The sequence below is a fragment of the Tiliqua scincoides genome, chromosome 1 (genome assembly GCF_035046505.1).
Source record: "Tiliqua scincoides isolate rTilSci1 chromosome 1, rTilSci1.hap2, whole genome shotgun sequence".
Classification (NCBI taxonomy): domain Eukaryota; kingdom Metazoa; phylum Chordata; class Lepidosauria; order Squamata; family Scincidae; genus Tiliqua; species Tiliqua scincoides.
In genome coordinates, this window is record NC_089821.1 from 24,830,761 (window position 1) to 25,393,956 (window position 563,196).

At 44.2% G+C, this 563,196-nt stretch overlaps 6 protein-coding genes across 17 annotated transcripts; 2 read left to right on the top strand and 4 right to left on the bottom strand.

Moving 5' to 3' along the window:
- Positions 1-33,642: 33,642 nt before the first annotated feature.
- On the top strand, positions 33,643-195,925 carry PHF21A (PHD finger protein 21A). Of its 5 annotated transcripts, none has more exons than XM_066630440.1 (18): positions 33,643-33,866; positions 67,006-67,047; positions 67,782-67,938; positions 80,511-80,543; positions 87,602-87,667; positions 162,316-162,489; positions 167,203-167,457; positions 169,908-169,994; positions 172,414-172,713; positions 175,503-175,601; positions 176,382-176,433; positions 177,543-177,622; positions 177,955-178,015; positions 182,186-182,208; positions 189,192-189,347; positions 191,958-192,033; positions 192,328-192,431; positions 194,401-195,925. In XM_066630440.1, exons 3-18 carry the CDS (start codon positions 67,885-67,887, stop codon positions 194,653-194,655), a joined length of 1,875 nt encoding a protein of 624 aa, XP_066486537.1. In that variant the 5' UTR covers positions 33,643-33,866; positions 67,006-67,047; positions 67,782-67,884; the 3' UTR covers positions 194,656-195,925. The 5 variants fall into 5 exon arrangements, with proteins under 5 accessions (XP_066486537.1, XP_066486516.1, XP_066486530.1 ...); XM_066630419.1 differs by lacking the exon at positions 182,186-182,208 and adding an exon at positions 182,258-182,421 and having other exon boundaries at positions 33,644-33,866; XM_066630433.1 differs by having other exon boundaries at positions 33,645-33,866; positions 169,905-169,994.
- A 7,894-nt stretch (positions 195,926-203,819) lies between these two features.
- LARGE2 (LARGE xylosyl- and glucuronyltransferase 2) lies at positions 203,820-256,622 on the bottom strand. Of its 5 annotated transcripts, none has more exons than XM_066634708.1 (16): positions 256,550-256,622; positions 245,248-245,418; positions 218,051-218,196; positions 215,900-216,144; positions 214,725-214,807; positions 214,211-214,334; positions 212,739-212,910; positions 212,334-212,438; positions 210,265-210,377; positions 209,935-210,060; positions 209,589-209,744; positions 208,980-209,143; positions 207,946-208,224; positions 207,344-207,490; positions 206,703-206,898; positions 203,820-206,587 (listed from the first exon to the last, which is right to left on the bottom strand). In XM_066634708.1, the coding sequence occupies exons 3-16, from the start codon at positions 218,136-218,138 to the stop codon at positions 206,390-206,392; spliced, it is 2,196 nt and encodes a 731-aa protein (XP_066490805.1). In that variant the 5' UTR covers positions 218,139-218,196; positions 245,248-245,418; positions 256,550-256,622; the 3' UTR covers positions 203,820-206,389. The 5 variants fall into 5 exon arrangements, with proteins under 5 accessions (XP_066490805.1, XP_066490800.1, XP_066490803.1 ...); XM_066634703.1 differs by having other exon boundaries at positions 218,039-218,196; XM_066634706.1 differs by lacking the exon at positions 256,550-256,622 and adding an exon at positions 252,044-252,128 and having other exon boundaries at positions 218,039-218,196.
- A 115-nt stretch (positions 256,623-256,737) lies between these two features.
- PEX16 (peroxisomal biogenesis factor 16) lies at positions 256,738-269,419 on the top strand. Of its 2 annotated transcripts, XM_066631981.1 has the most exons (11): positions 256,741-256,968; positions 258,516-258,551; positions 259,283-259,359; positions 261,895-262,028; positions 263,553-263,653; positions 264,685-264,765; positions 264,978-265,130; positions 265,431-265,503; positions 266,000-266,119; positions 266,323-266,387; positions 267,317-269,419. In XM_066631981.1, exons 1-11 carry the CDS (start codon positions 256,824-256,826, stop codon positions 267,373-267,375), a joined length of 1,044 nt encoding a protein of 347 aa, XP_066488078.1. In that variant the 5' UTR covers positions 256,741-256,823; the 3' UTR covers positions 267,376-269,419. The 2 variants fall into 2 exon arrangements, with proteins under 2 accessions (XP_066488085.1, XP_066488078.1); XM_066631988.1 differs by lacking the exon at positions 264,685-264,765 and having other exon boundaries at positions 256,738-256,968.
- Positions 269,420-279,401: 9,982 nt separating this feature from the next.
- Positions 279,402-353,713, bottom strand: MAPK8IP1 (mitogen-activated protein kinase 8 interacting protein 1). Its single transcript, XM_066635125.1, has 14 exons — positions 353,628-353,713; positions 326,721-326,826; positions 314,015-314,030; positions 312,404-312,412; positions 306,250-306,449; positions 295,586-295,667; positions 293,870-294,742; positions 292,228-292,303; positions 290,918-291,090; positions 290,471-290,580; positions 288,207-288,326; positions 286,822-286,892; positions 284,596-284,694; positions 279,402-279,474 (listed from the first exon to the last, which is right to left on the bottom strand). The coding sequence occupies exons 1-14, from the start codon at positions 353,711-353,713 to the stop codon at positions 279,402-279,404; spliced, it is 2,094 nt and encodes a 697-aa protein (XP_066491222.1).
- Positions 353,714-363,933: 10,220 nt separating this feature from the next.
- Positions 363,934-399,647, bottom strand: CRY2 (cryptochrome circadian regulator 2). 2 transcript variants are annotated; one of them, XM_066634714.1, is made up of 12 exons: positions 399,352-399,647; positions 391,137-391,245; positions 388,954-389,096; positions 377,256-377,440; positions 375,079-375,167; positions 373,794-373,934; positions 371,625-371,936; positions 370,873-371,024; positions 370,537-370,739; positions 368,699-368,788; positions 368,073-368,209; positions 363,934-366,244 (listed from the first exon to the last, which is right to left on the bottom strand). In XM_066634714.1, exons 1-12 carry the CDS (start codon positions 399,549-399,551, stop codon positions 366,170-366,172), a joined length of 1,836 nt encoding a protein of 611 aa, XP_066490811.1. In that variant the 5' UTR covers positions 399,552-399,647; the 3' UTR covers positions 363,934-366,169. The 2 variants fall into 2 exon arrangements, with proteins under 2 accessions (XP_066490811.1, XP_066490809.1); XM_066634712.1 differs by having other exon boundaries at positions 368,067-368,209.
- Positions 399,648-414,117: 14,470 nt separating this feature from the next.
- Positions 414,118-420,535, bottom strand: SLC35C1 (solute carrier family 35 member C1). Of its 2 annotated transcripts, XM_066635660.1 has the most exons (3): positions 420,469-420,535; positions 417,637-418,178; positions 414,118-414,846 (listed from the first exon to the last, which is right to left on the bottom strand). In XM_066635660.1, exons 2-3 carry the CDS (start codon positions 418,145-418,147, stop codon positions 414,287-414,289), a joined length of 1,071 nt encoding a protein of 356 aa, XP_066491757.1. In that variant the 5' UTR covers positions 418,148-418,178; positions 420,469-420,535; the 3' UTR covers positions 414,118-414,286. The 2 variants fall into 2 exon arrangements, with proteins under 2 accessions (XP_066491757.1, XP_066491749.1); XM_066635652.1 differs by lacking the exon at positions 420,469-420,535 and having other exon boundaries at positions 417,637-418,543.
- Between the last annotated feature and the right edge of the window lie 142,661 nt (positions 420,536-563,196).

Here is a 563,196-nt window from a genome sequence, read left to right on the forward strand (position 1 = left end):
CGATGTGGAGAGGGGGGATTTGCTGCATGGGTAACAGTCTATCCTCCATATCTACCTTACCCAGGCTTCGCGCACTGGAGAGGACACTCTGTTCCAGAACCACCATTCAGAGCGCAATACCATAGTCTTCCGAGACTGAAGGATGCCAACAACCTAGACAAGTGGGTTTGGTTGCTCTGTTGGTGAGCACAACCAATCTCAGCAGGAGGAGTGACTAGGAAATGTCATCTTTGGCTCATCCCAGACATGAAAACAGAGCAATCCATATTCTGTACACATGTGGTTTTTCAGGAACAGCACTCCTGCATTTCAGATGCCAGACAGTCTCTTTGGGAGGCCACAACACCCAAAGCCATTTGTGGGGCTAAAACAAGGAAAAGAAGGCAAAGGGGGTAATGTAATCCCCACATGTACACTCGTATTTTTACACCAAGGATCACTGCCAGAGCTTCCTCAATCAGCATACCCCAGGTTACACCTGATGGCATTTCCCAAAGTTTTTCAAAGCTTAAAATAATCCGGGGGGCGGGGGGCAGACAGTGACTCAAGGCTATGATGCTAGGCAGGGAAGAAGAGTTTTCTATTTCCATCAAAATTTCTCTATTCCCCAATCACAAACACCCACCTGTATTGTACAGGACATTTTTGTCAGGAATGGTGCCAGCAGATACAATCCTGATCGGCCCTCTCTGTGAAGTCAATGGCACAGAAATAAACACATTAAAGAGACCCATGCATTGCACATGCCACACAAGTACTAGACATAGCAAAAACCTAAAATATGTGTGAAATCTGGGGCAATGTAGTGCTTAAAAGACAGTGTTTGTAACACTGTGGCGTAACTAAAGGGGTGGAGAGGTACACTGCCCCAGGTACCACACCTTGAGTGGGTGCCAACCTGCACCCCTGATGATGGACCCGAGGTGAAAAAGTGACCTTCTGTGAGTTGAGGAGACTGCACACACTCATCAAGCCTCAGAAGGCCTCCTGGAGGTCATAGAAAAGTAGTTCCATTTTTCACAAAAACCAGAAGTGCCTTTCTAAAGCTTCTGAGAGGCCTTCTGAGGGCCACAAAGATGAATCTGGAAAGGAGGCTCTGTGTTGGTACTTTTGATCTTTCTCACCAGGGAAGGAAGGAGATTCTCTTCTGAGGAACATTGGGCATCAAGATACTTGTTGCTCTATCTTGAGAAACACTATATGAGCAGCATCCCTTTCTTCATGCTGAAATGCTAAATAAGAGACTGCTTTTTCCTTGACTCTGGAGCCTCAGACCACTTCCTGGACCTCAGGGGGTGTTAACACAGGAGAACATCAAGGTAATTTATAGGAAGTGTTTTAAACTCAGAAAGCACTGTACAAATGCTTAGTAATATTAGAGCCCAATCCTAACTTTCTCTGTCCCTCCCTGCTGGTGAAGCTTCACAGAAAACGAGTGTGCTATATCCAGCGGGGGGGGGGGGGAATTGGGAGGCTTCAGATGGGAAAGCCTCCCACTCCACAATAGGTCTTCTCAGACCTGCGCCAATCTTTAGCTGGCACAATCCAAGGAGAGAAAGGGGCAGGGAGGCTGCTGATGCTGGGGGTAGGTTCCAGTGTGCACCATTGTCACCAAATTCACCCCCTCCTGCAACCTCCCCACCCCATTCCTCCCCTCTCCCAGCCCAGTTTCAACCCCTTCCTGTCCCCGCTGTTGCCTTAACACAGGGGTGCCCAAACCCCAGCCCTGGGGCCACTTGCAGCCCTCGAGGACTCCCAAACTGGCCCGCTGGAATCACCCAGTCTCTAATGAGCTCTGGCCCTCCAGAAACTTACTGGAGCCTGCGCTGGCCCAATGCAACTGCTCTCAGCGTGAGGGCCAACTGTTCGACAAGGGCTCCCTCCCCTGCTTGCTATTTCATGCCTATGATGCAGCAGTGGCTTTCCACTACTTTCCAGCTGATGCAGCCATGCCAACAGGGCATGCCCTGCATTCTGCAGTGGCAGAAGAGTCATGGAGCTCTCCTCATGGTAAGGAAATTTTTTTCCTTTGCCTTGGGGTTGCATTGCAACTGCAGCAGCCCTGGAAAGTTGGCTAGGATTGGGCCCAAAATCAGTGGCGACGTTCTCTCAAGCAGTGAAGAGGAGGAGCAAATGGAACAAAATTAAAATGTGATGACATTATTGCAAAGGAAGGGGATTATCAGGGTCCCCCTGACTTACCTGGGGGAAACCTGGAGGGAACAGGCTTGCAGGGCAAGAGAAAAGCTCAAGGCAAGGAGGAGACAGGCCCCAAGGCCAGCAGCAGGTGGAGTACCAGCCAGGAGAGAGAGGAGAGGAACACCAGGCTCCAGCCTTTGGCTCTCACAAGCAGTGAGGGAAGGGGCTAGGAGAGTCCAGTCAGCCTTTTAACCCTCCCATGGAGGAAGGGGTGGGGCTTGGAGGGGCTGGTCATGAGCATAAAGCCCAGCTGGGCCAAGGATGAAGTCAGTCTGGGGCAGGCAGCTGAAGAGAGCAGAACCCAACCTGCCTATGAACCAAAGACTGGCTGGGAGCCAAAAAGCGCTAGGTGCTGGGAGAGAAGGGCATGGATGACGCAACCCCCTTCCCCCCACACTCTCTGTTGAGGCCCCAGTGGCTGGGCTGTTGCTCTGGAAGACAGAACCTCCAGGGCCCCTGCCGCTACCTCTTGCATATACGAGGGTCCCTCCTCAAGCCAGGACCCCACAGGGATATTACTGTACATTTGTTGCTTTAAAGTGCTTGATTTAGATCAGGGGTGCCCAAACCCTGACCGGGGGCCATTTGCGACCCTTGGGGACCCCCAATTTGGCCCATGGGTAGCCCCCAGTCTCCAATGAGCCTCTGGTTCTTTGGAAGACTTGCTGGAGCCCATGTTGGCCAGATGCGATTGCTCTCAATGCAAAGGCTAACAATTTGACCTCTTGTGCGAGTTGTCGGCCAAGGGCTCCCTCCACTGCTTGCTGTTTCACATATGTGAAGCAGTGGCGACAGCAAACAAAAGACCAACCTTGCTTTGCACAAGGTCTTTTATAGACCTTGAGCTATTGCAATATCTTCATTCATTCATATAAGTTCCATTTATGTAAACTTATTCAAATTTGGAAAGTAAATTAATTCTTTTTTTCCTGACCCCCAATACTATGACAGAGAGCTGATGTGGCCCTCCTGCCAAAAAGTTTGGACACCCCTGATTTAGATAAACTGAACTGTTACTGGATTCATTCTCAGCCTCTAAACATTATTTTAAGCCTTGCAAAACAGAACCTTTAGGAACATAAATAGGGCCAAAGTGGGAGGGGCTTGCACTGTATCATGAATTACTAGTGATGTCACAAGTAACGAAAAACAGATGACTATGGCACACAAATAATGGTTGTCCCTGTTCTGACCCAATGGAGAAAAGGTGGGGGTTTTTTGCCAAGAAGTCAATAAGTCAGTTCTGAGTTTTGGGGAAGTGCAATCTCCTACCTACAGGGCCACTACAGTGCAGCACAAATGAATTAATATTGCACATTTACTGTGTGGAAAAGAAAAGGCTGCACATACAACTTGCTAGCTAGCTTTCACAGATAGGGTAGAAGAAACCACTCCTCCTTTAAATCTAATCATCACATAGTGAACACAGAAAACGAAAACCACAGAGAAGTCAGAAATAGAGACAAACCATTCTGGAAGAAAAGCATCACTGAGTCATACATTACATTCTGTAACAGTGATTCATGTATCTCAGTCTACCATCTTCAAAAGTTTCACATATGTGGGATAAGAAAATATCACCACTATGTAGCCTCACAACTTTTCTGGTGAAGTCCCTGGAGACCAAGAGAGCTGTAGAGATGTGGCCAGCATCTTACAGTGAGAAGATCATGAGTGGAGAGAGATGAGAGAACAGAGAAATTTTTTTTAATTCTTGTTCCTAAGGCCTGTTTCCTAGAGAAGTAAAATCAGTTAATGCTAATGGGCACAGTTTTACAAATATTGACCAATCATGTTAATTTGTGCAAATTTAACATAGCTAACTATCAGACCAGGCTACAAAGGGAAAAAAGGCTTGCCTGCATCAGGGATGACCCATTTCTGTGTTCCCACTGGCTGTTTTATTCTTCAGATAGGGATTTGAGGGTCATGTGTCTATTTTGCAATATGACCCATATCACTCAAACCCTTCACGAGTGTCAGGCTTTAAAGTTGGCACCCACTGACATAAGGTTATGCAGTTACTTCACAGTTACGGAGTAGCTACATAAGAACATAAAAACAGCCCCACTGGATCAGGCCATAGGCCCATCTAGTCCAGCTTCCTGTATCTCACAGCGGCCCACCAAATGCCCCAGGGAGCACACCAGATAACAAGAGACCTCATCCTGGTGCCCTCCCTTGCATCTGGCCTTCTGACATAGCCCATTTTTAAAATCAGGAGGTTGCGCATACACATCATGGCTTGTACCCCGTAATGGATTTTTCCTCCAGAAACTTGTCCAATCCCTTTTTAAAGGCGTCCAGGACAGATGCCGTCACCACATCCTGTGGCAAGGAGTTCTACAGACCAACCACACGCTGTGTAAAGAAATATTTTCTCTTGTCTGTTCTAACTCTCCGAACACTCAATTTTAGCGGATGTCCCCTGGTTCTGGTGTTATGTGAGAGTGTAAAGAGGATCTCCCTATCCACTCTGTCCATCCCCTGCATAATTTTGTATGTCTCAATCATGTCCCCCCTCAGGCGTCTCTTTTCTAGGCTGAAGAGGCCCAAACGCCATAGCCGTTCCTTATAAGGAAGGTGCCCCAGCCCAGTAATCATCTTAGTCGCTCTCTTTTGCACCTTTTCCATTTCCACTATGTCTTTTTTGAGATGCGGCAACCAGAACTGGACACAATACTCCAGGTGTGGCCTTACCATAGATTTGTACAATGTCATTATAATATTAGCCGTTTTGTTCTCAATACCTTTTCTAATGATCCCAAGCATAGAATTGGCCTTCTTCACTGCTGCCGCACACTGGGTCGACACTTTCATCGACCTGTCCACCACCACCCCAAGACCTCTCTCCTGATCTGTCACAGACAGCTCAGAACCCATCAGCTTATATCTAAAGTTTTGATTTTTTGCCCCAATGTGCATGACCTTACACTTACTGACATTGAAGTGCATCTGCCATTTTGTTGCCCATTCTGCCAGTCTGGAGAGATCCTTCTGGAGCTCCTCACAATCACTTCTGGTCTTTCAGTGTCTCACTCGGGGTAGAAGTCTGCAGACAAAAAACTGGCTGAAATGTAGTCCTTCCTTACACTTCTTGAACTTTGTTGTCCCCTTATAGTTACTCAATTACAATGTTCAGTGATGGGAAAAGCTACAGCTGGCATAAGTCCTTTCCTATGCAACTTTTTAATGAACAGTATCCTTTTTTAAGTTCTAAACTCTTGCCCTAAAAACTTTATTTCTCTGAGATCCAATTGCTTCTCTAACTCTTGCAACCCTTCCATCCCCAACCTGCTCTCTAAGCTGATCCTACCTCCTTGGAAGTGTATATGGTTTTAACCCCAGTCAGACTGATAGCATCCACATCCCCCACAGAATCTGAACTGGAAACATTATTTCTTCACAAAGAGTGCTTGTGAATATGAGCATACAAAGTTGCTTTTTGCCGAGTCAGACCATTGCCCATCTAGGTCAGCATCATCTACCCTGACTGGCAGTGGCTCTCCAAGTTTCAAGCTTGGGTCTTTTGATCCCAGTTGAGCCCATCAGTATCAGAGGCTTTACCACCACAAGCACAATACGATACAGATGGGAATTTAAGTGTAATACTAATATCCCTCTCTCAAATTTTTGAAAGCAGTTTTTACCAAGGTGTTTTATGGTAGCCCACAGTATTGCCATATCCTGGGCCCAATCCACTCCATCTTCACCCTTCCTTCACACCCCCTCCCTGTTGTCCCCCTTCCCCATCCCTGCACTATCAGTCAGTTAGTCCTCTTTCCTTCCTCCAACCTTTTCTCCTACTACCCACAAACTCTCCCTCCTCCAGGTTCTGCCTTTATCTCTGATGGCCTTGTTGCCTCTACAAGGCTGCAGCTGTACAGCACACTCACTATTATCCAAGGCCCTGGTGTTAACCCCATGCTTCCCAGACCTGTCAGAGCAGCAGGGGCCATTGCTGACACCACACGCTAGCTCCTTGAAAGATTTTGCATGTTTCAGCTACACGTAGTTCCCTCCCATTGCTTTCTTCTTAATTGAGGAGTGGCAGCATGCACAGATATGCAGGGACAACCAACTCAATGTACATATGGGACCTTTGGTTCTTACTATCCACACCCAGCATTGCTGGCTCCACCTCCAAGTGTAAGGGATACAAAGCTGGCTGCTCTTCACAGCAACATGATTTTTTTTGAACATGCTTCTATAAGGCCCACAGCAAGAGAAAGAGGAAAGGAGGATGGAGGATTTTGCTGAAATGCTGTCAAGCATCTTGCACTCAGATGCACTCTTTCAAGATGTGGACAATTTCAAGCAACCCTGAGTCATGACTGTTGAATGTTCTGAACTGGTAGCACTGAAATAAACATTCATGCACTTCTGAACAACACCTCAGCATGATGTGGGAAGGCTCAAATTAACTAGACTAATTAGACTGTTGACCAAGCATGCATTATTCACACAAGTGCTGAAGTCACTAACTTTCAAATTGCATGTTTTAAATGTCTTTTTACTATCCTGCTCTTTGTGAAGCTATCGTTGCTTTGTGTCACTCTACCAATGTAATCAATTGTTGGGTTATCATGCTGTACCCAGCACTCATTGCTACTTTTGCAAATATACTGAGCTTGAGGGGATGGATGACTTGTGCTAATGCACCTGTTCCCTATCCCACAGACTTAAAGAGTTTGAAGTTCCACTGCCACCTATGAGCATTGTCAAGCTATGAGCCCAATCCTATGCATGTCTACTCAGAAGTACATCTCATTATACTTAATGAGGTTTACTCTCAAGTAAGCGTGGACAGGATTGGGTCCTATGTATATCTTAAATTGTAAGCGATGCTTACCATGGTTTTAGGTTTGTAGAATGCTATACTTTTTAGGCTCTTGATTTCTCAAATAAAAGAAAAGTATAGCACAGGGCAGGCAAACTTTCAACTGTTGGTATTCTGGACCCAAAAAAAGAGGGAATTTTAGCAGGTGCAGCTTGTCATCTCACAGATTCTCTCTCCTACACAATTGTTAAAGGTTCTGGATCCCTAAAGTTGAAAGTTTGCCTACCCTGGTATTGCATGATCATCTTATTTGTCCCTACTCCCTAGTTCCAAGCCTACACTGCAATTAATTGTTTTGTGTTATCCAGGGGCAACTGCAAATACTCACTGAAGACCAATACTGTAAAAAATTGCAATCAGCAATTTTCAAAAATCATAATTAAAGATATAGCTGAGAACATAAGACCATGGTCCCCTACTATGTGAGAAAGCAAAAGCCATGATGCTGTGTTTCCAAAGTTTGACTGCTGCACTGTCCTTTTGATTGTCACTGTACTGGAGGAGAAGAGGAACTTTCAGTTCTTTTCAGGTGTGCTTCATCCTTCCCAGATAGTTCTATGGCTGTTGCATGACCATATGTTTGGTTCAGGGTAGGGATAACACAGGCCTACAAAATTGAGAGTCAGAAAAGTTTTCCCCAAACTTTGTGGTGGTTTGATATGAATTTGGGGTGCCGATTCCAAAAATGGCATCTGTTTTGCCCTATCACGTCTAGTTTTGGAGATATACTATAGCCTAATTAGTGAATGGTTCGAGCAGCTTCCTCATGAGGAAGCCATGATGTAGGTTTCAAAACTAGATGTGATAGGGCAAAACGGATGCCATTTTTGGAATCGGCTCCCCAAATATACCCAGGAATTGGTGTAATGTTCAAGGAAGCAAAATGTGTGTTGGCCTGTGCAATTGATCATATATACCAGCAATTTTCACTCGTGTGCCCTGAATGGTCTGCAGGTGTGCCGCAGGAATTTTGGGGAATGTCATTTATTATTAAGGCCATTTAGGGGATGTTCACCCCCTACCAGCAGCATGGTGTGCCTTGTCAATTATCAAAAAGCTCATGGTGTGCCTTGACAATTTTAGCACCTTGTTAGCATGCCCTGAGATGAAAAAAGTTGTAAATCGCTGATATATACAGATTGTTCTGCACTCATGCTCATACAATTAAACATGCTCATACAATTAAAATTTTGCCAGGGTATGAAAAATGGAGAGGAACCATGAGACATTCTATTTCTATGGAATGCCCTAAACAATGTTTGGTGCACGATCAGACACACTATTTCCAAATAAAAAGAAATCTCTGGGTGGAAGTTACTTAATACAAAGATATGTGCAAAGAAAGAACATTATATTGAAAAGATGAAAGACATTTTGAGACACTGCTTCAAACCAAAACAATGGGTATTGTTGCAAAGTTAATCCTTTTCTTTTTAAAAAGGAAAAAAGTTGAATTTTCCTGAATGCATTAATCATCCTCAGAATGTTTGCTGATTGCCACTATATTCTAAATTAGTAAGTTTCCAACAAAACAGAGATATGTATAAATTCTTTCTTCCTAAAATAACAGTGTCCACATTGGGGCAATTCCATTGCCCAGCAAATAGGAAGGCAGCAGCCTGTACCAGTAGCCACAAGCTCTAGGTCTCCCATCAGCCAGTGTTTTGAAGCCCCTTCCAGCCTGAACAACAGCAGCCTGTAATGTAAACACACACAAGGGGTTATAGTTCAATGGCATAGCACAGGCATCTCCAACAGGTAGATTGAGATCTACCTGTAGATCATGGAGGGGGTCAGAGGTAGATCGCCAGCCCCACTTGGTTCCATCTCTCCAGCAGCTCGCCCCATCGCTAGGAGAGAGCTTGTGCCGGCAGGTCGTCTGCCGAGGGCTTGCCGCCGCTGCTGATCCTTTGCCTGTCTTTTTTCCCTGCCTGCGGGAATCTTGCCTGCGGGTGTATTGGGGGTGCTTGTTATTTTCGTGCCAATAGTTTGAGGGTACCCCAGGGGGGCGCCGCCTGCGCCCCGCGACGAGATGCCACAGGCCCAGCATCATACCTGGTCTCCTGCCTCTCAGAATCACCCATTCCTGCCCCTGCCCCAACACCCCTTAGAAGTGTGTTATATACCGGGCGATATTCATTCGCCTGGGCTTTAACTGAATACACTTACCGTATTAGTTGTGTCGTGTGCTGGTTGTTGGTCACTTTATAGTTTGCTTTCATTAAACTTTTTCGGGCAGACACAACAAAGTGTCAAGAATTTGGTGATTTTGGCTTTTCCAATTTTGTTCTAACTTGCCTATGCCTTGCCTTCGAATTGGTTCAAACCACTGTGACTTTTGCTTGCCTCTGAAATTTTATTTTGCCTAGCCTTTGCGTTGATTCTACACTGCAATTTTATTTCGCCTTGCCTTTGTGTTGATTCTACACTGTGTGCAGAATTTATTAAATCGCGTGTAGTGGTATTTGAACTTGTTTGGCGGTATTTGATTTATCTGGTTTGCTGGACAGGTGGTTGAGATTTTTTGATGATTGTTTGGTAGTATTTGATTATTGGTGCCAGTATGATGAATTCTTATTTTTACTTTTCGAACTGCATGTGTGGTTTTGGCATCTCCAGTCCTTGTATTGCACATCATCCAGAGGTCTTTAGTTCCTGTTGATCTTTAATACTTTGGGACAGTGACAGTTTTGGACCAGATTCAGCCAGTGTTTATACTAACTTTTGACCTTCTTACATCCAGCAACCCCATCTGTTATACTAACAGATTTGACCTTCTTACATCCAGCAACCCCAGTATAACGAAGATGAGTGTTCCAAAGAAGAGCAAAACCTACCACTTTCATGATGAATGGGAAATGGACTACTTCATCATCATAGTGAAAGACAAGCATTGTTGTCTAATTTGTAATGACCCAGTATCATTGCCCAAAAAGGGTAATCTGGAACGTTATTATAAGGCTCTGCATAGCAATAAGTTTGATACTGATTTTCCACCCAAAAGTGAAATTCGTAAACTGAAGCTCAAAGAACTTAAATCGAAATTGGCTACTCAACAACAGTTGATGGCGAAGCCAAGGTCACATTCTAGGTCACATTCAAGGTCACAAGGTCAATGCAACCATAGCATCCTTCAAGGTCAGCAACCTGATCGCAAAGAAATGCAAACCTTTCACTGATATTTGTAAAATATCAGTATTTGTAAAAGATTGTTTTCTTGAAGCAGCTGACAATCTTTTTGAAGGATTTAAAAATAAGAAAGAGATCATAGCTGCTATTCAAGATGTACAATTGTCAAGAAACACCGTCATTGGGCGAGTGGAGTGAAGTGGAGACAAGATGTGTGGAGACACAACTGAACAATTGTTGCAGGATGTTTCAAATTGTGTTGCTTTCTCACTACAATTGGATGAATCTACAGACATAAGAGACATAGCCCAGTTACTAATATTTATCCAGATGGTTTTTGAAGACTTCAGTGTTGGAATGATTTCTTTAAAAGGGAGAACTACCGGTCAGGAGATATTCAGTTCTTTCCATTCTTTTGTGACAAAGCGTAATCTTCCATTGCATAGACTTGTTTCCATCACTAGTGATGGATCAAGAGCAATGACAGGTGAGGTTAACGGTTTCATAGCCCTCTGTAGACAGCATGACGACTTCCCAGATTTCCTTTCTTACCACTGCATCATTCACCAGCAAGTTTTGGCAAGCAAGAGACTCAATACAAAGACTTTCATGGACATCACTTTCAAAATTGTAAATTCAGTTTGTGGAAGATCACTTCAAAGGCGGCTTTTCAATCTTACTCTTGATGAAGTGGCAGCGGAAATAATTTTGCACACAGATGTAAGGTGGCTAAGTAGGCACAAATTTCTGCAAAGATTTTGTGATTTGCTGAATGAAATAAGAAGTTTTTTGAAGGAGAGGGGAGATGACCAAGCAGAGTTGGAAGATGAGGAGTGGTTATGTGATCTGGCATTTCTCACTGACTTTACAGGCAAACTAAATGATATGAACCTTGAACTACAAGGTAAAAACAAATGCATTGGCGAGATGATGAGTACAGTTTGATCCTACAAGAGCAAATTTGAGCTAATGATGACTGACCTTACAAACAACACTTTTGATCATTTTCCTAATATGCAGGACCATCTGGGACAATATCCAAATTTTGTTTTTCAGAAAGAGGAGTATGTGACAGAAATCTGTTCTGTTATCCAGGAATTCGAAAATAGATTCTGTGACTTCCAAAAAATTGGAACAGTTGTGGAGTACTTGTCATACCCATTCAAAGTTGATGTGGACATTAAAGAAACTGCAGCTGCTATCAGTAAAAATTACTCATTGAACAAACCATCTCTTGAAAACGAAATATTAACCCTTAAAAATGACATTTTTCTCAAGACCTGTGCTGAGCAAGAATTGTTTTGGAAGCTAGTGCCTAGAGACAAATTTCCCAACTTTAGAAGATGCAGTGAAGCTGTACACTCCTGTTTCGGTTCAACTTATTTGTGTGAATCTGCATTTTACCATCTGAAAATGACAAAAAGTACACAACGTTCCAACATGACAGATGAACATCTCCAGGATTCCTTGAGACTGGCCCTCACGCAGTATTCACGCAACTTCAAAAAGCTGGTGGGTGAAATGCAGGCTCAGACGTCTCACTAATGAGCAAGAGCGAAATATTAAAGATTGTGCAAGATCAGCCTGAATCAATACTCGACCTAAATTTAACACAAATTACTCAATAAAAGTTAAAGAAAGTTATTAAGACAGTTAAAGAAAGTTATTACTCAATAAAACTTTAAGAAAAAATGTACTTTCCATTTCCCCTCGCAGTTCTTACTGGATCTTCGTCTCTCTGTTTTTGCTTAATTTGTTTAACAGCTGATCACATCCAAGTAAATGTCAGAAGGTTCATTAAAAATGGGGGGGGGGAATCCTCCAACTTTATTGGGTTAAAATTTAATTTGAAACTAATTTGAAACTGAATTTTCATGGTGGTAGATCACCGGCACTTTTGGCCAGAAAAAGTAGATCACGACCTGTTTGAAGTTGGACATGCCTGGCATAGCACATACTTATTAGGAGAAGGTCTCAGGTTCAATCTCCAGTGTAAAGGATCTCAGGTGTCAGGGACTGGGAAAGATCATTGCCTGAATTCTTGAAGGCTGACTGCCTGTTACAGGAGACAATACTAGACTAGATGGATCAATCGTGTGGCTCAGTGTGCTTTGACATACATACATACAATACATCTATATTCTAGTATTTATGCCCCATCTTTTGTTAAATGTCTTCAATGTGGCTTACAACATTTTCATAAAACAATAGTACCCAATCTCAAAATAGTAACCAAATAAAACTAACAGATAAAGAAACTAAAATCAGATGAAAACAAGTGCAAACATAGCTTTAAAAACGCATCTGCAGTGGTAAAATCAGTCAATTGTGCCATAAACAACTATATGCCCCCAAAAGCTTAGTAAAGCTACATTGTTTTCACTTGGCACATGAAAGCCACTGGCATAAGTGTCAATCAAGTAACTATAGGGAGACAGTTTCACAAGCAAGTAACCACTCCAGAGAGGGTTCCATCTCTAGAAGCCACCCACCTAACATCAAAAAGTGGGGGCACTCAGAGACCTCCAGTGATTATCTGATCAACTCTGGGTGTGTGCACATATGTGTGTATCTTATCAGTCTATTATGTCTAGGAAGAGGTGTATCCTTATTAGAGGCATAGTCATGGTTCTGTTCTTGCTTCTAAAAATGTCTAGCTCCAGGGTGTACTGTGCCAGCTGGATTGATAGCTGGTGAGATTAGAGTTGGGAGTCATCTGGCCACAGTCAGCAGGCATCAGGCAACAAAGTTGCAAGACAAGGTCAAATTCTCCAGCACCTGGGAGAGCTCCTAGGGACAGCTCCCAAGCAGGATGGCATTTCTACAGTGGCCTTTGAGCTCAAATGAGCATTTTAAAAGCAAAACAGACCTACTGAGTGCCCTTACCTGTGAGTTAGCAGAAACTTAAGGGAGAACCTTGGCTTGGAGTTGTACATTATGGCATTATTAACAGTCACAGGATGTGCCCCATCTTCTCTGCTAGGCCTTAAGGCTTCCAGCTCTCAAACCACTACACCATCCTGGTTCTTTAGACTTCAGATGAAGGCCAACATGGCTGAATGCTCCATCCACACACAAAAATTCCTTTGACATAGGATGCCAAGGAAAGCTAACCAAGTCTTCTCCCTAACTTGCTTATTTTCTAACAGCACAATCCTATGTGTGTCTAGTCATAAATTCAATGGGTCTTTCAGGTACATTTGTACAGAATGACAGCCTAACAGTACAAACCTATGCATGTCTACTCAGAAGTAAAGCTTACTCCCAGGAAATTATGCATAGCATTGCAGCCTATATGTAGGATCTTTTTTTTCCCACAAGGGAGAATTCCATCATGTGACCTCCACCTGTTATCTGAAGTGATTTCAAGTAGCTACATGTTTACAGTCAACTCCAGTTGCTGTTTGTGAGTACAATGTTAGGATCTCTGTCCAAAGCATCTAGAGATGGAAGCATGATACAGAACAGAAGAGGGGGAGTGTACTATATATATATATATATATATATATATATATATATATATATATATATATATATATGCATGAGGGAACAACTGCATTTTCCCAGGTACTAAAAAGCCTTCTGGTTGAAGTGCTTGGAAGATAAGATGTTGTCACAGAAGAACTGCAACCTTGAGGGAAAGTACATGAAATAAATGGGAAACAAATGTCAATTTCACAATAAACTAATTATGTGGCAAATCTCTTGGGAAGGTTGCGTGTGTGGTCTGATTGCTATATCTGAGGGTACAGCAATTTTCAACCAGTGCCATGGCATACTGGTGTGTTCTGAATGCTCTGCAAGTGTGCTGCAGGAATTTGGGGAAGGGTCATTTATTATTAGGGCCATTGGGGGATGTTAGCCCCCAACCAGCACCACAGTGTGCCTTGTCAATTATTGAAAAGTTGATGGTGTCTTGACAATTTTAGCACCATGTCATTGTGCCCTAAGATGAAAAAAGATTGAAAATCACTGTCCTCAGATGACATTAGCCTTAAATTAGCCATCGGATGACAGTAGAGTAAATATGATTCTGAATTTCTACTTTTATTCTGAAGTAAAGTATTTTCTGTACCATTTTACATTTTCCCAGAATGCCCTTTTTTCTGCTTTGGGTTTAGATTCTAACCCCACAACATCTTTACATTATTTTTTTCTATAGGTCATTGTTTCTGTTCCTCAAAGTGCAAAAATTGCCTGGGTTTTTCTCTCTGCATTTTGGAAAGCATGGATAAAATATTGGGGAAAGGGTGTCAAAAAGAATTAAGTTTCTCTTTCTGAAACTGCTAGTGTGGCCTAACAGCCCAATCCTATCCACACTTTCCTGGGAGTAAGCCCCATTGACTCTAATGGGACTTACTTCTGAGTAGACATAAGAACATAAGAACAGTCCCACTGGATCAGGCCATAGCATAGGCCCATCTAGTCCAGCTTCCTGTATCTCACAGCGGCCCACCAAATGCCCCAGGGAGCACACCAGATAACAAGAGACCTCATCCTGGTGCCCTCCCTTGCATCTGGCATTCTGACATAACCCATTTCTAAAATCAGGAGGTTGCGCATACACATCACGGCTTGTACCCCATAATGGATTTTTCCTCCAGAAACTTGTCCAATCCCCTTTTAAAGGCGTCCAGGCTACACGCCATCACCACATCCTGTGGCAAGGAGTTCCACAGACCGACCACACGCTGAGTAAAGAAATATTTTCTTTTGTTCTAACTCTCCCAACACTCAATTTTAGTGGATGTCCCCTGGTTCTGGTGTTATGTGAGATGCATAGGATTGGGCTGCCAGTCAACAGTTTTATTGGACAGCAGCTGCAGAACTGAAGACAACTTATTTGTTTATTCTTCTAAAGTGAAATATGCTGAAAGTGACTTCTCTATTGTAAATATATTTGCCACAGAATCATTTGACCACTTGAATATCTCTCATTTTCTAGAATCAAGTGTCAACAATGATCTAAAACGATATTTTTGTTTCAGTCTATGTTTTCCAGAGACCTTGCTGAATATATCAAGTTTTTGATCCTGGCATCACATATAACAGGTATTTCTTTATAGTATTTGACAGAACCATACATAAAGAAGTGCTTTTATTATTGGAACTTCTTGTTTCACTTCATTTTGCAAACCCTGTTGGGTTACACAACCAGGGGCTGGTTTACTTCAGTGCATTGATTGGGGACTGGAGAAAGGGATCATGAAATGTTACCATAGAATAAGATTCCTGAGGTTATCAATAGTAATCAGATGACTTTCTGAAGAGTACTGTGGTTGGAGTTAATAATGTTTCAAGTGGACTCTGTAGCTTGAATATCAGTTTGACAGATGGATATGAACAGATGTTGACCTCCATGCTCAGAACAGTATCACTTGCTGATTTCTACACATCAGGCTGCTGTTAAAGGTACAAGGACAAGCTAACTTTTTCTAGTAATTTCTCAACACTACTTGGACAGCCCAATCTTAAACAGGGCTGGTGCAGCAGAGCCGCATGGCCTCCACTGTATCCAGCACAGCTTTGGAGCAGGCTAGAGGTCTCCTTGGGGTAAGGAGGTATTTTTCCCCTTATGCTGAATAACCCCAGCCTGCCCTTTGGGACTACTTGGATCTGGACCTGCTGGATAGCAGGCACAAGTCTGAGCAGTCCCATGCAAAGCTGACAGGTCCAAGACAGGGGTTAGGATATGGCAGAGGCCTTCTCCACCAATCCTCCCCCCCCCCCCCGAGCCTGATCTGCCCCCATTCCAACCTCTGCCACCCCGCCTCTCCTCCACCCTGCCGCCACCCAGTGCATTTTTTACCTCCACCAATGGATGATCTGCAGGATGCAGTATCAACTGAGTGGTTCAGGTCTCCCTGCCAGCACTGCTTGTTCTCCAGGTGCTGCAAATGTGTGATACCCTCTGCCGGTGCTGTGCCAGCAGAGAGCTGGGTTTGGATTGAGCTCTGAGTTATATTTTATTTATTTTATTTATTTACAGATTTATACCTCACTTTGTCTCCCAAATGGGCATTCCAAGTGGCAGCTTATGGAAGTTTATGTATTTAATGCAGCATATTATATACTGGGCAGTCATTTAATCAACGGTATTTTATTTCAGTATTAATGTTTTCCTGTTTTCAAAGAGTATAGCAAGGGACTCTGGGCCCAATCCTATCCCATTTTCCATTGCCTTTGCAGCTGTGTCAATGGGGCATGCACTGCACCCTGTGGTGGGGAGGTAATCATAAAGTCCTCTTTAAGATATGGGAACATTTGTTCCCTTACCTTGGGGCTGCATTGTGGCTGCACCAGTGCTAGAAAATTGGATAGGATTGGACCCACTGTAATTAAGGGAATCAACACGTCCAGTTGTACTTAAATTATCTTATTGTTTTAGAGTGATTTGAAGCCTTAACATGGGGGAGGCCCTTTGTTTTTAAACTATTTGCTTTTTCTTTGTAACTTTTTGCAATTTAAATTGCAATACTTTTTTCCCCCAGCAAAGTAAGTCATTTATATTTATCCACTCATGAATTAAGGATTAGTACAAATTATCCTAGAATACTCACTCATGTTGATTGACTAAACATTCTGATGCCACCTGCAAAATAATAAATGGCATCTCCTGCAGTGGTACTGCTAACATCTAAGGCAGGAGACTGCCAGTTTCACACAGCGATAATTGTGATGAGAGGTCAAGCAGAATTTCATTCCATAACATTTTGCCCCCCAAATCATTCCAGTGTTTGATCGTCCTGGAGCATGGACCTGGGCCGATCTCTTTATGGATTCTCCTTTTAAAACAGTTAGGAGTGCCACATTTTTTTTCCTCCTGAATAGCCCTCAACATCATATGAGAAGAGGATGCAATAAGTATCACATTCCCCATGACTTTATTGACATGCTGGGGGAAAATTTCACCTGCTGTACCTTCTGCCTAGAAACACAAATCTGCTTTCAGAAAAAGAAGAAAACATAAAACACCATTTCATCCCATCAGTAAAATTCTTTGCTGGGCTCTTCTAAACTACTGCTTAGCAGCCCAATCCTGAGCTGCCCAGAGGAGCAATGGTGCCAAAATGGCAGCCACTACATCCAATGCATGCTGGACAGCCGCTGCTAGTTCCTTGGGGAAAGGGGACATTCGTCCTCTTCCCTGGGTAAGGAAGGAGACCCCGCAATGCTATTTAGCTGGCGCAAAGCAGCCCCATGTTAGGCTGAGAGGCCTGATGCAGGAGTCTGGATGCCACCTGTCCCCTCTCTCCCCAATCCCTTCCCCTGCTGCCCTCCCCCCACCCCAGAGTGCTCCTTCCGCCTTCTCCATAGCTCTGGGCAGCATGCTAAGGGCCTTTGGCCAGTGCTGACTCAGGGTGGGTTGGAACTGAGCCAACATTGGCCGGGTGGTGAGCATCATAGTTGTGCCTTATGGCACCTTTGCAACACTCAATGCTGGTGGAGGGCTGGTGCTGGGTCGATTGGATCAGGCCCTAAGGGAGGTGAAAAACATCGAGGTTCCTTTATTCTGGGCTCCTGTCCTCACATTCCAGCAAGGACTAGACTGGACTCATAAGTATGTACAAGACAGCACAGAAACTCATGAGAAGGTTCCAGCTAATGTTTTGATGGACCCTGCAGTCCCTCCCTGCAGTGAGGGCAGCCACTGGAAGCCCTTCTCTCTGAGCCATTACCTTTCCTATTTGATATATTGAGGAGCATATTGAAGGCTCCCCTACAGACTGGAATAACTTTGATGGAGCATGAGAGGAATGGCTTTAAAGGATCTTAGGGCCAAAGTGATAGGTCTTGATAAGACAACTTGTGGTTTCTTTCTGAACATGATTTTATAGGCACATACTCATATTTATTAACTGAAGATGTCAAGAGACACATGGAGAAAATAGTTTATTTTTTGTACTAGAGGCTTGCAGACTGAAAATGCTGCTCATTCAAATCTAAATGACTTAGGGCGCAATCCTAACCCCTTATATCAGTGCTTTCCAGCACTGGCACAGCAGTGCCAAAGGGGTATGTGCTGCATCCTGCATTTGGGTGTCACTCACCGAGGCCTCCTCAAAGTAAGGAATTGTCTGTTCCCTTACCTCAGAGCTGCATTGCCCTTAAGTTAATGCTAGAAAGCACTAGCATAAGGGGTTAGGATTGCGCCCTTACTCTCTCTCCCCTCCCTCCCTTTTCCCTTCTCAATTTTAGGCCAATGTTCCCCAGGTTCTCAGGATTTTTTTGCCTGTATACGTCCTTTCTTCAAAGAATGTACAGTTGCTCTTATCCATCAGCCTAATGTGAGATTCTAACCTGTCTGTTCCTCAAATATTAGCTGATCCACACATTGTGTTTTAAGGGCACACACCTGTGATTTCTAAGGATACACAGTGGTGGATCCAGCTTGTGGGGGGGGGGAACCTGGACAACAGCCTTATAGGGGGCTCCCAATGGCATGCCCCCCCCCCAACTTTGGAAAGTGTACACATATGCTGTTACTCACCCCATGATGCCTGCAGCAGATGGACAGGAGTCTTCATGCTGCCACCTGTAGTGGTGGTGAAGGAGGACTTTCACACATATTTGGTGTCTGGTTCCCAAGAAGCTTTCAATGTCCAGGTGATTGGGCAACTGACATGCAAGACTCTTTCACCGCTGTTGCAGCTGTGATGGGTGGCAGCACAAAGGAAGCCTCGCATCCAAAGGAAGGAGTGCTGCTGCCTGACCCCACTCCTTCCTGATAAGCCCCCATTGCAGCCTGGAACCCTGGCTTGCTTACCTGGGACAGTGGGGAGCAAATGTCAGATGCAGACCATCTTCTTTCCTGGCTCAATTCCATTTTACCAGTACAATTCCCCTGTCCTGATGCAGCATTGGGGGAGGGGACATTCAGGAATTGTAAAACAACATACATAGGGCCCAATCCTATCCAACTTTCCAGGGCCCAAATGTTCCCTTGCCTCCAGGTTGCATTGCAGCTGCACCGTGTTGGATAGGATTGGGCCCATAGTCACTGCTTCTGCTGCTACTCTCTCACCATTGATCAGTAAGCACTCTCAGGGGTTCCTGGCTTGAAGGGTAGTGGTAGAGAGCAGCAATGGATCCTTATGGTCTCAGGGGTTGGCTGGACATGGGTATGGCCCCTTAAATTGGGGTCAGCCCTTAGCATGTGCCTCATCTTTGAAGCTACCTTTGAGTATGTAAAATGTAATGGGCAAATAATGCCCAAACCTATCCTCCACAACCAGAGCCAATGCATGAGTGCTACAAAGGTGTTCGCTGCAAGTGGGGGCCACTTCGACAGCCTGCAGGAGATAATTATAAATATTTTCTATGGCAATGAGTCTCCTCACATATGAGTTGGCATCCTTCAGTCTCGGAAGACTATGGTGTCACGCTCTGAATGGTGGTTCTGGAGCAGTGTCCTCTCCAGTGTGCGAAGCCTGGGTAAAGTAGGTATGGAGGATAGGCTGTTACCCATGCAGCAAATCCCCCCTCTCCACGTTGCTGAAATGGTCAAATGGAAAGGCAGAGGCCAATACGGTTGGTTCCAGCGGCGTCGCAGGAGTTGCCAGAACATGACTGTGTTCAGCCATGAACTGCCTCAGGGACTCCGGCTCTGGATTTTGCCTCGAGGTTGTCTCCTGAAGCCTTTTCCATAACTGGATGTAGCCACAAGGCAGTGGAGGTTTGGGATCAGAGTTTTCCTTCTCTCAGATGAGCTGCCTTCCCAGGCTGACGAGCCCCATCTACCCGGTGGCTGTTTAGTCGCCTCTTACGACAAGTACAGCCAAACTGAGGGCCTATTCTTATCCCCAGCCCCCAGGGGAACCCCAGATACCACCTATTTTGGCATAAGTCCAAGGAGAGAAAAAGTGCAGGGAGGTTTGAAATGGAGGGAATAAGATCCAGCATGCACCATTGCTGCTGGATCCACCCTCTCTGGCTTCCTCCTTGCTACCAATTCCCCCTCCCTGTCCAGAAACACTCCTGATCCCCATACTCCCTCTCCCATCCCTCCCACTGCATGAGCCCACAGATATCACCTCATGCCAGCAGATGAAGACCTCACCGCTGGCCTCCACATGCAGCTACCAGTGACTGCATGGCCTTGTTGAGCTCATTTCACACTGTAGCATGAAACACTGTCATATGACTTCTGCCTGGATACTGTTGGTTCTACTGGTAGAATGCGCACTCTGCGGTAGGAGCCAAAGGGACAGGACTGGGTGGTAAGACAATACATATTTGGCCACATGTATACCAGATAGGAACACTAAGAGAGTCAGCTCTCTGTCATGTGTGTGAGTGCAAAATGCAAATCCAGTTTTGCTGCCTCATAACATGTGGAAACCACTATATAAGCATGCGGGTATGAGAGCTAGGGTGGTGTAGTGGTTTGGGAGGTGGACTTAGACCTGGATGAACCAGGTTCAAATCCCCTCTCAGCCATGAAGATTCCTGGGTGACCTTGGGCCAGTCAATTTCTCTCAGCCTCACCTACCTCACAGGGTTGTTGTGAGGACAAGAAAGAGGGGAGGGGCAGCTGTGTATACCACCCTGAGCTCTTTGGAGGAAGGGCGGTATAAAAATGTGAAAAATAAATAAAATAACCACTATATAAACAGTTTAAAATGTATTTTCTTCGATGACTTATTATATTGATGAACAATATAATATATTGATGAACAATATATAATATATAGGTGTTGTAAATATTGATGAACAATATTTGTTTATAAATATCTGATGTCATTTAACAAATATGACAGTCAAATACTTTGAGCAATATGGAAAGCAGAACATGACCATCCTTTCTTGTATAACCAACGGAAAATGGTTTTAAATAATATATTTGTAATATTTATGGATCTTAGACTGAGTTTAATTCAGTGAAAAACTATTATTTAGGATTTATTGGACACAGCAGCATCTTTATAGCAAAGAGTTAATTATAATTCTCTAATTATTAGAATTTTTTCATTATTAATACCAAATGCTGGTATTGTTATACACTGGATGCACCTCTTACACATATGATGTGGTCTTGTTACAAATACTTTTTGTGGGGGAGTTATTGACAGTATTTAATGTTAGATTGCAATAATCACTGATATTTGTTGATACCTATGTACTTTTGAACTATTTACCTGTATCATGGAAGTTTAACAGAGGAACAGCAGAAATGGACTCTTAGGGTCCAATCCTATCCAACTTTCCAGCACTGGGGCAGCTGCAATGCAGCCCCAAGATAAGGGAACAAGTGTTCCCATACTTTAAGGAGGCCTCCAAGACTGCCTCCCCAACACAGGCAGCTGTGCATACCCCATAGGTACAGCAGCACCGGCACTGGAAAATTGGATAGATTGGGCTCACAGTGCCCTCAGGGTAGCTAAAAGAGATAGTATTGGAAAGATAAATGTCCTCATACTATCAGTCAATTGATTGAAGACCATTCAACTTCATTACAGAGGTTCCAGAACTTTCTCTTCTCAAGGCTCCCCAGGCCAATTGTAATTTTTTCACATTGCTCCTGTATTGGAATCGAGGAAGATCTGGGGAGGAGGTAAGATGCTGTGTCAGCAGTGGCCCCTTTAAGGGTAAGGCCTGGGCATTCTGCAGGGAGTGTGCTATACAGCTTTAGCCACTTGAAGGCAATAAGGCCCTCAGGCATAAAAACACCTGATGAAGGGAGTGTTTGGTGGGTAGCAGGAGGAAAGCTTAGGAAGGACAGACTAATGGACTGCTGGGTGAATGGACTTTGGAAACTGCTGGAGATACTGAGATTGGTGTTTGGCTGCTATGCCCAAGACCTGCTGAGGACCAAGGGGCTGCTGTAGTGGTGGGAGGCTGCTGTTAGGAGAGAGGACCTCTGCAGATTGATCAGGCGAGCTACCTGGTGGTGGGGTCTAGCAGGAGTGCAAGGCAGAACTAGAGTCATTGTTGGGTGAAAAAGGGGAGCTAATTAGCTAATAGTGGGCCTAGGTTCTCCAGGTGGAGTTTGAACTGGGAATCTGGCAGAACAGCTCCTCAGTACACTTCCCTTTAAATTATCATGTGGTGCCTTTAAACTATCTTGAGGCACCACAGCCCCCCTATAAGTTTTTTTGTGGTGCTCCAGGGTGCACAGTTTAGGAGCTGTAGCTTTATCAACTTTTGAATGAATGGCTTACAGATAATTGCTATGAATGGATGTATATGTGCACATTTTGAGGCCTTTCCTAGATTTATATGTATAGTGTGTGAAATATGCCCTCATATAGATTGCTCATTCATCTCTGTATTCCCCTTTTGGAAATCAGATATATCTTATTCTTTCTCTGTAATTTTTTATATATGTTTTATAGTGTATCTCAATGCATTATTTTTCTCACTCAAAGAAAAGTTTAAAAAAAAGTTGGGAGACAAGCACAGTAATTACAACAAAGTTCAATCGGACTGACCTTCAAAGACCCTTACAGAATAATCCTAGGCATGCCTCCTCAGAGGTATGCTCCATTGTATTCAATGGGTCTTACTCCCAGGAAAGTGTTCATAGCAGCATTCCTCAAACTGTGGGTCAGGACCCACTCATGAACCAATTTGAGGTGAGTCATAGCACCTAGCTCCACCACCATTGAAAATACAGGGTGCAGAGCTACTGGGCAGGCTGGACTCCTGGTGGGAGAGAGGCATGGCACTTTGTCTTGAATAGGTGGGGAGATAGGATGCTGGAAAGGGGAGAGCGCTGTGGAGAAGGATCCAAGTCTGCATTCTGCTTTGACTTCCAGGTTGGAATCTTTGAATTCTGAGCTATGTAAAATAACAGCATGAGCATGCAGTATGATGGGATTGGGATGTTTGGCTGATCATGGCTTAGGTTTGAAGCTAAATTGATGTCACTTCTGGCCATGACATCTCTTCCAGATGATGACCAGATGCAATGGAGAACAGAGTGCCTATACCTTTAACCATTGTATAGAAGAGGGAATTTTGGCATGTCCTGCTTTTTTAAATCCCTCCAATCTGCTAAAATTCCCTGTTCTATATAGTGGTTAAAGGTATAGGCATTCTGTCCGTCATTGTATCTGGTCACCCTGATCTCTTCCAGGTTAATGACATCATTTCTGGTGGATCCCAACAGATTGTCATTCTACAAAGTGGATCCTGGTTCTAAAATGTTTGAGAACCATTGGTTTATAGGATTTCAGTCCATGCAGTATGCACCGAAAGAAATGGTTGGCAATCTTCAGTCTTGAAAGACTATGAGATAAGCCTACAGCACCCGGTATTCCCAGATGGTCTCCCATCCAAGTACTAACCAGGCCTGACCCTGCTTAGCTTCCAAGATCAGACATGAAATGAATATTAAAGATCCCAAATAGCTCTTACACTTAGAGAAGATTTTTGCACAAATGGGATGTTTTGCAAAGGTAAGGCATGTGCAGCCCAGTCCTAGCTATGTTTTCATAGATATAAGCACTGTATAACTGAAATCAATTAGACTTTTAAATTGTACTTTACTGGCTTTTAGTGGGAATTGCCAACTAACTTTCTTGCATGCAGTTATCAGCACATTTTCTTGAAGTTTGTCTGCTGAAATCAATAGAACTTACTCCTGAGACAGCATGTATCCTGATCCAACAATTGTGTACTTAGAAGTATGTTCACAGAGCTCAATGAGACTTGCTGCTTACAACAACTTACTTTTTACAGCTGTGTCCAATGCAGGTTAGGGAGTAGCTGGAGGTCTCCTTGGGACAGGGGATATATTTCTTCCTTACCCTGGGTAAAGCCCCAGCCACCCACATGAGGCTTCTCAGATCCGTGCCAGCTATATAGTTGGCACAAATCAGGAAACTTGGTGTAATGCCAGGCAGGCCAGGTGGGTGTTTGGATATGCTGGAAGCCTATTCCACCAATCCCGACCCCTCCCAGGCCCAATCTACCTCCTGTTCCACCCCCCCATGCCCCAAATCACCCCCCACCTCCAAAATGCCCTCCTGTCACCCTCTCCCAAGCTGCCTGTGCTAGGTAGGGCTGCTCCTGGATGCATAGCCAGCAAGCAGTTGAGCCAGTGCTACCACTCACTAGTAGTCACAAATGTAGTAGTTACCTTAGGTACAACTCTGAGGTAAGGGAATCTTGAGGAGGCCTTCAAGACTGCCCCCCAACTGCAGGATGCAGCATATGCCCAACTGGCACAGCTATGCCAGTTCTGGAAAGTTGGTTAGGATTGCACCCTAACTTGTACACAGAATTATCAGAGTGTACTTATTGCAGTCAATGGCTATTTGATCCCATCAATGTTTTTTTTTCTCTATATCCATGTATTTTTGTATGTGTGCCTGTATTCAGATAAGATATGCATATGTACCTGACCACTGAGAATAACACTTCATGCATCTGATACAACAAGCTTAAGACCATGAAAGCTTATGCCACCATACATTTGTTAGAATTTAAAATGCCACAAGCATTGTTAAGTCTTCATTTAGGCAGCCCAATCTTAACCTGTACTGAAACAGACAGGCAACAGTGGCCTCCAGGTTAGGAGGCAGCTGGAGGTCACCTTGGGGTAAGGGGATATTTTCCCTGTTACCCCATGTTGATCTCCAGTCACCCCATAGGGCTTCTCAGAACTGCGCAGGCAATTTCACTGGCACAGATCCAAGCAGCCCATGTAAGGCTGCCAGGCCCTGTTGAGTAGGGGTTAGGATTTGGCGTGTGCTGCTGCCATTAATCCCACACCCTCCCATTTAAGGGGTCAAATGGATCTAAGCCAGTGGCTCCCAAACTGGTGGGTTGGGACCCACCAGGGGAACCAGAAGCAGGGCATTCCCCCTTAAGGGGTGTATTGGCAACCTTCAGTCTCGAAAGACTATGGTATCGCGCTCTGAATGGTGGTTCTGGAACAGCGTCTAGTGTGGCTGAAAAGGCCGATTCGGGAGTGACAATCCCTTCCACACCAGGAGCAAGTGCAGTCTGTCCCTGGTCTGTCTCCCTGGCTATGGGCCTTCCTTCTTTGCCTCTTAGCCTCAGACTGTTGGCAAAGTGTCTCTTCAAACTGGGAAAGGCCATGATGCACAGCCTGCCTCCAAGCGGGCCGCTCAGAGGCCAGGGTTTCCCACTTGTTGAGGTCCATCCCTAAGGCCTTCAGATCCCTCTTGCAGATGTCCTTGTATCGCAGCTGTGGTCTACCTGTAGGGCGCTTTCCTTGCACGAGTTCTCCATAGAGGAGATCCTTTGGGATCCGGCCATCATCCATTCTCACAACATGACCAAGCCAATGCAGGCGTCTCTGTTTCAGCAGTGAATACATGCTAGGGATTCCAGCACGTTCCAGGACTGTGTTGTTTGGAACTTTGTCCTGCCAGGTGATGCCGAGGATGCGTCGGAGGCAGCGCATGTGGAAAGCGCTCAGTTTCCTCTCCTGTTGTGAGCGAAGAGTCCATGACTCGCTGCAGTACAGAAGTATACTCAGGACGCAAGCTCTGTAGACCTGGATCTTGGTATGTTCCATCAGCTTCTTGTTGGACCAGACTCTCTTTGTGAGTCTGGAAAACGTGGTAGCTGCTTTACCGATGCGCTTGTTTAGCTCGGTATCGAGAGAAAGAGTGTCGGAGATCGTTGAGCCAAGGTACACAAAGTCATGGACAACCTCCAGTTCATGCTCAGAGATTGTAATGCAGGGAGGTGAGTCCACATCCTGAACCATGACCTGTGTTTTCTTCAGGCTGATTGTCAGTCCAAAATCTTGGCAGGCCTTGCTAAAACGATCCATGAGCTGCTGGAGATCTTTGGCAGAGTGGGTAGTGACAGCTGCATCGTCGGCAAAGAGGAAGTCACGCAGACATTTCAGCTGGACTTTGGATTTTGCTCTCAGTCTGGAGAGGTTGAAGAGCTTTCCTTCTGATCTGGTCCGGAGATAGATGCCTTCAGTTGCAGTTCCAAAGGCCTGCTTCAGCAGGACATCGAAGAAAATCCCAAACAAGGTTGGTGCAAGATCACAGCCCTGCTTCACTCCGCTTCAGATGTCAAAAGGGTCTGATGTGGAGCCATCGAAGACAACAGTGCCCTTCATGTCCTTGTGGAAAGATCTGATGATGTTGAGGAGCCTGGGTGGACATCCGATCTTGGGGAGAATCTTGAAGAGGCCGTCTCTGCTGACCAGGTCGAAAGCCTTTGTGAGATCTATGAAGGCTATAAAGAGTGGCTGTCGTTGATCCCTGCATTTCTCCTGCAGTTGTCTAAGGGAGAATACCATATCAGTGGTGGACCTGTTGGCTCGGAATCCACACTGTGATTCCTGGAGCCTCTTTAGTGCAACTCAGGCAAACAGCTTTCCTACAACGCTAAGGAGAGAGATGCCGCGGTAGTTGTTGCAGTCACCCCTGTCACCTTTGTTCTTGTACAGTGTGATGATGTTTGCATCCCTCATGTCTTGAGGTACTCCACCTTCTCTCCAGCAGAGACAGAGGATTTCATGCAGCTCAGTGACAATGATCTCTTTGCAGCATTTTAGGACTTCAGCAGGGATGCTGTCTTTTAAGGGGTGTACCCTGCAGGGATGGCAGCAACGTGATCCCAAGGATTGCACTGCTGCCAGGGCCAAAGGGATACTTTTTCCTCCTTAGCTGGCAGCAGTGCTGGCCTCTGGGGGTTGTGAGGAGCCCCATGACCCCCTTCATAGGGCTCCCCAAGCCTCCAATTAATTGAAATAAACAATCGGAAACCACTTCCAGTTTTCTGATTGAAAACCAGAAGTTGTTTCAAATCATTTATTTCAGTTAATCTGAGGCTTGGGGAGCCCTGGGAAGGTGTCCATGGGGCTCCCTGCACCCCCTGGAGGCTGGCGCTGCTGCCATGTAAGGAGGAACCTCCTTTGTCCCTGGCAGTGGTGCAATCCTCAGGATCACTTTGTTGCCAAAGCCCCACCACTGCAAGCACTTAGGTAGTTCCCAGCTTCCCCAGGAAGAGTTCAGGAACCACTGATCTAAGCACATTTTAGTATAAGATTGCATATATTTAACCCTACAAGTAAACAAACAAAATGTGTAGATTACCTTTGAAAAGTAAATAGTTACAAACCACTTGTTTAAGTGATTGTGAAATTATTTAGTAAAAATAATTTTTTATGCAGGTATTAAATGCAGGTCTCTTGTTATCTGGTGCGTTCCCTGGGGCATTTGGTGGGCCACTGTGAGATACAGAAAGCTAGACTAGATGGGCCTATGGCCTGATCCAGCGGGGCTCTTATGTTCTTAAATTTTATTTTTACCAAAGCACAGAGCCCCCTTAGGTGTAGGGCCCAATTGGGAACAATTGGTCCAATTGGTTTAAAGCTGGCCCTGCTGCTATCAAGTTATTATCATCCCTTACTCATGATGACTGCATGATAGCTCTGGTTTCCCAATTTAGTAATGAGTTCATCTTGGCTTCTTGCAACATCTATGATGATTACACAAAAGCTATCAACTTGCAAAAACTTATGGTCAAGCATTACTACTGAAGTCCTAGATTACTGTGTTGTTCTTTACTGTAACAGAAACACAATCCAAACATCAGAGCTCAGTACTCATGGTTGCTTCCCAAAATGTGAGACTGGTTTTGCCACTGCTATATCCTAGAGCCCTAAATACAAGGTAGGCTATAGATCAAAGTACTGTATATATGCAAAAGTACATACATCCCTTCTTTTGAGCTGTGTTCTGATTAATAAACAGCTGTGGTCAGACTCAAGGGACTCCAGTTCAACCCTTGGCATTGCCAGGGAGGCTGGGAAAGACTTCTGTTTGAAACTCTGAAGAGCCACTGCCAGATAGCATAGATTTACAGTGTTCATTTGGGGAAATGTTACAGATCTGTTTTTTTTTAACGGGTTACTATGTATATGCTTTTAACAATGATATTTGCTGTGTCTTCCGCCTGGGTAAGTGTATAGGATTGTAGCCTTAGGAATGTTTGGGAAATTTTTTTTAAAACTGATCAGCAACTGCTTGGGAGGGTTTGGAGGTTCTTTATTTTAAATAAATTGTAAACTTTTAAATTACTTATTTGAACTGATTTGATTTTGTCATACGGGGGTATTAAAAATTTTCCTTCTTGATTGTGTCACTTCTGGCCATGACATCATTTCCAGGTTAATAACATCACTTCTGGTGGATCCCAGACAGATTATCATTCTAAAAAGTGGATCCCGGTGCTAAAAAGTTTTGAGAACCACTGGTGCAGAAAGTACTGAACTAGGTGGACCAAAGGTCTGACTCCACAGGAGGCAGCCATGATCACATGGCTGCTCATATCCATAAGCCTGCAAATTATTTGAATGATTTGTGACACTGCATAGGTGAAAGTACTTTCCCTGTTAAGGGTGTGATACTAAGCACATTTACTTGGGAGTAAGCCCTATTGAACATAGTGACACCTCTGAGTAAATATGCACAGAGTTGCATCATATGTATGTTTATGTGTCTCAAAAAGACAAGAATGGGTCTTATGGTACCTTAAAACCTAACTATTGGAGAATGAGATGCCCCTGTGAAGTAGGTTAATATACAAGACATTTATACATCTGTTGCAACAGACTAATAGGTAGACTAATAGGTAGACTGTGGCTACCCTTCTAGATAATTTTTCTCACACAATAAATGTGTAGTTCCAAAGAACTGAAAAATATTTTCTTAACATGATATGCTGCTGGGATGTTGCATTTTCTTTGCACTGCAATATCTTTTACCTTTGAAAATATGACTCTCCCCTGTTTGTGGCTTAAATTGCTTTGTAGAATGCAGTTGCACACTTGGCTCAGAAACCTTGTGGGTGTGTTTTGTGCTATTGTCTACAACTCTGCCGTCCTCTCAACTATTTTATTTTTTACTTTTACACATTTGGCCCACAAAAGCTGCATCATTTTACTTCAAAGGGTTCACAACATGGGGACAGTTTTGAAACATGCAAATACAATCCAGGAAAGAAATGCGCTCTGGGAATGCTAAAAGCATCAGCTAAGGCTCTTTTCTAAAGGGCTGTGTGAAGAGACTGCACTCATCCAGTGTGGTTTTTAAAATCTGTTTTCTTTACACAGTTCCCATATCATATCACAAACTGCTCCTACAATTCCCTGCACTTTCAGAAACCTTTTGAAATGTAGCAGTGGAGCTGCTGTTCAGGAGACAGGTGTGGTCTGGAGGTTCAGCCATTGCTTTAGCTGAAAAAGTCAAGCAGGATCAGCTTGGGTCACCTTGAATGGGTGACCAAAAACTACTGGCTAGAGATGAAGGAATGTGTACAGGCAAGAAATGGATAACATCCTGAAAACCAGCCTGAGGTGTGTTTTGCAGGTGCCTGTGGAAGCTTAGAAAGCACAAGAGCTGTGCAGCCAGGACACCGATTGCACCATGAAAGGAAACATCTGGAGAAATGGAGGTTTCTACTTGTTTCTCTCAGGTAACCACTTTTTTTTAAAAAGGGGGGTTATGGTCAGCTTGCCTACCTTGAGTCTATGAGACTCAAGTCTATGAGAAAGGCAGTAAATAAATATTGTAATGTAATAGTAATAAACTCAGAGAATAGTCCAAAGAACTATTAGTTATTCTGAACTAATGGGGATCTTTAGATTCAAGCCAGTGCCTGGGAAGATCTTTAGGATCCAGGCCCTGTGTGTTACATGGTATAGGTATACATACCATAAATATATAGTGAATGTCCCTGTAAATCTTTTAACTGTCCAATTACTAAGGCTGCAATCCTATATACAGTTACCTGCGAATAAGTCTAATTGAACACATTTGGGATTTACATCTCAGTAAACATGCATAGGACTGTGCTGAAATTTTCAATGATCCAATTGACATGATCAGGACAGAATGTATCTGAAAATGAAAAACAAAACAATACACAACTGCATCTTTCATTGTGATATTAACTACACCTGCCTGAAGGTGCATTCTGCTTGCAAGTTATTGGGCACCATCCATCAAAAACACATCCTGAGTAGCTCCCATTGAAAGCAATGGAATGAGAGCTCAGTCACGATTAATTTACACCCCATTAATTTCCTTCTGTTAGATTGCACCCAGTGTGTTCAGGAGAGAAGTTTGAACAAATAACAAGTTCTACCACATTGTTAAAAAGCATATATTCAAAATATACCAGTACTATAGAACCCATTTAAAATTCAATTTCTTGAATTGGGAGTTACAGAAACATTCTCCATTATTTCTTCATAATTCTCAGTGCTTCTCAAATTGTGGGTCAGGACCCACTAGGTGGGTTGAGTCAATTTCATTCAATATTTTATTTTTAATATATTAGACTTTATGCTGCCATAGTATGTGACTATAGTTGGGGAAATGTTGCAGATCTGTACTTTTAACAGGGTACTATGTATATGCTTTTAACGATGTTAGTCAATGGGACTTACTCCTGGGTAAGTGTGGATAGGTTTGAAGCCTAGGATTATTAAAAATTTTCCTGCCTGATGATGTCACTTCTGGTCATGACATCACTTCTGATGGGTCCTGACAGATTCTTATTCTAAAAAAAGGTGCTAAAAGTTTGAGAACCACTGGATATAATATAAAAAGTTTATTTAGCATATCACTTTGCATATGGAATGTACCTTCAAGTTTTAGCTTTCTGTTAATTTATGAAGCATTTTTTCATTCATCTGAAGGGCAGATTTAGTATTGTGGAATCAATGAATAGAAATGGTGCTACTAACTGCAAGAACAGCTTAACAACCCAATCCTATGCATGTCTACTCAGAAGTAAGTCCCATTATAATTAATGGGGCTTACTTCCAGGAAAGTGTGGATAGGATTGGGCTGTAAAATGTTTAAGGCTGCAATCCTATCCACACTTTCCTGGGAGTAAGCTCCATTGACTATAATGGGACTTCTGAGTAACCAGGCACAGGATTGGGCTCTGAAGCAGTATAAGGAAGAGAAAAAAAACATGCAAATGAAGGAAAAGAAAATGTCATGCACTTCATGTATCGGTAAGTATGTATCGTATTGTAAAATGTGTGTATGAATTCTGGGTAGGACACACTCCACAGGCACAGTTGTAGCTGGGATACAGTTATTATTAGTATCTTTGCTTAGGAACTCTAGCAAAGTGGCTTGTATTGATTGAAAAGACGATGATGTGCCTCTCCTCTGAGTCAATTCACACACCACTATCCTAAGTCACGTTGACTCAGTAGTAAATCCCATCCGTTTCAGTGGGATGTGCTTCCAAGGAAGAGGGGCTACAATGGAAGGCTTGCAGTGTAAATAAGGCTCTTTGCATTGTGAGGATCTGGCATGTACAGTTATTTTATTTGTGTATCCCCCGCGCCTGCAGCCCTTGCTGCCCTGTTGCATCAACTTCCTGCGCAAAGCTCCTCTCTTCGGGATGATGATGATTCTCTCTCTCTCTCTCTCTCTCTCACACACACACACACCACACACACACCCCTTTCCCGTCCTTCGGTATGTCCGCTTCCTGTGCAAAAATCCCGTACGTTCGGTTTAAGGATGCTTGTGTGTGCCGCTGCTTTGGTGCATCAACTTCCTGTGCACAAAAAACCCATGCATTGGGGGCGACCATTCCTGTTTTTTACTCTTACTCTTGGTGCATCAACTTCCTGTACAAACCCCCCTTTGCATTGGGGGAGGATGATCATTCATGTTTGTTTGTTTTTTTTACTCCTGCCCTTGGTGCATCAACTTCTTTGCAAAACCCCCTTTGAATTGGGAGAGGCGATTAATTTTTTTACTCCTGCCTTTGGTGCATCAACTTCCTGTACAAAACCCTCTTTGCATGGGGGGGGGAATCATTCCTGTTTTTCACTCCTGCCCTTGGTGCATCAACTTCCTGCGCAAAAAAAGCCCCTTTGTATGGGGGGGATCAATCATGTTTTTTTCCACTCCTGCCATTGGTGCATCAACTTCCTGTACAAAAATGCCTTATGCATTGGCCCTTGCATGGGGGGGGCGGGGGCGCGCGATCATTTACTTTTTTTACCCCTGCCCTTGGTGCATCAACTTCCTGTGCAGAATCTTTTTTTTTTTTTTTTTTGGCAAATCGGAGAAGTGGGGGTTGTTTGTGAGACTATGTACTGTATTTTTAAAAAGTATTTTTTGCAAATATAACTATTACTACAAAAAAATACTATTTTATGCAAAAAAACCCAATTACTACAAAATTTCTATTTTTGTAGTATATATTTGTAGTATTTTGTATTTTTGTAGTATATGTAAGTATACTTTTTATAACATATTCTTATATATATAGTGTACTTATACATATATAGTATATGTATGCGTGCTATATAAACAGTGTATATATAAGTATACTATATATAAATACTTTATTAAAGTATACATACTACAAAAAGTACAAAATACTACATATATATATGTAAGTATACTATATATATATAGAATACTTAAGAACAGCCCCACTGGTTCAGACCATAGGCCCATCTAGTCCAGTTTGCTGTATCTCACAGTACTTATATATACACTATGTATACAGCATACATAGATATACTACGTATATGCGTATACTACATATGTAAGAATACTTGACAAAAAAAAGTATATTTATATATACTACAAAAATACAAAATACCACATATACATAGTATACATATAGATACACTATATATGTATACCGTCTATGGAAGAATACTTTATTTAAAAGGGTAATTTTTTGCAAATTCTTTACAGAAAGTCCTCTTTGCAACTGCCCTGGAGCAGGAGGTCCTCTGCATGGAGCGGGCTGCTCCTCGCAAGGGCCTGGCAGCGCTTCCAGGGAGGGCTGCAGCCTGCGCAGGGGCCCTGGGGCACGGCTTCCTCGGCACTGGGCGCGTGGGGAGGATGCTGGCCGGGGGCGCGGGGCACGCGCCTTGCGCTGGGGCAGAGGCCGGCGCCTCCTCCGCCCTCCCCGCTGCCCGGCGCCGAGCCCCTCCCCCCTGCTCTGCTGCTGCTGCTGCTGCTCCACCAGAGTTTGCTGCCCTACTTCACTCTACTTTAGTTTCACTCACTTTACATCCGGGCTTTTTCCCTAGGCAATGGGGCCGCAGCACAGCCCGTTCCTTAGGCAAAGGGAAATAAATTCGCCGCACCGACACATCAAGTAGTCCCTCAGGAGGAGCCGTGAGGCGGCCCTCCGCCCGCTTCCCGAGCAGGCCGCCGCCCCCTCCGCCCTAGGGTGCGGGCGGGGAGGCCGGGGGCGCGCGGGCGAGGGGGCGCCCCGGCTCCACCCCTCCCCCGCCCCCCGCCGCCGTGTGTGAGGGGAGAGCGGCGTCGGGGGCGCGCGGCGCGGGGGCGCGCGCCGAGGCAGGCCGAGGCGAGGAGGGAGCCGGTGGCGGAGGGATCCCAGCGAGCGGTGCTGCGGCCGGGCCGGGTGAATGGGATTGAAGAAGAGTTCAGCTTCTCGCTTGTTTTTGTGTCACAGTTTGCCGTCCTCCCGCGTCCGCGCCCGCGCCCCGCCGCCCCCCCCGCCGCACCAGCAGCCCCCCCGGGACGGCGGCGGCGCCCCCCGCCAGGCGCGAGCCCGCAGCAGCGGCGCAGCAGCAGCCTCCGCCGCCAGCAGCCTCCGCTCCCCGCGCAGCCTGAAGAAAGTGAGAGGAGCGGGAGGGGGCGCCGCGCCGCCGCTCCCCATGAAGAGGAGCCCCCCGCCGGGAGAGGGCCTGCCAGGGGGACCCCCGCCGGCCGGCAGCACCGCCTCCACCAGCAGGGTGCAGTATCCCGCCTCTGATCCCCCCTCCTCCTGGTCCTCACTTCTGCCCCTCTGAGCAGTTCCTCCTCCCTCCTCTGAGTAGTCCACTACTCTGAGTAGTCTCTCTTCACCTCCCCCTGAATAGTCCATTCCTCTTAGTTGTCCCTCCTTACCTCCCCCTGAGTAGTCCACTCCTCTGAGCAGTCCCTCTTCACCTCCCCCTGAGTAGTCCACTCCTCTGAGCAGTCCCTCTTCACCTCCCCCTGAGTAGCCCACCCCCCTGAGTAAGTCCCTCTTCACCTCCCCCTGAGTAGCCCACCCCCCTGAGTAAGTCCCTCTTCACCCCATGAGTAGCCCACCCCTCTTCTGCCCCCTTCTCCCCCTATCTGAGTAAGTCCCTCTTCTCCACCCCCCTCCCACCACCATCAGGATGTAGTAGTATCCCACTTTTTGGATTCTCCTCCTCTCTCTCGTCACCTCCCTATCTTCTCTTTCTCTTCCCCTCTCTTGACCTTTACTTCTCCCCCGCTTCTGAGCTGTCCCTCTTCTCCACCACCGCCACCACCAGAGTGTAGTAGTATCCCACCTTTTGGATTCTCTCTCCCACCACCTTCTTGTCTTCTTTCTCTTCCCCTCTCTTGATTTTTACTTCTCCCTCTCCTTCTGAGTAAGGCCCTCTTCTCTTTCTTGATCTTTACTTATCCCCTTTCTACTTCTGAGTAGTCCCTCTTCTCCAAGTCCCCCCAATACCACCAGCAGGATAGTAGTATCCCACCTTTTGGATTCTCTTCTCCTCTCCCACCACCTCCCTGTCTTCTTTCTCTTCTTCTTTCTTAATGTTTACTTCTCCCCCCCCCTTCTGAGTAGTCCCTCTTCTCCAGCCAATACCACCACCAGCAGGGTGTAGTAGTATCTCACCTTTTTAATTCTCCCCTCCTCTCTCACCTCCCTGATCTCTCTTTTTCTCTTCCCCTCTCTTGATCTTTATTTCTTCCCCCCTTCTGAGTAGTCCCTCTTCTCCACCATCAGGGTGTAGTATCTTAGATTCTTCCCTCCTCTCCCACCACCTCCTTGTCTTCTCTTTCTCTTCACCCTCTCTCCTCCCTCCCTTCTGAGTAGTCCCTCTTCTCCACCCCCCCCCCCGCAGCAGCAGGGTGTAGTATCCCATCTTTTGGATTCTCTCCTCCTCTCCCTGTTTTCTCTTCATTCTTTGCTTCTCTGTTGATCTTTTCTTCTGCCCCCCTTTCTGAGTAGTCTCTCTTCTCCACCCCCATCACCCTCCCCTGCTCTGCCTGACTTATTGGAGGAAGCTAGAGAAGGATGGATTGTTGGGGGGTGGTGGTGGGGGGAGGCAGGCACCATCCACCATGTAAGACTCCTGAGCCAACTAGGGAGAGGAGGAAGCAGCAACAACTTCAGTTTCATTCTCCTCTTCCCTTTCTCCCATCTGTATGTTTATAGCCTAGAGATGCTGGAAAGGGAGGCATGTCCTTTCTCTTTCACCTGTAAGGATTGAAGTAAGTTTCTGAGAGAGGAGGGGGGGTGGAGTGGGAGGGAGTATGTGACACATTGGAGGGGGGGCGGCGAGAGGGATGACACATTTGCAAAGAGGGGAGGGGAGAGGAAGAGATTTCTCTCCTATCTTCTGGCTTTACTCAGGATTATTATTATTATTTCCAGGCCTTTTTTTTTCTCTTGGGTTGATTTTTTTCTCCTGTGATGCTGCTGGGGAAGTTTTATTATCTTGGAAATGATGCTGCTTTGATGATTGAGGTTTTGTAGTAAAGCTGCCGCGGTGGTGGCATCAGTCCCCCCCTTTTTTTCTTCTTCCCGTTGCCTTTAATTTGTCTTGGTGGCCCGAGTAGTGCTGGGAAAATTCCTGTTTCTTCAGTAACTTGTTATTCTGAAGTCTCTCTTCTTGCTCCCCTCACCCTTTCTGCACAGATACAGAAAGCTTGGTGCAAGGACACCTTTGGGATTTCACACTCCTACTCTGACACATGTTTGCAGTGACTGGAGATGTGTACCTTCTCTCTGCTCCCCCCTTTTTATTTCTATGTGTGTTATGTAGGAGGAGTGGGGTTTTATGTGGGACTGCCATTTGGTCTAGTCCTGTTGTGCATGCGGATCTCGTTACTTTTCCTCTGTTTGCTTCTTTGTTATTCTGAGCCTTAACTAGAGATGGAATTTTTTCCCCCTTGACCACGCTTGCAGTATTGTTGATGCCTCCAGGATTTTGCACTGTTGGACTTTGTTGTTGCTCTTGTTGATCCAATTCATATTCATCTGCAACATCATTCACACCAAGTGGATTTGCAGTGTTTAAGATGAAAATATGCATTTTTATGAATTACTTTTTGGTTATTGGAGTGGGGTGAGGGACCTTGCAGGTGGCAAGGTGGTTCTATATGTGTGATAAAGCCATTGCATTTAAATTATGTACTGAAATAGTCTTTGTGTTTAGCTGTCAAATTACGCTGTGCAGACTTACTTGAAAAAAAGATCTGGTAAAATCAGTGGGACTTACTCCAAGTATATGCAGTAGGACCAGGATGTTACATTTCTTCATGTTGGTTGTTGTATGTAATGAACTTTTTTGAATGATTTGTAAAGTCATAGATCAAATTTTTTAAATCTGTATTTGTTCAAGCTAGTACTTGACCATTAATTCTGCCTCAGTGACAGGGTTCTTTGCATATCTTCAATAGGAATATAACTTTTATGAAAGTTGTGTGTAAGGTTTCTGTGTTCAGAATGTTGTCCTAAGGTAGGTCAGTTCTAACACAGCAATATTAGCAGAGCAATATATTTCTTCACTGGTTAATATTAGGCTTGAAATTAGTACACTTGATCATGTTAATCGCAGCAAGACACTTATGATGCTTGTGGAGAAGGAGCTGTTCATCATGCAGAAATAATACAACTGCACTGTAAAATCTTGAAAAAAAAGTAATAGAGAGATCTTGAAAGTGTTCTGATGACAATGCCCTTTTCTAAATTCCTATCTGTTACTAATGGAATATCATAGACTATGATTTTAACACATGTGATGTGCAGTCATAACCTCATTTACTAAGAAGAAAATTCCAGTGCATTTAGTGGGACTTGCTTCTTCTCAAGGCTGCAATGGTAGGCACACTAACTTGGGAAATAAGTTAATTTGAGATCAGAAGAGTTTACAGCACTGTAATAAGAATCTTAGGTACTACTTTCATACATTTGCTTGTTTACATCTTATTTACCAGTTGTTTTGGAAGTACTGTACTTGGATACCTAGTTTCGCTTTGTGTACATTTTTAAAATTTTTGTTTTAATTGAAGCAACAACTGAGAACTTAAGTTAATTTTTGTGTACAAGTAGTGAATGCCACAATAATACTTCATCTTGTTTTCTCATGAGGAAAAATGGTTCATAAGTTTTGATTCAATATCACTACGTTCAGAGAAAAAACAAACTTTATTAAGAATCTTGAATAAAGAGAATATTCATCTACAATTAAACCACAATATAGAACTTAATACCATTACAGTGTTTGGGTTCAATAAATACTATTATAGGCCTGGGACTCTTTGGTACTATTGTTTGAAATCCTTAAATAACTGCATATAATTTGGGATTAGATTTTACTAACTTTTCCTTGTTTTGTTTTAAATGGAAAACTTATGTTTACTTTTTTAAAAATTCTATCCACATGAGTAGCTTCTAATAGTGAATATGAGCCTGCAAAAAACCTATAGTGTTATAATATTTCAAGAGATTGATCATTCCTTGCTTCCCCCCGCCCATGTGTTTGTAAGGTTTTTTGAGCTTGCAGCTTTATTCAGTATGGTTGGTATAGTAACTTCTGTGCATTTTTAAGTCACTGGCTGATGACTTAAAATATAAGGCTTCATGAAAATATAAGGGACTGGCTTCATGAAAATATAAGGGACATAGTTAATCCTTATACTGGTTATGGAGATCCTTCAAGTGTTGGATGAAGTTTAGTACAAGAGCATCCTCAGCTAGAAGGTTACTCTGTTTCATCACCTATATGCTGTGGTCTGCAAATCTGGGCATAAGCAAATTGAAAGCATCCTAAACCAAAGGCTCTAAAAGCAGAATCTCCCCTCCCCTTTCAAAATATTTTATATCCATAACAGTTGAATTTGAAATGTTTACATTCCTATATTGCTGTGCGTACATGAGGGTTTTTGCAGATAAACTCATATATTAAACTCGGATTTAGTAGTATTTGTTAGAAGTGTTGGAACAAATTTTTTAGGTCGTATTAGAAAGAATGATCAAGCAAGCAACAGCTGGCACCAACTTGTTTTTATTTTCAAATATGCTTTCTTCCTTCTTTATAAGTCATTCTTACTAGTGAATTTATTGTTTCTTGTGTTATAGTGAAGGTGTTAAGATTTCTAATGTACTTCTAACTGAATAAGTGTTCAGCTATCTCTGTTAGGCCTTGATAGATACTTCCTGTAGATTTCAAAGTTGTGACATTACAAGAAACTACTTGGGGCACAATCCAGTTGAAGATAGGTGCTTTTAAGTCCCATTGGTTTCAATGGGAGAGATGTGATGATGTGTTGATTTTGCCCATTGAAATGAATGGAACTTGAAAATGGCTGGATTGAGCTTTTGTAAAGTTTTAGTGGTGATAAAGGGAAGTTCCTTTTTTTCTTGTAACATACATAACCTTTACAAATATATAGATCTTTCTCATGTATAAATCTTGTAGCATAGCAAAATTACACTGTTGCATTGTTTCAGTTTTAGTGTACCAGTGAAATAACTGTTCTGATAATTACTGAGTTCCCTAGAAACTGTCGTTCTCTGTGCTATGGAATATTTTAATTGAGATGAGTTGCTTCAGTATCACAGGAATAGCTTCACTACTGGATTTCTTTGCAGAATCTAAGTTTGAAAAACAGCTTAGACATATTTAAGGAAAAAGTCTGCATTCATCGTCACTGTTTTTAGTAAATAGCATATCAAATGGACAAGTTGCTTAGTGCTATGATTAAAACTTCAGGAAAAATATTTTGCTAATAGTGTTTGAGGTATGCAAGCCGTCTTTCCTAATCACTTCAAAATGAAATAATAGGGAAAAAATAAGTAGAACTGTAAAGGTATATTAAATTTTCACATGTTCTTACTGTTTAGACTAAGCACTTAATATCTCTTAACACTGTGAGGTCTTGAAACTGTGAAAATAATGTATAGTAGTGATTGTTTTGTGCAGTTCTGTGGAAACTTGGAGTCAAAACCAGGTCCCTTTTCACCTATTGCAGAAGTCTCCTTGGCCTTGCAAATTTGTTTCCATAGTCAGGAGAGTACTAGATGATGATGCTATATTTGCTATACTTTATTTACAATAAAGGGAAAAGAGCTAGAGCTCCACTTTGTTTGAGAGTGTATATGTATAAAGTGAGACTGTTCTTAGTCATGTAGTAATAGCATTTATTAGGTCACAGCTGTAGTTTAGAACTTGGGCTGCTATGTTTCTGATTCATTGCTTGATCTCTCTTTTAAATTGTGTATTAGAACATAACTGGATATTGGTTAAAAGAAGGGATGTTTGTGTCTCTTTTCCTTGTAATGTGCACATGTTTGTGGGTAGCATATTGTCATACAAATAGCTACTATAATGGCAGGAGTATATATTGGTACATGGTTGGGTGGCTTGCTGACATTGAAGAACATACTGTAAACATGAGTAAGAAAAAGAAAGTAAAAGAAGCCAGGGCAAAGTTGAAAGATATTTCTTAAACTGTGTTCTGTAGAAGTTTTGGTGATCAATACAGCATAGTGGTGGTTCTTTTGGTGATATAAAGATAACTCATGTGTAGTCAAACAGTAATGAATATTTGTGCTCTCCTGTTGGCTCATTGAGCAGAAAGAGTAGTTGAAGTGCATCACATAGCTCTTTTTTACTTTTTATTGAGGTAAAAACAAATGAAAAACATTTTTTCATACAAAAAATGAAACTAGAGAATATCAAAGGAAAAAAGCACAGTTTATTACAGAGCCTTCTGCATTATTTTAATATGACTCTTGACTCTAATCTGTTCAAAGGTCTATGGACATCCACCAGAATTTAAAAGGCAGCTCCAGAGGTGAGCTGAGTAGTTCATTTAATTGCCAATTCCAAAACTGTGTGTGCCAACTTTCCAAAATAATGGAATATGAAAGTGACTTGACTTCTGTGTTCTAAGTCAGAGTATTTTTAAAATATCCTTGAAACTGGGAGGGCAAGAGTTACTTAATTGTAAACTGGGATTTTTTAGAATTTAGGGAAGCTTTCTATACAAAGGCACACTGCATTTTGCCGCCTCATGACTGTGTTTATAAAGCACGTCTTGGTTTGTTACTCTTAACAATTAAGAAGTGAACCACATAATTATTGCCTTACAGTGCAATACTCTGCAAGTTTACTCAGCAGTAGGATCCATTACATTCAATATAACCTACTCCAGGTAAGCTAGTAAAGGATTGCAGCCCTAGTCTGATACATTTTCCAAACATTATATTCTTTAAAGGAAGGAGCAAGCAAATTATTCGATACATCAGCAGTATGATTCTGCATAGGTTGGCCATAATTTAAAGATAATTCAGTATAGAGAAGTGAATGAGGGATAGCCTTTAATTCATCACTGATACTCATCTACATATGCATTCTGGTCCTGGCTGCTGTTTCATGTGATCCCCAAATTCATGTTTACAGTTATACCTCAGGTGCTCAGCTTTAATACATAGCTTAACTTCAGTTTGTCTAGAGTGGCCATTAACAGTATGCTTGCATATATGTGGGAGGATGTTTAATCTAGTGGACATAGTAATTAAAAAATGTATATTTTCACTTGCTCAACACTGAACTAAGTTTTCAACACCATATCACATGTAGCTATGCAACTTTTAGTTCAGCATTTTATTTTTCAGCAATTCTGCAATACAGGAATTTAGGATATCATTCTTACCTTATAACCTTATCTTATACCCACATTGCTGCCAGAATCTAACAAATGCTGACTTCCTCTCCCACCTCCAAATGTTATATTTCCTCACTGTTGCCCTTCAGTGATGAAAAGTGACATTATGAAATGTGTTTGCCATGAGAAGTTTAATGTGTGCCTTTTAAAGCAAGAAAATGGTTCTCTTCTCCATGAAATTAAGGATAGGCTTTTAAAGCTTCTTGCTGCATTTAATAGGAAAACAATGAGAAAATATTAAATGTGTAAGTGTTAAAATGGAGAGTGGAAGAGTATGTGGCCTAACATGTTGAAGCCTAACACTCTGATAGTACTTTGTGGACTCTGCCAGTAGGCCTATGTAAAAACTCTCTCGCACAAGCCAAAAGATGGTGTGTGTTTTTTTTGTTTTGTTTTGGCTGCATATAGAACACAAACTGTCAGTACTTGAAGAGAAGGAGCACTAGCAGAAAAGCATTGATTTCTTTTTTCCTCTTCCCCTCCTGCTGTGTATCCAAGTATTGTTAACCATGTGCTTCTCTAAGGCAGTGTACTTGCATGCAAAACAATAGTTGATCTCCTCAGTCAATTAGCAATCCAAGCCTTATCATCTTTTAAACCCAAACTTCTGAGAAATCACAATAATTTTTTCTGATAAACTGACTTATAGTAGCCATGGCAACAGCTGTCTTGGCTTTTTACGGACAGTACTGTTGCTGCATCTGCAGGCTTCATCAATACTTCTGCTGCCTACGGAGGGAAGTGCAGTAGAATGTCTTTCTGATGGTTTTAGCATCATTGCATATTGTGCTGTTGCAGTATGCCACTGCGTGCTTTTCATGTTCCAAAACTTCATGGAGTGACTTTTTTCTCTGTTTGTCAAAGAGTGGTAAAGGGTTATTATAAAGAAACAGTTGTGAATGTGGAACAACGTGACTTGTTGTTTTCTAGTGGAAGCTTCCATTTGTTACTTGCTGAACTAGTGTGTGAATGCTTCCAAGAGACTTATACTAAAATAGAAGTGTTTTGTTTATGCTTTTTTGTTACATAAAGAACAGATATCCTGTATAGTGCAGTGGGAGGGGAAAGGAACATTGTTCTTAGGCAAATTATTATTGGGCCAGTAGTGCTCAATGTTTCATCTCTCAAAATACGCATTTTTAATGTCGTAGTAGTAATGTAGTAGAGACAAATACATTGAGATGGCTTCTGGAAGCTAAGAATGTTTAGCTTGATAGGATTATCTGTTGTTGTTGATCAAAGCAACTTGTTCAGCATTGAGAACCATATTGAATCTGTTCATGAACCTGGGGACTGAATTCATAGTTCAGTAAATGTAGTTGCTAAAACTTGTATATCATCTGTTGGAATATATTTGACAGGCCCTAGCTTGTGTACCTGTGATAGTTATTCTGTAGTCCTGAAACCCAGAATGAATACTCAAATATAGACATAGAAATGTTGAAATTTGAGAAGCAGCGCTTTGGGGCTTTTGTTAACTGCCTTCTGATTTTTGCTTCTTGAATACAGATGGCTATAGATATTAACTTGAAGATGTGATTGCAAAGAAGGTTGCTAACTTTGAAATAAAACCCAAGTTTGGATTCAATCAGTTTGCAAGGCATATAAGTGGTTAGAGCACTATAAGTCAAGCAACCATAGTTTTTTGAGTTGTGAACATGGCCTGCACATTCCCTCTTCCCCTTTACTCTCAGCTCTGATACCGAGTAGATATATTTAAATCATAATTTAATAAAGCAAGAACTTTGTTTAAACCGCATTTAAAGACATATCTTTGGTTATGCATAGAGCTGTTTTATCTAAGCAGGTGGGAGAGGTGATGGGGAGTGTGCATGCTGAGGTGGGTTCAGGCAGAGTTCCCAGCTCGGTGGTTTTGGTTTGTTGTGTGAACCAGTTCAATTTGCAAGGTGAATGAGAAGCATTTAAAGTTGCAAAAAAATTGTTTGAAGGTGTGTACACAGGCTACCTTTTATTCTTTAAAGTTGATGGTCCTATTTGTTGAACTTGGAAAGCTTTGACAAAACTCAAGTTAACTCTATAAAGCATTAAACTGCTCGATCGATTGATTGATAGCAACTGAGATTTTAAAAAAAAACACACACACACCAACACCCAGGTAACTCGATGCATGGGAATTTTGAAATACTTTACTAGCAGTCTATAAGATGATGGGGCAATAAAATTGGTATGGTACTAGACACTAACGCATGCCTGTTTTCATGGTTTTGGAGCTATGCTTATATGAACTGCTGTTTTTGTGTTAAACATGCAGCTCTAATAGACTAAAATGTAAAAGTTACTTGATTTTTCCCCCTGTAAACTGCTTTGTCAACTTTTTTGTTGAAAGGTTGTATATAAACATTCTGAATAAAACTCGATGGCAGTTTCAGAATACAGTAACTTGGCTGTATTTAAAATACACGTGACCATGACATACTGAACCAACTATTTTTGTGGATATCAGCTGGACAGTTTGGGAATTTGTGCTTTATGTATTGCATGGTGGAAGGCTGGTGGAATTTCCAGGTTCTGGGGAATTGCCAGTTGAAACCAATTACTTGCAGAATCTATATGAGTTTTTATAATTGCACTAATCTCTTATTTTCATAGGGTTTTGTAATTGATATTTGTGAATGTTTTTTGTATTTCAAAGCAATCTGTATTATGGACGTACTGTACATATTACACGTACACTTTTCATGCAGCTGCTTATTAACTTAAACTTATAGCCCTAAATTTTATAGTCAAAAATGAATTGAAAGGCTTTTCACTTGCCAAGTTCTTACTTCATTGTTCTATATGTATTCTTTTAGGCCAGCTAGATGACATCACTTGTCTTCAAAAGAAGATATCTGTACTCTGATTTAGAAGGTAGCTATGTTATCACATGCAGCTAACAAAAGTCTGGTATTTAGCTTTGAACCCATGTACTTTTCTTGAATTCTTCAGTAGAGTTTTTCTGTGGGTTACTAGAACTCTACAAGTATGTGAAATGATTCTTAAAACGTGTTTGAAACCCTACAAATTGAGAGCTGTCAATGAGATACAGTTAAATGAGTTAAATGAAGTAACTTGTTAAATTTTGTTAGAATTTCAGTGGTTGTGTCAGTCCTCTAAATAGAACTGATCTAGTTATTTAACTGCATGTGTAATATATTCTTTGTTATCTCTGTGCAGTAACATCTCGTGGAGTTTTTCCACACATGCAAAGCCTTAGAACCTTCCAGAGCTTTGTCGAGCATTTTGCTCCTGCTCTCTACTAGGGAAAACCTCATGTATATTATGTGTCTTGATGGCAGGAAGAACACTTAGTCCCTCAATTTCTTTTCAGAAGCCTCTGAAGCAGCATTATGAGGAATGTTCCTCTTTCATTCCTTTGAGGAAAAATTTATAAACTTTCACATCAGTTTTCATTGGTATGCTCTATCTAGTTGTTCCGTTAAAAGAACTTTTTTCATTGTTAGCCTTGCCTCATTGTATAGCAAGTACTGCTGTGGGGCTAAACTCCCCTTCGGTGATGGGAGAAACATTTGTCTTCTCTGTTTGGGAAAGAGTCACATTGTGGACTTTTGCATTCACTGTAAAAATGTTTCAGGCAGGCACAGAACAGAATGCTTTATTTCAAGTCAGTGCTCTGGAACTTGGCCCACTTGCTATAGCAGTCCTAATGTCCTCTTCTCTACCCACTACCAATGGCTTCATCAAATCAGGTGTGTCAGGTGAAACAGAGATCCTCTGCGGGAAGCTTTTGGCACTGAGGTGATGCTAACAAAGGGCACAGCAAATGCCTTAAGTTCACTCTGAGCAGCTGTCTGGTAGCAGGGATCCCCCTTAAAAGAGGGACCTGGACCGGGGGGGGGGCAAAGCCTCCTGGAATCCTGATATTGTCACTTTCTATCTCAGTGGTATATGCATAGATGTGAATGAAGTTTCCAGTCTTTTTGAAGTTGCCTTTGCTTGTGACTAGACCCTGGAACAATTTCATTTCTTACTCAAGATAGGTTCAGAAAATGCAGTTGCTAAGCACCTCCCTGGATCAGACATTATTGTGGTCCACACTGTCTGTGAAGGGGATTGCAACATCTTGTTGGCAACCTTCAGCCTCAAAAGACTATGGTATCGCACTCTGAGTGGTGGTTCTGGAACAGCATCTAGTGTGGCTGAAAAGGCCGATTCGGGAGTGAAAATCCCTTCCACACTGGGAGCAAGCGTAGTGTGTCCCTGGTCTGTCTCCCTGGCTATGGGCCTTCCTTCTTTGCCTCAGTCTGTTGGCCAAGTGTCTCTTCAAACCAGGAAAGGCCATGCTGCACAGCCTGCCTCCAAGCAGAACGCTCAGAGGCCAAGGTTTCGCATCTGTTGAGGTTCATTCCTAAGGCTTTCAGATCCCTCTTGCAGATATCTTTGTAGCACAGCTGTGGTCTACCTGTAGGGTGCTTTCCCTGCACAAGTTCTCCATAGAGGAGATCCTTTGGGATTCGACCATCGCCCATTCTCACGACATGACCAAGCCAACGCAGGTGTCTCTGTTTCAGCAAAAAAGAGACGGAGGGTATCGAGTCTTAATGTAAGAGAGCCAAGCCTCCTTCAGTTTTATATTTCGCAACAGTGGCTGAATAAATTCAGGACATTTGCAGAGCCAGGACCCATTTCAAATATTGATTTTCTCTGTATGTGTGGAGGGGTCACTCTGCACAAGGCTACTTCTATAGAGGACCTGGTAGTAGTGCTGCCTCAAAACATATGGGATAGTCTGTATAGCAGAAAGACATTTGAAAATACAAGGGCAAGGAAGATTGGGAATAAGGGATCAAGTAAAAAGAAACTCCTACAAATTGAATCCAGACATTCTCGTATAACCAGACATTTCCAAGCGCTAATAAGCTGTTTTTCATATTTAAGGGAAGTCTGGAGGAGTAAAGGCAGATTTCTGCAGAATTGCATGGTAGTGCTCTCTTAGAACGGTTCCACTGAGTATTCAACTGGGAGACGGCATTTTTTAACACCTCTTGGTTTTTGAAACCGGGTAGATGAGGCTCATCAGCCTGGGAAGGCAGCTCATCTAAGAGAAGGAAACTCTGACCTCAAACCTCCACTGCCTTGTGGCTATATCTAGTTGTGGAAAAGGCTTCAGGTGTCAACCTCAAGGCAAAATCAGGAGCCAGAGTCCCTGAGGCAGTTCGCGGCTGAACACAGTCACGCTCTGGCAACTCCTGCGACGCCACTGGAACCAACCGTATTGGCTTCTACCTTTCCATTGGACCATTCCAGCGACGCAGAGAGGGAGGATTTGCTGCATGGGTAACAGTCTATCCTCCATACCCACTTTACCCAGGCCTCGCGCATTGGAGAGGACACTCCAACTTTGCCATACGGCGTTGGCACAACACGGGAAGCAGCAGTTTACCAGTTATAAGCCTTTGCTCGATTGGCGTAGAGCGTGACACCAGGGGCTGCTTCCAACGGTGGGAGAGATCATTGCATCTCATAGGGCAGCTACCACCTGCCTTAAGCTGGGCAGTCCCCAGCCAGTAAGGTGCTGCCTCGCCACGGTCCGTTAACCTCACGGGGTGTGTGGGGTTTAGGGTGAAAACTGACAAGCGGATTGACAACTCTGCCCCAGGCAACAGAAAACTCCTGCCCTAAAGCTGGGCATCTGGAACATTAGGACAACGGCACCTGGCTTTTCTGATGACCTGCAAGAAATAGACGACGCACGCAAAATAGCTGTCATTGACATGGAAACATCTTGACAATGTATGTTATCTACTTCGAGATCTCGGGCTGATGTTACTGATACGGAGCCAAGAATTGATCTGTCTGTATGTAGAAGTCCAGTGTACCACCAGGCCAGTGGAGCTCCATACTAATGGTTGTACCTTAACTCAAGAGCCTTGCATTATTGCTCTGACTGATATTCCATTTTGAGATTTTCTGGATATCTGCACTCCCCTTACCTATATTGGATGTTTACTGTTGGCCACATATCTCAATATATATGCACAGATAATAGCTTAACATAGATGCACAGATAATTGCTGCAGGTCCTGTTTTCATGCTTGCATGTCATCACCTGGAGAACTGCTATCTGCTATGGTAGCTGCAGTGGCAGAGCTGGTGGGGGGGGTGTGCTGCCCCAGATGCTACCTTCAGGGGGTCACACCACTAGTGTGACCAAAATTGCAGTTTTTAGGAATAATACCAGCATGTTATATATCATTTGATGTGTAATTTACAGCAGAAATGGTGAAACAAACCAGAGTGAAATTGTCCTATCAAAAGTTATGGCCAAAAGACTAGAAAACAGAAATACAATTGTCTTATGTATCTAGTGGATTTCCTTAACAATTTGATGTGTAATGCAGAATGTAATAAACCACATTGAAATACCTGCGTTCTATCAAAAGCTGTAGCCAAATAACCAGAAAAAGAAAACACAACTGACTTGGGTAACAAAGTGGATTTCCTTAACTCAAAACTGACCAATGAGTCAAGAGTGTTCTGAGAGCTAATGAAGTGTTACTATGACACAGCTTGGAACCAATAAGATGTTATGAATCAGCTCCCTTTTCCTTGTATCAGAGCTAATACACAAACTCCTTTTCTGTTGTGTGATTGTCATCAAGTTGGCCACTGGTTTTTGTTGGTTACTGTCTGGTTGAGTGTGTCACTCTGTTCTATAGTAAAATAAAGTTAATAGGGCTGACACCAACCGTAGTGATGCCAGTGGTGGAAAGGTTAGTTGGTGTTGGGCACTGGCTTGGATAACTTTTAAAGTGAATTCTAAACATATATGGTGGACTGTATTCTATCAGTGGCTATTAACCTTGATGTTTACTTTGAACCTCCAGATGCAGGGGCAGTGTGTCATGGAATACTATGTAGAGGGGAGCAGTAACAGAGGAGGGCACTGCATTTATTTTTTGACCATTATTATTATTCATTTCTTGTCGTGACTATCTCTCAGCCTCGCCTACCTCACAGGGTTGTTGTGAGTATAAAGAAGGGGAGGAACCATGCACACCACCCTGAGCTACTTAGAGGAAGGGTGGCAGAAAAATGTGAAAAAAAATGTCGTATAATGGGGTGTAAAAAATTTATGGGCCCTGGGTGTCAAATGACCTAGCTATGCTACTGGGTAGCTGTGCTACTTATGGAGACTTATGGAGTTCTGATGTCCAAGCCCCACTGATTTTGAAGGAACTACAGCAAGCTCCCATTCCCACATGAATGCATCTGTAGTTACTATGTCAGGATATGCCCTCAAAAAGATTGGTTGAAAGAGCCCACAACTGTAGAAAGTGTAGGATTTGGGAGAAGGCATCCCTGTTTTGGAACAAACTGTCAGAGGATGATAACAAAATTGTTGATCCCTTCTAGTTTGAAGCCAGTGGAATAGATGTGCATCTTGTAGAATGTTCATCTAAAAGCCATGGCTGGCTCAGTACCTCTCAGGAGGCATGTGTGTCTCCTCCCAGACACCAATGTTCATATTTGAAGACTTGCCTTTGATGGAGAGGGTCTCCTTAGTACCACTATCAACATTTCCTTTGAACGTCTGAAGAAGACTGAATTTTCTTCCTCATTTTCTTCCTCATTTTCATCCTCATTTCATCCTCATTTTCAACACTACAAACCATACTCCAACAGGGCATATTTCAGGCAGTTTTCATCAGGTCCAGGACCCCAATCTACTACTTCCTAAAATAACCTTCCAAGAATTCAGGGGCTAGTCTTTGCACGATGTTCACAATACAGTTAAGACATATGTAATGTCACTAAATGCCACCAACCTCTGCATGCATGCTCCTTGATTCAGAGAGCATTGAAATATGCGCCAGATTAGTGGGCGATCACCATAGTCAAACTTGGTTATGCCATAAAATTCAGATGCCTTCCACCATTGGGCATTTTTCTGACCACCCAACCATCTAGACTGAATTTTCGTTCTTCTCTGGAAGGGAACTGTTGAGGTTGACTCGGAGCATATGCAGTTATTCCTCCCTCACAGATCTTGGTGAAACCTGAGTTATGTATACAAAATCACACCCTCCATCTGTATTAAGATTACAAGTTCTGTTGTATACAACATAAATGAGAGGTTAATTTCATATTTTTATAATTTGCATAACATGTGACCCCCCCTAGACTTCTTGTAGTGTCTTCTATTTTGAATGAGTCATACCTATACCAATCTTTGTGTGCCTCATTGCAAGCTTACTGATTAGAATTACACAGAGAGACTCTGGATATTGTGTACGTGATAATGTGGATTGTGGCCATAAAGTGATTGCTTGATATGCAGTGATTTAAAACCTAAATGTTATGGTCTCTCCCTCAGTCTGTGCTCTAAATAGAACACACTATTTGGACATAGCAGTTGTACAGGTTGAGTCTCTTATGCCAAAGGAGGGGGCCCAGAAATTTCCTGGGATCTTACATTTTCCTGTCTACGCAGCCTTGCTGCATGAATGGGATGCTGGGGACACTACCTTTCAGGGAGAAGGGCGGGATACAAATAAAGTTTATTATTATTATTATTATTATTATTATTATTATTATTATTATTACCACCACGAGTGTGTGGCTGCAGCCACTGGCAAGCCATATATATCAGGCTGAGGAATGCAAACATGACACTCCTCAATACAGTGTCAAATCTGGGAGGAAACTGGCCTGCTACAGTAGCTCTTTGGCTTGTGGTTCTGCTTACCATGAAGGAGTGTATCTGAGCTCAGGGACACAACTGTAAGACTACTGCTGTAAGTTTTGGTAGACAGAGGACACTTTCCATTCTAGTGTGAGCCTAAATATGATGCTAATTATCTGCATGATTTTCTATATCTTAAAGATTTTAGAGAGATTTAGGAGTGTTTGGTTTTCTGTTTTACTGTATCTAGCTGCCAGTGCCACATGGGTGGATAGACCTGAGCTCCAAAGACTTATCCAGCAATCTCCACCCTCCCCCACCCTGTTTTGACCCTCCCTGCCCCCATTCTGCTCACCCATCACCACCCTCCCCAGCTCTGTTTCACCCCTCTCCCTTTGCAAAGGGGCCCAAAAGAAACTTTGTACCCCCTGATTAAATTCCTCTCAGAGGCCCTGGTTTCAAGTATGATTCTACTCCTTAAAGCTGTTTTCAGACACTACTTTTGAGCACCAAATATTGTATATATGACAGTACTTGAAAACAGTGCACCTGGACAGTTTTTAAAAGATCACGTGAAGATGTATTAGACTTGGTGTAACAGCCCTAAGGTTTTCCTGGGTGTGAGACAAGGAACTGTAATAACCCTGAAATATTGTGTTAGAGTCATTTAATGCATTGCCCTTGATTTGCTTTGTAGGTAGTTTCTGTATATTGTAAACAGGGCTGGTAGCATCTTGCCTGAAGCCAACCCAAATTCTTTATTGGACAAAACAAACAAGCCATGTTGGGTATGTTAAGACTGAAGAGAACTGGCGTTTTTTTAAAATAATTGCATCAGAATTTAAAGATTTACATTCACTTTAATGATCTTCTCACTTAACATATCGCTGTCTGATTTCAGTAGCCCTGTGATACTTACCAGTACTGATAAATGAAAAATGTAGTTTTCTGATTGGGGAGGGAGGAATACAGAGTAAGCTTTCAGAAGTGGGCAGCATGATTAAAGGTTATTGTTCTGATTTACAAAGTGGTCAGTTCTTGAGGTAAAGCTGGGCATGACAAGCCCTGTATTTTCTTTGTTCTTATTGATAACTTTCTGTTTGGAAAAAGTTATTACTTGATGAATTATTTTGCCATTTCTTAGAGGATGTGCATATTACATCATTGCATGATGCATATTAAGCAGGTGGGTATATGCGGGCAACAGTTTAGATTTTTTCCCACTTATATAGGGGAATGTCCCAAACACAGCTTGGCAAAATCTCATTGTGTTTAAGCATGAGTGTTGTGTATTGATGACAGTGGCTTTTAGAGAGCATCTGTAGAGCTGGAAACGAACACATGGGGGAAGGAAATATAAAACCACTTGTCTCAAAGAATTGAGTCTTCAGTGAATAAATGCTAAACTTGCCAGATCTGGTATTCCAAATTTTAGTTAGAGCTCCAACCTAAGAACTGAGTGTCATTATCTGCATGAAGAGAGATCTGTTCTGACTGGCTCACACTTGGTGTTATCTTCATTAGGAGGCCTCTCGTAACTTATTAGGTTTGTTGTGGCTGAAATATATGCACCATAAATGCAGGATACTGCATTTGGCTTTCCTGACTATTTTGAAGAATTTAAGTAAATGACTCTTGCCTGAATTTTAGGCAGCTTTTTTACATTTCATCACCCTGAATAGCCCAAAGTTTGAAACTACTTGAAAAAATTGAATTGATCCTGAAAATGTAAACGTAATTGATGTAAAATATTTTTCCCCAGTAACTATAATATGAAAAGTGTGGTGGATTTTTGTCAATAGCTTTGCCACCATACTTTGAAATGGAGTTTCAAAGCAGTCTTTTCTAAGATAACTCCAAATGGATTACTGTAGTGTGTTCTAACCTTGATGTTACAAGAGCATGAATTCACCACAGTGATTGATACAAGGCATAGCTGGAGCACCAACCAACTGGTAAAAGGTGCTTAGAGCTACAGATTCCTGAACATTCATAGACAAAGATGAATCTGAAGCTATGCACCTGCTACTTAAGGGTAAGTATAGCCCCATCCAGTACAGGCTGAACTCCATCATCCTCATCGGATGAACTCCTTGCCAACTGCACATCTATTTTATCTGAATTAACTTCAGTTTATTACCCTCATCTAGCTTATTACTGACTCCAAGTACCTGTTACATACATCAACTGCTTCATCTAGACCAAATGACAAGGAGAGCTGTGTCGTCGACATACTGATGATGACACCTTACCTGAAATCTCTGGACGTTCTGTGTCCCAGCAGTTTCTTGTAGGTGTTGAAAAGCACATGGGATAGAAGAGAACCTTGAGGAAACTCCATAGCATAACTGCTAAAGTAGAGGAGAAATATTCCAGCCCTGCTTCTGAAACCCAACTACAGTGGAAGAATAGAACTACACAGTATAGTGCCCCTGTCCCAGGTAGATTTCCCCATATGATGCCACAATTGGTAATATTGGGAGATTCTGAAAGGTCTTATCAAATCAGCAAGGTCTCACTCCCTTTCCTGTCTTTCTGTGGAGGCAGAAAAGCAACCTTTGCTGCCATATAATATGAATTATAGTCAGTGTTCAGTCATTTTCATTCTGAGTTTTCAATTGTCTTCCTTGCTACTTCATTGTCCCAAGCTCCTGGGGAAAAAACTAGGAACTTGCATTAGCTCTAACCATTGGGAAGGGATGTTTTCAATTCCCTGGTCAACTCCACATTCCATTGCTCAACCCAGGGCTTTGTCAGAATTATATGCCATGTCATGTGAAAATCCCTCAAGAGTTGTCCAGGAATACTCTTGATCCATCAGTCTTCCAGGACAGACCATTTGAACTGATCCTCTACACCTGCAGAGGAAATGCATATTTGTTAGTCTAAATCATGCCTGGTAGCAATCAGTTCATGTTTGCAAATTACTATTAGTCTGCTTAACAGAGAACATATAAATTGATCACATGACCTTCAATATGTGTAGAGATCACAAATGCTTCATAATAGCCCCATGATTATCATGGTGGCCATGAAATCTTCAGCTACCCCATATAGCCTTGGCATGGATGTTGAAATCTAGCACCCATGTTGGATGGTCTTGAACACCAAGTCTGAAGCAATCTCCATTGGTTTGGGAGAATTTTAGTAAGTGGAAGTTTTCCCCCCTTTTTAAATCTGCTCTTCTTCCTCGGAGCTTCTTGATTCTGCTTTCCACCAGTTTATTTTCACAACAGGCAGCCCAATCCTAACATGTGCTGGAACAGGATGGCCGGCAGATCACTGGTGCAGATCAGAGCAACCCAATGTAATGCTAGTTTACTCGGGGTGGGGGTTTAGCATCTGGCCTAAGTGCCTGCAAGCCTGCACTGCCCATACTCCCCAGCTCCGAAATACCCCAGTTCCACCCTCCCCAACCCCTACGCTGGCCACCCTTAGCCATCACAACCTTGCTGGGTCTGGGTGGCATAGAGGCTGGATGCATAGAGGGTGACCTCCACAGGCTTGTGTGTGTCCTTGAGCAGGCGCAGCTAGCACCTGGAAATGCCGGCCCAAGAGAAGGTCAGGAATGTGCTGTCAGTGAGATAGGTTGGGCCATTATATCTCAAATCTAATGTTGTAACAGTGAGTTTTCTGGCTAAATGGGGATAAAATCTATAACCTGCTAACTGGGCAAAGAGACACTCTTTCCAAATGGGGCTCCTTGTATTTACCAGGGGGAGAGTAATTGTTCTTTTTCTCTCCATCACCATGTCTTTTCTAGGGGCTGTTTGCTGATATTCTTCTGCATATTTTTAAATTGTGAACCCTTTTGGGTCAAGGAGTCATTAAATTATTTGAGTTTGTAAAGCATTTTGTGAACTTTTCTGTTGGAAAAATATGTATTAATAGAATATTATTCAGATTAGTGGTACAGGCAGGCATCTGCATCCATGAGGCTTCCATTCTGGCCCCGCCTGAGGATTAGGAACTGCAGATATGGGGGAATGCTATATTAATAGCGCCCATTACAAGTACCTTTTGTTTATAGTAGGAGCAGCACCAGTGTTTCTTGCTTAACTTTCTTCCTTAACTGAAGAACCGAATGTGCAGGCAACGAGCCTGCATGCTTCAGAGAGACTAACAGGAAGCAGGAACTCCTGTTTCCTGTTAGTTGTTCTCTAGCATGCGGGCTGATTGCCTGCATGTCCAGTTCTTCAGTTAAGGAAGAAAGTTCAGCAAGAAGCACCTGCACTGTGAGAACTCCTATTGTTAACAAAGATACTTGTAATGGGGGTGTGGGGGTTCCCCTGGATCAGCGGTTTTGTGTATAAATCTATCTACAAATACCAGATCCATGGATTTGTGGGCCTACCTGTATATAAATTTGTCAACATCTTCCTACAGTGTAGGGAATCTGTCCTGTATGTCCAATTTGTCCTGTATGTCCACCCACTCCTTCCAAATCACTTAGTCTTGTTGTTGTCACTGTTTTTATCTCCCTTTGTTCTTATTACTGATTTTTTTATGTGTTTTGATTGTGAACATATGAAAAGTGGAGTATAATTTATTTTAGTTAAATAGTTGGCTGAAAATCTGGGAGAGGTGTAATTAGGACATGCTAATAGCATCTGCCTTATCTATGAAGGTTGTAGTTTTGCATGAAGATATCTAAGGCTGCTGCAAACTGGGGGCAAAAGTTGGTTTCAAGTGAATTATAAGTAGATTTAAAAACCTTGATTTGAATGATTAAGGGGCACATATTGGGCACTTCTTTGTGCAATGCTGAAAAGATGAGTATTGATGACTATTTGTATTTATACTGCAGTACAGAGACAATGTATTTTCTTCCCTATTTACCAGTGCTGTATTAACTTGGTACTATATGATATTATTACCAAACAGCTAATGAACAGTATCTCAATATACAAGATAGAATTAAAACTTGCTTATTTTTTTAAGCAAATTTGCGATGCTCCTTTTAAACCAAATGTATTATATGTTACCTGCAAACATGAATCTTACAAGGATAGTATGCTTGTATGGTTTCTCCAGGCTATTGGTGCCCTGAATTTAACTAATCTGTGTTGTTTGGCTATTAGAAAACTGTTTTTTCTGACAAGAAACCCTGTTGTTGGTAGCAGCCCACCTCTTGGCTAGTTAGTGGACCAATTTTTTATTGAAAAATGACCAAACAGTTGTAATCTTCTAATTTGTGACTGAAATAGTTGAGCTAAGTACAATTTCTAGATGACTGCCAGCTACCCCTTTAGTTAATAGATAAAAGGAAACTTTTTAGCCCTATGCAGTTCCCTCACAGCTGGCGTTGGGAGGGAAACTACCCAGAAACACAACTGTCTCCTCACTAATATGTTTCCTGTAGCCTCCTTCCTTCTCTTAAGCAGGCAAAGCACTTGCAGTAGCCAATGGGCATGGCTGGGTACCTTAAACTGTTTGCTGGTTAGTTTTCCTTGTTGTCAGCTGTATTGTGGCAAGCATCATTGTAAGATTCAGCTGTTTTCCCTCTATTACCTATCTACTGTGTACATGTCTATGTTTCCCCTTTTGGTGAGGGAAATAAAACATAGATGGCTTTCTGTTTAAAAAAGAGAAAAGGGCAGGGATGAAGCCCTTTATCATTACAGTACAGAAGTAAGGTCACTTCTATTAAACAGAAATGTGGAATTCAGGTTAACTCTGTAAAGTATCATGAGGGGGCCTGTTTAGTTGATAACCCATAATTGTACGCAGGAAGAAATTGCAAGTAGGGTTTAGACTTTCTTTCATACTCCTGTCACCATATGGAGAAATGAACAAATGAACCAGGAGATCCTACATTCAGATAAATGTGAGTATACCTTGTTAATTTGTCAACGCCATTGGATACAGAAAAATAAGCCCAGGGAATGATTTTGTATACTTAGGGATTTAATTTTTTTGTTGGTTGGAAGGAGTGTTACTTGGCTCAGTGGTGTAGCTAAGGGGGTGCAGGGGGTAGTAATTGCACTGGGCAACAAGCTGAACTTTACACTAATGGCCAAAATTGTGAAAACTGGTATGCATGAATAATACCATCATGTTGTATGTCATTGGAAAGGTAATTTAATGCAGAATGCAATGAAACTGCATTGAAATATCTATATTCCATCAAAAGGTATGGCCACTTAACCAGAAAATGAAAACACAACTGCCTTATGGAACGAAATGTGGATTTCTTTAACTCAAGACTGACCTGTGAGACTGATTGTTCTGAGAACCAGTGAGATGATGTTATGATATAACATGGAACCAGTAATGTTCTATGAGTCAGCTCTCATTTCTATGTATCATAGTAAGTTAACAAATTACTATGTAGGAATGTACATAGTACATGTTTGTATACTCACAAACAGAATGTGAGTATACCATGTAAAGTGTACGTTTGTAACAAGTGTACAAACATAGTAAGTTAACCCTGCTAACTGGGTGAAGAATAATTTTTGACCTTGAGTAGCAGATAGATGTCTTAAGAGTCCAGTTGGCTCACCACTGGTGCGCACTGTCACTGCCAGCGCGCACTGTCGCAAACGTGTTGTAGGGCACATTAGCGGACCCTGATGCTGGACGAGTGCTGGTGGTACCCCAGCCCTGGCCCGCACTGGGCTACCACAGGGTAGGCACTCTTCCTCCACCGCTCAGCGGTCGTGTGGACCGCTGAGCAGCAGAGAGGTAAGCGGGATTTGGGGGGAGGTGGGGAGGAGGAATTTTGCTTTAAAAGGTTGAACAAAAATGCTCCTAGTCATTTGAATGTTTCCTTTGTCTATAAATGACATTATTAAATGTTTTATAAAAATAGTGACATTATTTGACTAGCATCTAAGAAACTATTCAGTTCTGAATGCACAACTAACCCAGTCCTTGTATGGCATTGAAAATTTATCTTTGTAAGTTTTTCTCAGATCTTACTTTGCCATGCTTTGGATTATTGGCCTCACTCGGGACTGGGTGTCCCCTACAGAGATCTTGCAAGGTCTAGCCCACTGTTGCTAGCTTGTAATATACCAAAAAAGTATTTAGTAATTTAGGACTAGGCTAGTCATGTTATTAATTTAAGAATGTCTCATTATCCTGTCAATTTTATTTGGAGCAGAAAATACTTCTAGATATAAATTCATCCATTTAACAGGTATTCATTTAAGTGTGTTTCATTGTACTTGGTTTCCATGGAAATGGTGTACAGCTAATGTTATTTATAAGGTTGAAGTAAAATAGGGTGTCTAATGGGACCCCCTGCTGCTCTGATGAGGAGACTTTAGGGGGGAAAAATAAAGGCTCCTGGGATTTTGTACAAAGTTTAATGGAAGTCTCTTGTAACTACTTGTAAAAGGGCCAGCATTAGCAGTAAACAAATACTGTAGTTCCTAGGTATTGGGAAAACATGCCTTTGCATTTTCTATCCCCTTTTGAATTTCTCATGTTTTCATTTTCTAAACTTTTATACTCTGTGTGTATAGTTCTAAAAGGTTAATAGGGAATTTAAGAAAAGCTTTCAAATAGTTCAAGCATGTATGAAAGTTAAGATTGCTTAAGTCTCCACTGTAATCATTTTTATTTCATATGTATATACTTCTCTGAAGTATTTATATTTATATATTATTGCTTTCTAGTTAAATCTGTCTTACAAAAACTGGGCCAAAAGTTTTAGTTATCGGTTGTATATATGAAAACTGCTTTTGTTTAAGCTTGTTAGATGATCTTTTGTCAGCCCAGTGCCAGTGATTTTTTCTGCATTTAAATTTTTTCACTTTCTCCTTTCCAAAGTTTCTTGCCAGTATAACAAGGTTGGACCAGTATATAGATTGTATAGATTAGTACAGAAGTAGAATATTTACCTTTTGCCATTGAGTCATAAGGGAAGCATCATGCGCTTCCTCCCTTTTCTGGATTGAGGCATTTTTCTGCTATTGATTGGTTTACCTTTTCACTTGCCCTAAGCTGCACAGTGTGGAAGAAGCAACATGGTTCCGTGTTTATTTATATATTCCTGCACCACTTTTCTCATTGCTTCATAATTTAGGATTTTGCTTACGTGCTTGTTTTTAGAGACTTTCCAGAGACAAGGTGGCTTTGATGGATATTTGTGGCAGGCACTCTTTCTAGATATTCAGTGAAGAGCTCTGAAGAAGTAGTATGGAATCCTTTGTTGAAGTACAGTTGTGGCAGTCCCTCAGATGTTTTCAACCCCCACAGAAGACACAGGCTGTGATGAGACTCCTTTGTGGCTACCTATTCTAAATTGCTCTTCTCATCCAGGGACTGAATAGAGATTCCCAGTGCAGAGATACTTTTGAAAACATCACAGCTTGTTTCTTTCCAACTTTGTTTTAAAGTCGATTTCAGTCTATTTCAGCCCCAAAGCCTCCCCTGATCTGAAGTCAAACAATTACTCAGATGCTTGATCAGTACCATCCTGGTGTATCAATTCACTTGTGTAGGTTTTCAAAACCCTCTTTTATAATAAAGTATATATGTTAAAAAATCCCTTGGGGTTGACATGACCTCATGCTCCCGACATAAGAAATCAGTACTCAAAACCATGAAAACTTGACCTCTTCAGTTAAAAACCCAAATGTTACCATCCATTCACATTTATTGACAGATATCACTTGTTTACAAAAAAACCTGCAAAAGATATATCTCTGGCCCTATCTAGCAATCTCTCTTGAATCTGAGGCTAATTGGCCACATCCAAATTCAAAGCTTAATGACCAAATTAAAAACTCAGTGTTCATGGAGTGTGGTATCTGCAGTTACCATGTTTTTGCTTATGAAATAATTACACTTCCTTCCTTTTGGGTAAAACCTTTGCCCAGTTAATGTTGTATTTACTATCTATTCAAAGCAGCAGTAAGATGGATAGAAGAACATTTCTAGTCTGGGTCTCAATAAACTCTGATGCTGAACTATTAAGCTGTTACTGTGCACTCATGAACAATGACTCCACATCAAGACCTGGACTTGATCCCAGCTCTTTGGACGCCCACAATTATGAGAGAAAGGTGGGAAATAAGTTTATTAAATAAATTTCAAATGTTAGAAACAACTGTGGAAAGAATGTCTGACTGGGGCAGGAAGAGCATGCTCCGTCCCTGTGGTGGAATGTTCCATGGTGGCAGTCCTGAGGAGATGGGGCTTCAGTGACATATTGGGGGAGCATTTCAGTGGGGAAGAACGAGTCTTGAAGGCATACTCTTTCTCCCTTCCCCTTTGTGTCCTTTCTGCTCTTGTCCATAATGTCGGAAAAGGGCATGGGTCTTACAGAAGCAAATGCCTGCTTCCAAACAGCAACCCCCAACTCCTCTTCTTCCTCAGATATAGAGTGACATTGCTGTGCTGAGAATTTCCCCATTCCAAGCTCAGGTCATTGGTTCCCACTTGCAGGCAATGTTGTTCCACAATATTCCAAAAACAGAAAGCTTGGCCTTGAGGAAGGTGTCTGGACTACACCCATCAAATGAGTAGCAACTATGCATTGATAACCCTAAAAACTGATAGTCTGGTAAGATCCCTGAACTCTGAACGTGAGCTCCAGGCTTCACTGCCCTTCTTCTTTTTCAGACCATATAACTTGTGGTTTTTACCGTCATACAATCAAGAGTTTCAACTCATTTTTTTAAAATGTTATGTAGCATCTTGAATTTGCATATGATTGCATACCACTTCAGAAAGAAACAGTGGGTCAAGAACTTTTTAACATGCTTGTATGGTCATAACCTCCTCCCATGGGGCATGGGTTCTTTGTTTTGGGTAATAAAGATAAACTTACTTTAATGATGTTCATGGCCACTTCTTTATACATAGCATTATTCCTGCATAGAAATAATCTTGGCATAGAGAGAAACATATATGTCTTATGTAAAGTGTGTGTTTCTGTATTTTCCTGTGACTCACAAACTGTTGTGCTCATTAGCTTATTTCTGCTGTGGTAAAAATGTTGTGTGAAGTAGCCCTGAGTTTGTTAAAATCATTCGCTATTACTTTTATGTCTAATCCAGAATGCTGGAAGAAGCAAGAGCAGATGTTTTGTAGCTGCTAATCTTTAGTTTTGTCAACCACTGTGCCCTCAGTCATATTCTTGCCATATGGCTTCATCTGCTTGGGAGTTCAGTTTACTCGTGGATTAGAGTCCAGAACTCAAAGATACCTTTCCCCATCACTTCTCTTTCCAAATTCTTCCCATTGAAAGGTTTTTCTTATGCTGTCATTGCCTCCATAAAACTGTTCGATAAAACTAGTGTTCTTCCACCAAGTGGTCCTTCTAATAATTTTACATAAGTACTTGGTAGACAAGTTGAGGCACTAGAATAACCAGTGAGTATAGGACTTCTACTATCTGCTATAGATCTTCTACTGCTAATATTGCATATGTATAGACTTCTACTATATTAAAGCAGTATTGAGGGGAGACAACGTTCAAATAACATACTTGAGTTTTGGAGAACTTGGGAATGGTTAGAATAAAATTACTCTATGACTGACCACGTAATGGAGTAGCCGTTGAGCATTTTGTCACACAGCACAACTACCTGCAACATAATGAATTTGGAGTCCTGTGAATCACTCCTGAATTTTAGGTTTAGGTAGAGAAGAATCAAATTTTTGCTACTGTGGTAAGCAGAGACTAAACTGGTACATGTGTTCCTCCATACAAAACCTCCACATAAAAAGGTTGCATCTCAGGAAAAGAGGTCTAGCCTTCTTTCTGACATGCCAGCTTTCTGGGTGTGGGAATTTGTGTGGTGTTGGGAGGAAAATTGTGTGAGTTCTTTCTGAAGTGGTACAGCCTGATCGCAAACTTACTACTTCCAGTGAGAATCGAGTATTGCTATGTCATAGAAAAGAGCACTTTTGCTTTTAGGGTGCTCCCAAATGCCTTGTCTATTGCCAAAAGTGAATGAGATGAATAAAGTTTGTTATGTTTTTATTTTAAGAGAATATTCTAGGTTGAAGCTTTATCACGGGAGAGTTGAATTAAAATTCAGATTTTAAAAACTTATATTTTTGTCATTGTTGGAAATGCCTTGCTTGTTTGCTAGATAATTAGCTTTTGACTTAGGAGTGTGTTTTTCAAGTTACATTTGAATGGAAATTGAAATTCAATTAAAACACTCAAAAGAGGCATTTTAAAATTTGTTGCTATTAAATAAAATTACATTAAATGTGTTGAATTTTATATAAATGAAAGGAGAAATGTTTGTTAAGCAGGCACTGACAATAGTAATTAAGGCAAAAGCATTTTCTTCACAGGAAAAAAATGAAAGTCTGGTAATCTTGGAAGTGAAAACATTTAATATTGGCCTGTTGTTGCATTGAGTATAAAAGCTTCATATTGCTTTTTGCTCATTTGCCTCAAGCCAGGGTGTCATTGTAATGTACAGGGTGTCTGTACATTTAACAGAGTTGACCATAGTCCACTTCCTGGGCTCTCCATGCCCAGATTACCATACTGTAGAGACAACTAACTTTCTTTATAATGAAAGTAAGAGCCCTTGTGTGTCTGTCTGATTTGTGACAGAGAGCGACTTGTGGCAAAGCTTTATTGAGTGTTCCCATGAATCCACAGGAATACTATAGTCACAGGCACAGAAAAAAGTCTTCATGCCCGCGGATGCATTCATAGCTAACCAAAGAAAATATGTTGCATGTAAACTGACTGAACAGTGTATGTGCCTTATACATGTTTTTTTGGATGCAAGCTTCATTTTCCTTATATAGTAACCCCTTGCATCCTTGTTTACAATCAAGCTGTCCCACACAGATCACACTTGATGTGTACAAAGAGTGCTGCTGGATCAGGCCAATATCTTGCTTTTCACAATGGCCTAACACAGTGGTTCCCAAACTTCTTAGCAACAGAACCCACTTTTCAAAATATCACTCTACCAGGACCCACCTATCTTTACAAGACCTTGAAAAAGTTTCACAATATCGGCTGCTTGAGCCTCTGTTTTATCTTTTACTGTAGTGGGGGGCCGCCTTCTGAAGTGTGTGTTGAGGTCTGCATTCATCTGATCTGGTAGCCTTGCATGCCTCTTTGCCTGACCTTCAAATGGAGTCCAGGCACTTTTGCTTACTCATGAGTAAACATGCACATGTGGCTCAGTTTTGCTTTCCATTGGACTTAGCACACTTTGTCAGCTTGGGAAGGTACTTCTTGAGAGTTTGTTGGGGCCTGTGTTCATACAGCAGTGACCATTGTGGTGGCAACTCTGAACTATTCTGGTGGTATTGCATTCCTCTTGGCCTGTCCTTTGAAGTGGGTGAAGGCATGTTTGCCAACTCACAAGTAAACTTGTGTGTGAGGCTCAGTTGCCCTTTCCATCGGGCTCAGTACATTTTTCTAATCAGATATTGGCTTGTTAAGACTCACCAGCAATTAGGTCATTACCCACTGATGGGTCACAACCCACAGTTTGGGAAACACTGACCTGACAGGTGCTTCTGAGAAATCTACAAGCAGGACAGAAAGACAATAGCTCCCCTCCAAATGGTATTTAATAATAATAATAATAATAATGTAGTAGTTGGCAACCTTCAGTCTCTAGAGACTATGGTATCGCGCTCTGAAAGGTGTTCTGGAACAGCGTCTAGTGTGGCTGAAAAGGCCGATTCGGGAGTGACAATCCCTTCCACACTGGGAGCAAGTGCAGTCTGTCTCCCTGGCTATGGGCCTTCCTTCTTTGCCTCTTAGCCTCAGACTGTTGGCCAAGTGTCTCTTCAAACTGGGAAAGGCCATGTTGCACAGCCTGCCTCCAAGTGGGCCGCTCAGAGGCCAGGGTTTCCCGCTTGTTGAGGTCCACTCCTAAGGCCTTCAGATCCCTCTTGCAGATGTCCTTGTATCGCAGCTGTGGTCTACCTGTAGGGCGCTTTCCTTGCACGAGTAATAATAATACAGGTATTTCTATACCGCCTTTCTTGGTCCTCAGATTTCTCCTTAGACTTTATTCAAGTCTAAGTAGCATTTAGTAGCATTGCTTCTGAATATGTGGATTCCATATAGCCATCATTATTGATAAACCTGTGGCTTTTAACCTTCATGAATGTGACAGTCAACTTTTACCTTGAGGCCTTAGCCTGGGCCTCTCTGTCTCTGCAGTCTGGTACTTCCACATTCTGTGCTACAAAACCACTGATTGTGTTAACCTCTAGAGAGGTCCATAAAACTCTTTTGCTTGGAATGCAAATTTGCCACTTGCTTATACTTGAGCATCTTCTTGGGTACCTTTCTGTGACTTACAGCACAATCCTGTGCATGTCTACTCAGAAGTAAGTTACATTGTGTTCAGTGGAACTTACTCAAAGGAAAATGTGGATTGAATTGCAACCTTAGGTAGCCTCACTACGAGCATATAAGAATCTTCTTTTAGAGGAACTTCATATCTGAGGGTTCATACAGTTAAGATACAGAAAATCTTGGGTTTTTTTTAGGCATCTTTACTCAGCCTTATAAGTATTTCATTGTATTTTTGGAATTTTCTAAAGATACTGTAAATCTGAATTATCCTTAAATTCACTCTAGTAATTTTGTGAGTCTTTAACACTTATCATTTTGAGGGCTGCAGCCTTGAGGTCTTAATTTTGTAGCCGACTTGTGGGGAAAGGATTGCCCCTCGTCTTCCTAGACCAGTGATGGCTAACCTTTTAGAGATCGTGTGCCCAAAATGCAGCCCAAAACCCACTTATTTATCACAAAGTGCCAACACAGCAATTTAACCTGAATATTGAGGTTTTAGTTTAGAAAAAACAACTCATACATTAACATCTTTTACCCACTATTATTCGTAACCCTTAATGATCTTTTCCTCTAGAAATTTGTCCAATCCCTTCTTAAAGGCATCTAGGCAAGTTGTCATCACTGCTTTCTGTGGCAAAGAGTTCCACAGAGTAATTACATGCTAGGCAAAGAACTATTATCAGGGAGGGGGTGGCTGCAAGACCTTGCCACTGCTCATTTTCTCAAACAAGAAAATATATTTTTTTAAAAAGACCCACCCACAGAAGTGGGCTCTAAGGCTGCAATCCCAGCCACTCTTTCCTAGGAGTAAGCCTCATTGACTCTAATGGGGCTTACTTCTGAGTAGACATGCACAGGAGCAGACTCTAAGGCTGCAATCCCAGCCACTCTTTCCTAGGAGTAAGCCTCATTGACTCTAATGGCGCTTACTTCTGAGTAGACATGCACAGGAGCAGACTCCAATCCCAGGCGCCCTTTCCTGGGAGTAAGCCTCATCCACTGTAATGGGGCTTACTTCTGAGTAGACATGCATAGGAGTAGGCTCTCAGGCTGCAATCCCAGTCATGCTTTCCTGGGAGCAAGCCCCAATGACTCTAATGGGACTTCCTTCTGAGTAGACATGCATGGGCTTGGGCTCTTAAACTACCAGCACCCCCCCTTCTTTTGACTAGGGCTGCAATCCTACCCTCACTTTCTTGGGAGTAAGCCCCACTCACTACAGTGAACTTACTTCTGAGTAGATATGCAATCCTACAGTAGGATTGGGCTCTGAGGCTGCAGTCCCAGCCACACTTTCCTTGGAGCAAGCCCCAAGCAGTAGCAGCTTAGCCGAGCCCGCCTGACACGCTGGCTGCATTCGAGCCTTCCAACTTACCCCAGGCAGGGGAGGGAGGAAGCACTCCCATTGGGCTGCTGGGGGTAACTCCTCCCTGGGGGCCTGGCTCTTCTTCCTGCTGTCCGTTCCTTCCCCCCCCTTGGCCTCGCCCCTCATTCCAGGGATGGCGAGCAGAGGCTTGTGCCTGGCAGCTGGGGCGATGGTTTCGAGTGCCCACCAACAACGTGCCCTCCGTGGCACACGTGCCATAGGTTAGCCATCACTGTCCTAGACACTCGCCCCCAGTTTAAAAATGAGTAAACAGAGGTTCAGTTTGAACTTCAGAACCAATGCTGTGGACCAGAGCTGGATTTGTGTTCTTGTAGTGGTACTGTGAGAAAAAATATTGTCAAGGATATTCAGTGTTACAGCTCTTCTATTTCTGGACATTTTAGTGACGAATAGTCTTGATCATGTTTATGTGGTACATGCATAGGGCTATGCCTTTTGCCAGAGTTTCCCTCATTTAGGTAAGTGAGAGAATCTTTCTACAGCATAATAGATAAGCTGAGAATAATGAATACATATCTGGAATTTGAACTTTATTCTTAAGGGAAAGTTTCAAAAATTGGAAATGAGCTTTTTTATTTATGCCTCAAAGTTTGGCTCCTTTTGACTCCGAACCAGAATTCGTATAGCCCAATCCTCTGCTTCCCCAGCGCCATGAGGTACAGCGGTCCCAAAATGGCCACTGCTGTGTCCTGTGGGGCCAGAGCAGCTGCTGGAATCTCCTCAGGTTAAGGAAGGTTCTGTTACCTTGCGTAAAACACTACAGACCCTAGTGGGTCTACTTGGATCTGTGCCTGCTATTTAGTGGGTGCAGAACTAAGGAGGCCCGTGTCATGCAGCTCCGGAGGGGCTTAGGATTCAGCAGCGGCCTCTGTTGGTGACCCCCTCTTGGACCCCATCCACCCCCTGGCCTGCCCTTCCCCTGTCCAGTTTTACCCTGCCCCCAAAAGTCTCCCCATTCAACCAGTGAGGAAACTCGCCACCCGGCATGTCTCATCTGCGTCCTTCTGGTGCCAACTAGTGCTGGCCTCTCTGCTGGCGTTGGGTGTCTCCCACCGGTGTTGGGGTACTTTACAGTGTTTTTACGATGCCCAGTGCCAGCAGTTGGGCTGGATCACTGGCTCTGGGGAGCTCACGATTGGGCTCACAAAATTTCATCTTGTTTTTGGAATGAGGTATATTGTGTATGGAATTAGTTATTTTGCCTTGAATATGTATAAATTCGTAAAGGTTGGTGTTAAGTTTCAATACAGGCTAGCTAAGAGCAGACCTTAGCTCATTCATGAAGTTATATTTTGTAGTGAAGAAGCAGAATTGTAACTAGTTTGTCCTCTGATATAGTGAGACATAAAGTAGTGGTGTTTGGTGTGGCTATTCTGAATCCTTGTTTGAGGGGTTTAAATTATGAACTGAAAAATACTTAGTGTTTGAAGTTAGTCCTCATTGTCTATTTCCAGGCTTTTTATTACTCATGCCACATGTTGCAATCATTTGTTGTAAACTGCCTACTTTGATAGGCTTTGTTTTATTTTTAAGTTTTTATCAGTTTTCCTCTGAGTTGCTGGAAAGTGTTTAAAAAAAAAAAAAAGCTTAGTTGCAGGAAAGTAAAACTCCAGAATGTAGCAAGTACTACTGAAGAGCAAGCATGCAGTTTAAATATTCTTAGAAGAAATGCTTATGCCAACGGTTTTCAAATTCTCAGGGAGTTTGAAAACCGCTGTAAGTTCTTCCAGTGGTGGTGGGGAGACAGTGGGGATGGGGAGAAGGCAGCAATGCAGGGCTGCAGGGGCTTGGGTACACTTACTAGAGCCTCCTGCAGCCTCCCGGGGTGCAAGGAGCCCTGTGCGACCATCTGCAGGGCTCCCCTCGGCTTCGAAAGTGAAAGTGGACCAATTCACTCCACTTTCATTCTGAAGCTGTGGAGAACCCTGCAGAAGCTGTGGAGAACCCCCAGGAGGCTGCAGGAGGCTCTGGTAAGTGCAGCCAAGCCCCTGCAGCCCCCTGAGCAGCGCGATCCTGGGGATCATGCTGCTGCCTCCTCCCTGCCTCCTGGTTGCCCCTGCCCCTTAAGGGGCCAAGTTTTTAATGTGGTCGCTCTCCACCATCTTAGTTTTGTGGGGTTTTTGTGTCAATTATTTTGTCACTTTAAATGTAGGTGTCCTGAAGACCAAGTTGGTTTTGTTAATTGCTTAGATATTGGCTGAAAATATGATATACAGAAGATACCCTATCACAGTTTAAGCTCTGGTCTTAATCTGTGGCAGGGTATATTTTGTCAGATTGCATCTGTGTACAAAGTCCCTTGGAACACCAATACCAGCATCGGCAGTGCTATTTATTTCACGTCTGGATACCTTTGCTAAGACATAGTTCTATAACGTCACTCATGTACTAGTTAAATAAACTGTAGTCATCTTAGTCTTTTGGAGAAATTTTTACATTAGAAAAGCTTAGGTTAGTTGGTGCTGTTTGTGGTTGGTAGAGTGTTGGGTTTGAACTAGAGTGACCTGGGTTCTCTGCTAACTGGGTGACTGTGGCTTTTCACACTCTCCTAACCAGCATGTTAGGATTGTTGGGCAAAATGGAATACATCTTATCAACGTTACTCTAACCGTAATTTTAAATTGAGTGTGGATTTGCTCTGCTTTGGTTTTAACAAACGTAGAAGAATGAGAGAATTTGACCTACTTTCCAAAGGAATTTGAACTTCTGTTTTAGTATGAACTGTAAGAGCTTTTCTCTTTTTGTAGTAAACTTCCTTCTTCTCAGCTGGTCTTTACTGTCATTTACTTTCTTTAAAAATATGTCTGCCAGTCTCTTTCAAATGTTCTGTAATTCAAACTCATATGTCAGGTGTACTGTCTGCTGATTCCTCTTCTCTTCCTTTTTTTGCAGGGGAGCTAGAGAGCTGAAGAGAATACTTGTTTTCCAAAACTGGTAAGCTTTTTTCTTGTCAAAATTTCTAGGCAAGTAAATTATTCAAAGAGTACATTTTGTTTAGCAGGCATCCATAAAATGAAGAGTGAAGACTTCTGTGAAATGTTAAATTTCTGAATGTAGTTTTTGCAGTGGGGTTTAAAATTCCAGCAAACTTACAGCCAAGTTCACGCCAAACTTGGAAAAGTTAATAAACATTGGAAAGGCTCTGTGTTCTTAGCCTTTAATTTTAGTCTCTTATTCATAGCTATCTGATTTATTCCACATTAAAGCTATATATTATTTAGCATAGCTTGCAGTTTATTTTATCTAAAAATTGGGTCTGTGAGCACTTCATTCAGTGTCATCTTATTTTCAAGAGGCACACTGTTATTAAACTACTTTTTGCCTAATCTCTATTTGGGGCATATATTTTTATATAGATTTCCATTGTGTAGTTTCAATGGAGGATTGGAAGGAAAACGTAGTTGCAGTCCTAAGTACATTTATTAGGAAGCAGATTTCATTGGACGATGGAACTTGCTTTCAAGTTCCACGTGTGTCTCGACTGTGAGTTTACAGAACAGTTACACTTCAAGGGATCTGTAGTGGGCACATACCTCCTACAGGAAAGACTTAAGATAAAAGGTGAAGGTCGCCTTGTGCTTGTTAGATTTGATGTTGTGTAATAATGACAGGTTGTCTTGAACTGTGTGCATATTCTTTTTCCTGATAACATTGTGCTATTTCTGTAGGATATATTTTAAAGAAGAGAAAGTACTTTACTCTGAAGCAAGTGTCTGAAGCTGGTGAGGATTTAGTAACCTCGACAGTGGAAAAAAGTGGAGAAGGTAGAGAATGGAGTTGCAGACTCTACAGGAAGCTCTGAAAGTGGAAATTCAGGTTCACCAGGTAAATTACATTGCCTGCCTTACTTTTTAGGAAAAGTGGTTGTAAGACTTTAGGAGTCTCTCAATCACCTGTTGATTCACAAGTTCTGATATGGTGTGAATAGTGCAGTGCAGATTTTATTTGTGGAATTCATGGCCCACTGTATCTCTGGGGTTTGAAGTGAATTTTGCCAGTTTACCCCAGATACATTTACTTCTGTCTCCATGGAGCTTTCAGTTGAAGCCATTTACCTGAAGTTTTGGAGTATGAAAAATGCATAAGAAATTATAAATTTCAGTTTATTTTTATTTTTATTTCAGATAAAAGTGTGTGTGTGTGTGTGTGTGTGTGTGTGTGTGTGTGTGTGTGTGTAATATTTTCCAGCTGCCCATCACGTACTTTTCTTTATTAGATAACCCTTTGTCCCAAATATACTGGGGAAAAAGAATTACCAACCTTTCTCTTTCCTTTTCAGCTCATAAAATGTAACTGTTAATTCTCACCTAGTCATCTTCCACACTTACTGTACAGCTTGCACAACATTGAAAAGAAGGGGAAAATTGTTATGAAAATTAGTGGACCACACAATCTACTAAAATGGTTTGAGTGGGAGGCTTGCACTCTTAACTTAAAAGTATTATGACTGCTTATGGTTCAGAGTGTTTGTAGTGGGACGGTACAACTTTTTCAGAACCTTGAGGCCTTGTTTGTGCTCTGATTTCAAAGTTTTAAAGGCATGATTCTGCCATATTAAGTTATTCTCCTAGAGACCTAAAAACATATGACATTATCCAGGTCCTGTAAGTTTAAGAAATGCTCCTTTCTTTTTGGTGGGAGGAAGAGAGGAAGGAATGCTTCTTGATTCACTGATTGTCATTTTTGTTCTAAATTTCCTGTCTCTGTGTGGGCAGTTGGTTCAGCAGTGATGGGCATGCTAGAAATATATAATGAACCAGCAAGTCTTTTAATTTGTACAAAAAGTGTAATTTAAAATGTTCTGCTTATGACTCTTAACATGACTAACTGCAAACTATAGGTGGCAGGCATGATTTATTTACTTCTACAAAATTCCTTGTTTAACATTTGTAACCACAAGTATAAAAAAAAAACGTCAGTCTGCTCTTAGAATATATACACACAATTTCCAACTACATTACTTGTCAGTCTTATTTCAATGAAACCTTTTCGTATTTCGTGTGACATTTCTGTTCTGGTTACCGACTGCAGTTTGCAGGTGGAAGTTGTAGTCATATGGAAATCTGCCTGTTGCTCAAAAGAGATGCTCTGAGAGCCAAGATAGATCTGATAAAAGACCTTTCACTTCATGGAACATACTTGCAAGTACATTTTTATAGGATTGTGTAGCTATTGTGAAAGACCCATCAAGCTTAAGAGATTCAAGAAATATATCTTCTTACAAAGTCTTTACTGCATGGGCTGAAAGCGTGCTATTTCCAATGGCACTGTTTTCACAGACTGTGTATAGACATGGAGATCCCTTCAAATAACAGTATTAAGTAAGCACAGCCTCTTGGCCCACTTGATCCTTGCAAAGATCAGAAACGAATGTGAGAAGTAACTTCCAAATTAATTGGGTTGATGACTCCAAATCCAAACTCTTGTAGGCAATTATGACAAATTTGCAGGTGCGGTGGGTCCATATTTGAACTTGTTCTTCATGTGAGCATGATCACTAAGTATGATCAGTTCTTGAACTCGGTATACAGTTCTTGAACTCTTACGTGGAATTTTCTTTATATAGCACCATGTTCATGTATATACTGCTTTGCACTGAGAGAAAAGATGGGTTGTTCTGAAGGTTTCACACTCTGGGTATTGACACAGGGAAATAAATTGGGGGGACAGAGGCAGAACAAGGAAAGCCTGTGCATTTGTTTCAGTTACATATACTTGAACTTAGTTCAATTGGTGAAGGGGGCATAAGGTGTTGTGCCTAAACCTTCTCCGAAAAGGTGCATTTTAAAAAGGAATTTGAAGTGCATAAGTAAGAGGGATCACACAAACACGTGAAACTGCTTCTTGAAGAACAAGAACAGCAAAAAGAAAGAGGGTGAAGTTGTTTGAGGGAACAAGAGACCTTTGAACAATTGAAGTTGGTGAAGCTGGAAGAGTGAGGGTGAAAAAGGCGGGAATGTCATGGGATATGAGACATTGCAAGGGGCAGATGCTTTGAAGATCAGAACAAGGGATTTATGCTGGATCCAATAGCAGACAGGAATCCACTGAAGAAACTTAATGATGAGTGTGATTAGATCTCCACAACAAGAGATGAATGATCTTGGCAAGTATGATGGGAAGTGAGTGGGGCTACAATAAGAGTGTGGAAATTGACTGGCAGAAGTGTCAGAACAGACACAAGGAAATATTTCTTTACCATTAATCTGTTGACGTCTTTGCCACTGGATGTGTAATGACACCTGGCTTAGATTCTTTTAAAAGGGGATTGAACAGATTCACAGAGGAAAGTTCATCACAGGTTACAATTCATGATTGTATTCAACCTCTGGGTTTGAGATGTAGCCTAGTTTTGAATGCCAGTTGTAAGGGATTAGTAATGAGATTCATGTATCTTGTTACGGGAAGCTGGACTAGCCGTGCGCATGTCCTCATCCAGCAGGGCCTTTATGATGTTATGACTAGAGGAGAAATTTTCAGGAATTTAAATGAGAGATGGCCAGAGCATAAACTAGAGTTTTTGTTGAGAGTGTGGGAAAAATGAGACAGGAATAAGTGAATTCTTAACAAAAGTGAGAAATGGAGAACAGTTGTTTAACTTTGTGAGGCTTAGTTAAATTCTTTATGAGCTAGTTATCTACGTGCAGGGGAAGTGCATGTTCAGACCCACAGTTGCACCAAACTATGTAAAACTTGTCCTGATCACTTTCAAGACCTTAGATTTGGAGCGATTTACACTGAAAAAATACCTTCTTGGAGCAGTAGCTTTGGGTATTGCATAATAGATGCAATCCTATACAAATTTCCTTGCGTGAGTTCCTCTGTGAGACTTACCTGTTCCATCTAGGTTGTATGAGTGTGCCATGGATTAAGCTTCCGAATCATTTTATGTAAATGTGATAGCACTTATAGCAATTTAACTGGTGAGATCAGCTTGACTGTATCCATTGCCTTCTCTAAGGCAGTTCTCTAAGATTACTGCTACAAAGCTGATAGCCGTAGCTGTGTGACTGCTCTGCATGCACAGTTGCAGCTCAGTGACAGGAACTGTTCATGTAACCCTAGATTTTGGGTAATGGTTAAGCTTTGGGAGTAGCACATGCGTCACTTCTCACATACTGATGCTGGATTGGAGTGACATTGCCTTGGATCCATACATTCAGAGCTTGACTTATGCACAAGGTGGTACAGTAGTTGCCAATTACCCCTCCCCGTCACACCTCATACCACTCCATAGAATCTCTTGATCCTTTGGAGAAATCTTTCAGAGAACACAGAAGGCTACAGGATCAGTGAACCATTTTCCTCACCTTGTATGTGAGTGTTTCACGCACTGTTGCTCAATGAAGTGCGTGGGTGGTGTCAGATCTGATCAAGAATTGCCCTGCTGGATCAGACCAAAGGCCCATCTAGTCCAGCTTCCTGTATCTCCCAGTGGCCCACCAGATGCCTCAGGGAGCACACAAGACAGCAAGAGACCTGCATCTTGGTGTCCTCCTTTGCATCTGGCAATCCTTTCTGTTTTAAGTTTGAAATGGAAGAAATCATGGGTTTGTATGCATTTAATTCCTTAATATCTCTATCACTTTCAAACAAGAACACTAACCACTTTGAAAAAGGAAAGTTGCAAATCTCAGGATCCTAACAAAGGTCAATGGCCTACTGAATTTATTATTATTTTTAACAATAGTATTTATGTACGGCTTTTCAACAAAAAATTCACAAAGCGGTTTACAGAGAAAATTAAATACTTAATGGATCCCAAAAGGGCTCACAATCTAAGAAGATGCTAAAGAACACTAGCAGACAGCCACTAGAAAAGACACTGCTGGGGTGATGAGGGCCAGTTACTCTCCCCCTGCTAAATTAAAGAGGAGTACTCACTTGAAAAAGTACCCATTTAGGATTGGGTACCTTTGCTGTATTGGCCATAAATAATCTTACTATCACCCTAAATATATCTGATTAACCTATAAAACCAAGTGTAATGCATTCTTGGGTACATCAGAATAAAACTTTATTTAACATTTTTTTGCCCAAGACACAAGAACTTCAGTACTAAATATTTGTGTGATCGTAGTAGTTAGATTCCTCTTGCTGTAATGCAGGGGTGTCCAAACTTTTTGGTAGGAGGGCCAAATAATCTCTCTGTGTTGGGGCTGGGGAAAAAATTAATTTACATTTCAATTTTGAATAAATTTACATAAATGAATATATTAGAAATTGAACTTATATGATGAAGGTCTTGCAATAGCTCAAGGCAGTGTTATTCAAACTGTGAGGCGTGGCTCTTTAGGGAGGCGCCAGGAACTGAAAGGGAAGGCGTGGGATGACCTCTCGCAGAGATACAGTCACATTCCTGGGCAGAATACGAGCCTGTCTTCTGCCCGTCTCTGCACTTTTTTTAAAGCAGAAGAAACGGGAGTAGCTCAGCTGTGAGAGTGGCTGCTGCCGCCCCGCCCTCTTCTCCCTCCACTCCCAGGCTGCCGCCTTCTGTGTTCGCTGCATGTTGTTTGCAAAGCTCTTCCACTCCAGCCCCCATCTGGCAAGTACCAAGCATGCTCCTTTTGCTGTCTTTGTCCTTGCTGACAGTCGGAAAGAAACCCTCCTTGATCCTTGTCTGGTTGGTTCCTAGTTCCCAGCCTGGGATCGATTCTCATCAAAGTGAAATCTCTCTTTTCAACCCCCTCCCTCTTCCACTCCCCCCTTTCGATCTCCAAACCTTCCCGCTTTCCTCCCCCTCCCCTTAAAGTTGCTTCCATGCAGTTGGCAAAGGGGGAGGGGAGAGACAAGCACACACTTTACTTGGCCAGGAGCAGAAAAAGGGTACTGTTTTTAAAGTGATTTATTAATCTTGTTTTTTGACTGAAGAGGCAAGGCTGTATTTTTAAAGTGATGAATCTTGCTATTTGAAGGGCTTATCAGCCATTGATGAAGTGATTGCCAGCCCAATCCTATCCACACTTTCCTGGGAGTAATGACTCTAATGGGACTTACTTCTGAGTAGACATGCATAGGCTTGAGTTGTGCATATCCTCGTATAGGAGACAAATCAGCCTCCTAACCAAATCTTTATCAGCTCTGATATATTTTCATGGTCTATTTTTGTTTTCCCCACCAGCTGCTGGAAAAATTTAATTTCATTAAATTAATAAAGGGTTCAATCCTATCCAAGCGGAATGGGAGAAATAACTAGTTGGATTCGGGTTCACAGGGGTGTGTGTGTGTAATGTTGGTCAGACTGGTTGTTCACAAAGTTCATTTGATAAAACAATTCTATTGGTATGCTTACAAAGTTTAAAAAAATGAGTCTTCCTGGACCAGAGAAAATCTACCTACTCCAGCATCCTGTCTCCAACAGTGATCAGCAGCTGATCATTTATAAAGCATGTATATTGCTGTGTATTAATAATATGTTTTTAAGATCTGCATTTAAGTAATGATATGATTAATATAATTAATATTTATAGTTAATATTTCTGGCCACTTCCTGTTTAATGATGTCGCTTCCAGCCCTCAGGAACATGATAGGGGGTCATGGCCAACAGCCACAGGGGTCAAGGGAGCCACTGGCCAGAAATGTTTGAGTACCACAGGCTCAAGGTCTAAAAAGGCCTTGCACAAAGCAAGTCTGGCCTTCCCTCCGCTGTCACTACTGCATCACAGACATGAAACAACAAGCAGAGGAGCAAGCCCTCATCCCACAGCTCATGCGAGAGGTCGAACAGTCACCCTCAAGCTGAGAGCAGTTGTGCCAGGCCAGCGCAGGCTCCAGCAAGTCTCTGGAGGGCTAGAGTCTCATTGGAGACTAAGGGCTACCTGCAGGCCAGATTGGGCACCCTGCAGGCCGCAAGTGGCCCCTGGGCCAGGGTTTGGGTACCCCTGCTGTAATGCATACATCTGTTCTTAACGTGAGAGTGCAGTCTGTAAGGTCAGACATGAGAGAACTATAGGTAGCGTATTTCTGCACTCAAATTCTTGCATGCATGTATCTGGTGTGGCGAAGTAGCCAAGTACAAGCTGATTTACTAATACAAAGTTTCTGTTTGGTCAATAGTGGGCTAATCACATCTTTTTCCCATCAGACACATATAGTACATTGTATTAACCTAGAGGGTTTACAGTTATTAGTTTCTTGTGTCAATGCAGTATCTCTAATCTAGTCAGTATCTCCTGTATTTAACAAGATTGCAGTCTTTAATTTCTGTGTTAGTCTTTTCATATTATTGAACAAATTTCTTTTCAAGATGAGGATCAGGAGGCCAGAAAAGATATTCATAAGGGAGAAATGCTCATCTACAAGTGATCAGCATTCTGTACCACTCAGTTATTTGCAGCTGCATTGAAATTTCTTTTCCTATTAACTTCTCCCCCATACGGAAAAAGTTCCTTAAAAGTAGAGAAAAAATATACCAGGAGCTTGGTTCTTGGCAGAAGACAGGAAGTTTGAGTTTAAGATTACGTCTTAATTCTAATTGTTTTCATCAGTAAATAATGCTAAAGCACTGAACTGCTTGGATCTTTATTAATTAATGCCCAGCCCCCCCCCCCCCCGCCGGCTTACAGTTTAATTTTTTTTAAGTGAGACATAAGTAGTAAAGTTTGCATTTAAGTGAACAAGTACCTTATCTTAATGTTGGTGATGCCAGTAGTACTCATTTAGAGGCCCCAACCAGAATGTTGATCCACTCTCTATCAACCTCTGTGGACCTTAAAATGGCCCTCAGAATCCACTTCTGGGTTTTAGAAGGAAACTGGCTTCCAAAACTGGAACTAGCTTTCGGAGGTTTCTGTGGCAGTGGCGTCACTAGGTTCGCGTCACCCGGTGTGGGATGCCAGTGCGTCACCCCCATGCAGTGGGCGGGGCAACACCCCAGGTGGTGAGTGTGGTGATGTACCATCACTCCGCCCCCACTGGTTTTTTGTCTGTACCTTTTGATAGAACAAAGATAGAACACATTCTGCATGAAATTACGCATTGATTAATATATGATGGTATTATTCCTCCAAACTGTGATTTTAGTGATCTTGGTCACTAGTGGTGTCACAGACACATCCGTGTCAACTTACTAATACCTTATTGCAGCAGTTCTCAAATTTTAGCACTGGGACCCACTTTTTAGAATGACAATCTGTCCAAGACCCACCAGAAGTGATGTCATGGTGGAAATGACATCATCAGGCAAATTAAAATAAGTATAAATAATTAAAGTAAAACAAATAATTAAATAAGCAGAAGCCAGTCCTGGACCATCAAGTGAATTTCTTCTGTAGCCTGCCTGCAATAGCACCTTCTTTTCCAATATCAGTAAGGTTTTTAGTCCCACCCAGTGCCCAGTTCAATAAAATAAGTATAAATAATTAAAGTAAAACAAATAATTAAATAAGCAGAAGCCAGTCCTGGACCATCAAGTGAATTTCTTCTGTAGCCTGCCTGCAATAACACCTTCTTTTCCAATATCAGTAAGGTTTTTAGTCCCACCCAGTGCCCAGTTCAAATTAAGAACTTCTGTTTAAACCAGATCACTGTCAGGATCCACCTGGCTTTGCAAGTCTTAAAAAGTTCACCTTATCAGCTGAAGCCTCTGTTTAGATCCTATTTAGTGGGGGGAGGAGGCTACCTTCTGGAGCACTTGCTTAGGTGCAGGTGCATAGGATCAGGACCATTCTGGTAGCCTTGCACTCTCTGTCACCTGATCTTCCACACCAGCCAAGGCACATTTGTTTACTTGCAAGTAAATGCAACCGTGAGGCTGTTTCGCTTTCCATAGTGCTCAGTACATTCATCTGCTTGGAGGGAGGGACTTCCTTCTCAGCTGTTATTGGGGGCTGCTTTCATTGGATCAGGACAGTTCTGGTGTTGTTGGATTCCTCTCAGCCTGCCCTTTCCAATGGACTAAGGCAAGTTCGCCTACTTGCGAGTAAACACGCAATTCGGCTCACTTTCACTTTCCATAGAGATCCATGCATTTTTTGTTCTCCGGTTTTTTGGCCATAACTTTTGATAGAAAGGAGATATTTCACTCTGGTTTTTGCATTGCATTCTGCTAGAAATTCTGCATCCAGTATATAGGATGATGGGGTTATCCCTAACCACCACGATTTTAGCATGTCACCCCCCAGTGCACGTTGCCTCCCGTGTGCGTCACCCAGTGCGGCCCACACCCCCCACACTCCCCTAGCGACGCCACTGTTCTGTAGGCCATTCTGAGGCCTGTAGAGGCCGAAAGAGTGGGTCTTCAACACAGCAGAGGATTCTGGGGCCTCCTAATGAGGCCACCAAAACAAAAGTACGGAGCTTAGCACTGTTCTGCCAGACCAATAAAGGACCATCATATGTGCAGTCTGTCATTGAATGGAATGTCACTAAGTGACACTTACCTGTATGTTGTTTCCTGCATTCTTTCATTTCCATCATAAAGATACAAACAAATATGGAGCATATCTTGCATGACATCTTTCCACTCATTCAAGGAATCAGCAACATTTTTTCTTGAGCTGAGAAACATTTATTGGCATAAAAAGGAGTCATAACACATAAATTATATCACACAACAAACCCATAATCATGTTGTACACACAGTCTAATAAAAAGTACCCATAGGCTAATGTTGCGGTTCTCAAATTTGCAGACAGTTTGAATCCCACATTAAGTCTTTGCGGGGGGAGGCAATGGCGCGATCCCCAGGATCATGCCGCTCAGGTGGGCTGCAGGGGCTTGGTGCACTTGCCGAAGCCTCCTGCAGCCCCCTGGGGGTGCGGGGAGCCCTGCACGACCTTCGGCAGGGCTCTCCAGGTCAGGGAAGGTGATAGCAGAGCAATCGCGCTCCGCTAAACCAGAAGCGGTGCACGATCGCTCTACGTTCCCTTTTGACCAGGCTGCAGGGACTGCAGTGCACCCTCCAGTCCCTGCAGCAGCCGTCCCTGGCTGTGGGGAGCTGGGCGCGAGCGCCTGCAGGGCTCCCCGGATCAGGGAAAGTGAGAGTGGGGCGAGCGCGAGTGTCAGGCGGTGCATCCCACTCCCTGCAGCCTGGTAAAAGGGAACGTGGAGCGATCGTGCACTGCTTCCGGTTTAGCGGAGCAGAATTGCTCCGCTGTCACCTTCCCTGACCTGGGGAGTCCTGCCGAATGTTGCGCAGGGCTCCCCGCATCCCCGGGGGGCTGCAGGGGGCTTGGGCAAGTGCTGTTACCAAAAAGGCTGTTTTGTTTAGGGGAATTATTTATATTAGCCTTCTGGAAACTTTTGGGACCATAGGCTGGATACAAGACAGCGTAGAGCAAAGAAATCCCTTGTTTAGCTTAATGAGGAGATTGGGAGGAATATAACTTTCAATCAAAGGATTATATTTTTATTGCAAAAAATACACAAAGGTAAAACATAATACACATGGAGAATCGATAAGTATAGATTTCTAGTACTGGTCTGGTGTACCTAACTAGTGGTGGATGCGTGTGCTGTGTATTTTGGGTGCATCCGAAAAAGAATCAGAAATGGACAGGAAGTAGGGAGGTATTATAGGGGTTCCTTAATCTGCTAAACCCAGTTGCTGACTAAAGATGGGGGAGCAGGGAGGAATAGGTAGGGAAGAAGGGGGGGAAGTTTAGACGCAACGATATATTTACCTGTCCGGGGGGGGGGAGGAGAGTTGGAGGAAGAGTCTGGCCACTCCGGCCGGTGGGCAGTCAGAGAGAGACCGCATGTGCTCTGAGTTCCCTCTTATAAGATTTGTCTTGGGCCTGGAAGTTGATCTAAACTGACCGGAAGTATCCCAGAGCTGTGGGCATGCTCAGTAACACACAATGGTACACATGGAGTATGTAAAGAAAAGGTGGAAGAATCCAGAACTCAGTTTGACTCTGGGGGAGGGGGAGAAGCTTACTTCCTGTTGCTACAGGATTTGAGGCTGGAAGTGGCTTAATGGCTGTAATTTAGTTAACAATAGGTGGTAGACTTTGCTGCCAAAGTCCTCCTCCTTTAAGGTGTTTGCATATTCAGTGATTGACTTAAACAATAAAGACATTTCCAGTGTCTCTGGAGAAAATGAGTCTTCCCAGACTGACAATCAACATGAGAGATGAGTGAGCTTAAGATTTGACTCCTTTTGTGGCCTGAAAGAGAAGTTTTAGGCCTGCATTTTAGTCCAAAATACATAACTAGATATAAAAACACAACTTGGAAGGGAAAAAGGGGATTTTCACGTAACAGTGCACCAAGCCCTGAAGCCCCCCTGAGCAATGAGATCCTGAGGATTCTGCCGCTGTCTCCTCCCTGCCTCCTGGCTGACCCCGCCCCTTAAGGGGAAAGAGACCAGGACTCTCGGGCTGGGGCGTCGTGACCAGTTTGAATACCACTGGGCTAATGTATTGCAAGTCTAGCCTTTTGATTCTAATTCCCGGGAATTCATTACTATAAAGACATAAAGAGCAGCATTATCAAGAATTCCTCCTTCCTCTGTTGTCAGAAGGACTGGCAGGACATCTCTGCCCAGCCCTGGTATTTTGCCAGGATAGACACAAGATAGTTCTGGTGATGTGGCACATACAAGGGGCAAAACAAGAAAATATGTTCAAGTGTCTCTATGTGGTTCAGACTACAAGAGTAAAGACTTGCTGACAGGGGTATTCCCTTATATTGGCCCCAAAGCAGGGCTTAGGGGAGGGCATTACATCTCGCCAACATAAAAGCTCTTCTTAACTGTGGGTTATACAGCTGATATAAATAAGATGGCATCTTACCAAATTGAAGAGGAAGATGGAAATATAATGGCTAGCATGAGGTATTGGAAATGGAGTTTAACTCCTGGCATTCAATATCCAACGTTCTCTCCTTAATAACTCTGAATGCTGCAGTTGGACTCATCATACCCAGCCTTTCAATATCAAGACCAATTGATTTCAACTTGGCATACAAGACAGTAATCCCACAAAGCGGGACCACATCTGATATTGGTTGGAAAACCACATTAAAAAGAATGCCAGGCCAAAACTTCACAAATCTTAGCCATGACAGTGTGTTCAGCCTTATAAGGCCAGTTACAAGGCATAAGTTGGTGTAAGGAATACAACACGGCATGCCTAAAATTTTTTGAAAAAAGATGGACTGAATGCACTCCATGGCTTGGTCTAATGCCTTATAGGGCTTACAACCTTGGCTTTGTAGGCCTCTAATTCCACCGGTACGTATCTGTTGCCTTCAGTGTAATAAAATTTTGCAGTTACCGATGGTGAAAGCTTAGCCATGTTGAATACTAAGTTGTGGTGGGGAGCCCATGAATACCTGTAGTGAAATATAACACCCAGATATTTAAACAGGTGGACTTGCTCTATCGCATTGCCTTACCATGAGATACATCTGTGATGTTTCCATCTATTTGTAAAAATCTTATTTTTGGACTTGGTATAGTTAATCTCCAACTTATTGGCTGTTAAATATTTGGCACAACTATTAAGTAGCCTTAGAAGGCCTATTCGAGTGCATGATAGAAGGACTAAAGACTTGCTTGGAGAGAAACACTTTTTTTTCTTAACAGGTTGCTCATATTGTACCAGCCAAGACCACATACAGGGGGCTCCCATATCTGTGGATTCTCTTTTCTGCAGATTGGGTCTGGACCTCCCTCCACACATGCCCCCTCCAGAGGCGAAGGGAGCTAGGCTCCCTTCACTTCTGGAGGGTCTGCTGAGCCCAGTAGAGGTTGCAGATGGCCATCCACTGCCTCTGCTGGGTTCAGACTGACCCCAACAGTAAAAAAAGTCACTTCCATTTTCACAGTGTCCACGGCCTCTGCTGGGTTCAGCAGACCCTCTGGAGGTGAGGGAAACAGAACTCCCTTCAGCTCAATAGGATGGAGGGGAGGTGTTCACCCATATCCATGGTTTCACTTCAGCGGGGGGGGGGGGGGATCCAGAATGGAACCCTAGCAGTTATGGGGGCATGTCTGTACTTTTTAATTATATGATTAAGCTTTGATTATATTATATACTGTATATATATTATATATGCACACACATATATATAATCAGTATATATTTGATTATATAATTTGCATTTGAAGTGATATTCTGTGCTGCTTCTTGCAGTCGGTGAACAAAGGTACTAGTATATGATAACAGCTGTTGGATGTAGTTTCTCAGATGTCTTAAGTTCCTTTTTTAGTGACTTTCTCCCAGAATTTTTTAGCAACTTCTACCTCCTCCCCCTTTAGTAACATATTTAGGGATCTGAATAATGATTGAAAAAAGCATTCCCTTAATGAGAAGCAAGGTTTATATGAATGCATAAAATGTTTGAAGTTTGGTAACCCTTTAAAAAAAACCAACTTCCATTGTATCAAGCTACCTTTTTCAACCATCATTGAATGATGCAAACAACTAAAGTCTCTATCTTCTCTTTTTAGAAACTGGTTGCCCAAATGAAGCAGGATCCACAGGTAAATATTTTATTCATTCACACTCTTCATGCCATTCTTCATATTGGAATACAAGAACACTTGTTCTACTCAATTTCATGGGATCATTTCTGACAGTGACATAAAAATGTGTTGAATTGTATGTTGCATGTATGCTGCGGTAGAAACATATTTGATAGGGTGGATACTGTCTAATATGACTGAGCTGGTGTAGCATAGTGGCTAAGAGATGGGCTGTGTACCAGGACTCCCTCAATTTAGATCTCACCTCTGCCATGAACTCATAAGGTGCTCTTAAACAAGCCACTTCCTCCCATCCTCAGCACCTTCCCCCTGCTACAATATGGTGATTATGATATTTATGTTACTGAGTTTTTGAAAGGACGACAACAAGGATACACGTGAAGCACTTTGCATGCTCAGAAAGTGCAATATAAATGTTAAGTACAGTGGGCTCCCAGTATCCGCAGGTGATGTATTCCAGAACCCCCTGCAAATACCAAATTGCACAGATAATGAAATTTGTGGTGGCCTGTGTGGTGCTGCAAATACTGGGGCGAACGCAAATACTGGGGGCGCACCCGGCCCTGCGAATGTCACATATGGGCTCCTGGACTCTTTGGAAGCCTCCAGACACGTCTAGAAACCGTCTTGGTTTACTCAGGCAAACTGTAAGTGCCTTCCAGTTGCATCTGGGAGGCCTTCTGAGGCTTGGGGAGGCCATGCGTGACCTTCCCACGCCTCAAAAGGTCTCTTGGACGCTTCTGAAAAGTCACTTCCAATTTGCTAGAAAGACCAGAAGTGCCTTTCAGAAGCATATTTAAAGCCTTCTGAAGCTCAAGGAGGACAACGTGGCAGGAAGGTACTTTCGGTTGTCTCCAGGAGGTCCTCTTAAGCTCCTCCAGCCATGGGCTCAGCATCTGTGGATATTCAAATCCATGGATACTGAGCCCACGGATAAGAAGATATTAACTCTTTTCCTATTTTCCATACTTAATTGGTTCCTGAAAAATGGCCCTTATAGTGAAAATTTGGATGAGTACAATTATTACCTTAATTTCAATGGGAAAAATTCTGACTTGTTCCAAAGCCATTCCAGGTTCACTCAAAAATCACCCTAATGCCTAATATCCTAAAGAAAAAACTGTGTCGTAATAGAATAAAAAATAACATTACACAGTAACAATAAAGTATCAAAGTCAATGAAAATGTTTCAGTAGCTCTGGGTTCACATCGTGAGGTTTAGCACCTCAAGCTTTAGTTGCAGACTATAAGCAACTCTCTTAAATTTCACCTGTTTTTCTACTTTTTCCATGAGTGTTTTCATCATCATCTGCTTTTTTGTAGGACCCATATTCACAGTAATTTGTAGAAACACCACATGAAAACGGATACATTGTGACAGGGAATATGTAATGAAGGTGTCATGAAAGCATGGGAAAACATCAGGCAGTGTGTCTCACACCAGTGGTGTAGCTAAGGGGGTGCAGGGGATAGCAGTCGCAATGGACAACAAGCTGAGCTTGTGGTCAAAATTGTGAAAATCTTGGTATGTACAAATAATACCATCATGTTGTATATCATTGTAAAGGTAATTGAATGCAGAATGCAATGAAATAAACCACATTAGAATCTGTATTCTATCAAAAGTTATGGCCAATTAACCAGAAAATGAAAACATGACTGCCTTAAGGAACAAAAAGTGGATTTCTTTAACTCAAAACTGACTTATAAGACTGATTGTTCTGAGAGCCAATGAGATGTTATTAGGATACAGCATGGAACCAATAAGGTGGGATGAGTCAGTTTCCATGTATCATAATACAGTTACTCCTGCTAACTGAATAAAGACACCTTTTATATTTAACAGGGAGAGAATAACTGTCCCTCTTCACCCCAGCACAGTGTCTCTAACCAATAAGGGGCACACTTTTGATTTACTTAAGCAAATTTGATTTTGTTGTGGAGTTGGGGGCTACAAAATCTTCTTTGATGCCAGGTAGCAGATAGATGCCTTAGCTATGCCACTGGCTGGGGGGAGGTGGCAGATCAAGTGGGTAGTGAACTGCGGGGGGAGGAGGAGGCAGGTTTTCCCCCCAGTTTTCACTTTTTAAAAAGCCTTCTTGTGACATCACTTCCGGGGCATCATTTTGAGCTCTGCACCGGGCTACACATTCATTAGCTATGCCACTGTCTCACACGAAGGAGGGTGCCTCTTCCTGAGCTGCACTTCATCCTTTCAGGGTCCTGAAGATTATTTCCCTAAATCCCACAGGAGCACACCTGAGAAAGAAGGCCCTTCTGAACCTCTGTTCCTAACAGTGAAGAAATCTGATCATACTCACTGGGTTTGCAAGACAAATTCATCCCTGTCTCTGTTGCCGAAGCTCAGAGTGGAAGGAAGGTCTACCCACCGGATAAAATGGGAGATTGACCTTGTCTCCATGAGGGACTTTTTTCTCCACCATTCCCAGACCTTATATTGAAAATCTTGGTATGGATAAAGAGGGATGATCTTAATATATACGGTATGGATAAATGAAAATCCTTATCGCCATTACAGTGATAGAGGGAAGGGCATACTATGTAATATTTTCTATTAATGTCAAGACTCTTAAGCCATTTCTGCCCAACTTTGGAAGGCAGATATGCAACAGGGACTAAATGTGTACACTTGTGGGCAGGGAAAAATGGGTTAATCTCATGACCAAGTTGTACTGGAATGGATTTTTAAGAATAATCATATGAGCCGGATGATAAATGAGCATTAGATTAGATACAATCATGGTCTTCTTACCCAGATATTATAAACTGTTGGATTAGTGCATGCCATGAACACCTACTGGCATAGCATTAGATTCTGTTTGTGACCGGGCTCAGACTGAGCCTTGGAGGAAAAAATGCATAACTTCTGGTTTTTCGGAAGAACTGGAAATGATGTTTTAATGCCTTATAATGCATTGAGAGGCCTGGGGAAGCCCCTCAGGGAGCAGAGCTCCCCTTGTTTCTGGAGGGGGCACACGGAGGGGCACAGACCTGATCTGCAGATAAATGAATCCATGGATCTGGGCCCCCCTATGTGTGAATAAAAGAGGCCTAAAACAAACACACACATGAAAAACACAACTATGTAGTGAACGATTTGAATGAAAGTAGTCGACAAGCACCTGTTGGGGATGCTCTAAGAGGATTTCCTGCCTAAGGCAGGGGGTTGGACTAGATGTCCTATTAGGTCCCTTCCAACTCTATGGTTCTATGAAACTTACAGGACCCATTTAAGATTTGCATGCTACTTGTATGAACAATTACAATGAACCTAATGCTGCCAGACACAAATTAAAACATTGAGAAGGTAGCAACTTGAACAAACAAAATTGAACATAGCTTTGAATTGCTATGGGAAAAACTGGTTTTAAAGTGCAGGAGAAAAAATGCTGACATAGACAGGAACCATTAAACATTTGCTTACTCATAAACCCAATGCGTAGCTTGGTTTTGCTTTCTGTAGGGTTCAATACATTTATCAGCTTGGAGGGAGGGACTTCCTTAAGTTTTTTGGTGGGGTTTGCGTTCATCAGATTTGGACAGTTCTTGTGATGTTGCATTCCCCTCGACCTGTCCTTTCCAATGGACCAAGGCATGGTTGGTCCATACTCATGAGGAAATGTATGATGTCTTAGTTGCCCTTTCCTTGCCAGCTTCTGAGCATGCTCAGAAGGCTACAGCTGGTTAAAGCAACAGAGCTCTCAGGGAGTTGGGGGCTTAGGAACACAGTCAGAAGCACTTGGGGAGATCCACAGATGCTCTGCAGCCACCTTAATAGGCACATGTTGGCCTTATTTCGTTAATTGAGCAGGATATTTTATAAGCCCAATTTTGTGTAATGGTGGAATTTCATTTTTACCATTTTAGAATGTCCCTGTCTATAGGTTGGTTCACATATTACTGCAGATCATGGCTCTGTGATCCAGGAGCAAACATAGTCCTGGGATGCCACCTTTTGTTCCTCTTATGCATGCTGTTTAGTTACTTTCTTTGTGTCAAACAATAGTTGACCTCTGGATACGAAGTGGCAAATTGAGGCTTGTGTTAGCTTGTCAAACCAAAACCACAAGCCACACTTTAAAACTCATTTGTAGTTCTGGTTTGCCAGGCAAGCACAAACCATAGTTTACAGATTGGAAGGCAGCAGTGAACTGGGGTCTGCTGCAAACCAGGAAGTAATTTAAACAAAATGGACAATGGAAAAAGGAATAAGTGCTACTCTGAGGCTTGTCATGAAATGGCACTGCGTGTGAACAGACCTAGATTACTTGAGTATGCAGGGAGGAATGACACAGGATTAAGGGCCTGATCTTAACTGGTGCACTTGGCGCTCCAGCCCAACTTCTGGCAGTGTGTATTGTAAAAGTGCTGTAAGGCACTTTCTCACTGGGGAAAGACACGGAGCGATGGAAGGACACATTGGTGGAGTGTTGGGTGGTGAGTATCTTTGCTGGGCAGTGGGAAGGCTTTTCAGTTTCTGGGGGAAGGTGGGGAGGGGCAGGAACTGAGCAGAGGGAGGGAAGATGGGCAGATCAGACTTGGGTAGGGGATGGGGATGGCAGCAGAAACTGCTGCCAGATCCTGTCTCCCCTCTGGAGCTGCATAGCCTGACATTGGATCCTATCTCCCCTCTGGAGCCACAGAACCTGACATGGGTTTTCTCGATTCTGTACTAGCTCAAAGGCTAGTGCAAATCCAAGTAGACCCAGCAGGGCCAGCCATGCTTGACATGGGTTTAAGGGAATTGGTTTTGCCAGAGGAAAGCTGCCCGAGGAGACCTCCAGCAGCTTCCCTGGCCCCACAGGATATAGTGGTGGTCATTTTGATGGCACTGTACCAGTGGGCACCAGGATTGGGCTGCCTGTAAATGTACAAAATCCTATGACTTGCTCAGAGTAGTTTTTAGGACTGTGAAAGTACAGGTTGAGTCTCATTATTCACAAGGGTTCCATTCCAAGAACTGACGTGGATGGCAAAAAGCATACTATAGCAAATCAATTTTTAAAAGTCTCTTGGCTCTGGGGGTTTAAAAACAGCCTTGATGACCTTTGTAATGCACACAGAGGCCATGGTCTCTCTCCAGGAGCTTAGGCTTCACTAGGAGGCAGCAATCCCTCCCTTCACCAGGAGCACCAGCAAGGAGGAAAGAATGGAGAAGGTGATAATCACTGCCATTTAGCCTTCTTTCACATGCTCAGGGGGAAGGGAAGAGTGAAGCCTGCAGAGAGAATGATTGATGGATTGTCAGTTGGCTGTCCTCTCAGGGATTATTAAACAACTGTTTAATTTAAAGGGCCCTTCTCATCAGCTTTGAGAAAGAAAAATCTGTGAATACTTAGGTTATGCCTGTAATCACTTGTATGACTGTCTCTCTGCAACAGTAAAAAGCAGTTTTTTAAACTGTGATTTTTAAAGGAGTGCATTTTTCCCCTTCTCCAGGGATCAGCACACTCCTTCTCATTTGCAGGGGCCATTCATGTTGAGTCAAATCTGTGTATAAAAAATCTGTTTATAACAAGGCTGGACCTGTACTCTTAAAATGAATGGTGCTGTCGTATATGATTTCAGTGTTAAGGCAGCTCTAAAATTTGTATCTTTTTCAAATAAAAGCTAAATAAAAGATTCCATGTAAAACTACAATAAAGAATACGCTTCTGTATTGAAGAAATTTCCAATTTTGTACTTCATATACTTAACGAATTTTATTTTGAAGACTTTTATATCCTGTTTTGTATCCCCAAAACGCTCTCGGAGGCTTTTCTTTGCAGTAAAATCATATTATTTATGAGACTTTACTAATAATATGAACAGAAACAGTGTGGCTTCTATAAAGTGCCAGAATCATTCAAGCAGAATTCCCTGCCTTGTTCTTGGTCTTCTCTCAGTCACCATATGGTGTCGCATTTTAGTCACTGCCTTCCAGGCAGCAGCTCCTGCTGAGGCAAGTCAGTGAGGCTAAGCAGCTGGGATTCAGTGAGCCCTTGATGGATGTAAGTCTTTCCTTGCATGTAGTTTGTGTAGTCGCTTGTCTGAGACCTGCACAAAGAAATCCGATGATGCTGATTTTGAGGGCACTTGGCACTAAAATACTGATGAAGCATTACAGATGTGCTTCCACTAAACCTATAACATTTGTACATGCACATCTTTTTTTCTCCTGCGCATGGCTGACATGTGCCATGCTGGGGAGAAGGGTGTATGTTTCAGTTGTTAGCTTGAGTCGGTACTACATAACAGGATGATAAGGTGTATCAGGTATAAAGCAAGCCCCTTAGAGCAGTGGTTCTCAAACTTTTAGCACCGGGACACACTTTTTAGAATGAGAATCTGTCATGACCCATCAGAAGTGATGTCACAACCAGAAGTGACATCATCAAGCAGGAAAATTTTTAACAATCTTACCCACACTTACCAAGGAGTAAGTCTCATTTATTATTGTTAAAAGCCTGTTACACAATAGCCTATATACACAATAGCCTGTTAAAAGTACAGAACTGTAACATTTCCCCAAATGCAGTCACATACCATGGTAGCATCACGTCTAATATATTAAAAATAAAATATTGAAATGAATGAGGACTCGCCTGAAATTGGCTCGTGACCCACCTAGTGGGTCCCAACCCACAGTTTGAGACACACTGCTTTAGAGTCTGTATGGTGGTTTTATTTTCAATGTATTGATTGAAATTTCACTTTTCTTTCACACAGCACATCTCATGAAAGAAAACATTTTCCTAGCATATATTGCAAAACTCCCCTGGACACCCTTGTTCATTAAACCTTTCAGTGAATTACACTTAATACCCTGACATTTCCACCAACCACTAAAATGTTCGAGAGTTGAGAAGACCCATTAAATTATTGTAGCATCAGGCAACTCAAGTGTGTTTCACTATTGAGCCTTTTAGGCAATCTGATTGGCTACAATCTAGTTGTGCTTTATTACTTGCGTGCGTGTTTAAAAGAAGTCATCCTACTATTGCGTTAACAAATGCAATAGCTTTCTTACTGATTTGTCTTTTTCTTCCCATCAGAATGCTGATTTGAAGAAGCAGCTTCATGAACTCCAAGCCAAAATCACAGCATTGAGTGAGAAACAGGTAGGAAAACTGGTGTATTTTTATCATCATGTTCTAAAGATATGTCTTCTCCCAGCTATCAAGAGAACTGCTGTATTTCTTCATGTGTGAAAATACGTGTGGGCAGCCAAACAGTTTGTATCTTGTTTGTATTTAGCAAAACAAAAATAAGTATTGGATATATTATGCTATGTGGTACTGAAAACATGACACTGAATGTATCATTTGTGAGATAACATATGACACAGTGCAATACTGATGCTGGCAGTGTTGTAAAAGGGCACCATCAAACTTACAAAGCCCACCTAGTATAAAGGGTAAGAGGAGCACCAGAGCCCAGACAATGCCATGCTTGCGCAGCTTCCTTGGTAACACAACCCAGCATCCATGGAGTGGCTGCCTGATGTGCAAGGAGCCTGTTAACGTATTTCCCAAACCCCCATACTGGTGGCCATACTTGTTGTTGTTTAAGAATATTTATATACTGCTTTTCAACAAAATAAAAAAGTTTACAAATAGTTTACTTTGTGACAAATAATTAAATGGTTCCCTACCCCAGAAGGGCTCACAATCGAAAAAGATGCAACAGAGTACAAATGAACAGCCACTAGAAAAGCACCCCACTGTGCTGATGAACAATTCTCTCTCTGCTAAATACAGGAAGAGCACTACATGAAAATGTGCCTCTTTGCCCAGTTAGCAGGTTACAAGTGCTTAGATGAACCAAGCAGGGGAAGGGCTGTCATAGGTCCAGTGAGAAGCCATCGCTGGAATGATCCATCCAGCAGCCCCTAGGAATGAGTACCGCAACACCTTGGGGAAATGCCCCAATCTGTACTTCACTCACCCACATCCCTACAGGAGCCATTGCAGCATGGGCAACAAATGGGCAAAAGCAGAGAATCCTAGCACCCGGGGTTCAAGTCTCTTTTTGCTATTATCACAAACACATGTATTTGAAAAATACATTTTTTACCATGGTAGAGCAATGGGCGGAAGATAGTTCCTTTGGAAGAGAGCAGCCATGTAAATTAAGTGCACAGGTTCCTCTGTAGCAAGGTAGAAAGAATCCTTTTGCCAGCAGAGGGACTAGGACTAAGGGGAGCCGTGATAGGTTATGGCAGGGTGCTAGTAGCCAATGTACAGACTTGGAACCAAGTGAGATAAGTTTTAAGCAAGGCACTCTCCTTTTGCATGATTGGCTAGAAACATCCATGGCAGGGACAAAAGAAGTGGTGAACTCTAGAACTCATTTTGGCCTGTCTCAGCAACAGCATAGGATAGGCAATGGGTACATCATGGAACACTTAGCATCTTGCATCACTGGAAACAGGCACACCTGACACAGAGACTATAGTTCATGGACCTATCCATGGTTGCACTGCATTTGGCAATCATTAGGCTTGCTTGTGACACAGGGAATCGATTAGAGTGCCCCAACCATCTATGAGTACCATAATACCATAAACAATGTTTTTCCTGCCCCCCTGAACTGAATTGCACGTGCAGTTTGGCTGCACATTTGCTCAGTCTAGAGAGATTCTTTTGAAGCTCATCACAATTGCTTTGGTTTGAATCACCTTGAATATTTGGGTGTTGTTTGCAAACTTGGCCACCATGTTGTTTATCTCTAACTATGAAGCATTTATGAGCAAATTAAAAAGTACCGGTTCCAAAATGAATTCTTGGGAGATCCTGCTGTTTAAACTCTACGCTGTGAAAATTGCCCATTTCTTCATACCCTGCTTCCTTGGTCTTTAATTGGTTATGAATCCATAAAAGGATCTGTCCTTTTATCCCATGTCTACTAAGCTTATGCAGAAGGCTTTAATGTGAGGGACTTAGTCTGCTTGGACTTTCAAAAAGTTTGACAGTGTTACTTGATTGCCTCTATTCATATGCCTGTTGGCACCTTTAGGGACCTCTTGAAGTTAGTGAGATAGGATTTGCCTTTGCAAAGACCATGCTGATTCTCTTTCAGCAAGGCTTTCTTCTAGATCAGGGATGTCCAAATTTTTTGGCAGGAGGGCCACATCATCTCTCGATACTGTCAGGGGCTGGGATAAAAATGAATTTACATTTAAAATTTGAATAAATTTACATAAATGAATATATTAGAGATGGAACTTATATGAATGAATGAAGGTCTCGGGATCGCTCAAGGCCTATAAAAGCCCTTGTGCAAAGCAAGGCCTTTCCTTTGCTGCCACTGCTGCTTCTCAGACGTGAAACAGCAAGCAGCAGAGGGAGCCCTCGGCCTGCAGCTTGTGCAAAAGGTCAGCAGTTGACCTTCACATTGAGAGTAGTCATGTCAGGCCAGTGTGAGCTCTAACAAGTCTTTGGAGGGCCAGAAGCTAATTGGAGACTGGGGGTTTCCCGCTGGCTGGGTTTGAGATCCCTGAGGGCCACAAATGGTCCCCAGGCCAGAGTTTGGGCACCCCAGTTCTAGATGCTTAATAAGTTTGATTGTGATTTCCACCAATTTACTTAGAACAGATGATTCTTTGCCCGTGATTTCCCTCTGAGTCTTTTTTTAAAATATTGGTATTAAATTGGCTACCTTCTGGTCCTCTAATATGAAACCCAATTTAAAGAACAGGTTACATATTTTGTGAGATATTGTCACATATTTTTTGAGATTTGAGTTCTTAAGATATCTTGGATACCATGTGAACAGAGTGATTTGTTAATGTTGGTCAGTAGGCATTAGAACCTTGTTTCCTTATCACTGCTGTTTGACAGTTAATGTAGTCGTCTTGGCAACTTGTTTGTCTGATGGTCTTTTCATGTATAGTACCTTTGTTTTTGCTTGTACAAGGATCATCAGTGATGATTATCCAAATCATCAATTATAAATTGTAAGAGAAAGTCAAACGGTTTATAAATACATTTCTGTCCTAGAGTGTCATCAATATAACTTGTGTTTTACAGGGTTAAACCTTGAATACCAAAATAATTTTTAAAACCATGCTTTAAATGGCACAGTGGCTCAGTGCAGATGCAGTGCCACAGTGGTTTGGCAATAGTCTGCAGGCTCATATGCACTTCCTTCTTCTTTTGCAGTCGTGCACATGTTTCCTCCTCCATGCTCTTGTTTTCACTAATTATTGTTAGCTTTGGGTTCTGAGGGAAGCAGAACCACAGCTTACAAGTTGGTTCAGGGAGCAGGTGTAGATTGCTGAGTCAGCAGAATCAGCAGGCACCTGGGACTGACACACCCTGGGTGTGACCAAGCCAGCACTGATTGGCTAAGCTGACTACATAAGGTTAGTCTGCTGGAGCTTCCAGTGCAGCAGTAGGGGAGTTGATGGAGATAACTGAGGAACTGCTGCCAGTGACTAAGGAGGCTGGATACTGTATGTATATGTTACTACTGACTTATGGACTGAACCTTTGACTGTGTATTGTTGGAAACTGATTTGGATTTGTTATACTTGGACTGACTGCTCTTCATGTTGACTCTTGGACTGTTTACTGACTACTCTACTTGTGATATCCCTTGCTCAAATACATCTGCTGAAAGTACTCTGCTGTATTTGCTGTTTTTCTTGCAACCTGCTCACATTGGGACAAAGCAGGGATCCTACACCAACCATCCCATACAAAAATAACCTTAACAATTATAACATCTGTGTCATCTGAATTGGCAATCTGTGGTTATTCCTCTGTCCAAAACATAGTTTGCAAACCATAGTTTGGGCGGATCTGTAAACTGTGAATTGTGTGCAAGATTGTAATTGCAGTTTGTGACTTCTGCTATTATGTCGTACTATGGGTAGCAAAAACTAGGAACTTGATTTGGCGATGTTTGTCAATCTGGCCAACCTGGGTGGAAATGCTGTACAATAATACTTCTATCCTTGAGTTAGCAGAAGACATAAATGAGTGCTTTGTGAGTTATATCTAATTGTGCTACATGGCTAGGTCTTTTTCTCCAAGATGCTTAAGAACTGAAGGGGAGCCCTAGAAGCAGGAATGGAATACATTGTCCTACATGTTGTTCCCCCCTCCCCCCCCAAAAACGAGTTTACATGCTAGCATCTGGTGCTCCTGACTTCATCAGTAATCAGTAAATTGAGAAATTTCCAATTGATCATCATCTGCTATTTTTTTCCTTCTCTGTGCTTCTCAATTGTGCGGTTTCTGCTTTGAACTCTTGAGTCTTTTTGGACCTGATGTTTTCTAGAAACTCAAAACAGTTTTGAGCACCATAGCTAAAACAGTTTTCTTTCTATTCATAGTGGTGAAGCATAGCTTGCTGGCAGTAAAGTTTTTAAATCCATATATTCAATTTTGGATAATTTTTCTAATATGGGGTAGTGTACTGATGGGAACAAAAGTGTTTTCAAAGTTCTAGGAACAGGAAATGGCTTTCTGGCATGTACAATTTCTGCTTTTATCACCAATTTAAAAAGTAACTGAATCAAGGTAGGTCATGGTCACTGTGGTCTGAATCCAGTATTGCTAGAACTTTAAAAAATGGGTTGGAACATGGTTAAAAGCAGAATGTCAAACTGTTCTATTTACTGGATCCTGTACATCATATTTTTATGCTAAGCTGGCCACTTCAGTGCTTCTCCTAACTACAGTAAAGTAGTTATGTTTCTATTAAGTACTTTGAACTGTGTTGAGCCTAAGGGCAGCAGCTTTCTTTTTTTTCTGACTCATTCAGCAATGAAATGTTTCACTGAGTGAATAATCAGTATGATAGCAACCAGTTGTACTTGAAAGGCAATCCCAATCAGTAACATGAAGGCTTTTCGTGTTAACATTGGTGAATTGGTCTCTGCAGTCAGCACGACATGTGCATTAGTATATTTTTCGGCTGGCTCAGAAGGCCCCCTATTCGTTTCAAGGCAATCTTGGTGTGATGCCAATAGATGACTTGTAACTTTCTGGCTCATATGTTGAGGCACCAGAGAAGGTACTGTATTGATGGAGAGGCTGTGAATTTCAAATGAGTTGAACTATTTCCTGTAAGAAATGTTTACCTAACGGAGTAGATAACTATAGGTATGCCCCTGAATCCCTGGAGGTTCCATTCTGGAACTCCCCTCAGTTAAGTGAAACCGCAGATATGGGCGAACACCTCCCCCCACCCTCCAGAGCTGAGGGGAGCTCTGCTCCTGTTGCCTCCGGAGAGTCCTCTGAGCCCAGTAAAGGCTGTAGATGTCTGTCTGTGGCCTCTGCTGGGCTCAAACTGAGCCCTAGAGGTTAAAAAAAATATTACTTCCAGTTTCTTTGTGAAATTTTTCATGCCCTATAAGGCATTGGGAGGCCCAGGGAAGACCTTCTAATGCTTTATAAGGCACTGAAACCAGAAGTGATTTTTTTTTAACCTCTAGGGCTCTGTCTGAACCTGGCAGAGGCTGCGGACGGGCCCTTCGGAGGCAGCATGCACAGATAACAGAATCTGCAGATATGGGATTCATGGATATGGAGTCTCTCTATATTGTGATAGGACTTTAGTCTTTTTATTGAATTGCACTTCTAGTGAGTGCTGGGAAAGTTATTAATAAAGGTGTATAGGGCAGGAAGTGGTCTAAAGGTAGTCCTATCTGACACCCTGCCCCAAGTGGTGACCCTTGATATTTTGGCTCACCTACTCCAACTTGCGTAATTTATCTAGGCATTTATCTATTAATCTTGGCTCCATGTCAGAGGCTAACCAACAAAAAGCTGTATCCTTTTTTTAATCTTCTGATGGATTTATCATATTTAACAGTAAGTTGAATCTTTTATAAAAGTTTTTAATTCAGAACATTCAAAGCAGTGGCATACCCGGAGGGTCAATGGGGGCAAATGCCCTGGGTGCCGTGCCTGTGGGGGTGGCACTGCCAGACTTGCCTCTGCCCATTTCACTTAAAATGCCTCTGCTAACTTCTTTCACTTAAAAAACTCTCCTTCTGTTGGAGGGGTTGGTATGGACTCATGATTGGGGTGGTCATGCTGTTCTGGGCCACCACCCTTCTTTACAGGTGGAGAGGAAAGAGACAACCTAGAAAGGCAGCACACCAGGAGTGGCAGCAATTCTGGTTACAATTCCGTGCCACTCTGGAACCTGGGCTGCGTCTTTCGTCTCCCCCAAGGAAATGACCCAGAGCGGCAGCATGCTGGCATGATTTTGTGTTGCTCTGAGCAGTGTCTTTTCTCTCCTTGGAATGGAAAACGCCACAAGAGGCTTTGTATTGTGAAGAGGAATTGTGCTGTGAGAGCCTTCAACCCCCAATTCAAAATCTTCAAAATTCTGGAAGCGATTGCAGTGACATGATGACATAACCTCAGTTACTTCAGGGGTGGGGGTGGCAAACAGAGGGGTGGCCCCAGGCAGAAAAAAGCCCAGGACCGCCACAGAGTGGAAATGATAAATTTTTGCTCAGGAAATGCTTCAGTCATAGGAGCAGTGGATAAGCAGGGTTAAACTGCTCCCCCCACGTGGTGACTATACTGCATTCTACATTAATTGCCGTTTCTGGACAGTCATCAAGGGCAGCACTATGATAGAGTGTTTTAAATTAAATTTTTGATGTCACCCATGTGTGGACTGCTGTGGCTATGTCTGATTGACTTAGGTAGGATTGAAGTTGGTGCACCAGCTGGAGCTGTGCGAAAGCCCCTCTAGTCACTGTTGGTCTGTGATTATCCAGAAGCAACAAAGAGTTCAAGGGGATACCCAGACTATGAACCTGCTCCAATACCTGCATCACAGTTCTCTCAATGAAAAATATCTCCTTTGTGGTCTAGATTTTGTTTCAGTTTGTTGAATGGTAAGTGCTGCGCGGGAAAGGTATTTCTTGGACTCTGGACCCAGGCCAGGGTTTGGAGCCGATTCACATAGCTGAAATGTGAAACTCGCACAGCTTCCTGGCTGGAACTCTGGAACTTGGTGGTGGTGATTTCATCACCAAGCACTCTGGAGCTGCCCCTGCACCACTCTACACACTTCCCTTGGAGATTAGAGGGAACATCGCTCTCAAGTTAAGTTTTACAGGACTGCAGCCTAAGCAATGTAACTAGGTCAGGTTTGTTTGTTGTCCCTTTGAATTTTTAAATATCTGCTGACATAAACAGATCTAGTTTAGTAAATTATGGGAAAACTGCATATTTATATAGAAGTAGGTGTTGTCTGGTGGAGCTTTTGTCTTGTGTGTTTACTTTTTATACTATAAAGTTGCAATTTTGTGATCATTTGCCTGAAAGTAAGTTCTATTGAGTTCAGTGGAACTCTCTTCTCACTGTAGTTGTAGTAGGAGGAAAAGCAGCCTATAAGAGCTAATTACTAATGAAGTGTGTATAGGATTGGGCTGTGCATCACAAAGAATCTTTTTTTCCACAAGGAAGTGAAGCGCAAAGCTAATTCTTGTGACTGGTCACTGAACCTCATTACTATATTCTACCTTCTCCCTGCTATTTAAGTGAATGCATTTTATGCATCTAAATGCTGATTGCTGTAGTGCCTGTGTTTATCCTTGCACCTCCTTTCTAAAGGAATGGATTTTTCAGGGAACAATACTTAAAGTACTAGCTAGAGGGAGTCATTACTCTCAGTTTACAACTGTAGCAAGAATGAGGAACTGAAGAAAGCCTTTCTCCTGTTTGTGATGCCTATGATATGCAGAACAAAAACATACTTTCATTTTGATAGAGAAGTGGGGGTGGGGAGTTCCATGTTTCCTTGCTGCAAAGCACCCCCACTCAGTAAGGAAATCCAAATGGAATATTCAGTATGTTTGCCCTTCTTGCTTTTCTCAACCCTGTGAGGGTTAAGGAGATGCAATGTTTTGTTGCAGGTCTGACTTGCCGCCTCCCAATGCACAGAATTGTTACTCAGAATAGGTCCTAATGTTCTGGGATTAACCCAATGAATACGCTTCTTCTGGACATTTTTCTTGTATTAAACAGAGTAGCCATAGACTCAAATGAAAAGTTTATCTTCATTCTACAAAATACAATTAAATTGGGACCAAAGGATTCTTTTAAGCAGTTCCCTTACAAAAATAATCTCCCAACTTTGTGATGCATCCACCTTAAACCTTGTAGTTCTTACTGGGTGAAGTAGCTCTTTCCCTTCCTTGGGGATATTATATGCAGACCAGTCATGTTCTGTTGCTCTTCCTTCCCCACAACAGACACCTTCATCAGTCTTCAACTCTAGCATGAGGTTTTTTCTCCTTTTGCTTTAACTTACACATATTTACTCCGTTACTAAGGAATCTCCCAAGTATGTAGAAGTACTGCCTTATTTAACCCCACCTTGCTTCAGATTTGACAGGTACTTGACTAACTTCGTTTGCTATTGGCAACTATAGACATATACAGTAGATAAGAACTCTTGACTTTGTGCTAAACATCCATTGCCAGCAATGGCATACAAATAATACAAGCTAATTCTGTCAGAGCATAGCAACTGGTTTGCTTTCATTTTTGAGTATTTGTTCTTTGGAACAGCATGTTTAACACTTAATCTTTTACTACTGTATAGTGATGTAGTTAGTGGCAAAAAAAATTACAATCCGGTATAAACAACATACACTGTAAGGCAACCCTGGCTTTAGTGATCAGCATGCATGGCTTAATTTGCCGTGTGGGCAAGAGTCATCACAATTCAGTTGAACTTTATATACAGAGCACTTTTAATTTGCAAAGTGTTCTACATTGTTCATTGAGTTTGTCTCCAGAATAATTCTATCAGATAAGATACTACTATTCACATCTTGCAGAGATAGGGAGTTGATACTGAGAGTGATTTGCCTAAAATCACACAGTGAATCTGACAGACGTGGAACTGGAACCAGTGGCGTAGTGCCAAACTCAAAATGATGCTCTGGAAGTGATGTCACAACAGGAAGTGACATAATGCCTGGGCTTTATGAAAGTGAAAATGGGGGAAAACCCAACTCCTCCTCCCCCCTAGCAGCTCGCTACCCTCTTGCCCTGCCACCTCTCCCCAGCCAGTGGCATAGCTAAGGCATCTATCTGCTACGTGGGGTCAAAGAAGATTTTTTCGCCTGCCCATGACAAAATCAAATTTAATTAAGTAATTAAATAAAAAGTGTGCCCCTTATTGGTTGGACACTGTGCTGGAGTATAAAGGGGTTATTCTCCCCTGCTCAGTATAAAAGTAGCACCACTTGAAAAAGTGCCTCTTTACCCAGATAGCAGGAGTCTGGATTGTGATTAATGGAAATGAGAGCTGACTGATATTAGCACCTTACTGGTTCCATGTTGTATCATAAAAACATCTCATTGGCTCTCATAACATTCAGTCTCATAGGATAATTCTGAGTCAAGCAAAACCACTTTTTGTTCCATATGGCATTTGTGTTTTCATTTTCTGGTTAATTGGCCATAACTTCTGATAGAATACAGGTATTCCAATATGGTTTGTTTCATTACATTCTGCATTCAGTTACCTTTCTAATGATATATAACATGATGGTATTATTCATACATACCAAGGTTTTCACAATTTTGGCCACTAGTGTCAAGCTCAGCTTGTTGCCCCCCTAAAGCTTGTTGCCTGGTGCTGTTGCTATCCCCTACACACCCTTAGCTACACCACTGACTGGAACACAACATCTTCCAGGTCTATCTATTGAAAATAGGGCTGAGCTGAAATTGTTTGCAGAATGTTTGAAGTTTGAAGGTGGAGGGGGTTCAGGGGGACAAAAACCCTAGCTCAGCCATTACTCCACACCTGTTTTGTTATCCTGGTGGTGCCAATTATACTCCTATGGGTCTCTAAGTCATGTCTTTTTTCCCCAGCAGCCTCCAAAGTGAGGGCATGAGGCTATGTCCTCTGGTTGGTACTTTATGAAGGTGATACTGTTGGGTGCTTGGGTGTGGTTTGAAGTACTTTTTAAAAATCTTGAACTGTGGAGCTGTAAGATTTGGCTACAGTCACATATGCTTGAATTGCTTCTATACTGGAAAATGTTAATGTGCTATATATGCCTTTGAAGTCATCTGGGATCTTCAACTGGTAGAAATGCTATTGTAGGAATTTTGGCTAGTGCCAGTTTTTTGGGGGGAGGAGGGGGTGTCAGTACAGATATAGAGTATCAGTTGCTGGTATCAATCAGATTGGTAGTTGTAGTGGCTATCAGTGGCAACTAGATTTTCAGGCATAATTCTGAGCTCTGGTTAACTGCTCTAAAACTTAAACACCTTAGAATATAAAGGATCATCTTCCCCTGCCTTGGGAAATCCTTTCATGCAACCCAGCTCCTTCTGAGATGCTGTTGACAAGGAGACGTGAGAAGGCCTTTTGTCTGTGCTCAAAATGTGGAGCTGTCTGCTCCAAGACGTTCTCTGGCAGAGAGTGAGGCAAATGGTAAACTGCTGTCTGAAAATCTGACTTTTTCAAGAAGCATTTGGTTGATTTTATTTCTGCTTAGTAGTAGTTTTGATTTTGGCCCCCTGTATTTTTTTTAATCTATCTGTCTTTTTGTCTGTTGTGTTTGCAGTTTTAGTTATGTTAGCTAATTTTGACTGTTTTCTGTTTGGATTAAAAAGGTGTAATATAAATGTTCTTATAAAAAATAGTTGCAGTACCATGTGCCTTTCAGACTGTATCCCTGGCTGTGCTAGGAGAGAACAGCTGTTCCTAGACTAAGCAAGGTGTCTTTGGTATGGGTGATAGTTGATCAGAAGAATGAGATGTGAATATAAACCATGTAGGTTTCTATGGGGACAGTCAAATGCCCAGCAAGAGCAAGCATGCCTATTTCAATGTGCTTGCAGCTATAATTGTTGCGGTCAGTGCCTCTTTCTTACTGCTGGATCAGCTGCAGAATCCTCATGAGGATTCACAGCTGCAGAATCCTCAAGAAAAACCTGTCACTCTATACATTATATAGGATTGTAGCCCTAGTGGGAGCCATGGCTAAGGGCCCAGTATGTCAAGGGAACTGCCAGTCAGAAAAGGTTGAGAACCACTTCTCTAGAGAGATCAAGAAGTGGGATGGCTGGCACCTGTTGGTGCATGGTCAGCAAGAAAATTGGCTACAGCTGCATGCTCACCCCCTTCCAAATCTGTCTGAAAGTGGAGGAGCAACTTCAAGTGTGCCAGGAAGCAGGGAGTAGTGATGCACACATACTAACACATGCACATACCCCAAAAGAGGGTTCCCCGGACTTTGGGCACACTTGGAGTTTGGGCTGCTTCTAATTGCTAATCAAGAATAATCTTTGTTACAGTGTGATAAAAAATGAAATAGGTGTCTGAATGAGCAGTCTTCTGAGGTTTAAATATTTGGGAAACATGCTTTGGACAATCACTGCTTGCCATGATGTTGTTGTTTAATATCTCTAATGGTATTCTAAAATTCATTAACACAGGCCATTTTCACTACAGAAGAAAGGTGTGGGGACAAATGATGACACAGACTGCTTCCACACAGTGGAAGCATGTGGAAATTTCTGCTGTTAGAAGCAGAATTTGCAAAATCTGTCCTTGAAGAAAAGGAGTAGCAGCAAGTATCAAATGACTAATGAAAGGCTAAGAGATGATGTGGCAGGTGTCATACCTGAGCAGGCTACTTTGCATGCTGTTTTCCTTTGTAATGCAAAGCCAGTAGAGAGAACTTGTATTATAGATTCTTTTATGAGGAATGTAAGAAAGCATAATATTCACATATGTATTAATCTTTCTCCTGATGGAAATGACTTAAAATGTTGCTTGCATTTAATGTTGTTGGAACCCAGATTAACAAGCTTTTGTTCTACCACCTGGATAGGTAGAACTAGGCCTGCAAGTGTGTTTAGCCTTAGGAATGTTACTAAAATCAGTAGTCCTACAGTAGTCAAGGGAAATCCTAACAAAATACAAAACTCCTTTTACTGGCCACCTGCATCTCCAAACAGGAACACAAATAGTCATCGGTGGCCAAGATCACTGTCTAAAACTGGCCATGAATTTGCCTTGCTTGCTTTAGGAATCCGGTATTACCTTTCAGTGTGATCTATTTGCCTGTCAAACTTCTGTGAGGCATGGAACTTAGGTTTAGAAAAACAATGTTGACAAAACCAAAATCACTGTTTGAAGTAACACACATCAGCTAATGCTGCGAGACATGAAGTTATATGGCATGTAAGGGGAAGCCTCAGTTTTGTTTTTGAATTGGTGCTTGTATGAAGTCCATGAATGATTAAAGCATCTCTTTAGTTCTAATAAAGTTAGTGCTTTAAAAATACTGGACCATTATTTGACTGATCAGTTAACAAATTTTAGCACTTCAAATGTATGTATGGCCTTCTATGCACAGTTGTCTTAAATCCCTTTCTCTCCTGTACTTTAAATACAGACCAAAAAGATTTTAGAACTAGAGCTTCAAGATTTTAAAGCTCTTGTTTGTTTCACACAGTTTTCAATGGGTATACACCTGGTTTCCCAAACTGTAGGTCATGACCTGATTGTTAGTGGGTTGTGCAACAGACCAGCTGCTAGTTGACAAGGCAAATACTTTGAGCCCTATGGAAAGTGAAACTGAGCTGCACTGCATGTTTACTCATGTTTACTCATGAGTAGGCAGCCATGCCTCCGTTCATATTGAAAGGCAGGCTGAGAAGAACATACCAGAATGGTTCTCTGGTAGATAGAGAGGCATGGCCTCATGCCAGAGGCATGGTCTGGTGGTTAAGCTGAAGACTGTCCAAAGAAAGCTAAGCGGTAGCAACTCTGGTCAAATCTTGGATGGTAGTCCGAAGCTAACAAGCTCTCATGATAGGACAGAGCCAGGAGGAGTTGCTGTGACTTCACTGTGAGAGAGTGACGGACTCTCAGCAGTAAGCTGTCACAGAAATGTGGTAAGTCAGCTTCCAAGAAGAATGGAACAGCCTGGCTAATTTGCAGCTGGTCCTGCTGGAATCACAAAAGGCATACCCAGCAAAGAGAAATGACCATACTGTGAAGGAATCCATCTGGACATGAAGGGTTCTAGGAAGTTGTTCATAGAACAATTATTGTAAAACTCATTTGTAATAAAATGGGTTTAATATAGCCTGCCTTTGTGAACCACCTTGAGTCCGTAAGATGCTCAGTGAGAAAGGTGGTATATAAATATTGGTGGCGGCGGCAGCGGTAGTAGTAGTAAAAAGGATAAAACCAGACGCTTCAGCTGGTAAGATGGAACTTTTTTTTGTCTCCTAAAGCTAGGTGGGTCCCAACAGTTTCATTTTAAAAATGAAACTGGGATTTAAGATACACATGTATCAGGGGTGGTGCTGTCATGGCTATATCCCAGACAGTATGCGTACAGAAGTCACAGTGCCAGTTTACTCAAACGTACAGGTTGAGTCTCATTATTTGTGAGGGTTCTGTTCCAAGAACTTGCATGGATGGCAAAAAACACATTAAAGCAAATTGATTTAAAAAACAGTCGCTTTGCTCTGGTGATTTAAAAACAGCCTTACTGACCTTTTGAAATGCACACAGGCAATTGGTCTCTCTCCAGGTGCTTAGGCTTCACTAGGAGGCAGCAATCCCTCCCTTCACTATGAGCTTGGGTGGGGGGGGGAAGAATTGAGGAGGTGATAATCACTGCCATTTAGCCTTCTTTCATGTGCTCAGGGGTAAGGGAGGAGTGAAACCTGCAGAGAGAATGATTGATGGATTGTCAGCTGGCTCCTTCTCAGGCATTATTAAATGACTGTGTTCCTTTAAAGGGCCCTTCACATCAACTTTGAGATAGAAAAATCTATGGATACTTAGATTATACCTGTAATCCAGGGGTGCCCAAACCCCGGCCCTGTGGCTGCTTCCGGCCCTCGAGGACTCCCAATGCGGCCCCTCAGGGAGACCCCAGCCTCCAGTGAGCCTCTGGCCCTCCAGAAACTTGCTGGAGCCCACACTGGCCCAATGCAACTGCTCTCAGCATGAGGGTGGCTGACCTCTTGCATTAGCTGTGGGATGAGGGCTCCCTCCACTGCTTGCTGTTTCACGTCTGTGATGCTGCCCCCCTCTTTTATAGAAGGAGATGAAAGGATTTCCCTAGAACGTCCGCACGCTGGGAGTCTCAACTCCCAGGGCACTGCCTCTCTATGCTGCCCTCACCTCTGGAGAAGAGGAGAAGGTGGCCTAGAGAGTTAGCATGCCAGGAGTTACTTGCAATTCCCAGCGCACTGCCTCTTTAGGGCTCCCCTTTCCCCGCCTCCTATAAAGGGGGGGCAGCCTGACACCAGCGTGTCAGGAATGGCACTGCTGTTAGGGCTGCTCCCCTCCCCTCCGTTCATAGAGGAGAGCGATTTTATAGCCCATCAGAAAAAAGTCTTGTCCAATTCAAGCCTTCAACAAACACTACAGAAACACTTCAAAGTATGTAGAAAATGCTGACTGGCAGATATAAAGATGAGACCAAAACAAAGGATTAACAAGGAGGAGGAAACAGATCACTACAATCCACAGGAAAAGCAGATCAGAGCCAAACATATGCACAGCCACTTCAGAAGGATTCACTCAAAATACCTATATGTGGTTCACAATGCAGCTGAAAATGTAGTCTGCTTTTCGTTAAAAATTTCCCACTCTCTAATAGGGGCATATTTTCTCTCCCATTTGTATTCTCTCACCTCTGTAGGATACCTTAGATACTTTGTCAGTGCAGGAATAGGGTGAACAGGCAAAGAAGTTTCCTCCTCACAAACCTTTCACTGTCTGACATACCTATATCTTTCGACAAAGTGCCATAAACCAAGAGCTAGATCTTTAATCCTCTCCAAAAATACCTTTGGCAGTACAAACAAACTTGATGTCAAAACAAACCTATGAGTAGTAATCAACAGGAGCGAGAATCCCAAGTGAATTACTAAACTTTTTAGCTAGGAGAATGAGTGCAGCAACTTCCTGGGATAAGTAGAGGACAAATGATAGATACCCATGGGTTGGCTGCTTTGCACAGATCTGTTATGCAGGTCTGTTATTCCTGTCCTAGAAGGACAGGTAGAGATTTATTGCAGATATTGATTCACCCGTGTTCATTATCATTTGTCCCTGTGCTTTCATTGTAAAATTTTACTATGGTAACCAAAACCAGATTTTGGAAAATGTGTACATAAATGACATTAGCACTGGAAACGGAAGAGGCTTGTTTGATATTCAAGGTGTAAAGTGGCTCTTAAACAAGTTTTACTTGCTGGGGCAAAAGCCCCAGCAGTTTGTGTAATACCATTATATCAGCAGTCTCCAAAATGGAGTCCACTGTGTCCACAAAAAATCCTCCCCATCCCAACTGGCGCTTACTGTTCTGCCGCATCACTGCTTATTTTTCAACTCAGTTTCTGCACAGGGATGCTCTGGGCAGTTGCATCTATTGCCCAGTGTCTCAGCAGGCTGTGCAACAGCATGTCTAGGCAGACACGACTTCCTGGAGCATTTCTGTGCAGCAATGGAGTTGAAAAATAAACAGTGCTGCGGCAGAACAGTAAGCGCCGCTCAGGGGGTAGGGCTTTTTCCAAACCCTGGGTCTGGGTTTGGAGAGCCATGTGCTAAAGGGTTATGAGTTTGGGGCCTTACCATACTTATCTCTGAGTACTAGATTTTGTCTCCCATAATCTGCAGTTGTAATAAGTATTTCAAAATGAGTTATATCAAAACCGTTGGTTTCTTTGATCCTTATTGTGTTATTGAAACCTGCTTCTTGCTTTGAGTCCAAATATCTTAATGGGTAGCTAGTGTTTATTCTTTTACCATGATTTCTTTCAACTTAAATAAATTTTCTGTCAGCTGTACTGTTTTCCCCTCTGCTGTACTTGTGAAGCACATTCATATAGTGTAGTTCACTGGTTTTGATAAAGTGAAACCTACCTGGGTCCTTTCTTTACCTGTCTGGAGATGAATTTTCAATTTCTATGCTCATTTTAATTGCTTTTTAAAAAACAAAAAAAAAACAAACTGCTGTTTCATTTTGAATTAATTTCCCTTGAAGTAGTTGGCCAAAGTTAGATGTAGCATTCCCAATGAAGTCTTCTCAGTATATTCTGTATATTGTCAGTATACAGGAATTGTTGTGACCACAATCTAGTCAGAATGCACACATTTTATATTGGCAGTTCAGGAATGCATTAATTTAATGGGGGATATAGTACTGTCCCAAAACTATTGTATATTTTTACAAGGGCTGACTACAGTATGCTAGATTCGAAGTTAAATTCCAAAGCACTGCATCTTGTATACAATAGAATATTGCTGTTGTGTAGTTTCTTTTCTTGTGCTTAACCCATTTCTGCTCAGCTCACAGGTGTACACATTTGATCCTTGTGTATATGCAACATTGGGCAGAAATGGCTTAAGTGGGGTGCATCATGGTACACATTCCTCTAGTTTGCTTTGTTTGGTTGAAATAGAGGTTTTAATTTATATTATTTGCTTGCTAATCGGAACCAGTTTGGACCTGTGGAATTAAGGGGTAGATAGGAGCCTAGGAAACATATTTCAAGGCATTGTTCCAGCCGTGATATATGGTGACTTGCATACAGTCTCTTTACCTCCGTTTCTCATCTGCAGAACAGTCATACTTGTATGACTAAGTGCAACATACATTATAAATAGCAATAAGTTGGCTCCAAAGGTGCCCTTCTATGTATATGCAGTAAGTGTCTTCTGCTCTTGGATGCACTGTATTGCATCCTGTTCTAGCATCTTGCAGAAGTATCCTGCCCACAGTTCTTTGGATCTAGCCCTGGAATTTTGGTAGAAGTCCTGAGAACTTATTACGTTTGTTAAGTCTTCCAGGAAAATTGTTTGCTGGTCCCACGATTATAAAAGTTGTCCTTTTCTCTACCAACTTCTGTTTAATATTAAAAATTTGTCGCTTCTCTTGTCTCTTTTGATTTATGAATAAATTGCATGCAGCATGTGCCATTTTGAATGGGGACCTGCAGAACAAACAAAGTTTATTCTAAATGCCTTTAGTGTAAGCCAAGTCACTGCAGTTTGCTAGGAAAGAATGTGCCAATGTCCTGGAACTGGCAGTGGGTCAGAAGGGCTGGAGCACTTTGCACCAAACAGTATTTTATAATGGGTCACAGTTCTCTGTGGTAGTGGCCTACTTCACAGCTTATTTAATTAGGTTCATGTGATAGGTGACCCTCCTGCCGATCATTTTGCAAGTACCTGCACTAGTTCCTTATGACTCAGAAGTTCTTACCCCAAGTTGGTTTTACCTTTTACAAAAATGGATTCACAATAACTTGTAGTTTTTAGAGTGGGGGGGGGGACTCTTGCCATTTCTACTCTTCTCCTTTCCTGCCTCTCCTCAATTAATCTAAGCCAGTCATTCGCAAACTATGAGTCGGGACCCACTGATGGGTCTCAGCCTGATTTTTTTTGGTGGGTCCCATAGTAGCTGAGTAGGGCCTTGAATGAAAACACAGGTGATAGAAGGATCAGATAACTAATTGCCTCAAGCCCTGAGGCTTTTCAAAAATCAGATAGCTGCTAACTGCCCTGCAACCAGCTCAGTTCCTGCAGTTTGCAAGCATGTGTAAATAGAGGGAGAAAAATGTTGGAGCATGTTTTTTTCTGATTATTGTGTGTAAATAAATAAAAATGTTTCTAGATTTTTTAAGTCTACAAGATGTGTCATTTTAAAAGACATTTTTCAAGACTGCCATTTTAAAAAGTGGGTCCTGGTGCTAAAAAGTTTAGGAACTACTGATCTAAGCCTAAAGATACTGGTCTACAGTGTGGGTAGGAGGCAAAGAAAAGAAAAGAAAAGGAACGAAAAGTTTACTCTTTCCTCCTAACTTTAATCAAATTATATATAAAATTATAAGCCCATTCCTATGCATGTTCTGTTTCCATACTAATATGCTTATATCTATTAATATACTTAAAGTTACTTTGGAAATTGTGCTGGTAAGAATTCTCAAAATAGTAAATATGCATGCACTCATCATAGAAATGTATTTGCACATAGTGGCACGCAAGCTCACATGTACATACCCATTATTTTTCCCTGTCTGAGTGTGCTTAATGAATGGATATAAACAGACTTCCTATGTGCTGACAGGCACCCATGTCATATGGGTATTGGGAATAAGGGTCTGGTTTTAAGAAGCTGTTTCCTACAGCCACCTTTTTGCAAATAACTGAGGAAAATAAAAATGGAAAGATATTGGTAGGGACATTTTAGCACTAACCAGTTTATTTAGAATATTTGATACCATGTGCTTCAGTTTCAGATTTCTCAGAGCAGCTTACGGTTCATTTTCAAAAACCAAAATAGTTACCAGTACCTGAAGAAGCATCTTGTAATAGCTTCTAATCATTTTTGTGAAGACCCTAGACTTAAGCACTCAATGTGAACAGTAGATCGCACCTAGGCTATATGCAGTTGAACTGAGTCACAATTCAACAAACAAGTCATGTCTCTGCTATCTCTCTAGTCAGTGAGATAGAATATTACTGCTTGTCAAATTCCTGAAGTTACCAGAACTACATGACATTGAACTGGATGGGGGAGGAATGGAACAAAGCATGCAACATATGTTGCTAGGTGAGAAAAGGAAAGCAACAGGTTGCATACACCCCTTCTCACTCTGTACATATGTCCATATGTAGTGCAACTTAAGAACAGTTGCTACTTCAGCAATGGCCCATTTCATTGCATATGAATAGCATGCATCCTAGACCAGGGGTGTCAAACATAAGACCTGCAGGCCAAATGCATTCCCCAAAAGCAGTTTATCCAACCCCTGTTCTCCCAGTGTGGTAAGTGGGTTCTCCCATATTTTGAAAATATGAACAAGGTTTGCACATTTTTTCTTCTGTCACTTACAGATAATGAGTTCCTGTGAGAATAAAGTGCTTATTTTTGGCCATCATCTGCTTAATGATTCACTTCTGACCCTCAGCAGTCACCATTAATGCTAACTTGTATGAAACAAGTTTGACATCCCTGCCCTAGACGACTACATAGCTCTGTAAATGGGGCTGCTGTTGAAGACAGTTAAGAAGCTGAAGTTGTTCTTGAATGCAGCAGCCAGAATATTCGTGGGAGCCAGGCATATGATCCATGTTATACTTTTCTGTGTCAGTTTCTGTTCCTGTTTGCTTCTGGGCCCAAATCAAAGTGCTGACTTTAGCTTTTTAAAGCCCTCCCTCAAGGGTGTCATTCATTTCATACAGCAGGCTGAAGTTAGCATTCATGGTGCCAGCTGGGGACTGGAAGTTATGTCATTAAGCAGGAAGTGACATGAAGCAAGTGGTGGCTGGAAATAAGCACTTTGTCCTCACCTAGGAATTCATTAGCTGCAAATAACAGAGGAGAAACATGCAAATCTTGATCACTCATAGGACTACAAGTCAGCAATTTGATGATGCCTCAAAGAAGGCAAATGCCTGTGATGTATAATGCAACAACTTCCTAACAATGGTTTGGGAAACTTACTTTCTAGTGAATTAACCATAGGAGCAGTGCTTCTTAAAGTATCTGCTATGATGGACTCACTCTCTGTCTCTCTACATATGGGGTTATAGCACATCTTTTCTCACCTTCTCTCCCTGTCATGAATGTGTCTCAATCCACATCCCCACCAGGGGGACAGGGATTGTCATGTGGGCTTGGGAAGGCCCATTTTGCTCTGGCTGAAATTGCTCACCAGAGGCAATATAATACTACTGTACAGGTGAGATTTTTTTTTTTATTTAGCTCAGTAGGAATTAGCTTCAGTCCACTCTCTTGAGCTCCAAATTATTTAAGTCACCTCTGCCTTCTTCTAGGCTCCCCCTCTCTTTTCACAGGGATACCCTTCTTTTGAGGCTTGCCAGCACTCTCTTGTTTTCCCTCTCTCATTCTTCTCTGGTCTGGTCCCCTTGTGGCCTCCACACCCTTCTCCCCCTTAGTTGCAGACACTTCTCCTTGGCTGGTCCACTGGGGCTGCCAAATAGCCACCAAGTCCTGGCACCATGCTCTACTGAACTCCTCCACTCGCCTGGCTTTTTCCCTTCCATCTTAGGCTCTGTCCTTAGGCTTTCCACTCCACTGCTTTCTGCTTATTCTCTTTCCACCTGCAGTTCCTCTTCTAACCGCTGGTACTTTCTGTTCTTGTCTGTCTGTTCTGGGGCTCTATCCTGCCCAGTTCCAGTCTCCACTGATTCCTTCCAGCTTTCTCAAGCCTTGGGCTGTACACCTCTGGCTTTCTCCTCCTCCTGCTGTTGGTCTCTCTATCAGCTGTGCCAGGCCTTTCCTTTTCTGGTTCCCCCTCTTTCTCGTCCCTCCCACTCTTCCCCACATCTTCTTTAGATTTTCCCTACACCTCCCTCCTGATTGTTCCACTCTCCTGTTCCCTGGCTGACAGTACAGTGTGCAGGAAAGAAAAGTATGGGCCTGCAGAGGTTTTGAGAGACGAAAGTGGAGCTGCTTCTTTGCCTTCCTCTTCCTGCACGTTATTGCTTTTTCAGTAGTATTTCTGTCAAGGTGTCACTTTACAACTGAGCAGCTGAAAGGTAAAGAAGTTGGTAGCTCTTGGAGAGCCCAATTATCAAGTGGGCTGGGTAAAGAACTTCCGCAGGCCATATATTTGTCATCACTGCCTTGCATGGTCTGGGTTTGAGTTATCTCAGGGACTATGATCAATATTCATTTTTGTCCTCCCTTTTTCTGTATGGCCCCAAGGGGGCTGACAAGAGTGTAATAGAATAGAAACAATTGACAGTAAAACAAAGCCAACAATTTGACAAGTAATTGGAGGTTCTAACAGCAGCAACCACAAGAACTCCACTATGCAAATCTACTTGAGCCCTTATATCAACATCAGAGGCCCTGTGACTCTTTGCAATCTGAGATTTGCTTGATCCAGGGTTAGGGCCTCTTTGGTGATAATACCCCATTTATGGAATTCTCTCCTCAGGGAGGTTCTCCAGGCTTCCTCTTTTGCAACTTTTGAAGTGTCATTTAAAGGCATTTTGGTTTTCATAAAGTGTTTTGAATTATTTTCCTTTATCAGTGATATTATGTATCTTTTAAAGACTGTATTTTTTTAACTTATTCTAATATGTTCTTATATATTGTTAGCTACCATTATGCTGATTTTTAACTGGAAAGGGTAGGGTATAAACTACCGGGTAGGTGGGACTCGTTAGCCTGGGAAGGCAGCTCATCTAAGAGAAGGAAACTCTGACCTCAAACCTCCACTGTCTTGTGGCTATATCCAGTTGTGGAAAAGGCTTCAGGAGTCAACCTCGAGGCAAAATCAGGAGCTGGAGTCCCTGAGGCAGTTCGCGGCTATGTACAGTCATGCTCTGGCAACTCCTGCGACACTGCTGGAACCAACCGTATTGGCTTGTGCCTTTCCATTGGACCATTCCAGCGACGTGGAGAGGGGGGGATTTGCTGCATGGGTAACAGCCTATCCTCCATACCTTCTTTACCCAGGCTTTGCGCACTGGAGAGGACCATTCAGAGCGTGATACCATAGTCTTTTGAGACTGAAGGTTGCCAACACAGGGTATAAACTGGTACACTGTGCACATACAGTTTAGTTTCCAGGGGTCTGTAGTGCATAAATTTGGAAGGTGTTTAGGTCAAAACACCTGGTTCTTGTCAGCCCAATACTATCACACCTGCATGAAAGTGCCATTGTGGGATGTACCACACTTGTGCGAAGGTACTGACACAGCTGTTTGTAACTCTGTTGTTCATAATGCAGGCATCTGTAATGGGGAGTCTGTGTATAATAAAATTAATAATAAGGCCTAAGGGAATCAGCTATAGCTACACTTTTAGAAAACTACAAATATATATTTATTATAAAAATGTATAGCGTTAAGAAATTCTTCAGCTGATCAGGTGTCTCAGAATTTATACTAACTTATCTGAGTTGGTTTTGTTCATAAGCAAAGCATTATAGCAAGAAAATGTTGGTCAGGCACTTGATTAGATTTATAGCATATGAAAATGCATGTAACTACCTAAGAGGAAAAAAATTAGAGGTGAAATAATTTCAAAATGATCCTTGCATAAAGCATCCCTGTTCAAGCTCTTTGTGAGAATGCGTGGTGACTTCTTTTGAAAAAAAATTGACCTGAACATCCGAGCTCATGTGGCTCTTAAATTCATAGAAACAGCATTTTGTAAAAACGGATTTTTCCCTTTTGGATTAAATAGCCTTTACAGTAGATTGCTACAGAAGAAAGTATATTTGACAGATCTTTCATTGTTCTCAATGGAGCTGTTCATGATGTAAGTAATGGATATAATTTGTCTCTGCATTGGAACTTGCATTATAAATGGACTTGTTGTTCATGAACCACAAGGCAGGCCTCTTTTTCAAAACTGCATTTTAAAGTATGAATTAAATTAAAAAAAAACTGACTTGTCTCTATAATATAGTTATGGGAGATTATTTGCAAAGGAAATAGAACTATTCATAGGGACATCTTTCTATAGTTACTTTTCTTTTGTGGAATTGTATTTGTGCATTTTAGACAATCTTGCAGTTGTACACTTTGTTTGTCCCACCTATGACTGGTCAGATCCTCTTGCTCAGAGCACTGCTCCTGACTTTCAGCCATCCTGGTTGCTGTTATAATTGTCTGGTATTTAATGATACTGGCTATCTGAGTCTGCAGGAAAGTGGCAGAGGGAATAGAGCAGCATGCATAGCCACTGTGGAGCTCCCCCCCCCCCAGTTAGTGCAGGTCAGCATGTGTGGCTGTATTTATAACTCTTCTTTTAACCTTCAACAACTACTGGCCCTTTAAGGTTAGAAAGGTGAGGGAGTTAAGTTTCACATTCAACTTTGCCCCTGCTCCTGTCAAAGAGGATAACAAACCCAACATTCTCTGTGGGGGTAGTATGACTTTATTGCATTTGTATGTTTGTCTCTTTGTTTAATATAATTTGTTTAATATACGGCATTTGTATGATTGTCTCTTTCTACATGGTTTTGTTCCCATGCTAAAAGTGAGATTAAAGTATTGACATAAATAAAACTTTTATAGCTTTATTACCTGGTGGTGGTGGTGCTCCACCAGCAGCATTGGTGGAGAGAGGAGGAGCAGAATGAGTGCAGCGCAGTACAGCTACCACTCCTTGAATAGCTGTTCCCAACCCTGATTTAGAAATGATGGACATGACCTAAGCAATATTGCAATCCCGTTAGGGAAACTGTACAGGTCAGCCTTGCAAGTAAAAAGTCAGGAGATGGTTGAACACTCACATCTCATCCACTCACCTGAGCTGTGACATCTGCTCTTCTCTTCCCTGTTCCTAGGATAAGAGAGGACAAGTTATAATTGATTTAACACATGCATTATATCTTATTTTTCCACTTCCAAAAGGAGACAACTGAAATGGCTTATCTAGCATTAGTAAATAAAAACAGTAAATACAAAACACTGCTCCTCCCTACCTTCTAGCAGAAAGGAAGGAAACAGAAGTGTGGGAAACTGCCATTGGCATTGCACGGTTCCTCTGTGGTGCAGGACTATTGACAGCTGCTCCATCTTTCCCTCTTGCACTTAGAACTAAATGCTTTTAAATCTGGGAGGATGGAACAGACCTTGGCCTCATAGACAGCCTTCATGGCAGAACTGATGAATGCTGAAGCAGGAGTGGGAAGGAACAAAAGAAAATATGACTCCAGTATACTCTGTTCCGTGAACTTTGGAATGTCTAACCCTTCTCTCTTCACGCTTGATTTAATGGACAAGTGCTTAGTCTGATCAAATCATAGTTTGCCATTTGCATGTAAAGTTGCAGATTATACAATAGTATAATTGTACTGGGGGCTGGGGATAAGAATAGGCCCTCAGTTTGGCTGTACTTGTCGTAAGAGGCGACAATGGTAGATGGGACTCGTCAGCCTGGGAAGGCAGCTCATCTGAGAGAAGGAAAACTCTGATCCCAAACCTCCACTGCCTTGTGGCTACATCCAGTTATGGAAAAGGCTTCAGGAGTCAACCTCGAGGCAAAATCCGGAGCCGGAGTCCCTGAGGCAGTTCATGGCTGAACACAGTCACATTCTGGCAACTCCTGCGATGCCGCTGGAACCAACCGTATTGGCCTCTGCCTTTCCATTAGACCATTTCAGCGACGTGGAGAGGGGGGATTTGCTGCATGGGTAACAGCCTATCCTCCATACCTACTTTACCCAGGCTTCGTGCACTGGAGAGGACACTCTGTTCCAGAACCACCATTCAGAGCGTGACACCATAGTCTTCCGAGACTGAAGGATGCCAACTATACAATAGTTTGAATGAACCCTCCAAGCCAGGACTACGAACTACTTCAAACTGTGGTTTGGTCAAATCAGTAATTAAGCTGTGTGCAATGGGAAAGAGTGCTCAAGGGGGATTATCTGATCATAGCCATAGTTTTCAGACTGTGGAAATGAGCCATGCGGGTGGATCTAATTTGTTCTAAGAAGTGACCGACTGAGGAACGTGTTGATTTTCCACAAAAGTGTGTGACTAGAATTCTCCTTCTCGAGAGATAATTAAATCTACTACAGGTTGAATCTCGGTATTTGTGAGGATTCTGTTCCCAGAAGTCAGGTGGATGGCAAAAATTACATTAAAGCAAATCCATTTAAAAAACAATGTCCCTTTGCTAGATGATTTAAAAACAGCATTGCTGATCTTTGTGATATAAGACAGAGTCATTAGACAGACAACCCATCAATCAGTCTCTCTCCAGGTGCTTAGAAAGGCTTTACTCTGAGCCAGCAACCCCTCCCTTCACCCAGAGCACAGGGAAGAATGAAAAGTGATTATCATTCTTTCACATGCTAAGGGGGAAGGGAGGGGCTGCTTGCCTTGGAGTGAAACTGTTCTAAGTGCCTGGAGAGAGAATGATAGATTGTCAGCCGGCTGCCCTCTCTTGCATTAACAAGGCTATTGTTGAACAGTTTTTTCTTTTAATTTAAAGCGCCCTTCTCATCAGTTGAGATAAAACCATGGATGAAAAATCCATGGATAATTAGGTTAAACCTGTATAGCTGACCTGGATTTCTGATTTTGCAGTTTGCTGATGTATGAATATTTACTGAAGAGTGTATGCTCTTGCATGTGCATTTGCGTACATACATACAGATGCCTCAAAGAACAACAGAAAATGAAACTGGGATTGTGTATATAGTTCAGTAACCTTTCTTAGGAATTACAAAATCCTATTCACAGTACTATATCTCCCAGCAAGATAGAGTTTATCTTTGTGGAGAAACATTTTTTATGTATTGCTTAAATAGCAGGCGATAACAAGTAGCCAGTAGTTCATTCCAATGAACTTAGGCACTTCAAACTTATCACCAAAGAATTTCCTCAGTTTGGATTATAGCTAATAAAATGCCCTATTATTGGAATTTTGCATGGTTCAGTTGAACTTCCAGAAGCTTTGCTACATAAAGAAATGTGGTTTCTTCTTTTGGCTGATGCATGAAGGACGTGCAAGTCAATTTAATTAATGTATGCATCAGAGTTTGGGAGTGCATCTTTTTCTCAAGTTTGCACTGGCTATTTTGCCAGTACAGGCTTGAGAGACTCAATATTGAACCTTCTTACCCAACATAAAGTTCAGGATCTGGTGAAGTAGAACTCCCCTGGTCCCACCCCCTCCCAGCCTGGTTCCTCCCCCACCCAGCCCTGCCTTCCCCCACCCAGCCCTGCCTTCCCACTTCCCACCCCCCCACCCCAGAGATACTTACCGCCGGCCAGCCCTCTACATGGCACTGAGGCACAGTGCCAGTGGCCGCCTCTGGGTGCCATGAATGCACATTTGTGACTTCTAGTGCTGGCCCTGGAGCTCTGCACCGGCACTGAAGAAGGTTAGGATTGGGCCAGTACTCTGGATGGGTCAAGATGAAGGGCTTCAGTATCTGCAGACGCCTCATCTTTAAGACCCAGGTTCAACTGGATTCTCCTGGGCATGACTGTTCACTCTGCTGATAAGTGGAAATGGAGTTCCCTGAAGACATTAGAAATTCATTTCTCAGGCTTTCTAGCAGCAGTGGATCGTTCTAAGCATTTACCAGAGTAAGTTTTGAAAAAGGAGGAGTTACACTAGGCCCAACTTTTGGGAGAATTTATGCTGTACTAATTTTGAGTCCTTGTTTTCTCAGTCTCTGAACTCTCCCAATTCTGAATTTTAGCACTATGTATGCTTTTTTCTGTATTTACATGAAAAATATGTATTTAGTACATCCCAGAGAACTTTAAAATTTTTCAGATGGTGAAATATTTGAGGTGGGAAATGTTTTGTTCACACAAGGATATCCATATTGGAAGAGTTGGATAAAAGTAGTTTCATATGGGAGAATGCCATTAACGTGGTGCTTGGGGGCCTGCAGTTTTTATAAGTACATTTAAACAGAATTAAATCTGATGTCCAGTTACTCAGGACACTTTTTCAATTAATCAAAATGCTTTAAATCAATTTGTTCTAACTGGTTGATAACTAAATACTATAGCCTTCATTTCAATCATTCTCCATTAGCAGCGAAACAGAACTGGAGGTACTGGCCTGTCAACTTACTACATGGCTTGCAAAGCTTTTTACAGTATAACAATGACAAATAATACAGTTCTTAATGACAAAATAAAGCCCCCACTTGATTTCTACTATAAATTAAATTATAATATCCCTAATATAAGCATACATGCAGTCTGACTTTCTAACTGTGATCAATCTTCCCTGCTTTCTTTGCAAGCGCAACTTTTGCCTACACATCTGTAGTCTGAGAGTAGGTTAAATTAGAATACCATCCTCTGAGATTTCTAAGTGAAACATTAATGTTGAGGCTTTTGTACGGCAGTACAGTCTTTCCATATCAGCAGCACATGAACAGATGAACAGTACACTGCAAACTGGATTTTCTTAAGTCATCATTTTGATTTAAATATTCATAGTTCAACAAAAGGCAAAAGCTGCTGACTTATGAAAGTAGGTCAAGGTTTTGTTAGTTTTTAAATGGATCTTTTGGACATTTGTAGTGTGAGAATGCTACCTCAGGCCCGGGAAACTGCTTTGTGGTGTTTATTCTACTTCTGTCTATAGTCACTCTATACAGATACTTAAACTCTAAATTACAGTGAGTTTAAGTAATTTAAATTCTTTAAATTAAAGAATGAGGCTATTTGCAAGGAGTATTCATTCTATTTATGGGATAATTAAGACAGGGAGACTGTTGGACAATAAGGTGGACAAAACATTAACCCAGTGATTTTCAACCTTTTACATCTTGTGGCACACTGGCAAGGCACTAAAATGGTCAAGGCACACCACCTATTTTTTGAGAATTAACAAGGCACACTGTCCTGTCAATGAGGGGCTCACATCCCTAATGACCCTACTAATAAATGACCCACTCCCAAATTCCCGCGGCACACCTGGGAACAATTCACGGCACACCAATGTGCCATGGCACAGTGGTTGAAAATGGCTGCATTAACTGAATCCCAAGTTTTGGATACTAGCAGCTCCTCACCTTCACAGAGGCAAATGACCAAATTGTATGGCATGATCCCCAGAGGCTGGTGGATCATGAGGTTTTTGGTGGAATTTTCTCACTGCTAGAGCTGGTGATTCATCCAAAGCTCTGTTCGACCTCTGGAATGAGGGTGTACCTAGGTTAGTGGATCAGATCACTCCCAAGTGGCCTCTGTTCCATTGTAGAGCCAAGGCATTCCCTTGGTTTACTGGGCAACTGAGGGCAATGTAGCTACTTGGTAGATGGATGCCTTGAGCAACAGTGGGAAAAAACGTCATGAGTTTTTTTCACTCCGCTGACCACAGTTAGAGCTCAGTTTAGAACTTACCTGTGAAGCAGTGATGGTAGCAAACAATGCTCTTTTTTTCCCTCCACTACCATTGTGGCTGCAGAGAGCTGCTGAGCTGTTCCCTGTGGCACGGGACCTGCTTCATCTGACCCCTAAGGGGAACAATTGCTTACTAAGACATATTTGCTAAGCATCACAAATTAAAACTGCTCGCATCTGCTGCAACTTGGATTCTACACCAATGTCCTCCAGGCATCTGTTGGCCGTGTTGTTTTGGATTCTTTTCAGCTTGTGCAACTTGAGAATGTGGATGTGATCACCTGGAGTCTGAGACTGTCTGCTTGGCAGACTTGATCTTTGTCCTGCGTGACTTATAGGATCAGCCCAGAAGGGCTGACTGAGTGCATGGGGAGGGTGGTTAATTAATTATTGAGAGAAAGGGTACTGCCTGGGATGTTAAAAATTACAGATATTCTCCTCCTCTGGAAGAATTCTTCCCTTGATCCCACCATATTTGTATTTTGTTTGTGAGTTTGATTTTTACTCACCTGGCCATTTGGACTGTGTTTACAGTGCTTTGGGCTGTTGTTTCTATTATATGATTTTTACTCCTTGCAAACCACCTCACGCTTTCTCAGAACTGGAAATGCACAGTATACATTTATGAAATAAACTGTAAAACAAAACATGAGAAACACAATTTGGGGCAGGGGCACCAAGAATGCATAGGCAGCTTCACCCCATTCTTCTTAAAAAGATCTCTGAAAGATCACGTTCTCCTGGCAGAAGAGGAGACCAGCTAGGCCTTTCTTGGAAGAGAGCCTCACAGCTAGGGAGCTACCAGTTCTGTTTCTTATAATAGCTAATGTATCCTTCAGTATAGGGAGAATAGGAAGCAGAACTTTGGATGTGCTGTGAAATGCTGTGAATGAAGCTACATGTTGAGACCTATACAACATAAAGCTAATTCTAGGAAATGTTGGTTTTAGGAAGGTCCATTTTCAAGAAACCTTCCACATACTAGAATGCCTATAAAGATTCTGTAAGTAGAAGTTGTCTCTATTAATCTAAAACTGCAAAATAGTTTGGGATGCCCAGTACCCATGAGGCTGCCTTTCTCCCAAGGCCGCACTTCTAAAATTGCTTTCAAAACAAATTAAAGTAAAATCCCTAAGCATTAGGTAACTAAAGGCCCAATCCCATCTAACTTTCCAGTGCTGATGCAGCCTGCCAATTGGGTGTAAGCTGCAATCTGCGGGGGGGAGGGGGCAGTCCCAGAGGCCTCCTCAAGGTTTGGGAACATTTATTCCCTTATCTTGTGGCTGCATTTTGGCTGCATCTGTGCTGGAAAGTTGGATAGGATTGGACCCTAAGTTTCTTATTAGTGTAAATAAGGTTGGTTCCCAACCTTAAGTGTTTGTGAAAGGAGGTTACAACTTGGGCTTTGCTGTCCTGGAAATAAAGGATTCTGGAATGAAGCATCTGGGAATGAATTTGATGTAGCTTGCTGTTCCTCTGAACTAATTTAATTTCTGGCTTCCTATCCTCATCTTCCTGCCCTAGCAAGCAGTGTGGCCTCTCCTTCTTATATGATCCCCAATTTATTCTGGAGACCAGTAGTGTGGGGTGAGTGGGGGCAGAATTTACACACTCTTAACATTATCAGGGCCATGGCATGATTTCCTCTTGGCTTCCGAATGATGCATCTGCTTTTCTCAGGTTGCAGCTTAGAATCTTTTTCACATCACCTTTGATAATTTTGTGTTCACATCTGTCAGATTTGACTGGTGCTTTGTCGGCTATGTTAGTCTTGGAAAGGAATTTGCAGGGACTCTCAACATGGTGTTGTCTTCTGACATTACTGTTGTGTTTACTCCCTTTGTTTTCATTCTGATTGAGGTTCTTCTAGCATTACCTGATAAAGGACACTTTTCAGTTTGAAACACCTCTCAACAAACCTTAAGAACATAAGAACAGCCCCACTGGATCAGGCCGTAGGCCCATCCTGTCCAGCTTCCTGTATCTCACAGTGGCCCCACCAAATGCCCCAGGGAGCACACCAGATAACAAGAGACCTCATTCTGGTGCCCTCCCTTGCATCTGGCATTCTGACATAGCCCATTTCTAAAATCAGGAAGTTGCACATGCACATCATGGCTTGTAACCCTTAATGGATTTTTCCTCCAGAAACTTGTCCAATCCCCTTTTAAAGGCATCCAGGCCAGATGCCGTCACCATATCCTGCGGCAAGGAGTTCCACAGACCAACCACACATTGAATAAAGAAATATTTTATTTTGTCTGTCCTAACCCTCCCAACACTCAATTTTAGTGGATGTCCCCTGGTTCTGGTGTTATGTGAGAGTGTAAAGAGCATCTTTACAGTTGTAGTAAATTGTCCTCCTTAGGTGTGAATTGGGATTGTTACTGTCCCCCTTTTTTAAATAGGCTCAAAACAATCCTATTATGACAGATTTGCCATTAAAAGTAATGGGAGGTGCAGCCCCTTTTTCTCTGAAGGCCTTCTAGTGATAAAGCTTAAGTTTTCTGTATTACAGAGGCTAGTGTGTAGAGACTTGGTTTCAGACAGAGAGAAGCTTATCATTCTGTGTGACATACTCTCTCAAGAAGTACAAGTCCCAGAACACCTGATGACATTTCCTCTGTCCAGATCAGGGGTGCCAAACATATGGACCATGGGCCAGATACAGCCCATGAGCCTCTTTGCATAGCTTGTGGAATTCCAGGGCCATCCCTCTGAGCACAGCCAGAGCTGTGCTCCAGTTGTGTGGAGGGCTGTTCTGTCGACCAAGGAAGCCATGCGCCACCTCCCTGGCACTCAGAATGGCATTCTGAGGCCTTGGAAGGCCCTAAAATCTCACTTCCGGTTTTTAGGAAAACCAAAAATGACATTTTAAGGCCTTAAAAAGCCTTCTGAGACCTCAGAACATCATTTTTAGGGCCAGGCAGTTGGAGCACAGCCTCCCTGGCTGTCAGAAGAACTTCCTGACATGACCGGAGCACAGCTGTTGTTGCGTTTGAAGGGGGCGGGGGTGACTCTGAAACTCTAGACCTTGGACCACCAGCCCTTAGCAGGTGCCATGAATCTAATGTAGCCCCTGTAATGAAGAGAGTTTGACACCCCTTGCCCAGATAATGGGGTGTGGCATCTGAGTGGCAACTGGAAGGAGGGTTAAGCACCATAATAATCAGGAACATGGTGATCCAAAAACAGTGGGAGCCAGTGCTGCAGAGAGGATTCACAGACTCTAGAATGTGTACGGTTATTGCTCATGATGACTGTGTGCTACCATTTGGTTCAGAGATAGCAAATGAATACAGCCACTGAATACTGGTTACTGTGTGAGTAATGGCAGGAGAGAGATATTTCCTTCATCTTCTGCTTGTGGAGCTTCTCAGAGGTATCCGGCTGTCCATTGTGGGAAACAGATTGTTGCAAAAGATATACTTTTTACCCAAAGAAAACAAAATCCATACGTTATTCTATATTGTCATAGGAGAAAAAGAGGAGATAGACATTGCTATCAAAAGAAATGCTTTTTGGAGGGAATTTTGGGTGCAGGAATTGACTTTTTAACCTTTTAGTTGCAGTAAACCTCAAGGAACAGGAGCCTATAATTTCAAAAGAACTGGAAAAGACACACACATCCCTACCCTCCCTCTTTCAATTTGGGATTTAGTCTTTAAACATATTACCAGGCATTTGCCAAGTAAAATGTAATTTCCATATTTTAAAAAGGGTCGCATCCAGAGTAACATTTCCATGAACAGCAACACATTTTATGAACACAAGAGCCCTCCAAAGAACAAATGGGCTTTGCGTAGGCAGAACACCCCTTCCATTATCAGGGGAGTGCATTCACAAAGTATGCTTCCATTCACAGAAACGTTACTCTGGATGTCATTGGGAGATTTTATCACACAGTAAAAGCATGAGTAACAGTGTAGACAAATAATCACAGTGTAAATTTTTTTAAATGGTTAGTTAGAAAATTGGTATCTATTTTACCTTCTCATGGTATGTTATAAAGAAAAGATGAAGATAAAACTTCCCTTTGTAAAAGAAAAGCTTTTTTTCTGTCAAGATATTTGTATTACATTTATTGTGGTGATTCATTGAAAGTTATACTCACTACATCCCCCACAAGTGGGCCTGAAACTCAGTTTAAGGAACTGTGTAAAGGGGAGATTCCCTTGCCACATTTACTCCTTTAAATGCTAAAAAGTATATGACGTGTACACATATTGATATGCACTGAATAATGAATTATAATGTTTACATTATTTTAAAATGTTCTCTTTATTGGTAAAAAAAAACACAACTCTGTTGGTTATAAAGCCAAAGCAGAGTTGTTTTGATGGATGGTAAAGCTACTGCTATGAAACCCAAGTATCTTGCCAAACACTTGTACAATTGTGGAAATGCATAGAGAAATCTATAATTATGTACATAAAAGCATACAAATGTGAAGGCCTGTGATCTTTTAAAGAAACAGCAATATCATTTGTATGTCTCACTTCTGGGTAGTCCTGGTAACTGCGGAATAATAAGTGCCTTCATTTAGATCAACTGGTGAAGCTGTGCACAGCAGTAAGTGATAAACATATTTGACACATTATATTCTCCAATACATTTTCCACTTTCAAAATTATTTTGATTGCTTTGCCTCAATTGTTTGCCTTTCACAAGTACCCAGGGATCAGGACTGCCACTGAGTCAGTTGCATTTATTGAGGGAATGAGGGGCTTCCATGTTTGGCTGTGTGCTCTGCAAAGGATTTAGAGTCTGGATTCTAGAAGTCAGCTTATGCTACTGGCATTACTTTCTCTGTTACTGTTTTAAAGAAAAGTGTTTGACATGTTTGGCTAGCTAAAGGCCAACCTTGTATAGCAGGGATGGGCACACCGCAGCCCGGGAGCCATTTACTGCCCTTGGGGTACCCCAATCTGGCCCGTAGGGGGCCCCCGGTCTCCAGTGAGCATCTGGCTCATTGGAGACCGTTGGAGCCTGCGCTGGTCCGCAACTGCTGGTTGCAAGCACCAGACGTGAGCTGCGGGCCAAGTTAGAGCAAGGCCTTTTATAGTTTTCATGTGCTTTCTGCTTTTCCCTGGGCGTTATTTTTAAACCCACCCCCCCCCCCATTGCCTCTGAACAACTTGTGTCTCCATGTGTTTCTGGCTTGGTCTGAGTGTTTTCACTGTGCAAGAGGTGTGTGGCAAACAGTTTATAGTTCTCATGTGGTTCTGCGTGCCTGTATTATAGTTCTCAGGTGTATTATAAATAAGCTCAGTAAAATTCATTCAATCATATATGTTCCATCTCTAATGAATTCATTTAAGTAAATTTATTCAACTTTGAAATGTAAATTCTTTTCTTTTCCTGGTCCCCGACACAGTGTCAGAGAGATGATGTGGCCCTCCTGCCAAAATGTTTGCCTACCCCTGTTAATATTGTAGTATTACAATATTACAATACAATACAAGAAGTATTGATCTAGCTTGTTCTGCTTTTAGTGACATGAACTCATAATAATACTTAGCATTTGTATAGTGCTTTCTCAGTGTGCAAAGCTCTTCACATACATTATCCTTACAACAACCCTGTAAGGTAGGTAGGTATTTGATTTAATTTTTCTCTTTAAAACTCTTTTCCTTCAAGGATCCTCAGGTTTGTGCACATGGTTCCTTCCCTCCTTTGATCCTCACAACTCTGTGAAGTAGGTGAGGTGAGAAATAGTGACTATTTTGACTGAGAAATAGTGACTGACTAGGTCACCCAGGAAGCTTCATGGCTGAGTGGGGTTATGAACCTGGATCTTCCAGGTCTAACTCCCAAACCAATACGTTATCCTGGATCTCAGGAGTATTCCAGTGTTGCACCTGAGAATTAGTATTCCTATACTACAGCTGATGAGCTGGGACTAAGAAGAAGTGATTTGCTAAGGCCAACCAGTGAGTTTATGGAAACAGTGAAATTTGAACCACAGAAGGCCTGATTCGCAGCTCAGGCTTAGCCATTATGTTGATACTGCTTGATGCTTTCTTCCCTATTGTCTTACATACTTTTTTTTTTTTTGTACTAGGACTTCATCTGTCACTGGAATAGGCCTCTAGTTACTTGGGTTGCTTTTATTGCTTTTCTTGAATGTAGGGAACCACACTATCAGGGATGGCCCGAAACACAGATAACTGGGACTCAAGTCATGAAAATATGCATTTTTCATGACTCGTGTGGGCTCGAGACACACATGTCGAAAACTTGAGTACTGACTCAGGACTTGGGGGTTTTACCCTAATTATGAAAAAGACTCAAGACTTGCTTTTGTGTGTGCTTGCAACTCTGTTTTGTGTGTGCTTGCTTGCCTATTGTTTTTTTCACCACTTCTGGGGCTTGACTGGCTTTTCAAAAAGACTTGGACTCAAGTCAAAATGACTTGAAAAACTGCTCTGGATGAGTCATGACAGCTGCCCATTATGACTCGTGGGCGACTCAAGTCAGGGGAGCCAGAGACATGGGGTTCAATTTGAACGGTGCTTTGGCTCCGGCACATCCCTGCTACCTATTCTCCAGCCACTGGGTTCTTTCACCCTCCAGAGTGAACTGCCTTCGTACAAGTTGCTTTTGATCAGCTTTCCCAGATGTTGCCTCTTTCATAATTTCTAGATGGAGATTGTGCAGCCACAAGAGTTGAATGTATTGACAACTGGAAGCTTCAATCCTGATGCTTTGATCTGGTCTGTTCTAGAACAGCTTTTTCCATAAAGTGTTTGGAATATCTTCTGAAAGTGGTGCAAGATAAGATATTTGGGCAAAGATATGATGATGAAACACCAAAACAGAAAAGAGGTCTCTTAATTAGTACCAAAATTTCAGTATTAAAAAACTGCATTGTTTTGTTTTTTTTTTTTAAATCTTGTATTGCTTCAGAGGTGAGGCAGTTTAAAAATCTAAAAAATAATATGGTTCTCATCTGTTTCTAGTCCTCATCATCTTCATGTTCTTAGATAAGAATATTTTGACCATTTCCAAATTTACTGTCTATAATGGATATTAAATGATACTTTTCACAAGCTGACCCCTGTAAAATCATACACATTTACAAGTAATATATAACCAGGAAATACTGGAGTTCATTGAGCAAACTTTTTTGATAATTAAAAATCCTGCCATGATGAGAATTCCTGTCATTAAAAAACGCCTGATGTAGATACTAACACAGAGTATTTTGTGTTGCATTTTTCTATAGCAAAAAAAGAAAATAAAAAGAAAAAAACCCAAGGGCAGAGAATGAAATTTCAGAACAATCCAAGTAATTAAACTTAATATGCCAACAAACAAGAAAATAAAATATGAGCCACTTTTCTTATTAAGCATTTTCATAGAATGAATTATATGCTGAAATCTGGAAAAACACAAGACAAGAATAATGATTTTAAATAGATAGTCCATGAATGCTAATTATGATAGGTGGTGTTTATTACTTTTCAACATATATAGATCCTTAAAAAGCAGATACTTCAAAATAGCTTTGAAGAGAGATAAACTAGGGTGTGCATTTGATTCAGAAAGAATCATATTCCAAACTTGAACCGCTCTGCTTTGCGAAGCCGCTCCAAAGAACTCCAAACTGAAGCAAAGCCATTCAAAGTTTCTTCTGGCTTTTCTCCCCCTTCTTGTCTTTGTTTCTCAATGCCTGGAACTCTTTATGTATTTCATATACTGAAAGTGGTTGCCAAGCATTTAAGGGTGGGGAGGGGGAGGAGGTCAGGCAAGGGACAAAGTACTTGACAGCTCTGAGTTGTCAGTGAAGCACTTAGCCCCCTGAATGACAGCTACTAATTGGTGCTTCCTTTTCTTCATTATCCAATCAGTTTTGATTTGGGGGAAGAATTACAAAAATGTGAAAAAATATAGTTCTTTGGCTGTGTTCTCTGCCCTGTTAATTTTCTTTTAAAATGAATATTTCTTGGAGCTTTTTGTTATTTTCGTTAAATTTCTTGAAGTAAGAAATTCTTTTCCATTCCATTGTTCCTAAATTATCCAGGCCTAACCTTCAAAATTACCTTGTTTCTTGTTAATGTGATTTATTTATATTTTTCTCTTAGTTTGTTTGAAGGACCCAGACACTTTCTCCCAATACCTAGTTCAACTCAACCATCTCAGACCTTTCTTCATTTGTGTGCTTTTATGTTAGTTTTGCTTTAACTTAGCATTTGCAATACTTCTAGGAATTGTAATTTGTTTCCTTAGATGCAAGACTTTCTGTTTTTATCAGTTTTTCAAGAATTTGCTAGGGCGTACTCTTCATTATCTTTGACTTTGGTGCAAAGTGAGCACAAAACAAAATAAAGTAATTATAAGCTCAAGCTGCTAGTTCTATTTCTATGGATTGTTCCTGAACCTCTGCTTCTGTCTTTTTGAAATTTAGCGATCTTACCTAGAGTGCATTTCATGCAAATTGACCACAAAGCATGCGATAAGACTATCTAGAAACCTTTTAAAATTTAAAGCCTTTTAAATCTTAAGTTACCCTTAGAATGAAAACCTTAGTACAAATTTTGGATTAAATTTATCTGGCTTTGTCCAACTAGGGGAAATGCATTCATCTAGTTTTGAAAACTAATAAGTTGCATCGAATTGAATTTTTCTGAATGAAATAAATGGGAAACAATTAAACACTGAATCTCAAATGAATACAGTGCTTCCCTCTTGGGCTTTGTTTTACTGTTTGCAAATTCTTAGGCATGTCAATTCTTCCCATTGGTTTGTGCCACTGTTAAAAAACCTACATTTTTAAAGAAATCAAGTGCTTTTTACATGCTCATAAAGGAAGAGTTGCTCAGGTGCCTTTATAAAGAGAAGTCTTGTGGTTGCCTGTTTGTGAGTGGTGAATTTTAATGTAGAATGCCTAATTCATAACTCAAGATGCAGTTTTGCAGGCCTGTAAATGTATATGTACACAAATAATGCAAAGGGTGCAGTTTGGTGTAGAATTTGACTTGAATAATCATATAAACTAATGTAATTGTGCTGTTCCTGGCATCATATCTGTTATAACACAAGGAAAAAATATACAGAAATTTATATCATGTAAGAAATCAGAGAAAGTATGAAAACTAGAGTGGTGAAACAGGTGCTATTACTGCCTGGATTGGCAGTCTGTTTATAACCATGCAGGTTGGTAGCTGAATTACAGTGCTGTAGCATTTCAGATAGGAATGATTGTACATATTACCATCATTCTCATTTTCAAGTAAAGGACTGTATCTACTTTTTTAGCTGAAGATAGACTGCACTTAAAAAAACAAGTTTCTGAACAAGTAGCAGTTTTGAACAAGTCTATTGCCCTTTCAAGGGAATAGTACTTTAACATTGTTGCTCCTGTAAAGGCATTGAAGTGTCTTCCTGTTTGTTTAAAGTGCTTTTGGCTATGCATAAAAGGCTGTCAGTTACTAGCATTTTTCAAAGTTATCTGTCTCTGTCTCTGATTTTTGTGGTTGCAAATTCCAAGTTTTCAATTATTGCAGGATTCTATGCAGCATGTGCTTAGCATGTAACTTATTATTTTAAGTTGAGCTACTTCTGTTCCCAATTCACTAATGAAATTTTGAGAGATGGTTGGCTAGAGCTCTCAAGAAAGTCCAATTTACATAAAAGACATAACAGGCAGTTTCACATGGATTTTGGAAGAGGCAGTGTTTAGCTGGTAAGCATGTTTCCCCCATGAGAATGGTTCTATAAAAGAAAAGAAAAACTGTTCTAACTTGGTTGTGAGTTTTGCAGAAAAAAACAGTAAAAGAATGAGCCCGAATGAACACACACACGGTTCTTTGGATTTTGGAGAGGCAATCAAACAGGCGACAGGAGAATTCAAAGAACTTCTTGACGTTTACTGTTTGCAAACGGGACCTCCACACACTTGGAGGACCCCGAAGGATTACAATCATGCAGGTTTTATAGGGAAAAATAACATACAGGCAGACGCCCAAAACAACATTCGGCATGTTATCAGTACAGGATGTTGATCTGAGGATGGCAATTCAATACACATCAGCAGTTTGTTTACAGAGATATCCCTTAGAGGGGCTCTGGCACTCTGACTCATCCCTTTTACCCTAACCTTTTTATCCTCCTTTGTTGATTGCCCTTGTCTAGGACCTTTCTGTTCACCCTTGGAGGCGTAATATCACAGTTAACTGGTTCTCTGAGAGGGATAGCTTTTTGGTCAGGGAAGAGCCTTATGGGTGAACTGGGCATCTTGGGATATTTCCATATTGTGAGCTGGGCACATTGTTATCAGTTTTCCCCCCTGAAAACAGAAAGGAGAAAGGGGGGCAGAAAAGAGGTGGAATTTTAGCAAATTAGTGAAAGTTAAGGTATGAATGGAGGGAATTTCCTTAATTACCCAGGATGCAGGGCCAGCAGTGTCAGCTAAAATGCATATTAGCTCCTTGGTGCCAGAGCCTGTCTAGCAACTTTCAAGTGAAGTTTACCTAAGTTAATGCTAAATACAGGTATAATCCAAAGTTTTGGTACAAAATACAGAAGTTACTGGAATTACATTCAGGAAAACAAACACAAACTGAAGATAAAATGGAAAATAATAGAATGAATAGGAAATAAAAATGCTACACTAAAACAACTTCATCCAAAGAAATCATGCATGCTCATAACAGCTCATTATTCATCGGCCGTGAGTCCCCTCAGCAGGTCCAACTCCAACATATTCTTCAGCATCAGGTGAGTAAGGTGTTCTTCATCTTCCAGCAGCTGTCTTCTAGGTGACGTAGTGTATAGCCAGTGACCTGACAAGCTTGTACCTCCCATGTTGAATCTCCATCTGTTTATCTGGGGGCATGTGGCGAGGGACCGGTGTAACCTCTATCTTGCCATCTCTTTCTTCAGTGAGTGTACACAGGTTGAGGAAAAGAGGTCTGGTCGCCTTCGCAGCCAAGTTGCCTCCACCATTTGTCTCAGTTCAGAGGAGCACAGGCAGGAGCCGTATTTAGGTCTGAACCAGCATTGGTTGGAAGTTAGGTCCATGTAGCTCTGGACTTGCTTGAGCTTGTCCAGTGGATGTGTTGGTTGGAGTTAGCTGCACTGACCCTGCTTTGGGAGCTCACTGCAGATGATAATGGTAAAGCCCTCATGATTTCTGAGTATAAAGCAGAAGAGAAAAGTTAGCAAAGCAAAACACATACTCAAGGGGTCAATGTGGTTTCTTAAGCAGTGTATTTCAGGGTACACTTTCTCTGCGTTGGAACACATTCGAGACATCTCAAAAGGAGATATTGGAAATAGAAAAAGTACAAAAGAGAGCAACTAAGGTGATTGCTGGGCTGGGGCACCTCCCCTATGAGGAAAGGCCACAGCGCCTGAGCTCCCTTAGCCCAGAAAAGAGACACCTGAGGGGGAACATGATTGAGACATACAAAATCATGCATGGGGAGGACACAGTGGACAGAGAGATGCTCTCCGTGCACTCTCACATAACACCAAAACCAGGGGACATTCACTCAAAATTGAGTGTGGGGAGAGATGAGTTAGGATAGACAAAAGAAAATATTTGTTCACTCCGTGTGTGATAGATCTGTGGAACTCCTTGCCACATGATGTGATGGCGGCATCTGGCCTGGATGCCTTCAAAAGGGGATTGGACAAGTCTCTGGAGGAAAAATCCACCACTGGCCACAAGTGATCATGTGTATGTGCACCCCCCTGATTCTAGAAATGGGCTATGTCAGATGCAAGGGAGGGCACCAGGGTGCAGGTCTCTTGTGCCCCTACATTCAAACAGTTAAACACAACTAGCATAACTATTAGCACTTGGAATAAATTAAAGGTTAAAGTTATTTTTGACCCTTGTTACCAAAACTTTTTAGTGAACTTGATCTTAGATGTTCAGGTCCTTTCTTTGTTTTCTCACCCTCCTTTGCCTAGACACTCTTGTTGATATCAAACGTTCAGATACTGCACATACTTCAGACTCTTTTAGCTGCTTTGGTCTCAAACAAAGATAAGATGCAACAATTTACTAAACATAGGAAACTTAAAACATTGTGAGAACAGCAGTTCAGGGAGTGCAATATTGGAAGAGCAGCAATTTGCTAGCTTTAAACCTGCACACAGACATTGATTTACGATAATAAACAACAATAATACATATTGTGACTTCTGCCAAAACACCATGAAGGCACTCTGTACATGTATGGTTCTTCTGGAGAAGGTGACAGGCCAAGCTTTGTCTCATAGCCTATTACTGTAGGAGTCCTCTTTAGATTTGAGAAAATACAATCAGTTGTTTTGAGAGAGATATGTCAGTTGCTTGGCTATGTCTGGTACTCCGAGTCAGTTTCTCTTAGCTCAAAGTTCCTTTGATCAGACCACATGGCCCTTAATTCTATTTTCCCTCTCTTTTTCTTGGACTGTTCAACCTTAAAGGGCTGGTGTTGTTACAGAACTCTGTACGTGGCCTGCTTGTTGGTTGGTTTGCTGTAGGAACTAGAGAAGAGGTAATAACAGTACAGAAATACAAATACAGTAGCAGAAAGACACTGTGCTGACTTTGCTTACATTCTTGTTGAGCACAGAAGGTTAGGTGTTTTAACACATTCTCCACAGAGAAAGTAAACAGGTTGTCCAGGGCTACCTCTGATTGAGTGCAATTTCTTATCATTAAGACAGAGGAAAACTGGAACACATCATGAACTTTACATACTACAGTCAGCCAAATCTGACCCTTTTTTTTCTTTTCTTTTCTTATTCTTTCCTTATTCAGAACTCTTTTGATTCCCTGGGGGCTGGAGAGAACCTGGGTTTTTCCTTCAAGGAGGACACAAGTTGGTCCTGCAAATACTTGCACAGTTCATTCCTCTTCTATTTTCTTTCTCTTCCCCCCCCTTTTTTTTTTCTTAACATATAAGTAGAATTAAGAGAATGCAAAATTTTAATTTCACCACAATACTTTTTACAATGGGGTGAAAGCTTAACATTAAGAGATTATTTGCTGAGGGACTGTAACCCTTGAAAATATCCATCATCAATGGAACAAAACATTTTGTCCAATTATCTTAGGGTTATTCTTCATGTTCCCTCCCTCTTGGATGGGGGGGGGGGGTTTGTGTGAAAATAAAGCACATTTGATAAGAGTACTCTTACATGTTTAAAAACAGAAAAAAAGGAACCATGGTACCAAAAATGGTAATGAGCTCAATATACAAAAATAATAAAAAATTGTTGCAACGAATATCAGGCCTATTACAGAAAGGAAGTCAACAGACATATGGACTTCAGATAGACTTCACTATAAGTAGAAAAAAACAAGAACAAAGACAGACAAAGCGCTTCTTTCATACCACACACACACATCCAACAAACATATAGAACATTTTAGTATTTATATGTCTATAAGCGGAGAACATAAGTAGAATTAAAAGAATTTGTCATGACAATCTTTCCATTAGAAAAAGAAATACTTCATTAGTATTAAACCAAACTGAAATATATACAGATATAGGCATCAGGGCTTAGTTTCTGTAAAGGAAATGAGATTACGTAAATTTGTCCTCTGGAGGGCAAATGCTGTTTTCTTTGTCTTTACTTGTTGCTGAAACAAAAAAGGGTTAAAACAAAAGATAGTGATTGCAAAGTTAGGCATTTAGAGGCTTTTTCCTTGTTCCCTAGGAACAATGCTTCTTAGTTGCTGGAACACACACACAAAAAAGGGTTAAAACAAAAGATTGCTACTAGTTTGCACTCTGTGCATGCCTTGAGGCACAAAGGCTAGGAGGGTTTCTCTAGCTTTCCTTTCTCTTGGAGGGGAGGAAACAGAAAGCACAGACTTCCTGCATTTCATACCTGTGAAATCCAAAAGTTATTAAGAAGGATTAAAGGTTGTATTTAAAGAGAAACACACTTTTGGCAACTGTCTAGGTTGGTTGCAGCTGCAATTAGTCTTTTTTAGTTACCTAAATAGGTAGGAAGCAAATCATGGTTATTATTGTAGCTGGAAACTATACTTTAGGGTCTCTCTAAATCATTCTGAGCATTTTTAGCTTGTATTCTGACCCCTAGGGTCTCACTGACTCAGTTTTGCTGATCTATATAATGGGCACCTATATTGTCTTGCAGGCTGTGTTTCTTAAGCAAACATGCAGTGCAGTTTGTTCTTACGTAAGTGCATTAAAAAACACTAAGTTCAAATGAGCCTGATTCTGAGCACCCATGAACAAGACAGCGAATTGTATCTTGTCTCTCAGACAAGGGAAGACATAACACATCATATGAAATTGCCAAGCAGATAAAAGGGAGGGATGTCAGGAACACTGAGGGGAAGGGGCAGGCAAGCAGAACACTGAGTACTTTGGAGGAGAGAAGGGAGGGGGCCTTGTTGAAACTCAGGAAAGATTCAATGTCTAATGCCTTCCTGAGACTAAGGAGACCTGGTTAACAACATATGGAAATTACCTTTTGCTGAAAGGTACTGAGCTGGTCAGTAATGTGCCCATTCAGAAGGGTGGGGTTTCCCCTTCCCAGAGACTCAAAGTTATCCAATATGCATTTCAAAAGGTTTCTTCCTTCAGGCCCAGGCTCTGAGTGCCTCATCTTAATTGTCACAGGGGCTGGCCTCCTGCCTGGGAGCCTCCTGCCTGGGGTCTCAACTGGACCGGCTGCCCAAAACAGTGACTCACTCATGGCCAATCCTTCAAAACCTTGGGGTTTGCTGCCTTGACACACACACACTCATATTCTCATTCGTATCTCAGTCACACAACACTCAGTCAGGCAGAGAACCACGTGGCCTTGCTCTGAAGCCACGGAGATGGGCAAACACACACAACACAGCAAAATGTACAGTCATACAAACACAATCACCCTCCCCACTGAGGTTTCCCACTAAAACCTCCCTTCAAACTTCAGGATCCCCACCCTGGGAACCCACAGAGAATTCTCACATAAGCGCGCTGTACCTTCCCGCGGGTGAAGTTCCGTTCTCCTGGGCTCTTTCTTGCGCAGAAGGAGACAGTCAGATTCAGAGACAACCCAGCGCCAGGACACACACAAGGGGTGCGGGAGCCGACTCATTTTATCTTCTGGCGGTGCACTGTCCCCTACAGTGACTTCGTCTCGATCCTTGCAGAGCCTTGCCTTCCAATCCGAGTCACGGCACCATAAACCGAGCCCGAATGAACACACACACGGTTCTTTGGATTTTGGAGAGGCAATCAAACAGGCGACAGGAGAATTCAAAGAACTTCTTGACGTTTACTGTTTGCAAACGGGACCTCCACACACTTGGAGGACCCCGAAGGATTACAATCATGCAGGTTTTATAGGGAAAAATAACATACAGGCAGACGCCCAAAACAACATTCGGCATGTTATCAGTACAGGATGTTGATCTGAGGATGGCAATTCAATACACATCAGCAGTTTGTTTACAGAGATATCCCTTAGAGGGGCTCTGGCACTCTGACTCATCCCTTTTACCCTAACCTTTTTATCCTCCTTTGTTGATTGCCCTTGTCTAGGACCTTTCTGTTCACCCTTGGAGGCGTAATATCACAGTTAACTGGTTCTCTGAGAGGGATAGCTTTTTGGTCAGGGAAGAGCCTTATGGGTGAACTGGGCATCTTGGGATATTTCCATATTGTGAGCTGGGCACATTGTTATCAAGAACACATTTGTCTGAAAGGAGAATGTAATATCTGAATACTGTCTTATGAAAAATGAGATGGCAATTGAATGTCAGAACCGGAAGAGCTTGTCAAGATGGCTTAAGAGAAATTCAGTCAAGACTACATCATGATAGCTGCACTAGGAATCTTGTCTACACTACATTGACTTACTACATTCATGCTTTGGGACAGTGTAAATGTTTTCATATGTCTTCTCTTTCTGCAGATCCAACTTGCTTTGTACTGGTTAACAGGAGAAAAGATGGAAGAGCAGTGGGATGCTGGGGGAGGGAAAGAAATAAGCCCTGTTCTGGCTTTCAGTTCTGTCATGGCTAGTAGTGTATGTTTAAATTTACTGGATGTTTATTTTTCCTTATAGAGTCTTCCCTACTAGGGCAATAGCATCTGGGGAATGGTCAGAATCAAGAGCAGAGGGTTAAAGGGGTCCAGGTCAGAATCAAGAACAGAGGGTTAAAGTCCCCAGTGCTGCAAATTCAACTGCACATTTGGTTGTTTTTTTTAGTTTTTTTTAACTGTGACTAAAATGTTTGCTGGGCTGGGGCACCTCCCTTATGAGGAAAGGCTGCAGGGTTTGGGGCTCTTCAGTCTAGAACAGGGGTGTCCAAAGTTTTTGGCAGGAGGGCCACATCATCTCTCTGACACTGTGTTGTGGGCCAGGGTAAAAAAGAATTAATTTACATTTAAATTTGAATAAATTTGCATAAGTTTACATTAACGAATATATTAAAGATGAACTTATATGAATGAATGAAGGTCTTGCAATAGTTCAAGGCCTATAAAAGACCTTGCACAAAGCAAGGCAGGCCTTTCCTTTGCTGCCTCTGCTGCATCACAGACATGAAACAGCAAGCAGTGGAGGGAGCCCTCATCCCACAGCTCACACAAGAGGTCAAACAGTTGCCCTCATGCTGAGAGCAGTTGCGTTGGGCCAGTGCAGGCTCCAACAAATCTCCGGAGGGCCAGAGTCTCATTGGAGACTGGGGGCTACCTGAGGGCTGCATTGAGAAGCCTCGAGGGCCACATGTGGCCCCAGGGCCGAGTTTGGGCACCCCTGGTCTAGAAAAAAGGCCCTGAGGGGGGACATGATTGAGACATACAAAATTATGCAGGAGATGGATAGAGTAGATAGAGGGATATTCTTTATACCAGAACCAGGGGACATCAACTAAAATTGAATGTTGGGAGAGTTAGGACAGGCAAAAGAAAATATTTCTTTGCACAGCATGGAATTAGTCTGTGGAACTCCTTGTCACAGGAAGTAGTGACCACATCTTGCCTAGATGCCTTTAAAAGGGGATTGGATAAACTTCTGGAGGAAAAGTTCATCACAGGATACAAGCCATGATGTGTTTGTCCTGATTTTAGAAGTTGGTTACCTCAGAATGCCAGATGCAAGGGAGGGCACCAGGATGCAGGTCTCTTGTCTTGTGTGCTCCCTGAGGCATTTGGTGGGACACTCTGAGATACATGAAGCTGGACTAGATGGGCCTATGGCCTGATCCAGCGGGGCTGTTCATATGGGGGGAGGGTTGAAGGGATCCAGATGGGGAGGGTGCTGCATCATCTGTGGGCCTAGGCTCTTTAGAAGGAACATCCACAGAAAGGCATGTTTCATTTATCCCTGTGGCACTATGGGGCCACAAAGTTCCAAACAACACAGTCCTGGAACGTGCTGGAATCCCTAGCATGTATACACTACTGAAACAGACGCCTGCGTTGGCTCGGTCATGTCGTGAGAATGGATGATGGCCGGATCCCAAAGAATCTCCTCTATGGAGAACTCGTGCAAGGAAAGCGCCCTACAGGTAGACCACAGCTGCGATACAAGGACATCTGCAAGAGGGATCTGGAGGCCTTAGGAGTGGACCTCAACAAGTGGGAAACCCTGGCCTCTGAGCTGCTTGGAGGCAGGCTGTGCAACATGGCCTTTCCCAGTTTGAAGAAACACTTGGCCAACAGTCTGAGGCTAAGAGGCAAAGAAGGAAGGCCCATAGCCAGGGAGACAGACCAGGGACAGACTGCACTTGCTCCCAGTGTGGAAGGGATTGTCACTCCCGAATCGGCCTTTTCAGCCACACTAGACGCTGTTCCAGAACCACCATTCAGAGCGCGATACCATAGTCTTTCGAGACTGAAGGTTGCCAACTACTACTATGGGGCCCTTATTGGTTCTAGATTTTTCTCCTCGTGAGAGGAAACTTAGAGCCCGAGTGGTGGGTAAGACTGGAACTTAAACATTTACAGTTTGAATCCAAATCACTTCAACAATAGGTTGTGATACCTACCAGTTCAATTGGCAGCACTTCCTTCTAATATCCTTTGCAGAGAGTTATCTGGATGAAGACAATGCCCATGAAGGGCATGGCAAACACCATATATCCAACTTTAAGTGGGCAGCAGGTATCATGGATCATCCTAAAAAGAAAGTGAAACACCATCGAGCTAAAGTCGACCTTCGAAGACTTTGAAATCAAACCCATCCACTTTGGTGGCTTGGGTGTTGACACTGACACAGTCTCTGTTTCTGTGAGTTCTAAAGTTATCTAACTGTCCATTGGGATGGATCCTGAAGAATCTGTATGTAAACTCATCCCTTGAGTTGGATATTGTTGTGGTCTGCATCATCTCTGAAGAGGAAATTGTTTAAACACCATGGCATTTGTTATAGAAGCCACAGTTTGATGTCACAGAAGCCACAGGCTGATTCTGATCTGGGAATATGACTTCCCTTGAGCTAGGAGCACAGTTTACCATCTATAGGCGATCCTACACTTAAGGTGCCAGGTTTCGACTTACCTTGCCAGCACTGGAAAACTTTGAACAGTGTTCAACTACATGGTGTTAGTCAGGACTCAGTGTTTAAATGGGGGCTAGTATCTACCCCACAGTGTGATTGCAGGTTCTCCCACCAAACCATATACCACATTGTGTCTGGCTGCAAACTGAGGGCGTATACCGACACGTGGTCTGACTTTTTCAATGAAGGTAACTCTGTCCTTGAATGGCTGGACGAACTGGACATTGACATTTGATCTAGTCTATTTGATATACAAGTCCATGTATTATATGCCATAAGCTAAATATGTAAGTAAACGATGATCGTGGCTGATGGCAGCCTATGTCACAAGACCACTGTGTGAGTGTATGTAGCCTGGACAAAATGGCTCACGGTAACTGGTGTCCTTTGCGACAAGAAGATCAGTGACCTCTCAAGTCGAAGATCTATTGACCGGTTGCACTCTATGGAGCTGAATGCTGACCGGCGATAAGAGAAACCAAACATCGCCTTGGTGTCATGGAGACAAAGATGCTGCGTTGGATCAGTGGCATCGCTAGTTTTGACTATGTCAGCAATAACGACATCTGGCAGTGGCATGGCATCGCTCCAATTGCTGACAAGTTGAGAGAAGTCTGGCTTCAATGGTACAGCCACTTTCTGTGTGCTAACAGCAATACGCTGGTACAGAAGGGCCTTCTGTTGGAGGTCAACAACCAAAGGGCCAACCGAACCAGCACTAGCTTGACACGCTGCATGACAACATGTAAATTGCCTGCCTACACCCAGACTAAGCCTGCGATCAAGAGAAATGGCAACTTCGATCAAAAATAGCAGACCCCTCCACCACCTGGGACAAATGCTGAAGAAGAAGAAGAAGAATATATCTACCTTGGCAGGCAACAGGCCGTTTATTTGCTGTTGGGGCCTCTGAAAGGGCAGAAACGTTTCTGCCTGCCTTCTGGCTCACAGGATTCTCGTCTTGGCTTACCAGTAGGCTAAGAGAGCCTACTTCTCCAGAGGGGTTTCATTTGCTCCTAAAGTTTTGCATAGCAGCATCATAATCCATGCCATTAGCCTCTATCAAGACAATGCCTTATCAAGACAAGACAACCTTTTATGAAGGTCCTCAAAGGAATTGAGAGATTGAATATTTATTTGTTTATTTGGAAATATTTATGTCCCATCTCATTCTCTGATATAGAGATAAGGTGACTCACAACATATTTTCAAACATAATACAGCATTTAAAAAATCATTACACAAACATAAAACATTATAAAAGTAATGCAGTCAAGAGGCAGCAAAACCAGAAGCCAAAATGTTATTTTCACACTTGAGACAGATGTGGTTCATGGGGTTCCCACCCCACTCCTGCTTGAAAGCCATATCACAAAGCTCAACAAAGCTCTGGAAACTTCTGAGTTTGGCTCTGCTCATCACAGAATACCATGTGTGCCTACATGGATGACCCTCAAAGAAATGTAGTTACAGATAAGCAGCCTATCCTTCTCCCACCATTACTCTGTTCAGTTCAAATTGTGTATTCAATTTAAGCAGCTTTTTTCCAATAGGTTGTTTGGAAAAAGATGTGTATAATGTGCAGTAACAGTGAAGCTATGACAAATCGTGCCCCTGCTTTTCTGCTGACAGACTGTTAACACAAGATTTGCATGTCAGCATGTCTGCTATTCATATTGCCAGTATTTACTTACTTCAATGACCACTTACTTGTTAAAAGCTGAATCTAAAATAAGTAGCCATTTATACTTGAGAGTGATTCAGTCAGTTCAGTACATGCTAAATCATTCTCTTTATTTAGTGGGAGGGATTACAATTCAGTTTGCTTTTGAGATGCTGAACAAATTATAAGAGTTGCATATTTTGCATATTTAGTTACCTGATTTGATCACACAAGTCCTTGAATAACGAACAGCTGATTTGCATTTCCTATAATTTACTTTAGCTGAAATGCCAAGCTTATCAGAAAGTGCATGACAACAGACATTTTTCCTTCATAAACCATTTAAGTGAGTCTTTTTATATTCAGCAAAGTTATGATGGAATCCATTCCCTTTTCCAACTTTTGCAGTTCTTAAATGTTCAGTACCCTGCATATCTTAGAAAACCATCAGGAATGAACCTCCCCTCCCCACTTAAAAAAACAAACAAAAACTTTCAGGCTTTTTTTTGCAACTGGATTTGTTCTGTTTTATTGTCTTTTATACTATTGTTAACTGCTGTGGGACTATATGGTGAAGAGTGGGATATAAGTGCAAATAATAAATAGCAACTGAAATAGCACATATATTTATCTGTGTCATTAAAGATTCTGCAGGGGAAAGGTATAGCTGTGCTGTCACTCGGCCTTACTTAAGATTTCATGATCAGTTTTCTTTAATACATATTTGTAGCTAGGGAACTGTAAACACCAGTATTTCTCAGTGTTGTCATTGCCAGTTATTTCTGGATTGGGAGGCCAGACTCAACACAACAAACACCAGTAAGAGGCTCAGGGTAGATGGGAGGGCTTTTTTGAACACATAAAAAGGGTGCCCCTGGAGCTCTGTCCCCCCCCCCCCACCTCCTACTCCTGCTTCTAGTGTTGCATTGCTGGTTCAGGTACCAGGCAGCAGGGGTCTGGGGGTCCTGCGTTATCACAGGTACATGTACATGTTAAAAAAATTTATACTGATAATATGTTTGACTGTGGGGCAAGAGAGAGTGTAATTTGGTTTTCTTCTAGTTACTTTTGGAACTAATTTTCAGTACTTCTTGTGGTGCTGAAATCATTACTGTCAATAAGTGATTATGCCCTTCTTCAAACCCAGCATTACTTAATACAAGTGGTATTGTACCAGTACTATAACAAAGGTAGTTTGTTTTCTGCAATTGTAAACTGTATAGATTATATATAATTTGGTACCTGGCATAGAATCTGTGCTTTTTACTCTTTTTAAGTTTGAACTATCATGAATGTGTTTTGGTCTGCTTCCGGAAGAGTGATGTGGAATTTCTGTGTACTACCTGGCTGCCCTGACCTCCTTAATTCCTTCTGTCATATATTGCCTTGGTCTTATTTTTTATGCACTCCCGCTGACCCTTATTTATATCTTTCCACTGCCTCCAGAATGTTGCTTGTTGTAAATTGTTCATTATATTTTGCCCTGACGTTCTTTTCAACCAATGATCCTTGGCACCACCACTTAAAAATAACCCTGGGCAATACAGAATTGGAGCTCATTGGGGCACACTCCCTTTCCCTCAATTATGTATTTACACTGTGTTTATGAGGAATGCTGCCTTCACAAAATAAGTGTTGTTGTACCTTATATGTTTTATTTAGCCTTAGAGGTTAACAGTTTCTTTGAAGCTTGGCATGAGAGGTTGTTATAAACTGCCAAAAGTTCCTAAAGCTTCATGTATTACTTGAGTGGCATGGTGTTTGTTTTACTGTGGTCCAGTCCCATGCTACTTAGGTTATGTCCATGGAGGGAAATTACATGGGTTGGTCATGCGACATTGCTTCTTCTTGAACCAGCATCCTCTCTCCTGTAGACACCTATGATGCTGGTGCTGTGGGGAAGGAACTATATCCTTTGGCAGACTCATGTTTCCTCTTTAGATTACATTGGAATTGCGTAGAGCTTGACGATGGGGCAGCAGTTTCCATGCTGCTCTGGTAACAAATCACCCAAGTTGAAGTCTGCCTTTTATAGCAATTTTAATTCTGTCATGTGATACAGTCCTTTCTGGACTAGATTTCTTTAGACTACAGGGGAATTGCTTGCTTAATGCTCGCACCTGTATTAAAAAGCAAAATAAAGCAATCTGACTATGGAAAGTTAAAACACTGTATTGTTGTCCACAAAGAATAACTGTTGTGTTTGGATCAGAAGCAGAAATTCATGAAGGCAAGACTGGGCAGTTGCAGATGGGCATGGCAGGTCAGAGACAGAGTAATTTGGACAGCTCCAAGGCAGAACATTTCCCAGGCAAGGGTCAGAGGTAGACTTGAGGTCATAAATACTTCTCCCCGACTACCCCTTCTGGTCTTTGCTTCCCCACATGGAGAATGGAAACCTTTGAAGAGGGAGTCTTCTGGTTTGGAGCCTTGCTTCAGCTCCTCTCAGTCACCTCTTCTTGAAGTGAGCACTAGTGTGTTGGCACCAGGATCACAAAGTTCTTAACGTGGAGAGCAAGTTCTTCAGGAGATTTGGGGGGCTTGGACTCTCAGGGCTCCTGTTTCCGGGGTTCCTTCAAACCTTACTTAGTGTTGCAATCTGAGACTGCATGCTGAGCTGTTCTCTCTCTCTCTTTCTCTCTCTCTCTCTCTCTGGATTCAGATTCAGTGTCTACTCAGTGCAGGAGTTACAAGTCTGTCCAGCAAAGAATTTTTCATGTGATACATATTTGAAATTGTGTCTTCCCCAAGTGCTCACTAAAGAACTCTTTGTCATTCCTTTCCCCCCCCCCCCAGACCTTTTACCTTTTACCAGATTCAGACCTTGGCACCTCAGGAATCAAACTATTTCCTCTTCCAGAGAAGCATTATATGAATTACAAAAGCATTTTTTTCTCATTTCTCCAAATTGTATTCATTTATTTATGGCCTTTTAGCTATAAAATACTTAAGAGCAACTTACAAGAATGAGAACAATATCATGGTTTTAAAAAGAAAACCAGAGATATTATAGAACAAGATTAAATTAAAATACTTAGTTTTTGTTTTTTAATTGCAACTTTTTAAAACACCTTAAGAGTACTGGGCAAATCAAAGGAACTTAACTGTCAGTACCAGATGAATGATGAACCTCCCTAGGGAGAATATTCCTGAGATAGAGTCTTGTCAGTAGTGGCACCCTCTCTCTGGCCACCACCTGTCTCAGTTAATAACAGCACATCTCTCTCCCCCAAGCTGCTTGTGACTTTTCCCAAGCTGCTTTTTAAATTGCCTCCAGGTGCCATGTGATATAGGGCCATCTCTTTAAAAAGAGAAAAATTCTTCTGTACACATGGATACTTCTGCAGTAAATCTTCCCTTGTTTTCATTCTGATTGAGGTTCTTCTAGCATTACCTGATAAAGGACAGTTTTCAGTTTGAAACCTCTCAACAAACCTTAAGAACATAAGAACAGCCCCGCTGGATCAGGCCATAGGCCCATCTAGTCCAGCTTCCTTTATCTCACAGTGGCCCCACCAAATGCCCCAGGGAGCACACCAGATAACAAGAGACCTCATTCTGGTGCCCTCCCTTGCATCTGGCATTCTGACATAGCCCATTTCTAAAATCAGGAAGTTGCACATGCACATCATGGCTTGTAACCCTTAATGGATTTTTCCTCCAGAAACTTGTCCAATCCCCTTTTAAAGGCCATCACCACATCCTGTGGCAAGGAGTTCCACAGACCAACCACACGCTGAGTAAAGAAATATTTTCTTTTGTCTGTTCTTACTCTCCCAACACTCAATTTTAGTGGATATCCCCTGGTTCTGGTGTTATGTGAGAGTCTAAAGAGCATCTCTCTATCCACTCTGTCCATCCCCTGCATAATTTTGTATGTCTCAGTCATGTCCCCCCTCAGGCGCCTCTTTTCTAGGCTGAAGAGGCCCAAACGCCATAGCCTTTCCTCATAAGGAAGGTGCCGCAGCCCAGTAATCATCTTAGTCGCTCTCTTTTGCACCTTTTCCATTTCTACTATGTCTTTTTTGAGATGCGTGACCAGAACTGGACACAATACTCCAGACACCTTCTGTGTCTCTGACTGATTCTTGACCATGTTGTTGATACTGGTTTATGCTGAGATCACCACACCAACATTAAGAGTTAGCACTCAGCTAAGTCTTCACTTATGGGGAGTTAGTTGTTGTGTACTTAGCTCTAATTAAAGCACCTTGTTCCTGTTTTGTTTTGAAGTTCTTTTTTATGTGTTATCCAGAAAAAATATGTATTAATTTAAACAGAACCAAACTTGAACTGCCTTCCAGAACATCTGTAGGATGCTTCCTTGCTTGCTTCCTTCAAATCTCTCTCCCACATTTTCTACAAATTGTTTTGTCACGGCATCTTATAGCCCAATCCTAACTTTCAGCAATCAGTACACAGCCAAGGAACATTAGATTCTGTGTCTAATAGCAATTGATAGAGCCTTCATGGTCTATTTTAAAGAAAATTACTCTTGAGTTAGTGACCAGCACATCAACAGTTTCATCCGGGAATTTAATACTACTTTATCTAGAAAATTCAAAAGAACCAGGACTCCAAAATTCCACAGAGATGCATTTTTGGTAGAAAAGAAGGCAAAGAGGGAATCGTTTGGTTGTCTTGAGTAGTGTGAGACTGTGTGACTAGAATAGGAGGATTAGAAATACCACTCTTATGTGGTGTCACTTCTCTCTCCCTCTGTCCCCCAACTCAAAACCCATCTTTCCCCATGAAGCCCTTTGCTTAACAACAGAGCTTAAGTTCCAGTAACTGGATTTGCATGCATTCATTCCTTGTTTACTCTTGTCTGTTTCCTCTGCCATATGAAAATATGAATTCTATGTACCTGATCTTTTGTTGTTTTGTGTAAAGTGCCATGTATGCTGATGACAGTATATAAACAATAAATTAATAAGGATGGCACACCTCTTTTTCCAAATAATGTGGTACTACCAAGAAGCATTTTGGCTTGGAATTCTGGAAGTGAGAAATAAACAAGGATTGCTTTAAGTTGTATCTTATTCCCTGACTCAAGAGTTGCCCTCCCCTTTACAAATAAGCTGCTTTTTGCCATCCAGTTGCCCACTACCATACAGTTGTTAGAGTAACTGTAAAATATATAAGGCTTAAGTAAAACCTCTGTCACAACTTGTAATCCCTAAAAGCTGTAGGGGATGTAGTCCCACACAGCTGCTGGCTGGAGGAAAAATCATCTGGAGAAAGGTTCTGCTGCTTCGTTTTATGCTTTCTGTGTGTGTGTGTGTGGGGGGGGGGCTCTCCAGTACTCATTACTTTTAAATCTCCAAAGGGGGGAAGAACAACACTGCTGTCCAAAATCAGTCTCTCTTCTCCCATGCTAGAAAGGAAAAGGTCCAGCACATCTGGTGGCTGGAAGAAAGCAGAGCATCATAAGGAGAGAAGGATAATAGTATGATTCTCGTCCTCTCTCAGCTATTGCTATTTCCTATACCTTCTTGCAAGTTCTCTTGATACAGCAGGAGATTTCTTAAACTTGACAAAATTTTAAGAAGGATGGTTAGAACCGGTTTTAGTGCAGTTTGCTAAAACTAAATGTGGTTTGAGCTGCAGTGTGCCTGTTCATTTTTTAACCAGAACCCTGTTAAATGCAGTAGTTGTTTTTAGTAGTAAAGGTGATACACAGCTTATGACAGTGCCTGGTTTGCTGTTGCTAATGTTTGCAGTCTATATGCCAGTGATTAATATGACCGTATTAACTTTTATTGAAGAACCTCTATTTCCTTTCATGGAAGATTTTACCATTTTTCACTTCATGACCATGGAGACATATCTCCAATAGTGTAATAATAAAGGTGACTTAATTTTTAAAGTAACTTTTAGGTGGTTCAATAATATATATTTAAAATGTTGTGTAATTAAAAATCTTAAGCACTCCACTAGATGGCAATCTGAGCAACTGATGCTGCAGTGCTTTCCCCTTTCTGTTTGGGGTGGTAACAGTTTGTGAGCAGAAGATCATATTGAATTCATTTTCAAGTCACAAATTAAAATGAGCCTCTCAAATATCTGCAGTCACACAATAGCATATAAAAGGTTGTTGAGATTAGCAAAGATTGAGAATTTAGTAACCATCTCATTCTATAATAGAGACTTGTATTTTATAACATAATATTCTAGCAGTATTCCTAACCTAATTTTCATGTATAAAAATGAAGTTGGCATTTACCTCCAAAAGCTAGAATTTGACAGCTTTAAACATTATTTTATTATTTCCATTATTAATCTTTTTGTGTATGTATTTGGCTACAGTGCAAAACATTGTTGAGCGTTTTTAAAAATTACTTTCTTCAGCAGAGTGTTTTTTTCATGCTGTAAGCAGTTTCTAGGAGGAGTTCATCCATTTCTTAGGGAGAGATGAAAAGTGTCAATTTGTCCAGTTCTTAGTAGTCTTTAAATTATTCAGATTTTTAAATACATATGCAGAGGTGAGAGACTCAACTGTGGAGAACTTTAAAGATTTTTTGTTACTTGGATTCATTAGGCCAAACTATAGCATAGCTGAAAGGGCCTTGTGTTTTCTTCTCAGAGTTTAATCAGCTTGAACACATTTGCCAAGTTCATGCACCTCCAGCCTGAAAACTGTGTTTACTATGCTCTTGTGTGCAACATTTGAGAATCCTGGTTGATACTGATGTTAATTTCATAGATATATGGGGGGGGGGAGGGAGGGAGGTTTTTTTGCAAGAATTGCTTGTTTTCACATTCAGTGATAAATGATAGAGAGTACTCCAAAAAGGAAGGGGGGAGGTTGTGTTTAATTTTGAACTGAAAGGCTAAATTCTTCCTGACAAGGTGATTTGCAGGGTAGCAGCTGCAATCTTTATCTGCTGGGTAGCCTGTTCATTAGGGACTGCTTTAGCTGCAGACAGAGGCCTGCTGCTGCAGCTAACACACCATTCAGACTTGCATTCAGCTGACATGCTCAGCTCTGTTGTGCTTGCCCCTGAAAAGCCCTAAAACTCCCCTTGCTACAGCATATCATGGGTGTTGCTTTGTGCTTATTCTGCAGGAGGTTCAAGGTTGCCCCTGCCCTTAAGACTTTGTATCACATACAGCACAAATGGCATGGGTTGTCTCTTTGTGGTCCAGTTTTCTTAACATAACATTAAAAAGGTGGCAGAGCAGCTTTTAAACTGATCCCTGGGGGAAGGCCGACAGGAGCCGAGGGGCATCCGGTTCGGGACTCCTCATCCCTATGGGATGAGGATGGGGAGGTTAGAGAACAACAAGACAAAGGCAGGGTGGGAGAAGAAATTGGGAAAGGTAGGGTGATGGGATGTGATAGACGGTTTGGCACAATGAGAGGATGCGGGGACAAAGGAGCGAATAAGCAGCCCATCCTGGGGCATTCCGTGTATAAATGCTTTTATGCGAATGCCCGAAGTCTACGAGCAAAGGTGGGAGAACTGGAATGTCTGGTGACAAGGGAAAATATTGACATAGTGGGCATAACGGAAACCTGGTGGAATGCGGAGAATCAGTGGGATACCGCAATCCCGGGCTATAAACTCTACAGGAGGGACAGGCAGGGGCGTGTTGGAGGTGGGGTGGCCGTTTATGTTAAGGAAGGGATAGAATCCAGCAAAGTAGAGATTGAAGGTGGGTCCGACTCCACCGTAGAATCTCTGTGGGTTAAATTACCAGGCTTGTGCAGCGATGTAATACTGGGGGCGTGCTATCGTCCTCCAGACCAGAAATCTGATGGGGACCTTGAAATGAGGAAACAGATCAGGGAGGTGACAAGGAGGGACAGGGTTGTAATCATGGGGGACTTCAATTATCCTCATATTGACTGGGTCAATTTGTGTTCTGGTCACGATAAGGAAACCGGATTTCTTGACGTGCTAAATGACTGTGGCTTAGATCAGCTAGTGACGGAGCCCACCAGAGGACAGGTGACTCTGGATTTAATTTTGTGCGGTACGCAGGACCTGGTTAGAGATGTAAACGTTACTGAGCCATTGGGGAACAGTGATCATGCTGCGATCCGTTTCGACATGCACGTTGGGGGAAGAATACCAGGCAAATCTCTAACAAAAACGCTTGACTTCCGACGGGCGGACTTCCCTCAAATGAGGAGGCTGGTTAGAAGGAGGTTGAAAGGGAGGGTAAAAAGAGTCCAGTCTCTCCAGAGTGCATGGAGGCTGCTTAAAACAACAGTAATAGAGGCCCAGCAAAGGTGTATACCGCAAAGAAAGAAGGGTTCCACTAAATCCAGGAGAGTGCCCGCATGGCTAACCAGCCAAGTTAGAGAGGCTGTGAAGGGCAAGGAAGCTTCCTTCCGTAAATGGAAGTCTTGCCCTAATGAAGAGAATAAAAAGGAACATAAACTGTGGCAAAAGAAATGTAAGAAGGTGATAGGGGAGGCCAAGCGAGACTATGAGGAACGCATGGCCAGCAACATTAAGGGGAATAATAAAAGCTTCTTCAAATATGTTAGAAGCAGGAAACCCGCCAGAGAAGCGGTTGGCCCTCTGGATGGTGAGGGAGGGAAAGGGGAGATAAAAGGAGACTTAGAGATGGCAGAGAAATTAAATGAGTTCTTTGCATCTGTCTTCACGGCAGAAGACCTCGGGCAGATACCGCTGCCCGAACGGCCCCTCCTGACCGAGGAGTTAAGTCAGATAGAGGTTAAAAGAGAAGATGTTTCAGACCTCATTGATAAATTAAAGATCAATAAGTCACTGGGCCCTGATGGCATACACCCAAGGGTTATTAAGGAATTGAAGAATGAAGTTGCAGATCTCTTGACTAAGGTATGCAACTTGTCCCTCAAAACGGCCACAGTGCCAGAAGATTGGAGGATAGCAAATGTCACGCCTATTTTTAAAAAGGGAAAGAGTGGGGACCCGGGAAACTATAGGCCGGTCAGCCTAACATCCATACCGGGTAAGATGGTGGAATGCCTCATCAAAGATAGGATCTCAAAACACATAGACGAACAGGCCTTGCTGAGGGAGAGTCAGCATGGCTTCTGTAAGGGTAAGTCTTGCCTCACAAACCTTATAGAATTCTTTGAAAAGGTCAACAGGCATGTGGATGCGGGAGAACCCGTGGACATTATATATCTGGACTTTCAGAAGGCGTTTGACACGGTCCCTCACCAAAGGCTACTGAAAAAACTCCACAGTCAGGGAATTAGAGGACAGGTCCTCTCGTGGATTGAGAACTGGTTGGAGGCCAGGAAGCAGAGAGTGGGTGTCAGTTGGGCAATTTTCACAATGGAGAGAGGTGAAAAGCGGTGTGCCCCAAGGATCTGTCCTGGGACCGGTGCTTTTCAACCTCTTCATAAATGACCTGGAGACAGGGTTGAGCAGTGAAGTGGCTAAGTTTGCAGACGACACCAAACTTTTCCGAGTGGTGAAGACCAGAAGTGATTGTGAGGAGCTCCAGAAGGATCTCTCCAGACTGGCAGAATGGGCAGCAAAATGGCAGATGCGCTTCAATGTCAGTAAGTGTAAAGTCATGCACATTGGGGCAAAAAATCAAAACTTTAGATATAGGCTGATGGGTTCTGAGCTGTCTGTGACAGATCAGGAGAGAGATCTTGGGGTGGTGGTGGACAGGTCGATGAAAGTGTCGACCCAATGTGCGGTGGCAGTGAAGAAGGCCAATTCTATGCTTGGGATCATTAGGAAGGGTATTGAGAACAAAACGGTTAGTATTATAATGCCGTTGTACAAATCGATGGTAAGGCCACACCTGGAGTATTGTGTCCAGTTCTGGTCGCCGCATCTCAAAAAAGACATAGTGGAAATGGAAAAGGTGCAAAAGAGAGCGACTAAGATGATTACGGGGCTGGGGCACCTTCCTTATGAGGAAAGGCTACAGCGTTTGGGCCTCTTCAGCCTAGAAAAGAGACGCTTGAGGGGGGACATGATTGAGACATACAAAATTATGCAGGGGATGGACAGAGTGGATAGGGAGATGCTCTTTACACTCTCACATAATACCAGAACCAGGGGACATCCACTAAAATTGAGTGTTGGCGGGTTAGGACAGACAAAAGAAAATATTTCTTTACTCAGCGCGTGGTCGGTCTGTGGAACTCCTTGCCACAGGATGTGGTGCTGGCGTCTAGCCTAGACGCCTTTAAAAGGGGATTGGACAAGTTTCTGGAGGAAAAATCCATTATGGGGTACAAGCCATGATGTGTATGCGCAACCTCCTGATTTTAGGAATGGGTTAAGTCAGAATGCCAGATGTAGGGGAGAGCACCAGGATGAGGTCTCTTGTTATCTGGTGTGCTCCCTGGGGCATTTGGTGGGCCGCTGTGAGATACAGGAAGCTGGACTAGATGGGCCTATGGCCTGATCCAGTGGGGCTGTTCTTATGTTCTTATGTTATGTTCAGTTACACCTGCTGATCTTAGGTGCTGCTTCAGTTTGTTTTACATACTGTATACAAATATCTTACATACCCTTACATGAAAATAAGCCTGATTTATTTAAGTGAAATTTGTTTCACAACAATTGTGATTGCAGCCATGGATAAACACTTGTTTCACTCTGCCTGTAGCTCCTACCAGTGAATATGTAAGCACGTTTATAGTACTGTTTCTACAAATAGTAATACAGCATTACAAGTAAATCAGAAATCTTACTAGATTATCCATATGAGTTGATAAGCTATTTGCTGTAATTCACCTTGGATGAATATTTACTTAATTGTAGCCCTCCAAAGGAGTGTGTTCAGGTTTGTTTTATGGTTAGATAGTTGCTAAGTACTGTATGGCTAAACATGTGAAAGTGAAATGGTTCACAGAGTATTTAACACAGAATAACTGTTGTGGGGAATGCATACTCCGTTATTTCATCCCTTCTATTGTCAGTGAACAGATGAATTGAATTGATGGTGGCATACAAAAGCATAGCTTTAAGTGGATTGCCCTTTTGCTTTTAAAATTGGCTTTCTGTTTTCTGTAAAAACCTCAAACTTATTTTCAGCAGTTCATATTTTTCTACTTTCTAATCCTTGATAGAGCTACTGTTGAAAATAAAAAATAAGACTGGATTTTGTTTGGGGCTGGTTTTTGTTTGTGTGCTTGTTGATCACAATCATTATGGAGCTTATTGTAGTGCTAAAAATAGCATTTTCCTCCTGTTTTATAAGCCCCTCCCATTTGTAGGATTATTTATAGATTTAATTTTAAATATACAGTAGAACCTCTAAAGTTGACCACCTCTGTATATTGACCACCTCCTTAAGTTGACCTAATTTTCACAGTATGGACAGACACTGCATATACACTATGGGAGACCAACCTCCTATGGTCAACTATATTGACCACCTCCTTAAGTTGTATCTTGACCACTTTAACCATTGCACAGAGTATTAATTTACCCTCCATACGTTGCCCACTGAACGCCATACTATGTGCCTGTGTTTTGTCTGGTTTGTCCCATCTTGGAAAAGCAAGAAGCCATGTGACAATCCCTCCCCTAAGCCTGCTAGCGCGTGTGCGAAAGGGTTTTTATAGGTGGGCACATTGCACATAGCCGTCAGACCTGTGCCAGCTGTCGATTGTACCTGGACATGTACCAAGTTGTGAGGGACATGAGGTTGCTTTTGCATAGTGAAGCCACTGTCCTTTCACTTTGGTTCCCATCACCAGTGCATTACTTTATACTTATATTGAAACGCAACTGCTATTTTGCTGCCACTTCTCCCGGTTTGGAGAGATCCTTCTGGAGCACTTTACAATCCCTTCTGGTCTTCACCACTCAGAAAAGTTTAGTGTCATCCAAAAACTTGTCCAACTCCCTGCTTAACCCTGTTTCCAGGTCATTTATGAAGATGTTGAAAAGCACCAGTCCTAGGACAGATCCTTGAGGCACTCCATTTTCCACCTCTCTCCACTTTATTTTGTCAATTGCCCATTGAGACCCACTCTCTGTTTCCTGGTCCTCAACCTGTTCTCAATCCATGAGAGGACCTGTCCTCTTATTCCCTGACTGTGGAGTTTTCTCAACAGCTTTTAGTGAGGGACCGTATCAAACACCTTCTGGCATTTAGTGAATCTGAGGAGACCCAGTGGAGGCCAGGCAGCCTAAGTAAAAAGGTTTTTGGTTTTTTTAGCTGTTGAGGCTATGTAACATGCTACATGCTATAGGCTGGCAAGGGATAGCATTGTTCTGCCTGTCTGCTATGAAACCAGTATTTTTTTTAACTTACAATTTTTGCTAAGCTTATGAATTTTCAAGAGTTTTTTTAAACACTGATTGTGGGCTATTTATTCTCTGTCTCTTGATATAGATATAGATGATATAAATAGTAAGCATCACAAGAGGATCAATTCTCATTGATATTTGCAATAAAACTTTTTAAAAATCCAATCTAAATAATAACTTGGCCTTGCATTTGTTGTCCTGGGAGCTAAACATGATAATATTTAAATACCTTTTTTCATATGTTGACCACCTCCCTATGTTGACCAATTTCCTCCAGTTCCTTGGGTGTTCAACTTAAAGAGGTTCTACTGTATTGGGAAATCAAAACACATCCTCTGAAGCAAATATACTAATCTGCATTTAAAGCTATTTGATGGTGTCTGTTTAATTTTCTATTTCTCCATTTGCGATTCAAAAATAAATTATTTTGTGTCTTCTGAAATGGATTCTGGACATGGTTTTTAGAAGTATTTTTTGCAGCTGAAATTTTAACATATCAAAGCATTTTCTTATGACTTACATATTTATTTAATGATTTGTTTGTAAGATTGAAACAGTAGTGAGAATTGAAAAGTAGTATAACAGCCCAATCCTGCCTAAATCCCTTTGCAGTGATGCAGCAGCATTAGCATAGGCTACACTGCATCGTGCAAGGTTTTTGGTTGCTAGAGATCTCCTTGGGGTAAGGGAACTTACCCCAGCAGCAACAGATCAACTTGGATCGAGGCCAGCAATATTGCTGGTGCAAGTTCATGTTGATCTATGCAGGCAGCTCAGGCCTGAGAAGGGGATTTGGATCTGGCGCTTGCTAATCCCACTCCGTTTCTGGGTTCAACCACCCCACCCCATTTAGGCCCCCCCCCGGTTCCTCCTCTGCCCCTGTGCTAGATTTAGCTGCTCCAGTGAACTCCCAGTGATCACTGGGGCCAGGAGAAAGGCTCTGTTCTTCCCACTAGCGCACCTGGGCCTCGTGCTTTATGACGCTTTTGCAACCAGTGCAGACTCTTAGTAGGATTGGTCCATGAGAGCTTGAATGAATAGTGGTAGATAGCAATAGTCAGAAAAGGAATTATGAAAGGTATGTGTCTGCAGTTTTTAATAAAACATTTTGAAGACATTTTCTCGGGCCCAATCTTGAAACTTGTTTGGCAATTTTAAATTTTACAATGCCTCCAATTTGGAGATTATTACTTTTTACCTTAGCTCAGCAATTAATTCCTTTTCTAGCTGCCACCACTGCAGAGTTAAGCCTGCTAAAACTACATAGTGTCCTAGCATAGCTGGCAAGTTTTTTTTACAGGGACTCTTGCTTGGTTTATACTTAATTTGTGAAAGGAGAGGGTTAAGTTGCTCTTACCTGATTAGTCTTTATCTGACTACTGTTTTTATGATATGTTATGTTTTTATCTGCTTTTAAATTATGTTTTTAACTTGTTTTAACCTTGTGTTGTAAGCCGCCTTGAGTCCCTTCGGGGAGAAAGAAGGGGTGGTAATAATAATAATAATAAAGTTTAACTAATATAAAAAGAGAAGGTTAGGTTTAATTTATGTAATAATTTGCAGAAAATAATTTCTAAAATAGGTAAAGGATGTTGTAACCTTTAAATACTGTATGCCAGCCCTATTATCCAAACTGTATTAATGGAACCTTGTGCCATTGGAATGCTTGCTCTGGCAACTTACAGCCCAATCCTGAGCTGCCCGCAGCGCCCAGGCTCGGTGGCTCCATGGAGGGCTCCTGCCGGACATTCTGCCTGCCGGACATTCGTCCCCTTCCCCCAAGTAAGAGAAGCAGCCCCGCAGTGGGGCTACTCTCTTTAGCGTCAGCACTGAAGTAAAGGCACTTGTGTAGGGTGCGCAGCCTTCCACGAGCACCTTGGATCCTGTGGAGCTCAGCTCCGCGGATCCGCCTCTCCCCCTCCCCTGACACACCTTCCGCCCACCCCCGGCACGCCTCCCCCCTCCCCGGAATGCCTCCCTCACACCCCCAGTCGTGCCCCTGCCTCCCGTTCCGCAACCCGGCGGTCCAGGAGACCGCCAAGCCGCGGAACCCAGACGACCACCGCGTGCTAGCCCAGCTCCGGCCGGCTCTGGGCTAGCTCCAGCAGGAGCCCGGCGGTGAGCCCCGCAAACGTGCCTTACAGCACGTTTGCAACTGTGGTTCAAGGCACAGAGGTGTGCCACGGACCACAGGATTGGGCTCTTAAGGCCTTGTGGTCATAGATGTGGCATTTCCTTGCTCCTTGTAGACAATCCTGTGATCCAGTTAAAATAGCTGCCATTACATTGGAACTTACACTACTGTAACCATTTCAAATTTTTTTCTCAGAACTTAAGTTCTGTTAAAGTTAAGAAGTTCTGTCAAAGTTAAAAGCACAACAATAGCAGTAGGGGGTAGTAGTAGAAATGACGTATCAATGACAGTGGCCCCTTACACAGACTCCCTAGCATCTCATCTTCACCTACCAGTAGTGATGTTGCTCCCAATCAAATCACCACATTCATGCCTTTTTGCATGGCTGATTCACCTGCCATAGAAAACGTACTGCGATTGCCTCAACCACAGCTAATGCCTGTGATCTCCAGTGTCTTCACCTGTGAATTGGAGGATTGTGAAATATTTTGTGGATTTATTGCTAATGATCACCCGCTTTACTACAAACTGCATACAGTATTTATCTCTGTGCATAGGGTACTACTCCAAACTGCCAAGATAGGGAGAGGTGTTAACCCACTACATCAGTGGTTCTCAAAACTTTTTAGCACCCGGGCCCACTTTTTTAAAATTACACTCTGCCGGGACCCACCTAACTTTTTGAGACTAAAAAAAAAAGTTTCACTTAACCAGCTGCTCAAAATTCTGTTTTACTATGGTGGAAGGAGGATGCCTTCTGCTGTGTTTGGTGAGTTCCACATTCATAGGATTGGGACCATACTGGTGGCATTGTGTTCCCCTCAGCCTGTCCTTCAAAGTGGACCAAGGCACATTCACCTACTCTCAAGTAAATGTGCATGTGCTGCTCCATTTCCATTTTCTGTCGGACTCAACGTACAGTATATTCTTTGTCAATCAGTGACGAAGCTAGGACATTTGATACCTGGGGCCCATAAACTTTTGACACTGCCCCAAACCACCAAATAAATTAAATTCACGTTTTCCTCATTTTTATACCACTCTTCCTCTAAGTAGCTAGTACTAAAAACTGTAATTTTTGTAGTTTTGGTCACTAGTGGTGTCACCCTGCCCCAGGGTGGCATCCAGGGTGGCCTGTCTCCGCTCTTCTTATGTTCTTATATTCACCGTTGTCAGCTATCAGCTTGTCTGTTCCGCAGCCCACCAAAAAGCAGGTTGCAACCCACTAGTGGGTCCCAACCCACAGTTTGGGAACCACTGCACTACACAGTTTATCCTGCTGTGCTAGCGAGGAGGCATTCTGCAACCATGTCTTAGTTTTAGTGCTGCCTACACCCATCTCTTTGCTTGAGGAGCTTGCAGGGGATGAATGGAAGATGTGAAGGAGTGTTGCTTTGAGGCAGTCTTCCCTTTCTCATCCTTACCTTCCTTGTGTACCTTCCTGGGGATCCTCATCCTTGAACTCCCAGTTCCAGCAGTGAAGTTGGGCTTCCTGGTGGAAGTGTGTGAGGAATCTTCAGCCAGAATCCCTGTAAGAATTCTGAGAAGATGGGTACTAGTAATGTGACATTTCTAAGTTTGTTGTTCACGTCAACTGTTTGTTTGTTCAGTGTCTTTGTGCAAAATGCCCTTTCACCAGAATTGTCATCTCCAGTGTCCTGCCTTACATGCTTCCAAGTTCTCTAGACAAGAGGCTAGAATGATGTAGCTGCATTCCACATGCTAAGTGAATTACAGTGGTGCAGCATCAGCACAAAAGAAGAACCACTTTCTCCTACACAAGCCTGCATACCCACTTCTATCATATGTCTCATTGCCAGCAAAGGTTCAGTGGACCAGAACAAAAGACAAGGCCTTTTCAGTTGCACTGGCTAGATTGTGGAATTCTAGCTACCTCAGGAGGCTTGACTGGCCACGATTTTATTGATATTTCAGGATGCTACCCAAATCTTTTTTTTTTTCCTTTCACCTTATCTTTGGTTTGGTTAATACTTATTCTTCTGATTCTGTTTTAATACCTGGCTTCTGGTTTTTAATTTTGCTTTTTGTTTAACTGTTTATGGATTGCATAGTGTTTTAATTAATGTTTATGAGCTGCTTTGGAGGCCTACTGAGAAGCCAAAAGGCAGGATATAACTATAATCATCATAATCATAATGCCAGCACATCTTTGTATTCTACTGGGGAAAAGGGATTTAGTAGAGATGTTCTCCTCCTCTAGGAGGTGTAACTTCTGAAAAGGCTTGCACTGTTGGTAAACACATTTTTTGTCTGATCATTTTGCGGTAATCAAAAGAAAACACCTATTCATGTACATTAACATAAAAAACAATTTCAAGGAGAAAAAATGTCATATTTTCCCTGTGAAATGGGGGGGGGCCACCAAGACTATAGTAATTCTTATGTGTGGCATTGCTCCTAATTTTAGTATTTTAACTTTTACGAAGTAATGCACACACTTGCTTAATGCAATTTTGCACCTCAGCATTTGAACATTTGTAAGGATCTTATATTGTCCCATTTGGGTTGCCATAGAAACCAAAGACCTTCATCTTCCTTGTTATTAGAAATGGAATGCAAACAGGGCATCAAAGTGATGTTTTTCTTGTGTGAATGGCAGTCCCTGTGAAGATCCAAATTGAAAGGTTTCTTATCATTCTCTCCTGTCATGAAATGTAGCATTATTATTTTTTAAATCTTGCTACTGCGTAGTTTTCACACACACACACACACACACACACACACACACACACACAGAGAGCGAGAGAGAGAGAGTGTGTGTGTGTGTGTGTGTGTGTGTCCCAATTGAGTACAGTTGGGAAAACCACATTTATGGTGTTTAATTACTGTTAGTTTTCCATTTGTGACTTCATGTGTAGTGGACTGGTGGTCTCTGCATCTAACAGAAGGAGTTAGTTTTATTGTCAGTTTAAGATGTTCTACGCTACTCCCCAAATAACTGGGAACAAGTCTGGCTGTTGCAAGCTAAGTGTCTTTGGATAGTTTTTGCACATTGCTAGTGTATTTTTTTTAACTCAGAAGCTTGTTCACTTTCCTTTAACAACATTACTTTTTTCTTTTTTAATAATCATTCAGAAGACTTTCTATCTGACAGATGTGTTTACAGGATTTGATACAATTCCCCATCTCCTCTTTGTGATTTAACTGTGCATTCAGCAGTATTTCACAGAATATTAATGCCTGGTCTCCATGACAAAGAACCTCTGAAACTCGCCACTAAACGATGACTGACTCAGCTGCCTTTGTGTCTCAGAGAGAATTTCCAATATAGTTAAGAAAATTCTTCCTAAACAACTTGCTCATCAACAAAAGGGCAAGCTCAGCCAGAGGATAGGAATGTTTTAATTTTGTGTGGAAGAATCATCTTGGGATTCTTCTCATACACTGCTTTTCCTAAACCAGTGTCATTTCTGTGTAGGCAGGGATGTACCACTGAAATTATTCCTAGTGTCACCTCTATGTTTTTATTAATGCAAGAGGGTCATGTTGCTATTTTAATTATGAGAAATTTTTATTACAATGTAAACAGTGTTTTCTTTTTACCCATTCAGATCTTTTTTTCTTTTTGCACCCCTTAATGCAGCGGTTCTCAAACTCACAGGGAGTTTGAGGACTGCAGTAAGTTATTGCGGGGGAGCGGGGAAGGCAGTGGGGGCGGGGGGAAGGCAGCAACATGATTCCCAGGATTGTGTCGCTAAGGGAGGTGCAGGAACTGGCATGCACTTACCAGTCCCTGCTGCAGCCTCCCAGGGGTGCGATGTGCCATGAGTGACCCTCCGCAGGGCTCCCCAACCTTCAGAAAGTGAAGTGAAATGATCATGCTCTGCCTCCAGTTTGCAATTGCAAACCGGAATTTGCAATGGGGTGCCCTACCGAAGGTTGCGCAGGGCTCCCCGAATCCCCGGGAGGCTACAGCAGGAATTGGTAAGTGCATGCCAATCCCTGCACCCGCCTCCTTAGCAACAATTAATCAGATTGGTTCTGGATTAATTACTCCAAATCCCTCCTTCTCAAATTTTATTTTGCTCAGTCTATGTAAGGAGGGATCAGCAGCACCTTCATTGTTGTGCGCAAAGGTATACACGCATAAAGAAAGAGAGCATTTTTGGCACAAACTCAAGGAAGATACATAATTAATAGAACCAACTTTAAGAGTATCATTTAGCCTGTATCCTGTTGGAAAAGATACAGATGAGTTTATTACTTTTTGCTAACCAATTTGTTTTTATTTAGACATTTTTACTGGAAAGAACATGACTTATTTTTAATTTTTATTTTTTGCAAGAAGCTTCCTTTTTAGACTCTGAACAGTTATTCAGTAATGGGCATCTAATTCATTGCTGTTTTCTTATACATTGCCCTGTCTGTTTGGAATAGACTCTCTTATTGGGAAGTTTGCACAATGAAAGGAGAACACAGTGAATGTACATTTCATTATGAGAATACTTGCTTTAGTTGTTTAAGACTAGGTTTTTGGTTTTTGTATTTTTTTTTAACTTAGTAAACAAGTGTCATGGAAAGGGAGATGAAAGGAGGTTGGACCTGAGTTTTGTTTATTGGAGCTGCATATGTTTGATGTTAAGAAACAGAACTATATCTAGTTGATGCCTAAATCTGCACTTTTAAACAGTTTCTTTTGTTACACTTGCTACAGAGCCTTATCAAACATGGACAGTTGGTGCTATTGGTATGAAAGCACAGGGGAGCTCTCATGTAGAAGGTTAATGGAGTGTAATTATAAAGAAAAATGGACTGTTCACCCACTCTATCTCACTATACCTGCTTTGAGAGTGACAAGTACTTGATCTTTTATAAACCCTAGAGCAGAGGTTCAACAGTCTAAAATTATGACAGGGTAACTGTCAAACAAACACACCATGAGATATGTGTTAACTTGTTAGGAATGTTTTCATTCCCCCTATGTAGATCCTCTTTTATAAATGATATTCTTAGAAGGCTCTTCTATAGTTATTCTGTAGTTTTCCTCCTTCTCTTCCATTCTGCTTATTCTTTATTATATTCCTTTTTCCAAAGAAGTGTCTCATTACTAAGTGCTGTTATTGAAAGGCGGCTTTTCCTGAGGATGGCCGTCGAATAACAAGGAATGTGACAATCCATGCTTCCTCTTCAGATCCCAACTTTCACATCCCATTGTGGTGGCAGTAATAACCGAAATGAAGATACTACTGGGTAATAATCTAACTTCCATGAGTTCATTACCAAATAACCAGATTCCAAAATTACTGTTTATAATTTAATGGCAGAGATACAGAGAGGCATGTATGTGCTCAAATTTTCTTAGGTTTTCAGAAGGTGCCTCCTGCAAATATGCCCCAACTGCTCTTTAAGCTTCCCCCAAAATCACAAAGTATGTGGAAGTTTGGTGTAAGATAGTTTTTAATGAAAAAGTGGAGGAAAAGAATCCATGTGCATAATCACTTTTTCACTTAAAAAGTGCTTATACCTTCTTTCCAAACTGCTTTTTGAAATGGAGGTTCTGTGAGAGATCTTCTGAGATGAAGCTTCTGAAAATAGTTTGGGTGCTTTAGAATCCTGCGTCCATCTTGAAGTATGTAAGTTTCTTTGTTTCCCTGACTATTCCTGAGCTTCAATGTATTCTTCAGTCTGTATTCTTCAATCTCTTACAGCCTAATTCTATCCTTCCCCAACCCCGCAGTGGTGCAGCACGCAAAAAATGGGTGCACTGTATCCAGAGGGGGGAGATAGATCCAGAGTCTTCAGCAAGGAAAGGGAATTTAAATCCCCTTAACCCTGTATAAGCCTCCCACTCTGCAATGGGTCTCCTCAGACCTTGCAGCAGTGATTTTGCTAGCACAAGTCCAAGGAGAGAAAGGGGACAGGGAGGCTGTAGAAAGGATATGGCGCATGCTGTCACCAGTATGCTCTCTTACAGCCTCTTGTTCACATGATGCCTCTTTATTGATCCATTACTCCTTAGCCCACCTCTCCCGCTGCTTTTCCATAATTGGTGGGCAGCTGGGGATCCAGTAGAGCACGCAGGAACACTCCAGACTTCCCAACAGTGATCCAGCAGCACACTACTCAGTGCGCTGCTGGACCATGTTTTAGGGTACTTTTACAGCAGTTCCCACCAGCAGAATTCACATTCCGCTAGCAGCATTGGGCCACTAGTCTTTTTGCCCATCTTTTCCCTTACTTTAAATTAGCCTCACTCTAATGTATGGGTCCTGGTTTAGGTAAGTATGTATCAATTCTCCCTGCCTAGACAAAAACCCCCAAATAATTTGAGTCTCCACTCATGATAGGTTCTCTCTTCCTGTTCTCTCCTTTTGTCTGTGTGTAGTTTTAGTTCAACTTTCTCAAATATGTGTGCTCAGAACTGACCATAGTATTCCAGGTGAAGTCTCTCCAGTGCTTTGCACAGTGACTTTAACCTTTTCTTCTTCTTAGTAAAAGTATTCTTTCTGGAAAGGGTTAAGTGTGGTGGATTTCAGGTAATTGGTATGCAAGTCAGAAGGAGCTTTGGCTCAAAGGTATTAGCCATTCTTGAAATTGAGCCCTAACTGAGTATGACTGCCAAGCAGTTTGTTTTGCTAAATCTATACTAAACATTCTGTAGCAAGAAGAATTACTGCCATCTCTTGAGTAGGGTGTATAATGTTAAACAGTCAGACCTTACTCTTGATGAAAGAGTGATTTAAGTACATATGGGGTTTTACAACCTTGGACCCAAATCTGGAGTGATTTCATATGGGAATGTGACTGCAACCAAAAATAGAGAAATGGACATGGCCAGTTGTGCTGGAGAGTTTATTGAGTCAGAAATGCGTAACAGCCATTTAGTAACTTCAGGGGAGCGTTTTGTCAGCTGTCTGATGCAGCAACCCAAGATTGCTTTCTTGGGTGGTTTCTTGTTTGTTGTTTAGGGGTGAAAAGTCACATTTAATTAGTGTGGTTGATCTGTGGTTTACCACTTTAAAAGAAAATATTGAGTGCCCTTTGGGGAAATGAAGCAGGGTGTAAATACAATAAATAAATAAATAAATGAAATTTCTCCCCCACCCTCACTTTCTGTAATGACTTACGATGGGCCCTCTGTATCTGCAGGGGATCCATTCCCAGACCACCCGCAGATACAGATTTCATGGGAAATCAAATCTGTGAGGGCCAAAAAAACCGGAAGTACCTGACAGAAGGCTCTGGCAGGCTTTCTGAAGCATGGGGAGGCCTCGCCAATTCTGGTTTGGCAGTAGCCTTGAAGGGAGCTGGGGAACCGAAAGGGTTGGCTGACCAGCCTATGCTGACTTCAGCAATTTGGTAGCACCCAGGGGAAGGAAAAGCTAGAAAAGGAAAGCAGTTGTGGGATGCCGTATGGCATGGTGGTTCTTGAATGGAGGCTGGTATGGGGGTGACTTGTCACAGCACCAGCAGGATAACCACCTGTACTCAGCAAGGCAGGGTACAGATGAACAATGGATTGAACAACACAAGGCTCTAAAGCCAAGGGTATTTATAGATTTTTGGCCCATAGAATCCTATGGTGGGGTGATTCAGTCAGGAACTGTGGTTTGTTAGAGATCCCTAATGGGTTCATCCTTTGTCCCACCATTCAGGTAAGGGTGCAGGTAGCTGGTTGGATGGGTATTAGATAATTTTCTAAATTCATCATGAGGTTGGTGAGAAACGTTAGACATGTGAAACTTTTCCTTTGCCTTTCTAAATGTGTTTTTCCCAGATTAGGGAAGCCAGGGAAGTGGCTAGGGTCATAAACCATTAAATCAGATGTTCTAGCAGGGTTTGGAGCTAGAAAGTATAGTTTCCATTTTTGGAGGTGTGAAAACTGCATTAATATTTAAACAGCAAACAAGAGAACTGTTCAAATCTGGAGAACTGAATTCCCAAGATCAGTTAAGGAAGGGGGGGGGCATTACTACATGGTTTCAATGAAAGATCAGAACATTTGGCATTCCTGGGCTGAGGATCTGTGGCCTCTTGCCAATAGTCCTTCTAATAGTCATGCTAGTGATTTGGCCCTTTGCTTTTCCTGCAGGCACCCAGTATCACGTACCCATATTTAAATGCATGTTTCCTGCATGCCTTACATTCAAGCAGAAGAAAACAGATAAAATACTGACTATATAACACAACGAACTAAGAGTTTGCCATTGGAATATTGCCTAGTTCTTTCCATAGTTAGTTACATTTGCTTTTTAGCTCACAATTAACTCTACTTCCTTAGTCTGCACAAATAATGATTCTGCATATTTGACAGCTTTAATTCTCTTATCAAAGAAGCTGGTTCATTAAAAGTTATCACCCACATTTTGCTTGTTACGCTTTGGAACAAATGCAGTAGTAACATCTTAAACCAAGGTAGGCAGCTAGCTCCCAGGCTTCTGTTTCTTCCCCAGATTTAATCTTGGAGTGTAATTCTGTTGTGTATGCCAGAAGTGGAAGCCAAACAACCCCTGGGCAAAGTTCCTGAAGCTCTGTTCAGACACTACTGTTTTCACCTGGCATGCAAGAGAATGAGTCCCAGGCTTGCACATGCCTGTTTCCCACCACTTTTACCACAGGTTGATAGTAAAGCTTGGATACAACTTATTTGTATTGTGATCTCTTGATCTCATGTGCCTTTCCTGAATGCAACTGGGAAAATGGGTGGCTCATTCAGGGAAAACCTGTATACAGATACCTCATGTGGCTGTATACTGCATGCATCTCACAGTGTGGTCACAGGCAGTAGGATATGTACAAAACCAAACACTCTCTCTCTTTCTACCCCAAAAGGATAATAACATTTGCAGAGTGTATGGTGACACACATCAGTTTGCTTCGTTCATGTAGGATTGAAAGAGCTTACCAGTTGCTGAGGTGTCTACAGCTGCACTTGAACTTGATCTCAGTTGCATGCTGCCCTTGCCTTTTCTCTTTCAAAACTCAAGCTTATTTTTTTGGTTCAAATCTTTAAAAATTCGGCATCTGCTATGCTCCTTGCATCATGACCATAATTGTTTTTGTACACTTGTATCTTGAATGGCATAAAGTCTTGCCGCAGGAACTGTTCTGGGATAATTTGCACCTGCCTAAGAAGTTGGACTTTTATTTAAATCCAGTTGTAGTACTGGTGTACATATGTGGTCCAAATAACTTGTTGCATGGAAAACAAATTATTTGAACTCTGAAGGGATCTGAATCTAAAAGACTTCTTTGTCCCTTGATAGAATCCAGTTTGAAATATTAATGAAATACTGCAGTGTTTCAGAATGTCACAATATTGTTGCCATCTGCTTTGAAAAAGAAACAATTGCTTGTCAAAGGCTGTGAATCTTTTGTTGTAAACATACTTTGATGAGGCCTAATGATCATGAAGCTGCAATTAAGTCACTTCTTAAAATGATAGACAAGGAATATTTTGTTGTATTAAGTAAAAATTAACATGATGTATTTCAGTATTTTTGTGTGAATTTCTGTTGCGACAACTGAGAACATTCCACAGCAGCCATACCAATAAGGACCAATCATCAACTTTTTTACCTCTTTGCCCACCTGTCCACACTGGCTGCTATTACCACTGTTTGCTTTGGGCGCAGGAGAATCTAGCTTTGGAGCAAGTTACAACTGTACAGTGGGTCCTACTTATCCAGGGGTTATGCGTCCGCAGATATGAGCATCTATAGGTGCTGAGCCTATGGCTGGAGGGCCTCAGAGGACCTCCTGGATGAGACTGGAAGTCACTTCCAGTTCACACTTCGTCGCGTCTGCAATGTTCTGAGAAGAAAAGGTTAAAGTCACTGTGCAAAGCACTGGAGAGACTTCATCTGGAATACTGTGGCCAGTTCTGACCACCCATGTTTGAGAAAGATGAACTAAAATCACACACAGTCTTAGCCTCAGCAAAATTACGCACAGCCACAAAATGTTCTGAGGTGCAGGAGGCCTCATAGGTGTGTGTAACAGAGGAAGCAGACACAAGGGATATCAAATCATATAAACAATAAGTTCAAAGCCAGTCTTGGTGTGATAAAGTCTGAAGAGGTCAGTGTCTGTGCAGCAGCTAGTCTGCTTGTGCATCAGAAACTAGGTTGTGTATATGTGGACAACAATGGGTTTTTCTTTGTCATAGGGAGGCTTCTGCTTACTAATAATGGGCTATAAGTAACTATTCACAGTTCTCACTATCTGAAGTCTGAGCCTGGTTACACTGTACCCAAATGTTGTGTCTTGTGGGCAGAATTGAACAATGTTGGCTTGTGCAGGGTGTTAAATAAATCCTCCTTCCACCTTGCACAGATTTTAAAAGAATTCATTTTTCTCACCTCTGTTGGATGCTGCCCTCATAGTTCCTGTGCTGCTCCTTTACCTCCCAAAATGGATCTAACTTCTATACTGTGCCAATTCTCTCTCTCTCTCTCTCTCTCTCTCTCCTTCCCCCCCCCCCACACACACACTGTTACCACTCTGTACCAGTCTCCCAGTACCAAAATATGGTACTCCATATTTTGATGCTATGCACTGTGCAGCATCTCTGTTTTGGACAGAGAGCATGTTTGCATGGAATTGTTTTAAATGAGTCCCAATAAAGCTGTCCTCAGTCAGTGGACGTATAGCCTCTGTTGAAGTGAAGAATTCTTAGACCGAACATCCAGCTGCCTAAGATACCTACATCACTAAATTATATGCATTATTTAAAAAAAAAACAAAAAACAAACCTATGGAGTTTTCTTTAATGCTGATATAGCTTTTTTATTTTTTTAATTTAGCAGAAGTGATCTAACCTGGGTATATTAATTTTAGAGTTGGAAAATTAACACTGATAATATAAAGATATGGGCAGTTCCTTTCAGCTGAATAATCATGTAATAAAATAAGGGGCAACAGGAAGAGTTGTTGCTAAGCTGTTCTCAAAAAGCCAAAATAGATGTGTAGACAATCAGCACACGCATGCCCTCAGCTCCCATTGTTTGTTCTGCATGTAAGAATGTAACCCTTTTGTTCTCCTGTAAAAACTAGTGAAAGTTTGCAGGTGTTTTCATTCCTGTTTTTCTCCACAGCTTTCCTAGGCTTTGTTTTAGGGCTTTGGTGAAGAAGAGTTGTGAATGTGATGTGACTCACTTGACTCCTACTCTCCCCAGTTCCTGTTCTGATTGGCTCTCACTCCTGATAGCAGCCTGGCTGGGGAGTACTCGAGCATGGCTTCCCCTTCTTTTTTCTTCCCTGCTGTTTTGTTTCATGATAAAGGACATGAAGCAAATGAATTCTGGCTCTCTGCTGCTGTTTTCCTTGAACTAAGGTCCTAATATGTACCATTATCTCTCATTTTCATAAGTACCATGGAAAAGAAAATCATCCCTGCCTGATTTTTGTCAGGTATAGTAATGTAGTCTCCTGTGCTGTTAATAGGTGAAGTTATTGTTTGGCAGGTGTTACTGGTTTCTGTTCTATTATTTCCTCTATGTTTCTCTGATTTCTGGAAGGGTTCCTTCTGTTCCAGTCAGAACTTGCTGACAAAGTAGTCTACTTGCAAGGTTGAAATAAATAATTGCATTGGAGGTTTATGTATCTCAAAAGTTCAGGGACCATAGAATTCTGGAAGAGGTGAGAGAAGGTTGGAATGTACACCATTTTAGTCTTGCGTGGATGAGAAAGACGTGATTGGAAGTTAAACTGAGAAGCAGTGTCTAAGCTGTTTTAGCAGCTGGCTATCAAAAGAATTGGGGTTGGGGGTAGCATCCAAAGGATCTGAGACACGTACTGCAGTGGGAGGAAAGCACAGAGCTTCAGTTTGTGAGAAAATAAAATGCTGTAATGGTTAATCAAGGCTTATTTCTACTAGAAGCACTAAAGGGAGCTGTTTTAAAGTCTGGTTTTGAATGTTTTGAACTGTGAGTATCCTGGCTATGCTTTGGACCTAGGAGGGACAATCTGCGTAGAATTCATATAGGTGCTACCAATTTACAACTTTGAATGCTGTATTGCTTATCTTACTTAATGTTTGTTGGATAGGCACTTGAAGAAGTGAGATTTGCTTTCAAAGATGATGTGTGCAGTCTTCCAATTTTGAAAGTTTTCAAAGTAATTTGAAAACAAGATGCAACAGGTGCCTGTTTCACCTTTAGAAGGCTAAAGAAGTGTAACCTGCTCTTGAGGTTTCTACAAGCAGGGATAAAGTAATCTGCAACCATATGTGCTACCATACATATTGCTTTTATTTTCTTGATTGCAACCACATTCTGGCAGGTGAAGAACTCATATATTAGGCTTAAAGAACTGTGCTGACATAGCTGATCTGGCCAACCCTGGATTTATGCTTTCTGTCTCTTCATGATTTTTTTTAAGGTTGACACCCTTGTGTGTTGCAGTGTATATGATGTAGTCATTTGCATTGTGTTTGTGTTTCTTTGCCAGAAAAGAGTGGTAGAACAACTGCGGAAGAATCTGATGGTAAAGCAAGAACAGCCAGACAGTAAGTTTCAAATTCAACCATTGGCACAGCCAGAAAATAAAATACAGACGCCACAGCCACTACAGCTACAACAACAGCAGACGACTGCACCCTCTCCAAACCTGCTTGGATCACAGGTAAAACTTAGGATGTTACTTTGGTATTCAAAATGTGCTTCTTTCTTAGAATGAAATTGATTGCTGCATAAAACAAGTCTTGAACTATGATCTTACTATGAACTTCCTAAGGGGTAAGTCCTATGGCTTATGAACTTCCTTCTGAGTGAACATATAGCAGGTGTGCCTAAACCCCGGTCTGGTGGCCATTTGCAGCCCTTGGGGACTTAATCTGGCCCGCATGGAGCCCTCAGTCTCCCATGAACCTCTGACCTTCCAGAGACTTGCTGGAGCCCGCACTGGGCTGTCACAACTGCTCTCAGCGCAAAGGCCAACTGACCACTTGTGTGAACTGCAGGCCGAAGGCTCCCTCCACTGCTTGTTGTTTCACATCTGTGATGCATCTGTAGCAGCGAAGGAAAGTCCGGCCTTGCTTTGTGCAAGGCCTTTTATAGGCATTGAGCTATTTCAAGGCCTTCATTCATTCATATGTTCCATATATGTTCATATATTCATTTATGTAGATATATGTAAACTTATTCAAATTTGAAATGTAAATTAATTCTTTTTTCCTGGCCCCTGACACAGTATAAGAGAGATGATGTGGCCCTCCTGCCAAAAAGTTTGGACCCCCCTGATATATAGGATTGGGTAGAAAAGTTATCGAAATAATCTTTAAGTGAAACAAAAGCACTTAATGATTTTGCGCCTAAACCTGTTTCATCTTTCTCTCTTCTCCCTGCCCTCAGTGAATGTTAAAATTAAATTACTAACTTAAGTAGCAGTACTGCTACTTACTAATAGCAGTATTACTGTTATTTTTATTTATTTAAAAAATGTATATCCCGCCTTTCCAAAAGTTCAAGGTGGCTAACAACAATTGTTAATAAATAATACAATCAGTTAAATCATAAATACAAAATATAAAATGCATGATAGTAAAATACAATCAACCCCTAAATGCTAGCATAGCTAGGACCCGCACACAAACCTCACTCATCCCCATAGAATAGCATAGCAGCATGAAGAAGAATAATTAAAATGGGATATAAACAATTAAGACAGAAAACCAGATAAAACAGCAAGTAAGCAGCATTAGAAAAATAAAAACCATAAACTGTAAAAGTGGAGAGGGAACACCAGTCAACACTCCACCCAAATTCAAAAGACAGTTGAAATAAAAATTTCTTCAGACCCTGCTGGAATATCTCTAAAGCAGTGGTTCTAAAGCAAACTGGTGGGTCATGACCTACCAGGGGAACTGGAAGCAGGGCATTCCCCCTTAAGAGGAGTCGCCCAACAGGAATGGCAGTGACAGCACTGTGACCAAAGGGATGTTAACCTTCCCTAGGGGCCAGTGCTGGCTTTCTGCAGGGTGTGTGTGTGGGGGGGGGGCTCGCAACACTCTTTGCTCACCTTCCACCCCCCCCCCCCGCTACTGTAAACAGCGTTTATCTCTAATCTAAAGCCACTTCTGGTTTTCAAAGCCCCCCCCCCCCCGCCCTGCATCAGGAAAGACTTACCTAGTTTCCAACTCCCCTGTATGAGTTGGGGAACCACTACTCTATGGAGAGATAATTTTCAACTTGTAAAGGAGGGGGTTCCACAGGTGCAGTGCCACCATCACGAAAACCCTGTAAGACAGAAAAAGATAGTTGTGCAAAGGATAGCATCCCAACTAGTGCTTCTGCCATTAGGAGCTCCCTTGGTGCACAGAAGCTCTCTCTATGAATGGCAGGAGCATCTGCTCATGGAGAGCCTTCCATTCACAAAGACAGAAACACAATTTGGGATGCTGCCTAATTTCCTTTTTTCTTGCATGTAACTGAAAATTTAATGGGGCAAGTGCTATATTAAATACTTAATTTATAGGGTTTCTTCTCTGTAGGGAAATCTTTTACCTAGAACCAGTTATTTAATTGCCAAAGGTTACTTTAGTTGTCACTTCTTCAAATTCACATCTTAGGGACAAATGGCCTAATTTAACATGCACTACTTGTGAATCAACAAGTTCTCTATTTCAGATTCTTAGTAGAGTAGACCAACTGTTAAATTTAATGTACTTTTAAAAATAAATTGTCACAAATTAAAAGGATATTCAAATATGAGAGAGCAAAGTGTGTGTTAAAATACTAACAAATTTACAGGTAAATCATGAGCCATTTTTATATGATTTACATCTCTTTTGTCAAGAGTTTTGACTGCAGAGGAAATCTCATGCTACTTTTTGTATTCTGTGTTGTGCACTTTGAGATTAACTTCCAGGTCATTTGTTATGTTTGTACCAAGTTATGTTCAAAGTTAAGGAGCCCTCTAGTGAAACTCCTTGAAATTGCTGCTTCTCTTTCCTTGAAAGCAACCAATTAGAATGGTTTTTAGAAAGCATTGAATTGCAACCCATTCGTCTTTTACACAGAGAGAATAACTGAGTAGTTTTGCATCCAGGAAGTGCTGTCATAGCCTAGGTTACACAATAAATCTCTGAAGTGCCTAGTCAGATTTCTTCAGTGCTTCCCAAATTACTCTTCTATAAGTCTTATAAAAATGTACTTTCTTATTTCAAAGAATCACAACCAAAACATTTCCCACATCAACAATATTAAACAATGTACTCTTCAAGAAAGGATTTTAATAGACAGGTAACCCAATCCTGAGCTGCCCACAGCGCCCAGGCTTGGCGGCTCCACAGAGGGCTTTCGCCGGATCCTACGCCTCCCATGCTACTGTGGGAGGCTCCTCGGGAGAAGGGGACATTCATCCCCTTCCCCTGAGTAAGGGAAGCAGCCCTGCAATGGGGCTACTCTCTTTAGCGGCGACCAAAAGGTTGGCACTAAAGTAAAGGCACTTGTGTAGGGCACGCAGTCCTGCACAAGCGCATTGGATCCTGTGGAGCTCAGCTCCGCGGATCCGCCTCTCTCCCTCCCCACAACACACCTCCCGCCCATCCCCTGGCATGCCTCTCCCCTTCCCGGAACGCCTCCCCCACGCCCACGCCTCCTGTTCCAAGGTCCAGGAGACTGCGGAGCTGCGAAACCCGGGCAACCGCCACGCACTAGCCCAGCGTCAGTTGGGCACATTTGCAACTGTGGTCCACAGAACGGAGCCATGCCGCGGACTTCAGGATTTGGCTCTCAGGGTGCAATCCTAACCCCTTATGTCAGTGCTTTCCAGCAGTTAATAGGAGCTATAGATAAACATTTTCATAATAGTGATATTCAGTGACCCATCATAGGATCGCTCATTTTTCCTTGTCAAAAATTCATATTATTTCACAGATATTTAGATATTTCTAGTACCAGTTAACTGAGAACACCTTTAACCTTTATTGTTCTTAATACAATATTGACTTACAAATCAAAACACCAGAGAGTAATAGCAATTCCTATTCTAAACTCTTAAGTGAATGGCTCTATTCTTATATTTAGAATATGTTCACTTATAATTCATCTAGTAGCATCTTTGCTCCAGAGGAAGAGTATCTCTGGATACTACTCGTTTCACCATTATATAGTTATTAATATATATTGGTATATAATGTTCTTTGGGGGAGATAAAGCAGGGTAGAAATTTAGTAAATAAATAAGTACTTTCAGACAGAGCAGGGGTGGGGCGGGGAGAGACATGGAAACATTTCCAGCAGTCATATTTTGAGGCAGGGTGTTTCATTCCCCCTCATACCTGTTGAGTGTTGAGACATAGTACTTGTTCTGAGAAGGCAAGAATTGACAATTGTTTCTTGCTGTGTGGCTTATGAGACAATGTAGTTTGTGCAAAATGTCATTTCTTTATAGTTGCCAAAATTTTCTTGGTCTGCACAGCATGACATCAGAGGGACATAGCCCCATATCATATGCCCTGTCATTTGTCATGATCTTCCTGGTATGGGTGTGCTGTGATTGGCTGTAGACTTGGTCCAAATACAGTTGTGCGTCGCTTAACGATAGGGATGCATTCCCACACTCCAGTCATCAAGCAGGGCTTGACGTTAAGCGAAGCCTCCGAAGTCAAGGGGAACTGTGCTCCTCTTGCCTCCAGAGGCTGTTCGGAGCTTTGTAGAGGCAGCATGCACCTGTGCACTGCCTCTGTGAGGCTCAGAATGGCCATTTCGACTGAAAAGACATGACTTCCTGCTTCTTTGGGAAACCGGAAATGACGTTTCCTGCCTGATAAGTCATTGGGAGGCCTGGGAAAGTCCCTGGAGGGCTTCCCTGTGCCTCCCAATGCCTTATTTGGTGGAAACATCACTTCTGGTTTCCATCGGGAAACTGAAAGTTGTGTCTTTTCAGCCAAAATGGCCATTCTGAGTCTCACAGACACAGTGCGTGGATGTGCACTTCCTCTGCAGGACTCAGAAAAGTCCCTGGAGGTGAGGTGAGCACAGAGGCTTGGGGGTGGGGTGAACTGGGACCAGTGGCAGCCATCACATATGCAGCCCATCACTGGTCAGAATGTCACTAATGTTCACCTGTACTATAATCCATCAAGACAGAGCATGAGGAGTTGAAGGGCAGTGAATGGGTTCAGTGGAAGATTTTAATTCATACTACCTATAACATAGGGACCAGAAGTGGGCTTATAGGATTTGGTTTTAAGTCCACTCTGTCCCTGTGGATCTGGCTTCTGCTGGTATATCCACCATAACTGTATGCTATCATAGTCACAGATATGCCAGATATTAAAGACACCCTTGAGCATTAGATTGTGTCTTCAAAGCATGTTTTCTCTTTTTCTTAGAAGACCGTAACTACAGCTTCTATGATCACCACTAAGACACTACCTCTCGTCCTGAAAGCAGCAACAGCAACCATGCCTGCCTCTGTTGTGGGTCAAAGACCTACAATTGCCATGGTGACTGCAATCAACAGCAGCCAGAAAACTGTCCTTAGCACTGATGCACAGAATACGCCAGTCAACCTCCAGACAACAAATAAAGTAACTGGTCCAGGAACAGAGGCAGTCCAAATAGTGGCAAAAAACACAGTCACGTTGGTAAGCATGCTTTGAAGCTTAGTAGGGCTCCATTCATGTACTTGCAGGATATTGTTTTAAATCTAATTTTACATAATAGATACAGAAAGGTACGCGCATCAAGATGTTGTGAAAATGTTTTTACTTGAATGTCTTCGTGTCATCTGCTATTTTAACAATAGACTTGTGTCATTGCTGTCCTAATAATTCGTTATATATCCTTGGTAATTGGTGTGTGGCAAGATAATAATGTGAAATTAATTGTTCACTGTATAATTTTTGCCATGTTCTGTCTGCCAAGAAGGTATTGTTCTGGTTGTGGAGGCTTGTACACTGGCTTTCTTTACCTGATCTCATCTGGCTTCTCATCTTGATTAATGTTTCAAATGTGTGTTCCTTCCATTGCTTACTTGAAAAAAAATTAATAAGGCTCACCTACATTGCTTTTCAGTGTTACTAGGCCCACAAATACAATATCTAGCACAGCGTTTCTCAAACTGTGGGTTGAGACCTGATTTCTGGTGGGTCTCACAGAGCCTAATGAAAATGCTGGTGATGGAAAGATCAGATAATTAATTGCCTCAAGCCCTGAGGCTGTTCAAAAACCAGATAGCTACTAACAGCCCTGCAGACAGCTGAACTCCTGCAGTTTGCAAGTTTGTGTAAATATATAGAGATAAATGTCTTAGCGTGTTTTTTTCTGGCATGTTTTCCAAATCCATCAGTGACATGTAGTGGGGGCAGGTGAAGGCTGGGTCACATACCTAAGCCCCTCAAACCTTGAGACTCTTCATTAGGGCTGCCTCATTAAGAGAAATAATCAAGGTTTTTGCAAATAAATACAATTTTGCTTGTCAATAAATAAATAAAAATATTATTTCTTTCTAGAACACCTTTTTAAAAAAATTTCATAATTTTTAGGTAGGTAGGTAATTTTCAGCTAGGTAGGTCCTGATAGAGTGTCATTTTAAAAAGTGGGTCCTGGTGCTAAAATGCGTGAGAATCACTGATCTAGTGTAATAGGATCTGGCCAGCATTATCCAAGTGGTCTTTCTGAGGAGGACTTTTGTAGTATATACCTCTATGCTACTTTTATAACTTTTGTAGTAATTCTGAGAATCAGTCTTATAACTAAATAAAGTGCCAAGCAGTTAAAACCTGTTAAACTAGTATATGTTTAAAGTTTAAGAACCGTGGGGGTTCTGTTCCCAGCCTCCCCCCAACCAGATACCATGGAGACACTGAGGTCTGCATTACAAATGTTTTTTAAAGTTTTAAACAGTTGTTCCTTACTTTAGAGCTGCAAAATGCTCCACAAACTGCATGGCAGTCCTATGGTGCTTCCAAAAGTCACTTCCGGTTTGTGCCAAGGCCCACGAGCCCCTCCCTTGGCATGCCTCAGAATGAATTGTAGAAATGTTTCCCAAAGACTTCCATGATGCATTCTGAGGCATGCCAGGGCCAAGGGTTGCAGGCCTTTGCATGAACAGGAAGTGGCTTTTGGGAGTGCCAGAAACTGCCCAGCAGCCAGAAAGCTGAGTTTGTGATGCTACAGTAAGGATTTTTTTTTTTTAAAAAACAACTTTATTTTTACTTTTAAAACCCATTTTTAAATGCAACACTTTTCTTTTTTGTGTATCTGGTGCAACATGGAAGTGGTTTCTGGGAACGGTAGGGACTTCCCCCCGCCATCCATGGACAGTCAAATTCACAGATGCTGAGACCACTGGTGGCAAGGGACCATTGTCCTTTACTATCCCTTGTATACATCCTTTTGAGTACGTTCAGGCTTTGTAAAGAGAGCCATCTGAAACAGAATTTTACTGTTCAGTTAAAAATGAACCCAGAGCTACAGCTGTAAGTAAATCAATGTATTGCCTTAAATATCCTTTTCCAAAAGTAAATGGCTTTGGATGTAGTGTTCTGCAAATTTTAGAGAGTGCCAAAAGCCAGAATGGTCTGTTACTGTCTTAAATAGCTTAATAAGTGCATATCCCTGATGCTTCTAGCAATTCTGAATATTAACATTAATGCCCTATTGTCAAATGTTTCAAAACAATTTTCCAAGTTACTTACCCTTGGAACATATTACAAAGTAAGCATCATGTGAAGCACTATTTGAATGGCCAGCCAAATCTGATTTTACTTTCTCCTATTCATAGAAGAGTTTGCCTCATAGTTGAAAAGCAGTATATAAATACTGTTAATAATAATAATAATAATAATAATAATAATAATAATAATAATAATAAAAAAACAAATGCAAGAATTCAGGAGCTTCAGGGAGAACTGGCTTATTTTTTAAAACAGAATTAGCTTCATTCTTCAGAATATCTCTAATATAAGATCAAGAATCTGTTTAATACAAGGAAGGCCAGCTGTGCTTGGAAGCTTTGAAATCACTCATCGCACATTCCTCTGCTTAAATCTTTCCTTCTTCCTCACCCGACCCCACTCCTATTGTTTAGCAGGTTCAAGCTACGCCTCCTCAGCCCATCAAAGTGCCACAGTTCATCCCTCCTCCCAGACTCACACCTCGTCCAAATTTCCTTCCACAGGTGAGTCTGTCCAAAACAGACAAAGGGGAAGAGTATGTGTGTGCCCTAAGGGGAACAAAAGCTTGAAAACAAACCAGTTGCATATATAGGAAGACAAGAGGCTGTATACAATTTAGAAAGATGTGACTTGTATTTGATATACAACACCACCAGATGTTCTATGCGTTTAGTAATAACATTGAATTGAACTCTTTCCAGTAGAAAACATCTGATTTTGCTAGCATATTTTTGTTTGCTGGGTCATTTCTTTGCCTTAACAATGAATCTCTAAGAACTGAATGGAACTAGTGGTGATGAGGAAATGTTTGTCTTGTTAAATTTTCAGATGCTGATTTTTTAAATTATGCCTTTAACTCAGGAATCCCTATTTAATGTGAATCTTTCACCATTTTGCTGAGCAAAACACAACTATTTGTAATCTAATTAACATAGTTTGCTCTAGCTTTTTGCTGCTTTGTTCCAAAAAGGAGCAGAATAATAGCCCAATCCTGTACTCTTAAACTCAGCTTGACATGAGTTTACTCTGTTACTTTGTGCCCGTTCAATAATGGCCACAGAATCATGTAGCCCCATTGTGGGGCTAATTTCCTTTCACGGGGGAAGGGGATGAAAGTGCCCTTATCCTGAGGAGACAGCTGCAGCTGCCTGGGGCTTGTTGGATGCCATGGCAGCCCTATGCTCCAGTCAGCTCAGGATTGGGCTGTAGACAGAAAACACGTTTTGAGTAAGAAATACCTTTAGAAAAAATATTTTGAGTACCCATGCCTGATGATGTTGGCATTGTAAAACACTTGCAATGTTTTAGAGGACTTATTTCAAATTTACTACTCAGGATTTCTCATAGGAGATGCTATCTGCATCAGATCTCTTCTCGCTCCCCTCTGGTGATTTTGACAGAACTGGCTGTTATCCAGATTCCTCCTTTTATTGTTGGCACTCATTATACAGTGGTCAAGGGACTAAAGTACATATTACAACAGGCTCATGACTGGCTACTGTGTGCTTACTTTGTTCCCACTCCCAGCAGCAAATTGGGTGTGGTTCAAAACCGCACCATTGGGGGCATGGGTTCTTTAGCCCATTTCCCTGCCATGATCTCTCTCTGGATCAATCTGGCCTGTGTTAGCAGTGAAGCAGCCAGTCAGGGAAGCCCAAGACCATGGTAGGTGCATGATGGTAGAGCTCCCATGCCTCAGACCCTATCTACACCATGTCTTTTCATAGCTGTTATTTAGTGACTTAAAAAACAAGCACACGTTGCTTGTTGTAATGTATAGTTTTGCCCAGAAAGAAACTGTAGAAATGTTTATTACTACAATATAGATTTGTCCATCCAGCATTCTTCTTTTTAGTTCAAAAGGTTAGTTGAGTTTGGAAGTAATTAATCTCTGCCTGAAAGAGTGGGCCATGTAATTCAAAAATTTGCTATTCTTTTTAACGCAGTTGGCCCAGTAATAAATAACATCTGACCATTTGAGGTCCAGTCTGTGCGTGCTTACATTTTTCCACATGTTTTTAATTAGTGAACTTTCAGATTCTCCACCCCCCCATTAGTCCATATGTTGTTTATACAGATATAACTATTTAATAATATGCTTGGTCTCTGATGATATTTCCCTGCCATTCTCAATACTTCTTGAGGAAATAACATTGGAAGTTCTTTGTGTGTTCATGAACCACACTTTTAAAACCAACGCATATCCCTTTTAAAAACATGTACAACATTGTATATATGCCAACAAACAAAACTCATACTGGCAAATTTTGAAGTGTTATTGCCTTTCTTGTAATAGTGTGTGGTACCATATCTATGTGAACATTACTACATGTTGAAACATCATGGAGCAGCTTAAAAATAACTGGTTTTCAGAATTGGTTTACAGATTAGTTCCTTCCGGGGCTGATGTGTAGCACTATACATACAAAAACAGTACTTTAATCCAGTTTCTCAAATTTGACCTCCACTGTATTACTTCACATGGTCCACCTATTTGAAGTACCACCAGAAGTAACTGGTGATGACATCATTGCCAATTCCTTCTGGGTTGGGAGGCCAAATGTGACGTGGCAAACACCAGTAAGAAGCTCAGGGTGGATGGGAGGGCTTTTTCAAGCGTAGAAAAGCATGCTTTGGAATTTGGCCCGCTGAGTCATGCCTCCTACTGCTGTTTGTTGTGTCATGTTCCTGGTCTTGCTTCCAGGCAACAGGTGTCCAGGGGTCCAGTGAGTACCTCCAGACACCACCTCAAGTACCACTGGTGGTTCCTATACCACTGGTTGAGAAACACTGCATGTAATCTAAAATGAGTCATGTTTGTGTTGCTGAAAATGCTGCCTAAATAATTGAAGCATTGAGTAATCTTTTTTTCCATTGTAAAGTCTGATGTGAATCTGTATGTCTACATCTTTCTCTCTATAGGTTCGACCTAAACCGGTTACCCAGAATAACATTCCTATAGCTCCAGCCCCACCACCTCCTATGCTCGCCGCTCCTCAGCTTATTCAGAGGCCTGTGATGTTGACAACCAAGTTCACTCCCACCTCTTTACCCTCCTCGCAGAATTCCATACACCCAGTCCGTGTTGTGAATGGGCAAACTGCAACTATTGCCAAAACCTTTCCAATGGCACAACTCACCAGCATTGTGATAGCAGCCCCAGGTACCAGGCTTGCTGGACCTCAAACTCTTCAGATCAGCAAACCAAATGTTGAAAAACAGGTATGGGTAAAGAAGTGCATCCTCTGCAGTAGTTTAACCTTCATTGTTTGTTTCTCTTTAAGTGATCAGAATAAATAGGAGTGAAGTATAACTAACCCTGATGTAGTATGGGTAGTATCCTGTTTCACAGGATTGGGAACAGAGGTTGGGGCTGACTGTGGATTTGTAGATGGGTTTCAGAAGATGGGCTGACTATAGATTTGTGTTTTTATATATAGTACATCAGGATAATTACAGTTTAGTGCTCTTTCCGCTGCCTCAGCATAGGCTGTTCACCAGCAAGAATATTTTCCATAATCTTGCTGATGTTTTCAATGAAGCGGACATGCAAATGAACTAATAAATTTAAGGGCTTTTCACATTCATTACCATTGGTTATAGCTACCCATCTGTAGGCAGTTTATAACACTAGACAGTTGGAAGAGAAATTATCTGTATTTGCAGTTATCAAAAGTAGGCCTTTTCTTCAAATATTTGCATTGTAAACTAATTTTGGAGATTATTGACTGGTATTTTCAAAATCTTGCCTGTTTGAAACATACAAAATTATGCAGGGGATGGACAAAGTGGATAGAGAGATGCTCTTTAGACTCTCACATAACACCAGAACCAGGGGACATCCACTAAAATTGAGTGTTGGGAGAGTTAGAACAGAAGAAAGAAAATATTTCTTTACTCAGCGTGTGGTTGGTCTGTGGAACTCCTTGCCACAGGATGTGGTAATGGCATCTGGCCTGGATGCCTTTAAAAGGGGATTGGACAAGTTTTTGGAGGAAAAATCCATTATGGGTTACAAGCCATGATGTGTATGTGCAACCTCCTGATTTTAGAAATGGGCTATGTCAGAATGCCAGATGCAAGGGAGGGCACCAGGATGAGGTCTCTTGTTATCTGGTGTGCTCCCTGGGGTATTTGGTGGGCCGCTGTGAGATACAAGAAGCTGGACTAGATGGGCCTATGGCCTGATCCAGTGGGGCTATTCTTATGTTCACCCTCTGGGCATGTCCAAGTAGGACTGTCTGTCTTTCATCTTGGAAAATTGCTGCCAGTGAATGTAGATAGCAGTGACCTAGATGGACCACTGGCTCAACTCAGAAGTTTGCCAAGGCTTGACTGGATTAGAAAATTACTTTTCATAACAGCAGTATGAACACAGTGAGACCTCTGTATCCATGGGTGTTCTGGAATCTATGGATACTGGGGTTGCCATTTAAAAAGAAAAAAACTGTGCAAATCGCACTTCTTACGTTTGTGTGGTCAAACCAAACCATGGTTTCCAAGCCTCTTTTGGCTAAAAATTGCTCTTATGACCCACTTCCACGTCACTCAGAAGTTCCTGGCTCTTCCTAGTGTCGTCCCGTAATCCTTTGCGATTCATTCTGGGGCAATCCTGGGAGAAGCTAGGAACCTCCGCTCGACCTGGAAGTGGGCCATTAGTGCTATTTTTAGCCAAGAGAGGCTTGGAAACTGTGTGGTTTGATCATGCAAAGGAAAGAAGTGCATTTTTTTTTCCTTTTAAAGGGCATTTAAATGGTGACCCTGTTATCCGCTGACATCTGTGGTGTGCTAAATCCACAGATGCCAGATCCACGGATACCAAAGTCACCCCTGTGGTTGGTTTCTTTGACACACTCATAATTGAGTGCAGGTTGCTTAAGTTTCTCCTCTGATGCAAGCTCATAACTGATGGTGGTGTGCTAAAGCTCATCACAACACTAAAAGTAGGAAAGGAGCTGTTGTGTAGACAGGGAGCTTTAGTCCTAGCACTAAAATGCTATGGAAACATTTATTTAGTGTCAGTTCAAAAGGTAGAATGTAACGCTTTTTGTTGAATTGAAGGTTGCATTTCATCCTTTATAGACAGAGGAAGTTAGTCCAAGTAGGCATGGCTTTCCTAGTTGTAAAAGGACAGGTAGAAGACTTCCTCAGGAAAGAGGTGAGGTAGACAGCTCTTGCCCAATTTCTAATCTTCGATAGCTGCAGAATGGCAACACAATGTCTCCATGTGTCTAACACAAGCTAATGGGATCAGACTGCAATAAATTTGAGCAAGGCATAATGCAGGGCAGTATGCAATTTCAAATAATATGATTGGGGGTGTTTATAGTAGATTTCTTACATTTCAGGAAAAAAAAAATGTTTGTATTGTCTTGGAACAGAGAGATCAGTTTATGACTTCATAACCATGTCATAAACAGGGTCATTGTCCAGGCATTTATGATGCCACATTCAGAGGATTCTGATAAAAGGAAGCAAGTGAGCTTCAGGAAACTCCAGGCACTTAGGGCTTACAGAGAAATAATGTTCACGTTAGTTCTTGTTATAATAAAGAATGAATAAGAGAAGTGCGGGGTGCAACTTCCATACAGAATTGTGTCTAGACAGGCTTTTAATGGAATGCTATTCCGTGAGGCATCAACCAGACTGTAGTTATTCTTCTTACCAGGTGTCTAAATAAATATTCTTATCCACAGGTTTACATGCAAAATGATCTTTATTACATGGTATGGCTGTTAAATTGGCTTACTTAAACATTAAGTGAAATGGTACTTTTTCTTTGTGTTCCAGATTGGTAATTTAATCTGGAATTGTGTTTTCACTGCTTAAACATACCCCGTTGTTGAAACATTTCTCTCAACAAAACTGTTGGGGAAAATCTTTTTAGTGTGACATCAGGTTTTTCCATCATTTTCTTTATTATTCTGTTAAATAAAATTACAGGTCACTGTTTGTTCTACAAATGTAAAAAATTGATGTCTCATGTTCAGTTGCTGCCGTTTCTCCTTTAGACTATCAAACCACAAGCAGAAGCAGAGGAGAAGCCAACAGAGATTCGTACAGTTACCCCTCCTGCACCACCCAAGCCAAAACGAGAAGAAAACCCACAGGTACTGGCATAAATATATATATATATATATTTAATATCATCAATGTACTTGGAGTACTTTTCATCCAAGAGGCTCAGTGTTGTGATACATTCTAAATTGAACCTGGAACTTTTCAGTCCCCTTCCCCTAATATATTGGAAGGAGGGAGCATGCAAGCACAAAGTGATACTCTACATGGCTGTATTCATTCACATAATATATGGTAAACCTGTGTACTACTGCTATATGTTTACTCTGTAATTTTTATACCAAAGAATCAGACTATCCTTAGTCTAAATCACATCATACACAGCAGTTCTCCCCTGTATGCAAATACACATGCATATTGTCATGAAGCTCAAAGCTATCTTTGAACACTTGTGTACATGTTGTAGGGTCCCTAGACTAGTTGGGGTTCTCACATGCCTGTACGTGGGTGTTTAACAATGTATTTACATGCATATATGTTGTTCACACTTTATGCATTCACTGCAGGTAACACCAGTACCTGTTGCGTACAAGATTGCTGTGTAAGTAGGGAACTGCCTTAAATGTCATAGGTCCTCAGGATAGATTTGCACTCCTATTTGTACAAAAGACATGCACGTTTTATCAAAATATATAGTTATTATTGTGATTTACTTTGCCTCTATGAAGTGTTTTTGAAGCATGTGAAAAATGTTGAAGAAATACAAATAAGTATAATTTCTAAGAATGACTTCACTACTAAGTTACCTCAATATGTAGTTCCTCTTATAATTGTGATTGGAATGGGTTTTCCACTTTCTTTATTTGATACAGAAACTTGCCTTCATGGTGTCTCTTGGATTGGTTACACATGACCATCTAGAAGGTAAGCAAAATAACGTGTGGTGCAGTCCTATGCGTACCTATTCAGAAGTTTCAGTGAAGTTCACTCTCAAGTAACTGTGCATAGGCTTGCAATGAAAGGCTGACTCTCTAGGAGTTAGCGCCTTTCAACATAATGGAATTTATTTACAAGTAAACATGCAAAGAACTGAGCAGCATACATATATGTTTGAGCTCTGGACTTGAACTAAAACTTTCAAATATTTCTGCTTAGAGTACTTTCTTTCCTCTATGTTAGAGTAGTGCTCTCCAGACCCCGGGCCTGATCCAATGCCCTGCCTTTTCCCTCTCCTGCGTCAAATGGTGCTTACCATTCTGTGGGGAGCCATCCTTCCCCGCTGCCAATCTCTCCCAAACTGAACTCTGGCCCACTGCTTGTGGGTCCCATTGCCCCAGCAGCCACTGTGCCCAGATTTCTGGGCAGGAGCAGAGGGCTGGAGCTTGGTTTGGGGAATATCGGCGGCAGGAAAGGATGGCTCCCTGTTGGAACGGTAAGCACCGATCACACAGGGAACCTCTTTCCTGTTGTGCAGCAGTCTCTAGCTTGGAGATGCTGTGTTAGAGTGTAAAATCTCATTAGTGTTCTGGTTTTCCTTCAAAGTATTTCATCTTTTACAGTTGTTCTGTCTTTGCTTTAAGTTTTTGGTGGTAAATTGACACTTGCCTTAGGCTCATTACACAGAGCGAGACAGGTTATAAGTGGAGTAAATAGATTTTCGCACATCTCTATAAACTGTATTGTCCCTTGTCATAATTAATATTTCAACACGCATCAGTGTATATATGGCAGAGCCTCATAGTTTATTTTTGACTAAATTCCCAACAGCAAATCTTGTGTGACTCAGAACATGGCAGATAAAAATATCAGCTGAGAGCTGTTCTTGCTTTGGAGGAGTAAGCAGTTCTTTCTTAAGCTAATCTGATAATATGCATTTCCTATTTATTTTCCAGCCACTTTGTATAATATAGCTTTTTTTCACTGCAAAGAACGTATCAGGAAGCCAGAGTTCCTCATACCCAGACTATATAATGTGGTCTTTGTGTGCTTTTCAGATTTTTTTATTTCTAACCAAATTACCTTTTCCCTCCAAGAAATACAAAGTAAAAGACAAGAAAGGAAACGAAGAACAACAGCAAATCCAGTGTACAGTGGAGCTGTCTTTGAGCCTGAGGTATCAGTCTCTTACTGAAAATAATTTTGCTCAATGCCTATATTTCATACATCTAGAATGCTGTCAGAAACCTTGCTAGCAGGAGGCTGCTTTAGCTCAAGAAAGGAGAGTGATTTGCAACAGTGAATGAAATCAGTTATTCTTGCTTTAGACTTCCTTCCCCTTGTTTCTCATCCTTTAGAACAGTTACAGATATATGAAATCTTTTCCCATCTAGGTTGTGCCTAGTGAGTCCAGACGTTTTTATAAAAGTTACTTATTTTATATGTAGTATTATGCTGGATATGATTCTTGCCAGAATATTTAACTACTTTTTTTCCCCCTCTGTAAAGCGGAAGAAGAGTGCAGTCACATATCTGAACAGCACAATGCATCCTGGGACACGTAAACGAGGTGAGTGTCTTAGTATAACACCTTGCTGTATACTTCTGCTTTCTTTGGATTGAAAGAAAACATGTGCAACTGGGGTTTTTTTTTTTTTTTTTTTTTGTTCTGAGTACCTGTCATAAATGTGATATGGTCATATTGGGCAGTTACCTTTCAGAGCATCATGTGACTATTGCTTGATTGAGAGAATTCCTGTGTTCTCTTCAGACAAGGTTGAAGATATAAAAAGTGGAAATTCTTACATGAAAATTGTCTTGGATCAGGGAGGAATTCTCACCCTGATTGTGATGCTTTATGCCTGCAGTTAGGCTAGAATGAAATGCCAGTATGCTAACTGGGCTTTGATTCTGAAGTCCTTTGCTGCATATTTGTCTAGGAAGGAGGAAAGCTATTGATATAAGATGCTCTGCTGGGCAGACATCATAATTGGCAAGGAGCATATTACAGTACAGATGGTTTTATTGGTCTTTTATGTGAACTCCCTGTTTATGAAATTACTCCCTGCACAATTAATAAATTTCCAGATTTTGTGAAAAGGTGAGTTACTTGAATTTGAATGAACTAAAGTGACAGCCAAAATGTTCTTTATATTGTGTGTACAAATGCTTATGAACTGCTCCTCACTTCTGAATTATCTGAATCTGTTTGCAAAGCAGCATGACTGTATTTATCAGCCACCATTCTTTTGATTTCTAAACTTGGTTCAAACTGTTGTACTAGTGCAGTTGTCACAGTTTTTAGTTCACTTCTCACCCACTCCTTCTGATTACAGGTGCACATTGATATATGTACATGTTTATTCTCATTGATTGAAACACCATACAGAAATGAATCTTGATACAGTGGCATGATCTTAGTGAAAAATATTATTTAGAGCCCAATCCTACACTTACTGGCCATCTCAGTATGGGTCCTCCATTAGCACTGACTGCCGTAAAACAGTCAGTACCAGTCGTAAAATGTGCCCTGACAGCACGCTGCTGGGAGCACCAATGAGAAGACCTGTGCCTTCCCACCTGCGTTATTGCTGCTTATGTGGCTCACTGGAACAAGTAAATCAGCAGGAGAGGGGGTGGGGGAGGGCAGAATGGGGCAAGGGGATGGGAGCAGGAGTTGGGTGAACTGCAGTACTGGTGGCTGCTGAATCCTAACCCCCTTCCTGAACCTCCACATGGACCTGCAGCAGCTGTTTAAGTAGTGCAAGTCTGAGTAGAACCCCCCCCCCCACTCTTGCCACAGAGACATACCACCTATTTCTTTTCCCAGTGTGTAATTAATCTGTGGAACTCATTGCCACAGAATGTGGTGATGGCATCTGGCCTAGGTACCTTTAAAAGAGGATTGGACAGGTTTATGGAGGAAAAGTCCATCACAGTTTACAAGCTATAATGGATATACACAAACATCCTGGTTTTAGAAGTAGACTTTCTCTGATTGCTAGATGCAAGGAAGTGGTGACAGGATACACGTAAATTGTTGTCTTGGGTGCTCCATAAGGCATTTTGTGGGTCACTGTGAGATACAGGAAGCTGGATTAGATAGGCCTTTGGCCTGATCCAGTAGGGCTCTTACGTTCTTACAGACTTCCATAAATGCTCCTCATTAGGGGATGAATGAATAGGACTGGACTGTGTATTACTGCTATGTATACTAGTGTGCATCTGTAATGAGAAGAGAGAGGTACATAGAAAATTGTGGCAAACTATGCAAGGGCCGATTTTGAAATTAATTCTGGAAATTCTACAAGTTGAGCTAGAAGGCAGGTGGAACAGATTATGAAGCAGAGCTAACACAGGGAGCAATAACAAAATGTAACAGGGAATATCCACCCTTCGTCAGCTATCCAAACTGTATTGCTTCTGTAATGGAGAAAATGTTATGGGAAAGTGCATCTAGTATTATAGGAAACGTCTTTGAGTTGCATTTGTAATTGTGTTAATTTTGAGAGGAATAGACCTCCTAAAACACTTTTTCCTTGACTCCTTTTTTTTTTACTCTGTGTCAAAACCCTCTGCTTAAGACCTAGTGGCTGATAGGATAATTAAATTCAAGAGAATCAGTCAAATACTAGTGGTTTACATTGTCAGAGGATGAATGTGATGGCACCATGAATACTTTTGCTGCTAAAACATTCCCAGCATGTAGGTCTTGTGTCTGAAAACGACAGTTTTGCTCTGCTCTTGGAGTCAACCAGTCGCACAGCAGAGCTGAGTTGCTGCCTTCATGCAGTGCTAAATATCGGAGATGAACATTGTGTGCATATGTGGCTTTAATTCCTCTTAATACTTCTTTACATTTTCCTTTGCTCCTGGTGTTGTTCAAAAACAAGTGACCAAGTCAGTTCATTGTTTCAAAGGGCACGTCATGCAAATTGTATAACTGGTGATTTTAAAATAATCCTTCATATTCCAAGTGTAATGTGGTGAACTTGAGGCATCGTGTGTATATAGCAAAGTGTGTATCCACACAAGTGCATCAGAGCAAGTGAGTGATTAAGGGACTCAGAATTTCAGTCAAATGTCTTTTATATTACATCCTACCTAGAATGATAGAAATAAAAACCTTTTAGTATCTGGCAGCTTTTGGCATCTCAAAAATTAGATGATGATCTCATTGCAGGTCACATTGAGTAGGCTTTTTTCCCTTTTCCTGAATTGACACCATAACTGGTACTGATTGATTCAGCTATCAGTATTTGACCAACATGCCAAATGTTCAAATTACCCTTTCTTTCCTTGCAGAACTTTTGTACTGGCCAGAAGCAGAATAGGATAGCAGTGCACATGTTGAGTTTTTGTATTACTGTTAACATTCTTTAAACAAACAGGACATGGGCCTTCGGAGCCGCTTTCCACCAGACCAAATTAGTAACTATGCACAGAGAACACTGTTTCTTTTGATTGTTTAAGGCTATACTTTAGTCTGTGTTCTTAGTCCCTAGTCCCTAGTTGTGCTTGCTGACTGTTTAAATTTCTTCATGATTTTTTCCTCTGAGCATGTGCTTCTCCTCAGTAGTCAGAGCAGTAATACAGGTTGAGCCTATTTATCTGTGGATTTTCCATCCGCTGAACTGGCTAAACACGGGTCCCTCAGACCCACATTCAGCCAGACTTGGCCCAACCTGAGCCCTCCAAAGGTGACCGGACCTGTGTCTGGAGACATTAAAATGTCACTTCCATTTTTGACGAAAAAAGAGAAGCGACTTTTTTTGCCTCTAGGAGGCATTGTGAAACCTGCATAGGCTGCGGGTGGACACACATGGCCTCTGTGGGCTTCCGAACAGTTCTGGACGCAACTGGAGGCTTGCTCCAGTTACGTTCAGAGCTCAGATGGGCTCTGAAAACTGTGGATTTCATTATCTGTGGTTTTCAGTATCCACGGAGTTCCAGATCCCTCGCTGATACAGAGGCATCACCTGTAATGCAAAACATAATGATTGTTATCTTATGGTGCATTGCAGCTTCAGTTAGAATAATAGCACATTTACTTGTGAGATATAGCATTTCACAGGCAGTGAAGTGGTTCTTTTTAAAATTCTCTTACCTGCTAGACTGTTTTGGTGAGGCTCACTTCCACCTAGGCTGTACTCCACAGTTTCATATGCTGATAGAAAATTAGGTGGGCTTTTAGGCCAGCATGTCCTCTGGCTCTTGTGGAACTCTGACCTTTTCTTAGCAAATAGGTAATATTTAAATGTATGCTTCACAATTGAGGTTTAGGATTATTTATGGGAGGGGGGATTATATTTAAATAAAACTCAGAGTTAACTTCAGCCTCCAAATTCCTGCCCAAATGAAAACAGCATACCTATTCTTTGAGAGAGTCTTCAAGTTATCTATCTCAAGGAGTAAAGAAACTTAGAAAAGGCAAGACTGTGTGATGGGAGATATCTGGATAAATCAAGGTGATAGAAACCCTGACAGATTTTCTCTGGTCACCATTAGGAGTGGGGGGGGGGGGGAGGAGGAGATATAATTCCCTGTCTTAAATTGTCTTGGTTGTGTTCTTTGACCTTCTGAAGATGCATGTTTTCTCCCTTGTAATACATGCCTTCCTTGTACAATCTTTCTTGTATGTATCTTAAAATAGCTTTAAAATCTTTGCTTGTCTTTCTCTCACTTGTGACTATTACACTAACTTCCTCTCTGTACTACATCACTTCCTTTTTCATGCTAGCCAATGAGGAGCACTGGCCAAAGGTATGTAAGATTATTTCCCCCTTTTTTGTTCCCTTTTGTTAATGTATAGGTCGTCCACCTAAATACAACACGGTGCTGGGGTTTGGGGTTCTGACCCCCACATCCCCTCTGTCCAGTCATCCTGACTCCCCTGAAAATGAAAAGACAGAGACCACATTTACTTTCCCCGCAACTGTTCAGCCTGTGTCCCTGCCCAGCCCCAACTCCACAGACGTAAGTAATTCTTGCTGAAAGGTTTGCTGTTTGAAGAGACCATGCAGAGCTAGTCATGTTAAGAGCTCAGAATTTGTTTCTTGAAATATGCTATTGCTAAGGTAAACCACACCAAAACAACCAACTTCTTCAGGCCCCTGCACTTGTACAACTTCTACCTGCCCTCCCCATCCTCACTCTGAATGGTAGATACATTCTGTGCCAAGTACAGTGGCATTCACAAAGCAGTTGGAATGTTGTAGATATGGCAGTTTTTCACCAAACATATAGCGAGGGTAATTCTGTGGAAAAAATGTTGTGCTCATATTTCAGCAATGTAATAGCAGGAGGAGAATGAATCCTGTCATATGGAAGCCTTAAAAACAACTAATGTTGCTTATTGAATCAGTAAAGGAAGAAGGAACACATTAAGTAGCTCAAGGATTAATGAAGACTGAAAGTTGTAGGAGTGATTGTAGTCACCAGCACTTGGCAGCTCCGTATCTTCCATAGATTTCTGCATACTTTGTATTCTTTTCTGTGACTTAGTGTCATCAGTTGCCCTTATCCTTTTGTCAAGTTGCCTACTCTACCCATTTACTACAAGCTGTTGTCGAACTGAAGGTGATCTAGCTCTCAACTGATCTAAACCACAATTTATTGTCTGGTAACTTTCAATTACTTGGGCGGGAAAACCTACCCTCGTCATAAAATGGAAATTCTGGAAAAATCCACCCTTCTTATAAGTCTGGTTTCACAACCTTGATCGAGTCTCATCACATCTCTGCACCTTTGTTTCCTCATCTTAAATAGCTCCATGGCTATTGTAAGATCCAACTAATGAATACATTTTACATACAATCAGACAATTTGTAACTTAAGTTTATGTTCTGGAGGGGGTTAAATGTGCTTCAAGGGTGCTTTCGATGCTGCTGATTTGAGAGTTTGTACCGCTCGTTGATGAAATAAGCAACTTGAGGATTGCCCTAGCTTACATGAATGTATCTGTGGCCTTATTATTGTAGCAGCTGTGACTAGCCAAATCTACAACTATATCAACATTTTTTTTTTTGCACCATTGGGTAAGACAGTGACAGTCGAGGCACTAGGACTAAGTTTGGGAAACAGTCCAAGATTTGCATCCTCACATTTAGATAACATTCTGAACTTTCAGTTATGATATAACTAAAGTGTCCTTCAATAGTCAGAATGCTTATTGTTTATCTTTCAAAGCACATACACATCATGTGAATGCATCCCTTCCTTTAGAAGTTTGCTTTTGATCTCCTTATTTGATGTGGCTCTGTGGAGGATCCTGTTTCATGGTACTTCATAACTTTATACACTTCTGATTGCCCAATCCTTACTAAAAAACATGCCAGTGGAACACATGTTTCACTGGTGTGCAGTGCCATAAAGCGCTTTGTGACAGTGCAGAGAGCCAGCTCGCCATCAGAAAAGCTAGAGCCTTCTTGTATGCACTTGCAGCCATAGGGAAGCTCGCTGGACCAGTTAAGTCCAGCGTAAGGGTGAAATTAGGATGAGATGAAGTGGGGGATGGGCTGATTGGACCTGGGAGGGTGTGGGATTGGCAGCACCAGGTCACGCCACATCCAGACTCCTTTCCTGGACCTGATCCGCCTACAAGGTTCAACACAGACGTGCATCAGTGATACAGCTAGCGCAGATCCAAGTTGACCCATTATGGCTGCTGGGGCTTATCCTTGGGCAGGGAGACTTACTCCAAGCCAAAAATCACCTGCATGAGGCAGCATTATCCTCACATCACCACATGGGGATTTAGGTAGGACTGGACTTTGAATGTCTTTAACCACCACTTGAGCCAGCTGGTGAAGAAGACAGTCAGTAGGCTTAGGTTCCATGCCGATGGAGAACTTCAAAAGATTGTAGAGGAAATCTATCTTTTTTTGTGCTTCCTATTCATCTTCTCTGAAATTTCAAAAGGAGCAAGGAAGGTTTCCTAGTCTCACAATCCTTTCCATTGCCCTTCCACCAACGTAGCATCTCCGAAATAGTGACTGCTGCATCCTGTGGTGGGAGGGGTAGTTTTGGAGGTTTCCTTCGGCTAAGAGAACAAATGTTCCCTTGTCAGGGGGTTAGCCTCAGCTGCATGTGGGGGGGGGGGGTCTATTCAGACCTGCACTAGCTAAACAGGTGGTGCAGGTTCATGTGGATCTGGGAAGGGAGGCAGAATATCGGTGCTGCTTGCACTATTGATCCCACCCCCAATCTTTCTATCCCCCTCCCTTCTGCCTCTCCCACTGATATACCTGCTCCAAGAAGCATGCTGTCAGAGCACCTTCTGCAACTGGCACTGGACTGCTTTATGGCAGTCAGCATCAGCATGGTAGGCATGTGGCCAGTGGGCAGTACACATAAGAGTGGAATCTTAATCATAACAATTCAGGAAGGGCATGAAAGTTTAACTGGGTTGAAACTACAACTAACACAAAATAGTCTTTAACAGCAAAGGTTTTAAGCAAACGTCCATTAATCATTTGTTTTGAAGAATTTGCAGTGAAAGCATATGTCAAAAGAGCTTCAAGAGAGTGATGATTCCGAAGTCAGTTTTACCTTAGAAGCAAGTTTACCTTAGAAATTAAATGAAGGAGAAGTGTTCACATCAGAGTAAAACCTTTCATGGAATAGGAAAGCTTAAACCTCAGCCAGTTCGTTTGGGTAATATTTTTCCAGTGGTTGGTGCTTTAGCTTCAGACATCTAATGCATTGTCCTAATAAAAGCATGCCTACCAGCATGTAAGGCAGTGGGAAATGACTGGCAACTTCAAAGCAAATTTTTGAGCAGTGGTTCATCCCACCATTGCTCAGGTTGTGATGGAAGATTGAATGCCATAGTTTAAAGAGGGTGGGCCATTTCCTTTCCTACAGATCTTTTCCTTTATGTGTGAAATTTTCAAGTGAGTTTCAGACATGGGGTCTCAGGTGTAGCAAGCTGCCAGTGCAGCCTTCAGTTGATCAAAATGTATATTTCTGTTCTTTTTAACAGTTTTTCGCTTTTTGTCCTTCTGTGCAATGATCTGCAGATAAAAATAGCAACCGTAAGATGGCAATGGCAGGCAGAAATAGAGACAGAAGTAACAAAATGGCCTTGGCCATTTGTGTATCGGTTGAATCAACCCAGTAAAATAATTGTAGAATCCCCCAATTGTAGTAGTTAATAAAGGGGAAAGTTTAAAAGAATAATACAGAGCAGAATGAACCTGACTATTAAGCTGCCACTACGGATTCTAGATTAGTGTTTCCCAGATGTTTTACCACCGGAACCCGCTTTTTAAAATGACGCTCTAGCTTTACGAGACTGTGAAAAAAAGTGTCACTTTATCAGCTGCTCAAGGCTCTGTTTTGATCCCTTTTACTATGGGGGGGTGGATATCGCCTTCTGGTATCTTTGTTGAGCTCCACGTTCATCAGATTGGGACCATTCTGGTGGCCTCGCATTCCCTTCACCTGGCCTTTGGTAGAAGCCAGGTTACATTTGCCTGCTCACAAGTAAATGTGCACGTGTGGCTCCATTTCACTTTCCATAGGGTTCAATACATTTTTCTTGTCAGCTATCAGCTGCTAAGTTTCACAACCCACCAAAAATTAGGTTGCAACCTAGTATTTGGGAACTGCTGGTCTAAAATTTTCTTGATGTTAATGGTTTGCAACTTAGACCAGCATTTTCTCTTTGATCTGGAAAAGGCAGTGATATCCCTCTCTTTTGTCAAAAGGACCAGGTTAATTGTGATGAATCAGAAATGAGTGTGGCTCTTAATGGATTGGAGTTAAACTAGAGTTATTCTCTAGTACTATGCCAAGTTTAAAGTTGTATTGAGGATCAAAGTTGTGCATTGCCTTTAATTTTGCAAACAAGAGCATTCTATTTCTAGAATATTGAAAGGATGATGCATGTGAAATCTAAGTACTTAAAATGGTATTTGTAACGTAAACAGTCCTCCCTCTGTATCTCTTAGAAAAGTCTGTGGGTAAGAGATAAAACCCAGATGGAACTTTGTTCTCACATTCTAAGAGGGTTTGAGAATGCAGTTTGAGTTGCCTTTCCAGACAGTGTGCAGGTTTTGCTCATTTGTTGCAGAGGAAGCAGTTGCCTTCCTTCAAGCTGTAGGGATGTTACAGACATATTGCATTTTCCTAACATGCAAATCAAAGTACTTGTGCCAGTGGAAAATGTTGGTTTTCTTCTCCCATCTCTCCCTCTTCCCTTCCATCTCCCACATTTAGTTTGTTTGTTGTGATTTAGAGTGTTGTGTTCAATGTCAGTGGTCAAAATTGGCATACACCTCTATTTCCAATATCTGTAGCATTTTATGATTGATCATTTATTTAGAATAAAAGAAATCTTGCCTTTCTCTGCAAAGCAGATGCAGGGCAGTTTACAATAATCCAGATTCCAAAATATAGAATAAAATAAAAGCACAGAGCAAACAAGGCAGAAGCTGTAAAAAGAACCAATCTTAAAAGATGTAATTAAAATTGCCCTTGAAACTGTCTTAAGTGCCCATTTAAAAGTATACATTGGGGAGACCAACTGTGCCTCTCTGAAGAGAGCGTTTGAAAGTGTGTGTGCTGCCATAGAATTGTTCTTTCATTTCTATCAACCAAACCAACATCAGTAGTGGACCACAAGGAGGACCTCAGAAACTTAGTGCAGTTCCAAAGCTGGTTCATGAGGGAGGAGGCTATTCCTGAAAGACTCTGGTCCTTAGGTCATTTAGGGCTCTAAAGGCCAAAATCAGCACCTTGAATTGAACCCTAAAATTTATTGGTAGCCAGTAAAACTGACAGAAGAGTCACCTAATATGGTCCATCCTGCTAACCTAGATAGCAATCATACCACTGTATTTTAGGCCAGTTGGTGTTTCTGGAGTGTCCAAGAGTAGATCCACATAGAGTTGATGACAGTAATCCAACGTGAAAGTGACTTGAACAAGAATTATAGTGGAAGAGTCAAACTTCTCCAGGAAGAGTGTCAGTTGCCATACCAGATGAAGTTGATGAAACTCCTGGCCATCAGTGTAACCTATATGTCATAAGCAGAGATAGATTGAGGAGTATAGCCAAACAGTGAACTTGCTGTCTCAAAGAGAGTGCAACCCTATCCAGGATAGGCTGAACACTCTTTCCTACTGACTATATTGGCGTCTTATCTGGACTAAGCTTCATTTGGGTCACTGTCATCCATTCCAAAACGATAATCAAACATCTGTTCCACTGCCTTCTTGTGATTGTATGATGGAAACAAAAGACAAGGCTGAGCATCATTCACATACTGGTGAAATTCCAGTCCACATCTCCAGTGACCTCACTCAGTGTTTCCTGTAGACGTTAAAATTTTATAGACTGATCAGTATAGCCATATAACCTTTTAAAAGAAACAAAACATCAGTAAGCACCTGCAAGGCTACCTCTTCCCCTCTAGCAATGGTCAGCTATTTTGTGAACTGTTGTTTATTTTTCAGCTTTAGGCTGCGTGCTTCCCCTTTACCAGCACTTGAACAGACATCTTCCTTGTTTATAAAAAAAAAAAAAAAAGTAATCAAAGACTGATATACCAGGTATCTATTTCAGTCTGTTGTGTACAAACATGATTCAGTGCCCCATAGCTGTGGGGGATCAGTTCTGGGGACTCCCGTCCCATGGATATAGAAACCACATCTATGCGGATGCCTATATTGATAGCGCCCCCTACAACTGTTAGCATTATTAAAATGCTTACTGGGCAAAAATGATCTTTGTAAAAAGGTCGCTATAAGCGTAGAATCGTAGAGTTGGAAGAGGTCCAGTAGGTCATCTAGTCCAACCCCCTACATTAGGCAGGAAATCCTCTTAGAGCATCTCCAACAGGTGCTTGTTGAGCCTCTGCTTAAATATCTCAAGTGAGGGAGAGTCCACCACCTCTTTCGGCAATCTGTTCCACTGCCGAAACGCCCTTACCGTCAGGAATTTTTTCCTGATGTCTAATCAAAATCTTCTCTCTTGCAGTTTCTACCCATTGGTTCTAGTTCTACTTTCAGAGACAGTTGAGAATAAATTATTCCTTTCTTCCATGTGACAGCCCTTTAGGTATTTGAAGAGAGCTATCATATCCCCTCTCAGCTTTCTCTTCTCCAGGCTGAACATGCCAAGTTCCCTCAACAAGTTTATAGCAGTGCACAGGCTGCTGGCAGCCTGCTTGCACGTCACTATAATCCTGTATGCTTATAGGATCTGTATAAGGGACATCATTTTTGCCCCAGTAAGCATTTAAATAATGCTAATGGGAGCAAGGGAGCAGATGGATCAGCAGATAATTGAAACTGCAGATATAGGGACCTGCCTGTATTGTAATTCTAGTGCTGACTCATTACTAGTACTACTATAGCATTGATGCTTTAGTGACCTTCAGTCAATGCCTTACTATGGGACTTGCACCAGGCACCTAAATGCTTTTTATTGGAAACGAGACAAATAAGATGTACGTTTAACGGTTTGAAATTGTATTGGGGCAGAGAAAAGGTAGTTTAAAAAAAGACTGTGGCAACAGGCATTCACTGAGATGTTTTTTCTAAGGAGGGTGGAATTAGTTATACGTCAGACATCTTCAATAGTTTTCCTTCTGTTTGCCATGATAATGTTCTGTCTGGGATTCCATATGAAAATGTTGTATGGAACATGTTGTCGTGAACAGGCATGTAGATTTCCAAAGCTGAAAGTTTGCATTTTTGCCTTCCCTTGTTTGACTTTTACCCCTTCCCTCAATTTTGTAGGGTGATATCCATGAAGATTTTTGCAGTGTTTGCAGGAAAAGTGGGCAGTTGCTGATGTGTGACACATGTTCACGTGTATATCACTTGGACTGTCTGGACCCACCTCTGAAAACTATACCCAAGGGCATGTGGATCTGTCCCAAATGTCAAGACCAGGTATTTAAATGGGAGAGAAAATATTCCCAAGGGTTCTCTGCTTTGGGGAAATGGCTGGGTTGTATAGCTCAACTGGACTTGGAGCCCAATCCTGAAAGGCTAGCACGGGCCCACCGCCAGTACACACTGCCACAAACATGCCATAAGTCACATCTGTGACAGTCAGTGCTGCCCCAGTGCCTGAGCTGGCTCAGCACAAGTCCACGCTGGATCAGCACCAGTCGGAGATTGGCCGGAAACTGTCTGCTCCATGTGAGCACTGTCCGGCAGAACAGTAAGTGGGAGTAGGGAGGGAGGTGTTACAGGACAGGGGGAGGGGGAGGGAAAAGCAGGTTGGGGTGGGAGGGATTTGGAACTGGCAGAGCTCCGTTCTTCCAGATCCAAAGCCCTGCATCTGACCTCCCGACCCATCATGGGGTACTTTACTCTGCGCTAAATAGCCAGCGCAGAGTTGAGTAGCCCCATTGCAGGGCTTCTTCCCTTACCCAGGGGAATGGGACAAATGTCCCAGCCCCCTGAGGGTACGTTGGGAGTTGCCAGCGGCTGCCTGGTGTCCATTGGATGCAGCAGCAGTCATTTCGGTGCCGCTACAGCCCTGAGTGCCGAGCAGCTCAGGATTGGGCTGTTGGAGAGGTTGACAGTAGTCAGGCATATCTGACCTGTGATATATATGTCTCTGACAAAGCACTGTTGTGACAAAACAAGCAAACTGTTGCTTTTGAACTATAGCTGTCCTATTGCATCATTTTGAATAAGAAGTTCTGAAAAAAAATTAATATAACATTAGTGTCATTCTATAGTGTTTGTGCTGAAAAGTCTGATATCATAGGACCTGGGGCAGAATTAGATACAAAAAACTTCAGATTGTTTCATAGCACTAAAAACTGGCAGGTAATACTTAAGCCTTACCCATAGCTGCCAGTTCTCTTCTATATCCCTTCCCTCCTAGCAATTTTTTCCTCAAAGCCAACTTGGAAAGCAAAAATGAGCCTCGTTGGGAGAATGAATTGGGGGATGAGAATGGGCAAGGGGTGAAGGGGAGGATTAAGTATCCCACCCACCCACCAGTTCTGTCTGCAAATGCACCCTTTATCCCTAGTGTTCCAGCTAATCCATAAGAACACGTGAGAAACATTTATTTCCCAAAGTAACATGTAGCTCTGCCTGTAAAGGCTGCTTGTTACTATTAGATTGCTTTTCCTCAGGCTACTTAGATCAGCAGTTTGTTGGTGAATCATGAAGTCACAATCCTCTCGGCTGGCAAGTTTAAGATCATTTATGATGCCTTTTCATTCCTGTTCAGCTTGTTAAAATTTCTTCAGCAGAAAATGTTTGTAGATGCAAGAAAATGTACAAAATTGCTGACTGATTAAACCAGCTTCCTTGGTGGGAGATATAGCACAGATGTGCGAGTATTTCATGCTGTTAAATCTTTAAGGGCCTTCCCTGATGATATTTTGTACGTGTGTGTGCACACCTGCACATGCAATAAATGAAATGTTCAATATTTGTTTGCTAGAAAACCGTACCCCCACCCTGCTGGTGTATCAATTTGTACAGGGCATAAGCAGGTTGTGTCACAAGCACCTAGTGAATACTGTCTGTGACATTACTAGTAACTAACAACACAGGGCCTGTACCCTTTTTCTAGATTTGCATAAAATATTTCTTTAGTGGCTATATGTTCCTTGTGCATCCTATATCAAATGCAGAGCTGGTCATGTAAGCATCAATGCTTTCTGTTCTCCCCATAATAGTTTGCCATTTTATGAAATACACTTTTTTCTTCAGTTCTTGAAAGACTGTGCAGTCTCATACTCTAGCACTGCCTTGAACTTCTCTCCCCTTTATCTTCAAATATTGAGGGGTAAACAGGTATATCTTCCAAAGTTGCCTCCCTGCATCCATTATATACAGTGTGCCATGCCATTTGGATAAACCAACTGTCCAGACCTATGGGCTTTGAGCAGTGGCGGAATACATGTTCCACCAGCGCTGTCTGTTGAAAAGCAGCCTTAAAGTGCCTTCTGGCAATGCATAGAGTAGCTGGAACTCCAGCTGCTTATTAAGGAAGGTAAGAAGGCAGGGGAGGCAGGGAAGAGCAGAATGGAAATAGGGGGGAGGGCAAAACAGGGCAGGGAGGGAGGCTGCTGGAGGGGTGGATCCACCAGTGATGGTGCTTGCTAGATCCTCCGGGCAGCAGCCCAGCCCCCTTTCTCTCCTCAGACTTGCACTGGCAAAATTGCTAGCACAGGACTAAGGAGACTCACTATGGGGTGGGAGGGAATTTAAATCCCCTTTCCCTTCCAAAGCCTCCCAATCTGTCACCCCTTCCTGCTGGGTACAGTGCATTCATTTTTATCACGGCTACACCAGTTAGGTGGGGAGAATAGGATTGAGCTGCAAGACTAGCAGCAGTGCAGGTAAAAAACACTAAGAGCAAATGTGGTTGTTTTATTGTCTGGAAAGGCTCAGAAAACTGCAAAGGAACATTTTAAGAATGACTTTAATAATAACTTTGAAAGAGATTCTTGCAGCGGGGGGGAGGGGGTCTCTGTCTTCCCTGGAGGTAGAACATGTCAGCCAAATGTTCACACTCCTTTCTTTCAGATGCTAAAGAAGGAAGAAGCAATTCCATGGCCAGGGACTTTAGCAATTGTTCATTCATATATTGCATACAAAGCAGGTAGGAAAACAGTACTTGTTTTGATTTTGTCTGTTTCTTGCTTTGGAAAATGTTGTTTTGAGACAGAAATAGGATGTTTGTTTTCAAAAGGGAATCAAGAACTGAATGCTTGATATCTCAAGTAATCAAGTAGATGAGATTTGACTCGGGTGTTTGACTCTTTATGTAGCAGTTTCAGATATAGCTTAGTATGATGACTGCTGGCTTTTAATGATAGTGATCCACTGTGGGAAAACTTCAGGAAGTTCACATCTGCAGGTATAATTGAGGCTACTGATACTCTCTCTTTCCCAGCAAAAGAAGAGGAAAAACAAAAGTTGCTGAAATGGAGTTCAGATTTAAAACAAGAAAGGGAACAACTAGAACAGAAAGTCAAACAACTCAGCAATTCTATAACAGTAAGTATTGCTCTTCAAATTTATTGTTTACACTCTGCACATGGCACTAAGAGCTACAGCAATGAAACCTGGAAGATGACACTACTCAGCAGTTGCAGTATCACTTCTAAGCCATTATCTCACAGGTTTACGTTGAAGAAACCAAAACGTTTAGGTGCTATCTTAAATACTTACATTAGATCAAATTTATCTCTCTAATGTTAATAATGTCAGTGGCGTGCCAGGGCGAGCAGTGGGGGCAAATGCGCTCGGCACCATGCCTGCGGAAGCGGCAGCACCGATCTCACCCCCCCAACGCCTCCCCCTCCTTTTATCCTTCTCCTTCTGATGAAGGAGGGCGGCGGCGCAGAATTGCTGCCAGAGTGGCTGCAAGTTGCTGCCACTCTGGCTGCAATTCCGTGATGTTCTGGGCTGCCACCCCATCCTCCTGTATAGAAGGAGAGCAAAGGGTGGTCTAGAGCAGCAGTGCACCAGGAGTCACAACTATAAAGGAGGGGGAACAGCTCAGAACACTACTGAATCGCAGCTGGAGTGGCCATAACTCACAGACACTCCAGGTGGGATTCCGGGCCATGTCTTTGTCTCCTTTGAGGAGACAAAAGATTCGGCCCAGAACAGTGCAGAATCACGCTGGGAGCGGCTTGAACTCTTGAACATAAGAAGAGCCCTGCTGGATCAGGCCAAAGGCCCATCTAGTCCAGCTTCCTGCATCTCGCAGTGGCCCACCAAATGCTTCAGTGGCAGCGATGTGCCATTTGTGGCAGTGATGGCAACATACCTTTGCTTCCCTGAATGGCCCTGACATCACGGGAGGAGGATGCTTCCATGGCATGTTATGGTGCATGCCATATTTACTGTTCTGCCCGCCCCACCCCACCCCCAAGCTCCACTTCTGGTATAACTCTTAAAAGGTAGATCAGGTATTAGAGCAAATTGCAATAATACCAGAACAAGATCTTTGTTCCTAGAATATTATATTGCACATTCTATATCAGTTTTAAAATTCCCCATTGTCATCACACATGAATTAAAGCATGTTCATGCTAAACATATAAGTCTGTTTAAATATATTTAAGAGTAGTGGTTTCTCCTAAGGAAATGGCAATTATAGTTGTGTTAGGGTGCTGAGGTTTCTATATTAGAAGTTCCTATGCTGCCACAGAACAACAATTTTTGAAGGGAAGCTATGAAATTTTAAATCAGTGTCAGGCCATGATCAAGAGATGCTCTTTAGAATAATCTCTCCGTTCAACCAAACATTTATAGGGGAAGGGCTTGGATTCTGCCCTATTCCTTCAAAACATGTGACCAGCCTGGTCAGAGCTGACAGTTTGGCTATTGTCAATTCAGCAGTATGCTGATAGTTCAGACACTCCACCAGTGCAAGATGTCTCCCGCTTCCCACCTTTTATAGGCATAGATTTAAAAAAGAAGAGAAGTGTGCATGTGGAATTTTGTTTCTATGGATCATCTTTGCTGGATCAGGCAAGGCAGAATGAACAAAGGTATTGTAGTCATTTCCAGGAAAAGGATTCAGTTTCTATCTACTCTTTAAAATTGAAGTTGAAGAGCTAATTGGTTAAAATTATGATTATGACCTTTATGATGCTGTCATTCATCTACTTTGGATATCAGAATCGATGAAACCAAAATGCTGTAAGCTTCATACCTGCAGAGATAAATCCATTGAGTCCTATGTGGCTATAAAATCCCATTTTCAGAAACTGTATTTGCTTTCCTCTTTCTCTTTGACATCTACAGCAGTTGCTGATCCTGCTATATCTGGCCCAGATTGTATCTAATCTGACAGCCATCTATTGTGAGTCAACAGGTGTTTGACAGGACTCTGTTTTTGCAGTATGAGCTGGTGGGTGGCTGGTGGAATCCCTTTGTATTGGCTTTCATTTCAGTATGGATGCTTTGTATTTAGTGTAATCATAAAGATTAATGTTGGTTTCATCTGTCCCAGAAATGTATGGAAATGAAGAACACCATTCTGGCAAAACAGAAGGAAATGCACAGTTCGTTGGAGAAGGTAAAACAGTTAATCCACCTCATCCAAGGCATCAATCTTTCAAAACCCATAAACTCTGAGGGCAGTTCGGTAGCCATCTCTAATGGCATGGACTCCTCCAATAATGCGAATGCTACCACCTCCGCTCTAGCCTCTTCCCCCTCCCAGAGCTGCATGGTGAACTGTAACAAGGGCAATGAGACTAAATAACAGAGCACAGAAGAAGAAGCCAGGTGAGATGGCGGCAAGGAGGAAGAGCAAAACAATAAAACTCTCTAGAAAAGCAAAGCTGGATTTCTTCTGGAAAGTGCAGAACTCTTTGGTTCCAGAAAGAGCGTGAAGATGCTTGTGCCGGGCGGCACCAGAGTTGCCAATCGATCCTTCCTATTCTGTGTGTACGTGCAAAGTTTGGACCATGTTACATGAATAGTGCCAGCTGGAGGTTCTTAGCCAGCACCATGCCAAGTTAAATAATATATTTACTCTCTCTATATTTTACACCAGTGTGTGCCTGCAGCAGCCTCCACAGCCACTATAGGTTTGTTTTATTTTTATTTGGGGGTGGGGAGCAGGGAGGAGAAGCAGGTTTCAAATCTTATCTGCAGACCAATTTGTTTAGCTAGGGAAAGTTCAAGTCCAAAGAGCCTGTTGGCTTTTCCTGTTTCTAAATTCTCCGTACTACTAAACCAAAAATCCAGAAATATGAATTAACAAGTCCTAGTGTCCAGAGGGGTGGGGGTGGGAGACCAAGCATATCCAATAAGCAGTATTCACTATTGTTTAGATAGGAGACACAAAAAGGAACGAGGAAGGATTTTTCATTTATCCAGCACATCAACAGGCTAAGGATTACTAGACTGGCCACTTTGGGTTATCCTGTTTTTTCAAGTAGGCAAATGAAATGCATTGCTGACAGGCATCAAGCTGCTCCTGGAAGCCTTTGCTGAGGAAGAAGGCGGGGGCCACACAGATACCATCAGCATGGGTTTCCGGAAGTGCATGTCATGACTCAAAGAAAATTCCAACCCCCTTTTGTACATTTGTCAAGCAAAAAGAGTATCCCAAACAGTGCAGCACATGTCCCAAATGTACAACCCAAAACAGATAAAAATGCCTGTTTCCTTCGTTTCCTTTCTCTTTGGGTTACAAATGTAAGGAATAGAAAAGCAGTTTTTTCAGGCTGACAGTCCAATTAAAGAGGTAGATGGGACCTTGCATGGTATAGATTAGAAGTAATAGTGTCAGTGAGATACAGTGAGTCTTTGTGAGTCCGTGTGTCATCGTTTTGGGCACTGTTTTTTATGCAAGGGCAAAATCTTTGTATCTGGGGGAAAAAGACTTTTTTAAATTAAAAAAGAAAAAAGATATTGAGGTCTTCCTAGTGTTACTTAAAATAAGATCAAGGTAAGAAACATTGTAAAAAATTACAAAAGTGCTATTTGTTTCCTAAACAAGTGATTTCTATTAAAAAGGTGTCAGAACTGGAGAAAATGCTGTGTACTTAGAATTTTTTAACACAGAGTTTACTTATGGTGTTGCCATTCTGCTGTGTTTCTGTTTGAAAATGCCTTGGGGAGGGTATCATACTGTTCACATTGCCTGCAAGGTTAAACTGCATTCAGTCTGCAACCCTTTCTTTCAACCAGAAGAGTGCCTGCTCTGTTCTTTCTATCATGTTACAAGGGGGGGGGGGGGAAGCATTGGCAGCATTAGGAACACTTTTTTTCAGTTGTAATACAGAAGTATAGACGAATAAGAAAATAGAGGTGAAGGAGTTTCATGTTTAGGGCTGACTTTGGGTAGCCCAGTCTGCCTATCTTTAGATAATAATTATATTCTGCAAAAAAAAAAAAAAAAATGCTGATGCTGGACATCAAATAGGTGAGTCTATGATATTCACTTTTGCATATGAGTGCAGTAGGCCAACATTTTATATCCAGTGGCAGCATTTCTGTTGCCATCAGAGCTGGCCCCAGCATCTTCCTGGTACACAGAACTGCTCTACTCCTCTTTCAATCAGATGAAGCCAGCCAGATCTCCATTGATGGTAACGAAATGCTTCCCTGTTCTGTAATAAAAAACTATGCACCCCAATGCACTTTATTTACATGCTTTACTAAATTTCATTTCGACCACACCCATCTGCTTGCTGCAGTTCACTTGCTTTCTTTTAGCCTCCATTCTTGTCCCTGAAGGACTCTTGCAACTTCAGTAACGCTTTATACTCCTGGTTTTTAGAGTCCCCCAGTTGATCTTGTGGTGTTCTACTTACCAGTGATGTGTGAGAAGGATTCTTCTCTGGCAGCATTAGCTTTATGTTTGAAATACCAACAACCTCACCATCAGCTGTTGGTATTTCATAGTGAAATTGGCGAACCTCTTAAGCTGTCATGAGTAGGTCAAACAGATAGAGAGGTAGTAAAGATGCTGCTCAGAGGAAAGATTCTTTACATTAACACAGATAGCAGCATATCACTGGGACCAAAAGTTTGACAGGCCTGTACAAGATATGACCCACCAAGCCAATACAGTCCACTAGCCATCTATGGGCAGCCTACCAACACTCAGTCAATTTCCTGGGTTTGCTGCCTGCTTACCATTGCAAAATGGGGGAAGCATTGAGCGCTGGTAAGTAGCAGTACAAGTCAGATGTACTGCGTTTGATTTGGTGGGTCTTAAGAAGCATAGGTCTAGCTTAAGTTACCTTTGAGAATAGTAGGTGAAAAAAGTGCATAAGCCCCGAAGCTTCAGACCAGAATGAAATTATCAGTTACAATAACCTTGTTGTGACTTATTTTTGTCGTCTGTAAATTTGAACCTCTGGTGTTGGCCAGTGACAGAGGAAGGCAAATGTTTTTAGCTAGCCCTACAGATCCCATATGCTAGTAGCCCTTTGTTCCTCCTGTCGTCGTCCTCCCTTTTCTTGTGTGTATGAGTTTAAGGAGTGGTCATGTTGACCTCTCAGCCAGTGATGTAAAGTGAACTAAGCAAGGAACTATGTGCACTGACTGAGTTAAAGACAACTATGTCCACGTTTTCACACAGGCACAGTATGTCCTTTGGTGGTGCTTTTATGCAGCTATAGTAGCACTGAGCCTGCAAGAACTGGCTGTTTTGACTTCCATGTTTTGATGTGCATACAGACCTCTGGAAACAAACTGGTATGTAGGTAGGGGGCTTGCAGCCCAATCCTGCGCTTTCCAGGCAGGGCCTGCCACCATTTCAACTCCCCTCCCGCTACCTCTCCCCGCCCCAATTTACCAGCCCACCACCCAGAGCTTGCCTGGAGTTCCAGGCCACCTTTGTCATTCTTCCGTCCAGTGCTGGCTTAGCGCATGCTCGTGCTGAGCTGGCACCTGCGCTGAGCCAGCAATGAGTGTCACAATGCACTTTACAGCATGTTTGCAATGCTCAGCGCCAGCATTGGGCTGGCGCTGGCCATTCTGGATCAGGCCCTTAGTGTATTACAATAAACGTGGGGCAGGAACCTAAACAAGTAGCCCCATGTTGAGCTCTGCCCCCATTCCTTAATTTGCACAGAACAATGACATCAGGAAACAGTAAATTCTGCTACACATAATAAAGGAGAGCGTGACGCTGCCATTTTCAGTGGCAGCCCTAAGTATTTCATAGCATATACTGTAATTCCACCTTGAGAAAGTGGAGAGTGTCTGTTGTTCTTTTAAACATTTTAAAATAGTCCCTCAGCAAAGAAGCACTGAGAACATTATTTATGCTTCTATAAAAGGAACCCCTTCTGTTCTTGTTTGTTTTCTTTTCCTTCCATGGATCTAACTGTTCATTGTACTAAGGCTGAAATTGGCTGAAGCAAGTCTATCCTGTATGAAAACTTGCTTTAAATTGATTCAGGTTCATTTGGGGAAATGTGTTTTGCATTTGGTGTATTTGGCTTCATAGGATTAGTGACACTGGTAATAATTTTAGTGAGTCCACAGCACTGGTAGCAGTGAAGACAAGCAGGGCTACTTTCTACCCTGCCCACTTTTTAATGCACATTTAATTTTTTATTTCTTTTGTGTGCTTCTCTTCACCGTTTTTGTCTTAGGATCACAAGCAGGTGAGTGTAAAAGGAAAAGGGGGAACAAGCAGCAAGGCAGTATCCCTTCTCTCCCACTATAATGCAGATGGACTGTTGCTGCTAGGTTTAGCTGGTGGGACTATAATGCTAAGGTTAAAATGAAGCTTGGGTGTGTTTCATCTCTGTGTGAGAAAGCCCTTGCATACACTGAGAATGCATAAATATGAGTTTGCTAGAAAGGAAAGTTGTGATAGCGTGTCTCAAAGATTTTCTTTTATCTTGAGAATTGCTGTCAAACTGGAGAGGAGGTGCAGTACATTGGTGGATCAGGATAATCAGGTAAAAGCTTTCTTGTTGGGAAATTGGTAAGGGCTGTCAGTAGTCAGTGCTTGATGAAGAACAGAACAACACTTGGGTCAATGTCTGTAGTGTAATGCTATCACCTGTCAGATATATACACTTGCTTAGAAACATCTTTAGTACTATGAGACAAAAGTGCTTCTATCTGGGGGCTGAATCTGTTTAAAACTGGCTAGTTTGAAATAGGATTCTCATCTGGCTCATTTTCATCTTGCTCTTAGTATAATGTCTGCCACATTGGTGTCAGCTCCTTCCCTCCCCTCCCCTGAGTTTGAGGGAGTGCTGCATCCTTGTTGCTGCAGCAGGACTTAGAATCAGCTGTGCATATTTGAGGATGCACCTGACAGTTTTTGCCTGCATGCCTGCCTGCCAAGTAAAGACTGCATACGCTATGTGGGCAGATCAGTTAGTTCTGTTGCATAAAGAAGACTTTGGGCAGTGAATACCTGGCCATAATAAAATTCTTGCACCAATTATTTTTTTAAAAAAATACACTAGAAGCTCTTCCATTGGTGAATTGGATGTTTCCCAGGACTCAAATCCCAGGATTTTTGAAATGGGCTATGACAGAATGCCAGATACAAGGGAGGGCACCAGGATGAGGTCTCTTGTTATCTGGTGTGCTCCCTGGGACATTTGGTGGGCCACTGTGAGATACAGGAACCTGGACTAGATGGGCCTACGGCCTGATCCAGTGGGGCTCTTATGTTCTTCTTATGTTTTTCTTATGTTCAACAAAGCCAAACGAAGTTGCTGTGAAATTGTAGCATTGCACATCCCCAGCGTTTTTGAGTGCTACATAGAATATGGTTGCACAACCACTACAGATAGCAATAGCAACATTCCTCCCCTTGGGCCCAACTTGAGATTTGTCTGCTGCTACTTCCACTTATTCCAAAACTTAAGTCTGACCACTGACAGCCTTTTAGACCCCCCCCCCCTAAAATGTGAATACAGTTCAAGTGAGCTGTTCCTCTAGCTACCCTGCTTATTTCACTATTCTCACCCCTCTTCATTAAGCCATTTCTGCCCAACGTTGTATATGCACAACAGGGACCAAACGTGTACACCTGTGGGCTGGGCAGAAATGGGTTGCAGGTGGCTGTAGTTTTGCATACGTGATCAACCCAGCACTCCAGTTACACCTCTCTGAAGTCCATCTAAGTAAGACTGCAAAGCTATGTTCTGCTGTGGAGTTATTTTCTCCTCTGCAGTAAGGCTATGCCCTCTTGATAAGCTGGAAAGGGAGAATGCTTACGTTTTAAAAAAGATTAGTATTTTGTTTTGTATTCACTTTCATAAGAATGATTTGCAGCTTTGTACAAAAGTAAAGCCTCACATAATTAATAGCTCTTAGCTCTGACTGAGTGTAAAACCAGAAGGGCCTAAACCCAGACCACAGCTGCAAATTCTCTCCAGCTGGCCTTCCTATTAACTGAGGGTGATAATAAACCTCTTTGTTAAGACTTATACAATGTTATAGAACCTTAAGTATTTCTTTGCACTACCAAGAATGGACAACAGTGACTGCGTTCCAGCGTGAAGGTTATTATCTACATCATTCTTGGCTGCGTTTAGATATGGCTTTGCACAGTGCCTCATTTCAGTTTATGGTTGGAGTAAACAGTTTTGACTCAGACATTTAGCACCTTCCTTGGGCCCATCAGGACTTGCTGTGTCTGAATTTCACTCTGTACCATCCATCTACCATTGTGGGCAAGGCTGTCTCATTAATTTGCCAACAAACACCTAGGGGTGAGAGCACTAAATCCCCCAACCATAGCCACCCTCTCATGTATCCCAAGCTTTTTCCGAGTCTCCTTCACATCACAAATGCATATTTGGCCCAGTTGCTAGAGTTACCATGAAAGAATGAGCCTTACTCAGAGAATCTTACAGTCCAGCAGGGTTCAGGCTAAACTTTTCATTCATTGCTGTTTCACCCTTCATAGGAACTGAAAAAAAGCTAGAACTAAGAGGCATATTCCCTTGCATGATGAATTAGACTCTTTACTTAATACACCAATGAAAAATCCAGTTAGTGCTCATTTCTGTTATGAACACCAGACCAGTGGGAATTGAATGGAGATTAAAAACTGCATCAAAGATAAAGTTGCATTTGGAAACTGTGCATCACTTTGGTCATAACTGAACTTGCAAATGCTGAATAATACTTAGCTTTCCTATTCTGTCAACTACAAACAGTATCTTCAATGTTATATTCATTTGTGACTTATTTTGCAAGTTTCAGTCAATTTTGCAGTAGCAAATTGCTTTGGGCCACTTACCAGCCGAAAACCTATCTCTGTTATCAAGACCAGCTACCACTCTTGATTCCAGAATAGTTCTACCAACTGGAATAGGATAGTCCGGAGTAAGCTGCGAATGCCAGAGGTCACTGCCTAACTTTCAAGGGGTTAGGAAGAAAGGTGATTTCCACCCATGTACATGATGCATTGAAGAAGCAAAACCTCACATGCTGCCAGCATCCCTCCTATCTTCTTCTCCTAATGTTTGAGCCAGATCAATTCAATCTCACCTGTGCTGCCTCTGCATCCTGAGTTCCCATATCATTTGTAAGGCCATCTTTGAGATGAATTGGGTGCAATGTTGCTTTCACAGATCAAAACCCTGTGAATGGTATATGGATGCATGACTTGGTTTGGGTAGGTTTGTTTTAAGTTAAAAAAAAAAATAGCCTGGTGCTCATAGTGATTTGCAGTCTCTTTGCTGCCTTCTTTCTGTAGCCTTCCAGTCCCTTGTGGGTTTGGTACAACTGTGTCTAGATTTTAGTCTATTGAAGTGGGAAGAAAAAGAGGGGGATCCAGAATAAATTATCAATTTGTATTTATTTAACATTTTACTAAATAAAACAGTAAAATATCTTGTCTCTTTAGTTGTGTTTATCATGTAGCTGGTGGGGGTGGGGAGGATGATCCCAACTTGCTTCAAGCTCACTGAAAGACTGTGACCTCGGAGAAACATCACTTTTTAAACAGGGCTTCCCCAATCAACACTGGCGCTTTCACTGCATGTAGGAATTGCTCTGAGACACAACAATGGTGAAAAAGCAAATCACTGACAGGCACCAATGGATTTCATCTTGTTTCCAGAACGTGCAAACATTTTTTGGGAGGGGGCAGTGGGGCATTCCAGCATGAAACTGAGGAAAGAAGCTGAGGCTCTCCCCAAGGGCTGTTTTATATTCTGTATTAGCGTGCATTCTAACTAGGCGAACACCATGGTATGAAACAAACACATGCTTAACAATGTATGCAATGCATGTGTCAGGAAACAAGCAACTAATTTGGGTTCCCTGCCAAGTGTGCATTTATCTTTTAAAATACCAATTTGCTTCTTGAATCCAGAGTCTTTATAGTGTGGAATACCTCAATTTAATACTAAAAATGGCTAATATTTACACTGCTCCTCTCCTCCTTCTGCCTACTGTATTCATGACAGGATAAAGCATGGCTTTTTAGCATACTTTAGCAAAGTTTATTTATTATACGGGGGAATTGGAGCAAAATACATGTATCAAAAATTGGAGCATCAGTCACTTGATAGATGGTGGCCCAGGCACACCAGCCAGCATAGGAATGTACTTCCTCCTTGCCTGTGTGGGAAGACTCTCAACAGCCGACCTAGCCAAAGGGCAGAATACTGTACATTTGGTACACTATCACCTATTCTGGCCTTGCCCTGGATAGTGGTTATGGAGATGGATGAGCAGCTTGAAGCACTGATGTTGGGCTGGCAGGTATGTTCATAGCACCTGGTTATGGGACCTGTTCAAGGATGAATGAGCGTATAATAAAGGATTCTGAAGGTAAACCAGTTTTTTATCTAGCATCAAGAAAATAATAAGGGAGGGGCTAGTTTTGGTGGGACTCCACTGTCACCATTGTAAATTAGTATTTACAGCATCTGGTTACTGAATGTGCCATCAATTTTCAGAACACTCATAAAAATAGGTGCTTAAGTCATAGCCTCCTTATTTTAGGACTACCACTTAAAGCTTTCTGCTTCTCTGAGTACTGAGGCAGTAGTGAAACAATACAGATCAAACAGATTTGATGCAAGTGAACTGTAGCGTAAGCCAATTGGGACTTGGGTCCTGGGACCTACTTCCTATAAGTGGTGTAAGAGCCATTTTCCAGCTCTTCAGCTAGTTTGTCTCTTGAACAGTTTTGAAGGGTTTTCCTTAACATGTCTCCCAATGTCATGACTCGTTTCCAGCCCAGCCTTTCTTAGTCCTAGCTAGGCTACTGGTAGAGAGTAGAAAGCTCCTGTAGTGAGTACTGAATGTCCTAGGGCACTGTTTCCCAAACTGTGGGTCAAGGCCCACCAGTGGGTCGTGAGCTGATTTTTGGTGCGTTGCAGAAAGTTTCTGGAACTTTTTAAAAACTTTGCAAGCACCCTTGTCCAGTTTCCAAAAGAAAACCATTAGCTGGCAGGAGATAATCTTCAAACCCCCAAATTAAAATGTCACATTTTCTAATTTTTTCTAGTAATTGGTGTGCTAGATCCTGCATGAGCGTAGTTTCATAATTTTGTCTAGCCTAGAAGTCCCTTACTACACTTCTGTATATCCTGGAATGACTTGGTGAGGGGAACAGTCCTTGAACTCCATTTTTAGGGAGAGTCTATACATGTATACTATATGTAAGGTCATGGTAGCTTTGGGTACGCAGGACCCCAATTAATATTAATGATTTATAATAAAATATTTTTAGGTCTCTTTTTTTGTTTAGTGGGTCACCATAGACTGTCATTTTTTAAAAGTGCTAAAAAGTCTGGGAAGCATTGTGCTAGGGATTATTTGCTGTTCTGTCAGTACCGAGATACACAAATCCGTGTTACAGTGGAAATGGGGAAAGCAGAGTCATTTGTGTATCGTCCATCTCATGGCTCAGACATGTATGAACTGGCTCAGAAGTTCAGCGGGACAAATAATCACACAGCGCCCTCAGAGTCTTGAAAAAGCATTTTGAAATACTTTAATTTTAAAAAGGCAGGTAACATTTGCTCCCATTCCATACAATTCTCTGTGTGGGCAATATCCACATTTTGCCTCTGCCTGCTTTATCGTGGGATGGAAAACTTTCAGTCCCAGTGCTTTGGAAGCTCTCGTGTTCCAGATTAATGCCAGGAAATCAAGAGAGAAACAAAACAGAGTCTAGCAGCAGGCGGCCCTGGAGATACCCCAGAACCAAACAGATGAAGAAGAAGAAAAAAAACATTAGAAAAGCTATGACACCAAAATCATTTACACCTTGTGAGAAATCACCATATTAAATTATATAAATAGCAAGCAAGAAAATGCTTGCAGGTTATGCTCACATCTTTGTGCTCCAGTGTTTGGGGAAAAGTGGACGAACACCAGGGTGAAGCTGCTCCCAGCGCAGCTGTCCGGTCACAACATTCATTCAGAGCAACTTGTTATATCCTCAACTGTTGGTGTGGATTTCTGAGACTGGGATTATTTAATTCCAAGATTGAGATTAGTTCATTTGAAGATAACGTTCTCCAAACAGTTACAGGGATGGTGGCCTGCGGGAGGAGATGATCTGCGCCTCCTTTCAAGGTTGAAAAGACAAAAGTGGCTACAGATTGTGACCCCCAGCTCCAGCCCTGAGATTCTGAGAAACAGCCTGACTCTGTTATGAATTCCTGAGGATAGTTCAAACATCTAGCTACCACTGCTAACACCCAGGAGAGATCCTGAACAGGCACCACTGAAAAAAGACCACATCATGGCCACTTTCTGCCAAATTGCAGGGCCAGGACATATTCCTCCATGGGAGGGGAAAGAGCTTGCTTGACAAATGTGCAATGCCAAGGTCGGACCTCTGCCAAGATAAGTCTACTGCTCGCCATGCATCTAATAATTAATAGAATGCCCATGTTCCGGGGCAATATCCCTGGGCATGCCAAATGTGGAGGAGAGTGAAACAAACCAGGCTGCTTGTTGCCATCATACCTTGTTTCTCACAGGCACCAGGTTGCCAAAAAAAAAAAAAAAAAAAGGTCTGGACCAGCACCATATTACACCCATGGGCAATGGACATGGTTCTCCTTACTACAAGGAGAAAAGCTAACACATGAAGAAGACTTTAGACTGCTTTGGAAGAGACACAATGGCATTGTATCTCATTATTCCCTGCCCCTACATTCCCATGCACCCTACAGCTAGACCACAGCTGCGATACAAGGACATCTGCAAGAGGGATCTGAAGGCCTTATGGACCTCAACAGGTGGGAAACCCTGGCCTCTGAGCTGCTTGGAGGCAGGCTGTGCAGCATGGCCTTTCCCAGTTTGAAGAGACACTTGGCCAACAGTCTGAGGCTAAGAGGCAAAGAAGGAAGGCCCATAGCCAGGGAGACAGACCAGGGACAGACTGCACTTGCTCCCAGTGTGGAAGGGATTGTCACTCCCGAATTGGCCTTTTCAGCCACACTAGACGCTGTTCCAGAACCACCATTCAGAGCGCGATACCATAGTCTTTCGAGACTGAAGGTTGCCAACAACATTCCCTGTCTGCTGAGGAGCCCTTCCTCCCATTTGAGCTGAAATGATGAACTGTAGGGGCAAGCCAAGCACAACCTGACTGGCAGCTGCAGAAATGCTGTAAGACCACCATGTGCTTTTCAAAGCATTGGTAAGCCCCATCTATGTCAGGCAGGCAGGCTTTGCAGATACGCAAGAGCTACATATACAGTCCCTCTTACACACATCTATGAATAGCTAGAAACAAGCTATTCTAGGGGCAAACATTTTGTAACTAGTGCAGAAGCACTGCCAAAAGTCAAACTTAGAGAGGCCTGAACCTGCATGTCTAGGATAGCTCTGTAAAGTGCACTTTTCCAGCCTGGAGATGGGTAGATATGTGGTATCAAGACACAAGTAGCTGGGAGACTGGGGAAGGTGGCGTGGCTTATGGTTCTTAAGCCCCACATTCAACATGGGTGCCTTCCTCTCATTTCCTTTCCCTACAATTTGGGGGCAGGAACAAATATACAAAAAGAAGTTGCACACAGATGAGACTGGGCTGAAAGGAAACCAAACTAACTTTCCAACACCAGTGCAGCTGGGTCAATGGGGCACGAGCTGCATCATGCAGTGGGGAGCGGCAGCCCCTCCCCCCATGTGCCAAGTATTTAGCAACAAGATAAGGGAATGTTTGTTCTCTTACCTCAGGCTGCATTGCACTTGCATCAATGCTGGAAAGTTGGTTAGGATTTGGCTGTTTGTCTAATTCACAGCCCAATCCTATCCACACTTTCCTGGGAGTAAGCCCCATTGACTCTAATGGCACTTACTTCTGAGTAGATATGCATAGGATTAGTCTCTCAGTCTTGTTTGCCACTGGATATGCCTAGACCTGGTGAGTCCAGAACTGGCTGAATTTCTGACCGTAAGAGACTAGTGACAGTGAGAAACTGCTATAGACGTGATCCTCTCCAGACAGTGAGAGCACCTTGTCCCTCCGCAGGCCACATAACATCTTGCACAGATTGTCCTTTGGTGTCCAGGCCACCATTTCACAGGCTCCGCTCAGCAGTGAGGTATTTGAGTGCAGCAGCACCGTACTTGCGGGACAGGTCCTGGTGGAACTCTTCCCTCAGGGTCTCCAGGCAGTCCCGGTAGCTGGAGCTCAAGCGGAACTTGGAGATGTCAAAGCTCGGGGCATGAGGCATATGGATCATAAAGGCATTGGGAAGGACCAGCAGTTCATACTCCTGCAAGTAGACATGAAGATGCTGATAGGGTCACGTCCCTTTGAGAGAATCCCCCCCCCCGGCTTTCTGGTATAGAAAGGAGCAACCTTGTAGGAGGTTCTAGCTACACACTTACCTGGGCATCAAGCTCCATTATGTGGGACACCTTGTTCCAGCCAAAGCCTACAAACCTCTGGTCATAGAGGGGGCAGTCACGCCTTACTACAACATAAGGCTCAAAGTGGGGCTGCCAATTCACTTGGTATGGCACTGTGGCTGTCCGCCACTTGGCATAGTCTGTTGGGGCATGACCCTGTGGCCACACATGGTACCTGCACACAAAGACAATATAAGCGGTGAGAAGATTTTGTATCTAGGGGCTCTCCGTTCTCAGACAAGCCCCTGTGCTTTGAGAATTAAACAGGTTTCTGATGACACAGGATCATTTTATTGCTCCCCCCATTGTGCTACAAACTTAGCAACAAAAGAACCTCCTCCACTTTGGTTTCACATCTGCAAAGTGGTTCTGAAGGGGAGAGGCCGCTTTACATTTTGTCCCCCCTCCAGGCGTGCCAGTGGGGAGGTATAAGCCAAATGGGGGGGAAAAAATAGGCAACAAAGAGAAATGACATAGCTAGCAGCTGAAGGGCTGAATGACACATGCTAGTTCTAAATCTCCAGCCAAAACGTGACTTGAAGGTCTCTCGTCAGAATCACTGGGACTGGTTCAGCCATCTTGTGAAGCAGGCCACAGGCTTGCTCTGAGCCAAACCCTACCTGAAGGTATAGAGGGAGCCCATGTCCAGCATGGAGAGCAGCTCCGCTTTGGATTTGGGAAAGGTGAGGCGATAATGCAGAGTCTCAAATGCAGGCACAATGAGTGCTGCCTTCCTCCGGGGCAGCTCCAGCTGCAAGATGGAAGTCCTGGAGCACAGAAGAAAGGAGATGTTGGCTTTTGGCTGAATGGAGAATCCCAACAGGTATACTTATCTCTTCCCTGTTAAGAGTGTTGGGTACTGACATGTCGCTTGGCCCAGGGTGGAAGCTAGAATTGGCCCACTTTTCTCAGCCTGGCAGCAAGGATGGAAGAGTTTGTGGCTTTACACAGTTTGGAAAAGAACATGTCAGTGGTGAGCTGCAAGTGAGGAAGGAGGTCAGAGCTCCCTTGAAATGAACCAAGAATCCCACCCAACAGAGCTGAGGATTAACCCCAGCCTGAAGCTGTGAAAAGGGAGATGTGGTTAATCTCCAACTTTAAGGCCCTAAGAAATACTGGCAACTATTCTGTGGATAGAGCAAAAAGGGAGAATGACTGAAAGGATATAGTTTTGCCCTAGTACTTGGCTGGGAACTCTGTGGGGCCCCAATGAGAAACACACCTGAGATAGTCATAGAGGCCGTACATAGGTAGGAAATCAATGTCCGTCAAGAAGACGTAAGGTGTCTGCACATTCTTTAACGCTACATTGCGCAAGAAGTTGACTGGGTAAAACTGCCCCTCCTTGTACACAATGTGATAGCCGACATTCCTGCGGCTGCTCAGCACCTCTGAGGCCTGGGCGTAGCGGAGGAACTGTTGGGCCTCTGCATCAGACATATAAAGTGCCAGGCTGATGGGACCTGTCCAGTGCTTGCAGATGGCTTCCAGCATCTGTAACCTGCAGATCAAGGAGACAAATCAGGAGCATAAGAGACTCAACAGACAAACAGTAAATCTGGGAGAGGAGTTTCATGCTATGCATGGATTCCAGGCTCTGGCATCTCCAGATTGGTTTAGCAAAGTCCCCCTGTGTGAAACTGAGAAGATCCACTGCTGGTCAGAGCAGACAACATTAACCTAGATCAGGGGTGCCCAAACCCCGGCCCTGGGGCCACTTGTGGCCCTTGAGGACTCCCAATCCGGCCCGCAGGGAGCTCCCAGTCTCCAGTGAGCCTCTGGCCCTCCAGAGACTTGCTGTAGCCCATGCTGGCCTGATGCAACTGCTCTCAGCATGATGGCCAGCTGTTCAACCTCTTGCGTGAGCTGTGGGACAAGCCCTCCCTCCACTGCTTGCTGTTTCAAGTCTATGATGCAACAGTGGCAGCAAAGGAAAAGCTGGCCTTGAGCTATTCCAAGACCTTCATTAATTCATACAAGTTCTATTTCTAATATTCATTTATGCAAATTTATTCAAATTTGAAATGTAAATTAATTCTTTTTTTCCCAGGCCCTGACACAGTGTCGGAGAGATGATGGGGCCCTCCCGCCATAAAGTTTGGACACCTCTGACCTAGATGTAGGGACACGTCCTCTCATTCTGTGCAAAGCACCAAGTGCATGGTTTGCTCTTTCTCTCTCTCTCTTTGTTTTTTTAATACCTGTTCATGGTTTGCTCTCTCTCTCTCTCTCTCTCTCTCTCTGTTTTTTTAATACCTGTCCATGGACAGCTGAGCGACCAGGGTGACATCAGCTGCATCACCCAGGGTGAAGAATTCATACTGCAAGAAGAAGAGGTGCACCCGGTGCTGAATCAAGCTCTGCCGTCGAAAGTCATAGCAAGGGTCGTCTTCATCCAGTTCCTCCAGGGCCTGCTGGAGCTACAATTTTGAGAGAAGCAGAAAGAAATTGTGAGAGTGGAACGAATGTGGGAGCTCAGATGCAGCTTGAAAAATATGGAATAGCCTAAAGCAAGAGAGGCTGAAGGGGAGAGGTCTGGAGCCTGGCACTAAATATGGGTTAACAGTAAATCTAAGTCTAATTAGAAAAAAAAAAAGTATATATTGTTTGGAATGGGGTGGGGCAGGACCATGCAGAAATTCTTTAGCTTTGCCCTTTATAATTTAGGGATAGGAACAATGGAATGCTGACAAAACAAGAGCTGAAGTGAAGAAAATGGCCCACTTGAAGGAAACAAATCAACAGAATTCTATGGAAATGAGGAGGCAGGCAGATTCTCGTGCAGGCAGGCAGCTTCTCTGCCCCACTCTGCAGGGGACTTTCATTTTAAGCATGACAAGAAGGGAGAGGCAGGTAGGCTCTCACCTGGCCACCTGACAAGCCAGGTAGGCTGGCACAGCCAAAGAGCTCCCTCCGTAGCAAGTTACCATCATACTCCAGAAAGGTAAGGTAGAGGTTTCGGAAGAACTCCACGTGCTTGTTCTTTACTCGCAGCTTCTTAGGAGAGTTCCAGTGAATCACCTGAGAACGGAAAGCTAAAGCATAAAGCCTACTGCAGAAGAAGGCTACCCACAAGCCAACTCCTAGCAAACCAACCAACCTCTCCAGCACTCAGCCTAGTCCAAGCTGGATGACGTGAGTCCTCTCTGCCCCTGGAGGGTTCGCTGCAGGAGAATCTGCACAAGGGGGCAGCCAGAGAGAAAAGACCCACCTTCAGATCAGACACCTCGGTGTAGCACTGCTCTGAACGGGTGTGATCGGAGAGCTGTACGTTCCAGAAGCAAGGGAGCTGCAACACCAGGCTCGGGCTCTGCTTGATCACTGCATTAAAGATGTCCTAGAAGAGAGAGCGCAGTTGGCACAGTGGACAAGCAGGCATGTTCTGGAAGAGGAAAAAGCCCCAGGGCAACAGCAAGTGGGAAGTCAGGCCAGGAGGGTGCAAAATTCCAGCCCTTACACCAGATGAATGACAGAGGGGCTGGAGCAGAGGCGGGGGGCTAAGCCGAAGGGGGCAGCAAAATATGCAAGCTCTGAAACCTGCCTGATCTGCCAGTGAGGTGGAGAGCATGCTCATCAGCTCCCGCTCCGCCGTCAACCGCCACATCTGCTCCCAACCAATTTGGCGCAGTCGCTCCAGGAACAGAAGGATCACTCCTAGGAGAGAGAGGGAAGGAGGGAAAAGCAGCAGGAGACCACTGGGATCTTCAAGACTGGACCAACCCTGAACTCAGCACAGGGGGTGGGGCTGCATCCTGTGTCTTCTTTTGAAGGCAATAACCGCTCAGTGTTTTTGGATCTCCAGTCCTAGAGACACCTCCACTCCAAAGCCTCTTGGCTCGGAATCCAGATCAGTTCCTGTATTGTGTTTACAGTGACTGAGCCAAGCCCGGGAGAACCTGCATTCTACCTAAAAATAATGACAGCTGTCCCAAGGGAGGAAGCAGCCATTTCCCCTTTAGTAAGCTGGGTTGCTAGGCTGTGCAAATGGCTCTCCTCTGGTTTTGCATGTGTCATTCTTCGGTTTGCCTCTCAATCCCAAGCTTTCCACCCACCCTCAACTCTGTTTCCATAGTGAGCCTTCATCAGGCAATCAAGATTAAAACTGTGTTGTTCCTACCACCACAACACAAACAAGTGTTTCTAAGATGAATGACAAGTCACCAAGCAACGTGTGCCCCTTTATGTGGGTGCGGAGTGGGCAACCAAACCAAGACGAGAGTGAAGACAGCCATACAGGTCTACACCACGCTTTTACGTGCCCAGAGAGGGAAACTTGCAAAATCAAAACCTTGCAACTGAGGGCTGTGGCCAGCCCACCTGCCAAGCAGAACCAGCCTCCTATATTGAAGGAACGGACAATGGACCCTAAAAGGCCCACCCTGAACACATAATTCTCCTGGTGAGGCTGTCTTGGAACAAACAGTTCCGTTGACAGCCAGCAGATGGTGCCAAGAAATCTTTCAGACCAGTCAAGGTGAGCAGTTGCCTGTCTATCCCAAGAAGAAGCTTTGTGCATAGTAGATGTCAAGTTGGGAAGCACGAAACAAGCTCAGCTGTGTCTCTCTGCTTAGTTCTAATTTTGTTTATCCAGATTCTGAAAATATGGGTTACCTGCTACATGTTAACAGCAGAGTGGGTTATAGGCACCAAGGACTGAAGACTGACAGCCAGAAGAAAAAGTTGTCAAGGCTTTCAGTATCATTGAGCATTAGCTGCTCCTGGTTAATAGTGAAGTTTTCAAAGAACTGGAAGGGCTTCCATTAGTGGTATGCTTCACCCCAGAAGCACTTGATATAAAGATACGGGCAGCAGCAGGTCTCCCAAGGAGGTCTCCCAAGGAGCAGGAGCAGGAGCTCTCCCAAGGAGCAGGTCTCCCAAGGAGGCTTGATTAGTGGAATGAAATGCAAATACTGAGGATTCTCTTTCCCTTTCATATTCTCTTTCCCTTTTCTCTTTCCCTTTCATATTTGTGTATCACCCTTTCACCACCACACAAGAAGAGCAGGACAGAGTTTTAGCTTCACTACATCATGAACTCAGATCAGGCTGAGAGTGGACATAATTGCACCACAGACAAGCTATTTTAAAACAATCATTTTCTCACTCCAGGCTGCCCTTGGAACTATAGTTGTTGGGGTGGGTTTGGATTTAAGGATCTTTAATGGGGAATTCTCAGCACCTTCACTAAACCACAATCCCCAGGATTCTGAGGGGGAGCCATAATAGTTAAATTGGTATAAATTCTGCATAAATCCACAGTCAAAGCAGCGTTCCCACCAAGATGCACAGTCACATACCTCTAAGGGAAGCCCCACACTGCTTCCATCTGGGTGCACTGTAGCTTAGCAGTGACAATGATGTCATCACCAAGCACTCTAGACTGCCCCCATGCAGCCCCAGTGGGACCCCGCATACTTAGGGGGAATGTAAGAGGGAACTGATCCAAAGAAACTTTCCCAAGGCTACTTTGTAAGTTGAACATAGATATCTGAACCTAGATTCCCCCACAAACAAAGCTAACTCTCAAGTTACTAGAAAACACCATGCAGAAGAAGAGGGAATCCTGCCCCTACGCACTTACAGCCCTCGTGAAAGCTGTCTGGCGCTTACCTGTGTTGAAGCCACGTCCCAATGCTGGCCAGGGTTTATGGTTCTTCCAGAGATTCCCCAGGTACCAGTCGCTTTGGTTTTCCACCAGCCCAATCACTTGTTTGTCTGGTTTATAAGACAAGGCAAATGAGACCAAATGCAGCGGCTAGCGGACTCTGCCTGACAAGGCAGGTTCCCAGCACTGAACTGTGGTACCCAGTGTGGATGCTTTGAGCCCTAGAGGTCAACAGATCTGTGAGAAAATCCACAGTAAAGCTTGCCTCCTTGTGCACTCCTTGCAAAGGAACATAATAACTAGAAAGACTGTTGACTAGGGGGAAAAAATCCACACAATATCCAGGGCCAAGAGGGTGGTGCCCAGGTGGACTGAAGAGTTTCTTCCTCCCCTCTCTTGCTGTGATTTACCTGAGAACTTTCCAAATATTGCCCACAGTTCTCCAATGTCAGTGGCAAAGGTGATGTCTGTGTCCAGGACAATGACCTTGGAGAGGTCAGAGGGCAGTGCCTTGGTGAGAGTCAGCTTCATCAGACCATAGATTCCAGAGTAATGTTTATTAGGAATCCAGGACACTTCTGGCTACAACAGAGAGAGATAAACATTTACAAATCGGAAAAGAGACATGGGCCATGCATCTAATCCAGTGGTTCCCAACCTCCCGTCCCTTTAATTTCTATTTTATTTTTATTCAAGGAATTCAATGCAACCAGAAACAACATCAATTGTTGTTTACTCTCCTTTACTCCAGATTACAGTAATTCCATACCTGAAGACCCCAGCTTAAACCTGAGCTTAAGCCCTCCAACACTAGATTCCCAAACAAGCCTAGCACAGTTGTTTGTATTCAGTGCAGAAAATTTGGTGCCCTGCAAATCTCACACAAAAATAAACCAAGGTTCTAGTTCTGTTGGCTATGGAGAACAGCTTGGGAATGTGCACACAGTGCCTGGGAATGACTGAGATACTAAGGTGGTGCTGGCCCAAAATGCCTGGGGGCTATCAGGTGCAGTCTTAGGGTTCTGAACAACTCCATGTGCTTCCTGGTTGGGCACTCCTCCAGACCCTTGAACTCTATCTCCACGCCCATCTTCCACCTTGCCAAACTAAAGTAAAATTATTTGAAGCTTAAATTGTGGCAGGAAATGAAGTAGTATATGTGTAAATAAATTACAATTAGATGTATTATTCCAAGGGCATATTCTGACTGCTCTTTTGGTGCAATCCTGAAAGTCAAACACAGCCTTGACTAGAAATTCATGACTTCTTGGGTCCAGATTTAACCTTGTTGTGGTCACGTGTTTCTCATGGAAGCCAGAGTGCCTCTTCTGCCTTAAAAGGCAGAATAAACTTGTCAGCCATGAACCTATTTGTTGGTTTTGCTGTAGCAGACTAAGGGCCAAATTCTATCCAATTTTTCAGTGCCAATGCAGCCCCGAGGCTTCCCTTACCTTGAAGAGGCCTCTGTGACTGCTCCCCCATTGCAAGATACAGTGCACACCCTGTAGGCACAGCTGCATCTGTGCTGGAAAGTTGGTCAGGATTGGGCCCTAACATGGCAATCACTCTGGAAGTTGCCTTATGAGAATAACACCTTTATCACATCTGACTCTGCAACAAGAAAACTGATAGCCAAATTGTTCAAGACTCGTTTCCAAGAGAAAGCTTTAGGCCAAGTCATTAGCTGCTTTTTTCTTGCAGAAGACAGAGCAGCAAGAAGTGGAACCATTGAGAGCTCTCATCTTCAAACATTCCCCTTCATCCAAACAATTCTTGCCCCCCAGCCTCCCCTACAGCGCTGCTAACATCACAGAAATGCACAGTATGGAAAGGGTCATTTAAAGGAGGGACACAGTGAGAAGCTGGGATCTGAGTATCCTGCCTTTAAGTCGTCAGCATTGTAGAAGCTAACATGGACAGAAGGCACCATCCAGGATTGGAACAGGGTCTGCAGGATCTGCCGGGCTACTGAGTCAGTGATGAGATGGAAGTGGAGCGGGTTCTTCCTGTCAAGAGAGGAAACGGTTAACACTCACAACAGTTGAAGGCGAGATTTCTTTTAAAAAGGTCCCAATTGCTGAATCTTTCCCCTCTACCATTTTCCTCAGCCCTCTCCATTGCCCATGTGGTACTACTATGACCTCTCAGGACTTCTCTCCTCCCTGGGGGAACACAGTTGCAAGTTGGCAACAAAAAGCAGAGCAGCAGAAGTCCCAGTCAAATCTTTTCTGTCTTGTTCAGGGCCCGATTCCCTTCCACTTCCTGAACTGCAGCTTAGAAGTCAAGCTGTAGAAAGGCATCATGTTTGAAGCCTCACATTCCAGGCCCTGAGAGAGCCAGAGGCCTCCCTAGCAGCTCAAAGAACAAAACAGCCCCCCCCCCCAAACTCAAGTTACCTGTGGAAGAGGATGGACTTCACAAGGGTAACCACATCCCGACTTGCATTGTACCCAGCACACACGATGGCAATGTGGAGAAGCTGTCCAGAAATACAAGAGGCTGTCAGATCTGATCCCCACAAACACCACTCACTGCAAGAGGGCACCCCTCCCTCCCCTACAGCTGGACACATGCTTCCCCCATCATTCTGCATGCAGAATGAGCGTCACTGTATTTTGATCTGTACCTAATTCACTACATAGGGGGGCACACCAAGGCTGCCGCCTTCCAATAAGAGCAAAATGGAGAAAGCAAAGTGTTTATGAAGAACAAACAGGTCCAAGTTAGGAATGGAAGCCGAGCACAAATCAGTGCTGCTGCCTTTCCCTAGGCATCCCATCACACAAACTACCTTTTAGGGCAGTGGTTCTCAAACTCTCTGGGAGAGTTGGAGAGCCACTAAGTTCCTGCGTGGGCGGGAGGGGGGAGGCAGCAGGGGCGGGGGAAGGCAGCAGCGCGATCTCCAGGATCGCACCGCTCAGGGGGGCTGCAGGGGCTTCAGTACAAGTACCCAAGCCCCTGCAGCCTCCCAGGGGTGCGGGGAGCCCGGCGCGACCTGCAGCAGGGCTCCCCGCAGCAGTGAAAGTAGATGCGGAGTGATCGCGCCCCGCCTCCGCTAAAGCAGAAGTGGAGTGCGATCGCTCTGCATCTACTTTCACTGCTGCGGGGAGCCCTGCTGCAGGTCGCGCTGGGCTCCCCACACCCCCGGGAGGCTGCAGGGCCTTGGGTACGTGTACTGAAGTCCCTGCAGCTCCCCTGAGCAGCGCAATCCTAGGGATTGCGCCACTGCCTCCTCCCTGCCTCCAGGCTGCCCCTGCCCCTTAAGGGGGCAGGGGCCAGGGCCCGCAGGCTGGGGTGTCGCGACGCCCGTTTGAAAAGCCTTTTTTAGGGGATAGGAAAAACTGCAGCCACCTCTCTCCATCACACCCTCTACTAACGTAAGACAGGAAACAGAAGAAAGAGGAACGGTATAACTACAGCAGTGTCTTGGGAAACTGAGCAAAGCAAAAGTCTTGGCCAACACCACAGCTCTCACTATGATATCCAACCCCCTCCTAGCTTGGGGACCACCTGCTGACAAGCACGTTGACAAGGCACTGTGCCCAGCAATGCAACGAAGCATCTTCTTTACCTCGCACTTCTGCACCAGCCTCTGTTTGGGACAGCCGGTGCGGTTGCTCCGTCCATCCTGATCTTCCATGCCCTGCTGGCTGCCATCAGTCCCATCCGCAAGCCCATCCTGAGACTGGCTGAGTTGCAACCGCAACAGCTGGTTTTCTTCTTCCACTTTCCGCACCTGGGATGCCAGGGCTTCACGGTCAAAATACCGGCCTGGCTGCTCCCCAAAGCAAGGGGGAAGCAGGAGGGAACGCCCACCTACAATAGAACCCCCAAAATCACAATGAGTCAGAATGGAGAAAAGGCTGAGGGCACTTTAGTTCACATGCAAGGAGTCTCTCATTTAGACTTTGAACTGACAAGAGAAATAAGCAGGAAAGGGGCAACCCAAATGTACATGACAGCTGAAAATAAACTTACAACTAGCATTTGTGAATGTTACAACAACTAGATAAGAATCCAAAATTCTCTATGATCATTTTCCCCCTATCTGAAGGGGACGATAAATGAGATATATAACATTATCCATGGGATGGATAGAAGAAAATTCTTTTCCCTGTCGTAAAACACCAGAACCAGGAGACAGCCACTAAAATTGACTGGCAGAAGTCAATTTTATTTTCCGAACAGTCAAAAGGACATATTTTGTGACCCAGAACATAATTAATCTGTGGAACTCCTTGCCACAGGATGTTGTGATTGCACGTTTTTTGACCTTACTGAAATTTGGATATCCTTACAGCACAATCCAGTGCCTTTCTATTACTTAAGTCCCATTGTGTTAAGCCATTTCTGCCCAACATTGCATATATGCAACAGGGACCAAACGTGTACACCTGTGGGCCGGGCAAAAATGGGTTACATCGGGCTTACTCCCAGTAACAAGGCCATTCATCTGCTTTCAGCTTTTCCATTCATAGCTTTGCTATCACAAATTATACTAGACTAGGAGATCTAAGAAGACAATACTTCAGAGACTTCTGGCCCGTTTGCCACGTTGACTGCAAAATCTGACTATATTAGAACCCCAGTATGCTGGTCGTGCTACACAGAACTTCCTTATTATAAGCTGGCAGAATGGCAGTTCCATAAAATAGCCAACTGCAAAGGTTTCAACAGCCATCATGCCAGTTGTCTGTGGGAAAAGCTGTCTGGTTGAAGCATCCTTGGGCATTGGTCCATTCCCAGAATGACCTACAAGGAGATGTCTCTGTGAGAGCTATTGCTACTGTTGCCCAGAGGGACTGGCCCTTTGGCTTGGCCTCCAGGCCCAGGCCAAGAGCCTCTGTTGATTTGTCGTTGGAGGGTAGAATTATGGAAACCTGCTCCCACTGAAATGAAAAACAGCTTGGTTGAAACATGTTTGTAGGCTGCCTTGAAGGTCTAAACCAAAGGTGTCAAACTCGTTTCATACAGCAGGCCAAACAGTATTCATTATGCCTGCTAATGGCCAGAATTGATGTTAAAAAGCAGAAAGTGATGTCCTTAAGCAGGTCATGACCGGAAATAAGCACGTTTTTCTCACTTAGGAATTCGTTAGTTGCAAGTGACAGATCATATTTTCCAGATATGGGAGAGTCCAGTTATCATGCAGGCTGCCCTTTTAGCAGTGACAGCTCAGCACAGCTCAGCAGCCTGAGAGCAGCCGATGGTCGTGCTGGGAGAGCCCAAGTGCTGAATAAAGAGCTTCTGGGGGGCGCATCCGGCCCACGGGCCTTATGCTTTGAACAGCGCAAAGGCAAGATATACATTTGTCAAATGAATAAAAAGACAATAATAATTGATCTGATGTCTCTGCGAGTAGCAACTTGACTGGTTGCCATTTCTGTATACTTTATGAAAACAGTCACCATATGCCGTGCTATGGGGCTTAAGATAGAAAGGCCATGGAGCTTTCCACCATGTGCTTCCCCTCTGTGGAGCAACCCACATATCCTGCAATACCTTGGCTTCATCATCTCATGAAAACTGAGCCTTGCTACCCAGAAGAAGGAAACCAAGGCCAGGCTTTGGCCAAAGGTGTCTCAGTGACTCATAGCTGAATGCTGAAGTGCCAACCAAATCACATCCACAGTCGCCACACAGCATGGGGCTTTTCGCACCCTTCCACCAACACCCCACCCAGTCCCATGTCACCCTGTTGGTCACTCACACTCCAGATTACCCATAAAGAGGTAGAGCCACGAGATGAGGAGGACCAGCGTCAACGTAGCAAGCAACAGCTTCAGTCTCCCACGCCAGTAACACAGCATGATGGTGGCAACAGTCACGTGGGTAGGCCTAGCCTCATGGGAGCCAGCATTCTACACCCTGCAGGAGAAAACAGACAGCATACAGATCATCCCAGGGCATGGCCTGCAGGCACATGACACAATCCCTTTGCTAAAGCTACACAGTCTGGATGGTTTGCACACAGGCTGTGTGCAAACCACCAAATTCCATGATGGAAGAAAGCTGGGATCTAAACGTAATAAAACACAACAAATGCTTAAAAGGGTTAACAGGGTTTTGAATCCAAGGATCTTCCTTTGCCTCAAATAGGGCACGGGGTGGGGGAGGCTTTATGAGATAGACATTTTTAAGTCCAGAAAGGAACAAGCTGTAGCTGCTGCCAACAAGATGACTATCCCACAAATACAGGTGGCACATACTTTACTCTGACAAGGAAAGTCTGCATCCAGAAATTCTTCATGGGTCACAGTTTTGGTGCCACCTCCTGGCCAGAGTTCTGCTATACAGGGTGGGTTGCTGCCTCCTCTTTTTTCCTTTTTATCTCTCCAACCAGCCAAAAAGATGAGGGGGTACATTGCATCATGCTGAGACTTGGAAGGCCAGGCTATAGGACTGTTGATGGCACCTGTGGTCGACAGTGGCAACCAGGTGAGCACATCTGAAGCACAGCAACCATCCCTTGGTCCAAACAGCCAAGCAGGAGCTGGAAAAGCAGCAAGGGCTCTTTCTCAGCTCTGGAAGATTTCCTACTGGAATTTCCATTGCACAAATCAAGACTTAGGTGAAAACTGAGCAAGCTGATTCCTTCTGCCTCAAAGTCCCCTTAAAAGCACTTGAGCTGCTCAAGCTGGACACAGCTCAGGAGGCCACCCTACAGACAGCCATGTGGGAAATGAAGACCTTGTTTTCTGACAACAATGCACAGAAGACTGAAAGCTCTTTCCCTCCTCAAGAGGGGAACAGACAGTTCCACACGCTTGCTAGTTATCTACTACCACGTCTATCATCAAAGAAAGCCCTTGGCTCCTTCTCAAGGTAACAGGATGACAATGTGAGCCTCCAAATGTACAGCCATTGTCAGTTGAAACAATACTCCTTTGTACAGCAGAGGCAACCAGTAACGCTTTTGGCCAGAGCAGGATACGCAGCCCAATGTAAGAAAAACAGCAGCAGTGGATACTGTATGGTTTGCAGACATGGAAGCCGTGGAATAAGGTCCCTGCTCAGCCATAAGGCTCCGTGAATAGCCTTGGGTAGAACATTCTCTCCAAATGAACATAATGCATCAGATTTTCGTGAAGACAAATGATATAGGAATCCAAAAACACTTTATATACTGAAAAGCACTATGGGAGTGATGAAGCCAAAAGCAGTAACATTACAGCCATAAACAGCTTGACCTCCTATACTACTCACCCGCAGGTTGATGGAAAAAGGATTTTTTTTTATTTTATTTTTTATTTTTAACTTTCATGGGGATAAAAACTCAGCCCTAGGCCCTGTGTTTAGTGCCAGGGTTAAGCTCTGCAGTGTGTTGTAATACGTAACGATAAAAATCTCAAACGCCCGCAAGAATGTGCAGTGACTTCATCCTTAACTTACACAGTGCACACACCCTTTGCATGCATGTGTACACATGCAAAATCACCACCAGAGATTGGGAGCTGCAGCTTTCAGACAGGAAGATGTCAACTGATGTAGGACACAAAAGAGAAAATGGCAGAAGAACTTAGGAAAGGACAGTGCCTCTCATGCAATCATCATTGGGACATATCCTGATGGCTCTAGGTTTGGAGATCGGATGTGCACTAGCTACAAGCAGATAGGGGAGAACTGCCATCTGCTGTGAAATGATTACTTACAAGGAAAGGCTATAGTGTTTGGGGCTCTTCAATCTAGGAAAAAGGAGCCTGAGGAGAAACATGAATGAGACACACAGAATTATGCAGGAAATGGATAGAGCGGAAGGAGGGATGTTGTTTTCCCTCTCACGCAACACCAGAATCAGGGGACATCCACTAAAATTGAGTGTCGGGAGAATTAGGATAGACAAAAGAAAATATTTCTATACCCAGTGTGTAATTAGTCTGTGGAACCCCTTGCCAAAGGATGTGGTAATGGCTTCTGGCCTAGTTGCCTTTAAAAGGGAATTGGACAGATTTCTGGAGGAAAGTTCATCACGGGTTACAAGCCACACTGGGTATGTGCAACCTCCTGATTTTAGAAGTAGGTTCCTTCAACTTCCTGATTTTAGAATGCCAGATGCAAGGGAGGGCACCATGATGTTGGTCTCTTGCTGTCTTGTGTGCTCTCTGAGGTAGCGGGTGGACCACTGTGAGATAAAGGAAGCCAGACTAGATGGCCTCTGGGCCTGATCCAGCAAGGCTCTTCTTATGTTCTTATGCTCTAGTCATCAGCTTGTCCACATGGCTGACTAAGCAAGGACAACACTGCATAGGTTATGTGGGTAGGACTACCAGTTACAAAGTGGGACTGGTGCCTATACCTTTAACCACTGTATAATTTTGGCAGCTTCAGCTTTTTAAACCCTTCCATGTTGAGCTGCACCTGCCAAAATTCCCTCTTCTATACAATGGTTAAAGGTATTGGCACTCTGCCCCACTTTGTATCTGATAACCCTATACATGGGTGGTTTTTCCCAGTCAGCTCCAGAGAGTCTCAAGGAAGGGCATCCTTCCTTTCTACAACACACTTCTTATGGCCCTGGCTTTGCTCTTGGTAGTGTTACTCAACTAGTGGGATGAGTACCAGCGGTACTTGAGGTGGTGTCTGGTGGTTCTTGCAGGACCCCCAGACCCCTGCCACCTGGCAGCAAGACCAGGAATGTGATGCACCAAACAGCAATAGGAGACTCGGCTCGGAGGGCAGAACTCCAAAATCATGCTTTTCGGTGCGTGAAAAAGGCTTCCCATCCACTCGGAGCCTCTTAGTAGTGTGGTCATGTTGCAACTGGTCTCCCAACCCAGAAGTAACTAGCAACGATATCATTGCAAGTTACTTCTGGTGGTAATAGATGGACCACGTGAAGTGGTACAACGGAGGACAAACCTTGAGGAAGACTGCTCTACGGCACTAAAATGAAAGCACCGAAGTGATATGGGGACAAGGTATCAGTGGGAATGGGATGCCCAGAATTGTGGCACAGGCAAACAAGAGAGTGGGGGCCCAATCCTAGCCAATTTTCCAGTACCGGTGCAGCCGTGCCAATGGGGCATGCACTGCATCCTGTGGTGGGGAGGCAGTTACAGAGGGCCTCCTTAAGGTATGGCATATTTGTTCCCTTACCTTGGGGCTGCATTGCGGCTGCACCGGTGCCAGAAAATTGGATAGGATTGGGCCCTTACACAATACCAAAACTAAAACTGTAAATAAGGTAGTTTCCTTCCCTCCATCTGAGATGCCAAGACTTAGGAAGCCATGCAATTCACTCTTCAATGCCTGGATCAACCCTGGGGAATGGAGATAACAGTGTGGATATCTCAAAGATGCGGATATTTGGCTTTCCCTCCAAACATGCACCAGCTAACAACCGGACTGCGAGTTAGCTGTGCTTCGGATGAGTGCTGATGCATGACCAAATTGTGACATCTGAAACTTAACACAATTCCTGCTGCTCTGGGTGGGCTGACATCTGTGCGGTGTCAGAAGTGACGCTGGTGCTTGCTCAAGCCCGCTCCACTGTTCCCAGTTCACAAGGACTCCTGCTGCTTCCTGCCACATCAGAGCTATGGCCAAGGGACACAGCCTTTGATGCTAGCAATTCAACTGCAAGCGTGCCAGAGTCAGCACTTCCGTTCAGCAATGCAAGGTAGGTTATGCATAAACCTCAGCTATGACGTTAGACGGTCTGCAGAGTCAGCAATACAGAAGACACATGGAAGCTTCCTTCAGTTCACTACCATATTTAAGTTTTCCAGCAACAATGAACCTAAAACGTATTAAAATAATTCTACAAAAAGAATGCAAAACAAGGCAAGGGAGATAAAAGAGAAATTAAAAGGGAGGGAAGGGTGTACAGCAGGGAGGGCATTTTCATGGAAAGCAAAGGATACTCATGCCTGGGGTGTAACCAGGCAATAACCAGGTCTGGCAATAACAGTCATGGTTGCAAACGGCACCCAGTAATCAGCATCCTGAAATTTCCATATGTAACCTTGACTTTGCTGTATAACCTGGACTTCTTGGAAACACAGCATATGATCCAGAGCAAGCAGAAAAGAACCAAAGAAACATGGTGCTTGACTGGGCAGTCTCATCTAACCTCATCTCACTTCAAGGAACAACCTGAGATCAACCTGACTTCCCCCTGGATCCGTGTTTCTCAAAGTGTGCTCCTAGGAGCCCTGGTGACCATAAGTAGCTGCCATCTGCCCTCTGCCTGGTCCATAGCATACACACAAACACCCCATTCGTGGCTCTCCTTTCTCATTTCCTTCCTGTTCTGGCTTTGCACTGGCATTTGGTGGCATTTGGGCTTGGCATTGTGCCAGTCTGTGCACGTGCTGGGGCTCTGGGATTCCCTGAAACACCGTGCATGTACTGGCGGAGCTCTCCAAGACTCCTTTTAGGAGTGTAAAGGGTTCCAGAGACTGAAAAGTTTGAGAACTGCTGCCCTAGATCATATGCATGGCGGTTCTACTGTGAGGGAAGGTATGGCAGCCTCCTCAAGTAGCAGGGTCATTAAGGATGGTAAAGTGGGTTACACAGTTCTAGCCCATGGGGCGCAAATGGGAAGCTTTCCTGCAGAAGGCCCAATGAAATTAATGGAGTTTGCACAGGAGAACGTTCAGGGACTGTGCTCCATGTTAATAGTGGAAGATGGATTCCACTTGAACTTGAGCACTGATATATCTTAGGGCAGCCCTGACCATGTACAGTTCCTGGCAGGTTAGATGATGGATTTCTTCCAATATTCATTCCAAGGACAATGTGAAGGTTTGCAAAACCCTGTTTCTTCATTGTCTTCTAAGGCTCCTGTTAAGTGGTTCCCCCAGTGAAATCATCACAAGATGAGCCTGTTGGGCCACAGCTTTAAATCAGTATAACTTCTAAGCAGGGCTGGCCCATGCATGAGGAGGTGGAGTGGCCAGGATGGCACCCACTTCTGTTTGCACACTTGCCTTCTACACCACTGCCAAAGGTGAGTATTTTGGCAAAAGTGAAACTATGTACCAAAGATGCTCACTTATAAGGCAAGAAATCTCTGCCAATAAATCAAGTGCAAATCATGATAGGGCAATCAATCTCCATGGTGACCAGGTTTCTAGGCAAGCTGCAGCCAAAGTTAACCTTTTTCACTACTCCGGAGGAAAAAAAGCAAGCCAGGACCCAAGGCTTCCATTGAAATCAAGCAAGCCTCCTTCTCTTTAGCAGACCCTTATGCAGCCTCATTCTGTTTTGCAAATGTTTGGCAGAGGTCTGGTTTTTTAAACACCAGGATGTAACCCTTGTTTCCATTTGAAACAAAGTCCAATGCATTAAGTTCAGTGCACTATTACTTAAGAACAACACCAGTGGAAAGCAATGGGGTCTACATTTAAGTAAACTGGGTTGCAACTATGTGTAGCTGTGCTTGCTCATGCTCAATCCTTATTGCTTGTCTCTCTGCTGTGAACTGAATTGCACACTCCCGGTTATGTGTTATATGTTGCGTGTTATACGCAGAGCCTCTGGCTTAACACACTAGGCACCTTAAAGAAGGATTTGATCAAAGGTTCTAACCGGTATGTTGTTTTACAGTGCACTTTGAAAGTGTTTACAAAAAGGTTGCGAAGAGCAGAATTTTAAAAATTAATGAATAAAAATATATCTTATGATCTTTTACTAGGTTTTTAATATAGTCTGTACATACAAAAATCAGACAAAACTAACAATTACTGGTAGGTTATTTTTCAGGATCTGGCCTCAGGTAAAATCAGGCAAAACTATAGTCAGACACACCCCCCCTAAGTTTAAACCCCCCCCCCATTTATCTGAGGGTCATAGAAAATTCCATGATTTTTGCTCAAACCCTGCCCTTGACTTATCTGAGAGATCGACTTGTGCTCGAGTATCTACGGTGCGTACGGATGTTAGATCAGAACTGGCCCAAAGGAACCCCAACATGGCAACACAGGGCACAATCCTAACCAAATTTCCAGCACCAAGGTAAGGGCAATGCAGCTCTGAGGTAAGGGAACCAACAGCCTCTGTGACTGCCACCCAACTGCAGGATGCCACACATGCCCCATTGACACAGCTGTGTCAGTGCTGGAAAGTTGGTTAGGATTTGGGCCATAGTTATCTAGAACTGAAGACAGATCACATAACCCTCTGTAACAACCTTCATCTGGCCTCTTCCTCCACTGACTGGCAAGCATGCCTCCCATATGATTCTTTTTCCCCAGCTTAGTATCCCACTTTTCAAAGCTACTTCTTAAGCTGCATTCCTCAGAGAACCGTAAGGCAATTACTGAACAGTCAGAGGCTCTATGCAAGCCGAAGGGTCAATGGCCTAACCAAGTGGAAAACACATTCATGACGGCTCCCTGCTCCTCTTCTTGCTCTGCTCACCAGAGTGTGAAGGCCTTAACATCTGTAGCTCTCCATTAACACTGTCTCCAAAGAAACCCCCAGCCCAGACCACCTCCTGGGTCACTGAGTCTCCTTTTACTTGCAAGTGGGCAAGCGACAAAAATGAAAGTGCCTTTGCCGCACGGCTGCTATGACAAAGGGCAAGGCAAAAGCAGGCAGAATCAGGCCTGGGCAGGCACCTGCCACCCATGGTACGTTAGAGGAGCAAAGAGGAGCAGAAGCTGCTGCTTTGAAACGAAAGCCGGGCCTCCTAGCCCCCTCCAAAGCTCAAGGCAGTCTCTTTGTGGGAACACTTGGCTTTTGTGGTCAGAAACACAGAAGTGCAGCCAGGGATAGAAGCGTGTGCCACAGGTGGTGATGAGAATTAGGTGCAGAGAACTGGGACCCAGGAATTGGGATTATAAACCTGTTTTGGATAGGATTGTACTTTCCTTGAGGGGAAGGGTTTGCAGTTTGCGAGTGCTCTTGGACCTGGCCTTGCCCCTTGGATGCTCAGGCTCTTTTAACCAGCTGGGGTCTTTAGTCAGCTTTCTTGGATTGCTCAGACCTGGCTATGGTTATCCATGTGCTAGCAACGTTAAAATTGGAGTAGTGTAATGCACTGTTTGTGGGGCTGCCTATGAAGACTATGTACAGAATTCTTGGAAGTACAGAATAGAACTGCTCGGCTGCTAGCTGGTGCCAAATGTCAGGACACTGTCTCAATGCTGTTGTACCATCTGCACTGGCTTCCAGTATGATTCTGGAGACACTTCAAGGTGCAGGTGATGATCAATACAGCCCTTTATGGCTCCAAACCTAGATACCGAAAGGTTGGTCTGTCTGCCTGTCCTATGAGAACATATCAGGGGGTTCTGTAGCCTCCAACAAAGGTGTGGCTGGCCATCACCAGTGACCCAGCCTTCTCAGCATGGCACATGATCTCTGGAATGCCCTCCCACTGGAGTTAAGATCTCTGGAATGCCCTCCTTCCTTGCTGGCATCTTGGAGACTTTTGTTCAGACTGGCCTCTGGTTAATTTGTCCCCTTCCTGCTGTGCTTTTTTTTTTTTAAACTGTCATATGGTTGCTTTCACTGTTCAGTTCAGTCTTTGTGTAATATTGTGTTTTTAACTTGTAAACTGCCTTGAATTTCTTTTTCTGGGTTTGGAAAGGCAGGGTGTAAAATATCCTTCATTCTGCACAACTTTACTGTGGAATCCACTGGGGAGGATACCACTCCTTCCTCTGCCTGAAGAGAACTGGAGCCACCTTTCTACCCAGCAACAGCTAGGTTTGTGGATGAGGGTATGAGCTGCTTGGACCACAGCCCTGAAAAGGATGGATAGAAGTTATACCATACATACCAAGCCTTCCTCTAACAGGAACCTGTTCAATAGGAGCACCATTTCTCTAAGATAGCAGCTTTCAAACTGTGTTCTGGGAAACCCCGGAGCTCCTTGGAAGTTTGTTTGATTTCCTTAAGGGAAGTCAGTAACGGCATCTCTAAAAGATAGATTGGCAGGGGTTGGCGATCTGTCCCTTACTGAAACTAAGGGACAGATTGCAGATGAAGGGGCATGTTGGCCCTGAAGGTAAAAAGTCTGGTTATAATCTGTAATTCTTCTTATATAACCTATCTCACCCTGAATTTCTCCCTGTACTCAGTGAGATTTAAATGGCAAAAACTTCAGGGACAGGAATCCCACCCAGTTATTTATAAAAGAGTATCACCCATTACAAACCTGCTAAACAGAATTGGTCGCAGATAATTAAGAGCATTAAGTTGGTCATGCTTATGGGGAAAATGAGTGCATCATTTGGAAGAGCGATTTTGCCTTTAAAATCCACATACCATCAGTAGTAACTATACAAAAGCAATAGAAAGGAAAGCCACTGGTGTAAATAACTCATTGATCTGAGTGGCCTTTTCCCACCTCACTAGTTTGCACAAGTACACTAAGAATTCCTTAGGGGCAAAAGAAAGCGAGAGAGAGAAAGAGTGAGAGCCTCTCCTGACTCCACCTCATGCAACAATTACTATTTTATTTTCTCTACTGTAGCATGCCCTTTTTGGAACTCCCTGCCTGAGGAGTTCTGGATGGCTTTCCTCTTTGGCAGCATTTCACCCCCTCCTGAAAATCTTTGTGTTTAAGCAAACTGTTTGCCTGGAGGTTAGTTAATATTTACTGGATCTCTTCTTTCTGCTAAACTTCTTTGACTTTTTGTTGTAATTCTACCAGCTGCTGGCCTTTCTAACCTGTTTTTGAGATGGTGGTTTTACATTTTGGCTTGTCCTAGCTGACTTGAGTGGGTCCATTTTGAACTAGAGAGGCAAGATGTAAATATCCTTAATAAATGAACATATTCTCTTCTAAAGGAAGGGAGAAAAGCGACTCCTGGTAATGCTTAAGGCCCCAGAAGACCAGATTTGCAAGACTCTTGTAGCCATGCTGGTGATGCCCCTTTGGCTTGTTCCAGACCAATAACTTGGAAGAAAGGCTATGGAAATCAAATTACTCCCTATGCTAGATCCCCACAGCCTGATTACCGCCCTTCCCCCTCCACCTAAGTGTCACAGCATCCGAAATAAGAACAGCAAAAGATCTCTATGCATTCCCCTTCTCCTTCAGTTTTTCAGGACACTAAAACCGCCAAGCCCCAAATGCAGCATATTAAAAAAACTTGTCGGCATGCATGTTCCATGAACACTAACAAGACATATATCCACACACATTGTTAAACGCAGCACACAGGTTAAGTTTTGTTTTATTCCTAATATGACTAATTTTAGGATAGAAAGGCAGAAAAAACCGATCTCTGCATTGCCACAATGGTGGGGCAGTTTTCGTAACAATGCACAAACAGTACAATGATTGTGTCAATGCTTTAAAAAAAGGAACTAACCCATACCCATCCATGCCACCCCAGGACAAGTGGTGGAGCACTGGATTCATGCCTGAATTCTGTATAACAGCTGGAGGTTATTCAAGCAGCATTATGTCTCTTTAGTCATGGAACTAAACAGGCCTGGACTGCCAGGTGGAGGATCTCCAGCTTAGTGAAGTACAAAACTGTATGTGGGGCTGGAGAAGAGGTAGGGAAAACATCATGTAAGGTTTGAAGGCAATGGAACCACTTTTAATATTCTTTGGCATGATCCTCAGTAAGTAAGAATGCGTTCAAGCAACTAATGAAGCCCATCATACAGCAGGTGACCGATCCACTGTGACAACCACAACCCCTTCCCGCCAGCAGAGCCCTGAAATGTCCAGATGCAAAGCCCATTAGTGTTCAGACATCCTAAAAACCATGAACAACCCCGAGGAGTCTGACCTCTCAATATGGGTCAGGCCATTCTAGGGCCATCGGTTTGCTCCACCTTCATCATGGCCGGGATAGTAGCCCCTTCACAGGTGGCAGCAACTCTCTGTGCAATTCCCAGAGAGTTCCAACACCCCCCTCATTTGTGAGTACACATGCAGCTAAAACTCTGACTTCTTGATCCTTTCAGGAAAATCACTGAGCCAGTTAGATGCAAAGACCCAAACAAAGCAAGAGCTATAAGAAGCCTTGTAGTGCAATAAGAGGCTTGGAGTGCAAGCCTCCTATGCATGTCTACTCAGAAGTAAGTCCCACAGGATTCAGGGGGGCTTACTCACAGGAAAGCAAATATAGGAGTTAATCTTTGTCTAGTACAGCAGTTCTCAAACTTTTCAGCACTTTTTAGAATGACAATAACTAGAATGACAATTCAGTCACCAGAAGTGATGTCATGACTGGAAGTGACACCATCAATTTAGGTTTCAAACCCAAGTCATAATCAGTCAATTGTCACATTACACAACACACTGTTGCTGTTATTTTGCATAGATTTATGGAATTCAAACATTCCAGCTTGGAAGTCAAAGCAAAAGGCAGACTTGGATCCTTCACCAACCACACAGCCCTCCCCCCTTCCCAGCATCCCATTTTCCCACCAGGGCAAAGCACCAGGCCTCTCTCCCATTGGAAGCCTGCCCTGCCCAGCAGCTCTGTAGCCTATATTTTCAATGGTGGCTGAGTTAGGTGCTACCTGACCTACCTGAAACCCACTTAGTGGGTCCCAACCCACAGTTTGAGAAATGCAGGTCTAGTATATATATAGTACAATCAAATCCCGGCAGAGAAAAAGTGGAGAGGGAGGTTTGTCTTCCCAAGCTTTGCACCAAACACAGTTCCTAGATCATGTACATTTGACAGCTTAGGAAGAAAGCTGGGAAACTTCTTCTCTTTCCCAGGTTCAACCTCATGTGGCTTTATTGACCCAAGTTCCCAGTCCCAAGGAACGAGCAGATGTTCAGGCTCCCAGGGTGTCCCCTCTGCTCAGTCCTGTTCCAGACCCTGAACCTGAGCGCAGGGAAACCAGCAGGGCCTTGGTTCCTTGTGCAGGGGCCTGATCCCTGCCCCGAGAGGAACACCAAAAGGCGGGGGGGGGGAGAGTAGATCGCCAGAGACCATGTGGTTGGCCCCGCGGCGTCCTTCATGGCTGGTAAACAGAGCCGTCCAGAAAGGGACATGCTGTTCAGTCGTCATCAAGGTTTGGCACTCAGCTCTTCGGAGCGGGGAGCAGGACGTCCCGGATCGCCCTGCACAGGAGTCGAGGCTTGGCCAGAGCCTCGCAGGAGGGACCCGCGCGAGGATCGGGGCTCAGGGGCAGCTCCGCAAGCCTCTCCACTGCCAGCTGGGGAAAGTTGCTCGGAGGAGGCCAGGCGCCCTCCCGGCCCTTCTCACCCCACACCTGTTGCAGCCCAGTTACCTTCTCCGGCTGCGTCTGCTCGCCACCCCACTGCTGCCGCCCGCTCGCACGCCCTCGGCAGCCGGCTGTGCCCTTCGCGGGCTCCCTTCCCCTACGACTCACACACGCCCCCTCGGGGCTCCGGAGCTTGTCTTCTTTTGTGATCACCGCAGCCCGGCCCTCCGCCCCGGAAGGGGGCGAACCAGACCCAGCCATCCCCGCCAACAAAGGAAAGGTGGGGAGACCCTCGCGGCTCCCTCCAGCCCTGGCTCCCGGCCCAATGGGGCTCGCCGCTCCCAGAAGGCTGGCTAAGGGGCAACGCCGCCTACCTGGGCAGTGGCACTCCCGGGGGGAGACTAATCCTATGCATGACTACTCAGAAGTAAGTCCCATTATAGTCAATGGAGCTTACTCCCAGGAAAATGTGAATAGGATTGCAGCCTGAGAGTGCAGAGCCCTTGGGGCGACTAGCTGGACAAAGAGGGTGACATAAGAACAGCCCCACTGGATCAGGCCATAGGCCCATCTAGTCCAGCTTCCTGTATCTCACAGCGGCCCACCAAATGCCCCAGGGAGCACACCAGATAACAAGAGACCTCATCCTGGTGCCCTCCCTTGCATCTGACATAGCCCATTTCTAAGATCAGGAGGTGGCACATACACATCATGGCTTGTAACCCATAATGGAGTTTTCCTCCAGAAACTTGTCCAATCCCCTTTTAAAGGCATCCAGGCCAGATGCCATCACCACATCTTGCGGTGAGGAGTTCCACAGACTGACCACACGCTGAGTAAAGAAATATTTTCTTTTGTCTGTCCTAACTCTCCCAACACTCAATTTTGGTGGATATCCCCTGGTTCTGGTGTTATTTCAGAGTGTAAAGAGCATCTCTCTATTCACTTTATCCTTCCCATGCATAATTGTGTGTCTCAATCAAATCCCCCCTCAGGCGTCTCTTTTCTAGGCTGAAGAGGCCCAAACGCCATAGCCTTTCCTCATAAGGAAGGTGCCCCAGCCTGGTAATCATCTTAGTCACTCTCTTTTGCACCTTTTCCATTTCCACTATATCCTTTTTGAGATGTGGCGACCAGAACTGGACACAATACTCCAGGTGTGGCCTTACCATTGATTTGTACAACGGCATTATAATATTAGCCGTTTTGTTCTCAATACCTTTTCTAATGATCCCAAGCATAGAATTGGCCTTCTTTACTGCTGCTGCACATTGGGTCGACACTTTCATCGAACTGTCCACCACCGCCCCAAGATCTCTCTCCTGATCTGTCACAGACAGCTCAGAACCCATTAGCCTATATATGTGATTTTTTGCCCCAATGTGCATTACTTTACACTTACTTACATTGAAACGCATCTGCCATTTTGCTGCCCATTCTGCCAGTTTGGAGAGATCCTTCTGGAGCTCCTCACCATCACTTCTGGTCTTCACCACTCAGAAATGTTTGGTGTTGTCTGTAAACTTTGCAACCTCACTGCTCAACCCTGTCTCCAGGTCATTTATGAAGAGGTTGAAAAGTACAGGTCCCAGGACAGATCCATGGGGCACACTGCTTTTCACCTCTCTCCATTGTGAAAATTGCCCATTGACACCCAATCTCTGTTTCCTGGTCTTCAACCAGGTCTCAGTCCAGGAGAGGACCTGCCCTCTAATTCCCTGACTGTAGAGTTTTTCAGTACATTTGGTGAGGGACTGTGTCGAACGCCTTCTGAAAGTCCAGATATATAATGTCCATGGGTTCTCCAGCATCCACATGCCTGTTGACCTTTTCAAAGAATTTGTGAGGCAAGACTTACCCTTACAGAAGCCATGCTGATTCTCCCTCAGCAAGGCCTGTTCGTCTATGTGTTTGAGATCCTATCTTTGATGAGGCATTCCACCATCTTACCCGGTATAGATGTTAGGCTGACCGGCCTATAGTTTCCCCAGGTTCCCCCTCTGAAATATCCTCCAATCCTCTGGCACTGTGGCCATTTTGAGGGACAAGTTGCATATCTTAGTCAAGAGATCAGCAACTTCATTCTTCAATTCCTTAATGACTCTTGGGTGGATGCCATCAGGGCCCGGTGACTTATTGATCTTTAATTTATGAATGAGGTCTGAAACATCTTCTCTTTCAACCTCTATCTGACTTAATTCCTCACTCAGGAGGGGCCATTTGGGCAGTGGTATCTGCCTGAGGTCTTCTGCCCTGAAGACAGATGCAAAGAACTCATTTAATTTCTCTGCCATCTCTAAGTCTCCTTTTATCTCCCCTTTCCCTCCCTCACCATCCAGAGGGCCAACCGCTTCTGTCGGGTTTCCTCCTTCCAACATATTTGAAGAAGCTTTTATTAGTCCCCTTCATGCTGCTGGCCATGTGTTCCTCATAGTCTCGCTTGGCCTCCCGTATCACCTTCTTACATTTCTTTTGCCACAGTTCATGTTGCTTTTTATTCTCCTCATTAGTGACAAGTGACACTCTCTAACTTTAGTGACAAGTTATTAGGTGAGCCCTGGGTTTGATTTCTGCTCAGCAGTGGTGTGGCTGGAGGGGGTTTTGCAGGAAGCCTCCCCCTGGTGTGCAAGGGGTCTCTCCCTCAGGGCGGGGGGGGAGCAAAACAGAGGCGAGTGCTCCGAAGGGGAGGGGGTGGGGCTCCCCCTCCTGCTATGCCACGCTCAGGACTCCTGGAAGCACCAACTGGTCACCTGCGACTGTTGGGGAAATGCGCGATCTTCCAAGCCAGGGTCTGCTCTGCAGCCCTCACTTGACCCACCACCACACCGAGCCCAGCGGGCGAGACAGCTGGGAGCTGCTCAGATGTTTAGGTAGCCGGACCCAGGCAAGCCACCTCTTCTCTCGTTCTTCACTACAGACTTAGAGCCCAATCCTATCGATACCTACTCAAAAGTAAACCCCAAGTAGCCAATGAGGCATACTCCCAGGTAAGTGTGGCTAGGACTGCAGCCTTAGCGTAGAGAGTGACCCACAAATACAGAAACGGCACATGCTTCAGCCCACCTAGGCAGGTCTACTCAGAAGTATTGTATTGTATTGGCAACCTTCAGTCTCGAAAGACTATGGTATCGCGCTCTGAAAGGTGGTTCTGGCACAGCGTCTAGTGTGGCTGAAAAGGCCAATCCGGGAGTGACAATCCCTTCCACACCGGGAGCAAGTGCAGTCTGTCCCTGGTCTGTCTCCCTGGCTATGGGCCTTCCTTCTTTGCCTCTTAGCCTCAGACTGTTGGCAAAGTGTCTCTTCAAACTGGGAAAGGCCATGCTGCACAGCCTGCCTCCAAGCGGGCCGCTCAGAGGCCAGGGTTTCCCACTTGTTGAGGTCCATCCCTAAGGCCTTCAGATCCCTCTTGCAGATGTCCTTGTATCGCAGCTGTGGTCTACCTGTAGGGCGCTTTCCTTGCACGAGTTCTCCATAGAGGAGATCCTTTGGGATCCGGCCATCATCCATTCTCACGACATGACCAAGCCAACGCAGGCGTCTCTGTTTCAGCAGTGAATACATGCTAGGGATTCCAGCACGTTCCAGGACTGTGTTGTTTGGAACTTTGTCCTGCCAGGTGATGCCGAGGATGCGTCGGAGGCAGCGCATGTGGAAAGCGCTCAGTTTCCTCTCCTGTCGTGAGCGGAGAGTCCATGACTCGCTGCAGTACAGAAGTGTACTCAGGACGCAAGCTCTGTAGACCTGGATCTTGGTATGTTCCGTCAGCTTCTTGTTGGACCAGACTCTCTTTGTGAGTCTGGAAAACGTGGTAGCTGCTTTACCGATGCGCTTGTTTAGCTCGGTATCGAGAGAATGTGTGTCGGAGATCGTTGAGCCAAGGTACACAAAGTCATGGACAACCTCCAGTTCATGCTCAGAGATTGTAATGCAGGGAGGTGAGTCCACATCCTGAACCATGACCTGTGTTTTCTTCAGGCTGATTGTCAGTCCAAAATCTTGGCAGGCCTTGCTAAAACGATCCATGAGCTGCTGGAGATCTTTGGCAGAGTGGGTAGTGACAGCTGCATTGTCGGCAAAGAGGAAGTCACGCTGGACTTTGGATTTTGCTCTCAGTCTGGAGAGGTTGAAGAGCTTTCCGTCTGATCTGGTCCGGAGATAGATGCCTTCTGTTGTTACTCAGAAGTAAGACCTGTTATACTCAATGGGGCTTACTCCCAGGTAAGTGTGGCTAGGACTGCAGCCTTAGCGTAGAGAGTGACCCACAAATACAGAAACGGCACATGCTTCAGCCCACCTAGGCAGGTCTACTCAGAAGTAAGACCTGTTATACTCAATGGGGCTTACTCCCAGGTAAGTGTGGATAGGATTGCAGCCTGAAAGCCCCATCCTATGCATGTCTACTCTGAAGTCTGAGCAACTCCTGGCGGGGGGGGGGGCAAAACGGAGGCTCCGAAGGGGAGGGGCGCCTTGCACCCTGCGGTGGGGCTCCCTGCAAAACTTAGGGCTTTGCACCCCCTCCAGCTACGCCACTGCGCCCAACCACCAAGTCTGGGGGGATCCAGCCGTGGGGGGGGAGGGGTGCCGAGGACCGGGGGCGAGAGGAAAGCAGGAGGAGGAGAGCGAGGAGCGCACTGGAATGCCAGCTATGCGGAGGCTGCCTGTACCTGCAGCTGCTCCCCCTACTCACGGCCCCCGGGTGGGGGAGAGAACGCGGCTCTGCAGGATGCACCAAGCACTGGCAGGCCCTTTAGAGAAGACGCGCTGCGCTGGAGAGACGAGCCAGGCTCAGCTCAGCTCAGCTCGCCTCCCCCCAACAAGTGCAGACCCGCCTGCTCCGAGCACGCCCGGGCTCTGCTCGTGCAGAAATGCCTGCCCCGAGGCGAAGCCTTCGCTTCCACCCCGGAAGCCGCGCCTCCCCCTGGCAGCGCCACCTCCTTCCCAGCCAGCCCTTTCCAAGCCATTTCTGCCCAACGTTGCATACACGCAACAGGGATCACATGTGCACACCTGTGGGCTGGGCAAACATAGATTGAGGCAGAGGTGGGTCGTGACCCACCCATGCAACCCAGGGAGGGCCACCAGAAGCTGGAAAGGGGGCGTGCCAAGTTCTTAAGAACCAGGTACCTGTAATCTGCAGGTAAGGCTGGGGAAGGTCCATGCCCCAAACTCCAGTGCTAGTAAGGGCAGGCACTACTGTAGGTCCAATTGTCCTACTCTAGGGCTTCTCAAGGTGAGGGTTGACTAACCGCAGTATGGAGGGGTGTCACGTACATTTATAGAGTGTACTGTATATTAGTTTTAGGGACTGAGTAACATGAAGGTTGAGCACACCTGCTTTTAATAGAAATTAGAAAACAAGAGATAATCCCAGTGGCGTAGCTAGAGGGGGTGCAAAGCACTAAGTTCTGCAGGGAGCCTCATCACAGCTTGCAAGGGGCCCTTCCCTTACAGAGCCATTCCAGGCATATTCCTCTGTTTTGCCCCCTCCCAATCAAAGGGCCAATCTGACACAACCCTCTAACCCTGCACTACTCGCACATATTTTAAATTTAAAAAATCCTTGTCACTCCCCATAATATATAAATGGTTCCTTTTGTTTTTCCCTGGCTGCTGCCTCTCTTTCCTTAGCAGCTTCTTACTTGCTCTGGACAAACATTTGCCAGCAGTAAGATGAGGTTTCCTAATAATGGCATTCTTTGTTACCATTAGGAGAATGTAGATAAGACTCACAGCATGTTATTGTTTTTGCTGCCCTACAGCTTAACAGCCTCTCACCATGCTTTCTATATCCTTGTGGCATCCAGCCAAGGAGAACAGGTAGCTTTCCAATTAACTTCTTTAAAAACTTCACAGTCTCCATTTGTCCTTTGCTATTATGGTTCCTAAGAGTTCATCCACACAATTGACCAGCCTTGGTACCTCATGTTTCTGATTTTAGAAGGTTTCTATAGACAGGGCCAAACAAGTTTAGATATTCTCCCCTGTTCAGTCCAATATGGAGTAAATGAGAAGGACTGATGTATAGATTAAACCATCATCCACTGTTCCTTCTTCACATAGAGAAGGACTGTTTTTTCTCTGTGGAGTAAGAAGCTGTTTATAAAGCAGTTTGGACCAGATCAGCAAATTCTGTGTAATGCTGGGTACACCTAAACTTGCCAATTCCAATAGCCATGCCTAGCACCTTCATAGAATCAGGTTACATATGGTAAGGAGGAGGGGAGTACTGGAGGCCCATCTCTCAGACTGAATGATTGATGGTTCCAACACCTGCTGTCTATTCCCTACCACCTAACTCCATAAATTTTGCAGGGCAGCATTGTCAAGGAAACAGGCCCAGTTATTTTTATTTATGAACCCATAGAGCAGAGTGCATATGGAAGACCTCCATTCATACCACTGAAAGTCATCTGGAGTATAGCATCAATTATTGGGTCATGGGGGGGGGGGGAGAAGTTTTGATAGTTCAGGTCCATGCCATTAAGTTGAGAGCCTGTTAATTCATTTTCCTTTTCAAAAATATTAGGTTAGCTTGTACCTCTGTACTTTCTTCCTTTTTTCTCTATATTTGTGATAACAAACAAAAATAGTTTGTATTTTTACTGGTTTTTAATTGGCACCAATAATGCTGTTTTCATTTGTCTGTGAGCCACTTGCCATTGTGCGTCCTGCCTTTTTTTTTTATCGGTGCCAATTACTGGTACCTGCAACTTAAATTTGTGTGTATGTTATAAAGCACTGTTTACACGGATAGCTCTAAAATAGTAATGGGCATCCACATATTTTGAGTATACACACTTTATTTTTTCTTAGGCTAGAATGGCAGAGCTATTAATACAAATTCCTACTGGTGCCAAGTTCTCAACCAAAGATAGTGTCGCCTCTCTCTTTAAAAGTTCCAAGGCAGGCAGTGCAAGCCTTGAACCATGCCAGTCCGTTCACCCTCATCCCTCCTTTCCGGGCAGGAGTACAGAACTGTGGAGCAATAGGAAGAGGAGGCACAGTGACTTCTCCCTCAGTGTTTCAAAAAAGGGGCAGGTATCAACTATGCTTGAGAACCTGGAAATTCTGTTAAAGTCTCTCTTGTATCTCTTCTGTTCATTTCCCCCAAGATGAAGAGTTTTGAATCAAGAACAAAACTCTCTGGGGCAGAGGCACAGATTTTGACATGTATTTATGGAATATACTCAATATTTAAGCAGCAGCCAAGTAATGTAGAAACCTATGTGTATTTTTATATATTAATCTAGGTTTGGATCAGATAAGGCCCAGACCAATTTTGGTCCTAAGTAAGTGACCCAGGAACCTCTTGGATCAGTATCATACCTCTTGGATCAGTATCTCCAAATGCCTATTCCAGCTCTGGTCAGGGTATAATATCTTCCCAAACATGTGGCTTGTTGCATGGATAGGCTTGCCAGATCTTATCCTTATCTGGATTCCTCCTATGCTAATTAACTGCTGTTGCAGAAGCAGATGTAGCTTCTCTCATCACTGTGTAGCACTGAAGATGTTAAATTCCCCAGTTTCTCCCATTTAAGGACTCCTAAAGAATGAAATAGTGACAGATTTTGCAACTCTAGCTGGTAGAGCTTGCCTCTATGCCTACTGCCAATGCTAGCTGTGGTGGCAAGTTCTCCATTTTCTCTCCTCCTGGTTCATTCCCTTCTTCTGTATACCTTCAGGAAAAAACAAACAACCCAATAAGAATATGCATGCAAATGAGCTCAAATAGCTCACTTACAAAAAATGGAAATAAAAGAGGCTAATTCTCTGGTCCCCTGCATTTACATCCAGCCATCAACTTTCCAAAATGCCACTCAGGGCAATTATGTGCACATTCAGAATAGCAGTTTGAAGGACACAAACAATTGTTCAACCCCCAGAACTGTGGCTGTTCCTCAAAATATAACCTAGGGAAATCACCTTGGAATGCAGCCTGCCCACAGTGGCCAAAACTGCCAAGGGGGATATCTGACAACAAGAGACAACAGATAACCACAGTTGGTGTTTGCATATTTTCATGTGAACTGGCACCAATACACAATGCAGTGAATGTCAGCTGCCTGCTCGATGTCATCTCTGGGCAGAGTTTATTTTTGGCACTGGCATGGTAGTATCCTAGCAATATACAAGCCGCCTTGTCTGTCCTGCAGAGGAGCCACTACACTAAAAATAGGGGAATCTCTGTGATTGGGCATGAGGAAAGGGAGGGTTGAAGTTATCTGCATGGCTTCCTATTGCCTTTTGCCTCAGAGCATTGGCTGCTCAGAGCATTGAGACAGTGAGTATCAAAGGGGTGGACACTGCAAACAAGTTCACCACAGCAGCCTCAACCAAGGTGAGCAGAGATCCATGGAAAAGATTCAGCCAAGGGGTCTATTAGGCAAAGGCCAGCAAGCTTGAACAAGAAGCACATAAGTGTGCTACACACAAGGATGCTATAGATTTTAGCCTTCAAAACCTCTGAATTAAACCTCTGAATTTAAACATCAGAGCAACTTTCTCAGCAGATTCATTCCATGGTGCTACTGTAACAATTAAAGGGCACTTTAGTGCATCAAGGAAGAGGGTGAAAATCCATCAGTGTGTTGATGGTGCTTGGGGGTTTTCAACACCTTAATCCTGCCACATCTTAGCAAAACAACAAAAAAATACACAACATTAATGATAAAGAGACTGACAAACTGGGTATCCTTGCTCCCTTTGTGCAGTAGCTAGATTGTATAATACAAAGCAATAAAAGGTAGGCTTCTCTGCAGGAGCAGCAGTGTTTTTTTCTGTAGAACATGTGTCCAAAAAGAGATCTTCAGTTCTGAAAGAGATTCATTAATGTCAACTGTGACAAACCATTGTAAGTGCAAAGCTAAAAAGCCTTGCAATAAAAAAAATCCAGTAAATTCTAGAGTCTGCCTAACATTTTTAGTATTCAAAAGAAAAAAAAAACCCATTCAGATTATAACAGTTTAGTCAAGCATAAATTGATTTTTAAACACATTTCCCATAAAATAACATTAATCCATGTTCAGTGTGATTTGTTTGTTCTCTTCCATTTGCATGCACATGGATTACTATTAAAATTTTGATTGTGTAAGCCACCTTCAGGACTTTTGACAATACCATATAAATAAAACAAAGGAAAAAAAAGCAAGACACACAATGGCAAGTGGCTCATAGACAGATGAAAACAGCATTACTCATAATCATTGATAATGAAGTTTCAATTTTACACAAGCTTATTTGCTTACATGCATTATTAGCAAGAAGCAGCTGCTCAGAAACTGTGGACCTGAAGCCTTAAGATGGCACTCTGAAGGGCCACAGGACTAAGGGCACAATCCTAACCAGGTCTACTCAAAAGTAAATCCTATTTTGTTTAATGGGGCTTACTCTCAGGAAAGTGTGGTTAGAATTGCATCCTAAGGGTCTCTTGGAGGTTGCACCCTCTGCCCCCCAGAAAAAAAAAAAATCACAACAAGCGGAAGAGCAGCCTGACCCATCCATCAAGCAGTGAAGGAACAGCTGCAGGGAACTTGCTCTCCTCCTGATTTCAGAAATAACTTTGCTAAGGGCTGCTAGGCTGTGTGCCAATCAGTGCGTGCTGCTCCCTACTGCAGTGCAAGGGGTAAGCAGTGGCGTAGCTAATGAACACGTAGCCTGGTGCAGAGCTCAAAATGATGCCCCGGAAGTGATGTCACAACCAAAAGTGACGTCACACTCGGGTTTTTTAAAAAGTGCAAATTGGGGGAAAACCTGCCTCCTCTCCCGAGCAGTTCACCACACACTTGATCTGACACCTCTCCCCAGCCAGTGGCATAGCTAAAACATCTATATGCTACCTGGGATCAAAGAAGATTTTGTAGCCCCCCCTCCATGACAAAATCAAATTTTATTAAGTAAATAAATAAAGAGTGTGCCCCTTATTGGTTAGAGACACTGTGTTGGGGTGAAGAGGGATGGTTATTCTCCCCCTGCTAAATATAAGAGGAGCACCACTTGAAATAGCACCTCTTTACCAGTTAGCAGGAGTAGCTGTGTTATGATACATGGAAATGAGAGCTGCCTCATATTAACACCTTAGTGGTTCCACGCAGTATTATAACAACATCTCATTGGCTCTCAGAACAATCAGTCTCATGGGTCAGTTCTGAGTTAAGAAATCTACTTTTTGTTCCATAAGGCAGTTGTGTTTTTGTTTTCTGGTTAATTGGCCATAACTTTTGATAAATACAGATATTCAAATAGGGTTTATTTCATTGCATTCTGCTTTAAATCATCTTTCCAAGGATATATAACTTGATGGTATTATTCGTACATACCAAATTTTTTCACAATTTTGGCCACTGGTGTCAAGCTCAGCTTATTGCCCCCCTAAAGCCTGTTGCCCAGTGCGACTGCAAACCCCTGCACCCCCTTAGCTACACCACTGGGGGTAAGATTCCAATCTCAGGGCCAGAATGGGAGAACCAGTTTGCGTTCCCTAAGGAGCTGTACTGGTGTGGGATCCTCTTCCACTGCATTGTGAATATTTATTTATTTTCACATTTTGAGTGATACCGAACCCGCAGATAATGAGATCCGCGGGGGGGGGGGTCCCTTAGAGGACCTCCAAACACAACTGGAGGTGCCTTCCAGTTGCATCAGAAGGTGTTCTGAGACATGGGGACGCTGCACAAGTCCTCCATGCACCTCCTGGCTGCAACAGGAAGGCACTTCCAGTCACGTCTGGGAGGTTCAGTGAGACCCTCCAGCTGTAGGTTTGGAACCTGCAAATCTGCGGGATCTGAATCCTCAGATGAGGAGGGCCCACTGTAGTTCCTTCACTCCTTTTGTCCTCACAACAACCATGTGAGGTAGGCGAGGCTGAGAGATAGTGACTGGCCCAAGGTCACCTAGAAAGCTTCATGACTGAGCAGGGATTTGAACCTGGATTTTCCAGGTTTGACTCCCAAACCATCGCATCCTGACTCTTGGAATACACCCAAGGGCTTTTTACTGCTATTTGTGTGGTGTGTTTATAAGGTGCACTGAGCACGATATCAAATAAAGGCAAGGTAGATGCCTCCGTCAATGGAATTGCAGCACAATCCTATGCATGTCTACTCAGAAGTAAGTCCCACTGTGTCCAATGGGAATGAGTCCACATTCTCAAGGAAATGTGTACAGCAGTGTTTCTGAAACTGCGGGTCAGGACCCACTAGGTAGGTTGCAAGTCCATTTCAGGTGGGTCCCCATTCATTTAAATATTTTATTTTTAATATATTAGACTTGAAGCTACTATGGTATGTAACTGCATTTGGGGAACTGTTACAAACCCGTATGAATATTCTTTTAACTATGATAGTAAATGGGGCTTACTCCTGGGTAACTGTGGGTAGGATTGCAGCCTAGAATTGCTAAAAATGTTCCTGCTTGATGATGCATGACTTCCAGCCATGACATCACTTCCAGTGGGTCCTGACAGATTCTCATTCTAAAAAGTGAGTTCTGGTGCTAAATGTGTGAGGACCACTGGTGTATAGGATTGCAGACTTAGGGTCCAATCCTATCCAACTTTCGTTTACCTTGAGGAAGCCTCTGTGACCCCCCCCCCGCACAGAATGCCTTGTACACCCATTGGCACAGTTGTATCAGTACTGAAAAGCTGGATAGGATTGGTCCCTTACAGTGGTATGTGTAAGTTAAAGTCCATAAGAACATCATTGGGAAAATATGACTACAAGAAAGAAGAACCTAAGAACCTAAAAACTTTCCCTGTTCTCAAACTTTTGTGCTAACTACTTTCACATTTGAGCTCTTTGGAGGAAGGACAGTATAAAAATGTGAAAAATAAAAAAATTTCCAGTTATATGCTCAAAACTATGCAGGCAAGGGTGAAAAAGATTCTCATCTCCCAGCTTCTATATCATAACCCATATGCACAGAATATTGCATAGTTTTTGCAATGCAATGGGATATAATTCTCTAAGCATGTAACACTCAAAGCGACCCCCCCCCCCAGCATGCCAAAAACATTTTCAGTTTGCCTTTTCTTGTCCTATAGCACAGGTCAAGAAATCGGGGCCTGGTTCTGAACACAAATGTACAGTCACCACAGACACCTTACAGACACATTGCTGTAAGGAAACGATGAAGTCTTCCTTTAAGAGGTGGAAAATTTACAGCAGAGAACAAAGATCATAAATTCAAATGGTGATGATGGAATCACAAGCCACAACTGAGCAACCCAGGCATTTTACTGAGTTGCCTGCTGAGTTGATTTATACTGGACTAGGATGCCTAACCCAGAAGTTATGTTGTGAAATAAATGGGCAAACAAACTAATTGTTAAAAGATCCTTTCCTTACAGTGATTTGAAAGGGAAAGCCCCTGTAAAAAGGCTGTAAAAGGATTCTAGTGTCCCCTCATAATGACCAATAACCCAAAAGCCTGTGTGGGCCTTATCTAGCCTATATTTAGATGCGTTTCAAGTGATTGTGAGTGAAGGAACATCACATCACTCCATTTGAAATCAACCTGAATAAACAATTGCACACAAGTAAGCATTCTGTTCTGATATAATAATCAATGAAATGTAAAGGACTTGCCATAAGTAATAAACCAATAGTAAAATATGCCACTAAAAATGTAAATAAATTTTATTGTTAAGTTTTTCTATTGCCAAGTTCTTTTTGTTGCATTTTATTGAGCTAAAGCAAAATGGTGTAAAATTTTATTTTTTATTGTACTGAAGTATTGTAATATTAGTGGCACTACGTTCAGGATGGGTACTTCACACATATGCACATTACAAAACAGCCATTCTCCAAAGAGTCATAAGACACTTCCTCAATTTATATGACCTTTTCAGGAATGGAGGGCATATACATAAGCAGGGCGCAAGGTCAGCATTTCTTTTTAAATTAAACCACATGCAGTTTGATAAAAATGGGAAGTCAACATTGCTTTGGGCTTGGGTATAGTTGTCTTCATGCCTAATATCAGATTAATAAGGGATGAACATGGACCAGTACCAACTCTGAAGTAATTTCCTCCACCTCCATATAAAAGTTCTTACTACTTATTAGCTCCAGATTGTCCTCTTCTTGCTAACTGCAAAAATAAAAATTAAACTATTCCATTCCTGTATTAGTGGAAGGTATATACACAAAAGTTGCTCCAGCCAAGAGTGGGTCCTGGATGACACTCATGAATCCCTACTACTGAACTGCTCACCTTAGCTTCCCATCAGTTAGGCATCCCAGTGTATGAGAGAAGATACAGTGGTGCCTCGCGTAACGAAATTAATCCGTTCCACGAATCCTTTCGCTATGTGAAATTTTCGTTGCGCAAATCACGATTTCCCATAGGAATGCACTGAAATCTAATTAATGGGTTCCTATGGGCAAAAAAGGTCAAAACAAAGTCAAATTTGGTTTACAAAGTGTTTATTACGTGCTCTTTAAAGGCATACATACTGTACAGAGGATTTCTAAAATTTGAAGCATACACGAAATTTTTAATTTTTAAAAAATTTGTTATGCGAAGCACGGACCTAAAAAGTTTTCGTTATGCGAAGCACGGACCTAAAAAATTTTTCGTTATGTGAAGCAAGGCCAGAAATTTTCGTTATGCGAGTTACCAAACTCAATCGAAAAACTCTTTCGTTATGCGAGTTTTTCGCTGCGCGGGGCATTCGTTATGCGAGGCACCACTGTACATGGAACTGGACCTTCCAAGACTGCAAAAGGAATTTTAACTATTCATTTTGAATCAGGTGTATCTATGCTCTGTACTCTGGGATTAAAAGAATTTGCAGGTCTAAACAGGGCACTAAGAGCGGAATAGATGTTCAGCATATGTGCACTTTTAGCATTTTAGAAAAGCTCTGTAATTAAACCATTTGTTGTTCCAATTATTTTAGAGGAGGCACCAAAAAGAAAATATTTTAGATACAACCTGCTTTTCTACTGACTTGAATTTTTTAATGCTTCCTACCTGAAGGTCCAGAAAACAAAATTTGTAATTCTTTATTTTTATTTTTTAAAAACTTAATGCTCTTTTTCTTCCTTCCCCCTCACTCTGGTAGAGAATCCAAAGAAGTTTGAGATGCAAGACAGAAGGATGGGCTGAGGAAGGGATGGGGGAGGATTTGATCAGAAAACACAGGAATAAGGTCACACACCCTTCCCTCTGCAAAATCTCTGGGCTGATGCAAAAGCACAGCCAAACTAGTCTTCTGAGATAAGTCTTCTACTGTTACAAACCAGGCAAGGTTTCTGAGGGGAAGGTGTGCTGCACAGAAGGTCACTGTCTTATCTAGTTAAGTGGGGGGGGGGGGAAGAGGGAAAAGGATCTGGTTGCACTGAATGTCCCTCCAATTGGCAGCAGCCATCACAACTCCCTGTGTGGCTGATTAACTTACTGATAGGATGGGAGGGTTTTTCTGGTGCAGGCAACCAGGGACACATCAACACTGGAGCATATCCAAATGAAGTAGTTAAAATGGTGGCAATTCAAAATCCATTTTGGGACTTTGCGCTTCAGCGTTTTTACTGTCAAGAAGGGGAGGCAGCAGCCTCTGAGCTCAGCATGTCCGGCCTCATCCAGGAATAATTACAATTGCCTGTATCTCAAGAGGATTGATTTGCTTGAGTCTACAAGGGCAGAATCAGAGCATCACTCAGCAGTCTTCACAGGCAGCAGCAGCAGCAGCACACTAGTTCATTAAGGAAGCCCAGGCAGAAACTCCAAAAAGCCCACATCACAAATGATAGAGCAGAGTAAGAGGCACTTTTTCAAGTGGGTGCTCCTTTTTTTAGCAGGGGGAGAGTAACTGGCCCACCTCACCCCAGCACTGTCTGTTCTAGTGGCTGTCTGCTGGTGTTCTTTTTGCATCTTTTTAGTTTGTGAGCCCTTTTGGGACAGGGAGCCATTTAGTTATTTGATTTTTCTCTGTAAACCGCTTTGTGAACTTTTAGTTGAAAAGCGGTATATAAATACTGTTAATAATTCCAAAGCAGAGGAAGGATTCCTACAGGAAAGGATTTCACTACCAATTTTAACCACTCCACATTTCCCCTCCTCCTTCAGCTCCATGGGATAAAAGCAGGAGCTTAATGTCTTCAACATCTCTGCTCTCTCCCTGGCTCAATCCCACTCTTAGGCTCCTTTCTTTTCTCCATTCCTTTTGTATGAAAGTTCAATAAACAGGAAGAAAAGGAAAGGAGCTTTGACAAATCCCATCAAGGCCACATGAAAAAGCCAAGCTACCTCCAGCTGACCCTGTCCAGGCCTGCGCTAATGAGAGGTAAGGAGGCACCTTAGGAAGACAGAGAACAGAAATTCTAGGGATGGATTCCAAGTGAAAGGTGTGGAATGCTGGATTCTCTGCACCATATCAAATGCCTTCTAGTCCCTATTCTTGACCAAGGCTTCTACATTCTGCATCCCAAGAGACCAGCAGCTGCATCCAGCTGAGCATGGAATTTGCAGTTGAAAAGCTTTTGTTCAGTGGATGCCCCCATTACAATAACCAGGCAAAAACACTTGAGGAGCACAGTTAACTCTTCCATTGCCACTGCTGCGGGTGGGGAGGACATAGCAATGACTATGAAACATCTGGTGCTTAACTTTCTTTCCAAATGTTCTCTCTCAATCACAGGAAATCTGGTGTTTTGGATCACTAGTAGTTGTTCAGCAATAAGGTGCATTGTTCCAAAACTGAGTATTCATAGCACTTCCAGAAAGAGCTTCTAAGCTACAGCCTTTCTCAACATTTCAATTTCACTTTTTTTCATAGTGCAAGTCCAAATGTTACTGTGCTATAGAAGTATTAAAACTAACCTTTAGAAAATGCCTGGGGTGCAAGGAGGACAAGAACGTGGATGAATGGGTGGCAACACACAAGAGCTATGAGGGTCCTTGCCCGGCTTTAAATGGTTGAGTGCAGGCATGGCACAATCATCAGGATCTCAGGGTCCAAAGGAAGAGTAGATTTCCATTGTTCACCAGAATCTGCAACACACAAATTGTAGATATACAGTGCAAAGAGATGCCACAGAGGTCGGCACAGGTGACACACAGATGTCCCTACACCATCCCAGCTCCCAAGGTGCTTCCTAAATAATAATTTTAAATTTAGAATGTTACCTACAGTCAAACCATGAGACCTACAGAGCAGTACCTCAGCAGCCCCCAGCCCCCATTTATTTACTTTTGAAAAGATGTCAGAGAAACTTCAGAGAAATGTAGAGTTAACTTTTTGCCACAAGTGGCAGCAAATCAGGACTGACACACATGATACACCTTGACTCCTTGCAATTTGGGGATGGTATTCATTTCTGTGCATAAGAAGCCCAGCCTCCTAGCAGTTGGAGTGGCTTCCTGAAAATATAACTCCTGATGACAGCAAGATATTAAAGCTGCCTCACTATAGGTGCATATTAAGGAAACTGCCATCAGACTCCAGTTTAGTCCATTTTGTGGTAAGGTTCAAGATGAAACTAAGCAAAACTGCTGCACAATTCATCAAACCGAATCAGTGATTTGACAGAGTACAACTATTGCTGGGAGGGATACTAGCCTTAGGTTTACAACTGCCACATTGCCAGAATAAGTCAGGACACTCCCATAATTCAGGGTTTTTCTTCCTGCAGAGACTGATCCTCAGGGAAGAATTCCAAACTAACCGTTCTTTACTTATTTGTTGAGACTTGCGAGTCTTAAGGCTGCAGTCCTGTGCTCAGAAGTCACACTGAAACTCCATATTTTTAACAAGGCAGATTTCAAGGACTGCAAGTTTAGCAAAGCCACACTCTGAAAGGAAGTCTTTCTTTGGCCTCAGAGGTTCATGCACCTGAATAATTTGTATTTTTCTGTAAAGCCACGTAGAAAGATTTGTAACTAGCACGTAGTTACATACAATTTACTCTCCATAGTATAAATGTGAAACCTAAACTTTTTCACTCGGTAACCACTTGCAAGGGCTATACTTCCTGTAACAAACATTAACTCACCTGGACGGCCATAAAAAAATAATGTTATTCACTGAAGGCTTGTAACTGGCAGGACAGCTTACCAACGTTCTAATTTACTTGCAAGCAGGTGCTCCTTTCTACCTGTTTTAAGTACTTATGACAGTACTTTGGTGCTTAACTTTGTGTCAATTGCAAGTGTGGCAAGAAGCATGGGATTAAAGAGGCCAGTACACAACAACTGACAATGAAAACTGTGATGAGGGAGGCTGGTGCAGATGCACCTATAGGCTGTCAGAAGCATAACAAACCATGTCTCTCTAGCCCCATGAAGAGGAGAATTCAAAAATGCAAAAACCAGAACCAGTTATCTCTGAAAATTATTGCTCTCTAAAGGCATTTAGAGTTGTATGAAAGCATGGGAGATTCTTTGACTAGCACAGTAAAGGCAGAGAACATAAAATATGTGAAGCACAAAACAGTTAGTGTGTAGCAAAATCTTTTCCGGTCTTCCTTCTTTGCCAGCTTCTCCATGCACAACTAATAACATCTCTGCAGTGCCCCAGTATTACTTTTCTGCTCAATAGAGATTCCAGCTTGCAGACCAGACCTCATTCTAGCTCAAAGTTATTTTGTACCTTTTCAAGAGTATAAAATTTGAGAAGTCTACTAAAACAACAGCAAAGATTTACTAGCTAGGTAGCCCAATTAATCCAAGCAGGAAGAGGCACAGAACAATAGGGGCAAACATTTGTGAGGAAAATCCCATTTCCTTTTACTCATTAAAGCCATAACAATTACTTAACAAACCCATGCTCTGACTAGAGAGCTTTCAGATGGAGGATTACCCATTCTGTTTAATACAATCCCAACAATTTTAATTCCAGAAAAAAATGCAACCACCGAATACAATTACTAGATTTTCAATTACTAGATACTTCACATCAATCTCCTAAAAACAGTTTGCACAGCACTTCAGCTCATGTATGCATAAAACCTCATAGCCTGACTAAGTGGTCACAGGGGCAGTTTGTTTGGCTCCTGGACAAGAGAAGATAGCATAACCTGCTGGGACTTGAATAGCTAAGTGTCTGCTTTGTAAATCAAACAATTGTACCATTCACCTGAAAACTGCAGGACAAGCAAAACTTTATTGTAACCTCATATGCTTTTTCAGGCTGATGTGGCATTTTGTAGGTAGAAAAGGCCAAGAACATCACTAAAGCCATTGTTGTTTAGGCCCAGAATGAAAGTTCAGCATGACAGGAAAGGAATCAGATATAAACGTGCAAGACTTCTAGGATGTACTTCAAAATACATACAACAAAAGTGCTAAGATAGCTGTTGGAAGACAAAATTTTATACAGACACTTCATAACCCAGAGCACGCAATACTGAAACGGGTTGATCTCATCATCCGCTGTGGGAGCCAGCAGAGCACAAACCCAGGTCCCCCCTTTTTTTTTAATAAAGTAAAGCCAACAATTGAGCATCAAATATTGCAAAACCAACCCAGCGAAGCAAGTTGTCAATCCACACGCCTACATAAATCTTCTCTCTTTGAACCAGCCAAACTGACACCACAGGAATTAAGGGCAGAGCACAGGATTCCAAATTCCATCACTGTCTTGTAATGTACACAGTAGGACATTGGCAGGGGAGAACAGGTTGGGAACCTGACATTTGCCAAGATAAAATGTTAGCCCACCCGTAAGGGAAAGATTTCTTTTAAGAATCCTTCATAATATCAGAACTGATAGTGTAACCCTTAGGCCCAGTTCTTTCAGCCCAATCCTATCCAATTTTCCAATGCCAGTGCAGTTGTGCCAATGGGGCATGCACTGCATCATGCGGTGGTGGGAAGAAGTCACAGAAGCCTCCTCAAGGTATGGGAGCATTTGTTCCCTTATCTCAGGGCTGCATTGCGATTGCACCAGTGCTGGTATTGGATAGGATTGGGCCCTTAGTCCCCCCCTTACTAGTCTTATCTAGCAGGATAATACAAGTTAACAATGAATCAAGCTATAGTAAAAAGTAACATATTCAGTAGAGTTGCAGAGCCGCTTGGCCTTGGGGATTTTTCTATCATGCAAAGATGAATACAGAATCTTAACCCCTCTGCATTACCACCAGTAATTACACAGTTCCTGAGTGGTTTTCCAGAAACTCAGCTTTTATTACCGGCTAGGAATTAATAGTAAGCACTCCTGGATGGATTGCTGAGCAAGTTCTGGAAGGCACTTCCTCAAAACAGGAGCCTAAAAGCAAGGACACCAAGACACCTTCCCCAAGCTCAGTGTTCCTAAGAATGCTTCCAGTAAATGCATATAAAGACTGTTGCTCCTTCTCCATTTCCCCTTCTCTCTCACTTTCTGCTTTTGGAGTTCTTGGGCCCCACAGGTGTATTTTCAGCCTTGCATCTTAGCTAGCTGCAAACCAAGAGATATTCTAAGACGCCAGGCCCTATTCCTTTAATCTTTTGCCAAGTTCAGATAAGATGTTAAAGTCACACCGTTTCAACATCCTGGGCTGCCATCAAACAGAGCGAAAAATAATGGAACAGCATGTGACTGCAGATAAAGAAGATAGAAAGAACTTTTGGTCCATGAAAACATGAAATTAAACCTCCCCCTGTGTGCCTTAGTTTCCACTCAGCAATGGATCAGCACTGATGTGTTGGTACTTCCCTGTGGCAGCTCCAGAAGTGTCCTTGGAAGACTGTGCAAACTGTGGAGGACAAGAGCCTGAGTGGCCTGTAGAGATCAGAAGTACTGAAATACTGTAGTTCCCATACTTCCCAATGAAAACCCAGATACATATTAACAAAATATGTCAGAGGGCTGCTTTTTAAAAAATCATTAACCTGATAAGGAACCCACTATAGTACAAGATGTGATATGCCTGTAACATGCTCTAAATACTGTTAATTTTTTTTCAACTTGCACACCATATCTGCAGCCCGAATGAGTTTCATCCCTTAGATATGAATGTCACAATAATGTGATCCCACATCCATTGCTCATAATTAGGCTTCCACATTTTACCAAGTGGAATGAAGTCAAATTTTTTTTTGTTGTTGAATTTTATTTTAACCTTAACCTTAACCCCTGCTAATTGGGTAAGAGGCACTTTTGCAAGTGGGTGCTCCTTTTTTTAGCAGGGGGAGAGTAACTGGCCCACCTCACCCCAGCACTGTCTGTTCTAGTGGCTGTCTGCTGGTATTCCTTGGCATCTTTTTAGATTGTGAGCCCTTTTGGGACAGGGAGCCATTTAGTTATTTGATTTTTCTCTGTAAACCGCTTTGTGAACGTTCAGTTGAAAAGCGGTATATAAATACTGTTAATTAAAATTAAAAAAAAAAATTTTAAAAGTTGAAATAGTACATATGTTTGGCAGAGAAATGGGATCACTCTTCAGGCGTATGAGATCTTTGCTCTCCCTTCTAGTTACAAAACAAAGCAATAACGCTAGAAGGACAATATCGTAAACAGCATTGTGAACCACAGCTTCCGTACTGCACATAAGCTGTTGTCTTCTTTCTTGGGCAGCTGGTTATCCCATCAGAGAGGCAAATGGCCAAGCTCCCTGCAAAACCATTGCCATAAACTAATACGCATTTACATGTTGAGTGCATACCCTTTCAGGCTCCAGAGACCCCATCCATTGGTTTGTTTATTCTATAAGCAAACAGCAGAGCCAATTCCAGCTAATCAGGCAATTCCTTCACTTCTTAGCCTTCATCACATAATCTGCTTGTACCTACACACAGAAACCAGAGCTGCTTTGAGGGTCTCACCTCCAAAGTTTTGATATATCCCCACTATGATCAGCATTGCTGTAGCACTGAAAGACAATGCCCTCCTAAGCTTTATCATACAAAAGGCAGAGTTGACAGGTGGTTGGGCAGATGTGTGCACTATTTTCCCAACAACCCCCATTCCCATTATAATCTAGTCTTTTTTACTGCCACTGGGCCCAGTGACATCTGGCAAGTGTCAACATAAGCAGTAATAAGGCATCCAGCACAAAGAATATAACTAACCAAGCAACCAGGCAAACTTTCCCTTTGCCCCAAGAAGGCACCCTCTAAGGAAAATGAAAGGGAGTTTAAACTATTTGTGACACTTTTACTGATGTTTTTGAGTCTCTGCTGCAATTGACAAAGGGTGGGATCAAATCACCATGACAATAAGCAGGATGCAGAGACATTCTCACTAGACAATGCCAAATGCCCAACTCTTCTTTCACAAGCTGTTCAGCCACAGCAGATGGGACTGATTCACACCAAGACTGCTGAAGCTGTAAGCATCAACTAAAAGAGAATGTGTTCTCCTGATTCCTACCATACAGTAATTAGCAAGAGCATAAGAACCTGCATCTGCTCAGGGATGACTCATCCACTTTGGACAAGGTGTCTTAGCTCTCCACTTGTAAACTGGGAGTAACAGGCTACTCGAAGGGTTGTCCAACTCTAATAGAATAAAATAGCTATTTTCTGCCAATGCCATGGTTAAATTCTGCAAAAAGCATGCTGATGGCAACATGGTGGTGCCAGATTGTGCTGGGGTCTTAAGCAAGCTATGCGGGAGAGCTCCTTATGCATACTGAAAGAATTCATATGTTTGGGCACACCTCTATGATCAGGCTCTCAAAGTCTTTAACTTCCCTCCCCCAAACTCCACCCTTACCTCCCTGCTTTTCTGCCAAGCTCAGAAATAGACAGGCAGGCTCTCCTTCCCAATATCTTCTGTGTGGAGGGGGTCAGGAAACAACCTCTTTTGCTTTTGGTCAGGGTGCGGGAAATGAGTAAGAGCCCTCTGGACACAGAGCAGCCAAGAAGAGTAAGTGTGATTGGCAGGGAAAGCAGGAACATGAGTTTAGTTCAGAGCCTGCACTAAACTCATGCACTTTCTGCTTCCCCTACCTTTGGCCTTCTTGGCATCAATGTTACGCTGCTCTGCTGAGCACATTACTCTTCCCTTGCCGGCTACAGGGGGAAACTGGGTGGGCACTCAGAAACACATGGGTCCATGGCCAGTGCTTGACCTGTCTGACCTCCAACACCACCCATAGATGGCAACCTAACAGACTATGAGGGCAATGAACACAGATGGTGGTTCTTTATATTAAGTTACGACCACAACCATATTTTATTAAGCCATATTACCATGTTATGACTGTAACTATATTATATTAAGTTATGACTGCAACCTCTATGTTATTATGATTAACAGGTTCAACAATAAATTTGATTTATAGAATAACATTCTGAAGCTCATTGAACACTCATTATTGTACCATTAACTCTCACAGTGAAGAACCTATTTACTTTTTGAGTTCTCGGGGGGGGGGGGGGTTTAGTGTTACTTTTGTCCTACTGTTTTATTGTCTTGATTTTAATTGTTTTAACTGCAAATTGTATTACATTGTTCAGAAAGTTTCTGAGAGCAGAAAAGCAGCACAGAAGTTAAACACAAACATATTTCATCAGTTTTCTAAAGGAGGCTTTAACCCAGAAAGTTCATGCTACAATAAATGAGAAAAAACTCAATCCTATCCATGACTACTAAGAAATAAATGACAGTATAATTTTGCACTAGCACGAGGGAGACCATAAAGTCATAAAGCTAACCTTATGTCAGTTACCATCTTTCAGCCATACCTACCTCACAGGGCTGTTATAGGGATAAAATTTGGAACAGGGAGGAATGCACTGTGATCCCTTTAGAACAGTGTTTCTCAAACTGTGGGTTGGGACCCACGATGTGGGTCACAAGCCAATTTCAGGTGGGTCCCCATTTATTTCAATATTTTATTTTTAATATGCTGCCATGGTATGTGACTGTATTTGGGGAAATGTGACAGATCTTTACTTTGAACAGGCTACTATGTATATGCTTTAAATAATGTGGGTAGGATTATAGCCTAGGACTGTTAAAAATGTTCCTCCTTGATTATGTCACTTTGGGTTATGACATCACTTCCAGTGGGTCTTGACATATTCTCATTCAAAAAAGTGTGTCCAGGTGCTAAAAGTGTGAGAAGAACCACTGCTTTAGAGGAAAGAGAGGGAGGGATGTGTTTTAATCCTAAAGTGTGTTTAGGATTACAACCAGTTCTATTCAATTAAATATTAAGTCACTAGCCTCAGGGGTGCTAAACTGTTCATGAGATCAGGTCACTGAACTTTAAGGTTCCATAAACAACTTTGCTTTTTTCTATTAGTCAGTCTCATCAACTTCACACACTTTAATTACCCCACCTTTGCCTATTACTGTTGAAGGAGTATTTTAGTCATGGTTGGTAGACTCTGAACTCTCATTTTTTCTGGTTTGGGAATAATGCAGCCTGCAATTTCCAGTTATTGGAAAGCAGGAAAAATGAAATGATGATGATGATGATGATGATGATGATGATGATTTAAGATTATAATAGATTTATTATTCTGTTTTATATATATATATATATATTATATATATATATATATATATATATAATTAAATAGATATTATTTAAGATTATTAAGATTATAATAAGATTATTATTTAAGATTATTAATATTAATATTATTATTTAATTGTTTTTAAGTGTTTTGTATTTTTAATGTTTATTTGTATCCTTGTTTGGTTATATTTTAACTTGATTGTTAGCCAGCTTGGGTGCCCTTCAGGGAGAAAGACGGAATACAAATCTAATAAATATTGATTAAAACATGTGCAGAGGATTTAAAGGGGGTGGTGCTAAATGATATTTAGGATTCTTCTACTGATGGCTCCTGAAGCAACTTGAAGATATTTCTTCACCAAAGTAATGCATTTCTTTTCCACTAGGGAGAATGGAGAGTCTCCTCTTCACTTGGCAGGACATGTATCTACCCAAATTCAAATTTGTAATGAACCAGACTCTGCTTTGGCTCGGTCATGTCATGAGAATGGATGGATGATGGTCAGATCCCAAAGGATCTCCTCTATGGAGAACTTGTGCAGGGAAAGCACCCTACAGGTAGACCACAGCTGCGATACAAGGACATCTGCAAGAGGGATCTGAAGGCCTTAGGAGTGGACCTCAACAGGGGGGAAACCCTGGCCTCTGAGCGGCCCGCTTGGAGGCAGGCTGTGCAGCATGGCCTTTCCCAGTTTGAAGAGACACTTGGCCAACAGTCTGAGGCTAAGAGGCAAAGAAGAAAGGCCCATAGCCAGGGAGACAGACCAGGGACAGACTGCACTTGCTCCCAGTGTGGAAGGGATTGTCACTCCCGAATCGGCCTTTTCAGCCACACTAGACGCTGTTCCAGAACCACCTTTCAGAGCGCGATACCAGAGTCTTTCAAGACTGAAGGTTGCCAACAACAATGAATCAGAAAGCTTCCTGGGTATGCCATTTCCTCTCAGACTCATGGGGCAATTTAGAACAAGACTGACTGTGCAATCCTGTATTATATTAAAATAAAATCCTGGTGTATGTAATGAAGCTTACTCTCAAGTAAGCATGCACAGGATCACAGCATGATATTCAGCTGTGGAATATATGCAGATGAGTTTCTCCAAGCATATGAAGAGCATATATCTTCATCCTTGATTAACTGTTAACTCTTACTTTACTCAAACACTGATGAGAGGAGGCTAATTTTTTAACCAACTTTGCACTCTGACACATCTTTTTTTAAAAATTAACCACTGATGGTAAGAATAAAGAACAAAATTGCAATCTGATCCTAAACACGTTTAGGATCAGTTTGCACGGTTTGTAAGGGTATAAATCTGTCTCCAAGTATTGCATATATTTAGGACTGGAGACCCAGGCATCGAATATAAAGCAGGAGATTATTCCCCAGGCAGTCGCAGATGTACTACTCAACTTGGAAGGACCACAGTCAGCCAGTCTGTTACTAGCAACAGAACTCTGCTGCTGCTGCTAGAGTGATGGCAATTATTAACACTGCTCATTTAACACAGGGCACCACCAAACTGTGTGCTTGGCATGGTATAATAAGAGTTAAAAAGCAAGGCAGGGATTTTTTTACTCCTTTTTTATTGCCCATGCAAAAAAAAAAAAAAAAAAAGATAAGAGGCTTCCTCCAGGTCATACCCATAGCAGAGGAAGGCCTCTTCCTTTGCACAGGGTGACCAGATACAAAAGGGGGGACGGGACAGAGCGCCTATACCTTTAACCATTGTATAGAAGAGGGAATTTTTGGCAGGTGCAGGTCAACATGGAAAGGTTTAAAATGCTGTACCTGCCAAAATTCCCTCTGTCTTCCACTGCTTCTGGTTACCCTTGATGGGAAAATTACCCCAGAACAGATGGGCTCCTGAGAAAGGCAGAATGACAAAAACTGCACTGAGTACAATGTAGCAGATGTTGCCTATCTTGTACTTGGATATATATATTTCTTCTATAGCAAAATGTGAATTTTCTTATCAACAACACAATGCATTTTCCCACTGGTTTGGGTGACCAGATACAAGGGCGGGACAGAATGCCTAAGCCTTTAAGCATTGTATAGAAGAAGAGGGGGTTTTGGCAAGTGCAGTTCAACACAGAAGGGTTTAAAGCAGTGGTTCCAAAACTGTTGGTCAGGATCCAGTGATGGGTTCTGACCTGATTTTTGATGGGTCCCCAAAGGGTGATGGAAGCATCAATTAACTAATTGTCTCAAGCCCTGAAGCTATTCAAAACCCAGGTACTGTAGCTCAGTAGTTCTCAAACTTTCTGGGACCCACTTTTTAGAATGGGTCTTTGTTAGTGGAACCCACAATGGAACCCACTAGAAGTGATGTTATGGCCAGAAGAGACATCATCAAATAGGAAAATTTAACACCCCCATACAACAAAATTGAATTAAATAAGTACGGGTACAGTCCTAACCAGGTCTACTCAGACATAAATCCTATTTTGTTCAATGGGGCTTACTGTCAGGAAAGTGTGGTTATGACGGCAGCCTAAGTAACTGAAGTATATAATAAGTATAATTTTTAAAAAATATTAAAATAAAGAAGAATCCTCCTAAGCAGTTGCTGATCTGTTAAAAAAAAATTCCCTGAGCATCCCAAAGGCTGCAATCGTGTCCACACTTACCCAGGTATACACCCCATTGACTATCATTGTTAAAAATATTTATATATTGTAGCCTGTCAAAAGTACAGATCTGTAACATTTCCCCAAATGAAGTCACACTCCATGGCAGCAACAAGTCTAATATATTAAAAAATAAAATACACATTGAAATGAATGGGACCCACCTGAAATTGGTCTGCAACCCATCTAGTGGGTCCTGACCCACAGTTTGAGAAACACTGCCAACTCACAAAGATATCACAGTGCACAAGAATACCATTCTGCTGAAAAGTAGTTTCACAGCTGCTTTAACTACTTTTCCATAGTCTTTAAAAATGTCTGTGTCATTTAATCTATGACTAAATGTCTTTTAGTCTATGACTAGTGACTTTCAGTTTTGTTTGGCTATTCAGAGATACTATGGTAGCAGGAAAGTCTTTTTGCTTTCTTTTCATGGCATAATCTGTTAAAAAGATGCACATCACAGACTTTGTTGCAGCAAAGCTGCTAATTGCCCTGCAAAAGAGCTCAGCTCCTGCAGTTTGCAAGCATATGTAAACAGAGGGAGACAAATGTTTGAGGATCTTTTGGGGGGCTATTATTTATAAATGAAATATTATGTCTTTCTAGATCTCCTTTTCTTAAAGTCTGGTAAACCTAGGTGGGTCCCAATAGAGCTTCACTTAAAAAAGTGGGTCCTGATGCCAGTAAGTTTGAGAATCACTGGTTTAAAGAGGTGCACCTGCCAACATTCCCTCTTTTTCTATACAATGGTTCAAGGTGCAGGCACTCTGTCCCCCTCTGTGTCAGGCAACCCTACCCTTGCACAAGCCTCTCTACCTCTGACACCTCCCTGTTGAGCCACTGCTGCACCCAGAGGGCTCCCATGTGGGTGGCTCTGCTGTCAGCCACCCACCTGATGCTGCTGCAGCTGCCCCTGTCCAGGCAAGGAGCAACAAGCCTACCAGGGAGCCTCCTCCCTCCCCAGCAGCACCCAGGAGCACCCCTAAGAGGATGCCCCCTCCTCAGCAGCACCCCTGGAGAGGACGCTCTTCTCCCTCCCCCCGGCAAGCAACCAGCCAAACACACCCACTTCTCCTCCACCACATACTCACGCCTCTCTCAGCCCTTTAAAGGCACCTCCTCTACCCTTCCCATCGGGTTGCTCTGCGCTCGACACACTCTCTCTTGCTCTTCCCTCGGCGCTCGATTTCTTTAGCCTCCGAGGCGTCCTCCTTGACGGAGCGATGGGCGCAGGCGCGGAGAGAGGGAGAGGAGAGCGAGGTAAGAGGGGGTGTGGCCAAGAGCGCAGCCCGAACCGGAAGCGCGCGTACGCTGTACTCACAGAGGCTTTTGCGGTGCGGGCAGTACGTAAAGTGCGTGGCAGTCATGGCCGCCTGCTCGGAGCGGGGAGGGCCGGTGGTGGGGAGGCTGCGGCACCTGTGCCTCCGCTATCAGGAGTACGTCAAGCGGCACCCGGCCGCCACTGCCCAGCTGGAGAGCACCGTGCGAGGCCTTTCCTACCTGCTGCCAGGTAGGGGTGGAGGGAGGGGCAAGAGCCATGAGCACAACCAGAGCCCAGGTCAACCAGGCGGGTAGACCTGGGCTCCCAGCTGAGCTGTGGCTTGCTGACTAGGTAGACCTGGGCTCCCTCCCACACTTGGAGCCCAGGTCTACCTGCCAGGTAGACCTGGGCTCCCAGCCATGCTTGGGCTGCTCCCCACCTTGGGGGGGGGCACACACCCATGGCCTCCCTGGACCTACCCCTCTATGCGGGTGCTGAGCATGCAGTGGAGCCCTGCCAGGGCAGCCCCATGGAAGTAGTAGTGGTGTTGTGTTGAACTGGGTCCCTCCTCCTCCCTTTGGTTTGGGGGCAGAGGTGTCACTAGGGTGGGGTCTGAGGGGCACCTGCCCCTGGAGCTATGCCTGGGGGAGCCAGGGGTGGAGCCCATGTTTGTGTGGGGGGAGGCGTGAGCACTACCTGAGCTCCACTGGGCTTCCCATTGAACTTTGGCTCAAGGTTTGCTGGGCAAGTAGACCTGTGCTCCCCCCCCGGACTTGCAGCCCAGATCTACCTGCTGGGAAGACCTGGTTTCCCGACTCTGCCCTCAGGAGCTGCCTCTTCTGGGCAGGTAGGCCTGGGCTCCCGGTTGAACTGGCCTTCATGGTTGAAGGTTACTGGGCAGGTAGACCTAGGCTCCCACCTGGACTTGGAGCTCAGATCTACCTGCCAGGAAGACCTGGGCACCCTTTCCAACTCTGCTCTCTTTCTTGCTAGCACCTTCCTGCTAGCGCCACGGTTTGGGGGGACATGCACCCATGGCCCCCCCTTAGGTCCGTCCCTGGGGGGAGTGGGACAACTTGCAAGGCAGTCACTTCTGGGTTCTCCCGGAGGAAGAGGTGCTGGTGGCTTCACACGCTTCCATTCTTCTCCTGTTGAGGCTCTCCATTGGAGAGCACAGAGCACTAGCACCTACTCTTTTGGGGACAACCTAGAAGTGACATCACAATGACATGTGACATCACTGCCCCAGAAGTTGGGGCTTCTCATAACCCTGTCTCTGGCTTCCAAGCAGAGGCATAACTAGGAGATCTGCGTTTTATTTGCCTTTTGCTTGAGTTTTAGGATGCCACTCACAACACCAGTAAAAGTGTTAAAAATATCCCAATTTTCTGCTTGGCACTATATATTGGACACAGGAAACTGTGTTCAGGTTACCTTCTGTGTTGGGTCTTTTCCAAATTTTTTACTGACGTTCCCTCAGGTAATTGGAATTGGTAATTGGAAAATGTAATGTTGCTTTCTTAAAAGGTGATAACAAAAAGACCCAATTGATGATAAAGCGCCTATCAGTAGCCTATAAGAAACTGGCCTAATCTCTTTTTTTTTTCTAATAAGAGAGAGAGCTGAATGTATGAGAAGGGTTCTGTGGATGTTAATCTCTGGGTTGGTTAAGCAACCTGTCAGCTTGTTTGTGTAAGAGTTGCTTCAAAGGCTTTTTGCCTTCAGAAGAACTGCTTGGACTGTTTTCAAGAGAGTATACAATTGTGGCTCATCTCTTACCTATATTTACTTTCCAGGTCGGTTTTCTGATTCGCATGAACTGTCAGAGCTTGGTAAGTAGCACAGAAGAATCAATTTTCTGTATAGCCCACCCTACTTACTGAAGCCAAAGGGTATAGAAAAATCAGAGTGCAGGGCTGGCACAAGATCTCCTGGTGCCTAAGGTGGGGTGCTAAATATTCCCCCAGTCTTGCCTGGTAATGTGCCAGCCTTTGCTCCTCCAGCTCCCTGGATTGGAAGAGGAAGTGTAGAAGAGAGAAGAGTGGAGGGCTAAAGTGTGACTTCAGCCCACCATTCATCTCCATGCATTTTCCTTCTGTTCTGTTCCCCATTCCTTTTCCAATCCAGGGAGGGGGTGAAGCAGTGATGGCAAGTGGGCAGATGGAGGAGACCACTCCTTGCCTCAAGTTACTGCCTCTGAGTCCCATGGATAGCAGAACCTCATGGCCCTTGTAGCGTACAGCCATTTTGAAACGGTGCAAGTGGTGATCAAATTGAGAGTACCAACTGATACAACATGTTGAGGAAACTGGACAAGGTTTCCATTTCTGTAGACTGGATTGGGGGGTGTGAGGAACAGCTAAGGGAGTTGCCTGCTAATATATTAATGACAAAGTCAGATAATTGAGAAGACTTGCAGGGAGATGGTAGTGATGACTTATCTTAATGTGATATAGTCTCTGAAGGAGTCCAGCTCCTAATACGATCACAATGTTTTGTCTTGATTATAAACAGAAGGGTTTTTCTGCGTGCTTCCCACACCTGCCCTGTTCTTCTTTTTCAGTGTACTCTGCTTCCAGTTTGCTGGTGCTGCTAAATGACTGGATCCTTCGAAAGGAGCTGCAGCATTCCCTTCCTGTGGTAAGGATCTTTATGTGGGGGTGGGGGATACACAATCTGGGAGGGAATCTAAATGAGACAGAGGTTCTTTTGGTTGTGTGGCTGCTCCAAGAATAGCTGTTCAGCCTTTTCTGGGCAAGGTTGCACTTCCCCATTGCGTGTGTGCTCCTGGATGTGCAAGTGGTAGTTATGACCACAAGGGCAGGAAGTCTGGCTCAGTTGGTAGAGCTGCTGCCTTGTATGCCTGAAGATCTGAGGTTGCCAGTTCGAAACAACCGGAAGTACCCGAGAACTGACCACACGCTGATATACTGATGAGCTGACCCTCGGTGGCAGAGAGGAGTTGCCGTCAAGTGGAGCATGGGAGGCGAAGGGCCAGAGAGAGGCCAGACCGGGAAGGAATCCAACTGGAAGGAGGAGTTCTATGAAAGACTAGAACTATTCAATTGTAAAAATCCCTACGGGGGTTTAGAACAACCTGCCTATATGAACCTATCTGCCTGCTTTGATCCTTGGATAAGGCACTGTTGTATGTCCCTCCTCCACCTGATGAGTGGTTGGTGAGCTCAAGAATGGGCTGTTCCCAAGGTATGACTTTCCATACTGTGAAAGTGCCACCACTGAGAAGTCTGGCTCACCCTTCCTCAATAATCTTCGGGACCAGTTGAATAACTTCTTGTTTAGGTGCTTTACTATAGTTTTGAGTTGTGATTTTATTCACTCCCTGTTTTAATTGTCAGTGTTGGTGTTTTTTGCTCTTTTATTTTTTATTGTCAAAATGGGTTTGTGTAGAGTATGTTTTTAATGGAAATTGTTAGCTGTTTCGGGTGTTCTGTTGTGAAGATGAAAGATGGGTTAGACCAGGGGTGCTCAATAGGTGGATCGCGACCTACCGGTAGATCGCAAGGCAAAATGAGTAGATCGCGGAGTGCCCCCCCTTCAGGTGCCTCTGGGAGGAAACGCCGGGAGTAAGGCCCATTGTACTCAATGGGGCTTACTCCCAGGTAAGTGTGGCTAGGATTGCAGCCTCACAGCCTAATCCTAGGCATGTCTACTCAGGAGTAAGTCCTGTTATACTCAGTGGGGCTCAAGGTACACCAACATACATTGTACACATAAATGTTATATGTTATGATGGCGCGAACACTGTAAAAAAAACTCTGATAGATCTCCGGGCCTTGCTGGGTTTCAAAGTAGCTCTCGAGCCAAAAAAGTGTGAGCACCCCTGGGTTAGACTTTTATAAACCAACAGTCTGCATTTCCCCTGCTTGGGGGTCAGAACTTGGCTCTTGCATTCCAGTCTTTTAAATGCATGCGAGAGAGCAGCCCTGCAGTTACAGTCTGATGGACACAGCTTCTGGTTTTGCTATCTTGTTAAAGCTCATGTGTTTCCCTGCCCTTCTTTGCCTTGCAACTTGGAGCATGGGAAATAGAAAATAGCTCTTTGGTTGACTGATGCAAATTGCAGTGGCTTCTAAGAATTAATTTGGCTTAAAAAAGTTTTTTTGGCTTTTTAAAAAATGCTGACAAACATAATTTGAAGGATCATTTGTCAAAAATGAGAAGGAACTGGGTCAAAGCCGCTGCAATCGAGTGCCTCCCCCCCCCGGGAGAACCCGGAAGTGGCATCACGTGACTGCCCTAGATGCCGAGACAGTGCGTTACACCTGGTCAAACCAGATGGTACAATGCAACGGAACAACTTATGCTGCTGCTGCTGCTGCTGCTGCTGCTGCTGCTGATTATTATTATTATTATTATTATTATTATTATTATTATTATTATTAACAGTATTTATATACCGCTTTCAACTAAAAGTTCACAAAGCAGTTTACAGAGAAAAATCAAATAACTAAATGGCTCCCTGCCCCAAAAGGGCTCACAATCTAAAAAGATGCAAATGAATACTAGCAGACAGCCACTAGAACAGACACTGCTGGGGTGAGGTGGGCCAGTTACTCTCCCCCTGCTAAAAAAAGGAGCACCCACTTGAAAAAGCGCCTCTTACCCAATTAGCAGGGGTTAAGTAAATCTATGCAATTTGCAGAACTGCATTAACAGTAATTATCTGAATGCAGAGCTTTTCATTCTCACTTTACTGCTCTAACAGTACTGCCTTCTGCTGTCATAAGAAATGTATTGCTGGATCAGCTTAAATAGCTATCTAGTTCAACACTGTAAATCCTTCAGTGAACAGCTAAGGGAATGATGGGGACGGCCCTTTTCCATTACTTATCCCCCTTCCCCTACCAGCATAAATTCCAATATTTAAGGTACTGAATAAAACTTTTTGTGTGGTAAGAGAGCTGGTGATTTGATAACCTCTTTGCCGTCAGATATAGATTTCTGTTGCTGTCCGATTGCATGAAACTAAATGGGTCTAACAAATCTAGAGTATTTAATGCTGGAACACCCACTTGAATGCCAGCCAATTCATTATTACTCTCCACCCCCAGCAGAACTTTCTGGATATTGTTTGAGATAGGAATCTGTGCTATAAAATGAAGCCAGCCAGATCATGTCTCCTCACACACTTGCCTGCCTCTTGCTTTGCAGTCACTTCCCCAGCAGAAACTGCTAACATGGCTGAGTGTCCTCGAATGTCTGGAGGTCTTTGCCGAGATGGGGGTTGCGAAGGTGTGGGGTGAGACTGGCCGGTGGGCCATCATTGTCCTCATCCAGCTAACCAAGTGAGTGTTAAATGGGGCGGAGGGGATGTTGTCTGACATAAATAAATCCAAAGAGCATGTAAGAACTTGTTGGGAAAGGAACTCCCTGGGCCTCTTGGTGCAAAACTTCATAGAGCTATGATGCCACAATGCTCTGGGTCAGTGTTTCTTAAACTGTGGGTTTGGACCTGCTTGGTGGTTATGAACTGACTTCTGGTGAGTCCCACAGAGCATCCAATGAAAACATGAATGATCAGGCAGCTAACTGCTTCAAGCCCTGAGGCTAGTCAAAAATCAGATAGCTGCTAGCTGCCCTACAAAGAGCTGAGTTCTTGCAGTTTTCAGGCTTGTGTATAAATATAGGGAGATAAATGTTTAAGCACCTTTTTTATGGTGTGTTTTTATCCAAATCCATCCATAACAGGTAGTGGGGGCAGTTGAAGGCTGGGTCATATAACTAAGCCCTGAGGCTAATTCATTTGTGCTATCACATTAAGAGAAATGGATTGTGTTTTTTGCAAAAAACTAAAATATTACTTGTAAATAAATAAAATATGTCTTTCTAGATCACCTTTCCTTAGTCTCATAAAGCTAGATAGGTCCTGATGTAGTGTCATTTTAAAAAAGTGCATCCCAGTGCTAAAAAGTTTGAAAACCACTGTTCCGGGTTATGAGAACATGGGCGTTGCCTTGTCTTCTGTTGTTCTTTCCATTTGTGATGCTTACAGGATTAGGTGTTCATACTTGGGCAGCACCCCATTCCAACTGGGCCTGTTCAAGGAACTGTAAGCTTCACAGGTGCTTGGACATTTCTCCAGCCTTCCCCAGTGGCTATGGTCCAGCCCTGTTCCTCACCCAAGCCGGCTGTTTCACTGTTCTCTCCCTCCTCACTTCTCCTTCAGTGGTTGTAGCTGGAAATTCTGGCACCCAGTTCCCAGGCAGGAATCTCACAATTGGTGCCACCTGGGGCATTCTGGGAAGCCAGGTGCTTCCTAGGAGCCCCTTTGGCTCTAGTGTGGGGTGGGTTCAGAAGCAGCTGCTGCTCAAGGGAGGACGGCAGATGAGGTGGCAGACCTGAAGCATGTAGGTATGGTTGTGACCAATTAAATATGAAGAAGGTTGACTGACCACCTTGTATACTTATGCCTGTTTTTTAAATCCAGAATAGATCTAAAGATGCTGCTCAGAATCAATTCCCACATAGCCTTAGTTCTGTTGACAAGACCCACTTGCTTTCAGCCTGTGCTCAGGGTATTGCGTGTCACTCGTCTTAGCAGCTTGCAAACTCACAGCCACTGCTCAAATTTTTGAAGTGCAAAAGCATGGTATGTGCACATGGCAAAACTCTTACAGAACCACTTAACCATGATAAGCCCATTTTTTGCCTGGTTTGAAAATGAGCCATTTCCAAGCAGCATCATGACTGCATGAATTCGTGAATTGTCTACCAGTGCAAAGCACCATCGTGTGTATTTGTAGTCTCTTGGCCTACAGTTCCAGGGTATGCCTGATGCTCACAGTCTATGGCTTGGCTCTAACCCACAGGGCCATCTTGCGCCTCCTGCTGTTGCTCTGGTACAAAACTGGCATCCAGACATCACCTCCCATTGTGCCACTAGACAGGAGGCAGTCATTGCTGCAGAAAGGTGAGTCGAGAGTCTTGTGAGCAGCAGCCTCTTTGGCTTAGTAATAGGGAATGGAAGGTAGTTTTGGTGGCGGTTCAGCTGAACAATTTTCATATCTACTAGCTTGGGGAAAGAAAACAACCCCTCTTGACCACTGTGTGTAACAGGAAATGCTCATGTTTTTCCTTGCCTTGCTTCATGCTAACATTCACTTCTAGTGAGTCTCTGTGTGCACAGGTATTGCTGAGCTCAGCCATAAATATGATACCCTCCTGTGAGCTTGCCTAAGGTCTTAATGAATAGGAACAAAGGGCCTAGAAAGAAATTAGAGGACTCTGTAGTGTAGCTTCTTTTCGAGCTGATGGTAGTATTAAACCCCTCAGTTTGTGCTGAATGCAGGACTATTAGAGCAGACCAATAGAATCGCAGCTGAGACAGATCACACCCCTAAAACAGAACCACTGTGCTCCGAAAAGAAACACAGAAATCTTTGCATGCCTGAGCTACAATTTCGTGAACTGGATGTCTGTGTTCTATCTTCTTTGTGCTGTCTAGTGTGGGCCCAAAATGGAAGGGGACTCCTGCTGAACATGCCTACCTTAGAGGAGTATAAAATACAGATGATTATGTAGTTTCCATCCTGTTTGTGCTGTACTTTTTTTAATGTGATGCCACACCAGAAACTGAACACTCCTCTGATTGTAAAGATAGGTGCCTCAGCTGCCAAACCACAAGCTCTGTATCTGTGCCATATGAAGGTCCTTTAGATCCCATTCTGTGAACACAGAGTGGGTGGGACTCACAGTTTTGCTTTGTGTAGGAAGGTCATAGTCGAAAGCTTGAATGATTCATTCTGATGCCTTGTTAGGAACTGTTTGGTGCCAGCAACTTGAAGAGGAACCAGTTTTAAATGGCACTTAAAAAATACCCACTCTTCCCATTCCTGTCAGTTTGCTGTTCTTGGCTAGTGCTTCTACCCTGAGCAAACTAAAAGCTGCATGGAGAATTTCAGTCAATGCTAGCTGTGGTTTTATACACCTGTCTCCTGACAGACATGGAGGGCAACTCTGCGGGGAAGGAACGGATATACGTAGGGAAGCGCTCTAACCGTGTTGTGAGGTCCCTCGATAGCAGTAAGTATCTTTTCACCTATGTTGTACAGGGTGAAACCTGGGCTTCTGTATGTGTTGCCAGGCTGCAAATGGTGTGTGTGTGTGTTAATGCGTGTTAAGCATATTACAGAAACTGGCCACAAATGTTGACATAGAGTGGCAGCAGATGTTCTGTTGATTATTTGTCCAAAATGCAATATTTATTCAAAACCATGCCTTTGTCTTAATTTCAGCCCCGTCCCTGCATTCCAGACATTGGGGAGCACCTCAGCTGCGGGAGGAGGAGGAGAACCGAAGAGCAATGGAGATGGACCAACCTCCAACCTCTTTGAGCACCCAGGAAATGATTGCAGAGTCTGTCTATGTTACCCGTCCCTTGCTCCACTGTATCCTAACCTGGTTTACAGTGGACTTTGCAGTGTATCCTGTATACCACTAGAGAGAGCTCCAGTCTCAGTGTAAAGCATCCTTCATGTTGAGAGGGTTTGACTCCCAGGCATGTGCTAGTTGTCTTTGTTTCAGTCATAGGACTGTAGGATTTGCTCCCATTCACCTCTTTTGTTATTTTGTCTCAATGGTGCTGAGGCTTAGCTACTGTTCCCTGTCTGGGCTCATGGTACTAGACCTTCTCCTGCAGGCTTTGATGGACCTCTTGTGCTTGTTCATTCCTTAACCCTTGTTCCTAGTGATGAGCTTAGGGGTTTGGGGACAGAGATCTTGGAAACCCTGGCTCCTGTCAGGAATCTTGGATATTGCAAGGTCAGTTCGGCAAAAAGTATTTCTTGGTCTTGGCTCCTTTTTTTCATTTCTTACCCATTTTTTGTGACATAATCATCAGTGTTTTGACTCTGTTTACACTTTTTCCCAGATGGAAGGGGAACCAGCTGTCTGGTTCTTCATCTGTCCTCAGTGGGGTGGGACCAAATTGAATTTGAGCCAGGATGCAGCTTTAGAATTTGTTTTCAGGGCAAGAGCTCAGTTTTGGAATGTGCACATAAAAGTTAAAAAGACAGCGCCTTTTGAGCATGTGCAGAATTTCTCAGTGCTGACAAGACTTGCTCCTATCTGCCTGAGATCAGGAGGAAGGGCTTTCAAGCTGTGGAGTATATTCCTCCCAGGCAGCCTTGAGGCCTAGCAGTTTGCATGTTAAATATTATCGATTGGGTAAGGAGTCAAGTTTAATCTCTTAAGGTGCTCAGTGCTCACCAAGGCACGGAAGCTGCCTTTTGTGACTTCCCTGCTCTTTCACCTGCAGCTTGAGTTTACTGAGTGACATAAAGGACCTCAACAAGCGTGAACGTGTGGAGCTGAGACGCCGGACTGTCTTGCTTCTCTACTACTTGCTGAGATCTCCTTTCTATGACAGATACTCTGAGTAAGTCTGTTTCTGTCCCCTGCATGACAAACAACCCTCCCCAATAGGAAACCATATGACTTCTGAATGAGGAGGGTGCCCTGGCCCCTTGGAAGTTGTACCTGGTAAGCACTAATCATGCTGATTAGTTTTGAGGGACCCTTTCCCACTGGGGCAGAAGGCATTGCCGGGGGCTCACATGTCTTTTTTTACTCTTCCTGCAGGGGCAGGATTATCTTTCTACTGCGCCTGTTGGCAGACTATGTTCCCGGAGTTGGCTTAGTCACACGTAAGTAGAGGACTGCTCTGTAGTGGTCTTTCCAAAAGAAAATGATAGAGGCTGAAGCAAGACCCAGAAGAGGCACTTCCATTCGTTGGCGTAGCTGGAGGGGGGTGGAGCACTCGGCCTGGCAGGGAGGTGGGTGAGCAGCCCCTTTCTTAGGAGTCATTTCTTAGGAGCTGGCTCCGTTTTGTCCCCTGCCGGGAATGGCTCCCAAGGGAGGGGCTGCTCACCCATTTCCCGCCAGGCTGAGTGCTCCGCCCCCCTCCAGCTATGCCACCGCTTCCATCAATCTTGGTACACATCTGTGTGTCTGTTCACAGAGCCCTTGATTTTCCATAAGCTTAAGGGTACTCAGGATGTATGGAAAACGGCAGGGCTGGAAAACTTGGGTGCCAAAGCATTTGATGCTGTTATCTACAAATATGAAAAAGTGTCTTCAGATCCTTAGAGGGCCTGGTACCCTAATGGTGGTTTGTAGGAATGTCAGCCAATTCTCTCCTTCTTGGGCAGGAGAAGGCGACTTCTATCCTTAATGCTAAGGTGTTGCTTGCCAATATTATATATATCTCCAGAGGCATGAGAGTTAGCAGTGTTTATAATTTAGCATCCGGAAAATGCTGTGCAAAACATAGACTGTGCAGATTCTTAGGAGTAACAAGACCTGTGCTTCTCCTCCTGCAAAAAGTAATTTTCTGACAGGACAGGGACCCAACTGAGCACTTAGAAACTGAGAAGTGCTGGGGTCTGTGCTGTACTCCAGACAGTGCCTACCTTTAGCCCAATGAAATTGGCCCTTATCCATTGCTCTCCAGGTTCTCATTCTAGCATTCCCAAGCTGCAGTCCCTATGGAGAGTAATTCAGGACAAGTACTTGCCAACATGTCACTTGAAGGACTTCCTTTGTATTCATTCTCCGCACTTTCCTTTCCTTTCAGGACCACTGATGGATTACTTGCCAGCCTGGCAGAAAATTTATTTCTACAACTGGGGTTGATCTGGCCTCAGCTTGGTTGTCGCAGCCAGAGATGACTCAGGCTAAAAACAGAAGCATGTGGTGACAGGATGATTTTATGCAGAGGGAGCCAGCCCTGGGATTTTAAATTGCCCCTCTGTGGCTTATGCTGATATCACAGAGATTCCTACAGAGAGAAGCGAAAGGATTTTAAGTATCTTCTGTGAACTATGAACACTATATTGAAGAAACCTCACAGTTCCAATGCTGTTCCTTCTTCCATTCAAATGCAACTGGTTCCAGAGCTGGTGGTGGGTCCCTTTTTGTATGCATTTCCTATGGCTGCAAGTCAATAAAGCCAGCAGTCGGCAATGCTTTTGGCTAGCTGGTCTAGTGTCTTGAATGTTAGGATGTGAACTACAGGAAGTAAAACTCTCTTGCTTCCTGTCCATGCTGCTGAGCATTCTGGGAACTGTTCAGGCAGATGGATGGAAGAGTCCTGCATGATGAGTGCCAGTACTTTGGTTCTAAAGGGAAAGATGTTGGAGCTCAAATGCACCTGGAAGCGTTTCCTTCCAATCCCTGATGAAGGGGTATGTATTTGGGATTTCTCAGTGAGAAGGGAAAAACATATACTCCAGGTATGTTTTTTCCCCCCTTACTACTCCTCTGTAATCCATGACTGAGGCCAATAATTGAAAAGCAGTTTCAAGGTTCAAATTTAGCCATTACTACTCTCCATGCAAACTCGCTGCCGTTTCTGGCCATGAGACCAATCTTGCCTACCCTTCTCTCTGTCCCAGCCGACACAAGGCATACAAATGTAACAATGATGCCACAGTTGGCAGGGAACTGAGCACCCCTTTGGCTGCTTCAGACAGTAAGGCAAGAATAAGGTAAGGAAAGGGTGCAAAAGAGAGCAACCAAAATGATTACTGGGCTGGGGCACCTCCCTTATGAGGAAAGGCTACAGCGTTTGGGGGTTTTCAGTCTAGAAAAGAGGCGCCTGAGTGGGGATGTGATTAAGACATACAAAATCATGCAGGGGATGGACAGAGTGGATAGAGAGGTGCTCTTTTCCCTCTCACATAACACCAGAACCAGAGGGCATCCACTAAAATTGAGTGTTGGGAGAGTTAGGACAGACAGAAGAAAATATTTCTTTACCCAGCGTGTAATTAGTTTGTGGAACTCTTTGCCACAGTAAGTAGTGATGGCATCTTGCCTGGATGCCTTCAAGAGGGGATTGATTTCTGGAGGAAATTTCTGGAGGAAAAGTTCATTACAGGTTACAAGTCATAGTAGGTATGTGCAAGCTCTTGGTTTTTAGAGGCAGGCTGCCTCTGATTGCCAGATGCAGGGGAAGGCACCAGGCCACAGGTTGTGTCTGTTGTCTCGTGTGCTCCTTGGGGCATTTGGTGGGCCACTGGGAGATATAGGAAGCTGGACTAGATGGGCCTTTGGCCTGATCCAGTGGGGCTGCTCTTATGTTCTAATGCTCCTGGGTGCACTTTTTTCCTTGGTATTGTTCCAGTGGTCCATATGCTGTTCAGCTGGAATCTGGTATACCAGGCTGCTGGTCTGCTTACTTTCCTGCCACTCCCTCAAGAGTTTTGAGTTCCACGGCTTGTAGACACCTTGATAACAGCCAAGTGTGTGCTGTGTGAACTGCCTGCCTGCCAATGAGAAGCTGGCAAGCAGGGCCAAAGTTCTCAGCTAATTGGTTGATGCTTGCCAAATTCATTTCTTTGCAAATAAAACTTAAAGACTAAAACCAATGCCTAGGTATAAAATGCATCTGCATGGTTGCCTGAACTGAGACAGACAAGAACTAATCAAATACTTCACCAGACCCCCTCATTTGTACCACTGCTGATGGCTACCGATTGCTTGTGCTGCCTTCCCATTCAGTTAACCACAGGGTTGCTGAGAGCTGGCGCTGGGCCTGGGGCAAGATGCCTGATTGGGCCCCCTTCCTAAATGTTCCTGCAAACAAGATGTTAATACATTTTTAAAAAAAGATTTTAATTGACAGTTTTAACTTTGCATGAGTGAGATTGAAATTAAATGAAAATATATATCAGAATGGGATAATTTCCTTATTTCGAGTAGTGCTACTGCATTTCCGCTCTTCTACCTCAAAATACTCCTCACTTGCTTTTCTTCTAATATTGCACTGGCATTCAGGGACAGGCTTTCACTATGTGATGATTTTGAAATAAAGCCTAGGTGGGGGGGAAAAAGTCTGATCTTTTTCTTTTTCTTTTCTGTGCTCCAGACTTATATGTGTAGTCCACACTGCTAATTTCATCTTCAGACAATGCCAAAACACACAGAGGTTTGATCCCATGCCATGTATTCTAGAGATACACACTAAAGTAGAGGTAGGGGTGGAGCTTACTATCGGAGCCTAGGAATTCTGTGAACTGAACTGGGTGACCTACTACTGGAACCTAGTAGTTCTGCTCTGAAAGTGCAAGTTTCACTTTTCCATGTTTGAATTGTACTAATTTGGAAGACCTGGGTTGCATTTTCCACTACGGCTTTAATCCACTTTCAGTACACTTCTGTTCTCCCAACGCATTCTGGAGACAACTGTTAAGGAATCTGAGAGCTGTTAAAACTGCCCTTAATTAACAAACTGCAGTCTCTAGAATGTATTGGAGGAATAGAAGTGCTTTGAAAGTGGATTAAAGCTGTAGTGGAAGCACAACCCTGGATGAGACTGAGGTACCTAAATGTTATTTTGTAATTTTGTTCTGTACAGTGAAGTTTTGTCATGGCTGGGCCCCCTTGGAAGCCTGGGCTCTTGAGATTTTGCCCCCTGCCCCTCCTACTCAGGCCTGGTTACTCATTGGAAATATCTGCTGCTGTTGCTTTGCTTAGGCTACACATGCTTATATGCTGCTCTTCTGATGATCTTCGTTATATTTCTGTATTTGCCACAATGCAGGATACCCTATGTGCTATTTTGCCCGTTTTAGAACACAATATAGAGAATTGGCAGCTGGCCCTCCATACCAAGTGGATGATTGTCCTCCATTTAAGGCTGTTTGCTATTAAGTTTCTGTTTCCCTTGTCATATAGTATGTATAAATTTCAGTAGGAAATGCAATTCCTTTATCCCAGGAGCCCAATAAGTGGGTCTGGGAGTTTTAATGTAGACAGCTGCAGTGGAAGAGAACTACTGATAATTCTGGCTGGGTGTGCAAAATGCTTACTAAAAAAAGGAAAACCTGGAATTTGAGAAGGATCTAAACCAACTTTGACCCAAGTTCTGGTTCAGTCCCCAGACTTTTCCCTGTGACTGCTTGATATCTTTGTCATTGCTTTTTTTTTTTTTTAATTGTGTAACCTTAGAGCAGAGAGATCTGTGTTTTGAGATGGTGAACTACTCCAGTCGCTGCTGGCCAGAGACCTTTCCTCTGTCATATATTCTCTCTTGCCCCACAATCTTGTAGCATGGACAAAGTTTATAGGATGCGAGCTTCTGGTTGTTTGCCAATCCAAGCCAATTTCTTAAAGGTTTATTTAGGATCAGGATACAAGGAAGTTAAAGGGAACAAAAAAAATTGGTGTCTCACTTATAGTTTTGGAGAACTGAGATAGCACCTAAACTTATAACTTGCCCCCAACGACGACTGTTTTATTTCAAGTGCAGCAATTGCAACCTCCTCCATGGGATAGAATGGAGAATTTCAATTCTGTAGCTTTGAGTTAAGTGGGAGTTGAGGGGCAATTGCTTGCCCAGTTCTAGGAGGTGGAGATGGGATCCCAGCCTCTATTTGAAGGTTGATTTGGTTTCTTCTAATAAAGGTATTACCAGATTATAGGTTTTAAATCTTTTTTCCACTATAATCTTTTTGTGTGCATGCTTTGTAGAATACTGCACTTAGCTGTCCAGCAGAGGGATTTTGAAAATGGAAATTGTCTGCTATCTAAAGATGGAGCTATACTTGTTGGTGAAGTGGGGGTCAGTACCCTCCTACCACCAGGCATGCTACCAATCTTGCTTTTATTTGACGGTCTTATCTTGTGCATCACCTTAAATCAGTCTCTGATTTTGTTAATATAAAGGTGACCGCGTTTCTTTTATTATTCTCTGTCTGACAAGGGCCCTTCAACAAGTGCTAGGGATGGAACTACCAACCATTGTATTCTGAAACTGGGGGAACAGCCATTATAGTTTCATTTTCCTTCCCAGAAGCCCTGCTTACAAAGAGAGATCCTGGTTGGCTCCAAATGAAGCTAATTACACCAAATGTGCCTAATTTTGCCTATGTTTAGAGTAGTTATAAGCTACAGAATTCGGGGACTTCATGTTATGCCCTGCCACCCCCACCCTCCTTTTTGCTTTGCTTACGATGACGCATTCTGAAGTACACCAAGGGTGCTTAAGATATGGCATGAATTTGTTTAAAGAAGGCATTGCCAGATGGTGGTTTTTGACTTTGTTTTATTCTGCATCCAAAGAAAGGAGGTTTCCCCAGGGCTGTGTGAACCGAGTCGCACCATTTAGGGCAGTGCTTTTGCAAAGAGAGCCAGACATGCATGGCACAGTGCTTTTGGACATCTTAATGTGAGCAGTTGACAGGATCAGAGAGAGGGGGAAGACATAAGAGAATATGACCTGATTTCCTGAAAGAAACCCTGGCTAGACATGACCCTGCTTAAGCAGATTTCTTGGGTATTAGCATTTATGCTGTCTATGTGACTAACAAACTGGCTCCTTGGCACACCAGAAAGGTAGTAAAAATGGAGCTACCAAAGGAATTTTTGTATCTAAACATGGGACTTTTCTTCACAAGGGGTGATTCAGGTATGATGCAGCTGGAGGTGGGACAGAAATATGGAACAACAAACATGAGGATTGGTTGTAGATCAGTGTTTCTTCAACTGTGGGTTGGGACCCACTAGGTGGGTCGCGAGCCAATTTCAGGTGGGCCCCCATTCATTTCAATATTTTGTTTTTAATCTTTTAGACTTGATGCTACCATGGTATGTGACTGCATTGGGGGAAATGTCACAGACCTGTACTTTTAACAAGCTGCTGTGTGTATTCTTTTAACAACGATAGTCAGTGGGACTTCGTCCTGGGTAAGTGTGGGTAGGATTGCAGCCTAGGATTGTTAAAAATGTTCCTGCTTGATGGTGTCACTTCTGGCCATGACATCACTTCCAGTGGGTCCTGACAGATTCTCATTCTAAAGAGTGGGTGCTAAATGTGTGAGAACCACTGTTGTAGATAATTTGTACAGCAAAACTACTGGCCTCACTGAAAAATCATTTTGTGTTTCAGGTTGCCAGTTTTTTGTCAGGGATTCTGTGCCTTTAACGGTTTTGTGCTGATGGGATAATTCAATGGGTTCAGTTTCTCAGCTGGTCAATGCAGTGATGATGAAAGCTTTGTTGGTAGAATTTCTTCCTGTCATACAGATGCTGTTAAAGGCTTTTTCCTCCCTGCTTCCTCTTCCTTTTCAAAGGCAAGGAGTGGGAGGAGGAGCAGTAGAGATGAATGGGAGGATGGAGGTGAGTGTCTCCTCCCCCCCCCCCAAATCTGCTACCTGAGGTAATAGCCTCAGTCAGCTCATAGATGCGCTGGCCTTGGGTAGGGGCAACCAATGGGATGTGTGCAGGATATGTGGCACCAATGGAAAGAGCACATAAAATTGGATAGGATTGGGCCCTATGTTAATTTGGTTATAAATTAAACTGGCTTGTGGATATGCACGTAGAAGTCTATTTCTGTGAAACACAGATTAGCTTGGGAAACCTAGGCCAAGTTCTTCAATTCATTTGTTCTTGAAAATTTTATTACATTCACATGTATTTTTTTAAGCCTGATTGTGTGCAACTTTCATTTGGTTGAAAAAGCGGGCTATAAACTCGCTTAATATGTTCTGTACTTTGTGTGTGTGAGAGAAGGTACCTCTGTACATACAGCCCTCTTTTCATCCTTAGGCAACTGCCCCATTGGCCAGAACTATTGCATAGAATTCAGTATCAGTTGGATTCCTTCCCTTTGTGACAGCACTGTGGGCTTCGAGAATTGCCTTGTGTGCTGTGGATAAGCAGCAGTGAGAAACAGATGAGCTGAACTGGATTAGGTTTTGCTGGTTGGATGGGACTTCTGCTTGTTCTCCTGATAGAAATGGTGCTAGCCAGACCAGACCTTCAAAGGTAACAGAGGTTGGCTGATTCTCACACACTATAGAACAAGGGTGCCAAACTCATTTCATCCTGGGGGCCACATTGGTTTTATGGCACCTGCTGAGGACCGAACTCCAAATGGGTCACCTGGAAGTGACCTGAACACAGGAAGTGATGTCACTTGTGACATCACTTCCTGCTTCTTCAAAAAGCTGAGGCTTCTACCTGGCTCTGCTACCTCCCCCCACCCCATTCTACCACAAAACACCCCCTGCTTCCCCCCCAACCCATTCTACCACAAAGCACCCCCTGCCTCCCTCACCACCCCACAGTGCCTCCTGCCCTCAGATCCCCTCTGGCTGCGGCCGGAGCCCGGGTGAGCTCCAGCCGCAGCCAAGGGGAGTTGCAGGGCCGGGGACGCCCTGACGCTCTGTCATTCTGAGAGTTGGGGATGCTGCGTGAGGCATTCCCAGCCCTCAGAACTTCTCTCTGGCCGTGACCCGAGCAGAGCTCCGGTTGCGGTCGGAGCGAGCGGGGGTGGGGCAGCCCCAAATGGCTCTGCGGGCTGTATCCGGCCCGCAGGCCATATCTTTGACACCCCTGCTATAGAACATAAGCACAACTAATTCTGTAGAAAGCCATTTCTGCCCAATGTTGCATATACGCAGCGGGGACCAAATGTGTACATCTGTGGGCTGGGTAAAAATGGATTTTAAGAGACATTACTAGGAATGAAAGAAGACAGTAAAGTGAAACTGACAATCTGAAATCACCATAATCCACCTGCACCTTTAGAATTAATGTTTCCTTGAGCCAGTTGGTCTATGTACAGCATACCTTAGCAGAAGATAAGAGACACCACTATGGTTATTCCTAAAAATATTCCATTATTTAACTAAGTAAAGTGCTTTGTGAACTATTTTAATTGAAAACAGTATATACTGTATTCATCATTATCATCATCATGCTCAGAATATGATTGGCCTTTCATTAAGCCACATAAGCCTTTGATAAGAAATGCAGTTCTTGCATGTTTATATTGCATCCTTCCACCTGCTTCTTTGGGGAGAAGCTAAACCAGAGAGCAGAGATTTCAGAAGAGCGTCTTTAGCGTGCTCCCCCTGGTTTTTGCATACCCATGGTTCTTGTCCTTAACCTTTGTAGGTTCAGCAAGAGGTATGACAGGGCACTTATGTATGTACAACTATATAGCATATGATCCTTTCTAGGCAGTTGGGAAATTGCATGCTCATACATGAAAGTGGCAATAAAATGAATGCAAATGAAGTTGGAAGTTAGGGTCCACACAACACATAATGTGGGAGGTATAGCTTTTTAAAAATATATTAAAGAAAGACACAATATGCTATTTTCAATTCCTTGAGAAATTCTCGGCAAGAGCTGAGTAGGAGGATGTTAAAACATCTCTGGACATGTGTGGTTACATTTGATTAACTTTGGTAGATGAGCCTATAGTACCGAATGTATCTCCAGTGAAATAACAGAATGGATCCATATGGGAACATGCATTTGATTCCCACTCACAGTTGCTTATTCACTAAGTGATGCACACATCCCAATCTGGACTGGAGCACTGGAATAGTATTTATTTGATTTGTAATCATGTATCTTGAAATACATCATTTCTAGCTCTGTTTGAAATAAAACATTTATGATTAAGAGAAATATGATTCTTCAGCAAATCTAGCAGTGCTTGACCTTGCACTTTTCTACAGCAGACGCAGGAGATATGTCCCAGAGGAGTTCACTGCGCCCTTGGAACTTCAGCAGAAGCACTTTGGCTTGGTAGATGGCATGTATTAATTCCTGTTCCTAACTTCTGCAGTAGGGTTTGTCATCCAGGTGCTGGCTGTGGGTCTCCCTTCCAAGTATCCAACATAGGAAGTGTAGGTTACAATAAAACTCAACTGTAATGGGTTTGCCTAAGAATTTCAGAGCCACTTATCAAGAAAGAAAAGTCCCTTAACTCAATTTCAGCTTCCAATTTCAGTTAATCTTATATTGAAGCAAGGTGAAAGCTAGAAACAAGGGAGAAACCCTCAATAATTAGATTCTTTATTGCACCTCAAGATAATGCACTTTGTGAACAATATAGCTTGGACAGTGGAGGGCTACAATACACTTTATGGGGATTGCATCATTAAGAACTGTGTTTGTCTGGCTTTGTCTCTCTCACTCTATATATCAGAAACCAGCCATAGGCCCTCTGATTTTAATAGGGATAAGGGTGGAGAGGGAGGGTTCTAAAGTAACTCTTCCTTCTCTGTTTAAAGGGAGGGATCATAGTGTCTTTGCGACACATGGCACCGGGCAGAGCATCTGCTTGGCATGCAGAAGGCTTCAGGTTCAATCCCTTGCATCGCCCAGTAGGACTAGGAAAGACCCCCTCTCTGAAACTCTGGATCAGTGTGGACAATACTTAGCTAGTTGGGCCAATGGACTGCCTCATATACAAAGAATATGGCCTTTGTGTATTATATGTAAATACCGCTTTTTGCATAGACACAAGGTGGTTTATATAGGCAAACTGAACACAAATCCATTTTTCACCAAGATTTTACAAGTAATCCCTGAGACAACCTTCATGTCAGTAGGTGTTTCCCTTCACAGTGCAGTCATTATCCTGGCTGCCAACTCTTGCACTTTCCAGGCTCCTGTGGGTAGCTGCAACCAAGCTTTAGACCGGCTTCTCAAGGATGTTATGTTTTTTTTTTTTGCCAGTTAACTCTTCCACACAGATATGCCAGCAGCGTCAGTCTACCATCCAAGCAACTGATCCTGCTTAGCTTTTTCAGGCAAGGTGACAGGTCCACCACCAGACCACACCTCCTGCCCATATTCATACTTTCCCATTAGAAACTGCCCTCCAGCAGGGGATTGAGTTCTGGTAGGAAATTAGATTGGGGGTGGGGATTAAGTTCCTCTCTGTGTGCCATAGTCCCTGTCCAGACTGGGGGCCCCTGTGGCTGCTTCTTGGTTAAAAAAAAATAAAGCGACATTGCATTGAATGTGTCATTAAGAGAAGTCAAGCAACATGACCCTGAAACAAGTGATGGTCCTAGTTTACTAGCAGATGTAGAGCTATCGCTAGTGAGTGGGGGAGGGATATGGCTAACACACACAGGGCTCTCTGACCATGCAAACCGCTATTGATGAAAGAAACCAACCCATAAAATCAAATTAGGCATCCCTGGAAAATGTATTTAAACATCCTAGGTGCCTTTGTCACTGAAGGCCATTAGAATTGTGGGATACACAGCCTCTATGATTCACTCTTCCTGTCCTATCTTCACCACCACTATCCATATGTCTTACTAGCTCTTCTTCTCACAGATTATGGCATTAAGCCAAAGCATCCGAAGTTTCTGGTACATGCATCTCATAAGGAATCGGAAGAATTACACAAAGTACACAAGAGCAAGAGGGATGAGCCAGATCTTGAGGAGTATTATAACGATGGCCTCTTTTGATCCACTTTGGGCACTGGTAATACATGTTCCTTCACTGTCTTTACACCACCTATTTTATGAAGATGATAAATTACCAAGTGATACACAGAAGACCTACTTAGGAATGCAAGTCGTCTTGGAGTCTTCCATGCACCTGTACTATAGGTGACTGGTACCTGACACTGAATTTGGCAACCTGAAGCTCTTCCATATCCACATTCTTGTTGACGCTTGAAAGCATTTGACTCGAGCATTTGACGGGCTGCCATGGCACAGGCTAGAGTTGTGCAACGCACATGAGTGCTGTGGGTATCTAGCTCTGCCACAGCTACTCTACCCTGGCACAACCCCTCAGGCTGTGATTCCTGTTTCCCTCTTGGCCATTATTCTTCTTTTCCAACTCACTAAACTTCCACGTTCTACAAAGCTGACTATTATGAACAAAACAATACCATGTAAATGTGTACAAGTTTCCATATTGGGCAAGACTGATTGCACGGTTTGAATTTCCTTGCTGCAGAATTTAAAAAAATAAAAATAAATGCAGACTACAAACAGTTCTGAAGCTAACTACATCTTCTCATGTTTTTAGTAGGTATGCAGACCCAAACCCTTTCATAGACCATACTGGCATGACTCCTTAGCTGGCAACCACAGCTCTGCTTGGACACTGTCAGCATTTGGCTTAAGAGGCTAGTAGATTAGAGAAGGGCTTTGTAGCAAAGCTGATTGAGGTTCCTAGGATTCTGCCATCTCAAAACCCTTAGCAGAATGTGTCAATGAGACCTGTTAGTGCAGGACACATTCTCAAACACTATGGGAGAGCACCAGCATGACAAGGCTGACTCCTCCCCCACCCCTTGTACCCAATGACAAAAAGACACAGACAACTCAGCTTATGGTACTCATTCTTCCCCCAGATTTGTGGGATGTGTGATTCCAAGGGAAAAGAAAGGGAGTAGGGCTACACTTTCCACCCTTATAAAAGCAATTTCAAGGAAGAAGAAGATCTGCACCAAGGGAGTTGCTTCATGATGTCAAAATATAGTCATTCCACACAATTAGACCCAATGGAAGCTTCCCACATTTTTATAAGACAATGCAATGTTTACACCTACAATCATGAAAAGGAGATTTAACAGTTGTTTCCTTTCTTTAATTTGTTTTCGATTTGGTTTTTGAAATGAGAGATGCGGAACTTGGAACGTTCCAAGCTGCACACTGAATTGCTCGTGCAATTCCCACTAATGGGCTGCTCAAAGAGCAGTTGTGTAGCAGCCAAGCACCCCTTAGGCAACAAAACAGAAGCAACACAGCCTCCTTGAAACATCACTTTAATCATTGTAGTCATCAGAGCAGATCCAGCAGAAGCACAGAGCCCCCTGCCTGGGGGGTGGGGTGGGGGGAGGAAGGCAAAGGCACACCTTTCTGCAGTTCTTACTAGCCCCCTTGTCACTCATGCTAATCTCCTAGCTTTGCTTCTCAACAGGACCTAGCCCTTCCTGATTCCGTTTTGTGCTTATGGCTGGAGCTCCTCTCAGACCTCTTAACACAGATGAATCAGAGACGCTGCCTCCCAGCTCCAGCTGCAGCCAGGTTCCCTCATGAGCTTGGAACCTGCAACTGGACAGCCTTGGGGAGAAGGAGATAAACAGAGCAAGGGCTGGAACATGGGAGCTCTTTCCATCAGCAGATTATAGGGCATGGCCCCCCCTCACTGTCTGTCTACTGCTTGAAGCCCTCCTACCCCAGAAAGGCAGTGAGGGACAGGCACCAGTGGCTCTCTCATCTTGTCCAGGCAGTGGGTAATGTTCTTACTTGGATGCCAGAGGGGATCTATTACCTGGGACTTGTGGGGGCCACCACAATGTTTCCCTTTGTCCCCTAGCCATCTCTTTTTTCCCCTCCCCTCCAGCCAGGGACTAGATTCATCACTTCTGTTCCTTCCCAAGCGTATTAACCATCAAGTCTCTTATGATGAAAGTTCAGCATACCTGTCCAATTAAACTCCAAGGTAGTCAGGGCTGGAATAGTCCCCAACACCTACCTTGGAGGCCAAGAACTGATGGAGCGATCTCTCTGCCTGTAGCACCAGGTCAGCCCTTCTGTGTGCATAGGAAGTGGAAGGTCTGGCTCAGAGCATCCTAGACCATGTGCCCAGGCCTGCTCTCCTCCTGGACATGGGGCAGCAGTGCTTGCTTCCACTGATAGAGATTTCTTCAATAGAATAAACCCAAAGAGCATTTCGTAGAATAATTAACCCATTTTTCCACCCCGCCCACCCATCCCAACTCCCAAATCTCCCAGCCCAAGGAAAGAGGTGGGGCTCTGTGCACTGAGGGAAGTTGTTCCTGTGCTCACTCCTTTTTCAGTCTTGAAGCAGCTTGTCCATGCACGATGGGGAATGGCCCTTGTCTGTACAGGAATGGGGCAGGACTGGCCCTGCCCTTACTCTAGGTAAATATCTTCTGTAGGGCATGTATATTCCACGCATTCCTTGTAGAACTGATGGAAGGCCCTCCTGCAAGAGAAGATGCAAGTGTCAGGGACACGAGTGGACATTGTCACACAGCAGCACCCCAGCAGCAAGTATCCATGAATGACATCCAAGACATGCATAGACACCAGTCCTTTCAGCACCTCTCACAACTGAGCCACTAATCAAAATTATGGGTCTCGCGAAGGGTTTAGCCATCTTCTGTGACCAGGTTAGGAAATATTCTAGCAATACCTTACGTCAATGGTTCCCAAACTGCACTGCAGCTCACTGGGCAAAGTCATAGGGATGTTGTAGGATGTTCCTGAGGGCCTCTTCTTCATCATCTTGGCTAGGCTACCAAGCTTGGCTAGGTACCACCATCTTGGCTAGGCTAAGATTCCACTAGTCTAAGGAGATCTCAAGGAAGTGTAGGCCAGCACTACCACAACAGGGCACCATGGAAGAAGGGCATTGTGACCATGCTAAGTTTGGGAACTGCTGCCTTATGTCTTGAACTTCAAAACCTGATAAGAAATAACCTGAACAACAGGTCTCTTAATCTTAGGGCCAGCTGTGGACCTCCACAGCCCCGCGTCCGGGGCAAAGCTCTGTGATGGTGCCCCCCCATGAGCTGTCGCCACCCCCCTCAGGCAGAACTTCACTCCCCCTACTTACCAGAGGCTCACGGAGCCTCGAGCGACCTCCTCCCACACCGGGGACACCTCTACGAGGTTCTCCGGTGCTATAAACTGAGCTTCCGGCAAACCGGAAGCACAGTTTCCGCCCCAGAGAGGCTTCCGCGGGGCCCTAGAGGCTGGCGCTCAGGGCATTTGCCCCAGGTCAGCCTATGGCAGGCACGCAACTGCTCAGGGCTAATCCACAGGTTACTTATTGGCTGTAACTCAAATGCTGGGCAGCTTATGTAAGTGGTCTATGCAGTATAACACAGGAGGTGGTCTACATATACACTAGACTGCAGCTGCTGCTGTTATGAGCAAGCTGCACATGAGAGATGCACATTTCACTAAGCAACTTTTGTAGCCTTGTGTAGGCATCCTCCCCCCCCCCCCCCGTTATCACACTTCTTCTGCAACAGACACTTTGTTTGAGAGAAGCTAAAGACACAAGTGTGGGCTGAGTCCTATGTATGGGCCCCCAGGAAAATGTCAGACACAAAACTCTCCCCATTCCACACTGTGGCTACCTGCAAACATGGCTTGAGTGTTGTACTTGCTCTCATCCACTGAAGTTCAGGAGGCTCTGACTGAGAAATATCTCAGTAGCAAAGTGTTATGTGTGCACCACTGCAAAAATACTGGGGCAAAGTTAACGGATAATCACATGATCACATGATCGCCATGCGCTGTGGACTGTGAGAAGCCCAATAGTCTCACAGGTGTATCAGTTAACACAGTTTACAGTACTCAGCTGGGAGGAGGACTGGGTTACTGGTACGAGCCCTCACAGAAGACTAGACCAAGCATAAAAGAGGAGCTGGGGCAAAGAAAGGGGAAGAAGGCGACAGAGGACAGCAACAAGGAGGGAAGCAAACTAAGGTGAAACCAAGAAAAGGGAGATGAAACAGAGGAAGGCCTGGTGGGAAGGGAAGGAAAGTTGGAGAAAGAGGTGATGGATAAGAACAAAAGAAGGTGATACGGGAGGCCAAGAGAGACTATGAGGAACACATGGCCAGCAGTATTAAGGGGAATAATAAAATCTTCTTCAAATATGTTAGAAGCAGGAAACCCGCCAGAGAAGCGGTTGGCCCTCTGGATGGTGAGGGAGGGAAAGGGGAGATAAAAGGAGACTTAGAGATGGCAGAGAAATTAAATGAGGTCTTTGCATCTGTCTTCATGGCAGAAGACCTCGGGCAGATACCGCTGCCCGAACAGCCCCTCCTGACCGAGGAATTAAGTCAGATAGAGGTTAAAAGAGAAGATGTTTCAGACCTCATTCATAAATTAAAGATCAATAAGTCACCGGGCCCTGATGGCATACACCCAAGAGTTATTAAGGAATTGAAGAATGAAGTTGCAGATCTCTTGACTAAATTATGCAACTTGTCCCTCAAAACGGCCATGGTGCCAGAGGACAGCAAATGTCACGCTGATCTTTAAAAAGGGAAAGAGGGGGGACCCGGGAAACTATAGGCCGGTCAGCCTAACATCTATACCGGGTAAGATGGTGGAATGCCTCATCAAAGATAGAATCTCAAAACACATAGACGAACAAGCCTTGCTAAGGGAGAATCAGCATGGCTTCTGAAAGGGTAAGTCTTGCCTCACGAATCTTACAGAATTCTTTGAAAAGGTCAACAGGCATGTGGATGCAGGAGAACCCGTGGACATTATATATCTGGACTTTCAGAAGGCGTTCCCTCACCAAACGCTACTGAAAAAACTTCACAGTCAGGGAATTAGAGGGCAAGTCCTATCCTAGATTGAGACCTGGTTGAAGACCAGGAAACAGAGAGTGGGTGTCAGTGGGCAATTTTCACAATGGAGAGAGGTGAAAAGCGGTGTGTCCCAAGGATCTGTCCTGGGACTGGTGCTCTTCAACCTCTTCATAAATGACCTGGAGACAGGGTTGAGCAATGAGGTGGCTAAGTTTACAGATGACACCAAACTTTTCCGAGTGGTGAAGACCAGACGTGATTGTGAAGAGCTCCAGAAGAATCTCTCCAGACTGGCAGAATGGGCAGCAAAATGGCAGATGTGCTTCAATGTCAGTAAGTGTAAAGTCATGCACATTGGGGCAAAAAATCAAAACTTCACGTATAGGCTAATGGGTTCTGAGCTGTCTGACAAAACAGGAGAGAGATCTTGGAGTGGTGGTGGACAAGTCAATGAAAGTGTCGACTCAGTGTGCGGCAGCAATAAAGAAGGCCAATTCTATGCTTGGGATCATTAGGAAGGGTATTGAGAACAAAACAGCTAATATTATAATGCCGTTGTACAAATCAATGGTAAGGCCACACCTGGAGTATTGTGTCCAGTTCTGGTCGCCACATCTCAAAAAGGATATTGTGGAAATGGAAAAGGTGCAAAAGAGAGCAACTAAGGTGATTGCTGGGCTGGGGCACCTTCCTTATGAGGAAAGGCTATGGCATTTGGGCCTCTTCAGCCTAAAAAAGAGACACCTGAGGGGGGACATGATTGAGACATACAAAATTATGCATGGGAAGAATAAAGTGGATAGGGAGATGCTCTTTACACTGTCATGTAACACCAGAACCAGGGGACATCCACTAAAATTGAGTGTTGGGAGAGTTAGGACAGACAAAAGAAAATATTTCTTTACTCAGCATGTGGTCGGTCTGTGGAACTCCTTGCCACAGGATGTGGTGATGGCGTCTGGCCTGGATGCCTTTAAAAGGGGATTGGACAAGTTTCTGGAGGAAAAATCCATTATGGGTTACAAGCCATGATGTGTATGTGCAACCTCCTGATTTTAGAAATGGGCTATGTCAGAATGCCATATGCAAGGGAGGGCACCAGGATGCAGGTCTCTTGTTATCAGGTGTGTTCCCTGGGGCATTTGGTGGGGCTGCTGTGAGATACAGGAAGCTGGACTAGATGGGCCTATGGCCTGATCCAGTGGGGCTGTTCTTATGTTAAGAGCCCCGCTGGATCAGGCCAAAGGCCCATCCAGTCCAGCTTCCTGTATCTCACAATGGCCCACTAAATGCTTCAGGGAACACACAAGACAACATATACCAGCTGCATTGTGGTGCCCTCCCCTGCATCTGGCAATCAGAAGCAGCCTACCTGTAAAACCAGGAGCTTGCACATACCTACCATGGCTTGTAACCTTCCAGAAATTTGTCTAATCCACTCTTAAAGGTACCTAGGCAAGATGCCATCACTACGTCCTGTGGCAAGGAGTTCCACAGACTAATTACATGCTGGGTAAAGAAATATTTTGTGTTCTAACTCTCCCAACATTCAACTTTAGTGGATGTTCCCTGGTTCTGGTGTTATGTGAGAGGGAAAAGAGCGTCTCTCTCTCTCTCTCCACTCTACCCATCCCCTGCATAATTTTGCATGTCTCAATCATGTCCCCGCTCAGGTGCCTCTTTTCTAGACTGAAGAGGCCCAAACGCCATAGCCTTTCCTCATAAGGAAGGTGCCCCAGCCCAGTAATCATTTTGGTTGTTCTCTTCTGCACCTTTTCCATTTCCACTATATAATGAGATGTGGTGACCAGAACTGGTCGCAATACTCCAAGTGTGGCCTTACCATAGATTTGTACAATGGCATTATGGCATTATAATATTAGCTGTCAGCTAGACAGCAAGAAAGGAAGGAGGAAAGCAGCAAAGATGGGGAGTTGGGAGACTAAGGGCAGAGGGAATACTGAGGCATCAACCCAAGGAAGGGGCCACGTGAGGGGAGGCTGCACCTGCTTCCTGAAACTGTGAAAGCAGACCAGCCCTGAGTTGAGCCTGTGGAAGGATACTCTCTCAGTTTGGAAGATTCCGCAACTCAGGACCCCAGCCTCCTGCTGAGTCAAAGGGTGGCTTGGGCCCACTTATACCCTCACCATCCATTCCCAAGGTTTAGCCTCAGCCTAGGAAACTAAAGGGTGAAATTCAGTGGGCTCCAGTGAGTGAGGAAACCCAGCAGTGTCACCAGTTGATTTCCCATCATTTATGTTACATGAGACCCTCTGTTTTTTTCAACCTCCTGCCCTGTACACCTTGGTCAAACATAAGCCCAATAAATAGTTTGAACCAGAAAGGGTCATGCTTGAGTTCTGTGCTCCATTCATGGCATTCACCAACCCCTTCTTGTGGGGTAGGTGGATGAGATGAAACAAAGAAATCACACTTTTCTATGTCATCCTGAGTCACATTTCAAACCTGCTCAAAAATGCCATTTCTGGGGAAGGTGCTAACTGAGAGAAATGAAGGTGGAATACAAATGCCTCATTTCTTTTCCTGTATCTATCACAAAATAGCCTATGACCCTTCCATCCAAAGGGTTTGACCAGAGTAGACTGAACCACACATAATCTTGAGCCACACATCCCATCTTGCTCATGTACATACATACTGACATCATCAATATCGACCCACAACCAGCACTACCCTTCCTTAAATCCATTTAAATTGGAATCTCTGTACAGAATCTGAACCTTCATGATGTGACCACACAAACTCACCCTACAGACTCTGCAAGTGGTTTGGTGGATTCCTCCGAGACAAAGACGTGGCACGCAAACCTGTGGTCAGCTGGGTGCTTGGTAATGAACCCAAAATACCTGAGAGAGAAAACACAGTAGATAAGCCTGGGCTTGGAGTTGAGTCTGTGGCTTCCAAAGGAAGGAAAGAAGTCTCCACCAAGATAAAAGCCTCACAGATTATTTAATTCCATTCTTCCTGCAATGTCCAGTTAGTATAATTAAACCTCTTCAAAGAGTTGGTCACACATGTGGGCAAAAGCAAGAAGCGAGAGAACTTGCACAGCAAGAAAAAAGTAGCTAGAACTCATCCTGGCTGAGTCACATTTTGCTCCGCTCCAGCAGTTCCATCTGTGCTGCCTCCAACACCCAGAGCTCAAATCTATGCAAGTCTACTCAGAAGTAAGTCCCATTATAGTCAATGTGGAAAGTGTGGTTAGGACTGCAGCCGCAGTCATCTAGGCAGCAGGTTTTGGGGGGCTGAGGTGGGGGAGGATCAAATGTTGGGGGGGCAGTTTGGAGAAAGCTACAAAGGGCAGTTAGCACTGGGGAAACATAAGTATCTCCTGGATCATCCTGAGGGTTCCGGAATTTGTTCACAGTTCAAGTGAGTGTGTACACGTTCCCAAAATGCTCCACATGTCTCTTTGCCACCACCTCCCCAGCCCCCCCACAGTACCCAGTAAGTTCTTAGGCACCTTGGGGCAGAGAAAGGCACAAGTGGTGCTATGGGGCCAATCCAGGCCCTTGCAGAGCATCTCTTCTCCAGTGGGGTGTATCAAGACTACAGATCCCAATCTCTATTTGTTCAATATCTTATTGAAGCTGCTGGCTATCAACACATGGCTCTAGTTCCATAAACCTATGATGTGCTGCTTGAAGAAATATTTTCTTTTCTCTGTCTTGAACCTATTGCTCAATTTCAACAGGTGATTGTCTATAAGAAAGGGGTAAGAATTCCTTCATATCTGTTGTTTTGCTCAATATGCTCCCATGTTGTTTTAAGATGTGTTCATCTTCTCCTTCTACATTCTCTATTGCTACTCTCCTCACACCACTCAGACTTTTGTGAACTTCTAGCATGTTCCCCTCCATTTATTCTCTTTTTCTAAAGTATGAAACAAAAACAAGCCTTAGTGTTCTTTATGGGGAAGGTGCTGCAACCCTCTAATTAAGTGGTTCTCAAGTTTTTAGCACCGAGTCCCACTTTTTAGAATGAGAATCTGTCAGGACCCACTGGAAGTGATTTCATGACCGGAAGTGACATCATCAAGCAGGAAAACTTTTTACAATCCTAGGCTACAATCCTACCAGCACCTACCCAGGAGTAAGACCCATTGACGAACATTGCTAAAAGCATATACATAGTAGCCTGTTAAAAAGACAGATCTGTAACCCTTCCCCAAATGTAGTCACAGACCATGGTAGCATCTAGTCTGATATATTAAAAATAAAATATGGAAATGAATGGGGACCCACCTGAAATTGTTTCACGACCCACCTGGTGGGTCCCAGCCCACAGTTTGAGAAGCACTGCTCAAATTATTTTAGTTGTAATTTTCTGTACCCTTTACCCCCCAATGGTGTAGTTCTTTGAAATGGAGCAACCAGAACTACATGTAGTATTACAAATGAGGCCTCATCATAGATTCATGGAAACACTTATGTTCTATTTTCAGTCTCCTTTCTAATAATTTGTAAAAGGAATTTGCCTTTTCTTTGTTGCAGCTACATACCACAGCTGAGAAATGACAGCATATTGCTTGTGCATCTAACCCAATTATTTAGAAAGGTCACCATTTGTCGAGCAACAAAAACAACACAAGAGACTTGACTACTTTAGGGAGAGTCTGAGTGAACTGTGCATAAGAGAAGAAACCCAAATATATTGGGACGGGGGTACATACACATACACCATATTTTTCTTCTTAATTCTAAGTTTTCATTCAAATAGTCAGATCTGAGTTAGTACTAGGAGCAATGTCAGGGTCAACCAAGTTGGGCATTCCTGAGGACCCATGTCCATCAGAGTGACTACCTGGTTGGGCCAACCCTAGAACCCTCATTACTGGTTCACAGTGCCCAATGTGCCATGAGGGGGCTCAAGGCCTAGAGCAACCTGGGACACTGGTTTGTCCCACATTTGCAGGAATCTGCAAAAGTGCCGTGCTAACCATCTATGACCTCTGACTACCTCCTGGGACTTACTTGTTGTTCTTTGGGTGGTATCCACAGAAGGAAATGTTCTTCAGCTGGAAAAAGTGGCTGCATTTATTTCCCTGCAGAAAAGAGAGAACCAGCTATCAGACTTGTGGAGCACTTGTGATGAGTGGATCTCCAGAGCCTACAATTATCCTCAAGATTTTGTATGTTGGTTAAGGACAATTTTTTAAAAGTTTTCAGACAATTGGACAAAATAAAGTAGAGCTGAGCACAAGGCTCCATGATGATGAACTGAACTGTTTTTAGTTTATATATATATTACACACACACACACTTAGCCTTCCTGCTTCAGGGTTCAGTGCCCTTGATTAACCCTGGCAGGGCAATTCCATTACTGCCAGAATGCCCCTTCTGAATAGCTTGGCTTCTTCCTCTTGAAAGCTCCATGTGAGCTACTTATGCAGAAAAGCTAATCAAAGAAGCTTTACCGCACAGATCTGCAGAACTCTGCTTAAAATAGTAGCATAAGGGTTTACAATGCCTCACAGATTATTGGAAAAGCTTAGCAAGCAGATCCCCCAAGCGCAATAGTCTGCCAACAGGCTGGGAACATGTAGTTTTGTATCTCCAGGGCATGGACAGCACTCTGCCACGTTACTCAATTAAGTAGACTCTTGCAAGGAAGGACAAGCACCAACACCAACCAGGGAATATGTAAATTACTGTATTGTTTGCCTATTCTCTCTTACTCACCTGCCATGGAGTAGTTCATAGTTGTACCTGGAACACGTGGTGAGGCACTGAGCACATAGGATGTTCATACAGGAACATCCCTATGTGATCCACTGACCACCACTGCCCCATCCCTCTGCAACTGCAACTACCACACATGAACATGCACCCACAAAAATCCAGGCAGAAGAATTCAGCCCCCTTGCTTCTTCCTGCACAAACCTTTTCTACAAAACAGGAAGTGTCGGACTGTTTTATATAAAGGAACCACACAAGGAAGGACAAAGATAAGCATATAGGGAAGCAGACTGCCATTGCTCACATGGTCTTTGGGGAGGGGGAGGTGGGCAGCCGTGATCTTCCTTACTCACTCACCTCACTCTTTTCTCACACAGTCTCTTTAAACAAATCAGGAAACCCACTTGCTTCCTCAGGGGAGGCCACATGGAGAAGGAATGAAGGGAGTGGGTAGGAAAGCGGAACTCCATCTTTGGCTCCATCTGTGATGGGTTGGGGGGAAGCAGTGACAGAACTGAGGTGAAGGGCACCCCAGGTTTACTCCTTCCCCTGCCACCCACTGAATGAGCAGTGGATGAGCCAGCTGTAAATGGATGGGTGAACTAAGCAAGCAACAAACCTGTCACTCAGGAGATACAGGAACAATTTTGGAAGTAAGACGCACATAGAGTCTAACTTACCTTGTTGGGGTCCTTGGAGTCATCACTTTTCACAGCAATTTTTACTCCTCGCATGCTGATCTCCAAGACACAGCTGGAGGGTGGATTAAAGTGCACGGTGAGGCGGCGAGCAGTGGCAATCTGTATGGAAAAAGAAGGGACAGGTAGAGGCAAAACGCACTGCCCCAGTGCTTGGGGAAGTGACATCACAACATCATGTGACTTCACTTCCAGGTTCTTCCTGGAGGAAGATTACTCACTGTGGCGGCTTCAAGCCCCCATTCCTTCTCCTGTGGAGAAGCGTGAAGTTGCCAGCGCCTCCTCCATAATTAGCGAGGAGCCTGAGGGGTAGTTACGTGTCCCCTCTTGGTGTAGTGCCCAGGACAGGTGTCCTTTAGGCTCCACCCTCTGGGGACAGGTTTAGCAACCACCGTACAAACTATTTGAAGTTTCTGAAGCCTTTGCTCTCCCCTCAGAAAATAGTTATTCCCTTCTTTTGCTAGAAAAACAGATTATATCAGGCATAACAGCTTAACATTGGTTCCAGTGGTTCTCACCTTTAGTGTGATCCCAGTTTTACAACTTGCCTGGCACTTACGCATACCAGCAGCACACTGCAAGCTGGTTTAGATATCAGTCTTGCCCCTCCCCTCAAGCTTTAAGCAGGATGTCTGCATTGGTAAAGAAGTGTTTTAAAGAAGAACACATTCTCATTCTTCACCTTCTGAAAAACTGTGAACATTTTAACAATAGTTGTGAAACTGGCCTCTGGATTGGGGACGGGGAGGTGTATTGGTGATGACGTAGGCCAATAGGCATCAGTCACAGCCAATTTATTTCTTGTTCACAGTGAACTATCATAGACCGTTGCAGACTTGGCTATAAGAGCTCGCACCAGAAAAGAAAACAGATACATTTGCACTGAATGGTGATAATGGTGCTTTCAAACTAACCTTCTGATTTGAGTTTCTTGTTTTTTAATCCTCTCTGTTTCTTGGTAAAGGCTAGATGAATAGATGGGGCTGTCCCTGAAGACGGTCCGGAAGCTACAGCTAGTGCAGAATGCGGCGGCTCGTGTAGTTGCTGGGGGTCGGCGGTTTGACTCTGTCACGCCGCTACTCCGGCGGCTGCACCGGCTGCCCATTCGTTTCCGGGCTGAATTCAAGGTGCTGGTTATGACCTTTAAAGCCCTAAACGGCTTGGGACCAGCGTATTTGAGAGACCGCCTTCTTCCGTATAATCCGGTCCATTCTCTAAGGTCATCAGAAGGGGCCCTGTTGGTTGTGCCATCATTGAGAGTGGTGAAGGGAATGGCAGCCAGAAACAGGGCCTTTTCGGTGGTGGCACCTACACTAAGGAATTCCCTCCCCTTTGAATTGAGAGCTGCTTCCTCATTATTAGCATTCCGGTGGGGCCTGAAGACTTTTTTATTCAGGAAAGCCTTCAAGGCACCATAAGGGCTGTTGCTATAAATTTGTCTTTTACTGCGTGCTATGTATTTTATCCATGTATTTTATCTTGTTTTAATTGTTTTAACTGTTTTGTGTTTTTAATCTTTATCTGCTGTTTTGTATTTTTAACCCGATTGTTAGCCGCCTTGGGTGCCCTTCGGGGAGAAAAGCGGAATATAAATTGAATTAAATAAATAAATGAATGAATGAATAGTTGGCCAACGTTATCTAGCAATATTTATGGCTGCAGTTTTTACTAAATGTTTGGCACTTTGACTAGTTCTCCACCTGGAAGCCATGAGTTCCTTCATGAGTGTTGTAACTGGGCACAAGATGTGGTGATGGCATCTCGCCTAGATGCCTTTAAGAGGGAATTAGACAAATTTCTGGAGGAAAAGTCCATCCTCTCTTAGCCCCCAGCTATGGAGCCAACTGCTATACAAATATAATAATAAATATAGTATATAAATGCAGCAAGTAAGTAAATAAGTAAGTACTCATTGAGATCTTCTGGGGGAGTTGTTAAATGCCTACATATTTAGACAGTCTACTTAAGATTTATGTGCCTATTTGGTTTCGATTAGTTGCATTTTTCCTGCTTACTGTCTCCTTATAGTTGGATTGATTTTTAATTCTATTTTGGTTTTACTTTTGATCTCTGTGCTGAGAATTGTTATATTGTTTATATTATGACAATAAAAGCTTCCTGAATTGAATTTAAATTTTAGTGAAAGGTGAGTTGTGCATTTTCTGAGTGAATGAATGTTACACATGTCCTTAACAAAGTAAACAACACATGGAAAAACCAGGACTTGGGAATGAAAGGAACTGTACCTTCTGCATAGCTGCACATAGCACATCATTGCCTTTGTGATATGGAACCTGGACTGAACCAAGAAACTTCACCCGGAACTGATCCACCCAATCACTGGTCTTATTCGAGTCTGCAAGTCAAACCCCAAGACTGTTGAGAAGGATCAGAGTCACACAGATATCCTACATTATCTGAAAACACCCTTCTAATTGCTTCAACCAATAATACAGTTATTCATAGTGTGCAAGTTATGTACATCTCCGTCTCCTTTGATTAGGTGGAGCTTTGTACACAGTCTTAATCCTTTCCCTCCCATTTTCAAGCAGACTTTACTGGCAACACTGTCTCAAGCCTGGCATAGCAGATAGCTGCGAACCAGGAACTGAAGCGTAGGAACAGAATGGGATTTCACAGCACAGAAAGCACTCGTAAGAGGAGGCTGTAGAACCAGAGTCAGGGCTTAGTACCTGTCAGGTGATCTGAATCCTTGGTGACCTCGATGGCATAGTAAGCTGGGAAGATGCCCCGGTCACCTGTTCTCATATTATAAGCCTCATACCAATAATCTTCTGCCTGAACCTCCACCAGCAAAGGGTCATCCACCTCCAGTTCCAATTCATCTTCATGACGAGGCACAAACCTGAGGAAAAAACTCACCATCACTTTGCCAGCTGACACTCTGAACCTATAAGCCTGGCCAAACATTCAAAGGAAAAGATGGAGAACATTCTGTACCTGAGATCCAAAGGAATGGCCTCATTGGCCACTGTACTCATGCTAGAACGTTGGAGGAAAGGAACCGTATGCCAGGGCTGATCTTATTTTTGAGGGCTTAACTGAGGAGATAACTGCTCACATGATCAGTATAACATCATAGAAGACTACAGGGGCTACTTCTGTGACCAGGTTGCTCAACACAGCTGTGTCCCCCCAAAGACGAAGCCCCTGCAATCTTCTGTGGCTAATTCCTTGTATGTTTTGCTGCTAATGGGCGTAGAATGCGTACACGAGCAGTTTCTCACATAAGGATTAAGTAAGCTCCAAGTAACAACAATTCTGCACTGACTGTATATCTATGTAACCAATACATAGCACAATGTTTACTAGCCCAAGTTGAAGATGGTTAATCAAAGGCCCCCAAAGGATCAAAATCCAGATCCAAATGTTTTGTTGTAAACTTTCTTGGGTGCCCTGGTGTGAGGGGGGGAAAGCAGCATAGAAATGGTTAAAATAAATTAATTTGTTATCTGTATTCCTGCCTGATATTTCATAGATCCAAACAGGCCACTGAGAATACCTTATGCCTGAGGTTGCCTCTCCCATTCCAGTTGCAGACAGAAGACTCAAAAAGTCACTGGGTGGGAATAATAATAATAACAGGTATTTATATACCGCCTTTCTTGGTCTTTGTTCAAGACTTTATTCAAGGCGGTTTACATAGGCAGGCAATTTAAATCCCCGTAGGGATTTTTACAATTTGAAAGAAGGTTTCTATCTTTCAAGAAACCACAACATTCAGATGTTTCTTTCTTGATCTGGTCACACATTCTGGCCTCCATCCTCCCACGCTCAGAGCAGATGGAATAGCTCGGCTTCAGCTTGTCAGCTGCTTCAAGGTCGCACGGTGCCGGTGGCCTCGAACTAGCAACCTTGTGGATGTTATCTTCAGGCAGACGGAGGCTCTACCCTCTAGACCAGACCTCCTGCCCAAGTGGGAAGATTCCTCACTTTGGATGAATGAGAAGGCAGAGGGGCAAAAGGTTTTGTCTGCGCTCACCTGAAGACAGCTCGGTGAGTTTGTTCTTGCTCTTCCCCATTGATAAGACAAGAGAAAAGTCCAAATGATTCAGCACCTGGGAATGCAATAGAAGAAAAATGCTACAGCCTCTGAATAACTTTTTTTCTAATTCTAAATGGTAAATAGCAACGCAATAGTGGACAGTAGGAATGACATGGTTTGTGGGTGATCATGCTATCATTGGCACGACAATGAGATATAGAGAGGGAGGTGGATGACATAACCCCTGTGAAATAACCCCAATGACAGAATTCTGTTGCTGTTTTATTCTTGGTGGTTTGAGAGGAAACAAGTATTTCACAACATATTCAGCTGAGACTACAAAGGAGGTATTTTGTGTCCTGGACTAACACACTATTAGCCCCAGTTTTTCACTCTGACACCTCATCACACTTTCCATCAACGTACACCTCATTGCACCTTCCAACACCCTGTCACCTCATCATACCTTACATCAATGTCACCTCATCACATGCTAATGTCATAGAGATGAAGAAAAATGCCTCCTGCAGAGACCAAAAGATTCCAGAACTCAGTGTATAAATCAAGCCATCTCAGGTAAACTGTGCCTTTATAAATAGACACAAACAGGGAAAGAACATTCCAACACTCCAGCTATTTCTTGTTGGAATCTACTATTGAAACAGTCTCCAAATCTCCAGCATATTTGGGTCTCCTAAGGATGTCTACATGGGGACAAACCAATGGCTTGAGCCTGTTGCTTTTTAAAAAAGAGATCAAGGGGCTGAAGACACACAATGTCTTTTTTCAGTGCTGAAGTTGGAAGGGGGAGGCATTATTTCCCATGGTGTGTTCCCTTCTCTCACTGACCGCTCTGGGAAACAAATTTGCAAGGCTTTGTACTGTTTTCAAAAAGTCTTCAAAAAACCAGCTGACCAGAGGTGACACTGGGGCAAATGAAATGCGTGTGTAGCCCAAGGGCAACACTGTCTCTATGATATAACTTTCAACTTTCTTAAAAACTACTGTCTGCATCCAGAAATCCTGGCACCGAGAAACTATCAAACAGGAAATCCTTCTAGAGAAGGCTGGAGACTCTTTAAAGTTCTCACAACAAGACCTGAATGGAAGCCCCTTTAACAACCACCTGTTTAGGTTCTCCAGTGGATTTTTCAGAAATTCTACGTTTTCGGTTTGGAAGTTGCCATCCTCAATATTCCCACAGCTTTCAAGACTTTTTTTTTTTTTTTTGGTCTTGAGTCTCCAGAAAAGGAGTTGCAAAGATTCTTGAGAAAATGTGCTACAGTCTCCAATTAAGCATTAAGTTATACAACATTATGATCGATAAATCATTGTCCGCCCATCACAATCTAATTTAAGATATCAACACTGGTTCTCAGTGATCCTAAACACACCTGTTGTTCTCCTGCACTCAAGTTGACCAAAGAGCTTACAAGGCCATTTTTCAACAAAAGGAAATTGTCTCTCTTGGAACTGCCACCCTGGCACTGCCTAGCAATCTTGTCAAACCCCATAGCATACTGGGACCAACCCCACAAAAGGTGGAACTTCCCTCCCTTTGCAACAAAATTACAGATTCTCAGCCCTTTCATCAGTTTCCAAGCTCAATGGAAAGGACCCCTCCACCCCCAGCACTCACTAGAGGAACGTGACCGGCCACTCATGAAGACATTGAGAAACTTCTTGGAGAAGTGGATGTCTGCCTCAGGAGTTGAGTCCTCAGAGAGACAGACAGAGTCTCTTTTCAAGGCATCTTCCTCATACTCCTCCCCAATGGCTGACTCATAGGGTGAGGAGACACAGTTGTCATAAACGGTGGCTGAGTCGCTCTCGTCACTGTAGCCTGAATAGCACTGTTTCAGGCTAACTAGTTCCAGCTGCACATCTTCATCTACCACCAGTGTATATTTGACTGAATCATAGGAGAGGGCGCTGGTGTCAGAGCTCACTGATGCCCTCTGGAGGCTATGGCAAGGCCGACAGCCACCATTGCTGCTGCCATATACAGTCCTTGACGCGTTCGTTTTTTCAGGTGAGGACAAGTAGTCCAGCACCTCATCCTCCTCACTGATTGAGGCATTGGGTTTTCCTGTCAGCTGTGGATAGCTGGAAGTGTCTATGTCAGAGCTGATTGACATGCGGTTGTCACTGGACTGTGACATGAATGGCTTCTCAGACTCCAGTGGGTCAGAATTCTTTTGAACTGGTGTTAGGTAAATCTCCTCAGTGGCCTCCAGTCTTACGTCTGTCTGGTAGCGAATGCGGTCCCGGTAAGCTTCTGGCCCCCTTGTCACTACCACAACCGTAGGGTTCTGTGGTGCGGGACGGTTGGTGGCCTGCTGTTTCTCAGGTGCCCGGGAGGAGGCAATACAGATGGGTGCGATCTGTGTGGCAGCCGTACGCCGGCACGGGCTTTCCGTAGATGTGCCCCGATCTTTGGTGGAGGTTGTGCTGTTTTGGTGAGTGACCTCATCACTCAGGCAAACGTGGTCGTGGGGAGGGGTCTGCTCACCTGGGGGCAGGCAAGGGGGAGGGGAGAAAAGAGCACATGTGACAGCTCATGAAACAAGGTCAACAGTGTGGTTACATCTCACAAAGTTTGTTCAAAGCAGTGGCAACAATAGCCATTCTAAAACTAAATACAGGGCTGAATCTAAGGGGCTGAGAAAAGTTGACCCACATGTGGATCTTACAACCATCCTGTGAGGCAGGTTCCGCTGAAAAAGTGATGAGCCCAAGGCCACCTAGTGAGTTTCATGGCTAAGTGGGGATCTGAACTCAAGACAAATATAATACCTACCATAAAATACTAGCTTTCATTCCACAGAACCTCTTGAGTCAGTGGCTCCCAAACGTGCCACAGTCACAGCACCCTTCTTTCAAGACATCCCCTTCTTCAGGCTCTCCCAGGTGCTGCCACCTTGAATCTCACAAGAGCTCATGAGAATCGCATGAGATCTCACACAATCCTAGATGGCAGCACCCAGGAGAGCCAGAAGAAGAGGTCGCCAGAGACATCCCGTGGTGTCCCTGTGAGCGAGGGCGCTACAGCACACAGCTTGGGAACGGCTGACTTGAGTTAATGTAACAAGAGCCACTGTGTTTGTTGGACTTAGGTTAAAAACAAATAAAAAACCTGGCATAAAAGAGCACAGGCAGGAAAGTCAACAACAAAATGGCTCATGTCCCACCTGCGGAATAATAAAATGATCGCCTCCATCTCAAGACACTGACCGAAGCGGAAAGGTATTAGAAGGCCGCAGAGCTGAGGTCCAACCACCAGAGAAAGGCCCAGCATACAAAAGAGGGAGAAATGACAGAAATAGAACCCGCCTCTGCAGTAAGATGAACTCACCAGTTTTCAGAGGGGATGACGACCGGGACACTCGCTCCTGCCAACTGTGCTTTTTCCCCAGAGAGTTGTTATTCAGAGTGTCCTGAGGAAAAAGAACAAAGTGGCCTTGTAGCTGGAAGGGTAAACGGCGCATAGCACAAAGGGGCCCCCATTCCTCCTGGCTTCCAGGCTATAGCCTGCTGCCTCCCCCTCCCCCCCACTAGCCAGCTATTGTTTATATGCATCAGGAAAGATAGCTATTCAGAGAAATCCAACAGCTAAGTCCATCTGTTCTTGCTGCCTCCACAGATGCCAGCGCTACTATAGGCAAGGGTTACATGGAAGGCAGTGGGGAGAGGAGGAGATAGAATGGGCCACGGAAAAGAAAAGAAGCTGGATCTCAGTTCTAGAACGAGTCCATTCACTTGCACTTCTCTGATGCAAGGAGACAGAATTGCACAGACGCTTAATTTGTGCACTGCTGGCTCTCATTGCACCACTCCATCTCCGTGGTCCCCAGCAGTCAAGGAGTTTTAGAATTATTTCATGCTAATGCTGTCAAGGGCCTAACTGCACATGACAGTATCATGTTCAGCATTTCCCCACCTCCTTCAAGGAGCAGCCAATTAATCGGAACAGGGGTGGGGAAGCACTGGACATGGTGACACCTTGTCATGCATTTCTTTTACTAAACATTTACTGGGGAGATGATGATGGGGTGGGGAATGTAGCAGTCATGTGTCCCCCAATAATGTATAATTAGACCTTAAAGGAAAGACACACTAACTGGAAAAAAACATGGGGCCAGGCACTCATTGAAGCGTTTATTGTAGAGATACCAGATGCTGAGTGCACATCATTTTGGAGCGCATAAGCACTTTCAAGATCTATGACCTCTGAACTCCAATATTCAAAGGAAGCTGTAAATGTTTAGGCCTAATATTGAAGATGCTGCATTACCCTGTTCTTCCCCACTTCTCCTGCACTCTTTAAGCCTTATGATTCTTCCTCACTTGCCTTGGTATGCGTCAGACATCAGCACTTTTATTCCCTCCCCCCCCCCCCCAGTCTTTAGCTCTCTCTCCCCTGGCCCTTCCACAGTTTGCACAGGCTGCTTTGGCTCATCCACTCATGTCTCACGACTGGTACCTACAACCACACTCTTAGCCCATTACATCTTACAGCCATTGGGGTTCTTCTTTTCCGAAGGTACCGGACCCTCCATTCTTCCTTCAGCAGCAGACATTGTGAAAGAAAGCAGCTCCAGTGTGGGTCTTTTATCTGCTACATTACCGCATTAAAAGTGCTGCCTCCTGCAAAAAGCTATTCTAAGCAGACACCTAGGGTTAGACAAAGATGGAGGCATGGCAGGAACCACATGATGGACTTTGGTCCTCTGAACACATCCAGGGTCCTACACCCTGGATGCGGCTCCTACAAGCCTCACAGACGTAGACCAAAAGTGCCATGAACACTGATGGTACTATATATAAAAATTACTTCCAGCAAGGAAAGATATGGTAACAAACACTAGGAGTGACTACAATATTGGACTATGCATCATGCTAGGGCACGGGGGGGCATAGCTAGAAGAAACAAGATGGCTGCAAAGAACCTCTCCCAATAAGCATTAGGCACTTATTTATGGATACTGTTCTTCCCAGTGGGTTCAACAGGTATTATGACACTCCAATCCTAACCAACTTTTCAGTGCTGATGTAGCCATTCCAAAGTGGTATATGCTGCATCCTGTGGTGGTGGTGGTGCAGTCACAGAGGCCTCCTCAAGATAAGGGAATATTTGTTCCCCCAACTCAGCGCTGTAAAGTTGGTTAGGATTGGGCTGTAAGAATTTGCTGTTTGCATATGAACCTTCCCATGTGTTAAGATCTGCTTGAGAGGCCTTCTCTGTATCTCACCAATATCTGAGGTATGCTTGGTTGGGACACAGGAGAAAACCTTTGTTTCAGCCTCATGCAGCAGATGCTGGAACTCCTTCCCTAGGTACACTTACATTTCAGTCTCCTTTTGTCGATTTTCTGCCACTGTAGCACACTACATTTTTGTTTTGGAAGGCATTTGACCTGTCTAGTAGCTTAGATTCTATTCCTGCTGTTCTAATATATCACTGAACATTGGCAGCTGTTTTAGTTTTTCTAATCATTTCATTGTGTTACATTTTTACTATGCTCTTGTGAGTTGTCCTGGACATTATTTTAACATTGGAAAAGGGAACAGGTTGTTAATAAATATTAATAGTAAATACACTGTTCTTCCTTCAGAAAGGCCCCTCCACATCACTAACTCTAATTCAGAGGGCCTGTTGGATGGGAAAATCCCATAAGGCAGACAAGATCTCTTGAGGAAAGTGTCATACTTTTTCCCCTGATACAAAGATAAAGCTCTGTGGCATAAAATGTGTATTTCTGTGATGCATGTCAATTAGATAAGATTATTATCCTGTTTTTACACACACACACAGAATTTTCTAATGTGAGAATCGTGGGTAATGATCTCCACCCTAGGATCACACATTAGGAAATCACCTCAATGGTACACAACTTAATGCAGTAGTGTCTTTCCTGAATGAAAAAGCTGTAACATCTTTTATTCAACAATTCTTGATCATGGACCTTCCATAATCCTCCTAAAAATTAGGATATTATCTTGTTCTTTAGCTGCCTCAACAACCCCCACTTTGTTGCACCTTCTAGGAACAGGTTATTCCCTTCTCTCGTAAATAACGTAAATATTATATAGGCAAGCTTAATGTATAAGTTATGCAGGATCAAAATCCTGCATAACGGATTGGCCAAGTCTTATGGCTGGCCAATCGGGAGATGGATTGAGATCCTACCTGTTGGATTGGCCCTCTAATTTAGCCGGCCAATCAGATGTACTGAAATTGATTCAACAGCACCAATAGGGTGGAATCTGGGCAAAGCTAAGGGGTATAAAGCAAGGAGTGTTGCCCTTGTGTATTCATTGCTAAGTTCTGTTCTGAAGATGAAATAAATGTGTTGAGCTGTTATCCCTTGGCCTTCATTTATTTGCATGGATCCACTATTTAACACTAAATAAACTGTTTAATTATTTCCTTAGGCATACTTTGCCCAGGTGTAAGTCACCTCTGTAGCCCTTTGGATTCTTCCTCTGCCTTGAATGTTTTTGTTTCTCCCAACTTTCCCAAGCTGGTTTCCAAAAAATTCAATTCAATTTCCTAGAGAGAGTTCCTAGCCCTTGAAGAATCCAAGCCGTTTCTAGCTGCCTGTATTATAGTGTGCAGGAAAGCCCTGGAACCAGGGTGACTAGATACAATGGAGGACAGGGTGCCTATACCTTTAACCATTGTATAGAAGAGGGTACATTGACAGGTGTAGCTCAACATGGAAAAGAAGCTGCACCTGCCAAGATTCCCTCTTCTATACAATGGCTAAAGGTATAGGAACTCTGACCATTGTATCTGGTCACCCTGCCTGGAACCTGCTGGAGATATGCTGAGACAGAGAGAGAAAGGACATACTGTACCAAGACAATGCCAATTCTCTCTTCAGTCAAAGAAAGGGAAAGGCTACCATGAGCTGACAATATACTGCAGCCATTCTTGGGCTGGTGCAAAGGAGCCAATGTACCCATTTGCTTCTCTCTGGCTCCCAGAGGCAACTGGACAGGCTTCAAGTCAACTGAACAGCTATGAAAACACAACAATTTCTGCCAATACACGTCTAGAGTGAGTAGTAGAACAGTTTGCTTTTTATTCTCCTCCCCCCACCCCCATAAAATATGACCAGGAGCAGGAGATTATGAGATCATGCACTTGTAGCCGGAATCAACACAGCTCTTTCCAAGCATTATGCAACAGCCTCAGCATAAAGATTGGAGGCATTCTGCAAAATGTTCCAGGGACAAAAGACATGAAGCTATTATGTTTTTGACACACAGAGAGGCAGAAAGTGATTGCATGACTCCCTGAAGTTATCCTAAAGCTTGTATAACACCAACCATTGCTGCTGGGAGCTGTACAATGAATACCCTTCACTCTGGTCTGGTTTAGACATGACATGAAACCATAGTTTATTTTATGTAACTATGGATTACATGTAACTCATGTAACCATGATTTGGTTGAATGTCCAAACTGGCATAAGTGTGCAAACCATGGTTGGTGAGGGGTTGGCAAACCAGGATATCAAATATGGTTTGAAGGTGGTTTGCTAACCATAGTTTATGCTAACTGGTTTCCTGTTATAACTGAATTCAGAATCAGCCTGTCCTTGCTGCCTCACTGTGTGCAGTTTAAGCTATTGACCCAGCTGTCCTGAATCATGGTTTCCATGGATGTGTTTGGAATTAGGACACCAGCCAACCATGGTTGGTAGAGCCCAGAGAAAACATGGTATTTACATGCAGGACAGGGGAATGCTAGAGGGGGATCAGTCATTGTCCCCAGGACAACTGTCCCATCTTTTGATGACTATAAAGGCTTTAACCTCCTAAAGCACTGTTGTATGAATGGAAAATGTTCTTTCAAACTTCCAATGAAATGGCATGTACATAGTGATGTAGAAACCTTTACTAAGGCTCCAACCCAATCCACACATTCCTTAAGCCCCATTGAACACACAAACTAACTTACTTCTGAGTAGATATGAGTAGGATTGTGCCATAATACGCATTTTTTAAAGTGATGCTTCTCCTTATATTGAACAGGGGGAGAGCAATAGTCCCCATTCACTCCACAGTAACATCTTCTCTTGACGTTGTTGGCTCTTTTGGAACAAGGGACCGTTTATTCATTTAGGGCACAATCCCAACCAACTTTTCAGCACTGGCATAGCTGTGCCAGTGGGACATGTGCTGCATCCTGCAGTTGGGGGGCAGTCATGGAAGCCTTGTCAAGGTAAGGGAATGTTTGTTCCCTTATCTCAGAGTTGCATTTCCCTTACCTTGGTGCTAGAAAGTTGGTTAGGATTGCACCCTTAGCTGTGTAACAATGGTGTAGCTAGGGGGGGTGGCAAGGTACGCACTTGCCCCTGGTACCACGCCTTGAAGGGGTGCCAACCTGAACCCCAACAGGATCCGTGGCAGATCCTGAAGCAAGCGGAGGCCTCCAACAGGCCTTCTGAGGTTCATGGAGGCACTGTATGGCCTCCCTGCACTTCAGACCACCTCCAAGATACCCCAGGGGGGTGTTCTGTGCATCTGGCCCCCGGGGGGGTGTTAAAAATTTTTGTGTCCCTGGTGCCAGATCTGCTGGCCACATCACTGCTGTGTAAACCACTTTGTTAACTATTTTGTTAAAAAGCAATGTATAAATAAGAAGCTTGATGGATTTTGGCTTTAACTGTCCAAGGACAGGAAGCAGGCTGGCTGGTTTCTTCTCCAGTCATCAAGTCTAAAGGATGGGGCTGAAGCGGAAACATGGCACTCATTGCCCCCACCTTGTCTTGTGACAATACTGGGAACCTCTGTGCACATCTACCCTCTGTTCTGTGAGGGTTCTAGATGTAACTTGGGTTCCCATATAACTTGGTTCCTCTGCACTGCAACAAAGTGACAGTGTGATGTAATGCCACAAGATTCCTTATTGCACCATGGCATTCTGAAACTGTGCCAAATGGGTGCTTTCCTAGAGATCAAATCCTTGTCTCTGGCAGGCATAGCTACTTGGATTTATGACACAATTTATCAAAGGTACTTAACACCATCATACAATATATAAAATCCCAAACGGGAAGTGCTAGAGATGTGGTTTTGAAAAACAGGATTCTTTTCCCATCCTCATATTTTGCACACCTATAAGAAAACATTAGGAAAAAAGAATGATTAATTTTAAAAGCCCAAAGATATGAGGTCACAACAACCCATCTGACCTTATAGTTTCATTAGATTAGTTAAAAGTGACTGCAGAACAGAGCAATTTAATGCACAGAGGCTTTGAATTGCTTTTGATCCTCTCTGGTGTTATTTATGTTAACATTTCACTGCAGTTAATGTGAAAAGGGCACCTGTAATTCAAATGAGCATTCTGGTAAATGTGCATTTTACATGTGCATTGCAAACTGATTGAAGAAAGAACCCACATTACACCTCATATGTGAAAATGTGACTTTCACCTGGTGTTTGCTAAGGGCTCCTAAAGGATGTAATGTATTGTTTATTACTGGAGAAAATCAATGCATCCATTCATGTATAACTGGCATTACAGAATCATTGTCATTATGACAAATGTACTATTTACTATTGTACATAGTACTAGTACTACTGTACTATGTCCTGTTTGGTATTAATATTATTATTTATATTACTATTTTACCTTTCTTCCAAGAATCTTGAGATGGCATACATGGGACACCCTCCCTTTTATCCTAACCACCACCTGTCAGATTAAGAGGCAGGGAATGGCCTAAAATCACCATGAGTAGATATTTAAATCTGGGCCTTCCTATTCCTGGTCCAAGAGACGCCTGCGTTGGCTTGGTCATGTTGTAAGAATGGATGATGGCTGGATCCCAAAGGATCTCCTCTATGGATAACTCGTGCAAGGAAAGCGCCCTAAAGGTAGACCACAGCTGCGATACAAAGACAGCTGCAAGAAGGATCTGAAGGCCTTAGATCTCAACAGGTGGGAAACCTTGGCCTCTGAGCGGCCCGCTTGGAGGCAGGCTGTGCAGCATGGCCTTTCCCAGTTTGAAGAGACACTTGGCCAACACTCTGAGGCTAAGAGGCAAAGAAGGAAGGCCCACAGCCAGGGAGACAGACCAGGGACAGACTGCACTTGCTCCTGGTGTGGAAGGGATTGTCACTCCCGAATCAGCCTTTTCAGCCACACCAGACGCTGTTCCAGAACCACTATTCAGAGCGCGATACCATAGTTTTTCGAGACTGAAGGTTGCCAACAACAAATTCTAAGCATTAAATCACTTAGAATTAAATCACAATAGAATATTCTAAGCTTTCAGGATGTGCAACTATAGGACAGATGACAACTACAGGATAGGCTTGTTGGGAAATAGTTCTTTTTCACTTGATTTTGGTATATAATGATATCAGCTCCAACACATTGCACATATGAACCATCAATGTCTATTGTGTGTGTGTTTAAGATGGAGCTGGGATTTCAATCCATAGCATGAACCCAGCACTGATTGCCATGTATGCACATGTCTCAAAGTATTTTATCTGACTGAGTCATGCATTCATTTTGCTGACAAATGAAGCTGTGACCTGAAGCCAGATTACTAGACTGAAGCAGGAACACAGAAGCCATGCACAGGAAAACACAACTGATACATAATTTGTTAGAAAGACACACACATGCACTTCTGGGAAACACTCTAGGAAAGGTTTTCATGCAATGGGATTTTGCATGGAATGCAAATTGTATACTGGAACTGGCCCTAAGATTCCACAATCTTTCAGGCCTATTTTGAACATTCTGGGCCTGAAAGGATTAGTTGCAGACTCCGGTTCCCACTGCCAGGTTGTGCCCCCATCTGCACAGTACCGTATACAGCTGGTCTGACAGACTAGCAGAAATAGCTTGAAAAGAGGTCTGCTGACATAGCTGACTGGTCTGGAAACTCCTACTCATTGTTGCTTTATAAGCAGACAGTTTTAGCATCCAGATTTTGTTGCCATTGTTGCTCCGGAACAGGAAAATCCAGCAGAAAGCCCAATTTAATCCACAGATATTTTCAGCTTCCCCCCCCCCCCCAGTGATTTAGCAAGAGGTGCAAGAAAGCAGTTCCCACCCCAGCAAGTCAAGGAAGGCATCCACAGAGCCCAGGAAAGGAAGGTAGGCAAAGAAACTCTTAGGTAAATTATCACCCTTATTCTCAGGGAAATGACTCATAAGACCAGACTCTTCCCAGCACAAGGGAAAAGAAATTACACACCGAGAGACCAGAAAGTCAATGAGGTCAGCCTTCTCGCTACAGGTCACACTTCATTTATAGGAATATTTCATAAGCATTCCTGCAACTTCTTGCCTAATGCTCACTCCCACACTTTAACCACCATACTCTCCAGCCATGCTTTTTGTGTGCATTTCACTGCACATCCATTCGCCCCTGCAGAGAATACACATGTATGGACCAACAGTTCTTCTCATCAACATCCAGCCCTTTTCCTGGACTCAAACTCCAGCTCCAACGGAAGGAGAAGCAAAAGGCAAATCTCAGCCCTTTTCTGGGAGGAGTGTAGGGAAGAAGTGGGCAGGCCACAGTCTTCTCCAACCTCCTTTGTTTTTTAATAAAAAACTGAGTTTAATCAACTATAGATCTGACTGGTGCAAGATAATAATCTGGGAGGTGGATCACAGCCAGTCCTAATAAAACCCCACATGGCAATGTAGCAGCACCAGCAGGGAATTTTTGGCTGCTGGAAGTCTCTTCAGGGTTATTGGGCATTTGTCGCCTTGACCTAGTCAAGCCCCAGCAGATGCTATGGGCCAACTTGGACGTGTACCAGTGATATTGCTGGTGCAAGTATGAGTTGATCCTTGCAGACGGACTGGGCCTGGGAAGGAAGTTAGGCAGAGCTACCATAAGAGGCCTCTCTCATTCTACCCTCTTTTCCTCTACATCCAGTTGCTCTGTGGTTCAGCCTTAAAGCCTGAGCTTTAATACCCTCTGTTGCCAATTGCATGACACCAGTTCCCAATCCCCCCTTACCCAAGCCTTAACCATCTGCCACACACACACACACACAGAGCACCTGCCTTCCAGCGTACTTTCCTCGGCGAACATCACTGTCACTAGGAAAATCTTCTTATTTAGTAAGCAGAGCCATATCCCAGAAGAGCCAATGATTAAAAATAGCCACTCATGCTTATGGAACCTTCCTCACTTTGCAGACTAAACAACAGAGAGGCAAATAAAAGGATTACAGATGGCCAGCCTGTGAACATTTATTGCATGGAGCACTGACATCCACCCCACCCCCTCCAGATGGACAACATGGCATATCCAGGGAACTTAAAAGCACCCTCCAGCTCCACACCTCCCCTTAGCCAGTCTAAGCTGAATGGACCATTCACATATTTTTGTCCCTTCTACACATGCTCCCTTTTCTTCCAGTTTCTTTAAATGCTTTCAGTTTGTTCGTTCTCCCTGATAAAAATGCTCCTTGCATAGGACTTCCCACACTGCCAACAAATTCTTTGGTTCTTTGAATCTGATAAAGTGAGCTCTAGTGCACCATAGCTTATGCCACACATACTGATCTATTAGACTTTAAGTGGCTTTACAGTGTTTTCTGTACTGCAACAGACACACACAGTATTCCTCTGGAGTTTGTATTCTGGTCACTTCTGTTTCAAGCAAGTCTCACTAATTCATGCCTCCTTTCCTCTAATCAGGATCCTGCTTACAGTTCAATGATGTCTACTCAAATGTAGTTCATTGATGTCTACTCAAATGTAACTTCCATTGAGTGCAATGAGACCTACTCCCAGGTAAGTATGTATAATTGCAGCCCCAGTCTCCCAATCTTGTGTTGGAGATGTGCGCAACTTTATCTTTCCTAATCATCCCTATGAGCCAACAGGAAGACACAACTCTGGTATGACTGAAGATGACCCTACAATCCTCTGGACCAGGATCAGTACCTCTGCTAACTACTGCTCACAAGATGCACAAAAGAAGAGCATCACAGATTGGAATGCATGTACTATATACATTATAAAACCATGCTGATGCAGGATAAATTAGATGATGAGGCTGCAGACTGAGAATTTCTGGAGAAAATTTTGCATTTCTCATTCTTGCAGTTACTTGTAGCTAATGTCTCAAGAAAGGTTGAGAAGCAGCAGAACTGTTGTGAAATAGTTTGATACCACTTAGCCTGAAGGAGAGGAAAGTGTTAAGCTCCCTCAGTTTCATCCCTTTCATTCCACACTCTCCTGCACACACAAAAACATACACACACGCCCTGAACAAAGTCTCAATTCAGTAGCAGAGCTGTGTCATCCCAAACAAAAGTCCCCTGAAAAGGAGATTAACCCTCTCCATACCAAGTAGTACACAAAACAGAATCCTGCCAGGAATTTAATTCCCTTCTCCCCATAGGTAGTACACACAGTGTCCAGATTCCCTGCCTCTTCACCCACTAGAACATATCAGCTCCAGAAGAGATTTTGAATGGCAGGGACACATCTCTGTCTCTGATCATGTTCAGAGTGCAATCTGCCCACCACTAATTTCAGTTGATCCCACACATCTTGAACAGCAAAGTAGCACATCTAGGTAAAGGGTGTTACCTCTACAAAGGTTTCAGCCCAGCATTATCATTTGAGAAATCAAGCACTAGTTAACCCATTTTTGCCCCTCTAACCCTCTAAAGGTCTTCTCCACTATATCCCTTGCAGAATGCACACATTCAGATAGTAGATCCACTGTAGAAAATCCCCTTTTTTCCAAGGTCTTTGCTAGACAACCCCAGCAGTTGCTCAGGGGATGCAACTAAGTGGAGATTGGAAATCTGAGCTGAGTTCAGAGTGGTGCAAGTGCTTTCATTTATTTTATTGGAGGGGGAAAAAAGAGGGAAGGCTAAAATGATTTGTTCTCTCCTTGGCAATCAACACCAAGGAGTGGTCGGTTGTGGTAGGAAAAGGTCTCTAATGCACTCCCAATCAAATGCCTGCTCTTGTCATGCAGCCACTTCCCCCTTCCTCGCAGCAGCTCACCTGTGTCCGAGGCACCTGTGGGAAGAGATTGAGTGTTGTGGGCCGCTTGGGTCTGTAGGTGTCCATGGTTACTGGCAGGGGCTCCTTCTTGATCAGCTCAGGCACCGTCTCTTCATCAGCAGGGGTGTCCCCAGTAGCATCAATCAGGTCTAGTTGGAGCATCTCCGCCTGGAGCCGGCTAGCCTCCCCGCCACCCACTCCTAGAACACTACTGGCTTGCAGATTCACATGGCTCTGCCAGAATATGGGGGGAGGGGAGGAGGAGGAGGAGGAGAGAGAGAGAGAGAGATCATACTAGGAGCAAGCAGTGAGAGCTCAAGCAATCTGCTCATGTTTCATCAGAACCAATCATTGTCAAGGGAAAACTGCATTAATCAGACCCTGCTACTGAGCTCTTAAAAGAGCAGCAACAGAAAATCACCCAGGCTCCAGATCAAAGCCTCTTATAAGAGGAACATGCAATGCCAAAGGTTCTCTGTACTATTGTCACAATTCCCCACTGTAACAAAAAATGGCAACATGGGCACCCATGTCAAAGAAGCAGATATGGGGGAACAGGGGTACAGGGAACAGGAGATATTCCCCAGACTGTATCATTTTAGTTTGCAGGTGGAGATTCAAGGATGGAATACTCCTTAATACAATCAGTACTAGGACACAGAAAACTAAATGTCACAAAGAAGAGTTCTAACCAAACCTCCCTTCCTTCATGTGAGACATACAATCTGAAGTGGTATAACCCAGTCACAGCTTTATCTCCCCATTATTAGCCACAAAGATGGGGCTGTGTGTCCACATACTAGGTGAAAAGGTCAGTGGCAACAGATGGCTTTGGGTGGTAGCAGGAGTGGTATCCAGTGCCCAACCTGGCCAACTATGCCCATTGGAGGGCCAACCTGGCCAGGCCAATCTATGAACTCTCAGTGCTGGTGAGAGTGATAGCATGCAGTGTGCTAACAGGGAACAGGCAGGGACTCAAGGAGCCCAGTGCAGGCTTTGCCTCAGCCCCCCCAGCAACCTGGGACTCCATGAAGGCCATCACGAGCTCCATCACGGAAGAAAGGCACAACAACAAAATGTCATATCTTTTCAACTGAAAAATTTTAGAAGAGAAGAAGCAAAAGCAATCATTTCTCTGGAGTCCAAAAGGGCTTTTGCAGAGGAGAGAAGGAATGCCACAAAGCACTGTGTTCATATAGGCTGCTTCAGATTGTCAATATTTTATTAACCCATTTTTGCCCAGCTCACAGGTGTACGCATTTGGTCCCTGTTGCATATACGCAACGTTGGACAGAAATGACTTAATTTAGCGTGGCTACTAGCCTTTTATAGACATACCCTCCATGACACTGTGCAATCTTTTTAAAAAGCTGTCTAGGCTTGAAGTCATCAACACATCTTGTGGCAATGAGTTCCATAAGTCAATAACCAAGAATAGAAAGAAGTACTTCCTTTTAATTGTTGATGTGGGTGCACCAAAAATAACATATGGTAGCTCTAAAATATCAAGCGGAGGCAAACTGTGAAAAAAAACTGGAGAGATTTCATATGCTGCCAGAAGATGCTGTAAGTTAGCACAATGTCTTCAAAGAGGATTTAATCTCCTAGAGATCCTAATGTAATCAAATAATCATGGAATCACCCATTCAGTTATTACATCTCTGTAAAAAAATTTTTGAAAAACGATATATAAATGTTTGTTGTAGTAGTAATTATCTAATATTTAGCAGGAGGAAAGCAACTGTCGATGTTCACTCCAAGCTTAATGTATTTTCCAGTTTGCTTGTGTCTCTTTTGTGCCTTTTAGCTTGTGAGCCCTTTCGTTTGTGAGAAGGGAACCATCTTTCAATAGACTTTGCTGGGTAAAACTATTTTTTTTAACTACTGAATTTTGTTGTTGTTGTTGTTGTTGTGGAAAAGTGGTATATAAATATGAACACTACACTTTCACCATACCTTGTGCAAGAGTTTGGCCACATTTGTAGCAATTGACCAGATCAAACTTGAGGTTCCAGCAAGTTTCCAGCAAGTTCTGGAAACATAGGCAGCTGGTCCAGACCTGTGCTGCCACCTACAGGAAGTTGCCTAGTTCTGCAGTAATAGCCTGAAGAAATAATTGATCATGATGCGTTTTCCTAACTGTTAAAATCGAAAAGCAATACACATTAAAAGCCAGATCCCCTTAGCATCTCCATTAAAGTGCTTAATGATCATTCTAAAAATGTAAATATTATGTGCCAAAACCGTACTTTCACACAGAAAACATCTTTTTCATTGCCTTTCACCAGTGAACAAGATATTTGCAGATGGCAGAGAATGTCATAGAACCACAGACCTGGAAAGATCCAAAAGGCACACCTAGTTCCCACAAAGCAGCCTTACCACACATCAGCTTTCAACATAATAAGAAGCACGGGGTGACCCAAGCAGAGGGCAGGTATAACAAAGAAAGGTCCTTGCAATACAGGCAACTCTCAATGACTCACACAAGTGAACAAAGCTATTTGCTCTTCTAGAAGGCAACCCCCTTCCTGTCTTTCAGTAGACAATCTGAGCTGAAGGGGAACTTTTTCCATCCCCAAATATGGCAATCAGCTGAGTCAAACCTATCCAACACATCTTCCCAAAGGCTATTTTACTGTCATGCAAATCCTTTCCAGTTAGTATCACCTCTCTAAAACTGATTGGCTTGCACAATCTTCCAAATGTCTCTGGCGTGCACAATCTTTGTTACCTGTGTCCCCTGATAAATCACTTCTTCTTCTTTTGCCTTTTGGCGGCACCTTTTAAAAATGTTGGTAGTATGTGAGCTGCTAATATTCTGTTGGACTGTTGCACTGGCAGCTACATTGCCTGCTGGTTTGTTTTAACCTTTAAGGGCGCAGTCCTAACCAACTTTCCAGTACTGGCGTAGCCATGCCAGTGGGGCATGTGCTGCAGTTGGGGGGCAGTCATGGGGGCCTCCTCAAGTTAAGACAATGTTTGTTCCCTTACATCTGATTTGCATTGCCCTTATGTAAGTGCTGGAAAATTGGTTAGGATTGCAGCCTAAAGTTTTTTTGGGCCAGGGTATCTTTTCCCATATAGACCAGCTTGTCCCCTGAGATCTTCAGAAAGGGCGCATCTTTGTGTGCCTCCCTTGACTGACGCAAGGGGGCAGCAATGCAAAGAAGAACCTTCTTGGTGGTGGCTCCCTAAATGCAGAATTCCCTCCCAGATAAATTACAATCAGCCCCCTTCCTGGACACTTTCCAAAGGGGCTGGAAAACTTCTTTCATTTCAAATAGCTTTTGGAGATGGTTAGATGGGGGGGGGGGAAGTTTCTGATAGTTGAGGATATGGGGGGGGGCCTGCTGGACTTTTTATTTGACCTATTACCTGCTGTTTGTTTGATATTTTAATCTGCTGTTTTGTTTTATTTTATTTGTTGAAATCTTGTCTTTTGAATCTTGGGCAAGAACTTACTGCATAGTAAACAAATATAGCATACAAGAGAGAGAATAGAGCCTTCAGCAATGCTTAATGAGAATGAAAGCTTGGGCAGTGATCTCTGGTACATGACTAGGGGTCTAAGAACATGTGTCTGCTTTGATCAGTGAAATGCTGGAGGGTATGCAATTGTGACTCATCAAATGTAACCACCTGCAAGATGCTTAACAATCCATCTATTTTTACAGGCCCAAGCAGGCAATAAAAGCAGGATGTTCACCAATAGGGGTGGAAGGCAAGGGATTGGGCAGGTCCAGCACAGGCCAAGGGCACATGGCCCACTTTGCTGGGCCAGCCCCTGAACCCTTGGCACTGGTGGCAGTGGTAGTGCTCAATGTGCTACTGGGAGCCCAGTGCAGGACTAGTACGCGGTGAACCCGTAGTGCAGTGGTTACCAAACGTTTTTCAGCAGGCGGCTCCCTTGACCTACTGGGCCACTGGCTGAGGCTCCCCATTAAAGCTACATTAATTCTAGACATTGTATAATAGGGCAGCAGGTTTTTTGTGAGGATTCTGTGGCTCCCCAAGGAGCTGCGGCTTACAGTTTGGGAACCACTGCCTTAGTGGGTCCACAGGCATGGCTGTTGGGCTGAGCTAGCCTTATATACAGCTAGCCACACATTATATACAGTTACCTGGGAGTCATCCTCACCCAACTCAACTTGCACAGGACTGAGCTGTCACGGGATCATGAGAGATATAAGAGCCCACTACAGGATATATTCCATTGTTTTTTCCTTTAACATTTAGAAACATTGTCAGGTAATCTTTTAGAAGATATTTTACAATTCCTGCCTAAAATGCTTCACATTTTTATGGTTCATAAATGTACTAATATACTGTAATAACTGAATATTCATTTTAAGTGCCTGATATGGTTTAATAACACATGCCAACACACATTTTTCTGTCTTAAAAGTTAGGTCTATACCTGGGTATATTTAGGGCATTGGTTCCAAATATGGCAACAGTTTTGTCCTATCACATCTAGGGCACAATCCTATGCATGTCTACTCAGAGACTCCTATTTTGTTCAATGGGCTTACTCTCATGAAAGTGTGGTTAGGATTGCAGCCCTAGTTTCAGAGATATGGCATAGTGATTTTCAACCAGTGTGCCAGAGCACATTGGTGTGCCGTGAATGGTCCGCAGGTGTGCTGTGGGAGTTGGGGGGAGGGCCATTCATTAGTAGGACCACTGGGGGACATGAGCCCCCCACCAGCAGCATGATGTGCCTTGTCAGTTGTTAAAAATACTGATGGTGTGCCTTGACAATTTTAGCACCTTGTCAGTGTGCCATGGGATGAAAAAGGTTGAAAATCAGATAGCCTCATTAGTGAATGGTTCAAGCAGCTTCCTCATGAGGAAGCCTATGCCATGGCTTGATGAGCATGGCTTCAAGGAAGGCTATGATGAGGCTATGCTGTATTTCTGAAACATGGTGTGTTAGGGCAAAACAGATGTCATTTTTGAAATCAGCACTCCAATTTCTTATAAAACCACCACAAATTTTGAAAAATGATTTTCTGACCCTCAGATTTGCAGGCCTGTGCAACAGTTTCTGAATTTTTTTTTTAAATATCAGAAAAGATATTTGGTATGTCTTAACCTCTATAACACCTAAAATCGTCTTAGCCAATAATTCTCATTCTCATTCTGTGATTACCCCTTGGCTCTGATAACAGGGCAGGAATATAAACAGTTCTGCAGATAGGTTCTGTACTGAAGTGTTCTTAAATAGTCAAGTACTCGTAGTAATAAATGAGCTTCTGAGTTTGCCTGAATTACTGTTCTAAGCAAATAATACCACTTCCCTTTTAAATGGCACATTTCAAGTTTTCAAACAGCTTTAACGTAGATTAATAATCCTGGTACCAGCCCTGTAACATAGGTCACTTTTTACCCCCTTATTGCCAAAATAGCAGGGCCAGGGCAAAGTCTGAGAAATAGTGGCTTTGCCCACTGCATACCCACTGCACGATCCTAAAGACAATGTCTTCTCAGAAGTCCATTTCATTGAATTCAGTGGGATTTATGCCCAGGAAAGTGCATATAGGATTGCATCACTAATATCTTTGCGGCTGAAGGGAGATTTGCAACTGGGACTTGCCATTTCTACTCTTGAATCTTAATGCTATGCAGCTATGCTACACTATCTCTTATTTCAGTTGTTTATTTTTATTCTGCCTTGTGGCGAGGATCTACACTTTTCAGCATAATCCCTGAATTGCCCAGACTTGATCTGTGGCTGATTTGGTAGACTTACATACATTAGCAAACAGAGATTTACCAATATGCACTTTTACAGAAGCTGCATTAGGAATGGCTATGTCATGATTTGACGGAACAGACGGATTACTCAGACTTTTACATTAAAATGCAAGTGTCTGTTTAGTGTACATTTCTGTAACTCTGTAGTTTCACTGTCCTTCCAGATCCCAATTTGTTAGCCAGAATATGATTTTTTCAATCTTTCACTCTGAGTTTTTCCTTCTCAATGTGGAAGACCCTGGTCTGCAGTCTTATTTGTATGCTGGGGTCATAACAGTGGAAAAGTTCAGCCTTCCATCTATTCTTTGTAGAGAGTTCTCTTTTCTCTTTCCAGCTCATCTTATTATTGATGATACAGCATGCTTCTTTAGTACCATACATTCATATTCCTGACCAGTCAGCACTTGCCTCTGGGGAACCCAAGCTGTGGATCATTGAGCAGTCTAACGCTGCATGATGCACTTAAGAGTGCAATTCCAAGATCTTATCATGAGATATAAAATGTCCCAGAATGCTCAAGGTCTGGGAAATATTGGTGGGTTTGAGGTTGGTGGCTGCGGGGCAGGACAACAGACTATGTGTAAAAAATAATGGCTTTCAAAACCAAAATGTACTTATTTTAAAGCATTATCCTAACTACTGAATTCAAAATTAAGATTTAAAATGAGGTTAAATTATTATTATTACAGCACATCATCTTTCCCAGTGGGATTTCACTGGCACAGCAGTCTATTAATGAAGCCACTTCTACCCAATGTTGCATATACGCAACACAGATCAAATGTGTACACCAAATGTGGTTTGGGCAGAAATGGGTTAAAAACAAAAGACACCAGCCATGCAGTGTCATAAAACAGTGCAGAATCACCTTTAGGGAACAGCTACCATCCTAAAACATGGCCTTACAGTTTTGATAAGGAATGGGCAGCTGTACAGTCTGACTCAAGAATGACTAGAATTATACCAAAGGGAGGGGGGATACTGTGATCACCCCACAACCAGCGGACACCCCACAGCCACAGTCAGCAGATGCAAACCTGTAACTTGTTATTGGGCAATCTTGTCAGAATGGTCCTGCAGATGGTCAAACCAGATGGGCTCATCTTTCTTGTCTCAGATCTGATTTCTCTGAAATTTTGTCTGTGTGAGCTGATCAGTGCAGTGTCTTAACAACTAGTCATTGTGACTAGTATACCAAAATCCACAACCTGTGTAAACTGGCTAGCTCACAAAGGTCTTTGATGCACTCTCTCCTAGAGCTTTTTATTCAGATAACTGCAGATATTCCTATGCTAGAATGAACACAGATTGCAATTGCAACTTCAAAGCTCTAATCAAAGCTGGCAATCCTAATACACACCCGCACGCGCGCGCAAACACACTTTCATTTATGTTGGGACATTTCTCTCCCAGCATAAATTTGTCCTTGTTTCGTCAGAACCATTCAGTGTAGGTGAAGGTTCTGAATCGAAACTTACCCAACCAAGAAGTACCAATGTTATTGTAACCATTTGCACAATAATTTTTTTCTTTTACTGTTTATTTTGACTGAAAATATTTCACAGCATTTCCTTTTGAATTATTTTGAGGTTTTCCTTCTAACATCCCAGGGAGACAATTTTCTCCCTTGAAAGTTTCCAATGCTAACTTTAAACTTCTATCTGTAATCATTTGATTTAAAAATAATTAAATAGTTGCAGAATTAAGTTCAGCATATACAGATTCCTCCTCTGCTATTATGGGATCTCTTAGATTACCAACTGAAACAAACATGCATTTGTTTCCCTAATGGATTGAGCCCTTGGAGTCTCTGTGCCCAGAGAATCATAGCCAGGTTATTTTTAATTACACAACATTTACATAATGCTTCCTTGACACTGTCCTTACAGCAACCCTGTAAGATAAATATTATTATTCCCCTATTGCAACTGAGGCTGAGAAGGAACAGCTTGCCTAAGTGTCCATCTAGAGCAGGGGTGCCCAAACCCTGGCCCCAGGGGGCCACTTGCTGCCCTTGGGGGCTTCCAATCTAGCCTGCAGAGAGCCCCCAGTCTCCAATGAGCCTCTGGCCCTCCGGAGACTTGCTGAAGCCCATGCTGGCTCGACGCAACTGCTCTCAGCGTGAGGGCAACTGTTCGACGTCTTGCATGAACTGTGCGATGAGGACCCCCTCCGCTGCTTGCTGTTTCACGTCTGTGATGCAGCAGCGGCAGTGAAGGAAAGGCCAGCCTTGCTTTCCACAAGGCCTTTTATAGGCCTTATTGTAAGACCTTCATTCATTCATACAAGTTCCATCTCTAATATATTCAAGTATGCAAATTTATTCAAATTTGAAATGTAAATTAATTCTTTTTTTTTTCCTGGTCCCCGACACAGTGTCAGAGAGATGATGTGGCCCTCCTACCAAAAAGTTTGGACACCCTTGATCTAGAGAGAATTCAAGACAAAAGTGAGAGTCAAACCAGGGAAGTTCAGGTTCGCAACTCATTCTCTTAGCCTGTGCTACACCAGCTCTCTATACAGGTAGTCAATTGACTATGTTTCTCCAAATTAGTTGGAATTCCAACTAATACCAGTGTTGAAACTGAGGCAAATGAATGTGTGATGGAGCAGTCCTTATTTATCTTCCTCTCCTCCTATAAGCCTTTTCTCAAATCCCCTCTCGATGACTTCCCTGCACAGGGGATCATCTCACTTTTGTACCTGTACCACTGCCTAACATATTGCTGGAGTTAAACAAATGTATACTAGGACACAGTAGTCACAGTCCCTTTAGCTCTGTTGCATGAGGTTGCAAAGCTTTGTATGCCCATCTGCAAAACCTACCGTCTTTTTCCTTGCTTAACACTCTCTGTCTCAATTCTGGCAGTGTATGTTTCAGCCAGCCATTCAGTCCCAAGCTGCTTTCAGAACATCTGTAGCAAGCTTGAACTCAGAAGGAGTGTCAACGCGCTGTGGCTCTGATGCAGATGTCAGTGTGTGTTAAAAATAATTTGACTGTCATGTTCCAGCATTCACGCACACACTGTATTTCAGTAAAGGGCTTTTCTCAGGGAGGCTGACCAGATGCAAGAGAGGGCAAGGTTCTTGCACCTTAATCGTTATGTAGAAGCTGGAAATTTTGAGGCAATCCCTGTCGTGTCATATTGCTGCAGTGATTTTTTTTTTTTTGAAAAAAGTTACACCTGCTGAAATGCCCTCTGCTATACAGTTATTACAGGTACAGCTAGTTCACATCCTTTTGCAATTCTTATGGGGCTTGCAAAAACTACACCTCTGAATGTGGGTTTATTAACCCTAAATCAGCACACTTTGCAATCATCCTCACTATGTCCTTAAGTGATCAATGCCTTTGCCAAATGGGTAAGAAAGATGGCCAAGTAACATTTTCTCTGGTCTAGTTATTGCTACTATTTATTGCAGTTTCCAGCCTTCTGGAATCACACAAAAGAAGTAGATTCTCCAAAGGTCAAATTTCATGATCACAGTTCACGTTCTGGTTTCTGTGTCTCAGATATCAGGTGAAAGTACAGGAATAACGGGTGTGGGGAGGTGATGGGAGAGGGTGGATCTGGTGGCAATGGTATGCAATGGATCCTATCCCCTCCACTGAGAAGTTCCTCACCCCTTTTTTCTCCGTGGACATATGCCACCAAAAGTAGTGCATATGTCCAAGGTGACCCATAGGTGGCCCTGCATACTAGGAGGCAAGTAAGTTCTCATTATCCACTAGGGTTAGATTACTGGAAACCCTAGTTCAGTGTTTCTCAAACTGTGTGTCGGGACCCACTAGGTGGGTTGCGATCCAATTTCAGGTGGGTCCCCATTTACTTCAAAATTTTATTTTTAATATATTAGACTTGATGCTACCATGGTATGTGACTGCATTTGGGGAACTGTTACATATCTGTACTTTTAATAGTACAGATATATTACGTATATGCTTTTAACAATGATAGTAAATGAGACTGACTCCTGGGTAAGTGTGGGTAGGATTGCAGCCTAGGATTAAAAATTATTTTGCTTGATGATGTCACTTCCAGTCATGACATCACTTCTGGTGGGTCCTGATAGATTAACATTCTAAAAAGTGGTCTCAGTGCAAAAAGTTTGAGAACTGTTGCCCTAGTGCAGGGGTGTCCAAACTTTTTGGTAGGCGGGCCACATCATCAACAACAACAACAACAACAACAGTATTTATATACCGCTTTTCAACAAAAAGTTCGCAAAGCGATTTACAGAGAAAATAAATAGCTAATGGCTCCATGTCCCAAAAGGGCTCACAATCTAAAAAGATGTAACACCAGCAGATAGCCACTAGAAAAGTCACTGCTGGGGTGAGGTGGGCCAGTTACTCTCCCCCTGCTAAATAAAAGAGGAGCACCCACTTGAAAAAGTGCCTCTTAACCAGTTAGCAGGGGTTATCATCATCCCCCTGACACTGTGTTAGGGGCCAGGAAATAAAAGAATTAATTTACATTTCAAATTTGAATATGTTTACATAAATGAATATATTCGAGATGGAGCTTATGTCACTGAATGAAGGTCTTGCAATACCTCAAGGCCTATAAAAGACCTTGCACAAAGCATGGCCAATCATTCCTTCACTGCCACTGCTGCATCACACACATGAAACAGCAAGCAGTGGAGGGAGCTCTTGTCCCACAGCTCATGCAAGAGGTTGAACAGTCACCCTCATGCTGAGAGCAGTTGCACTGGGCCAGCATGGGCTCCGGCAAGTCTCAGGAAGGCCAGAAGCTCACTGGAGACTGGGGGATCCCCACGGGCCGGGTTCAGAGTCCCTGAGGGCCGCATGTGGCCCCCGGGCCAGGGTTTGGGCACCCCTGCCCTAGTGGATAGTGAATTCATGGATAACGAACCATTGATCCTATGGAATCAATGGGGTTAGGGGAAAAGGGCACCCTGGAGGGGAAGGTGTACCATCAGGAGAATCCAGCAGAGACTCTCAGAAGGCCAGCAAAGTGCACCAGGAAGTGCTTAAAGATCTCTGAATGCTACAAAGACCGTCCTGAGACTGAAGGGATCTTAGAATGGCACCTGCAACCAGTGCAGATCCCTTTAACCCATTTCTGCCCAGCCCACAGGTCCACACATTTGATCCCTATTGCATATAGCAATGTTGGGCAGAAATGGCTTAAAATGACCCAGCGGAAGCTTCCGCCAGGCATTTTAAAGGGGTCTGAACTAGTCATAGGCACCATTCTGAAGGTTTCCTGCAGCCTCAGGAAGGTCTCTGCAGAGCAGATAATAAGAACAGAGGATCGGATAATAAGAGAAGGTAGTAATTCTGCCCCTCGCGGAAAAGTGGATTTGCAGATAGCAAATTTGCATATAAAGACAACTGACAGTATAAATCAGTGGTTCTCAAACCCCTACAGGGGAGTTGGGAACCAGATAAATGCTTGTGTGGGCGGGGAGGGGGAGTGGGGCAGAGACAGCACTGCAGCGATTGCAGTTCCATCACTGCCAAGGGGCTTGTTTTGTACCTGGGGGGGGCACAGCTGGCTTCTTGCAGGCTCCTGGAGATTCATGGCCCCCCTCCGATGTCCTCCATAGTTGTGTAAACAGCCCTTATCTCCGATCAACTACTAGGTTTTCCTATGAAAACAGAAGTAGCTGCTGATTGGAGACAAGGATTGTTTACACAGCCATGGAGGAAACAGGAGGGAGATGTGAGCTTCCGGGAGCCTGCAAGAGGGCAACTTTACTCCTCAGGTACAAAACAAGCCCCTGGCGGTGACAGAACTGCAATCATTGCAGTGCTGTGCCTGCCCCCCTCCCCCTCCCCACGGTGTTGCTGCCATCAGAGCAGGGCCACTCCCCTTAAGGGGGAATGCCCTTCTGGTTCCCATGGTGGGTCATGACCCACCACTTTGGGAACTGCTGGTATAAATGTTAAATACTTCTGTTTGCCCCCCAGGTCCTCCCCAGAGGTAGCACATGCCTTTATGGAATGGCTACATCGGCCGAGGTGGGGGGATAGGATACGATTGAGCCCTTAGTATAACATGAGCTACATACCCTCTCTCAGTTGTATTGGCAACCTTCAGTCTCGAAAGACTATGGTATCGCGCTCTGAAAGGTGGTTCTGGCACAGCGTCTAGTGTGGCTGAAAAGGCCAATCCGGGAGTGACAATCCCTTCCACACCGGGAGCAAGTGCAGTCTGTCCCTGGTCTGTCCCCCTGGCTATGGGCCTTCCTTCTTTGCCTCTTAGCCTCAGACAGTTGGCCAAGTGTCTCTTCAAACTGGGAAAGGCCATGCTGCACAGCCTGCCTCCAAGCGGGCCGCTCAGAGGCCAGGGTTTCCCACTTGTTGAGGTCCATCCCTAAGGCCTTCAGATCCCTCTTGCAGATGTCCTTGTATCGCAGCTGTGGTCTACCTGTAGGGCGCTTTCCTTGCACGAGTTCTCCATAGAGGAGATCCTTTGGGATCCGGCCATCATCCATTCTCACGACATGACCAAGCCAACGCAGGCGTCTCTGTTTCAGCAGTGAATACATGCTAGGGATTCCAGCACGTTCCAGGACTGTGTTGTTTGGAACTTTGTCCTGCCAGGTGATGCCGAGGATGCGTCGGAGGCAGCGCATGTGGAAAGCACTCAGTTTCCTCTCCTGTTGTGAGCGAAGAGTCCATGACTCGCTGCAGTACAGAAGTGTACTCAGGACGCAAGCTCTGTAGACCTGGATCTTGGTATGTTCCGTCAGCTTCTTGTTGGACCAGACTCTCTTTGTGAGTCTGGAAAACGTGGTAGCTGCTTTACCGATGCGCTTGTTTAGCTCGGTATCGAGAGAATGAGTGTCGGAGATCGTTGAGCCAAGGTACACAAAGTCATGGACAACCTCCAGTTCATGCTCAGAGATTGTAATGCAGGGAGGTGAGTCCACATCCTGAACCATGACCTGTGTTTTCTTCAGGCTGATTGTCAGTCCAAAATCTTGGCAGGCCTTGCTAAAACGATCCATGAGCTGCTGGAGATCTTTGGCAGAGTGGGTAGTGACAGCTGCATCGTCGGCAAAGAGGAAGTCACGCAGACATTTCAGCTGGACTTTGGATTTTGCTCTCAGTCTGGAGAGGTTGAAGAGCTTTCCGTCTGATCTGGTCCGGAGATAGATGCCTTCTGTTGCAGTTCCAAAGGCCTGCTTCAGCAGGACAGCGAAGAAAATCCCAAACAAGGTTGGTGCAAGAACACAGCCCTGCTTCACTCCGCTTCGGATGTCAAAAGGGTCTGATGTGGAGCCATCGAAGACAACAGTGCCCTTCATGTCCTTGTGGAAAGATCTGATGATGCTGAGGAGCCTGGGTGGACATCCAATCTTGGGGAGAATCTTGAAGAGGCCGTCTCTGCTGACCAGGTCGAAAGCCTTTGTGAGATCTATGAAGGCTATAAAGAGTGGCTGTCGTTGTTCCCTGCATTTCTCCTGCAGTTGTCTAAGGGAGAATACCATATCAGTGGTGGACCTGTTGGCTCGGAATCCACACTGAGATTCTGGATAGACGCTCTCTGCAAGTACCTGGAGCCTCTTTAGTACAACTCGGGCAAACAGCTTTCCTACAACGCTAAGGAGAGAGATGCCGCGGTAGTTGTTGCAGTCACCCCTGTCACCTTTGTTCTTGTACAGCGTGATGATGTTTGCATCCCTCATGTCTTGAGGTACTCCACCTTCTCTCCAGCAGAGACAGAGGATTTCATGCAGCTCAGTGACGATGATCTCTTTGCAGCATTTTAGGACTTCAGCAGGGATGCTGTCTTTTCCAGGTGCCTTGCCAAAGGCAAGGGAGTCCAGGGCCACGTGAAGTTCTTCTAGGGTTGGTTCACTGTCAAGCTCTTCCAGCACAGGCAGGCACTCAATGTTGTTCAGTGCTTCTTCGGTGACTACATTTTCTCTGGAATATAGCTCAGAGTAGTGCTGCACCCAGCGTTCCATCTGCTGCGCCCGATCCTGGATGACCTCGCCTGTGGCAGACTTCAGAGGGGCAATTTTCTTCTGTGTTGGACCTAGGGCCTGCTTGATACCATCATACATCCCCTTGATGTTGCCCGTGTCAGCTGCTATCTGTATCTCGGAACAGAGCTCGAGCCAGTAGTCGTTAGCACATCTCCTGGCAGTCTGTTGGACTTTGCTGCGAGCAGTTCGGAGGACCTGCAGGTTGCGCTCACTGGGACAGGCCTTGTATGCTGCTTGAGCTCTCCTCTTTTCCTCAATGACTGGTGTCAACTCCTCAGAGTGGGCTTCAAACCAGTCTGCCGCCTTGTTGGTCTTTTTGCCGAATATGGACAAGACGGTGTTGTAAACGGTATTCTTGAAATGTTCCCATCTGTTGGATGCGTTTGCGTCGGCCGGGCCTGGAAGAGATTCCTCAAGCGCTTGTGCAAATTCCTCCACTTTTCTCTGATCCCGGGTCTTGCTGGTATCAATGCGAGGTCTTCCTTCCTTTTTCGTGTGATACAGTCGCTTTGTTTGCAGTTTCACTCTGCTGCACACCAGGGAGTGGTCGGTGTCGCAGGCAGCACCATGATAACTGCGTGTGATCTTGATGCTGGGAAGGCTGGAGCGTCTGGTGAGGATCAGGTCGAGCTGGTGCCAGTGCTTTGATCTTGGATGTCTCCAAGAGACTCTATGTTGGGGCTTCATGTTGAAGAAGGTGTTGCTGACACAGAGACCGTGATGACAGCAAAACTCTAGCAGGCGTTGGCCATTTTCGTTCATCCTCCCAGTGCCAAACTGACCTAAGCAAGTGGGCCATGAACTGTTATCAGCACCAACTCTAGCATTGAAATCGCCGAGGATGAACAATGGCTCTTTTACAGGGATTTTCTTGACAGTGGTGGCCAGGTCATCATAGAATTTGTCTTTGGCTTCTGCTGGAGACGACAGAGTCGGTGCATAAGCACTGATGAGAGTGATAGGTCCTGCTGATGACTGGAGCTGCAGGGACAAAATTCTTTCACTTCCCACAGTAGGTGGGATGATGGATTTCAGCAAGGTATTTCTGACCGCAAAGCCAACGCCATGTTCCCTGGTTTCATTTGGTGGTTTTCCCTGCCAGAAAAATGAGAAATTTCTCTCCTTGACAGATCCGAAATCTGGCAGCCTAGTCTCTTGAAGGGCGACGATGTCCATCTGCAGTCTGCTCAGCTCCATGTCGATGACAGCTGTTTTGCGTGCGTCGTCTATTTCTTGCAGGTCATCAGAGAAGCCAGGTGTCGTTGTCCTAACGTTCCAGGTGCCCAGCTTTAGGGCAGTAGTTTTCTGTTTTCTGTTGCATGGTGCAGAGTTGTCGATCCGCTTGTCGGTTTTCACCCTAAACCCCACGCACCCCATGAGGTTAACGGACCGTGGCGAGGCAACACCTTACTGGCTGGGGACTGCCCAGCTTAAGGCGGGCGGTAGCTGCCCAATGAGATGCAATGATCTCTCCCACCGTCGGAAGCAGCCCCTGGCGTCATGCTCTACGCCAATCGAGCAAAGACTTATAACCGGTAAACTGCTGCTTCCCGTGTTGTGCCGACGCCGTATGGCGAAGTTGGAGTGTCCTCTCCAGTGCACGAAGCCTGGGTAAAGAAGGTATGGAGGATAGGCTGTTACCCATGCAGCAAATCCCCCCTCTCCACGTCGCTGGAATGGTCCAATGGAAAGGCAGAAGCCAATACGGTTGGTTCCAGTGGCGTCGCAGGAGTTGCCAGAACGTGACTGTGTTCAGCCATGAACTGCCTAAGGGACTCCGGCTCCTGATTTACCCTGGGGGCTGGGGGCTAAGAATAGGCCCTCAGTTTGGCTGTACTTGTCGTAAGAGGCGACTAAACAGCCACCGGGTAGATGGGACTCGTCAGCCTAGGAAGGCAGCTCATCTAAGAGAAGGAAACTCTGACCTCAAACCTCCACTGCCTTGTGGCTACATCCAGTTCTGGAAAAGGCTTCAGGAGTCAAACTCTCTCAGTTAGCACTTGGGAAAGCTGATGGCCTAAACATTAACATATATGACTGTTTCTCAACGTTTGTCCTCTGCTGTACCACTTCACACGGTCCACCTATTCAAAATACCACCAGAAGTAATTGCTATGATATCACTGCCAGTTTCCTCTGAGTCGGGAGGCCAGATGCGACTCAACAAACACCAATAAAAGCCTCCGGCTGGACAGGAGGGCTTTTTCAAGCATAGAAAAGCATGCTTTGGAGCCTCTTACTGATGCTTGCTGTGTTGTGTTCCTGGTCTTGTTGCTGCACAGCAGGTGTCCAGGGGTCCCGTGAGTACCGCCAGACACCACCTCAAGTACCACTGGTGGTACCCATATCACTGGCTAACAAACACTGACATAAACCCTTAGGCAAATTTTTCAGTTTGCTTCCTGCGGAGCCTGATGCTTCTTTTTAGCAAGGATCTTTTGAAAAAAGTTACAAAGACAACAGCTAAGTGCTCCTATGGTTGACATCACTGGTCCTGCTGTAGGAGGTGTCCTACAAATACGAGGTACCAGCTTCCCACCCTCCACTTCACTCTGAGTACGTTCCTGCTGAAGCAACAAGAAAAGATAGACCTTCTGCTGCAAAGGTAGTTTTGCTCAGCAGTGTCAGCATACAAGACTTTTCAGCCCACAAGAGACGGGGGGGGGGGAGGAAAAGTGAATGGATTGTTGGAGCTCTAGGGTCATGAGGATGTACAGTATCCTCAGATGCAGAACCTATAGCAGCTGCTCCTCCTGCCCTGATAAAGCGGAACATTATGCAGTATTCCCTCCGTGATTTCCACTTCCAGTGGCGCACATATAAGGAGCTGCTTATTCAACATCTTTCTTAATTTATTGGCAACTCCTGCTATTTCCTGCAAATTTCTCATTATTTCCTTCTAAGTTTGAATACACTGAACTGAAATTTCAACGGCAATTCTCTGAAACAACTTCTTTTCATTTATTTATTAAGGCAATAAAAATGAACAAACACAAACCCACAAAATCTTAAACATACAACAACACAATTACGCACCCTAAAACATACAAAAAACAAACAATGAAGACATACATTAAAAGTCATATAGCAAGTGCAAGAGTCCTAAACCTAAATTACTTTATTATTCTACAAAACATGAATCAATAATCATTAAACATATTAAGTATTATATATCTTAAACAGTCTCTTAGGGCGCAATCCAAACCTGCGCTGGAGCAGGCAAGCCAGGAGGCTTGCGCTGCATCCAACGCAGGTTCATTGGCTGCAGCGGCTCAGCCAGGGGCAAGGGGAAGCTCTTCCCCTTACCCCTGGGTAAGGGCGGCTCGCCCCAATGGGTCTCCTTGGACCTGCGTCACCTCTGGAGGTGGCACAAGTCTGAGGAGAGCCCCGGGGACGGGGGTTGGGATCCGGCATAATTGCTGGGTCCTAGCCCTGCCCCCGGCTCCCTGCACGCCCACCCCTGGGGCCGCCCATCGCCCGCCCTCCCCCCACCCAGAAATGCCCCCTCCTGCCTCCTCCCTGCCCCCTCCATGCCTACTGTTGCCGCTTGTGTCAGCGCAGGTGCACTGACACAAGCAGCAGCGAGGAAGCCACCACAGAGGCTTCTGTTGGCCTCCGTGCGTCGGCACATCTACATGTGCCAACGCAGCTTCCTCCCACTGAGGCACAAACATGCTTTACAGCACATTTGCGACCCTCCCGGGGCACTTATGCCGGCCTATGTGCCGGTTAGGATTGCGCCCTTACTTATTTCTAAGATACTTTCTTAAATTGTTCTAAAAAATATTTTTATTCCTCTCCTCATCAATTATTTGTCAATTCTTTATTTTATTCTCAACAAAAGATTTTATCTCTGTGTCAATTATCTATTCATCAAATCCATAATTCATTAAACCAAATATCCCCTTCATGTGCAGGACGTCCATGAATTGTTTCTAATTGTCCATAAAAGTCTTTACCAACTTCTCTTTAAGAAAAATTGTAAGTTTACCCATTTCAGCTAAATCCAAAATCTTTACCCACCAATCTTAACTGAAGGTACCTCTGGAACCTTCCAGTATTTGGCATATAATATCTTTGCATCAGTTGTCATGTACAAAAATAAAATAACAAAATCTTTCTGTATCCAGTCATTGAGTCTTTGAAATCATTTCTGATTGGTTAGACTCTGCATTAGTTGAATCTCTCATTCCTATTATGTGATCCCGGGATTGGGGGGGGGGGATTGTTCCTCTTACAAGTAAAGCCATTAACTCACATTTTAGCCATTTTTCTTTTGTGTCTTAAGCACAAAGAAAAATGCCAAGGAACACTGCATCCCCTTCTTTTGCTGCCTTTTCAGTGCATCTTTGTAAAGTGGCTGAATACACAGTGTTCATGTCTGATCATGGGCTGTAGATACTAACCAGGTGTGACACCACTGTAGCTTTCTAAAATTACTTATCATCCTTAAAAAAAATAATTATCTAACAGGTTTGTACCCTGCACTGTTTTCCATGTGCCTTTTGAGTGCTTTACTTCAAAACCGTGTGGTCTTTCATGGCTAGCACGTTTCAGATTTTGAAGTTCAGAGTTGTTAATTGAAAGTCTCCCATTAATTCCATTTCCCCTGGGGTCTGAAGTGCTCCCTGCATCATTTGTACAGAACACATTTCCTCTGCTGACAGAAGATCTTCTAAGTTTTTCTTTACATCTTCACAGCTTTCTTCCCTCTAGCATAATACATGCGCCACACTTTTGCCTTTGTTGTCAAAAAGCCATGCAGGCCTTTTCTTTAAAAAAAAAAAAAAAAATAAAAAACACTCCTCCATTTTAGTAGTTCCTGTGCCTTTCACAATCAGCTTAAACTGAATCTTTTCCAGCCTTCCTCAACAATTCAGTTGAACAACCCACATTAAAAGCTGGTGGGTGAGATTTACTGTATTTTGTCAATGGAGAAGTGCCAGAAAAATACCATTTTTTCTTGACTATTATTAACTAGATTGTTTTGGCAATCTGAATGCTTTGGCACAAACAAGACAAAAAAGATGGGACGTTGAGGGACAAAATAATTTTTAGATTCCCTAAGATACAGCATCCTTCCTTTGCAATATTGAACTGCATGGTATAATACTAACCTATACAAGTGCCTTATTTGTGTGCTCTTGCTTCTCTCAGTACTAAAGTGACACTGCAGCAGTGGTTAATACTCCCAGGAGCCATTATCAAGCCACTTTACAATCTCCGTGGGTTCATTTAGAGCAGGGGTGTCCAAAGTTTTTGGCAGGAGGGCCACATCATCTCTCTGACATTGTGTTGGGGGCCGGGGGGGGGAAGAATTAATTTACATTTAAAATTTGAATAAATTTACATACGTTTACATACATGAATATATTAAAGATGAACTTGTATGAATGAATGAAGGTCTGGCAATAGCTCAAGGCCTATAAAAGGCCTTGCACAAAGCAAGGCTGGCCTTTCCTTTGCTGCCGCTACTGCATCACAGATGTGAAACAGCAAGCAGTGGAGGAAGCCCTCATCCCACAGCTCACGCGAGAAGTCAGACAGTCGCCCTCATGCCGAAAGCAGTTGCGTCGGGCCAGTGAGGGCTCCAGCAAGTCTCTGGAGGGCCAGAGGCTCATTGGAGACTGGGGGCTCCCTGAGGGCCGCATTGAGAGTCCTCAAGGGCCGCAAGTGGCCCCAGGGCCGGGGTTTGGGCACCCCTGATTTAGAGTGCATTACAGTAGATTCAGACTTGAGAGAATGGTACAGTTCTCATATGGTCATTATACCACCTAAGGTTGACATGAAGAGTTGTCTGCTTAAAAACACCTCTATACAAAAATCAACCAAGCTACAAAGAAACAAAAGTTGCTTCCACAAGAATGGACAAAGGATGGATTAAAGATTCCTTCCAGAAAATAGGCCTTTCTGCTTAGATTAGAAAATCTCACCTGCTCTCCAATACATCTTTTTAGAGTCCCTGTGGCCGCAATCTTATGCACAGTTACCTAAGAATGCCCATTGTGCCCATAAGGCATAATGAGATTTATTTCAATGTAAACATGCATAAGATGGACTGTGGATAGAAGATAGAAGGTCAACACTGTGGATCTTCTAGAAAAGTAAATAAAATTTCTTGCTGTTGAAACACTTAATGCCACACAGGTCAAGACCAACCTCTTGACCCACTGCTGGAACAAGTCCCAGTCTAGAGCCTCATGCACAAAAGTTTGCTTAATAAGCACACAATGGGAACAACACAGGCAATAGCTTCAGGCTTGGGTGCTTCCTAGCTGAAGTCAAGGAAGAATGTTTTGTAGTGATGTTGCCTCAGGGCAACACAGGCCCAGGATGCAGAAGGAAAGGAACTTCACTCCTTCATACAAATTATACAGATATGCAAGTGCTTCCTGACCACAGTTGCTGTCTAAGCATTTTGTGGTATCCAAGCCTAAAAAAAAAAAAAAAAAAAAGGGATTGGACTTTCCCTCAGTCAAGGACAGAATTGATGCAACTTTCTTCTGAGCATCCTCTACAACTGAAATCAAGCTAACTACTTCTCAACAGGACCTGTGAAAGGATAAGATCCAGGGCTCAAGTACATGCAAAGAAGCAGGGGACCTATGGGGAACAGGCTCTGATTTAAGTTCTTGTGAGGAAGGATAGGGCTAGGAGGAACATTTTGGGTCTTGCCTTGCTTTCCTCTGGGAAGGAAGTAACAGTCTGGCTAGCAATAATGAAGGAAGCACTGATGTCCTTACCCGTGAAGCCAAACTGTCCTTACAGTGCAGGCTGATTCCACACTCATCCGTGATTTCAGAGAGATCTTCATCCTCAAACTCTTCAAGGCTGATGTCATGGGTGAGCCTAGTTAAGGCAAATACCAAGTGGTTATCCATTAAAGTCTTGCAAACAAGAAAAGGCCAAACACCATTGCTTGGGACAATGCTGTAATCATGACACTGGAACCATAAAAGACAACAGCAAATTGCATCCAAAGCTGCATAAGCAATATGGGCCCAATCCTGTCCAATTTTCCAGTTCGGGTGCAGCTGTACCAATGGTGCATGCACTGCATCCTGTGGTGGGGAAGCAGCCACAGAGGCCTCCTCAAGATAAGGGGAACAGTTTTCTGTTACCTTGGGGCTGCATTGTGGTTGCACCAGTGCTGGAAAGTCGGTCAGGACTGGGCCCTAAGTAAACTACAGAATAAGAGCCCCATACAGATTGCATCTCTTGCTGCAGTGTAATTATTGGAGACTTTCTTGATCCTGTTCTCGGCACTGAGACCCTTAAAAATTCCCTATAACTCAGAATACGATGGTAGAAGCCATGTCTTGAACCAAGAAAACTGGAGTGACCACTTCCTTTGAACCACTTTGAACCACTCTGCATATTGATGCAGTGCAGGCTCCAGATTCCTGGGAGCCCTGGGGCAAAGCTCTGCATTGACCACCCCCATGGTCTCCCCCCTGATGGTACACTGGGCACTACCACTGCCATCAGTATGGAGGGTTTAGGAATTAGCCCAGCGAGGTGTGCCCACTGATGGCAAGGGCCCTTAGCCTGACCCGGATGATCCCACTTCATTATTGATGTTTTCAGGAGACACGAGTAGGAGAAATTTAAACATCTTCTTTGGCAAGGTGCACAAGTTGCAGGCACACATGGAACAAGTACATCTTGCAGTGAGGATGATAATAAATAGTTGAAAAGTATAAAATGCTGAGGAAGCTGGTGACTTGGTGAGTTGGTAGGGCTACAATTTTTTTAAAAGAAATGCATCCCTTCCCTGCATCTGGACTTATAGACTCTTGTAAAGAAAGAGCGTGTTAAACCTTTGCAGACTTCCATGATTTCCTCCTTGAGAAACAGCAACAATTCTCTACACATCCATAGATGAGGCACATGGCTTCCACATGAGCAAGCGTGAACGTGGCTTGAAAAGTTATGCTTCAGTATCTCTCATTTAGAAATTAAGTTTATCTCTCATGGCATAAGTTCTTAAGTTCTTGCATTTTCAGAGAAACACATTTTTAAAAAAACCCAAAATGACAAATATATCCTAGCTTTAAAATGTCAAGGAACACTTGCTCTTGGGTGAACACAGTTTTATATTTAAAAAAAACAACACCAAACCACTCAGCCTCTCAAAAACCAAATCGCTTATTTAGCTAAATTTGAAAGAACAAATTATTTTAGCCACATGAACAAAGATAATGGTTTAATTTGAAGAACAGTCCAACAGCAGAAAATATTAGAGCCTACTTCAATGCCATGACTTAGTCAAACAAATACGAACTAATAATCTCCCACCATACTGTATAAGCTTGACAAGCAAGAGAGTGCTCAAGTGACAAAGTGCCAAGAAAAACAAAAAGCAGCCAGGTGTGTGAAGCACCTGTGCATGTTTAGCAACAGGGCAAGAAGACTACAGCTGTAAATCCCTTCCATCCCTCCCCCCAGATTCAAACCAACTCAAAACTCCTAAGTAGAATCATTACTTTTTATAAACATAAGCAACCCTCAAAGACTAACGGCCCAATCCTATACAATTTTCCAGCCCCGGTGCAGCCACAATGCAGGGCTATGGTAAGGGAACAAATGTTCCCATACCTTAAGGAGGCCTCTGTGACTGCTGCCCCACCACAAGATGCAGTGCATGCCCCATTGGCACAGCTGCACCGGCACTGGAAAATTGGATAGGATTGGACCCAAAACTAGCTATGAAAGTAGAAAGCCAGTAGGGGTGTGGAAAATATAATGTGTTCTGCATAGCATCACACATACAGGGTGGATAGCTGTACACTTGTGTTCAGTCAGTGACTCGTAAGAAACAAGTTCAAGCTAGTGAAGGCAGGATTTGTGACCTAGATAGGTTGAGAGATGCAGAAAGGTATGCAGCCAAGGCTTTCTGGGAACTGACTGAGATGATCCTCTCCCAGTCCTGATGGGTCCTCAGCTGTCATGGAGAATGAGGATCTCAGGGAAGGAGGGTATCATTCCAAGAAAGTAACCTCTGAGAAAAGACCCATTCCCCAAGTCACAAACAGATTACGTATGCTAAGGGACATGTGTCTGTTGGTGGGACTCTTAGCAGGGTGCAATTTGATCGCTAGGAATTCAGAAGGATGGGTTTGTGAAATGCACGCAGGATGCACAGTGACTTGCTTGTATGAGGCAAAGATGACAGACTTCAAACATTCTCTAGATAGGTCAGCAGATAACCCTGGAAAGGAGTCATTGGTATAGAGCAGGGGTGCCCAAACCCCAGCCCTGGGGCCACTTGCAGCCCTCGAGGACTCCCAATCAGGCTCTCAGGGAGCCCCCAGTCTCCAATGAGCCTCTGGCCCCCCAGAGAGTTGCTGGAGCCCGTGCTGGCCTGATGCAAATGCTCTCAGGGTGACAGCCAACCTCTTGCATAAGCCGCGGGATGAGGGCTCCCTCCACTGCTTGCTGTTTCACATCTGCGATGCAGCAGCAACAGCAAAGGAAAGGCCGTTTATAGTCCTTGAGCTATTGCAAGACCTTCATTCATTCATATAAGTTCCATCTCTACTTTATTCATTTATGTAAATTTATTCAAATTTGAAATGTAAATTAATTCTTTTTTCCCCCGGCCCCCGAAACAGTGTCAGAGAGATGATGTGGCCCTCCTGCCAAAAAGTTTGGACACCCTTGGTATAGAGGCATGTCAGCACCAAAGATATGGTGATGACCACTAGCTAAGATAATTTTGAAAGGATATTAGACAAATGCATGGAGGACAAGTCTATCCATGGCTAGCAGTCATTTGCAAGGGTAGTAAACATCTAAATATAAGTTTGTGGAGGTGGGGACAACAGAAGGGGATGGTGGCTTCCCGGAGACACTTGGTTGGCCACCGTGGGAAACTGAATCAGGTCTTAGTGGGCCTTTTGGTTTGATCCAGCCGAGCTCTTCTTATGTCTCTCATTATATAGCAGGGATTCAGGTCTCAGTCAAGAATGCTAAAGCCACCACCAACAGAATTTCTAAACAATTCTGTTGTCCAAATGCAAAATATTAATTGTATTTATTTTAACTGACTTAGCATTCATGCCTTATTTTCACATTACCCAATGTATATTAGGTGTTTCTCTCACTTTTGTAGAGATGCTGATTCCACGTAATCTCTTGCATCACAGGGAAGAGTTAAGGCTGCTGAGCTGGCTGTGGACGGCTGGAATTTCAGCTCTCCTAACTGTTAGAAGTCTTACCATAGGATTGCAGCCTAGGATTGTTAAAAATTTTCCTGCTTGATGATGTCACTTCTGGTCACGACATCACTTCTGGTGGGGCCTGCCAGATTCTCATTCTAAAAAGTGGGTGCTAAAAGTCTGAGCATGTCACCCCATGTAGTGGGCGGGGCAACACCCCAGTTGGGCATGGTGATGTACCATCGCCCTGCCCCCACCGGTTTTTTGGCTGTACCTTTTGTTAGAACGCAGATATTTCAATGTGGATTTTTTCATTGCATTCTGCATGAAATTACGCATTGATCGATATATAACATGATGGTATTATTCCCCCAAATTCTGATTTTAGTGATTTTGAACACTTGTAGAGTCTCTCTCTCTCACACACACACCCGTGTCAACTTACTAACAACTTATTGCAGCAGTTCTCAAACTTTTAGCACCAGGACCCACTTTTTAGAATGACAATCTGTCCAGGACCCATTGGAAGTGATGTGATGGCCAGAAGTGACATCATCAAGCAATTAAAATAAATAATTATAAATCATTAAATTAAAATAAAATAATTAAATAAGGCGGAGCCAGTCCTGTTCCACCAAGTGAATCTACTCTGAAGTAAGTCCTATTGTGGTCAATGGGGCTTACTCTCAGGAAAATGTGGGTAGAATTGCAGCCTGTGAGCCCACTCCTATGCATGTCTACTCTGAAGTAAGTCCCATAGTGGTCAATGGGGCTTACTCTCAGGAAAGTGTGGGTAGGATTGTAGCCTGTGAGCCCAATGCTATGCATGTCTACTCTGAAGTTGGTCCCATAGTGGTCAATGGAGCTTACTCTATAGTCTGCCTGCAATAACAACTCCCAAAAAGAATCTGTGAGATTTCCAGCCCTCCCAGTGCCCAGTTTAAAGTTCTTCTATTTCAGGCATATCAGAATAAAGACCCACCTGGCTTTGCAAGTGCAAAATAGAAAACTTTCCCCTTAACATTCAAGCCTATTTCTTTTTCTTTTTAGGGTGGGGGGAGGCTGCCTTCTGTTGTGCTCCAACTCCATCGGATCAGGACCCTTCTGGTGTCCTCACATTCCCCTTAGCCTGGCCTGACCACCAGCCAAGGCACGCCTGCCTACTCGCGAGTAAACGAGACTGTGAGGCTGCTTTGCTTTCCATAAGGCTCCATAGACTGGGAGAGAGGCAGCTGGGAGGGAGGAACCTCCTTCTCCGGTGTTTTTGGGGCCTGCACTCATTGGATGAGGACCATTCTGACGTCCTTGGAGCCTCTCAGCCTGCCTCGACTAAGGCAAGTCAGCCTACTCTTGAGTAAACGCGGGCATGTGGCTTCGTTTCCGGCTCAGACTCGTAGCCGGGAGGGGGGAGCTTCTTGGGTGTTTTGGGGGGGCTGCATTCATTGGATTGGGACCATTCTGGTGTCAAATGGATTGGGACCATTCAGGTGTCCTCTCAGCCTGTCCTTTCCAACAGACTATGGCAAGTACACCTACTCGTGAGTAAACGCGCAATACGGTTCACTTTCACTTTCCATAGGGCTCAATGCATTTTTTCCTTCCGGTTTTTTGGCCATAACTTTTGAACAAAAGGGGTAATTTCAATTCTGTTTTTTGCACAGCACTCCACTGGCCATTCCGCATCCAACAGTGTATGGCATGATGCGGTAGCTCCTACCTCACGATGTCAGTGCATCCTCCCCCCAGGGTGCGTCACCCCCCGGCGTGTCACCTGGTGTGGCCTGCACCCCCCGCACCCCCTAGCAACGCCAGTGGCTGGACCGCAGGTCAAGCCTTGCCAGGCATGCCAGTTCAGTCAAAGGGGCTTGCTCGCCAGCCTCTTCGAGCTGGGAAGGCATCATATGAGCGGTACTGGCTCACCCCTTGACCTTGCTGTCTTAGACGGACACCGAGGTGTGCATACCTACCCTGACCCCGCATGCTTCATGCTAAAGTGACCAAAAGTACCATAACCATGGGAAACACCTAGCCATAACAGTCTGGGGTAGGCGAAAAAACAGACATCCACACGCCGCAAGCCAATCAGGATGTCAGCAAAAAATTCCTTCCCAGCCCCAATGGCAGCCAGCTAATCTCAGACTGAAGTAATGGGAAGGGAGGGTGGGGTCACTGCTGCTCCTGGACCGAGGCTGTGTCGGGCAGCACGCTTGACCCCAGCCTGGCTTCCCACCCCACAGCAGCAGGCGGGCCAATAGGGAGCAAGCCTCAGCCTGTTTGCATCAGGCGGGAGCAACAACCGTTCGTGTCAAAGGTGCAAACAGTCATTTATTTACAGGCAGTGCATGCTATGAAATAAAAAGTATTCTGCTGTACTGCTACATTCTGGCACTTCAGACGTATAACTGTTTCATGTATAACTATTTCAACTACTTGATTTTTGTCCTTACAAGATGGAAATATGGGAATACCATCTCTAACTAAGTGCAGTGCAATTCTCTATTCTAATTCTAATTCTTTGAAATGCACCATGCACATAGGTGCTGCGTACACGAAATCATTAGTGACAGTAACAGTGGCCCCAATTTATTATGGGTTCAGGGACACAGTGAATCACTGAGGCCAGAAGTAAAGACCTATACATTTTTCTTCTGAAAAACCGAAAATTATGACATCTACCAAGAAAAATTTGCTCAGAAATACTCTTCCTTCCATCAACACCACCTTTTTCAAGGTTTATGTTCATCTCAGTTGCTTCCAGATGCCCAAAGACCTACCCAGAAGTCTTTACGTTCCTGGTTCTTTTCATGCTGCCCCATAAGGGTGAAAAATATCCTTTCCTGCCAAAATCCTCAAGATAAGGGATTGTGCTTGGCACCAAGAACCGGAAGAGACATGTCAACCTGTCTGCCCTCCATAAGGTAAGAAAAAAAGCAGTGAGGGAGATGACAAGGAAGGAAATAATAAATCATTCACACTTTCAGATGGCTCTGATGTGAACTGATCCAGCAAGAGTCAGTGGCTACGTATTGGGTTACTGGAGAAAGCATTTTGGCAGGGTTGAAGAAGAAGGAATCAATCTCCATACAGCTTATCAAAATGGATTTTAATTCCTCCTCCTTAAACTGTGCCAAAGTACTTTTCTCCAGACTTCCAAAATGCAGCCTATGACTTGTGTTAGATCAATTCACAGTAGAGCAGCAGAGAACATTTGGGGACATTTTGCCAAGGGCAAGTCTCTGTACAGAGCAATTTGTTGCTGGCTGAAGCAAATTGTCCACACTGAGCTGTTCAGCAAAGAAGCTGCACCCTTTTCACAGCAGATCCCAGCTGAAATCCATCTCTGCTGTTCATGGGGCAAGTTCTGCTTTGCCTCAGCCCACCAGGTATTACCTGTGACAGTGGAAGGTACAGCAAGAGTAAGGATGTTGCCATTCTGATCTGTAGCTGTCTGGTACACACTGCAAAATGAAGGAGGCAAATCATGCCAGGTAAGGAGTTCAGCACTAGGGTCTCCCTCTCATCCCAGCCTCCCACAGCAACCCATCACTTGCTCAATTCATTGCATTGTTACTTTGGGTTTGGAATAAATGGTTTTCAGAGCTAAAGTGTTTGTTGCCTGCAGCTGAAATTAAAGAGGAAGGGTCTGTAACTTAGCCACATATATAGCCACATCTGTGGGTGAGCAAGGGGGAAGGTAATTAGACATGTAACCTATACATCTCAAAGGGCTGCACAAAAGGGAAGGAGTAATGGTGCAGAGTGATGGAGAGACCACTACGCAATGATCTGCCACAGCATTAATTGATTTTGTCTTCTGTTCCAGAGAGGTCACAGGAGTCAGGAATTCTATTCTGCTAATAATCATTCTATTGCATGAAATATCTGTCTGGGTCACAAGGATGCTCATAAATGGACAGCAGCCTCAACAGTCAGACAGGAGCAGCTGTAACGCCCACAACTTCTTTGAAAGGTCTTCAAAGCTTGTCACACTCAACGCACAACAGTGCTGAATTTTGCTTATGGTGAACTCAGGACTGCCACACCTTCTCTTTGGATGGGATTTAAGCAAGCACCACCACGACAGGCCGAAGGTTACTTCCTGCAGCATGCCCCAAATGTTCAGCTCTGGGTGTGCTAAAAGTTCCATTCCCAATTCAAAGGGCAAAAGACACAGAATCACATGAGGATCCGAAGATATCTACCACCACCAATAACAACCACGTCTGCTTACTTGTCAGGATATTCATGCCAAAGCAAGGTCCCTCTCATTCATACCCTGCTTCCTAGTATGGTAGGGAGAAAAATCTTTTTGGACAGAAAATGGTTTTTTCACAGCAACCGAAGGTCCTTGTAGGGCTCAAAGCCAGCCATGACGCAGAGGAACTGACAGAGTCTTAGACTGTCTGGTTTCCTTGCTCTACCCAACTGCATTTCAATCTCTTCTGCAACAGATTAAAAAAAAAAAAAGTTTGCAACCCAGTCTGAGTTCTCAGCTGCTAGGCAGACAACTTGCAGGAGAAGATTTTATCCAGAGATGCTGCACTGGGCAAGTGAATAAAATAGCTGAAGCAAAGCAAAACAAAAACTTGATCGCAAATAAGTACATGAAATCTGATTGAGTACCTTCAACTCACCCCACACCCCCCCTCCAACACCCCAATTGCCTACCATTTCTCCCACTGATCTTCAAGCCAACTCTCCTCCTCTGTGCTCGACTGCATTTTACGTTCAAGCTTCATTTAAGAGGAGCCCCTTCTGGGGGGAGAGGAGTAGGGGCAGCAGTGGAAGAGAGACCTCCCCCAGAGAGGAGAGTGAGGCAGAGGTGCATATGTGCCGTCTCCTCTGACTGTCCCGGCTCAGAAGGAACTTCTGCTTGCACTGCTCTCTGCTTCTAACTGCGCAATGTAAGGGAGCTCATTAAAAATAAATAGAATCAGCTGTCTTGGGGAAAAAAAATAACCCTCTGGGCTGAGATGGTGCCAAGCCCTGCAGTCTGCCTGCTCCACTGCTTCCCTCTGCTCTGAAGCCGTCCCTGCTGTCGCCTGCTCCCCCCCTCAATCATCTGCAGTCAAGGGGAATCGAGTTACCACATCAGTGGCACTAAGCTGCTGCCAAGCCAGTCTTCCCTTGACCTTGCAGTGCCTCTGCCCAACAAGGCTGTGTGCTATCTCTTTGCAGGTAGCAAAGGGGCCAATGGAAGATCTAGGTCTCCAGGTGCCAATGGAAGATCTAGCCATCTTTAGCTAGTAGACTAGCTATCTTTATTTTCCAGTGAGAGGAACAGCATTTAAAATGGACAGCACAAAGGGTATTGCCCATTAAGGTTTACAAAATGGAGGTTTCAGACATAATGATATCAGTGTTGTTGGTGGGCAACCTTCAGTCTCAAAAGACTATGGTATTATCCTACAGCACCCGGTATTCCCAGGCGGTCTCCCATCCAAGTACTAACCAGGCCTGACCCTGCTTAGCTTCCGAGATTAGGTATCTGAGTTGAAAGCCCCTGTCTAACCAAGAAAAGAGTTCTAGGGTGTTCCGGCTACATCCCATTTTGGCTCTCCTGAGACATGCGCAGATCAGTCTGCACCCATGTGAAACAGTAGATGTGACCCACCAGAGTGAGCAGCTCTGTTGCATGCATTTTATCTTGGGATGAAAGAGGGGATCTAAGAAAAGTTCATTTTCCAAATGTTCTTATTCCTCCATCTCAGACTAACCTTACTATTGCCCTCACACCAGAGACCTAGGGCCCAATCCTATCCAACTTTACAGTGCTGATGCAGCTGCAACACAGCTCCGAGGTAAGGGAACAAATGCTCCCTTACCTTGAGGAGGCCTCTGCGTCTCCCCTCCCTCAGCAGGATGCAGCACATATCCTGTTGGCACAGCTGCATCAGTGCTGGAAAGTTGGATAGGATTGGGCCCTTAGGGCACAATCCTAATCCTGTATGTCAGTGCTTTCCAGCACTGGCATAGCAGTGCCAATGCGACATGTGCTGCATCCTGCAGTTGGGTGTCATTCACGGAGGCCTCCTCAAAGTAAGGGAATGTTTGTTCCCTTACCTCAGAGCTGCATTGCCCTTATGTCAGTGCTGGAAAGCACTGACATAAGGGGTTAGGATTGCGCCCTTAGTCACGGAGCAGCAGCACCATCTTATACAGCTGTCAACCTAACGTATGCACCCCTCACCCCATACAAAATGGCTGCTGTGCAGAGGCTACCTGAAACAGCACCTGGGCGACAGCTGTTTCATGTGGTAATCGACAGCTGCTTACCATAATCACTGGCAGCTACTGTATAGTTTTCTCCATGCCACCACAAGCTGTTCATAGAAATCAGAGGTGCCATGTGTGAAGACAAAGCACATGGCCAGTTGTTTGTGTGGTGATTCACTGTCTCTAGACAGACCACTGTGGGGACCAGCTGCCACACAGGCACAGTTTAAAATAGCCTATGTGAAGCAGCCACTTCATGATAAGTGGGTTTAAAATAGTGGCTTATCACCATTAGCGATTTATTATGCTGCTTATAACGCGTAACCCTCCAGGGTAACCAAGAGCTATTAGTCATATTAGTATGAGGGGTACCGAGGGCAGCTTCTGATGGGGCAGGACATAAAAATGCACATAGCACACACTTCCTGTTCCTCATTATCTGAATCAATATTTTCACCTCTAACACCTTGGAGGGGATAAGCAAGCCCCTTTATTAGGAGCTTGGGAATCTCTCCTAGGGAAGAGCGGAAAAGAAAGGCAAGATGCAAATTTCTATTTTGGATGACGTGGAGATGTGGGAGAAACAGCATGTGGATAGCACTTCAACTTCCTGTTGCCTCGGCAACACCTTGCATCTGAGCAGCTCTTAGGCACACAGAGATTGGGCACACAGAAATTGGGACGCAATTTACCCAGGGATCTCTTACTGGGACCATTTCAAAGCCTGGGTGGATTTAAAACTTTTAGGAATGTTTGCAAAAAAAGCGTTCTGTCAACAGCAACAACTGTATGTTCATTAAGAGAGTCTGCCAGAAAGTTAATTTAAACCACAGAAGCCATCTGGAGCTACCCCATCAAAGAGATATCCTTTGCAGTCTGCTATAAAACAGATGTGCCCCATTCATGTCAATGGAACTTTTGGCAGCACAGCACTTTGGAGCATCAGGCTGTAAAGAACATTATCCTATGTAAACCGCCTTGAATATAGTCCGAGGAGAAATCTGAGGACCAAGAAAGGTGGTATAGAAATACCTGTATTATTATTATTATTAACACATCATCACAGTGACGCCTTCGGAGATTGGGAGAACCTTCTGGCGCTTCATATTAAGACTACCTTGACTAAGACTAAGGGCGCAATCCTAACCAACTTTCCAGCACTGACATAGCTGTGCCAATGTGGCGTGCACTGCATCCTGCAGTGGGGAGGCAGTCAAGGGGGCCTCCTCTTGTTACCTTGCCTTGGGGCTGCATTGCAGTTAGGAAAGTTGGTTAGGATTGCGTCCTAAGACTGTTATGCCTCAGCTACGAATGTCCCTCCAAATGTGTCAGAAAGGACTGCCAGCTGATAGGACCAAGGTGTGGCCTGCTGAACACAAAACCCCCAAACCCCCACATTTTTATAAGGGAGGCAGATGATTTGGTTTAATGAGCTCTGCCTTTAGCTTCTCAGTGCTTGTTGACAATACTAATACCACTTTGAATGACTCCAGTGGCATAACCAGAAAGGATTTATTCAACATTTTATCACCTCTGGCTTTTTGCCACAGCCTCTCTCCCCCTCTTACCATTTTTGTTTCTTTAATGGAGCCTGGCGCATGCTCTTCTGTATTGTTTTCCATGTCCCTTTCCATTTTTTCCCCTCAGCTTTTGCTACATCATCTTTTCTATTTCCTGCCCGTCTTTCATTTTCAGTCTTGTTTTTCCCATCTGAGCTGCCAGATTGGATTAGGCCTGAGGACCATCTAGTTCAATATCCTCTTCCTGACAGCAGCCAAATCTCAGGCTGCTCAGAAGAAGATGCCCAACTCTTGAATGAGGCAGAACAGGATAGCGGTCTATACGGTGCCCAGTTGTGAGCTTCCCATGACCACCAACTGGCCACAATTGGCAACAGAATGCTGGATAAGATCAGCCTTTAGACTGATCCAATACGGCCATTGCCTTATTGAACCTGGAGTCCATTACACCTCTCTAACTCCCAGGGAGGTGGGTGAGAACTATACAGAGAAATGTTCTCTGAAGGAGACAAGCTGGAACACACACAAGCATCCTTGGACTTGAACATAAGAAACCTGGTTCAGTGATGTCATTAGTCTGCCAGGATGACCACCTAGGCATCCTTACTGCTCTCTAACCTACACTTGGGCCACTGGTTGTAGTGCCAGTCCCAGCAGGCAGGGAGTTTAGAACCTATTGTTTTTGGGGAAACCAGAAAAGAGGAACTGGATTTAAAAAAAACCACAACAACCTGTCTGCCTGGCCATGTGGGCTTTCCCTTAAGGGATACAGGGAAAAACAAGATAGCAAGGAGAGCTCACTCCACAGTTCCTCTCCCTTACTCAACATGCAAACTGACCAGTATACAACTGTTATATAGGAATGTGCACTGACTTTTGGGGAACGGCTGAGTTAGGGAAGGTAGAGAAACCAATTTGAGGAACTTGCAATGGCCTCTGGCTAGAGTACATGACTGAACTCTCTAATAACCCGATCCTAGCCATGCTTTCCTGGGAGTAAGCCCCATTGAATCTAATGGGACTTACTTCTGAGTAGACATGCATAGGCTTGAGCGGTGTAGTATTTCTGCTCAACCACATAAGAGGGAGAACCCTCTTGCCTGAGATAAGAGCCCCCCCTTCCCACGGTCAGAAAAATGTCCTGTTTTCACTCATCATAGCCTGCCCTTCCTCTCTGCCTACTTCCTCCATCTAGGTCTGTGTTGACTCACAGGCTTTTCTCCCACTATTGATCATGACAAGGCATTTGCAGAGCTTGTCAGTGGTATCCTCACCAAGACTGTGTTATAAACAGAAAACAATTTATTACCTTCCTGTGTCAGTCCAAGTGGCTCTGGGAGAAGCTTACATTTTATGGGCTGGTTGTCATGTGGCTTACTGACTGACGTTACAGGCACACTTAAAAAAAAATTAATATTGTCACAAACAGATTAGCACACTAATTCCTTCGCCTTTCTGCCACTGCATTTGCTAACCAAATCTCTGTCCATGGTGCTTACCGGCTGACAACTAACCCCCACTCTTACTATTTGTTCCTATGGGGATTCACACTGGCTTGGAAGAAGCTATTAGAAGTCTCCTGGGGTACACAGATCCTTTTTGTAGACAAAGCCTGCACGTTGCATGAGCAACAAGCAGACAGTTAGGCCCCTTCCTGCAAATGCATGAGCTCCCAGGGGTTGGAGAAATCATCTCATTACCTCGCAGGCTTTTTACCAGTGGATCTGCATTTAGCAGCAGTTCCCAGACAAGTATCTTATTGGAGACAGAGCCATCCTAAGTACTATGGTGGCAAACTCCAATTTATCCAGCACCTAAAGATTTACCATGCTCCCAACTGGCAAAAGCAATAATCTAACAAACTTTAAAATAGCAAACTGTTTCTTTTCAATTTCACTGCCACATAGAGGGACATCTGACTGCATGATCAACCTCACAAGTATTTGAATTTTACACCAAAGAAGTCCAAAGTTAGAGCACAGAATACATGGTTCAAGCTATATCAATTTATTGAATTTGCAGAATGTAAATCACAATACTTCAGTTTTACAATACTGGTGACATTTGGGTCGGGATCAGAGAGTTAGAGGGCCTGAAAGAAGCAGAAGACAATATCGAGGGGTTTGTAGAACAAAGGAGTTGTAAGGTGTGCTCTCTCTCTCTCTCTCTCTCTCTGTTTCTCCAAACAATGTCCAGCACCTTGCCTCCTGCACTGTCTACATCTTAGCTCATAAGCAAGCTAAAGGAACTGAAAGTGCAGGGACCTAGGGTCTCTGGGTGTGTAAAGCTGGGCTGAACACTGTCAGCCAACCCTAGGATTCCATCAAGCCCTTGCCACTTGGCCAGTCCAAGTATCTGAGCAACTCATCTCTGCAGCATCACAGACTCCCATGTTCTGCTTTGCCTTCCTCTACCTCTGCTTGACTGACTCTCACAATACTTGGTTCCAGTTCAGCTCTGACTATGCTTCCCACCTCTGGCCCTCTGATTATTGCAACCTGGTTGCTAGTCTGTCATTTCCTTGACTGTTTCTTCTGCCTCTGGTTCTTACCAGAGTTCAAATTATTTCAAACTGTAGACCTGGGCTTTTCCACCATGTCTGGATTTGTCTCCCCTGCAGCATCCAGCACAAAGGAGACTTTGGAAGACTTGTTCACTACTTTGTGACATTTTGGTTTGTGCCAAAATCCCCTGGGGGCTGGGGATAAGAATAGCCCTCAGTTTGGCTGTACTTGTCGTAAGAGGTGACTAAACAGCCACCGGGTAGTTGGGACTCGTTAGCCTGGGAAGGCAGCTCATCTGAGAGAAGGAAAACTCTGATCCCAAACCGCCACTGCCTTGTGGTTACATCCAGTTTATGGAAAAGGCTTCAGGAGTCAACCTTGAGGCAAAATCCGGAGCTGGAGTCCCTGAGGCAGTTCATGGCTGAACACAGTCACATTCTGGCAACTCCTGCGACGCTGCTGGAACCAACCGTATTGGCTTCTGCCTTTCCATTGGACCATTTCAGCGACGTGGAGAGGGGGGATTTGCTGCATGGGAAACAGTCTATCCTCCATATCTACTTTACCCAGGCATCGCACACTGGAGAGAACACTCTGTTCCTGAACCACTATTCAGAGCGCGATACCATAGTCTTTCGAGACTGAAGGATGCCAACACACACTGGTTCTTACCCACCGAGGCCTCCCTTTGCTGAGCACAACAGAAATAGAATTAAAACTGGGTGTCTCAAGCAAGTGCACCTGGGAAAAAAATCAGACCCATATCAGCAAGGCACTTCTTTTCTGAACCCAAGCATGGCGACAGGTAGGCCTCAGGTGTTCAAGCAGAACTTATCCACTGAACTACCACTACCTCAGGGGGGGAAAAGTACTGTATCTTTGAATATCAGCACCAACACAACTGCTCCGACATGCCATCTCTGAGAATGGAGAGGAAGAGGGAAAATGGGCTGCAATACAAAGAGTCTTTACATCAGAGGCTGCTTCTGAAGTTCTCTGTACAACTGAGGTCATTCTGTCGTGGTGGGGAAGGGGGCTGCTTCCAAAAACACATGGTGAGTACCTAGTGCTCTCCATAGTCCTTTGGAGTGGAGACAATAGGGATGAAAAAATCCATCTTTCATCCCAGTTTTATGTCCATCAAATCCCCCTCTGAATCCAGTTGCTTCAGGCAGTGTGGGAGGGGGCAAGGCAACACACTTCAGAGAACAGGATTTGGCCAATCCCTAAATTAGGTAGTGACTGGAATTCTGGATTTGCTTAGCCTGGCTCCACAGTGGATGTGCTCCAGCATGCTTGTATCTTCCCTGATATACCATGCACCTTTTCTTCTTCTACCTGCTGCCAGGTTATGGGACAATATCAGTGCAGCAGGGAGCCAGCAGTCCCCCAGGTTCTAAGGTTGGTCAGATACCCACACATATCCTGTTTAACCACAAACCACTGCCTCTGTTCCTCAAAGCAAAATGTATGATTGGCCCACACAATTCTAGGAAAATGCAGGCACAGCCTAGAATTCCTTGAATTATACCTACCACAGACTTCACCTGCTCTCTTTTATAACACATCAACTTCTTTGCTGCAACAGAAGTTGTGAAGCATATACTCCAGAATTCAGCTTTTAAATGGTGAGGTGTTTTTTTCCCCTGAATGCCAAACTGAGTTTGTGGGTGGCTACTTTATAGCCATTTACTGCTGAATGTATTCTCCTTGAACTCCTTTCATACTGTATTGACTCTTTCAATGTATTTAAAGTCGTTCACACATTCCTCATTAAATTATGAAGATGCTTGTTCAGCACATCCACCTGAGTTCACAGTATGAAAGAACAGAGACTCTACAGCCATGTATGTCGCTCAATATCTCATCACTCAATGACTTATCGCTTAATGATTCACAGGTGAACAGCTTCCACTGAAAAATGTGGCAGCTGATATGAAAGGTCTGTCTGTATTGTTTGAGATGGCTCACTCACATGTACAAATCATTACTTGAGGTTGAGTCATCACGTGATAAAAACGCACCTGTGAATTCAAAATAGTCTTTTACTGTTTTTGTTGATTGTGTTATTTGCTTGTAATGTGTTTTTCTTTTGCTAATAAAGGGTGGGCAAAAAACCTGGATAAAGTTGCTTTCATGACAAAGTGCCCAGATAACTATCAAACACACAAGCAGGTTACACCAATCAAACCTCTTCTGTGACAAAGACATACCTAAGCACTGGACTTTCCTGTTCTGTATCCCTTCTCCAGTTGTCACTTTGGGAATGAAAACAAACCCCCAAACCCCCAAAATAATTCTGATCTCAGTATGCTGTGCTACAATGCATTAAAACTTCCTCTGTTCAAGGCCTTTGATCACTTGTCTTCCATCTGTCTATAAAGGTGTTACATTGCTTCTAGTTTTAAATGCAAATGATTTCTCCTTTCCTCCCTCCCTTCTAGCACAGCTGTGCAAGAAAAGATTAGTGGGGCATACTGAAAAAAAGGCACACCCCATCCACCCCTCTTCAGAAGTATCTTCCAATGGATATGACTAAGTTCCCACAATCCTGTGCTGGTTGCATCAGAGTCACACCCTTTGTAAAAGTGTTCAGGACTGGTTGCCTCGCCTTGCCACCCTCTCCCGGATAACAGCAACCCAAGCAGCAATACCCGACAACAGGTTTCCATTATTTATTTAATTCTGTCCTATTCACTACATTTATATTCCTTGTCTTTTCCATCACGGAACTCAAAGTGGTATATATGGGATTCCCAGGCAGGCAATCACCTAAGCACTGATCAGACCTAGGGCTGTTTATGTTCAACAAGATGGCTGTATCATGTGTCCTCAAACCATATCATATACGCGGCTTGGGACCAGCGTATTTGAGAGACCGCCTTCTTCCGTATAATCTGGTCCGTTCTCTAAGGTCATCAGAAGGGGCCCTGTTGGTTGTGCCATCATTGAGAGTGGTGAAGGGAATGGCGGCCAGAAACAGGGCCTTTTCGGTGGTGGCACCTACACTATGGAATTCCCTCCCCTTTGAATTGAGAGCTGCTTACTCATTATTACCATTCCGGCTGGGCCTGAAGACTTTTTTATTCAGGAAAGCCTTCAAGGCACCATAAGGGCTGTTGCTATAAATTTGTCTTTTACTGCGTGCTATGTATTTTATCCATGTATTTTATCTTGTTTTAATTGTTTTAACTGTTTTGTATTTTTAATCTTTATCTGCTGTTTTGTATTTTTAACCTGATTGTTAGCCGCCTTGGGTGCCCTTCGGGGAGAAAAGCGGAATAGAAATCGAATGAATGAATGAATGAATGAATGAATGAATGAATAAATAAATAAATAAATAAATATCAGCCCCCACTCTACTGCTCTCTGGACCCTTGCAATTCAACACTATTTTAGCACAACAGGTGCTAAACAGGTGGCACAACAGCACAACAGGTGGCATTACGCAACCACCACCTCTACCACCCCACACACACCCCAGTAGACAGAGGTTTAATCCAAGACTAGTTGCTGAATTTCAAGGTTCTATTTAACTCCAAGCCATGCATGAGGAACTACGGAAAGGTGCATCTTTTTTCAAATCATCAAATTGTTATGCTTCTAAGGTCACTAGGGTTCTAAGGTTCACCATCCTTCAAAATGTTGTGAACAAAACGGCACTGAAGGCAACTACTACACTCACAAAAAAGCAGCAAATTCCACACAGTTCTTCAATTTCTAGTGCGACGGGTCTTGCCACATTACGTATTTGTCATCTCACTTAGGTAGCAGTTAATGCTAAGCAAGTTTGCTTAGGATTCACCTTACAGTGGGAGCACAGAGAGAAACTAGGTCATGGTACTACAAACACTGACTGTGATTTCTACTTGACTTCCAGCCTGGAACCACATAAACCCTGGGAGTAGCAGGACCTTTTCACATAAGGGCTGATGTGAGATACAGAATTGCCCCTGGCAATACCCCTTTCTGGGGCACCTGAATGCATACATCTCTAAGTGATAGTTATCAGAATTTTTCAGATTTTCAAACATTAAAAAAGTCAAAAATGGCTGTGTTTTTTTATTTATTTATTTATTTTTAAAACGAGTCTTGGGGTAAGATAATGGCTAACACATTTGTGGAACATGCTTTCAAAGGAAAAACCTTCTTTCATCAGAGATATGTTCTTACAATAGCTTCTGCCACAATAAGTGATCATCTTTAGGGTGTCATCATACTCGTACTTTTGCAAAAAAAAAAAAAAGGAGAAAAACCAAGATCTCTGATCCAAATCTTTGAATACTATTTCATAGCTCTAAAAATACTTCTTAGGGTTCATAGGTTCATGAAGGATGATAAAGTTTATACCTTATTTTAGCTAATTTAAGTCATTTCTGTCCAACGTTGCACATACACAACAGGGTTCAAATGTGTACACCTGTGGGCTGGGCAGAAACGGGTTAACCTGTATCTAGAGGTGTTTCCAGTGAGTAAGATAGGATAGGATAACAGCCTTGCAGCCCAATCCTATGTATGTCTACATTAGAGTCAATGGGGCTTACTCCCAGGGAAGTGTGGATAGGCTTGGGCTGTTAGGCCACAATCCTATCAACACTTTCCTGGGAGTAAGCCCCACTTAACTCAGTGGAACTTACTTCTGAGTAGACATGCATAGGCATGGGCTCGAAGTCTTACTGAATACAATGGGCTTGCTTCTGAGTAAAATAACACTGTTTTCAAAACACCTCTAACTATATCCAACTACTGAAACAGTTTCCAGAAGCTCCCAGTTTGTCTCAGTGTTGGGTTCCCAATTTTCCCGTCCATGAGACGCAATCATTTCAAGCAAAGTTTTTTATTTCTTGATTGATTCACCTAAATCAAGTTTCTACATCCTGAGTCGAAGGACTGATATTCAATCATCTGCTTCAGGATGCTGCTGTTCATTTTAGAGTGCAAAGGAGCCTGCCCTGGAGACAAATGCTGTATCTAGGAATACAGCAATACAGGGCCAGGCTGAGACTATCATGGGAATAGGTAGAGCTCTGTGACTTGTCTTAGGTTAGCTGGCTTTGTGACTGAGCCACTTTTCCATAGTTTGTATTTCTAATGGCAGATTTAATTGCTTAATTTTCAGGGTTCTTTTTATCCAGCCACAATGAAATAGCTTTTAACAAATCAAGCAGGCAGCTATAGAGCTATAGAGGAGAGAAGCTATTTGTCTTCACAAAAGAGGAGGCAGACACCCACACCTTATCAGTTCCTTACAGTGGAAAAAAAAACAGAAGATCTATCACAAAATGGACATCTAAAACATTGCAGTGGTTTTGAAACACAGTGATATGTTAAAGCAGTCATGTGAAGGCACCCCAGGGAAATGATATTCACCCTAAACAGCCTGAAAGGAACAGAGATGGAATTCTTGAGCTGTGGGCTTCTATCCAGTGGTGTAGCTAGAGGGGGTGCAAAGCACCAAGTCTTGTAGGGAGCCTCGCTGCAGCGTGCAAGTGGCCCCTCCCTGTCGGAGCCAGACGCATGTCTCTGTTTTACTTTCCCCACCTGGAATGGCCTCGAAGGGGAGGGGAAGGGACCCCTTGCACGCTGCGGTGAGGCTCCCTGAAAAGCTTAGTGCTTTGCACCCCCTCAAGCTACATCACTGCTGCTATCTTTAAAATGGGTCTCTGGAAGATGGCAGTTAAATCACCAAACATTGGCCTTCAGCAGAACAAGCAGGCACTTGATGGGACTCTCTATCGATTAACAACCATGTATTGGGCACTTTGCAACCCTGTTTTTTGCTATTCCAAGCTGGTGAGACAGAACTTTCATGAGCCCATGATGATAACCAGACACAGGCAGTGTGCTATTTTGGTTTGATGGGTCACAAGTTACACAGGCCTGCAGTAGGAGATATTGCTAGAATTGAGAGAATCAGTTAAATGCTGGTATGTGTCAATATTAAGGTATGGATCTGTAAAAAGGAAACCAGGCAGGGAGAAGTCTGGCTTGGAGGGAGTAGGAACACCTAGAGCTGTTCGACTTAGGGTACAATCCGAATCCACTTTCCAGCACCGGCATAAGGGCAGTGCAGCTCCGAGGTAAGGGAACAAACATTCCCTTACTTTGAGGAGGTCTCTGTGAGTGCCCCCCAACTGGCAGGATGCAGCACACGGCCCATTGGCACCATTAAGATTTGAGCTTCAACGACTGCTCCACCACTTTCCAGGTGACTACACAACTGCACCTTACTCAAAGGCCAAGCTGAAGGGTTCTTTGCCCTTGGCTCTGAGCCTGTGGATTGAAGCTCGCAGTCTTAACCCAGAGCCATGTCAGCTGGCAGTAGCAACAGTAAGAGGGCTGATCTGTATAGCTGAACCACACCAGTCCGCAGCAGCAATTATTTCTATCTGCCTTTTATGCTGTTTGGTGGAGAAGAGAGAGAAAAGGAGCAACACAGCTGAAGCCCTATCCTTGAAAGACTGTCACTTCCAGGGGTGGCAAGCTGACTCTTTGGGATGTCAAAGTCTTAGACTTTGGCCTTCATTCCTTGGAAAAGAGCATAGGGGTGTGAGAGGGGAAAGTGGTTGTTGAATTTGGATGGTTGACCCTAGAGACCTCCTTGGCCTGGTAGAAAGCTGGGCAGTAGGATAGCGTTTTTGTATTATGGAATCCACCTGTACTCTTTTCTTTCCTGGAGCTTCCAGAGGATTGGGAGCCTGGTGTTCTGAGTTTGGTGTGGAGCAGTGTGTGTTTTGTGGTTGCTACTGCTGTTGCAAGTGGATGGGTTCTGTCAGGACAGTGGTTTTAGCAAGTGTGTGTTTGAGGCAAGAAGAATGGAGGTGTTGGGGGAAGTGTCACCATGTGATGAGCAATGTGGGTAAAGGTAGGAGAATGAGCTGATCCAGCAGAAAAAGACCTAGTCACATAAGAACCATTTCTCTTTCTGATCCCTTCCCCAGCAAACAGTACTTTAGTGACAGCCCCACTAGCCTAAAGCTGTGGCTTTTAAATGCCAGATCAGTGAATAATAAGACCTTTCATATCCAGGATTTAATCATGGGTGAGGGAGCTGATCTGTCATGCATAACTCAGATCTGATTGGACAAAGCAGGCAGAGAGACAGAGCTGCAATAGTCTTTCATAATTCTGTCCTCCTGTCCAGGTGCTCTGCTTGGCAGTCATCAGGGTTTGCATGTTGTTTTGGTGCTGAAAGGGAAAGACAGGATTGGGATTCTGCTGGTGTGCTGCTCACCTGCTGCCCAACAGTCTCTGTGCCTTAGCTGACCAGGACAATTGTGGGGATGGCACTTAGGTTGCCATCTCTTAGGTTGTTAGTGCTGGGGTACTTTTAAAGTGCATGCTGAGGCCCTAGAGATGGGACAAGCTCAAGATCTTGTGGCTGCCTTGGCCACTACAGGCCTCCTTAAATTATTATTTTCCTCTTGCGCATTGTACTGGACTCATACTGGATCTGGTGTTTACTGCTAGGCAAGTTGATAGTGCTCTGGTTGTGAACAAGATTAAAATTTGGGGTTTTTTTGTCATGGACATATCAGTGTCTGGTAAGTTTACACTTATCTAAACACATGAATGGGGGACCTATTCTGAAGGTGTGCCAACCAGGTAGTTTCTGGGTCCAGATAGATTCCTAATGGCTGTGGGAATATTCCTGCCATGGGGGCAGGTGATTCTACTGTCACTTTATATCTCTATGGTAGATCAAAATGTGCGCAAAAACTGATTGTGAGTTAATTGACCAAATGGATCTAAGCAAATAATCACTACAGACTTTTTAAGAATTCAGAAGGAAATTATAATCATTGTTCTCCACAAAACTTGCAGGTGTTAGGTGTCTGTCGGAATGTGTGGCTGTGGGTATTGGACAACGTTTGAGTAGATTACCCTACCACAGGGCCCAATTGGGAGCAATTGGTCCAACTGGTTTAAAGCCAGCACTGACCGTAATGCACTCCACATGATGTAGCCCCTGAAGACCATTCAAAAGCTAGCTAGAATTCTGCTGCATAATTGTTGGCTGACACAAGACATGGTGAACACATCGTGCCTTTGCTTTATCAGTTGCATTGACTGCCAGTCTTTTTCTGGGTGCAGTTCAAGGTGCTGGTTTTGACCTTTAAAGCTCTAAGCAGCTTGGGGCCAGAATAATTTAAGGAAGCCCTCCTTATGTATGAAACTGCCCATCCCACAAGAACAACTGCAAGAGTTTTCTTGTGCATCCCACTATTGGCTGAGGTGCATTTGGCAGTAATACATGAGAGGGCCTTCTCTTCACTGGCACCCAGAGGTTATGGAACTCATTAACCCTGAATATAAGGTGGCTCTATCACTTCCATTGTTCCCATGGCAACTGAAAACATTTCTGTTTTGTTCAGCTTATGGGGCCCAAATTTATGTTGATTTGTTCTGACTGCTCTTCATTACACTGTGCTGATTTTTTCTGTTGTGTACTACTAAAAGGTGTTTTTCCCCCTCTTGCTTTGCTTTGTTATCAGTTTTATTTTTTATTATACTTCATTGCCTTTTTTTAATGTTGTGAGCTGCCCTGAGCACTGAGGGAGAAAGGTGGGATACAAATATTGTAAATAAATAAGAGCTTTGAACAAGGTACTTCACTTGGGACAGTAATATTTGAATAAGAACAGCCCCACTGGATCAGGCCACAGGCCCATCTCGTCCAGCTTCCTGTATCTCACAGCGGCCCACCAAATGCCCCAGGGAGCACACCAGATAACAAGAGACCTCATCCTGGTGCCCTCCCTTGCATCTGGCATTCTGACATAACCCATTTCTAAAATCAGGAGTTTGCACATACACATCATGGCTTGTACCCCATAATGGATTTCTCCTCCAGAAACTTGTCCAATCCCCTTTTAAAGGTGTCCAGGCTAGACGCCATCACCACATCCTGTGGCAAGGAGTTCCACAGACCAATCACAAGCTGAGTAAAGAAATATTTTCTTTTGTCTGTTCTAACTCTCCCAACACTTAATTTTAGTGGATGTCCCCTGGTTCTGGTGTTATGTGAGAGTGTAAAGAGCATCTCCCTATCCACTCTGTCCATCCCCTGCATAATTTTGAATGCCATCAAAGGCCCTTGAAGAACCTAACCAATGATGGTGTAAACACAAGTGTCACAAGATTCCACAGCTTGAGGGTCCAACACCAAAATGTGCACTGGAATCTCTGCTGTGTTTTTTGTGTCCTAAATGAATGCTCTTACAATGTAGGAGAAGATTTGAAAGGCAAAAATGAGTACGCACCCAAAGCGAAGCAGGTTTTATATTTGCATTAGGAGCAAATTTAACATAATGCCAACTTATGTTGACATAATGTCAACATAATGTCAACTTAAGCCTCATGTGAGAACCACCCTAGAACAGATCAAGACACTTGGGGTAGATTCTTAGGGATAAACATAATATCAGAAGAGCCCTGCCAGATTAAGTCAAAGGTCCATACAGAACAGTATTCTTTTTCCCATAGAGGTCCACCAATTGCCTTTGGTTAGCCCACAAGCAGGGGATGGAAGGCCTTCTCTTCCCCCACTACTGGTTCCTTGTGCCTGGTACTTGGAGATGCACCAATTCTGAACATGGAGCCAAGACACAGCTGTCACAACTAGTAGCCAGAAACAGAACTGCCTTCTATGAATTTGTCTAATTCTCTTTTAAAGTCATCTCAGCACCAGATCCTGAAGTTGTGATTTCTGTAGTTTAATTGAGCACTATGTGATGCAGTAATTCCTTTTGTCTATTCTAAAACATTCCCCAATCAATTTCATTGGATGACCCCTGATTTTAGTGTTCAGATGCAGAGAAGTTCTATCCCATGCATAATTTTATAGGTCTCAGTCATGATCTCCCCCCTAGGCGCAATCCTAACCAAATTTCCAGCACTGATATAGCCACAATGCAGCCCCAAGGTAAGGTAGCAAATATGCCCTTACCTTCGAGAGGCACCCTTGACTGCCTCCCCACTGCAGGATTCAGTGCACACCAAACTGGCACAGCTATGTCAGTGCTGGAAAGTTGATTAGGATTGCACCATTAGTCACCTTTTTTTCTAAACTAAAAACTCCCAAACATTGTAGACTTTTCTTGAAAGGAATGTGTTATAGACCTCAGATCATTTTCGTCATTGGCACTGAGTTTATGATGACTCGGCCCATCAAACTACAGAGAACATAAGCAGATGTATGATTGAAGAGGAGCACAAACAAATGTATGTTGATTAACTTGGTTCACACCAGAAGCAGAAAGTTTATTCTATATTTTCACATTCTCCAGGAGACTTTTGGAACTCACTGCCACATGATGTATGCATGAGTGGCCAAATTGTTGCAGGATATTCCCAAATGAACATTTTATTTTTGATTTGGGGTAATTGTATTTTCCCCACACTCAAACAACATTCCATACCCTTGTTGAAAGCTAACTTAGAAAGGGAGGGGAAACGTTGGATGAGTGGGAGAGACAGAGATATATAAAATGTTGTATGGTATGGAGAGGGTGGATAGAGAAATTGTTCTTCCTCTCATATAATACTAGAACTTCAAATCTCTAAATGAAGATTTCAAATGAAACTGACTTGCAAGAACAAGACCAACAAAAGTACTTCACATACCACCTAACTGGAAGTTGCAGTGATGACCACTGGCTTAGGAGACAGGAAACAGGACTAGGCAGAACTTTGGTCACATTCAACAGGGCTGCTCTCATGTTCTTAAAGGAGGAAGGTGAAAGTTTCTTACAAAAGGATGCCTCCATTTCTGCATTGCCATTTTGTGAACACTGCCTCTGAGCTTTTGCTTTTCCAGGCTGTGTTCTCTCCTTCTCCAGATCTAGGTGCTTACATGTCTCTCACCCCTTTCCAAGTTATATGCTCACGAATCATAGCATGGCTTTCCCCTCTTAGCAAACTTCTCAACAGGGAAAGGATACAACCAATCCCCTAGGGTTTAATACATTCCAGTGACTCTTCAGAAGCTCCATGCATTGTTATGGCCCTTTGGAAGGAATGGCCATCCTCAGCTATTCATTTCAGCGTGCCCCTGAAAAAGCATCCTTTTCTTTTTTTCATCTGGAAAGGCAATAAGTCAAAGTTTATGGCCATTTGTAAAAGGTGCCCTTCACTCTTAGGCTTCTCAAAACAATAAACAGAAAATACTAAAGCCCTGGACTGCTACATACTTCACCCAGTAGCATCAACACTCATCAGAGTCCAAGGAACAGTTTTTTTTCTAGGTGGAACATTTGAGTGGCCCTTTTCTAGACTTACAAGGCTGCTCTCACAGCAAACTAGAGTCTTGTCTTCCTGGCTTGAGGCATCTGCTTCATTTGGAGGTACCTCCTTTCACCCATCTCCACTGGTGGCAAGATTGCCAAACGTGTGGAGGATCCCACCTTGGGGACAACAACAGTAAAAAAGCCTCTTTCTACCAAGACAAAGTTGATCAGAGATACAGTTTTTTCCTCTAACCTGCAAAGCCTGCAAAAGTCAAACATTTTCTTGCACTGACAAGCATCCCAAAAACCTTGCAATAGAAAAAATATATCACCCATCTCCGTTTCCCTTCCAGCTGAGATATCATTTCATTCCCAATGGGGCTTACTCCCAGGTAAGTGTGGATAGGCTTTCAGCCTTCACCTACCTAACCATTTCTGCTCCTGGTAATGCTTAGACCTCATAAGTATTGTGTTTTTCTTCTCACAGTTCAGCTCCACCACTGTCTCCAAGCTCTCATCAGTCAGCTGTAAATCTACAGGACCTTCCGGTTTGGGTTTTTGGTTTCCGTGAGAAGAGGAAGAGCACTCAGGGCTGGTCGGCAGAGGTCTATATTTTATGAATGATTTTTCAGGGGAGAAAATATAAGGTGGGGGTTGTGTGCATCTTGTGGAGAGCCAGTGTGGGACAGTGTGGTGGGTAGTTAATGAGGTAGGAATGTGCGTAGAGCAGGTCTAATCTCAATCCTATTCAGCAAGATGTGAGGGAGAATCCTTCCTATTTTCCACTCTCTTCCCAAAACAGCGGGAGAAAAACACCTCCCCTTCCTTCTCCTCCCCACTGTGTCTGAATGGCTGCTGCTCCACTAGCAGCTTTACCTCCTGAGAGACATAGCCACAACCAGGTACTCCACCTGTTCCAGAGAGAAGGGGAGATTCGCTATTGCTGCTCACCTGCTGGCTGCTCTTTGGCAATACCACACCTGACAAGAAATGGGGGGAGTGATATTGACAGATTAGCTGCTGTCACCACCTCCAGTCCATCCTTCCTGGCCCCACTATAACCCCAATCCTCAAGCCTCCTACCTCCCTGGGTCTGTATGCAGTTGGGGTGGGGGGTGGGAAGACGCTTCCATTTCTCTGACATTCACTCCTTCCAGATTCACCCCACACCATCCTCCTGGCCCCACTGTACCCCCAACCCCCAGGTCTCCTACATCTCTAGGATTGTGTGCAATTTGTGTGTGTGTGTGTGTGTGTGTGTGTGTGTGTGTGTGTGTGTGTGTGTAGCATACAGGGAACCCTTCCATTTCTCTGACATTCACTCCTTCCAGATTCATCCCAAACCATCCTCCTGACCCCACTGTACCCCCAACCCCCAGGTCTCCTACATCTCTAGGATTGTGTGCAATTGTGTGTGTGTGGGGGGGAGCAAACAGGGAACCCTTTCATTTCTCTGACATTCACTCCATCCAGATTCACCCCAGTCCATACCTCCTGGTCCCACTGTACCCCAATCCCCAAGTCTCCTACCTCCATAGAATTGTGTACAATTGTGGGGTGGGGGGGAGGCGCACCTTTCATTTCTCTGACATTCACTCCTTCCAGGTTCACCCCAATTCATCTCTCCTGGCCTCACTGTACCCCAAATCCCCAAGTCTCCTACCTCCCTGGGACTGTGTGTAATTGGGGGGCGGGAGGAGAGAAGCAGCAGACAGAGAACCCTTCCATTTCTCACTCCTTCCAGGCAGGGGGTGGGAATAGACATCATCTACTATATGAAGTCCCTATGATAAACAGCAAGCTGGCATACGTGGGGATCAAACAATCACCCCATATAGACTGAAGGCAAAGGGGATGTTGGGGGGGGGAAGAACATAAGATCCCCCACCAGGTAATGGGGAGTAATGGATGACCCAGAGGTGGCAGAGCAGAAGCTGTTGCTACCCCACCTGCGGCTAGCTCAAGCATCTCCCTTAGGCCCGGGCCCGGGGGGGGGGGCTGAGAAGGGGAAGGCTCCGGTACCTGAAATTGGGGGGCGAGGCGAGGTGCAGCCCCAAGAACGGGGAGGATCCGGTCGGGGACGTGGCTCCATTCTCTCTCTCCGCCATTCTGCCTCTCCATGCAGGCTGGAGGGAGGGAGGGAGGGAGGGGGCGGCGATGCTGTTGATGTTGGCAGGCAGGCAGGCAGGGCTCAGCGGGGCGGGCAGGGATGGGTTGCCGGGTGGGGCCAAGCGGGTCGGGAGAGAAGGCTGGAGGTGAGCAGGGACGGGCGCTGCTGCCCACCGCCAGCGCGCAGTCCCACCTCCCCGCCGCTGCTGCTGCTGCTGCTGCAAGACGGATGCTGTCCCCGCCCCAGGCTGGAGGCCGCCTCCCGGGCGCCGCCGCAGCAGGTGCAGGCGAGTCCCGGCCGGGCAGGAGGCTCCCAGGCGGGCAGAGCGAGCCGGGCTGGGGTTTGCATGGGCAGCGGGGGGTGGGAGAGGAGGGGAGGAGCAGCCCAGCGCCGCTCTCCAGGAAGCAGGTGGGAGCCAGGGACGTGCGGCGGGTGGGGAGGCAGGGGAGGCATGCCGCCCCGCCGGAGTCCTTCGAGGCAGGCGCAGAGTAGGGGGTGCTTACGTGCTTCCCAGGGCGGCGGGCGGCCTCCCCTGCCTCCCCACCCAACGCACGTCCCTGGACGAGCCTGGCGAAGGCCATGGAGACCCTCTTAAGGAGAGGCGATGCTACTCCCCTTCTGGTTCATTGGACAGAAGCAAGAGAGGTCTCTGCCCCGTGGAGCCTGCCTAACAAACTTGGGCTGCAATCCTAGCCACACTTTCCTGGGAATAAATCTCATTGAACACAGTGGGGCTTACTTCTGAGTAGACATGCATAGGATTGGGCTCTTCGACACTGTAGGGCAGGGCCTGCTCATCCAAGAGCCCAATCCTATGCATGTCTACTCAGAAGTAAGCCCCACTGTGTTCAATGAGATTTACTCCCAGGAGGCTGATGGAGGCCTCATAGGGGGGCAGCCCTTCTGACTCCCCATTTGCTTCCAATGCTCCTCTGCCTCCCACTCCTTTGCTTTGAAGAGGAAGTGTGCTAATGTGCTTAGTTTTAGCTCTGATTTTATTCCAGCAACAGGATATCAAGTGTAGTTTTAGCCTATGTGAATTTTATGCGCCTTTTGTTACTTTGTTCTTATCTTTATTTCTAATTTTGATTTTATCCCAATTTTAGGATCCAAATTGTAGTTTTAATCTATATGGATTTTAGGTTGTTTATGTTTTGATTTTGTTCTATGCTGGTCTGTGACCATAATGGCCCAGGTAAACCTCCTCTCATTGGCCATGGTGAGGTTGGAAAATGTAAGATTTCTGGAAATTTGTGGGCCTTCTCCTTTGGCTCCTGGGCCACACTTTTTTACCCTGGGTCAGGTACAATTTACCCCCTGCACCCCCCTCCCCCGGCTCTCATGGATCCTGGATGGGCTCTGGTCATTCTCTCTTCCTTTTCAAAGTCAGTGAGTGGGAAGAGCAGAGTTTGGCTGGTTAGGAGGACAGCACTTGAACTTGAGCATCAGCCCAGTCCAGATGCACAGCCAGGGAGAGGAAGGAGGAAGTGAAGTGAAAATGGTAGGATGAATGTGCAATGGTACTGAAGCCTTTGGTTTGGTTGCAGATGAGAATCAGGCCAAAGGCTCACTTGCAAAACTGGGTTTGGGAAGATAGATTGGAGAGAGAGAGTTAGTAGTCTGTAAGTACATTCAGAGCTTAGTTGGGACATAAGCTGCAAGGGAGAGCACCAGAATGAGGTATCTTGTTATCTGGTGTGCTCCCTGGGGCATTTGGTGGGCTGCTGTGGGGTACAGGAAGCTGGACTAGATGGGTCTATGACCTGATCCAGTGGGGCTGTTCTTATGTTCTTATGGGCAAATTGATGGAGTCATAAGAGAGCAGGACATCTTTGGACCATCGTTGAGAGTGCTTCAGCTGCAGAAGGAAGGCTTACAGACAGAAGAAGACACAGTGGGAGAAACAGAAGGTCTCAAGGTGTTGAATGATATAGAGGAAGGTTTCATGCTGGGGATGGAAGTCAAGATAAGGATCTGAGCAAAGGTATCGCTGGTCTAAGTTACAAGGGTCATAAATGATTGACAGCATGACTTAGTTTGATATACAGCACCTCCATCCCATTGTAAACAAACAAACCAGAATAGGCAATAGTACTGAAAGCATAACAGAAGATGTCCTCTCTGAGAACATGCAGTCATAAACAAAATGGCCATAATGACAATTTATTCAAACGATGAAGTATTCTGCAGACCTTGTGCTTTGCATCCTCACACTCACAGCAGGAGTAAGTTTGCCATTCACTAACCATGGATGCTTCTGGCTTGATTTTAGTACAATAATGCCTCCTATTGTGCTGTGAATATGTTCCTAGAAAACAGAGTGCTGTGTCAGACTGTGCTACAGAGCCCAATCCTATCCAACTTTCCAGCACTGGTGCAGCTGCAATGCAGCCTTGGGGCATGGGAACAAATTTTGAGGAGGCCTCTGTGACTGCCCCACCACCACAGGATGCAGCACACACCCCACTGGCGTGGCTGCACCAGCACTTGAAAACTGGATAGAATTGGGCCCATATTTGTAAGAGTGTTTAAAATAGTTATGTGCACAGAACTACTACGTTAGGTGGGAGCCTGATTTGTAATGACCTTCCCTGCTGTCACTATTCCTGCATGCCAGCCATGGAAGATAATGGGAGGAGCTACTCCCAGGAAGGTGAGCCAGGATGCGACTTATCCTTGGAAACTACCAGCTTCTTGATGAAGAAGGCATCTAGGGTACATTGTGATGCCCGCTCTTTCCTTTTCCGAAGTGTTTTCTGGTACCTAGCAAGAAATTGGCCCCATGCTAACCAGAATATACAGCTACGGGTGCAATCCTAATCAACTTTCCAGCACTGGCATAGCTGTGCCAGTGGGGCATGTACTGCATCCTGCAGTAGGGGGGCAGTCATGGAGGCCTCTTCAAGGTATGGCAATGTTTGTTCCCTTACCTTGGAGTTGCATTGCCCTTATGTCAGTGTTGGAAAGTTGGTTAGGATTGCGGCCTATGATTGACATAGCACTAGCCAGAATATGCAGCTTCTGCTGGCTGAAAGTACAGCATAGTCGGCTTTTTTTTCTGTATCAAACCTGTGAATGGTTTTATGGATTAACTTTTTCCTTTGTCACATTACTATAAAAATTACACACAAGACAAAGAGTGCTATAATGAAATAGCCCTAATGGGTTATAGGAAATAGTGTTATAGGAGGTATTACTGATTGCATAGCAAAGAAGGGCAAGAGGTGTGGCATCTCTCATTGACAAGCTACCTGCTATTGATTCCCCACCCATCTCTTTTTTTGGTGGGGAATCTCTTTGCTTTGGTGACCTTCTGAAATGGCCTATAAAGCTAATGTCACAGCATATTCATTTTTATGGGTTCTACAAGACATTGTTTTTGCTGCTACTGAACATCTCTTAGCCCATTTGAGATATATTTACTCAAAAGTACATGCCACCAAGTTCAGTGGGACTTTGTAGAAAATACCTATTCCTTACAATGCAGCTTCCATCACATATTTGGCAAAGAAGCCCACTTAAGGTCTGAAGTTGCCCTGCCTGCCTTGAGCTACTGTGCTTTTTTCTCCTAGACACTTCCAGAGGGAATTAAAACGAGGGAAGAGTTCAGTCCTGTACATTACTAAAAAGGCTGAGTGGTGTAATGTGGTTTTTCCTGGCACAAATAGCAGGAGATATAGCTTGTCTACTCAGTTCTGTGAAAGCTTTTCTGAAATCTTCCCTGGAGTGTTCACAACTTTGATATCATAGCTTTAGAAAGGATCAGAAATCCTGATCCCTCTGGATGGTAAAGACGCCTGCATGATAGCATTGAACCTGTATAGAATCTTCGTTTGAAGGAACCTAGAATCCAACCCTTTTCCACTGCAAGCTGTCCACAACCACAACATCCCTGATAGATGCTATCCAGCCTCTGCTGAAAGACCTCCAATGATAATATACCATCATCTGTGGCAGACTGTTCCACTGCGGAACTGTTCTTCCTAATGTATAATTGAGATCTCCCTTGTAATTTAAAACCTAGTTTTAAATCCTAATTTAGATCCTAGTCCTACCCTCTGGAACAACCAAGAACAAATCTGCTCCATCTTCCACCTGGATTAAATTAATCATTGGGCAAATCTCCATCACACTGTCAGATCCCCACTAGTACAATTGTATTATTTATAGAATCATAGAATCATATCGGAAGGGACGTAATAGGTCATCAAGTCCAACCCCCTGCCTTAGGCAGGAAATCCTCTTAGAGCATCTCCAACAGGTGCTTGTCGAGCCTCTGCTTGAATATCTCTTGTGAAGGAGAGTCCACCACCTCTCTCGGCAATCTGTTCCACTGCCGAACTGGCCTGACCATCAAGAATTTTTTCCTGATGTCTAATCAAAATCTCCTCTCTTGCAGTTTCTACGCATTGGTTCTAGTTCTACTTTCAGAGACTGTTGAGAATAAATTATTTCCTTCTTCCATATGACAGCCCTTTAGGTATTTGAAGAGAGCTATCATATCCCCTCTCAGCTTTCTCTTCTCCAGGCTGAACATGCCAAGTTCCCTCAATCTTTCCTCATAGGGCTTGTCCTCCAGCCCCCTGATCATCCTTGTCGCTCTCCTCTGAACCTGCTCCAGTTTGGCTGCATCTTTCTTAAAGTGGGATGCCCAGAATTGGACACAATACTCCAGGTGAGGTCTAACCAGTGCAGAGTAAAGCGGAACCAGAGCTTCTCGTGACTTGGAAGCTACGGTTCTGTTAATGCAGGTTAAAATTGCATTTTTCCTTCTTTGCAGCCACATCACACTGCTGACTCATGTTCATCCTGCGATCCACTGCAACTCCAAGATCCCGTTCACATGTAGTGCTGCCAAGCCATGTACAGGTCCGGCCTATTTATACACAGATTTATTATACACGTATTTGACTCAGTATGAATGGCCACTGCAAATGAGAAGGAATGTGCTGATCCCTGGAGAAGGGGAAAAATGCATCCCTTTAAAATCAATTTAAAAAACTGAACAGTCCTTTAAGAATAGCCTTGTTAATGAGAGGGGGGGGGCAGCTGGCTGACAATCCATCAATCCTTCTCTCCCCAGGGGACTCCTCCCTTCCCCCTGAGCAGGTGAAAGAAAGGTGATCACTTTGCATTGGTAAAGGGAGGGACTGAGTGAAGCGCCTTTCTAAGCACTTGGAGGACAACTGATTGATGGATTGTCTTCTTAATGACTCTTATCTTACATCCCAAAGGTCAGCAAGGCTGTTTTTAAATCACCGGAGCGAAGAAACTTTGTTTTTGTAATTGATTTGCTATAGTGCGTTTTTTGCCATCCACATGAGTGCTTGGAACGGAACCTACGCTAATAATTAGGCTCAACCTGTACCTCCCATTTTATACCTGCATCTTTGGTTGTTTTTGCCCAAGTGCAGAACTTTGCATTTTTCCCTGTTGAACTTCATCTTATTCATTTCAGCTCAGTATTTGATTTATCTAGATCTTCCTGAAGGCTTCTACTGTCTTCTGTTGTGTTTGCTACTGCTCCCAGTTTGGTGTCATCTGCAAATTATAGCCTACAGTACCAGCTCTACTCTAACACCTCTTCCCTTCATAAACATCATGCAAGGAAGGGACATGCCTGAGGTTTAACAATCCGTTGTCATGAACCATTTTATCTGAGTTCATGTCCAAGAAAACTTAATAAGGATTATTATTGTTAATACTTTTTGACATCATCACAACACCCCCCCATACAATCCCTACATAGTGGTAACATTGTGGATTTTTCTACTTGTTCAGTGTATTATTACAGGTGGAGGTTCTATAGTAGGCAGTTCTTACAGAACCAGGGAGTTCTAGTTCTCCACAAAGCAGAGACACAGTTCTAAGAAGTGTTTCCAGGGATGGGTCATAATGATTACACAGGCCCACACACATTTTGCTTCCTTAAACGTTACACCAATTCCTGGGTATATTTGGGGTGCTGATTCAAAAAATGGTATCCATTTTGCCCTATCACGTCTAGTTTTGGAGACACCACATAGCCTCATTAGTGAATGGTTCGAGCAGCTTCCTCATGAGGAAGCTGTTTGAACCATTCACTAATGAGGCTATACTATATCTCTAAAACTAGACGTGATAGGGCAAAACGGATGCCACTTTTTGAATCAGCACCCCAAAATTCATATCAAACCACCATAAAGTTTGGGGAAAACTTTTCTGACCCTCAATTTTGTAGGCCTGTATTATCTGCTGACCCTGAATCTAGAATTCTCATTTCTGTCTATAATAATTGCCTAGATGGCATACTGGAAAAATAAGTAAAAGCTAAGGAGGCAGCTTCACTAAACTAATCAATTTAAGTACAGTAATTTGGAATTTGGTTTTTGGTACTGTTTTGGTTAACAGTAATTTGGAATTTGCACAAAATCCAAGTGTTTTTTTAAAAGATTTATTCTAGCCAATTCACGCTAACTACTTTAAAAAGAAGCACTGTTCTTGCTAGGACCCTACTGTGAACATAAATGGAAAAAGGATTTGTGTTGGTGTCTGCGGTGCCAAGGTGGACTCAAGCCAGATAATAACATGGCTTGAGGTAGGCTGCAACAGGAAAACAGCTTTCTTGTCTTAGAACCAGAACCCCTTATGTTGCCTGACATAAACATACTCTTGTCTGGCTGGTGCAGGCGCTGGATCTGACCCTGGTGGCGTGGCCCTTTGCGCCGGCCCAGCCAAGTCCCAAGTCAGTATAAATGTGCCTTATGGTACATTTGTGACACTTGGGAGCTGGCATGGGGGACCTGAAGCAGCTAAGCTCATGGTATGAATCAGGCTGCGAGTAATCAATTTTTTGATCTCTTATCTGACTGCTTGCAAATCAGTATGTATGTATCTTCCACTTTCTCTTAGCCAGTCATGCCTGAAAATATTATTGAACCCAACTGCTGAAGTTCAGATTGTTTCAAGCAAATCAAAGTGCCCTTCAGCAGGCTCCCAGTTACTGTTTCACTAAACCAGACACATTTGATGACATCCTTGTATCTGCTCCAACACAAGATATTTGACAGGGCTTTTCTTTCCAAATTTTCTTAGGCATATGGGCACCACGAGCTTTTCTGATGTTTAACCTACATTCTTGTTTCTCTCTGTCCTCTCACCAGTTTGCAATAACTGAATACAATTATATCACAATATTTTCTTCTCTGTTCTAGGCTAACCCTATTTCAGATACCTCAGACCTTTCTTATGTATCTTCAATCCTTTTCCTGGTTTTCTGGTGAGCCCTTTCCAATGCTGAATGTATATAGGGTAATGTTTTAAGATTTAGAATACGACCAACTGTTAAATGCAGTAGCTTTAATTTTTTTGAGTGGTAATCTAGACACAGATAGTTCTGCGCATTCACAGAGCTGATCTTAGACACTCGTAGAGCTTTGTTGCATGTTCTGTTCATGCTCTCAAGTCAGGGAAACCCCATGTGCATTATGTACCTCAGGGGTTGGAAAAACCTTCAGCACTCCTTTGAAGACCATCCTCTGTTCAAACTGTGGCATTTGGAGAGAAATCCAACCATTGGAGCCAAACCTGCAGATGGGGAGATCTGGTGGGCTGTGTGTCTGCACAGATAACCATTGCACAAGTGCAACTGATCCACCTCCTTTTATGGTCTTGTGCAATCACACATAGTGGAGACTAGGTAGCTTCCCCCTCACCTGGAAGTGGGTGCAGGTAAATCGAGCGAAGGTTTTGGGTCCAGAATACTGCACCCAAATGAGGCACCAGCTCTTCACTTTGTGTCAAGTTCATAAAGCTTGACAAAGGTCAGTGATGTAGACCACATGGCTGCTCTGCAGAGCTCCAGGAGTGGGCACTTCAAGCTCAAGCTGAAGGATGAAACTGCTCTCAAGGAAGCTAGTGGCTTCCTCTGAGCCAACTGACAAGCCAGGCAAGTAGTCTTAAAGTGCAATCCTACAGAAGCTTCCCCACTTATGAACATGTCAGGTTCTATGAATCCGTTTGTATATTATTTTGTTCATAAGTAAGCAACACATCAGGAAGTAGAGTTGCAGGGTCCAGCCTGCCAAGTTATTCCTCACACTTCACCCATCGTTTCCAATTGAGGGGCCAGAACCGCAGCAGCCTCTTCTGTCAGTTCCTTGCCAGACTTGCCATGTGGGTAGTGCACCTTGAATGGCTTCACCACCTTGGCCAGCATGGTGTTCACCAGCATGTGGCTAACCCGCTGTCCTGAGACAGTGGGCAGAGCTTGTGATGTAGCAAGCAGAACATGGTAACAATGGCCCCACTGCTGCCACTACTTTGTCCTAAGGCCTAGCCAGAGGAGTCCTGCTATCCAAGGTCCTGAAATTTTAAGTCATGACCAAGGCTGCTATGATGAGAAGGTGGCTTTATTGTAGTCCAGGCTAGACTGAGGCACTCAACACCTCAGAAGTTGTGCAGATTGAGAAGCAGCATGATGGGCTCTTTGAAGACTGACAGGCAGATAGCACAACTCAAGCTGTTTTCCATGTGTGCATGTCTTTGTGGTGAGGACCTAGGTAATAAGTGGAAACTTTTTGCCTTTGGTCATTCTCAGTATGATAATGATGCTATGGTCCTTTTACTGTGAGAGCTCCTGATAAACCACTCAGGAGTTGAATGTCTTTCATTTTTCCCCATTACTGTGCATTCACATGTGTTATGTGTATGAGCATATGCTTTTCCCATCTGCACTCTCTTGTGGACATGGGATCAAACATACGGTATTCATATCCTGAAAGTTTAAGTGGAAAGTATATGTTGGGGATCTTCTCTATGCAAGTCTTACTGAGCTACTAACCATGTCCCCAAGAACTTTCCTGGCCAGTCACAGCCTGTTCAGACCCCATCCAAGTATATAATGTGAAGATTAGGTAAACACACAACAAGAATGTGGAAGAGCACAACATATTTGGGCTATTTAAAAATCTCATCAGCTATTTTAAAATCTGCAAACAAGCTTTTTAGCCTTGTCATGCCCCACCTAGGCCAGGGACCTCCTGGAGGCCTGGTGGCAGATCTCTGCTCAGTGGGGTGAAAGGATGTATTCCTTGGGGCCCTTCTGTCGTCCCCTCTGCTTGGCTGCCCCTTCTCTTCTTCCCCAGGCCAGCTCAGGCATGGGAAGAGGGCTTACTTCCTACACTCAGTGTTGGGCTAGTCACGGGGGGTTGGGCAGTGTCAGGCCAGCTCCAACTTCTCATCAGCCCCCTCTTTCATCCCTTGTTTGACTTTTTAATACTGAGCCATTCTGGTCAAGTCCTCTACCACCTACTCCCCAGCCCAAACGCACCTTTCCCCCTCTCTTCAGCTCTGTTCCTCTCCTGCTTCAAATTGCCTACGTGGAGAAGCAGATTAGACTCTTTGGCAAAGCTGTGACAAGTGGCTTCCAGCACCACACAATACATGCAGTCCTTGGCTGATGGTAGCCCTGCAACTTGCAGGCCTCACAGGCCTTCAGAACTTCCCTGGCCTTTGCTACAGAGATCATTGTGCGGCAAGCCCAACCTTGGGAAGCCTAAACCTAGTTTATGAGCCTGGCATTCAATAGTTTAGCTCTCTATACTTGCTCAGCGGCATATAAGAAGCTTGTCTTCAAGCCTATTTTCATAATATGGTTTGTTTGCACAATGTGCTATAATTGTCAAGAAACTGGTTGAGAAGATGAAAGACAATATGGGGTGTGGGGAACTGGGCAAGAAGTCAGAAACTACGGGCCCTGCATACATGACTATCCCTAATTTCCAAATCTCTGCCTATTTTTAAACTCCACTTTGCAACAAGAGCTAGACTTCGAAAACAAAAACCAATCCTTTCAAAACTCCCAACTCTGATAAGTGTGTGTACACTCTAGGTAGCAATCACTCCTCTGTTCCTGCCTGTCCCCAATTATTGTCTCTTGTCTCATATAACTGAAAAGCTTCTAATCTCCTTATGCCATACCCTTGTACTCAACAACCAAAAAGATTCCTGAACTCGGTTTTTTGTTAGGAGCAAACCCTGTAATCTGAATGGAATGCATCTGGAATGTTTTCAGGTGCTCTTTGTTGCCAGGATTTAAACAAGACTGAAGAAACAAAACAGTCATTTTTCTAAAATAGTACACTCCAAGGCCAAATCTAGGATGCTTTCTAGTTAGGCAGTCTTGAAAAAATATTAGACTTGCTTGACTCAACAATGAAAATTAACGGAGACAAAAAATAGAGGGATAAAGACATTTATAAAACCAGTTAATAGTTACACACAACTGTAAAAGCAGGAAAACATTTCAGGTAGAGGAGTCACAGTTTCTGCATTTGAAGTGTAGAAAGTGCATTTCTTTCCTACTCTGTGGTACAGAACAGGGCTATATCCTTCTCCTATTCTTCACCACTTGCAGTTTGTGGCTAAATATTCAGAAGGAGACAGGACACCAAATAAAATGAATTGTACATGGCTCTCTCTGGGAAGGAGCCAGGAATAATGGCTTAGAAAGTAAGGATATCAACTTGAGGCCTGAAGAGGTCATCCATCTGCTTGGGAAATGTGCCCAAGGATTTCATTGGGAGAGCATAGTGGACAAGCTTTCCAGAGACGAATTACTAAAATAATTTAGTACATTTTTTACATGCCCCTAATTAAAATGATGCAACTTATAACAATGCATCACTGCCCCATGTCAGCAAGGTTTCGGATGGCAGTGACTGTTCTTCACCTTCCCCAAGTTTAATGCCTAGGCCCCCAACTGTAACAGAGTCTATGCTCCCATAAGGAAGCAGCCCATGAAGGTGTGTTATGATTCAATATACAGTTGAGCAATGCTACTGCGCCTGGGATAAGCTCTTCCAGTTTAACTGCTACCAGGATCAAACTGCTTTACACAAACACACACAAATACCTCAGGAGAGCTCATTTCACTGCATGGCACCAGCTACATTGAAAAAAAAATCTTCAAGGTCACAGAAACATGGTATTTCTCACTGATCTGAGGCAGCAAGGGGGTCAGCAACCCTGCCAAGGCTATGTGAAAAACAAATGAAGGGACCATGATCAAAATCTGACAGAACAACAAAGTTGCCTGGTTAGAATTCCAGGTGCTTAAGGTGAAGGCATGCAGTGCAGGGTACAGGACTCCAGGCATATTTCAAAAGAGATGCAAATGTACCATAACCTGTAGCTGAGAAGGGGAACCAGTCACATCAGAAGGGGGTTGCTGAAAAAGTTCATACAGGAGAGCTCGTTCAGCCTCTCTTAATCCCACTGACACTTTCACACCACCCAAGTCACCACTACAGGCTTGGTTCAACTGATGTCAGCTGCTCTTTGAAATACAGGGGAAAATTCCAGACTGTAATTAGGTCAGAAAGTTCCCACTCACACACTAGGCATCTAGTTTCTGAGGAGTCCCATTACAGGAAGAAAATTTATACAAAGGCCAGGCTCTGCTTTCATATACTCTGCTTTTATAAAAAAAAAAAAAAAAAAAAGCAAACTCTTTGCCAAAGCACCACATTTTTGAAAAAAGTGTTTTGTGAAGTGTGAGTTATGCAAATTGAGCAAATTTGTGCAATTTCTCTTATGCATATTTCTTCCACCCCTGCTAGCCATGGGGTAAGGCCAGGCAGTTCTGAAGACCCCGAAGCCACCACTTGCAACCTCAGAAAACCTTATTCAGCAACAGAATTGGCTTCTTAGATTTCACCAAGCACAACACGTTCAGGCATATCTTTGCACCTGAAAGAGTTAGAAACTAGTTTCTGTAAAATATAGATGTTGAGATCCTATGGAAGTGTGGCTTTTTCTATGATCTCAGAATTGCACTGCACTCGTACACACAGACAGTCCTGCCCATCGGCAAAGATCAAATGTCTAGAAAACTTTTTTCCCCAGAATCACCAAACATGGACAATGTGGTGGAAACGCCACAGCGGCCTTTCTGGTGTAATAGAATCATTATTGCAATTCTTATAAGCTTACTATCCCCCTTTTCCTAGGGCAAAATGGTAGGTGTTGCTCTCCTATGTGCTGCTGCTCTCATGGCGGCCTACGTACTCCTTTATAGAAGTGCCTGTCCAGCTCATGATGTTACTTCTGTCAGGATCTCAAGAAACAGTGTTTGGAGTGTTTAATAGGTGCAAGTTCCTGGAACTCAATGGAGCACCATGAAATAGTCTGCATGGTTGGTCTCAGTACCTGCTGTCAACAGTGATGAGAAAACACCAAGAGATGCTCTAAATAGAGCAACAAAGGGATCCCACATGAGGTAACTGGGATATACTTAGGAATGAGCAAGACTTATTCAAATGTCTTTTCTTAGCTGATTCGACTGTCTCTCAGGAAAGTCAGAGGTTTGTTTCCTGGGGCTTCTGTTTACTGATGAAGCTTGCTCACTGCATCCTGTACCGATCTGCTGAATCCTTGTGTGGCAGCCATCTGGGTTACACATTCACTTAGACACTCAACAGGTGAAGTTGTTAGTCAGTGTTCTGATCCTACTGGCAGCAGCACTTGCAGTGGCCACTCCCATCTCAGGCTGTAAAGAAAAAAAACAACCTGTCACGATCATTATTTATCTTACTGCCTTGCTCCATTTAATCCATTCCTGCCTAGTCCACAGGTGTACACATCTGGTCCTTGTTGTGTATATGCAATGTTGGGTAGAAATGGCTTAAGAAGACCAAACAAAAAGTAGAAAATAGTGCTGTTTTTATTTATTTATCACCTTCTTCCAAGAAGCTCAGGACAACATCCAAAGCTTCACCTTGCCTTTGATCCTCCCATCCACCTTGTGGGGTAGGTTACATTGAGAGATAGTGACGGGCCCCAAGTTGAGTGGGGATTTGAATCCAGGTCTTCCTGGAACAAGTCCAACACTCTAAGCCCCATCTTGCCAGCTGAAGACCAACCATGGTGTCATTATTAATTGTACAGCATCTCAAATATCAGGCGCAGTAGAATAAGCAAGCAGTGTTCCCTCTAATCTCCCCCCCCCCCAGTGCATGGAGTTCCAGAGTGGCTATGGAGGGTCAGGTTCAGGTTCTTCAGCAACGAGGATGAAACCAAGAACACATACATCAACCAAAGCCCTTAAGAAGAATGGTTAATAGTATTAAAAGTCAAGTAAGTAAGAGAAAAAAAATGTGCTTGACTTGGACCAGAAAGATCTGGATTCAAATGCCACAAAATCCATGAAGTTTTCTCAGTGAGCTTAGGCAAAATGTTGTTCCTCAGCTAATCTATTTCACAGATTGCTACAGAGATTAAATGGGATAAATCCTATGTACATGGCATGAAGTTCCTTGAAGGATACACATGTGTTAAATATTCAGAACTCCTTTAGGAAAACAGAAAATAAGGATAAAACAGCTGGGGTAGGATGCAATGTTTTTCCTACAGAGAAGAAAAACTGGAGTTCAACTCTCAATTGTATCAGTCTAAAAAGAACTAGAAGTCAAACATGGTGCTGCCCTCTGCTGGTCAGTTCGGCAACTTTTAGCTTGACAAAATTTCCAGGAGATACTTTTAAACTGGAAGTACAGTATATACAGTAAGCGTGTCCAGAGTGATTAATACTGTTCCTTCCTCCCTTCCCTCCCAATGTTGCCAAATAAAAAAAAGACTTCAAAATAATTTAGAAAACAATTAAAGATGTGCATTTTTTTAAAAAATTGACAGGAAGTTTAAAACGTCAGCTTGAGGAGCAAGTGATGCTACATCTTGTTTCTTTCCCTCACCTCTCAACGTTCAGTGTCCTATTGCTACACACATCATTTTCAAATGTTTTATAACACAGGGAAATAGGAAGTTCAAGAAACTTGTCCTTCTATGTGCCATGTTTCTTCACTGTGCATGAAGAGGAATGATAATATCTACCCCCTGTGGAAAAACCCAAGCCCCTGCACCCTCCCTGCCCCCGTCCCTTAAGGGGGTAGAGGCCAGGCCCCACAAGCTGGGGCATCGCAACGCCCCAGTCTGAAAAGCCCTGCTGTAAGGGATGTATCATCATCATTGCCCTACTGCAGCTGGGAAGCTGAGGCTAAGAGACAGTGACTTGCCTACGGCCACCAAATAATTCAAGGCAGATTTGCACAAGTCTCGACTGGCAGCTCAATCTTAGCTGCTACACTAAATCAGTTCTGTATTTTTCTTTATCTTTACCTTATTTTTGGACAAACTCGACAGTGACATGATTCCAAGAGTACCTTCTGCAGAAGAAATACGTAGCCCTTTCCAAACAACAGATTTAATATTCGACAGGCTCAGTGACTGCTGAACTGCAGCAACACAACAGAACCTAAATTACTTGAGTAGGTGATCAGATGGGCTTGAGTGCCAAGCATATGCTAGCTACTCACACTCACAAGTTTTTGCTGTGGGTTCTTTGGAATTTGCTGAGCCATCACCCTGGCTCGCTTGTACACCTCTTCATTATGCTCCTCCAGAGCCACTGGATGCTTCCGTTTTGGAGAAGTCTGGCCACTATGGGACTGCCTTGGCACTGAAGAAAAAAAGACAACAATTATGATAGTTCCTCTGGCATCAGGGGCTCTCTAGGCATGCAAGTATTTGCCAACAGTGAGTGAGAAGTACAGGCACTAGGCTAAGGAAAAATGCAATAAAGAAGTATTACAGCCCCAGATTCTCCCCTTATGCTTATGCTCCCCAGATACTCCCCTTATTTCAGATTTTAGCATGGAAGGTAGCTCTTTTTTCTTTAGCTCTGAACGATCAGCAGAAAACAGTCATTTTTAATTCTAGTTTCCTTCTTTAAATATCACTTGTGTTGCCCTATGTTCAGATAGACTTCACATATAAAAGGACTAAATTCTAGAAGAGACCTGAATTCTCAATCAAATCTATCAGAAATGAATAAGAGCTATACCCTATCATGTCTATTCCTCATGGAACTTATGTTACAGCCTTTTTTTTTTTTTGCCTCCAAGTACCCATTAAAGGGTTCATGTAATGTGTGTCAATGCTTGCTTACTTGTACTGGTGCTGCTTCCCTGGCCTGCAGAAGGGTCTGTGACTGGGCTGCCGAGATCTTCCATGTAAGAAGGAACAGAGGCCAATAAACCTGAAAAGAGTGTAATGATGATGTCTCCATTAAAGAACAATCATGCTTTTTTACTGACAACTAGAACACCCATGCACTACAGCAAGAGATACATTCAGTCTGGTCAAGACTCAGGCCTTCACTGCATGATACATAAGGACAAGAATATCAAATAATTTAATCAAAATTTATCATTAACCGATTGGCCCTTTAAATAAATTAAGGAGTTGCGCCGAGGGTTGGTTTACATGCTTTGTATCAACTGACATATCAAAACAAATCTGCTGAACATGCTTCTCTTGCAGGACATTAATGTTTCAGTGAAGTCATGCTCAAATTAAGTTGAAGATTTGATGTTTTGTAAATTATCATCAGTTAAGAGCAGCAATATTAGTCTACAATATTTTATTGTCAAAGTCAAACCTATAATACTCCAATCTAATTTAACAATAAGTTTCAGCTATTAAGAGTGGCTGCCTACAGATAGTGGACAATTTTATAAAAATGTTCCTTGCAGTATGTAAAGCACAACAAATTGGAAGAACACTTGTCTAGTGCAGCCATTTTCAACCACTGTGCCGTGGCACATGGTGCGCTGCAAATGGTTTGCAGGTGTGCCTTAGGACTTTGGGGAAGGTAATTTATTAGTAGGGTCAATGGGGGATATGAGCCCCCACTAACAGCATTGTGTGCCTTGTCAATTGTAAAAAAAACTGATGGTGTGCCTTGACAATTTTAGTACCTTGTCAGTGTGCCGTGAGATGAAAAAGATTGAAAATCACTGGTCTAGTGAAAAGACTGGCCAAGAATCAGATGGTCTCAGTATTTGTTGACACATGGTGTTCAATTCTGAACCCTGAGCATATCTACTGAGCACTATGTTTCACACTACCCATTGTCAACCTTTTTTTTTTTTTTAACTACAATCTCTTAGAAGCTCTTTCAAGTTCCAGATGTCTTCCCCCCCCCCGCCTTACTCATCTAACAAGGATATAACATGGACAGATAAACAAAATCCCCTTCTCAGTTTCAGTCTGTGGCCCTCTTCAAATGTGCTGGGGCTCCCCAGAGGGCCATATGACTCTCGTTGAGAATGGCTGCTTTACACTATACCCATTATAAAGGCTACACAAAAGAGATTATAAGACCTGACTTGATTATGCAATAAAATGTGCTCTGCTGTCAGACACAATTACTTAAGTACAGGTGTACTTAAGTACAGCATGATTTGCTGGTCAGGAATAGTCGTAGTATCTTCTTTCAGACTACAGCTGTAATGGTGACCATTTAAGAAAGTGAATGATAGTCTTGGTTTTCCTGGAAGGACCTTTTATTCCCCATCTTTATATATTTTTACACCAAATTGTTTCTATCTTTGCGTGTTTATTGTTAGAACTATGTTGTGATGTCCAATGGTCATAACTATGAAGGTTCTTACTATATGCTACCCACTCATGCCCTCAATAATACAAGAGCCCTATTCAATGCATGTCTACTCAGAAGTAAATCCCATTATACTCCATGGGGCTTACTCCCAGGTAAGTGTGGATAGGACTGCAGCTCGTCCCTAGTGGACTGTATGTTTTAGTTCTTAAGTAGTAAATTCTCCCTTGCCCCATAGCTACTATGCTGAGCAATGCATGGTGTGATAGGAGCACAGAACCTTACTGTAGTAGAAACTATTTTTATCCTGAAAAGGCTGAATAGCATTTGTACTACAAAAGCTAAGTTTTTCAACTCAAATGTATGGCACAACTGGCAGCACTTACAAAGGCCTCTGTAGCGCGAGAGTTGCTGGTAGATCTGTTTCATACGCTCAATGTTTAGTCGGCTGGTCTCAGCATGGTTCACCATGGGTTTGGGATAGTCTACCCCAATGATACATTTTGCTGCCTTCTGCACCGACTCAGGGGCATTCCAGGGCTCGTAGATATAACGCGAGGGAAAGCCTTTCAACTTGGGCAGATATCGCCTGCAGCAGAAATTGAGACAGACTGGTATATCCTCACAGCATTATGAACAGGTGTATGAAGTCATATGCCCCAATTACAGAAGATGCCAAGCCTGCTGATGAGCTCAGCAGCAGAACTGGCCAACACACTCACCTGATAAAGTCACCACTGGGATCTGTACGACGCCCAAAACCAACAGGACAATAGCAGTGGAAGAACTGCTGGAAGAAAGCACTGCACGAAAGCCACATCCAGCTGCCTGAATTGACACTGAAATCTGCATCTAGTAACAACTCATCAAATACCTGTAGCAAATGAAAGAGCAAACACTAGAAACAGGAAAAACATCTCAGAGGCAGGGTTCAAAGGAGGTTTCATGCTAAATTACTGGTACAACTTTTGATGAGAAGAGTACCTCATTTTCAGTTTATAAACTTCACTAAGTGGTGAGGAACTATGTAAATGTATTCAACAATATATGGGTTTGCAGAATAGCAAATCTGCCCAGAGAGAACATACATTCAGTTTGAATTGGCTTAGTGCCACATCCCTTTTATGTACAAAGTGAGATTGCAATCCATTACCAGAACAAAGCTACATTTACTAATCCAGAGCCCAGCTGAATTTGGTTTCTCGCAATTTGTTGCCATAATTTCCAGGGAGCTCAAGCAATGGAACATGCTTATTAGTATAACTTCTTAGAAAGAGGCTTATGCCAGCAAGGGGTTCTCCAGATATTTTGTTTAGCTATGTAAATGATTTTGTAAATTACTTTTTGTGGAAACTGGTATATAAATTTTTTTTTATTATTTATCAAATGCAATGACAGTGCTGTGCATCCTAGAGAAACATTCTGCAGTTCTTTCTTACCAATACGCACTCTGCCACCACCTTCCATGACTCACCCGAACGCCAGACTCCCAACTGATCCATAGGTCACCTCTAGTCAAAAAGCAAGCTACAGCATGCCGAGCCAGATGATGAATCCAACCCTCCTGTCTCAACTGTGTCATGATTGCATCGATCCACGGGAAGCCTGTCTTGCCTTCTGCCCACTTTGCCAAAGCTTCAGGATTCCTGTCCCAAGGAATCTGGATGCAAATTGGGTTCCCCTCCATACGATCAAATTTGGAGTTGTTTGTGGCAGCTGTATAAAAAAATTCTCTCCAGAGTAACTGGCCATATAGCGAGAGTGGAGGACTACTATTTCGTTTTACCTAGAAAAGACAGGACAAAAAAGAGGTACATAAAATAGTATTAAGAGTTTGGGAATATATCAGTAGATGAACTCTGCACTCTGAGCACGTTCCACTTCTGAACTGAACTGCCTTTTTAAAAGGAACTTTCTGCAAATGACTTCCTCATAGACCAAGACAGCACAGCTCACTTAGATCACCAGAGTTGTTCCCACCCAAGTAGCCCTTTACTATAAACAGTTGCCTGGGATCAAAATATCTGACCCCAGATATTCTTCGTATATGAAGTCCACAGGGAGGTCAAATTCAGACTGTGTTCACTAGCCCCTACATCATACAGGGGAGGATATGTACACATCTCTCCCATCTGAAATGCTCTCCCACCACCACATGATTTCACTCATGCATGCTCATTGTGTCTTTCCCTCCAGAAGAGTCACTACTCAATGAGCAAATTAAACTCTACTTAATATGTAGTTCATGTATAGACGGGCACATGATTATGTGCCACTGGGTGCATAACTTGCATGGCACATTCCACCACCCCAGATGTGGAGACTTGGCTGAACTGGCCTAGACCCATGCAAACCAAAAAGGGAAAGTGAAACTAGTTTAGAACTTCTGGTGTATTGGGTCAAGGCAGAGAACTTTTATCTATGAGAAAGCAGATATCAAGCAACCCTTCAGATATTTAATTACTTAGGAAGCTGTTGCAAATATACAACAGCACTATTCTTTCACTGGAACAGAAAATTGGAAGATTTAAGGAAGAGTATAAAGGAAGGGCCTTATACAGAAACTACCAATGGTCCATCTAAGTCAGGAAATTTTTTGCCCCTCCTGGAGCTGCTGGGGATTGAACCTAGGATCTTCTGCATGCAAAGGAGATGCTCTTCTACTGAGCTACAGCTCATCTCTAAATAAATGTACAATGGTTTTGGCCTAGGTACTCTCCCTTAGGTACCCTCCAGTACCCTCTAGGTACCCTCCCTTAGGTCCCTCCAGTATAAACACTCCTAGCAATCTAGATCTGTCCCCTGTCACTAAATACCAAGGCAGCCACATATAACTTGCTTTCAAAAAGGTCAGACGTATGTATTGTTTTCAAGTGAGGACATTCAGGATGCTAGAGAAGGACTTTGGTGCATGGAATAATTTTTTATTTTCTCTTTCAGAACTAGAAATCTTGAGCCAAAATATGAGCAGCAAAAAGCACTTTTGAGCCAAACAGTAATGCACAATATATTCTCCCCCATGCAACAGCTGTTGTCATCACTCCCAAAAGACTTTTAGAAACCAGAAACCATGAGGCACAAAGAGGAAGCTCTTCCCCATCCTCCTCCTGGGAGATAGCTGTCTGAACCAACAAAAGGAGCAAGCAATGGGCGAGCCAGAAGGAAACCTGATTAAACCAATGAAGATCCCTTCTGGCAGACCTGGACCAGCAGAGATGTCACAAGTTGCTTTTCTATAGCCTTTGCTCCCATCAATTAAGCCATGGCCACAATGGGAAGCAGTGGTCTGAACAGTCCCAAAAAGTATAGATACCCAGGTTAGCAGGTGGAAATAATTACACTTTTTTCTAAGTTCTGCAGCTCTGTTTCTAGGGCAACTGTCTGTTGTAATGAATTGTCTGTCCCTCTTCCTCTGCCAGCTCTAAGGAACCGACAGAGCGACAATCAATTCACTATGACAGTTGTCCTAAAAACAGAGATGCAGAACTGAGAAGAGTCTCCCAGAAGCTGGAAGCGAAATCACAAAAGGAAAGTATTGTAGCTATCAGTGTGCCAAGAAAAAAAATTGAGAACTACTGCTTTAACTGCTGGTTGAGATGTTTCTAATAACATAAAAGTTTCCTTCCAAACCTGTTTCTCTCACCTTTTTGTATAGTTCCCAGAGACGATAGTAGAATAAGCGGCAAGACAAGCAACCAAACCGAAGATAAGGACTCAACCCTGTGGGACTGGCTAACAAGGAATTGGCATTCATCCTTGGCCTTTCATAGTTTGCAACCCAAGCCTTGAAGGATTAAGAAAGAAAGAGGAAGCACATATTGCATATGAAAGAAGGTTCTGTAAAATTCTAGATTCAAACATTACTTGCTGTAATTATCAAATCTAACAATTGCACATCTTTTCAAGGTGAGTGCAGAAAAGCAGGGAGATGCTTTAGCCACCCAAAGGTCTGCAACTCACTCTGCAACTTGTTTGTGCAAGTGTGCAAGATCTTACTTCTTCAACTCAAACTAAGAACACATACCCCACTTGTCACTAGCTAATGAAACTGAGGGCGCAATCCTAACCCTTTATGTCAGTACTTCCCAGCATTGGCATAGCAGTGCCAATGCAACGTGTGCTGCATCCTGCAGTTGGGTATCACTCACGGAGGCCTCCTCAAAGTAAGGGAATGTTTGTTCCCTTACCTCAGAGCTACATTGCCCTTAAGTCAGTGCTGGAAAGACCTAAGGGGTTAGGACTGTGTCCTGAGTTAACCATCCAATTCATATTCGGTGCAGCCATGCGGACAGGCTCTCTTCTCGCAGTATCAATTGCTACCACACCAGATAAGGTGTCCAGATTGGAGATGCCAGGAAAGTAACAAACATTTAGCTTGTTACACAATTTCTGACAAGTATATCTATATAAAGGGGTGACACTAAAGCACTATTATAACTCACAGCACCACTCAGAACTCCCACTGTTTTAAACCACACTAATGGCTGATACACTGCTTTTCTCTTATTCAGTCAGTTAATATTCTATACCAAGGCAAGTTTCTCAGAGAGACAATAACAATTAAAAATGCAGTAGAAATAATATATTGGCAAATGAAATCTGTCTGATACACAGGAGTAAAAAAAGAAACTGGGCATGTTAGGAAAGTTATTCCTATAACAGACATAAAGGTTAAATTATATCCATTATTTTGAGAATTTATATCCCAGCTTTTTATTTGAAAAAATTCTCTACATGGCATCAAATGAAGGTAAAAATAGATATTAACTCTGTAGAAAAGCAGGTACAAATGAAGTTATAATCAGAATGCAGCAAGAAGCCTACATTAAAAAACCAACCACCACCAAAAAACCTAAAAGCAAAAAAACCCCATCACAGTGTGTAGACTGCCTTGAAGATGGTTTTGCAATACATATGAACAGGCTTACCTTTCTTTCCAGATGCTTATCCAGGCGAGTTAATGCTTCAGTTTCCCCTCCTTGCCATACAGCTGGGGCAAGACCCTCAGTAGGGAAGCCTGAGAGAAAGGATTGGATGATAATATAAAACCTCAAACACTAGGTCCAGCTTAACTCTAACTGAAATTGTGATCAACGTGTTTGCTAGCCATGCTGACCTGTAATTCAACATGAAATTGCCATTTGTAGCCTGCAGAGGGCATGTTTGAATAAGTTATGCGCGCACACACATATCTATAGAATGCACCATAAGTGACACACAGAAGAACGTCTTGTTCTTCTGCAAAATAATAAGACTCTGAGCCATGGAAACAGATTCACAAATTGGAAAACAGAGAGCCATTTAGTTCAGAGTACTGTGGTGCCACATTCAGAGACCTCATGTTATTGATGAAGGAAAAGTAGCTTAAATATGAAAATGAACAGAAATGACTTGCTTAGCACATAAGTAATCACAATAACTGGAGCAAGGCACACCAGGACACAGTGATAGAACTTTAAGGGCACAGGAGCAGAATTAAAGGTCAGAAAACATGCTGCAAAGCTTTTCAAATGCTCAAAGTAGTGGTCTTCCTCCCCACACAGTGCCAGACAGCCCAAATCTTCTCTCTGGGGTGTTTTTGTAGCAGTCTAACTACTATGAAATCCCTGGCTACTTAAGCACAAATTTGATTTGTCTGCCAGCATTAAACACTGTAACCAAACTGTAGAATCCCACCATTAAAACTGCTAAAAGCAGTCACTACTTCCTGAGAACAACTTTTTCATATTTCCTGTTACTTTTGTTCTTCCAGTACAATTGCCCTGAACTGGAAGGGACTCTAAATGTCACTATGGAACAAACAGAATCTGCACCAGATGAGAAGCATGATCTGCTCCTTCCTCTGCTACAGTTTTCACCTCATCCCCCAGAGGAGTGGGGTGAGGCCTATAAGGCAGCAACTTCTCTGGCCTTTTGAGAACAAGCAGTGCAAACCTAAGTCAGCTCTAGAAAGGCTCTCAGGTCAGGTCACCTCCCTCTTGAGGCTCTTTAAAGCTGAAAAGGCAACTGGAAACTGAAGGTTGATGCCATGGATTTTGAAGGGGCATGCTACAATATTGCAGCTATATGGATATACATATGGGGCCTTGGTATCTGTGACGGATCTGTTCTCAGACCCTCCACAAATAGCAAAAACCAAGGAGACTGAAATCTGCAGTTTTAGGCCCCTTTAAAGCCTCCAAAGGTGACTGGAGCAGAGCTCCGGTTGCCTCTGGAGGGCTTTCTGAAGCCAGCAGAGGCCATGCGCGTCTGTCTGCAGCTTCGGCGGGCTTCAGAATGCCTCACAGAGGCAAAAAAATTTCTAGAAGGAAAATGGAAGAGACATTTTTAATGCCTTATAAGGCATTGGGAGACCCCGGGGTTCCCAGCAGAAGCTTGTATTTGTGAAAACTAGTGATTAAACTTCTAACATGTACAGGGTTTTTTTTTTTTAAAAAAAAGCACAATCTACTTACAGAAGTGCTGAAAAATATATCAGTTATGACCCGAGAGCTATGCCAGAACTAAAGAGTATTTGATTTAACATATGACTGCCTATTATTTCAACTATTAAGATGACCCCCTAATCCAAAATATTCCAAAATGCAGCCATTTTTGTCCAAGTTCTTGCTTTCTGTAGTGTGAACACTAGAAGGTCTTGTGCTCATTTCCACATACAGCTGTACATGCTGTAAGTTCTAGTCTCTGCTCTGTGGAGTGTACCTGTACATACACTGTTGAAAAATGTCAAAGGGCAGCAGAGACCCATATGGGTAACAGTGAAAGGAGCAAGAGAAAGCATTTTTCATTATATTTATGCAATTATTTTGAAATCCAGACAAATCCAAAATCTAAACACCTTCTGCTTCCTAGCGGTATCAGGGATACTCAACCTGTAATTAGTCATTTTGTATTGCAAAAAATACATGGTAATAACCTGATGTAGGGTATAGTACAGACAATCAGTTCATTTTCTCAAGCTTAAAAAAATGCCCTGATAATCTGAAGTCTGCTTCTAAAACTAGAGCCTGATCAGATCAGACAAGAAAAAGTGTTTCAGCCCATCTTGGATGCATTCCAAGCCCAAAGAAAACTAGCACTGCTGCCATGCAGCTCTGTAACATACCCAATTCTTCCAAGGATGGAACTCCATAGGTTTCATCATGATTTTCTTGAATCTCAGTTTTGCAGTTCTCCATTTGCTGATTTGTTACTGTGCCAACTGGCTTCTTGGGCAGCTCCATTCGACTAATGATGGCCTGGAAACGCTTGTATGTGAGAGGTGCCTTGTGTCCATTCAGTTCGATTATCCTGAAAAACACAGCACATTTATAAGATCAGCTCCTCCATTAGACCTTTGGTGGGGGAAGGAGAAGATATAGAAACAGAAAATGGAGATCTATGCACTTATTTCCTACCTCAGATATTAAGAGATAAGGAGTTCCAGACTATTCTCCTTCAAGTCTTTGACCTAGATGCTCCACCATACCCCGTGTTTGCCTGTGTCCACCATTAACTTTACCACTTCAAAAATAAGTGCATACTATTAACCTCTCCCTATTCATTCTAGGGGCAATGTCTCAAGGTGTATGCCATGGTCTGGACATAAGCCAAGTAATCATGTCTCACCCCATTTCTGTAATATTTATGTGCACAGGCGCTGAGTTTTGAGCACAGGGGCTTGGCATATGTGGCAACAGCAGAACACATTCTGAGCCTGCGCAGCAAGAGCAAACTCTTGGCCTTGGTGATGACTCTGAACCCAGTGCTGTGAGCAACAGGATGTTATCATATCTAGGAATGTGTATTGTGGTCAAGCTAGAATTAGCTAGTAGGCAGCCAGTATAATCGTAGTAACCTTTAATAACCCTTAATGTTGTAACAGTGTTGCTTCATGTTTTTGAGATTCAATAAAGACTGAGTGGGCTAGCCAGGAGAAGCGCATTTTCTCTCTCGATCTCCCAGCGTTCTGCTTCTAGCTCTCCTGCCAGCATTTACCCTTTGAATCCATGACTGCCGTCTCATCCTTGCTCTGATTCCTTGCTATTTCAGTTCCTACTAACCCTTCAGTGCATCTGCTTTCTGTACTCCCAGCAAGCCACAAGGCCCTGGGCCTTGTGGGCTTCCCAAGCAGTGTCAAACTGCGACATCTTTCAGTGCTCTGCACTCCCACCAAGCAACAAGGCCCCAAAAGCCTTGGGTGCTTCCCAAAGCAGCATCTTGCGCTGCTACAATTTCATTTCATGAGTGGTTAGGGTTAGACTGAGGCATAGTAGGGTTCCGACTGTCTCCACAGTGCAGGGCCAAACCCACAGGTCTTTCATTCCATAGCTAGAAAGAAGTACAGTAGTCCCTTGGTTATTGTATTGCCAAGTTGCCTGAAGCATCTGGACAGCACAGGGCCAAGCCAATAAGCTATCAACACATGGATATGCCCAGCCAAATGGACAGCCCCCCCCACCACTGTTGATTCTGCAGCTGGAGAGGCTTGTGGCAGCACTTTCCTTGGTTCCTGCATTGTCAAGTTACCTGGAAAGTCTACATAGCAAGGACCAAGTCAAAAAGCCCTGTAAGCTAAGTAGCTGAAGAGAGTGGCAACAGTATCTGCCTTGACAGGTCGTTGCCAAGCAGACAGTCTTTCCCAACACCTTCCAGCTGGGAAGGGGAACATGGCTGATCTCACTGGCTTACACAAGGAGACAACATGAGGTACTGAGAAAACATGGTGAGACAAAAGGAACTACCAAGACCAGCTGAAAATTGTGGACCCCTAGCCATACTCTCTTTCCTTTTCCTTTTACAAATGTCATTCCAACTTCAAGCAGTAATTACAAATAGGTGTTTCACATGCCTATTTTATTTGAAACTGAAAAGTTCTAGATCAGGCCAAATGTACAACCAGAACTTTAGAGAATCACTCCACAAGTGATCTGTGTTATGCAGGAGTTATGCAGAATGAAGCGGCAGAATTCTAGAGCATAATGGTTCACACTACAGGTAAGTGGCTGTCATGTTTTTGAATGCCCCATCATATATGCAGGGAATTTTTTGTGGTTATTGTTAATTGGCTCAAGAGTGGATGATGCCAAACTTTTTCCCCCATCTCACCCTGTCATGCAATCTTCTGCTTGCAGTCTGAATGGTACACTCCAAAACTCAACCATCTCATTTTAGAAGACTGTACAATGGCACTAAGCTGCTTCTTGGTTTGAGAACCGCTGTTCTATGGAGCTCTAAGACCGTTTGGTCTCTGGAGCCCTTTACACACCTGAACGGAGTTTCAGGGTGCCCCAAAGCACTGGTGCCTGCACAGAGTGGCACAGCCCTAAGCAGACGTTGGCCACTTACGGTGAGTGGTCTGGAAGGGGTCTCAGAGAACCCCAGGGTTCCTAAGAGCACACTTTAGAAGAATATGTGAACACCACAGGATTGCAAACTGCTGTTTCTCCTTTGATGAAAAGTGAAAGTAAAGGATATGGATAGGAAACAAATTGAACTTGAAGCTGCTGCAAGTTCTTCTTGTTCTGACTACAATTCAGTGTCTCAATTTCCAATTAAATATTCTCTCGCTCTCACTGAGGCCAAGGAACTTGAACTCTTGAACTAGAGGTGCTGCCAAGAAAATGTATATGTATTTGCACATTTTAACCACACCAACAAATCTGTCTAAAAAGCGGTCTGCTAGTATGGTTAAGATTGCCCAACTGGTGTGGGAAGCTGCATCACAAAACTGTTTATGGTTAGAATACCACATGCTTTGTGCTTTCAAAGGCAATTCTTTATTTAATCATACTGCCATGCTGAATTCTAGAAGCCCCTGCAAGCTATAAGTGGAACAGGTGGGGAAGCTTTAAGTTTTCAAGCAGAGCAGAAGTTTCCTGAAAGTTATACAACACAACAAGCATACTGAGAAACCATCAGATTTGGGCAGCCACCATAGTGATTCAAGTGGAATCAAGGGAAAACATTGACATAGTGGGCATAACGGAAACCTGGTGGAATGCGGAGAATCAGTGGGATACCACAATCCCGGGCTATAAACTCTACAGGAGGGACAGGGAACGATGTGTTAGAGGTGGGGTGGCCATTTATGCTAAGGTAGGGATAGAATCCAGCAAAGTAGAGATTGAAGGTGGGTCCGACTCCACCGTAGAATCTCTGTGGGCTAAATTACCAAGCCTGAGGAGTGATGTAATACTGGGGCGTACTATCATCCTCCAGACCAGAAATCGGAAGGGGACCTTGAAATGAGGAAATGGATCAGGGAAGTGACTAGGAGGGGACAGGGTTGTAATCATGGGGGACTTCAAGTATCCTCATATTGACTGGGTCAAAGGGGAGACCGGATTCCTTGACATCTTAAGTGACTGTGCTTTGGAGCAGCTAGTCATGGAGCCCACCAGAGGACAGGTGACTGACTCTGGATTTAATATTATGCAGTACTCAGGACCTGGTTAGAGATGTCAATGTTACGGAGCCATTGGGGAACTGATCGTGCTGCGATCCGTTTCAACATGCACGTTGGGGGAAGAATACCAGGCAAATCTCTCACAAAAACCCTTTACTTCCGACGGGCGGACTTCCCTCAAATGAGGAGGCTGGTTAGAAGGAGGTTGAAAAGGAAGGTAAAAAGAGTCCAATCTCTCCAGAGTGCATGGAGGCTGCTTAAAACAACAGTAACAGAGGTCCAGCAGAAGTGTATGCCACAAAGAAAGAAGGCTTCCACTAAATCCAGGCGTGTGCCTGCATGGCTAACCAGCCAAGTTAGAGAGGCTGTAAAGGGCAAGGAAGCTTCCTTCCATAAATGGAAGTCTTGCCCTAATGAGGAGAATAAAAAGGAACATAAACTATGGCAAAAGAAATGTAAGAAGGTGATACGGGAGGCCAAGATCGCATAGCCAGCAATATTAAGGGGAATAATAAAAGCTTCTTCAAATATGTTAGAAGCAGGAAACCTGCCAGAAAAGCGGATGGCCCTCTGGATGGTGAGGGAGGGAAAGGGGAGATAAAAGGAGACTTAGAGATGGCAGAGAAATTAAATGAGTTCTTTGCATCTGTCTTCACGGCAGAAGACCTCGGGCAGATACCGCTGCCCGAACAGCCCCTCCTGACCAAGGAATTAAGTCAGATAGAGGTTAAAAGAGATGTTTCAGAACTCATTGATAAATTGAAGATCAATAAGTCACCAGGCCCTGATGGCATCCACTCAAGAGTTATTAAGGAATTAAAGAATGAAGTTGCTGATCTCAACTAAAATATGCAACTTGTCCCTCAAAATGGCCACAGTGCCAGAAGATTGGAGGACAGCAAGTGTCACACCAATCTTTAAAAAGGGAAAGAGGGGGGACCCGGGAAACTATAGGCCAGTCAGCCTAACATCTATACCGGGTAAGATGGTGGAATGCCTCATCATAGATAGAATCTCAAAACACATAGACGAACAGGCCTTGCTAAAGGAGAATCAGCATGGCTTCTGTAAGGGTAACTCTTGCCTCACAAACCTTATAGAATTCTTTGAAAAGGTCAACAGGCATGTGGATGCGGGAGAACCCGTGGACATTATATATCTGGACTTTCAGAAGGCGTTTGACACGGTCCTTCACCAAAGGCTACTGAAAAAACTCCACAGTCAGGGAATTAGAGGGCAGGTCCTCTCCTGGACTGAGAACTGGTTGAAGGCCAGGAAACAGAGAGTGGATGTCAATGGGCAATTTTCACAATGGAGAGAAGTGAAAAGCGGTGTGCCCCAAGGATCTGTCCTGGGACCGGTGCTTTTCAACCTCTTCATAAATGACCTAGACCAGTGACGGCTAACCCATGGCACGCGTGCCACAGAGGGCACGCAGCACGTTTCTGCTGGGCACGCCAAGCCATGATGAGCAAGCCCCAGCTGCCACGTGCAAGCCTCTGCTCACCGCCCCTGGAAGGCGCCAGCAGCCTGGGCAAAACGGACAGCAGGGGGAAGAGCCAGGCCCCCAGGGAGGAGTCACCCCCAGCAGCCCAATGGGAGCACTTCCCTTCCTCCCTCCCCTGTCTGGGGTAAGGCAGCGTGAAGGTGCGGGCTCAGCAAAGCTGCTGCTGCAGGCTTTAAGGCGCCAGCCCTGCAAGAAGTAGGTCGCATTAAAGTCATTGGGGCTTGCTCCAAGGAAAGCGTGGCTAGGATTGCAGCCTCAGAGCCCAATCCTACTGTCTACTCAGTAGGATTGCATGTCTACTCAGAAGTAAATTCACTGTAGTCAGTGGGGCTTACTCCCAGGAAAGTGAGGGAAGGACTGCAGCCCTAGTCAGAAGAGGGGGGGTTTGCTCCTAGTTTAAGAGCCCAATCCTATGCATGTCTACTCAGGAGTCAGTTCCATTATAGTTAGTGGGGCTTGCTCCCAGGAAAGTGTGACTAGGATTGCAGCCTGAGAGCCCACTCCTATGCATGTTTACTCAGAAGTAAGTCCACTGTAGTCAGTGGGGCTTACTCCCAAGAAAGTGAGGGTACGATTGCAACCTGAGGGCGTGGCACGGACATTCCCTTGGCAGGGTTGGAGAGGAGGTAGGTTGGAGGGGAGCATAGCTCACAGCGTGGCATAGCTGGAGGGGATCAGAGCTGGAGGGGAGCAGAGCGCTCGGGCCACAGCACGGGCTTTGCGGTACCAGCCTTGCACTTGCTGCTGGCCCTGCCTTGTTGCCCACTGGAGGCTTATCTGTAAGAACCTCACACAAAACTAATTTTTATATGATCTTAAAGGTAAACCACAGAACTGCTTCTCCAATCCTATTGGAAAAGAAGTGTTTGCAGAATTTCACATAGCTGTGAGTGTTCATGAAATACAGCATGATGCAGCCATCCAACTAGAATACTGCTGGCTTAATTAAAAAATAAATGCAATCTTGCACAGTATTACTATTACTGACAACATTTATATGCTCCCTGTCCCTAAGGGGCTCACAATGTAAAAAGAAACAAAAGAACACCAGCAGACAGCCACCAGAAAAGACACTGCTGGGGTGCAGAGGGCCAGTTACTCTCCCCCTGCTCAATAAAAGAGGAACGCCCACTTACCCAGCATGTAATTAACCTGTGGAACTCCTTGCCACAGGATGTGGTGATGACATCTAGACTAGATGCCTTTAAAAGGGGATTGGACAAATTTCTGGAGGAAAAGTCCATCAAGGGTTACTAGCCCTGATGGGTATGTGCTACCTCCTTATTATAGATGTGGGCCACTGTGAGATACAGGAGCTGGACTAGGTGGGCCATTGACCTGATCCAGCGGGCTCTTCTTATGTTCCTGTGTTTCAGCCACTCATACAGCTAACCAGCCACCCAGCCAGCACTCTACACTGCACAGCACAGGCTGAGGGAAGCAGCACAAAGATGTTAATGTATGAGTTATTTTTTCTAAAGGAAAACCTCAGTATTCAGGTTAAATTGCCTATCGGCACTTTGCGTTAAGTGGGTTTTGGGTTGCAGTTTGGGCACTCAGTCTCTAAAAGGTTCGCCATCACTGACCTAGACACAGGGTTCAGCAGTGAGGTGGCTAAGTTTGCTGATGACACCAAACTTTTCCGAGTGGTGAAGACCAGAAGTGATTGTGAGGAGCTCCAGAAGGATCTCTCCAGACAGAATGGGCAGCAAAATGGTAGATGCGTTTCAATGTAAGTAAGTGTAAAGTCATGCACGTTGGGGCAAAAAAAATCAAAACTTTAGATATAGGCTGATGGGTTCTCAGCTGTCTGTGACAGATCAGGAGAGAGATCTGGGGGTGGTGGTGGACAAGTTGATGCAAGTGTCGACCCAGTGTGCAGCGGCAGTAAAGAAGGCCAATTCTATGCTTGGGGTCATTAGAAAAGGTATTGAGAACAAAACGGCTAATATTATAATGCCATTGTACAAATCGATGGTGAGGCCACACCTGGAGTATTGTGTCCAGTTCTAGTCACCGCATCTCAAAAAAGACATAGTGGAAATGGAAAAGGTGCAAAAGAGTGACTAAGATGATTACTGGGCTGGGGCACCTTCCTTATGAGGAAAGGCTACGGCATTTGGGCCTCTTCAGCCTAGAAAAGAGACGCCTGCAGGGGGACATGATTGAGACATACAAAATTATGCAGGGAATGGACAGAGTGATGTGGTTTGCACTCTCACATAACACCAGAACCAGGGGACATCCACTAAAATTGAGTGTTGGGAGAGTTAGGACAAAAGAAAATATTTCTTTACTCAGCGTGCGGTTGGTCTGTGGAACTCCTTGTCACAGGATGTGGTGACAGCATCTGGCCTGGATGCCTTTAAAAGGGGATTGGACAAGTTTCTGGAGGAAAAATCCATTACGGGTTACAAGCCATGATGTGTATGTGCAACCTCCTGATTTCAGAAATGGGCTATGTCAGATGCAAGGGAGGGCACCAGGATGCAGATCTCTTGTTATCAGGTGTGCTCCCTGGGGCATTTGGTGGGGCCGCTGTGAGATACAGGAAGTTGGACTAGATGAGCCTATGGCCTGATCCAGTGGGGCTGTCCTTATGTTATGCCTAAATGCACAAGCAATCTGCTAGTTCCCGATATTGCTCCAAGGAAACACTAATGAATGTAGTAACTAGCTAAGAAAATCTTGAACACTTTGGTTTCTCTAATGAAAGAGCTTTCAGAACAGAAGATAACAAATGTTGCTTTAAAAAACCAAGAGGGAAGGAGTTAAGAGACAGCCAAAGCCAGACTGCTAGCTTATATAAAGCTGAAGCAGCCAAATCTGTTTCCTGCTCAGCTTGTACTGTAGCAGTTATGGCTGCAGCAGCCACGTACTCCCAGTCAACAACTTATGCAAAGGGTTGGGCTTTTAGCCTAATGTTTCAGCACAAGCCATGTGCCTGTCCTTCCCCCACAGGCTGCACGTGTATGGGGGAGGAGCTCCATGCCACTAAGATTCTCATCAAGCTATGCTCACATGCAGCACTCTGACACAGTTTTGCAACAGTACAAAGCAGCTACAAAACAGAAGACAGCTTCGTGCTTTGCAGAATTGCGGCCAATTGTAACCAAGTGACAAATAAGACAACCCATCTTTTGCATTGAGAAAAGGACCAGCCCCCCTGAGAAAGAATATTATTGTTCTCTCTGCAAAAGGAGAAAGTCAAGCATCAGCACAGGGGTTAGACCGAAAAAGTGAAACAGGTCAAATCCTTAAATGCCAGCATGGTTCAGTGGACAAGATATTGCCCTTGAACCACAAGGTCAAGCCCCATTCAGTCACAATAGAAAACGGTACTCAAGTCCCTCGCTACCACCTGAAATATAGGAACAGAAATGTACTGTATCTCACAAGGCGCTCATTAATAAAAATAGGGCAAGAATAGCAGAGCTGTTTTACAAAATGCAGTAGTGCTTAAACATGATTCTTTAGGGAACAAGCATCTAGAAAAAAATCCTTTTAGGGAATGCTCCAGCATACAGAAGCCAAAAAAGGCAGTGCCACCCAGCAGCATATGCTTCTTCTGCTTTCAAAGTGAGGAAACAAGACTTTTGGCAGTGCAGAGGATTTTTCTTTCCCCCACAGCTTTCTGTCTTTATACAATTAGTTGGCTCATCACCAAGAGTTCTACTTTAACAGGAGAACAGAGGATTTCTTGTTTACAACTTGCACACATGCATTTTGAGCAGATTCTAAGTAATATACAAAGATCACTCATCCACAAGTACAATAAGTTCCCTGACTTTATCCACATGATGTTTAGGCTGCAATCCTATATATACTTTTCTGGGAGTAAGCCCTATTGAACGCAATCAGATTTACTTCTGTGTAGGCATGCATAGGACAGCGCTGTTAGTAGCTAAAACAGTTAAAGCTAACATGAACTACGTTGAAAAACAACTTCAAGGCAGCCTCTGAAAATGTGCAGCATCCACATGGCCATTAGCTTACAACGGAAAAAGGGATTCTCCCCAAGAGCAGCAAACTGGGAGTAAAATGTTAAAGCTGCTTGGAGGGGGGAGCACAGAAGGTATATTTTCTGCATGAAGTAAGAGGCCAGATTTTCATATGGCTAATCTAACTGCCGAATTATTTCTGCTATTCTTTCTCCACATTATTCAAGCTACACAGAAACAGAATGTAACAGCATATTATGAAGAGAAAAATCATTGTCAATACAAGCACAGTAGAACAAAGCAATATAAAAACCTCATCAACATTCTGAAAGACACTCCAACTGTAAATGTACTTGTACTTCTAAACATGAAATTCATATAATATATTTATTGACTGAAATGAAACACTTAAGACTGGGCTGGAAACACTCCTCCCCAAGAGTTACAAAACAGAGCTAATTTACAGCATGACACATTTCCACAATCTGAACAAAAGACCATAAAACCCAACAAGAGAACTACAAAGTTCAAACTGACTAGTATTGCTGCTTCCCCAGCTTTTCAGTTCTTTCTAATATTATTAAGAACTCACTTGGTAGTAAGACAAAAAAGTAGTGGAGATGCTATACAACAGTGTGGCCAACATACTGCTTGCACTCAAGTTATGCACTGTTCAGACTTTTTGCCACACCCGTTTTGTTCACGCTTTGGGGCCTAACCTTCTAGTGGTCACTAGCAAACCTTTCTGTTACTATTCATAGTTTAAATCGCTGCTGATTTTTTTTTGCATTTGCTTGGTACTGAAATTTTTTGAATTGTATTTTATATACTGTTTGCAGACTGGAACGCCTCCCATGAGGAAGGGAAAGGCAGGGCACGACAGTCTTAAATACAAGTTTGATGAATAGTGCATGCTTGTCCAACTGCCAAGATGTTTGTGAAAAGTTTTCCAGAGGAAACCAAATCAAAAATTATACAATAGTTTGATTCATGCACTACAAGGGCTGCTTTCTCTCTCTCTCTCCCCCCCCCCCGACCCAAGTTATCTGGCAAAAAAAATTAACTTTTACTTTCTTTGACCAAGTAAAGTATACATTTCTCACCAATGCAGTAAGTTTGGATGGGGGCTTCTTATTTAGATTTTGCAACACAATACTGTACCAGCTTCACTAATTTCCAATATATAGGTCCAGATTGAGTTCTGGTTCTAATCTCTGAAACCCTAAATGGTTCGGAACCTGGATGTTAGAAACTTTTCTTCTCACATGAACCTGCCTACACACTTAGTCTTTCAATCTAGACCCAGGTTTGTACTCTACCACCATATGAGTAAGATGTGTTGGGTGAGAACACGGGCTAGATTTGTGGCAGCCTGGGTCGTGCAAATTCTTGTGTGGAAAACCCTCCTAATGTCTTCTTTCTGCCTTTAGAAAATAAGTTATTTGGACATGCATTTCCTGTAGGCAATCTATGAAGTAATGTAGGACTTTGTATATGCTTCCAATAACGTAATAAACGATGTTCTTGCTCTTTTTATGCTCTCTGATTCTATGCCATTTAGATTCCTATTTTTAATATGGTTGCTCGCCATATTAAAAAAATAAACGGTTGCTGCAGGGTTCCATTAAGGATAGGAAGGTGGGATACAGAAGCTTTAATACAGTTCTGAATTTTAGTGCAGCATAAAGCAGCCAGTAATTTCCAAATCTCTGAAGGCAACATTTTAAAGTTTACAAGATATTCCTAGAAGTTCCTTTTCATTCACAGTAGTGAAACACTTCATTTGCACATAACTGGGGGGGGGGGGAGAGAAAGGCAGAAAGTCTGCATGGTTTGAGCCAGGCAGAAAGTCACTGGTCAGCCTCTAAAAAGCAGTAGCTAAAAACGTTAGCTCCATAAGCGCTAACACTGCACAAAATTGTCATGACACTGCTGTGGGGGAGCTCTGTTGACATGTTCCACTTTAAAAAAATTTGGTTAGATGAATAAAGGTACATGTACACAAATTTTAAACTGTGTTGGTTATTAGAAGTCTGCAGAATATTTATTGATTTATTTATTAGTAGAATTTATATCCTGCCTTTCCACTCCAGAAAGGAGCACTCAAGGCAGCTAAGATTTAGGAGTCTACAACTGAGACTACAATGCATGTAATCCACCTGCACATCAGAGAATGCATTAATTTAAAATGAACCAAGATTATTTCATTTATAAGACAAACAAGAACAAGAGCACTTGCACATGAAGAGTATATTATGGATAAGGTATGTTCACTGAAGAAATCGGAGCAATTCAGTGGAATCATTTTGGTTTGTGCACTGCCCCCAAATTCCCATGCATCCTCCCACAGTTTAATTACTTCTAGGTCAAATGTTTCAACCCCAGCGCATCTGCTAATTAGAAAGGCTCCTCTCTCCTGCCCACATTTGGTTTTTTGGACACAAGACAAAAAACCCTGAGATGCACTCCAGAACAGAAACTGGCAGCAATGGCTTTCCCTGCCCAAAAATCACCACCAGCAACTCAAAAAAGGGCTATGTTCAGTGGGACCACCCACAAAAGTTGCAAAGTTCCCCCATTTTCAAACTCTCACAGAAATAGTGGCAAAAATACAGAGAACGGGAAATCTGGATCAACCCTAGTTTATATTCAGAACAGTCACCGCCCCTTTCCTTAACATGTCCTGTGTTCAGACTGTATACTGCAGCAAATGCCTGGGTGATCTGATTGTAAAGGCTCTTGCAGTAGTAACAATCAACTGTTCCCAAATTATAAATACATGATTTATTCTTCCCACCCCATTCCACAGCAGGACTTGCGAGCTTAGTATGAAAAGAGAGAAGTGCTGTGCACATGGGACCACAGTAGCATGAACAGAACCTTGACCAACAAAGAACTCTCAAAACTGACCCAGCGTCTTTCTCAGATAGCACAATGCCCAATCTACTTAATCAGATCTATACCTTACCTGTCCAGATCATAAAGGGTATGCGAATTCTCTATCACCACCTCTACTCCAGCTTCTTTAGCCAACTTCACGATAGCTGCATCTCTCTCTTTCCCAAAAGGCTCCGAGTCATATTCAAAACTAAGATGGGTGACTCCCCATTCCTGCAAGAAACCACATGGTATCAGCCCTCAATACAAACAGGAAGTAAAAATCCCAATATTCTTCTTCTTGGTTGCCTAGGAATACCAATGAAGGTTAGATGCTCTGGTAGCCTTAGTGATACAAGCTGTTCAAGAACTTAATCCGACCATGGGTAGCAGGGGGAGAGGCTACCAGGGCACCTCGCTACCATTAGGGGGCTCCCAGTGGCTTCTCAGTTCTTCTGCAATCTCTAAAATGAACATGGCCACCGTAATTAAGATGTAGAACTGGGCTGAAAATGGCAAAACAATTTAACAGGTTTCTGATCATATTGGGATTGGTCTGACTAGAGCAGTGTAGAAAGAAATATTTTTATTCATTTACTTACAAGTAATAATAATCAGGAAGAAAGATGCTCAAACATTTATCGTCATATATTTATATATGCTTGGAAACTACAGGAAGTCTGCAAGTCTTTGCAGGGCAATTAGCCGCTATCTGATTTTTGAATAGTCTCAGGGCTTGAGGCAATTACTTATCCGATCTTTGCATTGAAGATTCTGCTTGGCTGTTACAGGACCCACCAAAAATTGGGTCACAACCCACCAGTGGGTCCTGACCCACAGATTGGGAACCACTGCTCTAAGAAATCAAGTACATGGGGAATAATTCATATTCAGCGAACTAGAGATTCTTGCAGCAACTCACACTTCAGAATTATGGCCTATTTTCTCTCACAAACATGCAAGAGAAATGCAATTGGTTGCCATGGCAAGCATTCCATAGTCCCCCTCAATTATGACACAGTTGAGTGGATGCGTAGGATGCAGCAAATATTACTTAGTGCAACCAAGATCTAGGTAACCCCAAGATCAACCATATGGAGGATCTAAGTATGGCAGGGAGGTACATAGTAGCAGCAGAAGGGCTGCAGCTATTTCCGAGTGAAATGCAACAACTACTATGTTAGTGAAGTTTGCCTGCTATCCACTGGAGACAAATTCAGAGCAATGAAACATAACCAGTTAGTTAGAATTGGGTCAAACATTTATTTTCAAACATTCAGAAAAAAAAAAAAAAGATCAATGTCAAGGCTATTTACAATCACTTGCAATTAAAGCTAGCACGCTTTTCCACTCAACTAAGGAAACAAATATTTGCACTGCAGAAACATACTGGCTTCCTTAACTCATCATTCTAGACTTCTAGTATAATGAGTTGCCCTAAAGAACAGAAAGTTATACTGCACTGAAGCCCCAGCATGACAAGAGACAGAAAATGGCAATTGGTTTTCTTATACATGTACTTTACCAACACTGAAAACACACAAACTCTTTAAAAAATTTACTTCTCTCCCTAAACAAGCTCTCATGAGTTAAGGGTTAAATCATCCATAAACTATTAAATAGTTGCAATCAGACTAAAATAATTGTGTTTTTGAAGCAGTTTAGCAATAATTTCAAGGAACTGTCAAAGACCCTACATCTTTCCTCTCCATCTGTCCCCATCCACTGTTTCAAGCAAAACCATAGCACTGCTTACTACAGCAGACAGTGAGTGGTGAAAGGACCAATGGCAGAACAGGACCAGTAGCAAGCATAGCAATTGCATCAATTCTCATTACTTTCAGAGATACCTGGTCTAATAAGTTCCAGCATTTCAATTCTTTGAAATATTACTGCACTAAGTTCCCCAAATACATTCAGGTTAGGTTCCAGGGGACTGTATGCAAGCTGAAAACGTATGTAGGTCAAAACAATGAGTTCTTGCCAGACCAATGGTATCATGCATCCTGAAGGCGCACCTGTTCACTAGCACTTTTGGGATTCCCAATCAGTGACACCCTCAAAAGTGTCCCTAATGGATGCATGGTGAATAGTAGAATAAGCTAGTATCTGTAAGGTTTTCTTAGCAAATTTATTTACTACATACGTATTTGAGACCAGAAAAAAACAACCTATCAATGTTAAAATCAGCAGTAGTTGGTTGAAGCATGAAATTTTCATTTGCAAGATCTACTTCTCTCCAAGAAAGCTTTTTATACACAGCTGTAATCTTACTTTAAAGAGTCTTGGAAACACATCAGTGGGCTGGCCTCGTACTACAAACAAGCGGGAATTTACTTTTCTTAAACTGTTGTCCAAATCTTCAAGAGACTGTAGCAAAAACCTATTAAAAAAAAACGGACACAGTAAGACTCACCACACTCAAAAGCAGCCAGTTCATTTCTTGATCTAAGGCAGGCCTTTGCCAATGTCTGCTCCCCCCCCCTTTTGCATACCTCACAAGGTACAGGAGAGTTGGAGAAAAAAGCAATATGCATCAAATACCTTCTGGAATAACAACCATTAATTGGTAAGTATGGAATATCAAGAGAAGTTAATTTTGTATATTATACACAAAAACAAAGTACTATATTTTTAAATTATATATTTAAAACTTTATATAAAAGAATGTTACATCAGCATTTTCTACGTGCACTAGGTTTACAGGAAAGAATGACTGGCATAAACATCAACCTTACACATTTCAAGAGTGGATGCTTATGCACTGATCCAGGCATTTTAACTCCTCCATTCTTTTTATGGGACACTTGCCATCTTCTGGTTAGGATACTAGGGATGGAATTAAGATGAGCAGCCACCTCAGCACTGTGCCATGTTTTATAGTGCTGTTAATGGATCTGATTGGTTTTTGTGGATCACTACTCCTGCTACAGGCTGACCAAGAAGTTTCCATGGGCAATCAGCACCACAGACAAGACAGTTAGTCCCCAGTTCTGTTTTTACGAACTCGTATTTTACCATATCAACACATACAAGACTGCAGTGGATCTCTGTAGTTCAATCTTCACTACGCGTTCACATAATAGTTGAACAAACCAACAGATACAGAAAAAACCTTTAGACTTGTGCAAACCAAACAAAAAACTCACAGAAATGCCAACACATAAGACTGTATATTCAACTTCTGAACGTGTTTAATTTTTAACGTTAAAAATTAGACTCAAATGTTTTATGATATGTCAATGAAATCAGGCCAGCATTAACTCTGTAATCTTCAAAGTCTAATTTTTTGTTTTGTATTCAGTTACTGATAACCAAAAAATATGTACCCTATCCGATATGAAGACTATGCAATATACAAATTAGTTTTCCTTTTAAAATGTTCACGCAATCAAACAAGAGTGGCAATGCCCCTCACAGAGTGCACTTTAAAGAGAACAACAGCAATTTGTGTGTGCACCTTAGTTACACCCATGCCCTGAAGTCTTCTAGAGCAGGGGTCTCCAAACCCTGGCCCAGGAGCCAAATGCGGCCCGCAGCAAGCCTCTTTCCGGCCCGTGGCCAACCTCTTGCCCCCTGAAAGCCTCTGGCCGACTCAGCTGATCATGACCAGTACTGTGCTCTGATTGTGTCTGGAGGGTGTTCTGAGGGCCAGAGAGGTTGAATGAATTAGCCCATTCATTCATTTATTCACTCATCTAAGTTCCATCTCTAATTTATTTACTTAAGTTTTATATTTAAATGTTTTTTCCGGCCCTCCACACCATGCTAGATATTTGATGTGGCCCTCAGGCCAAAAAGTTTGGAGACCCCTGTTCTAGAGAGGCCCTTCTAGGTGGTAGCATCTTCCTTCTCTTTTCTCCTTTAGGAAGTCATTAAAGACCCATTTGTTTTATCAAGGCTTCCTGATATTGCTACACTATGCTAATTTTAATTTATTTTTGTTGTGAAATTTTTAAAATTGTGCTATTAGCCATTGCGCTTAGTCAATGCAGCTCCTTTGGGAAAGAGGCAGAATGCAAATACTTTAAAATGAAGTGTAATATACTGGTATTATTGCTGCTCAAATTTTTATTTTGTTGCACATTTTTATGTGCTTGTTTTCAACCTTAACTAACTTGACTGTGAGTCACTGAGCTTTCATGCAATTGGAAAAATGGGATACAAATTATCTTGAACAATTTAATGCCTATGAATTGGGTCAACAGGTCTTTTAACCAGGACCAAGAAATTATCTGGAAGACAGAGGTTCTGTGCCTTCCTGCACATGGTTACTCAGAAAAGAATCAACAGAGTCCAATAGGCTTACTCCCAAATAAGTATGCATAGATTTGCAGTCAGTTTAGCACATACTGGAATGGAAAGTCTCCTTTGCCTGTTTAAATAGGCATTACTTAATGGAGAAGCTATTTTTCTGTTTGAAGTTACAGAACAGCAACAGTTCACAGGTCCAAACTGAGGTTTACTAATTTGCACAGTATTTTAATCCAAAATAAATAAGACGTATTGCTGCAAAACTATTGCCAATTGTCAAAAAACTGATGGTGTGCCTTGACCATTCTAGTGCCTTGCCAGTGTGCCATGAAGTGAAAAAGATTGAAAATCACTAAGACTGAAGTTTCTTATAGATGTGATCAACTACCAATTAGAAATACAGTACAATTTCAAAACGGAAGGCCAAAATGTGATAAAACTCAGTTTGTCAGTTTTAAACTGTATTTTGTATTGGGATAATTTAAACACAATCCTGAAAGGCCAGTTTTGATGCAATGCTTAGAGTTAACTACAGAATGGATATGGAGTCACTCTCAAGGGCACAGTGCAAACATGTCTCAACAGCATATCAATAAAACTCATGGTCTAAATTAATTCTGTGTTGCTAATATGAAATCCCTGCTGAAACTACAATTGCCTTATAAACCTAGAAGTCTCGTCTAAGAATGTTTGCCTAGCACCTGTATTTTTCCTCCACCTAACTTTTAACTCTTCTTCTCCCGCAAAAGTTGTCAACAACTTAAGCATGCAGAAAAATAACATGATGCTCAGATCTGGGTGTGTATCACTTTGCAGAGATGGATTGCATGAGGAAAACTGGCAGGTCAGGACAAAGAGTTTTAGCCTAGCCTTTTCACAAATTTAATAGCTTTCCAAGCACTGTGAGCTTTGATGGCAGGTAACATTCAAATGTCTCCTAGAAATCAGGGCTAATAAAACTATTGCTGTACTTTAAAAGGCTGCAACACAATAATAGAAGTGAAGTTACAAAGCTGAGTTCTAAACAATAGGGAAGCAAAAAGAAGATAAGCAGCAATAAACCATAGTTCATCTGTTGTACAGCTAGAAGCTCAAACTATGGTTCAGATTCTTAATTATATCTGAACTCAGTTGATATTTTCATATATCTGTAAAATTTTCATATTTTCTGTAAAAATATTTCCAATTGTAGAAATTACAAAAGCCACCCTAGATTTACTAGATCATCTATATCTTCTACATCCTTGGAGAACTAACACTAAGGGACCAATCCTATGGGCCTCTGCCAGTAGTATGCTTGTACTGCTGGCACTACGTGTCGCAAACGAGCTGTAAAACTTGTGTGCGGCACCCTTTGAGAAAGCTGCACAGGCAGGAAGGCCTGTGCCACCCCATCAGTGCTGCAGAGCAAGGCCTGGCCACCACCAGCCCAGTAAGTGCTGGGTAGCGCAGGGGGAGGCATACCTGGCTGAATGGACAGCAGAACCTGCGAGAACAGCTCAGGAGGGAAATAGGATCCTATGCCTGTGTAGGGCTTGGAAGCCCAACACAGGGCTTTTCAAATCTGCGTCAACGATTTAGCTGTCCAAATGTCCCCTTCCCTTGAGGAGACCTCTGGTGGCTTCTTTGGCCCTGCCAGATACAGTGGTGGCCATTTCAGTGCTGCTGTAGCCTGCAGTGCTGGGAACCAAAGGACTGAGTTGCCCAACAACTACTGAAGTTTCAAATGATGGAACTCAATTCCTTCATTCAGTTACTCTGATCTCTATTATTTGCTTCCTCCCACATCTAGCCGACCTAGCAAACACTTCCAGCCTACTTAGTCGCTATCGCCCTCACACAAAGTGCTCAACATAAGAACATGTTTGCCAAGAGCTCATCCAGTCCAACTTCCTGTATCTCACAGTGGTCCACCAGATGCTTCTAGAAGCACACAGACAACAAGGTACCTATACCTGTTGTCACTCTCTTGCACTTAGCATTCAGAGACAGGGTACATGAATCTGCTCCACTTCTCGCTACTCCACAGCCTGAGCTAGAATCTTTCATCCCAGGCATCCCATAATGAGCTGAGAGAAAAAAGGTTTTTTAGAGACACAGGACTGAAGTACAAATCAGTGGTTCAAGGTAGAAGGCTGTGGGTCCAGCAAGGAAACTTGAAGCCAGACTGGCACCTGTCTTGTACATCTCCTGCAAAGGCCAACATAATACAATGATCAATTCTGGCTTTAAGTTGAAGTTTTATTTGTATATATCAACACTGTGAAGGTAAGAATTCACTTATAGACATTATCAAACAATATAGTGAGGCAACTGTGTGACATAGTGCCATCATTATGTAATGTTAACACACCATAAGCAGAGCTGCTCACTCGAATGCACATTCCAACTCTCTATGCAGAAACATACCATTCTCTGCAGCACATTCCTTCACTGCTGCATTAGACAGATTATTCAGTCTTTTTACAAAAAGAAGAAGAAGTCAGAATACTCCCCTTGGGACTAGAGATGAGAACAGGGGATTGTGCACATGCACAGAGGGTTGTAATACACAGAAAATTCAGCAGAATTGTATCCTGCTTGGACTCATGCATTTGAAGGAGCAAGAGAAGTACATTTCTCCTCAAGATACACAATACTGTACAACCAATATTATCTTTTTGCAGCTTAGTGAAGTCTTAAAACATTACATAAAGCAGAAGGCAGCTGCCCACATAGTAACTAGAGTCAGGTAAGTGTTATAATACATAGCATCACACAGAACAAGATTTTGCTAATAAGGTATTAGGACCAAAGAAACAGAACTGATATTATGCAAACTTGATTTTATGTTCTACAGACTTTCATAAGCAAGTTCAAACAGTTGCACACAAACTAAAGCTTCAAGCAGCAATCAATGATATCTGAACTGCCTTCTATATTAACAGCATATATAGAAAATTATACACAAGATGTTAGCCCTGGACCTTCTACAACTTTCCCATCTTCTATACCAGGGATCTCCAAACCCCGGCCCGGTCCCCTGAAAGCCCCTGGCCCACTCAACTGAACATGACCAGAACTGTGCTCTGATTGTGTCTGCAGGGTGTTCTGAGGGCCAGAGAGGTTGAATGAATGAGTCCATTTATTCATTTGTTCACTCATCTAAGTTCCATCTCTAATTTATTTATTTAAATTTTATAATTAAATTTTTTTTCTGGCCCTCTACACCACGCCAGATATTTGATGCAAACCTCTGGCCAAAACGTTTGCAGACCCCTGTTCTATACCATGTCCAAACTTTTTGGCAGGAGATCCACATCATCTCTCTGACACTGTGCCGGGGGGGGGGGGATTAATTTACATTTCAAATTTGAATAAATTTACATAAATGAATATATTAGAGATGGAACTTATATGAATGAGGGAGCCCTTGTCCCACAGCTCACGAAAGAGGTTGAACAGTTGGCTGTCACACTGAGAGCAGTTGCATCAGGCCAGCACAGGCTCCAGCAAGTCTCTGGAGGGTCAGAGGCTCATTGGAGACTGGGGGCTCCCTGAGGGTTGGATTAGGAGTCCCCGAGGGCCACAAGTGGCCCCAGGGCCCGGGTTTGGGCACCCCTGTTCTATACCTATGATCTTATACCAAGCTAAGTATACACTGAAGGTATTTTCAAACCAGCAGAACAAGAATCTCAAAATGAGAGACGGAGCAACCTCTACATCACAGACAGTATTATCCTAACACAGGGGTGCTCACACTTTTTTGGCTCGAGAGCTACGTTGAAACCCAGCAAGGCCCGGAGATCTACCAGAGTTTTTTTTACAATGTTCGCGCCATCATAACATATAACATTTATGTGTACAATGTATGTTGGTGTACCTTGCATAACCGCATGAGCCAATATTGCACAACACAACATAATTAACTATAAACATTTTTTGTAATTACTTGAGTTTACTTTGATGACTTGCACTGAAGTGAATCAGCCAAGGATGCATAGTTCGGACAGTAGCTGCTGACAGCCAGCTTCAAGCACACTTCCAAATGTTCATCAGTCATGGTGGAATGGTACTTGGACTTAAAGATCTTCATGTAGAAAAAGGCTGACTCACAAAAATAAGTGGAGCCCTTCCTGCCTCAGGTGCTCTTATATCCCTGAGGGCCCTATTGCCTTCAAGTGGCTGCAGCTGTGCAGCACACTCTGCTGGATGCCAAGGCCTTACCTTTAAAGGGGCCACTGCAGACACCACAGCCTACCTCCTCACCAGATCTTCCTTGATTCCAATACAAGTGGGGAGGGGGAGTAGATCTCTATACAGACCAGTGCAAAAACAAGGGAAAGGTGTGGGGGAGGGAATATCTCTATACAGACATCACAGCAAGACCAGTGCAAAACCCCTTGCACACAGAACCAACAGATGGAAGTTGGGGGGCGGGCAGATCTCCATACATACCAGTGCAAAAACAGGGGAAAGGTAAGTCATCCCCAGGAGAGTCAACGGGGCTCACTCCCAGGGACGCGTGGACAGGAGAGAAGCCTGCCAGCGGCTCCTCTCCAGATCTACTCACAAGTCACCCCAGAAGAGTCAACGGGGCTCACTCCCAAGGATGCGTGGACAGGGGCTCACTCCCAGGGCGGGGCTCACTCCCAGGAATGCGTGGACAGGAGAGAAGCCTGCCATCAACTCATTTTGCCTGGTGATCGACTTATTGAGCACCCCTGTCCTAACAGCTCTACCAATTGCTGTCAACAAGGTCTCCCTTCTACAGCTGTTCTAGCATGTTGCATTTTTTCTAGGAGACACAAGATTTCTGATCCAAGGGATGATCATCAAATGGTGCATGAAAAAAAAATATCCTAAGGCATATTTAGGATGCAATCCTAGGCTCCACTGAACCCAACTTACTTCTGGACCCAATGGAACACAAACAGTCCATTGAACCCAACTTGCTTCTGAGTGAACGTGTATAATATCACACAGCATGCAACGGCTATTCTAGAATACATGGTATCCCATTTGAAAGATCAAGAGAAAACTACCCAAAACACTGTAATTGTTTTTAGTACATTGTCCCCTAGGAACAATGAAACTTGTACAAGGGCAGCATTTGAAATGATAAAGCTAGTTTCTCTCCCCCCCCCCTTTATTTAACTTCACTACACCACAGCCCCCAAAGGTCTGTCACAGGTCACCAAGGCACAGAGGTAAACTAGAAGAGGCTGATTCAAGAAATAGCAAGAGTGACAGAGGACGGATGCCAGGAGGACAGGACACCAGGTGGCAAAAGCACAGAAATATGCACCCTGTGTAATTTAATTTGTAAGATCCACATTTTCTAGACAAGTTCTAACGCAGGCGACATCACCAAAGCCCAGCAAATACTACCACCTGCAACACAGAGGCAGGCAGACTGAAGGCTCTTCTCTTAACTTGCCAGCCTTTCCTCTGCTTTGTGTGTGTGTATCTGACCTCTCTGCACATGTCCGCGTACCTGAGCAGTGACACACTCCAGGTACTTGTTATTCAACCACAGGCACACCAAAGTTAATGATCCCTGTGCTGTTGCTGCTGCTCTGAGCAACCTGTATCCTGAAGAGAGAGCAAGAAGTTCAGGTCGTGATGGCGGGAGCATCATGGTGGGAGCAGGCAGCAATGGGGCAGATCAGGTCCCAGGAGGGGGAGTCGACTTCAACTATTTATTTATTCTTTAGGGTTACGGCACTGAGGACCCCCATCTGCATACTAGCAGAAACTGAATGCCTTGAGGCTGCCCCTTTTAGACCCTCACAGTCTGCTAAGGCTGCAATCCGATCTACCCTTACCTGGGAGTAAGCCCCACTGACTATAATGGGACCTACTTCAGAGTAGACATGCATAGGATTGGGCTCAGAGGCTGCAATCCTCATGAGACTTCTGAATAGAGAGGCATGGGATGGGGCTGTAGGGCTGCAATGCTAGCTGCCCTTACCCGGGAGTAAACCCCATTGACTACAAGGGGATTTACTTCTGAGTAGACAGGCATGGGATGGCGCTGAAAGGCCACAATCCCAGCCGCTCTTACCTGGGAGTAAGCCCCATTGACTGTAATGGGACTTACTTCTGAGTAAACTGGGCCTGTGAGGTTGCAATCCTGGCCACCCTTACCTGGAAGTAAGCCCCACTGACTACAATGGGACCTACTTCCGAGTAGACAGCGTAGGCTCAGGCTGCTCTCCCAGCCACCCTACTTGGCCGACCCTCCCCCACTCACCGCCAACGGTTGATGCCCACGGAGGAGGAGGCGGCGAACCAGGGGTCCAGGACGTAGATGCAGCGCACGGAGCCGCCATTCCGGAGGGCCGCCTGCAGAGCCGGGTTGTCGTGGAGCCGCAGGCCCCGCCGGAACCAGTGCACGGAGCAGCCGCTGCCGCCAGGCCCGGGCGGAGGCGTCCAGCTGGGAGAAACGGCCATTACACGTCCCGGCGCAGCGAGCCCCACAGCCGCCCGTCTCCGCTCTGCCCGCAGACAGCCGCCGAGCTCCACAGCGGCCCGCCCGTCTCCTCAGCGCGATCGCGGCTCCGCCCCCGAAGCCCAGTGGTCGTTGCACCACGTCACTCAGCAGGCTCCCGCCCTTCTCCAGTCTCCCCAGAGAGAGAACTGCAAGCTCAACGCAGGCTCTTCCTTCCCGCTCCCCTCAGCGCGAGCGCGGCTCCGTCCCCGAAGTGCATTGGTCGAAGCTTCACATCACTCAGCAGGCTCCCGCCCCCTTCGCCAACTGGTTCAACGCGAGCCCTTCCCCGGCTCTCCTCAGTGCGAGACGGGCTCCGCCCCCTCAGCTCCCATTGGTCGAAGCAGCACGTGTCTCAGCAGGCTCCGAGGGGCGGGGGTGTTAGTTCACGTTCCAGTGGCGTGTATCTAGGAGAGTAAAGGACGTGGGCGGGGCTAAGAGGTGGGTGGGCCTGTTGCTGTGGTTGTTTGCCGTGGCTCATTCCTTTCCCGCCTTTTCCAGTCAGAGCAGGTGGGGTTTTGTGCCTTGTTCCCAAAGTGATGGGTCGTGTTTAGAAATTTGTGGGGTGTTTAGGCGAGCCAGAGGTCACCACAACCACTTCAAAACAAAACTCTGCACACTTACTGGGGAGTAATTCCCATTGACTATAATGGGACTTACTTCTGAGTAGGCATGCATAGGATTGGGCTCCAAGGCTGCAATCCTATCCACACTTACCTGGGAGTAGGTTCCATTGACTATAATGGGACTTCTGAGCAGACATGCATAGGATTGGGCTCCACAGCTGCAATCCTATCCACACTTTCCACTCAAATTGAGTGTTGGAAGAGTTAAGACAGATAAAAGAAAATATTTCTTTACCCAGCGTGTAGTTAGTCTGGAATTCCCTGCTACAGGAAGTGGTGCCTTTAAAAGGGGATTGGCAGATTTCTAGAAGAAACGTTCATCACAGGTTACATGACATTACTGCACAGGTTTTAGAAATAGGCTACCTCAGAATGCCAGATGCAGGGAGGACACCAGGCTGCAGGTCTCTTTTTATCTTGTGTACTCCCTGAGGCATCTGGTGGGCTGCTGTGAGATTCAGGAAGCTGGACTAGATGGGCCTTTGGCCTGATCTAGCAGGGCTTTTCTTATGTTCTTATGACTGAAAAACCTTTTTCTATTTTGTGGAAAACTGAGAGCACAATCCTATGCAGGTCTACTCAGAAGTAAGTCCCATTAAAGTCAACGGGGCTTACTCCCAGGAAAGTGTGGATAGGATTGGGCTGTGAGTCCTAACATGTAGCATAAAGTCTAACCCAGTACCCAACAAGGCATATCATAAAAGATTACTTGCTCGCTTCATATGATACATTTCGTGAGATAATGCTTTTTAACACCTAAAATATAAGAACTGTCATGGTTTTAATATGAGTAGATTGTACCTGATCAGATGTATTTTGCCTCAATCAGATGCATTTTGTGCCCCCCCCTCCCATCCAATACCTTCAGCTTAATTGCTGAAACCAGGGCAGTGTTGCAGGGTAACTTGGTACACAGGCAATCTGAAAAGATTTCAGACATCTTTTCCAAGTGCATACATTTGTTACATAAAAGTAGGGCTGTCCTTAAGGTGTGCCATTCTGGCCCAAATGCTCTCTGCGTTTGAAGTGGTGCCCACATTTTCCTCCCTGCAACCTTTATTTTAAATTGCAAGTTTCAGTGTTCTTTGCTTCTTCAAAACAACTGACCAGAAGAATGCTAGAAGTCCTGTTTTGAATAAAAGGCTGGACAATGGAGGAGGCTGCAGCAACAGTGGTGTGAGTGGGTGGCCCATCCATGAAGCTAGGTAATGCTGTTTGCATCAGATTTGGACTATGGGGGGGGGAAGGGCAGCAGATTCAGGGTGACTTTCACATCAAATCTGACACCAGCTCCCTCCAGCCTGTTGCGGATGTGAGCCGCACTGATCTGCTTTCTTCTTCCACCCACCCAAAAATGCCCCCTCCCTGCCTCCAACATGCCCTCTCTAGCCCTGTGCTAGCCTGCCCAGGCCAGCACAAACTTACCTTCTCCTGGCACAGGTCCAACACTGATAGGCCAGTGTACATCTGTTTGCTAGCCTAGCCTGCTCTCGAATAGCCACAAACATGCTGCAAAGCTGCAAACGTGCTGACACTCGGGAGCTGGCACAAGGGACTTGTGTTGGCTTGGGGGGAGGGGTTTAGAATTGTGGTGTCTATCCTGTACATTGATTTCAGTTAATTTCAATTGACTGATTTCAGTGAGCATAGGCATGCATAGTATCAGGCAGCATATGACACTGGGAGACACACAAGCAAGATGAGTGGAGAGATAGTGATCTTGTTTGTTTCCAGGCAGCAGCTGTTCATTAGACATGTAGTATTTATGAACTCTGAGGTTGTCCTTCCTGCTACTGTGCTGGGAGGTAGCCAACAGCAGAGCCATCCATCATGCATTTATGTAATCCTTTTTAAAAATTATGTATGAGCATTAAAACAGCCGGTAGCATTCCTGTGATCAATACTGTACTTATGTAGGCAGAGGAGAGTATAGTCAACACATAGCAGGTACAGGCAATGTCCTTGTAAAACTTGCAAATTCAAATATGTGCATGTGCAAATGGACACACACAAAGCGCACAAATATCTATGCTGCAAGCTGAAGTACTGTATACTGTATTTGGAACTAACTCACAATGTTATGCAATATTTTCCATTGAAATCCGTGGGACTTCTTAGAATTAGTATGTGTGTATCATACCTAATTAATCACTTCAGTGTCCTGAGAACTGTGTAATCCAATGTATATTATATTATTGTTCTGAGAACCATTGTTCTGCTTCCATAATCTTTTAAGATCATCATTTTTTTTGCTGTGTGTCTCGCAGGTAAGCAATGTAAATCTGATCGTCTGGGACTGAGGCAGTTAGGCCCAGAGTGGGCTGAAGATTGCCAAATGGCGGCTTGGACAGTATGGTGTCAACCCCTTCTGAGGGTGTCACCTGGTGTGCCCTGTACCGGCCGTACCCATATTGTGATGTCACTGTATGACAACTTCAGTACTTTGATAGTATTATTACACTGTTCTTCAACTTGAAGAATGAATGTTCAGGCTGAAGGGATAGAGGAAGTATAAAAGAAACCCACTTCCAGTATGACACATCAAGGGAGGTATTTTATTGTGCTTAGATTGTTACAAGTCTGCAGGTAGAGCAGGTGTACTCCTGTAGGCTCTTTACAAAAAACATCCTGGTCAATTGTCAGCTTTTTCCATGTGGGAAGTTGGAGGTGGGGTGGCCGTTTATGTCAAGGAAGGGATAGAATCCAGCAAAGTTGAGATTGAAGGTGGGTCCGACTCCACCGTAGAATCTCTGTGTGTTAAATTACCAGGCCTGTGGAGCGATGTGATACTGGGGGTGTACTATCGTCCTCCAGACCAGAAATCAGAAGGGGACCTTGAAATGAGGAAATGGATCAGGGAAGTGACTAGGAGGGGACAGGGTTGTAATCATGGGGGACTTCAAGTATCCTCATATTGACTGGGTCAAAGGGGAGACCGGATTCCTTGACATCTTAAGTGACTGTGCTTTGGAGCAGCTAGTCATGGAGCCCACCAGAGGACAGGTGACTGACTCTGGATTTAATATTGTGCAGTACTCAGGACCTGGTTAGAGATGTCAATGTTACGGAGCCATTGGGGAACAGTGATCGTGCTACGATCCGTTTCGACATGCATGTTGGGGGAAGAATACCAGGCAAATCTCTCACAAAAACCCTTTACTTCCGACGGGCGGACTTCCCTCAAATGAGGAGGCTGGTTAGAAGGAGGTTGAAAAGGAAGGTAAAAAGAGTCAAATCTCTCCAGAGTGCATGGAGGCTGCTTAAAACAACAGTAACAGAGGTCCAGCAGAAGTGTATGCCACAAAGAAAGAAGGCTTCCACTAAATCCAGGAGTGTGTCTGCATGGCTAACCAGCCAAGTTAGAGAGGCTGTAAAGGGCAAGGAAGCTTCCTTCCATAAATGGAAGTCTTGCCCTAATGAGGAGAATAAAAAGGAACATAAACTATGGCAAAAGAAATGTAAGAAGGTGATACGGGAGGCCAAGAGAGACTATGAGGAACGCATGGCCAGCAACATTAAGGGGAATAATAAAAGCTTCTTCAAATGTGTTAGAAGCAGGAAACCCGCTAGAGAAGCGGTTGGCCTTCTGGATGGTGAGGGAGGGAAAGGGGAGATAAAAGGAGACTTAGAGATGGCAGAGATATTAAAGGAGTTCTTTGCATCTGTCTTCAGGGCAGAAGACCTCGGGCAGATACAGCTGCCTGAACGGCCCCTCCTGACCAAGGAATTAAGTCAGATAGAGGTTAAAAGAGATGTTTCAGACCTCATTGATAAATTAAAGATCAATAAGTCACCAGGCCCTGATGGCATCCACCCAAGAGTTATTAAGGAATTGAAGAATGAAGTTGCTGATTTCTTGATTAAAATATGCAACTTGTCCCTCAAAACGGCCATGGTGCCAGAAGATTGGAGGATAGCAAATGTCACACCAATCTTTAAAAAGGGAAAGAGGGGGGACCCAGGAAACTATAGGCTGATCAGCCTAACATCTAACATCAGCCTAACAGTGGGGCTGTTCTTATGGGAAGCACATTCTGTTCACTTGATTGAATTTAACACCATTATAATTTCCCAAGCAATATCCAATTTCCTGGACATTTTGGGAGCCATATGCAACTATATCTCAGCAGCACCTGTGTCTCTGCCCAGCTCATTGGTTCTGTGCACTTGTGGTGGAAGAAGACACAAGGAAGGTCCAGTGGGCGCAAAAGCTAATAGTTAGCGGTGTCTCCCTGACTCTATCTTACCATTTCTACTGATGAGACTGGAGGTTAGTGGTAAAAACAATAGCTTCCACTGCCACCACCCAAGATTGAAGTGAAAAATCAGATGAAAGACATTGCCTTAGAATAACCTTTCCTGGCTATCAAAAGGGGGCCCTGATCTGAGGGGGATCCCATGTAAAACCCAATAGTAGCAAAGGCTGAGTGATCTGGGAAAGCATGACCACATAATAACAACAACAACAACAACAACAACAGTATTTATATACTGCTTTTCAACAAAAAGTTCCCTAAGCGGTTTACAGGAAAAAAAAATCAAATAACTAATGGCTCCCTGTCCCAAAAGGGCTCACAATGTTAAAAAAATGCTTCCTGTTTTGTTTAAAAGGTCTGTAAAAAAAATTGGAAGGCAATGGAGTGATAGGCAGGTTTACGGCCTTCTGATTCACTGGAGCAGACTGGAGTGGCTCTGCCTCTGGTGGGTTTCAGGAAGGTGGCAGCAGACTTGGGAAGGTGGCAGCAGACTTGGGATGAAAAGCATCCCAAGTCTTTTTGCTACTCTGCAATTTGCCTCTCAACATGAGCTGCAACAATTGCCTCAATCTTGACCTTCCCTGCCAAGTAGGCAATAAAGAGCAATAAAAGGAATGAAGGACAACAAAAAGTGGAATAAAGCAATGGGAAACACACAACCAGGCAGTGTTCAGATAACACTCAGGAAATGAAAAACAGGGAAATAGAATTGCTGATCCAAAAAAAGGGACACAGATCAAAAGATAACCAAACCAAAATAAAATCTCTGAATACAAGTTGCTAGATGTTTTTCTATTTTTAGCTATTTGCACTATCCAAGAGCATGGAAAGGGGGTCCAGTTCTTGCATCCCCACAAGGGGTAGCTGACTCTTTCACAAATGCATGGAGATGGCACTTCAGCAACAAATCAGAGGCAACAACCCCAAGTATCCTTGTGCATAGACTTAAAAGAACCTAGGTTTGCTGATGTCATGTGGTCATCTGACTGGATAAATTAGGGCGGCCTGGGCTTTCCCGCCCACTCCTTTGCATAACCTGATGGACTTGGCTGCCTAACTGGTGGACACATGCTAACCTCAGCACAGGAGGGTGGGCCAGAATCCTTTGTCCCTAGAGAACACATGATGTTCTGAGGCTTATGAGTGATTCTTCATGACTTGTGTGAGATGCCCTACTAGCCCTTTTATAACAGCACTGAATTGAGAACAAACAAGATTATTGCAGATAGGTGACTCAGCTGCTTTAAGATCCTGAGATTTCACAGAAGTCTCTGAGAGCTTGAAGTAGAGGAAAAGAAGGGCAGCAGCACCTTGGCAGGGGTCCGCTTTCCACTGGGACAGGCACACAGCACTAAGCCGACTGCTGGGTGACATCACCCAATCGCCCACCAGAGCGACCATGGGGGAAGCCCCCAGCCATGATGTTTCCTAGCAGAGCCTTAGCTGTGCACACCAGGGTGCCCTTGGGAAACCCAGAGATTACCCACTAGGTGGGTTGCGAACCAATTTCAGATGGGTCCCCATTCATTTCAATATTTTATTTTTCATAGACGATGCCACCATGGTATGTGATTGCATTTGGGAAAATGTTATGGATCTGTACTTTTAACATGCTATTCTGTACATACTTGTAACAATGATTGTCAATGGGACTTACTCCTGGGTACAGGTGGGTAGGGTTGCAGCCTAGGATTGTGAAAAAATTTTCCTGCTTGATGAAGTCACTTCTGGTTATGACATCACTTCCTGTGGGTCCTGACAGATTCTCATACTAAAAAATGGGTCCCAGTGCTAAAAGTTTGAGAACTTTAACCTGGTTTGAGAACCAGGAGTGCCTTGGCAGTGGTGCCACCAGAGCAGCTCAGTGGAGAACTGAACTCATAGTTGCTAGGATCCTAAACCACCCGTCCCTTTCTGCCACTTCCACCCCCCCCCCCAGCATCAGCTCTTTGGAATGTCAATTTAAGCCATTTCTGCCCAATGTTGCATATACACAACAGGAATTAAATGTGTACACCTATGGGCTGGGCAAAAATGGACTTCAGGTGGTGAAGTCATGGGGGAGGCAGGGCCTCAGTTCTCCTGTGCATTCATTGGCTGGCTGCCTCTACCAATGCAAATAGCCTGGTCCCCCAGACACAGAACCAAAGCACTCATCTTCCGCTCAACTTCCATGTCAGGTGGCGTGGAATTCTGGGTCTTGTAGTCATTGCTGCTTCTACTGCAGTGTTCTCAAACTTTTAGCACTAGGACCCACTTTTTAGAATGAGAATCTGTCAGGACCCACAGGATGTGATGTCATAACCGGAAATGACATCATCAAGCAGGAAAATTTTTCGCAATCCTAGGCTGCAATCCTACCCATCCGTACCCAGGAGTAAGCCCCATTGACTATCAATGTTGCAAGCATATACAGAATAGCATGTTAAAATACAGATCCATAACATTTCCCCAAATGCAATCATATACTATGGTGCCATTGTCTATTAAAAATAAAATACTGAAATGAATGGAGACCCATCTGAAATTGTTTCGCGACCCCCCTAGTGGGTCCTGACCCACAGTTTCAGAAACACTGTTCTAGTGTCTTGCTTGGACCACTGCAGAGAAACCTCCTGGTCCTGGTGGGAGATGGTGGGGGGCTAAAGAGGGCCTGCAGGAAGTTCCAACCTCTCCTGCCTTGGGTGGATGGCCTGGAGGGGGGAGACTATGGAGGCCTTACCCAGGTAATGATGCTTCCAGCCTTGTGTTTTGCTATCAGCATTACAGGTTACTTAAGTCTTTGGTTACAGGTTTGGTAACCAATCTGTTCCTATGGTAATAAAGGCTAATATTAAAATAGGAAGCATCAGCAGCTTTTCCTCACTCATCACACAACAGGCTAGGACAAGGAAGGCATTGCATTCAAAGTAGCAGCCTTCAGTGTAGGAGTCAAGAAAACCTTGCAACAAAAGGGATTCCCTTCCTACAGCCCAAGGTTGCCAATGCCTGTTTGGGCAGGGCCCAGCGGATGCAGGGCAGGCAGAAATGCAGCAGACACAGCTTTTCCAGTCAGGGTATCTGCATGCCATGGAAACAGGAGCTCTGAGAGGAATTTTATCAGGGGGTACATTTATTTGGGGCCCCTTCTGAAAAGGCAAGGGGTGGTGAAGGGGCAAAACAAAGCAGGGGGAGGGTGGCAACAGCCAGAATAGTCTTTGGAGCCCAGGTCTACCAGGCTTGGAGCCTAGGTCTACCTGCCCTTGTGACATCGACAGCTAGATACAGTAATATGAAAAACCAAACACACTCCTAAGTCTCTCGAAAATCTTTTAAATATAGAAAAACAATGCAGAAAATTAGCATCTTTGTACAATGGCAAGTGTCCTATGTGGACCAAAACTTCCTTCTGCAGCAGCTGTAGCCTCGCAACTTTGTCCCTGAGCTCCTATACACTCCCGCATGATTAAGTGGATCCACAAGCCAAAGGGCTACTGTGGCAGGCCAGTTTCCTCCCAGATTTGACACTGTGTTAAGGAGTGTCATTTTGTCATGTATGCATTCCTTGATGGATCACACCGCATTGCCCCCAGCATCCCATGTGGGCAGTGAGTTCAGGCGAGATTGGAAAATCTAAATCCCAGGAAATTTCTGGGCCCCCTTTTTGACCCTGGGTCTAGGCACAAATTACCCCCTTTACCCCCTCCACAATGGGCTCTGCATGGAAAGATGTAAAAGTGTCAGTTTTGCTTTTAATTTGTGGCTTAGTTGTAAATGTTAATGGGCAGGAGCATGTCATGACAACTCTCCACGCCTCACTTATACATAAACAACAAAAATCCATGCCACTTCCTCATTAGGGTGTTTTCTTCTCCTGCCACTGATTTCTAGTTTGAAATCTGTTTTATTTAAAGATGAAGCACATTTCATTCTGGACTCTAAGAAGGGAAAGCAATAGTGTGATCAGGTGTACCTCTAGGATCCATGTTGCCAGGGCCAGCCCAAGACCTTCTGATGCCTGAGGCAGCATGACAAATGTTGCCCCCCTTACCCAGGTTGTGCCTCTGCTCTTCCCACTCCTCAATGTTCTAGCTCAGCATTCTCTCTTCTTCCATATTTCCTCTTCCTCTTGGTCTCTCTTCTTTTTCCAGTCCAGGGAGTGGCTTGCCATCTGGCACAGCTGTTTTCTGATAGGAGATGAGGGGATGGGGTACTTGACACAGCACCAGCAGGCTACTGAGCAATTCATGAGCACAACTGACAACAAGCAGGTGAACTGCAAGCAGTGAACAGGATGGGTCTGCAACCCAACTTCATAAATTCCCATAGGGAAGCAGAGAGGCTATTGTGGAGTGAACTCATCTCCTGACTTCAGAAGACTCTTGCTTGTCACACCCTTCTTAAAGCACAGGAACTTTTCCAGAAACAAAGGATTGGCAACTCTGTTGTTCCTGCTTTAAAGCAATGTTGTGCCATACACCACTCCAATCTTGAACATAATTGCCTGCATTTCCACCCTGCTCCTATTGCTTGATTGTCCCAGGCTTCTTGCTTGCTTGGTCACCTTCCTGACTGCAAAAGGTTTATGACTTCATCTGCAGGACAAGCTTTATTTGTCACCTGCTTTAAAGAAGTACGTTGATCACCTGCTCCTCATTTAATGCTTTTTTTTCTAGTACATAAAGTATAGTCTGTTTACCAGTTAGTATATAAAAAGGCAATAAAATGCTCCCTTTCTGCAGTCATCCTCTTAAACCACCTAACTGACCACTGCCAAAGCTAAAGTATGGATGCTTCCACTGCCTCTGAAAAATCCAAGACAGTGACATTATTATTTAGAATATTCTCGTATGCTGCTTTTCAACAACAACAAAGTTATGATAGCAGTTTACACTGTAAATGGAATGAAAAGATAGCTCCCTGTCCCAAAGAGACTCACAAAGTAAGGGAGGCACCAGCAATAGCCACTGGATGGGATACTATGTTGGGATGAATAGAATAGGTTGGTCTCCCCATGCTCCAGTCTCACCTGGAACTAAAAGGCTTACCTGAAGTTTGCAAGCCTACTTTTGATTCTATAGTTATTGAAACTAGTCACATGACATTGGCAAAGAGCCAGGGCCCAGTCCTGCAGAAAGAATGGAAGCCTAGCTTGAGCGCTGAATGAAAGCAGGGCAGCAGAGTCCCTGCAAGAGGAATTAGTCATGGGCTTCCCAGAGGCTGTGTGTTGTTTTGGTTGAAGTCTTTAACCAAGTGGTTAACCTATTTTTTCCTCTAGCGAATACATCTCCAAAACCTGCCTAGCTGCATACCTGTTTGAATACCCAGTCAGGGAGGGATACATAGCCAAGGAACTCTTAGAGGCTGCACGCAGACCTTCCGCTATAGGCAGGATTGGCAGTGACTGCACCTGCTAAATAATATTCTCCCTCCAAGGCTTGAAAGCCTGACATAGAGATTCTCAGACTTGTGCCAGCAATTTCTCTGGCAGGCTGGGGCTCACCATGGGGCAAGGGATCAAATACTATATCAGTACTGGATATAGCGTGGGCCCCATTGCACCAGCACTAGATAGGATTGGGCTGCAAGTTTTCTTTTGGGCAATTGGAGTATGCCTGATAGTTACCCCAGGTCAGAGTGAGCTCATCACACAATGTTCAATAAGAGCTAGAAATAATTGGGGTATATCTACCAATTAAATGGCAATTCCCTTCCTTAAGCATGATTTATGGTATATTTTGATGCCACCTTGGATTAGATATAGGTTAAACAAGCATTTTCTTTTCAATTTTTGTAAGTTTTAATTGCAGGCCTTCATTTAGATTTACTTGAAGCATTCCCCTGCTTCTTCCTCTATAAAAGGGAGAACACTTTCCCCAAGAGGGTGGAAGATTGCTTCAACCAGCTTCTCTCTCTCTGAGCCAAATTATTCTCTAGCCTCAAGAACACGCAACACCCCTCTCCTATTGCCTCTGTCAGAAGATTTTGCTTTTTCTGGGAGAGGTTTCATTGGTTTAACAGTGATCTGTTGCCTTTCTCCTTTTATAATTATATGGTTTCTTTTATTATTTGATCTCATTGCTTTTAATTCCTATATTGATTTTTCTCTGGAAATTCATTGTTTGTAATTGAGTGGACTCTGACTTACTTCTTCTTGCCCTTTTATTCTTATGGTGACAGTCTGCGCATCATGACCAAATATTATGCATAGTTTTTGCATCCAGGAACATATTTGGGGGTACATGTAAATATGCAATCCATGCGTATGTTTCTCCAGAGCATGTGTTTACAGTAAGTACACTTGCTTTCTGCATGCAACTGGCATACAATGGGACAACCAAAGATTCTTCTTAGGAAAGTCTAGCATACTTCCCAATTTCTGTTATCCTTTTAGTACTCCTAAACTATTTAAGGGCACAATCCTAACCAACTTTCCAGCACTGGCATAGCTGTGCCAGTGGAGCATGTGCTGCATCCTGCAGTTTGGGGGCAGTCACGGAGCACTCCTCAAGGTATGGCAATGTTTGTTCCCTTATCTCGAAGTTGCATTGCCCTTATGTTGGTGCAGGAAAGTGGGTTAGGATTGCGCCCTAAGGCTGCAATCATATTCTCTTACTTGGAAGTCCTACTGAACTCAGTACAGCTTACTTCTAAGCAGACATGCACAGGATTGTACTGTAACGTGCCTGTGAGAATTACTCATTTCCTTTGTTCTTCTATGTTTATTTGCATACTTTTTCACGTTAAACAAACTCCCAAAGTAACTGCTTTTATATGTTTTACTGCATTAACTGTTAGTGGCTGAATCTGTGAAATTCGATTGCAGAATAAAAAGTGAACTTAAAACTTAACTTCTTGAACTATTGGGGGGGGGGAAGTGTTACGTGAAAATCCCCTTTTCCCTTCCAAGTTGTGTTTTTATATCTGGTTATGTATTTTGGACTAAAATGCAGGCCTAAAACTTCTCTTACAGGCCAAAAAAGGAGTCAAATCATAAGCTCACTCATTTCTCATGTTGTTGGCCACCTTCAGTCTGGAAAGATTCATTTTCTCTAGGGACACTGGAAATGTCTTTATTGTTTAAGTCAATCACTGAACATGCAAACACCTTAAGGGAGGAAGACTTTAGCAGCAAAGTCTAAATACCTAGCCTCCACCTATTGTTAACTAAATCACAGCCATTAAGCTACATCTTGACTCCAAAGTCCAGTAGCAACAGGAAGCAAGCTACCCCCCCCTTCCCCCAGGGTCAGCCTTTGCTGATAGCTGATCTCTGGACCCTTCCACTGTTTTACATACTCCACGTGTACCACTGTGTGTATACTGAGCATGTGCACAGCTCTAGGTCACATCCAGGTCATTCTAGGTCAGCCATAACCCTTTAAGAGGAAGCTCCGGCCACATGGTCTCTCTCTCTCTGGCTGCCCCCCAAGGCACAGGTCCTCCATAGGACTCTTCCACCCTCTCCCCCCAACTGCTTCCCAGGACAGGTAACTATATCTTGTGTCTGGAATCTTTTCCCTTCTATCTTACCTATTTCTCCCATTCTCCCCCATCTTAGTTAGCAACTGGGTTATGCAGACCAGGAACCCCTAAAATCCTTCCCTACAACCTATCCTTTTCTTATTCCTTCTCGGATGCACCAAATACACGGCACATGCAACCACCATAAAGCTAGGTACACTAGACACAAGTATTAGAAACCTATACATCAATTCTCCATGTGCATTATGTTTACCTATGTGTTTTGTAATAAAAATATAATCGTTGATTGAAAGTTATCTTTCTCCCAGTCTCCTCTTTAAGCTAAACAAGGGATTTTCTCTGCATTACGCTGTTTTGTTATCCAGCCTTCGATCCTGAAGTTTCCAAAAGGGTAATATACTAATTCCCCTAAACAAAACAGCCCTTTTTGGTAACAAAAGGGGAAGAGTATAGAGAAATATTCCTGAAAGCAGATTTACAACACAGAAGGGAGAAATTCCCATACCATGTAGTGCAGTGGTCTTCAACCTTTGTTATGCCACAACACAAAGGAATGAATGATGAGATCCACCATTAATCCTGCTCCTCCTGGAACCTTACTCGCCTACCCTCATTCCTGCCCCCATTGCCGCCCACTCACCATCCCCGTTAATACCTTCCCAGCACTGTTCACTGTTAACCAAATATTATTAGAGAGAGCAGAAAAAAATTTAGAACCTGAGCAAGACTATCTCCTGGTACCTGAAAGCATACACCAGATGCCTCCCCCTTTACCTGGTGGTACTCCAATCCTGTGGTCTTCAGCCTTTTTCATTCCCGTAAATTGCCACTACCCCATAAGACTGAAGACCTCAAGGTTGAGAAACAATGATGTAGAGAGGGTCTCTAAACTTTTCAGCCGAAGGGCTGCATCAAATATCTGGCACAGTGTCGAGGGCCGGAAAAAAAAATTAAATATAAAATTTAAATAAATACATTAGAGATGGCTCTTAGATGAATGAATGAATGTGGGCTGGCAGAAACGAGTTATGTTGCTAACAGCTTGAAGTAATCACTTCCTAGTTTACAGATGTTTGAGGGATCATCTTTCAGCTTTTAAAATCTGCAGTAGCCACAAAGATCCTCTGTTCCGTTTCCTGCCACCTCTACGGATCAAGCCATATCAGAAATACTAAAGCATATTTTCATTAAATAAGTTTAATAACCACAGATCAACAATGCAAGATTAACTTCCCAGTACAAAATTAAACAGGTGGGATGGGGCTTGGACAAGAGAAAGTCCATTCCCTCAAGGAGGGGAGGAGAAGAAACAAAGCAAGTGGACTTAAAAATTTCAATGAGTTTTGGAGTCCTGGAGGCCATAGGGGCTCACTCAATGTGGGCAAGTATGTTTAAACATCCTATTGTTCCAAAGACAAGGGCATGCTGCCATTTTAGTTTCTTCAGAGTCCATTAAATATAGGTCAGGCCAGCCACTGAAATTGCCTGTATCAGTAATGATGGGAAGGTCATATCAGACAACGGCTCAATTAGAGTTGGAATTTCACAGTGACTCTGAGAAAGCCAGATCACAGCACTTTCAATATCTACTTTTGCATTTGCTCATGCTGAACTCCATTTCCTCTGAGGAACATTCAAGTGAGGCAATTCAAAAGTATGATTCCAACCCCCCTCTTGCTGGAACAACTGATACTAACAAAAGCTTCTCATTAAAGCAAACTGCTCCACATTTTTTCAACTCACTTTTACAAGGCCCCTCTCTCAAATTTTTTGGTACAAAATTTTCCCCATGGGGGTAGACAGGATAGCAACAAACTTCTGATGTCCCTAGTTGGACAAGAGACTGGGTCCCAGCATAAGTTTCACCTCAGATAAGCACAATAGATTGCCCAGTGTGCTTTGTGAGAGAACAAAGTCGGAACAGAGAAGGAGTCAGAGCATGGACTCCAACCTGGATAAGTAGAGTCAAAATTAATCTATTTTGGCTTGTTTAAAGCCTAGTACTCATTGGTCTTTGAACAAAATAACACACCTTCCTTTATCAAGGGAAAGCAAGATGCATCTTAGATAGCAGCTATTTCTAAGAAGTGCCTTGATTGGCAAAGAGGCCATTATCCAAATTCATCAGTCCCATCACCAACATGTGCCACTTTCCCATAAGAAACACCTTGTAAAAATTTCCCCCTGCCGTTTACTGGAGCACACTGTGTGTTAAGCTCACTTCCAACTTCCATCCCCTGAATATTTGCAGTCACAGCATTTTTCCTTCTTTGCCAGTTTCAAGTCTTGGCTTACGTTTCAGTAAAACCCCACTCCATGCACCCATAGAGGTCATACGTGCACACAGTGAGCTTAGACACCAGTCTCATTTTTCTCATTGGCTTTTGGAAGAGGTTCCTCCTGTTCCTTCTTCATCTCTAGCCCTTTCACCCATGTGTAGGCAAAAGAGCCACCTAGCACCATCATGTTACTAGTCCACCATAAGAAGCTCTTGGTTTCCTCATAATAGCAAACAGCTAGCACTGTTTGGGCACAGGCTTTTGCCGTCCCAGAGACATTGTGCGTCAGAGGACTGGTAAACTTTATCTGCAGCCCTGTCACATAGCCGATGGCAAAGCCGAACACCCCACTCAGGGTCATCATGCCCCAGAAGTAGACGCTTCCCAGTTTATCGAAGTGGTAGAGCGTGCTAAACTCACTCGAGATTAACAAGAATGGCAAAAACAAGATGCAGGCATTGAAGTTGTTATAGAACGTTAGGTGCCAGATGCTGTGGTCCACAGCAGGCAGCACTTTTTTGGTGTAAATAGCATTGAGCGAGACGCAGAGGCTGGCCAGGATTCCAAAGGCAATACCAACCCATGACAAGGTGCCTTCTACTCCCTCCTGATCAATACCAAGCCAGAAACCACCTGCAAGGTAGAGAAGAAGGATGAAACTAAAGAATCAAGAGACCAGCCTCAAAATAAGCAAGTTAAAGTAAACAACTTGAAAGTTCTGAAACTCCAGTCTTCCACAACAGAAGAAGGGGAGGGCACCGTTTCTACACCTTCCTGTTTTTTCTTTTTGGACATTTGCAAACATGCATCAAGGATGATTTTTCCCCCCTGACTTTGCTGGAGATGTTGGAGGAAAATATCATGACTGTACAGAAATTGTTCTCTCAAATTCTGTTTCAGCAAAGCAGATCTGGACATGGTTAGCACCTAGATACAACGCTGGGCGCAATCCTAACTCACTTTCCAGCACCGACATAAGGCCAATGCAGTTCCAAGGTAAGGGAACAAACATTCCCTTACTTTGAGGAAGCCTCCATGAGTGCCACCCAACTGCAGGATGCAGCACGTCCCATTGGCACAGTTATGCCGGTGCTGGAAAGTTGGTTAGGATTTGGGCCACTGTCTGGAAGTCCTATACAGGTTGAGTCTCCTTATTTGCAGAGTTCTGTTGCCTGAACTCAGTGGGTGGCAAAAATCGCATTAAAGCAAATCCATTTAAAAAACAATGTCCCTTTGCTAGGCAATTTAAAAACAGCCTTACTGACCTTTGTGATGTAAGAAAGAGGTATTAGGTAGACAATCTCTTACCTGGAGCTTAGAAAGGCTTCACTCTGAGCCAGCAACCCCTCCCTTCACCAATGCAAAGTGATTATCTTTCTTTTACATGCTGAGGGGGAAGGGAGGGGTCACTTGCCTTGGAATGAAACTGTTCTAAGTGCCTGGAGAGAGAATGGTTAATGGATTGTCAGCTGGCTGCCCTCTCTTGCATTAATGAGGCTATTGCTAAACAACTTTTTTCCTTTAATTTAATGGGTCCTTCTCACTGTGTTGAGATAAAACCACAAGTGAAAAAAATCAGAGATAATTAGGTTATACCTGTATACGAGTCCCTGGGCACAAAGGTAGAACATAAAATGTAGTAAAAACTCAGTGAGGCTCTCTTCCAAGTAAACATGCACAGGATTGGCTGTATCCCACAAGTCAAGTGGCATATCTACAAATGCTGTGATGCTTGCTCAATGTAGAATATACACCAGGACAAAGATGAGTGGAACAGGGAGGATAATGGTTACTGAGACTGGCTTTAGGTGAAGGAAAAGGAAATTGTGGGGTAAAAAACAAAATCTGTATTAAAATACCAAGCTCTGAAAATGGCTATAGCCTCTAAGTTTTGACTTAAAATAGTTCAGTATAACTCCTGCTCAGCTTTTCAACTTCTGTCCTCTCTTTCCCCAGATGTGCTCATGATGGGGTGCATTTTCACCACAAACATAATGGCTAAAGCCTTTGAAAAAAAAGCAACATTCCAACTACCTGACACGCAAAAGGCCAGCATCAAGATTTTGCTGAAGTGCTTTCAGTTCAGAAGCAGATACCCAACCTTGCCAGGCCCTACGCAGGCAGAGACAGGCTATGGAAGCTGCCCAGGGACAAATCAAATGAATTGGAGTATTGTAAGTAGTAACCCCATTGCTATAGGATGTCTGTATATTCTCAGTCCAGCATATTTGATAATCCAGCATCACCTAGATCAGGGGTGCTCAATAAGTCGATCCCAATCTACCAGTCGCTCGCCAGGCAAAATGAGTCGATAGCAGGCTTCTCTCCAGTCCACGCATTCTTGGGAGTGAGCCCCGCCCTGGGAGTGAGCTCCCTGGGAGTGAAGCAGTCCTGGAGTGAGTAGTCTACTGGGGCTGACTCATGAGTAGTCCTGGAGAGGAGCCGCTGGCAGGCTTCTCTCCTGTCCACGCATCCCTGGGAGTGAGCCCTGTTGACTCTCCTGGGGCTGACTTACCTTTCCCCTGTTCAAATCCTATTCCCTACCAGTTCATAGCATGTAGTGTCATTGACAGAGCACATGCTGCATGCTATGGGGTGACCAGATAAAGTGGAGGATAGAGTGACTATAACCATTGTATGGAAAAGGGAATCTGGGCAGGTGCAGCTCAACATGGAAGGGTTTAAAATACTGCACCTGCCCCAAATTTCCTCTTCTATACAATGGTTAAAGATATAGGCACTTTGTCCTTCATTGTATCTGGTCACTCTGGACCAGATGGCCTGGAACTTACCCGTTTGTATGCTGCCTAACCATCAATGGGTTTCATTGGACCCACATCAGCTAATTAACTGGCATACGTCCAATGAGCCTCAAGGGGCAGGTCCGGGCTAGGAAAAGAATAGGATCTAGTGCATGCTGCTACCTCCAAGATCTATGCCCTCTCTCCCTGCAACCCCAATCTGCCCAATCTGTCACCTTACCTGCTCTAGCACAGCATTCAGAAGCCACTGCAACAAGTGCAGGATCTTTGGCTGCTTGTGCCAGTCACCCTGAAGCATGTGATAGTGGCAAACTTTTTATGATGCTGCAGCTGCTCTTACGGTGGCCAGCCAGGAGTTCTGCCTGCGTAAGTGCCCTATAGGATTGGGCCATAAATAATCTTTAGTAGGTGCTCTAAAACTTCAATCCTATACCAGAGAGTAAATTCTACTAAACACAATGGAATTACCACTGAATAAACCCATATAGGATTACACTGTATAGCTGCAATCCTAGGTACACTTTTTTGAGAGCAGGCACCACTGAATTCATGGGAGGTACTTCTGAAAAAATATGCACAGGATTAGACTTCATGGGGCACAATAATGGGCAACTCTAATTTATGAGGCTCTGCCTCAACACTGTCTCAATGCTTAACTCACCTATTATTACCGCACAGGCCAGAAGGGCATACAAGGAAGTAGTCTGCTTTAGAAGCATGTAAGACAGTAGCACATTGAAGACAGTTGTGAGGGAGCGTCCCACGTTGTAGAAGGCCACACCAACGTACTTGAGACACAGGTTGTTGAAGGTGATCATACCAATAAAGACAACTGATAGGGGCAAGACGCTACGGGACACCTTGAGGTCCATGCGGATGGAAGGGAAGTCCACATAGCCCAGTGGGCAGCAGGAGGACAGCAAGCTCAGGATCTTGCAGATGAGGACTGTAACGAGGCACTGGTAGAAGGTGACGAAGAGGGGGGCATTGAGGCTCAGTGACGGGCTGCCCAACAGGTACTTGTTGAGGAAGACCATGGTGATGGAAATGAACCAGTACAGAGAGACCACGGTGGCAATCCGCATGGCCCTGAACAGGAAGGGAAGCTGCTTGCTGCCACTGTCCTCCTCTTCCTGCGGGAGCAGGGGGTCCGAGGAGCCGCTGAGTGCCATCTTGAGGATCGCAGACCGCTTCAGCTGGACCCTGTTCATGATGCAAAGGAAGGGGACGCAGATCAGAGAGGTTGCCTGCCCCCAGTCACTCCCCTGCAATCAGTGTTCTGCGGGGGGGTCTCTCTCTGCTATGCACAGAGAGATCAGGCGGTTGCAAAATCTCTGTGCACTTTCAGAGGGAGGGCTGCAGCAATCAGTGGGTCAGGGAGATCTGTGGGTGCATGCCTGGAAACAGAACTCTTGCTGGACTCAGGAAGGCGATTCCATTGCAATCAACAGGACTTGCTGCCAAGGACACTTGGGTGGGTGGTGGGGAGGGCAGGCGGGGTCCCGGCCTTACCAGGGACACTGGCTCCTCTTCCCCAGAGCCCAGTCATCCACTTCCTCCTTGCTTTTCGCCCACCAGCCTCCGCGTTCAGCTCCGATTGCGACTGCGCAGACCAGGCACGGTCTTCAGCAGCCTCATCAGCTTAAAGGAGCCGAGTTTGCCTTGGGCTCTGCCACGTTTTGCGCACGGAGAGGACGAGGGAGCGCACGGGTGGGAGGCACCTTTGGGTGCTCCGGCTTCCTTGCCTGCTCCCTGAGTCGGCCCAGGAGGAAGGGAGAGCCCAGGTGGGCAAGTGCAGGAGGCTCTTGATGCCACTTGCTCGCTGGGAGCACCGCAGACCACCGTGCCAAGCAGGGGGAGAGAGATGCAAGTGAGCGCCGGGGGCATTGATACAGTGCAAGCCGTGGCAGAGCTACAAGGGGTGCAAAGCACTAAGTTGTGCAGGGGAGGGCCCACTTGCACGACGCGTTCGGGCTCAATACTAACCCCACTTCCCTGGGAGCAAGCCCCATTGACTCTAAAGGGACTGAGTAGACATGCATAGGGTTGGGCTCTGAGGCTGCAATCCTATCCACACTTACCTAAGAGTAAGCCCCATTGATTACAATGGGGCTTACTTCCAAGTAGACATACCTAGATTGGGCTCATAGATACCTGCAAAGCTTAGTGCTTTGCACCCCCCTCTAGCTACGCCACTGGCTGCAGGGAGCGTCTCTGGTTGGTTCTAGTCCGCTGCCACGCGGCACACACATGAGGGCAGGCTTGGGCAGAGCCGCCTCCCCGCTCGCCCTGGGAGCGGTGCCGCAATAAAACTGCGGTGCTGCTGGGTGGAGGGAGCGCTTCCTTCCTTCCTTCCAAGTGTGGCACGCACAGAGGGAGAGCGCAGCCGCCCAAGCGCAGCCTGGGGACAGCCCCGCCTACAGCCCTCCTATGCACACTTTCCTGGGAGTCAATCCCATTCAACACCTGGCACTTACTCCCGAGTAGACATGCCTGGGCTTGGGCTGTCTGCTCGCTAGCTAGGCGAGCCAGGGAAGGGTGGCAACAGCAGCTGCCTGGGAGTCCAATCCTCTGCAAGTCTACTCAGAATTGAGTACTATTAGAGCCAATAGGGCTTACTCCTAGGTAAGTGTGTGGATCGGGTTGCAGCCTGGGTCCCCTCTCCGGGCAGCCCAGTCTTCCAGAAGGGAACCTCAGCCCAGCTGGCCACGACTGCTCAGAAGTAAGCCCCGTTATAGCCAACGGGGCTTATTCCCGGGTAAGCGTGGGTAGGATTGCAGCCCGAGTCGCCAACCACCGCGCTGCCCCGAAGGCAGGAGGAGAGGCAGCGGCTAGTGATGGCTGCTGCCGCTCCCTGGAAAGGGGCAGCCACCGCGGGCACCCGCTCCTCGCAAGCAGTGATGGCAGCGAAGAGCAGACCGAGCTTCACCTGCATCTCTCGGTGGCGAACCACCGACAGATCCACCGGGCTCTTCCCGCCACGGCCCGGGGCAGGGGACAGGCGAGCCAAGCGTTGCTGGCCGCTGCTTCTTCTCAACGCTACTCGGACCACAATCCTATCCACCCTTACCTGCGAGTAAGCCCCATTGGCTATAATGGGACTTACTTCTGAGTAGACTTGCCTAGGAGTGGGCTCAGAGGTTGCAATCCTATCCATACTTTCCTGGGAGTAAGCCCCATTGACTATAATGGGACTTACTTCTGAGTAGACTTGCCTAGGAGTGGGCTCAGAGGTTGCAATCCTATCCATCTTTTCCTGGGAGTAAGCCCCGTTGACTCTAATGGGACTGACTTCTGAGTAGAGATGCATAGGATTGGGCTCAAAGGCTGCAATCCTATCCACACTTACCTGGGAGCAAGCCCCATTTACTATGAGGGGATTTACTTCTGAGTAGACATGCCTGGGCTTGGGCTCCTGGTTTGGGAGGGGAGGGAGCTGAGCCCCACCTGGGCTGGAGGTGGTGGAAGCAGAGACCCCACTCACCTGCCTTACCTGAACAGGGACAAGGGCTCTTCCTCTCCTGCCTCCTCCTGCAGTAGGACCCGTTTTACTTTCCGGATTGGATCGGATCCAGATCGTTCCTTGTTATCCCTCCCCTCAGTTCCGTCCTCCCACAAGGGGAAATACCACACCTGAGGTGCTGTCACTTCCCCTGAGCAGTGCCAACTTTCTGTTTCCTTATAGCCTGGCTCAAGTGCCTGTCAACGCTGCATAGTAGGCAGAAGCAGTGGCGTAGCTAGAGGGGGGCAAAGCACTATGGCTGCAATCCTAACCCACTGTCCAGCACTGACATAAGGGCAATGCAACTCCAAGGTAAGGGAACAAACACTGCCTTACCTTGAGGAGTCCCCCATGACTGCCCCCCAATGCAGAATGCAGCACATGCCCCACTGGCACAGCTATGCCAGTGTTGGAAAGTTGGTTAGGATTGCACTCTATGTTTTGCAGATGCCTGAACCCACTGTGCAAGTGGCCCCCCTTTGAGCCATTCACCTCTGCTTTGCTCCCCCTGCGCAGAATGACTCCGAAGGGCAAGGGCCACTTGTGAGGCGCATTCAGGCGCCTGCACAACTTAGTGCTTTGCACCCCCTTTAGCTATGCCACTGGGCAGAAAATGAGCAGGTGGAGCTTTTCCTGGTCATCCCTTCATGGGATGAGATGAAGGTTGGGGACATTCGTCTCCTGAATTTCTGGCAGCTACAAGAGGCACACAGGAGAAGTTTCAATAATTCTGCCCCCCCCCCCCAAACTGGTATTGCTTCTGCGCTTGTGAGAAAAGTTTTACAAATACTAGGGAAGACTGGTCAGGTAGTGCAGTGTAAGCCCACAAAGTCCCTTCTCAAGTAAGGGCCCAATCCTATCCAACTTTTCAGTACTGGTGCAATGCAATCCCAAGGTGAGGTTACAAATGTTCCCATGCCTTGAGGAGACCTCTGTGATTGCCTGCCCACCACGGGATGCAGTGCATGCCCCACTGGCATGGCTGCACTGGCACTGGAAAGGACTGGGCCCTCGGTCTCTCTGGGTTCAGTAGGTTCTCAGGTAGTTATGCATTGGGTAGCAACTTTAATCTGAATATATGAATTCAGTGCTGCGGGGGGGGCATATGCAGCAGTCTCTTCTTGGCAACTTTTAGTCTCGAAAGACTATGGTATCGCGCTCTGAATGGTGGTTCTGGCACAGCGTCTAGTGTGGCTGAAAAGGCCAATTCGGGAGTGACAAACCCTTCCACACTGGGAGCAAGTGCAGTCTGTCCCTGGCTATGGGCCTTCCTTCTTTGCCTCAATAATATGCAGCAATACTAAAGATAAAAGTGCTTTTGAATCTGTGTTGAGCTAGTGTGCATGCAGGATGTGCGTGTGGCAAACTCCCCTGAGACATGCAGGTCCAAAAGCACAAGCTAAATTTAGTAGTAAGTTAAGTGGTTCTGGTAGCCTGTACAGCAGGGGTGCTCACACTTTTTTGGCTCAAGAGCTACTTTGAAACCCAGCAAGGCCTGGAGATCTACCAGAGTTTTTTTTACAATGTTCGCGCCATCATAACATATAACATTTATGTGTACAATGTATGTTGGTGTACCTTGAGCCCCACTGAGTATAACAGGACTTACTCCTGAGTAGACATGCCTAGGATTAGGCTGTGAGGCTGCAATCCTAGCCACACTTACCTGGGAGTAAGCCCCATTGAGTACAATGGGCCTTACTCCCAGCGTTTCCTCCCAGAGGCACCTGAAGGGGGGGTCGGCACTCTGCGATCTACTCATTTTGCTTCTCGATCTACCGGTAGATCGTGATCCACCTGTTGAGCACCCCTGCTCTACAGTCTTGCACAATCTGGCTGCAGTCAAGGGCTGCTTGAGGCCATGTGCTGCCCTCTGCTGATATAAAACATGCACTTATATTTCCATTGTTCTCTATTGGATACTCTCATCAGGATTTATGCAAAATCAGTCTGCAATTCTACACGTTGTTATCTAGAAGTACAGCCTACTTAATTCATTAGGACTTCCGAGGAAATGTGGTTAAATCTGCACCATATGTGCCCTAAATTAACATACAGTGTACTCTACAATCAGGTGTGTCAAACATGTTTCATGCAGCAAGCCGAATAGCATTCATGATGCCTACTGAGGGCCGGAAGTGATGTCATTAAGCAGGTCATGACCAGAAATGAGTGTTTTTCTTCTTCTTCTCACTTAAGGAACTCAGTAGCTGCAAATGACAGAGGAGAAAATAAGGAAATCTTGATCATCTTTTCAAGATATGGGAGAGTCCAATTATTATGCAGGCCACCCTTTCAGCAGTGACACCTCTCAGTACAGCTCAGCAGCTGACAGCAACTGATGGAAGAGCTGGGAGAGCCTGAGGGCTGGATAAAGAGCTTTTGAGAACTGCATTTGGCTTCTGGTACTTACATTTGATAATCGTATCCCTCTTCCTTTCTCCTCTTGCATATTACCCCCTCCCTTGCAATGGTATCCCTTAGCCAATGGTATTCCTCTTTGTTGTCCCTCCCCCTGCACATCTTCAGTGCAAGAAGAGGGTGTGACAGCATGTGAGAGTTTGAGGCGAGGAAAAGCTCAAACTGCAGGGACAAGTTTTAGCAACACAGCAGCCTGATCCTATGCATGGAAATGACCCACTATGCTCAAAGAGCCTTATTCTCAGGTGAGCATGAATAGGATGGTGGCCTTCAGTCAAGGAAATGGTGATCATGACTGCAGCAGATCATAGGGCTGGATTCATATTAGGATGCTGGAATCTAAATTCCTGATATGCTTTTGTCAATCAAACATCAGAAGAGCTGTCCTGCTTCATCCCAGAGGTTCTCTGAGTCCAGTATTCTGTTTCCAAAGTGACTGGTTTAATGCCTTATAGGAAGCTGATAGGCAGGAGCAGGGTGTGGAGGCAGCAACCCCCCCACCCCGTTTCTCTACAGAATGTGGTATTCAGCAGCGCACTGTTCCTGGATCCATTTAAAGACTTCCTCTGTTAATTTGTTCACCCCTTTTAAAAAGCAGTCTAGATTAGGGATGTCAAACTCATTTCATATAGAGGGCTGAAGATAGCATTCATGGTGCATGCCAAGGGCTGGAAGTGACTTTGTTAAGCAGAAAGTGACATGCCAGAAATAAGCACTTTAAGGCACAATCCTAACCAACTTTCCAGCACTGACTTAGCTGCAATGAAGCCCCCAAGGTAAGGTAACAAACATGCCCTTAGCTTGAGGAGGCCCCCTTGACTACCTCCCCACTGCAGGATGCAGTGCACACCACATTGGCACAGCTATGTCATAAGAACATAACATAAGAACATAAGAACAGCCCCACTGGATCAGGCCATAGGCCCATCTAGTCCAGCTTCCTGTATCTCACAGCGGCCCACCAAATGCCCCAGGCATTTGTCAGTGCTGGAAAGTTGGTTAGGATTGTGCCTTAGTCTCACATAGAAACTCCTTAGCTGCAAATGACAGAAGAGAAAGTGTGCAAATCTTGTTTGTATTTTCAAGATACGAGAGAGCCCAATTATCAAGCTGGGAGAGCCCAATTATCATGGGAGCTGGATAAGTTGCTTCCAGGGGCCGCATTCAGCCCATGGTCCTTATGTCTGACACCTCTGGTTTAGACCATCATTATATCTGATGATAGAGAATTCTGCATAAGAATACACATCCTCCTATATATCTATATGTCCCTTCCTATTTGGATTTCCTCGCTATTGCTTATCCTCTATTGTTTATCCTCCTGCCCAAAGACATATGGGAAAGGTGGTAAGGGGAACTAGTGTAATCCATTCAGTATTTCCAGTGTCATCCTAAGGTTTAAAAGTAAATATTCCTAAGAGGGATTAAAATGAGATGATAAAGGTAACACTCCAAAGGTGACTAATGTTTATAGCCCAGCCATTTTCAACCAGTGAGCAATGGCACATTGGTGTGCCGCAAAAGATCCTCAGGTGTGCCATGGGAATTTGGGGTAGGGTCTTTGATTAGTAGGGCCACTGGGGATGGGAGCACCTCACTGGCAGCATGGTGTGCCTTGCCAGTTGTCAAAAAACTGATAGAGTGCCTTGGCAATTTTAGCACCTTGTCAGTGTGCGTTCAGATGAAAAAGGTTGAAAATCACTGTTGTAGTCTGTTGAGTTGCACTGAAAAGCCTAACTACAATAGTTATGACTATTAAGCTCCATTTGTCTTCTTCTTGCTGAGTCAGGCAAACAGCCCTTATGTGGCTATGAAGCTGGGACAGTTTTCTGTCACTGTCAATATTTAGAAATATCATTGTATAATGAAACTTTAGGCTCCGTCACATAATCGCATGCATCATGTAGAATTCACAGTACTCAAATGTTGATTACATCCATACCGCACACTATGCCTGAATGGACTCAAGCATAGATTAATACCACAATCTATTAGGGAGCATTATGTTTAGTGGATACAGGACAAGAGGTTGTGCTGGCACAGATGAGCTTCCTTCTCAATTACACAGGTCATAGCATCAAGGTGGTAATTGATATTGGAGGAGATATATTCCAGGCACAGCTTGGTGCTCATCCAGCAAATTATGCATTGTGGCATTGTGAATCAATAAGATAAGGGGCTCTATAGGGTGGCACTACAGGTGCACACTTTCCTTACCAAGACCGTTTCTTGTAACACTGCTATGATGCAAAATGCTTGCAAATGTGTTGCTCTTAGGACAGAAAGTCTAGCAAAGAGGTCCGCTTTTTCCACCTTACTCACGCTCAGTTCACACAGGTACCCAGTTGAAAGGGCCTTACCAGATGGAACACACTTTTCTATGGATGTCAGATTTTCAACAGCGGCATGACACTGCTGGCTGCGTGACAGTGACACACCTGTCCCACTGACTGGAGTTGGTAATGGGCTGGATGAGAATGACATGAACAAGTCACAGTTAAATCTGGACAAGACAGAGATGCTGTTGGTTAGAAGATTTGGGATCCAGGTTCTGGATTGTCAGCCTGTTCCAGGGGGGCTGCAGCCCCCTTGAAAGAGCAGGTTCACAGGTTGGGAATACTGGGCCTGGATTTGCACATGGATGCCCAGGTGTCTGGTGTCGCCTGGGGTGCTTTCCCCTGTGTAGACTGATGCATCAACTACATTCTTTCATAGGCCAATCAGACCTGGTCACAGTTGTCCATGCATCTGTTACATCTTGTTGGGATTACTGGAAAATACTCTGGGGCTGTTCTTGAAGACCATCCGGAAACCTCAGCACCTGCAAAATGCTACTCCTCTTTTGCCTACTAGCCCAAGGTATGGTAAGGTCATACTTAAACAGTGCTGTAGTGGTTGCTGGTATGTTTCCAAATGTGATTCAAGGTGCTGGTTTTAACCTTTAAGGCCTAAATAACTTGGGACCAGATGTGAACCATTGAGGTCTGATCTGCCTTATTGTTTTAATTGTTTTAATCTTGCACTCTGTATTGTGTTATTATGTTGTAAGCCACCTTGAGTGCCTCCCATGGGAGGGGAACATTTGGAGTATAAATCTTTTCATAAATAAGCAAGCAACTGAAGAACATTTAGGGGTGTCATCAGTCAAGACTCTGCAGGAGTTTCAGTCTTAGCTGCAGGACTGGATCTGACCCAGAGGAAGGCAGGCAAGGCAAGGTGGAAGCACCTGTTTCTAGTCTTGTATAGAAGAGCTACTTGTAAAGTATGCTGTGCCAACCTGTTCTTGAGGTGACATCATGCAGAGCAGTGTAGCAAGCTGCAGGTACTTTGTTTTCAGTTCTTCTTATGTTTACCTACCTTGCTAGTTCCTTGCAAATAAATGATCTTAGGTTAGTATGAAATGTCTCTGTCCTGGGTGAATGTGTGCTATTCTGGTGTATGAAATTGTTTTATTACACTGAAAAGGTTGCTATATCCATTTGGTTGTCAATTCTGATTACGTAACACCTGTGTGCAATGCAAGTAGGTGAAAGCTGCAGACCTATTTTGCTATCAGTGTTCCTCATTCTACTTGATTTTGTTCCCCATTCTGTTTTCTTTGGGATGCAAATAAAATTACTGTGAGATCTCTGATGTGTGTGGTGTGAAGTTCACCTAGTAACGTCTATCTGTGAAGCCGCCTGCTGTAGTCATAGAAGCTGCTAGATTAAGCACTGCAGATGTGATTCAGGGGTAGGGAGGATTAGAAAAACACCAGTGAGGATGGCATAGATTCATCACTAAGTGCATGGACTGCTAGTTTATTTTCTCAAGTCCATGCTGGTCTGGGGAGAACAAGTAAGTCAATGAGTCATGACAGCTAGAATTTTGGAATCAGCTAATTAGCCCATCCCTCCTTTTTCAAGACAGTGTATTTATGACATCTCAGCAGTGTGTGTGTCAGGGTAAAGTTAGTTATGACTAATGCATTTGGAATATGCTACAGCCCAAGCCAGGTGAAGGCAGGTAGTGGCAGATGGCCAGCTTTGCTATTTATCTGAAGCTCCTATTCCCTGGAAGATGAAGCGTGGAAGGTCCCAAAGGAATGTGATATTCCTCACTGATTTTGTTGCATATTGATAGTGCTGGTGACATCACTACTGATGAGTGAAATGTTTCCCTCACATTCATGCTATTTTGGGAACTAAGGGTGCAATCCTAACCTACTTTCCAGCACTGGCATAGCTGTGCCAGTGGGGCATGTGCTGCATCCTGCAGTTGGGGGGTAGTCACGGAGGTCTCCTCAAGATAAGGCAAAGCTTGTTCTCTTACCTCGGAGTTGCATTGCCCTTATGTCAGTGCTGGAAAGCTGGTTAGGATTGCGGTCTAAAATACATATCTTTTATGCCCAGAGTAGTTGTACATATCTCCAACTGACTATCATGGTACCAGTGTATCCATCTAGTAATAATTGGAAAAGGGGGAGGGAGGGAGGAGGAGATGCATGTGATTATTTTTCATGGCATTAGTTGCCACCTTTCAGAGCGCGATACCATAGTCTTTCGAGACTGAAGGTTGCCAACTGTAACTGTAGTTGTACAGTAGTGGCAAAAGTTATCCCACAGTTCCAAGCAGCTTCTCTAACAAAGAAAATAATTTGGCACAAATGCTTTTTTGCCTACGAACTGCACAAAGAACACCTCCTATGCACTAAGTGATCCATACAGGGACTCTGGTTAATGTAGCCAAGCATGATTATGTCAGTGTTATAGGGTCAGGGACTACAGCTGGGAGATAAAAATAAGGCCACCCATGGCTAAGCTGAAATGTAGACCAGGCACACTTGCTCCTAACTACTCTCCTCACTCTCTCCTTGCAACACAGGCTGCTGTACTAGCTGAAGATAACTGCTGAAGTTATGCTGGTCTCCCAAACAGATGAAGCAGATCTGGAACTAATGTTCAGATCAGGGGTCTGGGTTTGTTTTGCATTCTAGCAGTGACTTCTAGCAAAAATAATGTCATAGAAATACCATATTCCTTACAAAAGCAGCACTGTAGCAGGGAACAGCTTTCACGTCTTTCATTTAATTCCCTTTATTGTCATTTTGCTTCATTAGTATAATGTAACTACACAGCCAATTATAGGTCTCTTTGTATATCATCTCAGTTCCCACAACAAGGACAGGCTGCTTCCTGCACAATTATCTACTACTGTCTTGCCAAGCTTTGTTCTAAATAAGCTGCCCAGGTAGGGTGGATGTTCTCTGTAGCCAGCTGACATTTTTTAAGTGCCTGAGGGCACAATCCTACAATGGACTTGGGCCGAAGTAAGTCCCTTGTGCTGGCCTGGGAATGTCACATTGCACCACTCTTCTGGGAGATAGGCCAGCACATGGAAGTGCACTGGCTTCCCCATGCCACCATGGGCCCTGGGGAGAGGGTGTCAGGGAATGTTTGGGGAGGAGGTGTTTCGGGGCAGGGGAGGGCAGGCGGCGGGCGGAACTTTGAGTGGGTAGGCAGGGAGCGAGAGGCAGGGCCAGGACCCAGCAGTTATGCCAGATCCTGATCCCTGCCCCAGGCAGCCCAGGGCAGTTCCAGGCTGCTTGGATTTTCGCCACCTCATCAGACAGTGCAGATCCAAGTAGACCCATTGGGGCTACTGCAGCACGACATGGAATAAGGGGAAATGTTTCCCCTTGCCGCGGGCTGGCCTGCAGTCAGCCCCAAACTTGTGCTGGATACAGAGTAGGCCTGTCGGCCTGCCTGTTTCATGTGCAAGCTAAGATTGTGCTCTGAATCAGTTAGCAAAGTACCTTGCACTTTGGGGTAGCATACATAAAGAAAGACCCAGTGACAAGTATACGTGGAATTTCAAATATGCTGTTGCCACTACCATCCTGAGCCTGTATAGCTGCCTCTTTACTATTGACGCTTCCCAATCCCACCTCCACTACTCCCTTGACAATCTCTAGTCTCCCCCTCCATCCCCGTCTTGTCTGTCTATCAGAGATGTCAAAACCCTCTGAGCAGGCATCACATCACCTTCATGCTCTGTATGGGTGGTTCCAAGTTAATGGAAAACAATAACTATAGCAATATTCATGTTTCTCCCTCTGTGGGATGATAATCATAAAGGCATTTCCTGCAATCAAATTACTATACTGATTAATATATAGCTTTGTGTTGTGTAAACCTTTATCTGGAATACAAAACATGGTGCTATAATCCAATAGTGACACTAGAGGGCAGTAGAAAGCATGTCATCAGAAAACAATACACAGGTCAGAGGGACAGGGCTGTTCAACCTTGCCTTTTGCAGAAACCTCTTCCTCCAGGTCAGCCACTATGTGCAGGAGTAGGCAGCTTAAAACACAGTGATTCCTGCAGCAAGGTAGAGCCTTCTCCAGTTGCTGCTGACTCCTGCCATGGCCTCCTTGCCCAATGCCCTCTTTTGAAGAGCAAGTCCAGACTGCTTCACAGCCAAGTCTCACTGCCATTGCATGGTAGTCCCAGCCATAAATATGAGCTTTGTGTAAATGATTTCCACGGTGATTAGCTTTTATAGGGTTTGCCCTCTCTTACAAGGTGACTGCTGCTGGTTTTGTCTTCTATTGTGAGAGCTTTAAGCTTGTTTTAATAAGAACATAAGAACAGCCCCACTGGATCAGGCCATAGGCCCATCTAGTCCAGTTTCCTGTATCTCACAGCGGCCCACCAAATGCCCCAGGGAGCACACAAGAGACCTGCCTCCTGGTGCCCTTCCTTGCATCTGGCATTCTGACATAGCCCATTTCTAAGATCAGGAGGTGGCACATACACATCATGGCTTGTAACCCATAATGGATTTTTCCTCCAGAAACTTGTCCAATCCCCTTTTAAAGGCATCCAGGCCAGATACCATCACCACATCCTGTGGCAAGGAGTTCCACAGACTGACCACACGCTGAGTAAAGAAATATTTTCTTTTGTCTGTCCTAACCCTCCCAACACTCAATTTTAGTGGATGTTCCCTGGTTCTGGTGTTATGTGAGAGTGTAAAGAGCATCTCTCGATCCACTTTATCCTTCCCATGCATAATTTTGTCTCATAATCATGTTCCCCCTCAGGCGTCTCTTTTCAAGGCTGAAGAGGCCCAAACGCCGTAGCCTTTCCTCATAAGGAAGGTGCCCCAGCCCAGTAATCATCTTAGTCGCTCTCTTTTGCACCTTTTCCATTTCCACTATATCCTTTTTGAGATGTGGCAACCAGAACTGGACGCAATAATCCAGGTGTGGCCTTACCATCAATTTGTACAACTTCTGAAAGTCCAGATATATAATGTCCACGGTTTCTCCCACATTCACATGCCTGCTGACCTTTTCAAAGAATTCTAAAAGGTTTGTGAGGCAGGACTTGCCCTTACACAAGCCATGCTGATTCTCCCTCAGCAAGGCCTGTTTCTCTATGTGTTTTGAGATTCTATCTTTGATGAGGCATTCCACCATCTTACCCGGTATAGATGTTAGGCTGACTGGCCTATAGTTTCCCGGGTCCCCCCTCTTTCCCTTTTTAATGATCAGCGTGACATTTGCTATCCTCCAATCCTCTGGTACTGTGGCCGTTTTGAGGGACAAGTTGCATATTTTAGTCAAGAGATCAGCAACTTCATTCTTCAATTCCTTAATAACTCTTGGGTGGATGCCATCAGGGCCCGGTGACTTATTGATCTTTAATTTATCGATGAGGTCTGAAACATCTTCTCTTTCAACCTCTATCTGAGTTAATTCCTTGGTCAGGAGGGGCTGTTCGGGCAGTGGTATCTGCCTGAGGTCTTCTGCCGTGAAGACAGATGCAAAGAACTCATTTAATTTCTCTGCCATCTCTAAGTCTCCTTTTATCTCCCCTTTCCCTCCCTCACCATCCAGAGGGCCAACCTCTTCTCTGGCGTGTTTCTAACATACTTGAAGTGCTTAACATACTTCTAACATACTTGAAAAAGCTTTTATTATTCCCCGTAATGTTGCTGGCCATGTGCTCCAGCAACATTTGTTTTGATACTGTTTACAATGTGGTTTTATGGTTTGGTAAGCTGCTTTGGTTGCCCTTCGGGAAGAAAAGTGGGATACAGATTGAGTAAATAAATAAATCTCCATTTCCTGTAGGGTCAGGCTAGACTGAGCAGTGCTGCATGGTGCCCATGGCAGCAATGGCACTTATGCAGAATAACCTATATCAGTGATTTTCAGCCTTTTTGTCTCCCGACACACTGAGGGCGCAATCCTAACCCTTTATGCCGGTGCTTTCCAGCACCGACATAAGGGCAATGCAGCTCTGAGGTAAGGGAACAAACATTCCCTTACTTTGAGGAGGGCTCCATGAGTGACACCCAAATGCAGGATGCAGCACACGTCCCAATGGCATCGCTTTGCCAGTGCTGGAAAGCACTGACATAAGGGGTTAGGTTTGCACCCTGAGAAGGTACTAAAATGGTCAAGGTGCACCATCAGTTTTTTGACAATTGACAAGGAACACCACGCTGCTGGTGAGGGGCTCACATCCCCCATTGGCCCTACTAATATATGACCCTTCCCCACATTCCCATGGCACACCTGCAGACTATTCGCAGCACACCAGTGTGCCACAGCACAGTGGTTGAAAATGACTGATCTATATGGCCAAGTACTACTTGCCATACTGTGACGGACCATCGGGGTACTCTTACCACTGTTTGAAAAACATTGCCTTAAAAAGATCCGAGGAAACAAAGGTATAAGCCTTTAGTCTGCCAACATTGTCATAACTGTAGCATACATACATTTATGCAGCAGCAAGCATTGATTTTCAACCATGTGCACATTCAGGAAGCCACAGCCAAATCTGCCTCACTTACAGTTCTAACTGATGTACCTGTACATACACATTCACCTGCTACATTTTTAGGCATTCATATAAAAACCATTGTAAGAATATACCTTAAAAAAGAGTAATGCCGACAGTGGCCCTAAGGGAAGAATTTGCTTGAATCTTCCACGAATGCATTGAAGTTCAGAAAGCATCACATGCCTTTCTCTATAGTTTTAAGTAACTGTCATGAAGGTCCTGCTGAGGCTTCTGATCACAGCACAGATCTAGAGGAGAAGCCCAGCTCGTTCAACAGAGATTCCCCAGATAATCCTAAAAAAATGTTGTTGGTCTTACCGTAAATATCTGTATTGCAATTCCCATGATTTCCTGTCTCTTTGGAACATCCATCAATGAGACACTGCTATAAGGTCTGCTTATTAGTGCTATAAGCACTAATAAAAGTCTAATAAAGCACTAATAAACTAACACAAGTCAGTTTTATATCACCTTTACAGCTTGTGGCACAGATGATATCCTTGTGTAAAGAACACATAGAACATGTGATAGGAGGGGCTACTACAGCTTGGAGTTGTAGCATCTCCTGCAAAACACCCAACTGGTAATGATACACATTTCAAGTGGAGTTTTGTTGAAGAATCAGTGTGTTCAGCGTCTGTTGCATTTACTTTGGGAGCGGCAGGACTCAGAGACCCAGCTGCTGGATGTGGTGCAGGTGCAGAAGCAAAGAAAGAGACACCAGACAGGTTTGAAGTATAAAAGCAGGAGGAAGGCTGGAGCTGAACAAGCTGAGATTAAATGTGAGAGTGTTCTCTCTCCCAGCCTCCTACAAGCTCTCTTTATTGAATCTCAAACAGCAAAAAACAAGCTGAGTTTACTGTGGGTCAAAGATTGCCAGCTGGCTACAACTAACTGGGGCTTTAGCTAACCACAACATTCTATCAACTAAGATAAGAAGCTAAAAAGCGCATCTCCAAAACACTGTCTCTCATCCTGCTTGTGTCAGTGAAGGCAATGATCCAAGGCTATGGGTCAGAATGTGTTCTGAAAGCCAAAATGCAGGTTTGCCTGCTGGAGACCAAGGTTCACTGCCTTCATGTTACTATGCATTTTCCCCACAAGCGTCCAGCCTTTGTTCTTTTTCTCCCTTCTGAGACCACTGTGTACAGAGTGTGCCAGAACAACAAGTGTGTGTCAATATGGGATGTAGGTATTTGTTTAACATCCATGGTTTCATATCTGCATGGGATGTTGTGCAAGAACATAGAGAATATGGAACATAGTCTTTCATATTAATTGCAGAGGTGGAATTCTTATTTAGGAATAATTATTGCCTATTATGAAGCATTAAAACTCAACACTCCACTAAAATTGAGTGTTGGGAGAGTTAGAACAGACAAAAGAAAATATTTCTTTACTCAGCATGTGGTTGGTCTGTGGAACTCTTTGCCACAGGATGTGGTGATGGCGACTGGCCTGGACGCCTTTAAAAGGGGATTGGACAAGTTTCTGGAGGAAAAATCCGTTATGGGGTACAAGCCATGATGTGTATGTGCAACCTCCTGATTTTAGAAATGGGTTATGTCAGAAGGCCAGATGCAAGGAAGGGCATCAGGAGGCAGGTCTCTTGTTATCTGGTGTGCTCCCTGGGGTATTTGGTGGGCCGCTGTGAGATACAGGAAGCTGGACTAGATGGGCCTATGGCCTGATCCAGTGGGGCTGTTCTTATGTTCTTATGTTCTTATTACACTTTATAGTTCTGGTATCCACTTTGCTCATAAATTGTATGATTATCTTGTCTGATAGGCTACTATTATTCACATTTTCCAGATAAGAAATAGAGGTTGAGATAATGACTTGCTACAGCCCCCAGTCCTGTGGGACTTAGAATTGGAAGACAAGCCTATTGCCTAGCACATGAACTCACTTTTATTTGCCATGGTGTTAACTTACCCATTTGATTTGATGCTGGATCGCCATCAGATAGCAAGACATTGACACCTTAGCAGTGCTTCTGCTTTGGAATTGCTCCTGTGTTTAAATTTGCAGGGTTGGGCTATTGTGGAGCCAGGCTGTTTGCACCTGCAAATGCAGCAATCTGTGAACCTATTTTTCTTTCAACCTGCTTTGCCAAGCAGGTGGTGGGGCAGAACCTGTGGCGTGTCACCTGGGAGAAATGTCCTCTGACACATGAGGGGCTCTGTGAGAGCATGTACCCCTCCCCAACAAACAGAGGGAGAACCCTCTGAAGGAAAGCATCTTATCTCCCATTAAGAAGCATCCAGGAGGTCTGCCTCTCACTGGGAACCACCCCCAAGAGACTTCTTCCATGTTCTGCTGACCTGAGGCTTGAGTAAAGGAAAGCCACTACCCCAGAGTGCTGCAAGCAGGTTGCAGCCTTGTGATTTATCACCCACGCCCGTGGAAGCACTTGAAACCAGGGACCTAAGTGGTCCTGAATGGAGGCATTAATTACTATTAAAAACACACATTTATATATCTCTCACCTGCTTTAAATCCTGTGAAATTAGATTTCCCACCCCTCTTCTCCAGCCTCAGTGGCAGCTCAGGGTGCTTTATGGGCCTATAAAGCCTTGCAGTGCCTGCAGCCTATACTGACTTTTATTTATGAGGCCTATAACAGGCTTCCTGGCTGCACTATCTGAGTCCCTGATGATTTCATTTCTCTTTCCCTTGGATGAAATGATCCCCATAACCTCTGTGGCTTGGAGAGCTTTTGGAAGCAGAGTAGCATAAAAGGGACGTGAGCTGGCAAGATAGCAAGTCATTTGCTAGAAGCACCAGTGCAGAGTTGCTTAGGAGACCACAAGGATCTCTGAATCCGTCTGCATTTACAGCTGATCAGGACCATGATTACCTGGCAATTCTTTCAATGTAGGCGTAATATGCAATGCAGTGCCTCCTGCTGGATGGAATTGGAATTAGCCCTGTGTGGCTTACTCCACACAGGGCTTACTTACATGAGTGCCTGGTCTTTTCCTGCTGTATCAACCTCTCAATACAAATGCTGCTTCTTGGGTTCCTTTCTTCCCAATGTCATGTCACACTAGCATGACTGAGAAATGGAACTCAAAGTTGGTGGGATCTGATGATAGGAGTAAGCCTTAATGTCTCCCATTATGTTCTATTGGACAAAGTAAGTAGACTACAACCAGCAAACTGGAAGAGAAAATTCTACCCTCCCCCCACTTCACCAGGTGAAGCAGATTGGGCTTGCTCCCTCCTGTCCTGAGCACAATTACGTACTTACAGAGAAATGCTATTCATGGCTACTCAGAAGCTCCCTTAAGTTCAGTGCTACTTACTGGTATGGTATAGGATTGCAGTCCCAGGGCCCAATCCTATCCAATTTTCCAGTGCCAGTGCTGCTGTGCCAATGGGGTATGCACTGCTTCCTGTGATGGGGAGGCATTCACAGAGGCCTCCTCAAGGTATGGAAACATTTGTTCCCTTACCTCAGGGCAGCATTGCAGTTGCACCAGTGCTGGAAAGTTGGATAGGATTGGGCCCACAGGCTGCAATACTAAACACCATACCTGGAAGTAAGCCCCACTGAACATGATTGGATTTATTGGCATCTCTCTGCCTGGCTTTGTCCTCAGCAGAATCTACTGATTTGGGCCCTGGCATGGGGCAGATTAGGGTAAATGAGGGAGTCACCCACTCCAGGCCTTCTTCCAGAGCTGATCCTTCCATGAGGCCTCCTAAAGCAGTTGCTTCAGGAAGCAAATTGATGGGGGGGGGGGAACGACACCCATCTCTGTTCACCTGCTTGCCTTCACTCCTCCTTCTCCCACTCCCACTCCCCCTCCCCGGACTGGAAAGGAAGAGGGGGACATAGAGGAAGAGGAAAGGTGGAGGGGATAAGCTAGAACAGGGGTGTCCAAAGTTTTTGGCAGGAGGGCCACATCAGCTCTTTGACACTGTGTGGGGGGGGGGGGAAGAATTAATTTACATGTAAAATTTGAATAAATTTACATAAATGAATATATTAAAGATGAACTTATATGAATGAATGAAGGTCTTGCTTTGCACAAAGCAAAGGTTGGCCTTTTCTTTGCTGCAACTGCTGCATCACAGACGTGAAAGAGCAAGCAGTGGAGGGAGCCCTCATCCCACAGCTCACACAAGAGGTAAAACAGTCGCCCTCATGCTGAGATCAGTTGCGTTGGGCTAATGTGGGCTCCAACAAATCTCCAGAGGGCCAGAGGCTCATTGGAGACTGGAGGCTCCCTGAGGGCCGCATTGAGAAGTCTCGAGGGCCGCAAGTGGCCCCAGGGCCGGGGTTTGGGCAGCCCTGAGCTAGAACATTGAAGAGTGGGAGGCGAAGAGGCTGGCACATCAACAAGTAAGGGGGGAAGCATTTTGCAGGCTGCCTCAGGTGTCTGGAAGTCTTAGGCCTGCCCTGGCTTCTCCTCCCCTCCCCCCCATCACTGCACAGGTGACTCTGCCCAGCACCACAAAGGTAAAGATATTCTTCATGGGAATCTAAGGGTCAAAGTACGTATGCATTGACTTGAATTTTGAAGAGGTGTACTTAAAACTACAAGTGCTTTTATTTAAATAAACACAGTTGCAGGCCCCCTTCATTCAGATCTGGTGCATGGGAAAGGATGATGTAGCCCTTTCCATCTGAAAATCAGCCCCAAAGCTGCCATTTATCCCCAAGGCACCTGTACCAACAAGACTAGCATGCCTTGTCAGTAGCGTAGAATGTTTGCCACAATGCAGAAGAAAGAAGTTATGTATGGAGGGGGGGGGGTTTAAGGCTTCAGTGGAGGTGAAGGTGGAGGAAAGGTTAAGCACTCCCCTTCTTTGCCCATCATATTTCCCCTACAAATTGTTTTCTTCCGAAGCAGATCTGTTTAACAGTGACTAGGAAAACCAGGTCCGTATCTAGGCTGCTGCCAAATGTCTAGTAGTGCAGCCCAAGTGCATCTGTGGCATACAGCACTGAGTGCAAGTTTCGCATTGATTGCAAGTCCTGGGGACACTTGGATGCCCTGTTTGTCACAAGCAGGAAGCCTCTGTGGGCAGGAAAAAAAGCACAGACAGTTTGATCTGTGAAGCTGCCCAGTTGTGACTCCACAATGTATTCCATAGCTGAACAGGGCTGGGACTGGGAGGCATGTGGCTCTCTGCCTTGCAGGACTGCTACAGAGACTGCACTTCCAGTGCTTAGGAACACTTCCTAAGGCACCCTGCAACACTTCCTGCCTTTTGCTCTCTCTATAGCGTTTATTTGTAGAGAGGCTTTGTTTTGCAGATATTTAAAAAATACCTGGCTCATAATTGCTAACACTTCTCCCTTTAGGGCATGGAAAAAGACTGAGTAAAAAGACCAGAAGTATATTGTATTTGGTTCAATTGTGGCTAGGAACATTAAGATTGATTCTGGTGGTCCCTCCTTTTTTCGCCTGTAGGGGGCACCAAGCTTCTTCTTTGGAGGCTGAGAATTTTTCCAGCATCACAGCTATTGTGCATGAAGAAGATGAAAGGAAGCCTTTAGCAACAGATCTCATGCTGTATCACTTCTAATATGATGATGTGGGAGATATTTGTGGGATCTGATAGGCAGGGCAACACTGCACTGCTGCTCAGAGCCAGTTGTGATACTTATGGAATAACTCTCATGCCTGGCTGTCTATTGCAGATTTTCTACTTATGGATTGTCCCGGTGCAGCGTCCCACAAATCTTGGCTGGCCTTGGTAGCCAAGCCAACACCTGTAGCCTGTGCAACCATGCCTATTTTCTTTAGTGAATCAAGTGCACTGCTGGATCAGGCCAAAGTCCCACCTAGTTCAGCATCCTGTTTCCCATAATGGTCAACCAGATGCTTCTGGGAAGCCCACCTGGAGAAAAAGGCATATTCATCTCCCATTATTGCTCCAGGTAACTGGTATTCAGAGCACACTGTCACTGAAGCTGGTAGTCATCATGACTAGTAGCCACTGACAGACTTGCCTTCCAGAGATTTGTCTCATCTGCTTTTAAAAGCATCAAAGCCAGTGACTTGCACCACATCTTGTGGTCATTAGTACAGCAATACTGTGGTTGATGGGACTGACTCCAAAGTAAGAGGATTGCAGCCTGCAGAGATTGTCCCTGCAGTTGCACTGGGCTGCAGAGAGCCTTGGTGACGTAACTGAGGAATATTCCTCTCTCCCTCTTCCAGTTTCAAACTTGGTGAGGAAGGCAAAGACTGGCAACTGATGGTGGGCAGTAGCAGCAGCGGGATGCCTCTGCAAGCCAGAATAAGCAGTGCCATGGCCAACCCATCCCTCAAAGCCAGAGGGAAAGGCTGGTGCCTACCTGTGATGATGGACTGCAGTTGCATTCAGAGTGCACCTTAGCAGAGCTAACTACCTTTTGCAGTCCTTGACTACATTTTGTCTGCAATGATGAGGATTAGAAGTGCGTGCTCTATTGTACTCATAACAAGCTGCAGAATTATCCTAGGAGCCTGTAGGAGATACCAGGTTTTGCATTAGATGTCACCTTCTGCAAGTCATGGTGCAATGAAGTCCTGCAGATTGCTAGTTAGTGTTCCTGAGTGGCCAGATCTAGGAAAGTTGGATGGATACACAAGGCTCGAAGCATAGGAGTTCAACCCAGACTGGTCCGTTTTTAGCATTCAGCCTGTGTTGTATACTGTGTGACGGGGCTCAGAGAAGTCTAACAGGGATTGATGGCTTTGTGTTTCTTGAGCCAACAGTGTGTGATTGCAGCTCCCAGCAAAAGCAGTGGCAATGAGAAATGGGGGGGGGGGAGGAAAAAGGATGGAGATCCTCCTCCTCCTATCACACCAAATTCTTCAGGAGGCATTTACCAAAGTCTTGGCAGTGAAAGGCAATGCAGAAATGGCAGCATGGCAAAAAGATGCCCTTTCAAATGTGGAAGAGTTTTTATCTGGCAGGGTATTGAGATCCAGCTCACCTCTGGCGGAACACCCTGCAGCACATGGCTTTGGCCTCGGAGACGTGTTGAAGGACAACTCTGGTGTGTACTTGCCAGTGGTGCTGTCTCGCAGCCTCAGATCCCGTTATGTGGTAAATGGGAATAACTAACACCTGTCATTTACCTTGCAGTGAAGATGAACAACATAAGGCATGCAAAGCACTTGGCCTATTAAAACTGCTATAAAACAACCTTGCAAATAGATATGGAAAACCAGCCTATGGGCAACTCAATCCTATCCCCGGTGGCTCTGCCGGGTGCAGCGGTGCCAAAATGGCAACTACTACATCTAGTGGCACCACTGAGACCGCCAAAGGTCTTTTGGGGGAAAGGCAACTTTTGTCCCCTTACCCCAGGGAAAGCCCCAAGCACCGCAATGGGGCTTCTCAAGCCTGTAGCGGCTATTTTGCTGGCACAGACTTGAGAGCCTCCTCCTCCCATTTCAGCCCAACATGGAGGATAGGATATGACAGTCCCATCCCCCTCCTGGGCCAGTTCCTCCCCCACCTGCCCTCCCCCCGCTCTCTCCCTGCCCCAAAAATACTGCTGGCCTGCGCCACAGGAGCACCAGCTGGCCCTCCACGCGGCACTGAAGCTCAACGCCAATTGGCACTGGCCCAGCGCTGGTGGCCCCTCCTCTCCAGGTGCCCTGGACATGCCTTATAGCACGTTTGCAACACCCAGTCCCAGCGCTGGAGCTCAGCACTGATGCTAATGGAGTTTAGGTTTGGGCCCTTAATTGGCCTGCTCCTCCCTCATTCTATTCTGCTCTTGCACCTTCTTTCAACTTTTGACAGAGAAAATCACCTAATACCTATGAAGTCCTTCGTTGTCAGAAATTGTTTTTATTGCTGCATCTCTTGGTTAATCTCTGAACAGGCAGGTGCTGTGTCAGGGGTGTCTTCAGAAGTTACACCTTCTCATCTGGAATCCCTACTTACTAGTCCCAGATGTGCGTTGGTGGCTGTGATTATATTGAACTTAGCATAAGCATCAAGGCAGTCCTTGCTTACATTCAGAACCAGAACCCAGGTGATCTGTAAGCCTTGATTAAGCCCTGCAAACAACACCTCAGGCTTGAAATGCATATGTTCTCAAACTCTCAATGTGCCATCTAGTTAAGTTAAACAAATGAATGCTCAAGCAAGTCAAGAATATTATGCCAGCCAAAAGGCATAGCTGACTGGTTAATCCCAAGGGAAAAACTCTAGCAACCAATCGTCATAGACTCCAGAACAGCAGTTCTCAAACTCACTGGGAGTTTGAGAACCACTTGTAAGTGCTTGCGGGTGATAACTGGGAGAGGGATATGCCCTGTTGGTGGTGATCACAGTGCCTTGGGCACTCAGAGGCTTGTCTCCCTACCTGGTGGGGGGTCATTAAGCCTCAGAGAGGGTCTGGAAGGCCTGCAGCCCCTTCTGTGGGTCTCCCCCAAGCAATTTCTGGTTTACCGGGAGACACTTAGGGTAAACCAGAAGTCGCTTTGACCTGCAGATTGAAGTGATAAATTGCTTGGGGAAGACCCGCAGAGGGGGCTGCAGGCCTCCTGGACCCTTTCTGAGACTTGCTGACCCCTCCCCCCAGGTAGGGAGACAAGCCTCTGGGTGCCTGTTGTGCTGTGATGCTACTGGGGCACCCATTCCTAGGTCACTTCTCTTAAGGGGGAATGGACCGTTTTTTGCTCCTATGGTGGGTTGCAACCCACCACTTTGAACACCAGTGCTCTAATGGAAATCAGATACTGTATCTATTCAATACTCTTTTGAGGTCTCTTTTGCCATAGTTGTCTTCTCCTGCAGCGCTCTTTGAGATTTATTTTAATCCAAGCCGTTAAAAATACAGACTGGAAAAGACTGATGATGGTACTGTTGCTGACTCCAGGACTGGGAGCATCAGGTACAACAGTGCTGTAATATTCTGTGCATCCTGGAAAGAAAACTACAGTGCCTATGAAGGAGAGACAAACATTTGCCACTTGCCTATTCATCCAGGACAATTGATGTTCATTTTTTAGGTAAGTGTTGAATAACTGCCTACAGAAACCACAACAAATACCATTAATACATTGAAGGATATAAAGCTGGTATAGTTTCCTCTCTTATGACCTCTGTCTTTCCATTTTGATATATATTTTTTCCATAGTATCACAGCCATCATGTATTTATGGTGGTTGAGTTTGAACAGATTCTGCAGATGAGCCCCATGAAATAGCATATCAGAGCAACAGGTAAGCAGGAAACTGGGCAGCTTGGACAATAGAATTAACTAGGGAATGTGAGCACAGCACTGATGGCAATAACCTTGTATACTTGACCTCTTGTGCCAGGACACAACTGGCAGTGTCAAGCTGTGCTCTTTGAAACCAAAAAGAGAAAGTTGGCATTAGTAGATATTTCACTGCTAACAATTTTAACTGAGAGTACAAGTATTCAGGACAATATTTCATTATTCCTTTGACATAGGGATTGACTGCCAAGCTACAACAGTAAGGCAACACTTAAACTTTATCATGACATTAACAGTACAGGTGTGTGTCACTTAACGATGGGGATACATTCTCTGATCCTGGTTGTTATATGATTAGGTTGTTAAGTGAACATTCAGCCTAATCTAGCGCCTTTGTTGTGTAAACAAACACTCCCTGCCAGACACTAGCTGGCTGCACAGGCTACTGGAGATAGATGGCCTCTTCTTTGCATTAAGAGCCTCTTTGTTTTGTAAATAGACACTGCTGCAGACCTGACTGCCTCATTAAGAGCCTCTTTGTTGTGCTTTGACACTGTTGTGTATGTGGTCTGTCGTTAAGCAGAAGGTTGTTAAGCAGCATGTGCCTAAATAGCTAAAAACAAGTGGTATCAAAAATAACAATAAAAACCCAGTTCCCAACTGAATGTATTCACTTTTACAGAATGTTATTCAGGCAGCCTCCCTCCCTCCCTTTCCTATCTACCTTCTCAATTGTCCTCATAGTAACTATCCCTGGCTAAATGTTAACCTCTGACTCCTCTCACACCCAGCCAGTCCTGTCCCTCATCACGTACATAAACCAATCACATACCTTGCTAAATACCACCAGTCCAAAACAAGTTCCAGTACCTAAGCAGTCAATAAGAAGTATGTGCTTTGTATTGCCTCTGCATTCTTGATTTCCTTTTTCTCAGACATGTTTCTTCTTCTTTCATCATTCTCAAAATGCCATGTCCAATCAATATACAACAAAAATATCAGTCATCGGGCCATTTTGTCACAGTGATTATCTTCTCTCTCCACTACAGGACATTCTGGCCAAAGTTCCTTACCCAATCACCCCAAACACCAATAACATTCTGATGCATTTCAAGTGTAAAAATCCTGCAGCCCAATGATAAATTTCAAAGTAGTGGAAGTGGAAAATGCATTAACTTCAAATTAATCAGTTGTGCGGTTACCCCCTTTTTCTTTTCTTTTAGTTTTAGCTTCACAATTTCACTCCTATTGTGCTGAACAATGGAAAATACAAAGGCCTGGCTTCTAAATATAGGTCATGCTTTGCAGCGAGCCTACATGGCATTAGCTGTTATTAAAGGCATTAACATAAAGGCAAATTAGAGGGACAAGCGCAGACACAGGAGGAAGAATGCTCAAATGGTTGCAACTGACAGCAAAGGCCACAGAACGAGACATCTGGTATCGCAGGTATCGCAGCCTGCAGTTCTTCTGAAAAGAGACATTCCCATGCCTCCTCAAGAGGAATGGGGATCTGCACCCTGGTGTGCTATACCAACAGCTGCAAGAGTAGTAAAGCTATCCAAAGTAGGCAGGGATTGTAGGGGCTGAGCCAAGGGAGACACTGCTGAGAGCATGCCAATGAACCTGCCCCCCCCCCGCCTGCCATTCCAGCTGACTGTGTAGGGGCATTATCGCCCTAATTATATTTGTACTTTTTAATCTCTGGCTGTCATTGGAGTGATGCTGAGCAGACTTGCACCCAGAATATTAACCACAGCAGTGCAGGGAAATTAAGGAGCCCGGGCACCCTAGAAAGGAGAAAAAGCAAGATGGGTGAAGAGTCCGCAAAGAGGCAGGAAGGGTGGGGGCTGCTCTGCCAACCACTGCACGGGCCTGGAAAGAGCTTTGTTAAATGGACATTTAACAAAGTCCAGGAGAAATAAAGTGAACCATACGTCAAGTTCTCATTGTTTGGCAGCGTAGAGAACAAGCTTGGGGTTCATCCCTTGGATTGAAGAAAGACACTCTGTAGGCTGGGGCCTTATGCTGGTCTTTTTGCCCATTTCCTCCTCCTGACTTGGGATCTCTTCATTCTTCTCAACAGTACTCCTCTCTCCGCTTCACTGGGCTTGCTGCTTCTTCAAGCCTGGCTTGCTCTATTATACCCTCTTTGTTTGAGGCCCTCTGCCCACTATGCTGTTCTTTAAGTCCAGAGCAGCTCAGCCAATGACATGCGGCAACAACCCCTAGGAACTGAGAGCTCAGTTAGTGACAGGTCCTTCTTACTCCCTAGTTCTTCTATGATAGGTGGGCAGGTAATGCAATCGTATCGTTTGGATCTTCTCGAAGGTGAAATGAATGTTCTGGGTGATGTTTGGGCTCTGCTTTCTGGAGAGCAATTTACTGCCCTGTATCTTGGAGGGAAGCAGAGGCGTTTATTGAGTGCTGGTTGGTATATGGTGCACAGTGATTGGTGGTTTGGTCAGTGGGATGCAGCAGGGAGACCCCAACTTCACTTAATTCTTGGGAAACATCCCTGTAAGAAACAAGTGTTGGGAAATACATCCGCCTCTGTATCTGTGGATCAGGTATCCACGGATTCAGTTATCTGCGGATTGGGAGGACGTCCTGTGCTCCCCGTGCTAATCCCATTCCCTTTGTTTTTGTGTACTAGCACTGGAAGCACTAGTCTTTCTTCCTTAAACAAAGCGAAATTATTGCTGAAATGAGGAGCAACTGAACCAGCCTGCATGCTAGATGGAGCCTATCTGAACATTAACAGGAAGTACTTCCCATTAACATTGAGTTAGCCTCCCTCAGAGGCATAATGCCCCAGCACCCAGGGCAGTGACGTTATGACCTCATTTGACATTGTGTCATGTGATGTCACTTTTGGGTTCTCCTGGGAGGAGGGGGCGCTCACTGAAGTGCCTTTGCAATGGCAGTGGTTTTCCCCTCCTTGAAGGGGAGCTCTGCAGGAGAAGGAATGGGAGCACAAAGTTTCCATCGCCCCCTCCTCCTTGTGTTGCTCTGGGGCAAGACACCAGATTCTCCCTGGTGGACAGGCACTTGCTGCAGTGGCTTTTAACCCTGTTCCTTCTCCACAGGAAAAGGAACAGGGGTGCAAAGCCACCACCACCTCCTCCATAACTAGCACAGAACCTAAGGGGCAGTCATGTGCCTCCTCTTGGCGTAGTGGCCCCTCAGTCTCCGCCCTATTTATTTCTCTGGCCTCCTGCTGTAGTGTGCAGGCTTGTTGACTGTGACTCTTCAGATCAGCAAGGATTCAGGTCAGCAGGTCAGAAGCCCAGCTCCAGGAGGTCTGGGAAGATGCCTCAAATGTCCAATTGCATCTTACATTGGGGCATTGGGTGGTAAAGATGGTGGGCTTCCTGATAGGCTCGGAATTTTATTGTCTATCAAAGACGAGCTGCTGCTCAAAGAACAGGATGTTTTTGGCAAACGAGATTGGCACCTTGTGGACGCAAAGATATACCAGGCATTAGAACTCCAACTCACTGATGAGTAGAAATGAAACAAAGCTGAGCATTGCAGAGCGTCTCCTTCCAGGCGCACATGTACTCCCAAAGAAGCCCATATTGTATGCCATGAGATGTGAAATGGGGCGCATCCCTCCAGATGTAGGAAGTGATGTCAGGGCTAATGCAACCACAGAAGGGACCAAAATGGCAGGCATAATGCTTCAATGATGTCGTATTCCCCACACCTACAAGGAAAGCTGTGGGTCTAAGGTTGACGCTATGGAGTAGTGGCTTTCTATGAGCACAGCCGAACGGGAGCAGGCAACCACTTATTTCCCTTTTGCAGCCTTCTTCTTCTTCCTGCTGCATATCATGTTGTTGTAGCTAGATCAATAATGTTGCAAAGATGAGACAAAGGACCATGTGAACTGATTTGAGAAAGTGAAGAAACTGAAGGATCTTCAACTCCCCATGAGGTCTCTGACTAAGAGAGAGGCTGCTCACCATATCTCTTTCTTCATTTAGTGCCTGGTTGTGGGGCCATAAGCCTGTTACACAAACAAGAAAAGAATAAAACATTGACGATGTGTGGACAAGCAGGATATCTGGTTCTTCCTTTTATTTTTCAGTTATAGAGTGCCATATACATACATCCACTGCTGCTTGATTCTTAGAGGATACCCCAGATTTATTTATTTATACAGGTATTTATTTACCGCCTTTCTTTGGTCCTCAGATTTCTCCTCAGACTTTAATCCAAGGCGGTTTACATAGGCAGGCTGTTCTAAACCCCCGTAGGGATTTTTACAATTGAATAGTTCTAGACTTTCATAGAACTCCTCCTTCCAGCTGGATTCCTTCCCGGTCTGGCCTCTCTCTGGCCCTTCGCCTCCCATGCTGCACTTGACGACAACTCTTTTCTGCCACCGAGGGTCAGCTCATCAGTATATCAGCATGTTATCAGTTCTCGGGTACTTCCGGTTGTTTTGAACTGGCAGCCTCAGATCTTCAGGCATACAAGGCAGCAGCTCTACCAACTGAGCCAGACCTCCTGCCAGATTTGAGGGCTACTTTTCATTTGGGGAAGGTTTCCTCAAGGAGACTTCCTTCCATGTAGGCTCTCTGGGTGGTGTCAGTGTGAGCTTCCTTTTCCCTGCTCATTCCCAGATAAAAGGGTGAAGCAGGGCGATAGTCATTGGCTGCTAGGTGCTCTACCAGCCAGGTCCTTCTCCATTCACTTATATGTGTGAACCGTTCTAGGGTCTGAACCTGAGGAGTTCTTACAACTCTCCTTCATGGTCTTCAGAACTAGTCCAAAAAGCTAGTTCTTCAGAAGAGAGCACTAGTGAACAGGTTCAGTTCCTCCTCCTTGGGTGAGGTATTGGCAGACCCTTCAGGGAGACCCCTAAGTCAGGCCAGGACTCATCTTTCCCCCCATATGGAAGCTTTTCCCTTACCCAAGAGTGGTAAACCAACCTGAAATCCCAGATGGTGAAGAGAAACAGAAATAAGGGCTGCTCTAGCCCTGCAACAAAGTCACAGTAGAGCACAAACATGATGCTGCCTTGTGTCCAAAGAGCAAGAGCTGCTCTGGCAGTTTCTGGACCAGACCTAGATTCTCCTTGGAAAAAAACCTCTGACATCATAAAGTGCTTAGTCCTGATTGGCTCAGGGGATGTTTGTGATGAAAACACAGCAGACTTCACAATTACCGTATACAAAATGGGCATTAGAGCAGCTTAGATGGAGGGTGCATTTGTATTAGATCTATTTTACAACTTGCATTTTTCAAGAAGTTATAAGTTGCATTTGTATTAGTTGGAGAGCAGGGCCCATGAGAGGGAAGTGCAGGGGGTAATTTGTACCCTGGCCCAGGGTCATAAAGGAGGCTCAAGAACCAAAGGAAAGGGCCAAAAGGTTTCCTGGGGGCTTACATTTTCAAATATTACCAGGGCCCATTGGGGGGGGGGTACATTGTTCCTGGCCCAGGGTCAAAAAGGGGCCTGTGAGGCAATGGAGGGGAGCTGGAAATTTCCTGAGATCTCAGAAAATATTCACATGTATGTTGTGTGAAGGCTAGCATTCACATTTTGGGTAAGCCCAGATAGTTTTATATATTGTGATTTGTAGAAATTATGATCCAATGATCATATTAAATTATGATCCAATGGAGAAGCAAAAGGGCCCAAAAGAATCTTCGTACCCCCAAAAGGAGCCCCCCAAACCTTTGTACCCCCTGATAAAATTCCTCTCAGAGGCCCTGATCTCATGTTCTCCTCCAGGCTGGCAAAATGTCAGTTTTGATAAGCAAGTTGTGAAGAACTGTTGAGGATTCAGTGTCAAGAAAGGATTGCACAGGTCAAGTTCTTCTGGAGATAAGTAATGTCAGACAGCAACAGCTATCTGTTTTGATTCAGACCTGATAGGAAAAATTTCAGCCTGGGGCCAAAAAGAACTATGCCTTTCAGTATTTCATAGAGAACAATTGAGGCATGCTTCCAATATCCCAGTTCTCCAATCAATGATCACTTTGTGAGACCTATCTCACCCCTCTGACATTTTTGAAGGGTCTTCTCCATCCTCTGTACAGCATACTAGTGTAAGAAATTGTCCTATCTTCCATTGATTTAAAAGCCAAGGCAGCATTTGTTATTTTGGGTAAAGATATACTAGCAAATCATTATTGCACTACAACATGTAATCAAAATATAAGCAACTGTCATGCCAGGTTGTGCATTCCTTGATTCCTTAGGGTCAAGGTAGATGTGATGCTAAACACATAAGTTGTTCTTTCAGGTTTTGTGTTATTTTAATAAATATTATGCATAGCGGAGACACACAAACCGGCTGAAACTGAGGCAGGAGAGTGGGGGCTTGAGTACTTTGTTTCTACTGTCGTTCTGATCCTGATTGCACACCCCAGTACTTATTGTAATAAAAAAAATTATATTCATTTTTAATGGAAATTTCTCATCCTTTAATAATAGCACAGAGAGAGAGAGAGAGAGAGAGTTGTGATCAGGATGTGATCAGGATCAGATCACAGCATCAGCAAAAAACTGAAGCCCCCATCCGCCCTCCTGCCATGACTTTGGTCCAGTTTGCATGTGCCAGCCATGTACTCTATTTATTAAAATGAAACAAAACCCAAGAGGACTAATTACTGGTTTGGGATCTCATCTATTTTGACATTCTTTACCTGGTATAAAGATGCATGCATGCTAGAGATGAGAGGCATCTGTTATGAAATGCATCTGTTAAGAGACTAAGGGCCAAACTATACTTTACAATAAATGTGCCATGCGGCCCTGGGTTCCTATTCCAACCTCATGCTGCTCTCTCCTTCTCCCTTCACCATGCTCTTGTGACAATCTCTTTTCCCCACTCCCATGCCAGCCTTATCTCCATAAGCTGATCTCTTACCTCCTCTACTTGCATTTTCCGAAGACAGAGAAGGTGGGAAGGAACACTAGATGCTCTCAGCCTACTTCCTTCACCGCTTCTGGAAGAAAGAGGAGCAACCTCAGCATGGCTGGCAGGGTGAAGCAGTGGCTGAGTGGCAGATTGGTGAGATAAAATGGGCAGGTTGGGGGCATTTATGGGGCACCTTCTGCCAATCCAGTGTCCTGCCGATTTGCCACTTGTTGTTGCTGCTCCAGCCAGTCTCATCAGTGCGCCAGCCCTATTGGATGGGTGAATGCATTCTTTTTCAGTGGTGTTGGCATCTCTGCTTGAAACTGATTTCTAGTTAGGGAATTCTTGTTCCCAACAAAAAATCTGAGACTGGGCCCGTGATCATGCTGCCCTCTTTCTCCCAGTCACAGCCTTTCCTCCTCCCACCCAGCCTCTCCAGTGCTCTCTCCTTTTGGCCCACCCTCTAAGTTCCCTGGTGTTCAGGCACTGAGTGTTAATTCCACACTAACAGGGCTGTTGTGAGTCTAATTGCCTGATAAACATAATTGAATCTTATGGATTGCCCTCATGTTATTACGTGGAGCTATTTAAAGGAGTTAATGGGAGCTAAAGTGATGCTGTAATTCCTCCTGCCCTTGCGGTACCATTGCAGATGCTCCTTGGGAGTTAGATTCTGGCTTTGCCTCCCTGCAGGCCTCTCTCTTTGTACTGGCCTTTGAGAGCTGGAGATAATGTCAGCCTCCGGATTATGACAATTATGACAAGAGCGCTCCTTTATGCTTGGAGTTTCTCTGTTTCTCATTAAACATTTGCATGAGAACTGATCTCTTGTAGGAACTCAGGGAAGAGGCAGGCAGCTTGTCCTTAGCAGCGGAAGAGAGTGGACCAAAGGCAGCCATCACGCCACCTGATTTTGGGATGATACAATACATTTAGCTTAACTGGAGCATTATCTGAAGGCCCCTTCTCAGACATTCTTCTTTGCTTCTGTAGTTATACTTTTTAAGAAAGGAGATGCTCTTCACCTTTGCTTTATTTAGTATTAAAGTGCAATCCCCAAGAGCCTGTTAATACGCCTTCCCCACTGCCAGGCAAGGGCCAAGTGTCAGGTCAACAATTATGCTCATCCATTCCATGCAGTCCAAATAAGCATTGAATAATAATAATAATAATAATAATAATAATAATAATAATAATATACAGTATTTATATACCGCCTTTCTTGGTCTTTATTCAAGACTTTATTCAAGGCGGTTTACATAGGCAGGCTTATTAAATCCACGCAGGGATTTTTACAAATTGAAAGAAGGTTCTTTCTTTCAAGAACCACTACATTCAAGGTGTTACACTCTGATCTGGTTTAACATTCTGGCCTCCATCCTCCCACGCTCCGAGCAGATGGAACAGCTCAGCTGCAGCTTGCCAGCTGCTTCAAGGTCGCACGGTGCCGGTGGCCTCGAACTGGTGACCTTGTGGATGTTAATCTTCAGGCAAATGGAGGCTCTAGACCAGACCTCCTGCCCAGACCAGACCTCCTCCCCCGGAATAAAGGACATTCCGGGGGAGACTTGCCTTTGGGGGAAAGAAGGAAAAGTCCAGGGGCCAGACCAGATCATAATAACCTATTGAGTGATTGAGGCTCCAATTCTAACCAACTTTCCCATTCTGACATAGCTGTGGCAATGGGGCATGTGCTGCACCCTGCAGTTGGGTAGCAGTCACAGAGGCCTCCTCAAGAGGCTACATTGCCCTTACTTCAGTGCTGGAAAGGATTACTTCAGTGGAAAGACTTACTTCAGTTTTGGTTAGGATTGTACCCTGATGTGTACATGTTTGTTTTTTAAAATATCAAAAGCACTGACATGGGCCTGTAGATTGTGGGGGCCAGATGACCCAGTACATCCTTTCATTTGGCGCTGGAGGAACCTATTTCCAAGCAAATAGCAGATGGGTGGAGGAGACCAATCTTTATCAAGACCACAGTGGGGGAAAAGCTTAAAGTCATTCTCCCCCTGCCACGGTTCTGCTCCAGATTCGTGCCCAGTGGAGCTGCTGTTTGCATTTGACAGACAAGCACATGGGCCTCAATCACACAAATGGTATATCACCTAGTTTGTGTTGTTGAGGGCAGATAATGGCTTGTTCATTTATTTAGGATATATTTAACTTTCTCATCAATCATGTTGATCCCCAAAGTGGGATACCTTCATAAATCATATTACAAATAAGAACATAAGCAGTACAGAAGGTAAAAAGAAGGTTCCTCAGTGTCAGTGGATATCATGTCCAATGCTTGCATGGCTGGGACCAAGGTTAATCTCCCAGTTGTCAAAGTGGCTGCTCAGGAGGGGAGATGCCAGTTGCTTGGGGGGGGGGGCAGAATCAACTGAAGCAGGCTAAGATGTTCTATCGGCTCCTCTTTCTGGTTCCTGGTTGGTCTTCTTCACCTTGCCTTTGCAACAATTGGGGCAGTGTGTGCTCCCATACCACCTCAACCTCCCAAAAGCCACCTCTGCCCATGTGCACAATCCTCTGCTGTGGGGGTGAACTGCTGTGGTGAATAAAGAGGAAATGCAAGGACTGGTCATTTCAGGGATTACTACAGGCTATGTATGTACCACTTCAGTATACAGCAGCCAGATCTTGTCTGGGAAAGGGATGTCCAAAAGGGACATCTGGAAAAAGGACATACCAAAATGTAGGACATCCAAGAAAAATTTAGGACATGAGGGGAAAGGAGGATATTTAAGTTCTTTTCTAGGACATGATGCTACAAAGAGGATATGTCCTGGAAAAAGAGGACACCTGTTCATCCTTCCAAAGTTTTGGAGAAGGAGTTGTCCCCCAGCCTCAAAGTCCCAGAAGCTGCCCTCCTCTATTTGTGTGAAGCCTTTCCTGGGAAATCACAATTCGCCCTTCCTGTCCCTTTCACACATATTAATGAACCAGTTGTATGGTGCCACTGAAGTGATGCTGAAGGATGATGGGTGGCCAAGCGAAAAGAGAAGAGAAGCCTCTGAGATTGCTTTTCCTGGAGCTTCAGACCATAGTTCCTGCAATGCAATTTCCCATTACTGCCACCAGAGGGCCTAGTAGAAATCCAGCTCACGAATTGTACGCTAGCTGTTCCTTTAACTCAGTGTAAAGGAGAAATTGATAGTGTTTGTTAGTGGTTAGAGCTGATTCCAATGTCTTACATCATCTACATGTTTCAGAGTGCCTATGTGCCATGTGCTAACCCGTGTTTCTGATTGTTTTGATTGTGCAGTCAGAGTAATACACTTGAATACACCTATGGAAGTGCAAATGTGAAGAGTCTTTTTTGGGTTTGATTCATATGTCATTTCTGTTTTCAAATTGTATATGCCTTATTTGCTCCTGATGGCAGTCCATGAACAATCCCTGAATGTGAGTGTTGTATTTTGAATGCTTTTGAACCTGTTTTTAAAATATTTATTTTTTGCTTTCTCAGTATTGCCATTTACCAGTGTCATTACTGGATATTGGTTGCCTAGATGTGGAACCTATACAAACCATGTGCTTTTTGTCATTGCCTGTTATTCTTCCCTCAATCTAGCTCAGCGATTTTCAACCTGTTTCATATCATGGCCCAGTGACAAGGTGCTAAAATTATCAAGGCACACCATGCCGCCAACGGGGGGCTCACATCCCCCAATGGCCCTACTAATAAATACCTCCCCCAAACTCTCACAGAACACCTGTGGACCATTTGTGGCACATCAACGTGCCATGAAACACTGGCTGAAAATCACTGATCTAGCTGAAGAGAGCCAGCCATGGGCCCAACATCCAGCTTCTTGCAGTGTCCCATGAGATACATTCAGGAAGCCCAGCCGTCTCCTGGTCTTGGACCCCAGCAACTGGTTTTTGGTGGCATAGTGGCTGCATCTAAGTAGTTCCAGAATTCTTTTCACAGGCTCTTCTTGCCATAAAATGCAGCTGCTTGGACCAGCACAAAAGGGAAATTGGTTGGTTTTAAACTTTTTCCTTATCTTGTTTTCCTACCAAAAATTCCCCCCCCCCCCCAAGGGAAAATATACAGCTTGATAGGATGTTTAGGTAGCAGATCCTGCTGCAAGACAACAGGTTAGAACATTACAGGATCCTTGGAGTTCTTTTCATCTCTAAAACTGTAGGTAGCTATGTTGATTCCTTAGAAAAAAACCCCCAAAGCCACAGACTTTTAAGGCTTTCAGCCGCACATTTATGAGTGTCGTCTTGTACATAATGCATTATAATTGCTTCTCTTTCATTGGCAGGCAGAAATCAGTTGCGAACTTATAAAGTAGTTTTCAGACCTCATATTTATACTCAGAATAGTGTATCATGCACAAGGTTTCCACCTACTTAAGTAGCTGCTGCGGAAAATATATTCAATAAGAACTTGGGGGGAAAAATCAAGTTTACTCTATCAGTTGCTTTTATGAGGAATTTTTCTCAATATAGACCAAGGCTTTGGTTTATTTCTAATGTCCAATAATTCTATATTTTAAAAAAAATGTCCAGAAGGCCAATGTTTCTCTTTTAGTTACAGTCAGAAGTTTGCTTTGACTGGTTGGCAACCTTCAGTCTCAAAACACTATGGTATAAGCCTACAGCACCCAGTATTCCCAGGCAGTCTCCCATCCAAGTACTAACCAGACCTGACTCTGCTTAGCTTCCCAGATCAGATGAGATCAGGCTTTGACTAAGCTTGTTCTTACAGTGTCATCCTCTCCATTCTTGTCCTTTTTGTAGTTTCTATACCCCCCTCATCCCAGCCCTTTGATCAACCAATGTGAACTGCCTACTGCTTTATCGAGACTTAATATACAGACTGTCAGAGCTTGCGGGGGACAGTGGGAAAGTTTAGGACTTGACGGCTACAAATTGCTCTGCTGCCAGAGTTCTCAAAATGTGAGATGGGCCTTCCCACAGTGGTAGGAACTGTTGCTGGGAGAATTGCTGATGCCTCCCCTTTCATGTTGGGTTTGCTGTATGTTGAGCAAGGAAGAACGTGCATTTGTCACCTCTCCCTGTGTTTCAGTCAGTATATCATAGGTAACTGGAAGTTTTCCCCATACATGCTTATTCACTGGATACCAGTAGAAAAATTCCATTTGCTTTCTTTGACATGGCAAGTGTAATGATAGCAGGAAATGCCACGGAGTGGAGGAACAGGTCCAAATGTTCAGTGCTACTGCTGTCTGCTGTCAAGAGGAAATGGGAGAAAAACCTTATTAGATTTAGAATAGACAATAGTTTCTGAAAGAGAGTGAGAGGTAATGATAGTGTAATGTAATGAAGCAAAGTGTTCTGTGAGTGAACTTGTGGAGGAAGGACTTTCTAGAGAACACTAGCATAAAACTGGAATCTAGGGGAGCACACATTTTGCCTTCTGATATAGGATGTGATTCACAGCATTAAGTTTCAACCCAATCCTAACTAAGAGCCCAATCCTAACTAAGAGCCCAATCCTGCGCTCTTTAGTGCAGGTGGTATGTGATCGCCTAGACTAGTGGTTGTCAAACTTTTAGCACCGGGACCTACTTTTTAGAATGGGAATCTGTCTGGACCCACTGGAAGTGATGTCATGACTAGAAGTGACATCATCAAGCAGGAACATTTTTCACAATCCTAGGCTGCAATCTTACCCACACTTTCCCAGGAGTAAGTCCCATTTACTCTCATTATTTAAAGCATATGCATAGTAGCCTGTGAAAAGTTTAGATCTGTAACATTTCCCCAAATTCAGTCACATACCATGGTAGCAACAAGTTTAATATATTAAAAATAAAATATTGAAATGAATGGAGACCCACCTGAAATTGGCTCACAACCTTCCTAGTGGGTCCTGACCCACAGTTTGAGAAACACTGGCCTAGACCAAATTTCTTGGCCCAGATTTCATCAGCCTGACCTCTCTTTGAAGGAAGAGAGAACAAGCCACAGTAGCCCAGATGTGGGCACAGATGTCTCATTTTCTACTTGGATACTTGCCTCGTTTTGGCCTCTATCTGTTCCAAGAACGAATTGTATCTCTTGTCCTAAGTACATCCCAAAGTCAACACTGTGTTGATCTGTGAATAAGCATAACTCTTCCTGGGCAGGGATGAAATGAAGAGGGGGAAGGCAAAGGGACAACATGCAGAGTTGATGCAAGCCAGCATTGCAACGCCTTTGACCAAAGGCGTTGCAATCATTGCGGCATAGAGCCTGATTCTGTCACTCATTTTCTTTGCATTTGTCCTGTGTTTAGTAAGCTTTGCTGCTCTATTCTGGGCCCTGTTCTGTCTAGTTATTCTGGTCCCCCCAACCTTCTCGCAGCGTTTCTTTTATATGACTTTTTGCAAGAAACTACGTACGATTCTTGTTGCTGAGTTTCTTGCAAAAGTTTTTATTTCTAACAGTTTAAGGCAGCCCTGACTGGTGTATTTGAGCAAGCTATTTCTTTATGGTTTCGTTCTTGTGTACCTTCACTGTGGTTTTATATTTGTGATTGTATATTTATTATGTGTGATGCCATTAAAGGTTGTTAAAGTTGAGTTGCAAGCCAGCAAAGGAAGAGACAGAAACTCAGCCAGTTTGGGGATCAAACAAACAGTTTGGCCTTCTCTGTTCTAAGATTGACTTGTACTTCAATTGTACATGTCACATGTTAAGCAACTTAAAGCGACACATGAAGGTGGCTTCCCATGAGAAGCTGTTTGTTTAAAGTGGCCACCCCCACTGTGGGGACAACTGTACGCATATCATTGCTTCATTTTTTTGTGATGGCACTGCAACTAATGAGAAGCTGCTTTCCACAAACCGCTTCCTAAGTGGAAGTGCCTTGTATCTTATGTCAACTTTTAAGCATCTTAATTGTGCTACATGGGCAACCATTTGCTTATCTCCTTTCCTCCATTCTCTGGCCGTAGCAGAAATTAGTCCAAACCTGTTTGCTTAAAGATAAGGTGTTTGTTCTTTGATACCAGAGAGGGGTTAAATTTAGCTCCTTTGTACCCTGACTCTAAATCCACTTGCAGAAGAATGCAGACCAGACAGATGGCGTTTGACAGCACAAAACTCTGAATATAGGCAAGAGCAGGCTATTAATCAAATCTGCAGGTCCATGTTACTTCTCACTGACACATGTTCCAGGAGCAAGTAGCCAAGCTCTACCTTGAGGCTGCATCCAGACCAGCATTCTTGCTGCATTTTATTTTATTTTTGTCCTCCATTGCCTTGGCGAACATGTTCATGTGCTCCTTGTATCCTAATAGTGGCAGTTAATTTCCTAGTTTGGATTTAAAAATTTGTCCCACACGTGGCCCTCAAGGTAAAACTTCCCAATATGGTCAGAGAGTAAGGAAAAGGGAAAAAAAAACAAGTTAAAGGTGACAGAAGGAGAAGGGCCAGAGCGGAAAGAGAAATTACCAATGCATTTGTTGTCCTTGTAAAAAACAAGCTACGAAGCTAGAGATTTAAACGTTTTGCTTAATTAACTTTGAATTTGCACAATTGTTTCCATCCATACACATCCTGATATGATTGAAGTACTCAACGCAAAAATGATGGAGACCCTGACCCAAGTTGGTAAGGTCTGGTTCTGAAGCAGCTGCTGCAAAAGAAAAAAAGATATTGAAATTAGCTCGGTGTCTATCGTGAGTGACAAGATGCAAGTTTTGAAGGCAGAAATTTGCTGCTTTGATTACATACAGGAAAAAACAAACAATGATGATGAAGGAGAGATTGGACAATGGCCATGAACAAGGATCCTGTAGTGCAGAGCTTTTCTCCAGACCCATCAGACAGAATGTACCGCTTTAATGAGATACAAGACCTTGTGTGAAAAATCAGGACATAAACACTAAGAACAACATATCATGGAATGTAATGGAGACCAAACCACTTCTGCTAGTCTCCACACCCTCAGCCTGTCATCTTCCTTAGACATGTCACTTTTGCAGTCTGCCATTCTACCATGCAATCCTAGGCAACAGTTTTCACAAGTCTCATGGTGGCTCAGTACTCTTTCATGAATTGGGCTTTTCCTCCCCATAGTCGCCTCTGGGAATATATTTTTTTGATATACTTGCCTTTGAAGATGCTCGTTACCATAGCAACTTGCTTCTTTAAAGGGACTTTTCTTTCTTTACTTGATATTAAGAGTTCCTGTAACCATAACAACTAGGTATTTCTCTCCTTCTTGAACCTTCGTTTGGGTTCAACGAAGGGCTGCAGTTCCCAAATCAGGAGCTCTCTGATTTTCTGGAAAGAACTCCAGCGATGTAAGTGGTGTTGAAATCTCAAATGAGCCAGACCTTTAACCTTGAACCCTCCACCCAACAATGCAAGAGGGGGTCGCTACCATGATCAAGGCTACCATGATCAAGGCCCTCAACATTTTGCAATACGTTTAGATTCTGGAATTATCATCTGTACCGATACCTGATAGAAATAATTCTGGGAAATTCATTTCATGTGATTGACAGACATCAGTTTCATTGGGCTAAACTAGGGGTAACTAAACTTTTTGAAGGGCTGCATCAAATATCTGGCACAGTGTCGAGGGCTGGGAAAAAAAATATAAAATTTAAATAAATACATTAGAGATGGAACTTAGATGAATGAATACATGAACGGGCTCAAATGTCCAGGACTTCTCCAAGCACGAACACAGCCCAAGAAATAAAGAACTCACACTTAAATGGACACCCATTCTCCCACCCCACAAGCACAACTCTGGTTATGTTTGGTCAACTAGGCCAGAGGACTCTCAGGGGATCAGAGGCTGACTGTGGGCCAGAAAGAAGCTTGCCGCGGGCCACATCTGGCCCCTGGGCCAGGGTTTGGAAACCCCTGGGCTAAACAAATGGATTGGGAGCACCTGATGCTATAGTAGTAGCCTTCAAACCTTGGCCTATGGGCTGGATCCAAAGCCCAAGATTACCCGTCCTGGCACAACATAGGCTTTTCATTCCATGCCGCAGCCTCCTATCTTCTCAGCCGATGTTCACAGAAACTTGCACCAGACCTCTGTTCTTGCCTTGGAAATGAGGGCACAGAGCCTGCTGGGGTAACAAGCAGCTGCCTGGCACAGGTTTCTGCGAAGACAGGAGGCTGTGGTGTAGAATGGTAAAGCTTCTGGTACCGCCTCACCCAGACAGGTAATCTTGGGATGCAGCAGGTTGTGGTTTGGAGACTGCAGTGCTACAACATTACTAAAGCTAATCAGCTGTAAATAAAGTCAGTTCCTTGGATGAGAGACCACTAGTGAAGGAGGCAAATTCACAGTGGAAGGACTTTGAAATTGGAACTTTTCCAGTTTGAAAAGGCCAACCCATTTCCAGCTAGTCCCAGACCACTTTTAATTCAGGTTCATCTTGGTTCATCTTTGCTCTCAGTCTTGCTACCTGCCAGCAGCCCCTGCAATACTGCCCAACATGCCTTTTGAGAAAGGGGAGAGGATAACTGGCAGCAAGGAAGGATTGATAGACACAAGAGAGACTTAAAAGACACATTCCTGTTATTTCCTGCTAGGGAACAGAAGATACATAGTTTTCTTTGCCTTCATAATTGAATTGGGAGGCAGAGGGAATTACAAACTCATACTGCCTAGCTGGAAATGTTCACTGGGGAGCCTGGCATTTATAGTTTCTTCTGATCTCCAGTTAAGCAGATGCCAGAAAGCCCTCTCCTGCTTCTAGTGAGCTGTTCCTATCAACAGTTCTGCTTCTCCTTCTTCAAAGTAAATTATTTGCTTCAAAGGCAGTGGGAGACCTGGGCCGGTGCAGGGAGGCCTGGCTCAGGCTGCAAGCCCATTATCATAAGGGACACACTGAAACTAGTTGCTGCTGAAAGAAGGGCTCTGGATCTAAATTTCGCATAAGGTGGCAGACCCTTTTCCTGCTTGCTCCCCATCCTCCAGTTGCATAACCAAAGGGGGTGGCAGCACGGTAAGTAATGCAGGCTCTGTGATGCGTAAACGCCCCCCCCACTCACCGTCAGAGCCATTGGGGCAGTGATGGCAATGCACAGATGCTCACGGAACAGCAATAAGCTGTGCATTGCTGTCCCTACAACAATGGCTGGGGAGATTGTGAGAGGGAGGGGTCAGTTACACTGCACATCACAGAGCCTGCAATGCTTAGCGTGCTGCTCCCCATTGATGACGCTACTACCATCTACCCCTGTTTGTTTGCTACAAACAATAAAACAGGAGCAGAGGCAGGTAAAAGCTCTCCATGAAACAGTCACAGCAAACAGAGAGATCCTCCGCTAGGATAGAAAGGAAGAACACATGAGTGCAGGAACCATTAAAGGTATGTACAGGAATGGAAACTCCATGACAGAGAGAAATTTGCTATATGTGCTGAAGAACTACAAATCCCAGAGTTACTTATTTCCTGTAGGCATTTCCTATGTACAAGAAGAAGGAGCAACCATGGTCTGGCGTGAACTAATAACAGGAGGAAGGGACAAGTACTTAAGTCACACAGGCCAACACACATTTTGCTTCCTTAAACTTTACACCAATTCCTGGGTATATTTGGGGTGCTGATTCCAAAAATGGCATCCGTTTTGCCCTATCACATCTAGTTTTGGAGATATAGTATAGCCTCTTTAGTGAATGGTTCAAGCAGCTTCCTCATGAGAAAGCCTACACCATGGCTTCCTCATGAGGAAGCTGCTTGAACCATTCACTAATGAGGCTATACTATATTCCAAAACTAGATGTGATAGGGCAAAACGGATGCCATTTTTGGAATCGGCACCCCAAATTCATATCAAACCACCATAAAGTTTGGGAAAAACTTTTCTGACCCTCAATTTTGTAGGCCTGTGTAATCAGAGACACAGGGATCTCACTTTCCAAGAGCAACAGTTCTGTTAAGAACAAGCCATTGGGGAACAGTGATCATGCTGCGATCCGTTTTGACGTGCACGTTGGGGGAAGAATACCAGGCAAATCTCTAACAAAAACCCTTGACTTCCGACGGGCGGACTTCCCTCAAATGAGGAGGCTGGTTAGAAGGAGGTTGAAAGGGAGGGTAAAAAGAGTCCAATCTCTCCAGAGTGCATGGAGGCTGCTTAAAACAACAGTAATAGAGGCGCAGCAGAGGTGTATACCGCAAAGAAAGAAGGGTTCCACTAAATCCAGGAGGGTGCCCGCATGGCTAACCAGCCACGTTAGAGAGGCTGTGAAGGGCAAGGAAGCTTCCTTCTGTAAATGGAAGTCTTGCCCTAATGAGGAGAATAAAAAGGAACATAAACTGTGGCAAAAGAAATGTAAGAAGGTGATACTGGAGGCCAAGCGAGACTATGAGGAACGCATGGCCAGCAACATTAAGGGGAATAATAAAAGCTTCTTCAAATATGTTAGAAGCAGGAAACCCGCCAGAGAAGTGGTTGGCCCTCTGGATGGTGAGGGAGGGAAAGGGGAGATAAAAGGAGACTTAGAGATGGCAGAGAAATTAAATGAGTTCTTTGCATCTGTCTTCACGGCAGAAGACCTCAGGCAGATACCGCTGCCCGAACGGCCCCACCTGACCGAGGAGTTAAGTCAGATAGAGGTTAAAAGAGAAGATGTTTCAGACCTCATTGATAAATTAAAGATCAATAAGTCACCAGGCCCTGATGGCATCCACCCAAGAGTTATTAAGGAATTGAAGAATGAAGTTGCAGACCTCTTGACTAAGGTATGCAACTTGTCCCTTAAAACGGCCATGGTGCCAGAAGATTGGAGGATAGCAAATGTCACGCCTATTTTTAAAAAGGGAAAGAGGGGGGACCCAGGAAACTATAGGCCGGTCAGCCTAACATCCATACCGGGTAAGATGGTGGAATGCCTCATCAAAGATAGGATCTCAAAACACATAGACGAACAGGCCTTGCTGAGGGAGAGTCAGCATGGCTTCTGTAAGGGTAAGTCTTGCCTCACGAACCTTATAGAATTCTTTGAAAAGGTCAACAGGCATGTGGATGCGGGAGAACCCGTGGACATTATATATCTGGACTTTCAGAAGGCATTTGACACGGTCCCTCACCAAAGGCTACTGAAAAAACTCCACAGTCAGGGAATTAGAGGACAGGTTCTCTCATGGATTGAGAACTGGTTGGAGACCAGGAAGCAGAGAGTGGGTGTCAATGGGCAATTTTCACAATGGAGAGAGGTGAAAAGCGGTGTGCCCCAAGGATCTGTCCTGGGACCGGTGCTTTTCAACCTCTTCATAAATGACCTGGAGACAGGGTTGAGCAGTGAAGTGGCTAAATTTGCAGATGACACCAAACTTTTCCAAGTGGTGAAGACCAGAAGTGATTGTGAGGAGCTCCAGAAGGATCTCTCCAGACTGGCAGAATGGGCAGCAAAATGGCAGATGCGCTTCAATGTCAGTAAGTGTAAAGTCATGCACATTGGGGCAAAAAATCAAAACTTTAGATATAGGCTGATGGGTTCTGAGCTGTCTGTGACAGATCAGGAGAGAGATCTTAGGGTGGTGGTGGACAGGTCAATGAAAGTGTCGACCCAATGTGCGGCGGCAGTGAAGAAGGCCAATTCTATGCTTGGGATCATTAGGAAGGGTATTGAGAACAAAACGGTTAGTATTATAATGCCATTGTACAAATCGATGGTAAGGCCACACCTGGAGTATTGTGTCCAGTTCTGGTCGCCGCATCTCAAAAAAGACATAGTGGAAATGGAAAAGGTGCAAAAGAGAGCGACTAAGATGATTACGGGGCTGGGGCACCTTCCTTATGAGGAAAGGCTACAGCGTTTGGGCCTCTTCAGCCTAGAAAAGAGACGCCTGAGGGGGGACATGATTGAGACATACAAAATTATGCAGGGGATGGACAGAGTGGATAGGGAGATGCTCTTTACACTCTCACATAATACCAGAACCAGGGGACATCCACTAAAATTGAGTGTTGGGCGGGTTAGGACAGACAAAAGAAAATATTTCTTTACTCAGCGTGTGGTCGGTCTGTGGAACTCCTTGCCACAGGATGTGGTGATGGCGTCTAGCCTAGACGCCTTTAAAAGGTGATTGGACAAGTTTCTGGAGGAAAAATCCATTATCGGGTACAAGCCATGATGTGTATGCGCAACCTCCTGATTTTAGAAATGGGTTATGTCAGAATGCCAGATGCAAGGGAGGGCGCCAGGATGAGGTCTCTTGTTATCTGGCATGCTCCCTGCAGCATTTGGTGGGCCACTGTGAGATACAGGAAGCTGGACTAGATGGGCCTATGGCCTGATCCAGTGGGGCTGTTCTTATGTTCTTATGTTCTTAAAAGAATGGAAGAAGAGCCCCACTAGATCAGGCCAAAGGCCCATCTAGTCCAGCTTCCTATATCTCATGGTGGCCGACCAGATGTCTCAGGGAGCTCACAACATGACACCTGCATCCTAGTGCCCTCCCTTGCACTGGCATTCTGAGGTAACCTACTTCTAAAATCAGGTTGGACATACCTATCAAATTATGTTGATAGGATTTACAGGCCTTGGAACTTATGTAAGTCCATGAGTTTTGCCTTTGGTCGCCAGAGGACATAGAAGAACTTTGACTTGTTCCCAGGGTTAGAAAATGAAATATAAAGGACATTTCTGGTGGTATAATGTAGGTCAGATCTAGCCACAAATACGAGTCATGTAACCAGCAATGTAAGGAGCTGAACAAAAGGGAACTAAAAGAAGTAAACCAGTTTTTCAAAATAGGAAGTCCAAGCAAGGCAAACAAGAAATTGAGAATCAGGGGTTTGAAGTCCATATTACCAGTTTGTATTGGGTCCAGAGAAATAATGTTGGTCACTTTGTGGGGAGAGTGACCAAGTAGGGGAGAAAGGGTGAGTGCTTTACCCATTTGTTTCTCCCTCCCCAGATCCCAGAGAGTCCATGCCCACCTGCAGTTCATGCCCAAGCTCACCTCTTTGTCCTCATGCCTCATAAAAGTAAGTAGTAGGCTTCTTTCCGCAACACCTATTATAAATGCCTTAATTAAACAATTTCCTTCCAGATCGTTGAACAGCTCCTGGGAAGTGCTCAGAGGAGTATCTGTATTTAATATGACCTTAATCTCCTTGGTATCCCCCAGCCAGCTGTGACTACTCTCAGCTTCCACAAGATGGGTGAACCCTGTGCCTGTTCCCCAGAAGGCTGCAGAGATCTTAGGACCTCTGGTTGGAAAAGTGGGCAGGGAGCAAAAGCAGAGCATGTGTTTTGCTGTCTGGTTCAGAGCTCCACGTGGGGAGATTTGTGCTTGGCACTTCCATGCTGGTAATCTAATCTTAGTAGGGTTGCTAGATTATCAGTTCGCAGTCCTTGAGGAACAAACTACAAGAGTGCAGAAATATATGTGTCAGAGGCATGTTTCCAACTGGAAGTAACTCCACATCAGAACTGGCAGGAAATGATGCCCTGTGTGGCTGTTTTAAGGGAAAAGGAGGCAGTTGGAAACACTGGCGTAGTGAATGATCCTGGTGCTGAGCTAAAAATGATGCCCCAGAAGTAACGTCATGCCTGGGCTTTTAAAAAAGTGAAAATGGGAGAAAACCCTCCTCCTTCCCATAGCAGCTCACCATTCACTTGCTCTGCTGCCTCCCCCCAGCCAGTGGCATAGCTAAGGTGTCTGCTACCGGGGGTCAAAGAAGATTTTTTAGCCCCCCTCCACGACGAAATCAAAAGTGTGCCCCGTATTGGTTAGAGACACTGTGCTGAGGTGAAAGGGGACAGTTATTCCCTCCTGCTAGATACAAGAGGAGCACCATTTGAAAAAGTGCCTCTTTACCCAGTTAGCAGGGGTAACTGTATTATGATATGTGGAAATCAGAACTGATTCATATTAACACCTTATTGGTTCCCTGCTGTATCATAACAACACCTAATTGGCTCCCAGAGCAATCAGTCTCATTGGTCAGTTTTGAGTTAAGAAAATCCAATTTTTGTTATATAATGCAGCTGTGCTTTTATTTTTTAGTTATTTGGCTATAACATTTTCTAGAGTAGAGATGTTTTGATACGGTTTGTTTCGTATTATTCTGCATTAAATTCCACACTGAATGGTATATAACATTATATTATTCTAAAAAAGCAAGGTTTTCACAATTTTAGCTGCTAGTGTCAAGCTCAGGTTGTTGCTCCTCTAAAGCTTGCTGCCCAGTGCAGTTGCTACCCCCTGCACCCTCTTAGGTATGCCACTAGTTGGAAATGTGTCTCCAGGGGCTATATTTGCATGCTTACCGTGAGCCTCAAAATTCTGGGGTTTTCTTTAGGACTTTTGTATGGAAGAAGAGGGGGGATTCCCAGCTATAACATTTTTCTGCCCTCCTTCTCTTTCTATTACAGTAACACCTCCTCTCCCATTTACACACTTTTTGGTCTGCTCCCCTTTGCTTCCCCAGTAGCAGAGGTACCCGAGGAGGGAAGGAGCCTGTCATTCCCTCAGACCAGTTGAGAAGGAAGAAAGAGGGAAGGACCCCCTTGCCTTTTATAATCTTCTGCTGACTTTAGATCTCACGCATAGATCTCACGAAGGCCTTCGACCTGGTCAGCAGGAATGACCTCTTCAAGATTCTCCCCAAGATTGGATGTCCACCCAGGCTCCTCAGCATCATCAGATCCTTCCACAAGGACATGAAGGGCACTGTTGTCTTTGATGGCTCCACATCAGACCCCTTTGACATCCGAAGCGGTGTGAAGCAGGGCTGTGTTCTTGCACCAACCTTGTTTGGGATCTTCTTCGCTGTCCTGCTGAAGCAGGCCTTTGGAACTACAACAGAAGGCATCTATTTCCGGACCAGATCAGATGGAAAGCTCTTCAACCTCTCCAGACTGAGAGCAAAGTCCAAAGTCCAGCTGAAATGTCTGCGTGACTTCCTCTTTGCCGACAATGCAGCTATCACTACCCACTCTGCCAAAGATCTCTGGCAGCTCATGGATCGTTTTAGCAAGGCCTGCCAAGATTTTGGACTGACAATCAGCCTGAAGAAAACACAGGTCATGGTTCAGGATGTGGACTCACCTCCCTGCATTACAATCTCTGCACATGAACTGGAGGTTGTCCATGACTTTGTGTACCTTGGCTCAACAATCTCCGACACTCTTTCTCTCAATACCGAGCTAAACAAACGCATCGGTAAAGCAGCTACCACGTTTTCCAGACTCACAAAGAGAGTCTGGTCCAACAAGAAGCTGACGGAACATACCAAGATCCAGATCTACAGAGCTTGCGTCCTGAGTACACTTCTGTACTGCAGCGAGTCATGGACTCTTCACTCACAACAGGAGAGGAAACTGAATGCTTTCCACATGCACTGCCTCCGACATATTCTCGGCATCACCTGGCAGGACAAAGTTCCAAATAACACAGTCCTGGAACGTGCTGGAATCCCTAGCATGTATGCACTACTGAAACAGAGACGCCTGCGTTGGCTCGGTCATGTCATGAGAATGGATGATGGCCAGATCCCAAAGGATCTCCTCTATGGAGAACTCGTGCAAGGAAAGCACCCTACAGGTAGACCACAGCTGCGATACAAGGACATCTGCAAGAGGGATCTGAAGGCCTTAGGAGTGGACCTCAACAAGTGGGAAACCCTGGCCTCTGAGCAGCCCGCTTGTAGGCAGGCTGTGCAACATGGCCTTTCCCAGTTTGAAGAGACACTTGGCCAACAGTCTGAGGCTAAGAGGCAAAGAAGGAAGGCCCATAGCCAGGGAGACAGGCCAGGGACAGACTGCACTTGCTCCCAGTGTGGAAGGGATTGTCACTCCTGAATCGGCCTTTTCAGCCACACTAGACGCTGTTCCAGAACCACCTTTCAGAGCGCGATACCATAGTCTTTCGAGACTGATGGTTGCCAACTACATGCCATCCACACGAGGAACTACTACCCTGCTGCCCATGTTAGTGCTGCATTAAGCAACCCTAAATTCTCATAAGCGTGTGTGTGAGCTTGGAAAAGGTCTGGTCCTTTGTATGGAAGCCCTTGATTCATGGATGCATGAGAACCCTTGCATGTCTTATGTCTGGCAATACTTAATCTTGCTTCCATTCCAGACAAGCTACAGGAAAACCTGCTTGTTTTTTTTTCTAATTTGATTTGCTGCCAACAAGCTGCTGCAGTCATAACTCCAGATTCCTCCTTGGCAGCCGGAATGGCTTTGCCTTCCTTTGAATCCTGCATTGTGGGCTTTGTCAAATAGCGGCAACAGAAAACCTAAGAAGTGAAACAAAGCACGATTATCACCTATGATGTGGTAGCTCTTGTAGCTGTAAGAGCTCCCTAGGAGAAGAAAGATTTTTTTCTGTCTTAGTCTACAAATGCCCCTCCTCAGCCCCACTGTATTGCTATAGGTACTTGGCCACTGCGAGGAACATACTATGGCATGCAACTGGGGCACTACAGCAGTAGCAAGATTGCAGAGATCCAATGATCTTGTACAGCCTGAGGATGTGGACAGACTCCTTTGGAGTGTGAGGCCATCTGCCTGCCTGCTTGACCCTTGCCCAGCTTGGCTGATAAGAGCTGCCCGGGGTGGACTGGCTGAGTGGACAGGGAAGGTGGTCAACTCTTCCTTGATGGAGGGGACGTTGCCATGTGCTTTGAAACGGGTGGTGGTTTGCCCCCTCCTGAAGAGGCCCTCCCTGGATTCCACTGTATTAGACAACTACTGGCCAGTCTCCAACATCCCGTTTCTGGGCAAGGTAATTGAGCGGGTGGTAGCGTCCCAACTCCAGAGGGTCTTGGATGAAGCGGATTTTCTGGATCCTTTTCAATCTGTTTTCAGGCCAGGTTTTGGGATGGAAACCACCTTGGTCACTGTGGTGGATGACCTACGCTGGGGACTGGACAGGGGGAGTGCGTTCCTGTTGATCCTGCTGGACCTCTCAGCGGCTTTCGATACCATTGACCATGGTAGCCTTCTGGGCCGATTGGCCGAGTTGGGAGTTGGTGGCACTGTTTTGCGGTGGTTCCGCTCCTACTTGGAGGATCAGTCCCAGATGGTGGTGCTGGGGGATGCCTGTTCGACACCCTGGCCCTTGAGGTGCGGTGTGCCACAGGGCTCAATTCTGTCCCCCATGCTATTTAACATCTACATGAAACCACTGGGAGAGGTCATTGGGGATTTGGAGTGGGGTGCCATCAATATGCTGATGACACCCAGCTCTGTCTCTCCTTTCCTCCAGACTCCAGGGTGGCAGTTGAGGTCCTGGAGCACTGTCTGGAGGCAGTGAGGATCTGGATGGGGGCTAACAAGCTGAAATTAAATCCGGATAAGACAGAGGCTCTCCTGGTTCGGAAATCCTCGATGCAGGTGCTGGACTATCGGCTTGCGCTGAATGGGGTTGCACTCCCCCTGAAGGAGCAGGTCCACAGCTTGGGGGTCCACCTGGACTCGCAGCTGCTCCTGGATTCCCAGGTGGCGGCTGTGGCTAGGGGAGCCTTTGCTCAGCTTTGGCTGGTGCGCCAGCTGTGGCCGTACTTGGATCGTGCAGACCTGGCCACGGTGATCCATGCCATGGTGACATCAAGGCTAGATTATTGTAACGTGCTCTATGTGGGGCTGCCCTTGAAGACAGTTCGGAAACTGCAACTAGTGCAGAATGTGGTGGCCTGTGTAGTTACTGGAGGTAGGCGGTTCGACACTGTCAGTCCGCTTCTCCAGCGGCTGCATTGGCTGCCCATTCGTTTCCAGGCCCAATTCAAGGTGCTGGTTTTGACCTTTAAAGCCCTATACTGCTCTGGGCCAGGGTATTTTAGAAATCGCCTACTCCCATACAATCTGGCTCATCCTCTTAGGTCATCAGAGAAGGCCTTTTTACAAGTGCCGCCACCTAGGGAGGTACGTGGGGTGGCGGCAAGAAATAGGGCCTTCTCAGTAGTGGCACCAATGCTATGGAATTCTATATTCTACTATGTTTTTACATACCCTACAGGTAGACCACAGCTGCAATACAAGGACATCTGCAAGAGGGATCTGAAGGCCTTAGGAGTGGACCTCAACAGGTGGGAAACCCTGGCCTCTGAGCAGCCCACTTGGAGGCAGGCTGTGCAGCATGGCCTTTCCCAGTTTGAAGAGACACTTGGCCAACAGTCTGAGGCTAAGAGGCAAAGAAGGAAGGCCCATAGCCAGGGAGACAGACCAGGGACAGACTGCACTTGCTCCCGGTGTGGAAGGGATTGTCACTCCCGAATCGGCCTTTTCAGCCACACTAGACGCTGTTCCAGAACCACCTTTCAGAGCGTGATACCATAGTCTTTCGAGACTGAAGGTTGCCAACATGATGACTATGTTTTTAATTTTTTTTTAACCTTTGTTGTAAGCCGCCTTGAGTCCCTCCGGGGAGAAAGGTGGGGTAAAAATAAAGTTAATAATAATAATAATAATAATAATAATAATAATAATAATAATAATAATCAAGAAGGAACAGACAAAAATGATGTGCATCATGTTTCTCTGGGTTGTAACCTGGCAATTCTAGAGGTGGAGACGGGCAAAAAAAGTGCCTCTGGGGAAATGAGCAAGTTTAGCGAGGCACATGTTAGGTGGCAGAAGTAAACAGGAAGACAGTGCCCTGTGCTGGTGACCCTGCTGACACCCAGTCAGCCAATGGTCTTTAATTTTCTCTGGCAGTATTCTTTCGGTCCAGTTAATTGTTGCCCCCTTTTCCAAAGGAAAAGGACAAGGTACAGTTGCTCTCTTGATTATTATAATTGTGTGGGCATTGTTCACTGGGTTTAATTAAAACTGAGCCGAACAAAGGACAAGCAACTAGGTGGGGGAAGGAATACCATCTACGCAAGCCAGCTGAAGTCAGGTGAAATGGCTCCCTTGCACTTGTTGTATCAGACTTGTCCAGCTTTAACCTGATAAAGCTTCTGTGAGAGGACTGTGCAGTCCTGGGCTGCAACTCTACCCACACTGAGCCAGGCGTAACTCCCATTTACTATCATTGTTAAAAGAATATACATAGTAGCTTGTGAAAAGTACAGGTCTGTAACATTTCCCCAGATGCAGTCACATACCATGGTAGCATCAAGTCTAACAGATTAAAAATAAAATACTGAAATGAATGGGGACCCACCTGAAATGGGCTCGCGACCCACTTAGCAGGTCCCGACCCACAGTTTGATAAGCACTGCTCTAAAGGACTTGAGTTGCCCCTATAAAAAGTCAGCCATGGAAAAAATGGGGCTGCTGCCAAGGGGAGTGTGTGTGTGTGTGTGTGTGTGTGTGTGTGTGTGTGTGTGTGTCGGAGTTCTCTTTGAATACTCCCCTGCTGACCCTACCCATCTGTAAACAGGGTGGGAGGGACTTCGTGAGAGCAGGCACAGAAGCTGTAAGAGGGAGGAGGGTTCCGTGCAGCACCTGTGAGGCTTACCAGGATGACCTGATGACTCAGAAGTAGTCCCACTGTAGCCAGTCATTTGATGATGCTTCCTCCTCCCCACCAGCCATGCAGTGGAAAGCAGTTTGAGAAGACCAGTTTGAACACTGGTCTATAGAATCAATAGTAATTCACTCCCTGGTAAATGTACACTCTGTAGTATCCCTGCTTTTGTTGATGTGCAATGTACAAGAGGGACCTTAGAGCAGTTTCGATGGAGGGGGGTGTCTGTATTTGTATTAGGACACAATCCTAACTCCTTATGTCGGTGCTTTCCAGCACCGACATAAGGGCAATGCAGCTCTGAGGTAAGGGAACAAACATTCCCTTACTTTGAGGAGGCCTCCGTGAGTGACACCCAACTGTAGGATGCAGCACATGTCCCATTGGCATCGCTATGCTAGTGCTGGAAAGCGCTGACATAAAGGGTTAGGATTGCACCCTTAGTTGCATTGGAGAGTAGGGCCCATGAGATAGGGATCAGGAGGTAATTTGTACCCTTGATCAGGATCAAAAAGGGGACTTAAGAACCAAAGGAGAGGGCCAAAAAATTTCCATTTTCCTATCTCACCAGGGCCCATGAGAGGGGGTTCATCGTACCTGGGCCCATGGTCAAAAAGGGGACCGGGAGCCAACGGAGGGGAGCTGGAAATTTCCTGGGATCTCAGAAAATGTTTGCATATATTGTGCGAAGACCAGCATTTGCATTTTGGGTAAGCTTTATTTACAGTTTCATTTCTTGTGATTCATATAAATTATGATCCAATGGAGCCCCAAAGAATCTTTTATTGCCAAAAGGAGCCCCCAAAACCTTTGTACCCTCTGATAAAGTTCCTCTCAGAGGCCCCGGCCTCAGCTCATGTGGTGTTTTAGCAGAGCCTTACCATTCCATCGTGTGAACAGAACATGAAACGAAATGCAATTCAACATTTTCCCGTAGCTGCACATTACATGGGAGGGTTGGTAGTGGTGCAGTGACTTTCAGAGACACTTGTCTGCCCTTATTGGTCTTCTCACTGAGAAACTTCTGATTAGCTCCAGAACAGAGTTTCAAAATCACTGGCCTAAATAGACCTTTCGGAAGAAACTGACAACATTTTTTGCAAGGTTAGTTGACTGACTCCAAATTAGTGCTAACTTTCAGAAACATGACTGTGGCTGAGTTTCAATCGTAGACACAAACCAATAACATGAAATGATCCAGTGAGATGAAACACGAAAAGTCCGGGGCAAAGGGTCAGTGAAGAGAAACCAACCTTGAGAAGACACCAACTGGAGAGGGTGGGACAAAAATTAAAACTGGAATTGAATTGGAAAAAAGAGCTGGTTGTTGGGAGGGGGAGAGCTCATGATAAAGCAAATCTGCTTAAACCAGGATTTCTGGCTGATAGGAAATATACAGTTTTTCTTAAGAGTGCCTGGGGTGTGGGTTTGGCCCTGACAAATGCAGGGATAGCACATGGGAAACCTCAGCAACCCTTCCAGCTGCAATCTTCACATAGATCATCTCTGTCTCTCTTCCCAGAATCCTGTTGGTCCTGCTTGGCTTTATTTCCAGAGCCAGCAACGCAGTGCAAAATTGAATCTGAATCCCTATAGATTCATTTCTCCCATACTAGTTGCTGCTCTGCCAAGACTAACTGAGAGCGCATCCCTGGCTACAGTCGTTCCAATTAACACAGCCCTGCTTGCTTTAGCAATTACCTGCTGGTGGCTCACAGCCTGCTTCCAGATGGAGATCAGCTGGCAGAGTTTACAGCCAGCAGGCTGAGGAGTTTCACTAGCAACCAGTCCTCCAAGGCATCGGTCTGTGGCACAGCTCGTGTCTGGAGCAAACACTTTTCTGCCTGCAGCAAGTACACAAGACAGACAGACCCTAAAATGGAGGCAACGTGCTCCAGAGTTTCACATTGTAGAGAAGTAGATATGCCCCTGTGTGCTGTGATTTTGTTTTGATATGGCTTGTACTTTTCTTGAAGCTCAAACTGCACATTACATAGAGTTGCATGATTATTTCCTCTGGATTAAAAAAAAAATGGTGCAGGCAGCATCTGAGTGGAAGAAGGGCAAATGCAGAGAGATGTTTTAACTCTTCTGCCTACCGACTATGTTTTTATATACCAGAGAAAAGATACAAGATATCTGTACCTTTTCACTCACCAGTGAAAAATCACTTGGGGGAGGGCAATTAAGAGCTGAAAAATAAGATGAAAGCAGGTAGGCTACAATCTTATCCACACTTACCTGGGAGTAAGGCCCACCAAACTCAATGGGGCTAACTTTTTGAGTAGACATGCACAGGGTTGTGTTGTAAGTAGCCTTTTCTCACCTGTTCCTTTTCTGCTCAGAGGCAAAGACCCAGAGCTCACTCAGGTTGAGCAGATATAATGGAAGACACAGTACCTATCCCTTTAACCATGGTATAGAAGAGGGTGTTTTGGCAGGTGCAGCTCAGTATGGAAGGGTTAAAAAGCTGCACCTGCTAAAATTCCCTCTTCTGTACCATGGTTAAAGGGATAGGTATTGTATCTTCCATTGTATCTGGTCACCCTGCCAGACCTGAGAGTGGGGAACAGAAAACTAAAGGCTGGGGCAAGTAGTAAGAAGCTCTCCATGAGAGTTTTTGCACCAGCAAAGGCCAAACAGACACCAGCAGGTTCTTCTCATGGCTGGATGCTCCATCACTTCCTGGATCTTTAGCTGGATTCCAATCCAGGTCATGCACCTGATGTTGCTTCCTTCTCATGAGTAGGATTGTGGGAAGGAAGGTCCTGGCCAGCCAAATGGGTGCTTTGTAGCCGGTTGTGAACTCTCAGCTATTGCTGTTTGTCGTGCCTGGGACCCCTGGGGCAAAAGAGGAAGTCCTGGAACCTGGGCAGAGGGGATTTCTCCAATTCTTAGCCTCTATCAGTGTGATGACCTCTGACTGACCATCAGAAGTTGTTGTCTATGTAGGGACCCCAACAGTGCTGGACGTCATAGCAGGGTCTACCTCTTCTTTCCTCCTGAACTCTCCTTGGGATTAGGATTTAGGTACAGCAGAGTTCTGATATCTAATGTGTAGAGCAGCGATTTTCAACCTTTTTCATCACACGGCACACTGACAAGGTACTAAAATTGTCAAGGCGCACCATCGGTTTTTTGACAATTGACAAGGCACACCAAACTGTTGGAGGGGGGCTCACATCCCCCAATGGCCCTGCTAATAAATGACCCTTCCCCAAACACCCAAGGCACACTTGCAGACCATTTGTGGCACATCAGTGTGCTATGGCACAGTGGTTGAAAATGGCTGGTATAGAGACTGGGGCTGTCGGTTTCAGGCTGTATTAGGGCCAACTATACATGGCAATCAGCAGAATGCAGCTTGTTCCCATTTTTTTTCTTGATTTCTGGTGCCTATTGCTATAGTCCAGGGGTGTCCAAAGTTTTTGGCAGGCGGGCCACATAATCTCTCTGACACTGTGTCAGGGGCCGGAGGGGGGGAAATTAATTTACATTTAAAATTTGAATAAATTTACATAAATGAATATATTAGAGATGGAACTTATATGAATGAATGAAGGTCTTGCGATAGTTCAAGGCCTATAAAAGGCCTTGCACAAAGCAAGGCTGGCCTTTCCTTTGCTGCCACTGCTGCATCACAGATGTGAAACAGCAAGCAGTGGAGGAAGCCCTCATCCCACAGCTCACGTGAGAGGTCAAACAGTCACCCTCATGCTGAGAGCAGTTGTGTCAGGCCAGTGCGGGCTCCAACAAATCTCCAGAGGGCCAGAGGCTCATTGGAGACTGGGGGCTCCATGAGGGCCACATTGAGAGTCCTCGAGGGCCGCAAGTGGCCCCAGGGCCAGGGTTTGGGCACCCCTGCTATAGTCTAAAGCAGAAGAACTGTGGAAGAGGTGGACTTCTTAACCATTTCCCCTTTGGTGGAGTTTCTGGTAATCATTTCATCTTGCAGGAAAAAGATATGGGAGCCAGTCTCTTTGTTGCTGTGTTTGCAGGGAAGCAGGTTGGGTGTGTATATACTTTTCAACAAAAAAGGCACTGGATGGAAAGTGTTAGGATGAAGCATCTCCTCCAACGTGTGCTTTCTCTTTAGTCCGCAACCTCAGCGAGTGCTTTTTGTAAAACATTGGGAACAAACTACATTTGTTGGGGACAAACATTGACTGACCAACATGCTAGTTAGCTCTTACGTGAGGGCATACAGTAGTGATTCCCAAACTTACCCTGGTCACAGAATGTTACAGGAATTCTTTCATGGAGCCCTATTGTGGTGGTACCACACCACAAGACAGGTGGACAAGACAGCCACCAGCACTCCCCTGAGATCATGTGATAGCTCACAAGATTTTGCATGGGAACTCATGCAGTCTTAGCCCAGCCAAGATGAGAGCACCCGAAAGAGCTGGTACCCCTCTGAGTTTGTTTGGGAACCACTGGTGTATAATATCTAAAGGGACTCTTCTCCAATGACTGGATCAGTGTCAAGTGGAAGCGGAAAAAGGGGTATTGTGTGGAAGAGGTTTTGGATTATTTACATGCATCCTGCTAGCTCTAGGCTAGCCCCTTGCACTAGCAGAAATGGGCATGGGGCATTCAGTAGTCTCCTTTTGGCTTGTGGGTACTGGGCATGCTAAATCAGCATGCCTGTTACCTTCAAAAGGATCTGTCTGAGCATAGATCTAGATTCAGAAATAGGACAGGAGGCTTTCTATAGAAAAAGATGCTTAAAAACCCCCATGTTTGTTCTGCAGTCCTATCAATTTTTCAGTGACACGTGCTGTATCTGGGAATGGTGATAACAATATTGATGTTAGAGCCACATATGTGCCTTGAATAGGTCATAGGCAGATGATAGCACTAACCAAATATTAGTGTAATTAAACAACTGGTGATAACTGCTCTTTTCTACACAGGAAATTGCACTCCAGAGGGGAAAGCATTCTTTTTGCAGGGCAGTAATATTCACTCTGAATGACCTACAAGCCATCAAATGAAAGTTCTACATGCATTTTTTAAAAATGTAGTATAAATGTCAAACTATGGCAGCTTCCTTTCTTTGGAGGTATCAGCATGTTCCCTGCTTATGAGTGCTGGGCAGAACTACAGGGTCCAGTTGCTTCTTCTTTTTCCCTCAGGAGTTCTCCTCCCTCCCCCCCACTTTTTTTTTGTTAATTAGATAAAGTGGCTGGGATGGCTCCAAACTGTGTGGAGAACCTTTCTAAAAATCTTTTCTTCACCAGCCATTTTTCTGCTCAAAAATCACCCACCCAACAGCATTCTTTCCCATCCAAGATATACTGTAGTACAGTGGTTCCCAAACTTTTTAGTACTGGGACCCACTTTTTAAAACAACACTCTGTTGGGACCCACCTAGCTTTATGAGACAAAAAAAAGTTTCACTTTACCAGCTGCTCAGGCTTCTGTTTTTATCTTTTTACTATGGTGGGGGAGGGGTTGCCTTCTAGGGCATTTGTTGAGTTCCATGTTCATCAGATTGAGACAATCCTGGAGGTCTTGTATTCCCCTTTACCTGGCCTTCAATAAGAGCTGAGGCACATTTACCTATACACAAATAAATGGAAATGTGTGGATCAGTTTTTTTTTTTCATAGCAGTGGTGATCACAGAAGGGGGGGGGCATCTCCTCCGTTTTGATCTAGCTGCTTCAGATGGCTGAGAGGTGAGGGGGAGGGGCCACTTTATACAGCATGTTCAGGCACCTGAAAAACTTATCACTTTGCCGACGCCCCCATTGTCACTGTTCCATTGGGCTCCATAATTCTACTTGTCAGCTTGAAGTGGGAGAACTTCCTTCTTGAGAGTTTGTTGGAGCCTGCATTCATCAGATTTGGACCATTCTGGTGTCATTGTGCTCCCCCAAGCCTGCCCTTTGAACTGGACCAAGGGGACAGCTGCCTACTCACAGCTAAATGCAAACATGACAATCTTTTCTGTTTCCACAGAGCTCAGTACATTATTCTTTTCTGCTATTAGCTTGTTAGTTTTGTGACCCACCCAAAATTGGGTCTTGATCAGGGTGACCAGATACACTGGAGGACAGAGTGCCTGTACCTTTAACCACTGTATAGAAGAGGGAATTTTGGCAGGTGCAGCTCAACATGGAAGGGTTTGAAAAGCTGCACCTGCCAAACTTCCCTCTTGTATACAAAGATTAAAGTTACAGGCACCCTGTCCTGCATTGTATCTGGTCACCCTGGTCCTGAACCACTGATGGGTCAAAACCCACAGTTTGGAATCACTGCTGTAGAAGATGCTAAGTCATAATATCTTACAATTCTTGGTGACAAAAGCAGCTCAGTCTGTGTGTGAGTATTCAGGAGTGACCCAAGACTTGCTGTCACCTGAGATGGCATGTCAAATGCCACCCCTTCTACCTTGTGTTGTGCCAGCCTCTGATCCTTCTACACTCCAGCCCACCACCCACCTTTCCTCCGTGCTTCAGTTTTGTCCCTTTTTCTTTTTCCAGCCCAGAGAATGGATCAGCGGAAGTGGGTGGGTGGACAGAAGTGGGCAACCTCTGCAGGTCTGCTGCCTGAGGTGACAGTTTCAGTTGGCGTCATGGATGCACCAGCCCTGTCTATCGGTGTGTAATTTCAAACAGTATTATACAGACATTGTAGTCCACACATAGAGTCATTGTGCTGCTGTTCTCATTACTAAAGGATTTTTTCCATTAATAAATGTGACAATTTGAGCATGGCACAATATAGCAAACCAGATTAAACATTTTGGTCTGGAAGTGTCCATAGATGGATGAGCGGGAGCAGCAGAGGAGCACTGAAGAAGGGTACAATAGTCCTATGAGGTACATTGCCCAGTGCTCTGGAGAAGGTATTATTTTAACATTTGCCTTAGGGGACAAAAGCTCCAATCCTATACATAGTTTCCTGGAAGTAAGTCCCATTGAACACAGTGACATCCATAGGATTGTGCCGAAAAATGAATAAGCACCAATAGAAAAAAAAAAAAAAACATGATATGAGCCACTTAGAGCATTGTCTGACTTCTGTCCACCTGAGTCCTTTTTCAGCCAGAAGTGCCAGGCACTGAATTTGGGGCCTGCTGCCTTTAAAGCAGGTGAGTTGCCTCTGAGCTATGGCTCTTCTTCTGCCATATACTCTGGATTCATATACTCTGGATACTCTGGCAGGAGGTCTGGTCTAGAGGGTAGAGCCTCCGTCTGCCTGAAGATAACATCCACAAGGTCGCCAGTTCAAGGCCACCGGCACCGTGTGACCTTGAAGCAGCTGACAAGCTGAAGCCGAGCTATTCCATCTGCTCTGAGCGTGGGAGGATGAAGGCCAGAATGTGAAGCCAGATCGGAATGAAACACCTGAATGTAGTGGTTCTTGAAAGAAAGAACCTTCTTTCAAATTGTAAAAATCCCTATTTAATAAGGGATTTAAATAAAGCCTGCCTATGTAAACCGCCTTGAATAAAGTCTTGAATAAAGACCAAGAAAGGCGGTATATAAATACCTGTTATTATTATTATTATTATTATTATTATTATTATTATTATTCTGCCACTGAAACTGCACTGTGGCTCAGCATGCTGAATCTGCTAGAGCTGCCTGAAGACCCCATGGCTGAACACCACACAAAATACCTCAAAAGGGACGGTGCAGGTGAGAAAGGGAGGCAGATGAGCCTCCTGGAATCTCTCAGGTTCTTAAGTATCTTTGGGGAATCCCTGAGCTTACAAGAATCAAAGACGATTGTTACAATCAAAATAGAAGACTGCAAAATGGCATATATCTCCAAATATGAAAGGGTTCCATTATGCAGAGCCTGTTGGCAGCCCATCCTTCTAGCTTCCTCCATAAAGTTCAGGTGTCAGGAGGGAGAAATATGTGGCATGACCGGTTCACTGAACATCCAGCATGAGAGGACAGGAGATTGGTTTGGACTGACATCCCAATGAATGATTGTGAGGCTGGGATCAACACAGACCCCAAGCTACAAATGCTGCCAGCTGACACAGCTGGAGGAAAAGGGAGAGGAGCTTGTCAGTCACCAATGTTGTTGACTACAGCTCTCTTCCCCTCATTATGAAATAACCGTGCCTGAGACAACAGCAAATGCAGCAACTTCCAAAATTGTGGAGTCACTCTCCCAGGGCTGAGGCCTCAAGGCAGCCCAAGAGTGCTCTCCTCCCCACCCCATGTACCCCCTGAGCTCATTTTGTCCTCCACACATGCCCTTTAAACAAAGCAGAAAATGTGGGTTATGCTGAGTGCTCACAGTATGTCACTTCCTGCATTGCACTTTCTGCATTGCTTCCTGCAAAGGAGAAAGGGAGGCGGGGGACTAGGTTGCCACATTCCAAGGATTGGAACAAAGCAATTCTACCCCCTCACCTCACTACTTCCTCTGCGTGGGCCCTTGATATAAGCAGGAAGTGCAGAAGACACTGGGAGTCTCCCTAGTGCATTCTGTACTTCCTGCTTTGTTTAAGCCATTTCTGCCCAATGTTACATATATGCAACAGGGACCAAATGTGTACACCTGAGGGCCAGGTTAAAATGGGTTAAAGACTTGCGTGGAGCAAGGAGTGAGGTATGGGGCCAACTCCATCTGAGGTGGGCTTGTAGGGTGGTGGGTGACAGTTCACCACTCCCCCCAATCTGCCTCCCCCTGCGCGTACCATCATTCATGTAATGGATGTGCCAGGGATGCCCTCCCCAAAAGTTGTGCAGTTGTTGGCATTTAGAGTTCTGCACGGTATAAATTTCATCTAGTTAACAAGGGGGAATTTGTAAGGGTTGGTTTCTCTGAACTCTAATAAAAGGCTCCAGCACATCCATTGGGCTTTATGATGAAGTGGTTGTTATCAGTATACGCAGATAGTCTGTTCTGTTCTTTTTTATGAGTCTGAGAAGGTTGTGGAGTTTCTGGGCCATTGCCTGAGGTCAATGATGAGTTGAACATGAGCAAACAAGTTGAAACTCAATCATAGACAAGACAGAACTGCTTTAGGTTAGCAGACCAGTCGCCCTGTTCTGACTGGAGATGAAGTATGGAGGTACTCCTGGACCTGGCTTTGCTGCTACATGCCCAGGTAGAAGGAGGACCAGAAGTGGTTTTGCTCTGCTTTGGCTGGTGCACCAAGTGCACATATTCTTGGAACAGTTAGACCTGACCATGGGCACATATTCATTAGCTACATCCAGATTGGATTACTGTAATGTCCTCTGCATGGAGTTGCCCTTGAAAACTGTTCAGAAACATCATTTAGTACAGAATGCTGCTACTAAAGACCAAAGATAAATTTTGGGATCATGTTATTCCTTCAGTGTGCCAGCTACTTCAGCTACTGGACTATTTCTGGGCACAATTCAAGATGCAAATTATTACCTTTAAATTTCTGCACCGTTTAAGGCTAAAGAATCATTTGCCTTCAATATGCTTGTTCTCTTAGGGTGCAATCCTAACACCTTATGTCAGTGCTTTCCAACACTGACATAAGGGCAATGTAGCTCTGAGGTAAGAGAACAAACATTCTCTTTCTTTGAGGAGACCTCCATGAGTGACACCCTGTTACCAAAAAGGGCTGTTATGTTTTTAAGGGGAATTATTATATTACCCTTTTGGAAACTTCAGGATCGCAGGCTAGATAACAAGACAGCGTAAAGCAAAGAAATTCCTTTTTAGCTTGAAAAGAGACTGGGAGAAAGATAACTTTCAATAGGATTATATTTTTATTGCAAAAACACACAGGTATACATAATGCACATGGGAAATGGTAAGTATATGTTTCTTGGTTCCTAGTACTTGGATCCTGTGTACCTAGCTTTATGGTGGTTGCATGTGCCGTGTATTTGGTGCATCCGAAGAAATTAGGAAAAGGGAAATTTGTAGGGAAGGATTTTAGGGGTCCCTAATCTGCCTAACCCAGTTGCTAACTAAGATGGGGAGAGAAGGGGAGAAAAAAGGGGGGGAAGAAGGGAAAAGATTCCAGACGCAAGATATAGTTACCTGTCCTGAGAAGCAGTTGGGGGGGAGGGTGGCGAGTCCTATGGAGGACCTCTGCCTTGGGAGGGCAGCCAGAGAGAGAAAGAGAACATGTGGCGAAGTTCTCTCTTAAAAGGCTTTTTGCTGACCTGGAAGCTGGATGTGGCCTAGAGCTGTCCTAGATGTGCATGCTCAGTACACAGTGGGACACGTGGAGTATGTAAAACAGTGGAAGGGTCCGGAAATCAGCTATCAGCAAAGGCTGGCTGTTTGAGTATGGTACAAGAGTGATTAAGCTACAACAATAGGAGCTATGCCAGACTCCTTGTCGTCATCCTGAGCTTGACTTGTCTTGATTGTCCTGTGTGTTGAGGTTTAATGGGTTTGCATAACAGTGATTGGATCAGGAGACACTTTGCATAGAAACAATACAATGCATACATTGACCTGCAAGGAAGTGGGGATTGTGTAATTCATGTGCTTGTGGCTTGACCAGGGCCTTTGGAAACATGTGCTGGGGGAGATGTGGCCTGCATGATGTTTTTGAAACATAACCAGATATAAAAATCACAACTTAAAAGGAAAAAGGGGATTTTCATGTAACAACCCAACTGCAGGATGCTGTACACGTCCCATTGGCACAGCTACGCCAGTGCTGGAAAGCACTGACTTAAGGGCTTAGGATTGCGCCCTAAGGGCCAGGTGAACCCTCTGTTGGCAAGGGGCCCATCAGCAATGCCTCTGATGTCACCTCTGCCATAGCTGCTGGAAAACATTTTTTGTACCAGAGGTATTTTGTTAGGATTTAGTCTTAAATCTTATATTTTTTTCTGGCCTTTTTGGGATATTTTTTGATGCTTTTGCTTGTTTATTTTCTGCTGCTTTTTTCATTTTTAAAACTGATTTTATGACTTATTGATTATACTTGTTTTGTTTTGCTTATTAGCCAGTTTGGGCATCTTGATTCTGGAGGAGGAAAAACAGAATATAATGAATGAATGAATGAATGAATGAATGAATGAATAGTTAATAAGAAACCTCCCCTTTTCTCCTAAATCACGCAGCTTCCATTTCCAGGGACACTGCCTTCTGGTGCACATCACCACTTTGGATTGTTGTCAGTGCAATCCTATATGCATGTCTACTCAGAAGTAAGTCCCATTGTATTCAGTGGAACTTACTACCAGGAAAGTGTGCATAGGCTTGCAGCCTGTGTCTCATGCACAGATGGTGTCTGATCTCCTCAGGGAAGGAGCTTCACCTCAGCAAACCTGGCAGAGAAACTACTGTGCACATCAATGAGATGTGCTGTGTCCCCCTGTCCCTGTGATGGTAAAAGGAAGATGATGAGAAGCAGCTGGTTGACTTTTGTCAGCCAGCTGGATGCCTTTGTGTGTGAATCACAAGCTAAGGTAGGTGAGGGCATTTTTCTTGCATAAGAACAGTGCCACTGGATCAGGCTATAGGCCCATCTAGTCCAGCTTCCTGTATCTCACAGCGGCCCCACCAAATGCCCCAGGGAGCACACCTGATAACGAGACCTGCATCCTGGTGCCCTCCCTTGCATCTGGCATAGCCCATTTCTAAAATCAGGAGGTTGCACATACACATCATGGCTTGCAACCCATAATGGCTTGATACCCGTTGTTGTTGTTGGCAACCTTCAGTCTCAAAAGACTATGGTATTGCGCTCTGAAAGGTGGTTCTGGAACAGTGTCTGGTGTGGCTGAAAAGGCCAATCCGGGAGTGACAATCCCTTCCATACTGGGAGCAAGTGCAGTCTGTCCCTGGTCTGTCTCCCTGGCTATGGGCCTTCCTGCTTTGCCTCTTTGCCTCAGACTGTTGGCCAAGTGTCTCTTCAAACTGGGAAAGGCCATGCTGCACAGCCTGCCTCCAAGCGGGCTGCTCAGAGGCCAGGGTTTCCCACTTGTTGAGGTCCACTCCTAAGGCCTTCAGATCCCTCTTGCAGATGTCCTTGTATCGCAGCTGTGGTCTACCTGCAGGGCACTTTCCTTGCACAAGTTCTCCATAGAGGAGATCCTTTGGGATTCGGCCATCATCCATTCTCACGACATGACCGAGCCAACGCAGGCGTCTCTGTTTCAGCAGTGCATACGTGCTAGGGATTCCAGCACGTTCCAGGCTTGATACCCACATGAAAGATATCTATAGAAATCCAGCTGCTGCAGTAAGGGTGTTTGGGAGTTCAGGAATGCTGCTTTTCCCACTGAGTCAGGTTTGTCAAAGTCCTCATTTGTGGGTCACTAAAAAGCTCATCACATGTGTAGGAACCATAATTAATTTGATGCCCAGGCTAAAAAAACAAAACAAAACAAAACATAGGGTGTAGCATGAACCAGGTAGGTTACTTTAGTAGCAGGTAATACTTACAGCCAGTGCTTTTTTTGTAAATAAAAAGGTGCAGGAACTCACAACTTGTTAATCTTTTATTTATTTATTTATTTATTTTTAAACCATTTTTTATTGGAGAAATAAAATATTTTTTATGTGCTTCCCCCCTAAAGATGAACTTACTTCTGAGTAGACATGCATAGGATTGGGCTGTCAATCTCCACATCCCCTTCCCCCTAGCTATTTTTTCTACACATGGGGAAAAATACTGTACAGGTGCAATTGTAGCGTGTAGTATGTAGTGTGGCACTACTTCGAGGAGAGGAAGCAGTGAATGGATTCCGAAAAATGGCTTACATGAGTTCCATGTAGTAAAATTACTCTAAGCAACTGTGGGAGTAAGAACAAAAACGGAATTCTTACATGAGAGGGGTCCTGAGGTGCACATAGAAACAGCTACGTTTGCAAACAAGCTATTAAATGTGGTTTAATTCAGGTATCAGAATACTCTGTGTCTTTGGGAAGGCACTTGGCATGCAATTGTATGTTCTCTGCTGCCCTGAGCAGCTGCGGTGCATTGCTGGAGAGGAGCTGCAAATGCTGGCTGGCTGGCGGAGGGCATGCTTGTGGGGGAAGGATGAGGAGGATCTCTGGCAAGGCTGGACAGCACATTGTACACATGTAGAATCCCTTTTCACCTGCCCTTAGCATGTGAAAATGGGTGCAAATATATACCTCTGCCAGGATTAAGAGCCCAATCCTAGGTATGTCTACTCTGAAGTAAGTCTTGTTCTAGTCAATGGAGCTTACTCCCAGGAAAGTGCCTAGGATTGCAGCCTAAGAGCCCAATCCTATGCATGTCTACTTAGAAGTCCACTTTAGTGAATGGATAGGATAGCAGCCTCAGGGCCCAATCCTGTGCCTGTCTACTCAGAAGTCAGTCCTACTAGAGGCAGTGGGGCTTCCTCCCAGGGAAGTGTGGAGAGGACTGCAGCCACAGATCCCTTCCTCTGCCTGTCTACTCAGGCTGCAAGGCTATGACGCTTTCCCAGGAGTAAGCCCCATTGAACACAGTGGAACTTACTTCTGAGTAGACATGCTTGCACTCTCAGGCTGCAAGGCTATACACCCTTTCCCAGGAGCAAGCCCCATTGAGCACAATGAGTCATACTTCTGAGTAGACATGCCTAGGCTCGTGCTGCAGATTGGCACGGGGGCTGCACCAGCCAGTTTCCTTCCCCTCCTCCTCCGCCAAGCCAGTTCCTGGGAGTTCCATGGGTGCTGCAGCCCGTCGTGACCCCCCCCCCCGCCCTCCACCTGCTTGGAAGCTGCGCTGGGAAGCAGAGCGCGGGGGGAGGGGAGGCGGGCTGGGCTCATGTGAGAGCTTGGAGATGGGGGCAGGAGGGGGTCATTGTGTGGTCAGGCAGGGGCCAGGTGCCCACCCACCCTGCACCCCCCAGCACCCATCCAGCTAATGCCTCTATTTTGCTCCCCCCCTCCTGGAATGCCTCCAAAGGGGAGGGGCCCCTGCAAAAAGGTGCCGGAACTCCGTCCCCCGCGTTCCATTAGAAAAAAGCCCTGCTTACAGCCAATATAACCTGACTCAGAGGAACTAGGTGGAGTTAAGCAGGACAGACTATTAATTGGAAATATGTGGTATTGCTCCAGGTACTGGTCCTGTCAGTCATGCTTCTCTATTGTTATATCCTTCAAGGAGCAGCCAAGCTTGTTCTGCCATTTTGTTAGACGTGGGAAAGGAGCTCATTTGTTGCCAGGTAACTGCAAACCCTACTTTCCAGTCATCTTCTGTTCAACTCAGAGGAATTGGAGAGCATATTTGTGTCACATGGTACATACCCTTTCCCTTGGGCCCTGAAAAAATGGGTAGTTTGTTCAGACTTGAAGCATGGATCTTACAGGCAAGGCTATCCACTTCCTTAGGTTACATTTAAGCTGGTTTTAGCAAACTTGATGAAACAGTGTTCCCCAACTAGATAGGTCAAGGGAGCTATATGTCTCATGAGCCATACCCTCTACTATCTCTTTACTTCTTTGCATACTTTCCTACTTTCCTGCACTCCCTCCATGTTTGTAAATGCCTATCCTCCTCCTACTTACCTGCACCAACTGCTGGGAAAGGAAGAAATGAAGGGAGAAACCACACGAGCAGACTGTTTACCAGCCACCCAGTGTCCTTGTATTGCTTATGCATAGACTGGAAGCAGTAGAGTTCTCTCTTCATTCTTCGTTCCAGTTCCCTCTTCATTTAGCAAATGTATGGGCACACAGCAGACCTTGGTGCTATTTTCATGCAGTTGTGTACATGGGAATATACAGTTTTTATTCCCTATATACATGTGGAGTGGTCCTGAGGGGGTGTGGAAAAAAGAGGCTGTCAGAATGCAAGTAGGGGTGAGGGAGATAGCATGGGTTGGCCAGCAGGAGATTCCTGACACAGGAGTCTTAGGCTACAATCCTATCCACACTTACCTGGGAGTAAGTCCCATTGACTATAATGGGACTTACTTCTGTGTAGACATGCCTGGGACTGGGCTCTTAGACAGCAATGAGTATTCCAGACTAAATGGAACACAAAAAGGCTACCTGGCAGCTTACAGGCAGAGCCTGTTTTATGTTTGAATGTGTATTGCCCTGCATTTCCATTCTGTCTTCTGCCTTGATTATACTGGTGGCTCCCAACCACCTAGAGCAGGGGTTTGGCAACCTATCGCCCATGGGTTGAATCTGGCCTGCCACCCAAAGTCATCCAGGATGTGAAGACTCCTGCCCAGTTTACTATGTGCCAGACAGAGCATGGCAGAGCTGCTTGCCCAGACTTGCAGTCGCTGCCAGAGTCCCAGGCTTGCAGAGTGCATGGCAAATTGGGTGAGAGGCCTTGCTTTCCAAGCTGAGCTCTGTGCAGCCGCTTCTGGAAACCTGGCACTCCAGAAGTTCTGTGATGACATCATCACCAAATATCTGGCCCCTTTGCCTGAAAAAGTTGACAACCTGTGACCTAGGGGCTAAATTAGCAGATGGGAGAGCACCAAAAACAGTTCCCAGCCAGTGCTGTTTCATGATAAGGACTGCCTCCCAAGATGTCAGGCAGGGCTTCTGAGAGGCATTTTATCAGGGGATACAAAGTTTCTTTTGGGCCCCTTCGCAAAGGAGGAGGGGTGAAACAGAGCTGGGGAGGGTGGTGACAGGCAAGCCAACCAGGGGCAGGGAGGGGCAAAACAGGTTAGGGGGAGTGTAAAGGCAGCTGGAAAAGTCTTTGGAGCCCAGGTCTACCAACCCATGTGGTATCAGTAGTGTCCCCAGCATCCTGTGCAGGCAACAAGTCTGAGCAGATAGAAAAACATAAGATCCCAGGAAATTTCTGGGCCCCCTCCTTTGGCTCCTGGGCCCCCCTTTGGACCCTGGGCCCGGGTACAAATTACCCCCTTTACCCCCCCTCTCCTAGGCCCTGACATCAGGGCTGTGAAAAGCACAGCTCCTTTATCAGGATGGGAATATCCCTTGGCCGGCTCCCTGAGCAAACTGCTGAGCAGGCAGGTTGTGTTTGACAGGCCCATGCCGGCACCAGATTGATGTCCTTTTTGTTCTTGATAGGGATCTGAAGTCTCCTTTGAGTTTCACTAGCAATTCTTTTATGCTTCCTGATTGTGCCTTCCAAGTGGTGGAGAGTCCCTGGAGACACATCAATTGTGGAACAGCAAGCGCTGTGGCTGCTATTGGCAGAGATGATGGAAAAGCTACAGGAGCAGCTGTCATTTCTCCCCGTTTGCATTTTGTTCCTGGGCTATCAACAGGACATTTTCTGCCAGGCACCTATCATTCTTCGGCAGCAGAGCCCAGTTCTGCCTTTCTGCCTCCTGAGGAGAGGACTATGCTGGAACTGCCTTCCACAGGCTCCTGCCATCACATCTCAGTGCAGTCTTAACAAGCTCCCCCATGTCCAGAGTATTTCTGCTTCCAACCTGACACTGAAGATTGAGGTGAAGGAAGGGGAGACCCAGATTGAAATGGGACTTGCTAATGCAATCCCTGGAAGCTGTTATCATATCCTGGGAAATAAAAGCCCATTAGTGCCGCTGTGACGTGACTTGCATCAAATGCTCTTCTTTATTCCTATCCTTAATTTATATTTTGTCTTTATTCCATCATGGAACTCAAGATGGCATCTGTGGGGTTTCCAGCCAGTCACCCATCCAGGCGCTGATGAGATCTACACCTGCTTTAGCAAGGTGGCTGTAGAATGAGCCTTTTGAACCATATCCTGAGATCCATGCACTTTCTCTATTTACGTGCTGGCCAGCAATAGCATCTCCAAGTTGTCCTGCCCTAATTTTTGAATCATGCCAACTACGCCAATTTGTCCCGTTCAAATATCTCAACTCCCTTCTAATGCCCACTTTTTGGCTAATTAACACCCTCTTTATCTCTAGAACAACTGCTGTGGTGTGCAAAGGAATGAACACAGAACTCCTTATCTATAGCAACTACCCAAATTTATTGCTATGAACACAGACACTCCCTGCAAGTCCTCTTGTCCAGAGGCTTTCCCTCCCCAAAACTCCACTTAACTCAGTGGGTAAAGGTCTGAAGCCTCCAATTCAAGTCTAGTCTTCTGTGTCCTCCAGCAGAGTCCTTCTCCTGTAGGTCTGGTTCCCTCTGGGTCAGCTTCCAGCTGGGTCAGCATCCTGCTCCTTTGGTCCTTCTGAAGCTGCCTTTTATCCTTTGTGTCCCATTATGTGCAAATGCAGCTCAGCTATGAGCTACCTCCTTAGCTCATTCAAAGCCCCATCAAGGTCAAATGAAGCTCAGGTGTCCAACCAGGTCTCCATTGGCCTTGACTGATTATAGCTGTGGAGCCAGCCCTGCCCTTCCCAGAGCTATCAAACAGCTGTCAAAAGATGGGATCACTGTCAACACCACATCATCCACCTGATGATCTGAACTTCCATTACAAAGTCCATGCAAAATGCCATCCTCTGCATCTCCCCATAATATCTATGCATTCTTTTATGCAATCTGTTCTTTTATAAAAGGCAGGCAATTAATAAAATGACAGGTGTTGAGATTCTAGGCGTGATCTGCAGAAATTAGCACAATGCACTACTTGGAAGGTTCCTTAAAAGCAAGCAATAACAGCTTCCAAATATTTTTTCCTGGCTTCTATTCTCATCTTGTTGCTTTTCATCAGTCGAGCTCCCCACCCCTTCTGCTGTCTCTTACAGCCCTGCTAGTTTATTTTTATTTTTTCTGTTTTGATGGAAACACCAAATCCTCTATCACAGCTTCCAAGAAATGACCTACCTAAAATGGGTCAGCCCCAGGCTGACAGCAGCCAATAGGTTATTTCTTTTGATTCTTTCTCCCTTTCCCTTAATCCTGAGTTGTAAATATTGTACTTTGTAGTTTCCCCCTTAACAAAAAGATATTTAGAACAAAATTATGCTGAAGTGGGAGTAAAGGATCTAGGAGAAGTTTTTGCTCCTTGCAGCAGGTTTTATTTATTTATTTATTTATTTATTTATTTATTTATTTATTTATTTAAGACTTGACCACCTGAGCTAACCATGTTTAGAGGCTGTTGTGCTGTTATGGATCAGGTGGAGTATTGATCAGACCAGGCTTGTGCAACTTGCCGGCATCTGTTGGATTGAATAATTGTGCCAGGCCTGTGAAAACCCTGTTTGGAAATGCCTTAGACTTGTCATACCTGAGTCTTCCTTACTGGTTTTGTCACTGCTGTTCTCAGGGCCTCATGTTCCATGACTGCTCATCTCCATAAAGACAGTGGCGTCGCTAAGGGGTGTGGAGGTGCAGGCCGCACTGGGTGACGCGAAAGGGGGGTGACGCACACTGGGGGGATGATGCACTAAAATCGTGGTTTGAGGAGCAACCCCATCATGCCATATACTGTTGGATGCAGAATTTCCAGCTGAATGCAATGCAAAAAGCCAGAGTGAAATAGCTGCCTTCCTTCAAAAGTTATGGCCAGAAAACCAGAAGGAAAAAAATGCATGGAGCCCTATGGAAAGTGAAACCGAGCAGTATCATGTGTTTACTTGTGAGTAGGTGAGCTTGCCTTAGTCCATCAGAAAGGGCAGGCTGAGAGGACTCCAACAACAGCAGAATGGTCCTGATCCAATAAATGCAGCCCCCCAAAAACACCCGAGAAGGAGGTCCCTCCCTCCAAGCTGCGAGTATATTGAGCCCTATGGAAAGCAAAACAGCCTCACGGTTGTGTTTACTTGTGAGTAGGCAGATGTGCCTTAGTTCGTGATCAGGCAAGGCAAAGGGGAATGTGAGGACACCAGAATGGACCTGATCTGATGGAGGTGGAACGGAACAAATGTTCCAGAAGGCAGCCTCCCCCTCCACTAAAAAGGACAAAAAAAAGAGTCTTGAACTGATAAGGGGAATGTTTTCTATTTTGCACTTGTAAAGCTAGGTGGGTCTTTGTCTTGATATGCTTGAAGTAGAAGAACTTTAAACTGGGCAGGGCTGGAAATCTCACTGATTCTTTTTTTTTTGGGGGGGGGGTATTGCAGGCAGACTACAGAGAAAATTCACTTGGTGGAACAGGACTGGCTCCCCCTTATTTAATTATTTCTTTTAATTTAATTTAATCATTTATAATTATTTATTTTAATTTGCTTGATGTCACTTCTGGCCTTGACATCACTTCCAATGGATCCTGGACAGATTGTCATTCTAAAAAGTGGGTCCCAGTGCTAAAAGTTTGAGAACTGCTGCAATAAGGTGTTAGTAAGTTGACACGGGGGGGGGGGGGATGTGAAACCACTACTGACCAAAATCACTAAAATGAGTTTGTAAGAATAATACCATCATGTTATATATCAATCAATGTGTAATTTCATGCAGAATGCAATGAAACAAACCACATTGAAATATCTGTGTTCTAACAAAAGGTACAGCCAATAAATCTGTGGGGGTGGGGCAACGGTACATCACCACGCCCACCACTGTTGCCCTGCCTACTGCATGGGGTGATGCGCAGGCAGGTGCACGAGGTGCACGTGAATCCTAGTGATGCCACTGCATAAAGATCTGAATTATATGCTGGAAGTGGTGCTTGGCTTCATGTAGCACCTGAAGGTGGAGAAATCTGGTGGGGAGAAGTGATGAAACTTAGCAAGATGGGGGGAGGGGAGAAGAAGACAAGGCAAAAAGGAAGGTTTTTTAGTGAGCAGATGGAATGCAGATACCTGCTCTCAGGTATGTGTGGCTGAATTAAGATGCATATTCTGTGTGTGTGTGTGTGTGTGGTGGGTGTTTAGTCCCTCTTCGGATTTCACAGGGGAATCTTGGGCATTGGGCCAGTTACTAGGACACATCTACTGAATCACTTCTGAACAGATACCATAAACGTGTATAGCTGTGGCTCTTGCACTGTTCAAAACTGTGGCAAGCAGGTATGCATTTGGCATTGGGGGATGTGGGCAGGAACTGCACATGTCTGAGTAATTGGCCTGGGATACTGAAAGTATGTGCCTATGCTATTCTTTATTTTTAAAACTCCAGCTATGTTGCAAAAAGGGGGGAGGGGCATTTAAGGCTGGCTAACTCTAAATCCTTCTGCACAAAAGTTCCCATTGATCTTTTTAGTTTGCTTCCTACAAATCAGTTACTTCCAGGTGATCCTTTTCTTCCCCCAAATGCCAATTATTTCTCTTGGGTGCATAATGCTGAAGAATTGTCTCCATACTGGGGTCTAGATCCTCTGCTTTTAGCTCATGGAATGCATCATTCCTAAGTCACCCAATACTAGAGTTAGGATATTGAGTTTCTAGTGCTGTAGTGAAGTGGGTGTGAGTACTGTATTACATTAAAGAGAGGGGAAATATCTTATTTGACTTCTAGAGGGCCTTCCACTACATGTGCAGGCTCATATTAATACCTTGGACTCAAGTCGATGGTGTGTATGAACTACACCAGCAGCACCCAAATCAATTATTAGCATCCCATCTCCATTTGTCTTATGTTATCTCTGTGACTGCTGATGAGAATACACATCAAATGCAAGCTGATAATGCCTGTGTATATGACTCACTGACAGGCCTATAAAACCTGAGGCTTCTGTTGCAAGATTACATGAGTTGGTCAGCATATCTGGCCAGCACATTACCAGTTATCTTCACTTTCCCCTGCATGTGGTTACAGGCAGAGCTTTTTAAAACTCAAGTCACATACACACAATGTATTGGCCAATCACATCTATGCAATTTGGCAGTGAAAGGATGACTGAGGCAAGAGTAAAGATGCACCAAAGTTTACCAAAAGTGCTCAAAAACCAGTAAGGGGGGGATTTGAACTGGGCCTCACTATCTTAACACTCTCACACTTAAAACTATATAGGGGAATTCTACCTCTTAGAGCACAATCCTACGAATGTCTAATCACAAGTAAGTCTCATTGGAACTTAATCCCATGTAAGTGTGTATAGGATTGTAGCCTAACATGCATACACAATGGAGCCCTAATGAAACCAGTTAAAAGGAGCAGAGAGAAGGGGTTGGGACAAGAAAGGAACTCCTTAGAAGGGAAAGGGACAGAGCAAAGAGGGGGAAACATGGGGGGGGGGGAAGGGGACATAGGTAGATCAGGTGAGGTTCCCAGAGGAGCTTGGGAGATGAGAAGGGAATGTTTTGGGGTTCAAGGGAAGAAGAAAGAGGGTTGAAAATCAGAGGGATTAGTAGGGAGTAAAGCATTGGTTCCCAACCTTTGGATCCACAGATGGTCCATGAGACCCTGAGGAGTGGTCCATAACATCTCAGGGAAAAAACAAACACCTTGATCATTTCCAGTGTCTCGCTGTGTGAGCACTCCCCCGCGGTCCACCAGAGAGGGCAGAGAACAGATCACCTGGAACTGCAGCCGGCAACAAAAGCAATAATCCACAAATACCTATAAATAATAAATCTGATAAATCTCTAATTATTGCAAATTGGATTGTATTTTTTGTGTGCTGGGGTTGGATGTGATCCACAATGATTCTAATTTTAACCTCAGTGGTCCATGGGCTCCTAAAGGATGGGAACCACTGGAGTAAAGGAATGCATGACTCCAGCACATCTTGAATTAAACAGAAATAAACAAAACATTAGCCACGTAACAATGTATAGACAGAGGAGTGGCCCCATCTCAAAGCCCAATGTGCAAAGAGACCTCAAGAAATGGATTCTGCCTTGGGCAGCTTGCACAGTGGCTAAGAGCTAGTACACGGAATTATTAAAGGAGGGAGCAATATCTTAAGCCACCTTGGGCAAGCATGTCAGTAACTGGGTCAGAATGTAGAGTGGATTAAATGTATGCTCCCCAAGAACCAAACATTTGTGGTTGCATGCATTCCCCTCCCCATCAATTTTTTTCAGCGGGATTTTTCTCTTTAGAGAGGTTTTAAACCCTGAAATTCTTTGATGGACTTCTGTCTATAAAGGCGGCCAATTTACAGCACAAGCGTTTACTCAAAAGTAAGTCCCATTGTTTTCAGTGGGGTTTAATCGCAGGAAAGTGTGTATGGCACTGCAGTTTTAATTTCTCTCCATATGTCTGCACTGCCCGGCAGTCACTTTCCAGGGTTTCAGATGGAAGCTGTTCTCTGCCCTCCTTGGAAATGGAACTTGGGACTTTCAGAATGGAAAACAGGTGCTCTTTCCCTGAGCAATGGGGCCTGCCTCAAGTGTCCCATTTCATTCAAGCCACAGACCTGTGGCCCACCTGCTGCTCTGGCAACAATGCAGGCCCAGTCATTAGGTAGGTCTGCTCTAGAGAGATAGCTGGGGGTGAGAGCTTTGGGTTTCTTCGAGCCCTTCCATGGCAAGTAATCTATGAATGAAACATTGCTTTGTTTTCTGTTCCTTTCAAGACTCTCAGAGCCCTTGCCAAGCAAAGAATAATAAAAAGGTAGCATGTACTATCATTTTATCAGCTAAGAGGAGCAGCGTGTGTTCAGCACAGGAATAGGAAGAAAAATGTCAGTCTATCTACATGGTATTTTCATCCTGGCCTTCCCCCGAGGAGCTCAGGATGGCATTCAGTGCATGGTCCCCTTTTCTACCCCTCCTCTGCCCCATTTTATTCTTTGTGAGTTAAACAAAGAATGCAGACAGAGTGACTGGCTCAAGGTCACCCAGTGACCTTCAAGGCAAAAGGGAGATTTGCACTCGGGTCTCTTGGTTCGAGTCCCAAACTCTAAACGCTACGTGCTGCTGTACCATTTATCTGAAAGGTGCACCGTGAAAACATTTAAGAATTCTTACTTACATTAAAACAAAAAACTTGGAAACAATGAAAATAGCCATCTTTCAAGAATTGGGATGGACAAACAGCCTGCTCTGTGCTTTGAGCCTATCCTAGCTCTTATCTGGGCATGGGAGGGACCAGGGGCATCTTAATACTGGGCATGCCAATTCTGAGTTGTCCATTGCACTGGAACTGCTGTGGCACTGAAACAGCTGCTGTGGCATCCTGTGTGCGATAGGTAAGCTGTCGGCAGCTCCTTTGGAGAAGGGGATTTTTGTCCCCTTCACCCGAGTAATGCAAGTAGTCCTGCAATGGGGCTACTTGATTCTATGGCAACCCTTGGGTCACCATAGTATCAACAGCCTCCTTGTCAGGTCAGTGGCCTGATATGGAGGCTCTGGATGAGGTGGAGCAGAGCTCCTCCTGTCCCACCTCCCTCCTGCCCTGCTCCCTCCCCTGGCACGCCTCTTCCCCGCCCTCTCTCCACCCTCCGCCTGTCTCCCCCCCACCCAGGAATGCCTGCTTCCCACCTCCTCCACATCCTCACCTATGTCTCTGTTGCCCGGCAGTTTGGGCAACCGCAGAGTGACAGAGAAGCAGTGGTCTACCAGCACTAGCCCACCACCAACCAGTGTTGAGCTAGCACCAGTGGTGAGAGCTGCAGATGTGTCTTACTGCATGTTTGTGACACTCAGCACTGGCAGTGGACCAGCACTAAGAGCTCAGGATTGAGCTTTTATTCCAGTGATAATATCAGCATGGTTCAATCAGACACCCATACTTTTTGGCCATCATCGTCTCTCCATCTGTTGGTTTAGGGCAGTGGTATTCAAATTGGGGCGTCGCAACGCCCCAGCCTGTGGGTCCTGGGCTCTTAAGGGGTGGGGTGAGCCAGGAGACAGGGGGAAGGCAGTGGCGTGACCCACAAGATTGCGCCGCTCAGGGGGGCTGCAGGGGCTTGGGTGCTCTTGCCCAAGCCTCCTGCAGCCTCCTGGGGGTACGGGGAGCCCTGTGAACCTTCGGCAGGGCTCCCTGGGTCAGGAAATGTGAAAGTGGAGCGATCGTGCCCCACTCTGCAAAACCGGAAGCGGAGCACGATCGCTCTGCTTTCCCTTCTGATGGTGCTGCAGGGACTGGGGTGCACCCTCCAGTTCCTGCAGCAGCCATCCCTGTGTGCGGGGAGCCCTGTGCGAGCGCCTGCAGGGCTCCCCAGGTCAGGGAAAGGGAGAGTGGGGCGGTGGCACGCCGCTTCCGCTTTTGCGGAGGCAGAGCAGATCGCTCCACTCTCCCTTTCCCTGACCTGGGGTGCCTTGCAGGCGCTCCCACAGGGCTCCCTGCACACAGGGATGGCTGCTGCAGGGATTGGTGAGTGCATCCCAGTCCCTGCAGCCCCCTGAGTGACACGATCCTGGGGATTGCGTCGCTGCCTTCCCTGTGCCCCTGCTGCCTCTCCCCCGCCCCCGCAAAGACTTACTGCAGGTTTCAAACTCCTGGAGAGTTTGGAAACCAAACGTTTAGGGTATAGAGTTTCCTTTGTGCAGTGAAACAAAAGACAAAGATGTTTGGCCTTGCCTTTTCAGAAAGCATAAAGGGGGCATGAGTCCATCATTTTCCTTCACCATTCATCTGGAGTGCTGCTTTGCTGGGGAGTAGATATGCAGTTAGGCAGCCACACCCCGGCCAGCCAGATGCTGCCTGCTTGCAAGAGCCCCAAGCTCCCCAATGCAATTTTACCCCAATCCATCCCACGATTACTTGTAATTAAACAAATAAATCTCAATTCTAATTAATATCTGCAAAGGGATTTATGTGATGAGCCACAGCAGGATGCGTGTTTCCAGTCAGTTGCACAATTTATTGTGCCTTGTGGGTAAATATTGGCAACCTGAGTCAATAAACTTAATGGTGACTGAGATCTCCTGCCTCTCTCTTCCAGGGTTTAACCCTCTTCTGTTGTTCCTGGTCTTTATCCTGTTTTTGTTGGACTTTCTTTTCCTTCCTGCATGATGCTGGTGCTTTTGTGCTATCATGAATTGAGTGAGGGCTACTACACTGGAACTTAATCCAGACAAAATGGAGGCACAGGCAGTGAGTGGATCATGGGACCAGGGAAATGTTGTTGGCAACCTTCAGTCTCGAGAGACTATGGTATCGCGCTCTGAAAGGTTTTGGAACATCTAGTGTGGCTGAAAAGGCCAATTTGGGAGTGACAATCCCTTCCACACCGGGAGCAAGTGCAGTCTGTCCCTGGTCTGACTCCCTGGCTATGGGCCTTCCTTCTTTGCCTCTTAGCCTCAGACTGTTGGCCAAGTGTCTCTTCAAACTGGGAAAGGCCATGCTGCACAGCCTGCCTCCAAGCAGGCCGCTCAGAGGCCAGGGTTTCCCACTTGTTGAGGTCCACTCCTAAGGCCTTCAGATCCCTCTTGCAGATGTCCTTGTATCGCAGCTGTGGTCTACCTGTAGGGCGCTTTCCTTGCACGAGTTCTCCATAGAGGAGATGATTTGGGATCAGGCCATCATCCATTCTCGCGACATGACCGAGCCAACGCAGGCGTCTCTGTTTCAGCAGTGCATACATGCTAGGGATTCCAGCACGTTCCAGGACTGTGTTGTTTGGAACTTTGTCCTGCCAGGTGATGCCGAGAATGCATCGGAGGCAGCGCATGTGGAAAGCGTTCAGTTTCCTCTCCTGTTGTGAGCGAAGAGTCCATGACTCGCTGCAGTACAGAAGTGTTCTCAGGATGCAAGCTCTGTAGACCTGGATCTTGGTATGTTCCGTCAGCTTCTTGTTGGACCAGACTCTCTTTGTGAGTCTGGAAAACGTGGTAGCTGCTTTACCAATGCGTTTGTCTAGTTCGGTATCGAGAGAAAGAGTGTCAGAGATCGTTGAGCCAAGGTACACAAAGTCATGGACAACTTCTAGTTCATGTGCAGAGATTGTAATGCAGGGAGGTGAGTCCACATCCTGAACCATGACCTGTGTTTTCTTCAGGCTGATTGTCAGTCCAAAATCTTGGCAGGCCTTGCTAAAACGATCCATGAGCTGCCGGAGATCTTTGGCAGAGTGGGTAGTGATAGCTGCATTGTCGGCAAAGAGGAAGTCACGCAGACATTTCAGCTGGACTTTGGACTTTGCTCTCAGTCTGGAGAGGTTGAAGAGCTTTCCGTCTGATCTGGTCCGAAGATAGATGCCTTCTGTTGCGGTTCCAAAGGCATGCTTCAGCAGGACAGCGAAGAAAATCCCAAACAAGGTTGGTGCAAGAACACAGCCCTGCTTCACGCCGCTTCGGATGTCAAAGGGGTCTGATGTGGAGCCATCGAAGACAACAGTGCCCTTCATGTCCTTGTGGAAGGATCTGATGATGCTGAGGAGCCTGAGTGGACATCCAACCTTGGGGAGAATCTTGAAGAGGCCATCCCTGCTGACCAGGTCGAAGGCCTTTGTGAGATCTATGAAGGCTATAAAGAGTGGCTGTCGCTGTTCCCTGCATTTCTCCTGCAGTTGTCTAAGGGAGAATACCATATCAGTGGTGGACCTGCTGGCTTGGAATCCGCACTGTGATTCTGGATAAACGCTCTCTGCAAGTACCTGGAGCCTCTTTAGTGCAACTCGGGCAAACAACTTTCCTACAACGCTAAGGAGAGAGATGCCACGGTAGTTATTGCAGTCACCCCTGTCGCCTTTGTTCTTGTACAGCGTGATGATGTTTGCATCCCTCATGTCTTGAGGTACTCCACCTTCTCTCCAGCAAAGACAGAGGATTTCATGCAGCTCAGTGACGATGATCTCTTTGCAGCACTTTAGGACTTCAGCAGGGATGCTGTCTTTTCCTGGTGCCTTGCCAAAGGCAAGGGAGTCCAGGGCCACGTGAAGTTCTTCTAGGGTTGGTTCACTGTCAAGCTCCTCCAGCACAGGCAGGCACTCAATGTTGTTCAGCGCTTCTTCGGTGACTACATTTTCTCTGGAATATAGCTCAGAGTAGTGCTGCACCCAGCGTTCCATCTGCTGCGTCTGATCCTGGATGACCTCGCCTGTGGCAGACTTCAGAGGGGCAATTTTCTTCTGTGTTGGACCTAGGGCCTGCTTGATACCATCATACATCCCCTTGATGTTGCCCATGTCAGCTGCTATCTGTATCTTGAACAGAGCTGGAGCCAGTAGTCATTAGCACATCTCCTGGCAGTCTGCTGGACTTTGCTGCGAGCAGCTCGGAGGACCTGCAGGTTGCGCTCACTGGGACAGGCCTTGTATGCTGCTTGAGCTCTCCTCTTTTCCTCCATGACTGGTGTCAACTCCTCAGAGTGGGCTTCAAACCAGTCTGCCGTCTTGTTGGTCTTCTTGCCAAATATGGACAAGGCGTTGTTGTAAACAGCATTCTTGAAATGTTCCCATCTGTTGGATGCGTTTGCATCGACCGGGCCTGAAAGAGATTCCTCAAGCGCTTGTGCAAATTCCTCCACTTTTCTCTGATCCCGGGTCTTACTGGTATCAATGCGAGGTCTTCCTTTTTCGTGTGGTACAGTCGCTTTGTTTGCAGTTTCACTCTGCTGCACACCAGGGAATGGTCAGTGTCGCAAGCAGCACCCTGATAGCTGCGCGTGATCTTGATGCTGGGAAGGCTGGAGCGTCTGGTGAGAATCAGGTCGAGCTGGTGCCAGTGCTTTGATCTTGGGTGTCTCCAGGAGACTCTATGTTGGGGCTTCGTGTTGAAGAACGTGTTGCTGACACAGAGACCGTGAAGACAGCAAAACTCTAGCAGGCGTTGGCCATTTTCGTTCATCTTCCCAGTGCCGAACTGACCTAAGCAAGTGGGCCACGAACTGTTATCAGCACCAACTCTAGCATTGAAATCGCCGAGGATGAACAATGGCTCTTTTACGGGGATCTTCTTGATAGTGGTGGCCAGGTCATCATAGAATTTGTCTTTGGCTTCTGCTGGAGATGACAGAGTCGGTGCATAAGCACTGATGAGAGTGACAGGTCCTGCTGATGACTGGAGCTGCAGGGACAAAATTCTTTCACTTCCCACAATAGGTGGGATGATGGATTTCAGCAGGGTATTTCTGACTGCAAAGCCAACACCATGTTCCCTGGTTTTCCCTGCCAGAAAAATGAGAAATTTCTCTCCTTGACAGATCCGGAATCTGGCAGCCTAGTCTCTTAAAGGGCGACGATGTCCATCTGCAGTCTGCTCAGCTCCATGTCAATGACAGCTGTTTTGTGTGCGTCGTCTATTTCTTGCAGGTCATCAGAGAAGCCAGGTGTCATTGTCCTTACGTTCCAGGTGCCCAGCTTTAGGGCAGGAGTTTTCTGTTTTCTATTGCATGGTGCAGAGTTGTCAATCCGCTTGTCGGTTTTCACCCTAAACCCCACGCACCCCGTGAGGTTAACAGACCGTGGTGAGGCAACACCTTACTGGCTGGAGACTGCCCAGCTTAAGGCGGGCAGTAGCTGCCCAATGAGATGCAATGATCTCTCCCACAATCGGAAGCAGCCCCTGGCGTCACGCTGTACGCCAATCGAGCAAAGACTTATAACCGGTAACTGCTGCTTCCCATGTTGTGCCGACGCCGTATGGCGAAGTTGGAGTGTCCTCTCCAGTGTGCAAAGCCTGGGTAAAGAAGGTATGGAGGATAGGCTGTTACCCATGCAGTAAATCCCCCCTCTCCACGTCGCTGGAATGATCCAATGGAAAGGCAGAAGCCAATACGGTTGGTTCCAGTGGCGTCGCAGGAGTTGCCAGAGCATGACTGTGTACAGCCACAAACTGCCTCAGGGACTCCGGCTCCTGATTTTGCCTCGAGGTTGACTCCTGAAGCCTTTTCCACAACTGGATGTAGCCACAAGGCAGTGGAGGTTTGAGATCAGAGTTTTCCTTCTCTTAGATGAGCTGCCTTTCTAGGTTGACGAGGCTCATCTACCCGTTTGTCTTACCACTACTCCCTCTTCAATTTCCTGATACCCACAAGCCCCTCTCTTGCCCCTCCCCCTGCATCCCGTTTGTCTCACCACTGCTCCTTCTCCAATTTCTTGATACCCACAATGCCCTCTTGCCCCTCCCCCTGCATCCCGTTTGTCTCACCACTGCTCCTTCTCCAATTTCCTGATACCCACAAGCCCCTCTTGTGCCCCTCCCCCTGCATCCCATTTGTCTCACCACTGCTCCTTCTCCAATTTCCTGATGCCCACCCAATGCAGCCCCATGTACATTTGTGTATTATGTCTGGCCTCAGACTCCTGGATGTCTGCAATCTGTCAAAGTGCCAATGTTTGTATTTCATGTTTTTCCTTGACCCCTCTAATCCAAGGCTTTCTCAGCCCTATTCTTTTCTGATGCCTGCCTGTAATTCTGTTTTCCCTTGGCTAAGAACAGGCGTGCCCAAACCCCAGCCCCAGCACTTGTGGCCCTCGAGGACTCCTCATCAGGCCCTCAGGGAGCCCCCAGTCTCCAATGAGCCTCTGGCCCTCTGGAGACTTGCTGGAACATGCGCCGGCCTGATGCAACTGCTCTCAGCGTGATGGCCAACTGTTTGACCTCTCGCGTGAGCTGTGGACGAGGGCTCCTTCCACTGTTTGCTGTTTCACATCTGTGATGCAGCAGCGGCAGCAAAGGAAAGGCTGACCTTGCTTTGTGCAAGGCCTTTTATAGGCCTTGAGCTATTGCAAGTCCTTCATTTATTCATATAAGTAATATATTCATTTATGTAAATATATTCAAATTTGAAATGTAAATTAATAAATAAATTAATTAATTGAAATGTAAATTAATTAAGCAGAGATGAATAGTTGCTTTTTTACAGGCCTGATTCCTCTAAGAACTGCTGTTTTATGCTCTTTTATTCTGACTTTTATCTGACTACTGTTTTTATGGGTTCTGCTAATGTGTTTTTAATATGTTTTTATCTGTTGTGAAATTATGTTTTAATATGTTTTAGATGTTGTTAGCCGCCCTGGGTCCCTTTGGGGAGAAGGGTGGGATAGAAATAAAGTTGTTGTTGTTGTTGTTGTTGTTGTTGTTGATGTTATGAATAACTTGGATGCTGTCATTCACATCTACTGCAAAGCCTCATCCTTCTTAGTCAGGGGTGTCCAAACTTTTTGGCAGGAGAGTCACATGATCTCTCTCACACCAGGGAAATAGTGTTCAACTTATTCTAGAGGGAGTTGCATTCAAAGATCAGAAGTGCGTTTGTGGGGAACTGGACCAGCTAACCAACCTTAATTTGGACAACACTGATTGGACAGCACTGACTACAACTCTGATGACTTTGTATAGATTGTCTATTGTGACTTAACCATCCAGGGCCAAATGGCTATAGTAAGGTTCCTGTCCAGATGTGTCATAAGAACATAAGAACAGCCCCACTGGATCAGGCCATAGGCCCATCTAGTCCAGCTTCCTGTATCTCACAGCGGCTCACCAAATGCCCCAGGGAGCACACCAGTTAACAAGAGACCTGCATCCTGGTGCCCTACCTTGCATCTGGCATTCTGACATAGCCCATTTCTAAAATCAGGAGTTTGCGAATACACATTATGGCTTGTAACCATAATGGATTTTTCCTCCAGAAACTTGTCCAATCCCCTTTTAAAGGCATCCAGGCCAGATGCCGTCACCACATCCTGCGGCAAAGAGTTCCACAGACCGACAACACGCTGAGTAAAAAAACATTTTCTTTTGTCTGTCCTAACTCTACCAACACTCAATTTTAGTGGATGTCCCCTGGTTCTGGTGTTATGTGAGAGTGTAAAGAACATCTCTCTATCCACTCTGTCCATCCCCTGCATAATTTTGTATGTCTCAGTCATGTCCCCCCTCAGGCGCCTCTTTTCTAGGCTGAAGAGGCCCAAACGCCATAGCCTTTCCTCATAAGGAAGGTGCCCCAGCCCAGTAATCATCTTAGTCGCTCTCTTTTGCACCTTTTCCATTTCCACTATGCCTTTTTTGAGATGTGGCGACCAGAACTAGACACAATACTCCAGGTGTGGCCTTACCATCAATTTGTACAATGGCATTATAATATTAGCCGTTTTGTTCTCAATACTTTTTCTAATGATCCCAAGCATAGAATTGGCCTTCTTTATTGCTGCCGCACATTGAGTTGACACTTTCATTGAACTGACCACCACCACCACCCTAAGATCTCTCTCCTGATCTGTCACAGACTGCTCAGAACCCATCAGCCTATATGTGAAGTTTTGATTTTTTGCCCCAATGTGCATGACTTTACACTTACATTGAAGTGCATCTGCCATTTTGCTGCCCATTCTGCCAGTTTGGAGAGATCTTTCTGGAGCTCCTCACAATCACGTCTGGTCTTTACCACTCAGAAAAGTTTGGTCTTGTCTGCAAACTTAGCCACCTCACTGCTCACCCCTGTCTCCAGGTCATTGAGCACCGGTCCCAGGACAGATCCTTGGGGCACACCGCTTTTCACCTCTCTCCATTGTGAAAATTGCCCATTGACACCCACTCTCTGTTTCCTGGTCTTCAACCAGGTCTCAATCCAGGAGAGAACCTGCCCTCTAATTCCTTGACTGTGGCGATTTTTCAGTAGCCTTTGGTGAGGGACCGTGTCAAACACCTTCTAAAAGTCCATATATATAATGTCCATGGGTTCTCCCGCATCCACATGCCTGTTGACCTTTTCAAAGAATTCTAAAAGGTTTGTGAGGCAAGACTTACCTTTTCAGAAGCCATGCTGATTCTCTCTCAGCAAGGCTTGCTCGTCTATGTGTTTTGAATTCTATCTTTGATGAGGCATTCCACCATCTTACCCGGTATAGATGTTAGGCTGACTGGCCTATAGTTTCCCGGGTCCCCCCTCTTTCCCTTTTTAAAGATAGGCGTGACATTTGCTATCCTCCAATCCTCTGGCATCGTGGCCGTTTTGAGGAACAAGTTGCATATTTTAGTCAAGAGATCAGCAACTTCATTCTTCAATTCCTTAATAACTCTTGGGTGGATGCCATCAGGGCCTGGTGACTTATTGATCTTTAATTTATCAATGAGGTCTGAAACATCTTCTCTTTTAACCTCTATCTGACTTAACTCCTCGGTCAGGAGGGGCCGTTCGGGCAGCGGTATCTGCCCGAGGTCTTCTGCTGTGAAGACAGATGCAAAGAACTCATTTAATTTCTCTGCCATCTCTAAGTCTCCTTTTATCTCCCCTTTCCCTCCCTCACCATCCAGAGGGCCAACCACTTCTCTGGCGGGTTTCCTGCTTCTAACATATTTGAAGAAGCTTTTATTATTCCCCTTAATGTTGCTGGCCATGTGTTCCTCATAGTCTCGCTTGGCCTCCAGTATCACCTTCTTACATTTCTTTTGCCACAGTTTATGTTCCTTTTTATTCTCCTCATTAGGGCAAGACTTCCATTTATGGAAGGAAGCTTCCTTGCCCTTTACAGCCTCTCTAACTTGGCTGGTTAGAGAGCCAAGTTAGAGAGCCTTGGCTAAATCCACTCCTGGATTTAGTGGAGCCCTTCTTCCTTTGTGGTATACACTTCCGCTGGGCCTCTATTACTGTTGTTTTAAGCAGCCTCCATGCACTCTGGAGAGATTGGACTCTTTTTACCTTCCCTTTCAACCTCCTTCTAACCAGCCTCCTCATTTGAGGGAAGTCCGATCGTTGGAAGTCAAGGGTTTTTGTGAGAGATTTGCCCAGTATTCTTCCCCCGACGTGCATGTTGAAACGGATCGCAGCATGATCACTGTTCCCCAATGGATCAGTAACACTGACATCTCTAACCGGGTCCTGAGTGCCACACAATATTAAATCCAGAGTAACCTGTCCTCTGGTGGGCTCCATGACTAGCTGCTCTAAGGCACAGTCATTTAACATGTCAAGGAATCCGGTCTCCTTTTCATGACCAGAACACAATTTGACCCAGTCTATATGAGGATAATTGAAGTCCCCCATGATTACAACCCTGTCCCTCCTTGTCACCTCCCTGATCTGTTTCCTCTGATCTGTTTCTGTTTCCTGTAACCAGTACAGCCCCAGTGGCTTCTGTACTTATGGTGCTTTCTGTATTACTTATGTCAAACGTGAAAGGCAGGCACAAATTCCTAAATACCTGGGGACACACTAACTGCCAACAGCTCATTTTTAATCTCCATCTTTTCCCCAAGAGCTCAGGATAGCATTTTTAGTTCCTTCCACACCTTTTACCTTTGCAGCAAACCTGTGAAAAACTACCAAGAGAGCAACTAGATAAGCTTTGTGGCTGAGTGGGGATTTGATCCTTGCTTTTCCTGATTGCAGTCTGCTACTTTAACTGCTGGACCACACCAGCTCTCAGAGCATGTCTTCTGAGCATTGAGGAACACACAACTAACTTCTGATTTATTTTTATTGGAAAACACCCTGCAAGTATAAAGAACCTCTCAGCACTTTGTGCATGGCAAATTCTTTTCTGAATCTATTGGTGCTCTCCTACTTCACTTCTATCCCTAGTGCTTCTGAAGGCCAAAGCCATTGTGTTAAGCCTGTGATTGGTTGGTTTTTACAAAAATAGCACCTGTGGGGTCTGGTAGGGTGAAAATTCAATTCAGTTTGGGTGGGGTTTTTTAATCCTTTAGTCCCACCGTGGTCTCAATCTGGATTCGCTGTCCCTTTGTGGCTGCCGCTTGGCTTGAAAGGGGAACTGATGTGTTGTTTGGCCTGCGTTATTTCACATGTTATATCAGAAAACAATGCGCTGCTTTTCTACCACATCTTTTTTTTATAAGGCCTAAAAGGCATTCTCACATCTGAAATGTACGTCTAGGAGTCTCATCCAGTTATAGCTGCCTGCAGACTGCATCCTTTGAGATGCATGTCCTTCAAAAAATACAGAGAAGACATGATTGAGCCACAGTGGCAATGCAGGGCTCTCTCTTTGCTGCAAAGTGTGATGCATCCCTTACTTGTCCATTTCCTCTTCCTAATGCCTACCCTAATGCCTGATGTCACAAGCGCCTTCTGCTGCTCTTATCTACCTGCATTATCCTTCCAGTCCCTGTCAATAAAAATCTGTATAATGGTCACTATATAAGGGCTTCTAGAAGCAGAACTAGAGATTTTATAGCATAGAAAACATTGCCTTATTATGCCATCTCTCTTTCAGAGGGTTTATTTGCTTTAGAAGACTCTCCACGTATTTGCTCAGCACTTGTTATTAGAAACACTGGAAAATCCTTTGCTTATTCTTTTAGGATAATTTAAAGACTGTTAGTTCAAGCAAATGCAAAGAATTAGTACAAGTTCTTTTAAAAATTGCAGCCAAGATGGTAATAGCATGTCATTGGCAAAGCACATGTTCTAGGGTAATGAAATCTAGGGAAATCACAAAGTGATGAAACCTACCAGTTACAATGGACAAGGGAGGTGAAACGGGATTGTATTTAACCGAAATGGACTCTGTTCCTGCTCTATTGAAATTCTCAAAACAATGATGCTTTTTTCTTTGTGATATAAGGGCTTTGCAAGCTGACAATATAACCAATGAAGTGTTCCAACAAGCAAAATGTAGGTCTAACTACTACCCTTTCCTCTGGAAACAGAATTCTTTCTCAGACGTCTGCAGCCTGATCTTATTCATTTTCATTCATAAGTAAGTCCTGTTGTGTTCAGTGGGATTTACTCCCAAGCCATAGTCTGCAATCCTATGCACACATCTGGGAGTAACCACCTTTGAAATCAGTGGAAGAATCAATCAATCAATCAATCAATCAATCAATCAATCAATCAATCAATCAATCAATCAATCAACAGGAAGAACAGAGCATGCTGGACTCCCGTATGCATTATGTTCCCTGTTCATTTGAAATAGAACTCTTGTGCAGAGGAAGGAAGCTGCCCTAAAAGCAGCCGGAAGGAAAGAGGACAGGGGCAGGAGCTCCATGACACCCTCTCCCTTTTTGTTATCCAGGTGGGAGCAGGTGTGCATTTGGCAACATGCATGCAAGGTTTTTCTTGAAATTGTTTGATGACAGGGTGGCAATTCTGGGCTGCCTGGATGCAATGATGGCAAAAGGTGAAGGGGAAAAGGTTACCCCCCCCCCCAGCAGCTGATAGCCAGTTGGATCTATCTGTGATTGGAGAGTCAGTAGGAACCCCATGCTGTCTAAGGGCCCAATCCTACCCAACTTTTCAGCACCTGTGCAGCTGCAGTGCAGCCCCATGGTAAGGGAAAAAATTGCCCCCTTATCTTGAGGAGGCTTCAATGACTGCCTCCCCACCACAGGATGCAGCACACGCCCCTCTGGTATGGCTGCACCGGCACTGGAAAAGTGGATAGGATTGGGCCCTGTAACATCTTGCATCTGATGTAAACAAAAATGAAACAGGAGAAGCAAACATATATTTGGCATGAAGCCTTTTTCGACTCTGTCTGGGTTCAACTGTGGAACATGTAAAACAGAGGTAAAGTAAGAAACCCCTCTGGTTTTGGGCATCTCTGGGGTTTCTGTTTGACTGCTAGGAGCAGGATGCTTGACTAGATGGATATTTGGTCTAATACAACATGGCTATTTTTGGGTTCAGAATGTCTCTGAGCATATCCAAAATATTTTCTCGTCATCACCACACTTAGGACCCATACATGTAAAACTAGGTCCACAGATGTTGTTTCACCAACACACTTCTTTTTAGCAATCAACTTGTGCAACTTAAAGAAAAAAGCAAGGTGACAACAAAGTGTTAGTTGGGGTTATTATAAAGGGTAACAGTTGCTGCTGCTCTGTGTAGAGGCAGGCGATTGGCTCAGATGTTTACAAGATATGCATGTTATGCTAAAATGCCCCAGGGATACATTGGCCCAAATAACAGAATGCATTCTGAACATTGTGAATCTAGGTAGATTGCCTGGGGAAAATTAACAAGAAGCAGAGTGCCCTGAGGTCATTTAATTGTGAGAACATGTTTACCTAAGCAATTGTTTTAAGGACAAGGAGATAAAAGAATGAGCATGCTAACATCTAAATTATTTCAAGAAGAGACTGAAGGGGTTATGAGTAGAACTACTAAGAGGAATTGTTTTAAGAGAGATAAAAAAATTGTACTAGTTCTGATAATACATGAAGTTGTGGAGTCATTTCGCAAGGAAAGGGGTGGTTCGCCTCTGTCATGCAATGCTTAAAAATGGCCAGAGGTAAGGCATGCCTTACTTGGCGATCATCATGTGAATGAGATGATACAACATTCATGGTCCTAGCCCTCCTGCCCTGAGGGCCACCCATACATGCTGCCTTCTTCCAGAAGCCTTCTAAGGGCTGTAGAGGCCATAGGCCGCCTTCCTAGCCCTCAGAAGACCTTCCAAGGCCTCCGGAGATCCTTTAAACATCACTTCTGGTTTTTGGCCGAAAACTGGAAGTGATATTTAAAGGTCCTCCAGAGGCCTTAGAAGGCCTTCTGAGGACTGGGAAGGCCATGCATGGCCTCCCCTAGAACGCCTCCAGCGGGGGTCAGTGGGAATGGGTGGCACTCCAAGTGGGGTGGGACAGCACCTTCAGATGTGCACCCTGGTGCACAGTGGTCAGGACTGGCACTGCTCTCCCTAGATAGGAAAAGAAAGAAGCGGATGCAGTGGAAGGGGAAATGTGGAAGAGAAAGGAATGGTGTGTTACTGGGCATGCTCTAAGTTCTGTATAACATGTGCACCTGGGGAAAATTTATTGTACATGCAGGGACCAAGTGCAGTGGCTCATGGCACAACTCAGTGGACTGGGCATGAAGGCAAGGCTCTAGATAGGTGGAGACCTGGGCAGGAGGTCTGGTCTAGAGGGTGGAGCCTCTGTTTGCCTGAAGATAACATCCACAGGTCGCCAGTTCAAGGCCACTGGCACCATGAATGGTGAGACCTTGAAGCAGCTGACAAGCTGAGCCGAGTTATTCCACCTGCTGTTCAGTGTGAGCGAAGAAGCGTCTTGGCTGCCCTCCATGTGAGAGATGAAGGAGCTGCTTGTCAGCTTGCGTGGGAGGAAATCGGAGGCCAGAATGTGATACCAGACCAGAAAGATCCATCTGAAATGTTGTGGTTCTTGAAAGATAGAACCTTTCTTCGATTGTAAAAATCCCTACGGGGATTTAGAACAGCCTGCCCATGTAAACCGCCTTGAATAAAGTCTGAGGAGAAATCTGACGACCAAGAAAGGCGGTATATAAATACATGTATTATTATTATTATTATTAGATACAACAATAGGCAGTTTTAGATGTTAATGTTTAGATGTTAGGAGGCTTTGCAGCCACATAGGAGTAAATAATATTTGCCCCTCTTTGCACTCTAAAAAGCTTCTGCTTTTTTTGTTTTTGTGTTTTTTTGCATTGGTTTCCATGGTGTTTAGCTGGGAGTGAAATAACTACTTCTCTGCTCTTGTTCTAGCTAGGGGCTCATTAGTATTTAAATCAGTTCATAAATATTCTGCTTGGATTTCATGCTTAAATAAGCCTGCCATAGACCTGACACCATGCTATCGTTTGCTACGTGGCATTGCCCACGATGCTTTTTCTCTTGCTTTGGGGTGAGGATGTTTCTGAAGAAGCACCCCTTTTTGGGGGCTGTCCTCTATTGTTATTGTTGTTATTGTTATTATTATTAACTTTATTTTTACCCCACCTTTCTCCCCGGAGGGACTCAAGGCAGCTATTTGTGCTTGTTTGGCATGGTATCTGGCAAAATACTTTGCAAGGTTTTGCAACCTACTGAGTAAGACGTTCCCCACTGTTGCTGGCTCTCCAAGTAAGGTCTTTCTCATTACCTCCTACCTGCTTTTCACTGGAGACGCCTGGGATTGAATCTGGGACCTTCTGTGTGCAAAGCAAGCACTCTACCACTGAACTATGGCCCATCCCCACATTTCATCCCTCCCCAGGATCACCACCTTTTTGTGACAGGCAGAAAATTCAACAGCTACTATTTTGTTTTCTCCCTGAGCAGAGACTGCACTGATGGGGGAGGGGGGAAGTTGCATCAGTTAAGTAAATAAATAGACCAGTAAGAGTTTTGCTAAGTGTAACGTTCAGATGAACTTACCTAGGCCCTACTTTTATCTTTCCAAGTCATGATCTTTGACCCACTTTCGACACAAATTTGATTGGTGAATACCAAGGACAGGGTCTTTTTGGTGGTGGCACCAGAGCTTTGAAATCCTCTCTCATTGAACCATCAAATTGTATAAGAAGAGAAAAAGGCAGGATAGTGAAGAATATGCATTGAAGCTGGTTTATCAAGAAAACACGCTGAATACAGGGAGTGGTGATACAATAACAACAAAGCTGGTTTATAAAAAAGATCAAATGAAGATCAGGAAGATCACTAGGTATAAAAACCTGCAAATTGAAAGACTGTGGCACAAGAAAGCAAGAGTAATACCAATAGTCATAGGGGCCTTGGGTGCTATCCTGAAACATCTGAAAAAGCACTTGAACACCATGGGGATGAGCACAAGCATCATTAGTCAATTACAAATGGTCACCTTACTAGGAACAGCACATATACCATGGTGATTTTGTAATGCAACAATTAAAAACAAAAAATAGCTGCCTATCCTAGGCCCTTGGGAAGGACTTGATAGGTGGATATATACAAAATCTAGTCAAAAACAACAAGACTATGCAAAAATTGGGTGATGATGATGACGATGATAATGATAATATGTGGCATTTATATAGCACTTTCTTGGTGTGCAGATATGATCTTGATGTAACCCACTTAAGTTAATATTCTCCCCATATTGCAGCTGAGGCTGAGAAGAAGCAGTTTGCCTATGGGTACCTAGTGACTTCATGGCAGAGGTGAGTCTGAAACCATGGAAGTCCTAATATGTAGTTCACTCTCTTGACCACTGTGCTACATCAGCCCTGATAGCCCAGAAGCCCCTCGCAATTAAGCATTATGTGTGTAGTTTGGGTCTCAGCTGTATCTTCATCAGCCCTTTCTGAGTCAACAAAATGCCAGCTCTTTGAATGCCTAAACACATTGGGTATATTAAAACATAATGTTTTTATGTTGTGAGCTGCCTTGTATTCCCTTCAGTGTGGGAGAAAGGCAGGATATCAATCAATCAATCAATCAATCAATCAATCAATCAATCAATCAATCAATCAATCAATCAATCTCTGGCCTGTCATTTCCATCATAAGGAATTGTCATAGCTTCCAGCTGATGAGATTGCCCATTCTAAATCTGCCTTTTTTTTGTCTGACTGCCCTCCCCCCTTTTGGCCACCATTAACAGTGCATACATTTTAATAAAAGATGCACCAACACATAAACCCTGTATCATGTTGGATAAGAAGTTCTATCCTGCATTGCAACTATCTTACTTCTCCACCCCCAGCAGGGCTCCTGTTGCAGTTGTGCTTTTACCAGCTGCATGCCAAGTGGAAACAGTTCCCCATCAGTGTTTCCATGCTGGTAAAAGCTGCGTTTGCCACATTTCTGTTGGTCATGCCATTGTTAAAGGAGAGCTGATAGGCAACAAATAGGACCCTTAATGCAAATACATGTATACAGACCATACTCTAAAGAAGGAAAGGGGAGGTCTACTCTGTTTAAGGTTAAGGCTGAGCCTATTCAAATGAGATGGGAAGCTTTATACTCTGGGATCTGCCAATGTTCGAAATAGAGACAGGGTGGGGATATTGCATACAGTCTACAACAGGGGTGCTCAATAGGTGGATCGTGATCTACTGGTAGATCGTGAGGCAAAATGAGTAGATCACGGAGTGCCGACCCCCCCCCCCCTTTCAGGTGCCTCTGGGAGGAAACGCCGGGAGTAAGGCCCACTGTACTCAATGGGGCTTACTCCCAGGTAAGTGTGGCTAGGATTGCAGCCTCACAGCCTAATCCTAGGCATGTCTACTCAGGAGTAAGTCCTGTTATACTCAGTGGGGCTCAAGGTACACCAACATACATTGTACACATAAATGTTATATATTATGATGGTGCGAACATTGTAAAAAAAACTCTGGTAGATCTCCAGGCCTTGCTGGGTTTCAAAGTAGCTCTCGAGCCAAAAAAGTGTGAGCACCCCTGGTCTACAATAATGCTCAACTAGGTGAATAGTCTTCAAAATACTGAGGCGTCTGAGAACATCTTAGGGTACATATTGCTGCTCTCTGCTGGTTGGAATTGGAATGTCTTCTCTGTTTAATTTGGATCTTATTACATGCAATTCTCATTTCGCAAAAGAAAGATTTGGCCTTCTGAGAAATGGAGTGTTATCCTCAGTGAAATAAATCATATTAATGGTCCATAATGTGCAATTTATCACTGTAGTTTTGCTCTGGAAGAGGTGTTTTACAGGTACTGGAGACTGTATGCGGAGCTGGTTCACTTGCAACAGCAGTTGTTAAATCAAAGAAATCAAAAACATGAAGGAGAGTCTGGGAGTTATCGGTGTCTGTTCAATGGATGGATCTGAAATGCTGTAAAATGCAGAATCAACTTTAAATAAGCAGCACCACATTAGATTTCAGGTGCAAGACTGCGTGTTTGAATGCTATACTAGACACACGCACAGAGAAGCATCCTTGCTTGGCACATCCACAAAAAAAGCAAGTTAAAGAGAAGGCTAAGTTAGAATCTTCTTCCTGTGTGGTGAAAAGTCCCTGATTTCCCCCTATTTTTGGATGCTTTTAACCATGCAAAGGCTTCTGGGATGCTGGGCAGCCCAATCCTAAGATGCCTGCCACTGGCAGGACAGGCGCATGCGCTGCTGCAAACATACAGTAAAACAAATTGTGCTAGCACAAAAGCCAGTGCCACTGGGGGAGGAACAGCTGTAGGCCTCCACCAGCATTGGATTGGTGCCTGCCAACCAGGATAAATCCTATACTGGGTGGTGGGGAGGCAGGAGAGGGTGGACCAGGGGCAGGGAGGGGTGTTTTGGAGTGGGGTGGGGGCAGTTCAGGTCCAGGAGACCTCTGCCACATCTTAACCTCCATCCCGGGTCCAAAAGCCCTACATGAGGCTACTTGGTTTGAGCTGGTGCAGCTCCAAGTCGACCCATAGAGGCTGCTGGGGTTTTACATGGGGTAAGAGAACAAATGTTCCCTTACCTGGAGGAGATCTGGAGGTGTGTGGGGAAGCAGCAAGAAATAGGGCCTTCTCAGTCATGGCACCAACATTATGAAACTCTACCCCCCCCCCCTTGATTTACAAACTGTTTTCTCCTTGGAAACTTCTTTCCAGCAAGGCCTGAAGACATTTCTTTTTAGACAAGCCTTCTGAGTTCTCAGCCTTTTAAACATCTTTTAACATCTGTTTTTTTTAACAGGTTTGGGACTTTTCTAAAATTGCTGCAGTTGCTCTTTTTATTGCATTAACATTTGATTGCTGTTTTTAAGATGCAATTTATTGTGAAGGGTTTTAATTTCCTTGAATTTAATTGTGGTTTCATGTCTTTGTATTTCTCCCTTCGGGGAGAAAGGTGGGATAGAAATACAGTAAAGAAATAAATGCCACCAGATTGCAACAGGAAGCCAGCGGAGTACCGAAAGCAAGAGAAGCGGCGATGATTATCCTCAGCAAAGAGTGGAGCTAATGCAGCTCCTTGGCCTACTTATTTGGGACCAACCATTCCGTCATCTCCAGGGTATCTGAGCAATGACTGGCTGGGCATTACTCATTCAGGCAGCTGTGTCTTTGTCCTCTTCTACACAGGTTTTTTTTTTTTTTAAATTTTATTTTTAGTGGGAGTGAAGTTTATGCATAAGGGATATGAGGAGAAGCCAGGAAGCTTCCAGTTTGGGTGAAGGACCAGCTGTGCAGAGAGAGAGAGGTGTGGTTTTGGCTGTGCCAGATGTCCCCTTATTTATTACTTCCTATGTTTTTAATGTCCATCCTCCCCATTAGCTCATAGTTTTTGACCACAAGCCTGCATCTGCATAAACCTGCTCTTTAAATAACTGTTCTTTACATAAATCTGTTTTTTTAAAAAATAACACGAATGATGTATACTAGATAAAGTGTATATTCCTGCTAACTGCTATAGGGGGGGGTGGTTCCCAAAGCGTGTGTCACTTACTACGGCTTCAGGCATTGCAGCACATTCACAGTGGTGCCATGGAATGCCCCTGGTGGCCCTTCCTGCCTGTTTTTCAGGGTGTAGCCATCTTGGATATTGTGGAATCTTGTGAGATCTGGGTGGATCTCATGAGAACTTGTGGGATTTGGGTGCTACCATCTTGGATCTTGTAGCGGAGCTGGGAATAAGAGCCTGAGGGAGCAGGGTGACCCAGATAGGTTTGGGAACCACTGTGCTAAGGTATATGAACTTGCTAACTGGGCAAAAAGACATTTTTTCACATGGTGCTCCTCTTTAATGTAGCAAGGAGGAGTAACACCTCAGCATCGTGTTTTTCTAGTGGCTTTTTTTGGTGTTTCTTTTGTATTTTTTTTATATTGTAAATCCTTTTGGGACAGGGAACTGTTATTTAATTTTCTCTCTGATTTAATTCATTTTGTGAATTTTGTTGTAGTTGAAAAGTGGTATATCAATATTCTTAATAATAGTGATAAGGTGGTATATGACGAGTCATGTTGCACCTTCAAACCTAACAAATGCACTCTAGCATAAGCTACAGTCCATTTTATCAGATGCAAGTAAACTATGATTCAATCCCATCCTTGGTCGGCCCATGGCATTCAATGCCACCAACATGCTGCCTGCTATGGTGGTGTTGGTGTTGAAGGGTTCAAGAAAGCAAGACTCAGTACTCAAGGGTGATCATTTGCAGACTTTATTTCGTTGCTAGCAACGGGCATCTCATGGGACTAATGTCCAAAGCACTGAGAGCAATTGTCAATGTTAACTGGACCCTTTATAGAATTCTGGGTTCTTTGTTTGAAAATCTGAACTTTTCATTGGTTGAAGTTTGACATCATAGATGGGGCTAACTCTTAATAGGCTGTAGATAACCTTAGAGACACCTGATAGGTGAGCTTCAAGTTACAGGATTCCCAAAAAGGTGAAATTAAACAATTAAACATATTGAATTACAAAGTTTTCAAGAACCAGCAGGGGTTGCTATAATATCATTTTATCCAGTACTGACCCAGCACTGACCCTTACTCGCATCCCTCAATCCAATTAGGAACTTCCTTGACAGGTCTCCGTACCATCCTCATTAAGGAGATGACACCATGTATTTCGACTGGTACTGTTATCTCTTCCTTGCATGCCTTTCTCCTATGCTCATGTCAACACAGAAACACCTGTGAAGCCTTCCAGCATTGTTAAAGCTTTTGTCTGTTCTTAAGACTTTTCTAAAATCAAGCAGCAAAGGTTGCTTAAGACTTACTTCTAATGACTACTATGTCCCCACATATGTTGGTTACATTTTAGGGCAAAGACTATTTTATCTATATGTGTCTTTTCCTTTGAAAGCATGGAAGAATAACATTAGTGAGCACTGGAAAGCAAGCAATAGTGATGTCCTTGGCAAGACGTGCACTTCTACCAAGATAAAGCCTATCTCTTCATTGCCTTAGTTGCACTATCTTTTCCACATTCCAAAGTGTATTAACACAGCCTTTGAAGCCTTTGAGGCCCCAAAGTCCCAGCTTCTGTGAAACTTCTGTGAAACTAACAATCAGCTTCCAAAATGATTCTTTCTGTGAGACTAACTATTTGCTTTTTAGATAAAAACAGCTTTTACTATTCTGTGTGCCTTTCATGCTTTAGCAGTGTGGCTTTTAAGCTCTTGCCCCAATGGCATATTACCCTGGTTATTCTGTTACCTTCCATCAGTGATGGAAACCAGACAGCCCAGTAGAGGTAGGTAAAAATCTTTTTTAGTTACATCCCCATAACACGCCTGGCTACCAATGGGTCTCTTAGGACTATGTCAGCTATATAGATGGCATAAGTCTGAGGAACCTCAGGGGACTGGGAAAAGGGGGATAGGATCTTGGTATGTGTTGCCAAACCATTCCTGAGCTGCAACTGCGGCCATTTCATCTGCTCTGGTGCAGTATATGTGAGCCACTGGAGGACATATTGGACCTCCAGGCATTTGCACTGGCTGTTCTGCAGTGCACAACAATGGCAGAATTTTTACAATGTTGGCACAGAACTTATGGCAGGAGATTGCAAGATGCTGCCATAGGCCCTCAATTGGCTATCAGTCAGATGAAGTGGCCTGTATTCCAGTGGCATAGCTAATGATCGTGTAGCCCGGTGCCAAGCTCAAAATGTTGCCCTGGAAATGATGTCACAACTGGAAGTGATGTCACGCCCTGGCTTTTTAAAAATGAAAATTGGGAGGAACTCACCTCCTCCCCCCAGCAGCTCACCACCCACTTCCTATAGTGCCTCCCCCCAGTCAGTGGCATAGCTAAGGCATCTTTCTGCTACCTGGAGGTCAAAAAAAATTTGTAGGCCCCCCCCTGAAAAAAATCAAATTTAATTAAGTAAATAAATAAAAAGTGTGCCCCCGATTGGTTCGAAGCACTGTGCTGGGGTGAAGAGGGGTGGTTATTCTCCCCCTGCTAAATATAAGAGGGGCACCACTTGAAAAAGTGCCTTTTTACCCATTTAGCAGGGGTAACTGTATTATGATACATGGAAATGTGAGCTGACTCATATTAACACCTTATTGGTTTCATGTTGTATCATGATAACATGTCATTGCAACATGTCAATAACATATTGACATGTCTTTGGCTCTAGAACAATCAGTCTCATAGGTCAGTTTTGAGTTAAGTAAATTCACTTTTTCTCCCATAAGGCAGTTGTGTTTTCATGTTCTGGTTAATTGGCCATAACTTTTGATAGAATACAGATATTCCAATGCAGTTTGCTTCATTGCATTCATCATTAAATTACCTTTCAAATGATATATAAGCTCAGCTTGTTGCCCCCCTAAAGCTTGATGCCCAGTGAAACTGCTACCCCCTGCACCCCCTTAGCTATGCCGCTGCTGTATTCTGCTAACTTTATGGATTAGTTTTTGAGATGCATGAAGATTCTTTGTTGTGTTTGCTATATCAGACTAATAGGGTTACCCCTCTGTAAGGTAATCTTCCGTGTAGGTTCTTCCACAGTGCATCACCATCCTTGCCGTTCCTTACATCCTATCCAGGGATCTGACACATACACTTTGTGCCAGCACCAAGCAGATTAAAACCGTAACACATTCCAGGCTTAGGAGCAATTAGTCAGTGTAAACGAAACTTTTAATTGCGCCTATGATTTATTGAGCTAGAGTTGAACAATTAAGATTCATTCTAGACATGATCAATGGGCTGCAGAGAATGACCATGTTTTTTGTGCATGTGATTGAAGAGCTGCTTCCATCTGGGAGGGCTTCTACCACATTTATTTTTCTCAAGGGACCATTTACATATCCTTTCCCCTTAAGCAGGAAGGCTTTGCCCTCTTGCTTGATGGCATTCTTGCAAGTGTGGAGGTAGAAAACCATGTTCAAGTAAAGCTTTCACCTGATCCTTTCCTTGGGACCCTACATACACCAAAATTGACTTTCAAATAATGGTCCACAAGGCATTGCTGCCAATCAGAGCAAAGGTATTAAGCATTATGCTAAATATAATTAGTGTTTCATCAAACTTTAGGGATAGAAAACCACCAACATCTGAATTCCTGTTTGTCTTGACTGGAGGGGGCTAAACCCAGCCACCTTTTGTCATTTAACTCAGTGGATCTGAGGAAATCAAGACACAAATTGGGTCACTGCAGTCAATCCACTGCAGTCACTCAGCCCTCTGAGCCAGAAACACCTTTCACCCTAATGACCAGTGAGGGCTGAAGGCAATTTCACTGGGGCAATCCAAATAGTAGTATAACTTGTTCACTGGAGGCAACACACCCCTTTAGCCAATAATGCACATAGGCTCTTTGTTCAAAAGGAGAACTTTATTATTATAATAAACTCTTTGGGGAACTTCCAACAACCCAACGAAGCAGGGGAAGCAACATACAAGAAGTTTCAAAGAAACATTAAGACATGCATCTACAGCAGTTACAACATTAAAAAAGCTAACTAAACTAAGTACTTAATTAATAATATACTCGGAGTAAGTCCATCAGATAGCTTGGTCCATTCAATGTTGTAGCCCCCTATTCAAACACACATTCTTATTTACAGTCCCAACAGCCAATGAGCTGATTGGCTCCTACTTGATTGATTGATTCCAACTCATTCTTGACCACTCCCCCACCAGGTTACATAACATTCAATTAGAGCTACACCTGGGTGATCTCTCATAATGGCCAGCCAGTGATCTTATTCCTCCTTAAAGGCACGGAAACTTTAACTCCGATCACTGTCATAAGAGCAGGCTAACTCCTCATTCCCAAGTGTGCAGGGTGACCAGTTCTAATACAGGACATCATGCCTATACCTTTAACCATTGTATAGAAATGGGAATTTTGGCAGGTGCAGCTCAACAGGGAAGGGTTTAGAAAGCTGCACCTGCCAAAGTTCCCTTTTCTATGCAATGGTTATAGGCACTCTGTCCTCCATTGTATCTTGTCACCCTGCAAGTAAGTTAATTTTAAGGAATCCCCCATACTCATCACTTCCGTGACACATTCTCCCCCCCCCCCAAGTTGGAAGAGATTCAAGCCAAAACTGGAGCTATTCCAACTCTATGAAAATAAAATAAAAACCCAACAAGCAACATCCTGCAAAGACAATGCCTGCATTATGTCAATGCTAGGACTGTTAATGGTTAAGTCCTGTTTACAGATCTCAACTCTCCCACTAAGATCCTACTTCCTTGTCAACCCCTACTAACATAGCAAAATTAAAACCCATCTTAAAACGTTTTGACACGCTCTAAATTCTGAAGGGAACTGTAATCACTTTAATTTGAAAATGAGTACCTAAGAGGAAATGACATACTGTAATTGTTATTGATGCAGATCTTACAGGTATCCCATAAAGGTATCCCATAAAGGAACAAAAATCCCCCAACAACATTTCCCTTACAGAGCTATAGCCAATTTTTGGAGTTACAGAAAACATGTTGTACAATGGAACTCTTGTCCATCTTCAACATTCCAGCGTCAGCTAGGTGGTCGGTTCCAGACGTCTTCCATTGAATCAGAATCACTGCAGCCAAAAAACCTTTGCAAAACTCACAGTTCAATTGGAGCAAGAAAATCAATAAACACACAGTGGCCATGGGGTTCACTTGCTGGAACCACACCCAAAATGTGCAGATAATTTCATAGCTGTAAAGAAAGACACAGAAACCTTAACTCCTGTCATAAAGACAGGCTAACACTTCATTCCCAAGTGTGTTAATTTTGAGGAATTCCCCAAAACTCACCACTTCTACAACACTGTTCACTTCATGGAGGAATTTTGGTGCTTGATTGTCCACCGGTTATAATTTGAAGGATGATTCATCTTCCTTGGGATTATTAAAAGGCAATGGCATTTCTGCCTCTGATCCCTCAGAATGCTCCTGAAAGCATTAACACATTACAAATAGGAAAAAGAAATCTACAGTGTTGTACAATGTGAGAAAACTGCATGAGAGTTTCTTATTTATTTTTCACATTTTTATACTGCCCTTCCTCCCAGCAGCTCAGGGTGGTGTACATAGTTCACCACCATCCTTTTGTCCTCACAACAACCCTGTGGGGACAAAAGGACGGTGGTGAACTGAGAGAGAGTGACTGAGAAAGTGACAGAGAAAAGCTGACTGGTCAAAAGTCATCCAGGAAGCTTCACGGCTGAGTGAAGATTTGAACATGGATTTTCCAGGTCTAAATCCAACTCCTGAACTAGTTCGCCATCTTGGCTTTACCATAACGATGCTAAGTTTCTAGCGTGGGCTTTATGTAGGGCTCAGATAGGCCAGCATTATTACACCCAACTTATTACAGACTCTGAGGCCACCCAAAGTGTTCAAGACTGAACTGATACTTGAACTGGGGACTCCCAACTCATAGCTTTTGACCACAGTGTTACACTAATATTTTTGCTGTGTTTCTAAGCATTCAGAAGCCATGCGTGTCTGGTGTGCTCCCTGGGGCATTTGGTGGGCCGCTGTGAGATACAGGAAGCTGGACTAGATGGGCCTATGGCCTGATCCAATGGGGCTGTGCTTATGTTCTTATGCGCACCCCTAACCAGTAATGCCAGATAACCAGATTTACAAATAAGGCCTTTGTGCATGCTCAGTCCAGTGGGTTTGAAGATAGGATGGTGGTGGGGAACTCTCCTTACAATGTTTCTTATGTTCCAGTTTTCTACTCCTCACTCTTTTATATCTGCCAGAGAAGATCTTTGTATTTTGCCAAGCTCTTGTCAGCAGTTGGAACTCAGATGAACAGGCGTAAAATGAAAATAAATAGCTAATTCCTCCTAATAATGCCTGATTTCCTGATTTGATATCCCACATTAATTCTAATTACTTATCCAGAGTCAGGGCATTAATCAACATGTTAAAATGTCTTCTTGCTTAGCAACACTGATCCACCAAGCAGCTGGCACTGCAAATGTGCCCACGTGCCGGGGATGTGCCTCTGTCATGCTAGCTTGGTTTGGGAAGGCAGCTCCCTCTGTGGAAATGGGCTTCTCTTCACGTAGCCACCAGGTACATTAGTTTTCACTTGCCGTTATCCCAGAAGTTGCAGATGAGAAAGTTAGCCCCAGAGGTGCATAGTGAAGCCGAGGTTTGTCTAGCCAAGTAATTACCACTGATGAAACTTACTCTCTGGTCAGCCCAAGTCATAATGAACTGATCCATGGTGGTAGTTAATAATACAGACTTAGAAGACCTATCATGCCAGGAACGCTTCATTCCTTCTTTAGAATGTGTGTCCGTAAGAGAGGCTGCTACGTCTAATCTGGCTGGTTGAGCTCCATTGGCACAAGCCTTCCCAGCAATCCCTTCCTTCTCCACCAAAAGGGAGCTGGAAGAAGAAGCTGTTGACCAGCCAGCAGCTTTGCCCAAAGCAATCTGACTGGGCACCTCCCAGTGATTGCCAGCTCATTGCTGTGCCTGCCTGGTTTTGGGTCCTTGGTTTCTGCCTGCCGCACTACCTTTATGAGACCTTTGCTAGAACTTGCTGCCTGACCCAATCTTGTCTTATTGCATGCTTCCTACTTGTGTGCCTCTTCACTTCCTACTACTTTTGTCCTGTATAGGAATTGCGGAAGGCCTGGCGAGGCGGTAGATGTGGTATCAGCAGTGGCCTCTTTAAGGGTAAGGCCTGGGCATCCAGCAGAGCATGCTGCACAGCTGCAGCCACTTGAAGGCAATAGGGCCCTCAGGCATAAAAGCACCTGATGAAGGGAGAGTTTGGTGTGGGTAGCAGAAGGAGGAAAGCTTGAGGACAGACTGGTCTAATGTGTGAATGGACTTTGGAAGCTGCTGGAGACTGGTGTTTGGCTGCTGTGCCCAAGACCTGCTGAGGACCAAGGGGCTGCTGTAGTGGTGGGAGGCTGCTGGCAGGAAGGAGGACCTCTAGTAGGTTAAACAGGTGAGCTACCCTGGTGGTGGGGTCCAGCAGTACTGCAGAGCAGAACCAGGGTCATTCTTGAGGAAAAAAGGGGAGCTAATTAGCTAAAAGTGGGCATAATTCTCCAGGTGGAGCTTGGACTGGGAATCTGGCAGAACATGTCCTAAGCATGTTTCCAGCCAAGACCTGAATCTGATTTTGCCCATGTAGTACAGGAGAGGCAGTTGGGCTAATGGCAGCCTTACAGGAAAACATCCTGATAGTCATTTGACTGTCTACAGAGCTGTAGTCTGGATCCCCCCCCCCCCCCCAGTAAAGAGCTTCAAAGGCTTTGGGGCAGCCAAGTGGGACATCAGAACAATGGAGTGTGTGTTGCTTTATTTGCAATGGTGTTAACCACTACAGCTGGATGGATTGATGGGGACACAACCACATTGTGACTGCAGACCTGAAGGGGCTGCTCACATTCCCTCTAACCCAGGCCCACTTTAGGCATGTTTTCTTGGTGCCATTTTATTCAGTGGGACTTTTTTGTATGCAAGTCACTGTAAAGCAGTTATCTGCTGGTGGGAGAAGAATTTCCCCTGCCAAAGCTGCAAGCAATTTCAGGCACAATGAACCTGACCAATGAGCACAGTGTAGGAACTGTGTAGGTTCTACAATCTTTCCCTCCCCAACCATCAGCAAAGGGGTTGAGGGACACACGAGTGGACCAATGCTGTTTGAAAGCCTGTTGATTGTTGGGGTTGTATGTGCTAAAGGAGATAAGTAGGACCAGCCCACCCATGGGTGGGCCCAGTCCTATCCACACTTTCCTGGGAGTAAGCCCTATTGATTATAATGGGATGTACTTCTAAGTAGACATGCATAAGATTGGGCTCTTAGTCAAGTTGAGAGGAGTGACAATCTGGTGAGGGGCTCCCTGTACCTTATTTCTGCTCACTTCCCCCTCAGCCTGCTATGTGCCAAACTACTTCAGTCAACTCTCTGATCCTTCAGCAAGCAGGGAAGTGGATTGGGGAAGTAGCAGACCACCGCTGGAGGAAGAAGAAGAAAGAAAAAAAGAAGCCACCATCTTGTACACCCAGCAGCTTAGGAAAGCAGCCAGGTGAACAAGGAGAGGTGGAGCCTGATAGGCTGGATCCAACCCTTCCCCCTTATCTTGAACTTTGGTACAGCCTCCTTGCCACACATGTGCTGGCAACCTTCAGTCTCGAAAGACTATGGTATCGCGCTCTGAAAGGTGGTTCTGGAACAGTGTCTAGTGTGGCTGAAAAGGCCAATTTGGGAGTGACAATCCCTTCCACACTGGGAGCAAGTGCAGTCTGTCCCTGGTCTGTCTCCCTGGCTATGGGCCTTCCTTCTTTGCCTCTTAGCCTCAGACTGTTGGCAAAGTGTCTCTTCAAACTGGGAAAGGCCATGCTGCACAGCCTGCCTCCAAGCGGGCCACTCAGAGGCCAGGGTTTCCCACTTGTTGAGGTCCACTCCTAAGGCCTTCAGATCCCTCTTGCAGATGTCCTTGTATCACAGCTGTGGTCTACCTGTAGGGTGCTTTCCTTGCACGAGTTCTCCATAGAGGAGATCCTTTGGGATCCGGCCATCATCCATTCTCACGACATGACCGAGCCAACGCAGGCGTCTCTGTTTCAGCAGTGCATACATGCTAGGGATTCCAGCTCGTTCCAGGACTGTGTTGTTCGGAACTTTGTCCTGCCAGGTGATGCCGAGGATGCATTGGAGGCAGCGCTGTGGAAAGCGCTGCCACACATGGTCCCACACTTCCCACACATGGTCCTGTTTATTTCAAACAGGATGGCAAGGAAGGAGGAGGTGGTACCAGAGTCGAATGTGAGGAAGCAGGGGAAGGACTCCAGAGTGCCCTGCCCTCCTAGTCCAGCTGGCTGTTCTCTTAAAAAGTGAAAGTGGCAGCAATGACAGCCTCCCCCCCTTTCTTCCAGCAGCACAGAAGGCAAGGGAATACAGCCATAGCAGTGTCTTTCTCTTCCTCCCAAGGAGAAAATTCAATGTCCAAAGGATTGATGTGGGCCACCCCCTTGGTGGTTAAAGAGGAGGCCAGGGTCCCTTAAGGCAGGGTCTTCCAATTATGTGGGGGAGGCCAGCAATCCCCGCCCTCAGGCTGCCAGCAACTGTCTTGGATGTCATTACCAAGCACCTTAGCATGCTTTCATCTTTCACTGGGTGACCTGTAAGCTTGTGAGCAAAAGAAGGATAAGAAAACAGCTCCTACCAGGTGCACAAAGCAGTGGCACATGCATGGAAGAGTGGCAAAACCTGGTGCTGCCTCAGGCAGTGGAAAGGCTTTGGCTAAGGGCTGGATCCTATCCAATTTTCCAGTGCCAGTGCATCTGTGCCAGTGGGGCATGCACTAGATCTTGTGGTGGAGCAGTAGTCACGGAGGCCTCCTCAAGGTATGGGAACATTTGTTCCCTTACTTTGGGGCTGTGTTGTGTCTGCACCGGTGCTGGAAAATTGGATAGGATTGGGTCCTAAGGAAATTGTATTTCTTCTTGCATGTCCTTATGTGTAGGCATGCTCTTTTCTTGAGTCTTCAAAAATTCAAGCACCTCTTTGACTGTGGTGCACCATCTAAGTTCTGTCAGGGGCTCCATGACAACGGGGCTTCTCCTCACAGCTGGTGAAAGTGAATTGCTCAGCAGGGAATCAGTGTGCATCAAGGAGCTAAAGTGAACCAAGTGAAGAGCTCAGGCAGAGTAGCCCTTTAAGCTGGCAGGTGGGAGAACGGCACTCTCTTGCTGTAAGGCCGGTTGGTGTTCACAGGCTGGAAGCTCAATATGCACCAAAGGATGGCATGAAAGAGGAGAGGCTCACACATGGTTGTTCCCGAAGAATTAAGGACCCACTCACTACTCACAGCTCCAGTTCTGCCTGCTCTGAAGTGGAAATGTCAGATCTGAAGAGAGCAAAGAGATGAAGGCCTGACTGCCTGGCAGCACTATGTGGAAGGGGAATGAACCGCAATTATTTTCTCCCAAAGGCTGGTCTCTTAGAGAAAGTAGCTAGGTGGCAGCCATGTACAGTATGTGCCAGTCTCCCAGGTTCATATGGCAGACTGGAGGGATCATTGAATCAGGGCAGGTGTCACAGGGCACTCTACAGAATATGAGACCTTGCAGTACAAAGTGCTTCCTTTTTGGGTTCTGCTATACAGTCCTTTCAGCTTGATGCTTGAGCAGCACTGAATCAGCAGGGAAGAAAAATCAACATTGGAAATCTTGGGGAAAGGATGGAAATGGACAAGTGTCATTTTCTCCCTTCTCACATCTGGAGAACTGGTTTCAGAGCTCCCTTGGAAGCAACAGAGTGTAATGACAGAGGCATATTTTTCATGATCACTGCAACACTGTCTGATGACTTGCATGTGTGAAACAGCCACCCTTGATCCAATGTTGCAGCCTAGAGGTGTTCATCACCCTACATCCCTTGCAATGCAGGACTTTTTTTTTTCACTTGGAGGTAGTTTGCAAAGTTAACTGCAAGTCAGCAAATGGTAAGTCATGGAGTGCTCAGTGAGTGATGTACATGCAAGTGAGGGTGTGTGTGGCAAGGCTAATTGCTGTCCCTAAAGATGAATGACCAAACCCAAATGGGTAACAAAACATGTCCCTTTAAATCATTAGCTTGACTTAAAATCCTTGTACTGTAATGGAAACAAAAAACAAAGGCCTCTGTGTTCAGGACTTAATTTCTTGCAAAAGAGTTGCAGGAGCTGTAGTATGTCTGGAACCACCATTGCCTCCTGATCTGACAGCCCTTCTTCCTAATCCCTGCTGTAGGAGTAACTCTGTAGTTGCTTAGAAGTGAAGGCAGTCTGCCCCTGCTCTTGCTGAAGGGGCCATAGCTCACTAAGGGCCCAATCCTATCCAATTTTCCAGGTCCCGTGCTGCTGTGCCCATGGGGCATGCATTGCATCCTGCAGTGGGGGAGCAGTCACGGGAGGCCTCCTAGAGGTAAGGGAACAACCTTTAGTGTTGTGTTGCGGCTGCATTGGTGCTGGAAAGTTGGATAGGATTGGACCTTGAGAGCCCAAGCTCATGCATGTCTACTCAGAAGTACGTCCCATTATAGTCAATAGAACTTACTCTCCAGTAAGTGTGGATAGGATTGCAGCCTGGAAGAGCTGCATCTTACCTTCAATCTCTTAGGTGGGATGGAGAAAAATTCCTGTCTAAAATGCTGGAGTTTTAAAATGGAAACCTTTTAGAGTACAGTATGTGGGCAATACTGAGCTATATGGACCAAAGCTGCCTGACTCTGTACAAGGCAACTTCATGTTCTCTAATCTTACTTTGGATGTTCTGTAATTAAAATCAGCGTTAAAAAAGCCACTGCTGGTACTTGCCACTGGTCAACTTCAGAACAAACCGGTCAGGACTGCACATTGGTCCATCAGAACAAAATAGTCAGGGCCACTAACATAATAGTCAGAACTGTAACTGGTCAGAACTAACCAGTGTTTGCTAGGTGGTGTGCAAGCTTTTGATTATGCAAAACTCAGGCTGGATGGAGAAGAACAATAATAAAAGCAGGGAAAAGGGGTATTTTGGTGCAAAAAAAAAAAGTGACTAGAGCTTGTTTCAGTCTCCTCCATGACCACAAATACCAAAGCAATATGTGGAGGGTGGCCTAAGATGAATGACCTTTCCCAGAAACATATTCTCGCCCTTCACTCTAAAAATTCATTTAAAATAAAAGCCCAGTCCAAATGTGCAGACTGTGAACAGTGAATGGATTCCTCTTTCCAGTGGCTTTCAGGACACTGAAGGTTGAAAAAGGCTACTGTCTGTCCCCTGTTCTTGACAGTTCTGTGCATATGGAAGAGGAGCACTGATCAGCTGGTTGGAAAGTCTTTATTGCCACTGATTGCCAGGTTGTGCCAAGTTTCAATGGGCAAGTGGCTTGCCCATTCTGCAGGGTAATGGGCTGCAATAAAAGTTTGAACCCATTTCTGGCTCTGTGTGTGCCTCTTCCTAGTATGACTGCCTAGACCGAGGATTGCAGCCCAGAGAGATGCTTATATTACTAGTACTTTTGTACTATTTCACCTTGTCCCCAATAATTTGCCCCTCGCCCTCCCTAATTTTCCTGGGGGTGGGCTAGGGGGGCACCCATGACAAAACCCACATCATCCTTACACATTCTCTGAAAAAGAAAATGAAAACCATCATGTTCATTAAAAGGTTTTATCTCTACGTTTCTGTTTTATTGATTCATTTTACTGAGAAGCGTTTTAATTGTGGCCAAAATTAAGCACCCATTTTCGCAAGCTTCTCTAAATTGCAGCTAATTAAATTATGGTTACGTAGGTGTAAACAGGTTTTATTGATGTCGATATTAGTCCATATTGCAGTACTTTTACCCTTGGAACCATTTGGCAGGCAACTGTGTGTGTGTGTTTTGTATGTGTGGGTGGAGAACTGGCAAAGAGCTTGGCGAAGCTGTTTTCAAGTGTCCAGGCCTGTGATAGTTGAAGGGCCAAGACTAATTGGCTGGGATTAGGAAGTGGATTGCCTGGCAGTGGATGACAGCAGGATGCTGAGATGGTCTAGCTGCTAGAGCTATGTTCCTGGAATGCACCTGCCTGCCTTTGGCCTGGCACAGCTTACGTGCCAGTCTCCCAGGTTCTTACGGCAGACTGGAGGGATCATTGAATCGGCAGGTGACTAGCCCTTCACTGAAGTCTCATTAATTTTACAGGGCACTGATAGAATGGACACTTTTTGAATCATAGTAGTTAACTTGGCTTGAAGGCGAAGAAAACTTCCCCTGCTCCCATCAAGGACCAGAGAAAGCCAACTGTTTGGTGAGGCCCCTCCAGCTACAGCGGTGTGCTTTTTCCTTTCTGCAGCAGCCAGCCCAGCTCCACACTCCTGACTTCTGCTGTTGAAGCAAGTGCTTCTGAAAAGACACCCACTGGGTTGCTCTATCTTCCTGCACCACCTGCATCTTCACAGCCTGCCTGCCTTGCCCTGTGCTCTATTGTTGGCATTCCGCAACTTTGCTTTTGTGTACCAGCAGTGGGCTCTTTGACAGGCAGGCAAATGGCAGGCATTTGAAAGCCACAAATCAGTTGGCTTTCTCTGGCCCTTGATGGGAGCAGGGGAAGTTTTCTTGTTCTCCTCCTCCAGATTTGGGAGAGCTGGAGCTTTTCCTGGTCCCTTTATCTTCTCTCGTGTTTATTTTTCTCCTCCTTTTTAATTCTTTGACTTGCGAGCCAACTGCAAGCTCTTCCCTTCCATCCAGGAAGCCCAGAAGGCAGCAATGGAGAGACAGGTTTCAGTTTTGCAGCCCCATCCCTAGTAGCCTTTCTCTTGACACATAAAAGCTCTTGCTATTCTTATCCGTCTCTGAAGGCTGAGTTTCATCTCTTTTGGCTGCTTGAAAGCTGAGCTATTCTCCAGGGATCTCTCTGCAGTCCAAAATGCAGCTGTGATGAGTGGGAGAATAAGGAATACTGCTGTCAGCTAAGGTTTCCCCTGCAGAAATCAAAGGAGGTCCACAAAGCTGTGTAACTGGGGAGCGACGGAGGGTCTTTTCAGGCACAGCACGGTGGTTTTCCTTGGGGAGCTGCACAGCTGTTACTAATCCATCCAGATTACAATGTTCAAGGAAGCGTTTCTGTTCTTGGCAAACCATGCTTTCATGCTCTCAAACTGCTAAATGTAATTTCTGGGAACCCGCAGCTCTTGCCCCGCTAAGCACACAGCTACTGTGCATATTTTGTTGTGAGATGGTAGTTATGCTTTTGGACAGTGCCTGAGACGACAATGCAGGGTATGCCACAAGCCCTTTTGCTCTGTCATTTCAAGGTATTTTTGCTCTACTCTTCCCCCCCTTCACAGTCTAGAACAGTGGGTCCCATAGTCCTCCTTAGGAGGAGGGAACTACCTAAGTGCATGCAGCAGAGGAGCGGTTACAGCAACATGATCCCCAGGATTGTGCTGCTGCTGGGGAAAGGGGGAGTTCCTGGCTAACCTGAAGCTAGCAATGGGGTCCAAGGGGGGCACAGGGAGCCCCATAGATACTTTCTCAGAGCTCCCCAAGTCTTGAAAATTAAAAAACCCGTGACCGGAAGCCACTTCCGGTTTCCAGTCATGAAATCAGAAGTGACTTTGATTTCATTTTAATTTTATTTAACAAGTCTTGGGGAGCCCTGCGGAGGTGTCTGCTGGGCTCGATGCACCCCCTGACCCTGTTGTTGGCTTCAGGTAAGACAGGAACATCCCCTCTTTCCCCAGAAGCAGCACAATCCTGTAGATCGAGTTGCTGCAATTCCCCTGCCATGGTCACTTAAGGAACCAAACCTAAGTACCTCCCTGGCTGCAGGGTCACAACCCACCAGTTTGGGAACCATTGATCTAGAAGAACACTCTCTGCTACAAAGTTTTCCCCAACAATGAGGATATTCCTGTCACTTTCCATTTTACAGTTACAAGGACTTGATGTGACAAACACAGTGGTTCCCTTCTTCTTTATCCATTCAGTTGAGTCCGACTCTTAGTGACTTTATAAGCAAGAGTGCTCCATGCAGCCCAGTCAAGCACAGTTTTCTTTCAGTTGTTGGATGTTAATCTTTGCATCTGTTCTCATGGTGCCGAGCCAGTGTGTTCTTTGTCTGCCCCTCCTTCTTGTTCCTCTAACCCCTCTGATTCATGGCATCATTGCCTTCTCTAGTGAATTTGCACACATGACATGATCAAAGTAAGTGAGCTGCAGTCTCAGAATTTTGGCTTCTAATGATAGATCTGGTTTTGTGTGGTCCAGCAGTTCTGTTGGTCAGCCATTCTTGCTATCCAACTCTCACGCCTGTACATCATTAAAGGGAAGGTTATTGCTCTAACTAGTCTGTTGTTCTGTATGGAGGCAATATCTTTGCTTTTCCAGATCTTATTCACGCTGACCATTGCAGGGTGGCCAAGACTTATCCTGTGTTGAATTCAGATGTAGAATTGCCATCATGAACAATTTTTGATCCAAGGAAGATAAAATCCTGGACTGATTCAATTTCGGACCCAAATCTACCCAACTTTCCAGCAACGGTGTAGCCATAATGCAACCCCGAGGTGAGAGAATAAATGTTGCCTTACCTTGAGGAGGCCTCTGTGACTGTCCCACCACTACAGGGTACATGCCCCATTGGTACAGCTGCACTGGCACTGGAAAATTGGATAGGATTTGGCCCTTCCTCATTGCTGGTTTCAAACAACACTTTTCCATCTGTTGCTATTGTCATAATCTTCATTTTCTTGATGTTAAGGTTCAATCCCATTTTTCCACTTTCATTCTTGATTTACCTTTCCTTGAAGGTTAGGGAAACACTGAGTTGTTGCAGGGTCGTTACGGGATGTGGTGACTTGACAGCAGTGGCACTACTGGGTTTGCAAGAAGCCGGGTTTTATGGCATTTCCAGCTGCCATGCAGAAAAATAAATCCCCAACCCTTTTTATGTATTTACTTGGCAAATAAGCAGCTCTCAAACCCTGAAGTGTTGTTGCCTCCGTCACTGCCAATAGTGCTGACTCGCCACTCCCCTTAAGGCAGGGGTGTCAAAGGCAGCTTCCAAGATTTAAAACTTATAACAATAATACACTAAAAAACAATTAAATGATAAAAATGACAATATTGTCAGTATTTTTCATGTCTTCCATTTTGATTGTCTTCAGATACATAATTGTGTCCTCAATAGAAGTCTAGTCATTCAGTAGAGTGGGTCCCCATATCTGCGGATCCCATATCTACAGTTCCAGTTACCTGTGGATACTGGAGGGGCCCCCTGCATCCTCCAGAGGCAAGGGGAACTCTGGAGGTTCTTCTGAGCTATGGAGAGGCTGTGCGTGTCTACCTGTGGCTTCTGCAGGGCTCAGAATGGCTGATTAGGCAAAAAAAAAAAAAAAGTAAAACCAAAAGCATTTTTATGCCTTTTTAAGTGAAACAACCAGAAGTGACTTTTTTTGCCTAAAGATGTGCAGCCCCAGTACCCATGGATTCAGCTATCTGTGTGTGTGTGTGGGGGGGGGGTCCAGAATGGAACCCCTGTGGATATTGGGACACACCTGTATTTCAACTGGTGTGAATATAACATAAATAATGTGGGGAAATTTGAGAGAGAGAAACAAATGAATTGTTTAGCAATCCCTCCAGGAATAGCTTGGACAAAACTATATGGACAAAAGTGTGAAGATAAGAAACAAAATACTGGAATCTTAAACTTGGCCATATTTACTTGGAAGTGTCATTGTTCTAAAAGAAATCTCTTTCCATGTATTGCAGCCAGTGCCATAGCTAAGGGGGTGCAGGGGGTAGCAGCTTTAGGGCATCAAGCTTTAGGGAGGCAACAAGCTGAGCTTGACATTATTGACCAAAATTGTTAAAATCTTGGTGTATATGATTAATACCATTATGTTATAAATCATTGGAAAGGCCATTTAATGTAGAATGCAATGAAATAAACCCCATTGGAATATCTGTATTCTATCAAAAGTTATGGCTAATTAACCAGAAAATGAAAACACAATTGCCTTATAGGACAAAAAGTGGATTTTCTTAACTCAAAACTGACCTATGAGACTGATTGTTGTTCAAGAGTTACCCCTCTTATATTTAGCAAGAGAAGAATAACCATCCTTCTTCACCCCAATACAGTGTCTCGAACCTATCAGGGGCACACTTTTTTACTTAATTTACACACTTTACTTAATTAATTTGATTTTGTCGGGGGGGGGGGGGCTACAAATCTTCTTTGACCCCAGATAGATGCCTTTTCACTTTTGAAAAAATCCAGAGGTGACGTCACTTCCAGTTGTGAAATCACTTCCGGGGCAACATTTTGAGCTTGGCACTGGGCTAACGATCATTAGCTACGCCACTGATTGCAGCCTTTAAATCAATTTGGTCTTTTGCAGACACTCCTTTTAAGGGATAAGAGTGTTCCTGCCCGCAAGAATACCCATGAGCCATGATCCCAGGCAGAACACAAGCTTGGAGCTCTGCCATGTAAGTAAACAGCATTCTCCTGGGAAGAGCCAGGCAACTGGGCTGGGAGGGGGCTGTATCTCAGGTCTCCAGCTAGTTGGTTGTACTGTGAACCCAGCTGAACAAAGCTCCTTATTACCTGCTGATGTGCAGAAGCCAGGAGGAAAGGAATGCTGCCTTCCCAAGCTGTTCCTTCCCAAGCTGCCTTCCCAAGCTGTTCCCAGGAGCCTTCAGCCCAAGCAGTAGGTCATTTTTCAAACAGAAGGATCATTGCCAGAATGTAGGTAGTAATCATTTCCTGATCTTTGAGTACGAATGAGCTACAGTGTCTTGTTCTCTTTAACATCAGACCTTACAATATTCTCTAAATTTATACAGGGGGCCTGCATTATCTGTGGGTTTGGCATCCATGGTTTTGCAAGGTCAAAATCAAAGTCCAAAAGCAAACTCAGTAGGCAAGAGTGGTGATCGTCTGCAAGCTTTATTTCGTTGCCAGCAACGGGCTTCTCAGGGACTCCTTGTCCAAAGTGAAGAGAGCAATGAGAGCAATTTTCCAGTGTGAGCCTCTCACTTCTATTCTATTCTGGCTCCTTTGTTTGAGGAGTCTTACACTTCTCATTGGCTGGGGTTTGACATCAGACATGGGGCTTTCTCAGGATTAGCTAGAGATAACTTTACAAGCATTTGATTGGTTGGTTTCAAGTTATAGATTCCAAAAAAGGCAAAAATGTACATTGAGACATATATATCTTAAAGATTTCAAAAGCCAGTAGGTGGCACTCTTTACTCAATTATTACAGAACTGGCATTTTGGTATGTCTTCTGTTCTCATCTTTTGGCACTCTTCACTTGTTTGACCCTGGCAGAGCCACCAGTGCGCTCTCTCTAAATTCCTTTCTTTGTTCTTTCCAGACACCATGGGGCTCTGTGCCAACATTGTCTAAATCAAGTCCTCTATTCCATGTGTGATTCCATATGTGATCTGTTACTTTGATGTATAGTGGTGCAAACACATATTTAATACAAGACAAACTAACTTCTTATTGTACAAAAGAATTTTAAGAACTCTTTCTCATTCATTTTAACTAAATCCAGCCCCTTCTGTCAGCTTTCAGCTCAGACAGAGGCTCTCATGATGTTTTGCTGATCAGGGGACTTTCCCATAGATGTTTCTGTTATCTTCTGTCTAGCTGGTGTTTACAGGTGTCTGTATCTCTGTTATTAGAAACTCTATTTCTGTTTGCCAACAGATAAAAAGTTGCTTAGCCTTCTCTTTTATAATGTTGCTTGTTTCTTCACTAAAGTGTTGCAAACTTCATAACTTTTCCCTCCCTTTAATGTTACAAGTCCCTTCCTCTGCTGGCATATTGTAACCAAACTGTCTGAAAAGTTACTTTTTCTTGCTTTCCCACGTGCTGCTGCTAAAAAGTCTCTGGGATGTTTACTCCCTTGTTCACATTAAAAGTATCAAGCAGGACTTTGAGTCTACAGAGGAGATACAGGGTTAGGAATGTTTTTGACCAAGACAAGAGCCTTGTCTTTGAGGAGTAACTTTATACCACATTCCAGAGTTTCCCTGTTAGACCCTTTTGATTTTTGGCTGGGAACAGCTTTTCTGCTAAGGCTGCATTCTGAATCACATTTGTGGCTTTTTAATTTAATGGCTTCTACTATTCTGGGAATTTATGCTTTAATCAAACCATTCTAACAGCTAAAATTCACTTAAACTACCATATATTGCCACTAACATTAATTTACACTTTTAAGCCACAATTATTAAAATATTGAAGAATGCATGCAAACATTGACACTTCTATGATGCTTTGGTATGTTGCTTTGGTATAATGCATATACAAGGCTGTTTTCTCAGTTTGAAGAAGCTTGGAGGAATTATGTCAATCCAAAAATCCCTTTTTTCCAAGGGTATTCATTTGTTCAGTTTAGTTTTCACATAGAAACAAACAGGCAGTGAGCTAAAAATGGAATTCCCCCCCTAAATACAAGCATTGTTCTGAGTTACCTCTTTGCCATGAAACTTTGGTATATTAGCCCATCCCAGTCTTTATTCAAGACTGTATTTTGCTTTAAAAGGGAACTAATAAAATAAAAAAAAAATTAAATCTGGAAAAAGCCTTTTTCTTGCCATGGTTTTCATGATTCTCTGTTTACAAGCAGGGCTGAAGATGGAATTTGCCTCCCTATTCAGAGACAGTGCCTTATCTGATGCTTTGGCAGTCTGCAAAACTGGAGAGATTCCTGGAGACTATTTTTAACAGCCAGCTTGCAATTTGCAGACAGAAACCAGAGAAATGCTTTTTGGTTCTAAACGTGTGAGCATCCCCTACTGAACTACTATTTAGGCTTTTAGTTAATAATTTGTTTGTGAGTGTTTTCCCTATAGCTGTAAACACCTATAGCATAGCATAAGCACTATTAACATAAGTAAACATTTGGTTTGTTAGCATAAGTGGCTTGCTTTCATGGCCTTGCCTCATCGGATTTCATAATCTGCTGAATGTCTCTCCAAGCCTCTGAGCTGTGCACTGACTGGAGCTGTGCACCAGTTGGGTTTGGAGGCTTTTCTGAGGCCCACAGAGGGCATGCATGACTGATCACGACCTCTGGGGGCCTCAGAATGCCTGTTTGGGACAAAAGAATGCTACTGCTGGTTTTATGATAATACAAGAAGTGACTTTTTTGCCCTTATAAAGCATTCTGAGCCCTGTAGAAGTCCTCTTTGGGCCTCACAATGCTGTAACATGGTATTGGCAACCTTCAGTCTCGAAAGACTATGGTATCGCGCTCTGAAAGGTGGTTCTGGCACAGCGTCTAGTGTGGCTGAAAAGGCCAATCCGGGAGTGACAATCCCTTCCACACCGGGAGCAAGTGCAGTCTGTCCCTGGTCTGTCTCCCTGGCTATGGGCCTTCCTTCTTTGCCTCTTAGCCTCAGACTGTTGGCCAAGTGTCTCTTCAAACTGGGAAAGGCCATGCTGCACAGCCTGCCTCCAAGCGGGCCGCTCAGAGGCCAGGGTTTCCCACTTGTTGAGGTCCATCCCTAAGGCCTTCAGATCCCTCTTGCAGATGTCCTTGTATCGCAGCTGTGGTCTACCTGTAGGGCGCTTTCCTTGCACGAGTTCTCCATAGAGGAGATCCTTTGGGATCCGGCCATCATCCATTCTCACAACATGACCGAGCCAACGCAGGCGTCTCTGTTTCAGCAGTGAATACATGCTAGGGATTCCAGCACGTTCCAGGACTGTGTTGTTTGGAACTTTGTCCTGCCAGGTGATGCCGAGGATGCGTCGGAGGCAGCGCATGTGGAAAGCGCTCAGTTTCCTCTCCTGTTGTGAGCGAAGAGTCCATGACTCGCTGCAGTACAGAAGTGTACTCAGGACGCAAGCTCTGTAGACCTGGATCTTGGTATGTTCCGTCAGCTTCTTGTTGGACCAGACTCTCTTTGTGAGTCTGGAAAACGTGGTAGCTGCTTTACCGATGCGCTTGTTTAGCTCGGTATCGAGAGAAAGAGTGTCGGAGATCGTTGAGCCAAGGTACACAAAGTCATGGACAACCTCCAGTTCATGCTCAGAGATTGTAATGCAGGGAGGTGAGTCCACATCCTGAACCATGACCTGTGTTTTCTTCAGGCTGATTGTCAGTCCAAAATCTTGGCAGGCCTTGCTAAAACGATCCATGAGCTGCTGGAGATCTTTGGCAGAGTGGGTAGTGACAGCTGCATCGTCGGCAAAGAGGAAGTCACAAAGACATTTCAGCTGGACTTTGGATTTTGCTCTCAGTCTGGAGAGGTTGAAGAGCTTTCTGTCTGATCTGGTCCGGAGATAGATGCCTTCTGTTGCAGTTCCAAAGGCCTGCTTCAGCAGGACAGCGAAGAAAATCCCAAACAAGGTTGGTGCAAGAACACAGCCCTGCTTCACTCCGCTTCGGATGTCAAAAGGGTCTGATGTGGAGCCATCGAAGACAACAGTGCCCTTCATGTCTTTGTGGAAAGATCTGATGATGCTGAGGAGCCTGGGTGGACATCCAATCTTGGGGAGAATCTTGAAGAGGCCGTCTCTGCTGACCAGGTCGAAAGCCTTTGTGAGATCTATGAAGGCTATAAAGAGTGGCTGTCGTTGTTCCCTGCATTTCTCCTGCAGTTGTCTAAGGGAGAATACCATATCAGTGGTGGACCTGTTGGCTCGGAATCCACACTGCGATTCTGGATAGACGCTCTCTGCAAGTACCTGGAGCCTCTTTAGTACAACTCGGGCAAACAGCTTTCCTACAACGCTAAGGAGAGAGATGCCGCGGTAGTTGTTGCAGTCACCCCTGTCACCTTTGTTCTTGTACAGCGTGATGATGTTTGCATCCCTCATGTCTTGAGGTACTCCACCTTCTCTCCAGCAGAGACAGAGGATTTCATGCAGCTCAGTGACGATGATCTCTTTGCAGCATTTTAGGACTTCAGCAGGGATGCTGTCTTTTCCAGGTGCCTTGCCAAAGGCAAGGGAGTCCAGGGCCACGTGAAGTTCTTCTAGGGTTGGTTCACTGTCAAGCTCTTCCAGCACAGGCAGGCACTCAATGTTGTTCAGTGCTTCTTCGGTGACTACATTTTCTCTGGAATATAGCTCAGAGTAGTGCTGCACCCAGCGTTCCATCTGCTGCGCCCGATCCTGGATGACCTCGCCTGTGGCAGACTTCAGAGGGGCAATTTTCTTCTGTGTTGGACCTAGGGCCTGCTTGATACCAACATACATCCCCTTGATGTTGCCCGTGTCAGCTGCTATCTGTATCTCGGAACAGAGCTGGAGCCAGTAGTCGTTAGCACATCTCCTAGCAGTCTGTTGGACTTTGCTGCGAGCAGTTCGGAGGACCTGCAGGTTGCGCTCACTGGGACAGGCCTTGTATGCTGCTTGAGCTCTCCTCTTTTCCTCAATGACTGGTGTCAACTCCTCAGAGTGGGCTTCAAACCAGTCTGCCGCCTTGTTGGTCTTCTTGCCGAATATGGACAAGGCGGTGTTGTAAACGGTATTCTTGAAATGTTCCCATCTGTTGGATGCGTTTGCGTCGGCCGGGCCTGGAAGAGATTCCTCAAGCGCTTGTGCAAATTCCTCCACTTTTCTCTGATCCCGGGTCTTGCTGGTATCAATGCGAGGTCTTCCTTCCTTTTTTGTGTGATACAGTCGCTTTGTTTGCAGTTTCACTCTGCTGCACACCAGGGAGTGGTCAGTGTCGCAGGCAGCACCATGATAACTGCGTGTGATCTTGATGCTGGGAAGGCTGGAGCGTCTGGTGAGGATCAGGTCGAGCTGGTGCCAGTGCTTTGATCTTGGATGTCTCCAAGAGACTCTATGTTGGGGCTTTGTGTTGAAGAACGTGTTGCTGACACAGAGACCGTGATGACAGCAAAACTCTAGCAGGCGTTGGCCATTTTCGTTCATCCTCCCAGTGCCAAACTGACCTAAGCAAGTGGGCCATGAACTGTTATCAGCACCAACTCTAGCATTGAAATCGCCGAGGATGAACAATGGCTCTTTTACAGGGATTTTCTTGACAGTGGTGGCCAGGTCATCATAGAATTTGTCTTTGGCTTCTGCTGGAGACGACAGAGTCGGTGCATAAGCACTGATGAGAGTGATAGGTCCTGCTGATGACTGGAGCTGCAGGGACAAAATTCTTTCACTTCCCACAGTAGGTGGGATGATGGATTTCAGCAGGGTATTTCTGACCGCAAAGCCAACGCCATGTTCCCTGGTTTCGTTTGGTGGTTTTCCCTGCCAGAAAAATGAGAAATTTCTCTCCTTGACAGATCCGGAATCTGGCAGCCTAGTCTCTTGAAGGGTGACGATGTCCATCTGCAGTCTGCTCAGCTCCATGTCGATGACAGCTGTTTTGCGTGCGTCGTCTATTTCTTGCAGGTCATCAGAGAAGCCAGGTGTCATTGTCCTAACGTTCCAGGTGCCCAGCTTTAGGGCAGTAGTTTTCTGTTTTCTGTTGCATGGTGCAGAGTTGTCGATCCACTTGTCGGTTTTCACCCTAAACCCCACGCACCCCATGAGGTTAACGGACCGTGGCGAGGCAACACCTTACTGGCTGGGGACTGCCCAGCTTAAGGCGGGCGGTAGCTGCCCAATGAGATGCAATGATCTCTCCCACCGTCGGAAGCAGCCCCTGGCGTCATGCTCTACGTCAATCGAGCAAAGACTTATAACCGGTAAACTGCTGCTTCCCGTGTTGTGCCGACGCCGTATGGCGAAGTTGGAGTGTCCTCTCCAGTGCGCGAAGCCTGGGTAAAGAAGGTATGGAGGATAGGCTGTTACCCATGCAGCAAATCCCCCCTCTCCACGTCGCTGGAATGGTCCAATGGAAAGGCAGAAGCCAATACGGTTGGTTCCAGCGGCGTCGCAGGAGTTGCCAGAACGTGACTGTGTTCAGCCATGAACTGCCTAAGGGACTCCGGCTCCTGATTTTGCCTCGAGGTTGACTCCTGAAGCCTTTTCCAGAACTGGATGTAGCCACAAGGCAGTGGAGGTTTGAGGTCAGAGTTTCCTTCTCTTAGATGAGCTGCCTTCCTAGGCTGACGAGTCCCATCTACCCGGTGGCATTAATCTACTTCCTGCATCTCCTGGTCTAGAGGGCAGGAGGTCTGGTCTAGAGGGTAGAGCCTCCATTTGCCTGAAGATAACATCCACAAGAAGACCATAGAATGTATAGAATGCTGTAACATAAAACCAGAAGTAGTGGGTTTTTTGTTTTTTCCCCTAAATGGCCATTCTGAAGCCCACAGAGATAGTAGGCAGTTTTACGCGGTTTCTGCAAGTCTCAGAATGGCCTTTGGATGGGTTCAGAGGCTGGGGGGGGGGGGAGGGATGCAAAATCTGAAGATTTCAACATTTATTTATTTATTTTATTATTTATTTATTTATTGGATTTGTATTCTGCCTTTCTCCCAGAGGGGCACCCAAGGCGGCTAACAATCAAGTTAAAAATACACGGCAGATAATCATTAAAAATACAAAACACTTAAATTAAAACAAGATAAAATACATCAGTGGATTGTCTTATCTGTGGGAGTTCCTGGAACAAAACCCCCACTGATAACGAGGACCAACAGTAAATGTAGGTTGTAGTATGAAGGGGCACTTTTTCAAGTGGGTGCTCCTTTTTTTAGCAGGGGGAGAGTAACTGGCCCACCTCACCCCAGCACTGTCTGTTCTAGTGGCTGTCTGCTGGTATTCTTTTGCATCTTTTTAGATTGTGGGCCCTTTTGGGACAGGGAGCCATTTAGTTACTTGATTTTTCTCTGTAAACCGCTTTGTGAACTTTTAGTTGAAAAGTGGTATATAAATACTGTTAATAATACATGAAGCTGGGACCCTTGTTCTTTAGTTCCCAGGATCATAGGCAATGCTACAACCCCTTCTGAATCTCAGTTCCACTTGGATATATTATACCTTTGGCCACCTCTCCATAGATCTCAAACAATGACTGTATTCATCTTGATTTATCATTATTAATAAGAATGTATACCACTTTTCAGCAAAAAATAGTTCACAAAGTAGTTTACACAACAAAATAAACCAATAAATTGTTCCCTATCCCCAAAGGGTTCACAATCTAAAAAGAGATGCAGAAGAGGCCCCAGTTAGAAGAGGCCCCGTTCCAGGGTGAAGAGAGACAGTTGCTCTCCCCCTGCTAAATATACAAAGACACCACTTTAAAAGGTGCCTCTTTTCCTCAATTAGCAGGGGTAATTATTCACTCCCTCTTGAGTCATTTTGATGACTTTAATAGCCCAATCTTCTTCAACTCTCTTCGTGGCAACGCAGTGGCACCAATGTGGTGTCCGCTGAATCCAGGCAGGAGTTTCACATCAGGAGGCTCCTTGGGTTAAAGAAACATTTGCTCCCTTACCACCATGGGTCAATTCGGACCTGCACCAGTGATATCACTGCACAAGTCCACATTGAACCATGAAGGATTGGGCCCAGAAAGTGAGTTAGGATTTGGTGGGTGCTGCTGAACCCACCCTCTTCCCGGCCTGATCTGCCCTCCTCCCTGCCTCATCTCCACTTGTGGTGGTGGCAGCCAGGCAATACATTCCACTACCACAAAGTGTGTTATGCTGAATCTAACACTTCATCTGCTCTTCTGCTTTACAATATGTTCTTCCAAATTGACAGGTCTGATTGGTTTCACGTCCACTGTGGTTTCTTTTCTTTTTTAAAATTAAATATTTTATTTATTTATTACAGATATAGGTAAGGAAAATGGGTTATACTTGGGTCTGGTACTACACAGGTTACACATGAGGGTATTGGCCCTAGATTACAACATGCATTATTAAAAAAAAAAAAAGCAATCAAACGACTGAAAAAAGCACAATAATCATCAATACAAAAGCTATCATATTTATCAGTATAAAAATTTAGATTTATCTAAACACTCAATATTGTTTAACTAAAATTATCTATCCAGTCATAAAAGGGCTTCCAATATTTTCTTATCTACCTAAATCTCTCTCTTTCATTCTTTCTGTTAAAACTTCCATTTCTGCTATTTCATAAATTTTGTCTATTAAATTTTCTCTAGTTGGCACGTCTGTAGATTTCCATTTTTGCGCAAACAATATTCTTGCCGCTGTAGCAATATGTACAATAAGGTATTTCTTACATTGGTGTTTAATTTCTGATGTCACATTTAGGAGGAATATTTCTGGTTTGAATGGTAATACACAATTCAGTATCTCTTGCAACAATTTATGTATCATTTTCCAGTATTTCTTTGCTTTTTCACATGTCCACCACATATGATAAAAGGTTCCTTCAACTTCTTTACATTTCCAACATTTGATGACCCAGACTACATTTTTGCTAATTTGTCTGGAGTTAAATACCACCTATAAAACATTTTATATAAATTCTCTTTAAAAGACACTGCTTTAGTTATCTTAATATTTATATTCCAAATTTGTTTCCAGTCATTCATCGATATATTAAATTCAAAATTTTTTGCCCAGCGCACCATTGCATCTTTAACTGTCTCATCCTCCATTCTTATCTCAAGGAGAAAATTGTACATTTTTTTTATATACTTCCCCTCATCAATCAAAAATATTTTATCAAAACTTATATCTTCTTCATAAAAACCTATTTTTTGGTCTTCTCATAATCTTGTTCTTGCATTTTGTTCCACCAGTCCAATTTTATTCCTTTTCTTCTAACTCAGGCTTACTTAGGATCTCTCCTTTAATATTCAGCATATCCCTGTATGATTTATTTTGGTGTTTTTAAATCCAGTTCAGATTAGTTGCTATTTCAAGAAGTTTTATCCATCTGGGTAATTTAGAGTATATCTTGTATTTTATCTGTTCCCATATCCAAATTAAAGATCTTCTTAAAATGTGTTGTCTAAAATATCCATGCTGTTTGACTTTATCATAAAACAGGAATGCGTGCAAGCCTATTTGTAGATCATGAGCTTCTAATATTAAAATTTTGGAATTTGGTATGATTCCCCAATCTTTTATCCATTTTAAGGCTGCTGCTTGATAATATAATTCCCAGTCTGGTAATCCGAATCCTGCTCTTTTTTTATCCTCTTGAAGTAATTTCAGTCTTATTCTCGGTTTTTTTACCTTGCCAGACAAATTTTGTAGTAATTTTATTCATTTCTTCAAAAAAAGAAATAATTGGAATCATCTGGAATAATTGGAATCGTCTGGAATAAAAACGTCTGGAATAAAAACGTCTTCCCCCCCAAAAAAAATCGGAATAGTCTGGAATAAAAACATTAATTTTGGTAATATTTTCTTTTTCAATAGAGCTATTCTTCCCATTAGGGATAGTTGCAGTTTATTACATTTCTCCAAATCTTTTTTTATTTCTTTCATTAATTTAATATAGTTGTCTTCCATTAATGTACTTGTCTTTTTGGTAATTATAATTCCTAGATATTTTACTTTGTTGTTTGTAGTCAAAATTCTTTTAATCATTCTATAGCATTGTCTTTTATATTTTTAAGTATCATTTTGGTCTTCTGGTAATTTATTTTTAGACCTGCCACTTCCCCATATTCTTTTAAGTCTTCTATCAAAAATTCTATGGAATTGGGGTTTGACTCTGTCAGTCCGCTTCTCCAGCGGCTGCATTGGCTGCCCATTTGTATCCGGGCCCAATTCAAGGTGCTGGTTTTGACCTTTAAAGCCCTATACTGCTCTGGGCCAGGGTATCTTAGAGATTGCCTACTCCCGTACAATCTGGCTCGTCCTCTTAGGTCATCAGAGAAGGCCTTTTTACAAGTGCGGCCACCTAGGGAGGTCCGTGGGGCGGCAGCAAGAAATAGGGCCTTCTCAGTAGTGGCACCAATGCTATGGAACTCCTTTCCCCTTGACTTAAGAATGGCTCCCTCTCTTGAGACTTTTCGGTGAGGCCTGAAGACCCTTCTGTTTAAACAAGCCTCCTGAGTTCTCAGCCTTTTCAACATCTTTTCAACATCTTTTAATATTTTTTTACAGGCCTGATTCTTTTATGATTTGCTGCTCTATGCTCTTTTTACCTGACTATTTTTTATCTGACTGTTGTTTTTATGACATGTGTTAATATGTTTTTATTTGTATTAAATTATGTTTTTAATCTGTTTTACCTGTTGTAAGCTGCCTTGAGTCCCTTCGGGGAGAAAGGTGGGGTAAAAATAAAGTTATTATTATTATTGAGTGGATCTTCCAAGATAAATACCAAATCATCTGCAAATGCTTGTAATTTGTATTCTTCACTTTTAATTTTGAGTGGTTTCATCCTGTCATCTTCTCTTATTACATTATTCAATATTTCTAGTGTCAAAATAAACAACAATGGTGAAAGTGGACAACCTTGTCTTACTCCTTATTGAATGTTAATCTCTCTTGTCAATTCTCCTTTTACTCTTATCTTTGCTTTTTGATCCGAATATATTCCTTGTATCATCTTAGTAAATTCTGGACCAAAATGTAATTCTTGAAGACAGTTAATCATAAAGTCCCAATGTAAATTGTCAAAGGCTTTCTGGGCGTCTAAAAACACTAGTGCTAATTTCTTATCTGGATGTGCTTCAAAAAATTCCAATATATTTATTATAGTTCTCACATTGTTTTTCAATTGTCTTTTTGGTAAAAAACCAGTTTGATCTTCTTTAATTATTTGATTTGATATATTTTTTAATCTTGTAGCTAAAATTGAAGCAAAAAATTTATAGTCTGTATGTAAAAGCGAAATGGGTCTATAGTTTTTAATTTCTTTTTCATCCGTGTCTGATTTATGTATCAAAGTAATTGTTCTTTCCTTCCATGAGTTTGGTATTTCTCCAGTCTCCCATATGTCGTCAATCACTTTTTTGAATGGCAACAACAATACTTCTTCAAATTTCTTATAATATTCAGCTGGTAATCCATCAGGGCCTGGCATTTTTTGGAGTTTTTGCCTTTTGATCGCTTCTGTTATTTCATTTATAGTAATTGTATTTTCCAATAAATTCTTTTGATCAGCTAAAATTTTAATGCTATTATTTTTCTTCAGATATTCTATTTGTTTCTGGTGTTCTATATTTTTTTCTCCACGTCTACTGTGGTTTCTTAAGCAAAGTTAAGGTCAGCACCAATGACTGACAAGCTGAACCTGTTAGTGCTGGAAACTGGTTAGGGTTGTGGGCAGTCAGATCTGGTTCTTGAGGGCTGAGAGCAGAAAAAGCTTGAGTCGCCCAGAGCAGTAAGTTAGAAGCTAAAATGCGGCTGCTGTCATAAAATGTCTCCTCCTCCCATTAGGAGTCTGGGCTGAAATGGCTGTGAGAGCTTGGTCCTATCCAAGTTCATTTGCTAAGGAGAAGCCAGATGTCTTATGGGATGCACCATAAAGCATAGTTCGTAGACATGTGCAGCCTGTATTCCAGATATTTAAGAAGTCTGAAGGACTGTCATTGTGTGAGCTGAAATGAACATTCTCACGTACAGCCTTGCATTCCTGTTCTTTTGCACATTAAGTTCCTCTTCCTGCCACATTACTAGTCTCATATTCTTGCAACCTCGTGCAGTGATTTCCTAAGGACACCAGAGTTCTGATTCATGCAAGCCGTTGATCCAGCTTGCATAGGTTTCCCCCATTCACTTCAAGAACAGTAGTAGTTTTCTGAGTGCATAAAGAATGGGCACCCCTCCATTCAAGGAAATGGGAGAGCCAACTTGTGAGGGATGACCTGTGTGTGCTCTGCTGAATGAAGAGCTTGGTTGCCTTTGATTCACATTGGCTGTGCATAGCAAGGCTCTGGGTACATAACACAGTGCTGTTATGCTTGGCAGCATTCTCTTAACAATTAACAACGTGACATTTTGAGCAAGCCTGCCTAAGATTTGCACATTGCACTATGAAGTTGTATCTCTTGGCCAGTCATGTTTGTTGGAATGCAGAACTCTCTATTTTATTATTTTTTTTCTTTCACACACACATTTACTGTCTCTTGATTTCCCAGTTCTCTTGGCACTCTCAGAGTTGCCATAACAACAGGCGTTAAGAGCTTGTTGACACTGCCCTGTTGTGCTAATTGCACAATTTCCTACTGCTGTTAGAAGCCAGTTGTTCCTTTTAAAAAGCTGAAACTGCTTTTGTCTGGTCCATTTGTTACCTGGCTGCCTCCTTGGGCCTGGTAAGGGGCTTAAAGGAGAGAACAAATAACCAGAAGAGCCCCAGCGACAGGTGACGCAGCTCTGCTGAGAGCAGTTCTAGCATGACATGCAAATTCACTAATGGGCTACTGGCACCTTCATACCCATCAGCAGATGAGAGGGGAAAACAGATCCTTTTGTTTTACAATAAGTAACAAGGAAGTAAGTCATATGATGGCTTTGAACAAGATACTTGTTCTGTTCTGTTGGTCTGTGGAACTCCTTGCCACAGGATGTGGAGATGGCATCTGGCCTAGATGCCTTTAAAAGGGGATTGGACAAATTCCTGGAGGAAAAATCCATCATGGGTTGCAAGCCAGGATGTGTATGTGCAACCTCCTGAAATGCACATAACTTTCATAACTTTTGAACGAAAGCTTTCAATTCTGTTTTTTGCACTGCATTCCACTGGCCATTCCGCATCCAATGGTGTATGGCATGATGGGGTAGTGCCTAACCCCACAATATTAGCGTGTCCTCCCCCGGGCAAGTCACCCACCCCTGGCGTGTCACCTGGTGTGGCCCATACCCCCTGCACCCTCCTAGCGATGCCAGTGAGATACAAGAAGCTGGACTAGATGGGCCTATGGCCTGATCCAGTGGGGCTCTTCTTATGTTCTTACTTCTATAAAGGCCTGATAGGATACCTTGTCAAGTATTTTTGTTATATTGCTTCTGAATGTACAGATCTTTACCATTCTAAAACCACATGAACACTTTTCAGACACTCAAACATGCATACAATGAATGTATGTTGTTGGGAACAGGATTGTAGTGGCACCACCCGCATCACACATGCACCTCTATACATACCTGCAATGTGTGTACACATGATTAGGGACCCTCCAGACAGCACAGTTTGTCCCTGAGTGTGAATATGAGCCAACATGCGCCCAGTTGGCTTATGTGTACACACATTGCAAGTGTGCATCCAGCATGCATGTGGCCTTGACACCCTGTGCACCTTCCTATGCGTTTTCATTGTACATGTGCTCCAGCAACTGAAACGTGCTGCAATACCCTAAAATGCATTTGGAAGTAAGGTTTCAAAGTGCTCTAGTCAATCAAAATTTTCATATTTGTGAGTCTGGAGAAGTTAACCGTTATTTACTGAGTTGTCCTTTTTCTAGCCACACAAGTAGTAAATTTCTTGCTATTTGTTGAACAATCATAGGCCTCTTTTGTAGCAAATAAGCTTTATTCTTGCAAGTAATGATTTATACCCTCTTTCACAAAATTTGCCTTGGGCAAGGAAATTTCAAGCCCAGCAAATAAATAGTCACAAGGTGCCTTATTAGTTTTTTTTTTTTTTTTTCTGGTTATCAAATAGTGGTTTTTGAACTTTTTGTACCACCCCCAGAACATAAGTGTGAGACTAGGGATCCATCACTGATCCACCCCTCCCCAGGACCCTATCTACCCACCCCATGCTCTGTTGCCACCCACCCGTGCCCCCCGCCCAGCCTGTTTCCCTCTACTATTTGTGTCTTCTCAACATCCTTGTGAGGCAGCAGTCTGAGGAGGGCTGGCCTTCAGAGCTGTGGGGCAAGACAGCAAGAAGAGGCTGTGCAGGATTATATCAAGAACTCGGTTTTGAGAAGGCAGTACCGCTATTGGATTGGGTCCAAGCCCTGTCTGGCACAGGCTTTGAAAGGTTGCTGTGACCCTCAGCTCAGACTTCGGGGCCCCACTGGGGTCATGACCCACAGGTTAACAAACACTGCCATAGTTCATGTTTTTGAGGCATCTTTGCCTTTGAAATATTCTGCAGTAATCCATGTAGAGTTGGGGGAGGATTGATCATATTTGTTTTTAACGTGTTCATTGTCATGTATATTGGCAACCTTCAGTCTCGAAAGACTATGGTATCGCGCTCTGAAAGGTGGTTCTGGCACAGCGTCTAGTGTGGCTGAAAAGGCCAATCCGGGAGTGACAATCCCTTCCACACCGGGAGCAAGTGCAGTCTGTCCCTGGTCTGTCTCCCTGGCTATGGGCCTTCCTTCTTTGCCTCTTTGCCTCGGTCTGTTGGCCAAGTGTCTCTTCAAACTGGGAAAGGCCATGCTGCACAGCCTGCCTCCAAGCAGGCCGCTCAGAGGCCAGGGTTTCCCACTTGTTGAGGTCCATCCCTAAGGCCTTCAGATCCCTCTTGCAGATGTCCTTGTATCGCATGTATTGTCATGTAACCAGTGACTAATTAAGAAAGTGCCAGGACTCAGTTGAACTCTAGTACTCAACCTCTGACCTTATTTATTTTATTTTGGTGCCCAGGGTTGCCCCTTTTAGCCCAGTTTGACGGTGCCCCAGACAAGTCAGAAAGTGCCAAGACTAACTTATTTGGACAGTGCTGACCCAATCTGAGAGGGGCAGAAATGACCATTTATGCTTATGAAAGTTAAGAATATACATTAAATATACATAGAAACATGGAAAATTTAAACATGCCCATGTAAAAGACCCATATTAATTAGCTATAGAGAGACTGTACTTTTACAAGCCATGTCAAATAATCTATTTTGTTTGTTTAGTTAACTGGCAATGTGCAGCCCATCTTGAAGAAGTCCCTGAGGCAACTTACATCACTTATATTAATACAATCATGAAAACTATCACAATAAACAACGCCTATAATATAATCCAAAACAAGAATTCAAATACCAAAATAGCCAAATGAACTGAGAAACCAACTGAAGAGCAAGAAAAGATAAACATACATGGGGGCAATTAATTTAATTGCTGCTTAACCAAGACTGTCTTCGCCAGCCGTTGACATCACCAATGAAGGGGCCAAGTAAATCTCCAATGGAAGGGAGCTCCAAAGCCTGTGAGATATGACTAAAAAGCCCTGTTGTGTGTCCTGCAGACAAATAAATGTGAATAAAAATTTCAGAGGGTAGAGAAACATGGAATAGGGCCTTGGATGTTGAATGAAGTGGGCAGGAAGATTCATGTGCCCTTTAAACATGCATAGGATCAGGTGTTTAACTTGGGAAGATGCATACTATATATTTTACTGCACAGGGGACATGCAGTCAAAAAGTGAAAAAAGTCATTTCATTAACCCCTTTTTGCCCAGCTCACAAATGTACACATTCAGTCCCTGTTGCATATATGCAACGTTGGGCAGAAATTTAACCATATAACCTCTTTCTACATACCAATTTACAATCAATACAAACATATTTTGATTATCCTTATAATAATGAATGAATAAATGTCCTCTGGTTCATACTGAGCCTTGTCTATAACACTTCACAACTCTGGTCCTAGCATATTTAGCATTGCAGAGTCCATTACATGGATTCTTATGCAGATTCATTTATCATTAAGGATCCTTACCTTCTCACATGACAGTCCCACTCCCTGCCTCCAGATGTGTTGGCAGTGGCTGTGTGTCTTTAGCTGTGGGAAAGTGGCATTCATGCATAGGGGGTAGTCTTCTTCACTGTTACTTCATATGTTCCAGCTCTAGCTGGGCTGCAAGATATATTCCAGACTGCCCAAATGTCCCCTGGTTCATACTGAGCCTTGTCTATAACACTTCACACCTCCGGTCCTAGCATATTTAGCATTGCAAAGTCCATTACATACCAGCAAAGGTGTAAGATCCAGTTTTCAGGAATTGTGGGTACCCACAAGCACTCTCATTGTACCATCTCCCTTGTGCCAGTGATGGCTTTTCTTGCTAAAACTGAATGGGCTTTCTAATTTTACACTACTAACTGCACAGAAAGGCAGTTTTTTGAAGTGCTGCTCCTCTTATAGTTAGCGGGGGGAGAATAAGGCTGCAATCTTATCCAACACTTACCCGGGAGTGAGGCTCTTTGAACTCAGTGGGGCTTATTTCTGAGAAGACAGGTATAGGATTGTACTGTAACTGTCCCTCTTCATCCCAACAGAGTGTCTATTCTAGTGGTTGTTGGTGTTTCTTCTGAATCTTTTCAGGTTATGACCCTTTTGGGACAGGAATAAAGAACTTTTTGGTTATTTGATTTTTTTCTGTAAAAAAAGTGGTATATAAATATTCTTAATAAGACAGCAATAATATTAATACAGGTGTGTGCTGCTTAACAACAGACCGCATAATGACAGACCGAATATATAATGGTGGACAAAGCACAGGAAAGAGCTTCTGAATGAGGCAATCAGGTCTCCCAAGCCTGCAGCAGAGTGTCTGTTTACAAAGAGGCTCTTAATGCAAAGAAGAGGCAATTTGTCTCCAATAGCCTGTGCAGCAAGCAAGTGTCTGGCAGGGAGTGTCTGTTTACACAACAAAGGCACTAGATTGGGTGGAATGTTCGCTTAACAAGCTAATCACATAACGACGAGGATCAGAGACCGTATCCCTGTTGTTAAGTGGCGCACATCTGTAATTGTTCATTGCCACCTTATAACTATTTATTGTGATGCCATGTTTGCCACCAGCAGAGGCTTACATGGTAGTAGGCAATATTTGGGCTTTTGCTTGTGCCAGAAACATCAGACAACCTATTAGCCATGGAGAGGGAGGAGCTGCCAAAAGACCCAGCCCGCTAGACAGGCCCTGAGACAAGCATACTGCCTGGCAAAGGATGCTGGTCCAGTATTATGTGCAAACTCAGTAGATGCTAGAAGCAGATGGGTTCATTAATTCATTAATTATGCCTCTAGCCTACTTTTCCACCCACAGGACCCCCAAGGCAGTTTACATCAATTATATGAGTACCTCAACTTGTGCAACTTCCCTTCAGTCTGAAATCATGTCGAGAGGCCCTTCTTTAAGTGCTGTTGTTCCCAGAAGCTAGTTCTGTTCTCCTCTTATATTCCTCTGTCTCTTTCAAGCAGGTACCATATGCTGCTTTGCAGAAGTGATCCAGCTGCTTTGTGTTTCATGTGTATTTTTAATTTGGTTATCTGGGTGCTTCCTTGTTTCATGAAGGAACCTGGTGCTGCCCTGAACTGCCCTGGACCAAGGATAGGATACGGCATAAGTACCGGATCCTGGTCTTTCCCCCACTCACCGCTGCCCACCCATGGGCCCACCACTCCAAAACACCTTCTCCCTGCCCTCACCACACCCCTACAGACCCCGCACCAGCCTTACTTGGCTGGCGTGAGCTTACCTTTCCCACCGGTCCTACAGGGCTTTGATCAGTGTCCGAAGGCCGGAGCACATCTGTGCACCGGCCTCCAAGAGTGGCGTGAAAATGCTTTACGGCACTTTCTCAACGCTCAGTGGCCGGCGCAAGGGACTTGCACTGTGCGCTGTGGATTGCACCCTAAGGTGAGTGAGCTGAAAGCTGGTGAAAAGTGACCCAGTGGTGTGAGATATTCAGGACTTTAGTCTTAGCCAGGGCTGGCACATGACCTCTTGGCACCTGAGATGCCAAATACTGTCCTCCTTTCCTGTTGATGTGCTAGCCACTGTTCTTCTCACTCCCTAGATTGGAAAAGAAGGAGGGGAATAGACAGGAAGAGGAAATGCAGAGAAAAAGAGAGTCGTGGGCTAGAGAGTAGGAACTCTCTCACTCTCCTCTCTTCCACACTTCCTCTTCTGCTTTGACCTTCCTCTTCTTCCCCCCCCCCCCCCAATCCAAGCAGTGGAAGGAGGAGGAATAGAGGTGAGTGTGTGAACCCAAGCAATCTGTTGCCTGTGGTGATCACCTCAGTTAGCCTCATGGATGAACTGACCCTGGTATTAGCTATTTAGTCTGCCCCTCTGCCGCTCCAGATGATGAATGTGAATTAAGTATAATGGTCCCTTGGTATCTGTGGGGGATCTGTTCCAGGACGCCCTGCAGATACTAAAATTCCTGGGGGCCTGGTGCAGCATTACAATAGCTTACCTAGGGGCCATGCACAGCACTCTGGAGGTCGCATGCAGCCTCTTCAGAAGCCATCTGGATGTGACCCAAAGTCAACATTAACTCCTTGCCACAGGATGTGATGATGCGCCTGGCCTAGATTCCTTTAAAAAGACAGATTTCTGGAGGAGGAGTCCATCACAGGTTACTAGCCATGATGACAACCTCCTGGTTTTAGAAGTGAGCTACCTCAGAATGCCAGATGCAAGGGAGTGGCACAAGGATGCAGGTCTCTTGTTGACTTGTGCACTCTCTGAGGCATCTGGTGGGCCACTGTGAGATATAGGAAGCTGGTCTAGATGGGCCTTTGGCCTGATCCAGCGGGGCTCTTCTTATGTCTCTTCTGGCTTGTGCCAATGGATTTTGGTTGCATCCATGAGGTGTTCTGATGTGTGGGGAGGCCTTTGGACATGACCAGAACCTTTGGACAGGCCTTTGGACATGCAACTTCTGGTTGCATCTGGGAGGCCATCTGAAGTTCTCCTGTCATGGGCTCGGCATCCACAGGTGATCAGATCTGCAGGTGCTGAGCCCATAAGGGATAAGGAGGGCCCATTGCAGTATGATTAGAAAATAAAGGAATACCAAGTATTGTGAACTTCGGAATTTCACTTTACAAAGAAAAAATAGGAGATAATCTCTTTGCTTTGGTCCATCGGCTATCTTGATGTCCATTTTGGCTGGGGACCAGCTGGATTCAGAAAGCACATGAAAGATGAGGTGTAAGATGAAGGGAGAGGTGATGCCAAGGTTGTTACTGAGCAGTCTGGTGAAAACAACTAGGAGACAAAAGAAGAGCTTGGGAAGCAGTGCTGAGCCTCTTGCCTCCAGGCAGATAAATGGAGGACTCTATTAATTAGTGTCTGGCTGAAGCCCACCAGCAATGCTCTCATTTTAGAAGCCTGCTACAAAGCTTCCAGCCCTCCATTCACCTGATGGAATTCCCTCTCTAAAACCCTCCGGGACTGGATCTAAAATTGGCTTTGCTCCGACCAAAAATGTTTTATTCAGACCTATGTGTATGTGTGCATGCATGTGCGTGGTTTTAATACCTTTTCTACCAGAGACACTGGTCAAGGGTCCAGTAGCAGGGAGATAGGGAAGTTACGATACATTTTTAGCACCAGCTTTTGGCAACATTATCTCAACACACCATCTGAAATAGACGTGTTAATTGTCCCTGAGTCAGAAGCAATGGTGAACTCTTTGCACAGTGGTTTGTGTGTTGAATTTAGCCACCCCTGGAGCTCTAGCTGCTTGCTTGTTGACTGACTGAACAAGTCATAAAGATGAGCCTTTGTACCTTCCTGAGAGCTGCAAAAGTTTCTTAAGAAATCATTCCTGGTTTAAGAAGCCTTGCACTGACAGTTTCTCACAGATACTTAGGACCAAACGTGACACTGACAGTTTCTCACAGATACTTAGGACCAAATATGCACTAAATATTAACTCTTTTCCTCCTGGAGTGGTTGTATTCACAGATCTGTTAATACTAAATGGTGCATTCTAGAACTGTTCTAGAACTGGCAGTCCTAGAACTGTGACTGAGCTGTAAGAGCAGAGAGTACTAATCCAGCTGTAGTATTCATGGGGTTTAGTGATGATACTAGGCCTGAGCTATGCAGTCCAAAGGGTGTTAGGTATCGTTAGGCTGCACTGTCTTCAGGCTCAGTTTGGTCTAGGTTACACCCACAGTCCAGAGTTCCTCTCTTGCATGAAGTTACTTCTCAAGCTTATGACTATTTAGGTTGCCAGGGGACAATCCAGAGAGTTTCCCTTTACTCTTAAATATGCTACTGAATTGAGAGTTGCTCATGGACCACACTACACCGCACTTGGTTTGGGTTCAAGTCTAAGTTCAGTGAGCTGAGACTGCAGCACCTTGGAGAGCTCTGAGTGAACAAAGTACTTCAGTGTGGCTCAAGCACTGAAAGAAGTCTTAAATACTTCTAGGATGGACCACTAAGCTCTGCCTTAGTGCCTGGATGGCAGAGAGATCTTAAAGGAACAACCTTCTGGAGCTTTGCTTTCTTCCTTTACACCACTGTGGCCCATTAGTCTGTTGGCTGCACCAAAGTGGAGTTTGAGGGAAGCACAAGGTTCCCAGAGATGGTGAGAGCAGGTAATTGAGAAGCTCTGGCTCTGATGTGCTGGCTCTGGGGTCTTGGGCTGCCAAGATCCTGACTCGAATGCCGTCTAGCTGTTGGGCTCAGACTTTAGGAAGTGAACCTAAAGTCTGTCGCTACCCCATGATGGTTTATTCTTGCGCTGTAAAATGCTCAATGAATTTTGGCAAGGCTTCTTCAGGGCAATATGCAAAGCCTTTGCATATTAGGCTAATGGCAGAGACCAATATGACCACTTGCTGAAGCAAAGACCGCATAGCTCAGTTAGAATAATCTAATGAATGAAATCCTAATGAGCATTTAGACCTGGAATTCTGCTAATTGAAGCTATTGAGGAGGTGGGCTATAAGGACAGGAAGGAAATTGTTGGGAGAAGCTGTGCCTTCCTCATCTCCCAATTCAGCAATTGGTTTAAAGGCAAAAGGGGACTCTCCAGATTGCAACCTTATTATCTCTTTGCATTTGCCTGCCCTGTTCTGCTAGTCCCTGTGTGTTTTTGTTTTTTTTAAGAGCAAACGTTTTCTTTTAAAGTTGACAAATTCAGCTCTTTGCCCTGGTTGTGAAGGAAGCCATTAGGAGAATCATTTCCATTGATCGATTTGTGTTTTCAAGCAGTATTTTGGCCATTTTGCAATTGACCTTGTTTTAATAAGCAGCATTCTCTCTTCTCCAGCTTGTACCCAGCCAAAGGCTTGTGAAAAAGATGGCCATCTGCCAAGGGAGACTTAAATATAGAGTTTCCCTATTAAATATAGGGCCAGCTAGACAGGTGGAGCTCAGGGGTCTCAATGCGTGGGTGAGATGGTGGTGTAGGGAGGAAGGGTTGAGATTCGTTAGGCACTGGGGAACATTTTGGAACAAGCAAGTTCTGTACAAGAAGAATGGGCTTCACTTGAACCAGAATGGAACCAGACTGTGGACACGTGACTTAAAAAGGTGGCAGAGCAGCTTTTAAACTGACTCCTGGGGGAAAGCCAACAGGAGCCGAAGAGCATCCAGCTTGGGACTCCTCATCCCTATGGGATGAGATTGGGGAGGTTAGAGAACAAAAAGGTAGTGACAGAGTAGGAGAAGGAATTGGGGATGGAAGCATGATGGGATGCATGAAGTGGTTCGGCACAATGAGAAATTGCAGGGATAAAGGAATAATAAGCAGTCCATCTTGGGGGATTCCATGTACAAGTGCTTTTATGCAATTGCCCAAAGTCTCTGAGTGAAGATGGGAGAACTGGAATGTTTGGTGATATAGTGGGCATAATGGAGACCTGCTGAAATGCGGAGAATCAGTGGGATACCACAATCCCAGGCTATAAACTCTATAGGAGGAACAGGGAGGGGTGTTTTGGAGGGGGGTGGCCATCTATGTTAAAGAAGGGGTAGAATCCAGCAAAGCAGAGTTTGAAGGCTGGTCCGACTCCACCGAAGAATTGCTGTAGGTTAAATTAACAGGCTTGAGGAATGATATAATACTGGGGGCATACTATCGTCCTCCAGAACAGAAACCTGGGGACCTTGAAATAAGGAAACAGATCAGGGAGGTGTCAAGGAGGGATAGGATTGTAATCATTATTCAGTTATCCTCATATTGACTGGGTCAATTTGTGCTTTGTCATGTAAGAGAGACCGAATTTCTTGACTTGCTAAATGACTGTGCCATAGAGCAGTTAGTCATGGAGCCGAACAGAGGACAGGTGACTCTGGATTTAATATTGTGCAGTACTCAGAACTTGGTTAGAGATGTAAATGTTACTGAGCCATTGGGGAACAGTGATCATGCTGCAATCCGTTTAAAACAGGCTGTTTAAAACAATGGTAATAGAGGCCCTGCGGAAGTGTATACTGCAAAGAAAGAAGGGCTCAACCAAGTCCAGGAGGGTGCCCATATGGCTAATGAGCAAAGTTAGAGAAGCTATAAAGGGCAAGGAAAACTTCCTTCTGTAAATGGAAGTCTTGCCCTAATGAGGAGAATAAAAAGGAACATAAACTGTGGCAAAAGAAATGTAAGAAGGTGATACAGGAGGCCAAGAGAGACTATGAGAAACACTTGGCCAGCAACATTAAGGGGAATAATAAAATCTTCTTCAAATATGTTAGAAGCAGGAAATCCACCAGAGAGGCAGTTGGCCATCTGGCTGGTGAGGGAGGGAAAGGAGAGATAAAAGGAGACTTGGAGATGGCAGAGAAATTAAATGAGTTCTTTGCATCTGTCTTCACAGCAGAAGACATTGGGCAGATACTGCTGTCTGAACAGCCCACCTTCACCAAGGAATTAAGTCAGATAGAGGTTAAAAGTGAAGATATTTCAGACCTAATTGACAAATTAAAGATGAACAAGTCACCAGGCCCTGATGGCATCTACCCAAGACTTATTAAGGAACTGAAGAACGAAGTAAGGTGATCTCTTGACTAATGTATGCAACTTGTCCCTTAAAACGGCCAGGGTGCCAGAAGACTGGAGGATAGCAAATGTCACACTAATCTTTAAAAAGGAAAGGAGAGGGTACTATAGGCTGGTCAGCCTAACATCTGTTCCAGGTAAGATGGTGGAATGCCTCATCAAAGATAGGATCTTAAAACACATAGACCAACAAGGCTTGCTGAGGGAGAATCAGCATGGCTTCTCTAAGGTTAAATTTTGCCACACATATGTTTTAGAATTCTTTGAAAAGGTCAACAGGCATGTGGATGCGGGAGAACATGTGGATATTATATATCTGGATTTTCAGAAGGCGTTTGGTCCCTCATCAAAGGCTGCTGAGGAAACTCCACAGTCATGGAATTAGAGGGCAGGTCCTCTCCTGGATTAGGAACTTGTTGAATACCAGGGAACAGAGAGTGGGTGTCAATAGATAATTTTCACAATGGAGAGAGGTGAAAAGCAGTGTGCCCCAAGGATCTGTCCTGGGACTGGTGCTTTTCAACCTGTTCACAAATGACCTGGAGGCAGGGTTAAGCAGGAAGGTGTCTTCATCTCCTGCTTGTAGGTTCCCAGAAGATGGTCACTATTGGAAACAGGATGCTAGACTAGAGGAACCTGCAGTACTCTTATGTTCTTTGGGCTCTAGTAGAAAGCTTCCTGCAGCATAGTTAGGTCTCCCACTCCGGAAGGTGGCGCTATGGCTCTACCTGGAATAATGCACAAGACTATCAGATGAACAAGAAAAGAAGTTCTCATCAAGAAGTACTTGATAAGTTACATTTTTAGTGTTCCTAAATCGGTGTATCCTAAAACTTTGCAAATTATGTTATAGGATACACCTAAGTTATGTGTATACCTAAAATAAAATGTGGGTACATGACAAGCAGGTTGGTCAATACATGTATTTCACAGGTGCATTCAAAAGGGAGCTGTAATTGCCTGCAACTGCCTTTTGAGGGCACACTTGTTTGCAAGCCCTGATTTGGGTTTGCATAATTTTTGAAATACCATATAATACATAGTGCTTAAAAACTGGTGTTTGATATGAGTATATATGCTTCAACCTGTGGATTCTGTGAGTCTTTTTATAAAGATATGTTGCATTCATGGATACATGTGAAGTGGCCCTAAAAGATGGGCAGCCCAGTTCTGAGCTGTCCGGTGCGTGGGTCTGCAGCGGTGCCAAAAATGGCTGCTGCTGCATCCTGCATGCTCAGCGGACGACACCAGTGGCTCCTCAGGAGAAGGGGACTTTCGTCTCCTTTTGTCTCCTGGTAAGGTGAGTAGCCCCACAATGGGGCTACTCGATTCTATGGTGACCCAAGGGTCAGTGTAGAATTAATAGCCTCCATGTTGGGTAGGCAGCCTGACATGGAAGCTCAGGATCTGGTGGAGCAAAGCTCCATCAGTCCTGCCTCTCTCCCACCCCATTCCACCCCCCCAGCATGCCTCCTCCCCGCCCACTCTCTGCCCTCCCTCTACCTCCCCCTGCCCTGGAACGCCTCCTTCCTGTCTCCCCTCAGGTCCCCACTTACCTCTCCAATGACCGGCAGTCTGCGTGACCGCTGAGCGGTAGCACTAACCCAACACTGGCCTGTGCTGAGCTAGCACCAGCACTCCACCAGCGCTGAGGGCCACAAACATGACAGTGCATACCAGCAGTGAGCCAGCACACATTGCATAGGATTGGGCCCATAGTGAAGCACTGTCACAGCAGATATGCAATAGAACAGGTAAGTGCTGTGATCCTTGGCACGAAGGTGGTGTAGATGGCTCCAACAAGCATTTCCATACATGGCCCATTTATTCCAGGTCCATTAATGGGCAATTCATTAATGGGCAATTCACAATATTGACATCCTATTTAGATCTTGGGAGATCCCAGCAGCTCACAAACATTATCATTTCAGCTGGGTGGAAAGGCCACCGAGTTATGTTTGCCAGTAATTTATGATCAAAATAGTGAGGATTATAAATACTGGATGAAGGCTCCTTATAAATCTTTTAAACAGAAATAAAGCCATATCTGGTGTGAAGTGAAACAGTGATGTTATCCACCTACTTTGTCTCTCTCTGTTCCGATTCCCCTTCATTCGTGCCTTGCATTTTCTTGTCAACCGTCTATTGCAACTTGCACTAGAGGGTTTGCACAAGCAAGATTGCAAAGGTGAAGGAAGGACTGGCCCAAGACCTTCCAGCGCCTGAGGTGGCACATCAAATGCTTCTTTTCCTTACCCAACCATGCATCAGCCTTTGCAGCTCCTCCCCCGATTCCCTTGATTTGAAAGGAGGCAGAAGCAGAAGTGCTGAAGAGAGAAGACTGATGTGCTAGATTGTCTTCAGCACTCGAACCTACCACTCTCTCCTCTGCATTTCCTCTTTTGATCCTTTACTCACTTCCTTTATGAATCCAGGGAACAGAAAGAGGCGTGATGGAGATGGATGGAGGCAGGCTTTCCCTGTCGGTCCATACCCAGAGATGATTAGCTCAGTCAACTTCATGGACGGGCGAGTCCTGGCTTAAAGCCAGTGTGGGAGTTAAAATGTTGCTCTTGCTTAAAACCCATTTTTGCCTGGCTCACAGGTCTACACATTTGGTCCCTGTTGCATATACCTGTTGCATTTGGTCCCTGTTGAAAGGGAGCAGGTACCTTTCAGCCTCATTTGGTGGGCCGCTGTGAATTTGGTGGGCCGCTGTGAGATACAGGAAGCTGGACTAGATGGGCCTATGGCCTGATCCAGTGGGGCTGTTCTTATGTTCTTATGTTAATCTTTCTTACAAGGCTGCTCTGAGCTCTGCCAACGGAGAAGGAAAGCAAATAAAGAGGAGTTAGCCCTTGGCCCGGCTGTCCCATGGATGGAGCCTATTCGAAATCCTTCTTATCCTCTCACCGCACCTATAACTTTACACTGCAGCCAAAGAGCCCGGTGGACAACATTTAAAAACAGCAGCAACAATACCAAATCATCCAAATTAATGCCAAAGATGGGGTGGCAAGTATGAGTATTTTATACATATGCATCATGAATTGCCTGCATTTAATATTTATTTATTTCTTTTGGTTTTTTGCCTGTCTGAATCAGTCAGACGGTACATCGAATAAAAAGCAGTAGCCAATTCATATCAGGAAAAGAGCCAGCTGCTGTTTACGTTCTCTTCATTTCACCCCCTCAAAACAAGCAGCCAACCAACACCATCTCTTCCTTCACTCTGGTGGAAATGTCCCTTCTCCTGCTTTTAGTGCACATCTTCTGGTATTTCAAGTTTTATTTAAAGTCTCAATTTTGGAGTCTTGAATCACGTCCTGTTGTATTAATTTTAAAGCCTGTAATACTAGGTAGAAAAATGACTTAAATCTTGACTTAACTTTGTTCTAAAGAACAATTTAAAATCCAGTAGCCAATTTACATCCCAATCCTGAGCTGCCTGGGGTGAGGGGCTGTGGCGGCGCAAAAATTGGCTGCTGCTGCATCCTGCATGCTTCGGGCAGCTACAGGCAGCTCCTTGGGAGAAGGTGACTTTCCTCCCCTTCCCCTGGGTAAGGCAAGTAGCCCTGCAATGGGGCTACTCAATTCACTGTCAACGAAAGGGTTGGTGGTGAATCAAAAGCCTCTGTGTTGGGTGGTGAGCCCAAAACAGAGGCTTTGGAACTGGTGGAGCATCGCTCCACCATTTCTGCCTCCTTCCCTCCCTGCTCCCCCCCCGGCATGCCTCCCCCCCACCTTCTCCCTGCCTCCTACCTCCCCGTAATGCCTCCTCCCCGCATCCACTTACCTCTGCACTGCTTGGCGGTCTACATGACCACTGAGTGGTGGAGGTCACTGGCATCACTAGGGGGGGTGCAGGGAGTGTGGCCTGCACTGGGTGACGTGCCGGGGGGGGTGATGCGCCCTGCGGGAGGACGCACTAACATTGCGGTGTAAGGAACTACCCCATCATGCCATACACTGTTGGTTGTGGAATGGTCAGCAGAGTGCAGTGCAAAAAATAGAATGAAGTCATTCCTTTCATTCAAAAGTTATGGCCAAAAAACCAGAAGGAAAAAAGGCATGGAGCCCTATGGAAAGTGAAAGTGAGCCGTATCGCGCGTTTACTTGTGAGTAGGCACTTGCCATAGTCCTTCAGAAAGGGCAGGCTGAGAGGAATCCAAAGACACCAGAATGGTCCCAATCTAATGAATGTAGCCCCCCCCCCAAATATCCGAGAATCACGCCCTCACAGCTGCAAGTCTGAGCCAGAAACAAAGCCACGTGGCTGTGTTTACTCGCGAGTAGGCGGACTTGCCTTAAAGGCAGGCTGAGAGGACTCCAAAGAGGTCAGAATGGTCCTGATCCAATGAATGCAGCCCCCAAAAACACAGAGAAGGAGGTCCCCCTCCCAGCTGTGAGTCTATGGAGCCCTATGGAAAGTGAAGCAGCCTCATGTCATGTTTACTAGTGAGTAGGCAGACGAGCCTTGGCTGCTGGTCAGGCCAGGCAAAGGGGAATGTGAGGACACCAGAATGGTCCCGATCCAATGGAGCTGGAGTGCAACAAATGTCCAGAGGCAACCTCCCCCCCCCCACTAAAAAGGATAAAAAAGATAAGGGGTAAGGGGAACGTTTTCTATTTTGCACTTGCAAAGCCAGGAGGGTCTTTATTTTGATCTGCCTGAAATAGAAGAACTTTAAACTGGGCACTGGGAGGGCTGGAAATCTCACTGATTCTTTTTTTTGGGGGGGGGGTGTTATTGTAGGCAGATTACAGAGTAAGCTCCATTGACCACTATGGGACTTGCTTCAGAGTAGACATGCATAGGCTGGAGCTCACAGTTTGCAATCCTACCCACACTTTCCTGAGAGTAAGCTCCATTGACCACAATAGGACTTACTTCAGAGTAGATTCACTTGGTGGAATAGGACTGGCTCCCCTTATTTAATCATTTATTTTGTTTTCATTTAATTATTTATAATGATTTATTTTAATTTGCTTGATGATGTCACTTCTGGCCATGGCATCACTTCCAATGGGTCCTGGACAGATTGTCATTCTAAAAAGTGGTTCCCAGTGCTAAAAGTTTGAGAACTGCTACAATAAGGTGTTAGTAAGTTGACACCGGTGTGTGTGTGTGTGTGTGTGTGTGTGACTCTACAAGTTTTCAAAATCACTAAAATCAGAATTTGGAGGAATACCATCATGTTATATATCAATCAATGTGTAATTTCATGCAGAATGCAATGAAACAAGCCACATTGAAATATCTGTGTTCTAACAAAAGGTACAGCCAAAAAACCAGTGGGGGTGGGGCGATGGTACATCACCATGCCCACCTGGGGTGTTACCCCGCCGACTACATGGGGTGACATGCAGGCCTCCCGCACCGGGTGACGCAAATCCTAGGGACGCCACTGGTGGAGGTTGGGTGCCTGTCCAGTGGTAGCCCAGCACCAAGCTACCACCAGCGCTCACCCGGCGTTAGGGCCCATAAACATGCCTTATGACACGTGGCATGCCAAGCTCAGGACTGGGCTCTTAGAGAATTCCAGCATTATACCTATATTTTAATAACCTTCATGATTTTGAACCAAATATTAGGATTCAGGGGGGCTTACTCAGGACTGCTTAACAATTGCCAGTGCTTATTCTGAAAGCAAAATGGGGATTTTTTTGGATCCATCTGTTAATATAGAAATGAAGTGAAAGTGAAGAGAAATTCACTGACAATGCAGACATTTCTTGAGCATGGTTCAGCTAGCTGCTTGGAAGACCTGCAGAACTTGATTACTGGATAAATGACTAGACTTCACTGTTGATGAATGCACATTCCTTGATTCAATTTGGAGTTGACCCCAATATTTCTGGGCTCTCTTGGTGGGCATTTGGGAAAGAAACTTGTTTCCATACATTCCCTCACCATTTGTAATGCAGGGAGCCCGGTCTTATCCACCTGAGAATTGTAGTTTAGTTTCACCTGCCCTGCACCATAATCAAGTCATTTTTATTGCATTTCTGCTTAGGTCATGACAGCGAAACATGCACCCTACAGGTAAGAAACAGTGAAGCATCATTAACTTCAATATACAATAAGGCATTAAACCAAAGAATTACCTAAATGGCTAGCAGTTGCCTTATTCAAAACTACTGCCGGCTGCGATTGCAAAAAGGGTCACTCTTATGCATGGTAGTGTGTAGATCTTCATCCAAGAGCAAACTACAGATATGTCAGTTGTACATACGTACCAGTTTGTACCCAAAAATAGAAGACACGATAAAGTTCCTCTCCAGCACCCATTCCATATCACCAGCAGAGAGCCACCAGGAAATTCAGCACCCCAGAGAGAGAGAGAGAGAGAGAGAGAGATCTAAATTGATGAACATAGAAAGAAGAGTTACAGCTTGCAAGAAACAATAGAGTTACAGCTCAATCCTATCTGCACTGTCAACTGCCCATGTTCCTTTGCAGCTGCGTGAAAACCAGAATGCTATCATGCACCCTCAGGTGGCTGGTGTAAATGGCTGGAGGTGTGGACACATGCCAACAGCTCCTGGAGGCCGTACTGGTGTTGGTAAGTTGGTGGTGGGGGTGGGAGGTTTGAGAGTGTTCTGGCGTGGGGAGGGGGACAGAGGATGACAGAGGGGGAGGGGGACAGAGTGGGCTCAAGGGATGGATCTTGGTGTCTGATCTCCAATTTTCTACCACGCCCCATGCCAGAAATATAGTTGGTGTGGGTCTAAAAAAATCTTACCTCTGGATAGGACTTTTGGCAACCTATGTTATTGGCCTGATATGTTTTCTTTGGGTGGTGATGATGGCAGTTTCTCTTTTAATTTCTGTTTTTCTCATTCTATCATCCATTCTTGGCTGTTATAGTAATGGAAAGCTTCTCCATGTGGCTGGCTGCTAAGTCACAACAGGTATACAGGCTCCGCTCATCCAGTGAAAGGTTAGTCATGGGAATCTGATAGAGTCTGATGATCCAGCAAACTATCACAGACAAAGGACTCCATGTGGGGGCTCCATCCCCCTGAGTGCCACCCCACAGTGGAAACTCCACATTGAAGGGGTTGAGGTTAACATGATACAGAGAGCGGAAGACTTCTCCTCCTCCTTTCCCCAGCCTTTTCTCTCACTTCTTTCTCTCCGCTCATCCCTCCTTCATTTTCTTACTCTTTGTACGCCTTGCCTCCTTGTTCCTCTTTCCATCTTCCTGTCTCCTCTTTCTCCTCTCCCTCCTAAAGCTCCCACCTGACTCCCCCATTCCAGTCACTGGGATTCAAGCCAGCTGTGCTGCCAGCTCATTCTCATGAGACTTCAGCATCCTGCAATGATGTCATTACTCAGCAAGATGCCCAGAAGCCCCATCTCACTGGGGCTGCCCACTGCCTCTACAGAGGGCATGGCTCACATTCCACCAAGAACAGGAAGAAACAGAGAATACGCATGATTTCATTACGATAAGAGCTACTACAGCCAAGAGCACAAATTAGACTCTTGGTAAATGGCAGCTCTTTGCTGAAGTGTGGAGCTCTCCTGATTCAATTGGCATTTGTTGCAGTAACCTCTGATTAGGGTTTTGGGAGGAGGTGAATATGCCTTGGCCTGATCTGGGTTTCATTAGCTCTCTACTGTCTGTTGTGTGCCTGTCCAATTGGAAGCTAAGGATGAATATTCAGGGTGCCCCATCATGTCCATCCTGCCCAGCAAAGCAAGTTGGAAATCTATAATATACCATGTCACTTCTTTGTTGTAGCCACTTGCCTAAAAATTGTAATAAGACCAGAAACATCCTGAAGAAGAACCATATAGAATCCGGCGACAATATCCATTCCTAGCCCTCTTTCTTCCAGAGTGAGGCACTGCTCAGTCCAAACACAATGGAGCAATGTGGTTGGATCCTGAGTCTAGGCTTGAATCTATAACATTGGAAGAGGAGGGACAGTGTTGTGTCTGACCCATGAGCAGGCACCCATGAAGGCAAGGCTGGGAAGTTGCAAGTGGACAAGGCAGCATTGCAGGTCAGAGTCACAGAACCTTGGACAGCTCCTGTGGAGCACCTTGCTCTGAACAGGATCAGAGATAGATTGAGGCCTCATATGGTTCTCCACATGCTGCCTCTCCTGGACTCTGCCTCCGGAGTGGACATTTTAAAGAAGCTGCCTTCTGGCCTGAAGTCTTGACTTTGCCTTCTTGATCACATCTGCCATGTCTGGGACTAATGTGCAGCCACTGGAGAACACAAGTTTCCAAGCATCGGAAGGATAGGAAGGTGCATTTTTGTGGGGAGGGGCCTTGGGCTTTGTGGGTGCTGTCCCTGAGGACGCCTATTCCAGGGGTTCTTCTAGCTTCTGCCTCGGTATTAGGACCTGGGTTTGGATTCCATGCTGATCCTGCCTCCTCCGGTTCTGACTTGGAGTTGCTACTCAGGGCGAAATTCATGGCTGGCAGAGGTGGCTGGGTGGTGTGCCACCCTGAAAGAGTGGTCTGACATTTGGCAGACCACTTCCAGCACCAGGAGACCACCTCAGGCACCAGAAGATCCTGGGCTGGCCTTGGGAGAGGGCAGAAATTGGAAGTTAAAGCCTTTTGAAAAGAGGTACAATTTCCAATTCTTGATTGTGCTTTGCTGTATATTTTTAAGTGAATGGCCTTGAAAATCTGTCTGTCTGTCTGTCTGTATTTTTTTTCTGTAGATAGGGACACAATTAATCATCACCATGGTAGCACATATGCAGAAGACTGGCACTTGGCTGTGTGGCTTCCAGAGGTTTGCCAAATGCACGTCTTCACCATGAAATAGTCAGGCATGCTAGAAATGAAGGAACAGGTTTTATTATGCCTAGCATCAGGTTGTGCCTAGTTCCAGGATGGAGTTTCAGAAGAAAGAGAATCTGAGGTTAGAGTCAAGCTGGATCCCAGGGGCTAAATTGTGCTAAGCTGGGTCGCAGTCGCTGCTGTGTGAAACACTTTCACACATTTTCAGTCAGCTAACTGGAACGAGAGACAGAGCGGGGAAAGCGGGCGAGTGATTTGATGAGGTGCGATATAAAGTGTATGGCCTGAGATGTTATTACATTGGGTTTATTGCACTTGTTGGGATGGCAGTAAGGCAATGTGCAGACAGACGTTCACAGAGGTGCTGAACTGAGAAGGAGTCTATTAACACAAAAGGATGAAAAAGTCACACGGGGAAGCTTCTCATTCTAGTGGCACCAGGAGAAAGGTGCCTGTACCTTTACGTGGATCATGGATCGAGACGGTACCCCAGTAAAAATTCCTCATGGCACTTTTGGCACCTTTCTTGTTTTCGTCTCTAATTGCAAAGCCTTGATGAAGTATAAAAGGGACAATTTTTCAGAATTTGCAGAGCAGATCCTTTCTTTCACTCAGAAGAAGGCAATGGAGCATGATGGGCATTCAGGGGAAAGAAGACAGCTGAAAAATGGAGAATCATCTCACTCTGCTGCTCTCAGAAGAAGTGACACAATCTATTCTCTATTGCTGTATCGGAACCAGATGCCTAGCTAGGCAGCGAACATTTAGGTTGATATCAGATGTATGAGGGACAGTCACCTCCTCAAGAAGAGAGAATTGCTGGCAGTTTGTTATACAAGGCGGGAGCTGAGCTGTGTCAAAGAGGATACATATTAGGACAATCGAGATCTTTTTGGCACTACGACAGACAGCCCCTGATCCTTCAGGATTTCCTCAGCTTTTCCATCCCAATATCCCTATCACTTGCATTTTACCTTTTCTGTTTGTAGAAAAGAAACCCTCCTAGCTACCAGGGTTGTGGTGAGGGATGTTCTCAGATGGCAGGTGGATTTAACAAGTGTGTTGACCTTGCCTTGGCTGACAGACGCTCAGCAGAAGATTATCCTCCCTTAATTTGGTTCCAAGTAATCCAATTTCTGTTGCAGCTACAGGCTCCCTGACCCCTTGATCTTCCTAGTGGAGTCTATTTAATAAGGAAGCCAGTGAGACTGCCTGAAACAGCCTTTCCTTCAAATATTTGTTCTGCAAACTCTGCCTCCCTCGTTCCGGCCCTTGCCTTACCACCATTCTGTTTTTCAGAGGGGTCTTCTCATGCAGGACCACATTCAGGCATCCCAGCAAAAGACTGGCTTTACCACTTCTGGCATAGCTGAGATCTGGGGGAGTGTGTGTGTGTGGGGGGGGGGGGGGAAACACCTCACACGATTATTTGGAAAGCCAAACAGTGTTGTGAAATATGATTCAGTCTCTATGGAAATCTTGTCAATCAAGAGGCGCTGGTCTGAGGGATTGGATCTAGTTTATATCCTATGGACTTTATGAATCCTGAGACTACTGAGCCCAGCTTCTGTCATTTTTTTTTAAAAGAGCTTCTAGTCATTATGGCTGCACAGATAATTTTGAAGATAGGATTGCAAATATGTGAAGGAATCTGAAATGAGAGACATGGAAGCCATATTGTTCCATGAGAAAGTCTCAGAGCCCTCCATTCATAGTGCAATCTCATTCTGACTGCACAGCTCTTGCTTTCCAATCTTTTGCAGGCAACTGTACATCAAGCTTCAGGCTGATGATTATTGAGATGTTACCTGTTTCTTGCCACTAACTCCTCTGCCTTCCTTTACACTGCTTTGCCTAGGATACATCAGCAGCCTCTCTCAGTGTCTCCATCTCTCAGTCTTGTGGTCTTCCATCCAAGGCAACAAGTCCTGCTTAGCTTCTTTAGGCAGGGCGACTGCTCAAGCACCAGACCACACCTCCTGCCCCCAAAGTCCACCTATTAAAAAGTTCACTTACCCCAAGGAGACCTTTCCAACTGCAGATTCAGCGTGCACTTAATTGGTGCGGCTGCATCAGTTGGGGGGGGGGGTGGAACTTAGGTAGGATTGGGCTGTTTGTATTCTTTTTTAATTCTCATTAGGGCAAGAATTCCATTTGCAGAAGGAAGCCTCCTTGTCCTTTATAGCCTCTATTCAATAATCATGCTGGCTCCCTCCTGGACTTACAGTCCAATCCTATCTGGGCCTCATGGTGGCAGATTGCGCAATCTCCACCATCCTCCACTGTCACTGGTAAGTCATCAGTGGGAGTGATACAGAGGGGTACCTTTGACAAACTGGGACAGGGAGCAAGCTGGTTTGGGAATGGGGTGCAATTTGGATCCACGAGTGCATATGGGATCCTGTACACCTTCTTGAGCCAGATTTTTCCCCAGAATTAAAGGGTTGGTGTAAGTCTAAGGAGACCCATTGGATATTAGGCAGCCTATAGAGAGGTAATTAAAAATATTCTTTACTTACCATAAGATGGTGGCACCAGAATGCAGGTCTCTTGTTGTCTTGTGTGCTCCCTGAGGCATCTGGTGGGCCACTGTGAGATAAAGGGACTAGATGGACCTTTGGCCAGATCCAGTGGGACTCTTCTTATGTTCTCTCCTGGGCTGTCTGGTTTCCTGGTGGCCCATCATATGCAGCACATGCTCTGTAGGCAGCAGCACATGGACTGAGTTGGCAGGCAACAGGACTGAGCTCTTAGTAGAGCCTCCTTCCTGGTGTACACTCCAGTTGTGCCTCTGTCATTGTTCTTTTAAACAGCCTCCCTGCACACTGAAGAGATTTGACCCTTTTTACTTTCCCTTTCAGCTTCTTTCTAACTAGACTTATCATTTTTGAGAAGTCCGCCTTTTGGAAATCAAGAGTCATTGTGACAGAGTGGCTTGCCACCCCACCTTCCCCCAATGAAAGTTGAAATGGATTGCAGCATTATCACTGTATCCCAACAGTTCTGTAACATTTACATCCCTCAGCAGGTCATGGGTACCACACAATATCAAATCCAGAGCAGCCCGCCCTCTGGTTCACTCCATGACTAGCTCCAGAGCACAGACATTTAGCATATTAAGAAATCCAGTCTCTCTTTTGTGACCACATCAGGGCCCATGAGAGGGGACTAAAGGGGGTAATTTGTACCCGGGCCCAGGGTCAAAAGGGGGGCCCAGGAACCAAAGGAGGGGGCCCAGAAATTTCCTGGGATCTTATGTTTTACCATCTCACCTGAACTTGAGTGGGATGCTGGGCAGCTGCTGCCTCAAGCCATATCTCCTGGGCTGAGGAATGTGTACATGACACTCCTTAACACAGTGTCAAATTTAAGAGGAAACTGGCCTGCTGCTGTAGCACTTGTGGATCCACTTACCATGAAGGAGTGTATAGGAGATCAGGGACACAGCTGCAGGGCTACAGCTGCAGCAGAAATTGGTTTTGGTCCACACAGGACACTTCCCATTCTCATGTGAGCCTAAATATGATGCTAATTTTCTGCAATGATTTTCTATATTTAAACACATTTTAGAGAGACTTAGGAGTGCATTTGGTTTTCCATATTACTGTATCTAGCTACCAACTCTGTGTAGGCGGGTAGACATGGGCTTCGCATTGGGAAGCCCAGTAGATCTGGGCTCCAAAAACTTTTCTGGCTTTTCCCCTTCTCTGTTTTGCCCCCTCCCCACCCCTGTTCTGCCCACCCTTCTCACCTCCCTCCCCTGCTCTGTTTCATTCCCCTCCCCATCCATTTGGAAAAGGACCGAAAAGAAACTTTTTACCCCTTGCTAAAATTCCCCTCAGAGGCCCTGAACCACAGCATGAACTGGTCCAGTCAACATGAGGATAATTAAAGTCTTCCATTATCACCATGCTGTGTCTCATGGATACCTCCCTGATTTGTTTCCTCATCTTAAGTTCCCTTTAAGATTACTGATGGGGGGGGTGACATCAACTGCATGCCTCAACTCTCCACGTTAAAGACAATTTTCAAATAAGAATACTGTTAAACAAGTGCAACATCTTGAGTGACTGCAGTTTGGGATCCCTGTCAATGGAACTAGTATCCTGTGCACACTTTCCTGGCAGTAGGCCCCATTGAATACAATG

What these genes read in the sequence shown, in the direction of transcription:
- PHF21A (XM_066630412.1), top strand. Translation starts at nt 67,885, where the DNA reads ATGGAGTTGCAGACTCTACAGGAAGCTCTGAAAGTGGAAATTCAGGTT. An exon ending in AACGAGAAGAAAACCCACAG is followed by an intron (nt 175,602 to 176,381) that starts GTACTGGCATAA and finishes TATTTGATACAG; the next exon opens with AAACTTGCCTTCATGGTGTC. An exon ending in TACACATGACCATCTAGAAG is followed by an intron (nt 176,434 to 177,542) that starts GTAAGCAAAATA and finishes TTTCCCTCCAAG; the next exon opens with AAATACAAAGTAAAAGACAA.
- LARGE2 (XM_066634703.1), bottom strand. Translation starts at nt 218,138, where the DNA reads ATGCTGTGTTACTGGCGTGGGAGACTGAAGCTGTTGCTTGCTACGTTG. An exon ending in CTGGCTTGTCAGGTGGCCAG is followed by an intron (nt 209,144 to 209,588) that starts GTGAGAGCCTAC and finishes TCAAAATTGTAG; the next exon opens with CTCCAGCAGGCCCTGGAGGA. An exon ending in TAATGGAGCTTGATGCCCAG is followed by an intron (nt 206,588 to 206,702) that starts GTAAGTGTGTAG and finishes GTCTACTTGCAG; the next exon opens with GAGTATGAACTGCTGGTCCT.
- PEX16 (XM_066631981.1), top strand. Translation starts at nt 256,824, where the DNA reads ATGGCCGCCTGCTCGGAGCGGGGAGGGCCGGTGGTGGGGAGGCTGCGG. An exon ending in GTCCTCATCCAGCTAACCAA is followed by an intron (nt 262,029 to 263,552) that starts GTGAGTGTTAAA and finishes TCTAACCCACAG; the next exon opens with GGCCATCTTGCGCCTCCTGC. An exon ending in TGTGAGGTCCCTCGATAGCA is followed by an intron (nt 264,766 to 264,977) that starts GTAAGTATCTTT and finishes TCTTAATTTCAG; the next exon opens with CCCCGTCCCTGCATTCCAGA.
- MAPK8IP1 (XM_066635125.1), bottom strand. Translation starts at nt 353,713, where the DNA reads ATGGCGGAGAGAGAGAATGGAGCCACGTCCCCGACCGGATCCTCCCCG. An exon ending in ACTCACCGAGCTGTCTTCAG is followed by an intron (nt 291,091 to 292,227) that starts GTGAGCGCAGAC and finishes TTTTTTCCTCAG; the next exon opens with GTTTGTGCCTCGTCATGAAG. An exon ending in CCACTTGCAGAGTCTGTAGG is followed by an intron (nt 279,475 to 284,595) that starts GTGAGTTTGTGT and finishes CTTCTCTTGCAG; the next exon opens with GAGGGCCTTCCATCAGTTCT.
- CRY2 (XM_066634712.1), bottom strand. Translation starts at nt 399,551, where the DNA reads ATGGCCGTTTCTCCCAGCTGGACGCCTCCGCCCGGGCCTGGCGGCAGC. An exon ending in TGTTTCCAAGACTCTTTAAA is followed by an intron (nt 389,097 to 391,136) that starts GTAAGATTACAG and finishes GGTTTCTTGCAG; the next exon opens with GAATGGGGAGTCACCCATCT. An exon ending in CACAGCAAAAACTTGTGAGT is followed by an intron (nt 366,245 to 368,066) that starts GTGAGTAGCTAG and finishes TTTTCTTTACAG; the next exon opens with CCTGAGATGGGAGTGGCCAC.
- SLC35C1 (XM_066635652.1), bottom strand. Translation starts at nt 418,186, where the DNA reads ATGAACAGGGTCCAGCTGAAGCGGTCTGCGATCCTCAAGATGGCACTC. An exon ending in GGCCTGTGCGGTAATAATAG is followed by an intron (nt 414,847 to 417,636) that starts GTGAGTTAAGCA and finishes TCTACCTTGCAG; the next exon opens with GTGGTTTCTGGCTTGGTATT.